This window comes from Excalfactoria chinensis, chromosome 11 (genome assembly GCF_039878825.1).
Source record: "Excalfactoria chinensis isolate bCotChi1 chromosome 11, bCotChi1.hap2, whole genome shotgun sequence".
Taxonomy (NCBI): Eukaryota; Metazoa; Chordata; class Aves; order Galliformes; family Phasianidae; genus Excalfactoria; species Excalfactoria chinensis.
The window spans coordinates 10,905,925-11,482,640 of NC_092835.1; the positions used below are offsets into that span (position 1 = coordinate 10,905,925).

The 576,716-nt window shown below is 40.7% G+C and overlaps 12 protein-coding genes and 2 long non-coding RNA genes across 24 annotated transcripts in view; 7 read left to right on the plus strand and 7 right to left on the minus strand.

Annotated features, from left to right (window-relative positions):
• Positions 1-10,390: 10,390 nt before the first annotated feature.
• Positions 10,391-23,057, minus strand: CCNE1 (cyclin E1). The gene is made up of 11 exons (XM_072346753.1): positions 22,742-23,057; positions 22,553-22,643; positions 22,266-22,334; positions 16,837-16,979; positions 16,618-16,753; positions 15,299-15,445; positions 13,594-13,689; positions 13,115-13,249; positions 12,915-13,026; positions 12,667-12,824; positions 10,391-11,864 (listed from the first exon to the last, which is right to left on the minus strand). Exons 1-11 carry the CDS (start codon positions 22,753-22,755, stop codon positions 11,742-11,744), a joined length of 1,224 nt encoding a protein of 407 aa, XP_072202854.1. The 5' UTR covers positions 22,756-23,057; the 3' UTR covers positions 10,391-11,741.
• LOC140257446 (uncharacterized protein F13E9.13, mitochondrial-like) lies at positions 22,568-46,781 on the plus strand. Of its 8 annotated transcripts, XM_072346755.1 has the most exons (8): positions 23,247-23,490; positions 24,050-24,132; positions 30,043-30,223; positions 35,594-35,744; positions 37,687-37,814; positions 43,600-43,695; positions 44,539-44,655; positions 45,111-46,781. In XM_072346755.1, exons 1-8 carry the CDS (start codon positions 23,418-23,420, stop codon positions 45,128-45,130), a joined length of 849 nt encoding a protein of 282 aa, XP_072202856.1. In that variant the 5' UTR covers positions 23,247-23,417; the 3' UTR covers positions 45,131-46,781. The 8 variants fall into 8 exon arrangements, with proteins under 8 accessions (XP_072202862.1, XP_072202856.1, XP_072202855.1 ...); XM_072346761.1 differs by lacking the exons at positions 23,247-23,490; positions 45,111-46,781 and adding an exon at positions 22,568-22,662 and having other exon boundaries at positions 44,539-44,781; XM_072346754.1 differs by lacking the exon at positions 45,111-46,781 and having other exon boundaries at positions 44,539-44,783.
• An 18,268-nt stretch (positions 46,782-65,049) lies between these two features.
• Positions 65,050-71,017, plus strand: C11H19orf12 (chromosome 11 C19orf12 homolog). 3 transcript variants are annotated; one of them, XM_072346655.1, is made up of 3 exons: positions 65,050-65,538; positions 68,280-68,456; positions 69,981-71,017. In XM_072346655.1, exons 2-3 carry the CDS (start codon positions 68,297-68,299, stop codon positions 70,244-70,246), a joined length of 426 nt encoding a protein of 141 aa, XP_072202756.1. In that variant the 5' UTR covers positions 65,050-65,538; positions 68,280-68,296; the 3' UTR covers positions 70,247-71,017. The 3 variants fall into 3 exon arrangements, with proteins under 3 accessions (XP_072202756.1, XP_072202758.1, XP_072202757.1); XM_072346657.1 differs by lacking the exon at positions 65,050-65,538 and adding an exon at positions 65,601-65,671; XM_072346656.1 differs by lacking the exon at positions 65,050-65,538 and adding an exon at positions 67,147-68,041.
• A 562-nt stretch (positions 71,018-71,579) lies between these two features.
• Positions 71,580-76,456, plus strand: LOC140257372 (protein C19orf12 homolog). 2 transcript variants are annotated; one of them, XM_072346658.1, is made up of 2 exons: positions 71,580-71,756; positions 73,601-76,456. In XM_072346658.1, exons 1-2 carry the CDS (start codon positions 71,597-71,599, stop codon positions 73,864-73,866), a joined length of 426 nt encoding a protein of 141 aa, XP_072202759.1. In that variant the 5' UTR covers positions 71,580-71,596; the 3' UTR covers positions 73,867-76,456. The 2 variants fall into 2 exon arrangements, with proteins under 2 accessions (XP_072202759.1, XP_072202760.1); XM_072346659.1 differs by lacking the exon at positions 71,580-71,756 and adding an exon at positions 71,825-72,058.
• Positions 76,457-76,601: 145 nt separating this feature from the next.
• Positions 76,602-79,526, plus strand: LOC140257370 (protein C19orf12 homolog). The gene is made up of 2 exons (XM_072346654.1): positions 76,602-77,061; positions 77,930-79,526. Exons 1-2 carry the CDS (start codon positions 76,899-76,901, stop codon positions 78,193-78,195), a joined length of 429 nt encoding a protein of 142 aa, XP_072202755.1. The 5' UTR covers positions 76,602-76,898; the 3' UTR covers positions 78,196-79,526.
• A 953-nt stretch (positions 79,527-80,479) lies between these two features.
• Positions 80,480-84,835, plus strand: LOC140257471 (uncharacterized). The gene is made up of 3 exons (XR_011905025.1): positions 80,480-80,929; positions 81,165-81,299; positions 84,334-84,835. It is a non-coding gene; the product is annotated as an uncharacterized lncRNA (long non-coding RNA).
• A 4,616-nt stretch (positions 84,836-89,451) lies between these two features.
• On the minus strand, positions 89,452-95,088 carry PLEKHF1 (pleckstrin homology and FYVE domain containing 1). The gene is made up of 2 exons (XM_072346468.1): positions 94,974-95,088; positions 89,452-91,745 (listed from the first exon to the last, which is right to left on the minus strand). Exon 2 carries the CDS (start codon positions 91,731-91,733, stop codon positions 90,912-90,914), a length of 822 nt encoding a protein of 273 aa, XP_072202569.1. The 5' UTR covers positions 91,734-91,745; positions 94,974-95,088; the 3' UTR covers positions 89,452-90,911.
• A 9,677-nt stretch (positions 95,089-104,765) lies between these two features.
• Positions 104,766-108,090, minus strand: POP4 (POP4 homolog, ribonuclease P/MRP subunit). The gene is made up of 8 exons (XM_072346588.1): positions 108,035-108,090; positions 107,309-107,473; positions 107,179-107,231; positions 106,827-107,050; positions 106,275-106,352; positions 106,019-106,080; positions 105,630-105,731; positions 104,766-105,157 (listed from the first exon to the last, which is right to left on the minus strand). Exons 1-8 carry the CDS (start codon positions 108,036-108,038, stop codon positions 105,021-105,023), a joined length of 825 nt encoding a protein of 274 aa, XP_072202689.1. The 5' UTR covers positions 108,039-108,090; the 3' UTR covers positions 104,766-105,020.
• A 14,000-nt stretch (positions 108,091-122,090) lies between these two features.
• VSTM2B (V-set and transmembrane domain containing 2B) lies at positions 122,091-136,836 on the minus strand. Its single transcript, XM_072346566.1, has 5 exons — positions 136,594-136,836; positions 136,210-136,394; positions 135,013-135,042; positions 134,353-134,755; positions 122,091-122,805 (listed from the first exon to the last, which is right to left on the minus strand). Exons 1-5 carry the CDS (start codon positions 136,664-136,666, stop codon positions 122,717-122,719), a joined length of 780 nt encoding a protein of 259 aa, XP_072202667.1. The 5' UTR covers positions 136,667-136,836; the 3' UTR covers positions 122,091-122,716.
• A 1,421-nt stretch (positions 136,837-138,257) lies between these two features.
• Positions 138,258-329,275, minus strand: LOC140257526 (uncharacterized). Its single transcript, XR_011905044.1, has 5 exons — positions 329,236-329,275; positions 285,911-285,971; positions 285,009-285,117; positions 214,947-215,208; positions 138,258-138,338 (listed from the first exon to the last, which is right to left on the minus strand). It is a non-coding gene; the product is annotated as an uncharacterized lncRNA (long non-coding RNA).
• Positions 329,276-331,950: 2,675 nt separating this feature from the next.
• On the plus strand, positions 331,951-335,713 carry UQCRFS1 (ubiquinol-cytochrome c reductase, Rieske iron-sulfur polypeptide 1). Its single transcript, XM_072346536.1, has 2 exons — positions 331,951-332,227; positions 334,923-335,713. Exons 1-2 carry the CDS (start codon positions 332,020-332,022, stop codon positions 335,531-335,533), a joined length of 819 nt encoding a protein of 272 aa, XP_072202637.1. The 5' UTR covers positions 331,951-332,019; the 3' UTR covers positions 335,534-335,713.
• Positions 335,714-540,412: 204,699 nt separating this feature from the next.
• SHCBP1 (SHC binding and spindle associated 1) lies at positions 540,413-555,595 on the minus strand. The gene is made up of 13 exons (XM_072346090.1): positions 555,104-555,595; positions 554,532-554,702; positions 553,992-554,107; positions 552,441-552,649; positions 551,684-551,776; positions 549,084-549,317; positions 548,827-548,995; positions 547,474-547,594; positions 544,798-544,929; positions 544,045-544,163; positions 543,265-543,351; positions 542,769-542,910; positions 540,413-542,017 (listed from the first exon to the last, which is right to left on the minus strand). The coding sequence occupies exons 1-13, from the start codon at positions 555,243-555,245 to the stop codon at positions 541,704-541,706; spliced, it is 2,049 nt and encodes a 682-aa protein (XP_072202191.1). The 5' UTR covers positions 555,246-555,595; the 3' UTR covers positions 540,413-541,703.
• Positions 555,596-562,624: 7,029 nt separating this feature from the next.
• Positions 562,625-568,485, plus strand: LOC140257091 (histamine H3 receptor-like). The gene is made up of 3 exons (XM_072346091.1): positions 562,625-563,710; positions 563,784-563,950; positions 566,016-568,485. Exons 1-3 carry the CDS (start codon positions 563,455-563,457, stop codon positions 566,892-566,894), a joined length of 1,302 nt encoding a protein of 433 aa, XP_072202192.1. The 5' UTR covers positions 562,625-563,454; the 3' UTR covers positions 566,895-568,485.
• A 136-nt stretch (positions 568,486-568,621) lies between these two features.
• The window catches only part of VPS35 (VPS35 retromer complex component), a 21,417-nt gene continuing 13,322 nt past the window's right edge, over positions 568,622-576,716 (minus strand). Inside the window, exons 9-17 of the mRNA XM_072346089.1 lie at positions 576,161-576,257; positions 575,928-576,076; positions 575,201-575,408; positions 574,532-574,687; positions 573,674-573,796; positions 572,915-573,094; positions 571,559-571,798; positions 570,732-570,875; positions 568,622-569,529 (exon numbers count right to left, since the gene is read on the minus strand). Coding sequence (XP_072202190.1) covers positions 569,350-569,529; positions 570,732-570,875; positions 571,559-571,798; positions 572,915-573,094; positions 573,674-573,796; positions 574,532-574,687; positions 575,201-575,408; positions 575,928-576,076; positions 576,161-576,257 — 1,477 coding nt within the window. The 3' untranslated portion in view covers positions 568,622-569,349. The remainder of the gene's footprint in view (positions 569,530-570,731; positions 570,876-571,558; positions 571,799-572,914; positions 573,095-573,673; positions 573,797-574,531; positions 574,688-575,200; positions 575,409-575,927; positions 576,077-576,160; positions 576,258-576,716) is intronic.

Here is a 576,716-nt window from a genome sequence, read left to right on the forward strand (position 1 = left end):
ACAAAATACAAAGACATGGTGAGAAGCATGTATAGAAGTGTTGAAAGGGAGAGTAGAGTAGAGCAAACCTGCATGGGATACGCAGCTCAGCAGGCAGACATGCAAGTTGCCCATATTAGCCTGATTGTCACATACTTTAAGGCAGCAAGTTTGAATGTGCCACCTAAAGCAAAACCTTCAGCCTCCAACTGTTTGGCCACCAGCAATGGCACGGCACTGCTCCTTCCATACCAGATCTCTATGTGCAGCGCAGCAGACACACATGTAATTCATGACACAGAGACACACAGCTCAGCCACTCCTACTTCCACCCCTTCATCCAGCCCTAGTGCCCCAAGTGAAGTCCAGCAATCTGTATGCTCTGCTTTTGCCAACTCATTTGCCTTCTGAGAGCCCATGTCAGGCAGAAGAGAAAATTCTTAAGGGAATACAAGAGGTTTGAGTCACACATCCTACATCTCAAATGTGCATCACCCAATTCAGCTGTGACAATTGTGTGAAGTCAGTGTAAGGCTCCTAGCTGTCCAGAATGCAGATCAAGCATGTGTGGGCTTCTGACAGATTAAGCAGAGCTTGTTATAGGGAGATGCTGATCATTCTTCTGATTCTGACTGCATCATTCAGTCGTTGTCTCATTTAGACCCTGTTTATGATACAACACGTTGGCCCTGCCACTCCCACAGCTGGCCCTGGCTGGACCATCCAGCAGCAGCAATCAGAGATTTCGTACTTCAAATTCAGTGCAGACAAAAGATCTCACAGCATTAAAACCACACAGCCCCACAAAAACAGCTTCCAGTCCGTGAACACGTCTTGTTCAAAGCAAAGAGGACACTCTCCAGCAGCAGTGCCAAACATGCAGATTAACAACAATGCCTTGCCTATGAAAATGGCCTTGCTGAGTCCAAAGGCATTCTCCTGAGATGCTAGATATTGTAAGTTAGCAAAAATGTTGAGCTGTCTGTTAGCTCTAAACAATTCTATCAGCTCTGCAAGTAAAATATGTTCCCTCGGCCGAGCTCCCCATGCTGATAGGCAGGGTGGCATTTGGCTGCCTGGGCCTAACACAGACACTGGGAACAGCTGCAGAACTTCCTTGGCACAGCAGGGTGCTCCCAGCCAGCAGAGGGACCTGGTGCTGATGGGCTGCTGCAGCAAGGAGCTGTGCTATAGGCAGCCAGCCTGGGTCAGATTTCCAGAGACCCAAACTTCCAGGAGCATGATCTCTTCCACTTTCACAAGGCTTTGACCAAAGGAGGGAGGTCCGTGCCTCCAGATCCACCTCTGGTCACAAACCTCTCCAATGCAGACCAAGTCTTAAACGACAAGCGAAGTCAGACCTATTTTGAAGAAGAAGACCTTTGAATAAAAGCCGCGCAATGCCACGCTTTTTATAAAACACATCCCCAAAATAGACAAGATGGAGGAGGCTTTAATGTCTCCTCCTGCAGAAACAGCGATTAAATGATTTATCTGAGGTCACGCTGGAAGTCCGTGGCAGCACTGGAAATTGCTGAGCATCCCCTGGGTGCCCGCCCAGTACATTAAGCACAAACTCAGCCCTTTTCTCCATAGCACGAAGCCAAAGGCCAGAGCACACAGCCTCGCAGCCGAGGCAGCCTGTCAGCACGGGCACTGAGCAGAGAAATGCTCGCTGCCGAAAGTGAGGGCAGAGCAGCAATATTTATATCAGAGCTAATGGAGGCAAACACCCACCGCTTCCTGGTGATTTACACCGATTTATGGCCCATCTCAGCTGGAGGAGCTGGTCTCTCTTCCCATGGGATGTAGAGGAAGTCACACCAGCACCCCCCCCATCCCAATGGCACTGGGCAGTGCCACTCTGCAAGGAGAATTTCCCATGTGAACAAGTGTGTGCTTGAATTTTTTCTGCAGCATAGCTCCAGGGCTTTTACTTAACACAAAACTATACCAGTCTCCCAGCTTGGAGGACACAGCAGAGAGCAGCTTGGACAAAGCACAGCTGGGTGGCTGCAGCCTGGAGTGAGCAACAGAAGACAAAACTAGTTGGCAAACTCGTGCCAGCTCTGGTGCATGCACATATCCCAAATATCTCCTTGTCCTTACCTGCACAGGCCATCGAGGCAGCCTTACGGTACATGAAAGATCAGGTTTGGGAGAGACGTTTGTGGGGGCTGTGCTGAAATGGATGATCATTGCACAAAAATCATTATTTAAAAGACTGCGAGGGGAAAATAAGAATTTCTCACTTTTGCTGCTGCTTTGGAGGCCAGTGGGATAGCAGATGTGGGAATCCCTCAGTCACACAGCAACTTGGGCACAGCAGCATTTCCCAATGGGAGCATTCAGAGCTGTCTGTCCTACAGCAGGAGCCCCAAGTCCCCTTTCAGCCACTATCCCCATAGAACTAATTCCTGGGATGCAGTGCATATAAAGCCAATGGCTATCTTGGCTGAAACGTAGAGAAATAAGAGCACAAGAACACACGGCTGTTACAGAGGGTTATTTCCCACACTGTGATCATGTGAAGAGGGACAATAGCTGTAACAAACACAAAAAGTGAAGCACTTTTGTCTGTGATGTTTCAGCCTCGGAGCTGTCAGCAGGTGAGAGGACAGCACAGCTTGCTCTCTCCAATATTCAGATACAGTTTAGCATCAGAAAAATCTTTCAGAACGGTCATAGTCCAGGAGAATACATCTAATTCCCTCTAAAATAATTTGGAGCTTCACTGGGTAGAAAATTGCTATTTCTGCTCCATTGCCAGAGAATTCCATTTTTAATTATAGAAATTTCTGTTATGAACAATTATAATACTCTTTTGCATTCTCTCTCGCTCTTAGTTCAAACATACTATTAGCTTTTTAAACTACTGCAATGCACTGAGCAGGCACAGGTCACTCCTGATGCACAGCAGCTCAGACATCCACGCCTCCCAAACCAGCTCATGCTGAGTAAGAAAACACAATGCTTTATCTTGGTGGGTTTTTTGGGCACATTCCAGGAGAAATTATCCTAAAACTCAGGACTTTTTTGGTGCAACCTTCATTCAGATGAAACAAGAACAGAAAAAATAACAAAGATCTTCTCCAGAGTGTGGGTACAGGACTGGTAATACCTTGTATGGACACAAGTGGGAAGAGCCACCTGAGAATGCCCAGAAGTCAGTGGAGAATGACAGACCTTTTGTACCACACGTGTCTGAGGGATCTGGAAAGAAAAGAATAAATTCTCAGTTCCCAAACCGATAAACACAAAATTATCTTTACACAATAATTAATCACCCTGCAGGATTAATCAGCTGAAAAAGGCATTCTCTGGTTTCTGATGAGAGAGATGCTCTGGGGCAGCGGTGTGGGATTCACAGCTCGCAGCTGTCCCAGCCAGAGGAAATGAACAACTGCAATGGCACAGGAGTTGGTCAAGACCTACATCCCGAGGATTAGTGTTTGTAGAGAGACAAAGATGATAAATCAGTTGCTTTAATCCACTGCAGCATTAAACAGATTGCCCCCGTAAGTTTAGTACTTGCTTTTTCTGTTCCGACTGGAATTTAGTACCTTTACTGATCTGAATCGATAACTTTAATTGGTAGTTTAGAGTTATGTGCAAGGCACACTGACACTAATGAAAATTAGTTGCTTAATTCCCCAGCTGTGCAGGGAGCACACCAGACAGGCCACAGGGAAGCTGGAGGAAGGTGCAGCTCCACACCTGCTCCTTGCAAGGATGGGGACGGGATGGGGGGCAGACATATCCCTCCTTGGCCAAGCCCTCCTGCCTTCCTACGCTCCAAAGGGTTCCTCACCAAGCTCTGCCATGCTTGCCTCTCCCTGAAGGGACACACAGCCGCCCTGCGCCTGCTGCCAAGATTCTTGCTCCGTCCCACCAAGGTCATCTCTGGCAACAGCCACGCTTGTGGAACTGGTATCTAAATGGGGGCTGTAAGAAAGAAGGAGGCAGAGTCATTAGCAGGGTCTGTTGTGATGGGACAAAAGGAAATGGCTTCAAACTTAAAGAGAGGAGATTTAGATTGGATGTAAGGAAGAAAGTTTTTCACAGTAAGGGTGGTGAGGCTCTGGAACAGGTTGCCCAGAGAGGAGATGGATGCCCCATCCTAGTACTGCTCAAGGTTCAGCTGCACCAGGCTCTGAGCACCTGATGGAGCCATAGGTGTCCCTGTTCACTGCAGGGGAGTTTTACCAGATGACCTTTGGGGGTCCCTTTCAACTCAAATGATTCCAAGATTCTATGAAAAAGACATAAACATCAAAAAAATAGACTGCACCTGCCAATTAAGCTCGTTTGGTATGGATCAAAATTAAAACACAGACATCATGTAGGCAAATTTGAATCCCTGCTAGCCAGCAACTAAAGGGTCCAGGCTGTCCCTGCTGCCTTTGAAGCATGCCTGCTGGCTGTAGGTTTCTATAGTGCTCACTTGCAATTACAGCTCTTTTCAACTTCTCTCTCTCTCTCCTTTTTTAATTTAAAGAGATTGAGAGGAATTAAAAAAAAGCAACCCCTCATCAATCAGATTTATCTAATAAAACTGTAGAGGTAGGGCCAGCTGTGGCTACACACATGTCAAAGTCAGTTGTAGATATGAAAAGGAAGGCTGTAATTCATCATTAGGGCACTGTGCTTGTTAAGGGTCTAACAGTAGCTCACTCATCTGCTCCCAGATGTAAGGACACAGGGTGGAGCTTGTGTCCCAGCTCCATGTCCCCAGCAGGATCATGGGGCTGTGCTGGACTCTTGCAAGGAACCTGTGGGCATTGCTATGGGCCCTGGACTGATGTTGGGCTTGGAAGCCATTGGGTGTCTCTCTTTGCCCTGGTCCATCATTTGTATGCCCCTTCTTGGCCACGTGGGCACGCTGCCAGCTCGTGTTCAGCTGAGCATCAACCAACACCCCCAGGTCCTTTTCCTCAGTACAGCCTTCCAGCCACTCTGCCCTAAGCCTGTAGCTTTGCATAGAGCTCTTGTGACCAAAGTGCAGGACCTGGCACTTGGTCTTGTTGAACTTCATCTCATTGGCCTCAGCTCAAAGATCAGCCCATCCAGATCCCCCCGTAGGGACTTCCTACCCCCAAGCAGATCGACACTTCCATCTCCCAACACAGTGTCATCTTCAACTCACCATGGGCGCACTCACTTCCTTCATCCAGATCCTCAGTAGAGATATTAAACAGGATAGGCTCCAATACTGACTCCTTGGGAACAGCACTTACAACCAGTTGCCAGCTGGATTTAACTCCATTGTTATTATCACACAGACCCAAGCGTGTTACAGATGTGGGGCATGAGCGAAGCCTGTGGTTGTCCTGCAGGTCCCATCTGCCGTGGCTTTGTACATACAGCTCCTGCAAGGCCAAAATGCATCTAGTTAGGAGACATACAGTTCATCTTTTGTTTCTCCCAGCAAATCTGTGCAATTTTGGAGATATTTTGTAAATTCAGATTTATGATGATTATTCTTCATACTGTGGCTACCACAGTGACCATAGAAAATTTATTGAGGTAATAATGCCTTTAAATAGCCAATCTTCAAAAACTACATATATAAAAAAATGGAACCATTGCACTGGATTAACATTCAAACCATTAATATTCAAACATATTAAGTCACTTAGAGGTTTTTCTGCGTGTGTGTCATTTTGGGGTATATTCTCCTCATTATACACAAACAGAAGATATGCTTTACTGTTGACATTTAGCACATTTTCTTTATTGCTTCTCATTTCATTATGAGTAAAAACGTTATTTGTCCATCCAGCCTTTTCTAGGACAAATGCCATCGTTTCTGTTTGCAGAGGCAACCAAAAAAAATTAAAGGAAATATTTCAGATGTCGACATTAAATGTCAAAAAATGATCTTAAGTAATTATTAATACCCCGGCATCGCCTGCATTCTATTCAGAGAATCCCTGTTAAAAATATTCATCTGGGGATATTCAAATTTATTATGTAGAACAACACCGCGTTAACGCGCTGGCTTCTATTTAACGCTTTGGTTCATAGCAACAAAGATACCAATGGGAAATCATTAGACAAATACATGATTTTTGCAGCATAATAGGTCTATGTTTGGTATCATTTGGAAAAAAAAAAACCTCACCGAGCTCACACTGACAGAAAAAATGCAACGATCACACAAAGTATGGCAACATTATACACGTTAACAGATTCCAGAAAGGGATTTTATGTTAATTCAAATGTTAATGTTGTCCGAGGCTGCTGACGGAAGGCAGGGCTGCAGCACCAGATGAGAGAGACGTGGCAGGCGGTAGGAAAGCACCGGCTTGTGGTGTGGGTGGGTGAGTTATATTAATTGTATTTCCTCTAGAGCCGTAACAACAACCTGTCAGTAATCTGCACATTTGGTACTTAATTGTTGTTAATGACTGTTCTGGCTCCCATCCTTAACCACCATCTCCTCATGCTGGCCCTGGCCTGGCGAGATGGGACAGCAAGAAGCCTGACCATCTTGTGCATCTCTTCTCTGCCCCAACTAAATCAGTGAGTGCAGTTCTGCTGAGCTGGTGCTGCTGTTTCAGAGCCAAGACCCACATGCACATCTCCCAGCCCACTTAAATCTCTCCAGCTGCTCGCAGCCCCCAGTGCTGCCCCTCACAAAGGGACCTGTCTCTTGCCCAGATCTTGAAGTATTCCAGTGTGGGAAGCCAAGAGAAAGGAAGGAAGAAAAAGAATCCCTGTGAGCCTAGTTTTGATAGGAAACCATGCTAAAAGTCAAACAAATAATCAGCACATACGCAGGCAACCAACCTCTACCAGAAGGCTTCAGGAGAAACCACCCATTGGAAGTCAAGGGATGCCCAGGCGTTTCTCCCAGCCCACACAGACATGGATGGAGCAGACCACAAAACATTCAGCAGAGAGTTCTGCTACCATTTCTGAGGGGAAAACATTTGCTTAAAAAAATACTCAAATGAGTTTGAAATGGTCTGTGGGGCACTTAGTTATGTTAATGACTGTTACCAACTCTCTCTTCCTTATATTGAAGTGCTCACTCATTGTCAGCCTGGCCAAGACAGCCTGCTTGTGCCTCGCAGACCTTCCACACTCACCCAAACTGATCACATGAACTCATATGTTAAACATGGCCATTACTAATCACCAGACTGAAGCCCAGAATACCAATAAAACCATGGAAAATGAGCTAACCTTTGGCACATTCTGCAAGATTTTGACCAAAATCAAAGCATTTTTCTTGCCAGCCCATTGCTGACAAATGGACTGCCCAAACCAAGGCTTAGACAGTTTATCTTGACTTCTGCTAAGATAACATCATCATCCTGGCTTGTATAAGAGGGAATACCTCCTGCAAGACCAGGGATACCAGCCTCAAATGTATCAGAAACCAACACCATGCAGAGCTGGCTGAGACAAGAGACCAATCTGTTCATCCTCAGACCAACCTTAAAATGAAGCATTAACAACCAAGCCTCACAGTGAGCTGCGTGGTCAGACATCACTCTGACAGCTGTAGGTACTTGGATAATGAATGCACAGGCATACAGAAAAATGGGGCTGAGGCCCCAAGCTGCAGAAGCTAGCATCCAGGTAGGTTACCCACTTGAAAAATGCAAAATGCCTTGCATGGAATTACAAAATGAAACACTGTACTGCACCTTTCTGTCTGGCCATGTTACTCTGGGATCCAATCCAGAAGCTGAAATCAATCTACCTCCTGTGGAGACGAAGATGACATCCCAAGTTGTGCTTTTGGCACTGCTATAGTCACGGCTGTGGTGGGTGCTTCAGCTACAGGGCTTCCCAGAAAATGACCAGCCCTGTTGTTTTCCTCCCTCTGGAAGATTGTGATTTTAATCACAAACTTAACAAGCAAAAAATAAACTGAAGGCCAACTGAAACACAGCAAGGCATTTAAGGCATTTAGATCTAAAGCGGTGGTTCCTCACCACATTTATGAACACTATCAGAAATGCACAAGCTCTTCCAATGCTCATGAAAATTTAAGAAATTAAGCCCTTGTTTCTCTACCAAAGAGAATTAAGAACTGAAACATCTGGGAAGAGGAGGCACAGGTCTATCTGGCACATGTCCCCAAATGGACACTGAGGGGAGCCCTGCTGAAACTTCAGAAAGCAGTCAGTAATTAAAGATACACTGGCCTTCTCACCATGCATGAAATAAGAGCATATCCTGCTCACTAAAGCAAAAACAGTTTCCACATTGACACCCACTTCTTATACCCAGTCTGCTCCTCTGAACTGCCAGCAGTTTTAGAACCACAGCTCTCTGAGATCAGGAAGGTCTTCCTTTCTTCCTTGATAGCCATTTGATCTCACGTGCCCTCAAACGTGCCGGTCTGCAGACTTGAAAACTCCAGCTTCATTCAGCCTACAAACAATACTTTATTGCTTTTTCCAATCTCAAACTCACCATAAACAGAAATGAAAAGCTTCCTATACAAAGTTATTCTTTTGTGCTTGGCTTGAACTGATTATTTCAAGGGACTGAAAGGAGGCAGATTACACGGTATTGCAATATTCTACAGTCTTAATTAAATGTTTGATTAAATATTAGTTGTGTCGGTAGAAGACAATTCTAAACTTGACACAGTTTTTGTGCTTTAACAGTAAGATCTAATTCAATTCTTTTTTTAAATTTTTTTATTTTTTTTAATGGGACAGGAGGGGGAGGGTCTGAGTAGCATTGGAGTCTATGAATTACTATTAGATAATTGCAGCATTTCCAACATCTTAGCAGCTGGCAAAACCACTGTGCTGAGCCATGCATTTTCAACCTTTCTGCTAACCCGTTCCTTAAGCCCAGCTCACAATTACAACCCCCACTCACTAATTTAGGGCTGCTTCCTTCAATACAATCACAGCCACAGCAAACATTCAAGGGCAGTTTTATAGCAGCAGCAATAGAGAATCAGCTCTGGAGTCCTTTCTCTCGCTCCAAGTTTCTCCCATGCCCCCAGCTTTCAGACCAAGGTGAGGCTTTGATGCATAGTTATGGCAAACCTCTCAGGAGGAAGGAGATAATCATATACCACTTGGGTTAGCACAGAATTCAATTTATTTTGCAGCATGCTTTATGCTGGCTTGTAGCTATTAAAGGGAGAGACAGTTTCAAGCTCAAGACTGCACAGCAACATGCAGCTGAATTGCTGTTTCCCATTCCAGGCCTTGCACTGCCTTCAGTGAGCAGCACCGCACGTTAGTGGGTCTCTCTCCCCAGCACCCAGGGGAACGGGTTTGAGACAGCTTGCAGAAACGTTATCTGATGTTATCTCACCTCTTGCCCAAACTTCAGCCTCTTTGTAAATGTGCTGAAATCTTTCTCTCATATCCCATTCAGCAGGTCTGCCTGCTACCTTCTTGCTAGTGCAGATCCATCTCCAGGTTGGTCCAGACAGAATCTATGAGAATAGGCAAAAATAGAGAGGGAAATCCCTCCTTCTGATCTTACTTTTGAAGCACCCTAAAAACACACACTCATAGACAGGTGCACACACCCAATTCTACTGCAATACAACCAGAAACAAGACATTCTTAAAGTGTAAGAAAGAGAAAACAGATCTACAGTCTATTTGGAAAGTACAGCATCTCCAGCACAGGACTGCATTGGTACCTGGGTGCTCCCAGAGCTGAGAGCTCCACTCTGAGCAGACCACTTAGAAATAACACTGACCTCTGAAGAGTGGAAACGTTTTCACATCAGCAGGATTACCATCAAAAGCAGAGAGGGGATTTAGAAAGAGGCCGGTTACTTGAACAACTTCACACAAGTAGACGTAAGATTATCTAACTATAGCAGATAGCTGTCCCACACAGCCCAGAGAACATGAGGGACACCTGCAATCACAGCTGAGTGATGTTAACCAGAAAGTCACCTTTAGCTTAAACTGAAAGTTAGCATTTACAGAATATTTTCTTAAAGTTAGAAGTAACAAAGTATAATCTGTCCACAGAGCCAGTCAGACTAAATATAACTGAAAAAACTTCAACTAAGCACTAAAGAGTACCAGGAACTCCCGTGCTGGTGCTTGGTGAGAGATTCAAAAAGCCCAGAGAGCACCTCTCAGAGGCGCTGCTCTTGGTTTTGTTTGTTTGTTCTCTTTCTTCCCTTTCCTCAGGTTTTGGGCTCTACGTTTAAGGACAAGTATTGAAATGTGTCTTGACAACTCCTCCACTGTTACAAATGCTTGTTAATGGGCAAATGAAGTTTGCTTGGCCGGGATACGCAGCACTCCAAGAAATGAAAGCCTCTCTGATCCGGCACCAGCACACTTGTTCAGCTTCTACCTAAAGCCTTTAAGCACAGAATTTACAACCATTCATTGCAAGAGGAGAAAAAAAAAATAAAAGCCAGCAGCACCAAATAATTTGCTTACCATTAGTTACAGCAGGCATGTTTATTATATCAGAGCTTTAACATTTATCAGAATATTGGGTCGGGGAGAAAGGGAGAATAACTTAAAAGCAGTGTTGGTGGAAACTTACATTTAGAAAAATTAACCATCAGCAGAGAAGCAGCTTCCAGAAATACAAATGTAGCGTCTAAGTGATCGACGGGACGTGGTGAATCCTGCAATAGCCACAAAAGCTCTCAGTGTTGTGGAACAGTCCTTCAAAGTGAGCGCCATGAAAAAAGTCAGTAACTGTTATTGCATCTATTTCCCTTTTCTTCAGAAATGGTCTTACTATGAACTCCCAGATGCTGCGAAGGACAAGGACTATTCTTCCTATAAAACAATGCATTTACAGGCACACGCCATCCCACAACTCAGTTTCTCACAGATTACTCGTCAACGTATATTCCAAAATCCCAAAGTTCAAACCATTACATTTAAAATAAAGGCAAGCTTCTTTCCCCATTGCTTCTTGCAATTAAATACAATGATCCAGACACTGACTCGAGAAGTTCCCAACACACTGATCGTTAGCACACCTGTTGTGCAAGGATTCCCCAAACACCTGTCACGTTTATTATCCCCTCTCTTGTCATGTGCAACTCAATAAGGAAAATCTAAATCAACATAAAAGTTCATCTCAGCATCCAAAAATGAATCTTGCATTGGTAAGCTAGTAGCGCTAAATAAATAAGATGATAGTTACTATATTTGTTGCACCCAATTCCCACACTACACTAGTGGTCACAGTCTGAAAAACCTTAGCTGACCATAATCAAAAGAAAAATAGGAATATACATAAAACCAGCTGTCTTAGACAGCATTTTTATTAAAAATGGATACACAGAGACATAGCAGCATTTACAATAAAGAGTTCTGTTTGTTTGTTTTTTAAAGGCATCAGGTTGTAAGCCAACCATTTGAAAAAGAGGCTTTGAAACATCGCCTTGCACAGCATTTTGCCCAGCTGTCGACAGGGGACAGTGTAATTGCTGGTTATTCTAAAGACAAACAGGCACGGGAAATAACCTAAACTTTAAGCCTTTTTTTCTGAACAGTTGGTCACATCAAGCATCACCCTCAATAGCAGCATTTGGAGCACTCTTCGGTGTTCTTTTAAGTGGCTGGCGTACTCGATCCATTTCTATAAAATACTTTCAATAAAAAGTTCAATAAAAATATTTCAAATAGAAAAAAAAAAAATCTTCTGTTGTGAGAAAGATAAGGTTTCCTTTTCAAATTCCATAAAAGCTTATGAATGTCACCGGCAGCATTTCCATAACGGAGCAGGAGTTGAAACCAGCAGAACAGGCACTTCAGCAAAATGGTCTGTAAACAGTTCATACAGTCATATCGGCTTCAGTCCAGCAGGCTGCTTCTTACTGCTTTGTGGTGGTGTAAGGACACCAGTGGGGAAAGGTGAAGTCCTATTTTGCTCAGCCAATATGGCTTGTTTTGCTTGAGCTTTGTCCTGGAGGCGGCACAGGAAAAGAGGGAAAAAGATAAAAATCTTCACTTGGGTGTATTCATGCAGCAGATCAATAACGTAACTCAGGGCTGTAGAACTTAATACTCATCTCCTGCTTGCTCATCTATCAGATGTATGCAGTACACAGTAGCCAGTGAATATAAACTCCAAGAAATTAACATTAACTTCTGGAATCTGACCGTCAGCATTACAGTATCTTCAAGATTGAAAATTAAGATGCTGCTGAATAGTAAGAGATTTAACTTCTACTGTAGCCAGATAACGTAAAAATTGATTACAATGAAAAAAACAATAGTTTAAGTTAAGTACAAAATGATGGACACGATTTTGGTCCTCTGCAAGTTTGTCAATCTAGAAACCACTGCTGCTCAACTTCTTGTCAACCACTGTCATACAACAGCCCCACAAGATCACTCTCAAGTGATTAGTTAATTTTCTCTTTCATCAGATGACGTTATGTTACCCACACTTCCTACAGATGAAGGCCTAGTATACAATACAGTAAGTATCTGAAGAGGCAGAAATATGCTTCCCATTTCTAAAGTAATTATTTCTCCTTTGACATAATGGGCTAAAATCACCTTTTTATACTTACTACTGTACAAGTCAGATCTTTTCCCTGGTAATTTTGCCACCACCATATAATCTTAGGCCTCTTACAGTCAGCATACACTCGGTGTCAATCTGATAACACTTCACTTGAACTCAATTTATGTTCTAACCAAAGACGAAACAATACTTAGAGATTTTAGGCAGTTTTTGCCTTCAGTATGCATATACATACCAGCAAATCCAAGCTGTTTATGTGCGTCTGTATATTGTGCAAGTCTTCAGGAGCTATACCTCTAAAGTGTTTGAGTTTGGAGCTTCCTACTTCCCTTATAGCCATAGCAAATGGAACCATCCATTTTACACATTCCTCTATCTCACACCATTCATAACCTAGAAGACAAGACATAAGGTTACCTGCCTGACTTAAGATTTCATGTTTGTAAGTACATTAGGCAATCTGTAAAAACTACTCTTACGTACCTGAAACTTTCTGCATCAGCTCAGATGAGGAGAAGTGGTACAAAGCAGAAGCTGCAAGTACACCATATGTATATTCCAAGCAGCCAATATCTAGCACACAGAGATCCAAGAGCTACAAGATGACAGATGTTTAATAAGTCTATTGCAAAACAATATTTTTTTCAGACAAAATAGTATTTGGAGGATGGAATCGGTCTTACCTCTGCTATTTGTACAAATATTTGTTGTGGATATTGTGGCAACAATACCTCGTAAAGCTCATTTAAATAGGCAACTTGCATGTAAATGTTTAGCCACGATACAACTGTCAGTGGATTTAAGTTCCAATTAAGAGCCTGAAAGAGTAGACATACACAGCACTTGAGTATTAATAAAGAGTTCCTAACTGAGACCACGCAGCTTTATTTACTCTAGACAGTAAGCTGGGCAAGGCATTTTTGGAACACGCAAATCAATTCTTTCCCATACCTCCCTCCTACTGATAGAAGGAAACAATTCATTTTGTTAAATACTTGTGTACTGATGGATGCTTTAAATCACCAGTTACCTAGAGGACACTGTTTTCTAATTAGAAATTGTCTCTTACCAGCACATAAGATTAACTGAGGCTCTTGCTTTTAGTTTGATTATACTATACCTTTAAGACAACAAAAGGACAAATTCCACTTTGAAATATTACCTTCATAATGATTAATTCCATACTGAGGATTTCATCTTCTGTACAAGCTCCATCTGTAACATAGGCAAACTGGTGCAACTTTGGTGGATAAATTTCCTGAGAGAGAAAAATCAAGTATTTAGTTTGACAAATAGGTCCTAACCAGTCCTCCCATGTATTGAGTAGAACAACGCAGTGCCACTCCAGCATTTCAAAATAGATAGCGGGGGGGAAAAAAAGGAAAATAACCTTCATTCCCATCCTAACTCATTGTGTTCTCCTCTGCCTTTAATATATATAGATTTCTTTTTCAGCCTTTCTGCTGATAGTTTTCACCTTTAACTTCTGATAGATCAGTACAACATGTATTGACTGACTACATCACTGAGGTGCATACAGTATACCGTAAATGGCATCAGGATTATTTCAATGCAGCCTATGGAAAACATCTTTTATCTCTTGTATTTAAATACAGCTCTACTGGTCACAGATGTTTGCACACCTACCAGGGTATACGGCCTTACAAAAGCTGTTAGAATAATGACCTCAGGTCTTGTAAGTAGCAAACAAATACTAATTAACCACAGATACTCCAGTGGATTGGAAACTGATCACAGAAAGCCCCTCAAACTCTACCATCAGAACTAAGCTGCTTTTCAACATGAGGACACAACCTGGCCTAACTGCTCAACAAGTGTAAGCTTCACCTTAAGCAGAGCTCTACAATGAAGCCTAATGATTAAGCAGCTGTCTTAGTTCCAGCTGGGATGGAATTGCTTTCTTCACAAAGTCATGTACGATGCTATGTTTCGGTTCCAGGAGAAAAACAATGTTGATAACACACCGATGTGTACATCTGCTGCTGAGCAGTGTTTTATGGAGCCAAGGCCATTCTCAGCAAAGGGCCCAAGGAGCTGGGAGGGAACAGAATTCTGACAGCTGACTTAAACCAGCCATAGGGATATTCTGCACTACATGATATCATGCAGGAGGCGTTCTGAGGGGGTGGAAATTCATCTCACTCTCTTCCACTGCTTGGGAGGCTAGCTGGGCATTGGCTGCAGGGCACTGAGCAATTGCTTGCCCATCTCTTGTTATGTATGTGTGTATATATACATATATATTATATATCTGTAACTATTAGCCTTTTTATTTTCTCTGTCTTAGTAGTGTTATCTCAACCCACAAGTTATACCTTTTTCCCCCCCAATTCTCTCCCCCAGTGAGCCCACTGTGAAGGGGGGAGTGAGCAAATGACTGTGGTGCTGAGCCACCTGCTGGGTTCAACTACAACAGCAGCAATATAATTTGTGCTTAGGAACAAATCAAACATCAATAAGCCTCTTAAAAGACAAAGAGTGAGAAGTTTAGAAGCCCTATTTTAATAGCTCAATTTGTGCCAGTAAATAAAAATGGCTTGGATTGTATTATCCAGTAGGTACTCCACCAACAGCAGAATTGCTACAAGTAGTCTCTGCATAGAGCAGCCAGCCAAAAACTCATTTAGCAACAACAATTAAAAACATTTTGAATGATTCTAACACTGAAGAGACTATTCTTCTAAAATAAAGATACTGGTATCTTAGCTAGGCCTAATTTTAGCCAAATCTAAAAATGTAGGAAGGATTTTGAAAATAAAAGCTAGCCAAAATGCATTTAGTGTACAGTAAGTATGCTGTTTGTCCAATCACATTTTTAAGTTTAGATAAAAAACAGAGATATTTACCTCAAGCTTTGCTGCTATGAATAAAGAAGAGATCCCAATAAGTTGCAATAGTGTTTTTACGACATTCTGTTGTGTTGCCATAAACCTATCAAAGAAATCTTGTGCTAAATAAAAAGTTTCTCTATGAAGCTTGTAGACTTCACAAACCTAGAGAGACAGAGATACAAAGATCAAGAACAGCGTTAGAGAGTCAACATCAGATGCTACAGATTTATTAAAAATGTATGTCTAGGTTTCACAATTTCATATTCGACTTCTGCTTCACTGATACTAAACCTGACATGTTAACTAAGAGCAGGAGCTAAGCTGTTTCCTTTGACTCACAGGATGACCACCACTACAGTAAATCCCCCCTCTCATGAAGGTAAACCCAAGAGAAAGCCCTTTTATGAAATGGGAGCGCACTCTACCAATACTGGAACATCAGCTCCTCATATTCACAAACATGCATCATTTCAACACCTCAGATGAGAAAATTCTCACAACTGCTTTAGAATCAAGAACAGAGATTATATCAAGTCATTCAAACACCAGAAGTACTCCCATAAAGACAGCAGAGTTGCTATATATTCTACAAGCCAATACCAGAGAAGAAAGTTCCAGGGGAACTTGTAGCAGCCTACAAGTACCTGGAGGGCCTACAAAAAAGATAGGGAGGGACTTTTTGTCAGGAAATATAGTGATAGAGCATGGGGTAACTAATGGCTTTAAACTAAAAGAGCATAAATTTAGATTAGATGTTAGGAAGAGGTTCTTTACGCAGAGCGTGGTGAGGCACTGAAAACAGGAAAGTAGTTGATGCCCCATCCTTGGGAGCACGCCAGTCCAAGTTGGATGAGGTCTTGGACAACCCAGTCTAGTGGAAGGTGCTCCTGCCTACAGCAAGGAGCTGAAACTACATGATCTTTATGGTTCCTTCCAGCCTGACCTATTCTGTCACTCTATGTTGTGAGATTCGTCTAGTCTCTAAGACACCACACATTCCTACTTAAAGTAACTTAAATAATCATGCAGATTTAATCTCTTGTGTGACATTAGAGCTACCTTGTGGAGCTTTAGGGACAAACTGACTATTATACACAATTCATTTAAATTAATATCTCAATATCCGGTCAGTTTACATACCATCAACTCAATCCACCGTGAGCATATTTGAATACATATATTTAATTTGGTACCATTCATTGACAAACGTAATAAGAAGACAAGTAGCTAATGCTAAATAAATTATGAAACATCATGATAAGCGCAGATGACAGTTATTAGCATGCTTTAACAAAAGCACACTTCAAGTAGTCACAGACCCAAAAAAAGCTTACCTCCATTAGCCAGTCTAGAAGGATTGTTCGCATTTTAGGTTGCAGGAGAGGGTGCCTTTGCATGTATAGTTTATCCCTCACATATGTCTCCTCTTTGTTTATCATGTTTTTCCATACATCATCTCTGTTTGCCCAGCTAAGACAGATGAACATGCTTAGTCTCAAACCATAAGATCAAAGGAAGGCAGAGAAACAGTAGCAAAGCAACAGCAAACTCACCCCAGAATTGGTAGTGGTGAAGATCTAGTTGAAGCAACGTTCAGATGTATGAAGTGAGCATAATCAACACCAACTGGATCATCATCTTTATCTGGAGTAGGAATCAGCATATGGGGATCTTTGTTAATGTTATTCCAGGACAGCTATAAAATGAAAGAGAAGATTTTACACTATGGCTGTAAAAGTAGAAATTTGAGAGTAAATAATAGCCCACTTGAAATAAACCATGACAAAGTGTGATTACCTCTTTAGACCATACAGAACCACAGAGGCTGAAAGTAACCTGCAGAAATCATCTGGCTCAATGCTTCTGCTGAAGCAGGGTCACTTACAGCAGGTTGCCCAGGACCACATCCAGAAGTTTTGAGCATCTCCAAGAAGATTCCTCATCCTCTAGTCACAGCCTGTTCTAGTGCTCCCATCACCCTTACAGTAAAAATTTCCTGATGTCCAGAAGGAACCTCCTGCATTTTATTTTGTGCCCGCTGCCTCCTGTCTTGCTAATGGGCACCTCTACAAAGTGCTCCATCTTCTTTCACCCTCTCTTCAGGTATTTATACATACTAATGAGATATCCCTGAGCCTGCTCTCCTCAGAGCCATCCTCACAGGAGAGCTGCCCCCTTCCCTTCACTGTCTCAGGGTCCTTCACTGGGCTCTCACCAGTAACTCTCAGTTTCCCAGGAAAATACTATTCATTTTCTTTCACTGTAGAATACAAAGTCAGCCCCACATTATCATACCTAAGCAAATTAAAATTCAGCATTTCTGTTTAAGAGCAAAGTCAGCCATCTTGCTGCAAATTGACCTGTTCCGCAGCACTGAAGGGACATAAATCCCTAACAAGAATCATAATATGTTCCAAGAAATAACAATTAAAAAACAAACCCAGATACAGAAGACTCATTAGGCATTAGCAAAATGCTCTATTTGCAAAATTTGCCCCTGGCAATTTTTCCTAGATGAAAAACAAGCCCCTTCCACACCTGATTTTTGCAATCACTGCTACAAGTGACATTGCTTTCCAGCAAAATGGCTACCCCTAGCTCCAGCTTCAGAAACAAAAACTACTGACTTCAAAAATGAAAGCCACAGCTCTCTTGCAGCTATGGCATTCTATTACCTTCAGACAGCGAGGCAGCTTCACCTCCCAGAGTTCTACACGGAAGTCTAGCATAGCTATTTATGCACCCATGCCATGATTTAATTCATATTGGAGTGGAGGGGAAAAAAGAATAGTATCCGTACTTTAAAATTGACAGATCTCCTATCAACTTGAAGTTTGATCATCACATTAGCATTGCTTTAAGTTAATTTTTGTCCTCCCTCAAGGCTAGTGTAGTCACACTTTGTCCTCCCAGCTGCATGGCAAGTCCAGCTGCCAACAGCATTAAGAGAAGCAGTGCCTTATCGGTTAATCAGCAAACCAACAGAAAAGCCATGCATTAGACCTAATTGAAGGTGCCTACTACACCAGCAGTAGCTAAAAGAAAGGTGATCTGTGCCACTATTCTCAGCCAAAGTAGATACCACACAGCCACTGATTTGAGAGAGATTTCATCACTTCCTATCTTCTATAAGGAAACAAATCAAGATTCAAGACCTCCTTAGATGTCTTAAAAGTGAAAAAAAACCTGCTAGATAACAGCTCACCAATACAACTGGGGTAGAACACAAGCAACGGTGAAGCACGTAGCTTAGCTAAAGATAAGAATGGAAGCAAATAAGCTGGGCCCTCAGAAGCAAGAATGGAGACAGACGTCTGAATTAGCTGAAGTGAAAGAACACCACAGGTTTTATATGTATTTTGGTCAAGTGGATGAGCTTATTAGATTCCTACTTCTTTAAAGCAGATTGAGCAAGATATTCAGCTGAAACCAAGCAGCAGTATCAAGAAATTGCAGAACACTGCACACTAACCATAAGGAAATAGAGGGACTGCTGAACTGCTACTGAAAGTGAAACAGTTTAAGGTGAGGAGGGCGGGAGGCAATCAGGAAGAGCTTTCTTTGGGCTGGCACAGTGCAAGCCCTAAAGCACATAACTGGTTACTAGATACAGGTAGGACATGAGAACGCTCATGGAAGGGCAGAACACAGCAGATTCCCATACCTCATTTTTCTGTAGCACATCATCAGTCACTAATGTACCAAACACTCACTGAAATGGAACTTCGCAACACCTTTTGGGCACATAGGCCAGCCACCTAATGGAGCAGGGAGTGGCCATTTGGATCACTGTGGCAGTCAGAGCCTTCAGGAAATCAGCCACACAAGGTTCTGAGACACCTGTGCCCCTCAGAGTCACCAGTAAAGTTTCTAGGGGCAAAATGTGCCAGCGGGAAGGTTGGAGATGACAGGAACCTAGAACTGCACTAAAAACAGCAGTGTCCCTGGATTTTCAACATGGAAACCCAAACAAGCAGGAGAGGGAAAAGTCAGGTTGCCTCACCTCAAAATGTAGCATTTCTAAGCAGACAGACTTCAAATATTAGATCTACAATTCAAGCCAGTTTTCACTCACAGGAAGCATTAGAGGTTGAAGTACAGGGCTTTTCCACGAGAAAGAGATTCCAGAATTATCAAATGAAGAGGAGAAAGAAGAGCAACAGTTCAGTCATTCCAGTTCATTTTGAACAGCATAGGAGCTTCTGGCACTTCTAATCTTCAAAAGAGTCTGAATATTGCCCTGCCAATATTAGGGCCAAGCCAGGCTCTCAACTTGGATATAGTTAATGTTGTTCACTTGTTTAAGTGCATGAGGTTTTTGTTGTAGTCACTGCTGCATTTTTTGTTTTGTTTCTTTAATTTTACCTCTCAGAAACAACCTGGGTTTGTTAAAGAATCACTTCAGAGGACATTTTAAGATGGTTAGATAGAACATTTTGACAAACAGTAAGACTAGAATCTGGAGCAGTGGCTAATGAGAAACTGATCAAAACTGATTACTGAAAGCTTGCTCTGTCTCCTTTCTATCCAAAAAGATTAGCTAGCCCCATCCCAAGATTTCTTACCACTTCTGGTTTCTGATCTCCACTCCAGATTCAGGAGAACATGCATTTTCTGTCATAATTGCATGGATTACTCTCATCAAGTTAAATGAACTCTGCTTTATGCAAAGCCTTGGAAGTGTATCCACCCATAGAAAGCAGCCAGAATTAATATGAGAATTGCTTGCAGAATTACAGCAGTGCCAGTTCTCCAAAATCAAACACAGAATTGATGCAATATTCTGCTGTCACAAACCTCATGATATAGCCACCCTTCCATCACATAAAGGGTAACAGCATTCTGATTAAGAACTCAGGCCTTATGTTCAACAGAAGCAAACTAATGAATTGACTATGAAGAAGCCATAAAGTGGGATGTGACTACGATATTTTGCCTCATGTATAACCTAGTGTCAGTAAACAGTTTATTTAATGTAGAAGTCACGTGGCATAGGCTGCAGCGGATTTATAGCTGCTTGCATTTTAGAATTGTGCCTCAACAGAATAACTATCTCACTGGCTATCATACAAGCCTGCGATACTGCTGCTGGAACCATAAACATATTCTCATTAGTGGCCCATGGCAATTTATATCAGAGAATAGCTTGTGTCAAGCCATAGACTGAAGAGCTGCTGCTGTGCAGCCAAATGTTAGCTTTTTTAAACAGATCTGTAACAATCTGGCTACTTTGTCATAACAAAAAAACCTTCTCTGTGTAGAGACTGATACACAGGTATCCATTTTTATCTACAGTTTACAGAATCAAAGGGCCAAAGTCCCACCAGTATCCTAAAGATAACGTGGAAAACTCCTAAATTAATACTTTGGATGCCTCCTGCCTGAGTTATCTGAATGTTGCTATACATATCGTTCCTGAAGTAGCATTTAATAGAAACACCATATAAAAAACAAGAAAAAAGAAAAAGCCCCAGTAAATTGGAAGCCTGTATCCCTGTATCTACTTCCAAAGTTGAAGATCAATGTGTGCAAAATATATTTCAAGACACTTTTCAAATTGCATCTGCAATAAGGGTTTTTTCAACGATAACTTATTATTATGGAATAAACATTTAGGAGAAGCCCTGGCCCAGCTCTTACAGAATGTTTTGCTAAAGGAGGGGTCTGCAGTGAAGGACAGGCAGCTCTTCCTTGTCAGTAGTGAGAAATTAGTTTAATATACTGCACAAAAGAAAGACAGAAGGGAAGGAGAGATCCCCTCATTAAATGCTCACCATTTGAGCCCTGCTTAATATGTTGACTGATAACTAGTGTACGCAGTTGCAACAAGCAGAGGCCATTCCAAACAATGATGCCCATCTGTTATGGTAGCACTTCAGTCTTAGAACTTCCAGCTGCCACTTCTAGTTAGATGTGCCACATTATGCATAGCCTCGCGTACCAAATGAGTACAGGCTGTACTCCCTGATCATGACTTTTGCAGCTTAAGTATCACCCTGCATGTGCATTAACTGGCTGAAGTCCTTGCAACAGAGTGAGCATGTGTGTGCATATGCACAGGAGAGAATCCTAAACAACAATAAACCTACTTCCGAGAGGCTAATTTTGCTTTTATTTAGGGCAAGCAACTCAACGCACAAAGGCATCTTGCTTTTGATAGCAGATACCAACAAAGCACCCAATATAAATACGACTAACATGTCAAGTTTGAAGAACTTAAGAACAACACTAAGAAGTTTAGGGAATGCTACTGGAGTTCAGTCTGACTTTGTAACTTGGATCATGCCAAGTGTCCTACTTGGAAACTGGCACTGGCCACCAACCCCAGCGAGCGGCCTCATTTGTTCTTTGGCCTACAGCATAAAAGGCTTCTAAAAAATCATCCCTTTCATCTGCAGAAGCCTGAAGCCTACTTCACCACCACAGTAGTGTTTAGTACTATAAACTCCTGATCTGGAACTTCAAGTACTCCCTCCACCTAATAAAAACACTGGCCAATGAGAATAGAGCTAACCAAAAGGAACAAGTGATCCTTCCTCTCTCCCAGGTTATATGTAAGCATAAGACAGGGCTACAAAGAGATCTACCTCAAAACTTGGTTCTGTTTGCATGCCAAAGGGCCGCATGCTTTGGCCTGCAGGAAGTGAACCACTAACTCCTACAAGGCTCCAGGTATGTCAGTGTGGAAAACTAAGTGTGTATGAAGGCTTTTGTAGGGCACAGCCTGGCAGTCCCAGGACATTTAGGTACACTGAAGCATTCACGTAATGGTTTAGACCAGCGTAGGCTTCGTCTCTTGCAAAGGCTCCAAAGCAGGCCGTGCCACTAAGGTGGTTTGTGGTCTTCAACAGCCTGGGCTGATGGTCCCCTCAACCACCGCCACGCAGCATGGGGTAATATCTGCAGCACTGTGTAATACCAACGTCCTGCACCAACAGGCTACTAAGATGAAAGGAAGGTGATCTAAGGCCACAGTGGTTACCTGGCTTTCGTATTGCTTTTTCCTACTCATTTCAATTTTGGCAACTTCTTCATCGGGATCCTGTAGGAACTACAAAAGGAAAAGCAGCGATTTAGGGGTGAGGGCTGCAATCCAGGCCACCGCTCACCACCACGCGTTGCCCGAGGCCTGCCGGCCCCCCGCGCCGTGACAGCCCCCCGCCCGCGCCGCACATGGCCACCCGCCCCCCAACAAAAGGCCGCGGGAGCAGCGCCAGGCCCGCACCGCCCGCCAGGCCGTGCCGTGCCGCCTGCCGGGCCTGCACTCACCGTGGCCACATCGGCTTTCCTCTTGCGGGCCCGCACGGCCCCCTCGGCGCCCCCTTCCCCCTTGGCGGGAGCCTTCTCCTCCGCGCAGTCGCTGCCAAGAAACGAGAAGCGTAAGAGCCGGACCGCGGGGAGCGTCCCCCGACCCCGCTAGCGGAGAGCCGGCCTACCCGCGCGGCCGGCCGGACTCACCTCTCCCGCCGCATGCTGCCCGCCGCCGGCCCGCGAGCGGAGCCGAGAGCCGCAGCGCCCACAAAGAGCCACGAGGCGCGGAAAGGCCCCGCCGCCCCCCGCCGCGCCCCGGGACCCGCTGGGACTCGCACCGCGGAGCTTCCCCGGCCACAGCGCGGGCGCGGCGCTCGGTGCCCGCCCGACGGCGGCGGGGCGCGGGGACAGGGCGGGGCGGGAGCGCGGCGCGGGCTGCGCGGGGCACCTCCTGCCTCACGGCGCGGCCGCTCCCGTCCCTGCGCACAGCGCGGCCCGGGCCGAGCGGGACATTTAAACGCGCGGCGCGGGGCCGCCTCCCGCCCGCCCGCCCGCCCGCACACGTGGCCCCGCGCCCAGAGCCGGCGCCCGGCGGGGCGGGGCCTGCGGGCGCGCTCCGGCCGCCGGCGGCCCCGGGGGAAGCGCGGGGTGCCGCGGGGATCCCACGGCGTGGGGCGGGGCGGGGCGGCGGCGGCGGGGCGGGGCCGGCGGCACCGGGCGGAAGCGGAGCCGAGGGAGGGGGGCGGGCGGCCCCGGGCGCGACCCCGCGGCGGAGGGGTGAAGCGAGGTGAGCGGCGCGCCGACGGCAGCGGGAAGGAGAGCGGGACGGCCCCGGCGCGGCCCCGCCAGAGGTCAGGGGGCGGGACCGCCGCCACGGTCTACCATGGCGAGCCCGCGGCTCTTCGGGCGGCTGCGGGCGGCGGTGCTCGGCGTGGTGCATGTGGGCGCGCTGCCAGGTGAGCGCGGGACGGGCCAGGGAAGACGCGGCGCCGCGGGACCTGTTCGCAAAGCGGGCAGCTCGGCTGCAGAGGCCGGAGGGAGTCCGGGCACCGTGAGGGCCCCCGCGCCTCTGGGGAAGCGCGTAGCGAGCCGAGGGCTGCCGAGATAGGCCGGGCCGGGCGGAGCTGCACGGGCCCCGAGACAGCGGGAGCTCGGACACGCGGCTCCCTGTGGCGCTGCGTCCGGCTGGCGCGCAGCTGAGCCGGGCCTGAGTTCTCCTCACGGCTGTGTGCCGGGCCGTAACCAGCTGAAAGCGGTCCCGGTACAACATCGCATAAACACCCCTCAGATCTGTGAATGACTTCAGGAGCGAGCAGTTACAGCTGACCCGTAAAGTGCGGCAAAGGGAAGAGGTGCTGCTGGAGCGCATCTCAAGGAGGTGCAGCAGCCTTTTAACTGTTTGTTTTGCCCCATTTCTCCCTATTTTATTATGCCAGTGCCTATAGCTGTCTTAGAAAAGCATTACCGGCTGTATGGTTTGCCTTCACATTGGGGTAAATGGCACTGTTGTTGCAGGGACACCGAGAAATTCTCTTCCATTGGCACAAATCATTGATCAAGCTTGTCAAGAAGCAGAAGCTTACAAGGACGCTGGAGTTGTAAGTCCTGGTTTCCTTTTTCCTGTGGCAGTATTTACACAAAGCTGCTTCTGCATACCCAGTCATTTGAATTGAGTGACCTAGAATTCATGGAAAGCACCTGAAACCACCAAGTTCAGGAAGACATTTAAACCTGCATCTGTTATTTCCACACAAGTAGGCCCTCCGAGTTTCAAAACCTGAACTACACATCACACGCACCCTGTGGAACTGGAAGAGCTTAGATTCAAACTGTGCAATTTGAGTCATTTAAATAGGATTGCTATCAATTCCCACGAATCAAGTCAATAAAAGAAAAAAAAAAAAACAACAAACAGATGGAAAACTGACAGCAGTATGAACTGTTGCTGGCATTCTAGGTATCTGGATGTAGGATGCTTCATCATTCAGTCTGACAAGCTGCTTTACTTAGCTCTGCTTGGCACACTGCTGTCATGAAATCATGGCACAGGCATACTCACTGAATGCCTTGCCTGCAGGCTGCAGGATTCCCCCACAGTTTGTGTTCTTACTACAGTAGCATTATTCTATAACCAAAAGATTCTCCTAGGTCCTTTTCTGCCCGCTCTAATCCTTGGATCCTAGTCCATGGGAGCAGCCATGCCTGCTTTGACCGTTCTAGGTGGAGGCAAGAGAAGGCTACTGCTGAACCACCATTGCAGCTCTGAGCTACTGTTTTCTGCTAAACTTAGAGTACGTTTCTATGGGGTTATACTTCAGCAGCAGAAAGTACGATGATACTTTACAGACAAAATGAAATGGAACTTAGCTTAGTCTAAATTATAGAAGACAGTTCAAAATGCAAGACAAGTCACATGATGTACGCTGTGGACAGAGCGATGGTTGTACTGCTGTATTGTAGTTACACTCAGCTCATATTTTTAAAGCCACCTCTCAGGTAAGCAGATGAGGTGAACACAATCATTTCTCTACTTATTTGAGCAAATTCAGGATATAACTGCATTCCTTGTCTAAACTGTAATGACATCATTACACAGGCCAAACCAGTCTTGATTCTAAAGGTCCATATGTGATAGTGTTACAGCAATATGAAAAACAAATCCTTTGTTAACACCATAAAGGTCAAAGATAAGCAGGAGAGCTTCCACAAATACCATTATGGTTGCCAAACACTTGCTGTAATTCACTTGTCTAGTTTTTCCCAGCACTTTTAAGAGAAGCGTGTATTTCCACAGTAGTTGCTGAAGGGCTTTGTGGTTTCTATGCAGAGATCACCTCTCTTCTAGACTAGCTCTCCTGATTCTGCAATGGGAGTGTCTCATTTCTCTCCTACTACTCAGGCTGAACTGTTAAACTGCCCATTTTCTCCCCACAGAACTAGAAATTTGTGTTGTTTTTTTTTCCAGTGGATGTTTCTACTGGCATTATTTCTAAGCACCTGCAGTAGCCACTGCAAGAGTCATAACTGTGTTGCTGCTGCTAGATGTTTGCATGTTGCCTCAAGTTGCTTGAGCTGGCATTAACATTTGGAAATATACTGTCTAGGCTTGCTCGCTCAGTATGCATTACACTTGGAAGTAAATCCTAGTTTGTTCAGGAAAAAGGTGACTTGGCTGGCATATTAGCAGCTGAACATAATAAACATGAAAGATTTGTGGTATTAGAGCGCAGTAATGAAAACAAGCGAGAGCTCAGCTAGGAAGCCATCTGTGCTAAAAACGTATATGCTTCGTACTCGTGTTGCTAAACAGTGACATTCCCTAGGCAAGATTTCTGTAAGCAGCAATCTATGAGCCATTGTGGCCCTCCCAATTTTTATCTGCTTTTTTGTTTCTAAGCAAAAAGCACTTGCTAAATACACAGTGAAGCTTTCACTTTTGCAGGTGAACCTATGTAAATCTTACTCTAGCTGGAAAACAGAGCACAAGTTCCTTCCAGTTTCACTGATGTAACTACATGAGTACATGACAGTGAAGAGATGTGTGTTTTTTTCGTGTAAGAAATACATTTATTTACATGATGTTGCACTGCATTTCAAGTATTACAGTGCTTTTTAGTAGGCAAACTCTCAGGCTTACTTCTTTTTCTCCAGTATCACTTCCTGGAGATGAACTTGCTCTGATCCTCCTGATTCTTTTGTCTATGTACCTGCAAAGGTGATGCTCAGTGTCTGCTCTGTAGTCAGCTTTTGAAAAAGTGAGCAGCTCCAAGCCAAACTACTACTGTCATTATAAGAGTAAGCAAGTTAAAGCTATTTGGTATTTAATAGCAGTTGAGATAAGCTATCATTTCTATTATAGAGACATGCTACCATTTGGATTACAGAGATGCAAATCTTAGCTCTATTACAGTAGAGTAAAATAGCAGGCAAGCCTCATGACAGACATCTCTTGTTATTTATAGCAAAGAAATGATGCCTACTTACCTAAGTTGAAGTAGAAGTCTCTTGTTCTAGGAGACAAAACTGTCTAGGTACAGCAAATAAACGCTTTAAAAAGCTGATGTTCTTCATATAGAGCCATGTGACTCTGGCAGTGAGAGGAACCGCAGTTCTCAGTGCACACCAAGTCTATCTAGCAATGAGCATGATGCAAAAAACCTCTCTTTCTGTAGGAAGGAGCAGTTGTTTTGCACTTACAAAAATGTTTGTAACACAGCAGCAGCTGTAGGTAAATCCTATTATGCAAAGCACCAGGGTTCAAGCTATCAGAGCAAGGAGTTATATCAGACAGGAGGTCGAAGTGTTCTAAGTGATCACTTCTGTAGATAGATTAAAGAAAATAGCTTCACTATTTTATGTGATATATTTTATTGTAACATCAGAGGAATCAACACGATAGGAAGATGCTACAAAAGAAAGAGTGCTCACCTGTCTCCTAGGATCTAGGGTCAGAGTAGGAACTACACACAGGAGGAATCTCCAACAAGAGGCCCTTCCCCAGTGGCAGTCAGTCCTTAAATGAGGTAAGGGAGGTGCAGCCAGGCTCCACCCCTTCCAGTTGCATTGCTGAATTGCCTTCACTTGTGCTCCCAGGGCTGATCAGGTCTTGTCTCCAGGTGCTCAATGAATGGTTCAGGCTGTGACCTAACAGTTTTCATATATGTAAACATAAATAGTTTTCCTATTTAAGTGACTTATTTTCCAGTAGCTGACAGTGTTAAAAGGAACACTTTACAGATACACAGAGCCTGTTACCTTTTCACTTCTGTAGTGTTTGAGGACTGTTAAAAGTAAGGCTGCTTTATATAAAAGTAGCACTTCAGTTGTCCTGGGAATAAATGGAAAAGAAACCCAGAAGGTTTTGCTGGTGCCTTATCTCACACTATCCAAAGAGATTCCACTTGGGAGCATGTAGTTCAGTTGCTGTTCTCCTAGGCTTAGACGCTATAAACTTAAGTGCCAAGATCTTGAATCCAGAACCACTGTTTTCTTTCCACCATTTTAATTAGCTGTCTGATAGTACTGAAGTCTGTTTTATATACATATAAATCCAGTAAACACTGAAATCTGTGGTGTTACATTTTTATACAAAAATATGAAAGAAAGCTTTGAGTTAATGCATCTGTAATTCAGCTCTCTGTGTTACAGAACATATGTTGTTCTTTTTCCTTTTTTTTTTAATTAAACAAAACATAATGTGCAAAGGAACAAGGTCTATTAGATGGTACTAAAGGAGTAACACATTATTAAAGTAATACCAAAAATAGTCACAGGAACTGTGGACCTTGAGGCTATGAAAAGAGAGCTACTGAAAAGTGAATAAATATAAGGTCGAAGAGTAATGTGCTGGAATCCTGCACGTTGAACAGGAATTCAATTGGATACTTGTCTTATGTACAGTAATATGGCAAGAGTCCCTAATTACTTTTTAAATAATTATATTTTTTAATACAATGGAATAATTTGTTTTATGCAAATACTGAGCTGTTGAATCAGCAACAATTCATGGGATTCTGCCACTGTGTTCCCTGCTTGGTCAGGAGCACCCCACAGCCTTTCCCAGGAGCTGTGTTCCTGCCAAGACTGGTTCTGCCCTGCCTGGAGGCCTGGGGCTCTCCTGGCTGCTCCTCTGTCTGATATCCTCTGCTCTGTTGAGGTTTTTTAGACTGAAATTCTATATTAAGATATGCTGATGATTGGCATGAAATAGTATGTTGCTGTCATGTTAGGTGCTCAAAATGCTAGATCATATTTCCAGTTAATAAATTGTGTCCATTTGTTTTTAAGATGGCGTGTATTTTGTGTATTTTAATGCCAATCTGTTGGTTATTTGGTGAAGGCAGTGGTTCCCAGTTACACCAGATGTGTGTTCCCTCACGTACCTGGATTGACCATACTCTTCTAACAGATTATCTACAGTCTGTTTCCTCTTCCCCATCTTCCATGTTAGGTGTTCATTTATGATGCCTGTGGCTTAGCATGTAATTCAGCCATTAAATGCTGAATGCTTTTTGTATACTTTCAAAGGGAAAGATGCCCAAAAGGGCATCTGTACTACAACAAAGATGAAAGAAGCATTATATCTATGTTTTTTTTAAAGAAAACTTTTTTTCTCCCCATCTTCCCAGTTCTCTGTTATTGATAACCCACTTGAAAAAAAAAATAAATTAATCTCCTTGTATTTAATTTCTTTTAATTTCTTTTAAACTGTTCCTTCTATTCTGAACGTTAGAATGTCTTTGAAATGCACAGCTTCATTTTGAGGGTTTTGATGTGTGGTTATGTATGGGAGATTGGTAATCATAGCCTGAATCTGATTAATCAGCTGAGGCAAGTGTGGGGTCAGCTGTGGGAGCACAGGTGAGAGTGATGTAGCTGTGCTCCCGGAAGGGGTGGAGCTTGACTCCACCTCCTCCAGACCTCATTTAAGGGCTGACTCTCACTGAGGCAGCATCTCTTGGAGATTGCTCTCCAGTGAGCACTGCCCCAGCTTCTTTGGTTAAGGCACAACCACTGGTGAGTTTGCCTTTGCTTATTACTTCTGTACACTTGTTACCATCTTTGTTACCATCTGTATATTAACAACCATCTGTATATTAACTACCAATACAGGTTAAAGTCCAGAGAGAATAGAATTTATTTTCTTTACATACAATTAATTTGTCTTAGAAACTTCTTGTATTTTTCAATTGAAGCAGGTGAGAAATGTCTGGAAAAGTTTTCACCGCAAATGCAAAATGTCAGACTTGAAATATGTTTCAGGGCTGTACTTCTACTTTTGTTCTTAGTCCTCAATACAATTATATGATTTGCAATTGTTGAAAAGTTCTAGTTTATACCGTATCACCATTGAAAATGTCCAAGGCTCCAGATGATGTACAAAGATTTCAATAAACTGCATCAGCTCTGTCAGTAGAGTATTTCATTGCCACTCCATTGTTTGCTAAATGTAAGTTCTTGTGGATGGAGAGGTACAGCTGATAATAAATAGTGGTAGCTTTCTTCAAAGCAGTCTGAATCTGGAATGGGGAGAAATATGTCACCCTGGGAACAGGCATGTTAATAGGCAAACAAACAAAACTCCTTTATTTTTCTAAAATAACACTTATTTTCTGACATTAATTCAAATTGAAAATTGCCTTGATTATCTCTAAATAGTCAGTTATCCAAACATACTCGGTATCCCATATTCCATTTGGGTAATTGAAGTTTGACTCTACAGTACTTTTAATGAGGTGTAAGATTTAACTCATTCGCCTATAGTTCACGTCCTAGGATGGATCAAAGGAAAACTAATTGATGAATGTGTAATTAAAATCACATTTATTTCTCTTCCTGATTTCTCTGCAAATGCCGTGCTGTTGATGAAAGCACTTTTATAAGTGGTTATATGCATCGGCACAATTTACTGGAGATAATCCGCCCTTTGAAGGAAAACCTTTAAACTTCTGTGTCTTTCAACACGAAACTTAGCACAATGGTAAACTTCCTTATTCTGATCTCTGCAGGATGGTTTGATAGTGGAGAACATGCACGACCGGCCCTACACGCTGAGCCCTGGGCCCGAGGTGACGGCTGCCATGACGGCGGTAGGCGCAGCGGTGCGGCGGCTCTGCCCACATCTTGCCTTGGGTGTCCAGGTGCTGTGTGCTGCCAACCAACAGGCCACGGCGGTGGCCCTTGCGGCAGGTAATAGAAATGACTCCTCCGTTATTACTGTTGTTTGCTATGGCATTTACTCTCTGCAAATTGGGCATTGTACTAACATAGATACCATGAAAAATGAGACATGAAAAGCTCACTGTACCCTGAAAAAGCAGAAATTAGATTTTGAGAAAGATGCCTGCTTGATTATAATAGATGATACTCGCACAGTGCTTCAGTAGGAGGCAGCTTAAAAATCCCAAGGCCACTGCTGCTGCTTTCTAGGTGAAACCTGTCTAACTGCAATGATTAGTTTAAACCTACTCATGTCTAAAAGCCACCTTTGGTGTAACTCTATTTACTTCAGTTAAATGATATTTGAAGATTAATTTAACCCGCTGTGGTTAAGCATCCTGTTTCAGTATCTAATTATATGTTGTTGCTACTACTGGTTTCTATTAAAACTAAGTTTTCATTGCCTTTTTTTTTTTTTAATGAATGAATGGAATGAAGCTTTCTGTTAATTTTTTTAAGTGTATAGCTACCCAAACTACTTAACATTAAATTGCATTCAGGGAAATTAAGTACAAATTAATTTATCTTTGCTGCAAGAATCCTAGCTTTGCGAACCCTTCAGTTCCTACACTTTGCTGGAGCAATATTAGTTTTTCATATATAACATTCCCTGATCAAAAGATGGAGACTGGTTTCATGCTCATACTTCCCACATCCTCCAGAAATTGGGAGTTAACGTTTATCCAGATTGCATCGTAAGGTTGCACACTTTGTAAATTTTACAGGCGTTCTACATAGGCAAAGTTCTGTAAGAATGAGAAATCAAGAGATGCTCGTGATCTATGAAACCAATTCAGTTAAAATAACATTGAGTAACATTCATTTTCTTGGGGGAATTTTTGTTTGTTGCTATGTTTTGCACACGGATTTGGTTTGAGTGCCTTAGAATCAGAAGCTGACACTTTCAAGGTGTACTTGAAGGCTACTTGACAAACTGACACAGCATGCTATTTCTGCTGTGGAGCCTATGTGAAAAACTAAGCCAAAAATATAACAGAACCCAGTTTTGCTTTAGATTTCAGGGATTGTATGCAGGTAAGATACTTGAGAGTCACTGTATTTACACATCTTACTTTTAAAAGTAATAGCTATGCTTCCTTTTAGGAGCGAAATTGATCACTGTATAGGGGATGTAATGCAACGAGTTTCTCTTAGTCCTCAGCAATTATTAATGAGGTAGAGAATTCCTGAAGGGCTTGGGTTTTGCTCAGCTCTACTACTGTTCTGCACTATTTGCTCTGTAACTGGAGGACAGCAGCTAGGAAGGGCCTGTGTTTAATGCATTTCATTGCGCTTCTCTAGAAATGATTCTTAGGCTCACTGAGCAGGAAAGCAAAAAAGAAAAGAAAATCACTTTAGGCAAAGCCATAGTGAAGGGGCTGTTGTACGTAGAAAATCTTTGAGTAGTTTTTCTGTAGCAACCTAGTAGTGACTTTTTAATATCAATATCATTTTAATAGACATAAGGGATAGCTATTAATTAAGGAATCCTCATGTGCTTCAACTACAAGCTATTTGCTGAATGTCTTATACTTAAAAAGCATATGCAGTATCTTCTGCTGCTACGCAGTCATTTCATTTTCCCTATGGAAACTCCTGTCTCTGGTAGAAATAACTTTGGAAGAGAACTGCACAGGGAAGCCGTGGTCTTCAAGTGTAGGTAATGATTTTATATTGTAAAGGGAGGGGTAAGAAGTCAGCAAGCTGATGGTGTGACTGGAAGGAACTCATTGGCAATGTGTGTTTGTGCTGATAAGTATGCTTTAGATAGCCAAATAGTGACAGATTAAATTACTAAATTTTCCTGATGTATTGATAAGTTACTGTTATCCAATAATAAAATCAGGAATGAACAATATGAGAAGGCTGAGGTTTTGTTCTTTTTTGTTTTTAGTCCTTATCTCAAATACATATTTTTGGGAAAGCATACCACCTTAGTAGCTGCTTCTAATGGCATCCTCCAAATTATCTTCTTTCTTTCCTGTTCCATGAAACCAAACTGCAAGGCAGAATTTGTGTGGTAGGGTTACTTCTCTCAATCAGTTCCTTATTTACAGGTGTACTGTGTGGTTTATAGAGGTGCATTCTTTCCTGTTTGTAGTTTCTTATTTAATTAAGTACATCTGCTTAAGGTCGAAGCAGAACAATGTAACCAGGCAGGTCCTGTGAGCACTTGTAGAAGAGATAAATATGCTCCCTTACTTGTTTTTGTTTAGCAAATACTACTGGTTATCATTGTTCAGTGTTCAGGAATGTTCACTAAGCCTGGGTCAGATCTGGACATCTTATTAGGTCTCCCTTACTTATTTATCAGTGTGTCTTGTTTTCTGAGGTAAACCTCTGTTTATGCTTGGACTGTCTACTGAATTTCATGTACTCATTCCCTGTTGTTGACCTACTTCCACATTACATGGCTTTTCTTTTATCGGAAGTTTGTTAATTATGAAGCAGTAGTCATCTTAGAGAGGACTGTTGTGTCTAAAGGAATCATTCAGAGTCCCTCAGCTGCTATCTGCCCTTTTCCTTGCATTAGTGAGACATTGTGCATGGCTCCAATCCATCAGTGTATGTCTTTGCAGAGGAGCTACAGAGCCTTTACAGTACTGGAGGTATACACCAATAGCAGCCTCTTTATTCTTCTGCAATTCTGTGTGCTTCCATTACAAACATGTAATAGTAATGATTGAAAGACAGAACTGGCCCATCGCTAAGCTAATGGAGACAGACATGGCCTGCAGGGCCTACTGTACAGTGCCCATGTACCTGCTTCAGCCCGTATTACACTTCATGAGTCAGAGCTCAGTTTCTAAAAGTCGATCTACCATCTCCAGCTGACTGTGAAAATGCCCTTTTTCTTTAAGGAACATATTACTGAAATCCCACGCGGTCACTGTTTCTTAATTAGTCTTCAGTAATAATAATGACTCAGTTGGTAGCTGATTAAATGAGGCTTCATGTCAGAAGATATCCCAGGTACCCAGATATCTCCAGGTCTTTTATAAATACAGCTTTGCTGTCTGACACTGCTCTTCTCCTGCAACCACCCACCAGCAGTGATGCTCCACAGGAAGGTGCAGCCAGTGATACTGTTTAAGATAGGATAGAATTGGCTGGAAAGGTATGCTGATTTTTAGTTTTATACATTTTTTTCAACTAATGCCATTCTAAAACAGCTAAACTGAAGTTCATCAGGTGGGTGCATATTTGGGGTACTGCAGGGCAAGGCAGCAAACACTGGAACTTTTGCAGAGATGAGAAATATGTGCTGCAAGCACTGCTGGAGACACTGCTTTTTCCAGGCCTGGAACTCTTGCTTGTGGAAGAAGCTGCTTCTCAATACAGTCTTGAATCTCTGTTTGGTAGATCCTGTTGGAAATTTGCTTTACTTGTTTTCCAGAGAGATTACAAGGCATTGTTTTTGTTCCCGTGTAAGACTGCCTTTTAACTATTTAGAAGATACAACTTTTTGACTTACTAAATGGGAAAATAAGAAATAGTTCACAGTTTTAGTGAATTCATTAGTGGAATTCAATTAGGTCTTCATAAAACAGGAGGGTAATGAGTTGATGTCTACTAGAATTGGTTAAAAATAGTGCCTTGTTATCCTCCAAAAACCCAAAGAGTGTGCAACTCCATTAAACTAAGGACAATCCTAATGTTTGCCAAGGAAGTCTTGAATTCATAAGGAAGCGCAAACCAAACACTGGTAAACATGCAAGTGGTCAAGTTCAGTAAGTGAGTAGCCCTTGTCCTCAGGCAACCATTATGATTGCTGTGAACACTTATTAGATTTCTAGGCTCATTGATAATCTTATGATTAGAGGAGAAATATTTTGTTCTTATTGAAGTCTGATTTATACTGCAGACTTAGGTGATTTAGATAAAGCCTATGGCTAATAATCGTAGATACGGAAGTCTCAGTCTTACCTACTAGCACCTTTAATTATACTTGTGACATATTTCCTTATTTGAATCCTGAGAATACTCCATGCTTTCTCACCTGCTAATCTCAAGACATAGGACAGCTTATATTTGAATTGGCACCATCTGTGGTGTTTCATGTTAACTGCAGTCTGTGTTGCTAAGCGATACAGGCTCTTTTCCATCAGGCATAAGCTTTGGTTTCTGCAACTTCAGGGCTTTTGGAATGAAGCTGAAATATAGCTTTTAAAATAAACAGGCACCTTGTCATTTGGTAAATACGTTTTTAAAGATCCTTTCTGCTTACATCTGAAATGTGTTAAGGTGAGGCCTTTGTTGCCTAAACAGTTCTCTGTTAGATGGAATTGCATCCCTGGAGGCTGCTCTCACATGCATTTAGTTCTTCGATGTGTCAGCTCTGCTTAAATGTGCAGCTTAGTCAAAGCTGGAGAAGCAGTAGAACTTCAGAGGGCCTGGAAGGGAGCTTTAAAGCAAACTGGAAGAACAGCAAAAGCTGCACAAGATGTTGGCAGAGCTTTTACACATCTAAAGGGCGTGTGAAATAAGCTTCAAAGCTGTGGAAGACTGAAGAGGAAAGGAATACAATAAAGGAGTCAGAATTGTCATCATCTGTGGATTCATTATGTTGTGGCAGAAGACATCAGTATGTCAACATAAAGATATTTCAAGGCTGTGTAGGGGTACCTTGTAGTAGATAAACAGTCTACCAAAATTGTTTCTGTTCACTGTCTTCTTCTGAAGTACCCATCATCTATGTGCTGCACACTGAGTTGCTAAGACAAGGTAGAGTTGATGCTCACCATAACTTTGGAGTGGAAACTTAATTTTTCTGTACCTTTGGCCCAGCTCCAGAAGTCAGTTGTTGATGTGGAACTGTGCAGAAAATGCAAGTTGCATTCAGGTGGAGAGTCAATGTATATAATGTGTTTCAGGCTGTGTTTTCCTGCCTAATTTCCTGAAGAAAGAAGGCATAAGCTATTCTCCTCTCTTTGTCCATGTCCTTGTTGCTTTTTGATCTGTTGTCCAATTTCAGTCATGTTTAACAAGGGAATAGATGTTGGGAAGGGGTATCTAGACAGAGGGGCAAGACCCAAGTTAATGCCCTTTTTGGAGAGAAGCGTAACATCGTTATGACATAGGAGCTATGTTTTGGCCTACCTATCCTTCATTCACACTTGCCTGCTGGCACATCATGGCAAGCAGCAGGGCAGGGTGTGCTGTTGCTGTGTCTGTGCCATGGGTACAGAAATGTAAAAATGTGGGAAATCAAGGTTGGTTAGTGTTAGAGTACATGGAATGCCTTGTGTGGAGGTCAAATGAGGGACAGATTTCTTAGTATTAGTTCATCTGTCTTCAGCTCTAGTTAAGAGAGTGCTAATTTTAATTTTCTTTTTTCAGGACTTGATTTTATCCGAGTTGAAGGTTTTGTGTTTTCTCATGTTGCTGATGAAGGGATTGTAAACGCCTGTGCAGGTGACCTGCTACGATACAGAAAACTAGTTGGAGCCGAGAATATTCAGATTTTTGCTGACATTAAAAAAAAGCACAGGTAAACACAAGCAATATTTATTTAAATATTAATCTAATAACAATCTTATGGCTTTTTTTCATTTTTGGATTATTTTATATCTGCTAGATACCAGCAAAGTTAATGGTAGGGGGAGAACTTTATTGTTTGAGCAAGGTCTTGCAGTGCTATTAGGGGATATGTTTAAAAATAAATTTGCACCTGTAAGCTGCAGGTTGCCACATCTGTGAAGTTTGTAGTTTAACCTTCAGGATTTATAAATGCAGACTGTAAATGTCTCGCATCTGGTGTCAGGTGAGATTTTACATCCTTATGCCTATTACGCTTAAGGAAATTATGTTTCGGGAGGCTAAGCATCCAAGGTTATTTTTAGTAATGCAGCAGATTCCACATACAAAGGATCCAGATCATAATATTCTGGCACTTTAGAAAGCTATTCTCTTTTTTCTCCTGGCTGCCAATAGTACTGGTTTCTTCTACTTAAATCAGTGCTGTCTATGTACAGATTATGTTCTATGATTATCAAACAGAGGGAACTTTTGACAGATGAACCCAGTTTCTTTTTTGCTGGTATCTTAACTGTCACACAGGACTTTTAGCTATTTATATGTCACTTTTTTTTCCTGAAGAACTGCTCAAGTGTTATGTATTATACATACTAAATAACCTAATTAAAATGTTTGTGTGTAGTATGTGGGTAATCATGAAAACAACCATGTTTGGAAGATCTTAAATATCTGTGTTTTTGTTGGTTTTTCTTTTTGAATATCTTTCAAGATAGGAAAGGAAACAATGCGTTATGATAACATTAAACTTTTAAGGTCCTTTCAGATTGGTTTCTTTCTAATGACTTAAGTTCTTTTATATATGTGTGTGTATATATAAAAGATGCTGCATTAGACTTCTTCATAAAAATTAATGATTGTATTGTGTGGTCTTTCCTTTGTCTTGTCAATGGATAGACTGATATTTCAATTATACTTTGTTGGTGAAAGGATTGGCTTTTTGAAGTGGAAGATTTTTGCTTCAGAGAGGCTCCAAAGCTGAGACAATGTTAAGAGCCCCATTTCCAATTCATTTTATGTATTAGGGACTTAGACCTGCCTTCTTCCAGCTACATAAAGGGAGTGCTTTCTCTTGCACCATCACCACTAGTGAGCAGCACTGCATTCAATGCATTCTGCCTCTTACTGAGAGGTAAAGCGGGGACCCAAGTCTGTTGTCCTTCCACACTGATCCAGGAAAGAGGCAGACTGTCACACCTCATCAGTGCAATGGGTTAACCATAGTTGCTATTGCTTCTGCATTTTCAGTTAAGGAAAAGTCAAGTCAGATGTTGACCAGTGAAGACTGGAAGTCTTTCGAAGTTTAGAAGTGTTTAAATTAAATTACTATGGCAATAGGTTTCAAAGTGTATCACCCATATATGAAAAGCTGAAGCTTAAAAGCTAGGCTGCAGGTAATTGATGTTTGTAATTGCTATGTAAGGTGATTCCTGTGATTATGTTATAGGTAATAACTATACTTTCTGTTAGTTGGACTTCATGAAATGAAGTGAAGGGTGTTAATTCAATTCTAGGTAACAGAATGTGATTTATGAATGACTGAGCCATCCACTGCTCCCACTTGAAGTCAGAGCTGTGTGTGTGATACAGGTGTGATTCAGACATGCAGACAGCTGTCTGAATTGATACTTTGTAGCTCATCCTTAGCAATCCCTCTTTAGAGAGAGAAAACCAGAGCAATGGAGTGATAGTCTATGGCTCTGTGATGGATAAGGTTGGGTCTCTTTCCCCTTGTTGGCACTGTGATGTTACTTCTCTACTCTCTCTCACAAATCCTGAGTTTCAGTGTTCTGACAGTGGGGAAGATGAAGAAACGCAGCCTAAATAAACATTGAGCAATATGGATAACTTATGTGTGTGCTGAAAGTAACCACGGGGTACATTCCTGCTGTTGACAGTGCCCATGCCCTGACGGCAGATATCAGCGTGGCTGAGACCGCCTCTGCTGCTGAGCTCTTCCTGGCTGATGGGGTGGTACTGACTGGTACAGCAACTGGGCTGCCTGCAGACCCTGGGGAGCTGAGAGGTGAGTGGACACACCAGGGGTATGCAGCAGGCCCTGAGTCAGCTTCTGGCTGTACAGCTCTGTGTCTGCTGTACCTTAAGGAGGAAAAAAAGGAAGAAAAATGTTCTTTCAGTTTGATTGGATAAAGCAAAACTGATGTGACTGAGGTTCTGTGTGGATTGTCTGTTGTATGTTTCTAACTAACAGTTTGATGGGACAAAATTATTTCAAGCCTTTATAATGCTGAATGATGCTTAGTATTACTTGAAAATAAAGCAGGTGTGTGTGAAGACTTTGTTTTAGAAATTGATACTTTTTAATATCTTAGTATAGGGAAAAGCAATTTCACAGGCCTAGTAAAAATAGCTAACTAGAAGTGCTCTACTCTAAAGTGGAAAGATTAATATTTTTTGGAAAGAAAATGGAAATCCTTCAAGAAAAAAGGTTATTAAGATACGGCACCATTCCCAACAGTAATACCAGAGAAAACATTGCTTAGGTTTTCAGAAAAAAAATTGTTAAGTTTGTTGGTACAAAGAAAGATATGACATCAAAGTCATCAAACTTGATTGTTCACATGCTATCATGAAAATTCAAATTTTCATCACTAAATTTCAATTCAGTTTCATGGCTTGAATGTCAGGGCCTGTCTACATAAAATAGAATGTGTAGCTTTTAGGCTTTACTTCTGCTGGCACAAAACAATCTAGCATGTTTTGAAGTGCCAGTGCGCTCAGCTCAGTCTATCAAGGTGAGCTCTAAGCTCAGTGAATGTGCATCAAAGTATGTCTATTTGTCTTACCCGGAATTCTTAAAACATGCTTGCTGAAATGAATCCAAAGGAAGTATCACTTCTTGTGTAGACAAATCACAAGCTCCGTTGGACTTCTATTGAACAACTTTTGTTTCAAGTTGCAATCATACTTGTAGGGATCAATATGCAGAAATAATTACTGCATGTGTGGTTGAAGTTAAATGATAGTATCTTTTGGCAAAATATTTTTTGAATGAAGAAAGATAGTAGCGTGATCTAGTTTTTAAAGTATGTTCTTGTCTAAAACCTTTGATTGCTATTCCTTCTTTAATTTACAAAAGAAGGAGGTGAATTACACACACTGCTTGGTATAGAGACCAGCACCCCAAACATCTTTTGGGATAACTTAAAACCGTTCCATGTTTTCAGGGCTTTATCCATATTGTACATGCTCATCAGCATTCAGAATGAACGTTGAACTTGTCAAAATGTTTTCCTTATTTCACATATGTTTAAAACACAACTGTTTTGCCAAAGAACAGATGATAGATGACTATACTTCAATCACCAACGTTAAAATAAAAGTGATGGTTTGTAGTGAATACTGAGCTCTTGAATTTGCGTGAGTGTTTGGTATGGTGAACTGGAAGTGATGCATAGAACAGAGCACCCTGGAAGCTAGGCTGAAAAAGAGACTGCAAAATATTGCTAATCTGAATATCCATCTCTGCCTGCAACGCATACCACTATATATCCCTATCTCTTAGTGCAGATTACATTAAAATCAGTAAATAAAACCTGACAAGTCTCAGGGCAGAATCATAGCTTAAGTTCTGCTTTCTAGCATGCATGTACAACCTCCTTTGATTTCCTACACTGCAGAGCACCAGGTGACCTGCAGGCCCACGGGCTGCTCTCAGGCAGGACTCCAAGCAGGCCTCACCACTGCTTTCCTTTCATGTGAACCAGCATGCCTGTCACAGACTTCTGAGTCCAAAGAACAAAATGAATCAGAGTTGTCAGTAGTAATGATGTGCACACATCAATTTTGTGTGTGTGTGTAGTGAAAGCAAGAACCTGGATCATGGGTTTGGTTTACTTAGGCCCCAGAATTCGGGCATTAGCAGCGCCACTCAGGAGAACAGTGGCTTAAAGCAGTTAAGAGTTTAAAAATCAGCACTCTGGAGTGTGAGGGAGTGACAAATTAAGCATATCTGTGTCAGTATTTTCTTGAAAGGAATCACTTGTACGTTATACAAAGTTGGTGTGATGTGAGTGAAATTCGGCATTTCGCAAATGTATGCAGCACTGGATGAGCCGTACTGCGATGATACAGTTGGGCACCTTTCATCATGCTGCAAAGCAACTCTTGAAAGATGAACCAAGAGACAGATGAGGTTTTGTCATGTGTTGTTGTTTTTTTTTTTTTTTCCTGGCTTTGTTGTGCAGTAATATAGAAGTGTTTTTGCCTTTGTGTCTGTGTGTTGAATTGACTGACTTGTGATGGGATGTAGGAAATGAGTGTTTCTCTGTCAAGCCAGAGAAATGTGTTCTGCAGGGTTTTGTTTGTAGTTCCTGTCACTCTCTTCCTGAAGGCACCTGTGGTGTTACCCCCAGCCATGGGCTGTCAGGTTTTCTCATTGGGATAAATGCTGAAGTACCTGGTTCAAATCCAGCTTGTCTTTTGAGTGACCACAGCCTTTGCGTAAGGACTGCTTAGGTATTTGTATGAAGAAAGTAAATGGCCTCAGCTGAGCAACTGGTGGAAAATATCACAAAGCCCAGCAGCTGGCTCTGTTACCTCATCTGTTAGTGTTCATAGACGGGGCGTCGAGACCGATTCGTCCTCCTATCCTTCTGCCTTTTAATGGGCTGTTTAGGTCAAAATAGAGGCTGCAGTACCCTCCTATAGATAATCAGGAGATGCAAGTCTCTGGTCTGTACTTTTCATAATCCCTAAATTTAATGACAAAGAAAAAGTCCTTTGAATTAAAAAAAAAAAACTAAAATGGGTTACAGTGGAACATTACCATAAACATAGCGTTGTGTACGGTACAGTGATTACTGCATATGAAAAAGCTGTTAAAGAAGAGTAGTGGAGCAAGTTATTAGCACAGTGGTACTTATTTTTACACTGCTCTTTGCCATTGTTTTCAAGCTAGGAGCATTTGGCCTTTATTTCATGTAACTTGTGCACACCATAGTTCAAATGCTTTCATTGTGCTCTGCAACCAAGCACTATTTCATTTGATTTTATTGAAGTCATGTCTGCAGACGTACTGTCAGAAGAAAGAGCACAGTGCCCTCTAGTTACAGTTTACTGAAATAGAAAAATATGTGAGTTCTGTGAACTTCAGGATCTTGTTACTTTAACATCAGAAAATTGTTTCCCTTCCTGTTTGCATCAAACAATGTGATCAGAAGAAGAAAGCCAAAGAAGCCTTTAAAGAAGGCTGTGTTTATAGACATCTTGACAGTGACTGAACGTCACCATGCGAAAGCGTATCTCACCACTGTTGCTTTATTTTCTTTTACAAGTTAGAATTTGTATTAACACAGCCAGTAGACAAGTCATGTTCTATTCATCAACTTTAGGCCTTGATATGCTTGGAAATGACTTAAAAGTAGTATCTGTAGCATGTTTAATTAGATAACCCAGTCTCATTGTGAAGTGGGCACTCCCATTACTGTTCTTCACGTTGACAGTCTGAATAAATCCTCAGCGCAAGAGTTGAGTGTGGGCTGCATAGAGCCATGCATGGATCACAGCAGGAGCTGCGTACCTTGCCACTTACAAAAGCTTCATTATTTAGTTATCTTCCTATACTTTCACATCAGTCTTAGGTTCTGCTGTTTAAGTCTTTGTCTGGTAGGGCAGAGCTACTGCCATCCCATGGGATCATACTCTTTAATTATTTGGCTCTTCATTTTTCCTGCTGATGTGAAGTAATTGTAGAGCAACTGCCTACTAATGTACCTTATGCATTTGTCTTAAAAACAAATATTGACTTGGAATGTTGTTCCTCTGGGATTGCAGGAATGCTGTTGTACAAAGCTGTGGTCAGTTGTAGCACCTTAATTATGTATTGGTACCTACATAAACCAGATAGGCTATTTCTGAGAGCACAGAGATACTATATACACAGAATTCTATTTTTTCTCTAGGATAGGATTTCATTAATAATGTTAAAAAAAAACAAAAAATGATTTTTTTTGTTGCTGTAAGGAGGATGAATTTAGGAATATAAAATACATGAAGAAATAGCCATCATTTTAATCACATAAGCACAATCTGGCTATGCTTAAATTTTTCAATAAGAATTGTGTGGAGTTTCTTCTTTTATGTTAAAAAAAATTGTTGTAAGAAGCAGTTACTGTTCCTGGGAGGGAAAATGGTAGAGTATGAGACCTAAAAAGAGATACAAGAGCATTTTAATTGATCCCCTTTCTTTGGTGAAGTAGGAAGGTGACACATAATTATTTTTCCCTGGAGCATTGTTAATAAGTTAGGCTTCTGATGAAACTTTATTTAAATAAACAGTGTTTTGAAGCGGACTTTTTTTGTTACATATATGCTGTCCTTAGTTCCCTCAAGCTTTAGCCATCTTACGTCAGCTTATTATCATCAATTAAAGCAGTTTATATCTTTTTAAAGATCGGAAATAATGCTTCACAGCATTCTTCTAGGCAAGGGAGGAAGCATCCAGTATTGAGTGACCCTTAGGATGGTCAGTTCAAAGTGAAAGGATGAACAGGTTGCCCAGTAATTCTAGCACTGGGGCTTTTGTTTTTATTTATTTATTTATTTCCAGATCTAGTCCTGGGTTGAGTTCTGCAGAGTTAACTTTTATGTGTCCATGGAGAACCTTTCTGTGGTCAAAACAGTAGCACATGCTGAATGCAGAAAAATATCTTTTTCATTTCATTGCTATTTATAGAAAGAAAAGTCATATCAGCGCCATCTTTTGTGCTCTGGTGAGCTAGCTGGAGCTATCAGTGCAGCCTATCACTGCTTGCTTTCCTACTTTCATGACCCTGAAACTTAGCAAGAAGCGGAGAGCACGTTCATTTTCCTTTCCCTGTGAATAAGGCCTTTTTTGTTTCTTCAGTGAAGAACTTCTGTTAGTTGTCAACATAGCATAAATTCAGCAGAAACCTGGCAGAAATATACACCAGTCTAACTACCATTATTGTGATTTAAACTGATGACTGAAGAACTGTAATGAGCACAGCTCTACTGAATAGTTCTGCCACTTTTAATGATCTCACCAGACTTGCAAAAGTCTGAGCTGATATAATAAATGGAAACAAGAATTTCATCCTATTCTTGTAGCTGTGTTCTGATTACTTCATGGAAAGATTGGGGGAAAATGGTATCTATCCTACGTGCTACTGCAGTGCAATATTAAATGATTGCTGTTTTCCATCTGTGTGTAGTGCCTCAAGTGCATTGAGCCTCCAAGCACAGTGGCAAACAGACATATAGATGGGTTAGGTCCTGCTTTGCAACAGCTTCCTGAATGCAACATCTCTTCTTACCAGGGAAATAAAAATGGATTTGATGGAATACAGTAAAATGCACTGCACTCACAGCCAACCAATTTTCCTTAATCTTATTTGAATCTTTTTTCTTGGTGTGGAGGGGGAGAAAGGAATGTACATGTTCGGTGTTGAGACACGGCCTTCATGTGTTCTGTAGGCTGAAACTCCTCTGATATGCTATCAGGAATATGATGTTGGACTTGCCAGTCCTTGTGGGTCCCTTCCAACTCAGGATATTCTATGAAAGTGGGATTTTCTCAACAGTTACTGAGAGCTAAAACTTTATATTTGTTTGTTTTTGTTTGTTTGTTTTGTGTTGTTTTTTTTCCTCTGGAGCACCTGTATCACTGTTGTAGAAGTAAGAGAGTCATACTTACAAATTTCTTAATGCTTACCTTCCTTTGCTGTTGAAACTTTGTCTAAGTCAGAGCATGTTGTTTTTACAGAACTTTAAAGATGGGTTTAAATCTCAGAGGATTTAATCCTAATTTTTTTTTCCCCCCACTTCAGAGGTTCAACATGCTGTGAAGATTCCCGTGTTGATTGGGTCTGGAGTCACTCTGGAGAATGTGAAGAATTACTTGGATGCGAATGCTCTAATAATTGGTTCGTATTTCAAGAGAGAAGGTTATTGGGCGAATGGTGTTGATCCTGACCGAGTGAAGAAATTTATGGAGCATATAAGTAAACTGAGAGAATGAGTTAGTCAGCAAGCACTGTTTTCCTTTTTGTGTACATAAATGCAGTGTGATATATCATACAGCATTAAAGCACAAATGTGCACTTGAACGGCTGATAACTTTAAATGAAAACGCACATCATCCCTGTAACGAGCTGTGGAACGTGGTGGCACTTCACAATGAACTGGTGCTGTGGTCTTTGTTTCTAGGCCGTATGTTTCCGTGGCACTCAAAGCCATCGCCAAGACAAAACCAGCCCTCCAGATGAGCGTGTAGCATATTCTCTCCTATAAGTAAAGTGCTTACGCACTTTAAGAATTAGTAGTAAATGCTCATTGCAGGATGAGCTGAGTTTTGTTTTGCATGTTAATACAATAGGACACCCTAAGTTTACAGCTACCAGTATTGTAAATTGGACAAGTTAATTAGCCTTTCAGTTTCCCCATCTGTAAAATGATGATAATAGTACCTACATCACAGGGGGGTTGTAAGACATAATGAATGGATGAAGGTACAGCACTTTCATCTCCTCAAATGAAGGGCTCTATTAAAGTTCAAGATCATTATTTTTTCATTAGAATTGTGCATTTATTACAAAAATGTAGTAATTGTATACCATACAAAAATTTAAGATAATTGGGAAATTGATTTACCTACAATACTTATTAGAGAATAAATGTAAATATTTAATTACATTTTAAGTAGTGTTGGAACTTAGTCAAAATGCTTTGCAAAAAACTGGAAATTTTAATAAAGTCTTATTTTTCAGCAAGCTCCAACAGCTTTGTACCTCTTCAGACTAGCATTAAAGACATTACAAACTGCCAGGTTCCTTCCAGCACACGAGGTGTAATGATGATGGAATCATTTCTACCAGAACTGACAGGTAAACACAGATTTTCGTCTTTGCTGTAAAACGCAGAGGGCAAATGTGACAGACTGTGTACTGTAAGGCTCCCCTTGAATTTGATCCTTTAGCTCTAAGGAAGTTTTTTAAAAACAACAACAGCAGAGGATACCTGCTGTGCCATGGCCATATAAACTGTGGACCTATGTTTTCATTCCTTGGGACTGTGAGCTATGTTTGCCCTCTGGGATCTCTTGTCTTTCCTTGATGTCTATGCATCAGGATTCTGCCAGTGCTTATGAAAGTTATATTGTACATATCAAAGCAAGCATACAAACGTATGTGTTTTTGCTGTCAGCTGACAGAGCGCCCATGCTTCTCTGAACAGAAGATACATCCTCCTTCACAAGGCAAAAGAGATTTTCAGGAATCTTAGCTTCATTAATGGAATAGTGAATCCAAAACATCACAGCATGAGATTATCTTCTCCTCAGGTTCCTTTTTTCTGGACTAGTCTGTTTCCCAAATGCCTCCCATCAAAAGCAGACAAATAACTGTGGTGGACTGACCTCTAGAGAAGCGATTGTTTAGCCCCTATGGCAGCCTTGGCATTCTTCTGCTTATCTCCATTTTCCTCGTAAGTACGCTGACAAAGTTTCAATGCATAGGAATTCTTCTAGGGGCGTCTTTATTGTGAGTGACACTGCTTCTTGAGTCCATTTAATCTGCTGAGTGTTCAGACTTCCATCAAAACTACTTGTTAAAAAAGGAGTATTCATGGACGAGCCACTTGCAAAAAGTAAAATTAAGGGAAAAAACTATGAAGGAAAAAATAGCTGAGGTCATCCTCAGTCACCTCCAGCTCTCACTCCTAGCTGCCAGCCCAGGCAGTGCACAGATACTTGAGGATCATGGAAATGCTTTCTAAATTTTTTTCTCCACACACTCATCCACTCTCAGCATATTCAGAGGTATTTATCAGGTCAGTCATTGATCTCATTCAATGTCTAAGTTGTTCAAGTTCCTTCCTATACCCTCTTTATTGTGGAGAAATATCACGCTAAATAAAATAACTTAGGTCTTAGTAATAGCAGTGCGCTTAGATTAGCACACTTTCACCTTTCTGTATTAAGGACTGTTGGAGTTTTCACAGTTGTTGCACTGAAGATTTAGTGATGTTTGGACCAAAAAATATTTGCTGTTGTTAACAACCTCAGAAGTTATTTTCAGTAAACCCATAAGCTAGGAAGGCTGATGTGAGCAGAGTAAACACTTGCACGTAATCAGTTGAAAACTACAAGCAATATTGCTGTTCAGTGATAATTACATGCGAGGAATGGAATGCAGTTGCCAAAAGTCACATTAATTACTGTATGAAAATATAACGTGCTACCAAGCATGTTTCTTGAGTTGGCTTGTACTCAGTCTTGTCCTACAGCTCAGAAGTGACTGTGACTTTGAGGGACTTTCATTCCTAAAAGGTGAGAGCTACTTCGTTTAGACCTTGCACGTAGCACAGAAGTATTGTTGTACGTGGTCTTTGTATGATGAAAGCCTTACTGTATTTGTGTCATATTCATAACATGTATTCATAACACTACAGGCAGTGCTTTCACTGTCAGTATTTCATTTCACACCACTGTGCAACACTTCAGGGATAGGCTGTGAGTTGGACCTGCATTACTACAGATGAACTGTAAGTGCAAAGTGTAGGGACTGGAAGCAAAGGAAAGCTGATTTTAAAGCCTGGAAATGTGATTGATTACCAGCTCTCTATCATTCTTTGTGCTGAAAGTATTTGTCTAGCAGCATTAAGCATCTGCTTGCTTGTTTCACACAGATGCTGTCAGTAGAATTTGACCTTTTGTTCGGAAGGTGTTTGAATGCTTAATGTAAAAAATATGAAGTTATCAGAAAGGCTGTCTCTTTTGGGAAGAGTGTTCAATTTTTATACAGCCCGAGTTCTTAAAGTACTTTGGAGCATGAATAACTTCAGAGCAGAACAAAGAAGGCAGCGCTAATGTGTAGAAACTCCAGAAGTAAATAACAGCTGTTCAAGAAGACTTCTATTAAATATGTATTAATTAATTTGAAGTGCATCACTTAAATATGTGAAGAGATTATCTTGTGTTAATTTACATTAAAACACACAGCACTTCTTAGCCTCATTACTGTATCCTAAGTGTATCCTAAGCTATCACCTCATTCCACGCTGAACATTTTGTTGGGTGTTGATTGCTTTCGATTTGCCCTTTTAAAATGTCAGATAGTGGCCTCTTTCTTGTTGGTTCTCTTCTTTCTCACGCATTTTGCTCTTGCATGGTTACAGTGCAAACTTGTGCCCGTTATGTGCTTAACAGAAAGATCATGAAAATGTAACAGTGGCCACCCACAGCTCAGTTCCCTGATGTGTCCACCTGGACTTTGTTTGTGGTTTTCACTGCTGACTTGTGAACCAGAAGGAAGAATGCAAATGCCCATTCATGTAATACCTTTAGTACTAGCTTTAGTGGAGGAAAGACACCTAGAAGAAATGGGATTTCTTTAGTGAAGTTACAGAGAAATAAACCTTGCTAATAATAATAGCAGATTTTGTGATCTAAGACAATCTATAAATCTCATTCCATTCATAAAACAAAAGTGTTTTACCCTAAAGGTAACCTGAGGAGGTGCTATCCCAGACAGTCACACTAGCTTAAAATACCTATTTCCCAGTTCTGGGTTTTAACTTGTGAGCTGTACCTTTGTCATCTTACTTCTAACTCCCATGAGAAAGTGCTAGTTAGCCCACAGCATGTTGTAGCAGTTCCTTTTCCTGCACCTATTTCAGCAGTCTCATCACTGAGTGAAAACTGAAGAAAATATAAAGGTTTTGCAGGCTGGTTCTGGCAGAGCAGGAAAGGGGAAGGAAACTAAAATATCTGGCTGTAGCAAAATCTTGAAGTCCGTGACAAATTACTACATAGCATGATTCTGTTGAGAGAAGTGAATGGGGATGTTTATCCCTCTTGACTGTAGTTTCAGGTTGTTTGCAGCCTCTTCAGTTAAGACTTCATGAGTTTGCACCTGGGTTACGTTTCCAAGATCATCTCTGTTTATATGTGTGCTCAGGGAGACATCTTTTGCTAAATGAAAGCTGAAGTTTAGCAAGATAATTATGGCAATAGGGATGATATCTGTAGCAAAATCCAGGCTTGGAATTCGCTGCTTTAGGAGCAGATTTAGAGACAGTGTATGTGTTCTCAAAAAAAAAAAAAAAACAAACAAAAAAGCAACAAAGATTTGCATTAGAGAAACTTCATTTTCTGCACCCTTGCCCTAACAAGCAGGCAGTGTATGAGGGGCTGAAGCCATTTCTGCTCTATAAACTAGGGAGAGAGAATTGTTTTTAGCTTGTGTGGTGTTATAAGCATGACATCCTGGAGCTGGCTTTGAATGCATAATAAAGACAAAGAACTGGTGCTTAGTTGTTGAGCTTGGAAACAGAACTGCCTGGTTTTGTTTTGTTTATGTTTGTTTATTTTGTTTTGTTCTTTTGCATTCACAATCTTTGAAGCCTAAATGATATAATGTTCAGAAAGGATGGGAAATTGGACTGAGATATTCTTTTTGTGGCCTAATGTGCCATGGTGCGTAGTAGAATTGAACTGCCTTGATCCACTCTATAGTCCCTGCTGCAGAAGTACTATGAGAACTTAAAATCCTTCCAATAAGTACTGAGCTGGATTTCCTCCATAGAGATATCAGGGAAAATTACCCAATTAATTCCTTGCTTTTATAAGAAGCACTGCTTTTACTGGAGCCTGCAAGAAATTCTGATATGGAAATTTTCTCCATTTTTTTTCTATTTATTGTTTGACTGTTATAGATAAGGGGTTTTTGATCCTTTGAATGCTTGTTTGCATTCAGAAAACCGTTGCTCCTTCCTGTCAGCCTATGTAGATGGCTGTGAAAAGACAACACAGAGGCAGCAGTGACATGCGAGTCAGGCCAGAAGGTTTGTAGTTAAATGCTGACGCTAATAAATGCTTTTTACCCCAAGTCTTCAATACACAGGTAATTTTAGAGGGGAAATTTCTGCAAATAGGAACACCCCTCACAAGAGGCAAAAGGGCTACAATTTTCAACCTGTTTTGTTTCTTTTCCTTATAGTTTGGAGCTTTAGAAGTAGTAGAGGTAAGGAAAGACTAGAAACAGACCAGGGTGGAAAAGAGTGTAATTTTCTCGATTAAAATTCTATTGATTTATTTAATAGGCAGCTTTCTTTCAAGATGTCAGCAAATGATTTTGCTGAATTGGGCTAAAACTACTGCTTCTTTCCTGCCACTGACAGGTTCTCATTGTTTCACAACGTAAATGCAGTGTTGGACAGCAAGCCTTATGCTTTGACTGCTTTTTCCAGAGGACATTACTCTCTCTGAAATTAATGGCAGAGAGATGGTGCTTGTTTAAGGGGAATGTTTGGTTCCTGTGTGTTCCTCTGCTAATGGACATATTCTGCTCTAGCTGTGTAGTACGTGTAGTACCAGGAGGAGCAGAAGCAGCCTCCACTTTGTCTGTTAATCAGAGCTCTTGAATCCTTCCCCATCTTTCATTTCCTCTTTGTATATTGAAATGCATACAAAGGTCCTGTTTTTGTCCTGTTACCAGTAAAGGGAATCTAATGTAGGTGGTAGGAGCTGATGAATCTGCTGGTATTTCAGACCTTCTTATTGTTTGAGAAAAACATTAGGTGTAAAAGTGTAAGTTTGTTGTAAAAGAAGCTTTAAATAGCTAATTTTCCAAATGGCAGTCCTAAATTCAGGTCTTAAACAATACTTCTTCCTTCCTGTGGCCCTCTTTCAGCTGTGGCTGTGCAGGGACCAAGCAAGAACTTGGACAGGGCTCTGAGCACCTGGTGGAGCTGTAGGTATCCATGTTCATTGCAAGGGAGTTGGACTAGATGGGCCTTAAGGGTCTCTTTCAATTGAAATGATTCTATGATTCTATAAAATTAAGTGTGCAAGATAGTAATTAAACTCAGAATCGATTGACTTAGTGCTGCAGCTACTCTATTAGCTATGCCATGTTTTACCACTATCCAAATGAGGTCACAAAACAGAGGAAACTGAAATCATGCTTCATATAAATATAGGAGGAATCCCAGATTCAACAGTAAACAAGGATGAAGAGGAAGGCAGTGCATTAGGGACAAGAAAAGCTGCTGAAGTTTCCTGCCCTTCCTGCCTTGTTGTTTATTGCAGCTTCCTGCTTTTTCATTCTGCTTTTCAAGCCTTTCTTTTGCATATACATAGATTATAGTATGCAGAAGACTAAGAATAAGCTGAAGGAAGAAACTGAATTAATGAAGACATTCTTGTAACAGAGAAAAGATTCTGTTGTCCACAGATGCGCAAAGAAAAATAGAAAAGCAGCTGCCCTTAGAAATGGAGTAAAGTAGAGATAAGTGCCACGTCATGATGCTTTAGTCAGAAACTGAACTGTTTAGTGCATTTGTATGAGAAGATTTGTACTTTAATACAGGCATGTAACCAAGAGGAGAAACAATAGTATCTCATGTCTCAGATACTGTCCTGAATAGTGCTGACATTTTGTTCAACTTACAGGTGGGGAGCAAGGATAAAAGTGATTAACTTTCAACTGTTCTGCTATGGATGACAATATTAATAATTGGTTTATTGCAAAAAACCTTTAGTTTCCGCAAGGTCGGACTATCAGATGTATAACTGTGCTCTGTTGTCTTCCAAAGAAAGATTCTGAAGGGCACAAAGCCCCTATCTCACCAGTTTCCTTCTCTCTTCTGCGGTATATTTGTGTTTTCTGAAAGCCTTTGGTCAGACTCACTGCAAAGGTGATGGAAGAAACTTATGCAGCAAGTTGGCTGTTAGGTTAGATGGAGCTGAGGTACAGCACTCAAGGGTAGGCTTCCTGGGTCAGCTGGCCTGCAGAATTAAGAAACTGAGGATATAGTTGTCTGGTAATGAGTTCTTACCTTAACATAGTACCTGTGCCATAACCAGGAGGTGGGGAGCACTGGAGTTGATGTGAGCTGCCTTACTTTACTCCTTGCAGTAGCTTCCCTGTGCAATTTTGCTCTTCTGTGTGAAATATCAACTGCAGCATTCATGACAGCAAATGCAGCTAGTGGCACTTGGGCTGTGAAAAGTTTATAACGCCTTATTAATAGTAATCTGAGATCTGAAATAATTATATGACTGATACTTCAGTTGGGCACTGAAAACAAAGTTTAAGGAAATAAGGTTGGTTGGTTGTTTTTTATTTGTTTTGTTGTTTTTTTTTTTAATACAGCCTTGGTCAAATAGCCACAAATATTATGGGACTCCTCTGGAGCTCCAGCCGCGGCTGCAGCAACAGACATGGTGAAATAGATCAGTGGTCCAATCTGTGCTGACAACTCCTATGTAACTAAAAATAGGAAAAATAGAAGAGAAAATTTGTAGGGCTGGTAGTGGCTTGTATTTTTCAATAATTTATCAAGATTCGAGAGCACAGATTTCCTTTGGGAAATATTAGTTCTTAGGTTTACAAAGTGCCTCAGTTGTAAATACCCATAAAAATGACAATTTGGTAGGTCGTATTTATTCGTAAGCGGGTCAAAGGACATTAGCGTATTCCTCCTGTATAAATCTGTCAAGTACTGAATTTCTTTATGCTCCCAAATCACAAAAGCGCCTCTTACAGTCAAGGAGAAAACGTCTCATTATTGCCAATGAAGGACAACAAGCAAGCGTATCGATCTCTACCCAATAACTTTTGCCCTGCTTGCTAAGTTTTTATCACTGTAACTGGACACATCAAGGGATTGGATTTAATATATACATATAGCGCTGATTTATTACAGGAGGAGAAATACAATCTGGCCTTACTCCTAGCTCAATATTTTAACACTTACTTTGTCCCTTGCATAGAAGTTTGCTGTAACTTTTCCTACCGACAAGGCACATAACTTTCAGATACCCCTGGATGTACACAAATCTGTAGGTCTTCCAACTGTTACCTGTGTTCATGCAACCTACATTTGATAGTCCTACAGCCATAAGTCTTGATTTTAAGGATTTCTATATGTGGAAGTCTATAGCAGAATCGCTGTTTGTTTTGGAGATGCATAAGTAAGGATGTTCTTGGAGAGAGGAGAGGTAAGACTGGAGACCATACAGGCATAGAGGTCTGAACGCTTGCGGAGCTTTGTTTCAAGCTGTGCTGGCTTTCATCTTGTATGTGGCAATGTATTTGTGAAGCTTTTATATAGAAGCGCTGTTTACTAGTCATAGATGCTGGCATGCAGCAGCATTTTTGTGCGCTCTCTCTGTTGTTAGTAAAACTTTGGGTTTTTTTGTTCATTTTTTGTTGATAACTGCAGGCTGCTGTAGAGAATTTGGCCCACTTGACCCACAAGGCATCTTTGCACTCATATCTAGGCAGAAGACATGAGTTTCAGTTGCTCTTTAGCATCTTAATAGGTGGGCAACCCTTCTGTGGAATAAATGGGTGCAGAAGTAGCTGGTAAATTTCAGCTCGTGCTCATGATGATGTGGACAGGAAGGAACTTGAGTTTCTCCGGACACATCCTTCCCCAGCCAGAAATTTTGCTGTGAGGTTATATTCAAAGATTAGCTATGCTTGTCGATATTTCCAGGTATTTAGTAGTCCCAGCCTTTCCTCAGCATGTGAGTAGATCCTTTCTGCAGGGTAAGCACCACAAACCTGACGCTAGAAATGCCCCTTGCACTGCAGGTGGTACACACGCTCACAGTAAAGGTGATGTGGTTGGGCTCTCGTGCATGTGCTCTCCTGCTGAGTTCCACAAGCACAACAAATTGGACGCATCCCAAATGTTTTGGAAATACGTTGCATGTTCAGACCATCTGTGCAGCACATGTACCACGGGTCTGATGATTCTTTAAGAGCTGGACACAGTGCATGAACTATACAGCTCCTGGTGGCATATTACAGCATAGGAGATTCTGAACAGGATAGTGGCACACAGAAATACTGCCTTTTACTGGGAGCCCCTAGGAAGAATTCTGCCATTGGAAGAATTTGGATTCTTGATTCTTCCATTTCCTGTCTTGTGGCAGAGAGCTATATTGTAGGACTTAGCCTGCTTTCCCTATGCTTTCCTACTGCAAAGACTTTGACAGGATCTGGGAGGGCGGTGGTTTTTGATTTGGGAGGGAGAGGGGTGCCTTGACTGGAACATATTTTCTTCACCCCTGTGAATTTAAGCCAGAAAAGGAGATAAAAGTAGAGAGAGAAAGTTGGGAATAAGGAGAGGAAAATATGCCCCAGGGTGCTCATTATTCAATCCAGCTTTGCCAGCCTTCTTCAAATCATCTAAGAGAACCAGGCCCAGAATGAGTGTTACAACTGCTTCCATGGAATTCTCCCCTTTCCAGGTGAGTACAGAAAGCTGTAGTTACTAGATCAGTGATGAATCATGATTTTGTTCATCCAAAGAGCCTTAGGCCTTTTTCCCCTTCCAAGCATGTAACTTACTTGCAGGGCTGACAGGAAAGCAGTCAATTTCATTTTTTCCTTTTTTTTTTTTTTTTCCCTCAAATATCCATTTGCCTTCCCATTTATCTGCTTTGATCTAAAATATAGAACCTGATGGATGCCCTAGGTAAATCAAACATTTTCTGTCTGCCAAAACGGTTTTGCAAATGCTTATTTCATGCCATTACCATTTTTCTGTTTCTTGCTGTAAATCAAAAAGTATCACCCATTCATCCACTTTAAAAGTAATGCCTTTCCTTTGCATAATTACACATACCCAGTGGAGATCTGTATGCACAGTAAATCTATTCCTTTAAAAGGTTTCGCCTTAAGTACCGCAGTGACATAAATTGGTGTAGAGCAAATTTATTTATTGAATGGGTTTATTCTTTTAAATGATCTGGTAACTGTTATACTTCCATTGTTTGATTTGGGTGGGGAGGGTTTTTATTAATGTATCAGATTTAATTCTGCAGCAGTTGCTTATGTGAAAAGGTCTCGCTCCTTACAGGACTTTGTAGCAATTTATACGTGTGTAATTTATTCTCATTACAGGCTTTTTCTTAACTGGTGCTCGGGGGGTCTTCACTGTATCTCCAGTAGATCCTTGAGAATTAAATAGTTTAACGAATTTAATGAGCAAACCTGGAAGAAGTACAAATAGAGTATTGTGTGTATTTGTGTATCGCCTCACCAAACGTGCAAATAACATAAATATGCTTTTACGAGTTTTAAAAGAATGCACAATTGCCAGAAACAAATACCTTCCAGCAATAACCGGCCCAGACAATACTTTGGCATAGCGAAGATTCAAAAAAAATGGATCTCCTCATCATTCTTATGTAAACTTGTTCATTTTTATCAGTCGTGCCTGTAGCTCTCAGGGGCGTCAAACCTAAAGCAGACAAGCCCAGCTGGTGGATGCCTGAGAGTGAAGTAATTTTTTAGCAGATCCGAGTTTATTTTTAGGCTTAATAGAATTACCTTTCATTTCCCTGTAAGGAAAATTGTAGGAAGGATATTTGATAATAATAATTAAGAAATTTTGCCAGAACAGCAAAAGTAGCACTGGAAGCTAAGCACAGCTGAGCACAAACAGATATGAGTGCGTTTGAAATTGCGGCCATGGTGTACTCTTGCAAATCTTTATGTGTGTGTTCGGTTTCATGCACACGGAAGCCTTGAGTCATGTGTTGAGTCTGAGAATATACATGTTTGTAGGCTAAGTTGTAGCGTGAGTGATGTCCTGGAGAGCTGAACATAACTGATAGTGTTGTTGTGTTTTCTGTGGAGGTATTTTGTGTGGCACTGGATGGGAAAGTAAAATCAAAGTATTTCTTTAGGCTGTTTAGAAAAAAACATGCAGAAACATTTTGGGGAGAGGATGATTCATAGGCAGGTTTCAGGTATTGAACCTCATTTGGTTAATGAAGGCAATTTCATGAATACAGTCAAAATATTCAACCCTATAATTTCACACTACTCATTTCAAAATGCTGTCTTTTTGTCTCCCTAGCTTTACAAAGCTGTCAGTGCTGTCTTACCTTCAGTTGGAAGGAAAATATTGCTTTATTATCTGAAGCACATGTGAGATAACGCCACAAGGATGAGAAGATACATATGATAATTACAGATTTAGCAAGGGCCGTTTTTGAAGGAGGAAAACTTTTATGTACAGTTCCACATTCCCTGCCCAGTGAGGTCACCCGTTTTGAGATTCCATTTAAACCTGATCTGGCTTTTTGGGGTCCTTTACTAATACCTAAAGTAGATCAGAGGTTACCAACTGCCCCATTACAATCAGAATTGAGTGAGGTTATTGCAACCATGAGGCTTCACAATAGTAGTGAGAAGAGTAACAAACTGGGCTGGGGGAGCTTTGGGAACGCTCCCCCCCCCCCCCGTAATTTATGTTACAATAAATCACAGCTTTTCTTTAGTATTTAGGTGTACACATAAGGATGCATACTGCCTAGTCTAACTCAGCTACCCCGAGTAACACATTTGCAGAGATATGTATGCCTTGAGCAGGAAGAAAAAGACTTCTAACTAGTTTGTAGTGACTCTTGATAATTATAAAAGCAGGAGTGTGTGATGTGGTTGCATGTGATGGCAAGTGACTGGATTAGTAAGCAATAAAGATGCCCCTTTAAATGCACTCATGGGAGCTGCTGTCTGGAAGCACTGGGGGTGCAGCCTTCTCTGCAGGAAACAGCCTCCCCTCTGTTTTGTAGTTGGGAACCAGAGGAGCCACCTTAAAGGGCAGGAGTACCTCATCTCCCAAACTGGCTCAATCTTTGTCTTCCCATGCTGTTTGCATCGATGCTAATCAATGTTAATTATGGTAGTGGGGCTTGTGATGTACTCATTATAAGAGCCATCCTATTTTTCTGTGCTTGTACAGTCTGTAACACAATAGAGCCCTGATTGGGGTTCCCTAGATGCTACAAATAGTAATACAAATTGTTGTTATAATGAATATGTGGTTCACGGTGCAAGACTACCCAACCCAGTTCATACAGCCTACTGAAGCATCACATGGTGACTGTTTGCTGTTACCACTCACTATGGCATACTGGATGTGTCTTGACAGCTGGGGCCTCTGCTCAGTAGCCCATTTAAGCTTTTGTTCATGTTTAAATAGGTGCTTGATTTTAACTTGCATTGATGTCTGTGGTTGGTGTAAATATATACTGGAAGTTAAGCATCTACTTTAAAATTCTCCTGATTCAGGTTCCTTTTTATGTAGCATTCCTTATCCCACTACCATTTGGACTACACCAAGAGCCACTGCAGGTTGACATATTAGGGTGTCTGTTTCTTTCCCAGGTCAGCAGTTAGAGGCAAGCACTGCGAGATGCTTCTTCCCAGAGCAGAGCAGCTGAGTGCAACTGTGGGTGGGCACCTACCTGCTGCTGAGCCCAAGGGAGCTGGCAAGCTGGTGGCTGCAGTCACCTTCCCTGCCACATACTCTATGCTGGCATCCCTGTACTAAGCTGCTATCTGACAGATACAGTCTCCTGTGTTGGATTGGGCTCAGTTGGGCTGTCAGCCTTGCTGGAAACTCCAGATCTATTGTTTATACACATTACTTAATTTAAATAATCACTATTCAGCCCTTGACTCTGCAGCCCCAGGCTCTAGTCTCTCAAATTCTAGTGAATTGGATGCATAATCAACAAAAATAGAGTGGTGTGGTTAGATCAGCATCCACAGGTTGTACAGCTAGAGAGATTATCAGGTTAGAAAAGGATAATAGGAAACAAATGGAAACACCTGCTTTCACCTGTGCTCCCAGGGCTGACTCAGTGCTCACCTCAGGTGATCTATCAGAGGTTCAGGCCGTGATTCAACAGTTTCCATACAATTGGAATAGCTTCATAAATCTTTATCAAAGGAACTGTTCCATGAAGACCCTCATTCTTGTTACTTGTTTTATTTTAAAGGTATGTTGGTTCTAGTCCCATTTTTTTCAGCTTGCATGGGACTGTGTGCCTGGATGTTAGTTACCTGTCTGCACATTGGCCTCTACTTGTCTGACTCCCTTCAGTTCTCTGTTGTGTACAGCAGTATGTTTACCAAGCTTGTGTGACAAAAATGTTTTAGATCGTTATTGTCTTTTGTTGCCTCTCTTGAGTGGAGGCTTTTAAAGAATTTTGAATTGCTTCTGTGTTTGGAATTAATTTAAAATAGTGAATATAGCAGCTAGATTTTTCCCTTTCAACTGTGCTTTACTGAAATTTCATGATCTACAGCACACCCTAGTGATGTCTGGGAATCATGAAGATAGGCTGAGTTAATTTTACTTGCTCTGTGTTAATAGAAAACTTAGAACTCCGCATAAGCCAAGACCATGAAAGTAAAAATGTCTTCACATCCAGGATGGGAAGAGGTTTAAATTCCTTGCTTTGTAAAACAAAAACAGCCCTATAAATTGAGACCATGGTATATTCTTCTGTGAAGAGGAAATTTATATAATAAGTTCCTTTGGATTTCAGTCTGAAGCGTAGCACGCAGTATTAAAACAGGCCATGTGGGTCAGCAGATCCAGTTGTATAAGAAGAGAGGAGAATACTTGTTGAGATTTTCTTTCAAGAGAAAGCATGGAGGGAGCAAACAGGTATAAATACAAACAGCATGAAGGAAACCTGCGGGCAGCCTGTATGGGTTGGGAGTCTGAATGACCTTTTAGTGTCATGTGATGAAAACATTAAAAATTATGCTAGATATTCAGTTGCTCCTTTTGCAGATGGTTAGGCCATGTGTGTTTTTGGATGATGGTATCTATATTTAGTTTTCAGTGGCTAACAGGTTCCATATGATCCTGCAGAGGAATGTACACCTACTTGACTTTTTAGGTGACCTTACACTTGCCTTCTTCTGATCTGTATTTCAATCATCTGATTCTTTTCTAGTTGTCTGAATGCACAGAATGGTAAGGGTTCTGAACTGGCTGCTTGTTGACTCTGACAGCATGTGAGGAGAAAGCAGGGTAGAAAAAAGCAGGACTCTGAGAAAGAAGTTGAGAAGTATTTCTCAGAAGTGAAATCAAGCTGGTTGTGTATGGATAACACCGAATGGAAGTGAAAACAATGTGAATATCACAGGAGAGTGTAGGCCTTTTAAGTTCTTGGCTATTGAAGTTAAACCTCATATGGATTGTCCAGGAGATACAGGATTCATCAGACACAAGGTAGCAGTGCCCTAACCTCCTTAAGTGTGAAAGCTGGGAGCACGCACTGCAGATGCTCCAAGCAGCTTGTGCAAGTCCTCTGTGCCTGTAGATTTGCTGTTAGCTGTGTGTCCTTAAGCTCCAAGCAACTAAGCTGTTCCAGGGAAAAGTAGGTTTGGCCAGCAAGCACTGGATGCCTATAGGCAGGCATTCAGTTCTTATTTTCTTGAAGGGTCACTGAAAACTTGACCACTTTCAAGTACCACATTCCAGTATCTTTGACCAGCCTGCAGCTCCAGCTTGGCTCCATGGGAATAGCTAATCCTCTATCTCTGTTACATCACCAGAGCATTAATTGCCTATGTAAGGCAAGGCTAAAGGTGGGGTCATTTCTGGCTCACACATGCATGAGAAATCTATAGTATTTTGGGGAGAAGAGACAAGTTTCATCTCAAAGGCCTCTGCATTTCACTCTTGTCAGGTAATCCAAACAATAATGGAAATGAGTATTTTGTTTTATGTAAATAAAAACAAAAAGTTTCCAATAATTTATGGTATTTATTTAAATGACATGCAAATTACTTTGTGAAACTTAGGGGGGAAAGCAGCACTACTGAAACAGCACAATTGTTTCCAAGAATGCCTCGCATTCATTTCAAATCCACATACAATATTTCATTCATGCTTAATTATTTCCCCAATGCTAGTCTAAGCATTACTAGTTCCCTTTGTCTTTTTGCTTTTGCATGCAGTGTGATTAGCAGAACTGCTTGTGCTCTACCAACTCTTGCACATATGGGGTTTAGCCTCATTGTTCGAGGGGTGGAGCAACAAGCAATACGAACACTCATGCTGCCAAATTTGGCACACGTGAGCCCTCCAAAGTATACAGATATCACCCGTTTCATTTAAATCCCTGTCCATATTTTGCATTGCCACCATAACGGCAACTCCATTGTCTGGGTGTATTATTCGAAGCAGCTTTTCTCCCATTGTTTGTGTACTGTAATCCTTGAGGTTTCTGTAGTCATCGTGAGCAGCTTACTTGAAAGAAATCACTTAGCTCTCACAGATCACTCTCTGAACCTGCTGGCAAAGGAACAGGCCATGACTAAAGCACGGGACCTGTGATCTTTCTGAAGAAAATCTCTTCAGTAGAGTTTATAATTTGTTGCTTTCATGGGGCTCTGTTCTCAGGGTTTGGACTCAGTGTTATCTTTCGTCCCCCGTGGATTTTTTCTACAAGGCATGATGGGAATGTAAGCTGAATTTAAAAAAAAAAAAAGGAATAATGCTAGCTGTGGATGTGCACCCTAACAACATTTTACACACGTTTCAACTACTGGCAAAGAGAGACATCTACTGTTTGACAGAAATTAAGGATAGCAGCTTATTGTAATTGCGGTGAAATCTTAGCCTTTTATTCCTCCATGGTATAGAGACTGGCACATCCTGCTGTGAGTCTTTTCAACAGACTCTGGAGAACTTAATGCTTGTCTGCTTAGGGCAGAATAAAAGATTCCCTGGAACTTATCACAGAACAGGGGCTGCTCAGTTCTCTCCCTTTCTAGTGTTCGCTCATCTGTGTGGTCAGTGTTCCCTACTCCAATGGCACTTGCATCTCATGGTTGTATATGTGCACACTGTTACAGGTAAAGCAGCCTGGCATAAGCCCTTTATAAATTACGCTCATTACAGGTTTTGAATGCATACAGTTTCCTCCTGAAATAGCTATCTGTTGGGTTTTTAAGACAGCGGCTCCTGAAATGAAGCCTGCAGAAAGCAAGCAAAGGCTTCTTTGGAGTTTGTAAAGAGTGGGCTTATTCCAGGTTTTTGGGGCTTTTTTCCCAAAGTCTACATCATGTCATAGAACAGCTGTAAATATGGTGTAAACACTGCTCTGCTTCATTTAGCTTAGTAGTAACTCTTTAGACAACTTTGTTGTAGTCACAGAGTCTTAATGGGATCCCAAAAGGCAACACTTCATGACTGCAAGTAAAGGAGAGAGGTAGCTCAGGTGATGGTATTGAAACATGGCATGCTCAATTGTGTAAGTCTGAAAATCCCATTATAACCTGATTGAGTACTTCCAGTGGCTTCTGGAAGCTTTGAATCTGGTCCATCATTGTACAGAGCGATACAAATTCAACTTTCCATCATGCTGCCTCCAGCAAGTAGCACTAGAAAACTCAGGCACAGTGCAGTCTGTGCCTGTTGGCCTCCTCCCTTCCCTCTGTACCACCTCAGTGAATCTGAGCATCCCTCTACCTGCAAATTGTCAGAATTCAAACTAGAAGGCTAAAGAGAATAGTTCTGTGTTCCCAGAAGAACAGAAAGCTATGTAAAAGTCAGACCATCACCAGTGATGGTATAAATTTGGTAGTGGGGTTGGCCACAGATCCTTGATTTTGGTGGGACTTATAACCAACCCAGTCTTTTTGTCCCCAAAGTGCTGTATATTTGTGGCCAGAATTTTACGTAGCTGAACATTTACTATTCTCAGGCTCCACGAGCACTGGGCTACAGTACGGATTGCTGAACCTCTGAATAGTACTGAGCGTGGAAATTACACTGAAGTCATTTCAGACATCTTTGAATATCATCCTTTCATCTTTGTTACCGGAGTATTTTGTTCCTTAACTGAATTTACTGCACACACTTTAGATCGGATTTTGAACTTTGTTTTTTGTGCTCTTTAATGAGAGATTTGGAGAAATGTTCTGTGAAAGGGTGATCTGTCAGAGGAGGGAGGTTGTGGTAGGGGGTTCTTTTTTTAGTTCTCTGTAAGCCTCACAAGATATTTTTATGTAGCTTTTTTTACTAGGACTTTCCTTCTACTTCAGTGCTGAGATGTGCTACAACATAAACATACAGACTAATTTCAGGATACAAAACTTGTACATTTAGATTTACTGTGATTTTTCTTCTGGAAAGGTCACAGAGTGGCTGTCCTGTGCCAGTAAGTACAATGATTGAGTTAAGGCTGCTGAGGAAACAAAACACAAAGCATGAATGGTTGTTATAGTGAGTCTAAAGGAGCAGAAGATATGTATGTTCTTTGCAGTTAAGGATATGCTTTAAGTATATTTAACAGCGTGCTTGGATAGTGCTAGCTATGAATATACACTATATTCCAAACGGCTAGTCTATATTTTTTAGATCATCCTTCAAGAATGAGATGATATGAGGTAACTAATAGTGTTTTGTGACCTTCTGCACCAGTAGTCCATCATTTTGGCATTAAAACTGATTATGGCCAACTTGTCAATTCATCACTTGGGAATGTGAGCAGAGAGACCAAAGAAGCACCTCTTAAAACAGCAGTATAAGAGTTTAGTTCACACACACTGTTCTTCAGATTCACCCCCTTTCCTACAAGCTGATGAGGCAAACCTCTCTTTGCTTAATGTCACACAAGGTACATTGAAAGGCTGCGAAGAGACAGATGTTATATAACTTCACTTCATATGCAAAAACCTGTTCTATCGTTTATTTGCATTCAATTAGAAGTCAGACCCTGATGAATATCTAATGTAGGAAATGGGGAAAAGATTTGCCATCAAGCATATGCTTTGTTTGTAGTGGATCTCTAGCCTGCTATTGTGCCTTCCCATAGTGAATTGGGTAAACACTGTCATTTTCACTATATTATTTACACCCATATTTCTGAGGTGAAGAGTACCTAATAAGATAAGGTAAGATAAGGTAAAAGTTGCTAGGTTATTGGTTTTAGGATTTCTTTTACTTATGTCATTACACAGAGTTCTGCAGAAAGCACGGTTCCTTTTAAACATCCATTCTGTAGTTGCAGATTTTCCCTTACTGGGAAAGTCTGGCTGTGTTCAAAGGCTTACAAGCTCTAGAATTACTTTTGTATTCATTTTCTTTTACAGTGTAGGTTGTGCCTTGCTATGTGAATTTCACAATTTGCTAGGTAATCCAGAAAACAATATGAGGAACTTGGACGTTTTAAATGTGTTGTTTTCAAGAAGGAAAACTTTGCATTATAACATGAAGCAGAAGTGGCAGACTCTTTCACAACAGACGCTTCTTCCCGTGACCCTTCAGAGCATGCATATGGTGGTTTTATAGCATTTAGGGAAAGATAGAGGTATAGAACCCAAGACATTAAACAGCTGAGCTGAGGAGAGCTGATATAAACCCTTACCCTCTTAAACCTGGCTCTGATTAGAAACCTGTTTTGTTACATCTTCTGTTCCCTTTCTTCTCTGTGACCGTTCCTATCACATATTCTGGGAAACATGTGATATTTCTTCCTTTTTCATTTTTCTACTTGCTTTGAATAATATTTTGAATGAAGCCATCCTCTCCAGTATCCAAGCTAACACACTGACACGGAAGGGAAATCTTAGCTGGTACTTTAAGTTGCTCTACAAACTTCCACAGGTGGATCTGTATGACTTACACATGCCACAAGGACTCTGTCCTGATACTGTAATAGCGATAAATTCAAAGATAGCAAAGGAAAAAAATAGAAAAGCCAAAGCTCAACTAGCTGAAAGTAAAAGTCCACCACATACAGCTGCCAAATGCTCGTGTTTTCCAAGGGAATCTCAGGCATAGAAGGAAATTTAGAGAAATGGCATCTTCAGCTTGTTTTTTCGGTCCAACAAGATTAAGTGCCTCATCTTAAATCTGACATGGCTTCCTGTGGGTGTAAGAGGGATTTCAGATAATTGCATCAGGTATTTGGGACTGTTCCTCCAGCACTGAGCTTGTTCCTGCTGGACACTTTGTTAGACCCTGTACAGAGCAGGCTGGAAGCCAGAATGAATCAGTCTGTTGGCAGCAACAGCCAACTTCCAGATGAAATCATTCCTGGCCCCCCTTGGCCTATCTCTCAGTATGTTAAAAGTAGTGAAAACACACAGTGAACCCAGCACTTTGAGGACATGCTGGACTTGTCTCTAGTTATTTTGGGTTCTGCCATATGCTTGGAAAGGACTAGGAAAGGGAATATTTTTATACAAAACATCCCCCTAAATGTAGTTAAATAATGGATGAATGCTGATGAAGAGACAAAGAGAATTGCTACATAGGAACAGCAATGCCATCACTACTTTCAAGAACCGAGCATAGTGTGGTGAATACAGGGACATCCACGGTGGGATCTGAGTTGCAGCAGGGCTACCTTGAACTGCTCTCACTTTACCAATTTCTAGAATTTAAAACACATGTGAATGTTTATCCCATATACTAATTATTTCTTAAGACTAGATGTTGCAATTGGCATAAATACATGCAAGAACTGGTGATTCCACAATCCACAGTCCTGTAAGAGGGAATTCAGCCAGTAAAGCTATCTGTTCTTTCACTCGAAATAACTTTTTCCCATCTGGCACGCTGTGATTGTGGGCCCATGGCTAAGTGGTCGGACAGCCACCAGATGGAGCCAGCTGGGCAGTAAATGTGGGCCGGAGAAACTACTGTGTCTGCCTGCTTTACTAAGACTGAAAATAGGACTTCTATAAAGATAGTTATTACACCAAAACTCACCGAATGTTTGGTGGACTGTGTGATGTGCTGATTCACATGTGGAGGCTGATGCCCAGTAGGGAAAACAGGTCCTGGCTAGTAACTACATGCAGGAAGAAATCTGGATCCACGTGATTACAGTGGCCAACTCCCATCAATTTCAGTGCAGTGTGTCTGAGAGCAGCACTTACAGCCTTAGAGGATACATTCACCACTGTGCTCTCACATTTTCAGTATAGTAACTTTTAGGGGAAAAAAGGTAGATCTAGTAAGTTAGATGATGTAGCCCTAATAAATTGTTAGTGTTTAACTGCAGCTCTGAGTTAATGACTCCGCTCAGGACAGACTGATAAAAATGCCCTTTTTGATGTTCCTCAAGCTTCATTGCGCTTCATTTTGCTCCTTGGAAAGCTGCTTACAGCTGGTATTTTGGGGTGTTACTTTTTAAAATGCATGTGGCATTTTGGTTCTTTTCATTTTAGGAATTACATTTGCTTTTTACATCCAAATCATAAAAATCAAAGAGTAGCGACAGACCTGTAACATTTTGAGTTGTTAAACAGAGAGTTGTTTTATGTGATCATATAAAGCACAGGGAGGTTAAAAAGTCCCCAGTGCAACAACAGGAAAGAGACAAAAATCGCAAGCTATGTTTTCTTTTCCTCATTCTGAGTTTTCATCTTCTCAACAAGGACCTTGTGGGGGGTGGTTTACTTTAAATCAGAGATGAAATCATAATAAAGTCTTAGTTGACAGGGAAACAAAAGCCTCTCAATAATCCATCTTTGGAAAACAACAGCTTTTTTAACATTAGGCAGCAACTTTTTAAAGACTGTGCTGGCGTTAAGAAACAGTGTGATATTTCTAGAGCCATATGTGACACAGCTGTTTAGCACTGCTTCAGCTCATCGCTTGTTTCATTACATATGGTGCTATATCAGACTAGCATGCTGCACTTTACTGAACCAATGTCTGAAATAAACACAGATTAAAGGGATGCGGAGTTGCTCTTAGATGCAGCTAAGTCCTAACAGGTGGACTGATGGATGGATTATGTGATGGATGAGGACCTGGCTGTGAGATCGTATCCAGAGAGTGGTGGCCAATGGTTCAATGCCCTGAGGCACATCAGTGACAGGTGGTGCCCCTCAGGGGTCAGAACTCACAGCCCAGACAGTTGTACCCTGGGCTGCATCCAAAGCAGCACGGCCAGCAGGGCAAGGGAAATCATCCTGCCCCTATGCCCTGTGCTGCTGACACTGCATCCAGATGTGGAGTCCTCAGTACAGATGTGGACCTGGTTGGAGAATGTCCAGAAGGCCACAAAAATGATCTGAGGGATGGAACACCTCTCTATGAGGACAGGCTGAGAGCTAGGGCTGTTCAGGCTGGAGAAGGCTCCTGGGAGACCTGAGTATGCCCTTCCAGTATGTAAAGGGGGGCTGTAAGGAAGAATAGGATGAACTCTTTAGCAGGGTTTGCTGTGACAGGACAAGGGGAAATGGTTTCAAACTGAAATAAGGGAGATTTAGATTGGCCACGAGGAAGAAGTTATTACAATAAGAGTGGTGAGGCACTGGCACAGGTTGCCCAGAGAGGAGGTGGATGACACAACCTTGGAGACACCCAAGGTCAGGCTGGACCAGGCTCTGAGTACCCGATGTAGCAATAGGTGTCCCTGTTCAGTGCAGGCAAATCGGACTCAGACGGACTTTCGTGGTCCCTTCCAACTGGAACAATCCCGTGGTTCTGTGATTTAATCGCATTCTGAGGCACAGCGCCTTCCTTCCTCTGTTTTCCAATAGTCCAGCTGGGTCTGGGAGCTCCGAACACGGCACGGAACGCTGCCGTTCTTAAAATATCCAGAGGCCCTTTGCTAAGCTCCTGCGCAGTTCACCCCGGCCGCCGGCTGGGTTCCTTATGGGGCGCAGCGGAGGAATGATCGCTATTGCCTAACGCTACCCTGGGCTAAGCATTTCGCCACCGGGAGAGCTGGGCCGAGCCCAGCCCCGGCTTGGAGGCGGGAGCCGGGCCGCCCCCCGAGGCCGCGCTGTGCCGGGCGTGCCGGGCCGCAGCTCCCTTCCTCCGCCTTCCGCGGCCGCGCTGCGCGGTGTCACCCCGAGGGCCGCGCTCCTCCCCCGGCGGCAGCCGCGCAGCAGCCGCTTCCTTTCGGGCCCGCGGCAGCGTGTCCCCGGGCTGCTGGACGGAGGCGGACGGCGAGCGCGCCGCGAGCTCAGGTAGCAGGCCGCCGGGAAGGATAAGCGGGGCCGAGGGAGGAGCCGCGGCCGGGAGGGGTGAAGGAGGGGAGGGAAGGGCCGCGCGGGGCCCGCGTCACTCAGCCGGGTGGTCCCGCGATCGGGAGGGGAGCCGGTAGGAACGTTCCAGAAGATGATGGGGGCGGCGGCCAGGGCTCCGGGCCCGGAGATCGGGCGCTGACAGCCCCGGGAGGGCTCGGCCGGGAGCCGCAGTGCGGCGGGTCGGAGCGCGGGGCGGGGGGGGGCGGGTCGGTGCGCCGGGTGCTGCCGGGCAGATGTGTGCTCCAAATTGCAGCGCCTTGCCAGGAATCAGAGAGTATCTAAGCAGTTTATACATTAAAAGAGACGTTGGGTGGACAGGACTTGTTTTTAAGAAATGAAGCGCTCGTGGCCAGGCTTTCACTTGAGCTTTTACTTCAGGTCCTTGGATGAAGGCTAGTAGTCATCCTCGGGAAGGCTCAAAGCTTACCTCACTGTGAACTTTTAACTTATATGGGGGTTGCATCATGCTGCAAGAGCAGCTCTGCCCTCCTTATCTTCACAAGACGTTCTGTAGATTTAGCTCAAAAAGAAGTAAACGTGTTTCAGTTCTCAAGCTGTTGGTTTAGCCTGAGATCCTGCTAAGGTGGTGCAGGGTACTCACACATTCATGTCCTTCTCATAGAGAGCAAGAACCGTGTTCTGCAGCAGTTGTCCTCTTGCTGCTCATGTCAGCGTCATTCAGAATGGAAAGCAACTTACCTGTTGTTAAGCAAACTAAAGACAAATGCTTATTCTTCTCTTTTTTCAACATCACCATTGCCAAGATCAGTAGGATGAATTGTACCAGTGGTACATCTTGGGCTTTGTTTTCTTAGCACTCAAGGAAGAACAGAGCAGCTGTTTTTTAGTGCTTTGAGGGTGTCACTAACCAGCACACACTGTTACTGCATGCACTGCTGTGTCCGAAGCCTGACAGCAACCCCAAGCAATTGCGGTAAATGAAGAACTGCAATGTTTGCTTTAGGCTGACACGAAGGTGAATGAAGCAGCGAGAGGAGGTGCTGTCTGAAGGATTTCCAAGTGTGTATCTCTGGAGCTGTGGAGCATTCTTGGTGCCTTTCCCAAAAAGCACAGTTTTGTTCAGAATGAACCATGACTGAGTACCACAGAGACAGAGATGGCTTGGAGTCGGCCATTTTATTTTCATTTCATTTTCACAGTAGATAATTTTGAATGTGAAATGCTTCACTTTCACTTTCCAGTGAGCTACTGGATAGTGTCAGAGTTAACAAGTACAACGATAACATGATAAGCTCTCCTAGATGGCAGGATATGGCTGTCTGGAGAAGCTGAAGTAGTAACCAAAAGGCGTGCTTTTTGTTCCTGGCTCAATAGCATGCAACTGTTGGGTGCAAAAATAGGGGTAGGATCTTTTACAGGGCAGCCTTCAATATTTTTTTTTGTTTTCTTGTGGGTTTTTTGATACTCAAAGCTATACTGCCATTTCCTGTAGCCTCTTGCCCTGCTCACAGCACTTGCTGTCACCAGATGTACAGAGACACGTACATTCTTTAATATTTAATATGCAGTAATTTCAGTTGGGAAAAGAAAATGCCCTGGAAAGTTGTCAGCTCGTGCCCAGCTGGCTGAGATGTTCCAAGGAAGCAATCCTCCTGTCCTGTATGATCTGTCCTATTGCTCCTTTTCCACCTCTACCTCCTTCTACAAAAGGGATTTGTGTTTCTTGTCTGCTTGAAATCCCATCCTGCCATTCACACCCTGTGTTTCCGATTCTGTATCTCTAGAGCCTCCCATAGATTCCCAACCTCAGCTGTCATCTCCAGCCCTTTTTGAAGTCTCTTTCCTGCTCACTGTGGACAACTTTTGGTTTAAGCACCCCAGTCTTCAGCCATCTGAAGCTGGCGTGGAAGTTCTTTAACACAGAAGAAAATGAGGAAAAGAAGTGAGATGTGACAAGAAGTAACTAATTCATGGCAGAAACTGGGACAAAGAGAAGATATGTAGCAGATATGCAAACTACAGTCTACCAGTTATGTTTGGATGAAGTTCTGCTGGATCTTTGTCCTGGAACCATACCCAATGCAGAATAAGGCCAGCAATTGCTTGAAGCAAAGGGAATATACCCCAGAACTGGATGGAAACTTTCTTACATTTTCTAGCAGTAATTTGCCCTTGCTCATTCTTCTGAGTTCATCCAAACTACAGAGTCCTCTGCTCTATTCTATGGTTTCGTTTAGGTTCATTGTGTATGGGAGATTGGTAATCACAGCCTGAACCTCTGATTAATCAGCTGAGGCAAGTGTGGGGTCAGCTGTGGGAGCACAGGTGAGAGTGATGTAGCTGTGCTCCCGGAAGGGGTGGAGCTCGACTCCACCTCCTCTGAGACCTCATTTAAGGGCTGACCCTCACTGAGGCAGCATCTCTTGGAGATTGCTCTCCAGTGAGGACTGTCCCAGCTTCTTTGGCTAAGGTACCACCACTGGTGAGTTTCCCTTTGCTTATTACTTCTGTACATTTGTTACCATCTTTGCTACCATCTGTATATTAACAATCAATACACATTGACTATAAGCTCTTTGGTTTCCCAGAGAAAAACTAGAAGTCATTTTTTGTTTTTCCATAGTGACTGTGCATGTGTCTTGTTTGTCTTACCAATTCCAGAGCTGTAAGCAGCAAGATTTAATCTCTGTTGCAGTAGTCAACTTAATAATCTTTTTCAGGTCCTTAGCCAGCCAAGATGCCCATCCGTGTGGATCAGATGATGCAACTGCTTTGTCATGTTTCTCAGGAGAAGGGAATGACAGCAGCAGTCAAGCACTCTGGACGAGGAGCGCTCCTGGCAGGTGCAACTGCATTTGTTGGGGGCTTGGTTGGAGGTCCGCCTGGCATCGCTGTAGGTAAGTGTGATTGCTGTAGGATAAGACGTGGTTAGCTCACTGAGTCAAGAAACCAGCATGTCTGCTTTGTGGGAGTGAGTGTATTGGCAAGATTTCATTCAGCTGAGCTTTAATAATCTGCCATTTTGCATTTCGTTCTTTCAGAAGAGTGTTTTTAACAAGTGTTGTGTAATAATGGTGCTTATGGCTGAGCTCAGAGGGTGGTAATTAGCAGTGTAGAGTCCAGTTTGTGACATGTGACTTATAGTGTTTCCCAGGGGTTGGTGCTGCATCTGGTCTTGTTCCATATCTTCGTTGACAACTTTGGTGAGGGAATAGTGTCCACCCTCAGCAAGTACTCTGATGATACAAAGCTGGGAGGAGTAACTGATATGCCAGAAGGCTGCTCTGCAGAGAAGGACATCGTGGTCCTGGTTGACAGTAGGTTGGCCATGAGCCAGCAGTGTGCCCTGGTGGCCAAGAAGGCCAGTGGTATCCTGGGGTGCATTAGAGGGAGCGTTGCCTTGGTGAGCCTTCACCTGGAGTACCATGCCCAGTTCTGGGCTCCCCAGTACAAAAAAGACAGATCTCTTGGAGGGAGTTCAGCAGAGGGCTGCAAAGATGGTGAAGGGCCTGGAGCATCTCCCCTATGAAGAAAGACTAAGTGAACAGAAACAGGACAAGGGGAATGCCCAGAAACTAGAGCATAGGAAGTTCTGTGCCAATATGTATAAGAACTTCTTCACAGTAACGGTGATGGAGCACTGGAACAGGCTGCACAGAGAAGCTGTGGAGTCTCCTTCTCTGGAGATATTCAAGACCTGCCTGGCTGCCTACCTGTGCAACCAGCTGTGGGGAGCCTGCTTTGGCAAGGGACTCAATGATCTCTAGAGGTCCCTTCCAGCCCCTACAGTTTTGTGATTCTGTGGTAATGATTGTGTTGGTGTTCCTTTTTAGGATGACGGTGACCTCAGTGAATTAAAACTCCTTTTTCTGAGAACAGGAAACCATACACAGGTTAGAGGCTTAGGCATAGACTCTTCAAAGCCATTTGAACTAGCTGCTATAAGCTGATGAACTTAGTCTCTGTGAACACCTGCTGAAGTTTGGTCTTCACAGGTGTAGTAAGCTGCAGCGTGCATCTCTACAGAAGCTGTATGCTTGGATCATACTGGGGATCTGTAGTAAGAGATTCTGTGATAATGGTCACTGGCAAGGCAGTTGTTAATGATGTGTTTTCCATAAGCTGGGTTCATATACCAACAGAGCTTGTTCTAAAGAGAACAGTACCGCGAGGAACGTTGTTTGATTTCTGATTTCAAGTTTGAAACTGTTAGCTTTTATTGTGTTGAATTCCTTTGTCAATGTAAAAAGCTGTAAAAACTCTTCTTGGTACTTGATTGTCACTCATCCAATTGAAAGAGGATAAGCCTTGTTCATTCAGCTGTGCACTGATTTCTAATGAGGAGGTAGACACTACTGATGAATGTCTCTCTAGAATTTCATTTCTAACAATAGGGAGTAATATCTCTCTTCATTTTCCAGGAGGAGCACTTGGTGGACTGCTTGGTGCCTGGATGACCAGTGGACAGTTCAAGCCAGTCCCTCAGATTTTAATGGAGTTGCCTCCTGCTGAGCAGCAGAAACTCTTTGATGAAGCCATTACAATAGTCAGGAACCTAGACTGGACTGATGTTGCTCAGCTGACTGCACTTGTCATGGGAAGTGGTCATCTCCAGCAGCAGTTGGCAGGAGTGGTGATAAATTACCTCACCAGAGAGCTAAGTGCAGAGATAAAGTACAGGGAGTGAATCTTCCTGGAGTGTCTTTTTAGATTGTAGTGCATTTTACTCTGACAGTTGTGATTCTTCAACGTATCAATTGTTAGTTACCATCACTAGTTATAAATGTAGGCAGTTACCTTGTTTTTCTTTTCTTTTTTTTTTTTTTTAAACAGAAGTTATTATAGGTTTATTGTATTATCCTGTCACCACCTTGCTTTGTTATTTGAAGTACTGTGGAGTGGGATTGAATTCAAGATCACTGAAAGGAATTCTGATTCTCTTGCCATAAAATGTAGCACTAGGTAAAGTTTTCAAAGTTGCTGTATTTTATTTGGGAGATGTAATCATGTTTGTTGAAGTGCTTTTAATTTCTTCTGTGTATGGCATGAATACTAAAGTAGCTACTAGGGCACTTTGAAGAACTTTACCTGGCATCTGAGTCTTACAAGGGAAAGTTGCAAGAAATTATTTCTACTGTGAACTCAAAAACCTCAAACCTTTTTTGATTCTTTGTCATGTTTTTATTGTAATTCTTGGGAATTCGTTTCTGTAAGAAGTGAAGCCAATACCTGTTTAGAGGAACTTAGAAAAACAGGTAAAATAAAGTCTACAGAATTAGTAGTTCCCGATATCCTAGAACTGGAATGTGTGGCAAGGAATCCGGTTAAAAAAGGGGAGTGAGGGAGAAGGACAAGTCTGACATTTTTATACGATTAGGATAATCATTTTAGCATTTGTTTCTCAATTGATTCTGAACATCTGGCCCTTTGTTTTCATTAAAATATTCCCAAGAAGCATCACAGTGGTCCGTGTTTGGCTTTAGAGTGCATGAACTGTTTTAAGCATGGAAGCTGGGGAAAAGAAGTGAGCTGTGAGAAGTACCTAATTTATGGCAAAAGGTAGGACATAAAGAAGATAATATAGCAGGTATGTAAACTACAATCTTCCAGGTATGAATGAAGGAAGTTCTGTGTGGTCTTTGTCCTGGAGCTGTACCTGAGGCTGAATAAGACCAGCAATTGCTTAAGGCAAAGGGAATATTCTGTGGAACAGAATGGAAACTTTCTTACATTTCTCCTTGCTGTAATTTGCCCTTGCACATTTTTCCTGAGTTCATCCAGAGTACAGAGTCCTCTGCGCTGTGCTGTGGCTTCACTTACAATTGCAATGAGCATCAGCTTTTGCCAGCAAAAAAATCTGGGAAACCGTTAGCTCACAATTTCCCAGAAATGAAAGAGAAAGTAATTCTGTGTTTGTGCACAGTGACCGTGGCAGCACATTGTTAGTCTCACTGACTCCAGAGCTCTGAGCAGCAGGCTTTTATCCCCGGTGTAGCAATCAGCTTAAACATCTTTTTCAGGACATAACCCACCCAAGATGCCCATCCGCATGGATCAAATGATGCAACTACTCTGCCATGTTTCTAGGCGGAAGAGAATGAAAGCTGCTGTGAAGCGCTCTTCTCGAGGAGGATTATTGATGATTACAACTGCATTACTTGGGGGCTTGGTAGGAGGTCCACCTGGTCTTGCTTTAGGTAAGTGCATTTGCTTTAGGAATAAGAAGTGTGGGTAACCCACTAACCGGAGGGAAGGGGAAAAAAAAAGGAGCTAAAGTCTATTTAGTTGGGATGATTTGAAGTCAAGGAGCACTTATTGGCAAGATTTCATTCAGCTGAGCTTTAACAAGATGCTGTTCTGCATTTCATTCTTTCAGAAGAGTTTTCAACAAGTGGTGCATCATACTGCCTGTGTCACTGTTCCCTTTTAGGATGGCAGCGACCTTGGTGATGCAAAACTCCTTTTTCTAAGAAGAAGCCACATGCAGATCATGGCTTAGGTACTGACTCCTTGGAGTGTTTCAATCCAGCTGTTAGGTGTTCATTTGGTTTAGGTGGGCAGTGCTGGTTGCTATCTGCTAAGGCATGCCAGCGACAGGTGTGTGGCACATAACTGAGCGCAGAGTCTCAGGCTGAGAGCTTTGCTTCATTGCTGGTAAGCAGTGGAGGTGGGAGGGCTTGAGGCAGTGGCAGGAGTATAAGATAGCATTGGTAGTTACTGGGTGTATAATCAACAAATATACAGAGAGCTGTAGTTAGGCTGCTATCTACAGACTTATAACTGAAAAGATGATCACAGTGGAAAGGGATAATTTAATATAAATGAAATGCTTACCTGTGTCCTAGGCTCACAGAAAAAGCTCCAAAGGCAGTGATCTCCAGAAAGAGATCCTTCCCCAGTGGCAGTCAGCCCTCATATGGGGTCTAAGAGAGGTGCAGCCAAGCTCCATCCCTTCCAGTCATGAAGCTGAATTGCCTTCACCTGTGCTCCCATGGCTGATCCAGTCCTTGCCTCAGGTGATCAATCAGAGGTTCAGGCCATGATTCAACAGTTCCTGTACACGGGATGAAGAAGAGCAACAAAATAATGTTTGTTGCTGTATCTTAAGGCTACTCTCTATCCATGTCTTGGTGAACTTAAATGTCTTTCCTCCCCACGCTGAATTATTTCTGGACATTAGAGAGGAGCTTGAGTCCCATAGCAAAGACTTGTATCCTCTCTATCTGTTGAACTAAGCAGTGTTGTACGTACAGTTTAAAAGGTGCCCTGTCACTGAAGTCACATGTGCATCAGTCCTTGAGTACACTTTACTCTTAGGAGCAGTTCTATAACTCCAAGGGGCTCACTGGTGCTGGAATAGATTGCAATCTCAGTGCAGCATTGCAAATCATTGGCAAGCACTGTTCTATATGGCTGGTTGCCATTAGATATTGCATATCAGTGTAGGGCCATGATGCTCATTTCTTGGCTAGAGCAGGTCCTACCCACATTATCTATATGTGACTCCTCTGCTCTGAAATTGATGGCCTGGTACCATACTGCCTGACAGAGAGATTCTCTCCAAGTCTGGTGGGATGTTGATTTGGTAGGAGAAAGGTTGAATGTGTCTGAATAATCCAACAATTCTGATAATCTTGGCCTCCATGAGCATCTTCTGAAGTGCGGAGGTCATGGGTGTAGGAAGGTGCATCCAGCTTTTTTGCTGAAGCAGGAAGCTTGGATCATACCAGGGGTCTATAGTGAAGGATTCTGTGCTAATGGTCACTGGTAAGGCAGTTGTTAACAATGTGTTTTTTATGGGGTGGAATTCATGTAATAACAGCTTGTCTCAAAGAGACCGGCACCATAAAGAATGTTGTTTGATTTGTGATTCTGAGTTTGAAACTTAGCTTTGGTTGTGTTGAGTTCCTTTGTTGATGTAAAAAAGCTGTAACAACCCTTCTTGATTCTTTGACCATCATTTGAGGCGCTGAACAGTGTTGAAGCATCTCTGGAATTTCAGGTCTTCCAATAGGGAGTAACATCTCTTTTCATTTTCTAGGAGGAGCGGTTGGTGGGCTGCTTGGTGCCTGGATGAACAGTGAAAAATTCAAGCCGGTCCCTCAGATTATAATGGAGTTGCCTCCTGCCAAGCAGCAGACACTCTACATTGAAGCTATTGCTGTACTCAAGAGCTTAGACTGGTCTGATTTTGCTCGACTAACCTCTGTTGTAATGAATAGTGATATTCTCCAGCTGCAGTTGGCTAAACTGCTGGAAAATTACTTTGCCAGAGAGCTAAGTGCAGTGATAAAGTATGGAGAATAAAGTTTTACAGAGCAGATCTATAGATTGCATTGGATTTTTCTCTGACCACTGTGATTCTTCAGTGTGTTAATTATCAGCATTAGGATTGTCATTGTAGCTTTTGTTTTTCAACTGATTCTGAATAACATCTGTCCTCATTAAAATATTCCTAAGAAGCATCACAATGCTCTGTTTTGCTCTAGAGTAAATGAACTGTTTTAAGAACTGGGCACTTAATTTTCCAACCAGTTGTTCAGCATTTGTTGCAAGGCATGCAGGAAACAAGGTTAAAAATAGAAGAATGAGTAGATGTGCTTTTTTTTGCTTTAATATTTAGGAACAAGTGAAACTGCTCTGATAATTTGTATCTTGTAATAAAGATTTCTCCATGTTTGCATGGTGACATTTCTCATAGCTGAGTTTTAAATGTGGAAGTTTTAACTCAAAATTTGCTGTTACTTAGATTTGATTAATGTAGTTCTTCAGGTATACTTTGTTGTTAGTAGTTTACTTTCCTTCCTGGAGCACAGGGCAATGACTGTTGTTTGAAAGCACTTTTTCAGTGAAATGAAAGCCAGAAGCAAATGGCAATGAGCACTTCTGACCTTGCTGTAGTTTCATAATACATACCTGAAATCAGTGTTTTTCCAGTCTGACAGATTACGCACGGTACAACTTGCTTTTGGGTCCGTACGTGCTGTATGTCTGTTCTAAAGTATTGTTTCTATGAACTCATACACTTCTATTTGCAATTTGGTGATTAGTTCACAAACCAAATTGACTCTTGTGGAAGATTATGCTGCTACTAGCAGCAGATATCTGAGTGAAACAGGAGGAGAGAGCCTGTCCCCCTTAGAGTCAGCTGTTCAAAGATGGACTTGAAGAAACTTGGCATGTGATTGTGAAGTAAGTCACAGGAAAGATGCTGGTTTCAGTTAATTTATAATAACAGTCATTATTCAAACTGATTGCTAGCAGATTTTAGGGTAGTTGCGGATATCAAGATTGTGACTCCCATGTTACATATCTGCAAATTGAGGCCCAAAGGTAGGTATTGAGTTAATTTGTAGTGCTCATGCCAGTGTCACAGCCATGAATTGAGCTTAAATTTCAAGGTCAGTCCTGTGCTGTTGTATGTTACTCTGTTTCTTATTCTTTCAAATACTTTTCATTATGTACTCGAAAATGAGAAACTGCTTTTAATGGCAACCTTTCAGCATTCGGTGTGGCATGTAGGAGTATGAGATGTGTGTACCAGGAGGAGAATGGTCAGAGTGGTTCAGAGGGCTGTGTGGGCCCATCTAGCTTATGTTAAACACTACTACCACTGAGCTCCTGGGGAGACTTATACTCTGTGCTGCACAGTAGCATGCTACTAGCCAATGTAATTTAATGTACCCATATTTTCAGATGGCTGATGTAGAACCAGAAAGAAATGAGTCGTTTGTATCACTGTTTGTAAAGTATGATGTTTGTGGAACTTCTCAAAAGGTAACAAGTACCTGTCTTCAGAGTGGTAGCAATAGGTTTGCAGCAAGGAGTGCAGTTTGGTCTAAAACACAATCTGTCGCTGCTGGTGATGGAAGAACAGAATCTGACTCATTTCAAGTGAGTTTGGGCGTACAAGAGGGAGGAAACCACCAGTTGATATTAAGGAGACTCTGGTAGCTGTCTCCTGTAGGGGAGTGAGCATGGGATGCCATGGTATTGGTTGTTTGTATGTTAGAGATTCATGGCAGCTCGTTCTGTTAAGCGCTGCAAAAAGAAATGCTCATTACCTTTTGGCTCTGACTACAGTGCTGTGCTATAGTGTCCAGGTGATCACAATTTTTGACACTTACTATTGATTTTCTTAGCGCTCAAGGGAGAACAGAGCGGCTGTTTTCTAGTGCTTTGAGCTTGAACTTTCTTCAATCAGACAATGGATGCAGAGGGTGTCACTGACCAGCACACACTGTGTGCACTGCTGTGTCTGAAGCCTGACAGCAACCCCAAGCAATTGCAGTAAATGAAGAACTGCAATGTTTGCTTTAGGCTGGCACGAAGATGAATGAAGCAGCAAGAGGAGGTGGCAGTCTGAAGGATTTCCAAGCGTGTATCTCTGGAGCTGTGGAGCATTCTTGGTGCCTTTCCCAAAATGGCTTGAAGTCAGCCATTTTAATGCAGAATTAACCTGTCATTTACACAACAGATAATTTTTAACTTGAAAGTTATTTGCTATTGCTTCACTTTCACTTTGCAGTGAGGAGATGTGTTGTAGGAAGGCTTGAAAGTAAGTTGGTTTGAGCTGCAAAGGTATGACATGTGCTATGATCAAAACTGTTTTTGAGACTGAAAAATCAGGCACTCAGCTACTGGATAGTGTCAGAGTTAACAAGTACAATGATAACTCTGCCTTCTGTGTATTTGTGATATATTCTGTGTGTATTTTTAGTCATGTTACATACTTTATTTTTTCCAGCAACACCTTCCCTCATTTGTCATGCAGAATGAAAGGCATTAAAGGTATTTGTGTAACAAGCAAGCGAGCTCTTGTTCTGTGCTGAGTCCTTTCACCTCTCACATTGAACATTTCATGAGCTCCGCTGTTTGGGCTGAAAGTCTGTTTCTGTTCATGGGTGTTTCTTTGATCTCAGTGCTCCAAATCAGTGTTTCGTTGGAACTGGGATTACTTGCACAATATGAGAGGAGGGTATTATTTTTAGTATCTCAATTTGTGTTCCTGCCATAAAGAACGGTTGGTAAAGAGGAAAGAATCCTTTGGCTGTAGTCTTAGCTACAGTGACCTCCTCTGTTCTGTGGCTTCATTTGCAGTTGGAACGAGCATTATCTTTGGCCAGCAAAAATAAATAAGTAATAAAAGCAAATCAATTGTGGAGGATGAGCTCCTGATATCCCAGAAACGAAAGTGAAAGTAATTTTTTCTTTTTCACCTGTGACTCTGGCAGTGTACTGTTAGTCTCTCTGGCTCTAGAGCTGTAAGCAGCAAGACTGTGTTCCTCCTGCAACCATCAAACTTACCTTAAACATCTTTTTCAGGAACTTAACCTGCCATGATGCCCGTCCGTGTGGATCAAGTGATGCAACTGCTTTGCCATGTTGCTCAGGAGAAGGGAATGACAGCAGCTGTCAAGCACTCTGGTCAAGGAGCACTCCTGGTTGGTCTAACCGCGTTTGCTGGGGGTTTGCTTGGAGGTCCACGTGGCATTGCTGTAGGTAAGTGCGTTTTCTTTAGGATAAGATGTGTGGTTAGATCTGAGTGGGAAAAACAGCAAGTCCTAGAAGAGGCTGGTGTATTGGCAAGATTTCATTCAGCTGAGCTTTAACAAGATGCTGTTCTGCATTTTGTTCTTTCAGAAGAGTGTTTTTAACAAGTGGTGCCTGTGTCACTGTTCCCTTTTAGGATGGCAGTGACCTTGGTGATGTAAAACTCCTTTTTCTAAGAAGATGCCACATGCAGATCAAGGCTTAGGTTCTGACTCCTTGGAGTGCTTCAGTCCAGGTGTTCAGTTAGGTGTTCATTTGGTTTAGGTGGGCAGAGTGCTGGTTGCCATCTGCTAAGGCATGCCAGCGACAGGTGTGTGGCACATAACTGAGCGCAGAGTCTCAGGCTGAGAGCTTGTTAGTGTGAGCTTTGCTCTGTCACTGTGGTAAGGAGTGGAAATGGGAGGGTTTGAGGCAGTGTCAGGAATGTGAGGTAGTGTTGGCTGATGCAGGGGATGAAGAAGAGCAGCAAAATAATGTTTGTTTCTGTATTTTAAGGCTGCTTGCTATCCATTTCTTGGTGAACTCTTTAAATGTTTTTGCTCCTCACACTGAATTCTTTCTGGACATTAGAGAGAAGCTAGAGTCCCATAGCAAAGACTTGTATCCTCTGTATCTATTGAACTAAGCAGTGTTGTATAAATAGTTTAAAAGGTGCCCTGTCTCTGAAGTCACATGTTACGTTACCCCACTGAAACGAGATATGCCTTGTTCATTCACCCTGCACTGATTTCTAATGAGGAGGTGAACCATACTGATGAGCTTCTCTCTAGAATTTCAGGTCCAACCATAGGGAGTAATATCTCTCTTCATTTTCTAGGAGGAGCACTTGGTGGACTGCTTGGTGCCTGGATGACCAGTGGACAGTTCAAGCCAGTCCCTCAGATTATAATGGAGTTGCCTCCTGCCAAACAGCAGAAACTCTACAATGAAGTCAGTGCAATAATCAGGAACCTAGACTGGATTGATATTTTTCAGCTGACTGCACTTGTCATAGGAAATAGTGATCTTAAGTTTCTGCTGGCAAGTGCAGTTGAAAGGTTCTTCATCAGAGAGCTAAGTGCACAGATAAAGTATGAAGAATAAACCTTTTTGGGCCTGGTTTTTAGATTTTGTTGAATTTTAGTTTGACAACTGCAATTCTCTGCTGTAGCAATTATTAGGATTAGGATTGTCATTGTAGCTTTCATTTCTCAGCTGATTCTGAATACTCTGTTTTCATTTAAAGAAATAAATCCTGAAAGCATCACAGAGGTCTCTGTTTTGCTTTAGAGGAAATGAACTGATTGGAGAACTGTGCATTTAGTATCTCAGCCAGTTGTTCACTCTTTTAGGCAATCAGGAAACTATCAGACTTGATGTATATGGAGCTTCTTGGGTGGAGGCACGTACCTATTTTCAGACTGGCAGCAACGTGTTTGTGACAAGGTTTGCACATAGTTTTGAAACAGTTGAGCGCAGCCCTGTTCTATTGTGTTAAGATCACCACAATATTTGCATTTTAGATGTATCAGAGGATTTGGGCATTAAATAACTGTTAAGCAGATTTGATCATCAAAGGATCTGCTCAAGAAAGTATTCATATCCCTCTGATACTCTTCTATGGTACTGATGTGCCTGTCCACCACTGTATCTCACATTACTAGAAACAGCTACAGGCAGGGGATAGCATCTAATGAAATCCATCCAGTTGCACAGTGTCCGGGTTAAGTACAAGATAGAGCCATCACCTAGGAAACAAGGTAAAGCGGTGCCAGCAGTTTTAGGAAGCAACTAGAATTGTCGCCATGGGGAGATGTACGAACTTAGATAAAGAATTCATCTGTGATGCTGGTTATTAATTTGGTTTTGTTGATAGACGTGACAGAATCAAGCTAGATTTTCACTGGCAGATAGTGTATTTTTAGAAAGTTTTTTTTCTAACTGTCTGGTTTAAAAATGGAAAGCAAGCATGATTATAAATAGTTACACTAGCAAAGAGACTATTTTTATTTACTTGATTTATTATTTAATAGTAATCCTGAATTCCAATATAGATCAGTAATTGAGATCTGCCATCTAGTGGCAAGTAGATTAATTAAATTCAGCCTATCAGGGCTGCCTCTGTGGGTAACATGGCTGTGCTTTTCTGCAAAAAGTCAGGGTAAATGAAATTGTATTGGATTACAAACAGCAACCCGGCTCTGACTGGAATTCATGCACATTCCCCTGCAAAGGCTTTTTAAAATGATCATTATCATAAGCGAGCTGTGACTGCAGAGGTTTTGCTGCAGCTGTGTGACAGTTTTCACTTTAGGAGAAAATACATAGTGAGCAAATGGAGGATGGTTTGTGGTTTTTGTTATGGCAGTGCTTCATAGGTTTGCATTGCTAGACAAGTATTTGCTATGAAGTCTAAACAAGTTACAAAGCAGTGTACAGATACCAAAGGCTGGGCAGACTCTGAGAACAGCCCAGTATTTCTATGCTGCTGCGTTGCCAGGTCAGTTGTCCAACTGGGATTGCTTGCATATAACATGAAGGATGAGTCAAGTCCTCACTTCATCTTCCGGATTCCTCTTAATTGCCCAAAGATGAATTCATTTTTTTATCTCCCTTAGGATATCTTTGATAGTAATTTGCTATTGTCCTTCTGTTAGCTTTTCTGTTGGCCTGTTAGCCTGAGGGGCTAACAGAAGAAGGAATGGCACGTGTGATATGCCATTACCTCTGCCGTTGTCCTTGTGTCAGAATGCAGTGTTTCCCATGAACAAGATGCCTGTGCCATGGTCTTATCAGAGTAGGGTCTTTTGTTGGGCTCAGTAGGAACAGCACGTTCCTCAACTTGCTGAAATGGGATCCCTCATTATCAATATAGGCTTCTTTTTTATTACTGTTCTGGTGCTTTCACCAATTTAAATAATTTAATTTAAAAAAAAAAAAAAGCCATTTCATGTGGAAATTCAGTTGCTTTGCTTTTTTTTTTTTTCTTTCCATTTTTGTATTGCAGCAGCTTCAGTTGCAATAACTAGTGAAATATGGGCAGATCTGTGGGGTTTGTGCTACACAGATGCAGTGGTGGGACTCACTAAGCACTGTCTACATTAGCAGGTCAGAAGCAGCAGCACAGCCAGATGGTGGCTGATGGTAATAAAAAAGCAATGCGTTTTTTTTTCCCCCAGAGTAAAAGATCTTATGAAGAAAGCAATAGCTTCTTAAGCTGTCATTGCTTGGCCAGCTGATGTATTACTCAAGACTAATTGAATAGCAGACCTTCATCAGAGTTGGAAAGCTTTAAAAAAAGAAAGTCTTTATATTACAGTGAACTAAAGCTATTAGCCCCTAATTAACACACGGGGCTTCATCTTTACCTTTCTAGAGATCACAGAAATCTATGTATTTTTCAGGCTGCAAGCCAGAAATCAAACATTCATTACATAATTGCAGTAAGTCTGAGCTAATACTTCTCATTAAGTATGATTTATGAATTCCAAAAGAGCCAAAGAGGTAAATACATAAAAATTATTCTGCGAAAATGAAAGCATTCATTCCTTTGGATGATTGTGCAGCAAGAATGATTTAGGCAAACACGAACAGCATTCGGTAAGGACGTGGACTTTCAACATCTGTACTTTTGTGATCCTCTCAAAGTGGTGTGATTTCATCTAATTTTGCTGCTGATCTTTCAGCAAAGATAATGATCCAGCCAGAGAATCAAACGCTGCAGGCAGAATCAGCCTTCCATGGATCAGCATTCCCTTGGAGCTGCAGGAGATGGGCATCTGCCATGATGCAGTATGCGAGCCAGTGGATAAAACCTATTTTGGTTTTAGAATTGCAGGTAAGCACATTCTTCTGACACTTGTGTGCATTTCCTGCTTAACCTGCTGTTCTCACTCAGCTAACTGTGCCTCTGTATATTAACACCCCGAGGGAAATATTTCTGCTGTCTCTGATACTGATGGAAGTTTTCTGTGTGAACACAGGCACCTTTGAGTTTAAACTTCTGTCTGCATTTACTCAGATCTTTAGGCCAGAATTAGAGGGGATCTAATTTTTCTTCCTTGACCTTCCAGGTTAATTTTAAGCCCAGCATTAACAGATTTTCCAAAGCTGTGAATTGAAGACTTACACCCTATATGCAGTGAAGAAGAGGAACAACAGCTGAATGTGGAGTTGGGCTTGGAACAGATGTCATGCAAATGCTCCAGGTTAGTTCAGCTGCAAAACTGCAGCTAATCCTCAAGGCAAAACTGTTTAGCAGATATTGAGTTAGAACTAAAGACTTACTGAAGTATCCATAGGAATGCCAGAGTAGAGCATACTTTTTACCAGACTGCAGTTTATTAATTGCTTGTGAAGGAGCAAAATCAGTAATAAAATACTGAAGAGGGTGATGGTAAAGCAAGGCCTTGAATCTGTTTTTGTTGGTTTCCATAAAAGGGGCTTGCTTGCTTTTTCCTGGCATTCTCTCCAGGAATTTATATAGAAAATATTTTTTCCATAACCGCAGAGAACAGCCTTCAATTTCCTGGCAGCTGTTTGCATACTTGAGGCTTCCTTCTGTCTCTGAGGTTTAACTCTGCAGGAGCTTGTGCTGCTGCTGCTGAGTTGGATCTTTCTTTTGGTCCTTTGTATCTCTGCCCAGGTTCTGTGGGACTTGGACTGCTGAAAGTGGCTGCAGCATGTCTCACTTGAGTAAAGGCCTCAGTATTGTAGTGGTAATGATAGGTAGCAATGAGGATAATGTGGAATACTCCTGTAGCTCTTTGCATCTTCTCAGTGCTCTACTGATACTAATTAATCTGCCAGAGTAGCCTTGTCACACAGCTATGTGTTTGTGCTATATGTGATGTAACTCTTCTGTATTGTTCTGCAATAAAACAAAACTGGATGCTGTCTTCAGATAAAAATCAGGAAATCAGTTAACCAACCTCAACAATTAAGGCCAACTTCAAAGCTGTCTCACTTCTTTTGGTTAGCTTTAGCACACCTCAAGTAGTCAAGCAAAGCAGCCAAGTGTTAACTGAGTGGCCCCAGTGTTATGCAACAATTTGCACTTATGTATAACAGTGTGTATGGCTCCTACCATTTCTTAACCCAGTGCAGAGGATGTGGTCCCAATGCCTCTGAAACCAAAGTTAAACCAGGGCACTGTGCTGGTCTTAATTGAAGAGCCCCAGTTTGTGTGCTGCTGGTGCCCTGCTGTACTTAATGTATTGTGTGTGTACTCTGCCAGAGTGGAAACAAAGACATGCTGTGTGTAGGTTCAGTGCTGACATGTCAAAGAGGAATGCATAAGTTCTGTTACAGCTGCAGGATTTCAGTGTTTTTTATGTGCAGTTAAGTCATCTGCTCCCAGTACTCCAGTGTCTGCCATCTTCTGTCTGCATCTACTGCTAGCTTGACCTTGAGCGAGTCATCAGTAGAAGGGCAGGTTTTGCTTAGTACTGATAAACACCCGTAGAAGAAAGATCACTCTGACTATAAAGTCCTAATGCTGAACTCTGAAAGACCTATTTCCTCCCAGGAAAGGGTTTGAGGTTACTGTGGACAGATGTCTGAAAATACAAGCTCAGTTCTCAGCAGCAGATCAGAAGACAAATAGGAGAGTTGGGATGGATAAGGAAGGAAACCAAGAAGAAAGCAGTTACCATGCTATGTCACTGGATGGATCCAGTTTACAACCATGTCTTGAGTCTGCTTGCCCCATTCTCATCAGTCCTTTTTGAGCACAAAAGAGCAATTGTAGAGCTAGAAAAGATTCAGAGGATAACAAGGTATGGAAGTGCATCTGTATAAAGAGAGATTGATTACTTGAAAATATTTCAGCCTGGAAAAGATACTGATGGAGGGAACTTTATTAAAGGCTATGAATGGCACACAAGAACAAGAACAATAACATTGCCTAAAAGTCAGGGTGTACCCATTGAAACAATTGAGGTAAGAGGAAGTGCTTTTTCACACAGTGTTAAAAGTGAATTGTGGAGCAAATTGGCACAGGATGTTCTGAATGTCAAAACAGAAATGTGTTCAAAAAGTGATTAGGCAGATTAATGGTAGAGAAGGCCAGCAGGACTATTAAACACACTACCCCCAGAATCAGACTCTGCTTTGCAAGAGACTAAAAGAGAGAACTGTCAGCCTATGAGTTCTTGTTACACTTTCCCTAACAATTTCCAGGTAGGTGAACTGTGGCTCTGGTTTATTAAGGCTACTCACATATGTTATGCCGAACATAGTCTAGCATACAATTCCTGTAGTGTTATGCCAGCATATGTGATACTGCATGTAAAATATTACATATGTGCTGCCAAAGCATGTCTAATCACATTCTGGAAACAGTGCAGCACTCTTCACACTGTATGAAATCTTTTTCCTGTAAGAGAGGAAGACCTTCCCATCTGCCTTTGTGCTTGTTAACCCTTCTCAGGAGTGGAACCTTCCTCCCTGAAAATTTCCAGCCTGTAAATAAGCACATAAGCAAACCAGCCAGAGGAAAACCTAACCTGTCTTGGTCGGTTGCAACTGGGTATTTCATGTTCTTAGAATTACAATATCAACTTAAGAATTAATCCAAATGTTTTTATTGTTTGCACCAATAAAAAATTGCATCCGTGGCACTAGAATCTAAAAGCAGATGATATTTATCAAGAAACAAAGCTCATTCATACTCAGGTTCAGTGGAAGTTACATTGAAATACTGTCATGGCATTGTTTTGTTCTGCAGAAGGGAAAGTGGTTTTACAGAGGTTACATGGGCAATACACTGATTGAACCGTCCTTCACTTCCTTTTGAATGTTTGACTTCGGTTTGTCGCAGAACTGAAGTTGATATAAGTGCTGTCTTGTTATTCTTCCCAAAGCTGCAGCAAACTCTCAGCTGGCAGATACAGTTGTGTCAGGTTTGTTCAGTTACAGCACTGTGCCAGATGCTAACTTCCTCGAGCACCGTGTATTCTCCACGTTCCAGCACACATTCCATGGATCATAGTTGAGCAGAGTTTGCCTCCAGGAAAGTTCAGCCTCCAAAACACAAGAGAGAAATTGTGCTGGGGGAGTGGGAGGGAGAAAGTTCAAGCGCTGGTGGGTGGGAGGCAGAGCTTTACTAAAGGTGGATCAGTCTGGACTGGTCAAAACAGCTGCTATGACCACATCTGGCTCTTGAACTGCCTGTGGTGTGTCTCGTGGGAGCTTCATGGCTCACACTCAGTTTAATGACTGGATTCTCTGCTTGCTTCCAAGACAGGTCTCCTCCCCATCTTGCACATGGAATAGGAGCTGCAGTCCTCATGGGCTCCCTGCATGGCTCATGAATTTCCCAGATGATTCTCCAGAGCGGTGAGGACGCTGAAACTGGGGAAGTTGTGTGGAGGATTAACACTGTTTTACTGGAATCTGTCTCTAAATTGTAATGTGTCAAATGACAAGCATGTATTTTAGAATTCCTGCTGTGAATACAGTCATGTGCTAGATTTTGGTTATTGCATGTCCCTGAGGAGGGAAAGAGAATGTCAGCTAAAATGTTGAATGCTTTATTAGTGATTGCCAGCATGCTTGAAAAGCTGAAGCTCATGGAAGGTGCGGGTTTTGAGCAGCAGGGCCATACTATGAGAGACTGCCCTTGCTCTGGTGGTTACACTAGCTGCGTTACAGACCCTGCTCATATGAGGGTAACATGCCTAGGGAATGTAAATAGAATAAATCTGCTGTGGTCACGTATAAGAAGCCTGTAACTCAGTGGCTCTGCCATACATGTGAGTTATGTAAGTGCCATTCTGGAAATCTTGGTCTCACTTCTGGCTGCTCCATGACAACAAACTCCATGGGTGTGTTGGAGTCCTGCAGGCCTCCTGCTCCTGTCTGGCTTCATGGACTGGGCTCTTACTATAAGATTTTGCATCCCTCTTTGTACCTCCTGCTTTGTCTTTCTTGCTAGGGAGCATGGCAGAAAAGAGCCTGTGTGGCTCTACAAATGAGGGCAAATAACAGATATAGAAGCTCTGTGATTTGGTGGGAGTATCTGTTACAAAGCTGGGGCTATGAAATGCATTTCTAGTGGCTGATTTGAACCAATTTTATTCTACTGTAGTGCAAAGAATTCATCTTTTCCTGTGGAAAAATATGGCAAATACTAGGAAAATCCATGCTGTACATTTACTGATAGCGTTATTCTGTCAAAGCTCTGACTGCTGTATTATAGGAACAGCGGTGATACTTTTGAAGTTTTGAGACAGCAAAGCATGACAGCCCCTATCTGTCACCTTCCACTGATCAACACTGTAGCTTTTTACCACCCAGGTTTTGGAGGAACCTCTTGTCATTAAGGCTCCATTAAGCCTGCTGGTCTGTGCGTCTTGCACTTATATGGAAGGTGGTTCAAAGAGAAAAAACAAATGTGGAGGCTGCCTGATACCCTGTAGGCCAAGCTGTTCCACGGCCACAGCACCAGCGCCACTGACACTGGCTCATCTCTGTCCGGGGTTGGGGATAAACAAACAAAGACCTGCAGGCTAAGAAAGCAACAGGTCCCTCTGTGGGCTTTAATGGGGGAACAGATCTGCTAAGAGGCCGTGGTGCCACTCTTACTTTCCCTCTGGTATCTCTAGATTTCATGTATGAAACCCCTAAGGCATCTGCTTTTACTTACATGTAGCATCTACGAAAAAGCTATGTGTGACCTTTTCTTCTTCTGTCAGAGGAAGGGGCCCATCTGGCCTTGAGTTAATGCTTTTCCTTTCTTGAATCCTGTTTTTTTTAAGCACTCACCAAAACACTCACATTGTTTTTAGGACAAATGTCTAGAGACCAGCTCTGCTCTGATGAAATAAAAACCAAAGCTCCTCTCTGCCCAGTGGCTGCACACAGCTGGCACCAGCAGCACTGTGCCCACTGCCCAGCCCAGCCCTGGGCTGCACAGAAGCACTGTGAGAGCTCTGGCTGACAGAACAATGACAGGGAGATTGCATAGCATGTGGTGAGAGTCTGAGAGGTTAACAAAAAGCCTGCTTATGGTTTATTGTCACTGCCGGGCCTTACTGGAAAGGAAGCCCAGCGCTGCCTTCAAAGGGAGCTGCTCAGTAGTGTTTGATACTGTTTCAAGAGCGCAGCACTGAGTGCTGTTCTGAGATTTTACGAGCAGGTGCAGAGGCAGGAAAGGCTGTTTCTCATACAGTGTGTTGCACCATCATTTCTGTGTGTGATGTACGGTGTAGAGCAGCCCTGGCTGTTGGCTGCACCCCTGGTGCACAGTGTTACTGGGAGAGCCCCTCCAGCACTCCCATCTGGGGTGGCTGGGCAAGAGTTTCTTGGAGTTATGTTGTGATACTGTGTCCACTGTGGAAGTAACAGTAAACATAGACTGACAACCTCTCTGCTAATGCCTGCCTTAAAAATCCAAGGCTTGCAGCAGAAAGAGCCAGAAGCAGGAGCCTGTTTTTAGTTTGAGACGTGTCTCTTTAAAGCTCTGCTGTGGTTGGGTCCATCTGTGCTTGTCATTCCTTTGTTAACCAAAAATCCCAAGCTGAGGAAAATGAAAAACTGCTTTGCAGCTGTAGTGAGATGGGAGCAGCCGTGGGCTGCGGCAGAGCCAGAACTTCTGCTTGGGATAGAAACTATTTGAGTAACTTGGAACTGCAAAGCCGACTCACTTCACTGTGCTGCCTTCAGATGGCTGGACGTTGTGCTGAGTCAGCAGTGTGCTCCACAGCTCACCGTGTTCCTTGGCTGTGCCTCGGGCAGGAGCACGCCTTTCCACTGAAGCCCTTCCATCCTTTCTGTTCAGTTTACTCACGGATCACGTTTCCCTGCTTACTTTCATTCTGCTTTTTAGACTGGCTGCTGTGGCACTGTATCTTCTTCCTTCCCATGGATTGTGGAGGGCTGATGTTGTGGATTTTATCATGGCAGTGTCTTTAATTCTGTTTGCCTGTCACTGATGGAGAATCCCCAGCAGCTTCTGGTAACATTCTGGTTTTGTTTCCCTTGTTCCGTGCACTCAGATTCTTCTTGCTCCTGACAGCTATGGGGACCGTCCTCTGACTTGTGTGCCCAGATGCAAAGCAGAGATTTTGCTAAGTGCCAAAAAGCTCTTGTGTTTCTCTTATACTGACTGGGTTCCAGGTTCTGCTTGAAGGAGCAGAAAGATCCAATTTCAGCCAGCTGGATTTCCTGAACCAGCCACCCCCACAGGGATGAGCACACAATGCTGCTGTGTTGGGGTCTCGACACCTTCAGGCAGAAACCTATGCAAGGAAACCTTTCTGGTACATATCATGTTTGGGAGTCCTTTAGGGAGAGGCTGCGACCCACAGAATCCCCTGCCTGCATGTGTTTCTTCCAAGCAAGCATTCAGACTGACGCTGTTTCTGCTGGTTTTTCAACCCTTAACAAACTTAGCTCATAAATAAATAAATAAAAGTCAGGAAATGCCCCATTAGTGCACTGGAGAGAGAATCAGGCTGGAAAACTCCAAGATGGACTGTAATAGCACTGACCATGATGTAAAACCTGTATGTTGAGCAGGCCAGATGCCAGGAGCCTCAGGCTCTAATCGCAGTGCTGAGCTTGGCTTTTATTAGCTAAAGAAGGGTGGAAAGAAAAAGGAAAAAAGAGGCCTTGTTTAAGTTTCCTGATGTTTCCCTAGGCATGCTCCTTATATCACATGCTCTAACGATGTAAGAATTGCTCTGTTTCTAAGGTCTTTCAGGAGAAACGTGTTCTCCAACCTGTGACAGCCCCAGCCTTTCTGGGTCGCCCTGCCTATCAGCACCAGCACAGCCAGTGTTTGCAGGAGCAGCTGCTGAGCGATGCCCTGAAGCTCTGTCTGCATGGCTGCATCACTGAGAGTAGCACAGACTGTCCTACAAGAATGGAAAACTGTGAGAAAGAACGTGAAGGTACAGAAAGTCAATAAATCCATCTGAATTTTATGGAAGTGCAGGTGTCAGTATGCACCTCAGGTCTAAAGCAACATTCAGACTGATACTTAAAGTAGTGGTGTATGTCTTGCTACTTGCCCTTACTCTCATGGGTGTGACAGCTTTTCTGTGCTTGACTCTTTTCCATACCCTTTTTCTGTATGGAATAGGAAGGTGAGAATTGCTTGAATGTTCATGCATTTCACGAAATGGCATGAATTACAGCATGCACATAAAAAAGGGGCTGGCTTCCTTTTCTTTGTTGCTGCTGTGATTGCAAAAAGGTCTTTTCCTACAACAAGGCATTTATTACAAGTCTTAGAGAAGCAGCTGAGGGAACTGGGTTTGTTTAGTCTGTAGAAGAGGAGGCTCTGGGGAGGCCTTATCGCTCTCAACTGCCTCAGTGGAGGTTGTGGTGAGGTGGGGGTTGGCCTCTCCTCCCAGTTAACTGCAACAGGATGAGAGGGAATGGCCTCAAGTTGTGCCAGGTTGGATATTAGGAAAAACACCTCAGAAGTGGTGAGGCACTGGAGCAGGCTGCCTGGGGAGGTGGGGGAGTCGCTGTTCATAGAGGTGTTTAAGGAAAGAGTAGAGGTGGTACTCAGGGACACAGCGGGCAATTCTGGTGGCAAGTGGACTGCTGAACCAGATGACCTTTGAATTCTCTTTCCACCTTAATGATTCTGTGATTATTAGAGGTGTGACTGTCCTCCATTAGTGAATAAAAGCAGTTCATAGATTTCTTGGGAACTGATAATACTAAGACCTTTGGATACAGAAGAAAAGCTGATCTCTAAGAGGACTGAGGAATAGATTCAAAACTGGGATATATTTCTGAAGCCAATTACTTGGAAGAGAACTGAGAGTTTTACCTATGGAGTACAGAATTGGAACTTAAGTTATGCACACTGATTCAACAACTGTGCTATTTTTGGCTTGTGAACTGTTCTAATGGCTGTTTATTTTTAAGGTCATTTTCTGTTTGCAGAGCATATACACCCTTCTGGTGGGTGGGAGGCATTATAAAAACAATCACTGCTGCTGAGAATTATGAACTAAACTCGAAGAGGGATAGAAAAAAACAGAACTCGGTGTACTTACTACTTTAAAAAACATCTGCTTAGGTCAGAAGGTTTGTTGAACCACTCCAAGCTGTGGCCCCACCGGAAAAATCCCATTCCAATTAATATAGACTACCACAGGGGATTGCAAAAGACTTGAGAAAACTCAGATGACAAAATGGTATAAACAGAAAGGAAGAATCAGGTTTGGCAATTTCTTCAGAAAGACTCACCTTCTGGTAGTAAATACAAGACCACAACATTCATCTCATGGCTGGAGAGTTGCTGGATTTCAGGCCTGTTGGCCATGCCTGAATCACAGCATCTGTCTCAGTTCTTTAAGGCTCATGTAAAATAACAACACGCTTCACTGACATATTTTTCTGGCTTCTTCCTGGTGGCCATATCTTTATTCCCACACAGTCAAGTAATACAGATTGATTGGTGGCAGTTTACAAAAGAAAGAAAAAATGATTATTCTGAGCTTAAATTTAAAAAAATCTAAATCTGGCCACATGGCATCCAATGCCATATTTAGACCAGAAACTGGTAAGGAAATGCTTTATAACATTGATGGTGTATTCTCAGCCACGTTCCTTTCCCAGGAAATAAAATACACCATAGAAAAATATACTAAAATTATTAACTGAGTTTGTGGAGATGCCTGCTGCAATATAATTGCTGTTGTCTAATTTTCAGCATATTTACTCTGGTGCTACTTGATGATAGAAATAAACTGTTTGTTTGAGTATTTGAACTTATTTTGAACTTTTAAGTTCATCTCCAATTAATTTTCTTGGGCTCCAATCCCGAAGATGCATTAAGGACCTTAACTTTGAACTTGTGCAACTGACAGAAGTGCACAGCGAGCACAGGAGTGTTCAATTCCTTCAGGTCTTTTTCAGGAAGGAAGCGAGAATCCAAATGCTGAACCTCTGATCTTAAAAATTCTAGAAAAATACCCCAAATTAAGACTTGCTAAATGTCTTCCCCGGGCAACTCTTTTACCTGATAGGCTTGAGGCCATCAGCTCTCTAGCAACCTGGTGAAACTGCCTGGTTTTGAGATCTGGGGCTCTGCGCTTCAGTTGAGTCAACTGCAGTGAACCTTTTCCTTCTTTATATAAATGTACCTGTCCCTCTTCCCATCCACCTCCCCTTCCTTGTTGATATCACAGATGTCTGATATGATGATTTCTTTCCATATGAGAGCCCCAGCCCTTTGATATGCATTCACAGTGCCATTTCCTTAGTGTTTCCAAAGTTCAGAATTCCTGGTGTAGAAGTCAAAGTCCATGCCTATCTCACCACCCACGGAGGAGAGGCAGGTTTGCACAGCTGCATCGACAATCTCTGAAGTAGATGTAGTACTTGTGAAAAGAGCCAGCCCTAGAAGTTCTCTGCAGAGAGGATGCCTCATGGGAAGCAAAAGCACCAGTTTTCCGCAGTGCCCCATCTGCAGGTCCCACCACCTCTGAAGGAGGAATTCAGCACAAGCAGACAAGCATATTTCAGCCAAGGATTGCTAGCTCCTTTTTCTCCCAGGTGTATTATTGCTCCTTTTTTGCAGGCAGGAAGACTAAGGCACAGAAAGGTGAACTCACTTAGATCAAGACTGATCTCTAGTCCGTGCTTTTCTCTAAGCTGTGACTCTCTGCTTGCATATAGGAGACATTCTCAGGATGACGGGAGTCCCTGACCTTTGCGTTCCTCGCAGACAGCACAAACAGGGGCCAATATCCACCTTCCCAGGCATGGCCTCCACAGGGCGCACTGAGAAGGACATGCATTGGAGGCCAGAAGTTGGCTACCCAATATTTAAGCAACACCAGTTCTCAAGGAGGTCAGCTATGGAAAGATGACCAAGATACTTCTGAATTATAAAACTCTGTGTCTGCTGGCCACTGGTCAACTTTGTAATCATCAGACTTGTCACTGTCATCACCACTGGAGGGTTCGTAGCCCGGGATGGTGGAACGGTACTGCTCCGGCTGCTGACAGTCAGCCTCCTCTTCCTTCTTCTGTTCCGCCAGCAGCTGCCTGTAGCACAGGTTGCAGACCCTCAGGGGCTTGGGGGACAGCCTGGGCATCAAAAACCTCTGCCTGGAACAGTCTCCGCACACCACAAAGCCACACTTGCGGCAGTGGTGCCTTCGAGTGAGCGTGGAGAACTTGGTCTGTGTGCAGCGCATGCAGATGTCTGTCGCCTTGTCGGGGATCCAGGGGGCCGCATGCTCTGTGGAGGGCTGCCTGCCCGTCTTTGTCAGCAGGTGCCTGATGCACTCCTCCAGATGGCTGATCCACTCCTTCCGCTCCGTCAGGGAGGCCGCAGAAACCACAAAGGATTTCTTCGAGGTTTTGATCATCCAGCGGTTCTTCATCTGCAAGGTGTCTGGCAGCGTCTCCAAAGTGACATCTTCAAGGGGAATGATGTGCTGGGAATTGTACTTCCTTTTGTTAATCACTATGCTCCCGTACACCAGGATGTCGTTGAACAGGAAGAATATGCGAGGCTTTGGTTTCTTGCGGCATTCTTTGGTTAAAATCCCTTCTCCCAGAAGGACTCTTCCTGGCACAGCTAAGGGTTGTCCAGAAGCCCCAAAGCAGTTTTCCACAGCAGCAATGCGCTGGCTGTTGATCTCAGTGTTTGCAAGGTGGTCCACCATCTCCAGCTCGCCCTGAAGAGAGGAAAATAAAGAAGTGGTGAAGCTGCACTTATAGCAGACTGCCAGGACGAGGCCCAGCAGCAAGCCTGCATGCAAGTCAGAAGCTTCTCATGTCAGAGGAGGTTAAAAATAATCTCTTTTACACTCTTCACATTAGTTTATGACCTTTTAGAATTGTTTTTCAAAGTTTCTAACCCCACTTTGCAACAACCTGGTCCATATTGGGGTGGTTCATCCACAGCAACGGAAGCTCTCTAATACAGAGCCCTCTTTTCCATCACAGCCGTGCTTTTTACCAGTATAACTGCATACCCATACTAAAGAAAGCAGACTGGCCTGAAATACTTGACACATGGGGAGTTCTTGCACGCTGACAGCTGGTGAGAACCAGGGCCAGGCCCTTCTGTCCCTGCCAGCAATGAGCACAGCTGCACAGGCACCGTACTAGCAATGTGAGCTGGCTGATGATGGGCTGGATGCAGGACATCCGTGGTCTCTAGAGCCATTCTCCCATTTCTGACTGCACGCTTGTTTTCTTGAGGATTGGCTGCAGATACAGACCGCCCAGAATGCTGTTTTGGGTCAGAGCTGAGGCAGACTTTTGGAACTAAACAGAGTGCTCTACTGTTTGTTCCCACTGATCCTCCCTGGATGGTGAGATGAAGAAAAAAGGAAGAAGAAAACGAAAAAAGCACAAACAGGCAGCAGATACATGAATAAAAAACCCACCCAGCCAGCTCCTTCCTCCATTGCCCCAGCTGTGCTTCAGCTGCCAGTGCTTCCAGTTAGAATACGCACCACTCTGAAAATAGCCCGATGTCTGCTGAAAGGGAAGCAGAGCACAGCATGCTCATCTTTCCCTGCACCCTTGTTCTCACACAGCCCAGGTGCTTGTGGTTTTATAAAACATGCACGAAGGCAGCTCTGCAGCAAAAGCTGATGCCGTGCTATTCGCAGTTTGCAGCGGGGAAAGTGCTTTATGTTGTACACTCAATTTTTCAGTGCACCTAATTCCTTCTGTGTTTAATGCTACACCAAGACTATTCGGGCCTAACAATCCACGAGAAAGTGAGTCATTTCCTCTTACAGCGAGGTAGTTCAGCAATCACGAGGTAGCCCACAGATCACAGGGATCTGTGCAGCCCTAGTTTCTATGAGCATTTCAGAGCATAACCCATATAGAACCTCCGTCCACATTTTTCTGATCTTATACAGAGTCCCTACAGCCAGAGTGTTGGAATGTGAGGGAAAGGGAAGGCAAGGAAAACAACATGCTGAGCTCTGAGTGTTTGAGATGATGATTTACATTCTTGTCTTGCCCTTCACTCCAGATACCCTACAGAATGCTGGAAGGGAAACCACAGAGTAGCTGTTTGAGGTCGCTGTGCACTGTTTACATCTTGCCTAAGCTATTTAACAGACTGCTCAATCCTCCCTTGTCCCCACATTTTTGTCTGTAGAGCAGGCCAGCAGTCCCTGTACAAAGTAATGGCACTGGTTCAGCCCCACCAGGGAACCCGAAGGAAATGACTCTGCATTAGCAGCTATTTGTAAGTAGTGCTGTGCGGCCAGTGCTCCTGAAAAGCTGCAGGTACTGGGATTTCTTGTTGATGCACAAAGGCAGCACCTTCTGCAGCACGGGATTTGTTTGCAGGACACCAGCATGGCTTCTGCCAGCCCTACTTGACACCTGACAACCCTCCCAAGATTGGCCTTGGATGTGCCCATGGCGAACCCAAGCTGACATCACTCAGAGAGGACAACCCTGGGTGAATCTTCTCCCTGAATTAAAGGCAGGACGCCAAGGCCTCCCAGTTCTTCCTGCAAGGATGTGACTCTTCAGGTCCTGAAGTCCAGATGTGGTAGAGATGGACGGTGTGAAACGTATCCACTCGTGTGTGCCCTCCAGCATGATGTGCAGTTCAAAGCTAACTGTAAGGTAAACAGCTACAGCACAAAGCACCAGAGAGATGGAAGCAGTATAAGAAAACACCTTCAGAGGAAGTCACAAAAGTGAGCAGCTACACAGTAGGAAAATGTGAAGGAAACAAAAAAGGGGCTCCCGTTAAGTGTCCTGCTCCCACCCAGAGGGCATCTTCTTCCCTCCGAGTTGTTACACACTTAAAAAGCCACGAGTTAACTGAAGAAAAGCGAACTCCTTCCTGGGAAGAGCTCCCTGCTACCACTATTAGTTGTCTGTTGCTCTAGGTCTGGGTATTTCCCTCAGGGGTTCTCACAGAGAAGCAAAACAAAAGCTTTTTTCTTCCATTTCTATCCACTCAGGCATAATAACATTCCAGTAAATAACTGGAAAAAACACCAAAGAAACAAAAAACAGGAGTGGGACTCACACTGCTTAACTTCAGGCTCGGACAATTGATTTGGTACCACTCCGCACTCCCCGTTCAGCTGCAGGGAGGCAGCCAGCTGTAAGGGGGGGCTCACCCGGCCCATCTTGGCCCACCTTCTTTTTTGTGTCACGATCTGTTGACTTTGCACGTGATCAAACATTATCCAGTTTATACAGCCGGTATTCAAAGGAAAAACACTTTTGTCTGCACCCACCTCCACATCTTTTAACAACGAGTGCTTATTAACTTGTGAATATAAATAGCCGTGCTGATGCTTGCCAGGCAGAGTGCTTTGACTTCAGCTCCCGGGTCACTGAGTCTGGGATGTCTTTGAGGCCGTATGCAGCTAAGATGTGGGCAGGGCAATGCCGAGAGCACTTCTACTGGATTCTTCAGCCCCTGCAGCCAAACCGAGCTGGCAGGTCTCGTTACCTGCAGTGCACACTAACGCTGGGCTGGCCCAGCTCTGCCGGCACCCCCAGCAGCCCAACGCTCAGCACCTCGCCTCTCTCCGGGCCGCTCCTTCCTCCTGGCTCCGGCAGCCCTCGGGACACAGGGCTGGCACAGGGCTGGCACAGGCTCCTCCTCGCCCAGCGCTGAGAGCCGAGGCGGGCACTCAGAGCAACTAACAGCGCTCCGTTCCTCTTTCTGCCCGGCTGCAGCCCACCCGTCCCTCCCGGCAGTGCCCCGCGGCCGCGTACCGGAGAGCCTCGGGCACCAGAGTGCGTTGCAGACCCAGCGGGCAGCGGGCCGGGCTGCACAAGCACTAAAGGCTGAGCAACAAGCTCCATCTCCGCGCCTTCAGTTACGTGCTCGTTCTCGGTAAGCGGAGCGCTTCCAACACCAGAGAGACCTCTGAACCCCCCCAGCCCCGCGCGTGGCTGCGCACCTGCCGCTCCGTCCGTCCGTCCGTCCGTCCGTCTGTCCGTCCGCCCGTCCGTCCGTCCTCCCGCTCCCCGCCGCTCCCGGCCGCCCTCGTGCCCAGCAGCTCCGCTCGGCGGCCGCCCCGCCCGTCCCGCATTCCCACCGCCCCGCCCCGCCCACCCAGAGCCCGCCAGCCAATGGGCGCCGCTCGGGCTCAGCGCGCCGCTGGGGGACACGCCCTCTCTCTGGGCGGTGGCCAATCGCAGCGCGGGCAAAGCGCGGCGCCGCTGGGGGGCGCTGTGTGGGGGAGGCGGCTTCGGTCTCGTGAGGCTCTGCTGGAGCGGCCGGCGCGTGGTGGGGGTGCTCGCTCGCCGTGGTAGCTCTTCTATTTGTAATGGGCCCTGATGGACCTGTCCGACTGTTAGAAATGTTTTCTTTACCGAAACCCATTTTCTCGGGCAGCTCGCGGCGCTCAGGGCTCGGGCAGTGACGCGTTGTGCACGGCCGCGCTCCTCGGGCTGATGCTGTGGCCTGGGGCTGCGGACGCTGAGGGGAGGCCGTGGGTCACACCGCCTGCGGGCCGAGGCAGAGCAGCTGCAGCCAGGTTAGCAGCTTCTGCTGCCCTTGCCTCGCGCCAGTATCTGATCGTCACCTCCGCCATTTGCTCGAAGCCACTTGTTCAGCAGAACCACCTTGCCCAAGTGGGGCGCGATAATCGCAGAGCAAGTAAAGGGAACCGCAGCTGCTGGGCCGAGGCTGCCAGAGGTGAGTTCTGCAGGGAAGAAAATGCCTCTTTGCAATCTTAGAGCAGCAGAGTTTCCTCTGTGCCATGCTGTGTGTGAGCTGTGCATGGAGGGATGGGTGTCGTGTGATCTGGCTGCAGGTGGGATCGGCCCAGCGGCCTGTGGTACACACCTGTGAATCTGTGCTGTGCATGAAGCACAAAAGCACTATTCCGTGCAGATTCTAAACTATCAAGTTTGCACCACTGTGCTGTGCCTTGTCCTTACCTGCTCACGTCTTCAGCTGTGTTTCTCTGGTCGTGTGCACGTGGTGCTGTACACAGCCTTTAGGAAGAGCTGGCGTGCTGAACCACCCAAACTGACCAAGGAGGTCAATGGGACAGACTGAATGTAAATACTGTGTATAAATACATCGTAATGAATTGCTCTTCAATAGGCTGTAGGAAAAAGAAAGGCATCCGTGGTTGTCAGTGTGATGAGAAGTGTTTCAAAGCCATGTTGTCTACACTGGTGTTTGTATTGAGCTCTGGCAATCATCTGCACATCTCAGTGCTGTGAAGGCATCAGGTATTTTCCTTACTCCTTATCACAGCGCGGATCAGCATCCCATTCCTGCCTGCCCCTTGTCACCTCTGGCTGCTCCCATGTGGGCTGTTGGGTTTACAGCAGTGAGAGCACTTCATAGCTGAGAAGTGAGTGTGACGAGCAAGGAGTTGTATTGTTTCAGTGGAGAAGTTTCTTTTATCTAGGCTACCCAAGCTCAGGTTTTTGTGGGGTTGCATCACTAACTGTGCTTTCTTTCACTCTTAACAGGGCGCGTGCTGGATCGGATGTTGTGAATCTTCAGGTTTCACAGAGGAGCTGCCCAGAAGGGAACTCACAGCAGAGATTGCTCTGTGCTGTGGAGCTGCAGGGGTGAGTACCAGCAATGAGCGAGCAGTAAGCTGGGTGTGCTGCCCTGTCACTGTTTGTGAGTGGTGTTCACCCAGTGATTGGAGCAGGTCCTGAGGAGGGTTAAAAAGAGGTGAGGCAAGAGTGTGAAATGCCAGAACCATGAAACAGTGGGTGTTTGGTGCAGAGAGAGGTGTGATGTTGGAGAAGAAACACATGAAATTAAGGAAGAAAAGGCAGATGTCTAAAGCAGCATTTTGCAGCACGCTCTGAGTGAGTACGGCATTTTTGGGTTTGTCCTTCCCAAGTAACAGAATTCTGTGCACGTTGTTCATCCAAACTCTTCTGCTGGTATTCGTGTTCTGTTTGAACAGTGATCTCATATTCACTGTGTGCTTTTATTGCACAAGATAAACCATGGTGAACAATTAGGTATTTCAAACACTTAACTTATGTAGATAAGGCATTTCAAATATTGAAACGGGGAAAAAGCAGAGGGAACAGGAGTGTGATAACCATCAGTTAATTTGAAAAGATGTAAATGTGTTCACCTACGATTGACTGATAAGTCAAAGACACACACAGTTTCATTCAGAAACCCCACTTTGTGAGTACATATAGCTTCTATTTACGTGATGAACATGCTTTGGTCTCTTTCCCTTGGAAAGTTCCTTTGGAACTGCTGCCCAGGCTGAGTGTGTGTGTTGCTCTGAAGGCAAAAATCATCTCTTTGTGAGGGATCCGTGCCCTGCCCCACATCAATGCTGTTTGTGCAGGAAAGGAGCTGTCGTGGCTGCCTGGGGCATCTGGGGAAGTTCTGTGCACTGCGTGCTTATTGCAAAGAGTTCTGTGAAAGGAGAAGGAAAAAGACATAAGGAAAAAGTAAGGAGATATAATTTCCTTTTGTGTTCTTCATATAAACGGGAAAGCCAGAAATGCAGTTTGTTTTTCAAGGTGTTCTGCTGATACTGTGGAAAGAGTGTGCTTCAGCTTGTCTGGGATCTCCGCCCATTGGCATGCTGATCTTTAAGTGGAAAGGTGCTGAGCTGAAGGAGGAGTTGCAAGGATTTCTAACGAGGTGGAAGGCTTAGCTGCTCTTAGGTAGTGTGCAGGTGTGAAATGTGACACTGTCCAGAATGCAGAGGATGAGTGAGAAGGATCTCACCATACGTGTGGAAGTTATTGCCCACTTGAGAAACTAGAGGGATTTTGTGTGATGGGGATGTGTGAGAGTTATCTGTATGCATGAGCTTCCATCCTGCCTTTTGGGAGCAGTGGGTACCTGCAAGAGTTAATGTTTCCTTCGGTGTCTCCAACCTCAGTCCTGAAGAGCAGTTGAGGGGAGGCAGGGCAGGCAGTGCAGCTCTGTACCATTTGGGCCGGCTGAATTCATTAGCTTCAGAGCTCCCCCCGGTGCTTCATCCTGCGTAGCTCCTCCTGCACCCAACCTGGGAAACTCTCTAACCACTACTGCATGCATTAGCCTTCATTAATACGATTAGCATAATATCAATTAGGATTCATTATTCCCTGCAAAAAGATAAAGCCAGTAATGCGTATCTCAGAATCACATTCCTTAGCGCCTTGCCTTGGGATTGCTTTATTTTGGAGTTGTTTGCCTCTTTATATCCTTCCATCTCCTAGAAAAAAAAAGAAAGTCACTTAATTGTAGAACTGTTTGGGTCAGAGGAATGCATGGAGATGATTCTTCACGCACACTAAAGAGGTGAATTATCTATGGGACCCACGCGGCTCAGACACCACTCAACAGTCGGAACTGCGAACTTCATCTTCTTCAAGCACAAAAGCTACTTAGTTTCCCCATGTTGAAGACTTTTTATAATAGCAATAAGACAACTCTAGGGAGAACCATCTAATATTAACTCCGGGGAGTAATCATCTAATCACAATCTGGGGGTGATTTGAAGCACTCATCTGGACCAAATGCCTCACAACACCCCGGGAGTGGTTTTATTGCATGATAGCAGTACCCCATTGAGCCTTATTGCTTAATTAAAAACAAATTCCCAAGTAATTTTTTTGCCTTTCCATAAAAACACAGTAGTACATAGCATGTATAAAACATCCATTAAATGATGGTAGATGCAAATTTACATTGTGAGATACAGTGCTTTACCACTTGGGGTTGAAGTTAAATGTAAAACCATTTCCTATAATCTACTCACTGCTGCGTTTAGAGCGGAATAAATATGGAAAGAGAGGTTCATTGTAGGATGCCTTGTTTTTATTAAGTGATATGTTTGGTCTCCTTACAAAGCAGTCTGGTTTCCCGTCCGTCTTGCAAACACAGCAGTCTACCAGCAGCATGGCCTTTGCTGCTTCCTCCTGCAGGCTGCCTCGGCTTGCTGTCCTCTTCTAGCATGCATCTTCAGTAAGAAACCCAGTTTCTCTTTGGGGTTTCTGTTCTGAGCAGAAGCAGGAGCAGTGCACATGACATTTGGAATGGATCCAGCACTCAGTACAGATGCTGCCCCGATGTCCATCGTGGGTTTTGTAGACTAACACCGGCTAAGCCTAGCAGACATGTGGTAGAGCCACTTGTGGTGGTTTTGCAGCACAGCTGAACTCTGCCTGCACCAGATGCAGAGCTGGTCGGGCTCCACCTCCCACAGTGTGACTGGACCTGCTGCTACAGCTGTGGCTGCTCTGCAGGAGGTCCAGGTGGACAGGTGGGAGGGCAGGCGAGTCCTTTTTGTACTGCTTTGGGATCTCGACCCACAGCTTTCTTTAAAAAATTTACAGAGTGCTTTCATTGCCCCAAAGCGATCTCCAGATGTCATGTTCCCTACGGATTTCAAGCGTTGTCCACGTATTACAGGCAGAAGCAGTAAATCCAAGGTTTTGCATGATGGTGTGAATGCCAGAGATGTGTCAGTATGACTTTTTCTTCATTAAAAAGCACCCAGTGCCTTTAATTGGTGATAATAAGATATGTCTGCAAGTACACTTGTTCTGAACAAAAGCTGAGTATTAGTGGTAGCTATTAGTCTAGTTGTCCTCGTGCCAAAAGCCTTTCTGTGGCACCACAAACTCTGGATGGAGGCTGACACTTAGGTCAGTCTCACCTGCTCTGGGCTCTGTGCAGTGCTGCGTGCTTCTTTCTACCTTTCCCCATCGGGGGTGGTTTCCTGAGCTGGTGGGAGCTGAAGCTGCGTGCAATGTGCAAGTCCTGCTGACTGCAGTTTGCAGCATTCAGGGCCTATGCTAAAGATTTGCTTTGTCCTGTATTTAGGCTTTGTAGAAAATAAGTACCTTTATCGGTTTGTGAATGCACAGAGATGTTAAGCGTTGTGGTGGAGGATTTGTTTAAAAGAGATTGTGGCATTGTAGTGGTGAAAAGAATGAAAGTAAAGCTTGTTGCTTCTGCTGCCTGAGGTTAGAGAGGACAGTGTGCAGTGTAACAAAGTCTGTGTCTTAATCTGGTCTGTAGCAACGTGTGACAGTGCTGGGTCAGGAAGGGACATGAAAGGGCCTGACAGTGTTCTTGAACAGCACCCATTTTCACCTGGGAGATCTGGGTTTACTAGGGATGCTGTTAGCTTGCTGTGATCTGACAGCAGACAGCTGGCTGCTCACACACAGATGACATGGAGCACATAGCCAACAACAGGAAGCCCTAGTATGTTTAATGCCTTCAGCAAAGAGTTTCTTGTCCCCTCAGCTGTACGTTGCTTATAAGTGCTCATTTCATCTTATCATACTGTGAAGGTGGCTCAGTACAGTGGGACAAAGGTGCAGTGCTGGCTGAGGGGCTTTGCCAGCTCCGTGCTGCCCTGCCAGCCAGCAACTGCCCGGTGAGGGTGTGAGGAGAGCTGCTCTTTTTGCAGGCAGGTTTGGAAGCAGAACAGCAGGGCTATTGGCCTTCATTATACTGACCAGAACCAGCCATGCCTGGCCTTGCTGGCTGGGTGTATCTCAGTGCATGGCACAGCAGCTGAAGGGCTTGCAGAGCACTCTCCTCACCTGTTCTCTCATCGGAGCATACAGTTTTAAACTTTAGGACACAATAAACTTTATATTGACATGGATTTGGCCTTTATCAAGAAGAAGAATTAAGAATTTTACATGGATGGTTCTGGTGTATGTATGATTTCTTCATAGAGTATATCTCTTTGTGAGGGAAATGAAAAGTATGGTATTTTAGCAGTTGGAAATGCCTGGCTTAGTTTGGTTCTGTTTCCTGTTGACATTTTGGCACCAAAAGCAATTTAGATAATGTGTCTGAGATAAGTAAAAAGCAGTTGTTGCAGAAACATCAGGGGTGGGCAGCTGACATAGAGTAAGGCATGCACCAGGTTAGCTGCATACATATGCACTGTAAAAAAAGCAAGTTCGTGTTAGGTAAAGGAGCAGTTTCTAAGCACTGTCTGCTTCGCAGGCAGTTTGTCAGAGCAGAGAGATAAATATCCCTTTAAAACTGTGAGCATCTGGCTCCATCTGCTGGTAACAGCAAAGTACGTCGTTCTGGGCCTAGAGAGGGGCGAGGTTTGTGTTTATAATAGCTGTAACAAAACCCAACAAGAACAGTCATATCGACACATTAAATGCCCGTGTCTCAGAACCATGCCTCCGTCCTGTACTTTTCTTCCAGCCTCATCCCATTTCATTTCATTGGTGGCTGCAAGCTGTGATGCCTGGTGGTTATTCTAAAGATACCGTCGGTGTGGTGCCTTTTGCTGAAACTAGCAGTGAGCAAATACTACAAACCTCTTTTACTAGGAAGTACAAAGCAACAAACTCTGCCCGGAGTATGTTTAATAAATCAGATCTTTTGTAGACATTTGGAGATTGTGTTTGCAAATCTCCAGCCAGCTCGTTTTGTAGTCATTGCTACCATCATTCAGGTTAATGCTGCCACTTTTTACTTGCTAAAACACGTGGTCCTTTATGGCTGAAGAGAGTGGAACAGAAGTTCTTTTAAAGCCCTTCCTGGAAGTTTGCTGTTTGGAGAAGCAAATGTTACTTGGGTACTAGGTTAAGAATTAGGCAGCAATAGAGACCTAAAATAGCAAGTGGAACAAGTACCCTTTTAGCTTTTCTTGCAAAGATTTGCCTAAAAAGTACTGAATTCCAAGCAAGAATACTCATGCCAAGTTTTAGAATCTCATTTGAATCTTTACAGCGGTTATAATTTCTGACATACAACTTGGAATGGGGTCTCGTAACAGGAATGCTGTATCCCTTGACACCAGCAGATGCTGTGGTAGGCTGCAATTCTGGATAAGCTTACCGGGCTGGCTTATGTCTGCAGAACATAGCTCACGTGGCACTGAGGTTTTCTTCCCATCTCTCCTCCCTGTTCTCTATTCATTTCCATATAGAAGAAATGGAAGTTGCCAAGAGCCCAGGCTGCAAAAAGATCCCACTTGCCAGTGCTTTTTTTCCTCTCATTATCATACACTTGCAATCAAACTCTAATTTCTGAAATAAAAAACCTGCAGGACTTTTTATTGGGACTATTAAACCTTCAATCTTCATTATTTAGGATGGCTACTTACCTTTTGCTCAATGAAGTCATAATGCAGCTGCTCCGATAAAAACTATTGGAATGGCTACTGTGGCAGCGAGTAGATTTTCCTTCGTGTAAAATAATGGGCTGTGAGTGAGACATAACTATCATTTACATTAATTAGGCAGCCATATAATGGGGTGTTCAATAGCTATTACATCGTTTAAATTCTTCGGTGAGCACCTCAGCCACCCAAGAAATATCCAGCTGAACATCTCCGAGCCCATAATACTGAAATAATCCTTTAGAGGAAACGCAGCATTGCGCTAAAATTCACAAAAAGAAAAAATAAAAATTCATGTTTATGAGATTATTTTAAGTTTTACAGAAAATGCACAATTTGTTTAATGTTTCCCTGCCCAAAAAACCCCACAGTGCTATTAGGTGGAATCAATTCCAGTGCTGCTGCTGTGGGTACGTTAGATGATGGTCAAAGAGCTGCAGTGGGTGCCTGATCCCATATTTTCACATTTGTTAGTTAATTTAATTAAAGCAGCACTCTGAGGGAGGTTTCTGTCTTACCAAAGCGATACATATTCATCAAATACTGGGAAATGTAGCTCAGAATAGAAATGACAGAATTAACAGAGGGGAAAGGTGGATCAGAACTCTAAAATTCCACGGAACTGCTCATTGTTGCCATGTAATCTGGAATTCTGTTTCTTGGCAAGGTAGATAAGGCCATGGTTTGGTCACTACTGAGGGATGAAACGATTTGTAAATCCAGTTTTTCTTTCTGTTTAAGAAAACATATGAAATTGAACATCTGTTATCTTAGGTCAGCTACTGCACTTTACTGACCTTCAGAGCCAAGAGGCAATCAGTACAGCTGGGTAATCAGTACAGCTGGGTAAGAGGGACACTCAGGTGTTTGCCACAGGAGAGAACTTGTTGCCTAGGAGAGCAATCCTTGAGTGCTGGCCTCAGCTGTGCTGCGCAGGAGGCTGGTTACATAGCGCTGGTGGGCACTGGGTGCCTCATTCTCGGCTGGGCTGTAGTCTAGAGAAGGTTGCAGGGATGATGGTGCTAAAAAGAAGAGCTGATGTGTTGCTGAAGCCCTGTACTCACATCCCGAGGTAAGATCGCTGCAGATTTGATGAGAAATTAAGGAAATCTTACTGAGTGGTGAGGGAGCATTACAAATAGCAGGAGCCAGGGATTAGCCCTCCTGCAGGGTGGGGTAAGAGGTGCTGCATTAGGAACAATAAGGTGACTGGAACATTTTATTAAAAAACCTACATTTGGATGTTTGGAACACCTCAATGAGGTAAAAACGCCTCTTCAGGTGATTTAGCAACAGCAGTAAAGGTATTTTGAATGCTTTGGCTGTTCAGATCTCTTGTTAGGCTTCATTTGTCATCTGTGCTGCTCGCATCTAAGTACCTCAGAGACCTCTGAACACCTCTCCAGCTCTCTGCACTGTAAATAATTATTTCCTTACTGTTATTTATTGAAAGGGGCTGCTAAGCAGCACATCTTCCTGCCACTGAAGTAAAACTTAGAAAAATGTAAATAGCAATAGCTATGGAAAAGGCTGTTGTGCTCATCTGCATGTCCGTATGGCAGAATATGGTGCATCCTCTGCAGCACAATGAAATGGGATTGTGCCTAATTCCAATTTGTGTGTCATTGCCATTAATGATGCCTAGTTAAGACATCTATTAAAGGCCTTTAATTAACAGGACTATGCCAATAAAGTTCCATTAGCTTCCCTCTATTAATTTAATATTATAGGCATTTAACAGATGTCTTAATTAGATGTTATACTGATAGCTATAAGCAAAATGAAAATGAAGCCTTTGTCCTGCAGGGAAAGTTTCTACTGTCACATAAGCTTACTGCCAATTTGTTGATATTTCCTTGTGGATTCTCAGAGAAAGCTAAGGGATTTCAAAGGGAGAAGGGAGATACCTTGGGTGTAACAACTTCAGTGCTCAACTAAGTGCCTGTTATCTTTAAAGTTCTCATGAACAGAATCCAAGTCCTTGTTTAGTGACTGCAAGTAACTACAAGCTCAGAAGGAATCATGATTTTCTGCCTGTGAGGCACTGTCCTGATTGAAGCACCTGTGGTTTAAGACATGTCTTGCTTGTTTAAATGCATGTGCTCAGCTAGAGTTTTCACCTCCATCTTGTGCGTTTGCATTTTAACCATTACCCCAAACAATGGATTTTTTCCATTTGGTAGGTAATTCTATGGAAAAAAAGCATAAACAGTTCCAGACTACGATAAGAAAGTTACTGACCTTGGTATTTATCAGTCCTTGAAAGTCAGATACTGAAACATTCCCTAGTGTTTAGTGGAAAACAATCCAGAAAGCATTCTTGATAGTCATAGAAGGAGTCCTCATTGACCTGCCAGGAGATGATACCTTTTTCAGCATAAATCACCTTTGTTGCTGACTCAGTACACATGCAAGACATTTTTGCCCAATGCTCTCATTATAAGGTTTTTCAGTCTTGCATGGAAGCAGCTGAACAGGCAGCAATGGTTGATCCAGGAGCAATCACAGAGAAGAAGTTCCCAGCTGCAGTCTCCTTACACAGTGACAGGTGTTACTGCTGCCTTCTGAACGAAGTGGGCTCTGTAAGCAAGTTATAAAATATTCACTGAGCAAATATACAGTCAAAACAGAAACAGGAACCAGGTAATCTGTACTCAGTACTAATCACAAGTTTAATGAAAGGCAGAACATTACACACAAGTAACGAAAAGACACAACTAAGACTTCAGCAGTTTGACAGACTGCTTTAAAGACGAGAGAAACCAGTCATTCTTCAGTATGAAGAAACACTAGAAATATCTCAGCTAGTTAACTCTGTTTTTCAGTCTGCCAGAAAACCTGTTTTGTAAACTGAAGGAAAACAGCAGACATCTTAAGTAAGTTTCCTTTTGATTGGCTATGAAATCATAGGTCAATAGTTCCTTTCAACTTGAACTTCTTTGCAGACCGCTCACTTGCTCGAAGCTGGAACTTGCTTCCATAGATGTAGGAAATGAATCCATCAGTCTCAACGCTGAATACGTTGTTAATTTTGGGAACAACTGAAAAAAATGGAGAAGAAATTAGCATTATGAATAGATACTGGAGTACCAGGGAATACTATTCACATGCAGGCTTCAGGTTCATAACATTTCAAGGTTTTATACTGCAGTGTGAGAAATACAACTCAATACAGCCTGTACATTTAAGGCCCAAACTGCTGGAATTCAGTCCTTGTTCACAAGTATGCAGTACGAGTTGCAGAGAACAATCTACAGTGAATCAGATGAATGAACCATGTGCAAAATCATGTCATAAATCACTGGAAATGTGTTTTTGAATTACTTCTAAGATACATTTTTGGTACATTATTGGGCTTTTACATGGCAGATAAAGACATGAACTTCTGCCACTAAGCAAAGAATTATAAGCAGTGGTAAAGAACAATGTATGTGCTCGTACATTTGCTCAGAACTATTTGATAGATTCTCAGTAACTCACATTATAACAAGCACTGAGAACCGTCTGGCATACCTTTTAGTTTGTTGTCTTTAGTAATAATTTTGAAGACGTGTTTGAATTCCTGCAGGATTATTCCCGTTATCCCAACATAAGACGGACACTTTGATTTTGTGACTGAAAGAACAAGAATAGGCACATATTAGAATAAACTCGGGTGCAGCTGGTTTGCTGTTCCATTGTTGCCTCATCATTTTACAAGTCTGAGGTCGTAGTCTGAAGTAATTACAGTGATAACTGGTAGAGCAGTTGAAAAATTAAGCAGCACTAGTAAATGGAGAAAGACTCCAACACAATCACAATGATGTGATTCTAGAGTTGATACTGAAAGGAATTCAGTGAGCACCTGACACTCAAGAAAGTACAGCAAACTTCAGATAACTGCAGAATAAAGCAAACAATACCTGTAACAACAGCTCCGTGGAGGTCAGCTTTCAGCAGTTTGCTCTGAACCATCTGTGGTTGCCTTGAAGAAAAGGGTAGGATCAGGGAGGGAAAAAAATACATGGAACAGCATGTTTATAAGGTGTGACTGCAACTATAAAGCTTACAGAAACAGTATATATCCTTATTTAATAACTGACATTTAAATTTAATTGAATTACTTCTTGAAATACCTTAAAATCGGCAGTGGTTAGATTAGTAGACAGCTAAACTTACGCATCTGGTTTAAGTCCATAGCACAGGTCTCTGATGTACTGCTTCCAGAGTTCATGTAGTGGTAGAAAGAGTTCATATCTGCAGTTAGAAGGCAAATATTACACAACTTATTACAACTTAATTTATTAAAAAAAACAAACAAACCAACATTGTAGGTTGTTTTAGTAAGCAGAGTTAAGACTAAGAATTACAAATGCTATCAGCTGCACAGATCACTTAGTAAACTACTCCAAGTAACAGGTCTAGTTTTTCTTAAAGGAAAGCTGAATATGCTCCTAACAAGCCCAAGGGGGGGATGTGTTTAAGAGCATTCTGTTCCTCTTCCTCCCCTTGCTTCATTTTAGGAGCAGCACTGCCCTTACTTAGCATGTACTGGGTCAAGGAACATAATGCAGAATGGAGATTCTCTGGTTGCAGCCAGTTTGGGGATTAGAACTGACGTCACAGGTGGCAGTACGTAGGAAAGAATTGGTCAGGGATGAGCTTATCCAACAGGCAGCCCAGGTAACAGCCGTGCTGTGGTTTGGTGCCACAAAGCACACAAGCTCGTACCTCTGCTGCTCAGGCTCGATTTCAAACAGGCCCAGCTCCCGCCTCTGCTTGGCTGTGAAGGTTTTTGTTTTCCTTCTCTTTGGCTTCTTCCTTCTCCTGCAGTGGTGCTCCAGAACCACGGCCTTCCGCGTCAGCACGTCCTGGATGGCTTCATCCTTCTTCTTGGGCATGCTGCGCTTCAGGAAGGCGCTCACAAACGCTCTGGCCTCCTCTGACCCTTGGGGCTAAAGGCGTTTAAAAAGAGACTTTAAAATAGCCGTTATAGTTATATCAGAGCCGGGCAGCCCGCCGAGCTGAGGGCACCATGGCAGCAGCGGTGAGCAGACACGGTCGGGGTAAACGGGAGCGGTACCTGCAGGCGCAGCTCCTTCGCCGCCTCGCGGGGCAGCCCGCTGTACAGCACACCTGCGGGCAGAGAGCGGTGTCAGCCGGCCCCTTCTCATCATCCTCCTCCTCCCGTCCCGGCCCTTCGCCGTGCTCACCTTCCATCGCGGTGCTCCGGCGCAGGCGTGACGTGTGCGCGACCGGGGCGGGCCGGAGCGCGGCGCGTCGAGCGTGGCTGCGTTCCCCCCATTCCCCGCCGGTCCGGCAGAGGGCGCTGCAGGCGAGGCGGCCTACAGTGGTGCGCTGCGTGCTGGGAGCTCGGCCTGTAGTGCAAGGATACACATCCACTGCACGCAGCATCCCCCGCTCTTCCAAGGGGTTTGCCTCTTCCGGCCCTGCTGCACTCCCACACCTCTTGGACGGAGCGCAGCTGACCCTCATGCGGCACAGAGGTGCTGTGGAAGCAGTGCCACCAGCTCCTCAGCACAGCCGAGCGAGTCCAAGCACACATTAAAATAGAGAAGGTGTTTGTATTCCTGTCACAGGACGGGTATCAGCCGCACGTGTAACTAAGTGCCACCTGGGGAAGGAGGCTTACAGAGCTGCTCAGACAGAACGCAGGAAATGTGACCATTTTGTTGAGTGCTGCTGTGGAGCACAGAGGTACTAAAGCAGTACATAACAAGGAACAAAACTGCAGATAAGTGTGTGCATTTGTAGAGAAGAAAAAGCTGGTCCCTTCAGATTAATAAGCACAAGCACTGGTTGGTTTGTGTCACATCCAGAAAGATCAATGCAATGGAAAGGTGATACAAGAGCTGTAATGATGAAGGTTTTAATGCAATAGAAAGGTGTTATAAAGGAAGGAAAAAAGGACTGCTCACCCATCTCTGAAGATCTAAGGTCACAGGAACAGGCTTCACCAAGGAGGAATCTCCAACCAGAGATCCTTCCCTGATGGCAGTCAGCCCTTAAATGAGGTGTAAGAGGTGCAGCCAGGCTCCACCCTCCCACTCACAAAGCTGAATTGCCTTCACCTGTGCTGACCAGGTCCTTTCCCCAGGTGCTCAGTGGTTTGGTCTGGGACCGAACAGTTCCCATACAGTGTGTATGAAAGGTCTCTCGGCAGTGCAGGATGTTGCCACAGCAAACAGGTCCCTTGTTTTTACATAGCAGGGGCTCCTTGAGTTGTCATTGTTATTTAAGAACAGATCAGTTTTCATGAATGGAGTACCAGGATGAACGCTATGGGTCTTCAGGGCCGTATGAGTGCTCCTTGGCTGGATTTATGCTGCAGTTCCTAAGGCACTTAAGGGATTAATAGTCAAATCAGTGTTGGCGATGCCAGTGTAGTAAATCCAATGATCCAGGCTAAACAGGTGCCTGGGGAAGCCAGTCTCTTCCAACAGCTCTACATCTTCATTTCCTGATCTATCTTCAGAGACAGTGTCTGAGGAGCCGGGTCAGCTCGTTAGCGTGTCCCAGGGAAAGGGCTCTGAGCCAGGAGTGGGACTCAGTCAAATAAACATGGAAAAGAGCAGGAGGAAAAAGTAGAATACGTGGAAACAGATTTTATGGATCAAAAAGGAAGAGAAGGCTCAGAGAAATGAGGGAAGAGGAGTAAAAAGGGAATACGGAATAAAATCAAAGCAGAAATATGTAAACAGAAGTGCAAATAATTATCATGCATGTTTCTGAATGTGCGTTGGTACCTGCTCCACCTCTCAGAAGTGTCTTAGTCTCAGGCCTTTGAAACTTTGTACTTTTTCAAGTAAATCAGCATGCAAGCACAGTACAAGTTAATGGTGATATAAACCCCTAATATATATTACTTATTCCCCTTTGCAGGTAACATTGGTGTTTCTTATCCCATTAAGTCTGTGTATGGCTTTATTTATTGCTTTTTTAGTCTATCTATCTGTGTGTTTGTGAACACTCAACAGTGAACCACCATACATGTGTACAGTAGGGGGCCATGTTGCTTCGGCTGTCGGTGTGTTGAGTTACAGTGGGTGATGGGAGAAACGCGTGCAGGCCAAGGCAGTAACAGCAATGTCCTGGGGGAATTTCAGAGATGGGGAGCACAGAAAGCTACAAGTGAGCTGCAGGGTATCCAGCTGCAGAAAATAGAGGTGTTTGTATGATGTAAGAATGGAAGATCGTGGTGTTGCTTTATTTGCTTGTTGTTCAAGGGTAATCGTGAACTGAAGCTGGAGATGAGCAGAAGTGAAGTGATGTGTGTAGGAGGTGACTGGGCTGTAATCACAGATTGCTTTTCCTGATTGCAGCTGATACAAGAAACAGATACTGTGATTCTCCAGAAAGAGCATCTCAGCAAGCACTGCAGTTCTTAAGATCAGTGCAGTTTGTTCCTCTTGGCCAAGTTGTACTAGCAGTCCCATTTGGTCCCTCCGTACAGGTATACTGGTGAAAATAACTGCCGCTTTAAACTCCCCGATCTGATTTCCCTTACCCGAATACCAAGTTGTTAATACATTTCCCAGCTCCTTCCCCGCTCCTCGCCAGGGGGCAGCGCAGCACCGGGAGCGTGCCGGCCTGCTGCAGGGCTGCCTGTTGAGAGCTCCAGGCCCGCTCCTACACGGGGCACAGCACAGCTCTTACAGGTATTATCAGTCAAAAATTGCTTTGTCTTTGGAGAAAATGTGGCTGTTTGCAGCTTCTTGCAGCATACGGGGCTCCAGTTCTCGCGTACACCAACCAGCCTGTTTTACATCGCAGTAAATTTATCTGTGGAAGAAGGCTTTGGGGGAATTCATTTTCACCATAAGCTAAGCAAGTTGTGTGGTTTTTTTTATTATACCCCATCATCTTTTCCTTATCAAAATAATAAGCCACACCCTTCTTAAATAATGGGAGCCTGGCATACCTGATGGTAACTCCTGCAGAAGTGTGAACACTCTGCCTTGCGGGATGCTGAAAAGCAACACTTGCTCCCCAGCCATAACAAGGAGTCAGAAGCGGAGCTGCTGGCAGCTGATGTTGGGCTCCCCTGCGTGCTGAGCTCACGGCTGGTGCAGGCATGGCAGTGTGACAGACACCACTGCTGCTCCCCAGCACCTTGTATTTCTCATTACTAGCAGCAATCTGCAGCCACGTGTTAATCTGGGGCAGTCTGTCTTGGGGTTGTTATTTTTGCTGTCTTTAGTTTTTGAGTCTCGTTTAAATCTTGCCCAATGTTTTATTTTTAAACGTGGTAAATATTGGCTTGTATTGTGGTAGGGGTGCATGGCGCAAAATGAGTATTAAGTAAAAATGGTAAGGTAATAACGGTCACTGGCGCTATAGCAGATTGAATTGCTTAATGGTGTATTTTATTTGGTTTTGGTCAAACTACGCTAAATTAACATAAGATTTGAAGCATAAAAATGGAAAGGCTTGAGGCTCAAAAATATCCATTACATTGGATTTTTCATCAGTGAGAAGTTCATACCTTTTTCCTAGAAGACGGTTGTCAAACTCTGCAGGTCTGTGTGATAAGGTGTGGTTGTGTTGTTCACTGTGCACTTTCCCAATGGTAAGTTTTGGCCGAAGATACGTTACATCATCCCATGCATCTCACTGTAGGGCACAGGAGCCTGCCGTGCTGCTGGTGGCACTGGGAGAGCGTTCCCAGGGTGAGGGCAGCCCCTGCCCCATCAGCCGGCTGCAGCGTGGGGAGCTGGGCTGAAATCCCAGCAAATGTGAAAAGATTCATTAGTTAGAGACAAATTTCTCATCTTTGCTCCGTAACGAGGCATCCATCTCCGAGGCATCGCTAGCTGGCAAGGCCCTGTTCCTGCCATTCTCTTTCAAAGTAACACAATTAGGCTGTCAGGACTGACATTATTTTTAATAAAATGAGTCAGCTTGCACTGTCCTTGCCGGAGAGATGCATTTCCATGTCCACACTAATAAAGGTGTCAAATGCCAAGGCAGCCAGTATCTTTGGGTCTCGCTGGTTTGACTGTGTCTGTCACAATTCCTTAGTGTGCGCCGAGTCCTGCCCGCCTTACGTGTGTGTCCCTGGGAACCGGGGCTGAACAAGGTTAGCAAAAAGGCACTGCCCCCACAAAGCAGCTTCTGAAGAGCCTTGCAGTGATGGTGCAGCTGGCTGACCTGTTGTGTCATGGCCGCCAGCACCAGAGCTGTGTGCTGAGCTGCTGGCGAAGGGGGGGTGGCAGCAAGCCTTGCTGTTGGGGGAGTGCTTACAGGGCACAGTATGGGGCACCTGGGATAGCTGTAACAGCAGCAGTGCCTGTACTGGGAACTCAGGTAGGCTGGGGTTATTTGGGTGTTGGTTGTAAATGTATTAGTTTTTTATGACCAATTATAACGGTGTTGGTGGCAGTGGAACAACTAGCCCAGAACATGGTGGAAGAATTCAGGCAGATCCCACTCAGCGGAGTGCAGCTGATGGCACCGATCTGTATGCTGGGGAGCCACGCTGTATTTCCATGTTTGTGTAGGAGGAATAAAGGAAAGGAGACACATCAAAGGAGCTGATGGGTTTGCCTTCTGCTGTGGGCATGCTCATTAGGAAGGGTGCTCAGGGCGGCTGCCAGGACCCAATGGAAGGCTTTCATCTCCCTGTGTGCAATCTGATTTCCTCTGAAGTTCAGGTGTGTGCCGGGCAGTGAGAGGGTTAATGCTGCTGTGCCGCTTTGATAACTGAACAGACCAAAAACGCCTGTTTGAGTTCAGTGCTTCAGTAAGAACCTTTACAAAAAGAGCAACACAAAACCCCGCAGCCTCGTACAACAGAAAATACTTTGTCCATCTCTTCGGGAGAAATCTGATAAACCAGGGTGAGAGGCAGGTGTCCAAGGAGATAAAAGTAATAACTGTGGCCATGGTTCTGGAGAGAGCTAGCCTGTCAGGCAGTTAATTAAATGAAGTTCCCGCTCAGGAAATGCTGGAAGCTAATAGATATACGGCAATTCATTCGCCTTAGCAATATATGTTAATTTTAGCACGAGATGAATTTATATATTTTGCAGTGGGGAAGAGCTGGGAGGCAGGCTTTCATCCTGACAGCTGTGGGCTTTTTCAGAAGGCAGAGACTGCTGAGCGCTTTGTACTCCCAAAAACAGAACAGGGGGTGAGAATGGGTGAGAGAACCGTTTCGATTTAGGCAGGGCCTCTAAACAGAAGTAACTAATTGCAGACCCGTAACTGAGTTGACCCATGTTTGCCATTGCCATGGGTCAGTGAGCACAGAGCTGTGGCTAACAAACACCTTGAGCCCGAGTCTCTTCTGCGTTAGCCTAGCTTAAAAGGATTTTCCTCTGTGTTACGTTAGTGTGAAATTAGGACTGCTGCAATGGCACACAGCACTTAAGGTCGAGGATGCTTTGGTGGAAGCACAGAGGAGATGCAGTGCAGGGGTAAGGATTCCATGATTCAGTGACTCTATTCTATGAGTGCCTTGTATGTAAAACCGCTCCTGCAGCCAGAATTTGGGGTGGGCTGTTGCTGGGGGTAACGATGAAGTCTCTGTCAGGGTTCCCAGCAGCTCTGGCATTGCAGCACTTGCTGCTGAGCTGCCTGACTCCCCCTGGTTTGTGGCAGTGTGTTGTGGAGCAGTTCTGTGGTGTGTGTAAGGCCTCAAGCAGCCAGTCCCCTCTTGGTGCTCCCAGGTGCAGCACCGAGGGCACCACTATAGTTGTTTCAACTTGGAAACACGCTGCAGCACAGCAGGCTGCTTTCTGAAAACAGAATCCTCTGATCTGTGAAATTATCAGCAGTGAGACTGCAGAGCAGAACACAGGTATTAGTTTATTTTCGTCTGGTTTTTTGTTTGTTGATTTGTTTGTTTTGTGGCAGAATACTCCCTTGCCCTTCAGCATGATTACAGCCCACTTAGCAACAGTTCTTTTACAGTTCTTTTTGAATCTCAGACCTATTTTGGAACAGTCATAAGCAAGATGCGTTTCTTTTCAGAGCCCGGTGCAGTCAGTCCAAGGGTAAACTTTATTTAACAAAAAGCATCGTTCCAGTTCAGTGCACACTGTGAAATTACAGACCCGTTTAAAGCAAAATACAAACAGTGCAGGGCAGGGTCAGGAAGGAGGATAATGACATCTGCTGCAAAGAGCGTTCGGCAACCACCTTCAAATTTTAAGTTTCTGTAAGACATTTTTCCTTTTCTGTATAGTTATGCAAAAGAATGGAACTAAAAGAAATGTACCGGATGCTGAAAGCAAGCTTGAGGCTTGTTCAGGCACACAAATTCCAGGTGGAGACGTTACAAATGATGTTTCAGATGGCAGCGGATTGCAGAGCTGTGTGCTCTTTCCTCATGTCATGGATGGGGCCGGGTTTGTGCCCCTGCCCAGGTGTAGCTGCAGGGCAGTGCCTACCCTGGGAGCCCTGTCTGTGCCAGTCTCGCATTGCAGCCACTGTTCTGATCCCACAAAATCCAGCTCCATCCTTTTGGCTCCAGACTGCAGCTGTCAAAATGCACTTTTTTTTTTTTTAATGGGAAAAAGGGTTGCTACCAGCTCCTTGTAATAATACTTGAAATATACTTTGCTCTTGCCACCCTTGCTAAAGCGACTGCTTTCTACTTTGTCTTCCAGGCACTGTGTTCTGCTCCTGCTCTGCGGGAACCCTGACAGCACAAGCAAAATGAAGGAAGGTGAGCTAGAAAAAAAGCCCTCTGTAGAGCCTGGGGAATTACCTGTGGCCCCTTGAGATTACTGAAGAGACCTAGAGAGGTTTTAAGATGCTTCAGGGCATTGCTTCAGCGTATCTCTGTCTCGACACTACTGAATCCTGCTGAGCCCTGAAAAACTATTTGAAGGAGGTGGTGCTTACGGTTGGCCTTTTCCTGTAAGTTAACAACAATAATGATGCAGTTGTTTCACCTATTGTCTTTCATGTAAAAATCCCAAGCTCCAGAGCTGGCCCCCTTTTTGCTGGTCACACGCTTAGGGTCGGTTCTGGGGGTAGAAAAGGGGAATGTTCAAGTTGCAAGTGAAGATACATTACCTGAAAATGATGGCTCAAATTGTGCTCCAGCTTGGTAGCACTCAGAAATTCTTGTACTCCAAACACAGGCAGCCAACAAACAAACCAGTCTGAGGCTTTTTTCTCCCCGAGCATTGGAGGAGGTGTTTCTGCTCACCTCAAGCACGCTTCAGACACAGCACAGCACTCACTGCAGCTCCACTTCAGGGTCGTGGGGCTGCCAAGGGCTGAGGGCTCCAACTGGCTGAGCCTCACACATGGCAATGTGATTTACTAAACCACTAAGATATTGGGTCAGCCTTGTAAATCATTTTAATTATTTCACTAAACAGGTTGTGGAGATAGATCAATAGAAAATATGGCGTTTAGGCTCACAATGCTGCACATTCATTATGGGAATGTAATTATATTAACTGATTTAGGATCTAATAATAACTGAAAATAACAATTTAATAGAAGCCTTCCAATCCTGAACTCTGAAAGGAGGATACAGCTGTACACAAGCTACACATTTTAATCTCAGTCAACTATACGTAGCAATTTTTTGACTCAGAGAAATGTCAGTCAAGTGCAAGTAACTTGCAGAACTGCAGCAAATATTGCATTGTAATAAGGTAGAACTTTTGAACAGCATTGTTACATACTGGCAGGGCCACATGAACCAGTCACATGAAAAATAAGAAAATGCGTTGCAGATCTTACACATTAGGAGCTGTTTTCCACTTGCAATTCCCATTGCCGTGAGACCAGTTTGTGCTGCTGGGCTAGAAGGCTGTGCACTTCTCTCAAGATGTTGGGTTTGGTCCAAAACAACTGAATAAAAATATACTGTGTATATATGTGAAATATTTATGGAAAGAACCTAATCTCTCCCGTGCAGTGATAGCCAGGTGCTACCATTCATTAGTCAGGGTCAGCATTTCTCTGTTACAGTTATTACTGTGGCTACACTGAATTTCGTTCCCTGTGTCCCGATTTTTGTTAATGTGTGCACAGGAGTCACCTGTGCTGTTTAAAGTATTTTCTTTGGAAATAAGCTGTACATTGTGGCTATTTAATGCCTTAACGGCCATTGACTGAGTATACTGAACCAAGCAGCCACAACTTGGGCAGAATTTAAGCTACATTCAGATAGTGCGCCTGTGTTACCTGCTCTTTTGAAAGCCTGCAGCCTGCAGATAGGCAGTAGTCACATCAGCTATCTGCACTCTGTTTTGCAGGGGGAGGTAAGCTTTTCTTTAAGCCCTCAGGCTAGATAGCATTTGAATTATGCACTTTATCACACCGCAGTTAGGTAGAGATGCATGGCAAAAATCATTATCGGTGAGTTTATTTGGGAAAACGCCTTATTTTGCTATTTGGTTCAGTATGTGAAGGAAAAAACCTGCAGTTTTTTCCTGACTTAGGGGAGCTTGTTTTAGAGCAGAGTGAAAGTTTGAGCCACGGGCAAATTGTGCTGCTCCTGCTTATTCAGCTGTCTCCTTGAGCTGAGCTCCATCCAGCTGCTTTGGGAACACGGGCTGCTCAAATAAAAGTAAATGGCTTTGGCATGACCGCAGAACCGGTGTCAGTGCATTCCCTGCACAGGCTGTCCGCTGCCTCCTACTTCAGTGATCCTGCAGCAGGTGAGGTTTAGTGTCTGCAGGTAAACGCTCTGTGCAGCCTCCTGCATCACCTCCTCCCTCACCATTTTGTAACTGCATTCCCAGCTGTAAACAACAGATCAGACGCAGGTTTTTCTCTAAATGTCAGCAGCAACAGAAGAGCTCTGGATAAAGGGAAACGTGCTGTGTGGAACACATGGTGTTTTCATGGCGCTGAACACTGAGCAGTGCTTTCTCTGGTGCTGCTCCAAGAAATGGCAGTGGTAAGGTCTGAATTACCCCTGGGTGATGTCTTAAACTTAGCTGACTTTTCTATGCACATTCATACGACCATGTTGACAAATGCTTTCTGAACCCAGCAAAGCTCCAGGTATTTGCTTTTGAGATGATTTCTTCTAGTGAAATACTTGAGTCTAGAGTAAGCAGGATAACACCTATCTAGTTTCAAAATAATTAACTCCTGGGTTAATGAAGGGATTTTATGTTCTTGAAATATATTGATTTTTTAACTTTAGACTTTGTACACTGTAGCAACTTGAATTCAATTTCAGTGCTTCAGTCTTGCTGTTAAATCATACTGCAGGTGTGCACCATGTGTTTCTGCGCTCCTCTTTGCTTTTGTTTGAGCTCCCACAGTTCTGGATGCAGAGGTGAGGCTTTATTCTTCATCTCTCTACATGATGAAGAAACTGCAAGGTGGCCAAACCAACAAACTCACAACTGGATCAGTGCACCAGTACATACTTAATATGGGTTTTTTTTCTGCCTTGTCAAACCCTGCTTACTTCCCTGGGGACTGAAATGCCAGTATTATTGATTATTAAAGGAGCCATACAAAAGAATTCACTAAGTAAGGAGTTCCACTGCTGACTGCAGTAGGAACTGAAGCTAGCTCGTCCACAAAGCTCAACCAGCAACTTAACCATAATGTGAGGTTTGTTTTGACTGGGGCTGCAATTAGCACCTTGCTGTGCATTTAACTTACAGCGGTTTCATACCGCTGTACTATAAAAGTTGACATCATATCTAAGCACTCCATAAATCGATTACGTTTTCATCATTATTTGCAGCAATAAATGACTGTGTTTTTACTGTCCTGCACTGCATTAGCAGAGATGAAAGAGAAATGTGACTGTGTTTGGTAAAGATCATGGATTAACTAGTGTTTCTTTAATCAGCTTGTACATTTTCATTGTTGCATTTGATAGTTTAGTCTTTAGCCTGTCTTGCAGTCTTTCTTGCAGCCTTTCTTGACTTTTCCTCAAGGCAGTGGGTATCCCTGACAGGCACAGTTCAGTCTAGACCTCCACTCAGCTACTATTCTTTGGCCTGAGATGTGAATGCATGCCCTGTGTCCTTGCCCAAAGAATTTTCAGCACTCCCAAGTAAGTGCAGCTCCCCAGCTGACACACTGCTCAGCCTAGCTGGGGCAAGGCACGCTGATTCGGCGCTTCCAGCTTTCCAGAGCTCAGAGCAATGTATGTTCATGTGCGATAAAATAAAAGCGTGGGTTGTTTCGACAACATCTCAGTTCCTCTTGGAAGTCACAGAACTGCTCAGCTTCAAGTACCGAAAGCAGGCTTTAAACTCCTCAGGCAGTTGAAGATCTAACACAGGTGGCTTTTCCTTGTGCTTCTGCTGCCTTTGCTGGCTCCAGGCTGGGGAGGAGCAGGTGGCTCTCCTTCCAGAACACTGTGAGAGGCTGAGAGGCTCCTGGGATGCACCAGCCACAGCTCTGGGAACCTGGCAGTTCAGCCCCTGCCACCATCCATTAGTACAGAGGGGATCTGGGTAAGCTGAGAAGAAAAACCGAGTCACTCATCACACTGGTAATGCTATAGAGACCCCAGAGGATTCAATCTCCAGGTATAACTCTTAGTGCCTTCTCCAGTTCCTCAGAGCGATGACTGCCAAAGGCTGCCTAGTGCCATGGGAGGCCACACACCCCAAGACATAACTGAGGTATTACACCCTTGTGTTCATTTCTAGGTGCCAATCCAACTCGCTGCTCTTCTAGGGGGGAGGGAATGAGACAGACCCCCCTTCTTACACACTCTGACAGCGCAGAAGCTCCCATGGGGCCAATGACACATTTTTTGATCTGCAAAGAGCAGCTGATTGATGACACCGTGACACAGTCGGTCACACGGATCACTTCTGACAACTCTGGAAGCACTGAAATGCAGCTGTCCAGGACAAGTAAATAAATTACAGCTTATGCTCTAAGAAGAGGCTGTGACATGGAAATTTAGAGCTAAATCTTATGTTTACGGTAGACTGAGCATCTTTGAGTTATTTAGTGAGACCCCATTCATTTAATTTTTATTAAAGATGATTTTACATATGAGATTTAAGAATCAATAACAGGAAGACAAATCTATAGCCAACAACTAGGACAATCCATCAACGGTCCTCTTTGATTCAGCTTTTAATATAACTGATTTGTTTAGTATGCTGATAATGGCTGTGATTATTATAAGGTTAGCAGGCAACAAAAGTAAAACAGAAAACTCCAGTTCATTGGTTAACACCAGCATAAGAAATGGCCATTTTTTCCAGTCATGTTTTGTATCGTCACTGATGCAGACCTCAACCAAATTACTTTTCCTGGCTGGTTCTATTTACAGTAAAATCCATCTTGTTCTTAAGAGACGTTGTTGGGTTTCAGAAACATCATCTAAAAAAGAATGCCACCCTTCCTTTCTGCCCTGCCAAGCCCAGGGCTGTGCAGCACAGGAGGGCACCACAAGCCCTTGTGCCTTGCTGGGTTTCTCATGGCCTTACTCCCACTCGCTTCACTTCAGGCTGTGATGTAACTGCAGCTCCTGTGTGGATTAAAGCCAAACACCTCCCCTGCATGCAGCCCCCAGCTCTGCCTTGGGGCATTTTGCTAGGGAACAAAAACACTGGAGAAGCCCAAAATTGTGAAAAGAAAATCCCACATCTTTTCCTTCTAGTCAGTGAGTATTTACCATCCAAGCTCTCTTTGTAAGCAATAATTTGTGTGTACTGGTATATTAGCTGCCACACAAGGCTTGGTTCCTCCCTTACCTGGTGGTGCAGATGCCCGGGGCTGCACCGGGCTGCAGGGCTGAGGGCTGGGAGAGCCCATCCGCTCTGGGGAAGGGCAGCCGTTGGAAGCAGGCAGCACATTCACTGCAATTTCATATTCCCACTACGCCCCTCCAATCAGTCTTTGCTAAAAGGCATTAATTAAGACTTTAGCATTTTTGATCCCATCAATTTTCTCTTCTTTATTAAATAGATGTACTGGGGGGAGCTTGACTAATAACCGCCCGAAGTTTAAGGGTAATGAATCAATGAACTTGGGCAGCCTCTGGCTAAGCATGAAATTTACCGTGTAGTAACAAATGCAGCAGAGGCAGCTCATACATTAACCAGCCCAGTTCTGACACGCAACTTTGGGAGCATGTTATTTATTTACTTAGTAGTGCCACATGAGATGAGGCTCCAAAATGTTTTACAGCAGAAATGAAACAAATGGCACAGTTAGTTTCCTGCACTCTGCTCCCCCATCCTTCCCCTCTGTGTGTTGCGTACCTGGCAGTCGGCAGTTCTGCTTTTTTCCTTGCAAGGTCTTGGCATCTTGAAGGTGATCCGTGTGGTGTAAAATCTGCTTTTGTTCCACGTCTTTTTACATGCGCATGGCTCTAACATTAGATCTATTACGCTGTTGTAAATCCATTCATTTTTGTTGAAATCCATTAACTTGCAGTGAATTTATAGCAGTATAACTGTGAGCAAACTATGGCTGATGGCACAGGCTGGAAATATTACAAGGAAAAGTGCAAAGTTCTATTGATTTTCTCTCAGGAAAAATGTGTGTTTCCTTATGATTATATTACAGATGACTCAGCTCTGGCCCCTAGCAGCCATCGCTCACACTTCCCAGCTCAGCCACCACTGGTGTTGCAGGCGTGCTGTCTCCTGCTGTAAGGAGCAGGGGCCAGGGGCTGCCTCCCCCCTGCTGCCTGGGGACGTGGCCAGGCTACTGCCAGCACTGGAGGAGCTCCTGCCTGGCTCCATGCTGCACTGCTCTGCCTCTCGATGGCTCTGCAGTCCGAGCACTTACTCCTAATCGATTCTGACAGCAGACACCAGTAGGAACGCCGAGATTTATGAAAGAGCAAGAACTGCCACTAGCCTCTGTCCATTAAGGGTACAGCAAAAACTGCCTTTGCCCTTTGTAAATATAATCAGCAGAAGTGAGGCAGCTGCCCTTTTCAGAAGGGCAAAGCACTCAGGACAGATGTTTTAGTAAAAGCCCTTCACGCACTCACAAGCAGTAAGGCTACCAGTTCTGTTCTTCTTTCCCAGCCAAATTTTTCTCATTCCATTGAGTGCTCCTGAAAGACCAAATTACATACCAAAGTTGCAGCCTGTCTTCTCAGCTTGTCGTTTCCCCACACGTGGACTGGGTATTGGCAAAACAAAGCTGAATGAAATGTAGAAACCGAGACCCTGAAACCTGAAGGATCCCTTCCTTGTGCTTCTGAAGGTCAAGGCAGGTTCTCTTGGCAGGGCGCTGTCTTGCTGAAGTTCTCTTGTTTGCTGGGAGTGAGTGATCTCTGCATGTGTGCTCTTCAGCGGAAGGAAAAGCAGCCTATTGGTTGTTAGATTTCTCATCAGAGCCTCAGGTTATTGTTTAGTCCTGAGGTTGTACTGCGAGTGAATGAGAATACAGCAATTGTTATTCCTGCAGCAGCATACAGTTCTGATCTCAGAGAAGAACAATGCTGCACTTAGTTGCAGGTTTAACACTTTTTCACCTTCAATATGATTAATCAAGATCAAAATGACCTTGTTAATTCTTCTCCTTTTGCTGCACACAGAACTTCCAGGTTCACTCACCTACACAGGTAACAGTACAGTATGGAGGGAATGACAAATGCAAGATAATGCATTTCCTCCCAGGTTTTCTGCAAAGCATGCAGTTTGCAATTCAAGAAACAACACAGCCTGTTAATGATGAAACAAAAGTATTGGGGCAAAGCAGCTGATCTCGTTACCAACAGACCAGGCTGAGGTACAGTCAAAATGAATAGAAGCATCACTGTTCACTCCTAGACAGGCTCTGCAACTTCAAGTTTCAGCTGTTTATTCAGATAAATTTAGAGAGATGCATTTCTTCCTCTTGTGGAACAATTTGTTAGGGTTCTTTCTCTTAGAAGGAAGACAGGTCACTGAGAAATGCTTACTGCCCTTGAGAAAAAGCAGCCGTGATGAGCTCACCAGGACGCAGTTCAAACCTGGGCAGGTTTCCCTTCCATCACCAGCCATTACTCAAAAGCTCAGTGCTCCCGTGACATTGCAGGCTCCACACAGAGCCCCACCTTCAGCAGTTGTCCTTGAACAAGTTTCCAGACAAGAATTAAATACCAGAGTTTCTTGTGGCAGAGCCCGGCACTCCAGTCTCTTTTTCTGTCTGTCTTTTCCTTTCATGCTGTAGAACGCTCACCCTGCCCTGCACACAAGGCAAGGATGGAGCTCAGCACCATCCCACACGGGCACCTCCTGGCTCGCAGCAGATGTCTCCCCCACATCCTTCTGTACAGCACCTCTGCTTTTGGTGAGTTGATGATGGATTATGCCCCAATCCAGGAGATACAACAGGAATTAAGAGGATTAAAATTCTTATCAAAAAACTTATCGCCTGCAGATCCCTATGCTTCTTATTATGGAAAGTATTATACAGGGACCACAGACGTGTTTTGGTCTCACGCTTGGTGAGATGCGGGCAGCACAAGTCCTGCTGGTGCTGTGGATGTCACTTTACCTTTTCCACAATTAAAGTCCTTTCTAGAATGCCACGTAAATGACAGGATAGGAATCACAGTCAGACACAGGAGATTTCAAAGTGCTTCAATAAATTCAGCTAAAGAAAGTTGTGATTCCTGGCCGGGTTACCCCAATGTACACAAAACAACAGGCATTTTGCATAAAAACAGTAATTAACCTCTGTATTGATTGTAGATAAGCATTTTGCTTCACTGGAAGAAACCCTCTTACTAAGAAAAGATATACAAGTGTGTAATCTTAACAAGTGAGTGTATTTTAGACCAGTACTGGAACAAAGGCTGGCTGTGATGCAGTCCCAAAAGAACTTGCTCACTTACCTTGGAAACATCAGGCTGGCACACGGAGCCCACACTGCGCTGTGCACACCAGGTCACCCACAGCAGGATGCGGCCGTACCGGGCAGCGGCTGCCAGCACACAGCAGCACGGGGCTGTGTGAGCGCAGCCGGTTCACCTGCTGTGAATGAGTTTGGGAATGGGGCACAGCACAGATCGTCCTGCAGAGCACTGGGAAAGTCACACACGGCTGCAGGAACTTTATTTCAAAATCTTTTTAATCAACTGTTATTCAGCAATATACAATACAGTTTATAAACAAACGTCTTACCTTGTTTCCAATCTTCATTTAAAAATAAATATTATCGACAGTGCCTATTCATTATGGTAAGGTGGACCTTTTCAATTAAAATGTCTCCGAAAGAAATAATTTAATTAAAAAAGAAAAAGAAAAAAAAAAGAAAAGAAAAAGGAAATTCAGAAAAACTAAACACAACCTACTCAAAATGTTTCCTTTCTTTGAAGGGTTCTGACCCAGCACCTTTACACGCTGCCAGAAAGGTAACCGCTCAACAGCGGGTGTAAAATGAAGAGTCTGAAGAGCCGGAGGAAAGGTTTAGAAAAGAAAAACATGACGTTAAAATAGAGAAAGCACAGGAGCCGTGCGCAGAGCAGGGCCGGATGCCACACAGTCTGGAAACTCAGATGCGTTATTTTTTGTGGTTTACCTTCCGTGATGTCCCCAAATCCCTCCTTCCCCTCACGTAGAATTTATCATGCTTCTTTCAGTCTCTTTCTGTCCGTCCTTCCAGCTGTGGGTAACGGTTTGTCAGGGGCTCGTCCTGTTCTTCAATAGGTTCCTTTTGTTTGGCCGAGGAGTGGTGGAGGAAGTAGTCCATCAGTGGTTTACTAATAAATGTACAAGCTTATGCAGTATTAACAGGAACATGTATAGGAGTGGGTCCGTAGCATAAATAGGTCCTGTGCCTAGAAAAACAGACAAGCGAAAGAAAGAGATTTTATTTTATCTTTTCCAATATAGAAGATTAAACGCAGAAGAGAAATAGAGGAAGATTTATTTTTATCACATCAGAGCCAGGGGTCAGAAGCTTAATTTTAATAGTAAAACAGCATCCTCGAGCTATCCAACTCTAATAGCTTTCTCTTCCCCCTCCCAAATCTAACTCCACTCAGGTCATTTCATTATGCATCACTAATGGTATGCCTAAACTTGGCTGCGGCCAACTTACCAGCAATTGAGATTTCTATAAATACACCTTAATCTGGTATATAGTTCCTTGGGAAATGACAGGTATCAACCACCCATTATTTTAAAGGGAAATGACAAATGCTGCAGCCGTACTCCTTGATTAACAGGACGCGAACCCATTTCATTTGGAATGGGAACAGTGAGACCTTGACATCTGCTTTACCTTGTATAGGAAAGAGCAGAATTTGAAATTAAAAATGTGCACAGGAGCTGCAGAAAAACAGAGGTCAGGTGTGAAACATCCGTTACAGTCACGGCGTCCTAAGGGCAGCATTGCTCCCTCTCCTATGAGGTAAGCTCACATGACACAGATGGGGAGCAGGGCGCTCTGGACGTGCTGGGCAGGCAGCAGTGGCACAGTGCAGGGGGATGGTGCAGGTAGGGCAGGCACTGGTGCCTTTGCTCACACCAAGGAATGCCATCAGTCGGTGCTGCAGCTGAACAGGCTGTGCCTGCCTCCTATCTGCTTACACTAAGTTATCTGATCCGGTTCTTTATTTTCTAGTTACCTGTACCAAAGAGAGAGAGGAATGTACTGCGTACCACTGTGGTCCGGCCTCTCTCTCCAGTCCCAGAGGCTGAGCCCTGGGGCCCAGCTGCACATCTCCGCTCTGTCAGCCATGGTGAGGCCCCAGCGCTGACACAGGTCATGCAGGACAAGCACAGAACTTCCATGCAGAAGCTGTGCTGTCCTGGCACGGCCTGCAGCAGTGCAGCAGGACAAGAGGTTGCTGCCATTCACTCCCCCAAGTCCAGGTGAACAGACAGATGAGCCTGGACCGGTCCACAGCCACAGGTGATTGGGTCCCCAAGTGCCAGTAAGTGACGCCTTTCACAACCTGCAACATGGAGTTGCATGCGTGGTTGTCACCAACACCGTAACATGACCGCAGACAGGGCTTCCACCAGGGTGAACACAGAAGCAGGAGCCCAGCCACAGCCTCACACCAGCCAGCATGAGAGCTGCATTGGGGCAGCCTGCAGACTGAGCACCAGAGTGCCCAGCACCCAAAGCACAGACAGGTACCCAGACAAGTGACCTCAGAACCACTTTTCAATGCACTGCAGTTATTTTTTAAGTGCTCAGTATCCTTGAAAAAAAGAATGAGGCCACTTCTGCTTAGGAAACTCACCTCGGGCACCCCAATGCAAATACCTCACATACCTCAGTCTTGGTCTCAAGGAGACTGATGTCTCTCAGCTGTGGCACGATCAAAGGAAATACCTCAAGAAGTTCCTGAGAACACCATCACTCAGGCTCACTCACTGCTCAGGCTGCCTCATATATATTCCTCACCAGCAAAGCAAGAGTATTATTATCCAATATAAAAACCAGCTCGTTGTAATGTGGTGTGCAACTGAGGAACTCAAGAACTGTCCCTGAAGTGTGCTATCTCATAGACACCTAGACTGCGTAGAGATTATTTAGTTATTAAGGTTTTAATTAAATCCTTGCATGCAGACAAATGTGGCAAAGGGCTGCCTACGTAGCAACAGCAGGTTATTAAGATGAATACAGGGTTTTTCTTTTTAAAGCTGAAAATCATTAACAAACGCAATCAACTCGGGTAGCTAAAGCACCTAGTAAATTCTTGTGAAAACAAGAGGAATGTGCAACTCCCTTTGCTTTATGTCAGCAGTGCAGAACACCAGACCCTACAAACTGCCCACCTACCAACATAACCCAGAGACAAAGCGATGTCCTGGTGACACCGGCTGCAGCCCGGTGTTTTGCAGGGCACATGGCTCTAGTGGTGTGCTCTCCAGGGAAGGATCCCAGCTCTCAGCTTGAGCAAAAACCTTGCAAGGCCAGTCAGCCTCCCACAGCCCATGTCTGCACAGATTGGATCTGCTCCTCTGGCACACGTGGACACAGCTGCAAACACTATGCATTTATTTCTATGTAGATGAATACTGTCTGGCCTTTTCCTTAGAAACATACAGTCAATTCACAATGTATTCCACAATTTTAGCAAGGATTAAACCTTAAAAACAAACCTACCTACACCACATGGAAAAAAACTGACTGAGGAAAGCTGAAGGTGAATGCCCATCTTCTGTTTGTGAGTCTGACACGCTATAGGATATCTGAAGGCAAAGTGCTTCATTGCAGATTGCACACGACAGACCCATAACTGCAGCCAACATACCCCCAGTTCCAAGCTCAGCTCTGGGCCATGGCACAGCTGTAAGAGCACAAGCCCAGGTTGGTCCCTGAGTGCTACCCGTGTGCCGAGGACAGTGCGGGCAGCGTGGCAGATGCCAGCATCCCCAGCACTTGTGCTCACAGGCGCTGAATTTCCACCAGCTCCGCAGCTGCCCACAACCGCAGTGAAGATCTGGCCATCAGTATTTGCTCAAACCTGAATGCCATAAGGACCCCTTTCTCCATGGCAAAGCTGAACTTGGGTTTTCCAGTGCAGAACTCCAGTCACACATAGTGCTGCCAGTTACTCAGGAAGCAAGATGCACTTCTGTAGGGGGGGAATTCCCCTGGAAACAATAAGGAGCAGAACTTGGCATAATGGGCTCTCACAGCTCAAGTGCTCTAACGACCATCATAAAGCTGAAGGGCTGCAAAGGACACCAGGTGAGGGCTGTTTGTATTGGAATGGAAAGCAGCGATACTCACAGCACACCGAGCAGCAGCACTGTGGTGCCCACCACCCCAAGTCATGTCGGCTGTAGCTTCATGTACCAGCTTAGTTTAAACCTCAGTGCAGGACTAAGAATTAATGCAAACATTATTTTTTTCTTCCTCTTTTGCAGAAATTGCTGTTACTTTTAAGCCATGTTTTCCATCTTCTTAATGTGGCTGCAGAACTGGAGTCCAAAGACTGTTAACAGAATCTCAGTGGTTAAATAAAAGTGAAACATATTTTCATTTGATAACAATGATTCTTACTGAACACCAATGACAAGTTCTGTTTTTTCCATACCAGTTCAGCGTTGTTGTGCTGTAACACACTGGGCAGCAAAAGCAGACACACGGGACTGTAGAATTCTGCCCTGAACACAAGGAGAATTGTCATTAATTTCTCCTCTCTCTGCGCAGTTACCCTGAACCACGTTCATTGTAGCTTGTGCTGCTTATAAACAAGCTGGACGTCGTGTCTTCAGTTCTGCTTTTAGTGCCTCGATGAAAGTTCTGACTTCATTGCTGCATTTGCAGATGTAAACAAACAGAAGGTGGTCTCGATCCCCAGGATCTGGACGTGAGATCTGACCCAGATTTGAGAACAGAGCGCCATTCTTCAGGGGCTTTACACCAGGAATGCCGTTATGTACAAAGCACGAGCACTTAGAAAATATTTAGTTGACGTTTTGAATATCGATGTGAAAGTGGGGTTCTGTTCCTTCTGTAGGCTTATTTATTGCTATACAGATTTACCATTTTGCTTTTAAATTATTTAGATACAAATGGCTTAAAGGGAGAGTCGAACACTAAGGAGAACAATAACAAATTGTTCTGTTCGTGGATGGCGAATTGCTCCTTGGCACCGCTCATCCTTCTTGTGGATTTACAACATAATAACATTTTACTGTAGTTTTCTATTTAATAATTTGTTTTGTGTGAACATTCATCAAAGTCTGACTTGAAGCAGTTCATCCAATTGAAAACAACCATTAATTAACCAACTGCCTCGTGACACACGTTACAAATGGGACGGTTCTTCTACTAGCTATATTTAACCAACGGCCAAAACATTTTCCAGCTGTTCCCTATTTTCCTTCCCAGAATCTGAGCAGACCCTTGGCATTTCTTTCTGAGATGGGGGCAAGATGCGAGGGTAAATTTAATACACAGCTGAAAGGTCTATTTTCCTTTTCCCTCAACTATGATGTAATGCCTAGAACTTGACTGCCCACAGAGGATGGAACTGGGGCCCTGGTTGGTAGCATCACCAGGCATTTCTTTGTACTGGCTTCCATGTAGGAACAGCCCCTTTCAGTACAACGGCGTTCAATTAAATCTCTCAAACCTGACATTTCATTGAGAGGTCAGGGACCAAACTGACCATCAAGACTGATTAATTCTCTCAGTCTGGAATCTTCAAACTTGTGCTTGACAGAAATTCTTTGAGAAGCTGCCCCTACTGTCATGCATCTGTGGAAGAAACAGGGATTTTCTATGGGCTGTCAGTCAAGGATCATTACGGGCAGTAGTGGTACAGCACATTCTCTCACCAACATAGATTTGGAGCACTTCCACCGAATTGAACTGACCAAACTTCAGATCTAGGAGCTGCTTAGAAGTTTTTAATTAAGGAGACACCATTATTAAAGTCACTGCACACTTTCTGAAGAGACAATAAGCTGCACTGCATTCAAACTACAGCGCTGTTTGAGACTTGATCTCATCAGGTGCCCCATACCGCACCCCTGTGGCATGACACGTGTGTTCCTAACCACGTCATCATTTCACATCTTCTCTATTACACCAGCTTTACCATCTGCCTGCCTTCTCTCTTCTGACACCCGCTGCTGTACGCAGACCTCTACGTAGAAACAAACTGCCAACATATCCTGTAACAAAAGTAAGTGACAGCTACTCCTGATTTTGCAAAGTCAGCAGGTTTAGGTATTTCAAGGGAGATCTGTCTTTCCGTTTGGAATGGACAGCCCTCATGAAATGAACGTGATTTGACACTTACCTGTACCCGTATCCGTGTGCCTGCTGATTGAACTAACAGCAGTGATGGAGGAGGGAATGCAGCACAGGCTCAGTAATTCTAAAGGGACTGCAGCACAAGGCCCGTTTCCAGCACTGGTGGAAACATGAAGGATATTTCTGTAGCAATTCTTTGTAGCAGCCTGGTTCTTAAATTTCTTTCTTCTTGTTACATCTGAGAAAAGCCCATCTAGGACAGCAGTTCAGTGTTGTTGTGGTAATCCACTGTACAGCTGGCAGGGATGGCATGAGAACTGCAGGCTTGACAGCACTGTTATGGAGCGCGGGGGAATCAGCATTTCCCAGCAACCTGGGAGCTCCTGCTGACATGCTTAAGCCCTCTCGAAGACCCTGAAGCCCCTGCTTTACCAGCTGTATGTAAAGTAGGTCACGTACATCATACAGTTACAGACAAGAAAGAAAACAAGAATCAGACTGCGAGGAGAAGAGTGTGGAAATGCAGGGGAACGATGCTGAAAGTTCAGTTCAGTTCTCATAGGAAATTCAAGAAAACCATTTCTTCTGCACTACTGATTTTCTGCAGTCCTGCAGGGCTTTGTTGGAAGCCGGCCTGCAAGTGCTTGTGGGACAGGAGCTGGGTCCACACTGCTTATGGCACTGCAATTATTGAAGTGGGTCTTGGATCACGTTAGAGCTCATTTCAACAGAATCACATTAAGGCTGCTAACAAGCAGGAGGAGCACTGGGGCTCCAGTAGTGGACGTAATGAACGTGTGGAAATGCAGACCAAGTACTGAGCAAGAAATACTTCTACTTCTTAGACGGTCAGAAAAACATGACGTGTTTGTCAGTAGGTACAAACTCATCTTCCACTGAAATCACAAGCAGGGACACAGACTGCGGGGAAGAGCTGGCACACTTTGCCTCAGCATTCACACTTGCTCTCAGTGGTAGCCAAAGCCCCACTGGGCACCAAGTTTTACTGGTGCTTTTTGAAGCCCCTGTGCCATTACCAAGGAGCAGAAGTGGCACATTGAATGCTGATGGAGCAGCAGCCAGGCTGGGTCACGTGGCACCACATCCCCAACTGCACACAGCCAAACAAGCAGCCCCAGCATCCCCAGGACCCTCAGAGAAATCAAGGAAAAGCTTCACAAAAACACCTGCACTGATTTATAACGAGCTGCAAAAGCTGCTGTGGGCTGTGCCAGGGTAAAAAAGGAAGGTGTCCTGAATACTGAGAAAGAGTCATTCATTCTATATAGATTATACAGCCTAAATCCTTTATATTGGCCTGAATGTAAATAAGCCAGCAGTTTTCCTCCCAAGACACGCAGCTGGTCTCTTCTTTGTAGCACATTCCTATACAGAGATTTCTGCCTTGGTATCTGTGATCTCTGCTCGGTAGGAAATACAGACACCAAATATCTGACTAATGAGACCCGAAATGTGCAACTGTGAATTTGTTTTACCCCAGGATTTCCTGCACCTCCAGGATCTCAACCCAACTTAACAAAACTGAACACCGTTAATTTACTGCTTGGCACTTGAATGATGTGATACAAAACCCTGTGTGATGTGATGAGGTGAGAAATGAAATTTGAGCTAAAACATGCAGAAAAATAACTAACTACATTAGTGGTAGTTGAGCAGTAAATCAGCATCCAGCCCTGCACATCCTTCTTCAGCACTACTATGGGAGCAGTTCCAGCGCAGACAGCAAACAGCAACACCACAACCCAGATCACCCAAATCACGAGGCTGATCAGAAGTGCTGGGGTGGAGCTTCCAGCTGTTGAGCTTTCAGCCTGGGCCATATTCTCGAGTTTTTCACTGTAAGTGAGGGAACCAAAAAGTCACACTGCATAAAGTATGCAAGCTAAATAATAACGCAGCCACAGAAGTCTGAAAGTCAACGCTTTAAGACTTGGAACAGAGATCACATTTGATGGACACCATGTATTTCATGTTCTGTGGATGTGACACGGGCTGTAAATAACTCCAACCCCAAAGTAAAGAATGAGATGGACTGGTTCTCACTTTGCAGTTCTCAGAGTACTTTTGAGTTGAGCAGGATTAGCAGCAAGCTGCCAATATAGCTGCAATGATCATTCCAATCAGAATTACTAAAGCTAAACAGATCATTCAAGGAACTCTATTTGTTTATTTTACAACCAACCAACCTATCCAGTCCATACTTAAAGAACAAAGCTAAGCCTATTAGCAGAGAACATGGTAACGCAAGGGAAAATGCTGTGCTGAGAGCACAGAAAAAAGCAGAGCCCTTCACCTGTACTGAGGGATGGCCTTTCTGCTGGATGCCAGCAGGGGTGCTGTGGGTGCCCTCACAGCTGCACAGCCCCTGCCAACCGTGCACACTGCTGGTGAGCAGCGCAGTGAAGGTACCGCCATGCCCTGGGCCTCAGGGAGGTACAACTTCACAGTCTAAGCTGGCAGGGGAACGGCTGTGGATAGGGGATATTCTTCTGGGCCTTCATGTGTGTGAGCTCTCAAGCTCCTGGGCCTGAAAGGGATTCAGGTTATAAATGCGATTTTGAAATGTATTTAGTAGTACGAATAGTAGGGGAACCTTAGGCGTGATCAACAGGCAGTGAAACAGCCGACAGAAGATGGTGTGTGTGAGGGGTGTCCCGCACTGCTCAGCTCCAGGCTGCAGCCAGCAGCGTGGTGCCATCACACACATCCCAGCACAGCGACCCACGCTCAGCACTCACGCTGGCTTCTCCGTGGTGCACAGCTGCTGCCCTGCCAAACTGCTGCCTTCCAGCTAATAAAATTGCCTCCCAGCTGATAACAGCCTGGCAATATAAAATGCTCGGTTGTTAACCGCTGTTGTGACAAATAATACCATTCCACTGACAACTCTGTTTTTTCCAATACAAACCCACTTGAACTATTTATTATTGACAAAGGGCGCTGCTCTGCCATTATCTAATTTTACAAAACACAAAATAAACACCAGTAGCAAACCTACCAGCGCTCTCTTTGCTTTAGCAAGCTAAATCAAACCCCTCTTGCTGTCCCATCAGATCCAGGTTATCTACAAAACCCAGCGGTACACGGATATTCCCATCCAAAATGCTGCTTGTTCATGCAAAAAGACACACAGGTGAGCTCAGCTTTCTTCAGTCCAACCTCAGCTCTTCACTCTCAAATGAATCACCTTGTAGCAACTTCTCAAGGAGCTTTAGGCAGAGCAGCCACGTTCCTCAGAACACCTTGCAATGCCCCTTTCATTACATTCAGTCATTTCATCTTTAAGTATTTTCTCATGTGTAACTTGAACACATTAGAGAAGTTCAAACAATACTCAGATCTCTGCAAGGACACCGTGCAGGCTGTCCCAGAACAGGTCAGTGCAGCCTGTCCCATCTGGGGAACAAGTGCCAACTACACAAAGGAGCTGACTCAGACAGACTGCACTGCCACCCCTCAGAACCAGCCCGGCCCAGCTCGGTTCTGCCCCACGTACTGAGCTGCTGTGGTTTGTGCTTTTGTCCACTTCGAGAATTACTCCATTCTGCACACACACAAAAGAAGATATTTGACCTCACTTGTCCCCAGAGGAGTCTAATTTGCCCAGATATTGAAGTGCTAGTGATGTGTATTTAATGAGAATCCTTTCTGCGTGTTTATTATCCAGTGACATTTAGGAGGTCAGCCTGATAACTCAGTTATGGTGCTCCGTTCTGCTCCTTTATTTAATGCAAAGGAAAATGCGAGCGAACGGGGTTGCATTTACCTATAAACAGCAGCGGTGTGTGAGCTGCTCGCAGATGGTCTCACAAAAAGCACAGGGGGAGTGACAGAGCCAGCAGTGCAGGTCTCCAGCCTCAGCTGGGTGTTTCAAGCACCACCAGGAGCTGCTCTCACACAGGGGTTTGCAGAGCAGGGCTGGGTGTGCTGTTATTTCCACACCAGGTCCAGGAGCTGCTCTCCTCTGCTGCAGACATGAAAGGCTTTGGAGGGGGCAGGGGAGAGGCATGAAGCAAAGACTTATTTTCTTCCTTGCTGTGAACGTTTCATCTTTGCATAACACATGAGTTTCTCCGTGTCCTTCCCAGAGCACTCTAAGCATAATGAAGCACAGTTTCTTGTTTCACACTCCCATCTTTGTTTGTTTTATCTAAAGCTTTCACTTCAGAGCTTTATGGCTGGAGATCAAACAAATAAAAGGGAATTTGGAAGCTGCGCCGACTGATCTGCATTCTGCTCAGAAGTTAAACTAAAAATTGCCCCCAGCCAACACACTGCACTCATTTTGGAGACCCTCTGGCAGCATATATACGACAAGCACTGCTCCCAAAGGAACGCCTCCTGTTTTATTACACTGGCCCACCACAGCAGGGGCGGGTGGTGGTGGCGTGGCAGTAAAGGCCAAACCTTCCCACCAGCAATCCTTAACATGCTGCTGCTGTGTGACAGATGGCAGCAGAGGGGCAGTCTGACAGAATGGTGTCTGAGATGGGAGCATGGATGAAGCAAAGGAGCGTCGCTGCGAACGTGCTCTATCAAATGGTGTCATGGTGCTTTTTCTACCTGCTGTAGCTTCCATGGAAATAAACAGGAGGCATTACTTTCAGAGCAACCCAATGCTGCCAGTTTGCCTCCCGGAAAGGCAGCATAAAGTACTTACTTGTTCTTTCACTATCTGATAACAAAGACTGACTCCTGAATTCAGAGCCTTGCTCGTATTTATGACACTTGGAATCACTGTTTCCTATTTAATCTCACCCCCAGCACACACACATGAACACACTCCTCCTCCCGGGATGCTCAGCTCAGCGATGCCCTTATACTGGCACGCACTAAGAACACTTCACACGGTGCAGACACCATCTGCAGCCCTTCCCTTGCTCACCGGACTTTTTCCCTACAGCAGAAGATGAAATCTGCATACAAGTAATTAAAGTTACGCTTTCCCTTTCATTTAGAAGCACTCGTTCTGTTATGGCACAAAACGCAACAAGTTTACCAGCAGATTCTGCCTCCCTGCGGGAAGTGCTGGGTTTCCACACCAGCCTGCCTTGCTGGCAGAGGGGCACTGATCTATTCCAGTCTCATGTGATCACAGCACTGAGGTTTTACACTGCAGCCTGCACAGGGAGCACTATTTGAGTAGGCCGTACTCCTGGCACAGCGGGCAGTCTGTCACCTCAGACCTGTTTCCTTGCACACTACAACATCACTGATCACTATTATCACTATTCTTTCTTTAACCAAACGCAGTATCTGAGCACCTGTCCCACACCATGGGTTTTCCATGTATGGCCTGGCCCATCAGGTGGGACTCTGCTCTTTAAGGACACCTTGTTGACAGACACATTTATTCTGATCATTTCAGTCCAACAAGACGATGCAAAGAATCACCTTCCCCCACACAGCACACATGCTGGGGCTGCTGCTGAAGCCAACCAGAGCACACCTGAAAGCAGCATTTCGTCTATGATCATGTTGGAATACAGCACAGAGAAACCCTACTTTGCTGCACCAAACACATCGCGAAGGGCTCTGCTACAACAGAACTAGGATTAGACCCCAATCAATCAAGGCCATGGCAGCCAGTGCCACGCCATGAGCTTCAGCAGTGCGTTCTTCATCACCAGCAGCACACCCAGCACTTGAGCCCGCTTCTGCTTTTGTGCAGAGGAAACATCCCCGCATACAGCAAAAGGTGCTGCAGGCTGCAGGCTTCTGAGTAACTGTCAGATGATTCAGTTAGTACACACAGCTGTGCAGCGCTGATCTGTCACTGAGCTCAGGCACACCGTGGTGCTGCACACACATGCCGGGCACAGCCAGAACAGCAGTGGGCCCTGCAGCCCCACCTGAGTCAACACCTGGTTTCACCCCACGGTCCTCTCCATGGGAAACACACCACAGAAAGATGCTGCTTCCACAGAGCAGCAAAAACACCAAACACTGCACTGCCTCAGCGCAGAGGAACAGCAGGTGCTGCTCTACGCCTCACTTTGCTGCCCCGACTGAGAGCCTCGTGCTCTGCTTTCCCACAGCAGCAGCAGTGCCGGCAGCACCACACAGCAGGCGGCTCCAGCTTTGCCACTGTGCAGCCCGCAGCATCCCCCTCATCTGGGCATCCCCACAAAGTGCTCTCCTACATTCTGCTACCTCGTTCACTGCTCCTTACCCCTCTGTTACCTCCACTGCCAACCACAATGCTTGCATCTTATTTTCAGCATTCAATGCAGCCCAGAAACGGTGCCCTGGCCCCAACACATGACCGGCAGCGGCAGCCTCACCACCCGGCGTGCAGGAGCCGCCATCCGGGGCTGTGGATCCCCAAGACAACTACTCGCTTTGCCTTGCACGAGTCACCGCAACACACAACTCCCGCGTTCGAAAGAGACCGAGTTCTTCGGGCACAGATGCCGTCCCTGCTGCCATCAGCGCGAAGGACGGTACGGCGGCCCCCTACAGCCGCACCGCAGCACCGGCCCGCCGGGCCCGCTCCACGCACCGCCACCGCCCCGCTCTCGCTCCGCTGCCTCCGGCGCTCACCCCGCAGCGCATCCCGGACGGCTGAGGTCGCGGCCATCCCCCGCCCCGCTCCCACCCGGCCTTCCGCCCCTCCGCGCAGCCCCGCGCCTACCTGAACCGTGCTGCTGCTGCTGCAGGATGGCGGCCCGTCCCCGGCCCTGCCCCTGCCCGGGGGGCGGCGAGGCCGAGGCGGCGGTGGCGGAGGGTCCCCGCTCTCCGGGGGGCGGCGGCGGCGGGCGCTTGCCGGGCTCGGGGCCGGGCGGCGGCGTGGCTCTGCCGGCGGGGCCGTGGCGGCGGGGGGCCGCCCCGCTCTGGATGTGGGACACCGCCTCGGCCGCCTGCACGTCGGGCGGAGCGAAGCGGGACAGGACGCGAAGCAGCGCCTGGGCCTTGTGCTCCTGCGTCTCGTCGTCGCTGTAGTCCGCCACGCGGCACTCGTAGACGCCCTCGTCCTGCCGCCGCACGCCCGACAGCCGCAGCCGGTGCGAGATGTCGTTGCCCTGCACGCGGACCGTCTGCAAGAGAGAGCAGCCTCAGCTGCGCCGCCGGCCCCGCCCCGCGTCCCCCCATCCCACCCCACCCCCTCGGCCGCGTGCTGCGCCGTCCGGCCCCGCGCTGGGGCGGCAGTCGCAGCCGTCGCAGCCGCCGGCCCCCTTCTCGCCTTCACCCCATCCGCTTCATCCCACCCCCCGCCCGCAGGGAGCGGACGGCACGCCGGGTGGTACCGGCCATGGGGTCGGGGCGGGGTGCGCGGCGCGCCCGCTGCACTTACACTGATCTTCGTCGCGTCCTTGTTCGCCACCTGAGGAGCACGAAGAGCAGAGGTCACAGCCCGGCCCGGCGGCACGCGGAGCGGCGCTCCCTCCCATCCCATCCCATCCCATCCCATCCCATCCCATCCCATCCCATCCCATCCCATCCCATCCCATCCCATCCCATCCCATCCCGCTACTCGGACGGGTGGATCCCACGTTCCCCGCCCGTATCTCGGGGGGATGCTGAGCCCAGCCTGCGCCTCGGTACGCACCGACACGCCGCTCCCAGCGCGGCACCGCCCAGCGCCCGCGAGCAGCTCCCGGCACCGCTACGAAACGCTCCGCCCGCGTGAGCGCCGCTCCGCCACTCGCAGCCAGACGCCGCTGCCCGGCGCTTCACCCTCCGCCGCTGGGCTGTCCCCGCTCAGTGCCCACAACTCGAGCGGTGCCGCAGCTCCCGCCGACGCACCATCAGCCCCGCGCGCCCCGCCATCATTCTTTTCTTTGGTGAAAGCGATTCGTGTTATTATTATTTTTTTTTTTTTACGAGGTTAAACCCGAGCGATTCACCTCCTGTCTGACACCTGAGTTACTCTTTCCCCATCCAGGCGGCACCGCAGCAGCTCAGCGCCCATAGCTGCGCATTTTGATCGCAGCGCCGCAGGAAAACGAGCGGAACCCGAACCGGGAGCGGAGCGGCCCCCGTCCGCACCCCGCCGGCACCGCCCGGGGCATCGTAGTGGGGCGGGGGCTGCGGGGCGATCCAGCCGTGCCGGGGAAACGCGGCGGAGCGTTCAGAACGGCTCCCGCCCCCGAGCCGGGATGCTCGCTAGTGGGAGGGGACGGCCGAGATTGAACGCTACTTCATGCATTTTAATTTCTACGCCCGACTGCGTGCAAACGGCCGGCCGAGCTCCGCACGCAGGTGTACGCGCAGCCCGCGACACGCGCATCGGCACGGCGCTGCTCCGCGCCGCTCCCGCAGCTGCCGGCGGAGCTCTCAGCTGGCGGGGATGCCCCGCTCGGCGCCTCCAAGCCCAGCTATCTCCGGCCTCTTCGCTCGAGCCCTCGCTCCAGGTTTCACCGCCGGACTTGGAGCGTTTTCTAGTTACAGCCCTTAAGACGCCATCCTTACATTGCTACGGTTAATTCCCCACTTCCCCGGAGGCCGCCTCCGTACCCACCGGCTCTCCCGGCCACGTCCCGCCCGTTACCTTGCTCCTGCCGCCAGGGATGCTGACGGCCAGTTCGTGTGCGAGTTCTCGGGCCGGTTCCTTGAGGTACCACCACTGGATTTCCAAGGAATAAGAGGTGGATCCGCTGGCTCGGAAAGCGCAAGGCATCTCGATATCGTCTCCCTCCCTAACAGTCACATCTTTGGGAACTTCGGTGAAGGTGGCTGGGAGGGGAACACAGAGTTACGAGGCCGGTTAGCGGGGAGCGGGGCTCCGAGCGCCGCGGGCAGCGCGCTGCAGCCTGGCCGCTCGGCGGGGGCGGCCCGGAGCTCCATCCCGCAGCCGCCCGACCCCGGGGCTCCGCGCCGCGGCCGCCCCGCTGCGCCCCGGCAGAGCCCCCGGGAGGGCCGAGCCCCCACTCACCGGTGACGCCGAGCAGCAGAGGCGCGTGCAGCACCAGGGAGCAAAGCGTGCAGAGCAGCCCCCGATTTTCCATCGCATCGATGGGGCCGCGGCGGGCGCGCCTCAATCCATCGCACGCCGCGGGGCCCGGCGCCTCCCCGATAGCCAAAAGCCGCCCCGCGTCCGCGGGAAGCTACTGTAACATCCGCGGGAGGAAGCGGCGTTCCCGGGAATTAAAAGAATCCCGTCCCGGCGATCCGCTCGGCGGCGAGCGGGTTCAGCTGCCCTGCGCCGAAGAGGGGCTCCCCCCGTCCAGAAGCGCGCAGGCGACGCCGGGCTCCCCTCCGAGCCCCATCCCAGTGACGCTGCGCGGCGGCACAGCCGGGCACAGCCGAGCCCCGCTCCGCACCCGCACGGCCCCGCGGCGCCGAGCTCTGCCCCCGCGCGGCCGCTCCGCGTCCGGCCCGCGCCTCCCGCCCCGCCCCGCGTGTCCCCGCCCCGCACGGCCCCTCCCGGCCCCGCCGTCCCCGGGTTCCCTGGGAAGGACCGCCCGGAGGAGCGCGGAGCTCCATGCCGGCACCTCGGCACGCTGCGTGCCCGGGGCTGATGGCTCCGTGCCTGACAGGCTTCCTAAATCCCTGTGCTTATTCCTTGTTAAAATGCATTAAGGGACAAAACAAAACAAAACATAAACAGCCGACCCCCCTCCCGCACAAAAAATGATATAACCAACCAACTCATTCGATTTCAAATAGCGTCATAAAAAGAAAATGCTTCTGCGGATCAGCTGCTTCTCAGGCAAACGTCCCAATTAAGAAGCAGAAATATTCACAAGTCATGGCAGCAAAGTCATTGCAGTGAGCTGCTGCCCCAGCACAGACTGATTGCTGCACTAAGTAATGAGGGAAGCTGTATTTTAATAAATCCGAGGCGCCTCGCTACCATCTTTGACTTCATTTCTGAAGTTCCATTTGAAGGCACCATCTTGTTCAGCCACAGCTTAATTCCATCACTGCATTGGCACACAGAGTGGATTTAATGACCCGCAGAACATTTTTCTTTCTACTTTTAGAGGTTTCACTCTGTACCAGAACGCCAAGCTGGACAATGTGTGATGAGTTCTATGGACCTGATTATTGAGACACATCTGTTTGGGAGTCACTGTGCGGTGATTACTGGGTGCTGGCAGCACCCAACCTCCCAGCAGCACCCGCCAGCAGTGGGTGGGATCCTGGGGCTGCATCAATCCATATTCCTAATGGAATTCTTTTCTTCCTTCAGAGTCTTTCCAGTCATTTCCACTGACTATATTGGGATTTAAACCCCGTGGTGTTCCCCTGCTGGCTCTGTGGCACTGTGCAGCTCCACGTCCCTCTCCAGACTGCCCCTGGAGTCTGACGCTGTGCCCAGCCTGACCCCTGCCAGCAGCAGAGCCCAGCACCCAGGCAGCACGCTCAGTCCCAGCCAACCACAAGGGCTTTTACTGCAATAATTATTAAACACCACCAAATAACCCAACAATCACTTCTGCTGTGCTTTGCACCCAAACGCTCAGCACGCTCCATACAGTACACGAGAACCATCCTTTCTTTCCGCACAGAGCCTTAAGCCACGTAGCACAGCAGGCAGCTCCATGACCCCTGAGCAGCTCATCACCTACCGGCTGTGCAGCGGCATCCCCAGGGAGCGAAGCCAGGCAGTGGTTTGCAGGAGTGCTGTGCAGTGCAGGCAGGGCAGCGGGTGCTCCTCAGAAGGCTCAGGGACACCTGGGGACAGACAGACGGCACCGTCAGCACACACAGACCTGCACACACAGCCAGACGTGGCAGCTCTGGAAGCACGGCGGCCTTGAGAAGGAAGAGTTCTTTCTCTGGCCTTCCTGCTACCCAGAACGCATGCGATCTCCACTTCTCTCTAACCATCAGATCATCACAGCGGGTAGACATGAAGTTACCACAAAACGTATCTGAAAACCTTTTACTTAAGATTTTATTTAAACTGATGTCTAAAAATTCCTTCTGGAATTGCAGCATTGAGAATCTTTATGTGGGCTCAGATGGTAGAAATACCCGGCTGATGTTAAGAGGCTTTTGTTTCTTGGATATAAAAAATAAGCAATAAAAATGAAAAGGAAAGGCAAATGCATTTAAGTCAGTTCTATTTTCATAAATCTCGGGTTGTTACGGTGGTAATAGTGCTGCTGAAGTGAAGGCAGTTTCATCTCAAATGTGCCCCTTGGTTTATCCCATTAAACCTTCAGTCTCATGGTATTTACTGGCCGCCAAATTTGATTTTCCATGTAGGAGCTGAACACTCGAGCACTGATATCTTTGTATTCAATTAAAGTAAGGAATTAGGAACATGAGTGTGTTTTCCACTGTCTTAACTTAGAGCAATAACAAGGCTCTTTTATGTTCTCATCTTCTACTGAAATTATAATGGGGGACTACGGTGCTCCAAGCTGAATAGCAAGTGTTACTGCACAAATCATGTTGCTCTCAGGATTGTAACGACGTTTGAAGCTATTTATTGATTCAATCCTGCCAGCAAAAAGGGACTTCTGCAGTGCGTAAGCTGTCACCTGCCCACGCTCGTGCCCTGAACGGTTGATGAGAGCAGAACACCCCAGTGAGAAGCTCCCTTTGCTGGTCCTGCAGCATCGCCCACACCGGCAGCTCTCAGGGAAATGGAGGAAGGGTTCAGGTGCTGACACGAAGGCCGTGTTTTGTTGCTGACTGTGGTTCTGCCGTAACCGTCACTCAGACACAGTGCTACGCTGTGCGACAGACAGATAACATTATTTTACAGCCAAGCAAACCGAAATTGCTTGCTTTTATGGAAAAGTCCTGCAGCTTTTTCATAGCTTTCCACTTCCAAATCAGATTTCAGCAGAGAAGACTCTGCTGTAAGACAAGCCAAGACATGGAGCGTTTGCTTCTGGCCTCGTGATCCACATGGCTCCAACCCTAAGCCTGACAGAGGGGCTGGAGAAGCCCTGGCGTCCCCTCCTGACACATGAGGACCCTTCTGGGAAGCCAGGCAGCCCAAAGGGCCGCTGGATGGAGCCAGCTGGTTCCTCCCAAAGAGACAGCCATCTTTGCCTTCTTCCTGCTCTCACACCACTGACTGCAGGTGATGGCAACCAACCACAGAGCACCACCCCGAGCCTTTGTCAGGCACAGTGACTCAGGGGCTGGTAATGGAGGTTGCTCCAGCTGCTGCTGGGCTGTGTTTTATGGTGACTTGTGGGAAGTCCCCCAAGCGATTGCAGCACTGTGTAGCTGCTGACATTTAGGAACAATTCTCCCTATAACTTTTGAAAATGATGTACAGCCCCATTATTTGAATAACCAAAAGACTTGCTAATGGCTGCTGAGGAGCCTTTATTCACACCCTGCTGTTTGGAGTTATCCTGTTTAAAAACTAAAACAGTGTAGGTCACATTTCCGAAGGAGAAAGCTGCAACGATCATCTGATTTTACACCCACAAAGCAGGTGTGATGAGACCTTTACTTTGGGCTGGTGCAAAAGCACTCAAGGACACTCAGTATTCCTACCACATTTAAGCAACATCCATCTCTGCCCTAAATCCTCCAGCAGAATTAAGTCCTGTTCAGTGCTCTGTAGATTTTTGTTAGCTTTTTCCTCACTCCACGGGTGTATTTTCACAGTTATGGGGCCCAGCTCTGCTGCTGCTGGCAGAAAGTAAATGCTTTTGCAGATGGCTCTGGGGGGCTCGGGGCAGCATCTCCCCAGGGGCTGCATTGTGCTCAAAGAGCAGGTGAGGGGCAGAAGTGAGGGATGGACATAAACAAACAAAGAAAGCAAAAGAGAGAGATGCTAAAATGTTCCCACTCTGCTTCCAGCACAGTGACCTTCACTGTGGTGCTTCTGCCTCAGAGTAGCTCATAACAATGGACTGGCAGCTGCCAGCCCGGTTGCCTTTAAAATGTCACTGCTTTAACATCAAATCAAGAGGTATAATTGCATTTTTCCTTCCTCCCTTCTCCCTTCCCTCCCTCCCCCATGTTCCAGCTCTGATCAGGCCCAAGCCAAGCTGACAGTGTATCTGCGTTCCCACAACAAGTTTGGAAAAGGCTGCAAGAGCTGTAGGTTCAAAGGGCTGCGCTGTGCTCCATGCACACGATGGCTTTCTTCTTTGCCATCTGCAGCTGTGGGCTGTGCAGGATTATGGGACAAGCAGAAGCTCAGCTCAGGATCTGAGAAAGAACCGACTGTCCTACATTAAGAAACTCAGGGTTAAAACCATCAGCCCATGCAATTTGTTTTGCTAGGTTTTATGCATTCCTGTACTCCAGACAAGTGACATCTCCCCCAAAAAGCTTCATTCTGCTGTCCATAAATCTGATTAAGGTAGAAAGCATGTCTCTGCATTTCAGCTAGGCACAGTTCTTGCTTTTTTGCAGCAAATGCATTTTTAATTGCCTTTAGTTTCTACTTTATCTAATCCTCTGATATTCTGTGTTGAAAGATCTGACAGCATGGGACACTTGTGCAAGAGCAAACAGAAGAAGGCAGCCTGTATGCACAGCGTTGCAGCCCCAAAAGCAGTCCAAGTTAGTCTTGGGCAGGAGTTGAACTCAGGGATCCCTGGGAGTCCCTCCCAGCTCGGGATATTCCATGATCCCATCGCCCTAAAAATTCCACGTTTACATTAGGCTGTAATTTTAGCAAGTGTTTACCAGCATCCTGCTACATCATATTCTCACAGCGGCAGTAAAAGGGAACTGGAGCCAAAGTATTATGAATACACACTAGTTATCCTGCTGGAAAAGAAAGTTAAGCTGCAAGAGAGAGCAGCGCTGATTGAGGAAATGGCTTTCCCACTCAGCTCAGAGGAACCAGCAATCTCTTCCACACAGAAAACAGACGAGTGTTTGACCTCAAGGAGCTCCCAGAACCTCCCTCATATGGAGAAAATCCATGCAAGAAACCAACAGATCAGACAAGATATGCAGCCATCTCTTAAAGGCCGAGGCCTCAGTTCTGCAAACATTTTGGTGGCACAACACAAACTTGTCAGCAATCTGTCAGCTCCTAACGAGCTGAGGAGCTGAACTACTGTACAAGATGTTAAAGAACACATGCTTTCCACGTGTGAAATTGAAGACTTTGCTTCATTTTTTACAAGCATATGAGTTTGCTTTTCCTTTCCTTTTTATCACTTGCAGTGCCGGGATCACACTGTGCTACGCTCCCTAAAAGTACAAAGCAAAGAAAAAAGAACCACCTGAAAGAATTACAAATTCAATTCACAACTATCCAGTTTTTCAAGAGATACTCAATGGACGACTGAAGAATTAGTATAATTACTGCAACATCACAGATACTAAGCAAATAAAGCCTGATTAACTGGTGCTAGGGAAATGAGTTTTATTTGCTTGGAGTGCATTGATTTTCTTCTTGCCTTTTTTAAAAAGCAATAAATGCACGATAAATCACCGGAAGAAAAATATGCTGCTGTTAAAAAATCAGCTCTTGCCTGCCTGCAGTCCAGGGCTGAAGCTCAAGCTGCTACGAGAACCTTTTGGATGAAGCAGTGTAGCACAAGGCTTCCTGATGTGGCTGCTGGGCAGCTCGCACCGAGCAGCAGCTCCATCAGTGAGGACGCTGCTCTCCTCACTGCTCTCCAGGAGTGGGGAACAGAGCTGCTGTGTGCAGAGCCAGCAGGACACGCAGTGTTCTCTGCACCTTACCACACTGCTGATCCAGGTGTGTGTGGGGAGCCCACCAGGACCCAGTTGTGCTCCTTTTGCCCGGTCCCATCGTTTTAACAACACTTTAAGATACATTCTATTTTATCCAAAGTTACATTTCTCTCTCTGTATATAGTACATACAACATTCAGCATTTAGAGCTAAAACTGAACCGGCTGTTGTACTTTCAATGATTTGCAAGGATTTCTACATTAAATATGTATGCAAATGTGGGGGAATACCCCAGATAGATGCAAGTTACTGTATCAGGGACCTGAGGGCATCATGCCTGTATTCTATGTCTTTAAAGCACAGGTGAGAAAAGGTGCTGCTGGTGTGATCCTGATTAGTCCATTCAGCTAACGTGAAGACCTTTGTCAAACCAAGGCAAGTGGGACACATACAGAAATCCTGCCAACTGGCAACACAGAGGAGAGGATGTGGGAAGATAAATCCAAGCAGCACAAGAATTTCATGTTTACACACAACACAGAAAATGAGACTGGGCACAAACACCTCGTGCTAAACACACTGTGTCTGGGCTGAGCACAGAAGGGCTTCTGAGCACTCAATTCATTTTCCTTTGAAGCTTAAGACTACTTTTATTGTTTAAGGAACTCTGTGCCTAAGCCACAAGAACCCATCTGCTTATAAAAGAATGCATCACCACTCATTGGAGCCAACAGTTTCAAAAGGCATCCATTAATTTTGGATGCTTCTGGTTTTAGATATCTCCCTTAATGAGCCTAAATGCAAACATGCTCTTAATAATTCTGCCAAAACTAGGCTAATAAGTTGACATCTTCATTTATCAGCTGAAACACCTGAGCTTGTACCATACAGATGAATTAGATCTCTGACTTAATCATTTGTAAGACTTCTGTTTGTGAAACAACACCTTTGGGCCAGACTTCCCATCCCAGCCCCATTGATGCCACCTCCGCAGGAACCCGTAGGTGCCAGCTGGCTCAGGGATGCATTATTGCATCCTGTGGTTGCCTTCCTGATGGCCACATCCTCACACCACAGCACAGTGCCCGGAACAGGGCTGGGCACGTGGAAGGATGTGCACATTTTTGTTAGCAGACAATGCTGTCAGCATATGCCCTCGGTCAGCACAGGAGTCAGCCCACTACTACCCACTGCTTCAGAAAGACCGTTAGAGACTGCGGATCCTAAATTAGAGCTGAAATGGCTGTTTTGTTTGAGCAGGATCAATTACTTGCTGGTATTTCCTCAATGCTCCCTGCAGTCACAAAGTGGCAATGCTGACACAGGCAGAGGGATAAGCAGAGCTCTGAGATGTGGCACTGGGCAAGTCTGGCTGGGGCTATTGCTGTGGAATGATCAGCTGACTCCCACTCCCAAGGAGGTTCTGCCTTGAGCAAAGGGCAGAAAGGTGAGAGCTGAAAGGCAGACGATTCTCCATTCTACACCTTTCACTTGTGGACTCAGCCCAGAACTCAGATCAGGGCTGACTGGACATACAGAAAGATGGATTCAGTGGAGCACTCAGGAGAGCTGGACTCACACAAACACTTAGATACGGTTTCGCCAGTTTCAAATACAGATGACTACCACTATAGAAACAAAAATCCAGCAGTTTAATCTGCAAAAGTATCCTGGAAAAAAACAGGACAAAAGATCTTTGAGAAATGAGTGTTCTGAGGTGAGCAAAAAGTTCTAACAAAGCATTTAATTGACAAATAGCTGCATACGCAGGGCTTTAGGAAACAAAAAATGTGAACACCTTGTTCACAGTCCTGCTAGGGATAAACGTGTGTCTGCCTTCAGACTCTGCCCTCTGAAAGCAGGACGCTAATTCAGGTGACTGCATAGATAACAAGCCTGGATATACAAACATGTTCCTCCCTTCTCTTACATAGATAAGAGTCCTGAGCCCCAGGAGTGACTTTGCTCTGATTTAAGCCTTTGTCAGGGACAAATGTTTTGAGCAGAATGACCGTTTCTCGAGCTGTAATTCATTCATGCCTAGTCCACTGCAGGCAGCCATTCAAACACAAGGGCTGGTATCCAGGTGGACTGGAAAGGACGGGCTTCAGAGCATGCCAGGAACCAATTTGTGCTCCTGCAGATCAGGCAGCACGGATGTCATTTGTGAAGTGTTTCAGCCTGCAGGCAGCAGGCAGGGGGCTGTGGGACTGCAGCTCTTACTGCGTTGTGCCCAGGATGCTCCTGGCCCAGCCCTGGGGGCTGCAGACCTGCACCCAGTGAAAGCACAGCACAGCCTGCAGGAGGAAACTAACCCATTTATTTCATTGCCCATGGAAAAAATGGTATTGTTAGCAGAAAGATATGTGAAATAAACAGTAACAACTGTACCAAAATGTTAGAATTCAAATATTTACAGCTACTTTAACTATTAGGGCTTTTATTTCACTAATCTGAAATTAATCCACCATGTAAACACAGATATTTGTTTAACTAAATTGACTACACTGCTAGTTAGAGATAGAGATTGCCATTGTTGAGAAGGTCTCAGTTTTATTTTGATCTTTTTTAGGAGATAAGCCTCATAATCCTTTTAAAGTTGACTACAACGCGTGCTCTCCCTTCGAGCTCCTTACACACAGCAGCAACCCCACTACTCACACTGCTTTCTGCCGCCAGGGAGCTCAGGTTTCGGCTGGAAGGCAGAAAGCAGCTATGAAGATGTTAACTGCAGTGATAACCAGAATTAATTCAACCACAGTGCTGTTAGCAGATGGAAGGAAAGCACTGATTAGGGTTTTCTATCCCAGCAAAATTGGTGCTTCTCTTACAGCTGTTGGTGCTCATGGACTGCTCCAGAGCTTCCAAGCTAAGCTGCACTTTGGAGAAGTCCACTCTGTTTCCCCAGCATTATTATTCTGCGTACGCGAGCTCTACACATGATGTTTTCTGCTTATCTATTTTTATTGCATCTTAGTAATAAAGCCTCTCCGAGCTGTGCTTTGTACCTCAAAACAAGCCTGCTGGCCAGATGGCTGCTCTCACAAACGGGGAGAAATGTCAGAAGCACTTTGCCGTACCTGGGCAGTGAGGCGCACGGCTCCAGCTCCTCGCTGCCAGCACTGGCCATGGTGTGCCAGGGCTGAGCGGGCTGTGCTCTCCTGGCACTGGCACAGGGATCAGCCCTCTGGGGATGGTTGCTGTGCTGGGGATGGGCTGCCCATGGTACCTCAGAAACCTGCTCCCGGCAGCCAAAGCTCTCCCAAATGTTTTCTGTTTCCTTCCTGGATGGCACACGTGGCTCTTGCTATCCACACCAAACCAAAGAGTTCAAAGCCAGCTTTGTACAGTATTTATCCAAACCTCTGCCCCTCGCTGGCTTCCAAATCCTAACCTTGCCATGCTTCATCTCGTACTGCCTGCCAGCACTATATTACCTGCCTGACAGGGTTTCTTATCATATGGGTGATGATTCCTCACTGCCGCTTATGATTTTGTATAAAATCCTTCCTGCTGTCAGGAACAAAGCTTTTTAAAGTCCCACTTCACGGCCCGGTTGCATGCATGAGAAATGCCAAGTCAATTAGGCAGGCTTGGTTGGCTAATGAGGCTCTGGTGGAGTACATCACAGTGAGTCACAGATTACCTAGTAGTTACTGAAAATCCTAATAACAAGCAGCATTTGTTGCATTTAAAAGGCTCTTCTGTTGTCTGTATTTCTCTATCAATGAGACACCACAAAGACAAAAGCTCATCTCTGGGAACCAGCGGCCTGAACTTGGTGTTGGTGGTTACAGCTAAAATGAACCATATCTGTTTGTTTGGAATTAATTCCCAGGACATAGTTTGGCCCTCAAGAAAGGGGAAAGGTGCTGTGGGAAAGAAGAGGGATCTGCTGGAATAACCCATGCCTTTCTGTGTGTGTGCAGTTACCACAAACCAGAGGAGGGAAGGGCAAGAAGACATGTTTGGAAAGCCCAAAATGATGTGCTGTTCCCCAAGGGGCTCACATGGGGAGAAGGAAGCTCTGGAGAGTGGAAGCCCAGAGCTGCTTGCTCTCTGGGTCATCTCCACTGTGCCACCAAGCACAGAGGCTGCTGCAGCGTCAATGGCCAGAACATGGGGACACGGCCCAAGGGCCTCCTTGCATACTGCCATGGGGCTTCCAGAAGGCTGCACGTATCTAGGGCTACCGTCAGATGATCAGAAAAGCAAAAGCAACTCGGTTTCTCCCTCCAGTGCAACCTCTGCAATAGTTTACACTTTTCGGATACCATCCCCTTTATCTAGTTTTTCTTGCAAGATAGTTTTGTTTTGACTTTGGATTAACCCCTACATCCAGAAACAGAGAATTCAGTCTCTCTGGCAGTTATTTCTGACCTTTTCCTGAGCAATAGCTGATAGCTTTGCAGACCCTTTGTCTAATGGTAGAGGTTAAGCTAAGACCAAAATGTTCACCTGATTGCACTTGAACTTGTGGCTCAGCCAGGTAGAAAAGAAGCTGCACTTTTGACACAGAACTGCTTCCAAAAACACTGAACAAGTGTTTGGGTTATAATTTCATATGCTATTAAGTTATACTGCACAGATATATTTTTTTCTACTCTATTCCACACAGACTGAAAACTGCCTTTGGAGTTTATGAAATGTTAACAGCATTGTACAAATTCATATAGGTGCATGATTAGAAACGATAGCTTGGAGAAAGAAACCTTATTTATAAAACTTAACTTGTTAAATAAAAATGCAGCTAATGACTCACTTTTTCCCCTTCAAACCTATTAGAAGTCAACGTTTTTATGAATTCTGGAAGTAATTGATAGGTTTTAGTACAACCCTGCTAATACACAAAGGCACATTACACAAGCAAATGTTTTGGATGTGGTGAATCCACTGTTAATTATAGAAAGGCCTTCTTACAAATCTAGGATACCATCTGTCCTAAAACTCTCCTTTAGCTCGCACTCTGCCTTCAGCCTGTGCAGCTGTACTTTGCTGTTGCACTCGGAATAAATAGGAGGATGCTACAGTACAAGTTAATGAATAAATGACGAGCTCCTGAAACAGTCCGACCAGATTACTCAGGCTCTTCATCACGAGCCAGAAATTCTACTTCTGTTTCTTCATCACTTACATTTACATGTGTACGCTCCCGCAGAGCGTGCCTTTTGATGTCATTGTTATTGCACGTTTTAATGGTTGGTTACATTTGTCAGTGTTGCAGATTCAGAGAAACGCCAGGCAGGGGAAACACGTGAAACGCAACAACAGAATTAGCATCATCTCCACATTAGAGTTGTGGTGGTGCAAGAGAGGGCAGGCAGGTGGTGTTCCTGAAGCTGCTGCTACTGCACTACATGCCAACTGATCTTTTTCTCTTGGATTCAGCAGTGGTTTTGGTTTTGTCCTTGCCTTTGCCCAGGAGATAAGATACAGGCTCTGCACAGAAGAATGTTAAACCAAAGATGCATGAAACCTCCAGCTCAAAACATCACAAGTTTTCACGTAAATAGGAATAGTGGGGATCCATTCCTTGGGCAGGACATTAGGAACAACCATGTTGGGGTGGCAGGGAGCCTGTTTCCTCACCCAGCTGTGCACTGTCATGATTCACCACTGATGACCTGATCTTGTCTGGCAAGAGCTTGGGCACCACGGCATTCATGTTTGAGAACAGTGCCCTGGGTCGTGCCCATACACAAATCTTATGGAGCAAGTCCCAGTTCCAGCCCCTCCCATCTTACACTCCTTTCCATCTAACAACATCTGACCACACAATCTGAATGAATCCCAAGCCCCAGGCCTCCATTTCCTCTGTTCCCGGACCTGCAGATGGGACCCACTGCCATCTCACCTTCACTGGGGCCAGGCACACCGCCATGAGCCACAGCAAACCCATGTGCTGCCTTCCTTCCTCATGGGCATCAGCCCAGTCCATTTCTATACCCTATTGAAACGTGCACAAAAACCCACACTGTCCGATTTGACAAAAGTTCTAAGTAATTATAAAGTACTTTTTGCAATTTCCTATGTAATATCCTTTCAAACTCGTCCTGTTTTCTTTCTCTTTGAATGCATATTCAGAGCAGGCAGATTCGTGGGCAAACAATGAGAAGCTGATTTTGAAAAGAGGTAAATAAATTGCACTGGCTGGAAAAGGGCTTCTTGCTGCCCTTCTATTACGATGCACACACAACTTGCTACAAATCCTTTACTTTGCATTTCTATCACAAAGATAAATGAAATTGTCAATCCTGTTCACATTTCCTTTTGACAGCTATATAAAAGTAATAGCCAGGATGACAAGAAAAGCTTTCATTAATTCTTCTATTTATTAAGGTGAAAGGAGGACTATTTTGCAAACAAGTGGGATAAACAGACTGCCAGCAAAATGTTTGCTTTTTCCAGAGAATATACCATCTGTGCAATCCCCAACCTCAGGAGAACCCTGAGCAGCTCTTAAAATAGATAAAAATACCTTCTAGTTTCCTATTTCTGTGACTTTTTCCTCAGTATCACACCACTCCAACACCGAACAGGATAAAAGAAATGCTGTGCTGTAATGCTGAGACTTAATCCAGCCATGAGCTGCCTCCAGCTCCAGGGAACTGGAGCAGGCAAAGATGCTCAGCTCTGCTGCTGCTGCCAGGGGTGAAACTCCCTGCTGGCTGGGGAATGGCAAGCAAGAGCTGGAGAAAAGGAAGGAGGAAAGCTCTCCGGGATGGCAATGGAAAGGAGAAAGCTTGGGGTCAGGAAGGAGAAGCAAGTAGGCCAGAACAGAGCAGCCAGCTACTGCACTGCCCTGCAGTGGACAAATGACTCCAAGTCCACCGGCACTGCAGGCAGCTCTAGGCTGGGAAGTGCTCAAAGAGCTTGTAAATGTTTATATGAGAAAGAAACCCCTGGGACAGGGAAACAGCAGCGTTTCCCTGACCCCTATGAGACAGGATTGAGTCTGAATTACCTCGTTGAGGTTGCCTTGTTTGTCCTCCATACAAGACTCAAAAAGTCTCAGGACAATGAGCTCCCTCTCTTCATAGTTTCAGGGTGGATCTTACCCTTCTGTCTCTCTCTCTCCCACAGCAGCAAAATGGGAGAAGGGGCAAAAATAATGCAGTGTTTCCCAAAGCAATTAATTTTACAGTAGTGCTGGTATTAACTTGCCTGGATGTGAGCAAAACCAGGAAGAAATATTAAAGCTTAGATATACAAAGCCATGAAAAACAGCAGTAAACCACTTGCATAAACAGCATTTCCTTATCACCAGAAAGCAAAGGATTTGGCCACTGGGAGATGTTTAAAACCTGTTTTGTTGTGTGGTTTTGTTTTGTTTTTAAATCTATGTACACACTATTACTGGTTCCTCGTGAAATTCAGATCCAATTCCAGACAAAGGCTTCAGGAAAACTTGAGACCGTGTTTGAAAACATGAGCTATCTGAAAGCGCAGCCTTCCCCAGTGAATGCACAATTTAAATATCAAGTTTTACACAGCACAGAAAGATGAAAAAAAGATGAAAACTCAAAACCAATCCTCATCGTGTACCAAAGGCGGCCGTTTAAAAGAGCAGCCCTTGTTATTATTGTGTATTTTGACAAATCAGGTGCCAGAGGTGGCCGTGTTGCCCTGCCACAGTTACTGCTACTGGTGCCTCAGGGCAAGGAGTGCAGTCCCAGGCTGCCCTTATATTTTGAATATAATCACACTTAAAAATGGTATGAACATTATGGGCTACATTCTTTTTTCCCCCAAACTTTCACTAGCGGGCTCGCGAGCTACTTGGCTGAGCACTCATTGCCATGCAAAGCTATGCAATATTTTCAGAAGTGCCTATTAATGTCAGCTTTCAGAGTATGATAAGGTATCTTCACAGTTTCATATTGCATCAAGTGGAAATCCAGCATACCAATTACTAGCTCAGGAATACTTTACACAAAATTACTGAAATTTTTAAGCTGTTTCTGTTGTTTCACGGGAAATGGAAGAGATTCTGTGGTATTTAAGTATTTTTTAGGGAAGTTTTTACTTTTTAAAAGGTCTCTTAAAGAATTTTATATTTATGACATATTCAACATCTGTCCTCTGGTAACAATTCCCACATCACCTACGAGAAGAAAAGCGATGTCAGAACAGACAGCACAACCCAGGTGTGCTCAATGCTAGAGCCACATTCGGGCCATGCTACCACCACCATCTTGCAAGACTATCACCCTCTTATCTGCGGAACGGCTCTGTAGCTGATGCTCAACCATTATGTTCATTAGTGGGGAAAAATCCTTCAGGAGGATTATTCTTCACACACAAAAAAAAAGTAAATGCAATTGTGTGACTAAAAAGCAGAACTACCTTTAATTATACTAACCCCGCTTGCAAATTAAAGGCCACTTGCATCTCTGTAAATCAGGTGCTTGAATTCTGTATTCATTTGTGCACACCTAAGTAAAAAACAGAAGAGTAAAATACACATAAAACGGCAATGCTTAGTGTTTCTGATAGACTGGAATGATATTAAAGAGTGTCATACTGGTAAAATAGGGATACCATATAGAAAGAAAACCATGAGAGATGCCAGATGACGGCATGAAAGCAGGGAAATTTGCCTCTACTTTTTTCTCCACAAAAGCAATGTGAATATTGTCATTCATCCTTCACTTTAATAAATCTGCAGGATGAGGCTATGAATACCTCAGAAGTAACTGGAGTTCAAAATGTGGCATCCTTTCCTGGATGTCAGAATGTCTCAGAGAAGCTTCTAAAAGGGAATCAGCATGATGGCTACACTTTCTCCTTCACACTGGCTTCAGATTCTGGTAGGAAGATACACTTAATGAATTTACATCCAACATTTAATTCCAGACAAAACCAGTTTAAATATCTGTAAGAAATGTCTGGAAGTTCTTGACCCAGAGAGTGGTGAGGCCCTGGCACAGGCTGCCCATGGAAGCTGTGGTTGCCCCATCCCTGGAGGAGCCTGAGTCCAGTCCTGGGCAGCCTCAGCTGGTGAGAGGTATCTCTGCCAATAGCAGGATGCTGGAACTGAGTGGTCTTTAAGGTCCACTTCAGCCTAAGCCATTCTATGACTCTGTGATGTCCTTTCTTAGACACTGAAAAAACAAAGTGTTCAGGACTGGGTTCTTTCTTCATGTCATTGGTTAAAATATACAACTGCAACAGTGGCAAACAAATACTTGGAAGAGCTACAAGGAATTACAAAAGACTCCTACTCTCTTTACATCAACTGCATGATGCTTCATGCTACTGACTCTCGCTGAAGCTGCTGCCAGATGTAAACAAGCAAACAAGCAAATCCTAGAGCTGTGCAGACAACGTTGGAGACATCATTAGCTGTGGCTGGGGAATAAATCAAGACATCTCAACACGGAAAAGCAACACATACTTTGAGTCTCTGTTCCAATCTGTTCACTTCAGTCATTTTGCAAGGCAAGGGGCAAGGAATGTAGAAGCAAAATGAACTGATCTCAGGACACTTTTCAGGATTGTCATGAAATTGCTGCTGTGATTAGTAACGGTGCAGTAAAATCCTTGAAGCTTAGCAGTGCAGAACAAGAGAGTTTATAGGAGAAAATAAAGTTTTCAGTTCAAAATACAGTCTACAACAGTTGGGTCAATTCCTGCTATCCTGATTTATGCAGACACTCAGAGCCTCAGCCAATCTGCAGTGGCCCTTTCTATAGCCTGGATAACCGCTCTGGTCCCATTCATGGGACCCCCACTCCTGTGCTGGTGTTTTGCAGTCCCAATGCAGAAAATGCCAAGCACAGGGAGCAGAGGGGAAATTAAAGCTTTGGCCCCACGTGTCTTAGCAAGAGGTAACCTTGCCACGTTAGTTCAGTTTGTATTTTGTAATGGGTGTACGTCTGACATTGAAGCACATTTGGTTAATGGACCTGTGTGAAAGAACATGAGAATATAAGTAATTCTTACAAGGAAAGCTACTCAGCACAGCACTACTTCTACCAGACGCAAAGGGACATTACTGATTAAGGGTCATTGCTTCCATTCCCACAGGGACTATTTCTGTGCTCTCCCTGGAGAAGACAGGTTGGCCTGATGACAGAAATGAAGGGAGCACGTTCAGTACTGAGAGGAAGCCTGGAGGAGCTGATTTCTGATCTCTGGAGTTCTTATGCCCTAAGAACAAGGAGATTTTGTTCTCCCTATATCTCTTTTTATCTTTTTCTAATATCTGCCTGAAACAAAATCTAGTTTTATCTGGTATTAGGCCAATTAATACCAGTGACTGTGGAAGCTATTAGCAGCTTCAGCAGCAGCAGATATGGTCAGAAAATAAAGCAGGTCATTTCTGTACTCTTGTCTTAATTGCAGTTTTAAATCTAACACTGTTTTGCTCATTAAAATAATGCTGGAGAGAAAAGCTGTGGGTTTGGGGGGGGTTAAAAAATCTTTTATTTCCTATGTTCTTTTTGAAAAGCTACAGTAATTATTTTTATAGTGACAAGAGGATTATTTGACTTAATTTAATGTAGAAGATTAAGTTCTCAGGAGAAAAAAAAACAAACCCAAACCACTGTAACATGCAAATGGAAAAAACACATCAACTTTCCCTATATCATCACCAGAACTGCCCCATCCTTCTGTGAGACAATCCTGCTTCGAGGTGTGCAGGGAGGTGCAACCTGGTGCTAAGCACTACCAGCTCCTACAAGCACATGTGTTTGAGGAGCACCTGAAGAACAGCTCTGTTGGAGAACTTAGTGGGCCACTTCATTAAGAGATCATTTTTCCCCACACACACTTTGTAGCAAAGTCATGACGGGAGGAAAAGTAAAGAGGGAAGAAGTGAACAATTCAGTAAATTCAAGAAGGAAAATGGTGCACCACATTACTGCTCTCCTTCTCCACACCAGTTACAGAGCATCAGCAGAACCCATTTAACCACCTGAGAAATCCCTTTACTTCTCGCAATAGTTCTAGACTGGAAACTCTCCAGGTTTTCCCCTTTCTAATCCAATTTTTAAAATTTCTTATAAATCAAGTTTAGCTGTGAAGTAATGGAAATAAATTAACTATGAAGTATATCATGGTGGTCCTGGTCTCGCAGTCTGTGGTGAGCTGATAAATGATCAGCATCATAAAATCGCTGTTAATAGATTTTAAAGCCAGAGGGGAAAATAATGATCATCTAATTCTGACCTACAGCTCAGTGCTGGTGACTGGACCCCCCCAGCTCCTGCTGCAGGATCAGGGCTGCTGGTGGAGCAAAGCACCTTCCAGCCACATAAGCCCACCTTACCCACTACAAGCAGTGAGGCAGATCCTCAGATGGTGAAAATCAGCACAGCCACACTCAGCCTAGAGATGCGCCTCTGCTGGTCTCTCTGTTCTAGCTGCTTCCTGCTGGGTGTCAATATGCCAATTGCCTGCACCACGAGAGCAGACACGGATCCGCAGCTGCACAAGCGGGTGAGCAGCACCCACATGGGAACGTGTCACCACCTATAAACAAACCATGAGCAGAGGGAAGGGCTGAAGGACTTCACCAATCCTCTATCACTTACTTTGCTATGCCTGCTTTTAGTGCTGTGAGCCCTGTAGCTCTCACTTGTCATAAGGTTTATGCTCTACTCCATTTCTTCACAGCATGAAACAAATCAACAAAAAATGGCTCAGGCAGGTCACTGTATTTTCCTGCCCATACCTCACATTTAGGAGAACCTCCACAGAGCACAGCTGGCGGCTGGCAGTGCAGCTCGTTAACGTTGCTACACTGTTCGCTTCCTACTTAAAAAGTTATAATGCCCTAAAGGGTTTTGAAGTTAATTTTATTACTAGAAAGAGGTCCAAATGGAGTCTGAGGCCAGAGCATTCACTTCCTCAGTGCCTTTCTTTAACTTTACGTGCATTCAGGCACGCTTCACCCCAATAGGTCAGTGTTTGTCAGCCCATGCTATTTACCACTCCTGACAAGTAAACATACAGATAAGCAGGGCAGTACAGTCCTTTGCACAGACAGACAAGTATCTGGTCATGCTCTGACCCAGCCACCATTCACAACCTGTCAGCCAGGGGCAGACAGAGGGAGCTGCTCCAAGGGCAGAACTCAACCCTGCAGAGCCACGGGACTGCTGAAGGAGATGAAATAGCTCAAGGCCCTTGGAAATACTTGCAGTATTTTCTTAGTGGCATGGGATTCCTGTGCATGGGCCAGCAAACTCTAGTGCACAAAGCAAAGGTACTTGACACTTATTCTAATCAAGAAACGGAGTGACCTGAATTGATTCTCAAGCACGGCTTTCCTGGTTAGCGGCGTACAATGCCCATTACAGCACTGTCAGGCCTTGATGTGATGAGGGCATAGAGCACATTTCGATCCTGAAGTCCAAAATAAATTACTTGGCTTGGGCAGCTGGAAAAGGACACTTCTTTCACTGCTATCTAGCAGAGCAGAGTTCAGTCTAGTGGGATCAAAACCAGCCCAGTAATACTTACGGTGTGCTGCGGTACAGATGGCTTGCATCACTAAGCCATTTACTGTTCTAAGCTGAAAATGGCAGTGCTGGAATTTTAGGTGAGCATTTCACTGCAGATGATCACCGTACTGAGCAGCATTAACTCCTGCTCTCACCTTAAAACTGTACTCTCGGTGTTCCACTCCTCACTCTCCTGCCTCTTCTCCCCCCAGAAGACAAGGCAAGGTTTCAGCATCCAGTTCAAGACCACTAACTCAAGGACCTTCTTTCTAAGTATCACATTCTCTCTGCCTGCAGAAGCAAATGCTGATTATCGCTTTCACAGCTACTTACTGCTTCCTAATTCTTGGAAAGAATATATTATGAAATTCTCCATATACCCAAGCACAGCTTGACTTATCAGGTGAAAGACAATTTTTGGATTCATGCTGCTGGAAGAATACTTACTGTACTGAATTCAGACCTCATCTAAAATTGCTTTTACAGACAATAAATTCAAATGTTTCTTTGATAATTATTCTGTACTAAAATTAATGTCAAATAACATGCAAGCAAGCAGGCAGGCCTTTATGGGTATGATTACAGCACTTACTCCTCTTTGGGAACTGCTGGAACTGTCTAGATAAATAATACCATGCCATTATCCTTAAAGCAGCACATTTGTTTTACACTGAACCCATGAAGGGAGAATTTTCACATCTACACTATTGCAGCTTCCTGTATAACTTATTCATTTATCATATCCACAAGAAAACATCTCCTAGAACTCTTCCCACCTGCCTCACTACTGCTTTCCATAGAACCTTACTGGATTTGAAGCATATAGTACATACTCTCGTGGGCCTAAGAGATGATTTCTCTTTGTTCATTCTACTCGGTAGCCTCTGCAGACTCACTACACTTTGTCTGAAATTCATGTAACTGATCTCAGAAGTTTCAGCATGTTTCTCCCAGCCCAACTCAGGGTTCTGAATGCCTGAGAGCTCTGCGTGCTGCAGCCCCTTCTCTGCCTGCCACCTCCTTGCTGGGGCACTGCCCATCCTGTGTGTGGTTCCTGAGCTTTGCACAATCAGACAGCAGAAAGAAAAACAGCGCCTGGTGAAGCCATTTGACAAAAGGTAACCTTCTCCTTATCTGTTCTTATCAATGAATTCTAAGTCAACAGCTACGTTTTCAGCTAGTCACAGCCAGTGAGCATCAGGAATTGTGAGATAATCACAAGCAGGAGGAGCTGACCCAGCCCCAAATCCAAAAGCATGGAAGTCCTGAGCTGCTTCTCACAGAAGTTGGCACTGGTAAGCCAGAAATACACAGATGAGGAAAACAGGTAGTTTTACTGGAGACTGCCACTAAATAGCAATTACATTCTCATCAAAGACATTGAAAGGAAAAGAAGGAGTAATTCAGTTCAGCGGCCTTTTGCTGTCAATTACATCAGACCTTTTCTTATTCACTTGGTTGAGTGCTGCTGGCTGCTCACTGATGGAGAGAAGTCACGAGAACCACATACCATCAGGGTATCTTACAATCCCAAATGGGATCTGATAAATGGATCTGATAAATCACTAAACCAGGATTCCACGATTCAGACTGCATTATCAGGAGATTTATATCCCTGGGCCCTTCCTTCCCCACACAGACAAGCTGAAACGTGAAGGTTGCATTACTTACCTTGAGCTCCCAGCAGGTGACGTGTCACTGATACATTTCTGTGCACAGCTCTCTGAAGTGCTGAGCCCATCTCTACTTTGTAATGGAAAAAAGTTTCCAAACCTAGGAAAGCTCATCATGCCTAACAGCTTTGCAGCCATGCCCTGATCTGCATGGTGCTGGACCACTCAGTAACCCCACTGCTCCAGGGCACCATACCACTGCTAATGCAGGGCAGCTGCAAGAAGCCTCTTTTCCCTTGCAGGCTTAACCCCTGAGACAACAAAGCAGCACTAGGGCAGGAGCTCAGTACAGCTTTTTGCTTCACTAATTTTATTTTATAAGAACACTGCTCCTCTTTCCTTGTATTTCCTCCCCAGCATACATTCAAGTTTCCAGATTTGTGAACTCGTGTGAATAGGAACCTTCATTTTTCTTACATGGTAGTGAAGTAAGAGGACGAGTTGCAAAGGCTGGTAAAAAAGGTGACCTTTTTGTGGAAGTAGGAATATGGGTTCACTAAATACTTTTTCTTTTCCAATAGAACGTTAGCCTGTAACAGAGGCAGGGGTTGCAACAACACATGCTCCCAAGATATAACAAAGCATCTTTCAGTTGAGTATTTAGGGTTAGATGTTTCCTGGCCCCTTACACTGGGAGTTATTAGGTAGACATCTCCATTTCCAATAAATGAATTAGTCAGGGGCTCTAGACAGCCCGGTGATACCAGTACCAACTGGAGTCTATACACATCTTGTGGGCAACCATGTTACACTTAAATGGTCATCATTCACCCCAACAGGCCTGCCCACCTACCTCAGCCACATGAGCACTGCCTGAGAGATACAGCAAGGCGCAAGGCAGCAGCAGCATCTCCCTGGTGCTCCCCCGTGTTGCAGCAGGCGCTGCTGGACCATGGCACTGAAGAGTCCCTGTCCTCTCCACTACCCTGTGTTTAGCCAGGTGCTGCTGGCATGTCGGGGGAACCCAACCCAACCTTGCTTTCAGGGGGGTGCAGAGTGGGAGACCAGTTTGGTGCTGTCAGGGATGGCAGGTGCTCCCTTTTGCACTACTGCTGTGCCGTCAGCATGCCAAATACCTCAGGGCAGAATAAGGCATTGCCACAGCAGTATAACAGAGCTCCAGTAGGGCTGTTTGTGGCTCTTACACAGAGGGCAACAAACCAAGGGACCATCCTGTCTCAGAATGAGAAATACAGACCCTGCCGCAGGTTGGAAAAAGCAAACAAACTGCCAGGATGAGAAGCCTGAAGGAAATGGGCTCAAACCAATTAGGAAAAAAGATTTAACTCAGTCTCCACACATTTTGGCCTTTGAGAGCCAGTCAAATATAGAGACAGAAAAGACAAAGGGCTGCTTTAGGAACAAGCACTTCCAGCAGAAGGCATCTAAAGAAACAATACAGGAAAATCTGTGCAGAGGTAGTAATATTTCTCCTCCAAGTTTACTTACCTTCAAGTATTTGCCATCTTTTTTCAATTAGTTTTCTCAGCTGAAAGAACTCTGAAAATGTGATGCCCTACAAAGACACATGATTGAATTGACTTGGACAGGTGAGATTCAGAGCTCGCTGAAAGGTCATACAATTCGAACTGGCAGGTATCACAGAAGACAACCTGACTAGTCCAATATATTTTCCCTGCTAGAAAAGCCATGGACGTGCAGGCAACACATTGTCACGGATGCTGCTACCAAAAGTTATTCAACTGAGAGAGTAAGTAGAAGGTCTAGCACAAAGCTGGCAGCTGAGCCTGCCACTGCCTACAGAACGGGACATCACCATATATTTCCTGCCCTGTTCTGAAGCCCCTTACTGACTAATGCCAGCAATACCATCCATCAGACACACCAATTTTGGTGCAGTGCAGCTACCTCGGGTGGTATGGTAGATCCATTAGTCATAAAATACGGTGCTTAATAAGGACACGGGAACCAGAGCCATTCAAGGCTTCTTAGAAGAGCCCTAAATCCATGACATACCATGCTTTGTAAAAGATGGAGAGACCTTTGTTTTTTCTCAGTACACGGACAGCTGTAACCCCAGCAAAAGGACCAAGCAGAAAGATCAGCAACTCCTGACATCCCCAACCAGGAGAGCATCAGCACCCCCCTGAGATGCATGCAGAGGCGTGACAGTGAGAGGGCAGTGCCGTCAGAGCAGCACGGCACCCTCAGCGTGCCTGGAGCAGCAGCAGTGTGAGCTGGAGAGGAGAGCTGGGTAACAGAGCTGCTTCCCTGCTCCCCAGGGTTTGTACTGCACGGACCAAATCGTCACGTGGAACAAACACGCCTGCTTTCCCTGACTGGAATGTAATTTTCATTAGGTGTTTTTATTTATAGACAAATAATACACTTAGTTGCTCAGGACTCTGAGTGGCAGACAAAATGTTCCTCCGGAGATGAGTCAGAGCGCAGCCCTTGTAGCGCTAAATTACAGAGGGATTTTCACTCCACACTGACTGCAGCGATATGAAAGGTCAGCGTACACGTATCTTCAGGTGTGAATGTGAGATGAGGAAATGCTTAAGCTTTTATCTTGTTTCAGAGTGTTTCAGGGTTAAGCCTTACAGCTTTCCTGAAAGCTTTAGTGGCTTACATCTGCCGGATGATTGTGTTAAATCATGACTGCATGTCTGTCCTGCACAGCTCTGCTCCCAGCCGGCTCACCCCCGCTGCCCACTTTTTATAAGGAGAGCACAAAGAGGTAATGGGATTGCAAGGAGCGTCCCTGCCACCTCCACGCGGTGAGATGGGAGCAGCCGTCTGTGCTGGCTGAGTGCTGCTAAGGTTCTGGGGAGCGGCAGGGCAGGCTGCACCAGCAGCCCTTGGGACATGAGGGGACAGAGGGAAAACAGCTTAAAAAAGGCATAAAGCGCTACCAGAGAGACCAACATGGACACGAGTCCAGCAACAGCAAGAAGATGGAAGGGTTCACACAAGCCACTGGAAACTGAAATGAATGTGATGAGAGGACTTCATCCCAGCAGGGAGGGTGTGAAGGAGCAAGAGACGTGTGTCTCACAGGGGAGCTTTCCTGCATTTGGGTCAGCCTGCTGCTGAGCTGCAGGGTGTTTTGGGCCGGTACAGGTGCTCACTGTTAGGTTGCCTGTGGTGAGAGGCCATACTTCTCTATGGAGGAGGCAGCAGTGCCCTACACTGGGTGAACTCACACAGGCTGTGCCAGTCGGAAGGAGCAGACTTCCCAGCCACACCTTCACACAGTAAAGCCCCAAATGCTCACCCTGTCCCTCAACATTCAGCTCTGCTGTTCATGGTTTGCTTCTGCCCTGCTGTCAGGTTTGGCCACTGCCAGATTTTGTCAAGCACGAGTTTAAAAGAAGGAAAAGCTTTCCTAAACTTCTTGAAAGAAGCGAAGCAGCAGCAGCAGCTTTCCCTTCCCATCACTGCAGTGCTGGCATTCCCCACTGCCACACTTGTGCTCAGAGGACTTGTTTTTCTATTATTAGCTGCACGGACTCTGTCACTGCGTCTTTCCATTGCAGCTCTGGGCGATACCGGTGGGACTGCTCACATTTCTGCCTCTTTTCCATTCCTGAAATAAACCTTAAATAACGTATGGGAACAAAATCCCCAAACACTCTTTACATGCAGAAAACTGATTCACCAGCAAATAACAATTTTGCCACGAAAGCTGATATTTTGCTCTGTCACTGCCTCCGTGCCAGTGGACAACACTGTTATTTTGGTGCAGTTATTTTTCATTAATGCCATTATCTGACACAGCTTTCAGCAGCTCACTAAAAAAGTACCAGAACCTCGCTGATATTCATCTTACAGAAATGATCATACGAGTCATCGCACTTTCTAAACTCACATGACAAGTCCTGAGAAATCCGGTGTGTCTGAACTGAGTTTTAGCTCCGTTTTAGCTTTACTCCCACCACCCATATCGTAACAAAAAGCGATGCAGATGACTTTCAAACATCAAACTACACTCTGAACTTTCCAGAAACCAACTGGAAATTATGGCCATGAAATACATCTCTGTTATGCAAAAATCTAAACATTCTACTGGTCTCAGTTTTCAGAGCAGTGTATCCTCGGGCGTCAGTAGCTTTTAACAAAAGGAAGAAATGCACAGGTTCTCACTCAGCAGATTCTACAGACCGACAGACAGTTCTGTTCTGACCTGTCAGTGTCAGCGCAGCTCCCTTGACTTGTGCTGAAGTGCTCTTACTTCTGCTGACTCGAAAGGAAGAAGCCCGCCTTTCAGTCAGATACATGATGGATGATGGTTTGCTCTCTGCTGCTTTGAGGGCAGTTTCCTTGCCAAAAATGGGGAGCACCAAGAAGCTCCTGCTAATGCTGTGCCCGCATAGGCCTCACCCAGCACAAAGAAAGATGGATCCTTCCCATGCTGGGCTTAGCCTTTGCTGTTTGGCTGCAATTGGACAAAGAAAATACAAGGCTTGAGGACAAAGTGAGATCCAGTTCCTCCCTGCATGGAGCCCATGAGCCAGGGTTTAATCTCTACATACATTCCCAGGGCTGAATTATGCTGTCACCTCTGAGGTGAGAAAGTACCATGCGCTAACAGGATTATTAATCTATTGGAAAAATAAGACAGTGAAGGGAACCAATATCCAGGAGCTGGAGCCAGACAAAGTCAAATCAAAAGCCAGACGTGTCCTTGTAAACACTGAGGGAGATGAAATGAATGAGCACACTCTCAAGGGATGGAAGAGCACCGTGTTCCTATTTCTTATAAATCAACATGGTACCACTGCTTTGCAATCTTTTTTCAGGAGCAGGTCTGTTTCTGGAAAACACACATTGCAGGAGACCACTGCTCTTGCAGAGGAGAGAAAAGCAGAGACAGCAAGCTTGCTCCATGCTGGAGGACAAACCTGCTCTCTTGCTGCCTGCTACAACTGTTCTCCCCTACCCAACAAATCCTGCTCACCAGAATATCATTCAAAACCCAGCACCATCCGAGTTTCCCAGTCACTGGGGACAGGATCTGTGCTTGTGGCCAGAGCCCTGGGCAATGGGAGCACCAGCAGCCCCCAGCACAGCCGCAGGGCATTTAACACAGCTCCCTCCCTCTCTTTCTGCAGAAGGAGCAATGAAATCTGTAGTGTAATGTAGTCAGCAAAGTCTGAGTGATGAATGGTGATAGCGCTTCCACCTGTTGCTAGTATTAAGAAGCCAGGGAAGACTCCGTCTCCTGAGGTGAACCGGTGCAAATTAGAAATATTTTAAATCAAAAGAGACTTGGGGCCAACTTACAGTGAACTCTAAATTGCATGGAATTGACCATGCAGGATTTACAGATCCCGCTCAGCCCGGCACCGTCTGCATGCTGAGGTGGGAGATTTAATGCACACCATGGGTTGCTCACAGCCGATTTCCTTTCTGGCAGGACCTCACAACCTTTGCATTTTCATGTTTGGTGCATAGAGATGTTGCAGGCCTTAAGCAGAAGAGAGCTCACAGCTGTCCTTGTAGAAACAGCATCTTTATAACACTGAGAAAATTACAAATTCAAAGTCAGTCTTTTTTTAAATGATCAGAGTCAACATCCCTCTTCATATGGATGCGAGTATGTGGATGTACTGGAATTGAATATACTTTACTAAGCACAACTTCTCACGCTGCACAGAGGGACAACATGCTGCAAGTGCAGAACAGAATGGAGGACAGCTTGAAAAAAAAACAAACAGTTTTAAACTTTCCCACTTAGTTGCTAGTAAATATCAACAGCCTTTCCTCTCGAGGATGCACTGGGAGCTTTTGAAGGCTTTTCCCAGGTAATTAGAAGTAGGAGATGAACATCCGCATCAACCCCAGACATGCTGGTTAAAACCCATACACAGGGGAAATGCCTCAACACAACACTGATAGATGCACAACATGCACGGAGCTGGCTGCAGTGATTAACAGAAGAGCACAGTGTCCTTCACTGGAGCATTTCTGGAGAAGGCATGAAACTTGGCTGGGACAGGCTGTCTGGAGCCCACTTTGGGGTGCAGGCATACTTCCCTCCAGACACAACCAGGGCTGCTCTCAGGGCAGTGGTAAACAAATGCCACCAAAGCATCTCTAAAAGTCATCACACTTCTGAACAAACTGCTCAAATTATCACAATACAGTATTGAAAACATACCCAAAGCCTTTACCATGATTTGCTACAGTCTGCTTTGGATAACCCATCAGCAAATATTCACCATAAAAACTTCAGAACCAGTCACTCACTATAACATGGAAAGAAAAAGCCTGCAAAAATGCCACAGCTTGGATCAGTTCCCTAAGACTGACTCTTTTGGGCGCTAGGAGAGGAGGCGGCAGAAGCTCTAGAAGCAAATAACTCCTTACAAGGTCCCATCCCTTTGAACAGCCAACCCTCCATCCCCCTATGCCCAGGGAAGCAGACCCAGCAGCCCAGCTCTCTCCAGACACCAGGCTGAATTTAAAATGTACTCCGATGGCCCGGTCAAACTGTTTTGTCTGAAGAAATACCATTTCCTCTGAGTTCAGCCATTAATCCAGTTAAGTGTAATTAATGCATTTGCACAAGTCTGAACTAATTTCTCTGTTTACAGAACAGATTGGATAAATATCCCTGTGAGAGGCAGAAAATTCATTACAGCAACAGCTTAGGTCCCTGTATTTCTAAGCTGTCTTGATATGAGGAAATTACTTCAGTACCCTAACATAAATCTATCCTTTCAGTAAGCTCTTAATGTAAAAGCACTGTGAAAGTAATGTCAACAACCTCGTGATGACTAATAAATAGACTAATGTACATCCAGCTGCATGTAATAAACCTTTAGAGAGCCTAATGCCATCATAAGCCATAAGAACAGGTATCACGAGATCACAACTGAAGTCCTGCACACAGACCCAACACTCTGTTCAGATTAATGCTTGTTTTATTTCTCCTCCCCATGCCCGGCTGGCTGCCCAGCTGGCTCCCTCTGAGCCAGTGCCTTGCCATTCTGCTGGGCTCTCACTGCCTCTTAGCACTGACCTTTCCCAGCAGCAAATCCTGTAGCTGCCACCTTGCTGGATGCTTAATGTTTGCGTGTTAAACAGAATATCAACATTCTTGGTCTTTTGTGAGAAGCCAGGGGCCATAGTAGCTAAAACTTGCATCCAGGAGGGGCAGAGAGGAGGTGACCATGCTCCAAGCAGTCCTTGCTCAGGGACCAGGAGCCTGGGCCATCCCAGGAGAATAACGGAGCTGAAAGCCATCTTGTGTGATTTTATGCAGCTAAACTGGGTCAGATTCAGTTGGGAGCACAGTGACTTTAGGCTGCCTCTGTAAGCAAGGGAAGAAGGTGGAGAGCCCCAGGAGGTGCTGCAGGAATGGCCAGCATCTTCCTGAGGCTGTGAGGCTGAGCATGACAGGCTGTGGCTGGCCAGGATATGCTGAGTTCTTGTCATCTCTTCATCTCTGCACCTCAGGTCCTACCCACCAGAGTAATAGTGTGTCACTCTTTACAGTGGGCAACGAGGGAAACTACACTAATCATTATGGGGGGCTCAGCCACCCCCATCAGGAATGGCAAAATCACTCAGGATTGGTGACAGAGAAACATCCCAGACTGCATAGCTTCACCAAAGGCTCAGGCACGATGCAGGGGTTGGTCACCATGTGCCAACTCTGCCAGCTGCCCTGCTGGTGTTTGCTCACTGGGAGCAGAGGTACCACTCGAAGCAGTGCATTCACCACCAGAACAGGATTGAAGCTTCAGTTCCGCCTCCTGGTTCAAGAAGATTGTTTCAGATCATCTCTGTACTAATTACACACAAGACAAAGACACTAGTTAAAAAACTCAGCTGTGCAATCTTCATTCTCATACAGGAAAAATAGACTCTCAGTGTTCTGCCCCCTGACTGAACTTACAGCTCAGCTGAGGGGGTCAGCATGATTACAGAACTACTGAACTGATCCGCACTGCAGAACTGTGTAATGTGAGCTGTAAGCAGATACAACCATGTGGCACAACTGTAAGGCCAGGAGGTACTAAAAGTGGAAGAACATCTCTCAGTACCAATCTCCTGAGCATCCAAAAGCACACGTTTGAATTCAGCACAGCTGCAGATTAGGGAATTAGAAAGGATACTGGCTGTCAGTTTACATTTTTTAAATGACTGATATTTTTTCCCCACAAACATCTGCTTGTAAATGGGTTTCATTATGGCACAGACTTTTGGAAGGGAGAATGTTCTCAAATTCTATTTCCTTTCCAAGTTTCCGTAGAGTATTAACAAATCCACACGCGTTCCAACCTCAGAGGCAAAATACATTTGAGTAACAATTTCTCTTGTCCTTGCATTAAAAAAACCTTGAATAAATACAGCTATACCATTGCTGAACAGAAACAAATGCTTCTTTATTTGTTTTCTTCAGCTTTAGTCCCCTGGGTGCTGCAGGATGGTAAAGCAGAACAGCTCTAGCTCCTAATGCTATCTCATGCTCTTCTCTCATACCTCCTACAGCTCCAGGCTGTGCTCTGGCTTCTGCTGAGCCCTCCACACGGAAGGCTACAGTATGGGATCCTGTATCCCAGTGCAGATGGCCATTACATCACACTCCCCACTCCTCAAAACTTTCCTGTTCTTCCTGATGTGGGAAGTTGTATGGTAAAAGCCTGGAGAGCAACTGCCGGTATTTGCAGGTTTGCATTTTCTGCCACACTGTTTCTTGCCTAGTTGTGCTACTTGAGATGTGAGCCTGCAGATAAGCACAGAGGATCCCTTGTTAGGAGATGCTGTCTTGGAGAAGAATGATTTCGTAGTCTCTCTGCAACTACATTACATTGCTGCTCAAGCACCCTTGCAATTCTAAAATTACTTTCCCTTCAGTTTGCATACCATAAACACATTGATGGAACACACCACAGGCAGAGACAGCCAGCTCTGGGAGGAGTGTGGAAGTCCTTGAAGAAGCAACTGTGCAACCTCTTTATTTATCCACTTAGGTGCATATCTCAGTTCACCACAGGAATCCTGGAGAATTTTAAGCAACTTTTGCTAATACATGGGAAAAGACAGGCTGATTACTTTGTACTCATTAGAAGTGTATGAGGCTACCAGAGATAATTGATAAAATATTTGCTTTTCTCAGGTTGCAAATATTGCAGTTGCTCATCAGTTTACCCTATTGCCCACTGCCTTGCCAACCAAGGGTTTGCAGCCTGTAAGGACAGGGGATGAATTCCTATACAGCAGGGCAAGGTGCTGCTTATTACTTTGGGAGTTCCCACACAATATTCCATATAAGGGAAATTTTCTAGTACTTTTTTGTCTGTGCAAAAGACAAAGCACTCAAAGTAAGGAACCTGCCACGTCAACAGCATAAAGATATTAAAAAGGACTTAGCAGAACTTAAGGGAAAAAGCAGCCATTAAAATGGCTCTATTTCATTATTTATGTTTTTCATCATTTCAGGCATAAGTGCACTGACATGAACTGAGCGTGAAAGCTTTGAATCAAGGTTTATCCAGGAACTGCACCAGCACATTCACAAAGGAGAGCTCAGTGCAACTGCATCGTTGTGAAACCACAGCACACTGTCCTGAGCACCGCTGCCAGGAGTGCAGTCACAGCACAAACTGCTCCATGTGATGATACCACTGCAACACTTCTTGGGAAGAACAGGGCAGCCAGTTGGGCACCAGACAGCCAGGAATATCCCATCTCACTAATACTTCCAAAAGCATCACGAACACAAAGGCAGCTTCTTGCCACAGAGCTGTGGCACAGGGCTCACTGAAGAGCAAACCATTCCACCAGCACACCTACAGCCCACTGCCTCCTGCTGAGCAATGCACCACGCACACCAAAGTACCAAAGCAGTTTCCAGAAAAGCAGACTTCCTCTACAGATTCTCAGCAGACATGCTCCAGCTTACGCCATCTCACCCCAAGTACTGGCAGAGTTAAGCAGCTGTGTCTGATGGCACTGACACTGCCTTGCTCTGAATTGCTGCAGATATCTGAACATAAACCCCGACGTTGATTAGTGCCAAAATTTTGATGGGGGAAGCAGCAGGACGGGGCTCTCAGTTGAACTGGAAGTCTTCCTAATTGACCCATGGAAACTGCTTTACTAGAGCAAATCTTAAAAACAACCCTTCAGAAATGCCAGTACCACTTTGAAAAACCCTGTAGTTTCATGGCACAATTTAGTTCTAAATGATTATATAATTACATTTGTGAATGTAATCCTGTGGGGTATTATTCTAATTATAGACCTCAATCCTTCTTAGCAGCTTTCAGAGAAATAATTTGCGTAATGAAATGAAGGTTTCCAGCTGCAGGAAACAAACCAATCTCAAACCTTTTTTTGTAAATGACAGGATATCCTTAATGGCGTGATCAAACTTGGATCAATCCGCTGACAGAATGCTGTATTTGGCTGGATTTGGGGGATTTCTTGTTCCAGAGTAGAAAAATGGTTGAGGACAGCAGTGTTACCTACTGAACCTCCAAATGTTGCCTGATGCTGATGATAAATTAGGAAAAATACAGCCAAGGCCAAAGCCATTCCATCCAAGTGTGACAGCACCAGCAGCCCAAGTGCTGAACATGGAGGCTGAAGAAGAGGGGCTCCTGGCAGCGCGCACATGTTAATTCCAATGAGCCAAAAGGAAATTTTGCTGAAAGAAGCTTTTGTCCATTAATACTGAGCTGCATCACAGAACATCAAATACAGCTGCAGAGTAAGCCAACCCACAGTAACTCCAAATAGGTGCAGCAGCCATCGCCTGGCTAAACTGTGCTCTCTGCAGATGCTGAATGTCTGCGTAGACACTCCAGTGCCACTCAGCAGCACTCCACAATGTTGGTGTGTTCTCTCTGCTGTGGGCTAAAATCTCTTCATTTTTCTAAAGTCATTATCAGTGACTTGTTGACACAAACCGCGCCCTTCAGCAGCGCTTTTCTACTCCAAGCTGTCCTTTAAGGTTATCTACATGCCCCATATCGTATCAACCCTCTTGTTTGTCAGTTGGTAGTTTCCTGAGATTTTTTCCAGCTTTCCTTCCATTGCTCTTTATGGAACACCCTTAAGGCACCAGCAGAGCCAACACCTCCCACCCAGGACAGCATGACAGATGATGGCAGTGCAGAAGCACTGGAGCATCCTATGAAGAGGATTACAGCAGCTAGAAATGTGAAGGAACCACCAAGCCAGTAAATCTGCCTTCCTGCAGGAGTGGGATGTAGCTCTTTGATCAAGAGTGCGCTGGCATATAAGGTAACAGCTTACAGAAAAAAATACTAAAGTAGTAATTAAAAATGTCTACCTTGTTTTCCTGGTTGCAGAGTAATACCCTGATTTTGAACTGGGTCAGCTTCCGGGAAGGGACAACTTAACCTAGACAACATGCACTGAAATCACAGAACCACAGAATGGCCTGGGTTGAAAAGGACCATTATGATCATCTGGTTAGCCCCCACTACATGCAGAGAAATAGACAGGCCAGAGCCCAAAGTGTCTACACTGAAGGCAGGAATTCTTTCCAAGACTGTCAGTATTTTAGATCATTACCTTCTGAGCTGGATTTGCTTAAACATGAAATTTCTCTGAATGTGCAAATACATGAACATGAGCTTGCTCATTTCCACAGCAAAGAGCAAGAGTCCCCTTTACTGCCCCAAACTGGAGTTTGATGTAATTCTTGTAATGCAAATCAATCACCCTTAATTTTACTGTCAGAAATAATTTTGGAAATGACACCATATTTGCAACCACATTACTCAGAAGCCTGCAGTGCTGATAGGACAGAACCAGCCCATGTGCCAAAAACATTTCTACTGCCTCATTTCCAGAGCACTCCCTGGGGGAGCGACATCCCCAGCTCTCATCACACACTCAAACAAGAGAAGGCCCAACCTGAGGTTGCAGGAAGGTTCTGCCTGATGCCTGCCTGTCCTCAGGTGCATAACAAACATCTCCACACTACCTAGAACTGGGCACACAGTTCTGTCCTTTACGTTTCCTTTGGAGGTGCATTTTCTGCACTGACTGGTGGCAAAAGCAACTCCAGATAAAAGCACACACAATTCAAGCTGGGCTTCAAAGTGGGCTGTGAGAGACAGGATAGCTGTCAGACTGTGCTTTCAGAGCGAGCAGCTGTGGAGCTGCCTGCCTTCAGGAGAGCAGCCTGAAAAGCACTGCTTTCAGGACAGGCAACCAGAGCTCTGAAAACTTTAACATACAATTTCACTCCCTCTTTTTGAAACAGACCACTACTTCAAATCCAGCTTCAGAACTGAAGTTTGCATTCCCCAGGTCTCAGACTTCAGTAACACACGAAGCAAAGCACTGGTTTCAAGGGAGACTTGCTGAATTTTATAGACCAACCTTGTCTACTGTATTATCTGACAGCATTTGGAAACAGTTGGCTGCCACATGGAAACAGCAAACTGCAAGTGGGGATTGCTGCAAGTGAGCACAATCCCAGATGGTCAGACACAAAGGCAGCCTGCTGGCTGCTCTCCAGCACACCTTACACAGACACTCTATGTGCACCCATCCTAGCACTTCCCAACTTGCTGCCCACAGACAGAGCCCTGCTGTCACCTCCCAGTGTGACAACAGCTCGTTGTGACTGCAGAACAGTGCAACCTAGTGACATAATTACATGGTACATTGGGCTGACAGATATGCGTGTCCCATGTCCTACCGTATGCAGCCTTTGTGGGAACAAAGGAAGGTGACAACCCTCATCTGTTGCAGCTGGTCCTTTTTTGAAGACCTTTATTCTTATCTTTGGTTCTTAGACATTTCTCTCACTCCTTTCACAGAGATCATCCAAGGCAGACAAGATAGGAAACATTTCTCATCACATATACACCTCAGGGAAGTTTGGAACTTGAGAACGTGCTCTTTATTTGCACATAAGGAAACAGGAGACGGAGAAATACAAGAAATACCATTCTACATTGGAGAAATACCATCCTATTTATTATTATGGTTTTGGATACACGAGGTTCGATCAGACAATACATGAAATGTCACGTTAGTTTTAGTAATCCTAGCCCTGGCTGACAGGTTTTAGGGGAGCTCTCAGTCTGGATTCTGTGCTCCCTAAACCTATGCCTTCCAATAACCCTACAGAGAAATGTTGCAGCTGGGAAGATAACACACATCCCTACAGCACACTACATTGAGAAAAGATGAGCAGGGAATCTCAGAGAAACGCAGGCTGAATGTGCTCAGTGTGACCAATATGTTTCAGGCTGAAACTTAAACATTAATGTGCTGGGAGACCATTACAGACAAGGCAGCTTGCATAATATTAATACTGCCCTTGTAATACTCCTTGGCTCTTCCTTTGACTTGGTTATTCTTACTTCCCCGAGCAAAGAATTGCAACTTATTCATCATTTTATTTTGGCTCAACACTATTACAGATGTTGATTGCTGGTGTTATTACTATTAATGACTGCATGTGCTCTGACCAGCTGTAAAGTAGGAATGGTCTGCCACATTAGAACCAACACGAGGTACAGGTGTAACTTCCAAGATGAAGGTACGTGACACAAGAACAACCCAGAGTGACTGCTGCCTGTTGTAGTTTTAGCCAAGCATGATTACCAGGCCAGGGGAAGAAAACAGATATGTCTATTTTATGTTGCTTTTCTTTTACAATAATAGTGTTTGTAAAATCTGCAGTCAGTTTGAATTGTGTTTCATACATTGCATTATATATGTAAATTAATTCCTATTAATCTTTATAATGTTAAGCTACTGCTAAAAATGTTCATTTAAGAACTGCCTTTGTTCTTCTGTCTCCCTAATTTCAATTCCCTTCAGTCTCTTCTCCCTGTATATTAAAGTACTTTATTAATTTTGTCACATTAATCTGATCAGCACTAAACACACCACCATTTCTAAAAACCTCCAACATGAAGCTAAGCTACAGTGACACGCAAACAAAAAAGCCTAGCGTGCAACAGGCAAAGCAGCTCTTGTTGGCCTGGCCCAGGAGAAGGTGACGATCTGTGCCCTACTTCTGGCCAAAGCCACGAGGAGCTGTGCCCTGAACAGAAGGGGCACAGGACACAAGGCATGGCACACAATTAAAACCTCATTAAAATAACAGGAGAGTTAACTATGTCATCAGAAGAGAAGGGGAAAAAAAGCCACCGATGGCAAAACCACCAAGCTCACTGTGCCAGTCCGTATAGTTTTGAACGGAAGGCCTGAAGCAAAGAGGATTATCTTTGAACGTTGATTAACCTGACACCGCTTGTCAGAACATAGAACCTAGGTCTATGGGAACCGGGATTAATTCTGGAATAGATAGAATTAAAACAGAGAAATAACTATGAAATGTAATTGTCTTTCCCTTTGCAGGATGGACAGATTAATAAACTGAGGTTCCATTCTGAGGTCCACACCGCCAAAAAACTGAGCTGCAAAAAAAGCAGGATCAGAATCCATGACAGAGCATGTACTTAAGCTAGGATTTTGTTCCTCTAAGATTCATTTCCATTCCCCAGAAATCAATACAAAAAAAACAACTGTTGCCTATTTAAACATATAAATACCTAACTAGAAATTTCTTTTCTCCTCTCATTTCTTTGCCAAATTCCTGCTGGATTTCAGTGAGCAATGTGGCTAACTTCTGATAGAAACTGAGAGAATTCACTGTTTGGGAGATACCGAAATGGTGACATGCTATAAAACTTGCCTGAAGCTCCAGACAGAAGCAACAGAAGGCACAAGCAGATTTCTCTGACCAAGCGTGGTTTTCCTCATTGTGTAACTGTTGATTAAGTTATGCCTAACAGGTAGAACGTGATTGATGTCAATGACTAATCCAAAAAAGAAATAACTATTTTTCCACGGACAAACGTGCAAAGCCTGGAAATGCATTTCAAAACCTGCTGCTTCACAAACAATGCAGGGCTTGCCAGCTTTTGGCTTGTAGCATGCACTGAGTATGTCTGAAAGGAGAATAAATAGAAGAGAGAATTGCAGAGTTGGTTCACAACTATGTCATTAATCCCAAAGAGATGAAAACTTCTAAAAATGATCAATATTCTCTACAAATTCACCATTCTATGACAAACTTATTTTCTACTCGGTCTCACAACCGAATTCTTATCTTGAATACTTTCAGTCTATTAAATTTCATTAACATTAATTGGGAGCTGTATGATATCAAGAGGCAAGATTTGCCTTGTAATAAGCACAGATACTCTTCGTTTTTCTTTTCTTTTCAAGGAATGAAGGAAGGAAAGGAGGCAGAAAGTGATGTTGCTCAATGACTACGATGTACAGCAAAAATAAACAGGACATGAAAAACTAAAAGATAAAGTGCAACAGCCCAGCACGCATACTCAACATTAACGAACACAAAGACACTCAGAATAAATTCACAATTCAAGATCTAGGGATAGCCAACGAATTAAAGACAATCCTACAGCAACCGTTCCTCTGAAAGCAAGCTATGTTAAACACATCTGTGTAGCCTATGGTATAGTTTTGACACACTATCCTACGTACTTGCATTAAATACAAAGAGGAAAAAAAAAGCAGAATGTGGTAAAGAATTAATTTTCTTGTATGTGGATCTAAATCACAGTAATTAAAATATTTTCAACTCAAACCAGAACAGTTCACATTTCTTCCACAGTGTTACACTGACAGAAAATGACTATATCACTCATCAAACTTTCTTCAAGAGTTTTGTTAAACTCATTTAGAGAGGGGGTATTTCATAAACTGATATTTTTTTCTTGCTTTTGAACCATTGAAGACTTGAGAAAGAGAAGAAATTGGTTTGGATTAGTGATTAAAGGCTATGGTGGCAGTCCCACATGCTGTGGACTCCCTCACAGTGTGGATCTGGCTGGCTGAGAGGCCCAGATCATTAATTATTCCTGTCTATCCTCAGGGTATAACCAGGCAGAATTGTTCAGTGACACTGATTGCTTCACGTAGGGCTTGACAGAAGTTTAATTCTATGGTCTAGGAAAAGTTTCTGATGCATGTGATGAGCACAGGGGTCACTAATCACTATTAAGCCTGGATCCAGGGCTGACGCAAGCACAGCACACTCAGGGATTGGCACTTTCCCCTTCAGCTTGGTCAGGACACGAGAAAACACAGTGGAACATTTTTTGACACACCACTGAACAAACTTCTGCTTTTTGCTTGCAGTTGGAAAGATATATGAGGTGCACTACTGTAAAGGAAACAAAACACTCAGATTTTGGCAAAGCACAAAACAGGAGACGAACACCTAGGCTGACTTTACAGAGGGAGATTTTTAATGGATTTGGAACCCAGCACTCGCATGCTGCACCAGAGGCTGCAGCCTCCATGCCAAAGGAATAGTGCAGCTGCAGGGGAAGGCAACGTGCTGCCAGCCTCCCCTCAAAGCAGGTATCTCACTTGGGAACACAGAGATGACACCATGTGCTAGTCTAACTAGACAATGTGAGAGCACGTGCTGTCAGCAAACCCATGTCTCTGTCTTGTTCCTGAGCAACAATACTTCAGTTGGAAGCATTTTAAGTACAACTTCTAGCAGCGTAGGTGGGCTATCTGTTGGTGGGCCTAGAACTTATCTCCAGTTAAAGAGGAAGCCCTACCCTATTGCTCTGGATTGCATAAGGCTATATACACTGCAGACATTGAATCCACTCTTCTGTTTTTAATTTTTTCCTTGACCAACGTAAAAATCCTGTGTTTTCAATAGCTGTTGGTCAAAACCAGTGGTTATGGATCTTCCTTCCGTAAAGAGGATACCCAAGTCATCCATTTTAAACCCAAACTTGCTTTTCCTCTGTTGCTGGAACCATGGGAGTCAGTTAAAACCATGCTATGGTATTGAAGATGTTTCATCAAAGTGAATATCATCCTATCTACAAACACTCCATAGCCAAACAAGTGTGCACTATTTATTCCATCACAATGCCCTATTAATGTGAAACTCTGTTAAGATAAATACAGGACAGAGCATCCAGCTTCCAACACTCGGAATAAGGCTCATCACATGCATCCTGGTACTCCCATAACCCGGAAGATGCATATAAACTTAACCTGAACAATGAAAGTCTGCCAGAGAAGCAATAAAAAGTGGGGCAGCACCAGCTTAAGCATTATTACATCTCCTTCAAAGATGCACAGAGGGCTTCTGAACCCTCAATTTCTGTGGAAACTAAGCTAGAGATTTCTTGCCTTCTGCATCCTAATAGAGGCAATTTAATTGCAGCTTTACCTATTCAGTGAAAACTAATACATTTCACAGTTTTGGAAAGTCAAGGTTTGAAAACTTTAGAACAAGTATCTTCATCTCTTGCAGACCCATATAAAGCGCAGATACTACCTCCATAGCAGTTACGGCTATGATGCTAATGATGATGATTCAAATTACCTTCAGTCTTCTAGCAAGAAGGTCACCAAGGCGCACTGGCCTTAAAGGCTAAGCAAGTCTTGACAGAAGTATGGAGTATTTACAGTCAGGGCCAATAACCTCAGAGCTGCGGATGAGCCAGAAGAAAGCCACACCTGCCTTCTGCAGCACAAGTGATTGAGATTCTGTCCCGCTCCTCACATATTTGATTGTTTGATTTATTTCCTGGGAGCCCCTTCATTTCAGATGGTATTCTACTTCTTTATCTTTTTTGTGCACATTTTAACTTGTTTACTGATTTACCAAGCAACTTTATATTAGCTCCCACCCAAAGGACTGCTGAAACTGCTCTAAGTATTTACTTTCAATCAGACAGCTTTTCTCTTCCATTTGTTTTCTTGACATTATCAGTACATTCATATGTAAGAAGACGCTTCAGCACCGCACCTCTATCACAATGGCTACGTGTTTTAATCAGAAGGAAACAAAAGTGAAAAAAAATAATACAAATAGGATACTTGGCTTTTATAACATGACCCTCTCAGAGCTTTATGACAAAAAAAAACTCTAACTACTGAAACGGGAAAAATTCCTTTCAATGAGCACTTGGAGAACACTTGTCTGATTTTTTTAAATCAATTGACAGAATGCAGCCATCACCACTCAGCTCAGAGTCCCAGGTAACACAATCCAGCTTCTGCTTCTGATAGGATCCGCTGCACCACTTCTGCACTGGGGGTTCTCTGACCCCCTCGGCCCATTTAAAAGGTCAGCATGGAGAACATGGCTTTCAGTAAAAATAAAATTACCCCCACGTTACATATTAATATTAAATCTGATAACACAAAAATGTTTGGTGATTGACATCTAGCCTTTGCTGGTTTCTCCCCCACCCAAAATCTTCCCTTGCAGTACATCTAATTTTTTCCCTCTGTAAGTAGCTTTTCTGCAATCTTTTCCAGCAATCTTTTATGGATTTCACTGTTCCTTTATCCAATTCAGTAAAGCACCAGACTAAAATACAGCCAAATACTAACAAATAAGGAATGGCTATTATACATTAGAGCTAACTCACGTAACACAGTTAGATGAAAGAAGCCTGCATTTAACAGATTCATATCAAGGAATGCTACAGCGTACCAGGTGAAATTTCTTTTCATAACCCTGAAAAACATGCTGTAACAAATTATATTCTGGCTTACATAGAGTTCAAAGAAATAAGGGAATTATGTATTTACTGACTCCATAGGGTAGTTATAATATCTGAGCTAAAATCACTGACAGCAGTTTATGAATATATCTTCCATCTATCATCAAATCCTTTGATTTCACGAGTGAATTCCCAAGCTCTTTTCTGGTGAAATCACACAAGGCAAAGACAAACACTAAATGTCAAGTACCAAAGAACAGCATCAACTTCAAAGCAGGTATCCATCACCTTCAGATGCTGTTGGGAATGCAATGAGCTCAACACGTTGGGTGGCACTCAGATAACTGAACGGTCACAGTAGTTCTGCTGAAGTTCAACTTCCTTCGATTCCAGCAGAGCCAGAACAGTACTTCTGCTGCACAGCTCCAGGGGGGGCTTGGCTGGTGCTGCTGCAGCCACCTCGAGCTAGAAGGACGCTGACACACACCTCTGAAACAGTAAACCCCTGGTTCCACTCCCTCTAAAAAGCAATAATAAAAATAAAGCAGAAAAACCCCTACAAACCTAAGTAGTTCCCATGTTCCCCAATTTCTGTAGCTGATTTGTTGGTGACATTTTTCATCCTGACAGCACTTTCAGGAAACGTGACAAATTTAGGCAACCGTCTCGCGCTGAAAAATGTTCCTGCAAACTTTTCCCAGTTAGGCTGCAATGAATTTGCTTAGCAAAAAAACAAAAGTTGTTGGTTTTTTTTTTCCTCAGCTTAGCTTCCAGTTACTTTGATACACGATGCTTCAAGTCGCTTTAAAAAATGGACAGGGCATGTGTTTTGTATTTGTTTTTACAGCTCAGATCATCTTTCAAGATACTGTGCCATTTCTCACAGCTAGACCTGAAAGAGGAGTGTGAGCTTTTGCAGTCCTGAGGCACCACCGGTACCCACTGCTCACAGCCTAATTTTCCAAAGCATCCTTTCAATGTGTGGCAGCAACTCAGCCTGTGACGTCAGCTGGCTCTGCAAACAGCAGAACTGCCGCATAACGCCATTTTGTAGTAGTCAGATGATAGAGCCCTGGCTAAGCAAACCGGGACCTACACATTCCTTTTCATCCCGTTTGGAGATGTGTCAGTCAGGCCTGGGGAATTCTTGCATCTGAAATGGAGCCATAAAGTTCGGTCAGGAAACAGAAATACAAGCTTTGGCAAGCAGTGAGCAGTTGGAGTGACTGATACCCTGTGAGCGTCACCAGGAGCTGGCTGCAGTGGAGCAGCTGGGTGGGAGACCTGCAGCACTTAGTGCACTGTTGCTCTAACAGACAACAGAGGTGCTGGAAGCAGAGAGTGGGGAGGAAGCATGTGCTGCAGTGGGTGTTTGGGTGACTCGAAGCCAACTGTGCTCAGTATCAGCAGCCTGGAGCCTTTAAGCCTCTCCTGCTTGCAGAACCTACAGAAATTAAGGCCACCCTTTGGTGAAAGCTTAGCTTCACACCTACACATTCTAGATAGCTCTCCCTTGTTCATAGGGCTTCAATGAGTCCTGCAGCGTAAATATTCCTGCTGAGACACCTTCTCACCCTGGTGCATGACCTGTTACCACGAGTGTACAGCAAACAGTTTCTTTGTATTCACTCTGAGATCCACAGTAAAACTACAACTCCAGAATCTTTTCAAACCATATCCTAAACCCCCCTGCATATTCCCAACGGCTATAAACTGCCCTTATGTGTCACATACAAAAGCCTCACTGTAAATCTCAAGAGTCTTTGGGGCCACATCAGCAGCGCTGAATTGAAATGAAGGATGGTTTTAGCTAGAAAAGAAGTACACAAAACCAGCTTTTTCCTTCAGGTTGCACTTGTTCTCACAACAAAAAAACAGCAAGGAAGAAATTAAAAATCAACTCCCATACAAAAATGGCTTTGCATGCTATGTGCAACAGGGAGAAATGGAAACCAAACTGCTCTAGGATCACATACTCATTTTGTTATCTGCCATCAGATGATCTGAGTCCACCGCAAACCTGTCATGGGCAGTCCTATAGGAGACTATCATTACACAAACACCTAACTTCATCCTTGAAAAAAGTGCTTATTGAAATGAGATCTTAACACGTGTAATGCTAAAACAGTCTGTGGATTCTAAGGAACATCATACTGCAGTACCTGCTCTGTTGATCACACCTTTGAAACCTCCCTTTGTGTCAGGCAGGGTTAGGTTAGCAACAGATCTATTCATTCCATCACTGCTTATGAAACAACTGGTATGTGAGATGTAAGTACGGTGTCTGGGGAAACAGATGGTTTGCTCCTGTCTGTTTAATGTCTTTATTGATGACTTAGATGAGGGGATTGAGCATAGCCTCAGTAAGCTTGCAGATGACACCAAGCTGGGAGGTGGTGTCGGTCTGCCTGAGGGTAGGGATGTGGCAGAGTCGCCATCCCTGGCAGTGTTCAAGTGACATCTGGATGAGGAGCTACAAGATATGGTTTAGTGGCTTGTGGTAGCAGCAGTAATGGGAAGATGGTTGAAGTCTTCCTAATTTGCATCCACAACTGCTATATCTTTGAGCACATGCTGCAAAATGCAAATTGGCTATGAAACATTCATCTGTGATCAGCACCTAATGATTTGAGTGACCTGAATTTGGAGAATACTTATGGAAGCATAATAATTAGATATGGAAAAGACCAGAGGCTGTCTCCCCATTACCTACTTAGTACAGCACTGAGCCTAGACCAATTGCTCTTCACCAATCTCCTCTTGCAAAGAAGTGTGTGAAGAATCCTCCACTCTCTTCTCAAGAGCCTTTCCCTATAAATCAGATCTTTTAAAAAACATTGAACCTGATAACTTGTATCTGCACTTTCAATCTAACTTATTCCTTTCAATACTAGGCACATATTGTCGTACAGAACAGTATACCTATACTCAGCTTCATCAACAACTTATGGACGATCTTGAGATTTTGACATACTGCTCTCCATGCATTCCTTCTTTCAGAGCTTTAGAACCACAAGGGCTTTCCTCCAGCATTTCCTGCAAAAATTCAGTCCTCCAGAAAATGTTTAAGAAATGATACATTTTAATAGAAATAGCCTATGAAATTCCCACTAGACTGCACAGATGGTCAGAAATCATGATTGGGATAATTCATATGTATTTCAGAGTGATGTATGGGAGAAAGATGTATGGCAAGATGAAGAATAACAGCAAAGAAAACTCAAGATAACACTTTGGCTGAAACCAGGTTGGTGTTTCCCCTAAATATTCATCATGCAATCTGATTGGAAACAGTGCCCAAACTAAACAGATGCAACAGAAGCACAGCTAAGCACATACATACATTTCTTAAGAATTCAGATTGCTACAAGCTTGATTATCTTACAATTAGTCCAGACTGTAGAGTTGGACCTCTATATTCATGCAACACAGTAATGAACATTGTAAAGAATAAAGATGAAGATGCTTGCTGCCCCTCACCTAACGCATTGGTTTTGTTTTAATGGATGCATCTGGCTAATGCTAACACATTATCAACTAAAAGAAGTGTAGTAGTATCACAGTCTTTGAAAATAGGATAAAAAAGCCAAACAAAATATATAGAGAATTAGGAAGATATCTAAATATAGCTATTCCATCATAAAGATTTTACTAGTGTCAGTTAAGACTGATTTGCTCACTTGTATCTCTAGCACATTTGTGCCAATTTTGCAATTTCTGAGCTTTTAAATCCCACCTCCTGCAGCTCCCGCCAAGCACATCAGACATTCCCCTCTCTTTGGAGTGCACCCAAGGAAAATGTATTCCAGTCACAGGATTGGATGAGGCATGGCTGGAAGCCAGAGCTTTTGCACTGCATTCTCTGTTTTTCCAAATCTCTCTGCATATGCCCTGCCAAGCATTGTCTCCAGAAGTAAAAAAAGAGCTAATAAAGCTGTGTTGGTACAATTAATGTGCTTCAGCACTCTCTGCTGATCCTCCTGTTTCACTAGCCTGAAATCTGAGGCATATTCTAGTGCTTAATCATGCTGAGACATTAAGTTTTGGGGTAATGCTACTGGAGAAGTTCATCCTATAAAGATTACAGAACAGTTAATGTGTAATCTGAATACAGTATCGGCAGCTCACTGTGAGAACAGCATTTGCAGCATCAGGGCCTTAGTTAATACTCTGAAGTAACAATCTGGAATATTTCAGTGTCAGTTAAACTGGTTGGACTCCATGGGGACCGGTCTTGATAAATCGGTGGCAGAGAAAGGGGAAAATGGCCTTTGAACGTGCAGGTGACATTGCCCATGGCTTCTTTAGCTGCCAGAACTTCTGATAATACTGCTGTGCAGAGAATAGTCTCTGCTAGGTTGAAAATAACCTATTTTATTAAAAACATTTAGCTCTGATGTTTAGCAAAAGCCAAGAGGCCTCCTTTATCTTCAGAGAAGCAGCCTCCTAGGTATCCAGGGCTATCTTTTCTAATAGCTCTCCATACTCCTCAGCCCTGGGTACATTCCCTGTGTTAGGATTCTCAGAGCCACTCCCTGATCTGCAGTATGCTCCACATCTTACACTGTAGTGCACTCACTGAGCCATTTTTAAACTCAGTCTCATGCTGAGAGCTAAATGCACTGTTTGTATTCTAATCTTTGTACCTACTGCAGCTAAAGCGTAGCAGTTCCACAGCTAGAAGGCAATAGCTAAAGCAGGGGAAATATAATTAAGAAAAAAAAAAGTGATTGATAGAAAATACAGCACATTGCTCTAGACATATTAATTTATCGCTTTCTGAGTGACTCGAACAACTAATTTATTAAAATTACCTGGAAGCACCTTATGATTGCCCCAACATAAGCACTTTTTAATTTTCCTCTGCTTCCATTCTTGGTAAGACAGTTCACACTCTGCATGTTCAATATACAAGATGCACAAAGTAATTAATGCTGTTGACCTGTGCAAATAGGATACCACCGGCAGACTTGATCACCATCAGACAAGTGCAGATAACTGGTAAATAAAGGACTTGGTTCTCATTTGTGAAGCCAGTCAGAGCAGACTGAACTCTGCTTGGCTTCCAAGGGAGACCAGAACAATCAGTGTCCTGTGCCAAAGTGAGATGCTACAATCTATCAAAGCTTGGACACTTCAGAAGTTAAACCCCATAAGCAGCTTTCCATGGTGGTTTCACAATGTCTATCTTACCACCCCGCTCCCACGCACACAGACATGGCAGCAGGATGAAACCCATGTAGTCTGAATGGGTTCATCCAGAAAAACAGGTAGGAGATTCTATAAAGGCAAAATGGTGAAGTCAAATTGTTGAACAAAGACATTAGACACAAGCCTGAACTCTCTGGAAAGGGGCAGAGGAGGGTTTGCTTTGGTGGAATGCTGAAGAACACTAAGATTGCTGTAGGGCAGTGAAAGCTGCAGCTTGTTTGTATAGGCACTACAGCACTGCCATAAAGCCCAGCGTTATTATCTCCATCTGATTTTTCCTGGAGTTCATTTTCTAAATGAATACTCAGCACACGATTCTCTCAACCCTGTGTCTGTTCTGACGATTAGTCTGCTGCCATTTCAGACTGCATGGTCCTTCTCTCAGTTCATAATGATAAAGTCATTAATTAAGTTCAGGGAAAACTGAGTTTCATGACTCCCAGAGGAGCGTGCTACAGTCCCCATGAAACAACTACTTTTCACCCTTTCACGTTAAGTGCAGCAGTGTCTGCATAAATGGTGCAAGACATCTTTATGAGTTACATCAGGAGTAGAAAAGAACAGCAATCATATCTAACTGACTGGGTGTATTAACCTTGTTTCTGAAGAGTTAGAATATTTTTTTATTTATTTATGTCCAAGGAAGAGCCTATCACTTTTTCTCCCTCCTCTTTTGCCTTTATTTTCTTCTGGCAGTGGTAATAATCCTGCCTACTTGAAACTCAAAAAGGGTTCCAGACACCAAATAACATTTGCAAGTGCTAAAGCTATGCACTACATTCTTAGCCTGGTACATTTTAAACAAATAGAGAGAAAACTGAACTCAGTATACACTGAACGCACTTCAAACTGATTTCATGAGGCAACCTGTGTTGGAGCATGAATCTTCGTTCCAACAGGTAATTATTTCTCATTGCTCTTATCATGACAACATCCTTCAGAACAATGAGCTCAATATGAATCTCCACTTCTGCAAGAGTTGGGGGCTTAAAAAAACTAAAATAATAATAATAAAATCAAATTTCACATATTGTGGTAGCAATGTAAAACACAAACAGCATAACATCCATGAAAATGCTGGATTCCAGCTTTAGTAACATCTTATTCTTGATTAAACACTGCACAGTTGAAAGTAGTGGGTGATTTCACATCAGCATAATTAATCTGTAGTAATACCTGCACTGGTTATCAAATCATGCTCAAATTGAAATACTACTCTCTTTCTGTCCATTTGTTCATATGTTCCATTTTGGACTTCTCTGCTTTCTACACAAATGCTTCCCATCTCAAGATGACAGAGACAGTCTGGCAATAAAAACACCCAAGCATCAATATAGACAGCTGGCAATTTATTGCATCAGGATTTGTTTTTAAAATAAACATTTCTCCTGATAAACTAATACCGTCATCTGTTCTGGTGGCAGAGAGTTCTGCAAACAGCAATTTCCCCCTGGAGAAAAGATGTCGGTTTGTGATTTACGAAGAGGGAGCCGCTAAAGAGTATGATTTCACCCTAAATTAGTCATTTATCAAGTAAAGAACCACAAATAAATAGCTAAACAAAGAGTCTTAAAGAATCAAAAGGCTTTGCACTAATTTTGCTTCAAGCACAAATAACCAAAGAGACTCCTCCAAGGGAAAACTGCTCTAGTGTATGCCCGAGCAAACAAAAACATTTAAGTCTACTGTGAGTAAAGCACTCCCAATGTGAATTTGAGTGCCTGCACAGAGTTCAGCAGGGCTCCACATCTGGAGACTGCACAAAGCTGAACTCAGCATCTCCATCAAAACGTGGAAGTATAGATCAAGAGGAAGTAGTGTAGAGAAGGAGGAGTAAAAGGGAACACAGCCATCTGAAAAGGTGAATGTTCATTTTCAACCTTCAGTAACTGTCTGAAGTGAAGCAGTTGATTTCCATGTGAGGCATGCTGTAAATTATTGTAAATCACTATGACACAAGCGGACAGAAGAGCTGCTCTGTAAAACTCTCTTACAGGCCAGGGAGTCTTCAGACACTACCCATCCAGAAGGGGTCTGCCTCTATCTCTGCACAACTTTAGTATCAAACAGGCTACCAGTTCCCAAAGCCACTGCTGAGGATGCTAAACAAGTCAGCAAGCTCAAGCTGTTAGTATCTGTTTACTTAATTGTTTTCCTTCAGGCCTCCCCAACCTTCATTCCCAAGAACTTCAGTGGTTTCTATCTTTGCTGATACAGCAACTGCACAGCACTCAAATTCACACTGCATTAATGTTACAGAACAAAGTCTAAGTCCTTTTCCCAAATACACACTGCACATGTAAATGACTGGATTTGGGCCACAATTTCCACAAAATTAGGCAATTAAAATTTTACCTGAGGCAGTTTAAGTGCACACGTAAAACTGTTACTAGTAGAGTCAATAGAACAACTTATGATTGTGTGCTGCTAGATGCGGACCGCTGAAATATTTCATGGGGCAACAATCCTTGACTGCCATGAAAAATGGCTGCTTCTCTTACTGATTAGATGTCAGCAATCTGTTCCTTTATACGGCACAGCTGGATTTAATACTGATCAAAGGACCTCCATTTTTAACTACTGAAAAAAAAAAATCCTCTCTATTCAAGAATTGATTCCAATCTCTTGACAATTGATTCAGTTCTGCAGTCTCTTGTATATTCGTACAGCTCTGCATCTCTTCTTGCTTAAAAGCAGCACTCAAGCCAATAACCAGACCAAACAAGTAAGAGTTTGGAGCATCTTCTCATTTTCACTGCACAGCAGAAGAGAAATGGATAAACTAACATCCTGATACAACTGTTTTCACAGTCTTTGTAATGATGCTAAAACTCAGTCGGGTAACAGCATGGCCTCTGCTCATTCCAACTACAGAAATGAATGTAGGGGTAACCAGGTGTGTGGAGAAGCGATGAGCAAGACAGAAGAAGAGAACTGGTAAATCATAGGAAGTTTTGTGAGAAACACTGCAAATCAACCACTGAGATCAATGTGAATAATAAATGCTCAATTCTAATATTGCAAAGCACTGGTAAGGAAGCCTCACCTCCATGCTAGCTTGATTGAATACTCGCATCAACTACAGATTTTGTATTCTGACCTTGTGAGAAATGAACTAGTGGGCTTATCCAATAATAGCTAGTTCAGAGGTTAAGTACTCTTAAGAGATTTGGCTTTGATGATCATAAGTATGTTTTGAAAATAAAAAAAGAAACAACAATCACTCGATGAGTTATTTATTTTGAGAGCTTAGGTATGTAGGTTGCTCTGAAAGTAATGCCTCCTGGTTATTTCCATGGAAACTACAAGAGATACAAAGAGCACAACAACACTATTTGATAGACCAAATTCTCAGCTACATAACACCATTTTTCAACATAGTAAACCACCATTTGGTGTGCATTTTTGCCAGCAATGAATGAAAGCCTGCACGCTGTGCTTGTAAAAATCTGCACTGTTGCTACTGCTGAAACACACCACCAAAAGCATTAGCCAGTCTGCAGGAGGAGGGCTCCCATATGCCAGTGGTTTCCTTTTCTCTGCTTAAACTCTTGCAGAAGACTTCAAGTCTAAGGCAACCTAAATCTACATTCAGAGGAAATGAGTTTGGACAATCAATATTAGCAGGAGAAGCCAAAATTCAGCTCTAAACAAATAATCTTATTACAAATAGAGCCTGAACAGGACTGTTGACAAAAGCCTGCTGGCATTCTGGCATCATGAGCTGCCTGAAACAACTGCACTTGTGCAGCAATAGAGCTGCTGTGATTCATTAAATGCAAACCCAGCAAAGCCAGCGATCACTGTCCATGCAAAGAAAGCAAAAAGCAATACAAAGTTATTCCATTTTTGAAGAGGAAGCAACATAGTCTGCATGCATGCAAGGGCTAGAGTCTTCTAAACAGCCGAAGGATCTGCAGCAGCAAGGAGGGATGTGGCCAACAGTCTGTTCCCCTTGGGCAATTTGAAAAGGCAGAAGGGTCAGTGCTGAGGCCAAAAGCCTGATTTATGCAAGACGTCTCCCTCAACCACAAACTTCATCAGTTCACAACTCAGAGCTGACAAATTTCAATCAAAGCATGTCTAAAGCTAAACTTAATAACTTTCCAGCCTATCAAGTGGTAGACGCTAAACAATCTCAAATCATCTCAAGAATTTTAAAATGGCAATGACTTACTGTGGGACCACAGAGAGCGACCTGTCTGTCAGCTGCAGTTGCATCTGTGGTTGACACAGATGTCAAGACTCCTGCTCCAATCCATAAACACACTTGTGATGCTGTGAATCAGAGAAGGCCATCTGGGATCACTGCCCTACACAATCCTTTCTGCATTTTCCAGCACTTCCATTTCATCAGTTTTGAATGAAATAAGTTCTTTCACAGTGAAATGGCATCTTCTTCTGTCAGCCAGAGGTCAGACAGTCTGCTTAAGGGTCAACTAAAACAAAAATGCACCCTTCTGTTTATTTTCTCTTTTTTTCTTTTCGTAATCAAACAGAACAAACCTTACCATTATTTAATTGGACAATCTAAATTCATTTTCTTGCCCACGAAGTTTGTTGTAGTCCGAACCCTATACTAAATTCCCTCCGAAAGCACTTTCATCAATGAAATAATTTCTGATAATCCCTTGTTTATTAACTAGTTCACACCATGCTGCTCTGTACCACCACACTTGGTTCCAGCACACAGTGTGCAGCCTCAGAGGGAATTAAAACCCAGGTTCCTTCCCAAAGAATGGTGCAGAGCACACACACACCCCTTGGACTCACCTAAGTCAAACCATTTCACAAGGACTGAAGCCACCAAGAGAAAAGGAAGCTAAACAAACACTACTTGCACACTTAAAACTGCTCCCATCTGACAAGAGCCATAGGGATTGATTTACCATGTCAAAAAAACCCAAAAAACCAACCAAAAAAATCAACTCCTATATCTCTACCCCTAATTAATAACCTTGGAGAGAGCTGGTGGGCACTGGGAGCTGGCAAAGTGGCAGAGGCCATGTCTGCATGCTGGAAGCATCATTTTACAGCAGCTTCCACACACGCTCTCTTTTCCCCAGACATTGGATCATCATAAAAGCACTTCTAAAAAGCTTTAGTGAGGACTTCTTTAAGATAGATTCAAATATGAGGAAGAGTTTACACTGAGTATCAAAAGGGTGATCTCAGCTTCTGAAGCACACAAGTCAAGGTTTATCTTACAGTCTCCTGTAAGATTAACATGAGCTGGCTCCTGTCACAGCTGCTCTGCTTGTAGTTTTTACATAGTCACAAAAGGAAACAGAATGTGGGCATTTGTTGGTAAACAACAAAGCTAACACAGGCAGGGCTCCTCAGATACAAAATGCATGTTCTACTCTAGAATACTCTAGAATAGTCTGAGCTGAAGGAAAAGAGGAAAGCTGGGGTACAGGAGGAGAAAAATTGACTTCCAATAGAAAGCAAGCTGAGATAATGTTTCTGATATCAAGAACTTATAAAATATATAAAATACAAGTTAAAAAAAATACCAAATATATTTTTAAAAGCCATAAGAAAATCCCAACAAACATCTTCACCCAAACAGTGGCCTACAGATTGAAGTGGAATGGAAACCTGCATTTAGCAGCTCATTGCCCATGTCTTGCCCCTTACTTGCTCCAGGCCACAATTTTTCATAATAACTTCAACAATAATTTTGTAAGTTAATAAAAATCTATAAATAAAATATGTACGTATGTAGAGATAGTCATCTTTGTCTCCCTCAGTTATAAAGGGCTCCAAGTTAGAATAAAGGCTTGAAAAAATATATATGGTTCAGTTTCATTTCCTTCAGAAAATGAATTTTTGAATACTCTGACCTTCCGAGTTGTGAAATCACATACTTTTAACCCAGCAAAGGGCAAATGTTTTGATTCAGAAAAGGAATTACTGAGGCCCGTGGTTTCTTGCAGTTATAAGTACATACAGAAAGCACAACAAAATGAGCAGCATCTCCCAACCCTGAAACCAAGAAGGACAAAAATGGCAGCTGCCTGAATTGCTTTCAGCAAATCCTGTCGTGTTCAGGCAGTGGAAAGCACAAGTCCTGAAGGTAAATGGTGAGCAGGAAGCTACAGTCCCAGTTCAGACCCATCTCCAGAACAGTGGTGCTCCCCTAGAGCTTATTACTAGGAAAGCCTCAGCAGGACTTCTGTAGTTAGCTGCAGCACAGAGAAAGATGCAGCTTCCCAAATGCTAGCACAAATGCCCATGTTATGGAATGGGGCACGAATACGGGACCAGCCACATCACAGCTGATTTAGCTGTTATGTTAACCACATGCCCTTCCTAGACCAAGTTAGGCACATTTAAGGTGCTTCCAAATAAATAGGTACAAAGCTATAAGTAATCAGGAAAATGTCAGTAAGTGAATGAATGTGATGTTTCACCCACTTTTTCATGTGGGGCTCACAAACAAATGATGTTTCAGCAATGCTCCCCTGGTTAGAGGAGTGGATGGCTACATATCAGCTTCCCTCATGCCGCAGGTACAAAACAAGAGGATATTAAGTTTCTTTCACTCTGTAACAGTCTTCTGATCTAAAGGGGTATTTTATTCTTTACAACTAAAAGCTGTGTGAAGCAAAATGAGTGTAATTAGAATAAATCAACTCCACTTCAGTATGTAAATATCCCTACAAGTAGAGAACTCTGACACTGTACCATGAATACAAATATAAGTCATCTGCTACCAAGAAGATACGCTTTATCAATCTAGGCAATAGGAACGAGTCCACACACTGGGTGAACAGAGATGCTCAAAACACAAGGTAGTGAAAATGCACTTTGGACTGATCTTTGTTCTTAACGGAGAACCCTGTTTGCAATTTTTATGGAAATCTCCCAGCAGAATCCCTCCAAAGGAGCTCTGTACAAGGAGAACTTCATGCACCTTCAAGATGCAGTGAGCTTTTCAGATAAGTATTTTTATTGCCTTTAAGTTACAGAAAATGTTCTCTCCAGAGGCAGGAAAAAAAAAAAAAGTTTACATTATTCAGATAAAAAAATACCATCCTGTCCAATATAAAAGCTTTAAATATACCTGCCTTGCCAGCATAGCCCAGCTCAGAGAACAGATTGCATTTCTATCATCAATAATTTCGCAGGGGTGATGAATTATTTCCTCCCACAACTTTTTACCCACAGAACAACAATCAGGGAGAAGGTATGAAAATAGCAGAAACTGAAGTGCTGAGAGCCATGGCTAATTATCCCCCCCCCCCTAGTTTTCACAGTGGAGGGTGCTTAAGTGGAACAATTCCTCATGCCAGCTCTTAGCAGGGTAGGCTGACCCAGACATCCTCTTCTCTCCTATTCTGCACTACCTACTGCACCTTCACATACCATCCAGAAACTCACTAAGAAGCGTCAGATATGCTTATGGCAATGCTCTGTTCCCAAGCCCAGCTGAAACCTGTATTCTGTGGTTTGAGAGCTTCAGAAACTTGTGGTAATCAGACACTGGCAGAGGAAGAATGTTGCACTGTCCTCAAATGCTGTGCTACTCTTTAGTAACACCAGTTCACATTGCAGAGCGATTGTGAGGATTTCACTTGCAATGCATACCTCTGCTATAAATAAGGTTGCCTACTTCACTGACAGTTTTCCAAGGCAGTATTTTCTGTTAAAATAGTTTGTTAAAGTTGTGTTTAATCATCCTTCCATCAAGAATTGTGGCATTTGTTTTCTTTCCAAGTATGACTAACAAGCTGAAATGTCACAATTTACAGCCAAATGAGATATCAGAAATATCCTCTTTCAGGAGGATCAAACTGCTTTGTTTCCAGAAAGATTTCTCAGTCTTCATTACAGAACAGTAAAACCAAAATGCTACATTCTAGTTTTGACACAAAAGGCTCCAGCTATTTCTCACAGCATTCTGACAAAACTTGATGCACTTCTGTGAAATGCCCTCAATTTTTTCCCAAATCAGTATTATCAGGCAGGAAAAAAAAGCATCAACCAGCATCACTCAATCATCTCCAGACTTGATTTCATTTCTTCCATTTCCACACATGCCTCCCCCCTCACCCCACCCCGTTTATGGACTGAACTTTGTTCATAGGATTTCAGGAGTGTTTACCCAATAGCGTCTTTACAAAATACAAGAAAAAAGGTTCTCGGCTGGTAAAAGCTGGCACAGCTCCAGTGATGTCAATAGGCCTCAGCTGAGGCACTGGCCCTTTGTGAGTGCTCACAGAGGCTTTTTATGTACTGCAGAGATGCTGGATTATGCAGAGAAGTCAGGAAACCACACTGCGTCTCCAGTTTGCAAAGATTAGAGATATTTTAGCAGTCATTTAAAGCTAACGGCTGCACAGTGACAGATTTGGATAAGGACTATGTAGGCTTCAGGTAACAGTATTTACTTTGCTTGACCATACATTTTCTTTACTGCATTTTCAGTCCACAGCACTCCATCAGTTTTAGGAGAGTCAGAGGGAGAACACTCTCTCAGGTAGGTAAATGTCAGGGAACTACTAGAAGCACCGCCTGCTGCATTCTGCATTCATTTTTTACTCTGTTTCTTAGCAGTATGAAGAAAGAAATATGTACCACAAAGCCAAACAAAAAGCAGTCAGCGACAACCCTTGCAGAAGAGAACAGCCTACCTGTAAGGACTTCTGCTGAGAGAGGCCTTCAAGCCAAGTCATTAGGTCACCCCTGCCCAGGGGCTGGCAATGTTTGATGAGCAAAGGAGAGATCCTGAACATAACGATGGAGGGATCTGACAACTCTCCATCTTACCAAGTCATCACAGAAGAACAGAAACGTCTACATGCTGGATCTTCCAGTACATAGAGCAAAGGCTTGAACTGATGGCATTTCTGCATCTACTGGCATTGCTTTCAGTAGCCATCTTTGTGGCTCTTTACCAAACAATTATTCTTTGTCTACATAGAGTTTACCACAGATGGTCAGCTCACAGACAAAAGCTTCTTTGCTCTCCACAGTACCCCAGATTCATTCTGTGGGCTACAGTGAAATCAGAAGTCCCCAGAAAACCTCTGTCACTCCTTCACCTTTCTATCCTCTCAGCTAAAAAAACATTCCAGAAAGTAGCAACTCAGCAACTAGAGTACAGACAAGGAGAAAGAAAACAAAGCAAGAAAAATGACTTTATAGAAAGAAACAGGGGCATCTCATGATATAGCTGGTTGTGATGCTTGCAAACAAATAACTGAAACGGTTGTTCACCTTCCTATGGTGTGACGTTGAGAAAGACAGATGGCAGAAAATAGCAGGAATGCCAGGCGAGATGAGAATGAACAATAACAAGCCGATTCTCATAAGGTGTACAAACTGCACTGTGATCCTGGCTGGCACGCTGTGAACGGGCTGCACAGCAAAGACAGAATAACACAACAAACTCAAAAGAGGAATTGGCCTTCTCTGAAGTACGTTTCTTGCTTTCATCTCAATCACAAAATTATCCCCTTTTTCCTTTTCTTTTTTATTTTTACTCCCTCATGCTACTTAACAACCCAACATCAAGTTCAAACGACAGCGTGCTATTCACCACTCACCCTGCTATTTCAGTGCCCTCTCTGGAAAAACTTCACAGCATCTGTGAAAGGCTGCATGGTTTATTACAAGCTATGATCCAGAACAATTCAGTAACAAAACTTTTGGAAACTTTTAAACTGAAGCAGAACAAGTGCATTTTTGAACTGCTGCTTTCTTTCAAAGTAACTTGCCACGTGTACCTTTCTTCTAAGTCCTGTCCAATCCTCTGCTCTCAATAACTGAACAGTCTTGCTAGGAAAAAAAAACAAAACCCAACAAAATAATAAAGAAAGAAAAAGAGGATTCATCTTAAAAATATTCTTCATCTTCATCTGAGACATCAGCTCCCCTGGGACGCCCCTCACTTGTAGGAGAGTGGCTTCAACTTAGGACTTTCCTAATAAGGACACCACAATTCTGCAGCTTCACATGTGTTAGATCCAGCTTAGCTAAATGAAAAGTAATCAATTCAAAGAGATTTCAGGACATGTTGTTGTGTTTTAAAAGATCAGAGCTAACTAACATCCACCAGACAGTAGCATTCACATCATGTTAATGTGTAACCTACCTCATAATTTCATTTCACTGAAATTCATAGAGAAGCTTGTGAAGTGCTGCACGGTGAGGGAAAGAAACAAAAAAATGTGGAACAGCACAAGAAACAGGGACTCAGAAGAGCAGAGGAGATCATGTAAGTTAAAAGTCGCACTCCCAAATAATATAAGCATAGTAAGGTGGTCACCGGGACAAAGCAAATTCCAAGTACACAAAGATTTGATAAGCAGTCCCTTGAAATCAGTGGAAAAAGCCCTATGACCCGCAGCAGCATTCTGACCGAACATCACTCACACAGGGCAGTCAGTGCTGGAGGCTGCCCTCTATTCAGTTCTGTGTAGGGGAAGAGTGTACAACAGGACTCTGCAATCAGCTATTTAAGGAAAAGATTTACAAAAACGCTGTTCTGCAGCACTGTAAACACAGACAATTCACCAGAAAGCTTTGTAAACAGCTGTTCTGCCCATGGATGACAAACGCTGCCTTCTCCACTGGGAGTCAGAGACAGGCAAATCAAGAGTGTCAGCTGTTTTTACTGTGTAATGTTGCCTTTAATCCTTGCAAAAATATCAGTTATTAACAGAAACACAGGGACAGAATGTGAGCAGGCACGTTCAGAAATGGAATTACCCAGAGAAAATGTCAAAGTTGTTTCAAAACACCCTGCGAGGTACACCACTCTTGCATCATGGAAAGCAAGAAATTAAAGCTCATGAAGAGTTGCTCTGTACTCCTCCAGCACTGTCAAATAAAACACAGCAGATAGGAAGGCCAATGGCTGAGGAGTGACACCTCCTATTCAGGTGCTTTAAAACCAACACAACATACAATAGATGCATTTGTAAACGTAAGAAAATGCACTAAAAACCCAAAAAACAACACTCACAAGCATTTTCAGACACAGTGCAGGAGCTTGCAGGATGTCTTCTTTTCCTCTACAACAAAGGGGCCCTGTACTTTCCAAATGGCAACATTTTGTCACCACTTATTCAGAAGCACCACTAGGACAAGGTGAAGGCAGGTCTTTGTCTTCCATTCTCAGGAATGAGGGAGCCGTCGGGTTCTGTTTGTTTTTTATTTGAAAATGCAGAAGTTGGAACTAGCAGACTGAACTGATAATAAACAAAAACCTGCAAGTATAATTGTACATTTGCAATTAAAATGCCTGTAAGAGTGAGTGCTGGCATAGGGCTAAGATCTCCAACACTGCTTACAGTTACTGTCAGTCTTCCTGCCCTGAAGCTAAGCTGCACACCCAGTGCCTCAGCAGGTAACCTTTTGGTGCCCACACAGTCAGTGTCTGTTGGATAAAGAAAATTTAGAGCATTGAATCTTTACAAATGAGCCATTTCCAAAAGAAGCAGGTAAAGTTCCCAGCATAGAGAAGATGTCAGCTGTACTCTGACAGATGAACAACCAAGAAATTCCAGCTTCTACTGGAAAGAGTCACAAGCCTTGCTCATGTTTGACAGACCTGCCTAATGCATTCTGCAGGAAGCAGCCTCAGATCCTTCAGATCATTCTGTGCTTCATGATGCAAGTTCTCTTTGCTGTACAGAAGAAGCATCTGAAATGATGCAGAACAATTCCTTTCTCACTGGAATGCAGCCTTCTCTACTCACTGTCCCTATTCAGCATGCAGCAACTTCTTGCAGTTTGCCATATGCTATTTCTTCTCACAACAAAGCAATGTTTTTTTAAAGTGATTTTACCAGAAGAAAAAGTCTTTGTCACATGCTTTGAAAACAAGAATTTCCATACAGCCTGAAATACTGCTTGCCTCTTATGAGGTTGTTGGTGAATCCTGAACTCAAGGTCCCTGAAATTATCCATTATCTTTATTTGGGGTTTTAAATCTCAGCTGGAACTCAGTCATGGAAGTAACAGATAATAAAAAGAGAAATCCTGAGATTTTTTTAAAACACCTGAAATTATGGGGAAAATGGCAAAACCTAAATGTGGCACCCATGCTTGGGGTGCACGTGGCCAAGAGAAACATACTTCAAAATGAACAAATCTTTAACCACATCTTTTGACTCCATAGAAGTCAGCTTTACTATTTGATGTGCTTTAGACAACCAAACTTCTATTTTAATGCAAACACTGAATCAGACCTGCTTCTACATGAAACACCACCAGCTCCAGAGAGGCTGTTCTTCCACACTGAGAGGTAACGCAGAAGTTAATGTGAGAAACACCTACCAGCCACATCACGCACATCTCACCCTCTGCTCTGCATATTCACTTCCATGAGTCTTCCAGACAGTCTGAGCCAAGAGTGGCTCTGGGCTAAAGGAAGAGGCCAGGCAGAAAGCTGCTGGGAAGACCAGAAGCTGTTCTTCTTCACAGGTGTCAATACAAGCAATTGGAGAATAACTAGTAGCAAGCCACTTGCTTCACTGGTGAGAAGCCTGGGACTGGACAGCAGTGGTGGGTTCCCCACCTCCTTGGCTACAACACAAACCTCAGACCTGTTTAATAACATGAAACAATCACAGCGTTTGACTAAAAATACTGTTGGCTGAACTTCTATACACAAGCAGCTGCCTTTTTTGCTTAGAATACTGTATATATTAACAAGCCAATCATTTAAATTAACAGAATACTTAATTTTCTGTTGCTGCTTATTTTACCACCTCTAAACACAAACATGGCACTTCAAGGATCAGCACCTTATTGTAAGCTAATACCTTTCCCAGTAACTGAGGCTTTCTCATTATTCCCAACCTGGTTCACACGCAGCCTGAAAGGCTGAGTTAATTTCTCAGTGGAACAGCAGCAGAAGACAGGGATAGGAGAGAGGGGAAAAAAAGAAAATCCAAGATAAGACTGAGTAAAACCCAATTTTCTTCTGATTCGGTAAACCCAGACTGATCGAGATGGTATGAATCTTAACCAGATCTTGGTAAAGAACAGACCGCTGATAATGAAAATTATTTTACCAAGCAATGAAGAAAAGAAAATGTCTATTTCCAAAGTCATTTCCATGCAATAAAGCTGGCAATTTGCTGCTCTGTGCCGGGGGATATTTCTGTGGGTTTGTTTTTTTTTTTCCCCCCACTCAATCTCTGAGTGAGATTATGGGAAATCTCCCACTCCTCCCCACAGCTCCAAGAGGAGAGCAGGCTCAGCTCTGCAGCAGCCACACGCAGCCTCCCAGCTCCAGCTCCCTGCTGTCCTAACTCCCAGCGGCTCCATTCCGGGCAATTAAAGTTAATGGGACTTTTGCCCTCAACTTAATAGGGCCAAACTTAAGCACTTACTAAAGGCAGACTTTCTCACAGTATTATCTAGAAGGTTCTCCTTCAGAAATGACCTGGAAAAAATTAGTGACCTCCTTACAGCTTCTGGTGACATAATGAAAGGCTTTCAAAGAACTTCACTCATGTAGCAGGGTATGAGCAGCCAAATTAACAGTGCTTGATTGCCTTGATGAACTGGGGCCCACAATAGGAGAACGCTAGGATTTTTGAGTTCCTCTGTTAACTCTCAACCATTCCTTAAAAGATAATCTTCCAGAGACTTACAATTTCAACAGCTACCAGCTTGGTTTCTTGATGTTCTTGAGAAGTTTCTGGATTTCTAAACCAATATATACCCACTGGTACTTTAGAACCAACACAGAAGAGACATGGAGTAATAACTATATATATATATATATACATAATATATATATATATAAAATGTAATAATATAATTATATATATATATAAAATGTTTTTTTCAACCCACCCTTTGTAACTCTTTACTGAAATATAAGGGCAAAATACCACGACCAAATAAAATTCACTACCATCCGTTTTTAAAATACAGCTGAAATAGACTAGCAGCAGTGCAATAAATGCTATACCATAACAAATAGAGTATAACATAAATCAGTGACTGTGCACAAAGCACTTCTGCAAAACACTCCCATTTTTTCCTCTTTAGCCTAATTCCCTTGAGGTTATCTTTATGTACACTATTATAAGTTACTTCCCTACTTTAGATTTTTTAGCTTCCTTTGGATAAAAACAAAATCTTACTTTAGATATAAAATATAGCCCTTACATATATTGCTAGCTAAATGGGAACAGTCAGGACATTATTGAAATATTATGCTATCAGCTCAATTTTCTGCAGTTTAAGCTATAAACACTTACATCTGCAAACTCTTATCTGAACCACTGCAGAACTGGCCTGTGAGCACAGTAATGTGCGGCACTGCAGAGCAAGGTTTCAGCTGTTGGGCTGCTGTGCAGAACCTGCAGCTCCTGTGCAGCACACTGGTGAGCAGCAGGTAGAGCATGCTTCAGAAAATAAAAATTTCTTTTCACTGACACTGAGTAGACTCAAGGCAGCTCTAAGTTATGCTCCAGTATAGCTTGAGGGAACTTGTCTACCCCTTGCTCTCTCAAAAGGGAAAGCAAATGAGCTGTGCTATCCCTGCAGAGCAGCAGCAATAGGGCTGTTCGTGTGCAAAGCATGGCTGGTAAACCACCGCCAGCACCAGCTCAGTCCTTGCCTGCAACTTCCCTCTGCCAATGACAGGACACATATCCTGTCCAGCACAGCTGATTACATTTGGCTGTTTGAATATCTAGTAGTTCATTTGAGCATTGCAGAACATTTCTGTTACAATGCATGATAGTTTCCTATCATCATCCCTTTGTATCCTCCTCTTATGTTCTTGTCCTCTTATGTGTATCAGCATGTAAGTGTAATTAATGCACAAACCACTCTGCTGCAACAACCCTACCAACAGGCTGGAAGCAGAACATACAAGTTAAACACACTGATAGCTCAACTATTGTGATTTCAGAAGACTTTTTGCTGCAATAACAACTTCAATCAGCAATCAAGGTTTCCTTCTCATTTTTTTTCTTGCTTGCATTATGTAGCAGTTTAATTCACTGTACACTAATTCCAGTTGTGCATTAATTGTACGTTTCTGCACAGTAATTAACTAATCACTCTGTCACTCCCTCCATATTATGAATAACCTCATTAATTCAAGACTGGAAGCCTGGTGCCTGCTGCCATTATATCAGTTTTTTGGTTGTTCCTGCTTCTTCTTGACTTACAATCAAATAAGAAACTCATGTATTTTTAAATACTTTCTCTCCTGTTTTTCCCCCACTGAAAAATTCATTGTGCTATCAAGTCTTTTAAAATAATGTTTATTTATTACGCATCTCTTTGCCAGGCAATCAAAAGCTGTTACAATGAAGTGTGTGACTTGCTCTCTTTGTGGCAGTGCTTCTGCTGTGTCAACGTCCCCGTTTTAATCCCAAGTTTACTAAAAATTAGAATTTAGATGTGAAATGCAGCTTCAAGGTTAAAGTCGCCATCAGACATCTTTGCACAAGGGCAAATTTCTTTATTGTTATTATTAAGTGATCAGACATTTTTAGGTTATACCTGTGGGTAAAAACTTGTGGCCACATTCAGCAATGTCAGTGGAGCTGTGCATGCATGTCTCAGAAGGCAGAGCTTGCCAATGGAAGCATGTGCAGGAAGATGCCCCCAGCAGAGAGGCACGAGCCTTCTTAGCAGGACACGTGAGATGTTAAGGCCTCGGTTGTGCACAACTCTGAAGCAAGAGCATTGCTGCTGCCTCCTGGTGACTCCTAATTTCAGAGCTAAGCACTGCTTCAGCAGTTGCTAAATCAAGGTCTTGCAAAATGTTCTTTAAAGCAACTCCTATTTCACACAGACAGTTCCAAGAGCACCTTTTGATTTTTAAGCCTAAAAGAATGGGGTTTTGACTATCACTCCCCTCCCCCCAAATAACAGCAATGAATTAAGATTCTAAAATGTGGGAGTGGACTGGAAATTTAACAGTTGTTAATCTGCAGGGTTATTGCTTTTTTTAAAAGACAGAAAATGGCATTGCACTTCAATGCAGGACGTGAAAGCTACCTTTGAGTTTAGGAAATACACAGAATGTATTCATCCTTTCAGACAGATAGATTTGGTGACTTCCAAGAACTTCCCCTTATAAAAAAGCAAAGCAAAAAACACCCCAACAGACTGAACTAAACCTAAAACCAATGACTACAAAACTAGAAGAGCATTTGGAATTTCTGGAGTGGTTTGGTTTGATCACCGCCTCTTATCAATAGGAACCAATGTCAGCCCTGCAGAAAGGGCTGCTGCTAACCAACAGCACAGCCGCAGGGCTGCTGAGCACGCAGCAACTCCTGCCTCACCGTGCCTCTGAGCATCAACATTTACCCAAATACATATTTGTACGATAGACCATAATGGCCTGTTTGCTCTGTAAGAGTCTATTTGGCTGCCCCTAAATGAGTGGTTTGGGTGCACACTGAAAGGAGATATTACTGCTATTGCTATTTGGGCATCTGTTCCTCTCGTATCTGCTACCGCTCCTCTCACTTCTGCTTCAGACACTGCTGCCCCTTTTATTATAGCCATTGAGCTCCTCTGCATTCAAATCTGCTTTTCTGTGAGTATCCAATCTTATCTGCTAATTTTTTTGTATGTTTCCATTTTGTTCTCATTACATCACTGTTTTTGCAATTTATTTGAACTCATGTATCTCCATTTTCCTTCTACTCAGCCTAGCTCAAAGCCTTTACCCCTCAATCCCTCTCAAAGGCTGCACTATTTGTATTAAAAACAGGTATAATTTATCCCAATGAATTAAGAACCTGCCAACAAAATCACTTTGTAGAGTTCAACTAAACCTGCACTGGCAGTTCATGAAGGCAATTTTTTCTTAAAAGCGTGGTTTCTCATTGCGCAACTAAATACTGCAGCAAGCAGAGAATGGAAAAATGCAGATACCTGCATGGCTATGGATAGGTACAGAGAAAAGGATATTAGCAGTGCCCTGCTACCCAAAAAGAAGCTTTGCACACAAGTTGCAGAATATTCCCTGAGTCCACGCAGGCCCCTCATTAACCTCCTGCAGTCGGCACACTCTCTGGGCTCGTGCTGGAGGCAGCAGCAGCCTCTTCCTGACAGCATGAGGAGAGGTAGTGGAGTAAACTATATATATCTGTCATCCTCTCCCTCCCTTTTTCATAGGGTGAATTAAATTGTTAACGAGGGTGACAGGTAACTGATTGCACCAGACAGCTGATTAAAACTGTGCCAGGATAAATAAGGCTGTTTTCAGCCCTCCAAACTATCATAGCGGATCCCCTTTGGGTTTAGTTGACATCTCTGCACAACTTATAACTAGCTCATTTGGGAGAGGTGGGGCAAAGAGGAGGTCTTTAACCATGACTACGGACACTACATGAAGGAGTATGGAGAGGAGAAAAGATGGCATGTCATCAATTCCATGTGTAGCTCCCATCACCCTGAGCTCCTCACACAGGAAAGCCTTTATATTCCCATTTTAAAAAGGAAACAGACATTGTGTATTAAAAAATCACTTTGAGACAGTGCATGTTTTCTTCATTATTATATCCCAGTTTGTCCTACAGACAAAAGAATCTGACCTGCCAAAGAGTTTATAAGAAAGCAGACTTAAAGCATTTCAAGGTTAATTCCCAGTTTCCTGGATTTCAACGTAGCCAAGGGTGAGCTTACAAAATCATCAGTCCCTATGTATCCAGTCTGCCCCAAACAGTCTGTATCAAGTAGTGAAGCACCTAATTGCCAGGAACTGCAGTGGTACAGTCCAGGTAAAGCACTTAATGCCAGCTCCAACTTCCAGATGTGGGTAAGTAAGGCACTCTGCTCTCCTTGAGCTTTCATGTTAAGGGCAAAACTGGACAGAATATGAGTTTGGTGATAGAAAAAAACAAACAAACAAACAAAAAACAAGGTCTGAATTTAGTTTGGGACAAAAAGTAAATCATAACTATCTTTCGACCCTGGTACTATTTCATTATAACAGCAGATTTTAAATAAACAGCTTTGAACTTTTTTTTCTACAATTCAAATCTTTTTTGGAAATCTATGTGGGTCCCAGGTGCACTGTAGAAACCTCATCATTTTAGATTGGATCCTTATCTAACCAAAGTAAACTAGCACTTATATCAGTCTTAGCAAACTGCTTGCCTGTTTGCCTGCAAGTCATTTTTCAAATTAAATTAGAACAAAGTAATTGTTTCTATTGACACTGAACATCTTTGCACTGAGCAGGGGAATAGACATTATTCATTGAAAAAACAGGGGTGGCATTTTTCTCAAAACAGCATCATGTTTAATTTTATATATTTCAAATTTAATTTGAAATGTTAAACTCATCTTTTCTTCTCCAAATGTTTTCTGAAGCCAGCCTTGACTGAGCAAGACACAGCAAAAAACAGGCAGGTAACACCAGCAGCCTGGAACCACGCTTCTGGTGAGTCTTCACTTAATGTCTCACCATATGAGGTGAGCTCAACAGGGAAGAGCAGGCAGTACTGGAGAGACAAATAAGTGGAGTTCACTTTCATTCCTGTACATAGCCATAGGCAGCGCTGATGAGGAGGGGCCAACAGGCAGCTGACAACATTTAGTACCAAGATGCAGCTGGTGAAACACAGCTGTGCCATAACAAGCCTGCAAGCCACGCTGCTGGCTACATTATTTCCCCTTCTCTATCCTTTCTGCTTTCATTGGGATTGATTTTGTTTGCATAGATGTCCTCTCAGCAAACTTTGGCTGTCAACCAAGCATTGTTTCTGCAAAAGGAATGCTACTTTTTTTGCAGTCTGGCCATGGCAGGCTAGAAACAGCCTTAAAGTGGGACACAGACAACTGGATGTGAATCCCTCAGCATGCAAACTTCTCAAAATTACCGCAAGCTGCTAACCAACAAACTTACCTTTGGACAGCCTTGTGATCTCTGCACTGCTATACATCTGCTGCTTGGATATGAATGCAAGCCTTTCCTTTACTTGAATGAAACAGCATGTTTTCCCTGCTTTTCATTTAGACGATCCAACATAACCAAGTCCACAGCATACATGTAATCCCCTCCTCCACCAGTTTTCTACTCAATCTATGCGAAGTATAACAGAGAATCACAGATATTTAATCAAAAGTAGTGGAAGGTTCCTTCCAGTGAATAGCGTGAAGCGGAACAATTTAGCACAATACCACACAGCTTCAATTTAGCATAAATAAATACTTGCTAAGAAATCACAATGAAAGAAACATGGATTTGAATGCCAGGAATGTATTCTGGGGTGGACATTCAGACACAAATAATGGAAAGCTCATTCTTCTGCAACTACTATGAATCTAAGGTTACCTCTTGCAGTGAACCTGCTGCTACTGCTGAATATCCTGCGTGTTATGGTGGCATTTCCCACCTTACAAACATATCAGCTTATTTTTTCCCCAAAGATGTATTCCTTCAGTATCTTCAAAAACATCAACACGCTCTTTATTTATTGAAGCACAGTACTATAAACCTTAGAAACCCCACAAATCATCCAGTCCATCTACTAACCTGAAACATCACACACACACACAAAAAAAAACAGCCCACAAAAGGAAGAGGAAAACAGTAGATATAGGTACCGTTGATAGAAGTGAAACATCATCAGTTAAGCCAAAAGATAGAGGGACTGCATCTCCCCAAATGGAGCAGGAATGACAAAAGCCTTAAAGAATGAAAGCAGTGAAAGTATCAGAGAAATAAATCATTGTGTTTCATGCTCCTCTTTTGTTCAGGGCACAAGATGGCATTTGTTGCACACCTGTTGTACACACTACAGAAAAGACATCCATTCTTTGGCAGCTGGTATAATAACTAGCAGAGACAGTTTAGACAAAGAACAGTCAGGCACGCTGGATAAAGACACTGGACATTTCACTGACCTGCAGCCCTCAGACAACAAACAAGCACACTGACAGAGCCCTGCACCATCTGCTGAATTGAAATGAAAACTTTCTCCTCTTGGTGTGCCCACAATCTTTTTTCTCTTCCCCATTGTTCTACATGCCACGAGAAGGATCAGAATTGCTTCCTGCAGGTTCTTGGTGGTTCCCCTAAAGTATTCACAGGCAGGCCAATAGTTATACATGGAAAAAAAAGAGTCAAACTCACCCAAACGGTGAAGGGGTTCTGTGGCTGTGCAGCACTCCTCCATAGGAAACAGCCTAGGTCCAGGAGATGCTTTCTCTTCAGTGGCTGGCCTTTATATGAGCCCAGGGCTGCTGCACCCCTTCTGATCACTGGGAGCACAGGTGCAAACAATTGGCCTGCACTGCCTGGGCCAGTCACACCCCTCCCCCAGGTGCTCAATCAACAGCTCCCCTGCACTCATCCAGCATTAAAGATACATCTTTCTATTTTGCTAAAAGCTACAGCTGTTAGTTCTGATCACCACCTCTACTGAGGGACTTCTCAAGATGATTCAAATTTGGAAGGAACTTTGTAAAAGTATAGAAAAATGCATTGAACCGGGGACGAGAGTTGTGTATAATTAATGTTTGGACAGCAGATTATCATTCAAAACAAGAATTTTGAGTTAGAAAGAATCAAGAGGCAATGGATTCAACTTACAAGGACCGAGATAAACCAGCAAGGCTCTCCTGAAGCTCAGATGCCTGAATTGCCCATCCCAGAATAACCACTGAGCACTGCTATTTGCAGGGCAGAACTACTGTCCTGAGGGGTGATGAACTGCATAAACTCAGCTGCAGCCTGGAGTTTCATCACATCACCTGCACCAGCAATAGGCACAGACTAATTAACTTGCTACTGCTCATCATGTGGCCACCTTATTGTGAATTCTAGACGTATTTCTTCCCCAGCCTGGATCATTTCACAGCCTTGTTTTTGAAAGCACTTAAAACATTTAAACCTGCAAAAAATCTAGGGCAGGATTTTGCTAGTGGATGGGAATATGATAGACACAAATGGTGTTTTTCTCAGGGGAAACAACCTTTGGATTTTCCCCATTGATAAATTCTGATGCTAAACCAATACAGAATCATTAGAAAGCATTATAAACCTGAAACACGATTTCAAAGAATACAGTAACTTCACAATATTATCAGGCACTAATATTTGAAGTTAAAAAAAGAATCTCTATTTTCATGTCAGCCTTTGGAGCTTTAAGGCCACATAGAAAGAACAGATTTTTCTTATCATCCAAATCACACACACCATTTGTGCATGCTCTGATAAAGTGGCTGGAATACCTGCACTGCAGCTTAGCAGTGTTACTCAGAATACAAAGTGACTTTCACCTTTCTCACAAAGGTCAATTTTGTAAAAACTGTCATCTTGATTGATATTAAAATGTCCATTTTTTATAAATGGCTTTGTTGATAAATGCAGCCATTTGCAGTTGGGGTGGATGCTTTTCTTCAGATTATTGAGAAAACTGAATGCTGTAACAAGTGCTGGAGGGCGGTGCTCCTGCAAACAGGTAAAGATCATCTGGTTTCAAATGCTTGCAATGATCAGGGACAGCCCTCACCAGGACAGGTTGCCCAGAGCTCCATGCAGCCTGGCCTTGAACACTTCCAGGGATGGGGCAGCCACAGCCTCTGCAGGCAACCTGTTCCAGCATCTGGCCATGGACACCTTCGAGTAAAAACTTTGTTCTTACTATCTAATTTAGATCTACCCTCTTCCAGTTTATAACCTTATAAAAACGTTACTCCTTGCTCTATCACTGCATGCCCTTATTTAAAAAAAAAAAAAAAAAAAAAAAAAAAAAGTCTCAATCTTTCATATAAGCCCCTTTTAAGTATTGAAAGGCTGCAATAAGGCCTTCCTGGGGAGGATTGAAGTCTTTTCATGTCTTGGATGAAAGTTTTGGTCAGAATGAGATCTCAGAATAGGCACGAGTTCCCTGTGCTAACTAAGATGAGAGATACCTGAGATCAACACTCCTTTTTTTGTGTTTTTCAGTGTGGACACTTGAGCCTGCCTAATCCTGGGCTTAGTAGCTCCCAGAGCAAAGACAAACGAGTACTGGAAAAGAGAAAAAGTCTTCCTTTCATTTTGATGTGAAATCAGATTCTTTTTTGAGCCTTAACAAAGACACGCATTGCTAAACGCCAAACAATGTTAATAAAAGTACTACTCATTCAAAAAGCACCATTTCAATAGGCTGAGAAGGTCAGAAGGACAATGTTTATTACAGCAATAACTCAATCTGAAATTCTAAGAAGACACCAAGATTTACTGAGGAAAGAGTCATTTACAACCTGGGCAGAAAATGCAGACACCAGTTTTAATATTTTTTATGTATATTTAAGTACATAAAACCCTTGTAGGATTTGAAGAAGGCATTGTCAGGTGTCTCAAATAAGTCTCCTCATCCTGGAGAAGAAGTGGCCAGATAATATCTTAATGAATATGGACATGGCTAGGGCTTCACATGTTGCCTATGTTTAAGAAAGACCTTCATAGCCTATTTCTTCCTGCTTTCATTTCTAGCTTCTGTTTTCTAGGCCTGTATATGGAAATGTGCTAGGAAAAGATTAAAAAAAATCAAATCACACTCAACTTGAAAAACAAATGTCAAAAAGACAGAGGTAAAAATCAATAAGCTACACATTCTTTTAATGTGAGTAATTCAAAAATTGGCTGCTATTCAACTGAAAAGTGAAGTCTGGAATAATTCCTTATATTCCTTGTCTCACTAATCCTAGCAAGGTTTGTTCTGTTAATACATGATCTCCTTCTGAACACTGCTTCTGTGCAAAACTTCACTCCTGTTCTAAGTGCCCTCCTGGAGTTCTTTGCATCACTTTATTTCCTGTGGAAAACTGGACAAACAGCTCTGAAACAGCCAACAAGTCATCCTGCACATATTTGTCATTCCTTGCTGTTTTACCTTCTCACTGCATATATTCCCTAGTATTTCCCAAACAAAATATCACATGAAGCTTAATTTAATCCACAACGATTTATCAGCTATTTTCTTATGCAATTCAGATAGACTTACTATATATTTTTGAGAGCAACAGTTTCATTTGGAAGAAGTCCTCTAGGTTTGCTGCAATTCATCCCTTCCCCTCCCTACCCTGAAGAATCAATGTTGGATTTATTCTCAGAACATACATAAATTCCTCTGGTCATTTTGAATGAAACACAGGTCAGCTGCTTTCAGCAAGGAAGATGGTACAAAATACTGCAGCTTAAGTTTCCTTGCTCTGTATAACAATTTATAAGTCCATAAGCATCATGGAATGACAGCTTCTCCAACTCGCCAGAGATCTACCAGTTTCTGTGATGGGAGCTCAAATACTCTGCTGTAGACCTGTCTTTTGTTCATTTTGATGTGATGGAACTTTGATTTCTATTAACGCACCATGCATTTTTTTACCCTCCTTACATGCAGGAGCTCTACTGGCTGTATGTTTTCTTCCCCTCATCTCTTAGGTTCTTTCATAAAAAACAATTACCAGGATCCACTCAGAGTCACTTACAGCTTAGCATATACAATTATCTGCTGTTTCCTTTTCCTTTATTTGCAAAATTCAGGGTGCTGACAACAAGCTAGACCACATCCCCTCAAGCCCCGCGCTGTTTCATGATCCTATTGCACACAAAACGTTTAGTTTTTGTTTAAATGTATCATTGATTACTGCTCTCATTGCAAACTACAGACCATGGGTAGCAACCGCAATCAGAAGAAGAGTGCTACAGAAAGAATATCTGTATTAACCACACATAGTAATAATTACATGCATTTTATCACTGTTTACTTCAATATAGCTAATTCTCATTAAGATGCAAATTTACTGAGTCGCAGCTATGTGAAGGAAGAAAGTTTGCAACTGAAGAGCACGAACTGATTAGGTGGTGTTTGCTCCAACGTTCATTTGGGATTGAACCAAGGCCGTTTGCCTCAGTGCCATTACAGCATTAAGAGGTGTAAATCTGCACTGTCATTGGATTGTCTTGCTTCCATTATGAAACGTCCCCACCACAACAAAATTACGTGGAATTTTTCTCTTGGCTTATGCACCACAGAATACTTCCTGATGTATTTCTATACTAATCACAGATAACTACAGTTTAAAGAGAACTATGATTATTACTCATGGGAACAGCACAGTATTACAGAACCCTGATAGCACTGCGACTAGCAAACAGCACCTGCCTCACAAGAGCACTTTGTTAGCCCCACACCCCACTTGGAGGAATAACCACTGCTTCACAAAATCACAGCTGACGTGCCAGTCTAAGCATACCGTCTAGATGATCTATATTTAAGCTGGAAAATGATTATCTATTGTTATTATTAAATTGTACCCTTTCTGGAGCCAATAATTTGTCATTTGCAAGGAGAAAAGCAGAAAAATATATAATCAAGGAAAGAAGCTGAAGAGGTGGATGCTTAACTGTGTTACGGACTTTCTTTAATTAAAGCCTCTCTTAACCTGCTCTTAATCAAAGCAAGTGGCAAGCTCAGCAGATGGGTACAGCTGTACATAACAACCATGCAGGTGTTTAATTTTTATATTTAGCAAGTATGCTAAGCAGCATTCAAACATTTGGGGTGACGGGGTTGGTTAGTGAGGGAGGGATTCAAAAACACATGCCACCAAAAAAGGGAGATTATTCCATACTGTTAAGTTAATCAACTTCCCTACTTCTGTGTTAAATCCCAGCTCGAATTACAGGGGCAGATGTATAATCTGGAAGGCTTTCCAAAGCAATCTCTCTCTCTTCTCCTCGTTTCCCTCACTTCTTTTTTTCCTTTTCCTATTAAGGCTAACTGTACTGAACTGCAGGTGTCTGCCTTCTCACAAACTAAAAGCAGTTTGTATTCTTTGTCTCATACTCACAATATAAAAGACACTGGATGAGGCAGAGGAAACAAACACATGCGTCCTAGGTAGAAATTGATCACTGTCAGAGCTAGGAGCTTGGAAACACAAAGGCAGCAGTGAGGCAGGCTGCAGAGAAAAGGAACTCTAACCCAGAACTCTAAATCAGGACACTGTGCAAATCCAGAAAACTAATTACTGAGATCATAAAAATATAAGATAACATTAGTTTTGGCTAGAAATCCGCCTAATACAACTAAAATGGAAAACAGTAATTCAAGACAAAGTCAGGGAATGTACAGAAGGCTAAAGTTCGCTTTTTGTGAACAGAAGTCATCCCCCACATTTCTAGTAATCTGCAGCATCATTTACGTGCAACAAGATAAAATAAGGCCAGACAAACCAAACACAGGAAAAATAAGTATTTGGCATCCTCTATGTAACACATAGAAGAATAGGGAGAAATTTTCACAAAGCAAAGGATCAGCAGTAAAACAGAGCTTGAAAAGAAATATTAGTGAAAGGTAAAAGTGGCAGCACCATCACCTGCATCAATAGGTGTATCCAGGCATCCATTGCAGCTACAGATAAGGGAAGAGGCAGAACGTGGATAAGGAGAGCAATTTCAAATCATGCAAGTCAGTGTTGATAATGAAGTGATTCAGAGAATGCAGATACTACCTTTCCACTCATTTTCATGTACTACACTACGTTAAAGGTTAGATAAAAATAGATTACACGCTTTCATAATATTGCTTTCCCACATATTCCCCTGGTATTCTATGCTCTTTTAAATTAGAATAGAAATATCCACCAGATTCGCTCTGTGCTTTTCCTTGCACAGAAAAGAAGTTCAAATACCCTTGTTTAGCAATTTGAATATAAAGAGGAACAGAGCTGCTTAAGAATTCCTTGCATCAGTATTTCTCAGACTTGGTGAAAATACAAGCCCCTTTCAGCTCATCTGTTTCTATCTGCTTGCAAAGTCTGAGATAGTTGGTAGAATATTTCAAACGCTTCTACTACATTGCAGTTCCTTTGACATTCTTTCGTAGTCCGCAGCAAGTGGAGTGGCACCCCACAGCAGGTGGAAAGCTGACTTGGCTGACTGTCCTAATCAAAGCACATATTGGTTTAACACAGGCATCATTAAAAAAGGGCCTTTATACCAAGCTGAAGATTTACAAACATTTAGACCTCCCCCTTATGCAATAAAAGGAATGTTTGTTTAGCTTCCAGTCAGACTGTTGATGCAGCCAACTCTGGGAGCACTTCAGGTGCTCTTGGGGTAACTGAGATTCATATGGTCCCAAGTGAAACATCTCCCAGAGTCCCCTAATAAATCCCATGCCATGGAACTGATCTGCAGGTGAACTGAGGAAAGGCCAAGGTCTGAGAGCACTGCCAGGAACAGTTCCCCTTTTCTGTCCTTAGTTTTTACAGTCTGGAGAGAGAAACTTAAGCTACTGCTCAGAGATACATTTGCAGTTTTAACCTATGTAGTCCTCAATGTGAGAATTTGGGAGACTAAAATCAACTTTATCAACCCCATAGAACTCAATATTTTCCATTTAGACTTAGTATGAGTATCACTAAATATTTACTATGAAGAAGCTTTATAGGAATAACGCAGCAGTTCCTAATTGAACTCATTTTCACCTTACATACCCAAAGTACACACCTGCCCTTTTTATCGTGACAGGATTAAAATACATTTGAGCAGCTTTCTGGTTATCTCCAGTCACCAGAATTCAAAGAAAGATCAGTGAGCAATCTTTTCCACAAGAGATAACATTATTATTTTGTCCTCTCTCCCAAAGTAGCTGATTATGAAGTGACTTCTGTACATACAGGCTGTATCACAAATGAAGTACAAAGGATTATTTCAGTCACAGCATACACATGTGAGCCACAGAGCACGGCTGATAGATGCTTTTATTCATCACGCTTTACTTAAAAACACAAATTCTATCTTTTTAGCATTTTGATTTCCAATTTTTCCCCCGCTCTATTTCTGCAATCATACTGTCTATTTGTACAGCAGATGAGACACTAGTTATACCTTGGAGAATTAGAAACATAAACAGAATAAGCATTTAGGTCAAAATGAAAATTAAGAGTCTAAAACTGTTTGTAGGAACTAGCACAGTTTGTATTTACAAATTCACGTAGACTTAATTTTGAAGTGGTATAAGCAGCGTATTCAAAGCTAACTTTGATGACAACCTATACTTCCATAAATATTAATTATCAATATCTAACCAGATAAACCATTCTAACCATATTTGCATTTCAGAGTGATTATTTTTGTAGCTAGCACATTAATTTCCTTGAAATGAATAATTTATTATAGTTATTTTCAATTCTCCCCTGTGTATATTTCCAAGAAAATGGTGTCCTAAGGCCCGAATAATTACCAGCCAAATACTAGATAGTTCCCTTGATCTTTGCTTAAGATACTTACGTATGTGTGCTCCCACCCATAAGTGCCTACCATCTTTTCCAGCAGACAATACTAGAGAAGACTGGAAAACACAGCTTCCAGGATATACAGAGTCTTTGAATCAAGATGACTGGAAGTTCTGTTCCAACACTACAGTTATGTAGGGGCACCCCTTCTGGTCTCTGCGGATTATGGAGGACTATTACTATGACTCATGTTCTGTAACTTGGTCGCAGACAAAAGTAAAGTGAGGTGCTGTGGGGTCCCTGTTGAATGAGACAGGATTGCAGCCATGGGAAGCAAGTTTAAGTTGAAAAAAAGACAATGTGACAACTCCAGCACAAATACTGCTATTTTTGAGGGGTACAACAGATCTAAGACCAGATCTGTCCCTCAGCCACTCCTGTTCCCTGGCTGCATCCACACGGAGCTCACAGCCCTCACCCTGCATGGCTCGCCAGGTCAGGGAGCAGCAGCACAGCAGCAGACACTCACCCTGCTTCATTCTTAGCCTCAGAAGCCTTTGAAAGATCTGAAATAAACTGCTTCCAGCTCAGCTTCAGGTAAACTGCTGACTGTCAAAATCTTTGGAAAATGTCGGAATGTGGGTAGTCATTACAGTTTGCACAGACACTGTGCTCATGTGCACTGTTTGCTGTCTCCCAGCTTCAGCCGATAACATGCTGCTGTACAACAGTCGGCTCTTCCAGACTAAGGGAAAATGCATCACCCTTGCTGTAAATTACTCACAAACAGAAAATGGCATTTACACAGGCAGCAAAAGGATTTCTGTTCCCCTTTAAACACACCAAACACTGGCACAGTGACCAGTGCAGAAGGGTACAAACTGTATACTCACAACTTTCTTACACAAACTTCCTAAGTATGAATATTAAACAGACACTTGCACCAACTCTCAGGCCCACCAGCCTTCCTTACAATCACCTTAAATGTTTTAAGAAAAGTATAAGTTTTTCACACGAAGGACTAAAGCATGAGCGGTTACAGCAAAAGCTGGAGATGGAATTTACTGCTGTAATTCTCCATCGAATATTCGCACAAGAATAATCAATTAAGACATTCCCAGATGGCTTTCATGTCTAACAGATCTATAGCATGACAGTAAGAGTCACAGAAGAGTGGCACCACTAAGACGAATTATATGAATAAGTGGCATTAGAATGCACTGCCAATACACCCAAAAAGTTATTTTTAAGGACTGTGACAAGAAATATTCCAATTAAGCCGAGTAAATTACCAGAATGTAACCATCATTACTGAAAAGAGAATTTCGCTTGTTACCATAAAAAGAATTCATTGTACAGACCGGATAAATATATATTCTTTGGACTTATTATTAAAATAAATGTAATGAGTTACAATTAAATGGGTCTTTAATAGCAATAATTACCTAGAAACACTGAACAGATGAGCACAGGTGAACGGTGCACGTATCAAAGCGCACAGCAAAGGAAATGCAAATAAATGCTTCATCTTCAAGCAAGCAACCTGATGTCAGCTCAGTCAACCAACATCGCTGACGTAATTACACAACAATACAGGCTTTATTATGTAACCATATGGAAATCTTTAGGCAGGGCTGAACAGTGCTAAAAGGAGATTTAATTAAGTTTGCAGAAGGTCTCATTATGCAGTACTGGAACCAAAGTGTATGAACTGGATCTGCTCAGCTCTGACACTTCTTTCCAGCTTTTTATTCCAGAATTTCAAAGATTGCTTAAAAAATGATAAAGGAGGAAAAGGAGCAGCTCATCTGAAACATGATGATTTTTTCATATCAAAAATCACCACAAAATGAAAAAGGTACTGTGCAACAGAATAAATGGCAGCTGCGCCAGAGATGAGCTTTTATAGCCAACCTCTCAACAAACTGAATATTCACTGCTTTTGATGAAAAGAAAATGCAAAAACTAAGCAAATCTCAGAGTTAAATACTTTCTAATGTATTTTAAGTTGACAAACACATCCCTAACATCACTGGCATTAGCCTAGTTCTGCTGGCAGCTCACTGCAGCCCTCCTGCAAGGAGCCAGTTCCTCTGCCTCTTTCCCTGATCTACTGGCAGCAACCAAGAGGATTATCCTCCTGTTCCCTGCCAGGAGGCAGGTGCTCTGGCCTCCTCCCTACACACCTCTCCCTTTGCCTCCCAGGGACACAGTGCCTTCCTTCCAACTACCCATGCAGCCAGAAGCAGAAGCACACTGCAGCAGGTTTGCCCATGGGCCACCTCTTTGGTCTGCTTCCTACCCACCTGCAGGACTCCCCTGAGCCTTGCAATAGGTCAGCTCCAGAAAGCTGAAGGTGCTCTGCTTGGACTCAAATCATCAGCTCACAAGGCTGCTTCTTGGGACATCTCCTCTTCCAACAGCAGAAGTTAGCAATCGAATTACAGTGGTGGTTTTTTCCCTCAGAAACATTCACTGCACTCCAAGCTGTGTACACATGAAGCATCGCCACTCTAGTTAAACAATGAAATCACAGGGGAAAAATAACAGAGAAATGGAAATGGCAGCTTGACTGAGGACAGAACAGAAAAAAAGACGGACTCATTTCTGCAACCCTGCAGAGCACACAGCAGCACTGAGGCACAGTGATGTGCTGCGGAGGACACAAGTGCTGCTGCCCGGCTACCACGGCCTCTCTCACACCAACTGCTGGAATGCCTCAGCTGTAGCTTTGTTGGCTGTGATTTAAAGGTACGGAGCTAGATGCATTTAGTAAATACACAAGTGACACAAAGGCAGTCAGTGAAATCAGCCAATGCTAAGGTACGTTCTTCATTATCAGCTTTTGTCCAGAAAACATAAGAGAGTTTCTCCCTACTTTTCTCCAGTTACTGCTTGCCAGTTGCCTCTGTGCTTCATCAGTGACTTCTCTACTCTCTCGGCTGTTGTCTATCCAATGACATGCTTAGACACATCTGAGAAATTCAGGTGTCTTGCTGTCCTCACTCACGTCTATCCCAATTCAGTTCTCCTTCAGTTCTCTTTTCCTCTCAGACAATTCCTTGTTAGCATAAATCACCTGTCACTTAGCTTGATAGATTTAGTTGGATCCAAACTGAGAAAGCTGAGATAATTCTCAGCTCTCACAGCGTTCTTTATTTTACCATCTTGAGGTTTCACATGGCACTGCCAATTTAAGTGGTTTCCAAACTTCATTTCAATATCATACATTGTACAATTACAGTTTTGCTAAGAAGAGCAGTCTAAGGGAGACTTATGGGTGTGTGTGACAGGTATGTTGAGGAACTCTTTTTAGCTGCGCTTTTCACTGCCTGCCAAAGAAATGTTTGAGGTACCACCTGCGCAGGAAGAAAATACTCATGCTGAAAAATCGTGTAAGCATGGAAGGTCATACCATTGCTCACCTTCACTGATTAAATAAAAAGCATTTATTTACACTGAGAAATGGGTAAGGAATGTTTCCTACTTCAAAGTACACCAACAAAAAACTACTAACAGTCTCACTTATAAGCAGAGCATTTCCAAGGCAGGGCTGAAGGTAGACAGCATGGATCTGCTGCATAGTAGGGCCAAGGCAAACTCCTTGCCTATTCCGGTTAGTTTTGGACACCGTATGCTACTTCCCTCTTTCTGTTCCTTCCTCCTGATAGAGGGCTGGCTTTAGCCCACACTAGATACAGTGTAAAGGAGCCAGTGCCCACAAAAGCCAGTGGGAACTGGTGATTTTTAAACCGCTGTTGATTGGTACAGAAGTATCTTTGTCCAGAAAGCAGACTAAAAAAAGTCAGAAGCAACATACAGAGATTTAATATTCATAATATAAATAGCTCTCTACTATCAGAAAATCAGCACTACTAAATAAAAGAGTGAAACAGAAGATAACTGAGAGAAGGACAGTAACCATTCCAAGTGGTGGTACATTAAAAATAAATTCTAGATACTGGTGCAAAGAGCTGAAGTCCAAACAGGCTTCCCTTTCCAAAATAAATAAATAAATAAAAATAAGGAAAAAGAAAAAGCGTAATAAATACATTAGGGATCATTACAACATGATCTGTGTAGACATGAATTCAGTAGGCCTTCAGGGATCTGGGGAGAATCCTTTCAGATGAATGTAATCAGAACTTTGGTTATCACACATTCCTAAAATCACGCCATGGTTGTTGGTTCAATTATATTCTTAAAAATACTCTTCAAATATAAAATGATAAAAGCTTCTTAAGCAATCTCTTTACCATTATGGTAATGTGTTATGAATTTAATCCCAGTGCATTCACACTGAAGGTATCTATTTTCACCCTCATTTCATACAATACCCCTGGGAAAATTCATTTTGAGCAAGAGAATACATGCTTAGATAACGGCTTCAAAAACTATGGCACACGGCAAGCAATACTGTTAAATCTGAAAAGGTCCATTATTTAGGAAACAGGGACTTAATTATGTTTGCAATTCCTAGCATTCATTGGCTACAACTCTGTTAAAAATCTCCAGAACACCAAGGAACAGCAATGCCCTTCTTGTAGGCCTGGCAGCACCTCCACCATATGGAGATTATCTTCAGTGCAGTAACCTGATGAACTCAAAGCCCATTAAAATGCAGCTGAAAGAAGACAGGAAATCCTGAGCTTAAGAAAAGTGAGTACAAGAAGGGTGTCATTTAATTTTATTGACATCTTAAAGACAATTACTGTCCTCCCAAATATCATGCCATCATTTTTTTCTTTTAAATTAAGATATGACATGCATTTAGCCATGCAGAATGGGAAAAATAGTGGGGGAAAGAACAAGAAGCCTATGTTTTTAAGTGTAGTAGATAAGCATAAATTCACTGCAAAACAGTGTGTGCTGACAGAGTAATTAGACCTAAATGAACTAAGATTAAATTTGCATGTCTACGGCACCTGCCACGCACCAGATACTGACACAGTGAGTACAGGACTCCATTTCACTGAGCTGGTTTTGAAGCTGACTTTCTGGACTAAGTGAGAAGTAAGGCCATGCTGCTTTGTGGAAGCAATCAGAAAAACACACTGACTGCAGTCAGGCCTGCAAGGCACGGACAAGCATCAGTGAAGTACATTATGAAAAATCTTAAGTTATTCACAATGAACACGCAGTGACTTTTTACATCTTAGGTACCACATCCTTCAAGCGTATTTAGCTGCTAATTATCAGTAGACATATGAACAACAACAACAACAAAAATTAAAAAATAGCAAAGCAAATGAAAGGAATACCTCTTCTTGAATGGAAGTAACATGGCAAACCAGAACTCACTGCGTACTGTAGGTGTAGAGATAGCAAGACTAGGAGAAGGCAAGAGTCACTGTTTTTATGACCTCTTTATACAGAATTCCTCTAAATAAGATTGAATAGGATCATATCAATTCACTTGGTAAAAACTGGATGAAATTATTTGAATATGATCTGAGATTAACACTGGGGGGAAAAATCATCTCAGTGTGTTTTTAATTGGCAAGACAAAGACTGTTAGCTGTAACACACTCACTGACAGGCAAAGAAATTTGATAGATGAGCCAAGTGATTTCACACCAAGAAAGAAGATACCAACATAAAGCAATCATTTAAGTCAAGGAATGTGCCAATCTCTAAATTAAGAAAAAGGGTTAGAAAAAAAAAAAAAAAAAAAAAAAGCTGGTAGGACTATGACATTCCAATAAAGATGGATGTGACAGCATTATTTTAAATTTGCAAAATGAAATTTATATATAATTGCCTTAGTGTCAAGCCTGTAATTCACAAGGGGCTTTGAAAGTTGCCCAAGGCAATAGTGAGGTCCATTCTGATAATTAGAAGACCACAAAAGAGAAATTAAACAGAAATACATAGACATTGTTGAGGAAAAAAGGGAACAGTTCATTGCACAATTAGAGAAAAATTCTTAATAGAAACACATTCAGGAATGACCTCCATATCAAAGAAGGAACTATAAGGCTTATTAAGATGGTTAGAGGACTGATCCTTAGAAAAAAGATTTACACAAATACTGAAGAACTATTGGAGGGGTAATTCATACCATCTATTTTTAGATAAAGGCTTTTTGCACCTAAGTTAGGATCTTGCAGATGCAGCACAGAAATGGACTCATAGAAGACAACTTAGCATCTCTTACATGCGCTCCCTCCTTCTGTTACTGAGGATAGAGTAGATAATGCCAGCTAGGCAGAGAAGCATTCACCTTTCTCTCCTCAAATGTGTTAAGTACACCTACTAAGTCAAACAAGACGTTTTGCAAGCTCTGAAAGACTACAAATGGTTGGCGATGTAGCTGATGGTTTGCAAAGTTTGTTTTCACTCTCCTTGATTAAAAAAAAATAAAAATAATAAAAAGAACATCGATACTTAAAGCAATTACGCTCATGTCCAATGTAGTCTCTGTTTTAAATGCCAATAAGAATCTTTCAAAAGAATTGCAAAGTAAAATACATCCCACAGATTAGCAAAATTGCACTTTTGGCTGTGCTTGTTTTTGCATGGTAGCCATTACATAAACTGCAAATGCACTTCTACCAGTTATTCTATTGAAGTGACTATACATGGAATTCTTGCATTTTATCATGGCATTTTATTGCCAGGAGATTGAGAAAATGGGACACGCCTATTAAAAACTCACTGATAACTTCAGTAAATCACAGACACGTCACGATCAGTGTGCGACAAAAACAGCCATTCTGAACAGTCTGTAGTAACTGAAGAGCATCACAGAATAAATATTCTAATAATGCGTGGGGATTTTTTTGTTAAGTCTGTCAGGGTTACACTCTTACTGGCATAAACATTACCTGAATTTACAAGTTAGTTCTGCTGTGGCTGAAATTTGAACGATGCAGAGCATTTTGGCCCTGATTCCAGGAAATAACAGAAACATTTTAGATGAAGACCACAAGGTTCTCTGCAAATTTATTTTCATATTTCATATCAGGAAGATGGACCTAACTGATTTGCTAGATTATACTACTATAGAACTTCAGGCGCTGTCACTCTTCCTTTTGGTCTGCTGTTTACAACAGTAATTCTGTTCTCTGCATTCACGTCATGCAACTTGTGGTCATACTCTTGACCCTAGCTTCCTAATCACATAATTCCTCTTTGCTATAAAAGCCTTATAAAAACCTACCTGCCCACATCCAGACACTTCGTATCGACTCTACTAACAACTTGGTTGTATCAGCTATCTGCTTTCACCTCCTTCCCTGTGCCATTTTATCAGTTATTTAAAGCTCCAAACAGTCAATCCCATTCCACTGTTAAAGGACATCTTCTAGACAAAGTTTCCCAACAATGTATTTAAATTTGACAGAACCAAATATTTAAAAGATTACAAAGTATTTCACCACAGCAGAAGAATATTAATCTGAGATTATCTGATGATCTGTGAAGCTCCTTCCAACATAACATATGCTCCTTCTCTGCATAAGAACATTATTTTTTCATACGCTGTGCAGAAACATTTCTGTTGCTGGGTAATACACAGCTTACATGAAGCTGCACATCCTATGAAATACCACACCAGCTGAAAATAAGTAACGAATTGCTTTGCCACAAGCTTCTGATCTATGCAAAACCAGCTGCTGTGCAGAATTAGCTCTTTGGATGGGACTGCGTTTGACCCACAGAAATATGGATGTTTTCATGTAAGTTTCTTACCTTCTCTTGAACATCTGGCTTCTAGTTAGCTTGCAGCAGGGAAAACAGAGAGGAAACAAAAAACTGGCAGCAGCTCTTCCTTAAGACAATGCCATATCCGGGCAGATCCCACAGACACAGCTGAATGGCCTTGTTAGCCAGCTGAAGGAGGACAAGCTCAAATCATTCCATCGTCTGCAGACTGCACAGGCTATGCCAGGAGCCACAAGAACCCTCTGCAGCACTATGGGATACAGACCTCAGAACTCCATGCACAGGCCACCTGAAACAGATAAGAGGTAGGTCCAGAGTCATTCTCAGATTTTTACAGTTCTGTGAAGACAACAGCCAACTCCAAATGGCCTGAAAGCCTCTTTAACTTTCTGGAAGCTTGGGGAAATCCTGTGGTACATGCTGAGAAATTCTGCTGGAGAGAACAGCAATGTCTCAAAGAGTCAGCAAAGAGATCACAACTATTACTCCCTCAGGGTACAACGGATTAGTAGGAGCTCATTTGAAAACAGATAAAACTGTGGGGGTGAATGAATCTGAGCCTCTCCTATGGGCTCAGAACCTGCAAGAGACGTGGCTGGTCCTTTAAGCAATATCTGCAGTACAGTTTTATAGTGTACACTCAGTCTGTCTGTAAAAAGAGACATTGCAGATGAAGTAAAAAAAAAAAAAAAAAAAAAAAAAAAAAAAAAAAAAAAAAAAAAAAAAAAAAGATTTGCTCAAAATAATATTGATCAAATTGCCAGATCAGTGAACAGTGAAACAGGTATGTCTTCCTGTAGGTCTTTGTTACTGATTGACTGTAGAACCATTAGTGTGAATGTGCTTTCCTAATGGGTTAGCAGAATTGACTTCTGAATGACAGTGTTTCTCCTCCAGGCTTATACAGCCCCAAAAGTGCAATGAATGAAGAAATTTTGCTGAATCTTAAAGGACAAAGGTCAAACAGAGGCAGAGATGAACTCTGACTGCCCCACAGTGAGTTCAACTTCTTTTTGCAAAGAAAATCTATTTTAAAACAATATTTTAATTGTGACAGTTAATTAAAAAGAAATCATGAGCCTCTGACAAAAAGCACACCAATCTATTCCCAAATGGGCTTCCGTATTTAGTTTCTGTTTTCTGGTGTACCAGCTATGTGCACACCTTGCTTTGTATTTCACCAACAATAGCTTAATAGCACTCTGGCAAGCTGGCAGGCAGGGCAGTGCTAAAAGAGGCTTAGTGAAGGACCTTTAAATGCAGGGAAGCAGATTAAAAGTTCAGTAAACAATGTGAGGAATGGTGGTGATGAGGACTCAGAATGCCTCAGCAAAATGGGAATAACGTGTACATGGCTTAATAGCATCCTTTTTCTAATGAGATTCTCAGCACAAAACGCTCTCAGTTTCCTCCCAGGCTGCAAAATCTTCCCATTCTGCTTCCACACACTCACTCACCATAAGGGAACAAAAGCAAGGTGGAACTACATGCAAGACATGAGGAACGTGAATGTGTGTCACAGTGTGAGTGACTTCGGTCTGGCTGCAGGCTCCACAGAACTCATGGGGTTCTTTGTGCCTGAGGATGCTTCCACACATGCATTGGACCATGTGTGTCAGCAGCCAGTGAATGTTAGCTCACCTACTTGGCAACCATACAGAATTATGTTCATAATAGAGGGAAAAAAAAAAGACAATTTGGCTTAACAGCCAGCTGGCACTGCTGGAAGGTTCCACAGGATGCTGAATTACTTGGTTTTACAGAGCACCATAGGAAGAAGGCCTGATGTCTGCCAAGGTTTGAAGCCAGTATTTCACCATTAGAGACACAAAACCACTCTGGTTACTGGTGCTGATTGACTTCATGCCCAAGTTAACAACCATACCCAGCACGTCAGCTGTCTCTTCTGATATGCCTGCCTTTTAGAACGGATACTGCAAATCTTTGTGCAGTTACACAGCAATAAATGTATCAGAAATCCTTACAGGTACTCAGATAATCTAAAAAGCAGCAAGTGCTTAGTCACTGCTGGGAGGCAGCAAATCTAACTCCTGGAGGGGAGGAGCGCCGTCCAAAGAGCTCCTCCTCACCTGGGGCAGCTGCTGGCATTTTGTACATTAGTCTTTAAAACTTCATCTAGTAAATGCAGTTCGGTTTAATAAACCAATAAATATTCCTGAATGAACATAACCAATGATTTTAATGTCTGGCACTAAAACTTAGGAGTAGATAAGTGCAAAGATAATAACAGATGAAATTTTCCCTTACCAGTACAAGGGGAGGAAAAATCCTCCTGGCTTTTATCAGAATTTCCACATGCAGCCTCAGCCATTGAAACACGCATAAGTTAAAATAAATATTTCAACACTAATAGTGACCAAAGGGACACAGCACTAATAGAAAACATTTGAACATAGACTGCAAATCAACAGGTACTTTAATTAAAGATTTTAGAGACAAGTGAATATTTTGTTCATCATTTCATGGTGAGAAAGGACACGAAGAACACACACAGACATCTCTGCTTCTTTGCCAGAGGGCTGCTTAAGCCAGCCTGAATAGCAAAACCAAACCACTACTATCTCTAACTATGAATAAGTGGAAAAAAGCCTGTTACACAGGATGCTGGGGTAATAGCTTCCTCCCATGAAAATTGGAGAAGGACCATTAGCAAAATATAACATCAAGAACTACTCTTCCAAGAAGTCATATACTTAGAAAATTATTTCGGGACCCAGAAGTCCAGAATTCTGCTAAAAGATGAGCTTGTACAGAAGCAGATTTGTTCCTGTAACCTCTTAGTGTTGACACATGGCACACCAAGCAGCCTACGACACTGTGTCCTGTACACCAGAGCAGCCACAGCCCAAAGTTCTGGACCAGAGGCCTTCTGGCCATTTCTTAAGTACAAAATAAACTTCCCTACTCATGCATTTTCCTAACAACCCTCCTTGACCTCTTACACTCCTTTATCACAACACACTCTTCTGCTTAAGGGAAAAAACAAATAAATAAAAAATCAGAACAAGTGAGTTAAGCTTGTTCTTACTGGCAGATGTTTGTCCTTTCTTGGAAGACTTAGTTCTCATTCTGCTATAAAGAGGTGTTTTTTACTTCAATCTTAAATCAAGGAGTCTTTCCTCTCCTTTTCACTCCCCTTTCACCTACCTGTCCAGACCACTATTCCCTCTCTGAGTTAAAAAGATTAAATATTTTAGACTTATTACAATACTTTTCCTCTTTCAGAAGAGTTCCCAACAGGTTTTCCTAACTTGACTTCAAGGTTCTGAGCAGTTCCAAATGCAACTAAAATTAATGAGAAATGAGCGTGCAGTAACTCGAGTTATTATGTCCATTTAGCATCAGTCAGGTAACACCAAATCACCGCTCTCAGTACAGAAATGAAACCATTTTCAGGACAAAAATCAGAAATGCAACATCCTTTTCCTTTCTAATTCTTCAAGTGCAGCAGCAAATCCTAGGTGGGAGGGGAGGGAACCTTTGCCAGCTTTGAACATCTCTGAAATAATTTCTAGTTTCTAAAACCTACCCAACGTGATGGTAAGGGATAAAAAGAAAAAGCAACAAAACAAAAAAAAAACCACCTGCTCTGCAGTTTGAAATTGCAGATACTGCATCTACAGAGCTGTCTCTGCAACAGGACAATGCTTCACTCTACCAAAAATAAAGCACAGTCCTAGAGCTACAAGAATAGATAACAAACATACCTCAAAATAAGAAAATAAATAACAGCAACAACTCCCAAAGTAGACTCGACTTGTTCTTTTGATTGTTATTTCTGAAAGCACAATACGAAAATCAGATGAAATACACTATGAAATAGATATTCTAATAATGTAAGAGGAAATTAAAAGCCGATATTAGAGGGCTGCATGGTTCAGAAAATCAGGAGACTGCTACTGATAATTGCTATTTATAAGTACTCCCAGTGCTTTATCTTACGTGAGTTATAGATCAGACTCAAACTCTAGACCTTACTGCATGTTTTCCTTATATGTAACAGTGGTGCATTTGTACCATTGTACAAAAGGTTGTCAGCACTTCCACTATAAACCTTTTACTAGGATTTTAAATTTTGTCATAAAACAGCGTGTCAGGATGAAAACTGGTATGGGCAGTCTACTAACAGCACAAGATAAGACTGCAAATACAGTCACAGAAATACTATAGAGCTGGAAGGGCCTCTGAAGATCACCAAGTCTAACCCACTTGCTCAGCAGGGTCAGCTAAGCAGGCTGCTGAACTTGAATATCTCCAAGCATGGAGACTCCAAAACCTATCCAGGCAATTAGTTCCAGCATTTGATTACCTTTGCAGTAAAGAACTTTCATGCATATATGCATATATTTATTAACTACTATATATTGTGTATCATATGAAAAAATAAGTTTTAAACTAGTAAGAATGAATACCATTGTTAGCTTGCCATGATCCAACCATACTAAAAGAATGCAAGCTTGAATTCATTCCTGTAGTATCTTTGTGGTTTATACATACTTAAAAGACAGCCAACTAACCAACCATAGAGTAGTAATGCTCCCATGTATTTGAATTAACATGCTAACTCAGGGCCCATTTGAAAAGGTGACCCTCCTTAGTTCAGTAATTACTGTTATATTTCTTGGAGGCCACAAAGACAATACAAAAGCAAAGGTGCCACGTGTCCAATCATACTGATACCTTGGGCTGATATAACCTCAGTAATCCATACTCTCAACAAGTACCTTGGAAAAAACAGATGCCAGCTTTATTGATTTCATACAGGCTTAAGACGCTGTCAAAGAATCAGCTATGAAACTGTTCTTTGCTCTTCAGTCAATTCTCTCATCAGCAAAAGAGACAGAGCCTCCTTTCCAAACACAAAAGGTGACAAGTTTGCATTCTGCCTGCAAATCCAAAGAACACTTAATACAGGTTTTCCTGGTTGCTTTGTTAAAAGACTGATTCTGCTCACATACACACAGGAAGAAAGAAAATCCATATTGAGAAGGCTCTAATTAACAGATCTTTCTTCAGCACAGACAAGTACCCAGAGATGAAAAAACTCAGATTACTTGCTTCATGCTGATAAAGAGCAGAAGTGGAACCATGATCAGCTATGGAAAGGCATTCCATTGTATTCAGGTAACCACTAACTAACGCACTTTTCATAACTGTTATCAAAATATGAAATATGGCCTATGGTCTTGGTGCTTTGATCAAAAACCTCACAGGCCTTCACAGGATCAATATTCTCTCTCTCTCTCTTTTCTTTAATAGCCAGGCTAAGGACGATGTTTGCTCTTTAGCATCCTTAGTATTTAGTATCGCATTAAAATCAATATCTTTTGCATCCTCCCCCCACAAAGCCAGAGCTGAAAGCATCAGGACATTTGTTACTCTGCTTCCCATTACCTGAAATTAAACACCAATATCCACAAAAAGATAATGGGTTTTGTTTCTGAGTCAGAAACAAGCATTCTTCACACGCTGAACTCAACCAGATCCAATTCCCAAATCTCAGTCTCCTCAGCCAAACATACGTACAATGATCCAGGGAAGAAACACCAGAGAACACTGAAAATTCAGGAGTTTGATCTGTAAGTCTCCCTCTCTTTTAAGCACACCTGCTCCAGTAGAAGAGTACGGCATATTGCTAAGTCTTACATGCCAGGAAACTCGACTACTGGAGCATTTCACTTGGTCACACGTGTTTATTTTAAACAATATGCACAAATTCTTTAAAGTTACTCAAAATACCTTTTCCTAAGCGAGAATGGATTGAGAATTACTTTGGCTGATCGCAGTGCAACTGTCTGATTTCCATGGTCCTGACAGAGCTCTAAGTAAGGTATGGTTCCTACAACAACCTTCCTTCCCTGTGTTCCTTCCTTAGTCTGGATAAAGAAAACATGCCTGCAATGTTGACTATGCTGATAAAAGCTTTAGTGAAGTTGTGAAGCAGCTGCTCTGACAACACAGAGTTTTCACTGCAAGACAATTCTGGGTGATTCATTTGAGACTAGACTAGTTTTTGTTTCAGATGTTCAATGTGCAGACCCTTGCAGGCTGGGTCAGAAGAGAGACGCATATAAATTCTCAGAGCTTGGAAACACAAACTCAGACTCCCTCTGTGCTATATCTGCTCTCTAGCACAGATCCTAATAAAGTTTAATGTAATAGTAGTACTTTTTCCCAATTATTTATTGTCAAATCAGCACGCCTTCATTAGAAAGTCTCCAATTCCATTTAAATTACTGCTTATTTCAAATTCTCCTTTATCCATTTCTAGGCCTACCTGTCCTTCGGCACTTTTGAAGTAAACCTCCCAGTGAATCCCCATCTGTAATCCTTTGCATTGTGGTGCAGCCTTGGAGAGCACAAAACAGATTCCTTTTGGATGAAACACAACTGGAAGACTGCCACTAATGTACTTCAACTGCTAATCAATGCGTCATCTGTAGAACCAGAGCTTTTCTGAACTGCACATAATGCAGGCACTGGGATCACTTAACTGCTCTGCTTTACAGCCCTGCTCTCACCACACTACCCCAGGTGAGGGCACAGTCTCACACAGCCCCCTCAGTGCTCTTCTGGCTCAGCCTTACCTTTCCCATGGCCCTAAACAATGCTTTATGACTACAAGTAGGGCTGGCCATGGGCCACGCTGCTATTTATTTCAAGTTCATTTAAGATAAAATACAGTATTTTTACTTTAATTACACTTCAGTATTTCATTTTAACACTGTTTCAGAAGAGAGAATTTATTTCCCTGATGACGTTCAAATAAAATCTTAACATTAGGGCATTAAAATTTGTCTGGAGCCCTTTATTAAGAAATTCAACAAGGAGTTGTGGGTTGGGTTCACAGAACTGTTCACAGAAGATGCAAAATTTATTTTCAAGTCTCTTACAAGTCTGCTAAGGTCTTCTTGCTGGCCCACTCACCTGGTCAATCTACTGATCCTAAGTGAGAACTCTCAGTTGAACTCATTTGGTGCAAGTTTTCAAAGCATCTGTTGTTGTTTTCCACCAGGCCTGAATGCCAGTTATTTATAAGTGCAGCTCACCACCAGCCGTGTACTCTCCTGTTCACAGTCTCTCAGACATGTGGGACTGTGAGCAATGCTCTGCAAACTGTGGCAACAGATCCCTAATACACAGAGGTGAGCTATGGAAAGAATCTCAAGAGACAGAGATCTTGGAAAATCTCTCTATAGGTCTCTCCTTCTCCAGAATCCACGTCTTCAGCAGCCCACTATGCTTCTGTTTTCTGCTTCAGCACTTAGGGCTTCTGTTTCTGCCTGCACCTGTACACTGCCTGCTTCCTTCCAATGGACCCAGCAAACCGCTTCCAAAGCAGAAGCATAGAGACAGCAAACCTGACACAGAACAGCCCCACAGCTGATACGGTCTTTTCAGCCTGGTTTGTAACAGAAACATTAAATCATAACAGTTAATAGCTCAATGACGGCAACTAAAAGAAGGGCAAGTTCACCCTTTTCAGACCACACTCAACTGCACTCTCAACTGTACGACAACTGCTAACACCGAACAGATGTCTTCCAAACACCATGGAAAGAGTATAGCATCATTGATATGCTGTTCTGATGGATTTCTAGAATGAAAGTCACTGTATAGCTGCACTCTGAAGACATGTTTTATGCATCATTAATGCAATACATAAGCTGTACAATTATACATCCATATGTCATTGCCCAATTTATCTAATAATATGTAAAAGTGTGTTAGGATGGTTTCATTTGATTGCCCTGCAAATGGTCTTTTGAGAGTGCATTTCACTCAAGCTTTTGTGTAGCACTAACAGGCAAAGCAGAAGAAAAAACACTGGGCCCTTTGTCTAAATACTGCACCTCCAAAATGCCCCAAAGTAAAAATGGCAGCATTAACCAACCTTTGAATTTGTACACTTTTCTGATAAAGAAACCTTTCCAAAGCGTGTGCTGCAGCCCAATCTCCCCTTCCCGCACCAAGAGGAACTATTTTAGAACCATTTCCACTGGATTAGGTTATCTTGTGCCATGACATCTCAATCTGACCCACTTCTTCAGCTTTGATGGGGTTTGTTTACACGGGAAGAAATCTGATTGAAAGCAGTGGGAGATTACAGCACTGCCCAACCAGAATATCCTTTCAACTTACGATGAATAATGAACACACACTGTTGGACACTGCTGCTCTGTGGACTGAGCAGAGAACCAATCAATCTGGGTTCTGCCCTTTAAGGCAGAAAAGGCAAAGGAAACAAACAAATAAACACTGAATGTTTCTTGAGAGGCCCAAGACACTGGTGGGCTCCATCCTCCCACAGTGCTTAACAGCAGCCAGGTAGCAGAGGATGCTGTGGTCTCACAGCCCTAAGCTCCATGCCAGCTGCTGTCTGGACAAACCCAGGTACAGCCCTTTATCTTCACCAGACAGAGCCATACGTTTCAGAAAAGCAAAGGTGACTTCACCTTTTTCTCCAGGAAGGCTATTTTGGGAGTTGCCTATCCAAGACAATTCCTTCCAGTAGGTGACTGCAGAATATCTCTGCAATTTCCTCCCTTGTTTTAAAAGATTTTTATTTTTTTTTGCATACAGTTCATTCTTATGGCAAGAATGAATGGAAAGCATGTAAGGCTGTTATTGAATACCACTGTTTATGTGTGATATATGATATATAGGAGAAAAGCTGCTTGAAAAGGCAAAAGACATCTGGCTTAGCACACAGCAGTAAGTATGATAGTTTAATTATGACACTATGCTAAAGCCTACTCAAAACTTACTGTTTAATTACCTCTGGGCTACACAAGTTGTTAGGCTGTCAGCAGCATATGTAGAAAGTGCATCGGTGGACATCTGCAGACTAAGAATGCCATGCATTAGTGGAGCCGTTTGCCACAAGTGTGCAAAGAAATCCAGGTGCTAGATTATTATCTTCCACATAAAACAGAGAAAGAGAGATGCATAGCTTGGAGCACACTATTGCTGGGAGGGTTCAGGAGGACAAACCACACTTCCTGGGGACTCACTGGCGGTGCTGCTGGAGAACAGTAAATCCTGGGGTAAGGGAAGAGCACTGAACTGTCTGCCCTGAGCCACACAGAAATCCAGCTGAGACTAAGCACAAAAAACACTGTAGTAAAAAAAATCATTTAAACTTGACTTGGCTTTGCAATCTCATTCTGCTCCTTTGAAGATATGCATTATGTGTGACACTTTTAGCTATATGAATATTTTCTTTTTATTCAATCTAGGAACATCACCTCCTGGGCAACACTCACAGGCAGCACTCTTAAGTATTCCTCCTCTAGCCCTAAATACTCCTCCCTCTGTCTGCTGCTGCTTCCTTAAGAACTAAGTGCCCATGCTAATCATTGAGGAACATGCTTGCTTGTCTACAGCCTTCCTCCAGCAATTGCACATCATTTCTTACTTGATTACTCCACATTTTGATGCAGACAGCACACAATCTGGAGCTCCAGCCCCTGCTGCACTTAGTCTTTGGAGCCTACCTGCACCCAAGCAGAAGCCCTAAAGGAGGGCCAGTTCCCTTGCTCACTCTAGGTCTAGTACACTGTTGCTACATGACAGCTGCATGTTTGCACACATTCTTGAGCTAAGGCAGGTCCAGGAAAAGTGACATCTTCTCACTTAGAAGTTCATAAGAACAAAAAGACTAAAACTCCAGCAAGAATGTTCCTCTAAAACAAATTGTCTGATCTGAAATATGTAAGTGTGAGAGTTTTTCAACCAACAATTAAGAATCTAGTCTCCTTCCAAGAAAAACCCGTTATTTCTGCTGACAGAGTCTCAAATTCATCCCATAGCAGCAGCCAAGCATACTTCAGCTTGACACAATTCAGCAGAAACAAATCTTACCAAATGGACATACAAGGTAACATTAACTATAGGAAGCACAGCTAGTTCAAAGTCAAAATACAAGTCATTTTCACAAGCACTAATGAAAAAATCATCTACTTTCCTATTTTCTAGAACAATATTTACCATCTCTGACAACCTTGTTGCTGCATACATCAGTATTATCTTTTAACAACATGACAGATCCACCTATATTCCTGTGATTATTTTATCCCAAGCTGAAGCGTAATAGCTCCTTTCTGAGTCGCAGGATTTGTAGATTTGTATTGCAGCACAGTGTCCCGGGATTTATTGTTAATATTTTAACGATGGTTTACAGAGCATATTTGGGTTTCCAATGGTATTGTTTTGTTTGGTCTGACAGCTGGAAGCCTCGGGAACCTGGGGACAATATACATCATCAGTAGAAGTAAGTAAGGCAACCATCTGAAAGACCTGGACCAAAGACCCAGGAGCCGCTGACTGCTACAACAGCAAAGTATTGCTGTAAAAATGTTTTCTTAGAAGAATAAGAAATCTCGGACAAGTCAATTCCAGATATTCACTAAACAACAGCAGTTCTTGCTGTCGCTCATGTTAGTCTCTTACCTTCATAATGAACACATGGAATGGATCACCATGTGCCTGCTCTCTTGCAGGCAGCTGCAACCAATGCTGACTGCAGAGTGGTGCAGGACTGCAGGCAGCAGTGTCAGCCTTCAGGCATGAGCACCAAGAGCATGGCAGGAACTGCATGAGGTTGGGGCACCCAGCCTCCAATTTTTGGACAAGAGGAACAGTTTAGAAGAACTCCGAATGCTCGTGTGCCCATCCCATGTGCACATTTACCTTCGCTCCAGCCCCACAGCTGCACCATGAAAAACTGTTTTAAATCCATAAAGTCAGAATATAGCCCCAGAGTTACAACCAGGTATCAGACTGAAAAGTTTCTTGTTGAAATTCTCATGGGGACGATAGCAAGGAAACATTTTGTGATTTGATGGCAAAATGACATAATTCACATTTATAGAAAAAACACCACAACAACAAACTACGAAAATCAGCCATCTTCACAGTGCTTTCCCACAAGGGATTACTGTATTATTCTCCCATTCTGTACTGTAGCACAGAAGATGACATGCACCCACGTAAGCACCTATATGCACATGAACGCTTCCTGCCAGTTTTACCAAAGTAATGACTACATGAACAGCGCAGGTATTACCCAGCAGTGGCCTCTTGGAGATGCTTGCTGTGGGCTGGGAAGTCACAGAACTGAAATCCTTGCATCTTAAAAAGCAACAGGCATTAAGTACAAAATTGCATGTAGGAGACCTTCAAAAGACAAGATTCATTTAGATTACCACTAACCAAGATATTTATTACCTAGCAAATATTAATTGGCTTAGAATTTTGACATATACTCTACAACTGAATAAGGACATAAGAATTTCATTACAAATAATGCAATACTCTTGTCAGATTCAGTACTAAATAGCTCAAGCAACAGGCTCTGAAAACCAGAAGAAAAAGATGAATGATGCAAAAGGATTTTTGATCAGTAAGGTCAAAAGTATAAGAAATCTGGTAAATAGAGAATAGGAAACCCTAATAAACATTATTAGTAATAAACAGTTTTCAAATGAAAATTGGGCAGTACAGAATCAAGCTTATGATGATTCAAAAAGACAACAGTTAGGAGAGGAAAATACTTTTGAATTGCCAGAGGTGAATTTTACTGAGAAGATTATATATACCTATTGTGAAATGTCCTGATATGGGCTCTACAGTTTGTTAAATAACAGCATATTAACAATAACATCAGAAACGAACGACAAGCACTTGTAAAAGCAGATGGGTTTGAACTGGGCACAGGCACTGTGGTAAGATTATGAATTCTCTTAACGAAAGGATAAGACTATATTATCAGCAACGGGCTGATAATAAAATGAAAAAGAGAGAAAAAAGAACTGCAGATAGGAGAGACGAATATGAAGGCATACTCTTTCCACATAGATCAGTACTTTCCTATATGTGGAAAAGGACTGGGGAAACCAATGACAAGAAATCTCCCCCCAGTCACAGCCCATCAATGTTCAGGGCTGAGAGATGAGCACGAGGTAGTGCTCGGCATGGGGCTCACTGGAAGCAGCACAATCACAGCTGTAGTGCTGCTCCTCTGCACAGCCTGGCTGTGAACTGCCTGGTTGAGGTTCTACACTTCAAGCTCCTGATGAGTTCAGGAAGAGTTAAGCTAATAACTTGTTGCCTCAGACAGCTTCATATCAGCATAACGACAGCAAGTGGCAGGATACTAACTTTGGGGATATCAATTCAAATTATCTGCTCCACAACAGGATTGTTAGGTAACCGCAGGCAAGTCATTTCAGTTCAGGCTTTACAGCTTTGCTAACCTGAAAGAGGAGCATGGATCAGGTAACTCTTCATGCAGACAGCCCCATAGCAAAGCCCTACACATACTGTTTTGTCTTCCTGGTATTTCAGTGAACAGAGTGATTGGATTTGCCACAGATGCAATTGGACAAATGCAAAAGCAGAGCCTTTATTTGATTGCAATAGTACTTGTCTTGCCTTGGGCTGAAATTATGGAAAATGTCTGCGAGAGATTTTAGCACACTTCTCTTCCTCACCTCTAGGTATAATCCTAATCAGAGAGAGAGTCTAAATTCAAAGCTATGAACATATTGTCCTAGAAGATACTTGGATTTAATAGAAGTGCTTTCAAAGTTTTCTAATAAGTTTATCTGCACGGATTGAGAGGTGAGAGGTTAAGACACACTAACTAAAATAATATCCTAAAGGAAAAAAAATAAAGAAAAACATACCATTAAGTGACAATACACATCTTCTGCTCTCTGTCTCAGTCTCCACTGACATAATTGAATGTTGCCTTATACACAGAGGAGACTGAAAAATGATCCAGAATGACTGCAGTTATGAACTGCTACATAAGCATAACAAATAGCTATGTATATCCACCCAAGTATCATCATACACTTTTAGCTCAATTAGTGCCAACTACAGCCTTTGGAAAAATCACATATACTTTGGTAGTTCTGTCAAAGGAATAGTCAAAGAGGAAAAGATTCATTCTTCATGAAAAACAAGGGAACCTTCAAATGTTGGTTTGGTTGAAATTATGCCTTGTTGATCAAGCCAAATGTTTGTATTTCCACATCAATTAAAAAAACCCTATATTATAGATAGTACAGATGGTTATGCAGTTGTGGCTCTGCATAAATCTTGTTCAGAGGTCCAAGTATTTGCAGTGTATCCTCAACCTTCTAAATAAAAGAAGCAGCTCTGTTTGAGAGTAGCTTGATATATACGGAACAGTATTCCATAGGTAACTATAGTTCATAATTGAAAAGTTGTGCTTTCCTGGAATGGTAGCTGTCATCAGCTGACAGATTAGAAAAGCATTTCCCAATTTTTTCTAAAACATCTTCAGGAGCACAGAGAGATGATATTGGTTCTGAAATGCACATCTCAGTGCTTCTGCCATTCTTCTACCCATCCTATACGTACCTGTGCCACCTGTGCTCTGGCTACTGTTTACTCTTTTTTATTTGCTGGGAGGTTTCCCTGGAGGACACTATCTTTGCAGTTAATGCACAAGTCAAGGTTTCAATCTCAGTAACACATCCTGCTATAATTATGTTTAGCCTAGTGCTTTAAAAATAATTCATTTCATTGACTCTGGACTCGGAGCCCCAAGCAGGAAACTGAACATTTTACTGTACACTGAATGCCACAGAGAACAAATTAGAAAGCCTCAACCTATTTCTTCAAATAACAACAAAAAAATACTTCGCCTCCAAAAGATGCCTTTTCCAAACATTGTGTAACAGTGCCAAAGTGAAGGATGCAATTCATTGTTAAGGACCCCTCATTACATGTAAATGTGGTAAACCTTTGAGCATTCTGTCCATCATATCCACAGGACTCAGAGAGTAAAAACATTTATTAACTTCATAACACGAAGTTAATAAATCTTTCGAGCAAGAAAGATCTGATGCTTCACGAAAGATGTCCTTTTTACTCTTGATGAGATCCATTTATCTAAATAGACAACATAATTTAGAGGGCACAGAAAGAAAAGTTCTCACATAGAAGTTACTAAGGAGAATTTAAATGAGAGCTTTGATTATAAGGCCAATCCACTGCAGAAAGTGCAGTCTTCAGAGCTACTAAAATTATACAAGAAGCATCATTCAGGCAAATCATTCCTACTGCTGAAAGATTCCTAAGAAAGAACCTTCTCCATTTAATCCAAGTTCATTTATGGATTGTTTTGTATCATGAATCATCTAAAATACATTCATAATTCGTGGGACTTCAGCAAGATGAAAACACAACAAAACCAACAATTACACGTGCTCTGAAGTCTCAAAGTTTAGTCTTAATCAGAACAGTTTCATTAAAAGCAATGACTTCATATTGCATCCCTTGCACCAAGAAAGGGCTCAGGGTTTTTTTTGCATGAATTACTCTTAATCTAGAAAGTTTCTCACTGACTGAGGCAGTGTGTGTTCCAAGCCAGTCCTCCTGCAAGAATTGGTAAATGGGCTGTCAAAACATTGCTGTCTTTTCCCTGCTGCTGCAGCAGCAAAGCTCCATCCATCATTGCACAGGTAATTCCAGTACTTCTGAACTTGTAAAAACAAGTCTCAAAACCTTAACCTTGATATAGCTTCTGTGCATTACGTGCTAGGCTAAAAGAAATGGAAGGGAAAAAAAACACACTGTTCCTTCAGCTCTTTCCAAAATTCCATAATTCAGACTTCCATTAACATATCCTTCAAAGCTCAATAAAGCTCAGTAAGCAGATACACAGCACAGAATTCTGTAAAGTAAGCCAAGGGACTTCAATGTAGAAAATACCTGTAAACATCCTGGAAACACATTAACACTAACAGCAGAGAAATCTGCAATGCAGTATTTGTGGTATTGTCCCATTTCTGATGAGGACTATCTGCAGCCTATCCTACCAAAGGCTTTCCAGCATTGTCTCTCCCTCAGATCCACACTCAGCTACAAGTGTTTGTCAGCCTTCTCCAGAGCCTCACTGACTCCCTGTTCCCATCAGTGCCCACACTGCTCCGGTTCTGCTCTTTTTCCCACCAAGATGCCACCTGGAAGCTGTCCAGGCATCTCCAGCCTCATCAGATCACTTTGTTCTATCGCTTCTTTTGTCCTCTTGCTTGACTCCTTTTTCCCTTCTTTTTGCTTAGCCTTCTTTCAGTAAGGACATCACTGTTTTCACTTGTAGGTCCAGTCTAATTCAAACCCTGAGCCCCAAGGAAAATGTACTGGGTGAGCTCCACTCAGCCCCTGCAAGCCCTAGCCTTGGGTTTGATAGACAGGTGCAGAAGCCTCAAAAAATTTAACAGTCAATTCGATTAACTCATATGTATCAGGTAGATATGCCAAAGCTGGGAAAACTTTCACACCAATAGCAGAAAGAGCATTTCCTGCCCTCCCATCCAGCTTTCATCTTTTTTTCTAAGAGGACACTACAGTTTATTAATGAAACATCTGCAATGAATCTTAACCAGAACAGAAATGAGTGCTTTTCATTCTCTGGAACAGCTGAATCTCTTTCATCCAAAATGTAAAATAAATTTTTTTGGGTTGCCAAATACTTGGGAAAGAAACACAGTTGGAGTGACGTTAATTCTTTCAAGTGCTCAATTAATTTTTATTATATAAAGTTTGCAAGAAGTATTCTCCAAGATCTGCAGGTGCTCCAGTATTCTGTATTTAACAGCTCAGATACCATTTCTCCCAGAAGCATCCAAAAACACAAAAATAGGATTTTTTTTTTTACTTACAGAATAAAAAGATACATTCTACGTGACATTAGAACTATGTACTCGCACTCATCTTTACTGCTACAGTAATGAGTAAAGAAAATGATATATATTTAATTCTGCTATCATTAAAGATTTAAGACTATTGCAATAATTTTCTGCTTCTCCTTCACTTTATTGAGCTTAGTCAGACTGATATATTGCTGTGTACTTCATTCATTCCTGTTGATGGATGACATGAAGTATGCAGACAATGCCAGTGTCCAACTAAAAAGAGGAATTACAGAAAAGAGAAGATAAGCAGTTGTAGATGAAGTGCTGATTAATAGATTACCCCCCTCCCCATCAAGTCTGAGCCCATATTTTAAACTGCCAACAGCATTGCAACTGAATCACAGAATGAATGAGTATTTCTGGAATCCAGAAAATACTGAGGAGCCGACATTTTTCTAAATTAATCCTTAGCAGCTTCTCTCAAGATTTATTTCTTTCCCTGAGCTTCAGACGAAATTGGTAATGGTGTGACCTGAGTTTCACAACTCCTAGTTGTGAGAGTATGAGGTACTTCCTAGATAAGAAATACTTTCTTGCCTTAGTTATCACTGGAATACTTCAGAGAGCATTGTTGACTTTCATTCAGAAACATTCATTCAGAAAGAAGCTAAGATAGCAGGCCTGTTCTAATTTGGCTGTATTGAATACAGCTCTTTTAGACAATTGGAAAATAATCTATTTCAGGTAGCTAGAAGGGAGATAGAGATGTAAAAGACAGTCTTGTAATTATGAACTTTTATGCAAATGGTTTACCTTACAGAAACTAAACCTTAGGAGGCAAGTAATCAATGGTGAAAGATATGGGTAATCTAAAAGCAAACTAGCCTGAAGACTGACCACAGAAGAGAAGAAAATACACATTTCTAGAGAGTCTCTCAAAGAGCTGAAGTTCAACTGTAAATATACTGCATGAGGCTCAAATAGTTACATCATCCAAACCGTATCAAATCTTACATGTTGACAAACAACTCCCAATGAATACAAAATGGCAGAGTGAAGCAATTCAAAATGGAAGAACAATTTAACCAAAGAACTCCAAGATCAAGACTAATACTAAAAAATAATATTGCTTTGGGTGCAACAGTGAAGTAACTTGATAGGAGAGTTGTCTATTTTCAACTACTGCAACTACTGTAAATATTATTTTCTTATCTCCAGTTCTTCAAGCAAGTGAATTTATGCTAATTCAGACACTATCTGTGACAAACTCCATTCCAACTTTCCACACACATCTTTAAAACATAACACTTCTTACAGAAAATAATGTTTTATCATCAGTTTACCGAGTGCTGGTTCTTCTTTTGTTCTACTATACAGAAAAAAATCAACCCCGGAGGAATGTTTTTCAGATGGATGTGAATTCTACCGGTTACTATTGAATTTTCTTCTTTAAATAAATTGCCCCTCCTTTAGACCATACATTTGCTTTCTAGTATGATAGATGATGATGCCGTATAAATGAAAACTCATTTCATTTACATTTTAATTATTGCAGAATCATAACAACTTGCCATGCTAGTGTGCAGCATATCATACAGCACAGTATCTATGCATCATGGCAAATAACAGTCCCTCAATGCCAATGTGAAATCATGTACTATGTCTTATATGCTTTATTCCAGGCAAATTATATCCTAAAGAATAGTAGAGGCGGGTTAACGGGATCACTGACCTCTTGGTGACTGACAGGCTCAGAGCCCACATGTACATGAGGGAAAGAGGTGGTGTTGGCTGGCAGCTATGCACTGGGTGGAGTAAGGGACATGTCTCAAAGGGTGGAAAGGGTTTTTTCAGTTCAGCAGACTCTTGGTGATTTCTGTATGTTTTCAAATGTCAGTTACACTGAGCTGGATCACTGATCTCCAACCACCTGTCCTTCAGTTACAGTCCGAAAAGCAATAGAGGGTAGGGAAGGCAGCAGGCATACCATAAAGATACAGAAAGTGAAAAAAGAACCCACTTCAACATGGACATTTAGAAAGCCCTTCTATGAGAGTGAGTCTAGTACAGCTTATTTCTGTTATTTAGCTGCTGTGAGCTGGCGCTGGCCTTTATCTCTCCTGGTATTACTAAGACAGCAAAACTTCCAAGTGCTTCCCTGCCACCCCAAGGTACAGATTACATAGGTCTCTGCTGCCCAGATCAAAGCCAGCACCAACTGAGCTTCCCTGACATATACATCCAGGGAATCCATCTGAAAATGAATGTTCCAAGGAGGGGATCCAGAGAAGCACCTGCACTGATTTCAAATATCCACATGGGGGTCAGCTGGGTATACTCTCACTAATAATTACTACCAGGTCAAGCAGGACTGGCATTTTAATCACTAACGAGCTTAAACAACCACATGTGCTAAACACCTGAGAATAAAAAGCCCGTGAGTCTGAGTGAGGATAAATTAACATGTGTCATTTGCTAGCACTTCTCCATTTTCAAGTGAAAACCAATTTTCCACCACAGTCAGTACACCACAAATATATTTACTCCTCTAACAAAATCAAGTTTCCATGTCACCTTAAATTACTATCATTCACAGAAAAACTGGCACAAAACCAATCTGTTTTGAATCAATACATTAGAAATTATTAATCTTAAGAGCTTAACAACTTTCACAAATCCCCACAGTAAAATCTTACCCAGGGCCAACAGGTCTTATTTCAGAGCAAGGTGCCATATGCTCCTCAGTGCTGGAAATTCCCCCATCATAAAGCAAGATATAACAGACCAATTGCCTTCTCTCCATTGCCTTTAAAAATTTCTAGCATAAGAAATACAGGTCAACACAGAACAAGTCTGCTGCAAAATAAACAATTCTATGCTTGCAAATTCTCCAAATCCCTACAGTCAGTCAGCCTCTGCAAACTTCTGTTGGTAATATTTTAAACTATTGCTTATCAAAAATTAAATCAAGAAAAATAGATGCATGACTAGTTGAAGAAGATATGTATTTACAATAGAAAAACATTTTTTGTTTAATCTTTAAAACTTAAACTCTTTGAAGAGTTGCTAAGTTGCTTCTTGAGCATGCTAGGGGAGTAAGAATAAGAGACAGCATGCTAATTCTCACCAAGGGACTAACCTTCCTGCCTTCTGAAGTCTACAGAGATGTGTGGAAATTGGCAGGCAGGGATGAACCCAGCAGGAACTGGTGTCCTTCATCACTTCAGTTGTTATCAAATCATGTTTTTTTTTTCCAGTTAAAAGGTGGAGTTACATGATAAAAGAGGAGATAAACACACAGTCTAATATATTCTTCATTCACAGGAACAAGACTGATAATTCGTAAGGCTAAGATCAATTTCAATGTCAGTCCAGTAACTCTTGAAGCCCCTTATTACAGGCTTAATCATTATGATGATATTGAAAATAGTTTACTGAGAATTTTGAGATAAAATGAGAGTGATTAAGCAGATGTCCCTGAAATTAAAACTGACTTTTCCTGTACAAAGAAATGCTCAGATCAAACACTGGATTTACTTCCACAATTTCAGTGAGAGCTCTTCAATATCTATTAGCTAGTCATAGGCACTTCCCCTTCTATCTCTGACTGCAGTGAATCTTAGACAAGGAAGGGAAATACGCATCAGCTTTTTCTGATGTAGCACAGCAGGCATCACCGAGATGCTTTGCAGATACCTTTCCAGCACTGAGTTTTAACAAGGGACGAATCACAGAATCACAGAATCACAGAATTATAGGGGTTGGAAGGGACCTCTAGAGATCATCGAGTCCAACCCCCCTGCCAAAGCAGGCTCCCTACACCACGTCGCACAGGTAGGCGTCCAGGCGGGTCTTGAATATCTCCAGAGAAGGAGACTCCACCACCTCCCTGGGCAGCCTGTTCCAGTGCTCCGTCACCCTCACCGTAAAGAAGTTCTTGCGCACATTCGTGCGGAACTTCCTATGCTGGAGTTTCTGCCCATTGCCCCTAGTCCTGTCCCCACGCACTACTGAAAAGAGACCAGCCTCGCCACTATAGCTCCCACACCTCAGGTATTTATAAACCTGGATCAAGTCCCCTCTCAGCCTTCTTTTCTCAAGGCTAAACAGACCCAGTTCCCTAAGTCTCTCCTCATAGGGGAGATGGTCCAGGCCCTTCACCATCTTTGTGGCCCTCCGCTGGACTCTTTCCAAGAGATCCCTGTCTTTTTTGTACTGGGGAGCCCAGAACTGGACACAGTATTCCAGATGAGGCCTCACCAGGGCAGAGTAGAGGGGGAGGATCACCTCCCTCGACCTGCTGGCTACGATCTTTTTAATGCACCCCAGAATGCCATTGGCCTTTTTGGCTACAAGGGCACACTGCTGGCTCATGGCCAACCTGTCGTCCACCAGGACGCCCAGGTCCCTCTCAGCAGAGCTCCTCTCCAGCAGGTCTTCCCCCAACCTGTACTGGTGTATGCAATTATTTCTACCTAGATGCAAGACTCTACACTTGCTTATGTTAAACCTCATCCGGTTTCTTACTGCCCAGCTCTCCAGCCTGTCCAGGTCTCTCTGAATGGCCGCACAGCCTTCAGGCGTGTCAGCCAATCCTCCCAGCTTCGTGTCATCAGCAAACTTGCTGAGGGTGGCCACTATCCCCTCATCAAGGTCGTTGATGAAGATGTTGAACAAGACTGGACCCAGCACAGACCCCTGGGGGACACCACTAGTCACAGGCCTCCAGCCAGACACCGCACCGCCAACGACAACCCTCTGCACTCTGCCAGTCAGCCAATTCTCGATCCACTTCACCGTCCACTCATCTATCCCATACTTCCTCAGCTTTGTTATAAGGATGTCATGGGGGACCGTATCAAAAGCCTTACTGAAATCAAGGTAGATTACATCTACCGCTCTCCCCCCGTCCACCCAGCTAGTGACATCTTCATAAAAGGCCACCAGGTTGGTCGAGCACGACCTCCCCTTGGTGAACCCATGCTGAGTACTCCTGATAACCTCCTTTTCTCCCAGTTGTCTGGAGATGGCATCCAGCACAAGCTGTTCCATCACCTTCCCTGGGACAGAGGTGAGGCTGACTGGCCTATAATTACCCGGGTCATCCTTCTTGCCCTTTTTGAAGACTGGGGTGACATTGGCCATCCTCCAGTCTTCAGGCACCTCCCCAGTTCTCCAAGACCTTTGAAAAATTACAGAGAGCGGCTTAGCAATAACCCATGAGTGCCCATGGCAGTTCCTATGCTTTGCAAACTAAATCTCAAAAGAGCAGGATTGGAGTTTCCTTCTCTGCCCAAGCACCGAGCATAGGTGGAAGACAAGCTTTATCCTGGCATCTGATTGCTTCCTGTGTCACTCTCCAGAAGACAGGCACAAAAAGGGTCCAGAAACCTGTAGAAAACGTTACTAGTCCTCATTAAGCTATTTTGCAGGCCACAGCTTCCAGGCTTCTTTGAAAATCTGCTGCCTGAATTTTCTGAATTGTTTCTTTACACACTGATTTCTCACAATAAATCTTTCAGCAGTGAAAGCAAAATAAATGGTGTTTGTAACAGCAAACATTCACAAAGGTCCCAATGTCATTTAAAATGTAAAGAACGAGTGAAAGTCTTCAGTCTGACATTAATTACCACTTTATGTCAATGAATGTTCTCACAGAGCATACCCAAATCAAAATGTCAAGCACTGAAAAGTGCCACAGTTCCACCAAGCACATCACCCCACTGGCTCTCCCATCAGAGGATGGGACAGAGCAGATTGCTGGGAAGAGCCAGCTTGTTTCCTGCTGCCCTTTTGCTTTGATGGAGGCACGCACTGCTCTGTGCTGGCACAAGACTGAATACTGACTGTGATTTGAAAACACATCTTGTTGAAGAGTCTGTTATAGGTGTACTCAGTGGTCATCTCTGCTTTGCTATCACGTTAAGCAGATTTTACACTGGTGGGTACCCTCATCTAGGCATATAGCAATCCCACAGGTAAACAGAGAAGGGAGGCTCATTTTTAAGGCAGGTTACCTAGTTTTGCCTATTTTACACAGAAAATGGTCTGGACTGAATCTTACATTATGCAGTCATCAAATGGTATATTAGGTAACTTTCAGGTAACTTTGATATTTCAACCACAGCCAAAAGCTCTTCTGAATATAAAAGTAAACACTTCATACAAGGATCACATTTTAAATGAAGGGTATAAAAGATTCCATAAAAATAACCTGCAGCAACTCTCGCTGCGTGATTCATGTTTTTTTGCTATCACAGACTTTATTATCAATATGTAGATAAAAATAATTAGAATTGTTTAATGCCCAGAAACAAAAACTGAAGGCAGAAAATACACGTTGGGAAACAGCTTAACAACAAGACAGAAAAACAGGCAAAAAAAGATGCCCCTTTTCATGTTCAAAAGGAAAAAAACTTTTTTTTTTTCTTCTTTTTTTATGCATCAGAACCTCCAGCACACACCAAGTTATCAAACATGGCCCAGAAAGGGAAAATGATTAAGTATAAACTTAAAGAGCTGAACAAATCCCCGTCCAAATTCAGTGAAATGCAGAAATGCAGGCAGACCTGGATGAATTTAATTGGCATTAGACTGGCTCTCCACTCACTGATGTATCTTTACAAAGCTCTCAGGCAATGTCATCGCTGCCTGGCTTTCTCTGTACCAAGAGAGGCAACGACAACCTAGACAAACGAGAACAAGTTTATCATTAGAACCTTAGCAATTGCATGTGCCAGTTAAACTCATGGGTCTGGTCACTTGAAGACCAGCATCATGTTTTTAAACACTCAGTGTTTAATGAAAATTTTATTTCACATTTCCACATTCAGTATATTACCCTGGAATTTTCATGGCACTTTCTAACCTTGCTGATAAATAGCACTGTCCTTATTCTTTAGGCACTTTGGCAAACATTCCTTAAGTTCTTGGTACACTGGCTAAATGCAGTCCTGTGAGCAACTGTGCTTTGCATTTTCATAAAGGAATCTGAGAATAGGCTTCAAGAATGAAAAACAACAACAACAAACACCAAAACAACAACAAAAACATCATTTTTTGTTTTTATTTACAACCCTATTTTCAGCACATTGCCTGGAAATTTCCAATGGAATGTGCTGAGTTGCAATTAGAAACATCTCTTTACCATATTTTTATAAAACCTCAGTTACGAGAGAAATACCCCTCATTTCACAGTCACACCTGATTTGTGTCATCACCTTTTAGCAGTACATACGTTTCTCAACAACTGCTCTGAAGGATGAAGCACAGGAAGAGTAAAATGTCATTACACCGACACCATGATGCATGTAAACCCACCATAAGGTCTCTCCTATTTGCTTCCTCTCATGCACTCCTACACAAGATTCCCCAGTGGGGACTTCCATTACTCCCCACCAGAGACAGTTCCTCCTCTTGTAGCCACCCTTTTAATTTTTGGCTGTTTTTGTCTGTCACTGCTTTCCTCTAGACAAATATTCTACAACACTGTATGCTGTCAGGGCAAGGATTGCACCTTCTGCATTTGCCTTGCACCAGACTCCATGAGAAGACACCACACCAAGCAGAAATATGAGCAGCGCCATAAGAAAAACCCACGGGAGGTTGCTCTGTGAAAGTAACTGGCAAAGCAAGCACTTGCATCCATCCAGCAATTTGAGATCAAGCATGCAGAAAGAACAAGGAAATCAGCAATTCATGCTAAAAGCAGTTGAAGAGAGTCAAGTGACCCTGTGATTTGTGCAGCCCGCAGGCCTGTGGACTTGTAATGCTGTGGTTGAAGTTGAGAAGAACAAAGCCTCCAGATGAGAAAAATGAAGTTTGTCAGGAAGAGCTGGATGTTCAGCAAAGAAAAACATTATCTCCTGTTCACAGCAGGAGATAATGCAGAGGAAACATAGCTCCCCATTTCTTACATCTTTGCTATGTACTTATTCAACATTAGCTTAGCATGTAGAGAGCATAATTTGAAACAAAACTGAAAGGCCACACTACAAAAAAAGTTGGTTTGGGCCTTTTTGGTGGAAAATAAATACTTAAAAATACTATTTCAACAAATTCCAATTTCCGTGGACAAAATGTACTTGCAATAAAAACAGGTCTGTGGTTTTGGTCTACGGAAACTAACAGCAGGAGGGATGAAATGTGCAGAAAACTTTTTGATGCAAAAGTAATTCACCTTCGATTTGTCTGGTACAAGCAAGAAAAAAGACTCCCTAATTTACATCAAAATCACCAAGTCTATAAAACAAGGAGAATTTGTCCAGGATGCTGCTTTCAGCCTTTTAAGAGCATTAGCAGGCAGAATGAGCTCAGAGGAGGCCTCACAGCCCCTCTGGGCAGCGCAGTGCAGGCACCTGGGAGCACAGGGGGAGCCGTGCAAGAGGCAAAGCAACCTGTGCCCTGCCCCTAAGCATAACGCGACCTTGCTGGGTAGTCCTAGTTTGGACAGGTGTATTAACCAAAAATGCATTGTACAACAAGAAATCTGGCCACACGTCCACACATCTTATTTCCAATTAACAAACTAACAAAGAATTCTCCCTTAAGGTTTACTGTTCCTCCACATTTTAAGATAGAAAGCCATTCCGATTGAAAAAGGTTCAACCACAACTCTTCACAAGTACAACAGAGAAGTAGTTGCTGTTACCAAAATAAGACAGAAGTTTCAGAAGAAATGTATGCACACACAGTAAAAATATACATAAACAAACTGGAGAATTTACTGCTGTAATAAATAGGATTGCTAAGTATTTTTATCCTTATCTTTTTATGTTGTTTTGTTTTTAATTGTAAACAATGAAGAAAGTTCTGCAAAATAAGTACAGCCGGCCTTCCAAAGCAATTTATAGGAACACAACAGTTTTATGGCATTACAATAGTGCAACCAATGAAAAAATACCAATTTTATTCATTTCCCAGTAACCATCCACTGCTGAAACCTGGAAGTGTTCTGAAGAATCAAACCAAGTAGGTTTCAGCAACTTATTTCATTCAGAGTACCCTGCTAAATATACTCAGAAAATGTGCTGGGTGAAAACTGACTGCTATTTGAACTTTTCACTTTAGTAAATGAGCATTTTTTTTTAAATAAATGTTTGATCAAAGCCTGATAGCAGCTTTAGCAAAAAGCCAGAAGCAGTGGCTAACCGTCTGGGGAGAATACTAAAACCAGGCTGCTCATCTCCATTAGGAACTGCACATTGGTCCCATCTAAACAGAAATCGGTGTCCCGAAAATATGATCTTGCGCTGGAAATAAGCAGTAATAATCCAGTAGTGACGCCTTTGTTAAAGAATCTCAATAACCAGGAAAAAAAAAAAAAAAAAAAACACAATAAAAAAAAAAAACACCCTCTTTGAAATGATCAATTCCATTAAAAGCTTTAATGAGATTACCAAATTTAATTACTTTTCTGTGCTGCATTAATTTATAAAGGGCGGGTCCTCAATCTGAACATTCAGTGGTTTCTAGAAATAGCAAAGTAAAGGAAGCAGAATGGTCTTTTTTCCCCTTTTTTCTTTTTCTTAATTGAAATAATCTAGCACCACTATGAGCTCTTTGGCAGGATGTCTAGGAGCACTTCTGTGCCCCAAAGGGCTGACAGTTTCCTAGGTGTCTACTGTAATTGCCATATGCTCAAAGACCTTCAGAACGTTCCCTTCTGCGTGTTAACCACACAAAATGAATGAACAAGGGTATGTTTATGCTGTTTCAGTTTTATAAATGTGATTTTACAAATTACACCACTAGAAAGAGATAAGTAGATGCCATTTTTAATGCATAGCAAGATGCCCTCCTAACTAGATTAAGCAGCTGTTAACATTATTTTTCTGCACAGAAAGAACAAACGTCTAACTAACCAGACCTTAAAAGAAGAAGCATTCCCATTTGGTGCATACTGTATATATTTGATTTTATTCCACAACAGCATCAGGAAGAAATAAAAAGAAGAACTAGATAAGGGAATTAACTTGCAGCATTACTCCAGACATGGAACAGTCACAGCTGCGTAAGAATTTTAAGGACATAAGAAAGTCTTTAAGAAGAACAAAAATACAACTGATTCAACTGTTGTGCCAGCTTTTTCCAATCTAAGAGTGGCAACTAGGTATAAAGAAACAAAACAACAAAAAAACCCAACAAACACCTCCACCAGCAAAAAACACATACGGTGAGAGTTGAAAAGTCTCTTACTAAAACAGAAAACTTTATTTCTTGAGGGTTTGGTTTGTTTTTTTTCATACCCCCTGTCTTAATTTTCCAGCAAGACATCATGTTGCTGAAATGCAGAGCTGAATCAAACCACAGCTGTTCCAGGAAATCCAATGACAGTAGCAACAATGGAACAATACACAAAGTGAGACTGACACACAGCACCAAAAGCTGGGAGTGAAACTTAGAGGAGGCTGCTAAAAGAGCAGCTACGCCCTGTAGGGCTCAGTTCTTACTTAGACAATTCTGCCAAGCTAAAAGTAATAAAACAACCATAATAAAATTTCAAGCAACAGGATTCTACAGTAATGAAATATGTTATATTAACCAACACAAGAAATACCCGAAGGATTTTGTGAATGAGCCCGTTTCTACAGCTTTTCAGAGCACTGGCTTTCTGTAACATTAACAGAGTTACGATTCTCTGTGGTGGTTAAAATAATTGATAGCCAGGAATTCATTTCTTATTAAATGATGCAAGACAATCCCCTTCATGTCATGCTGAGAGCATGCCTGCTTAGAAGGGAGCACTGAGGCCCCAAAGTGTCTGATCCCCACTCCTCATGTGGCCACACTGAGTGCTGCCCTGATGGGGCACACAGCATTCAGGACAGCATCCCTCTATTCTAGTAACTCAGGTAACCACACAAGGCCCTGTAAAACACTTATCACCTAGCTAACAGATGGCTTTCTTCATAAAACCGTGTGGGGGAATCACAGATCGGAGTTCTCACCTTGCCCAAATGATCTTTCTCTGCAAGGTGTACCGGAAAGTTACTTCCATAGCAGTAATTTCAGAAACCCATAACTATAACTATAAACAACTATTAAGACCTGCAAATGAAATGGCCAATCAACAGTGATCCTGAAGTTATGCTCCTGCATAATAGGATTGAGTCTGTTTTGGATCACTGCAGGAAATTTGTTATTTCAGTAATGCAGTATAGGCTAGTTGGAGCATAATAGCTAATTAGACTGCTGAACTTAATTAAATAACTTTGTTTCTAGTACAAAGATCCCTGCATGTGTATACATCCAAGCTCTCCCACAAGCTCCATTCCTTTCACCTCTATCCCAGGATGGGTGGCTGTTGCCACGTTCCAACCAAGAACACAGTAATCCAGAATCAGTGTTATAAAACAGCAAATCCTGCTACAAGACATTAAGGTACATCTGTCCAGTTGAAATCCTCTTACAGCACGACATTCATTACTGCGAGAAGAGGGTGCTTAGCAGAAAGTGGATCAGGGCCTTACACAAAGATCCATAGATGAAACTTGGGCTAAGAAGGTAAAGTACTGAATATTTTCTGATTTACAACTTTAAAAATGGTTGCTATCTAGTAGCTATACAGAATTATTCTTCTAGAACTCCCCAAACCAGAAAACCATTAGAAATCCCTACAATAAATTCCTGAACTGTGATTGATTAGGTTAAATCCCTACGACAAAGAAAAATAGTACGTTTTCTGCACGCAAGCATTGTCTATAATTTTAGTTTCAAATCAATTTCTTGGCAACCCAGAGACGATTTGTTACAGGCACTCACGTGCAGTTTGCTGCCATCCACACAGCACAGCCTGCACAGGGCACGAAGCAGCTCCCCTCCTCCCTGCTCTCAGGGCAGCACTAGCAGCCAACACGCTCTGGTCTCGTTATTTCAAAATCTTCATTACTTTTAAAGCTGTGGCACCAAATCCAGGTTCCAAAACATTATGAAACATAAATAATCAAAGTTAAATGTCAGCTGTCAACATAAAAAACCCGGCACAGGGCTCGTTTACTGGAGAAAGGAACTGAAAAGCTGATTCATGAGCTACCTTTGTTTACCACAGCCCCACACCAGCACAGCGCGCACCAGCACCGTGCAGAGCCCAGACATGAGATGGGGAGAGAGAACCGAGGCAGCAGCATGCTGCTTGCACCTCTCCCACATCCTCTTCCCAGCAGTGCTACTGGGACCGCAGCCAGGCAGCAGTGGTCGACAGCAGCTTTCCTCAACTATTCCCCATTCCTGTGCTCAGAGCAGGGCTCCCAGCTGCTGGTGTGAACCAGCAGCTCTGTGCGCCACTCTGGTTTGGCACAAAATGAAAGCTGAAGTTTAAAAGCAGCTTTGTAGTCTTTTTCTCAAGCTAAGATGAAAACAATCATGACAAAGTAAACAGAAAAACACAGAAAACACAGAAAACAATGATGAGACCCACGCTCCTTCCACTGTCCCTGTACTGTGCTCCCACCAGCTATCAGAAGCTGTTTCCTTCACTCACAGAACGTTTGTAGATTCACTACACAGCCCTCTCTCCATCTGGCAGCAGTGTGGTCAGTACCCCTTGGAAGGGCACCAGCAGCCCCACTGCAAATGGAGCGGGTGCCATGGGGAGTTCCAGCCACAGGTGGGTGCCACGTGCCGCCCAGCAGCCAGGTGAGATGAGTGCCTTCCCTTCCCTTGGCATGGGATTAGAGAAACAGCTTTTACGCAGCAGTGCATTCTACTCGGCACCTCAGAATTTCCTTATAGGCATTCAATTCCTGATCAACACCTTGGATATTTCTGAGCACAGGATTGTTACTATAGATGCCTGAAAAGTGTATTAAGCTTTAAGTATCATCTATAAAATAAGCAATGGTCAAACACACTTGAGAATAAAACCTCTCATGGATATTTCTGTGACAGGAGTGCTGCTCCTGCATTCTGCATGAGCAGGGCTGGCTGGCAGCACTGGGACTGTCCTGTGCAGTGGTGCACGTGCCACAGAAACACTGCAGCAGCTGAAGGACCAAACATGAATGCTGTTTGAGAGAAGATGGTGCTGGTTTCTGCATAACGGCTATTCATAACCCATGTGCCTCACTAATCCATTTTCCAAGGCCTTTTAACAGCACACAGTAAGTTATGGGGTGAAATCATATGCACATTTGTTTAGTCTGAGTGTTTTAGTCCTATTTCATTGCTACTTATTTCCTACAACTTCAACGGAGCATATCTGAGCTCGCTCCTCTGAGGAATTTCTGTTCCTTTGTTTCACCATCACTAAAATTTTTTATTGCTGCTGTTATTAAAGAAACAGAAGTGAGCCACAGACACTCCTACGGGGTATTCTGTGTCACAGGAAGATGCATAACACAGAGAAAGCCCTCCAACTTAGGAAAGCAGACTATAAATTCAGACTTCCACTCTCCCCGCCATCAGATACAGAACATCACCAAGTGGCCAGGCCCCACAGAGATGGGGGCAGACACACATATTACATTAATTTATTTCCTAGAGAATTAAGTGAAACCTTTGTGTAACTTCCACTTCCAGCATAATAACTCATCCATCATTTTTTATCCTAGGAAAAAGAACATTGAAAAATTCTTCCAAGGCTGCATAATAATAATAAGAATACTTATTTCTATAAACTCCACTGCAGTGTTTCTGTATAGCTCTGTTCTAGTTATACTGCAGTATCTGTACCTGCACTATTTGTCATTTCTTCACCTTCAGATACTGTCTTATCTGCCTGAAAAGAAAACAAACCAACTTTTAACTTCATTTCATCAGCACCTATTCCATTGCATATGAATTAAACGATTTCTATAAAGAATACAGTTCAGCTTCTGAAAATAAACACTATCTTGTAGAATTTACATTTCAATCACTTCTTTGCTATTCCCTTCAGCTGATCACAGACAAACCTATTACAGTGCTGCTAAAAGAGACTGCTGATGCCACCAAAAACAGTAATGGGGAGATACTAAAGTGAGGAGAACTGCACCTCAAAAATGAAACTGCAAACTTATGGCAAATAAACTTAGCAGTTTTGATGTTTGATGTCGATAAATGTATACTTACATTCACTACAATTAACTTTAAAGCATTCTTAGTCACATCCAGCTTTGGGCTAACAAAACAAGAGAGGAAAAGTTACACCTCAGGGGAACATAGGAAGAAAAGAACTTCAGATTTACTTTATCAGCATGATTTGGACCTTTTCAGAATTGTTGCACTGATCATTTGCATCTTGTTTTTTCTGTCTTGCTCAACTCCAAAGGCAGAAGTGAAACACATCCTATCTTGCTTTACAGATGGTCACTAAAGCACCAAACCAAGAGTTCACTAAATGTTATGTTTTCTGCTTTCAACTTCTGCAATTTCTTTTACAACTCCCAATAGAAGCTACACTCTATTAACGTGTAATATTGGGTAATATACCTTGGAAACCACATACATTGAAAACAAGTTGGGAAAAAAGGTTACAGAAGGAAAAAAAAATACTGGGGGTGGGAGGGGGGGGGGGGGTGTGAAAGAGAGAAAATGTCTCTTCAACACCTTTTATCCATCTCTACATCATCTAAAGTTCCAAAGATAGGAATTGAAGATCTAGAATGCTTAAAAGTATGTCATTTCTGAGACTGCTGTAGAGCCAACTCCACAGGAACAGAGGATTTTACATCTGCAGAGACGGAGGCACTGGTACATATTGAAAAGAAGTTCCTAAAAAGTGCAGAGGTCTCAAAACTTCACATTATTTATGTTTTACAGGGGGCAAAGTGTGAGGTGGAATTGGATCCTACTGTAATCTCCCACTCTTAGGTGCCTGTGGCTTTAATAAAAATATCTCTCTCTCCTCCTGTTTCCCCAGAAGGTAAAGAGAGACAGTCATATATTGAGAAATTAACTTCCTACTGAATGGTCGATCTCATCCACAGTGTTGATTTCAAGGACTGCTGGCAAACATTTATAGGTATTCTTGGCTTGTTATTAGGCATCCTTTCCTTTAGATGTGTTGGAAATACACCTGCACTGTTCTCTGTGCCTGGAGCACAAATAATTGATCCTGATTTACTACTGTCATTGGTGTGGGGTTTTATTTTTATGAAATGCTTATGCACTACATGTAAGCTCTCTTTCTCACTTCAAACCTGATTCTGCTTCTCCCACCCAGGTAGGAGTTCCTAACTATTCTGAGGAAGCCAGGCTGCCAAATCCTGTTTTCCTATTCAGTGGATTAATCATGGTTCAACCCTGGGTACATCCAATGCAAATTTCCATTTGTGAACTGAATCATTTTCCAGGGTTATATACAAAGCATTCAATATTTATTAACAAGGACATGACAGTTATTACATTGGTGGACTTTGGCCCTGGAAAATCTCAACCACAATAGCCAACCTAATTGATTTGCAGGCACGGGGCTCTATATTCTGTCTGTGTTTAAAAAATGGATAGCATGTTCTGTGTGCCACTGTCATTTATATTGGCAAGACCATTATCCCTCAATAAAAGAGTTTGACACCACTGTGGATGAACACCTGTATTCTATTTAGAGCAGTCTACTTCATTTTCACAAAGCATTAGTGGAGTCATGCATCTCTGAGCACTCATTTGGAGGTCCTTATTAATGCAGATTTGTTTATTAAAAGAAAGAAGCTGGAATTGTGGAAACTGTGTCCCACAGGTAACTCCCAGACAGAATCCTGAGGCTTCTGGTAAAGCTCAGTTCCAATATTTGCAGGGAAATCTTCCTAAAGGAGCCTCTTCAGATTGAACACACACACACAGAAAAAAAAGTATTTTCTCCATGTATTTTTCCTACCACATCTCCTACATCATTATACTCCCATAATTCCATTAGTAAAACATAATTAGGAGGGCTCTGTACACCAGAAGAAACATTTAAGAGCTAATACTCAGCTGGGAGAGATAGCCATGAAAGTAGCCTGTCAATCCACCGCATCACAATTAAAATAGAAAAAATAACATATAAAATGCAAAAAAAGTGGCACCAGATTCACACCTGTCAAAATGCTGTCAGCGTTCTAACGCAGAAAACCAGAACATTCACCAGTTTTAAAGATTACAGCCTGTGAAAATACAACTTAAAAAAAGGCAAAAACAACAGAAGGATCAAGCTTTGAGCAGATTGAACAAGTTTGATATTCTATCTATAGGAAGCCAGGCATGCAGGCCATTATTGTATGTTTATTTGCTCTAGAATACTCCAAAGAAGTTACCCAACATGGGTACCTAATAGACCTTGCATACACACTCCCACCCAAATACAATTCTACTAAGATACAGTATTGCACATTTCTCCTTAAATCTACCAGGCTTTTGAATTGTCAATTGCTCTTTCTCTTCCTCCTCAGACTCCAAACAGAACACACCAGTGACACAGCACTGCATGTACCACAGCACAGTGTGTAACACCATTTGGTGCAAGCCCAAATGTAGCCAGGCTGCAGGAAAGATGAGCTCAGAGCAAGCAATGGGGTACTCACAGAAGCATCCTTGTAAATAATTCTATAAATGACAGACCACTTTGGTTTCAGAAACAGAACATGGTGTGTATATATATATATATATATATATATATTTACACTCTATTATGTGCTGAATAATTCTATCAGTATGAACAATAGACTAAGAAAGCTTTTCTAACATGTATCATAAATAATAATTGTCATATACAGATAGAACAGAGATAGGTTTAATAACGTCATTAACGTAACTCAGACTGCCCTCTCTTTGATGGAGAGAAACAAATTAAATGCAAAGGTTACCACTAGGTTCAGCATGTAAGCTGGCAAAATGTAAAGCTGAACAGCACCAGCAGGGCAACTTACAATATCTGTTGGTGTTCCTTAGTTCTCCTATGGCAAAAGTTCAAAAAGATGTATGATGAGTTTAGTTTACTATTGGTTGTGGTTTGCATATACATGAATATTAAACTAATCTTAAGAATCATTCAGACCATTTCAGGGGACAGATAGACTTCTTTCTGAGAGGGAAACAAGCTGAAAGTCAGACACCTTTTTCCAGTGGTTTGTTGGAATTCCCAAAGGGTACTACTGGGATTTTGGGACCTGAATATATACTTAAAACATGGATCAATTAGTCAGCATACCGAAGACATGCTTTTCTCATGTACATAAAGCAAAGTTTAAATAAAACCACCTTTGTAAAGATAACTTCTCCTACGCAATGAAGAAGGTAATAATAGTTCATCAAAAAAGCACCTTGCTCTATTTGTGCTTCTTACTGTGTTTAGGAGCACAAAAGTCAGGTACATGGCTTAAGCAAGAACAAATAAGCAAGAACTTCTTTAAAAGGCACCAGTACGATCACAAAGCCTGATTCATTTCTTGTTTTTTTTAACGACTTTCATGTGAATCAGTATGCACATAGGTGTATTAGAGGTGGAGAGGAAAGCAATACTGCACTTGCATACAAAATATTTTTCCCCAGACGCATTACTCTGGACTGCATCAACAGTGACTAATCATGTCCCTAATAAAATAAAGCAAAAAGAGAACAGCATTAACGAATTTCCCCAAGTAAGACACAGGGAAAACAAAACAACAACAAAAAAGGAGAAAAAACTATGCACAAAACATTAATACTGGCCAATATTGTTTCTATTAAAGATGTTTTGCAAGTCCTGCTGCTTAAAATGCAAAAAAGTAAGGTCATTAGGGAATATTTACTGCTTTCTATGATGTGATTTTTGTAATACATCATTCTTGCCTGGAACAATCACTTCTAGCTGAGGCTGTTCCTTATGTGGCCAAGCAATTTGTTATATGCTGCTAAAACGCTACAGCACCTCCACGGAGAAAGTTTGTGGCAGTTTCCCAGCATCTGATACACAGAGGTTGCCCCTGATATTGCACAAAAGTTATAACAGTATGCTAACTGACAAGAGAGGTGGTCATGAGGTCCAGCTTCTGGGTTTTGTCTTTCTACAAGGTATTCAAGATTAAGAACTTCACGCATTCTCACCCAGCATTAGGAGTTTCCAAAGTATCAATCTAACCCATAGGAAAAATGAAAGTAAGTAGAAGGCATCCATATTTGCGTGAGCAGATCAGATAAACTGAAGATTTTAACGTGTAATTACCCTTCCTGAAGAACAGCTGCATGTAGATAATGTCTAATTGGGGCCTACTGCATTCTTAAAAGTATGAAGGAGATAAAACAGCAGTGCAAAATTTGGCTTCTCATTAAAATTTAATTATTAATTTTTACACTAAACAGCGACACCTTGCAATAAGGACAGGGAGGGGGTGGTGGTGGGAAAAAATAATTTTTAAATCTTTAGAAGGCTCTTAATCGATCTTAAAATGACACAGAAAGAGCAGCAAAGCACATAATGTGAGGCCAAGGAGAAACAATCAATTGAGAGCTGGGGACAAGTATGGCAAATGTGAGAACTCTGGAGTTATGAGAAAGTGAAGTGCTGCTTGGCAGACCGCTGCAGAAGCCATAGTTAATAACCAAATTGAACATCCCAACTAAGCACCTAATCAAAACAGATGTTATGGTTTTAAGGGTCTTTTTTTCCAGTTGCTGCTACCTGCTGTCATTTGAGCCCTTAAAAGCATCAGTTCTATAGACCCGCAATTTTGTCTCAGCTCTGCAAGGCTGGATGTGCACTCCCAGAGATGTTTAGAGAAAAGACCGAGCTGCTGCTCATCTCACAACTAAATAAACTTACATTTATAAAAGCAAAACAGAATTAATCTAGCATGTCTGAAAGGAATTGGCTGTTGTTCCAGTCCTCTTTTAGCTTTGCAAGAGATCTCTGAAATAGTGGATTTCTGGCACTTTACTTTTTTTCTTTAACAAAAAATCTTAATGTTTTCTCCTCTCAGCTATCAAAACCCTCTCCCATGTGTCAGAACACAGCTGAAAAGGCTGTCTTTAAATATGTCTTTATGTAGGACACTTAGATCTCAGTATTTCTTTTTATTTTCGAGTAAGCAGCTGTAACCTTCACCCAACAGTCACCGAATATTACAAGTTTAGATGGATTGTTGAATCTTAGAATTTTTATTTCCTTATAAAGCACATTTGTTTTTTGATATCAGTCTGATCAAGAGCAGCTACTGGCTCGCACATTCTGAGCCCATCAGGCTTTACTAAAAGTTGCCCCATTTTGCTGTTCAGGGTAAAATGTTGAGAACTTTCAGAATGTCCTTTAAACGAATCAGCTTTTCTCTTACAAGAAAGAAGCCTCTTCCACTTTTTGGAAAAAGTGCCATTAAAATAATGAATGGAACTGCATTGCTTGACTGATAAGTAGAACTCTACGCTATTATTTGCAAATTATCATGCAAGAGACAGACTGCTGAACTGAACAAGGTGGTGGTTATACAAAAATTAATGAATACCAGGACAACAGTAACTTAATCCAATTTATGGTATTATTGCTCAACCTCCTCTGATGCAAGGCAGTACATATATGTAATAGTGTTTTTAATTTCAGAAGGTAGATCTATGAAGAAAGCTCTGGGATGGAAGGCATGACAGTTGCACTCTGTTGGCATGCTAAATGCTATTCCCTTTCCTATCTGCAAAAGAAAAGAAGAAAATCTGATTCAAGCAAGTAGGAAGGAAACTGATACCTGGGTCTCCGCATTTACTGACAATGTAGGTTGCTCACAGCTCGAAGGACAAAAGAAATCCCAGTGGAATTGCTTCCATTTCAAGAAAATGGGGGCAAAAAACCCACCATCAACAAAAACTTGAAGCTCTCCTCCTCTTTCCTTTCTTCAATACAAACATTAATATTAAAGAAAAAAAAAAAAAAGAGGATCATTTCGAGGTGCTTTTGGAGTTCAAGTAAGAATGTTACACAATGCACTAATTTCTACACCAACCACCTGAAGTTACAAATACTGTATATTTATATATTATGCCAAGAATTAAATGAAATATAAAGAAATGCAAAATCTGGTCTTTTTTTCCCCCTTTCTGGTACTAATCTGATATATCCAAGTAAGAATAAGGACAATTAACTTAAGCTATAACAGCAGCAATTAAACCTGAATACTTCATTTATGACTTCATGCTGAACTGATCTTAAATTTTCCTAAATGCTTTTGCTTTAGGAAGCTCTGACTTGCCTGAACATACAACTCCATCAATAGTCTAAATCTAGGATAAAAGTTTAGGATCCCACATCTTTCAGAATACCGTTGACCTCTCGAGTCCTTCACAATGTCTTGCCATGACAAAGGAGTCTATGTTGTGGGTTACACACTCAAGGACAATGTTGACAAGCTGGGGAAATGAACAACGTAAGTGATACACACACAGACAAAATTAGTGTCCTCCTTTAGAGGAAAAAAAGAAAAAGCAAGCAGAAAAGATGGAGAAATTCCACACTGGGAAATCTGTGTGATAATTAGTCAGGTGCTGTGATCCTGCCTAGGAGCTACCAACTAAAAATGTGCCACTTCCTTATATTTTAACACCAGGCAGCAGCAGCTTGGATCTTAAGACCCAGAGTTTTTTGTAATCTTCTCCAGCTGCTGACAGCTCACCAATGAAATTGGATTGATTCTGGACCTGCCACAGTGCACAACAGGGCACAGCGCCTGCTGCCTGCAAAAAGCTCCATACCTGGAGCATTTACTTTGGTTCCCTAAAGTAGCAAGTACACATGGGATCTTTGGACAAATGACCATTCTCAGATATTACAAATGGCAGATAATAGTATACTGTATGTTTGCAGTGGTTTAGTGGCTCGTTTGATAAGTTTCTTGCTTCCTGTGCTTTAAGATATTCTTCTAGAATAAAATAGTTTGGAACCTCACATTCAAGGCATTTCATCATAAACCAAATTCACTAAAACTACAAAGTAAATAAATAGAAGATAGTGTTAGGCTGGAGGATACTCAAAATGGAGACTGGTATAGTTACCAATTAACATTTAGATTGTCTGTACAAAGCGATGCCATAAATTCCCACACCCCATCTCTGTATTGCTGCCAGAATGCAGTCTATCTGCTAAGTACCATTTCAAGGAACACTTGTGCATTTCTTGGTTTCCAGAAAGTCCTGGAATGACATCAGCCAACACGTCGCTCTTGGTACCCCAACTGACCTGCAGATCCTTTCTTCTCAGAACCTCTCCAGAGGTGGCAACTACAGTTCTTCTGAGCATTATTCAAAAGGAAGGCACCAATTTAGCAGCACAGCATGAACATATTACTGTTAACAGAAAAAGGCTATATCTTACTTTTCTACTAAGATCAGCTTAATACGCCCATAAATTTCAGTTGCAGCCCATGCTGAAAACAAAGCATGGCTCTGCCCTCGCACTGGGTACTGAGTTTATTAGACCTAAAAGTGAATATCTGAAAATCGTTCTGCTTCATCACTTCATTAGGTTTTTGTTGCTGTAACAAAGCTGCTATTCTGAGTATTTAAAGAACAGCTTCAAATAATTGGATTTTCCTCGCCATGGAGCTTCTTGGTCAAGGATCAGTCTTTGGAAAATCAGGACTACGTTCTCTTTTCCTCTTAAGTTGACAAACTAGTATGTGAAAACATGTGGCAAGAGTCAATTCTCGTGCTTCCAAGCTGGTTTTCCACTTCAGGAGGGAATGAAGCTAGGAGCTGAGGATGAAAACTCATTCAGAAAAGAAATTCTTAAGCAATGAAAGCACAGAATTTGAAAGAGAAATCATGAATACATTAAGAGAAGGTCTGAAAGAACAAAGGAATCCCAAATTAAGATTACAACCTGTCCTTATTTTCTCTGCTCTTACCTGAGTGAGGAAGAATCTGAAGTAATAACTAAAAGTTTTATTTATTAATACTAATAGACTACAATGGCACAGGGCAGAAATGTAGAAAGCATGTCTTACTTCACTAGTTCCTACACTAAGTCCACAATGAGATTACAGAAACCTTTGTTACTATAGCAAAGTAAAACTAAAAATAAAAAAGCCCTGCCAACACCACTAAGCAGCAGCTCCAGCCTGCTATCCAAAGCCCAACCTGCACAAACCACCGCTGTCTGGGCACCACCAGAAAGGGCTACACGCTCCATGCCTTACATTGCTGTCACTGGTGCTCCTAACACCAGCACAAGAATGGCTGCTCAGAAAAGGATGTGACATCCAGGTGCCAAGGCTGATTAAAAGCAATACCACTGACGCTAGTGCAACTATCACTCAGGTAAGGGACAGTGTTCTGACAATGTGTTGTTAGGAAGCTAGAAGCTAAGATGAGAATGGAGAGATCTCTCTTTGCCTAAAGAAAATGCAATAGCCAGACAGACTCCTGCTTTCACATAGTTCCTTTCACAAGAAAACTAAGCAAGAAACAATGTAGAAGAACATGGAAATGGACAACTCAAAGAAGGAAAAACAAATTTATAAACAGGATCTGTTTTTCATGTATGCAGATATGATGCAGAAGTACATTCCTTGTTCTCAACATTTATTCCATAATGCCCAGCTAAAAATCAAGATTTAAACAAAAACCAAGCAAACAAAACAAAAGGTCATCAGCTGCATCAGTGTGACTAATTCCTAACTTTAGTCAGCCTCAGATTAACTTCCTCAGCTTTGCTGGAGCTACTGCTACTGATGGAAGGAAGATATGCCCAAATATGACAAAAAAAGTACATTAGCCTTTTTTCAACTCAGAACTTCAATTTCCATTTTTGATAGTAATTACAGCAGGTTTAATAGCAGACAGTTACTGTAACTAATCTATACTTACATGAATAATTATGAACAAAAAGAACACATCCTTATGGTATTTCCTCACATCTGGAGAAGACCAGAAGCACAGCAGCATCTGTCTGGATGCTGTCATGAGTTTGTTGTTATTTATTCACTGAACACTTATTCTTTTCTCTCCTGATGATAAATGTTCCAGTAGAACTTCATACATTTCCCATCAGCTTGCGTCACTGGTTTAGTGAATTATTGAACAGGCAAATCGCATTCACTTTGAGAGAGATAGCAAACAAAGTAACTACTCAATACATATTAATGTCTTCATATTAATCAATACACAGAAGCTGCCTATTACAGAAAGCTTTTTTTTTTTTTTCCTTGCCCGTACCTGTAAGTTCACATGCAATCAATTGCTGCTTTCCACCAGTCCAAAACAACTATGGGACAGAACAATTATTCCATGTGCTTCCCTACAATCCTCCTCATCCAGCTGCAGCACGTCCATTCCCCATTTTCTGTCCCCTAAAAGGTTGGGACAAAACAATTGCCCTGTTGCATCCAATGACATTTGATAATCTCCATTTAAAGAACTGTTACAACAAGAAGTTGCAAAAAATAAACTTTTCCTTTTTCCTGGCATTTTCCAGTTTTCTTTCTAGTTTTTACTATTTAATTTTTAGGCAAATGCTGCCTCAAATCCTCAGTCTATACCATGCGTATTTAAAATCTAGTATGGAAAGTACTTTTATCACACATAACTCCACTTCAGAAAGAAGAGATTAACACTGGATTTGTTTCCATGTTTAAAGGTAATCAACAAACATTTAAAAAAAATAAATAAAATAATCACCTTTGGGGCTTTTGCCCAAGCAAAGGAACATCACAACTCTGAACACCACAAGCTTGAAACAGTTAAGTTGTATGAACGTTACTTTTCTAAGGCAGTTCAGAAAAATGACTGTGAGCCGCACTCTTGGAGGCTGCAATTCAAGCACTACAATCCCAACCACACTGCTCAGGTCAAAAAGTAACAAATCAAGCTGACGGAAAGCAAGTTGATGAAGTCTTCCATGATTTTACAACATAGACACAAATGGACAAGCTCAGAGACTAGCATGCAATAAAATACATCAGCACTACTGTTGCTGATGTAAATATCAGCTTTTATTGCTGTCACCATCTTTCACAGCTAAGCTATTTTCATACTTTAATTAATTAGTCTGTCTAGCCTGCAATCTCTTACCTGCATTTCAGGGTATGAGAGGCTGTCATAAAGAAAAAACAGAACAAAACACAGCACAGGACTATACACTTGCAAAGAGAACTGCAGTGTGCAATGTCAGAAAGAGTAAGCTCAGGCTTTGAGAGCTGACTCTAGCTAAAGACTGGCCAGCTTTCACATTTTTCTATTAGAAACACAGCAATGTTTTTTTTTCAGTTTGGGAGTTCTCCCTTTCACAGTACTTAAGAGAAGCAAGGTTACTCAAACATACTAAAGAGTGCATTAAAACTTGAGAAATTCCTCTCTGTATTTATAGTACTGCTACAGAAGAACCTAAAGAGTAAGGTCAAGCAGTGACTTTCAATTGAAACATTCAATGCTATACCAATCTTGAAATCTTCCCACAGCCCCCCAGGCCCCCAGCCATCCTGACAAGCACTTGGTCAGGTTCTTCCCACAGAACATGCAGGCAGGATGCAGATCTTGGGCAATACAGAGCCCTCTCACTGCAGCACCCAGTCCCCCACTGCTGGGGGCTTATTCTCTGGTTTCCACCCATATGCTATTGCCCTTTGCTTTGAATGTTGGTGTCCAGAAAACAGCAGTGCGGGGGCAACAGGTCTCCCCCTAACAGCCTTAAGAACGGGCAAAGGCACTCCTCTCCATACCAGGGAATCCCTTCTAAGCACTCCTGGTAAGCAAACGTTACTTCCTGCATTTAAAGAAGGTAGACAGAAATTCAACCCTGCACGATCGCTTTTGCATATTTATAGAACTTCATGGAAACAGAAGAAGAGCAAAGTGAGGGAGAAGAACTGCAGCTCAGAATGCTTGTCAATTATTTTTTCAGACTTCTGGTAACTTCTGTCACTCTAACCCGGATTCTATCTATTTGGACTATAAATTTATTGTGGTGTAGCACCATGCTTGCTCTGAGTCTCTAAACAGCACACTTCGTATCATCACATTTCACTCAGTTGTTTTTTTTTATTTTAGCACTTCAATTCTTCTCATGCAAATGAGTTCAAATTTCTCCAGACACAAACTGGACAAATACAGATTTACTGCTGTGAAAAATGGGTGTGTGGCAGACATCTTATCTTTCCCATCAGGAGAGAAACCAAACAGAATTCCCAGCATAAAGCACAGCACCATGCAGAAAACAGAAGGACCATAAGTGAAGCGCACAGGGTTATACCTGAACTACAACACAGAATTTTCTTAACTTCAGCTCATAGAAAGTAGCAGTTGGTCCCAGAGATGCTACACATCCTCAGTGCATATTAATCAAGTCAACAAAATTAGAGCCTTGTAAAACAAGCAAGAGCAGACACTTAGCCTTATAATTTCCTCTACAGCCAAGTATTTACAAGAAATTGTTTCACTCCAACTTGGTATTAAGGTCTAAAATTTATACACTTCAATTGAAAAGGTTTTCACATTTCTTTTTAAAATTGCTGCCCAATGTGCCAGGGAGGCTGCTGTAAAACTGTTACTCTGGATGGTCTTAGGCTAATAGTATGGTATTGTTCTCTTCTGTGCTCATTGCAGCATGAGAAAGGAACACGTACTTATTAGTTAAAAGCAGCTTCAACCCGTATCATCTTGTCTGCATGGAAGAATCCCTTAGAGGTGTATCAGTACATGCAGATACCATGATGGCTTTGAATCCACTTTCCCTTCTCTGCATTAAAAGCACTATGCATATTTCAGTCTACCTGTGCTTCATGAGCATGTCACAGTCATTTCAGAAGCAAAATTCCTGTCACAGTGTGCAAGGGCAGAAGAATCTATATAAGGATATTTTGAGCTGCAATAAACAAAAGCACTGAAGCAAACTGAATGCTCAGGACCAAGCAGCCATTGGTGCTGCTATTGCCATGTGCTGAGAAAGCCACTACACAGAGCAGCATCTTCCACCTGAGCAGGATCCAGCTGCACACAGCTGATCAGTCATCGCCTTTAGTCTCACTGCAGCATGAGTAACAGCCCCATGGTTTTCTATTCCCTGAAACAAGCTTTCTTGTACTTCTGTGGCTTAGGTAACCACAAGACTAATATTAAATGGCATTATTTGTCTCCTCTGTAAGTGCCTTTACACACAAACTTAGTGATGACGGTTCCAAGGAAAGATGATTAATCTGTCAGGAAGTTATTTGTGCATGCTTCTAGCACTCACTAAACCTTAAGCTACTCAGTATTTGATTGCATTTCAATAAAGAATAGGTAAAACAAAAAAAAATACTTTGTTCTTAAACCTCCATTTGAAAAGGAGGCAAGTGCAGCATCCAAGTTGAGGCTTGTGGTGCAAGACTGTTATTACAGTTAATGCATAGAGCATGCATGTTGGCCAGTACAAATGAAGGGTTCCAGTACATTATTTTGGGGGAACAAAAGGCTCGGGACAGTACAGCAGTTTGACAGGTGCACATTAAAGGGACTCAAATGTTAGCGTTCTAAATCATTAGAGCTATTTTAAAATCATTGTTGTAAGCACTGAATAAACTTGATCTGACCATGATAACACCATTTATTTCCTTAGAACTGTTTTGGATTTAATTCTTTTCAATAAAATATTTCTCCAGAGCTCTGTGTTATCTCTCTGCAAAGATCTCAGTGGTGAATTAACCCCTCACCTTTTCTCACACACAATCCATTCGTCTTTAAGAAGGAAAAAGGCACAGGAATGAAAGAATCAGATCCCAGCTGGAACTGCTGCTGGCAGGGGCAGCTCAGAGCCTCAGTGTGCAACAAGTGTGCCAGCACCAGTTACTGCTAGCATTCTCAGGTGCTCATTTGATAGTTTGACATGGTTTCAGAAGCCCTATCATACAATGAAAAACACATCTACAGTATAAAGAAACTAAACCTCCAGGCAGAAGCCAGGAGTGTTCAGATACTTTATTTTTTATCCCAAAAACCCCAGTGGAATATTGCCAGTACTTTTAGGAGGAGATGCAGCTACAAGAGCTGGCAGCAATGTGCAGACAGCTGCCCTGCTCCTCTCCCCTTCCTGGGCTAAGTTACCAAAAATAAAAAAAACAAACCCCAAAACAAAAAAACCACCCAAAAAACAGCTCCAGGAAACAATAGAGGCTTTGGAAATACACATCTAGGAAGGCTTCCCCAAGAGCCCTCTGCAAACAACCTCCTCACTGGATTACTCAGACCGCGTAATTTATGGTAGTAGCCCTTGTTACATAAGGAGTCTCATATCATAAGCAAAATATATCTAGCTATCCTGGCCCCAGGCACCTGCATAAAAAGGAAGACCTCTTCCTAACCTTATCCACCATTTCCCCAGACACAGCTTCATTAAACGTTCAGTTATGACAGTCACAGCCCATATTCTGTGCCCACAGGTGCCTGCCTATCACCTCCTGCTGCCCTGAGAACTCCTACACCTGCTTGTATGCCCAGGACCTAAATGTTTTACTTCCAACTGCATTTCCTACATGCACAGATTTTCATTTGTTAGCATATAAAAACAAAAAACACTCTGAAGGTACATTTTATGGCACTGATTAGGGCTTTTCATTGGAGATGAACAAGAAGTATTTTAACTGAACTTAGTAGAAACTGATATCAAAGTTACTTGCAGCATAAACAACTAGGCTGCCTAAATAGCATAAAAACAACATAAAAACAATCTCTCTGCTGGGAAAAAGCAGTTTCTTGGAATATATATTATAAGCAAATGTATTCCTCATGGTTTTTTTTCCCTTGGTGTACACACACAAAACAATTGCACCAGAATTTAGAGATTTAGAGACTATACTATAAATGAACAGCAGCCTAAAGGAGCACTGTTGTGAAGCAAAAATAACATCTTTAGCCACAAATTCTCGAGAAATTTTTATTACGTTATCCAAACCCACTAAAGATGAGACTTGAAACCTGAATCCAAGTTGCCATATTTAATTACTAAATAAATCTTGGACTAAATCCTCTGAGCTGTTTTTAATAATTGAAGAATTTCCTCCTACAAATCCTTCCAAAGGTAAAAACTCCTATCATTTGATGTAACTATGGCTTTCTGACCTCTGTAACATGGAAGAACAAATTATAACCGTAAAACATTATTGTAACTTATAAACATCTTATGTGCATTTATTATTCATATTTCATTTATATCCCGTTGTTGCCTGACTTATTGCACAGTTGTCCTGATGCAGTCACATGGTTCTGGAGAGCCTTGGCAGCTCTGAAAAACATTTTGTTTGCACCAAACCTCCAGATCTTACTACTCCCAGAGTCTGACCTTCGTTACAAAGTTAAGACTGGAGTTAAACTTCATTTAACACAGCAACTGAGACTTTAAAGAAGCTGACATTCTAAACAAGGGAATGATTTCTGTAGGTAAAGAGCAAAAAAAGACTTTCAAAAAACAACATCAACAACCCAACTGACTTTGCACCAAAAAGGCCAAAATCTTGCTGCCAGACATGTTTCATCTTTTAAGCAAGCCCAAACTTTGGGTTTGATTCAATTCAAGGTATGTAAGCAGAAAAGATACGAAGGTATTCTAAAAGGCAAACTATGCTAAGCTAAGACATTCACTTCCATTTCAGGGAGCTTAAATGCAGGCAGTCTGCTGTTATCGTAAACTATTGATGCTTTCAATGCTTTTTAGATAACATTATATCCTGGTTTACTTCAAATCTGTGAAGTCAGTGAATGGCAGTTAATTGCTCAGTCATGTAGTGTGTGCAGCTGGAGAGCCAATATTTTCTGTTCCAGTTTCGCAAAAGCTTGTTTTAAGTACGTTCTCATGGGTCCCTCTGAAATTCCCTCTGCTCCATCCCCTCACCAAACATACACCTCTTGGTCTCCTGAACCAATTTGTTCTGGTTTTGTTAGCACTGCAGATTTAAGGTAATGGTGAGATTTTTGGTTTTGGTCTCCAGGTAGCTGAAAATCTGGGTCTGGACTCTTTCCTGATTCAGGTGTGCAAATACACTTGCCTGCATTACGCCCCACTAATGGGGTTCTAATCCTAGTTTCTGAACATACGTACTGAATTGCAAAAATCGGGAACCATGTTATCAGCATGCAAGTATTTCAGATATTTAAGATGCACAAATGTCCCTTTCAACATCCAGCTAGCATATAAGAGCTTCTTATTTTAATAAAAACACTCCCGTATATATACTTGGATTGCTTCTAGATTACTGGGTGTAGCATATTTAATTCATTCATATCACATGAATATTTTCACATTAGAAGATCATCAATAAAAGCACAGACGTGCGAGGAATTTAATGCAGATGCATACACGATATTTTTAGTGTCCTTCAGATGGCATGTTCAAGGAACCTAAAAGTCTAATATTCTACAATGGTTCTTTATGTTGCTTTGTTTTGTCTTGTTTTTGTTTTTTAGTCTCACAGCTCACAAATACTTATCATGTAGATATTCCTGTTAGGAATACATCTTCAGAATTCACGTCTCAGTCTGATAACATTTCCCTTAAAAATAATAATAATAAAAATCACACAAAACACGAAGAGAAAAAAAGTCAAGTTTTTTTCTTTTCCAGAGTGTAAAGCAAAGTTCTAGGCAGGACATCAGCGCTTATGGCTGAAAATTCATTTGTAAGTCGTATGTTTCCCTTACAAAAGCTGAAATGAGCAGATTTTTACTACAGCCAGATGTTTGCAGTGTGATACAATGCATGTTAATCACGAGACGTTTTATTTGTATTTTGTAATTCTTGTCTAGATTAACTTACTGAATAAAAGATCAGCTGGAAGATCTATTAATGTTTTGGTTCAAAAGAAGAGAGGAGACCACTTGATTTGAGACATTGTTATTATGCTCCAGCAGTACCACACGTTAGCTAAGAGATGGGCAAATTAATGTTTCAAAATAAATCAGTTGTCAGCAAATCCTTCTCCCCTGAGGTCTTGCACAGCAGCACTAAGGAAAAAGAAGAGAAGGCTATCTGCAGCACTGACAGGGCTGGTAACAACTTCACATGCTCCAAATGGATTATCTGTGTATATGATCTATCCTCGTAATAGAGCAGAGGTGAGTAGTTTGCCTCTTCTGTCTTCACTAAAGATCTTAAAAACAACTTCAGCAGGAAGGGACCTCTAGGGGTCACCTGAAGCAGGGCTAGCTTCAAGTCATCGCACCAGAATCTCGTCCCTAAATGCACAGGAAGCTGCGCACCTCCCAAGCCCCTGATGTCAAAATTCCTAAAGAGAAAATGCCCTTGTTGCAGCTTGTATCATTTGTCTCTTGTCCTTCCATTGCACATCCCTGAGGAGTCTCATCCCACCCTTCTCTCCAGACACTCATTCCCCTTTCTGTGAAAGGCAGAATTGCTTACAGTAAGATGATGCTTTCATAATTAAGACGTTATTTTCCTTTTATAGTCAATACATTAAAAACCTATTTTAAGAAAATCTTTGTCAGAATACAGAAGTTACTTGGGGCAATGGTACCAACACTAAACACCTACCTTGTTTCTTAAAAGGGCTTAGGACATGGCTGCTCTAATGCGCAATGACAAATGTACAAAACCGACAAAGGCCAGAGGGCTACAGGTAAAGTGTACCATTTGTTATTTAATACATTAAGCAATCTACTGAACTGTTACATCATTAAGCGAGAAAACTGCAGCAGAGCAAAGCACTTAATTACTGAGATATGATCTCTTACAAAGGATAGTCTTGCAATCGATAATACGGTATTCTCTGAAAAAACATCAGCATTCCAGAAATACTCAGACAGCTCAAATACACTTCAGCAGAGCTTCACTGCTACTGAAGGTGCTACAAAGCAACGTCTACAAATAGTGCAAGTATCCAAAAAACAAAAACAAAGTTTAAAAGTGCAGAATTTCTTCATGATCATTTTCCATAGCTTTAATTTTCCCTTAATATAAATTACATAAAGGAAAATCAGCCTCCCCTTTTCAACAGGAGATTCGTCAGGCAGCAGACTGAAAGCTAAAGACTTCTATTCCAGAGAGGCCAAAAGACTAGATTATTTGCAGTTAGCTCACTGAATGCCAAAGGAACTGTGTTTGTGTAGCATTTTCTATCAGCTTATGCAAGCACAAGCCAACTGAGAACAAACATAGCATGGACTGCAGATGATTCCAAATTTCTAATTATCCATACAAACTACAACAGGCAGCATCACTGCATTAAACAAGTTAACATGCAAATTATTCTTCTATCAAGTCAGTACTACAGAGACAACAGAATTTGGAAGCGAAGCAAAAGAATCAAGACTGTTGCTTTTGTTATTAGACAAATAAAGGAGCAAGTGGCGAAGATTTTGTCCTAATGACAAACTAACCGTCTATTCCTGTAACCTTTCGTTTAACTCAGTCCCAGATGCAGATATATTCAGACCTCAGGTCTACTTTGCAAGCAAATTCCTTTCCATGCTCACATAACACCAGCCTCTTAAATGAATTCAAAAAATATTTTTCAAGTTTTTTTTTTTTTTTCGGTCATACAAGGTCACACTGTGCGGTTCGATAGAAATTACTTCAACAGCTACGAACAGCAGTTCTACTTGAAGCAATGGAACAATTAGGAATCATTTCATATTTCTATTAAGTGCAGAAATTTAGAAGAGTGTGTAAAAAAATAAATAAATCACATCCTCCTAAATCAAACCTGTACACACTGCTCTGCATCCAGAAAAACAAAATTCTGTAGCATACATTGAATATGCATCCAAAAACACACTCTCTCTACTACCTCAAAGACAGGGCTGCAGGCTATATCAGGCTCAACAGGAAAAACTGAGTGTGATTTAATTATTCCCTTTGCTTGGATGACAAGAACAGCTGCAGGGGACAAGGACAGGGTAGCAGGCAGCAGGGCTAAGTAATCACTAGCTCTTCTGCATCACGCAGCAGTATGCAGACCTTATAACCTTCAGCTTGAGCCATTCCCTCATGCTCAGATCAACAGCAAAAACTAATTCAGCACCATGAAGTAACTGGTGATGCTGCAGGATATTCATCAAGTGTTAAAAAAATAAATTAAAAAAAGGCCTTCACGAGAAGATTTATACAAGGCTTTGCAATACAAGTGCTCACAACAGGGAGGGAGCAGCAAAGATCTGACGCCCTGTACATCAGTACAGAGCAGAAGCAAAAGGGAAACAGAAATTGTTCTAAACTTCTTTAGCACTTGGTTTTTAATTTCTTTGACAGGAAAAGATGACTATAAAAAGAGATGTGCAACTGCTCTACAATATTAAAAACTCTGCTGGTAAAGTTGGAACTCCAGACTGCAGTTAGGACCTTAACACTGTTAAATTAAGGAACCCAAAAACTTATGCTCATCATCAATGAAACCCAATTGCAACCCAAGACATGGAGTCCTGCTGTAAAAACAAACCGGTAGTATATGTGCAGTAAACATCCCAGGTGCTGTCAGCCTAAACCTCCACCTAAATCCTGAAGCTTAGAGCTGTTTTTGGTTGCAAGGTGTGCTTCCACTTCCTGTCTGAACATGCTTGCTTCTGTTCATCCTTACCTTCTGAACTGCAGAGACTTCCCAAGGTGGCACAAGTGCTGAATGCTCACAGCTGAATACTAAGGACCCACAAACCCAGTTCCACTAAACTGATGAAGGACGACAAGAGGTTTGTGCTGCTGGCAGTTGAGCCTTTTACAAGCTCCCTAGCAGTGAGAAGCAGCCCAACACGGGGATTATTTAGATAGCCAGGTGGAAATTATGAGATCCTATGAGAATATCACCGGAGTTTGTGACAGACACATGATCTTTCTGCACTACTGACTATAAAATGGTGTGAAATTCTGCAGTGGATCACTTACATCAAGCCTTTAGAGGGTTACAAAACCAAAAAATATATAATTACAACAGGAAAAGCAACAAGAAAAATCTGTCACTCTTTACCATAATCTGCTTTCAGTAATTTTGGAGCAATAGTGTTATTCTTTCCACTTGAAGAACACACTTTATAAAAGCTATTAACTACCTACAATCCAAAGATGTAGGTGGGCAGATAACCTAACCAATAAAAGTGTCCTTGTACAAGTTGGATAATGCAGACCACTCTTACTACGGGGAGCTTGGCTCCAGGTGGAGAAATAACTGGAATCTGGGGAACTGAGTTTGAGCCCAACATTACCCCCTAAAAAACCTAATACTTTAAGAGGATGCAGTGGGTGCCTGACAAAAGCCTGGGAAGGCAACTGATTACTTCCAACAGCTTGCAGTAACTCAAGACACCATGACCTGTACTTTATGAGTTACTGCTGAACAGCTCCCAGATGAGCCACATTAATAAAGCTATTGCCTAATTAAACCACATCCTTTGCATCTTGTCCTCCTATGTCTCTGGGAAGATCAATGCAAACCAAGGCAATCCAAGTGGGATTCATTAAATGCATCTGTGAGCCATGCCAGTTCAACAAACAATTAGACACACAGTGTGACAATCAGTAAAACAAACCAATCTTATGGTTATGATCCTATTGGCGTGGCTTTCCTCAAGTGTATTTCCAATTAATTATAAAACATTTCTACACAAATAGTGGCATCTCTAACTATCTACTTTAAACACTGCTAACAGTGTCAATAGACTCATTTCTTTAAGCAAACAACGTTGCCTTACTCTTGCCAGGAAAGTCTTATTCCGCTGAAACTTTCTTCCCTGTCACTCAGCAGTATATAATTATATTGATAGAGTTGTCACCCCTGAAGGAAGTCAGTGGGATACATGGGTAAACTTATTAACCAAGATAAGGCTCCCCAAGAAGCACTGATTAGCATGTTTCAATGAATATTAAAAATATCAACAAACAGCATTGATTGGTGATTTAAAGAAATCTGTTCAATTACTATTTTTAGGTTTAAAAGCAAAATGAGAAATACACGTGCTACAGCTTTACACTCCTGAATCTCAAAACTGTTTGCAAAGATCAGTGTTGCCATTTTCTATGCTAACCCATTGCACATCTGAGCGTGAAGTTTGCACGGCGCTGCATTTGCTGGGCTGGAAGCAAGCCCAAGCAGATAATAGGAGCAGAGCAGGGGACTCCACAAGCTGCCTCCCTGTATACCTGCCACAGCTTGTGGACACATCTGTGGATGTACTAACACTGCCACTGTATTCTGAGCTGGAGGACAGCTGTATGGCAAGCCTTGTAACATTCTCTAGTTGGTTCACATAAGAGAATAGTTTTAGACTGTGTGAGTGGGTTTGCTTTTAGAAAAGCAAAACAAACTGAAATGATCTAGGAGCACAACTGATGCTCTTCAACAACCAAAAGGCATCCTGCTTTGTGATACACCAGGAACAGATCTAATACTCTCTAACATAGGCAGAACTAGTAGAGCTCAGAAATGAGCATATATTTTCACATTGACAGGAGACACTAGAAGCTAACTATTAAACTCACTTTAAATCAGAACTGCCCTCCACATTTTAAGTGCATTTATCAGATATGAAAAATATTTCCCATAAAATTCACATCTAATAAATGGCAACAAAGAGCTTTTAGAAGTTAGAAAAGCATCACTAAGAATAGAAATTAAGTCTGTATCTTAGATGAGGCCTAAATACTCAAAAGAATGCAAAAGGACCTGTAAAGGGGAGCTTATTCACACCACCATACCATGCTCCTTATGGATTAAGCAGCTGATAGCCAGAGAACCAGAGTTTTGCCCCATGCTCTGCTAGTCATATAACATTTAGACTCAACGCTTGTGATACAGTTTCTGGTGAAAAAAAAAAATCCAGAAGATGCATTTGTTCCATTTTGTGAAAGCACTGACATTCAGAACAAAAGAAAAACAAGAAAAAAACTGCTCCAACCTAACTAGATAGCCCAAAACGTGGTTTCTTAGTTTACAACAGCAAAGGCAAGACACTTATTTTTACTGGCATACACTCCATTTCATTTTTTGTTTTACACACTTCCTTAAAGTATCGCACTTTTTGGCACAGATTTACCAAAATGTATTTGAAGACTAGAAAAGTAAGGGTAAATCCTGCTTCAAATCCAGTTTCAGTGGGCATTTCATGATAACAATAAATCAGTCACATACATTACCACCATCAACAAAAACATTCAAATCAACTTATAGGACTTCAAATCATATGCAAATTCAGCAGGTCTCAACTTCCAAATTCAAATGCAATCTAATCAGAAAAGAAGTCGATTTAGACCGATACTCAAGCAATAAATGCTAGGATGATCTAACATCAATATTCTAGTATCAAATAGCTACTTAAATCAATACTGTTTGCTAATAATAACAGGAATATTAACCTGAAGTCAATGTTTTATGTAAAAGAAGCTACCAAAGATATGTTACATTACAACAGCAAGCATAGGAAGAACGCCTTGTAGTATGGCTGCACAAATGCATTTTTTAAGTTATATTTTGTTATTATCATAATACAGTGGATACTAAACATAAACTTAAGTGACTGCTTCCTTGCTTCATATTTCCTACCTTATGTTTCTTTTCTGACCAAAAATCCAAAGATACCAGTCTAAACAAGGTGAGTTTTATTAAAGAGTTAGAACAGAAACAGAAGGTATATAACTAGCACCTTATACAGAGAGGCACAAGGAAGTGTCAGCTCCTACACCACTGCTCAAATCAATTAAAAAAAAAAAAGGTACAGAGAATCCAAGACCTAAACATGTTTTTTGTTGTAAAAGCTGTATTTCAGTATGTGTGTGCTGAAGGAGGAGAAATAGCAGTTTGGAAATGCAGACTGCCTGGAATTAATGGAAAATTTCCTCAGGCCTGATATGTCAGGAAAATTGTTCAGGAATGCTTCACACATATGGAAAGCCTCACATTTTCTCCAGCAGGATTTGGGCAGAACTGTTAAGGAAAGGCAGCCTCCAGAGCTTCCTGTACTCACGTATACCCACAGATACACTTCTAAACTTGCTGTTTCAGGTGAAAGGAGTCCACTTTTTATTTCCCCACTCCATCCTGGCAGATGAGGAACTTATTCACTACTTCTAGGTGGTAAGGACACATAGTGTGCAAAGGACATTTTAATTAGGCCAACACTGTTTTATGCTTTATATTGACTTCGCTTTTTTTTTTTGGTGTTAATTGATTTATTTGTTCCAGTTGAGGATATGAACTTATCATTGATTTCTATTAAGCCAAACAGTTGAAGGATGAAACATCTATCACCAGTTGCTGTTTTTTCCAGAAAAAGCCAATAGAGAAGAAAGCTTCCATTTTATGTAAGTCTCCCATGTGAACAACCTCAATTCAGCTAGAAACTTCAGCATCAAACCAGTCCCAGTGAGCAGTGAGATTTACTGGCAGCCAAGGAAAGCGCAGACTTTTATTCCAAATCATTAAACATAAAATAGGTTAAAAAAAAAAAAAGATATTTCAAATCAGATTCTCATCTTTAGCATTTCATAGTCTCAACAGCGATACCAGACATCCTTCCTGTTAACCTCTCTGGAATAGAGCATTGTGATCAGGAGAGAGTCCTACAGCAGAGGTACAGGCTGTTCTCGAGGATTCCCTGCCCATCAAGACAATATTGTGTAAGGAGTTTCATACTGTGACTGAAACTTTCCACTAACGTACACTAAGAGCCAGTGGTAGTGGCTGTTCGTCATCGTATTTCCCCATACCCTACCTCTTTGGGAAAAGGGAGAGCAGGAGGAGAAAAGGAGGAGGGAGCACAAATATGCTATGAAGAATAATATGTCCAAGTCTTAAAACTACTCAAAAGTCACATACTGAATGCTTGCTGGTTTATTTATAAAATTCCCTAGACTCATCAGGTTTGTCTATCCGTCCTCCCCCCAGACTTGTTTCCAGCTCCCAAGGGAGATGTCAGCAGTAACAGAGATTTCAAACAAATTCCAAGGCAGTTGTCAGTTCTAGAAAGAAAGAAAGAGAGTCCAAAGAACTGTGGACATTTAACTGTGGACATCTGCTCTTATAACAGGCAGCAGTTGAACTTTCTGAATGCCAGAGACTCAGAGACAAAGCTGACATCACATACTTTCACCTATTAACAGCTCCCCTATTGGATTCTTTCTTTTGGTAGCATCATGTTCCAGTTCCTATGTATTAACTCCAGTCCCATCACATAACAATCATTCTGTAACCACGAACCTGACTTCTGACCCATGGCAGCCTTGAGAAAGCACATTAAAGGCACTGCTAAGACAGTTTCCTCTTATTTTGTGACTTAATATGAAAAGCCATTTTGAAGCTCCAACTTGTATCAGTCATAAAATTGTTTCTATCCATTGATTCAGGTAAAAAGGTCAATCAGATGAACAGAAAGATCCTCAGCAAAGCTATGCAACAGAGTTGAGTTGCCTTATGTTGAATAACTATGCTCATTATAAGATCATATTTTGAACAGTTACATAAAAGCTTCCAAAGTACTACATATGATTTTCCCAGACATGCTGAGTACAGGAGTTAGGTGAGTAAACAAAAGAGTAATCAGATTTGAAGCATTCCTTTAGTGTCTGCCACCTCAGACATTTAAAATAGAGCATAGAAAGGAGCGGTCCTTCATAGTTGCTGTTTTATAAGCACCATACTTGTTCAGACACTAATTTCAGTTATTAACATTCCTGACTGAAGAGTCTGCTTACAAGTTACAAAGTCTCAGCTGACAGAAACTGAAAGAAGCTGTATAGAGTAAACACCTTTAAACAACATCACAAGGCCAACACAGTGTCAAGGAAAAGTTAAGTGCAAGCATTGATTTCTAAGTCCGCCTCCCTGACTGGTGGAAGGAAGAAATGCAAATGCCCAGGAGATGTTATACGTACTGCAATTGGGTTAGCTTGGGGGGTTACTTATTATTTAAGTACTACTTGTTCATTATACATTACTTTGGGGGAAAGATCAGATCCTGAAAAGAGTACTTACAATACGCATTATTAATTTCAATGTCACTTAAACATTACCAAAGACAGCAATATCTAAGAAGAAACTCAAAGAAGAAAGGAAGCCATCTGACCTCCTTCTATACTGTCAGTCAGCTTCTATCAGCAAGCCTTTCTTTTACAACCTTTTTTGCAGCTTGATTGAAAAGGGAATTGAGCATAAATCTTCAAAAAATAATAAAAAAAAATCTATGGAAATGAAGGCAATATCAGTATGAGTCAATAAATACTGAATTAATACAGAATTTCTGTGGGTGAAATCCATAAAACTGCATCAGATCAAAGGTCAAGAATCACTATCATTACACTAGAAACATAGAGACCTGAGTTTAGAAAGAAATAAAATAGAAATTCCATTGGCAACCACAGGAAAAGGAGAGAGAATCAAGCTATGAGCATCTCAAATTCTGTATCTTAATGACTTTGAGACAAAGTTTAAATCTGAATGTTCAGCAAATAAATAAGATACAAATTAGTGCTTTAAACAACAATATTAATGTCACCCGCTCATTAAAATATTACTAGTTCCAAAGTTTTGCTACATTGCTTTTAAATGGTAAGCAGTGAAAATCAAGCAAGAGCTCCGGAACCCATAAAAACAGAGAATTAACTGCAGGATGATAGCCACAGCGTTATACACAGCATACTGACGGACAAGAGCAGCTTCAGTTATAAACTGCAACTAAAATCCTGTTAGATAAATTCCTTTACAAGTTCGGGAGCTCGGAGGCATTGTGCAAACACCAAATTCAGAGTTCTGGTAAACTGACACAGAAAAGTTAAGACTAGTTTCTGATGTATCAAGACACATATGACAGCTTTAAAACACACCACAGATTAATTTTTCTCCCATAGTTTCAATTCCATTCCACCATGAGACACCATTGGTTTCAGCTCAGTTTCTTTACTTGACCACATGCACAAAAACCCACCCAGAACACTTTCTTCAGTCTGGGCCCAAAGGATGCACGTTAAGACTCTGGATTTGGAGACATGCCCTTAGGGCACTGCTCTACTGGCCTGTGAAACATCCTGTCACAATTCTGAGAAGTGCCACTTCCCTCCCTTCAAATTTTGCAAGAGTTACTTAAAGTCAAAAGTGTGCAAAGGGAAGGGAAAACAGGGTGAAAATTCCTGAAAATAGATGAGTCATTGCTTGCTTAAGGGAGGAAGCATTTATCTATGTTAATACTGTGGGACCTTACAAAACAAGGAAGATTCTACTTACAGAAGAATTTCTGACTGGTTTTTCTGTTGCTTCTCGTAACCTTAAGATTTCTTCTTGAAGTGTCTATTTCAAAAAACACCTGTTTCATAAAAGCATGTCAAGATGTTCAAACTCTTAACCTGAAAGCACGTAAGCATAGCAAACCAGCCCAGTTCAAACAGGAAAGGAGCCCATCTACAGCAGAAGGATGTAGTCCTGTAGCTATCGAGTACTCCATGTCTTTTGTTACTCCAGTTAAAACGAACAGAAAGTGGACAGACCACCCATCACTCCTCAGCACAACTGACTGAACTCAGCACTTCACAGACAAGCAAGAGATCTTTATGTCCTGAAGTTTTAGATGCTCTGATGAATAGTTCAGTTTAAAATGGGGCATTTGTTAAGAACAACAGCTAGAACTGGTTGGAAGGGTAGAAATGAAACAAATGCTGAGACATTACCCCAAACATTACGTACATATGTAAATATTGTGGACAAAAATAGAGCTTACCTTCAGTTAAAAAGGGAAAAATACCTTCTCTAATGCAATGACAGACCTGCCTGCATTAGTGTGTACATTTCCACCACCATGACATAGAATCGTTAAAAAAACTTCTATATGCACAAGATAAGAGAAGTGCCCATGGAGAGTAAGATGTAAAGCAAAATGAATCCTTTTAACCGCTCACGAGGACCCCAAAATACAAAGTACAAACATTTGAGCTCTGCCACAAAGATTTCATAGATCCCTACAGTCTGCACTTCCCAATCCCACAGAGACAAACTGTACATGCCAGCCCCACTTTTCAGTGGTTAGTTTTCTTTGTCCCGCCCTGACTGTAGGAGCCCTTTTATAGCCCTGCACTTACTAAGACAGCCCTTGAGGCTGGCTTTCTCATAATGGAACTGAATAGTGCTGCTACTAGCAATAAATGGCTTTATGAACACGGAAGAGCCAAGCCAGAGCATGAACATCTGAAACACAAGGTCTTAAATAAACCCCAGTTCTAACAGAAATGCCCAATCCCACAACCAAAGGATTAATTGTCTCAGTTTATAGTAAACTGTTTAATTAGAACACCGTCTGTCTGAAGTTTTCCTGATGACTAAGAGAGCCTAGAAACAGATTAAAACATATGCTTCCATAACAGTGATAGAATAATAAAGCAGACAGACTTTCACAGAAATCTATGACAGAATTTACATCAACTTTTCCTATTAGGAGTCACAGCATTTGAAGAGTGATTCCCTTTAGGAAATCCACAGAGCTTCTGTTCCTGTATTAGAAGAGTAGCATCAAGACTCTAACCTGGCAGCTGAGTGTACTGAGGGATTACTCAGGAGGATGTCTGTAAAGAGCTGCCTGGAAGCTAACATTCAGTTGTAATATCCCTCTTTACACAAGGAAAAAAAATAAAGAAAAAGATGTTTGTTTTTTTTTTCCTTTTTCTTCTTTTTTTTTTTTAAAAAAAAACAACAACACATTTTACTCCAGATGTCAGAGCATTTGTATGCCGTGCAAATCTTCAGTCCACAGCAATTCAGAAAACAAAACTTAAATATCAGGCTCATTTAACAGACTGAACATCAATCCATGAATGTCCTCAGATGGGGAGTACTATGACAGAATACACTAATGATAGAATCAACTAATTAAAGATGGAACATGTAGCATAAAGAGAATGTAGTACCTTCCCTTGAGTACATCTCCTATTAGTTTTTCCCTATGGTGTAATTGTACCTTGTTAACATTTATGCTACTCCTATTATGTACACACAATGAATGAAAAGAAGGATTATTCATCATCATAAGTGTTTTTCAGACCTGCAAAAGGGAATTTATGAGGGTGAAGGAAAGTGTAGCTTGTAAATATTTTGACTTCGTCATATTGCACAATTTTAATATGATATGAGCTCCTGTTTGTAAAGTATTAACATGCACCTGTGTTATTTAAATTGATATATGCAGCTAATGCTGTGGCAATTATTTAATTACAGAATATTTCTATATTCCAAGAATTGCTGTGAAATGTTCTACATAGAAGAATAACATGTACAATTCTACTCTGAAAATGAATGATTTGTCACGCAGAAATGTCCATTAGAATTAACCATTACTAAAAAACAGGGTAATAAATCATCATTTTCCATCAAATGAAGAAGCAGCACCTCTCTTAGTTTGGTTGTTCAGTCATAATCATGATAAATGGACATACTAGGACAGGCAAATTTTAACAGGCATCCAATACACTTAGATTAATTACATTTTGTTTTCTAGAGATGTTCTCTTACTCCATGAATGAGAGAAACAAGTTTAAAGTAATACTAAACACACAAGTATTCATTGTTGCATTAGGAAGCTGTAAATTCTAATGAGACATCCTACTGAAGTTGATGAAACTTTACAGAAGTGCTGATAGGTGAACACGATCAAGCAGTTTAGAACAGCTACTACAGTTTCCTCTGTGTTTGTACCTGCTGCCCATGAAATCCCACACAGGAAAACATGGGCATACAAAGCACGTAGACAAAAAAAAGCATCTAACATGTCTGAGCAGTTTAGTTTGTACATGAGGATTAGCCCATAGCCTGGGACTTCCACAGTTCCTTTAGTCCTGACCTTTCCAATTCTCCACATAAAAAAGAGGACATGGCAAAGATAAACCTGAATTTCAGCTAGTCCAGCTTATCTGCAGCATCCATCTCCATCTCTTCTGTGAAATGAAACATGAGCAAACTACAAAAGATCCCCCAGAATCTCATCAGCAGCACAGTACAACTGCAATTGTTGAGAAAGTGCAAGGAGCTTCCAAACGCAATTTGCCTATCTTCCTTTACACTTAGCTTGCAATCTGGTTAGACTGGGGGGTAGTTTTCAGTTAAACATAGGTGTCCAATACAACCAATACTTTATTACCAAAGTCAAGCATCTGCTTCAAAGTATTCAAAGTATGTATGTAGTAGAGGTTTTCAAAAATAGAAATAATTCCCATTCATTGTAGGAAAAAAAACGGCATATTCCTGTTTCCTGAAAACCATTATGGCATCTATTCTGCATCTTCCCAGAACAAGCAAAGAATTCTCCAGGAGCACACACATGGATGTTTTCACTTTGAAAACAAAAATCTAGTTGGTTTCTAAACAACTAAAACCAAAAATGTCTCATTTTGGTCCCAGTTGGCAATGTTCCATGACTAGAATCCCCGATAGCCACAGCAAGTACTAAGTAACAATAGGGAGCATCAATTGACTTCACCCACCAGTGAAGTTGGTGAGCTTGATGATTCTGCAGCTCTTTGTACTTCAGCACACTGGTGAAATAAGGGAAGAATCTTGGGCTCTCCAACATACCACTTTGAAAACAAGCTTAGGCAGTGTTTGAGTCTGAATGAATCCTATTAAAGGCAAATATTTTATTACGAGGTCTGAGTGTTTGAAGCTTGTTGGAAGCAAGCACTGGGAGAAACAGTTAAAAGGAAATTAGAATTAATTGAAAGAATTTGAATGATTAGGCATATCCATGTGAGCTGAAAAAAAAAAACACGGTAACAAAATAAGCTTAATGTCCTTGTTCTGAGTGATGTTGCAGGTAAGAGACTTGTAAAGACAGTCCTCCATTTGTTTCTCTTGGATGCTGCAAGGAGGCTTGAATGCAGCAAAGGTGGATTTTAGTAGCAGTACAGATCACACACGGTGCAAGGCTTATATCTTAGATATGTGTCTAAATCCTCTGTGACACGTAAAAGCTTTAGGTAATTGAATTTCATTTAATATCTCTTTCAACATCTCTTGAAGCTTAGAGACTTCACCCCTTTGCACTACGGATTATTCCGACAAGTTGGACAGCAGTTTTCTACTAAATGCTTTAACTTATAATTGTGGTTGCTAAGTACCATACACAGAAGAGCCTGATGCTCATAATTTCCATTATGAGCTCTATTTATGAAATCAATAGTTTACTGATTTTACCATTCACACACTGAAACATCACACCCAAGTCCTGCTCTGAGCTGTGAGATTATTTCCCTTTTTTCTATTCCCCTACAAGGTTAGAATTCCTTGCATTTCTGAAAGCTACTTGAATTCTGGCTGCACTGCAATCAGTGAAATACTTCATACAGATCACACGGAATTTTTTTCTAATGGGTTACATAGTTGGTATTTCTAGATCTCATTCATTTTGGGGGGAGAGGGGAGAAGCAGTATAAAAACTGCCAAGCTTGCCAAAGAGTACTGCAGTCTGGAAATTAAAGCAACTCACCACTCAATCCTTTTTATCTAAATGGGTATTCTGATTTGAATGGAATATTAAAAAAAAAATAAAAAAAATACTATTTTATAACCACAGCTTCAATACTTAATGCTTGCGTATATGTAAGTATTGTATTAATATATCTTTATAATTCTTTTGTTGGGCTCAGTGTTGAAGTGTCATTCTTAAGAATAAACAGCTCATAGTTATAGAAAACTAATTCCACCTTTTTGAAGGAGAAAAAATAAAAAGAGAAAACCCCATGGAAACAACAGTCTTGGGTGATGGGTAAAGTAAGGGAAACCAATGATTCAACAGGAAGATAATCATCAGAGAACATGCAAGATGCTTCAGACTCCTGCACAGGAATACTGAATAGAGCACTGGAGTAGTAAGCAGAAGAGATCAGAAACTGGAAAATAAATAAATAAATAAATAAAAATCACACATTGCAAAGCATAGTAACGTCCAGATTGGAAAGCAGCACATTTAGTTTATCTTTGTACAGAGATGCAAAAACATTTTAAAAGTACTAGGGCTGAAGAGATCCCTCAACAAACCTTAACACACAAAGATAACACTACACCCATGGCTCTACACAGATGCTGCCCCCACATCCTGCTTCCATTCTCTATATTCCCCTGGCTTCCACCTTGCCATTTGCAATATATTCTCACTGGAAGGAGCTTCATTCAAGGCGGTCAAAGCTTCAGTTTGCACTGAGATGACTGGTATAATCTACCAGAACTACAGGTACTCACCCACAAACTGACTAATGGGCATTGCAGATGTGGTGGATTGTGGTAGCCCTATGAAGCCATTCATTACAATAAGAAAGAAAGTTATACAGCTGCTGATTCTTCTAACCAGCTGTCTCAGCACACTCCTTGAGACCTCTAAAACTTGCTTTCCGGTGTTGGTTTTAATCAACTTCCCTGGGATTTTCCCATTCCACATCTAGAACTGTCGCATCCTGAACATACCTACAAAATTTTGGAACTGATAAGTATGTCATCATTCAAAAACCAGCTCCATACTTTAAAATGTGCTAAGTAGCCATTATCATCTCTGAAATGAGATAGCCAAGGGGACTTTAGGAAGTTAAAGAAGAAAAAAAGCAAAACCAAACCTCAAATGAGTAAAAGCATCACTGAGATATTTTTAGAAAGTTGATAAGGATATCTTTAGCTGCCCAACCTGGATAAAATGTGGAAGGGGCCCAACACCGATATGGGGATTGAAGGATTTGTTTTGTTCAGAGAAGAAAATGGAATTTAACACTCCTATCTACCAGACGATCTGTCACTACAAGAGGAACAGTCAAAGTACTGGCTTTGCTGACAAAATGGCCTGTGTATTAGTAGTGAGGAAGTAAAAACTAATATCATGCCAGCAAATGTTCTGACTTGAAATCACCAGTCTCAGAAAAGACCGGAATACTAATTATCCAAAAGAAGAACAGAGATTGTCCTATTAAACACAGAGCCATATACTGAACAAATGTGAACGGAGCTAATTTAGGATTATGCCAAAGGAGACGAGCAAAATCCCTCAGGCACTACTGAAGATTAACGTGGTCAGCAGAGTCAGAAAACGTCCTGAGCTGAAATGAAATGGAAGAGAAGGAGAAATAGATAAGTTATTAAAGAACACTGATGAGGAACTCGTTGTGCTGGGCCATAAGGAAAAACCCTGTTAATCTTCACTTGTAATGAGAATGTGTTTAATCACTTATACAGATACATAATCACCACCTATTCCAGAACACTGGCTATGAAAAACACGCTGGAAGAAGGCCAGGTGCTAAAGTTCCTGGAAAGCACTAAATAGCTTTTATTGCACACACAGTAGAAATATTACAGGACGAAGACAGTAAGTCAGATACCACTTACAAAACTTCCTTTTGAAATTAATTACATACATTAATTGCAAGGGTTTTATAAAAAATGCTCTAATTTCAGGAAGTGTTCAAAAATCATTAATACATACAGAGATTGACGTAGCAACCTCACCTTACAAAGCTAGGTCTGCGGCATTCCACCATCTATATCACACTGTTGCCTACTTTGGCTTACTTTCAGCATCCAGGTAACATATGATTGATGATTTTTTTGTTGTTGTTGATGTTTTTGTTTTGGTTTTTGAATCTTTGAAATACCAAAACTATCTCAATAAAGCGATACTTCCGCTCGTTCAAGTAACATCCAAGACTTCAAAGTAAACACATTCAACATTGTTCAGAAAACAAAAAATCCATGGCTACGACATTCCTGATGCTAATATTAAACCAGCACAGCACTGTAAATTGACAAAGCCAATTGAGAAGCAAAGCAGCCCTTTCCAAGGCAGCTAGAGGAAAGGCAGAAAGCCCTTGCAGTTGACTCTCACAAGGTTACAGCACCAGTGTCTTAAAACAGACAAATCTCTCTGAACAGTTTCACAGTTGAGTTGTGTGCACAAAAATAATGAATATGAGAATGATTCCCTCCTTTATTTAACATCACAGTGACTTTATCCATACAGAAGATACCTTTTCTCTCCTTTAGCTAGCATGCACACACATACATATGAGCAATGATAAGCAGTTATGTACACTTTATAGTGAAGACTATAGTGAAAGCTATTATTAAATGAGAACTGTGGTCTCAGTTCAGCAAAATAATATTGCTTTGCTAATTAACAGTACAAAAGGATTAGTGATTTCTCCTGAAAAGAATGATGAGAAATTAAGAACAAGCTGTTGTCATCCTCATATTTAACACTTCATTGCTCTTCACCAAAGATATTTATTTTATCTATATTAATTATTACAAAGCTTAAAAATTGACCTGAGGTTCCATTGCCAAGGTAGCCTCTAATATAAGCGAAACATTTACGTAAGCCTAAATATTTTAAAGCACGTTTCTAACCTCAATTATAAAACTTAATGATAGAGGGCACTTGTCTGTCATTTAACTAGAAGAAATTCTAAGAAATTTCAGGAATGGCTGCATCAGGAAAAGTGCAACCAGCAAGTTCAAGGATGTGATGCTGACCCTCTACTCTATTCTCATGATACCCCACCTGGAGTACCAAGTCCAGTTCTGGAGTCCCCAAAACAAAGAGGACATGGAGCAGTTGGAGCAGGTCCAGAGGAAAGTCATGAATATGAGGATAGATTTACACCAGGTACCTGGAAAAAATTCTATACTGTGAGGGTGGTGAGACACTGGAACGGGTTGCCCAGTGAGTTTGTGGATGCCCCCTCCATGGAAGCATTCAAGGCCAGGCTAGACAGGAATTTAAGCATTGTGCTCTTTGCATCTGTTGCAGTTTCTATGGAAATAAATAGGAGGCATTACTTTAGGAGCTTCCCAAAAAGCCTGTGAAAGAACTAATGCAAGTTATTTTTCTTTTATGAAGATGAGCTCCAAAATACAGCAAGCTATTACATGCTGTGCATAATCAGAAGATTCCATTTCCACTGAATAGATAAGTATATTTTACCCTATCACTTGCTCCTAAAATCAAGGCACTCCTCCACTCCAAACAGCAGCATCCTCTTAACATTTTTCCTTTGTATTTTTTATCTGCATGGACTTAAAAAAAACACAAATAAACAACACATGAAAGACACAAATCTATGGCTTCTGACCTCTCAAAACAAAATAAGCCTTTGAGATAATGTATCAGTATATGGGCTAATAAAAGGCAGCAATAGAATGTAAACAATCTCTTAAACTGCCTGCTAATACAGCATTAAAGTTGCACATTTACAGGAACTAAGGCTATTTGCTATTACCCATAAGGCAAGCATGAACCTGACAGAGGAAACATTTATGATTTTCATCAACACAAGAACTATTGATTAGTGACAAAGCAATTTATTAATGGGATGCTCAGACGTTCCCAAATATCAGTTCACAGAAGCATGTGTGTTCAAGAGGCTTCCATCAGTGAAGTCTTTCTGTACTTCATATGAATCAAAAGCCCCTCCTCAAAACCTTTTCTGAGTAAATGCTCTTTCCTTCCACCAAAAGTCATCACAGATGGAAAAAGTCTCACAAAGAACCCAATTTTCCAGAGCCCAGGTTCATAAATAAAAAATAAATCAATCTTACTGGACTACTCTTCTATTTCCAGTGCAGCTTCTTTTGTATCTGTGGATTGTGAGCATCTATAAACTAGATAATCCAAGGAAAAAAAAAAAAAAAAAAAAAAAAAAAAAAAAAAAAAAACACCCACAAACAAAAGACAAAAAAACAACACCCACAAACAAAAAACAACAGAACAAATCCCCAGATCAGCCCACTACCAACAATCCCTATGTGTTCCTTTTGAAGATCTATATAACATGTCTTGTTTCATGCCACGATTAGAGCTGGCAGCATCAATGCTACGTTACACACTCATTTGCTTTGGCATCCTATCTCCCCAGCTCCCCACTCCCCACCCAGGAGCAGTCAGCTCACTTTGGCAATTCAGCAATACATGGATAAGGTTTCTGTAACCCTGAGCCTGCCAACTACAGAACTAGAAAAAAATTGATTACTTTGATCGCAATAGGTACATTTGCATGAATGAATTTTTGATTGTAGCAACAACTGTTAGGTCAGGATCCTCGAAGCAGAGCAAAGTAATGGATTAGTCACCACAGCTTCAATTAATGGTTTTGGTTCCCAGTGGCAAATCGATGTCCATCAACTCTGACTTCCTTGTCAAAAGCAGGCAGGCAACAACTCCATCTATAGCACTTAATTTACAGACCTTGTAAAATCTTGGAAGCAAGAATTGACAGAAACATCTGAATTTACCTCAGGAAAACATATAAATTATACTCTACTCCTCAGCTCCATCTTGAAAACCTTTGGCTAGAAAAATAGAATAATTCAGTAGTGCTGAGTGTAGAAATAAGCTGTAGACAATTGCCATCTTAAATCATGTTTATGAACGCTAAAATAAATAAATCACCTTCTTACTTGATTTGGACGAATGTTTTGTGAGCAATTACAGCCCAGTAAAATTAGGATAAACACATCCTAAAAAAGTTCAAATTAAAGAAGTTAGGGGCTGGGGCAAGCTCTGCATATGGAATATGCAGTGATTGTCAGCTGTTTTAAAGAGCTTCTAACTAAAAATCAGCAGAGAGCAATCAACAAAGCACAAACCCACACATCACATTCAATTTTCACACTAAGAACAGAAATACCACAGAGACTGGAGCAAACTTTAGAGAAAAAAATATTAAACCCTAGATATCGTGTCATATAAAGTAAATGAACAACTTGTTCAATGGTAGAAGTACCTGGAGTGAGTCATTCTCCCACCATTGTCACCTTCTTTTTAAACTAAGAGATGTAAAACTCACTACAGGATGAATAAACAAAATAAATATTCTTTATCTAATCATATCATCATTTATCTGTCATAACTGCAGATTACACTACCCAGAACTCCTGAGCTAAATCTGAGAATGAGTCCCCTCTGGTCTGACAGTAAGACTTGTCATGAAAAGGACTGCCTCAAAGCCACAAACTTCAGTTTTAAGGAATCAAAACAATCTATAGCACCGAGAAGATCCTGAAACGAGTGAGCATAGTGATAAACTTGGAGCATCAGTTCTGCAACAATGAAAACTGAAATGCAAGGACCACAAAGGAGGGTACGTTATTTGTTTTTGTTTTGTTGAGTTTTCTTAAGCTCTGCTAGAAACCTTCCAGCCCTAGTCATTTATATCCTATTTTCATAAGTGTAATGTCAGCAGAGTCGCTCTGATAGAAAATATGCCATTTTCGCCATACTATTTGTGTGAAGTCCCTACTGAACTTGATGGAGCAGCTGCCTAACAAAGACACATGGGGGGGGGGGGGGGGGGGGGGGGAAAACAACAAAAATAAAATAAATAATAAAATAAATAATTTAAAAAAAAAAAAAAAAAAAAATCTTCTCAGAGAATCCCTGTGGTCAAAACCGCCCTTTTAGGATTTATTATCTTTGTTTCTTTCCATACACCTCTGGTTAGCAGCAACAATGTATCAACATTGTTATTCCATCTTCTCTGCTTCAACCTTAAAACCCCCCTGGATCCTTCCCACAAACAGCCTTTCTTCCTTTTCCCAGAACACCAGTAGAAAGCCATGCCTTAGGCAGTTGTCACTTCCAGGTTGAAAGTTAAATGGTAGAGAAATAGAAGTGCTGAAGCTGGCAACAGTGAGTATTATCTACCATTTTATACATACACACACACGCTCACAAACATGCATTTCTGCAGCTTTTTGCAAAGGAGAAAATGCAACCCTGAGATCACAGTGAATCCTGCTCAGCTGGTCCTTAGTTCAGGAGCAAGCCTTGGAGATGTATACAACCAACACAGACAGCAGACACCTGTATCAGGATGCAACTCCACCAAAATAAAGCACACAGTGTATTTGTAGTGTGCGCTCATTCCAGAGTGATTATTATTTTTTTTTTTTTTTCTTAAATATATATTTCCAAAGGTTCCTATAAGGTAAGATATACTGGCTGACCCAATGCAACAATGGGGATTATCAAAGATCTTTCATTGCTTAGTCCTTCCTTTAGATACATAAACAGCATGATTAAATTGCACAGTACAAAAAAGAAGAAACCCTGTTCTGCTTTGGCCTTTGTCTTGCTTAAGCTACACAACACCACCCCACCTTGCTCTAATGACCAAGGAGGCCATCTGATCACCTGCTCTATGCAGCAACAGATAAGGAGACAGCCCAGCGAATACAGCCCTGTATGATGATGTTTGCAGGTCTCTTTAAAATCCATACTATATTTCTTGACTAATCACAGATGTCAAGCATGACGAACAGCAGCGATGCAAGTGCCTAGCTGGTGTCTTACCACAACTTTCCTTCCTGCTATTTACACCTGTTTCCTTTCTCCTGTTTTAAGCCCATTAGTGTGGACACAATAAACACCGTGCATTGCAAATAATCTCATTTTACCAGTTCCTCCTAGACATGCCCTGGGCTATTGTCACACTGTGCACTCACTTTTCTTCTGAGCTGTACTAATTCTCTCCTCTTGATAATACAGTGTGACCCATAATTCATTGCCTAGGCGGATTTCATTATTCTGTACCTTTTCAATCAAACTCTGCTCTAACAGAAGCTCATTTCAAGCCTCTTTAACAGCTCTCTACTCCAAGCATTCCAGTGTTAACTATGAAGGCATAATACATCAACTGAAAAAAAACCCCTTACCTGTGCTAGAAAAGCTCACGCAGTACAGACAGGATTCCTGCAGCTCATGGTTGGTTTTATTTTGTTTCTCTGTTACAAGCAATCACTTTCAGCTAGTGAAAACAATCAGCTTCTCAACAGTTGAGAAAGAATGCTAACAAGAAACTAATGTGCTACAAAACAGTATCATGACTTTGTGCCCAAACCCACAAACTCCACATGACTGTTATAAAGTCAGACTTTGGGCTGCAAGCTGTTACAAGTACTTTGGGAGCAAACAGGAAAACAGGTAGGAACTGCCAGGGCAAATCTCATTTGTTGAATGAATATATAAAATAAAAACAACACTCCAAAAAACAAAAACCACAGTAGAACCACACTGACAGATTCACACACCTGTGTTAGATGGCACATGAAGTTGTACTAGCTCTTGAACACGACTGCATCCCTTTACCATAATGAGAAAGCATTTTATCACCAGCACTGATGTTATTAATAAAGCAAATCAAGGTCAGACCAGATTATCTACATTTTCTCTTCTTATGTTAAAGGCAAAGAATTTTTCTATTTAAAGTCAAGTCCATTTTTCATACTTATTTGAGGATTGGTGTTTTTGTTTGTTTTTTAATTGTTCTGTCTGTCCTACAGTAGGAGGGAGGAAGCTGAAAGGGCAACATCAATATGCCCAGCTTTGTCAGGAGAGAGATATCAGCAGAATTTCCTGAAATACCCACCATGCTTTTCACTGTGTGATCTTACCACAGCCCTTGGAAGAATTCTGTTGAAATACTTCAATTTTGTATCATAATAATCACAATACAGTAAAAATGAGAGGCAACAGTCCACAGGAAGAAACACAGAAATAGTCTGAGGAAGGTCTTAATAAATCATCTGCTCCATTCCTTGTGCTATGACAAAAAGTCAAGAACATCCACAGGAACCCTTGCCAAAGGTTTCCCTAATGCCCTTTTAAGAAAATCTCCAAGGACAGGCACATGGCTACATATGTGCCGCTTCTACTGCTCCAATACTTTTACAGCAGGAAAAGGTTTTTTAATACCTGCACTGTATCTTCTTTCCTACAATTAAAGCTGATGACTTCTTGTTCTACCCATACAGAATACAGGAAAATAATAATAATAATAATAATAATAATAATAATAATATCCTTTCTTGATTAAATAGTGGAACACATACAGCTGGTGCGAGTTAGAGAAAGTCTCCTTACTGTAATGGATGCCACCTGAAAGTCAGCACAGTTCCTGCTTGCCATAACAGCTGTTTGTCTACCCTTCCCACCCAAAATATAAGAAAATTATATTTAATATCAGAAAAGATCTCTTCATTCTATGGAACTCAGTATTCTGGTGGTGCTTTTTACTCTAGGTTTGTAGTCACACAGAAGAACTGCTGCTACAACAACAAAGCAACCTCTACTTAAACATACTGACTTCAACAGGAGCGACACACACAAGGTCTGTTTAACATCTGATTCTGGTTTACCCTAGAATTACAGCTGCCTTCCATGTAATGAAGGATACCACTCTTCGAAATTCTAAAGCATCTTAAAGGCTAATTTAAGGCACTAAAAGCACGGGACTGACAGCCTTGGAGGCTGGGCTCTGTTTATCAGGTGGAAGAAGGCACTGAAAGCAAGATATCTCATTAGCTTTCCATCAGAGTTTACTCTTGTTTCCAATTTTTCTAGCAGATTCCTGTTCATTCATGTGGCTTTGTGTGAAGGCACCCCAAATGCTTTCTGCTTTCAGACAGCCCAACTAAAACGTTACCCTTTTACTTTACGTTACCCCTTACTTTACATATGTTAGGGAAGTGACTTTTCCTGCTAACTAAGAGCAAACCTATACCAACCTGTGGGAAGAGCTGCATGCCCACTGTCTGTTTCCCAGCCACGCACTCCTTCTCACAAAGTAGTTAAACAGTTCCTTTGCATTAAAAAAGCTCTCTGTACAGTAGGGAACACTCAAAGAAAGCCACATGTGTACAGATATCTTGTTAATATTAATTAGTTTCACTCTGAATGTTATAATGTGCATTCACTGCTGATTGGCTAAAGACAGCACTTCAGAAACCAGTACATTTCTTTCCATTCTGTAACTCACAGATGGTGTTGGAGATGACCAGCACCATCATCCCTTCTTCCTTCCTAACTGGACTAATAGACAAAACTGCTCACAGCTGTCAGTGTGGGACTGCTGATTGCATTAGTTGCAAACATAATTAAGGCACTGTTTACAGAAGCACTGAACTACAGAAGTAATGTTACCTGCACAAGAGCTACAAATGTGTCCATTTTAAAAGGAACATATTTACTGTACTTCATCTGTTACTCTGATTACCAGCCATATGGCTAAAGTTGGAACACACTCAGTTAATGACAAAACTGTAAAGAGATACATTTCTTATTCAGGACTCTGGATGTATAGCTCATTCTTAAGGATAAAGCCAAGTGTTGCTTCCACATCCAGGCATAATGTCTTTGAAATACCTCTTCAATGGTGATTGCAAACTTTTAGTTATTATCCAGCCCTGGGAATTATACACAAAATGCACGTGGTAATCCATGCTACCACACTTTACACAAAATGGGATATCCAAGTAAGAGTACGCACCTGTGCTATACTCATTAAGCAGTTTCACTGCATAAGAAAAACTGAGGTCAGCTCCTCAGGTAGGAGATACATTATTGACAGAGTCATCAAAACCAGCCTTCAGATACTAGAAGAGAGACTGAGTGCACAGCCTGAATTTATTCCTTTATCAAAACAGAAAGAACTTCAGAGATTTTCCATTATACACAACATGGAAAATAGTACTGGCATCAGTAATCGTTAGAAGAGGAGCAAGCTGCATCTTAAATATTATCTATTCTTTATGCTGGTTGTATATGACAATAAATGACATTTCACTGAATGACTTTTGTTTCTTTTCACTTAAATTTGGACTACTTTAATGCACTATTTTCTTACATAATTAAATGCACTTTAAAAAGCCTCCTAACATTCTAAATGCTTAAAGTTACTGACAAGTCAAAAAATAACAATTTTAATACATATGTGCCTAAAAAGTCATTTGCATTGTTGACTTCACCAGATTTCAATCTATCCCATTGTTCTGGTGATCTCTTTCTTTCACCTCTTATTCAACAATATAACATCCAGCTTTTCTTGCATATAATAATGAAACATTAAGAGGTTGAGATCTGATGTACATCTACTGCCAAGTGCACTATATCAAGAAACAGCTTCTAGTATGTGTTTGATTATTGTAGAAAGCGCACCAGTTCACTTATGAATATTTATGTATTATTGAATAGCTGGACCAGGATAGAACAAGATTTTCATTACAATTTTTCCTGCTGCTTTGATACTGCAGTAAAGGACAAGAGGGATGAGCACTATTCCTACCAGCTGTACAAAACTGGATACTGTACAAAAACAGCAACACAAAAGATGTTTTTTTAACAATCTTGATACCAACCAACATAAGAAAATCCCACAAGAAGGCTGATGACCAAAAGACAAAACCTATTTGTTCAAAATTACTGCAGTAGTATAAACAATATTACAGGTGGCAGAAGACTATTTGTTACCTTCTCCAAACAAAAGCTAAGAAAGGCAGAGACAACAGCACTTGAAAGTACTTAAGAACAAACAGATGGCCAATGAAACTGGAACACAAACAAGAGGAAAACACAAAAAGGAAGTTGCATCAACAGATCTTCAGTCAGAATACTGGGTAAGATGCATTAGATGCATAAAGCAAGCTTCTATTTGGCATAGGATAAAAGCAGAACAAGCAGAAAAACTCAGGGAATCTCCCAGTTTGAGGAGAAGGCCATATTTATAGAGTCTAACTACAGGAGCAGGGCAATGCTCTGACAAGGAAAATGACAAAACTGAATAGAATAAAGTTCTCCTTACCTCAGGATGTGAAAGAGGTCTTCGTAGTGTGCAGAACTTGGTTGTTAGGTACATAGATACATTGAAGTTGAAGGAGCAGTAGGAAAAACAGCCCACTAATCAATTATGCCTGTGCAAAGGATACAGGTGTTAGCAGTTACTCAGTGATGAAGAAGTTCAGCACAGGTGTAAGCAGCTACCCCACACACAGATGATGACCAGTCAAACAAGCAGCAGTTCTAAGGCCAGTCTATTTCCATTTGCTTTTCATTTTACAAGCATGCTTACAGTTAGATCAATGTAAAACAAAGCTGTAAAAAGGTACATATACTTAGGTAAAGAATGAATGAAAAATGAAAAAAAAATAGTGTAGGAGTCTTATTATCTGAGAACACTTTCAAGGCTGTCAAAACACATGCTTTTGACCTATAATGTTTGCTGAGAAACACTTCACAGAACAGTACTGGCTCTCAGTAAACAGGCTTTTTATTGCAGCTATACTGTAGGACAACTAGGGAAGAGAATATGGAAACAACTGGGGGCTCTTAAGGGCACTGCAACTGTTATGTAAAAGGAAAACTGTAAATGGATTTCCTCGCTGCAGTACACTTTTAGTAGCAGAGATGTGTACTAAGGCGGAAAACTATTTGTCTCTGACTGCAAGAGATCTGTATTATTTTTCTCCTCTGTGCCAGGGTGGTGACCTTTTGGATACAGCCTTAAAGAAAGCACTTTCTAGAAATAGACTGCATCAGTCTACAAAAGTCCCAGACTGTGTTACATATACTACTGATCTCATAAAGTAAAGGAGATGTTGATAACTGTCTAGAAATACCTTAAAATTAATTCACCAGAGGTTTATGCGTACAAATGTAAATGCATCTCAACATACCCAGTATGTATACATCTTGAATAAATCTTACCATTTCCACATTTCAGCTTTATTTCTCCACACCTTTGATGTGTTTGATCTTGTGACCACACCTACAAAAAAAGAAAAAAAAAAGTTTTTTTGCACAAGAATTTACACAAGGTGCCAAGCAAAAAAAACACCGTCCAAATCTTCACCATCACTTTGACTGACATGCCTAGAATTTGCTTCCTTTTGCAGTACTGATTTATTCTGCTAATAATCGTTATAATAGAAGTCCTTGTTAGGTCTTGGCAATGCACATGGTCTATCTTTAGCTCAAGCTATTAAGCCAGCTCTTGGTAGAAAAGGCTCTAAAAACTGGGCCTGTTACTGTAAATGCACTTCAGTGCACAAATAAAATAGAAACTCATATCTGTATAACCACTGTCTTGAGGTTCCTTATGAGCTTCTAAACATCATTGATTAAAACACAAATCTAATACGGTGCAAAAAATAAATATCATCTTAAGTTACAGCCAGTTTACCCGGCGTGCTGCCATCCTGTTAGATATGGCAGGTCAGCAGGATGTGGTGAAGTCATTCTTTTACGGAAGACCTCTAAAACTCTGCTTGCACTGGGAACACAGTAAAATTAAGACTTACAGAAATCTGAAATATTACTATTCTGTCAGGTCACAGATTTGGAAGCGGAGTGGAAAAAACAGACGTATTTTAGCAGTGTATCACAGACAAAGTAAACTTCCTGAAGATTAAACAGCACAACAGCAACTGAACCTGCATAATCTACATGTCTCTGTACGCAAGCAAAGGACATGGAAAGTTTCTTTTGCTCACGGCTCAAGAGTCAACTATCACCTTAAGAAGTAAATTTGCTGCTTAAGAAGTAAATTTGATGCCGTATAATTCAGTTGTAGCAAAAGAAATTCATCTGGGCACCCCCTGCTGACTATTACATACCGTCTGCCCATCAAAGAGCAAGTCTCTGCCAAACAGGGACAAAAACAAACCTCTCACCTTACAGAGACAGAGCAAATCACCAAAGCAGGTCAATCAAGGTATAATTAGCTCTAATCAGTGCTCCATTATCCTGCTAAATGCTTCACCTCCTTCCAAATCAACCTCAAAGTAGATGTGCCTTATTTTTTTTCCAGGTGGGGTGTAAAAAAAAAAAACCAACACACAACAGAAAAAATATCTTTTATTCTGGTGGCTACAATAGCAAAAAAAGGCCCAACAACTCTCATACTGTAAGGTTTGAGCCAACTGATCACGTGCACGTGACTTTAACTGCATTACTTATGGAAGTGGGCAACAGAAATGCCCACTGAAGGATTTCAGCATTCTCAAAGCAAAGAGAAATGCAACTCGCTTTATTTTCTCTTTCCTGCTTTCTTTCCTTCACTGCCTGTCACCTTGCTATGCGATCACTTATGATACCAAAAAGCAGAGAAAGAACTAAATTCTCAAAGCCAACTGCTAAATTTAGTTACTTCTGCTAACATGGCACAGTCATTCAGAGAGAACAAAGTTTATAGAGGTGACAGGTAGAAAGAACCACAGCAAAGAGTAGATAAACTAAGCAGCATAGTTCTCCCTCTTGACCTCCCCTCCACAATCAGCTGCATCTACATGGAGGAACTGCCAAACCACCACCATATGAAAAGCTTTCATCTGCTCTGCAGCGCAGGCAGACTTGAGCTCTCTCCTGCCAACGAGGGAACAAGAGAAATAGCATTGCTGCACATGCACAGCAACAGCATCTGTCCAAAGCCACTGCAAAAGGGAGAGCAGAGACCTCGGCCAGTTCCCTGCAGGAACTGCTGTTGCTCAAGTAAAATAAGCTTACCCAGACCAACACTGGCTTTAGGATTGTAACTGCATCTGCAGTCAAAGGAAAGACATCCCGAGGACCCCAGGCAGCCGCTCCTCCCCTCTGGCAGTCTGCCCAGCATGATACCTGCAGCAGCATGGCTGACTGCCTCTGTGGTACGGGTGCTGCTGCAGCAAAGTCCCTCCTCACATCGGTCTCCTTCAGCTCTCTGTTCCAGAGCATTTCCCAGGATGGAAAACCACCTTACAATCCCAGAGAGCCATCAATGTACCCTGGGGACAAGTTATTTTGCAGTCTTGCACTTACTGCTTTATTCGGCTTTGTTACCTCCAACTTTTCAGCTTCCAGATTTTAAAAATACCCCTATAAAAACCTTAAAGCAAAGCACTGCTCCTCAGCATGTTCCCAGGTACAAAAGTGCTTGCTTTTTACATGTTGGGTGTCCCCATGCAGGCGCCAGCAGCGAGGCCTGCAGGCACCACCTCTGTGAGGAGAGTCCAGAGCGCGCTGTGCCCCACTGCTGGTTCCGGATGGTTCTGGAAGGTTCCACAGGGCTCTGCAAAAGCTGTGGTGCCTCTGTGGAAATGTCTGAGAAAGAGCAAACACTGGGAAGGAAATGGTGTGCAAAACAGATAGAAAGGGGCTCCAGGTACCAGAGAGTGTCCCCTGCAGGCTGCGGAGAGCCCATGGAGGAGCAGATGTCCCCATTGCAGCCCATGCAGGGCCCGGAGCTGGAACAGGAAGTGTGAGGGGAGGGAGCAATGCGGAGGAACCGCTGCGGGCTGACTGCAGCCCCCCATGCTGCTGTGCTGCTCAGGGATGGATTTGGGAGTGAAGGTGAGATTCTAAGCCTGGGGGGGAAAGGAGGATGGGAAAATAGTGGTGGTCTGCTCTATTTTCTTTTAACCACTGTCTGAATCTCTTTTAGGCTAATAAATTAATTTCACCCAAGCCGAGCTGTTTTGTCTGTGCCAGCACCTGGCAAAGTGATGTCCCTGCCTTTACCTCAGCCCACAGAGCTTTTTGTCAGTGAGAAAGAGGGTGGGAGCTGGCAGTTGGCAAACATCAGCCCATCAGACAGAACTGGGCTAAAAAAGTATCATTACAGGAGTGCAGGGCCGTCTCGTCCAACATGACACAAAGCCTTCTTGGGCTATTTCCAGTTCACTTAAGACTCACAGAAGAAAACTGTGCACAGGAAACCCTTCAAGAAATGAAGCAATAGCGTTTGGTATCTAACTGCTGGGATGCTGCTGGCGTTGGGAATGACCATTATGGCTGAATTTTTTTGGATGCAAGTAAAGAACTTAAAGTCTTCAGTTGTAAAAAAACTTTGTGGCCAAAAAAAGGGAACTGCAAGATAGCATTGGCACATCCTGGTTTCTGGGATTCACTACTGATGTGGTAAGGAGGCATGAAAGCACCAGTGTTATGAAAACTTACTAATGGTTAAAAAAAATCACCTGGAAATTATGCAGAAGAAATGATTAAAAGTAAGTAATTTCATCACATTGCTTAACTTCTTAGCTTAACTTTGGATGTGGAAGAAATACAAAGGAGAATCATTAGACTGTATGCTCATTTGGTATGTTCTCTACTTTCCCGTCCAAGGCTAATGCTGCATGATAGAACACAGGAGTTAATTTTCAATCTTGACAGCTTCTAAGATAAATATTTTGAAAATAAGTGATGTTGGTCCTAACTGAAGTATTGTTTTCATATATGAGATATGTGAATTATCCTATTCATCTCAATAGGGAGGTAACAACAGGGACTAATGATGCCTTGCTAAGAGTCAGACTCCAAATGCTTTTAGCACATGTGAGCACATTCCACTTTCCCACAAAAAAATGACTGCAACTGCATGGACAGATTATCTTACTAATTATAAGAACTGGCATGTGAGCAAAGCATATGAAAGTAGCGTATCACTGCAGTACTCTCTCTGCAGTATCTCTTTCCTTTTGAAAGGCTGAGCACCTGTGATACAGCTCAGGGGGATACCAAGCTCCAAGGGGTCCAGTTCAACCCTGTGATGATGGCATGCACTGTGGGGTTTTTTCCCTTCACAAATCTAGGTGACATTTAGGAGGATGGAATGACAGTTTGAGCCAGCTTCTGCCTCTGCCTACTGATGTGCATTGTCCCCAGGGTCCTAGTTTAACAGGTAGCTCTAACAGAGCTCTCTGTCTTGCCTGACAGTGTTAGAGGCGGGAACCATTCTGTTCCAAACACTGAGGTATCTTTGCAGGGCCAAACTAGACTCCAACCTTTGTTATCAGCAGGAATGCATGTGGACTATATTTGCAGTCTTGCCTGCAGGTCCTAACTAAAAGTGTCATTTTGTCTTCTCACAGAAAATAAGTCTGACACACCAACAAGAGCCAGATGCATACAGATCAGCACAAGAAAATACTCCTGCTGTAGATGAACTCCAAGAATGGGTATGTGCAAAAGAAAAAGCAATGACAGGTATCTGATAAAGAGAAGAAGGAAACAAACATCTGTCAGTTTTCTAATTAGCAGCTAGATGTTACTGTTGTTACAGAGATCTATGGTTGAAATGCCCTTTTATTGGTGTAAGAAATGTATGTGTTTACATTAGAGAAAGCAGTTACATCATGAAAGACTTTGGAAAAATGGGCACTTTTCTCCTGAAAACATCTGCACTGTAAGTAAAAGTATCATATATTTGTTTAACTATCTGGCGAAGACTGTAATATATAACATCCCTGAGATCATCATTAGAAAACTCAGCTTTTCCTGAGACAGCAGTTAGAGCCTAAATGACAGAGACAGACACCTCTTCCCCAGGCAGCATGCAAGCAGGAGGAGACAGCCCTGCAGGGATTAGACGAGTCCAGATATTAACACCTCCTGTTCTCAAAACTCTACAGAGTTCACATTGGTCAACACCATTCAGTAAAACCAGCCACCATGACTGGGGGACCAGGGCTGAATGCAGTACGATACAAGGGGCAGCTGGACAGGACTGAGTGGTGAATAATTTCTGCTCCTGCAGAAAAGTAAAAATTGCTGCTATTACTGTCAGGGAATATTTTAAGGGTGTTGTGAAAGATAAAGCCTTTACATTGGGTGTTGAAGGCTCACAAACACGGTGGAGTGTTGGAGGCTTCTGGAAGCAGATTGAAGTCTATTATTAAAGACTGGGGAAAGCATTTGACCATACATACCACCACCCCAACTCTTAAGTTCCAAGTGTGCACCTCATCTGCAAAAGTATCATCCAGTCTGATCCATCACCGAACCCAAAAGCATCACTGAAAGTAACCCCCATATGCAACAGTTTAGCATTGAAAACTTTGTAGCTGGCTGTACCTACAAGTTTCCTATTGTCTTATAAAATCAGCAGATATTGACATATTGCAGTATATGATGCAAATATATCAGACAGAAAGTTTTTGCATTCACCATAGCTTTCAATAAAAAAAATGCAACAGGAAGGTAAAAGCCAAGTTGGCAGAATGGGAGTCACAGAATCACAGAATATCCTGAGTTGGAAGGACCCATGAGAATCATCATGTCCAACTCCTGGCAGCACAAAGGACCATACAAAAATCAAACCATATGTCTAAGAGCATTGTCCAAATTCTTCCTGAACTCAGGCTGGCTTGGTGCCATGACTGTTTACCTGGCCTATTAGCTTTAATTTGTTAAACAAATTGAAAAGCCTTAGGGAAGTAAAGACATCTTTGATGTTCCACCCAAGGCTCTTCACCTTCACCATTATTTTACAGAACTTACCACATCAGTCTATTAAAGAAACTTCAAAAATGATTTAAAAAATCCATAAGAAAACCCCCAAACCAAAAAAAAAGCTTTTCGGTCACTTACTTCCCAAACACATTGGTCAATTGCCTAAGACAAAAAAACAAAAAAATGCTCACAATTATATCCAAAAGCTAAAAAGATCTAATCTAAATGCTTCCAGGACTTGGTTGCCCCAGCAGGATAAAAAGTACACAAGGAGTCTTTACAAGAGAATATCCGGCCGTCTGTTCTCTCCAACAGAACTACTAATGGGGGGGTTGGACTCGATGATCTCTAGAGGTCCCTTCCAACCCCTATAATTCTGTGATTCTGTGATTCTGTGTAATGTAAGCCAAAATTACAACCTGATCAATCATAATGGATCCACAGTTGTATAGAGCATAGTAGTTATATTTAAAATTATCAGAACTATAATCCATTGGCATTTTAAAATAAATAAACAAAAATAAAATGCAAACTCTTTCTGATGTGCCGGAAAAGTAATGGGAGGCAATAAACATCTGAATCACAAAGATTATGTTAAGCAGATCCAGGCAAGACATGCTGTCTAATAAGAAGGTTAGCATGGTTATCTCAGCTGGGTTCTCCCAGTGGCTTTCAGCTGTGGGCTCTTTTCATACTGGGCACTACTCTAACCTCTTGGCCTGGAACACTGTGGCAACTGTTGTATCTGCAACACAAAGCTCTTACAAAAGTGGAAGAAAAAGTGCACATGCTGCCATGAGCACTGAAGAAGACCCCCTCAGTACTGCACAAGATACCTGCATGCTGTACCTCCCTGATACGTGCTCCATTCAGGAGATCCCAATCCCTTACTGCCTTCTAGCTTAAATGCTACTCACACCCAGTCAGCTGCCTTAGTCAGTCAGCCTTCATCCAAGAAGAAATCTTCTTCAGATGGTATTTAAATCCAGATTACCATCAAAAGCAGTTGATAAGTAACTGCTCAGAGCTTCAGTTTAATCTGTTTACTTGGGCTGCTGCAAAATATGAGGATGTATAAAATTTGAAATGCATTACATACTTATCACAGAATCACAGAGATCACATAAGGGACCCTTGGAAGTCACCTAGTCCAACTCCCTGCTAAAGCAAGTTCCCTACCATAGGTTACACAGGAAAGCATCCAGTCAGGTTTTTAATATTTCCAAAGAGGGAGACTCCACAGTCTCTCCAGGAAGCCTGTTCCAGTGCTCTCTCTCCTTCAGAAGCTTTTTCTCTTGTTCATATGGAAATTACTACATTCCAGTTTGAACCCATTACCCCTTGTTCCATTGCTGGGCACTACTGAAGAGAGTCTGGTCCTATTCACTTGACTTCAGCCCATCAGATATTAATAAGCATTGATAAGATCCCCTCTCAGTCTTATCTTCCCCAGGTTGAACAGTCCCAGTTCCCTCAGCATTTCCTTGTAAGGGACTCCAAGCTCACAAATAATCTTTGTGGTCTTCTGGACTCTCTAATAAGTTCCCTGTCTTCCCTGAACTGGACAAAGTACTCCTCCAGGTGTGGCCTCACCACAGCAGAGTAGAGATGGAGGAGAACTTCCCTTGATCTGTTGGTCACGCTCTTTTTAATGTGCCCCAGGATACCACTGTGCTTCCTGGCCACAAGGGCACACTGCTGTTAACTGCTCAGCCACTTAAAATCTTTGTACGTGCAACATGGTTTACAACTATTTATATAAGGTTAATACAGAGCTATACATAGTGTACACTAAATTATTTTCGTTAATATTTTCTTCAGATATTAAGTGTAATCAAGAGAATACTTTCAAGATAAATCGACATTTGACATGGGAAAAAACTGCTCTTGAATCATTAATAAAAAGGACAGGATATTATTAAGAGAGAATTGCTTTCAACCCTTCTAATTATGATCAAGCAAATACTTCATAAGCCTGAAATACTTTGGATCTGTAGCAAGCCATGAGAATGATAATTCTGCCAAGATAGTTATCTGCTGAAATCTGAGACATAATTATGGCCAGTGAAACTCCTAATCTTGAAAGACCTTCGATTTAATTCTTTATGCTATCAATCTCTCTCTCTCTCTGGATTTCCTCCACATTACATTTGGCATGATTAACTGTAAGTGGGGAATAGGTCCACAGAATTACATGCCATCTGAACTGGGACAAGGAAGGATTATTCAGCACATCATGTAAGAGAGACAACTTCAACATTAACCTCTTCTGTGCTGGGATATGAGTCAATGACAGGGAGGAAGAACTACCATGCCCACAGGTTACCACCTGTAAATAATAAACACTGGAAGCTGACATAACAAATTAGATCACTGAATCCAGTGATTAGAAACTAGGAGATTAGAAACTATAATCTTTGATTATGGGATGCCTAGAATGCAGGTTGATTTGTGTTCTGTATTCCTGGTTAATCCATGAGGTTCAGGCCCTAAATCACTCAGTGTGTGACATGCAGACCTTTCTTGTAACAATTACCTCTTCTCTCAGATTTCAGACTATAATGGAAAAAAATAATCCTATTGTGATGTATCTCATCTGGCAAAACATACCAGCTCTCTTTGGCCGACATGATAAAGAGTTTTAGCAGGCCTACAGTCCTCCCTAATTAGAGACTGAATCAGACTCTGGTTTGATCATCTAATGGCCCTTGGGACCACCGGTGATTTTTGTATCATTTCTGAAGAGGCCTTTATGTTGTTTTCACAGAACCATCCAGCACATATTGCATAAACAGCTAAGATGACAGGGTGTTCTCGTGGCAGAGAATTTAAGATGACAGAATGTCTTGGAGCACAAAAGTGTATTCCAAACTATTGCCATATGGTTGTATTCTAACAGCGAGGAAAAAAAAAAAAAAAGCAAGGTTTCTTTTATAAGAAAGATCCATCTGTAAGTGGGCTCTAGGCCTAGCCAAGCAAATCTGTAAACCTGCCTTAAAACATAAACTAAATCTCAAGTGAAAGCAACTGGCTTGTCTCCATCTAGCTGTAGAGTTTATTTAATATAACTACAGCTAGAAAGACAAGTCCGTAGGGCAACTCAAGTCTCTGGCAGATGCTCATCATCAGAGCAGCAAAGGAGGGGAATTTAGGGATACTCTTTCAGATTTTCTACACCACAAATTATTACATATACTAACTGTAAAATCACTTTTTAAAGGTTCTCACGTGCTCAGCATCCCAGCTGTAAATACTGGTGGTGAAGCACTGCTGAGACTCAAAAATCTCCTGGTCTTTTCTTATTTGTTGACTCGCAGAGTGTCATCGGTCCGTGATGAACTGATTTGATATTGACAAATGCTGAATTATGAAACCCCGTGGGTAAAAAGAGCTTCAATATCATTGTAATTTATTAGCTGCTGCAATTTTGTGCCAGTATGAAAATACTCATTTTGGCAATCATGCAGTAAAATAATCAATATTTAATATTATTACTAAAAATATTGGCAAGTTAGATCTTTCAGCCATTTGAAACATTCAGATAATCCCCTATTTACTTCTGACATGAAAAATTTTATAAATAAATCTATTTCCTCTCAATTACCGATCTGAAGAAAATTAATTTGCTAAGCAAAATATTGTAGGAGTTCTGAAATACTCTCAAAACAGAAATTGAGATCTCCATAGTACAGGGTTAATTACTTTGGATCTGATTTAAAAATAGCTCTACTTGTAGTAGGAAGGTTGTGGTCATTTATCTGCATAAATGTATAGAAAGCTGTATTGTCTATGCCTGCACTGCACTTGCAAGAAGGAAAGAACAAAAAAACAACTTCATACTGCAGTGTAACAGGTCATTAATTTTTGAGAGCAGCTATCTCCCTCTGTTAAACTCCAATCTATTTCCTCTTTTCCCCTTCCCCTTCAATTTGCCTAACATACAACATTCTTCATGTAAATCTTAATGAATTTATCGACAAAAACGTTTTGGACTATTGGTGAACTCTGTAATTTGCTGTTGGAGACTATTCATTCCTTGCAGGTGCTTCTGGGGGAACTCCGCTATTTGGTGTGTAAGCAGAGCAAATGGAAAGTACAGTGCTCATTAAACTGGATCATGCAGACAAGAATCAACTTCTACCTCATTCAGATAGATACCAAATTTCTCCATCTCTATTTTTCCAACAAGGAAGTCTGCCAGCAGCTGCACCTGTGATACTCAGATTCCTACCAGAGCTGAAACGTCTGAGAAATTCAGTGGTTTTTTGCTCTCAAGAGACAAGGCTAAAACTCATCTCTAAAAGCTTATGTTCACAAACAATTAATCTCTATCTCAAATTAGCTGGATTTCTTTTCATAATAAATTTAAATCATATTTAATAAGAGATTTCTTCTTATTAAATTTATTGAGAAATTTCTTATTATATTTCATTTATTTTCCATACTTAAATGCAAAACAAACAAACAAACAAAAAACAACACCCAAACAAACCCAACCAACCAACAAGCAAACAGAAAACTTACAACAACAAAACACAGCTATTGATTCTTATTCAGATTTGTTTCAAAGCAGTAAAGCTTTTTTTCCCTTGGTTTTAATAAACAATTCCAAGCAGGGAGTTTTGATGACTTTTAATGAATTCACTACCATATTATTAGTAGGTGATAATTTCAGCTCTTGCCTGCAGAAATATTAAGAGATGTCAGATCCTAATTCTGAAAATAATCCCCAATATTTCCAAAGTACTTCAGATCAGACTGAAGCTTAATGCTGTGGTTAAATCATCAAATCAGCCAACTGAAAGAGTAACATCCCTGACAAAGCAAAAGCAATGGATGGACACAACTTTCAAGCTCAAACATAAAGGAAAAACACAGTGGAAATGAAAGCTGGGATTTTCCACTGAAGCGAGGCAAGATACTATGGGAAGACAGATAAAAACAGGTGGTGACAGATCACAGGTCTGCAACCCCAGACTGCGCATCGCACATCTCAGGTTTGGGTTAAGACAGCCAGCACCTCCACACAGGGGTCTTGCAGTGCACAAAGTCAGGGCTGATGCCTCTGAAACCATCCATCCGCTCACAGAAGCAAAAGCAGTGCAGCACAGAGGCATCATCATCATTTAGGAACAAACAGGTTTAGATTCACCATCAGTCTAGTCAGTTGTCGCTGCAGCTCGTTACCAGTCGATTTTCCCTTCTGAAAGCTTTACCAGCAGAATTCTCAAGGAATTCAGTGGCAGCCCAAGGACCCAGCAGGTGAGGAATCCTTGAAGTGCAATGATGCAACTCCTGTGAGCAAAAGGAGCCTAAACTCTGTAAAGAGGGACAAACATCAACAGGATGTGGATTCCCAAATTGCCTGGTAGGACGACTTGCTTAAAAGTAATGCATGCTCAAAGGAAAACTAGGCACTCAAAGGTCACCGGGTAACTGATAAATGGGCTTTCAACTGTAGAGACACTTGAACCCTACTCCAGGGTGAAAAGATGACATAGCACTCAAAAGTCATAGGAAGGAATGCCAGAAAATAAACAATAAAGTGGCTACAATTTTCTAACAAGGCTAAAAGTCATCTAAAGAAATTTAAGTCCTGAACCTGTGAACTGTGCATCCAACAGCTGGTGAATGACAAGGTGATTGGCACCCGCATTGCACCTGGCAGCAGAAAACAAGCACTGGAAGTATTCCTTCCCCAAGAGAGGATTGCATCTTGCTCCTGAGAAGGACTTTGCTGAGCTAACTACACCATCCCACCCGGCACAGCTCAAGAGAAGGAGGTCACAGCCCTAGCCATATTTTTTTATCATATTTCTCTGTGGAGTTATCAAGCCCCACCTTTTAAATCATGGCACTGAGACCATAAGGGCTGATCTTATTCATATTAATAGCATACTAAGTGCTGCCTCCAGCTCTTCCATACTGAACAGGTGCCTCTAAATTCACAGGGCTTTTTGCCATTTATCTCTTAGTCTCTCAATAAAGAGCAAATTAAAAATTGCACCACTGAGTACCAAGATATCAGAAACTTCCCTCTAGGCACACAGTCAACAGAAGTGCCGAAAACGTGCAACAAACAGACAAGAGCTGGTGTGTTACACAACCAGGTCAGAATGAAGGGACCACAGGAACAGTCAGTACTCAAAAGAATGATTCCTCAGCCCTGAGCTAATATCCCTGCTACCTTGGCAAAGTTCTCTTTGGCAAAGCAGAAAAACTGGCTGCTAAGCAGCTCCCTGAGGGAAAAGTTGCATTACCAGATCTAACATCTGACTGCAGACAGAAGTTATCTTCCACGCACCCCAGGAAATTCCTAGAATGTTTCCTCTCTGCTGTACTGTATTTTTAGCAAATGTTAGGTAAGTTGAGGTCTCCCATGAGAACAAGGGCAAGCAATCACATGATTTCTGACAGATGCTTACAGAATGTTTCATCCGTCTTTTCATCCTGGTTGGGAAGCCTACAGCAGACTCTCACCAGGATGTCACACTCAGTGGCCTTCCCCCCATCCTGCCCCATAAAGGGATCATTCCCAGTACTGAGCTCTACAACATCAAAACACTTCTTAACAGCCACCTCACCATCCCTCCTTCCTTTCCTGTCCCTCCTAAACACAGTTGTGGTGCACTTGCTGAAAAGGTGGTTGATTTTCCTCACCTAACTTCATGTAAATGTGTTAGGGAAGAGGTGCAAAGAGGGAATGGACACCCAGGCTGATACAAGCCAGCATAAATGCTCAGCATTTATTCTGCTTCCTCATTTGCACTTGATCTCGTTATTCCATTTTCATCACTTTTATTATCTATGCTAGCTAGCTGCTATCAATACACTCATGTTTTCAATTTACTGTCAAAAAAAGCCTCCAAAGAAACAAATGTCTGGGTGAGATAATACTACTAGGTGCAGCGTATGGGAAAGAAGATGAATTACTGGGTTTAAAAATAGATTAAGAATTAGAAAAAAAACCTACCAAACAACAGAATATCGGAATAAGCTTTCAATGGTATGTTGAAAAAACACTGTCACAGAAACTGTTTATTCCATAATCATCAGTTATCTAGGAAGTGGAACAAACATTCGAGTGTTAAATGAAGGTGCCAATGGCTGATAAACACGAACCTAAGTCTTCTTAAACCACAACACAGCGCACGAATCCTCAAGAGAATCATAGGAAAGCAATAAAGGCAGTCACTTGGTGAAAGATCGCGGTGACAAAGTTGTACAATGCACAAACAAGAAGACTCAATTCAGAACGTTTAAAGCTTTCTCAGAATCTGCAATCATTCTGAAACATTCTGATACAGATCAATGTGCAATACCAATTAAAAAAAAAAAAAAAAGCAAAATAAGACTAACAATCACTTGCAACTGGAGAAAGCAGTATTTCTTAAGGCTTACATGGAAGATTTTGTGTCAACCCAAACATACCCTGTATATTCTTATCAAGGTGTACCCTTGAGGGCTTCAAGATCTGAAGTGGCTGCATGTGTCCCCTGGCATCAGGACGAGACTAACACAGCCTGGCACTGGGTTTTTCTGGAAGTACAGCTACACATTTTCAGGCAGACACGACCCAGGAGGGAACAGAGCAGACCAACATACACCGACCACAAGAGATTCTGGCAATGAAATTCCCAAAGAAGAAGGAAATGGAGGAATCCTAGAACTATTTGAAACTGTCCTGCCAGAAAAAGTACAGTCCACCTCCAAGTGGAATTAACAGAAATAAAGACGTCCTGAAAGAAAAAGGTGTTGCAAGATTATGAAGGTTTTTAAGCATTTTTAAATACTTGTGAATGTGTTAATAAGTGAGATACTGAATGGAACAGCACTGATTTTATTTCCATGAAAAAGAGCATTATAGCAAAGGGTGATAGTCACAAAAGATAACTGTCTTTATGTGTGTGTAAGGCCTACTGCATAATTTATACAGCACGGACATCTTTTAGCTTAATGCTTAGTTTATGTACCGTCACAATGTCTTTATACATAAAAGTTATATACAGCCATCTTTGCAGCTTATGTCACAATGTTATAAACAAGGCATTTATGGCAGAGCCAGCAAACCTTTTTGGAAATATTATTCTACTTCCATGTAATAAATATAATGAAAAGGGTACTTAGTCCCACGCCCTTACAAACACAGTTTCTTTGGCCGAGGAGTACAAAAAGCAACATATTGTGAAGCAAATAATTATTTTTAAAGGTCAAATACTGGGTATGTTAAAAATGTATCCCATTTTTCAAGAGGAAGGAAAGTTCTAGCCAGGTGCCTTGTCCGTCAGCAGCACAGAAGGTAACGAGTTAACGGTGTAGCAAGAAGCAATAGTAAAAACCTCTCTTCATGTGATCCTCTATTGATGTATGTTTTAATTTCCCATTTATATCTTCCTCTAGAAGATATTACCAGCTTGAACGACATTATTAAAAAGCTTCTGTGCAGAAACAGATTCTACACCTAGTATCTAAGAAGCCACAGAACTGTCCACTTCTTTTCTGTTGCAGCTGTCTACTCCTAACTGAGGATGCAAAGAGTCGCATGAACGCAAGTCCTTCTCATCCACTGCAAGCTGAAGGTCTGCCCAGGATCCCTCTGGCTGTACTCAGAACATCCAATCACTCCTCAGCTCAGCACTCAATGACTATTATCTCACAGAAGGTATATACAAAGACTGTTACACTTCTGTCTCACATGTGACAGAAGTATATGCTTTGTAGAACAGCAGACCTCGTGCATGCAAGAAAATAGCTATTACAGCAATAGTAAAGAATTCCTGTATATAATTATCTGTTTCCTACTTTACCTAGTTTGTATCAGGTCCTCAGGTCCAGCCAAAGACTGCACTGATATCTTATGTTGAACAAGCTATTCACTCAAAGCAAATACTAATCTCAAAAGCTGGACGTACAGCGGCAGATTACAATGCGTATCACTACCAAGTACAACAAACTGTTAGCCAACCTACTTTCAAAGCCTCCAAATATGCAGCTCCTGTTCTAGGTCAGAAACGGTACTGCATTCTCAGGTCTAGAGTCATAATCCAGTGCTGGCCTCAATTATACCAGCACAACAATGGCAAAATGCATGAGCGTAAGGAAGACTTCGGTATGAGCTGACAAATCCCAATGGAAAAAAAAATATCTATCTAATGAAAATACACTCCAATCAAATGACAGAGTGCTTGCATATTCATCCAAAAGCTCATGTATTTGGATAAGACATTGTATTTGGAATTAGATGATATATAAGGTCCCTTCCAACTCAAACCACTGTAAGATTCTATGATTTGACTAAGATCTCAAATTAAGCCCTGAGATATCATCCTATGTTCAAGTCGCTGCCACGTAAGACTTAGTAGCATTTGCATTGTCTCACATCAGGAAAAACCTTCTGCTTTATAGCCGAACAGACAAGCAAAACAATTGCACCAGACAAAATACCATTATCACTCCTAATGAGTTGGTGTACTCTTATCAAGCAGTTTGAACAACCAACAGCAATAAATGAGAACTAACATCTCTGTTAGTTTACTGACATCTGTGACAATGTGCTGTTTGTCATTAATTGAAGAGTTAAAACATACCTGACATCTTAAGTGTCATTCATGTTTTCATCTAAATGCTTAAAAGAAAAGCTGTCTACACAACTCCTTGATAGCATTCTCTGAAGATGCTGGAAATTCACTGTAACCAGACACAGCTCCAAAGAACCTTCTGTAATAAATCTGGACATAGCACAAAAAGGTTAACTTTGCTGATTTTCAGATCTTGTCTGAGTTTTCCTTTTTACTGAACTCACTGTTAGGACAAGCCTGGTTTACAGCGCTACTGGGAAAAATACCAACATCACAGCAGAGGCAACTACAATAAGGGAAACACAAGAAAGAAGGTCAATACTGGGCAGAAAAACTAAGTTATGTTCTTACAGAAATGTGTTGGTTTCATCCTCTATTATGATTCAAAGCTCATAACATCTCAGTTCTTTTTTCCATCCTTCTCTTGTACACTTTCTTTGTCTCAAGGCCATCCTACTCCCCACCACCTCCCCACACAGAAGTGCTGCAAGTCCCAGAATGGTTTAGCCTCTGAAATCTGAGTTCATAGGAGAGCAGTTCTATCACTGTAAACTTTTCTAGGCTGCTTCCAGGGCATCCCACACTACCCAGAGCAATTTCTGAATTAAACGCTACTTGTGTTGCATACAGCCCTTTCCGTTCTATCTGTCTGCTGACACTTACTGCACAGTGCATTAACACTGTTCCACAGTCACATATGCCACTAAGTAATTATCAAAAGTAGCAGACAGTTTTAGGTCCCTGCTACTGAAGAATAATGCATGATAAAATCTATGCTGAAAGAATTTCAAGTGAGATCAAATTTAGCAGAGTTTCCCACCCCCTCTTAGTTGCATGGAAAAAAACCCCCAAACCTTTTTACCTGCAGTTACAGAGACAAAAACCATCAGTTAAACCAAATTAGATTTGGGGACATAAGTTAATCTTTAATAATCTTGCTAAAGGATTAAATTGTTTCAAAATTATCAAGATCAGACATGTTTATTTTGTTCAATGAGGTTTCTCTTATTTCCCAATTACGTTTTCAAAACCATCATTCAAGAAAAAAAAACCAAGCAGACCAGCATTTGAAGGAGATTGCAAAGCATTTCACAGCTGCCTCTCTTAGATGCTGTTCTCAGACTAACTGAGCATCTTCTTTAGTGTCATTAATGTAACTGAATCTCAGTGAACATTTCAGTGATTTCTAAGATAACATCTCAGGACTCTACATCATAGTTGGAGTCATCTGCATGACATCTTTTGCTATCCTTTTACCAGTGCCAACAGAACATAAAGTATATTTTGTGTGACAAGAAGGGAATGACTTTGCCTTTGCATAATTCTTTTGCTGTCCAGAAAGTACAATAGATCAAAGGGGTCTTAGATGGCTTGTCTATTCAAACAGAAGCATTAAATAGATGCATTACTAATCTGTCATTCCTTGTTCATGCTTCATGAGTTATTAGAATGTCTTTTTTCTCACTGTACCTGTACACTGTACTTTTTTTTTCCTCCTGAAGACAAGCTTGATACTGCTTACTCTGTGCCATCCTATGCTTGGCATTCCTATTTGTCCACCTGTCATAGCCACAGTAACTGAAAATTTCCAAGGATCCCAATTTTAGTGCTTGAGTCACCAAACATGTGCACAAGTAAGTGAATTATGGAAATAAAAACCTCATGTCACAGATGCTGGCACCCTTCTTCATGTAAGTGTTCTAAAGTAAGACATAAAACTTCCTCGTTCTTATAGCAAATTGTATCTGAAACATGACTGGAAATAAGCTATAGTAGATTTGGGTTTAAAAAGATACAATTTACACTTTGGGAGAAAATTGTTAAGCTGTAATAATACCTACAGAGATACTGCAGTACACCTGAGTCCAGATGAACACAATTTGATCAATAATAGTAATCCCATTTTTTTTTTCTTCCTTGATAATTCTTACTGTATCTGTATTCGAATGTCTGGTATCTATAAAAGACACTTAGTACTGCAGAACTTTGAAGTGAAAATGGAGCTTAAAAGATTCAAAATATTGGTTTTATTTTCTGTAATTTCCTAAGCTGCATTACAAAAAAAAAATAATAAAATTGAGCTTATAAAACTTTTGCCCTGCCAATCTAAGAAACTTTTTCTCTTGGTCTGACTCCAAACGCTGTTAAAGTTGTGCATCACTGAGATTAATAGTGATGTAAAGGGAGCTGTGAATTTTATTACAGGAATGTACTGATGTATTGTCTAGGGGCAGCAATTAAGCACTGGCAAGTATTTCTATGTCCTAATTCCTGGTAACAAAAATTCAGAGCATTTGATACTAGTACTTGCGTGGAATATAAAGTCTGACCTGGAAATCAAGCGCTTCGCACACAACCCCACGTCCTTATACACACAATTGGTCTCCCCACTCATCGTATGCAGAAGTTATTTCTGCACTCCAGTTCTACCTAGGAGAGGATCCTGCTGACGTTAAAGTTTCTCTGCACAATTTGACATACTGCTTTAATTTTGAAAACTCATTTTGCTGTCATTTTATCTATTACTCCAAAACTTCTTTGAGACTTAAAATCCCTTGCAAAAGTCAACCAGCTGGAAAAAGGATTTCATATCTTAAGAGCCGCAGCCACACACAGGCCTGCCATGCCAGATGGCTTATGTAGGACATATATATTCCTCACCCTTCTACAATAACATTTCTCCTTTCTGACATCCATCTCCTCCTTCACTAATATTACAGTAGCACTAGTCAGGCACCCAGGGAGGAAAAATACAAACTATCGTCCACTTTAAATTCATTATTTACCTCTTGCATGTCACTCAGTAAATCACACAAGAATTCCTGAGGTCTCCCCATGCTTTTCTGCAGGCATCGGTGCAATGTGTACAAACCTGGCTGGTAATACAAAAAGGTGAGGTGAGAGTCTGGGACATCACGGGGATGTTGCACAGCGCAGAGAGGTGCAGAGCTACTAGCAGCTGCAAGGCGGGAGCATGGACAGCTTCTATGGGGCAGCACACAATAACCAGTATTTATTTTGTTTGTTTTGGATCATTAGCAGAGAAGTCAACATCTCCCTTGCACACCAGCTGTCAGTTGCTATCTAGAGAATGCTTCACTGGGCACAGAACTATAGAACTGAGAAATAAAAATAAGCCAGTTCAGGTCTTCTCAGGGCAAAACTGTTTCTTACACAGCTCCTGCACACAGCTTCTTCAACCTGGCTTTAAAAGCCTGATAATAACAAGGTACCAGATATTCGGCTTAACTTTCCCTTTGTTTTAAATCCATCTTGATTCTCTTAATTACGTTACCATGTACCACATTAATTGGTGTTCACACATGGCCAGTTCAGCTACTGCTGGTCAAATTTATTGTCACACCTCGCACACAACTTGGGATTTCTTAAAATGCCACTTGTGCTAGTCATGCAATCCCTAGCACAGTGAAAACACGGAAAATACAACCACTGTTTTCCACAGTTCCTTTTTCCAATGGCCTGCGCTAAAGGAAAGGCTGGAACTCAATTTGCATTCACCTAATCCCCCCATCTCTCCTCTTGAGTCAAGTAGCTCAGACTACCACAGATGTATTTAGGCTCCATCGTAACAGAAAAACATGATAAGTAGAGAGAAGCCTTTTGCTTACATCCCAAACACCAGCCAGCCACCACCCTACCTCAGGAAAGGAAAGTTGCTACCAGCAGCGTTGTCTGTGCTGCTCTTATCAGATAATGATACTGTATTCCTCCAAAAAGAGAACAGTCTGCAAATAAAAAAGCACACAGATATATGGCAATGGATTCTAAAATGAGCTATAACAATTCGGTGGTACTAACAGCTCCCTCACTATGAATATAATTGTTTCACAGATTAAAGGTACGACGGTGAGCTTACATGATAAATCTGCAATGCAGGCAATTGCTAGAATCCATTGTACAGAACACGAAGCCAAGGGATGTTCCCACTGTTGTGTGGGCAATTTGTATTAAAGCACAAATCATATCTCACGCTAACACCAGGCCACAGAAAACTCTTCCCTCTGAAATTTAAGTTCTGGAGTTCTTGTAAATGCTACAAAGTAAGTGGCAGGGCTAACTTGCCTCTATGCTACCCCACCAGCACCTTGCTCCCTTTGATTAGCAAGAACACAACAGTCTCCATTTTAGGATGTCAAAAGAACACAGTGCATCTCAGAGAGATGCGGATTGAGATAAGGTCTATTTCTCATACATCAGAGGACAGGGAGTAAATAATGTAGGTTAACAGAGCAATCTTTGAAATAAAGCACACTCTAAGCACACTGACAAGAAAATGACTTTTGCCTGAGACAATCATGTGGCTTATGGGATCTTCCTGTTACTTCTGCACCTGTCCATATTTACCTGCGGATAGCATCTCCTTCATCAGAACAGCCGTATGTAACAGGACATCACTTTAGACATTCAAGCGACATCACACCATTGCAGAAAGGCAATGCTGATTTGGGGAGTACTGTATACATTTTAGCACCACACAGATTTACAGAGTAGGGTCCTGATGGAACCTAGGCTTACACAGGCACAAAGTCAGGCAGAGGAAGAAGGCAGAAATCCTGCTGGCAGAAAGGTGCAGCATGAAGCAGCACAACTGGCAGGTAGGAGGTACCAAAGGGCAGATTTTCACCCCTGCAAATGTGGTGAAATTTATTTTTGTGTATCAAACCGGGTTTCCATGGAACCAATTATCAATGAAAAAGCCATTAATGATGTAGCAGGGTGGCGTGGTTTCAGCACAAGCAAACTAACTTTGCAGAAAAAGTAGCTCTGACATCAGACAGGCTCACCGAGCTCCTCTCCTTGCCTGGCTTTCAAGGTTCTGCCCCTTCATCTCATAAAATTCTTTCCTTTAGCTGCCCACATCATTTTTTTTTCCACAGTTTTTCCCCTCCTCTGCATGCAAAATAAACTGGAAAAGCATGAATGGAGGCACAACTGTTTTAAATACATTTTAAAAATACTTAAATGTCCACTATGTATCTTTTCCAGTCTGCTTTCATAAGGAAACACCTGGAGACAGGAATTGTAAATCCACTCAGAGGGAGCCACATGGATCTCATTGCTCACCAGACACAGAGCCGTGGTGCTGGTGCATCTTTTCTGTGCAGGCAATGGGAAGGTCATGCAGCGTGCAGTAAAGGCAGACAACACGGCAGCCTTGTGGTGGCTGCTTCCCTCCCCACCACGCACACCAGCTCAGTTAGGAGAGGCCCAGAAGACCAGCTCCAACTCCTGCCTGCCTCACTGAAACAGCCGTTTAGCACTTCAAAGGCATGCCACAAGAATGCAGTGCTCTGGCATATGCCAGCAGCAACCCCAAAGATTTACAGGGCAAATCTAGAGTGCAAGTACTGAAGTGCAGCGCTGCTAATTGAGTAAGTAATAGGGAATGCATGGGGGAATAGAGAAGGCCTCCAAGCAAACCCCAGCAGTCTCACACATGCAGAGTACTGTACTGCACCACAGATCACATCCCAGCACTAAGAAAACATGGCAAAACCCAGATTCAAAGGACTCCAGTGCCTGTGACTACTGCTAAATAAATAATTCAGCTGATCAAACACCCTCAGCACACTCACTCACCGATAACTATTTGCACAGCTCTGAACTGCTCGGGTGCTACTCAAGTGTATTTAAGCACAGAAATCAATCCGTTACTTTCATTTCCTCAAAATGGTTTAAGAGATCATTTTATGTAGGATTTAATAAACTGCACCTAAGGCTCAGTAAAACGCCATTCATATTTTTACACTGTATGGCACCATTTTTATTGTGCGTGCAATATTTTTTAATTTATTTCTCCATTTAAGGTAGCAATGGCTATTACCCATTATTACAACAGACCAAATAGTCACCGTTTTCCCTTCATGCAAATGAAGTATAACATTTCTTTACAAATTTCTGATTACTAGTAGTATTCATTGCCAGTGGAGTGGATGGAGAACAAAAAGGGAATTCATCTTATGTAATGCATCTATAAATCTACTTTATTAAAATTAAACTCTAGCCATAAAACACAAATATATTTCACTCCAAGAGGGGAAAAAAAAACTACAATCAAAAACCAGCAATGAGGAGGTAGAGAAGCACAATGAAATTTTTAAAAATCAAGTAAGAAAAGAGCAATAATTAAATGAATAATGCATAGCACTAATAAGTATACTGGCCTACACTCATCAAGATTGTGAATAAGTTTAGTCAGCACAGAGCTGCAGATAAAGCTCATGACAAGGTCCCCATCTATACAGACTGTCTTGGGGCAATAGGGATCCAGAGGAGAGCAGGATCCTTATTTGGAAGGCTTAAAAAGAAACCGAGTGGTTAAATAGCACAATGAACACACAAAAATAGGTAGAATGGGGAGTTCCAATACTGATGCTGTAGCATGATCCCAAGACATAAATGAGGAAAGCTGTGCAAAGCAGAAAGGCATCTTGAACTGCTCTAAGCTCACTGAATCCCCAAAGAGACAGACAGCAGGAAAACCTCCAGATGTGTGCATGTCATGCAGTTAAGTATTGCTACTCTTGATGTGGCAAAAATGCCTTGAACTACCAATTCTTATTAATACAGTCACTGCCAAACACACTGGGCTTTGATTTGTCAGAGATGATCTCACAGCTTTGCTGGGGTGGATTCTTGTACTGTGTGTGTTATAGTTGGCACAGTGAGAGCGTATTTGCATTCAAATCATCTGCATTTAAAGTAGGTCTTTCTCGCTCACTTCCTTGGGATGTGGGACACAAGAGCAGTTCCAAGTGCAAAGCTTGCTCTGGGAAACTCTGGAACTCCCTGAAATAATCAAACTTGTCAACACATGGTGGTAAAATGTTACATGGGATTCAAACCCACATTCTCGTAAAGGTCTGCTGACCTTTGTGCCAGTCCATTCTCATTTCAAGGCCCAGCCCACTCACTCGTGTTTGACCCACAGTTCAGACACTGAAGCTGACAGGCTACAAACTCCAGTTTATAACACAGCACTGCATTTTTTATTTTTATTTTTTTTAGGAAAGGCGATTTTAATTTTGAAATGCAATCTATCATTTCTGGAGATCTGGCAACAGCGTGAATGTAAAGCTAAAAGAAAATGATCGGACCACATAAAGTTAATAATGTGATGCTAGCAAGAACATTTAATTGATTTACAGCGCAGCTCAATACATGAGCACTGTGCTAAGAGCAAAGCTATCAGATAGCCCATCATTTCTTAGTGGGCCTCCTCAAGAGCTTCATTCACAAGCCTATTAATTAGCTTGGGTCCTTCAGTGTCCACCATTCAGATTTAAATCACTTGTTTCCCATTATGCTGTGTACTATACACTGCAGACCCATAAATTTAGGCATTAATTCTTCTATCCGTGGGGCTCCTGAAAGTCGGCTTTAATTATCAGAGGTGAAATTCTCATAATCCTTACAAACAAAAATGACTCAACTACAAAGAAGTAGTAACTCAGGGACAGCGTTAAACACTGGGATACGTTATGGTCAAATTCCATGAAGTTTATTCCTCCCAGTAGGAAATAGCATTTAAGATCAATGTACTTTAAAAAACTCCACAAAACATGGCACCATTTTTTAGTAAATCTAGATACCACACCGATAAATTTAAGAGCCTTTCAAGTTGTTTAAATACTGCATTTTTCATCGTATACCTTCTAGACTTCAGTGATTCAGTTCACATAAAAAATGAACCAGACAGCATATACGGCTAAAACCGACAGAAATATCTGTGTCACGTGTACCAAATAATTACATCAAATTGTGTTTAATTATTCCTAACATTTAGCTATTCATTCAAATGGAATACTTTCATATAAAATGAATTATTGCATCACTTAATGTCAGGTTCCTCACTTACGTTTGAAAGTAGCTTTAATTTACACTGCAAGATAATATCCACAGATTGTCAAACTAAGCTTCAACAAACAAAATAAAGCAAACAGAATAGGATTAAATAGTAATAAACAATCGCAAATCAAATACTCTCTACATTCCCGTTGAATGCAAACAGCTGTTTCCTGTTTTTTGGGGTATTTTTTTGTGTAATTTTGTTTTTTTAAAGAATATGCTATAATTCAAATAAACTCAAAGGGAAGATAAAGGTCCGTGAAATGCAGAAAAAGAGCCTGTCCACTTGGGAATAGCATAGGAATGTTGTCAAGGCCTCCAGGGATGCAAAGCCAGATGAATCCTGGGCAGGATTAGAAAGAGCGTGGCCAGCAGGGAAAGGGAGGTGATGCTCCCCCACTGCTCTGCCCTGGTGAGGCCATATCTGGAGTACTGTGTACAGCTCTGGGCTTCCCCGGCCAAAAAACACATGGATCTACTGGAAAGAATCCAGCAGAAGACCAAAAAGGCAACCACTGCTTATAAATATCTAAAGAATGGGAGTAGAGTTAATGGAACTAGGCACTTTCCAACAGTAGAACAAGGACCAACAGGCAGAAACTGGAACAAAGGATGTTCCACACTAACACAAGGAAGAACTTCACTGTCAGAATGACAGAGCACTGGCACAGGCTGCCCAGGTAGGTCATGGAGTCTCCCCGCTCTGTGGAGAAATTCAAAGCCCTCCTGGATGCTTCCCTGTGTGACCTCCCATAAGGAACTTGCTTTAGGAGGGGGTTGGACACAATGATCTCCTGAGGTCCCTTTCAAACCTTCCATTTCTGTGATTCTGTGATATCTCCGTAACAATTTGACTAAATAATTTTATAACGATTTAAAATAATGTCTGCAAATGTATCTGACAAGCAAGGAAGAAAAAATGTTCTTGTTCCATTTCAAGTCATACTTGCTTTGCCATACAAACAACTAAATCAGTTTTAAAACAAAAAGAAATCATCGTCTGCAGATTGTGATACCTACAGGAATAGTAACAGCACTAACTTAGGCTCACATCCAGCTCTAAGGTTCACACGTATTTCACTTACATTCTCTTGTCCATCATTTAACTCTATTTTTTTTATTTTATTTTTTTTAAGTAAGAGCACCCCACAACAGCAAAATGCCACTTTTTACCAACCTTGCTAATAAAAAAAAAAAAATACTAAAAATCAACAGCACGGAATCCTACAGCTCCCATACACAGACACAGCCTGGTTAGGTGATTTCATCCTCACAAATTATCTGTCAGATAAAGACTTAGAAAAATAGATTAAGAAGTGACGCTGGTAGAAAGAACTTCCTTATTACATTATTATAAGATAGAAAAACATAGATCCTCAGTGGCTTACACTGCAGTATAAAGCCTTCAACAGGCAGTTTTAGAATTAAAAACAAAGCATACTTACTGAAGCATTGTACGCAACGGAGAGAAATGAAATAATTTAATTTCATCACTTAAATGAACACAGGATTTTTATCACCTAAATGAAAACTGGATTTCAAACGCAATGAAATCCACAATTCATTGGGTCAGCACTGTGCTGAAGACAACTAAATCTTGCAGATGAGAAGGAGCAAAGTGCTCATTGCATTATCTCTGAATTATAGAGGAAGCATTGCATCAACTCATTGCTGGGTAGTGCTTAGGAACTCCTAAGAAGAGACAAATTGAAAAAGATAAAAAGCTACATCCTGCTATGAAGCTTAATGCAAAATTCCCACGGATGCCAATAGATAACTCTCTATCACAGTGTGGCAGGTTTGGGGCCAAAGGCAGAACTGCTAATGATACCTGGAAGATCCTGTCAGCTTTTGAGATTCCAAAATTAAAACACTTCATAATTATGACTACTGTGAGAGAACCATGAGAAGTTTGGTTATATTTCCAAACTGCGTGTAATGAGGCTTTGTATGTTAGTGTACATTTCACACATCCAACCCAGGCAGAAGAACCCTGAGGTGGTTCGTATATGATTTCACATACTTTCCCTGTCATCTGCCACCTTCAGCAAAATCATTTATTGCCACTCAACTCTACCAGTTTATTAATTTGATCAAGGGCAAAGGATATGTAGCACATTTCACCCGTTAATAAAGTTTATAAAGCACTTGGGGATCTACTTGGATGAGAATCATCACAAAAATGCAAGACTTAATCAGACCAAAACCAGCCGCTAATGCCAGAGAGATGTAAAACTCATTTAGAAATTAGAAGGGGTGGCTGAGCAAGCAGACAAACTTGAAAAGCTGTGTTAGGAGACACAGTTCAAAGACTTCTAGCCTATGTTAAGGTCAGGCTTCTAAGGTTTAAAAAAACATACTGCAAAATGCATCTGAGTTGAGTAGCTGAATGGACACTCAGAAGCCATGGACGTGCTCTGCTGATGGGTAAGAATTTACAAGTGAGGGAATGAGAGGTTCCACTGTAGAATATCTGAAACCAAGAAAAACATTCAAACACTTGAGTTCTATCAAAATTATAAGCAAGGGATTAAAATAGAAGTGACTAAATTAGCAAACTTTAAAAGGGTGTTGTATAATGCAATGACCACTGAAATGCGAGCTAGTCAGAGCAGACACACTAGAGGTAAGGGTGTTTATTCAGAACTCTTCTGAACTACTAGACACATGCAAAAAGCAACTTAACAAAAACATATTATCCATAAGTAACAGCATTTTCTTAATGCCAGTAAAGCATTAATATTCAAGAAGAGCATGCAGATGAAGACATTAGTTTTACTGCATGTCATATGTCCACTAATTTAGGTGGGTTTTTTTTTTTGGTAAGGAAAAAAAAAAAAAGGTGATGTAACCAGTGTAATTACAGCGCCATCTAGTGAAGATGAGGATTCTGAATGGAGATGGCTGATGGGAGAAATCCATGCAGACCACACCACCACCACCACCTGCCCCCAGAAGAGGAAAGACATGCCAATGGGGCCCTGGTAGCTAAGGAGGCCATCCAGCTCCTTGCTGCTCAGTTAGGGGATTTGGTTCAGAGAATGATTAGAAAAACATTTCCATTCTTGTCTTTGGGTGAATTGTTGCTCTGAATATCAGCAGCATTCATTTAGCACTTTCTAGTATCTACCCATGATTTCCATTCTGGATCCCAGTACTCTGAACAAGCACACGCAATCCAGTTTAACCAAGAGTGCAGTGGAAACACATCCTCCTTGCAGGCCCATGCGGGCCTCACTCTTGCTTGATTTACCCATCACAGCTCACTCTTTGATGCTAGAGCCCTGCAACCTGAGAGATACAAGCAATGAATCAGACTTGCTTTGCACAAAATGAGAAAATTCCTCTTGAAACCACAAATCAGGAATGGTACATTTTATCCCTCCTGCCTACACACCAGCACACACCCCCACACTTCTATTTTATTTTATCAGAGAAGTAATTGATACAATTGCTACCTGCCTAACAACCACAATGACAGCAGAAACCTTTCCTATATCAGTTTACTTCCTTAAGGTTTTTAAATGGAATGATAGCCACATAATAATTACTTCTAGGATCAACATGGCTTTGCCAGACACTCCCAATGTCCAAAAGCTAAAATAATGAAAGAAGGTCTGTTGGATCTGTCCATCCTGAGCTGGCCAGAGACTTATTTTAGGCTCTGCTCAAACTGTATGAATGGATTTTGCTCATGGAGATGCTGTGCTGGCTGCCAGTGAGCACTGTGATCTGCCCTGCTTCATACATGACCAGTCATGGCATATTCTGTGGAGAGCTGCAGGGAGGTGGCACAGGAATAGTTCCAGTAGCACCCTTTTAGCAGCTGGGAATGCCCAGCATAGCTGGTCTTGGCTCCAGTGTGCCTGAGCGAGCAACACAGAGAGACAAGAACTAGCTTTAGGGCTGTGCTGCTCTTGACTTGGGCCACATCTTTGCCCCAGCTGCTTCCTGAGCACACACTTGTCAGATACACACAGATATATGAGTTTTCAACTCTTGAATGTATGTAAATTGGATTTGGACACTTGAAACTGCCTTGTCTGGATCAAGAGAAAAAAAAAAATGCAGCTTTCCTTTCTTTCCCAGCTCCTTCTACTTAGACATCAGTATACAGAGATCCCAACATAAATCCTAAACCCTTTGTTTCGCCATTTATGGTTCCCTGGAGTCATATTACAATAGCTTTGATTAAAATACAAACCAAGTGAGTAATTGCAGGCTTTTTCATTTTACAGTGTCAGTTTGTCATTGTAATGGATATGCTGGAACATGAATGTCTCTTAATGAATTAAAGGAAATGCATATTTAGAAGGACTTAAAACTGCCCATGACCAGCAACCTCATACACTCACACAAAAATGAGAGAGGGAGAACAACTTCTCTTGTCAGTGATGCAAACTCCCAGTAAACATGATGGATGGTTTGTCTCATTGACTGCAGCTCTCAAAGTGCCCGGTGGCTTCTATGAACATCACTAAGCAGAAGCTTTATGTACTTATTTTGAACAGGCCCTTCCATCCAAACATCATGCTGAATAAAGTTGGGGGGTTCTGATGGGTTTGTATGTGGGTGGGTTTTTTCTTTTCCTTTTTACTACAGTTGAACAGAAAATAGAAAGGAAAATCCACTGTTAGTATTGTTTGCCCCCTTCAATCTATAATAGGAAACAGAAAAACCACAATGTCACCATTATAGTCATACCACAGAGTATTTACGCATCCTTGTCAATACTGTTAGCTATTATTCATCAAATAATACATACTGGATTAAATTGAATTTGAAGTAGAACACCACTTTTCCCTTCCACTTTATACAGGAAAATTACATGCATATTTGTGTACAAAGAGTGATAAAAGCAGAAATGAATGCAAATTTCATCCCTTTTAGGGAAGTCATTTCCAGGCATATGAAAAGAAACAGAGAATAAAAAGGAACGACTAGAAACATTATTTTCTACAAAGCAGGAGCACTTTTCTCTGTGGCCCCATTGTCTCTTGGTACAAACAGGATTCCTAAAGGCTGCTGGTTTTGGTGGGCTCCACTTTGCCATGGCAAAGCACACTCTCCAGCTGAGAAAAGCAGACATAACAACACACTGAGCTGTTTTATGCAGCTGTAATTCTTGCTCAGACTTCCTTGGCAATTTGCCATGCTACACTGGCAGAACGACTCCAATCTTTCTCCTGATTTTAACTTAAATCCTCAGTTGTGACAAGCACCTGCAATTCATCATGATTAGGAAGCGGAAAATATTCGGTATCTCTCCTATTCCAGCCCTGAGATTGTAAGCTCACTCCACGCTCTACAGACCTCAATAGTTTTCCTCAGCATTCATACGCTAGCTTTTTAGGAAAGCACATTCTCCATTTCTGAGAGACCCAGCTCTGGCTGGACACAGGCAAACAGCACAACAAGAAATGGCTGGGGAAATGGGAAATACGCATTTATGCTCTGCATCTTTGGTCTGTAGAGCTCCACTTGCACAGCCTAAGCATACTCCATGACAGTGTCCTTCCACTACTTTCTTCCACTCTCAAAACCCTTCTTTTTGGATTTGCAGCTCTTTAATGGTGTCAACATCTCTCCACTGTAGCCCCAAATTTTATTTAAATTGCTATTTACTCACACTGATGACTAAGTTAAATAAGACTCCAATTCAGCAAGCACTTATGCACCCACTTGATTTGAAGTATGCACGTGGCCCACTTAACCTCAGTGAAGAAAAGCAGCGTGTGGATAAGTGCAGGGTAAGGACTAAGGCTGAACACAAAGTGCTATTACTGGATACTGCCATACAATCACATGTAGTATTGCTTTACTCTTGGTGACGAAACTTAATTTGTTGTTTCTCCACAGGAACATCCAAGCGCACACCTCTTACCCTTTTACTCCCGGCAAAACCTCAATACAGTCTCTGTTCAAACAATCCCTTCACAACCAATAATTTTATAACTCTTGCAAAAATATCCCAGTCCTGCAATCATTTTTATTTGGCAAACCATTTATAAGATATGCAGGAAATAAATGTACTTTAAAGATTTACCTCCCTTCACTTGCATTTGATTTTCTGCTAAAATCAGTGATTATTATTTTTTTTTTGCAGAAGCAGTATATTCGATAAGTATAAATGCACCCGGCTTCCATTTTTTTTAGCAGAAGAATGTATGTTAAGAAATAAAAAAGCAAGCAATTGTTCCTCCTGCTTGCTATTCATTGCTTGAATACTGAAAGCCTCTTTATGAATAACACGAATTGATGTTCTTGTCAGAAGCAACAATATTTACAGAATGTATGTTACATTAAAGAGGAAATTGAAAGTAAAGATGCGATTCCACCAAAAGAGACATTGAAACATGCAGACAATCTCACCCTTGCAGAGTCTGTTCACCTTCTGTCAAGATTTGTTTTGCTTAGTATTCATAAACCTTTTGTGTTTGACATTCACTATTTAAATCAGTTATTATCTGTCAAAGTGGGTCTTCGCAAACGTGTAATATCAGAAAGAAATAAACAGAAAATTACTATAAAGCACAACAAAAACCTGGGATTTTTCACAAGCTATAGAAAGCCTCCACTAGTCAACTGAGGATTTTTTTCATGGTAAACAGAGAAAATGTTCTGAAACTGAAATACAGAACTAAAACATCTAATCAGATTCACTAAAGTCTTTCAGCGTAGCTCAGGAACTACAGAAGGCTCCACCAATGCAGCAGCTCAGTGTCAAACATCATCATGAAAAGAGGCACAGAGTTGATCATAGTGCAGATTACAAAGGTCGCATCAGTATCAGCGAGCACAAGAGGAAGCATCGTCTGACTAAATGCAGCTCCGTGACTTCAAGCTACTGCAACGATGGGGTTTTATCCATTCCAATATTCTGTTTTGGAAAATAAAAGTTCATTTTTCTTCAAGTAGTTCCTGAACTCGTGAAAGAAGAAAGATGCACCTCAGCACACAGATCTTAGGGAGACAAAAACATACGCTCTAGGACAAGTGTGTTACCTCCCTACAACCACTAATAACAACATCAAAACTTGTGATAAAATCCAAATTATGTCTTCTTCCTTCCCTATGTGGAAACACCAAATCCAGACCACCTTTCTGAGAAGCCCTTACCAATTGGGCCACAGACAGACTACACAGAAAGAAAAAAAAAGAAGTGTAAAATAGAGACTTCTAAATGAGGATTCTGAAATGAATTGACTGACTTGCTGATACAGACCACTTCACAGAATGCACACGGTACACGTTAACAGGACACACTCCTGTGTAACCAACTCCTTTCACTCCCCAACATACCTGAGCCACATAATAGAGCGCAGTGAGTAAAATAAATGAATGAGCAAAACCAAAAAGACAACAAATCATCAAACAAGCAAACCAAACCAAACCAACCAACCCACAACACCAGAGAACGAGGGAGGGTGTGTTTACTTTTCTTTTTGCTCACCATACTATTTCACCAAAAAAGCTATCTGATCAAATGTCACAGCTTTTTACAACATTCTGACTGCGGAATGTAGGCAGAAGAGCCACGCATGAATGGAGAGATGATGCCTTTAACAGGCTTTTCTCTTACGGTTACATTCAGAGCAGACAATTATGCAAATAAAAAGAAGGAAAATTCCATAGAGGAAAATAATTCTCTCTCACAGGAATGAAAACTGCACTAATCACACGGCTCCGGGGAATTTGGCATGGAGCACTACTAGTGACAAAAGGTATAGAACAATTCAAAAGCATTTCAACTGCCATATACATCCATTAATGTTCTTTTCTCCTAAACGTTACATTTCTCATTTCTTTCATCAGTGGTAGAGAAAAATGGCTTATTGGGAAGGAAGGAAGGCAAAGAAAGCCAATTAAATGCAATTCTGACAGGTAGGCAAAAAGCAAGGCATGTTTCAAGCCAGGACGGCTTCAGGGATTTGAATGGATTTATATTATCTAATAACGGAAGTACTGTGCCATGATTTTGGATAGATTCACTGAAAAGGATATTCCCAAAGCTGAAAGAAAATGCACAGCTACCCAGGAAACAAGGATACTGTAATAGATGGTTCTAATTTGTTCTTACGCTGCAGGTGCAAAATGCTCTATTTAACAGTAAAAACAAGACTCGCGAGGGGTTCTTTTTGCGTGGGTTGGTTTATTTTATTTTATTTTGAGCTTTTGTTTTGCTTTGTTTTGTTGCTTGGTTTTGTTTGTTTTTTTTTAAAAGAATGCCTCAAAACTTCATGCTCTCCAGCAACATTTTCCAGAGCTGGCACTGGCTTACACCTCCCTTGGCGAGAGCTGGCAAACTGAACTGATGCCTATGACTCTCTCCCTTCTGGCTGCATAAGCCTAATGGTAGCACGTAAGATATTAAAAAGTGCCACTTTTTGTAGTAAGTCTGAACTGCAGAGTCAAATGGCCCTTGACTAGAAAGATAACTAAAATACCATCAGGAGGTGAAGGTTGAAATTCACTATTGTATGGAACTGCTGACACTAATAACTCCATTTAAAAAACCACTCTGTTCTACCAGCACTTCTGACACTACTGTTATGGAATTCTGCTTTCCTCATCTTTGGTTTCTCAAGCAACATGCCCTGCTTCAGAGTAGAGATAGATTCTCCATATAATCTCTCATCCTCAGCCCTGCCAATACACCCAGACCTCTGCATCAGAAGAATTCATTCTGCACATCAAACCTGGTCCTTTTTTTTTACATCTGGCCTTCTTGATGTCATGTTCTCATCACTCTGACAGCTCATCCCTATCACTGCATCCACATCGATACTTGCGACCAAACATGTAACCTCCTTCCTAAAAGAGCTCTTCACGTTATGCTGTACAACAGGACAGTGTTTCTTCTGATTATATAGCCATCTCCCGTTCATTTGCAGCTTCCTTGCCCCTATATCTAACAGAACTACTTAACCAACAGAAGTGTCAGAACAGCCCTTCTCAAAAACTACCCAAAGCCCCCAGTGACCAGTATTCCACACAGTGACAATGGAAACACTGCTTGCAAGACTTTCCACACAGCCTGGCTGTCCAAGACAAGTTCTCAAGCAGAGAAACAGAACCTCTAATTTAGGAATGTGCTTCTGTCTTATCAGAGCCAATATCTGCTTTATAAAAATATGATTCTCCCCTACCAAGCAGCTGACCGGTATATTCTGTTTCTTTCCACTGGAACCTCGTACCACGCTGTGTTTTCACGTTGAGATGAAAATTGGAAAATAGGTATACAAGCTGATTCTGTCATCTCGACAATCTGTTATTTTCCTGTAATATTTTAATCAACTTCCCATACTTTCAACATTAACAACTTCTGACAAACATTTCTTCTCCCATGAAGATAACATCCTCAGCAATGACCTTACACTGTGTCAGAGGCTCGGAACATGAATTTATTTCCTTTTATCACTTTATACTAAAAAGGAAGAAAATGAGCCATTATTAAGAAGGGCTTTCCTTCCCTCCTTCTTAATTCTCCTCAGGAATAACAGTTTCTTTTTCTTTTATCTCCTCACTCTGAACTACAGGTGCAGTCTTATTATATTGCTTGCTGATGCCTTTGAGAATAATATTTTAGCTCAAACACATTCTTCAGACCAATGAAAATGAATGAAATTAGTACCTGCTGGCACAAGGAATTAAATAAAATATACAATGAGACAATTCTCACACGTTTTTCTCTGTACAAAAACGTCCCTATTCTGTGTCTGACATTCAAATAACCAACTTTATCCCTCTAAAATAAAAATCAGTATTTGCATTTTTTTTCCACTAAAGTTTTTCTCGACTGACAATATTCAAGAAAAAAAAAAAAAACAAAACACAAAACAACATAATTCTCTGTTTTCCCATAGAAAAGGAGAACAGAGGATTCTCATTTACAGTTTAAAGAACTTCACTGTGTTAAAAATATTGTTTGTTAGCACTGAAAACTGAGTTTCTTACCCATAGACAAAACAAAGTCAACTGTGAAAAAGCAATTCGCAGTGCTGCACAGATATGTTTCTGCCTTGGCTGTGATATTTCTAGGAGTAGAAGTTTGCACACATTCTGACTAAAACACAAACAAGGATCTGAATTTTCCATAAACTGAGTAATCCCCAAGAATCAAAGCTGAGCACACGCCGGCATTTAAAATGAGACACTGAGTATTCAATAACATTGCCATTTGCTTTTATTCTCAATGAAATTGGGCTTCTTGCCAGTTCTTATTGTTAAGTGTTCAGCATCGCCTCCAGCATCCTTGCTTATAGATTCTGAACTGTGTGTTATGAGGCTTTCCCAATTGACCCACAATAAATAAAAAGCAAGTTGACTCAGAATAAAGGTCAAACTGCATTAAAAACTCCTCAGTCAGATAAATAAACCGCAAAAACGAGCTTTTTGACAACTGCTATTTCTATAGTACCAACAACCCAATCTGTGTGATAACCATAAAGCCAAGAGAAATTAGGTTTTTCAGGAAGCAGTAAGTTGCACTAGTGCCATGAAAGGTAGCACACACCAGGCCTAGGTCAGGCAGTAGTCCCAAGGCATTCTCCACTGTTGCCTCTCTCTTCTGTCAAGCCATCAGAAGGGAAGGGGGGCTGTGTATCTCTCAAGAACTCAGCTGTCACTTGGGAGAAAAAAATAGATTAAAAAAAAAGATGGGGATTAAAGACCAAAAGATGCGCAAAACTTTCAGACTTGCTTTCCTTTGCTCCTCGCTGCCTAAAGTTTACATAGTTATCTGATTCTATCCCAGCCTCTTCATGTATGAACAAGGCATATTCCAGATGATGCACCAAAAGACAAAGGAACTAACCTGCCTGGAAGCCCATAGGTTTCTCAAACCTCAGCCCAGTACTATAAATAACAGACCATCCCCTGGCTTTCCAAGAGCTATCCAGAGCATTTTTCAAAGGTTCATTTTAAATTTGCTTTTTAGCACAGTTAGATCCAACTACAAGAGAACACATCGTGTGTTTGTGTGTTGGTACTTTCTGCTGAGCAGACTCAGCTGATGAAATCTCTCCTGATATTTAGCCTGCAGAGAACTGGGGGCTCAGTGCTGGGCACTGGTGCATGGTGTTCATCACATGCTGCCAAACAGGCAGCAAAAACAAACCAGAAAATGTATCCCAGCAACAACAAAATCAATGGCAAATTGTAGGTCCCCAATTCAAACTCAGACCTGAAAGTCCTCCTTTCCGATGGGAAAAAGTAGTGTTAGTGGTAGGATTTTTCTTTAATTTCTAATGGCAACCGTCGTCACAAAGACCTGTAAGAAGCATCTACTGTTTAAGTCGATGTTAAATACAAAACATGAGTGAGCCCACGTTTTTCTCCTAGGATTTAAAACAGATTTAAAAGAAGCTTTGCCCTATTTTTTTAATTAGAATCGTCCACTCCCCAGCAGGTAGAAGGACGCTGCCTGCAGGAGCCTTTTTGTTGGCTAAAAAACTAGTTTTGTGTAATCAGTTTTATAATTAGTGAGCTGTTTGCTATTTAAAGGAACTCATTATTGCTATATTTTGCTGATTGATTCATGATCATGAAGCAATTTAAAATTTTTAAATGTGTTCTGTGAACAACACCGAATAAAATCTTCGATACGAATACAGAGAAAACATAACTAACAGTTGTCTTTAAACTCCAGTCTGCAATTCTCTAGCAGTTTATGCAGATCTACATGGAACTGTAAAATGAAAACATCAAGTCATGCATAGTACTCTACTGCTTGCCAGATTTCCTCTGCTATCACAATGGAACGGCTGAGTTAGATCTAGTAAGTACCCATCTCACACTGTGATGCTTTCATGAGGTCTTGCAGTCAGACAAACAAATTCTACAAAAGTTCTGGAGGAAGAATAAGAATAAAGACGAGATTCCTCTGGATGACTTTATTACATGCAGCGACAATGCTCTTTTCCCTGAGGTTTCCCACATTGTCATGTCCACGAAGTCCCATTAGTCATACAGAAAGATACTCTTCTGATACGCAGTTGGAAAATCATCCTTACTCAACATTAATGATGAGCACAGATTTGGAACTATTACAGAACAAGTTACTACTAACTTTGTACTCTCTGCCAAGTCTTCTTATGCCTCGAACAGAACTGATAAATTATCCAACAGTTTCTAATAATGAAATGTGAGGAGGAGGGAGAAGAATGAGGGAGAGATGACAAGAGGGTGGACACATGTCAACTGTTCAAAAGAGTTTCCCTTATTCAGATATATCTCAAGTGAAATTCTGCCTTCACTGAGGTCAGCATACAACTCAATGAGCTCAATAGTGTCAGTATTTCAGCCTTGGCCTCCATCCTCCCATGCATCTAATAAGCAGACTGTCCCCACTCTTCGACGTGTTGGAAAAAAAATTGACTCTTGCACTGCCACAGCAATCCAATCTGGTATTTATAGGCTCTAGTACAGCACCAGACCATTTTACAAACTGAAATGACATCACTGGTAACTGAAACTGATACTTTTTTTTTTAACAGAAATCATAAGTAACTATGGCTGGTCCCATTCACTCGGCATTCAAGTAAAAAGACTTCAGTGAGAGCTGGGTCAGGCCCTAAAATCATGCAGGACAGTTACACAACACTTCCAGGAGGAAAGGAATATGTATTTCAGCTCAGACATTCATAAGAATAAAGGCAGGCCACCAGACCAGATGGCATGAGGACAACTACATCACTGCTCATATGTTTCTGTGTAACTTTGATGGGAACTTGATGTGGACAAGTGATCTCTACCATTTATTCAGAGGATATTCATTCTATGCTCCCACAGTCTCCTATCAGCACCAGCACAATGAATGTGTTCTTTCAGAGCAATTCCTTCAAGATAATGAATTACAATATTTAAAGGTCTGTTTCCCTACTCTGCTCTTTCCTATTTCCATTTTTTGAAGAGGAAAGGATTTTGCTATTTCAGCGCTTGAACTTGTTTCTTCAGTGCATTAAGTATTTTAAGGCTCTTCTTTCCGCCTTCCACACAAATGAGAACTTATTTTGCTTTAAGACATTTATTCTGTCTCAAGCCATGGAAACAACTCCTTTTGAGAATTATTTTTACCCTTCTTGACCCTGGTGATTTATTTTCTAATTGCTTCCTTAGGTCAGGATGCTGCCACCTGTGTGCCCCCGTTTACCATGTGCATTACTTTACTCTTTTTAAAGGAGTTATATGGAAAATCACTTTCTTTTCAGCTGGAAGGGGAAATCAAGATAAATAGATCAATTATTTATCAGTATTAACCAGAACCAAGCCAGCAAGAAGCATCTTAGAGACTTGAGTGTTCTCAAGTGAATTAATTCATACCAGCTAATAACCTTCCAACAGACTCTCTCCCAGATAAATATAACCACATGGAGATGGACTCCTAAGTCCTCAGAGCTGCTGAGGTCCCTTATCTTCAAGGCAAAAAAGCCACACCTAGAGTTTTCAGAAAAAGGATTAAAAAAAATCTCCAATGTGACACAGGAAGAGCTACATGGAAACAAAGGTCATAGCAAGGTCTGCCAAATGTTAAACTCCAGTTAATCCCAACCTATTGGTCCACTCCTTCAAATTTCATGAACTATTTACAAAAGAGGGCACCCTAAACACAGTACAATAAACTGCACCATCTGCAGATTTCAGCAGGTGCAGATCAACGCACACTTCAGTATTTCCTGCATTTTTATTAATAAATTTGAAGAACACACATGCAAAAAGCCCAGGGAAAAAGAAATAAACAAAAACAACCCACAAGCTCTCAATCCTACACATTTATTACATGGATAATAGCAGCGAACTCATAATCATCCATAAACTGACTTATAGCATCTGCTAAGAAGCAACACACTGAGAAAAAGCCAGCTCAGAACTGCTTTGTAAATGTGACCCACTGATCTTACACTCACTGTGTTTTACATCCACAAAAAGGAACTGACCAAAACAACCAGTGAAAACATCTCCTAAGTACCCCACGATAACTTTGTGCCAGAGGTCTCTATAAAAACTATCATTATTTTAATAACTAGTTCACTCATTACTGCTGAGTAATATGACTTTTCTATTTTCCACCAACTCTGCACTGTCAGTTGAACTTATTTCCTCTTTCATTCAAGTGCTTTATCTCATGGGCTTGACCTTGCAGAAAGAAGTCAATCTTTACCACCATGCTGAGCATCAGAGCTGATTCCACTGTGGCTGACAAAGCACTAACGCAGCCACTAGGAGCTGTAGCTTATGTTGGAGAGGTATTCCATTATGACAGCATAGTCAATTTTGCTGCAAAGGCAAACGCTGGAAAAACATGTCAATGAGGCTTATGTTGCTCTTAAAGTGGCTTATGTTGCTCTTATAAAAGCTTCTCTGCTCACAGTGCCCCCAGAGTGAAATTCTGAAAATATAAAGCAGCATTTTACCATCACCAGTTTTTCCTGTATCCTTGCATGCACTTCCCGTGTCTGGCATAACACTGGCTGAAATTGACCTAACACAGAATACAAGGTAATTTTCATTCCTTTCTGGAAACAAACAAGGCTGCTGTTATGTTTTTGAAATGTTAGAGGTAAGACTTGAAGGCCCCCCTCAGAACCTGATGGTGGCAAAGGGACGTGTCAATTTGAGATCAATGGAACTGATGGTTTTAACCCTACAGTCCTTTCATTCTGGACTGTAAAATGTCTTGCCAGCATTCTGCCTGCTCCTATGGCACCTCTTCAGTTTTCAGAAGAGGTACTATTATAACCATTTGAAAACACACCGCAACTTGTTCTATCTGCTTTTTGAGAAGACTTTTACTCCACTTACAACTCAAGAGGGAAAAAAAAGGCTCAGCATCATTTAATAACATTTCCCTTAGACCATGTTATCCATTTTACAAGGCAAGGCAACTTCAGAGTGCATGGGCTTTATAAGAAAACCAGAAACTTTTTGCAGGTTAAGACCACGATATACCATGGGAATCAATAGACTATCAGTACAGAGTCACAGAATCAGTGAAGTTAGATGGGACCTCTGGCCATCATCTAATTCAACTCCCTGCTAAAACAGTTCCTGTAGATTAGGCTGCACAGGAAGGCACGAACAACCAACCTGCTCCAACATGATCACTTGGTAGCTTGGTTACATCTCAGTCCTTCATAAAGAAAGCAAACAAGGCTCCATCACTAAATTCATCAGTAGAACAGGTAGGAACAGGAGAGTATTTCAAGTTGAAGTATCAGTTATCCACACCAGACATACTGTGGTTAGTGTACTCCAAGAGGCTACTTATCAGGTAGCAAAAGGAACCGGACACTGTGGCTACCAAGTTTTGTAGGTATAAGTGAATAGCTGGAGGAATAAGCAATAGAAGGCAACAGTCCTTCAAAATTCTCAACAAGGGCACATGCCAATAAACCCACAATTATTATCCAAAAAGTTAGTGGGCACTTCTCCCACAGTAAGTTGTTACTACAATTAAAATTCTGACAAACAGACGTAGCTTTGGGAAAGGGCCAACAGACAAAGTCAGCTAAGAGTAACAAGACACTGAAATTAATTACAGGAAATATCTGCAGCTGTTGTGGGAAGTAAAATGAAGACAAGTAATATAATGGCTGTCCAGGAGAGACATTGTTAAGTCTAAAGACATCAAGGATCTCACAACTCAGATGTTCAAAGCAAGAAAATTAACGGGGGAAAACCTTGTCATTTTTAGGAAACTCTTAAAGAAGTGCTGGGTGTAAGATGCTGTTTCTTGAAGAACTGAAGACCAGATTAATTTGGGAAGAAACAAAGTGTTTATAGCAAGGGACAGGATAAAAAGTCCAATGCTCATCATTTATTAAATACAGGAAACTGTCCCACAGAAATATGCATTTAATTAAGTAAATGAAAAGCAGAAAAACATTGCACATAGTTTCCAGCTGTGATACAGCAGCTCCTGAGAGATGCAGTAAATGCAGATCTCTCCTCACCTTCACAACACTGCCATGACAGAGCGTGTCCTAAAGGGACTCATGAAAGAGACCCACTGTAACACTGACCCTCGAGGTCTCAAGGTGAAAAGTGAGTGGATACGCACAGATACCTCCACTGAATCTGCAAATATTTTTCTCACTTTGCCTAACTCAATTTTCCAAACAATTCAGTGTTGTGACTCCTTTTTACCTCTAAAACCACATTAATTTCTAGCCAAAACACATTTAATTGCACTTTTGATGCATGTGGTATTACCATCTTCTGTTCATACAGCTTTTCCTCCTCTCTACAAGTCCGCACTTAATGGACCACATTTACCAGAAGCAATCCTATTAGTTCCTGTGTTTTGTTTATCTAGGCAAAACGAGCATCTTATAGAGCATGTCCATGCAGCATGTTCATACAGGGCACTGAGCAGAGATCCCAGAACAAGTACCAAAATAGCTTGCTTCAAAACTAGGTGATGTGCAACCACCCAGAAGCAGCAAAAGGCCTGGCCCACAGCAGGAAAGCAGCTCAGCATTTGGGGAGCAAGCTGTGCTGGCACTGCCCAGCCTGTTAATGCAGCTTGCTGCTCTCCAAAGCTGTGCTGCAGTGCACTCCTCACCCAGGTCCCAGTAGCTCTCCTCATCGTTTGTTAACATTTATCTTAACCCTTCTCAAATGTATTTAATCATCAGTATAAAGCGCAATGCACTACGACACACAGTGACACTGTACAATAAAATTAATATTACATGCATCTACAGAAAAACTTCATGTACCCCCACATTCCACTGATCTGCTTAATAGACACACAGCACAGTGATAATCTTATCAACCACCACATATGTGGATCTTCTTCCCTCTCCGATTACTTCCTATGAGAAATCTAAAATCCATGGTAAAAACATTTGGTACGAATCTCTAAATGACCCTGTGCTTCACTGTACTAAATCTCACACTCACTACTGCACTTTTCTAATTCTTTCCCTATTACATTCTCATTTTTCCCTTAGTAGACAATGCCTAAGTTTGTCCCAGCAGTTTTCATCTGTACGTGTCTACTTATTGCACTACAAGTCACTAAACTTGAAAATATACAATATGACCAATAGGCAAACACAGAGGAATTCCATTGGGAACCATTAGGAGCAGCCACAGCAACGCAATTATTCTCCTAACTATGCATAAAAGGACAGGAAAGGCCTCTTATTTATCATTTTCACAATGAAGGACAGAGAAAAAAAGGCATCACATTTAGAAAACAATGCATAGTCAATAAAAATCTTCTGCATAATAGGAAATTTCCATGAGGTACTACCGAAGCAATGGTTAGTAACAGTTAGAATAACATTTACATAATTATGACTACAGTATGCATTTAGCTCAATTTGAGTACACATTATACATGTATTGTTCCCTATTCCCTGAGGCACGTGCAGATCAATACTACAGTTTAAGACCAAGGCCAGCTTTTATTTATTCTCGGTGTGGTATCTTTAATCAGGATGCTCCACACAGTAACACAGATCTGAAACAACCCAGCAGAAAGCAAGAGAGAAGCACACGCTACAAACCAGCCATCATTTACCTCAGAATCAAGTCCTACGATTCAAATTAAACACTCAAGACAAGTAAAGGCTACAGATGAGGTCTTTGTATGCCCACTGTAAGGAAACAGAAAGAGGGGGGGGGGGGGTGTGGGGGGAAACTCTTTGTCCCTTTCTGCCTCTTGCTGATTATAACCTGGTGAGAAGCCAACATCTAGCAACGCTGCATTAGAGAGAAGCTTCCAAGAGCATCTGATCTTAGTCAAGAGCTGTGAATACACCGTGAAACTGAGAAAGCATTCCTTTGTCATCTTTTTAATTTCGTTCTTCTTGTTCTGCTCCTTCACCCAATGCAAGTTTCATAATGGCTTAGATATACACACAGTGGCAGGTGAGATTTTTCAGCCCTGCATCGAACAGCACGCTCAGCTCTGCTGCTATTTCCTTTCTTTACCGTTTAGAACTACAGGGATCTCTACTCTGATTAATCAACAATTTCAGGCTCTCTGACATGCTATAAATGCTCTATTTTTGTAAAATTGATGCTTAATTGTCCAACATGAGAAATGTACTGGTAATGACAGAACAGTGATCTGTTCCAGCACCTACAGCCAAAGTCTACACCATTTTTTGCTTATTTGTTTGGCCAATAAAACTGCGGCAGTGCCACATTGTGAAGAGCAACGAATATTCAGTGGTGGAGCCAGCTGTGAGTCAAATCCATGTCCTTTAAGAGGTCAAAGTGCAAAGGATTTTTCATGAAATGTGGAGAGAAAGCAAAATAAAGGAAGATATTCGTCTTCAGACCAAGTGCCCTTCAATACGCTCCCAGCAATATCCACAGCCTTCCTCAGCATTTGGCTACTGCCCTGCTGAGCAGCATTTGATGCTGCCCCAGGCAATTATTGCCATTGGCTTCTGCTTGGTTGGACACCTTTTGTTGCCATTTCTGATTTGTGCCATCAGATTTTATCAATTTCATATACGTATGACTGTTTTTCTCCATCTGGACAATTACGTAAAGCTCTGACATAAGCCTAGGCTTGGTCTTTTTGCTTTTATTTTATTCAGTTTAATGGTCTTATTTTCTTTCCTCTCTAAAATGGTCTCTGAAAATCCCATTCTTCTTGCCCAGCAGAATATCTCATCTGCTTTGATTTTTTTCTATTTATTTATTTATTTTTGCAGAGAGTGGAGGGAAGATGGAAAGTATGCTTTCTTCCTTTTTATCTCATTTTACACTAAAAAAGTTAAAAGCTTCTCTGCCAGAGCAGGATATTCCACGCCCTTCTGCTCAAGGCAATGTAACTCAGCATTATCAAACACAGATGTAAGAGATTTAGAGCAAGATGGGTGCTGAAGCTGCAAACTCCTGCCTATTACTTCTGTATTAAGAGAAAGTACTAAGAAGCCTGCTGCCAGATATCTTCTTTGCTCGTAATACTTGAAATTATTTCTTCCTTGACTGGAAAAAAATGAATTCAGATTTAGACAGCGGCAGTGAGGTGCCACCATTTCAACTAATGGGGACAACGGGAGAAGGATGCTGGACAACTGATCAAAAGATCTTCATAACTTTACTTTTTGAACAGAGCTGTACACAAATACCTTGATTTAACAGCTCCCTTGGGATCACAGCACAAGACATCACCATGAGGAACATTCTGCACAGGAACTAACTGCAGACACCAGCAGTGTGCATGAATTAGGAGGCTCCAGCTAATGCTGATGGGCTGCAGACCCCGGCACACACTGAAGACACAGCCCTTGTTTTGGAAAGTTTCCACAAGACAATCATAACACAGCTGTACAAAGAAATAGTATTTCAAAATATATAATAATAAAGAACATAGTATTATTGCAAGAAATTGCCTCTAAAGGAGCCTATCTAGTGCAAAGAATGCATCACAACTTCCTAAAACTATTCTTGCCCAGTGTGCCCCCAGACTGCCCATACATGCACAGCAGTGGTGCCATGAAGACATCAGAACAGGGCTTGTCATCAGCCCCACTCTGCAGGTCAGGGCAGCAATGTCTGCACTAGATCTCACAAGAACTCCAAAAAGCTTCAGAGTAATTAGAACTGTTTAGTAAACAGCTAGCATAAAAGTCTGAATCTTAGTGTCACAGAGTCTTTTCTGTTGGAAGGGACTTTTTGAGATCAACTCCAACCAGCAGGATCAGTGAGAGAAGGCTGTCCTGCACCGCGTCCAGGTGGGTTCTGCGTATCTCTGCAGATGGAGATTTCACAGCCCCTCTGAGCAGCCTGCTGTTGGCTGCAGCTGGACTACACTACATCATCTGCACTGTCCATCGTACAGGTGTGAGATGATGCAACGTGGCTAGGGAAGGAAAAGTAAACTGCCTAGTCCATAAGGCACTTGTTCGCAGTCATCCTCTGCAGCACAGCATGAAAAACCTCATCTTTCAGTGTGATGAAGCAGGGCGTACCTTCTGCTTTGCTAGCAATGCACAACAAGAGGGTTTTTTTAATCTTTTCTTTCTGAATAATCTTATTTAGGAAAAAAGAAATGATCATCAACGCAAAACCAAAAAGCAAATGCAAATCCTGTACTCCACACTTCAGTAGCATTGACTTTTCAGAGCATAAAAATAACGCAATATAGGAAAAAACTCACAAAACCCATAACCTTCTGGTAAGATCACATTGCCCAAGGTGACCGATCCTTTAGCATATAGCCAACAAAGTTCTGCATTTAGCATCTGAATAACACATAAATCTAAGAATAAAGCAGTACGTAAAGAAAGGTACTGAAAAACAACTGCACATCCCCAAAATCATTCTGGTAATTTGCTGCAGCTATTTCATATTATTGCAGCTTTGATATATCACAGCATTTGTATTTATGCAAAAGAGTTTTTAACTTACTGTAGGATGACAGAAGCATTAAGCAGAACACATTTTCATAAGCCCAACACACTCGTGAATGCACAAATGCAATCACAGAGGTCTGTTTAGAGGGTTTACACAAAACCACGGTGACATTTAACTTTCAGATTTGCTGGCAAACACTCACTTGGTATTACTGCTTGGGAACATAATCCTAACAGCACTACTCAAAGAAACACCTACACACTGGAGTATGCTTAGTCACTTGAAAGTTTAAATTAACTCTTCCTGGATGCAGATAAGAGAAGAGGTTGTCTTCATACCGAAAAACATTCATGTTTTAATCACCTTCTGATCAAGCTATATCTTAAAATCAGTCTTAAATCTTTAAAACACTCACATTTTTCAAATACACCGCAGCTCCCTCATTTAGTCCAAAGCCTCCAGAAGCAGCAAGTCCATTCTGCCAGAAGGCTCTCAGGGTAACCCAAACAAAAAACCAAGCTGTTAAGCCCCCTCTGACACACCCCAAACAGCTGAGCTGGATTAGCAATTCCAAACTTCCACCTGTGTCAAAACTCAGAATGCTTTGAAAACGAAGACACAGAAAACCCACACAGCTGGTAACAAACCTTTCTACAAGTGCTAGGTCAGATCCCCAGTCTCACGGTGAAACACCAAGTATGTAGAGAGCACATTAAAATCTGATGGCCTTAGAAGAACTTCGTTTTGGCCTATTATTACTAGAGTGGTTCTGATCGAGTATTTCTTATGATTACAAGAACTCTGTAATCTGATAGAGAACAGGAAATAAGATCATGTTTCTGTAGGTCTTCTCCTATGAAACGGTGTTTCTAAAACTCATCCTGTTAACAAAGAAGACACGAGTCCTTTCTAATTTTCTCTTTCCTGTTTGAAAATCGTTTGTTTCCACTTGTACATTGATCCACAGCCCCAGTGGTTCCTACATATTATCTTTCCTCCAGAATAATACTACATTGTTCTATAATTACTATTTCACAACTGCAGCTAACAACAGTACGGTGCACTTAGTTGGGTAAATCACTATATACCCAGGCTTCGATGTGAAAAACTTGCTGGGAAAGAAATAAATTATAGATCAATACTACTGGAGCAGGAATGATCCATCCCACTTAATTAGAACAACCATATTTCAGTACATTTCAGACACCAGATAAAAAGACTCAGTGAATTACTTATATGAAAAAGTCACACCCTTACATAAATCTCTGCAGAGCCAGTCCCTAAACTACCGATCCACCCAGACAGCTTTTAAAATGCACAATCATAGAGTCATTAGCTGTAGCATCGTTAGCAACCGCAGAATTTCTGAACAGAATCTCCTGATAAAGCCAGTATGAAACACAAAAGCTTCACAGCCTTGGATGAATATTTCATGTTGGATGTTAGGAAAATTTTTGTTCCAGCCCTGGAACAAACTGCCCAACAAGGCGGTGGAGTCACTGTCCCTGGAGACTTTCAAGAAAGGGGAGATGTGGCACTAAGGGACATGGTTTAGTGGTATGGTGGGGATGGGTTGCTGGTTGGACTACATGATCTTAGTGGTCTTTTCCAACCTTAACGACCCTGAGATGCTATGAATGGATTCTGTGGGCTGGTGAGAAACTGCAGTTAGAGTTCTAGAACGGGTTAGCTCAAGTTTCTTCCTAACTTACCTCTGTATTGTGTTTATTTTGAATTGTGGGAACATTTCACAAGCTTGAACTAGAGAAGAGATTTAGCTGGAGCAGGGGGGCACCTACCAGCACACTCACACAGAATTTGAGCTGAATCTTGTGATTGGAAGCTGTGACACCTCATGTTCAAGGCTGGCACTATGAAGTGTTTTGTTTTGTTTTGTTTTAAAGATATTTAATTATTTACTCCAGTTGGTAATGAAGGAACTGATCTCTCTATTAGTCCAGAATTATCTGTGATATATTTTCTTCTTATCCTTGCAATTAACCCAAACAAGTTTTGGGTGAGAATACACCCCAAACGAGTAAGCAGTGCTGCAGTACAACCCAGCTCAGCCCTGTGACTGCAGGCAGCCAACAGCTTCTCCGGAGGTCACAAGAGGGGACTATCAGAGCACTGTGAAAGCGCTGCCCTCCCACAGCCTGCAGCCGCCAAGACTCATTTTAAGAATGCCCACCTCCAGAACAGCCTCTGCGGTGGGTTTGCTTTGAACTCATGCAGAGGACGCCCATGTACCTGGGAAAGCATCTGGCAGCAGCACTGCTGTTTGTTTCAGATCACTTTCTAGTGCAGTCTCTAAAGCTAAGTGCACAGGCCAGCGGGTGCTGCAGTGCAGCAGCATCCCCTGCTACTGTATGGCTGAACGAAACCAGTCTGAGCAAAGGTGAAAACAGGATTGCAGTGCTTGTATCCCAGCCCATGTTACAAGGGCAGCTTGGGATCTGAGGAGATAAATGTATTTCCAGCAATAATTTCAGATTCATTCTCGCAATTCCTGACATAGGGACACGCAATAATCACCCTAACGTGCCCCACCGCCTCCAGGCCGCACCGGAGCCACCCAGCCCGGTACCAGACCCCGCGGCTCCGACAGAAGCAACACCACGATCCCCAACAGACCCCACACCGCCGTCCCGGAGCGCACACCGCGCCGGGACCCACACGCGCCCCGGGCACGCCCCCCCACCCCTTCAGGGCCATGACGTCATTTTGCCGCGACCCCGCGGCGCTGCGGTGGCGTCATCGCGCCCGTCCGCCCGCTGGTGACGTCATCACGCAGCCGCCGGGAAGGTCGCGGCGGTGACCGGCGCCGCAGCTCCCGCCATGTTGTCCGTGGCCGCCCGCTCCGGGCCCTTCGCTCCCTACCTGTCGGCCGCCACGCACGCCGTGCCCGGCTCGCTCAAGGCGCTGGCACCGGCGGCGTCGCGGGCCGAGAAGGTGGTGCTGGACCTGAAGCGACCGCTGCTGTGCCGGGAGTCGATGAGCGGCCGCTCGGCGCGGCGGGATCTCGTCGCCAGCGCCAGCCTCAACGGTGCGGGCCGGGCCCGAGCGCCCTGCGGGTGCCATCGGGGCGGGGAGGGCGCGGCGGGCGGGAGCCGGGCCCGGGGCTGGGCGGGGGGCGGCAGCCGGCGGGGTCACCTCGCCCGTTTTCCGTCCCCGCGGGCGCCGCTCGGGCCGGGCCGTAAGGTCTGTTCCGTCCGGCAGTGCTGGGCTCCCGGCTGCCGGGGTGATGCACGTTTAGGACCGTGGAGCTTAAGAGCTTTGAGGGCTTGCTCCGTTCTGACGGCTTTAAACGAGAATTTGTTCTGCGTTGGGGAGATTCAGGAAAACCCGGTATCATTCGGTACGGCTTTTAACTGACCTAAACCAGAGATCTGAGAACAGATGCACTTCTCAGCTGCGTGAGAAGAGTCCCAAGAAAGAGCTGTTGGAATAAGTCACTATTTTCTCCCCCGAGTCATGCGCTGTTCTGAAAGTGTAAACCAGATAAAGGCACACAGCAGTTCTTGCAGTCTGCCTTGGGCCAAAAAAGGACAGTGGCTGTCAGCAAGGCAGGCGTTGCCAAGCCCCTTATTCCTACAGCTCCACGTCTGTGTCTCTTCATCAGTTGGGCACCGCATCTTTCCACATGCTCAGTGCAATGGAAGTGGTTTGCTGTCAAGGTTACAGGTATCTACCAACAAATGGGACATTCAGGTCCTGGTCTCAAGGTGTTCCTGACAGCAGCCAGTTAGGCAAAGCTTCAAGACTGCCTAATGCTACATAGTTTATACATAAAGGGATGTTATGTTGCCCACAAAACAAAAGCAGCGGCCTTTTGCAATGCAGACTGCCATGTTTACAGCAGGACATCTAGTCTGAAGTACGTGTCCTGACTGCAGTGAGCTGTGTTAGGCCTAAACAGGCACATCAGGGAACGAAGGGCTTAGTATGAAATAGTAGAAGCATTTCTGAAATGATACTTTAGTCCCAAAATGAAGAATCTTTTGTACCCGCTGTATGTGCAGCTTTAAATGGTACTTTCTGCTCCATAAATACAGAAAATGGATAGAAGCAGAGATCATTCCTAACTCTTTGATATTCTACATCAGCAGCCCTGCGTTATTCCTAAAATGTAAACAGCTGCTGAACAGGGATATTTTAAGCCATGTTTTTCTGTTAAGTGTCTTCCTTTCTTTTCTTTCATTTTTTTTTTTCAGGAGCACAGGAAATGTCAATAACTTTGATGCTGCAGTGCTACAGCCGGGTGCCTTTTTGAGGCACACATGAAAATCTGTAACGCAGATTTAGGGCCCTATTTCAGTACTAAAAAAGAGCATATTCTAACACCAAATTTAGGTTTTTTTTATATTAGCACATTTCACATTAAGTATGTGCTGGAGTGCAAAGAAGCTCCCTTATCTTCTGATAAGAGATCTTACTGCTGAACGGGATACTTGAGTAAGTCTTGGAGACTGCTGTGCCTTAGGAAAGATGCTCCGTAGTGGTTAGAACTGCACCTGACCATCAACTGTAAAGGACACATCCAGATGTAAATTCTACACATCTATAATTAATGTAGCTGACATGTAGTCTTATTTATAGCTTCAATTAATATTATTCAATGACAAGTGTGACAGAGAATTTTCAAAGTAGGTTAATTATAATGCCTGCTAGCTTGCTGCTAAATGAGAAATGTCTTCACCACTGAAATAAGCGGGTAGTTCGCTCTCACAGAATTTTCAGTTTAAGATCAAACGCTTTCAATTTCCTGAGTATTTGTAAATAAATGCAGGTATTTCCCCATTAGATGCTTATAGACCTCTTAAGAGTTATTTTGAGTATTTTAAGAGAATCCTTTCTACTAACCAATGGACTTCGTGCCAACTGCTAGAAAAAATTAAGACCAAACAGTTTTTGCCAACTAACAGTTTGCATTTTGGCAAGTCCTGTGTCCTTAGCATGCTCTTGTTCTTTGCTTACATTGTGTTGAGGGAGGCAGCTGGAGAAACTAATGGACGGCCCCTTGTTTAGCAGCCACATCCTGTCAGGTTAGCACATTGGCTTCAACTGGGAACCTCACAAAGTTCAGGAACTGGATATTTACTAAATTTATTCCTAAATCTTTTTATGAGACGTCGGCAAATAGGAGACCGGAGTTTGAAAGGTTTAAAAATCCTTTCCTGGGGCAGTTTGCTTTGATGTTACTTTTAAGTTCTATAAAGGAGGGTGTCTGATCTTGCATTTTTAATCTTTAAAATGCTCAACCAGACACTTAAGATTGTTAAAGGCACAGAGGTTACTTAAGCCAAAGGAAATCAAATTTGTTCAAACTATTTTTTTTCAGCATAACATCAGCACAGAAAGCACTGCCCATCTCCTGTCAGCTGGATGTTGTATCCTGCAGCATTTCTCCCTTGAAATTTGGAGAACAAAAAATCCTCCCAAGCCAACGGATCACTTTAAACCCAGAACTTTTTGCAGGTCTTTCTATACCCTTATCAGGCTCCATTCAGTTTTCACACAAAGTGGAACAATTCACAAACCACTCGTTCATCTACTAAAAATACCTTCTAACAAGTATTATCCTCCAAGGTAAAACTGAAATGCATTATTAGAGGAATGCTACCAAGACTCCGGAATAACATGCCCATCGTTCATAAAACTTGATTTGAAAAAGCCTAACATAAAATACATCATGATATATTTCGAGTGAGAGTTGCCATTTCATATTATTTTTCTTGCAGCACCTGCCAGTGTGCGTTTTGTCCACAATGATGTCACGGTCCCTGACTTCTCTGCTTATCGTCGTGAAGATGTGATGGATGCCACAGCGTCTTCTCAGAGAAGCAGTGAAGATAGAAAAGGGTTTTCCTACTTGGTGACTGCAACAACATGCGTAGCTACTGCATATGCTGCTAAGAATGTTGTCACCCAGTTTATTTCCAGCCTCAGTGCTTCTGCTGACGTGCTAGCATTGTCAAAGATTGAGATCAAGCTATCTGACATTCCAGAAGGGAAAAACATGGCTTTCAAGTGGAGAGGGAAACCCCTCTTTGTGCGTCACAGAACCCAAGCAGAGATTAATCAGGAAGCTGAAGTTGATGTGTCTCAGCTGAGAGATCCACAGCACGATTTAGACAGAGTAAAGAAACCAGAATGGGTCATATTAGTAGGAGTCTGCACTCATCTTGGTTGTGTACCAATTGCTAACTCTGGAGATTTTGGTGGTTATTACTGCCCCTGCCATGGGTCCCATTATGATGCCTCTGGCAGAATCAGGAAAGGTCCTGCCCCCTATAACCTGGAGGTTCCAACCTACCAGTTTGTTGGTGATGATTTAGTTGTTGTTGGCTGAATAACAAAGTGCTTGCTCACTTTCATGTTCTGGTGAATGTATACTTGAAAGGATTAACTGATATTCTGAAATACTGTCAAACCAGATGATCTTAAAAATACATTAGCTTTGTTCTCTACCAGAAGTATGTTTGAATACTTCCCTGTGTTCAATTTTAATAAAAACCTGAAGTGAGCACTATTCCTGACTGAAGATAACTTGTATTTGTTTGTATTCTGAGTCAAGGGGACTCTACAGCAGACACAAAATACATTTCTGCAGCCCTGCTGAAAGGAGGCATTCTCAACATAGACATCGAACCACACAACCACAGCTTCCTCTGTACCACATTTTCATTATTAGCATTTAGTTTTCACAACACAAGGGGAAGAAACACCTTCAAATAACTCGCAGCTGACTTAAAACAGTGTGTGGAGTCACCTTCAGTGCAGAATTGTACCAAATGCAATCCCTCCAAACCAACAAGTCTTTTAACCAGCACTGGTCTTGCCTATTGGTCTGGCAGCGTCTGTGTTCACAAGTGAACACAATGAAATCTTGGAAGAGTTCTGTCACAGCGGTCTTAAATGCTCATACATAAAATTACTTGTACAGGAAATTTGCTACTTATATCAAACTAACTCAGTGACAACTACACCAACCTACCACCCCTATAGCACCACTACACGGCACACATGAGGATAAAACAGCTTTTACTATAACCAGGAGATGCTAGCAGTACCTTTTTTCCACCGTTCAGTGTTGCTTCCTGGGCCATGCAGATGTGATAGCTGCCATCCTCTCCTTGATGAAAGGTTTTGTTCTCTTCACAGTTGCGAAAAGGTCACTCAGGATGAGACAAGCAAGCGCTGGAAAAGAATGGGGTCTTATGAGAATCTGAGAAATAAGAGTTTCTAAAAAAGTTCCAGAATCTCACATACAGGTGCCACAATTACAGGTACAAAATAAAAACACCACAGATTTTCATTTGAATACACTATAACACTTCATAGAGGGTGTGGAGTATCTGTGGAGATGCTCAAATCAAACTGGTCAGAATCCCAGGCTGCCATGCTTTGAGCAAGAGAGTTGGACTAGAACTTCTCAACCTTTGCTTTCCAACCTCAGCAACTATTTGCACGGGGTCATGTGCAGTTACTGTAGTTGCTTGTCAGAAGGTCCAAACTCCTGAGTGGAGAAATGCTGCTCCAACAGTGAGAAACCTCCCCGTAGTGATGTGCTCATGGCCACTAGTTCCCAACTGCCTTCAGGGCTGAGATGAAGTCTGTGGAAGGAGCTCTCACTACTGCCACTACTTAGTCTCATTACCACCCTACACAATGGGTAACTGCCCTTCTCATGGCTACTGTACCCCAATGTAGCTGGAAAAACGAGTGTCCCAGTACACAGAAAAAATACCGATATAGTTTATGAATTTCTGGAGAAATATTCCTTGTATTTACTAGAAGCAGTGTTTCGCTAGCTTTACTGTTTCTACGTATTTCCACTTTGACTCCCTCCATTTCACTAATGACCTTACTGGGGCAATCTGTTCCTGACATTACACATCCAGTGTGTAAGCACCTTGGGATACTGCAGCATGACACAGGAATCACAGCACAAGCATGGATAACACACACATATCACCCGGCCTTGCTTTCCCCTGTAAGAGGGGAATTCAACCCAGCACCAAACAAGGGGGAAACAGCTTCCAAGAACCGTTTTTGGATGAAACAGCCAGTTTGCTGCACATCAGCAATGATTTATTATTATTTTGACATTTCAATAACTACTGTATAATTATCAATTAGCCTCTATCCTTGAAGAAAATATTTAAAGTGTTTTTGTTTTTAAGAAAAATACAAGAGCTTTCATGCGCTAAATAAAGCAGAGGGAAAATGCTTCTGTGTAATTGAAATGCTTTATCATAACACGATGTCACATGAAGCCCACAAGAAAATATCAGCATTTAAAAACGTTTAGGTCTGTGATTTCAAAGCACTGATGCTCTCTTTAACTGATACTATTGAACTGCATTTCTAAAGGAAACGAATACACCTGTATTCTGCTTGCAGGGTTGTATCCTTGCCCAAGATAAAATGACTCCCTTTCTGCATTGCCACACTCCTGGGAATCAAAGGGGCAGAGCACACCACCACAGAGAGCTCTTTGCATGCCCCCTGAGCATACAGCTGGACCAGATGGGCTCACCTGTACAGCCTGCTAGGTTTGCTTTGCACTCCAACACACTAAACCACATTGAACAAAGTCCCATCCTGTCTGGACTTGAATCATGATACGATGCCCTGTTCTAGCAACACATATACAAAATGTAATGTATTATATTATTTATTACAGGTGCAAAGACTTTTTTCAGCATTATAAAGATAATTCTGGATTTAAACCATAGTAAAGATGTATACTGTGTGGTTTTCACTAGTTTAAATAGCAGTTAGAAGCACAAGGCACAGCAGAGACTGGCTCTTCTGCCCATAAACAATAGCATAATCAATAGTGGAAGGTAACTTCCATGTTCAATATCACTTATCACTGATGGCTGATGTCCTTGGTCAGCCAGCTACAGAACTGGTAACTGTACCACGACTTCATCCTCCCACAAGACAAAGAGAAGTTACACCCAGAGGCAGGAGGCAGACAGCACAAACTGAGGTTGGTCTTGTTCCAGCACTTCTTGCAAGCCCATATTTGAGTTATCTATCATGAAAAATTCTATAGCAAAGTCACTATTATGCAGATGTTCAGTGTATAATTTCCTACAAGCAATCTAATAGCAGTGTCAGGCAGAACTGGTTTACTCCCACCATGTCATACAGTAACAGAACTACACATTTTCCTCTGTGAGCAGTCACGTAATTTGGAAATAATTACAATACACGTCAGCCTCCAATTCCTATCACAAATAAGAAGTGCCAGCTTCCTGCAGAGATCTATTGCTCTGCGCAGCTGTAGGACAATCACAGAGCTATTGAGAACTGCATCATTACCAAGCAGGTCCAGGGAATTTTATGTTTAAGGGTACTTAACAGTTAAAAAAGGTACTAAAAAAATGTGATGTAAAATTATTTAATAAATGCCCATTTATACAAGTGGAAAGGCTTTGTGAATACCAAAATTCCCCTTTTTTTAAATACTTTAACAGGTTAAAGGAATAACAAGAAGCAGAAAAATAAGGTCAGATTTATCTCTTGGGTTAGAGGCATTGGGCTATTTGTTAGTCTGGTGTTGGGGCAGGAGGAGGCAGTTTATTGCACAACCATTTTGTACATTACAACCATTCTGTAACTATTTTGCATAATTCATGTACAGTGGCCACTGATGACAGCACGTTTAGCTAACATTATTTGAAAGAAAATAGAACTCTCCTTTTGAATTGCAAAAAGTGTGATAGAGCATTTCAGATGTCAGTCTGAAATGTCACCTGTAGAACACGTCAGCCCTGCGCACAAAAAAGCCTCCCAGTTGTGACAGGCTACTGCTGTGTGTTCCTTCTCTCTTCTGTTCCAACTGAACATTGATTTTGAATTAAGTACCCAAATACCTGGAATTTCAGTAGTTACGGTTTGTGTTTGTTTGTTTGCTTTTAGCAGTTTCCTTTGAATTATACGTACCCCAACGTTTTGAAGTACACTGGGGTCTTGTACAAGTGAGAACCAAATACCTGCAACAAGATTTGGCTCATGGATTTCTCCCGAGGTACCTACAGCGGCACGGCAAATTTTGACCTGGCAATTATTCTTCCACCATAACAACACCAATTTAGACTGCCTGATCAAAAAACCTGAATAGTTAGGGCAATATTATTTTCTTCATACAGTTTGTAAGATGCTTTGCTTTAAATGTTCTTACTGTTCTTATGTTTTCATGGCAAAAGACACTATTTTTAGCTCTCCAATTCTTTAATACCTCTGCAGCACAAAATACAGATCTCTCTCTCCTAGCTGCTGTACTTGACACTGGTTTGCAAGATGAATAACTGCTTCAAAACATTTGTGTTGCTTCTAACTAAATAAAACATTGCACTCGACATATCTATATTGTATTTCCTGTAGATAAACTCTTGTATTGTAGTAGTGAAAAAAGACACCTACAAACATACGTATGGACTTGCAAGCAAGTATGTGTCAGACTCTTAAAATGGAACCAGTTTATCTTTACTGGGGCATAATCTATACCAGCTTTTGGAAGGCTGGACATTAATCCAATAATTTTAGGCCATAGTTATAGTGTCTCTCAGCCTGCCCTGCTCCCGTCTCTTAACCTACTGGAAGAGTTGTTCTTGATCATTTCATTTAATTGAATGTGACAAAGATCTTCTCACCTCGTGCCAATCATTTTTCAGAAATATTTGTTTTCGAAGACAGTTTCCTAATTTGACAGATAATCTGTCCTTACTTATAATTCATACCCACAGATAGGGGCCATTCTGACGTAAAGTCTATAAATCATCAACCTTTTTCCTCCTGAATTTTTTGTCATCTCTGAGCTGCTCCACTGAGGTCACTAAAGGTTGCTATTACCAGAGCTATTTATCTTCCCAATTTTTCTCCTTTCTGAATTTTCGGTTGATATCAGTTCCCAGACAAACATACGTCCTCTCGTGCCAGCAGGTCACCTACCCTGCAGTCAACGACACATCCATCAGCTTCTCTCATAGGCCCCAGGAACGCTGCACCATAAGCACACTCAGAAACTCTGGGCCCTTCAGCTATCTTGCACCCATAACCCTCATGAAAAACATCAAGTCCGATCAACAGGGTACATTAAAAGAAGTCTGGAAAATTATTGATAACATCCTGGAGTCAAACTATTGATTGGAGGAAGCAAAAAAAAAAGATGGACTTTGTTTTAGTAAGGATTTTGTTGCTGTGATCTTCTCAGCAGCAAATCAAGAAAAAAAAAGTCCAAGTGAAAACATGGGAACTGACTGAAAAATTGTCCTCAAGGAGTAGTTAGTGATCACTGCCAGACACATTGCTTTCACTGGATGGAACAGGCAAGTAGGAGTTACAGGTTTGGGTCCTAACAATACTCAGCACTTTCAGTAGCGAACTGGGTGGTACACAAGCACGATTGTTAGACTTGAAGAGGAAATCAAAGCAGCAAAGAACACCAATATCTTAAAATACACGACTCAGATGCAAAACATATTCAATTACACGTGCCTACAAGCTGAGAATGCGTAATATAACCATATAGCTGTGGGGGAAAAAAAAAAAGCCAAACGTCTGTCTGGGATGAAAACATAGGAGCTCCACGTTCTGTATTAGTTAGCATTCATGAAAATCCAAATGGAACCTGACAATTCAAGGAGACTATGATACTGGAGGGAGTCCAGAGGAAGATGATGAGAATAAGGGTTTAGAAAATGTGAGCAATAGAGAGGGACTGAAGGAAATCAGACTGTACAACCTGGTAAGCACTGAGAAGATATGATAACAGGCTCAGCTGGTACAAGTGAAAACAATCAAGTATTCTTCACATTTATCGTGGATAGGTAAAACAAAGGCTGCAAGTCATAACAAAGGCAATAGAATTAGAATGCAAGAAATAAATGCAATAACAGTAACCCCATGAAGAGTCAGAAGTGTGGGGTACTTAAAACATAAGAAATTCTTTCAACCATATTTTAGCTGTTTGCACAGAAACAGAATGAGTTCAGCCAAAGACACTATGTTTCCTGCTCAAAGACCCTGTTTCCTGTGTGTTCTCTTCTGTATCTAACAGCATTTTAAATATTATACAAGTTGCAGCAGGCTTCACACCCAAAGCCTATTAGTCTATAAATAAACATTGCTTTAATGAGTCTGGTGGGTTTTTGTTGTTTGTTTGTTTGTTTGTTTTTTTTACAAGGAAAGTGCAAATATTTCAAAGACATTAAGTCAGCACAGAACAGATTGTTGCAATCCAAGCACATAGGTACACAGGTACAGTGGTGGCCTAAATCCATCTCATTTTATGTGCTAAACTGTACAGTGCTGTGGGGCTTCAACCTTAAGTGGCAAAATAAATGTGCCACGAAACGGTAATGAACAATTTCCTGAACGCCAAAGTCCCACTGCATTCAACATAGCCACAATCACAGCCTCTGCTCCTTTGATGGACTTAGCAACATGCAAGGAAAAAATTCTCTTGTACCTTCTCATCACGTTCACAATATTTAAGTCATTATCCCTTCCATTCACCTTCCAAAAGGCTCAGAGGCAGCAGAAAATGCTCCATACGGTGGCTTTCAGCTGTGTTTCATTTATCAGTCGTCTATCATCAGTATGTTTCTCCCAGGTGAGATACAATCTATTAACATTTTTGTCAGCTCCTTGTAAGCTGCATTTTTGCTGTCTTTACCTCGGTGAGCTTTGAAAGGATGTTTTCCTACCTGTTTTGTGACTGCCCGGACAACACAAAACTGTTTTGTCTATTTCTTTCTGTAGTAAGTTTTATTAGCATCAATTTGATTGTGAGAGAAAGAAGATCCATACACACTGCACGTTTGCCTCTATGTTAGCGTCGTTAGATTTCTTTGCAAATCCTCCTTTTGGAAACATCTACATTTATCTCTTAATATTTCTATTTTGAAATAAATTGCAGCAATTAAATAATACTAAAGTCCTTGACTAGAATTATCTTCAGCAGTTCAATTAACTCATGTTTATAAAAATACTTTCATCTAAGAATCTTAAAGACTGACATTACATTATCTTCTAAGCTGCATCCCAGTTGCACTGTAGCATGTATTCCTGACTGACGCGATGCTTTGAAGTCTTTAAACTAAACAAGAAAGTCATGGCTTAGGGATGTTTTCAACAACTAATTGTAGTTTTTTGATAAAGCTCTTCCAGCTCACTCTTCGAGAACATTAGTCTTAGTGCTTTCATTATTCTTGGTTCATACTTCATTTAGGCCAAAATTAGCCTGTCACTCACATACCTCCAGTCTCTGGCTCCCCAGTAATGTCCTTCAGACTGACCACAGAAGCCTTGTTCTATACGCAACATTACTTATTTCTGGTCCACTTATGTACTCATCTTTGATGTAAGCTATATAAGCTATAGACAGGGTGAGTCTGTTGTGATAATGAACACTTGTATTCATGCCCAATGGAAAACTTATTCTGCCAGGGGTCTCGGTGGCACTGGTAACTACCTTTCTCAGTTGCAGTAATCTGCCCTTCATTTCCTAGTATCTGTGATGAAGCAACAGACTTCTATGACTTATTTAGGGCTCTTTCAATAGAGTAGCCTATATATACTGGCTGACAGTTAACTGTAATATTATCATTATTATTATTGCTGTAGAAAAGATTTCAGTATAAAAATATTTATAGAGCCAACATTTATACAGACTGATTTCATATTAGATCACCTACACCAGAATACTCCACTGAAGAGAACACAATAATTCTTATATACACTGAATCCAGGTTTATATAGCAACCCAAATGGCTCCCTCAGAGCCAAGCCAATTCCAGAACAAATATATATATAGCTCACATTTCATCTCCCAAATGAGACAGGCAAGGGCCACAGAAAACATTCCTCATAAGCAAAAAGGTTTAAAACTTGAACATATACTTTTAAAACTTGCATATATTTTAGATTATTGGTACTTGGATGCTCTGTAATGAAAACTATGGTCAATAAATATCTCTGGGCAAGATAATGATGATCTTTGACTTACCCAACAAATAGGAAGAATATCTCAGCATAGGATACTATTTGGGATAGCATCATTTCTTCATTTTTACTCTTCACCTCCTCTCTTTGGATAGTGTTCTGACTCCTGCTGCCCCACGTACCACTGGTAATAGTTTGCTAAATATTACAAATTTTCTTTCAAAACTTCAGCTGCAGTAATGAGATTGACTTGTAGCCATCACGATTTAACTTAATGTCTTCAAAGTATTCCATTTTAAACAGAGGCTGCCACAACTATAGCCAACATTGCAGCCCTTAATCAAAGTAGCTAGAAAATAATGCGTTCATTTGCTTAATAACATCTGTTGTAAGCTTCACCTCCTGTTGCACCACTTCATTTCAGAATTAGCTGAGTTAGGTCCATATATTACGCAATTTTCTTATGAAAATGATTAAATAAACTTTGCACCAATCATACAAGACAGCTCCGGCCTCCAGATTAAGTCAGAACTCCATCTGGTCATGCCAGATTGCAAGGCCCAGTCCAGTGTTTTAAAAATATTTTTTACACTGTTCATTATTTAACCAAGTCTATTTACCTTACAGTAATTATCTCCTTTAAATCTTGTAAATACAGCCATTATTCTTCAAGTAAATACAAAACAACAACAAAACAACAGGTAAACTATCTGGTTGCTGTAAGTAACGTATTAATTAAATTTTCTTCACATAAAATACTTAATCCTGAGCAGCAACACTGCATTATAAAACAATTCCTACTAAAACGTGCTCTAATTAGAATTCCAAAGCTCATATTATTTTTGGAATTTGTGTTGGCTTTTAGATAGATTATAACAAAAGCAAATTTCTGTATGTTTTAATAACTTAGTAGTCAAATAAAGCCATAATGCTCAAATGATGACTAACCACAGTGTATAATTCCCCATAAAAGCTAATTGACAATTGATTTTCTTGAATACTGAAAGAATTCATCATGATTAACACCATTACAATGAAATACAAAGGAATTAGAAAAGATTTATCTCTAATTGAGTATTTCTGCAAATATTAGAACTACTGAAGAGAATAACAAAGTAGGTTAGCATCTTAGTTTCAGCTGGGATGGAATTGCTTTCTTCACAGTGTCTGGTACAGCGCTATGCTTTGGTTCTGAGAGGAAAACAATGCTGATAACACATCGATGTGTACATCTGCTGCTGAGCAGTGTTTTACGGAGCCAAGGAGCTGAAAGGGAACAGAATTCTGACAGCCAAAGTGGGTTAAACCACAACAGGTAGAAACACAGCATCCACTTCCCTACTTTATACACAGAATATGAATTACACAGACATAACAGGAGGGCTGCTGCTTTTCTGTAGGCACAGCATGCTTTGTATGCACCATAACAGTACAGCACTTTGCTCTCCTAGTCCTTAGGCTGAGATCTGGGGTCATCTTCTTGCTGTTTGCACATCCTCAACTGGATTTGACCTCATAAAGAACATTTTTCAAAAGGAAGAAAACAGTAAAATTATAGAAGACAAGAAGATGAAAACAAAAGTAGTTACGAAGACAATCTTTCAAGGCAGTGCAAGGCCACAGATACCTCATGGCCTCAGAGGCTAAGAGAGATGCAATGGGACTGTACTGGAAGAAAGTGTGCCAGGACACAGAATGCTGCAAAGCAGCAATGCAATGGAAGCTAATGAGGGAGACAGGCAAAGAACCCTGCTGCCCTGAAAAGTGGATAATTGGTGCGATAAATTTTTCCATGCCATATTAAATACAAAACAGTAAAGTGAGTGAACATAATTACTAAGTATCAGCTTGTGCAAGGAACTTTAAATAGCAATTAAAATAAAAAGACACTTCCCTGTCCTGGAGAGTTTTCAGTGTGCAGCTCCCCACCAGCAGAGCGATGGGTGATTCACAGCCTTCACTGAACCTCCACAGGGCTCTCAAGGGAAACTTCAAGAAGTCAGTACCCTGAGACATGTTAGAAGGGACCAGTGACTCTGGGGAGTGAGGATACCAGGCTGCCTTCTGTGGTTCTCCAGCTTCTTGCTAATGCCTCAATACCAGAAAAGCTGCTGATGTGGTTTGGATAGCCGCTCACCTATCCAAACACTCAGATCTTCCCTGCTATTCAAGTACCAATCTTTTGCTTTGTGCCTTTTTACAGTGAGCATTTCATTCCCAGTTGTTGTAATATCAACTTCTACGGTACCAGATCTTTTCTAATTAAAACAAAAAATAAATTAGGACGGATGTTGCTTGTATTACTAAAATAAATAAATAAATAAATAAATAAATAAATAAAAGGCAAATGAGAACATGGAGAAGGCAAGCTGAGTCTGATAAACTAACACAGTTTTGATTTGATAGAGATCTCTCAGCTTAGTGCAGCCATACAAAATTAAAGAGGAATGTACAACCACGTAACAGCCTCTACCAAATTAATTCAATCACAGTTAACTGTACTGTGTAGAGAATAACTGTACTGTGTAGAGAATAACTGTACTGTGTAGAGAATAACTGTACTGTGTAGAGAATAAATAAACTGCTGTTAAAACAACATTTCAGATACAACAATACCAGCTCAACAGAATAGAAAAACAATAGGATTCTCTTCAGCACTTTTCTTAACACCTAGTGAAGCATCTCAGTCCTGCACAGAAGGTCTAGGAAATCCTGTTATTTATCTGTACCCAGTAACATCTCCCCTGGACTGAATAACAGAAATAGCTTTATTAGATAAACACTGCTCCAAGCCTTCAGGTTGGCTTTTTGTTTTTTCTCTCTTCATTGCAAAAACTGCTGTGGAATTACTGATTTCCTCAACAATTAATGGGACTGACCAAAGATTTGGATTTAATGCTCCAGCTTCCAGATGGCAACTCAGTAATTTAGCACCCCATTTTTCATCTTCCCCTGTGTAACTAAGCGGACTCTGGCAATGAGTCTAATTTGGTCCCTGGGTACTTTATCCTTCCCCTCATTCAGTCTAATTGCACACCCCTGTAACAGCCCTCTTCCTGTGCCTGTGGCATCATCCTTTTTATTTATTCCTTTGCAGATATTAAGGCATCCATCGTCACAAAGCTGGGAGCCTTGAATGCAAACTTGAAGGTAGAGTTGTGATCCCAGCACAATGGCTCAGGCTTCCTGGCCCCAGCAGTCTGCACTGGAGCACAGAAATAAAACACCTCTGGTCAGGGAAGTTAAAGCTGTGTTCTATGTTAGTATGTGCACACATCAGTCAACAAACACTGTGTGTAAATTAATCGTTTTTTTTAAAATAAAGAGTGCAGTTATTCAAGAAAACCATCCTCAGCATGCAGTTCTGAGATAATGGGCTAAAACATAATAGAAAGCAAACCAGCGCCTGTTCAAAAGCCACAAAAGATTAATAATCCATTTACTGCCCAGCACCCATGAGGAACAGTTAGAATCACCAGATCCTTTGGGAAAAAGGTATAGAACTTTGCACAACATATGTTACTATAAAACCATAATCCCATTTGCCACGTTCCACAATCAAGTTGGAAATGCCACATGCATGTAAGCTATGCACAAGTGGGTAATGACAGCCAGATTTCTAGAGCTCCCTTCCCTGAACAGTTCCCGAACTGCCTTTGGCACACGATGTACCAAATAATCCTCCCTGTTTTCTCTTCTTTGAGTGCATCTATCTATCACTGGATCACAGGAGAACAATCCCTGATTTAAACCTATGATTTATGACATATGCTGGGAAATGCTTAACAAATACAGCAATACTAAACCCAATACAGAAACCGCACGTGGTTATCACTGTCAGAAAACTGTAGTGAAAGTAACAGTTTATTAAATTTAGGTAAAAGGAAGCCAAACACTGACTAAGACTCCCATTCATTTAGAATAATGATAGCTATCTATCATCCATCATATTTCAAACATATTATCAAATGAAATTAGAAGTGGTGGTTTTTTTTTGGTTGTTTTTTTTTTTTTTAACTTGGTAAAAGAAAAATGGTCCTTCTAGCAACAATATTTCCTCTTGCAGGACCCAGGAGTTGGGGTCACCTCTCCACATATCTCCTATACCAGAACCAACACATTGACCTTGCTAGAAGGACAGTGTGGTTTTCCACAGTCACACCAGGAATATCCTAGATTTACATTAAGCAGGGTGCCAGTTAAAATTTGTGTGTATTTGCATGTGTCTGTTCATGCACATGCATACACACATTAGAAAAATGAGTCATTTACCCCAAGCAATGCTCATCTGGCTCTAACACTGAGAGATATATATGGGTACGAACAGAAAATTCTAGTTTGTGGACGTGATTGCTTATATGTTGTACAAGAGGAGAAAACCAGACCCGCTGCGTCACGTGAATCGCGCACTTGACAGTCCACACTAACGCTTCCACATTTGGATTTTGTTTTCATTGTTCCCCGTAGGTTTTTTTCTGGCTATAATTAGAGTTAATCACATTTCAAAGTACCAAGATAATTATCTCCATGTCAAATTAGCTATTTTCAAATGAAAGACTATTTCTGCTTAATTTTTCCCATCTTGAAAGCAAAGCAGAGATCCCCAGATCTTTTATGCCATTTTTTTTTTTATGAACACTGGGTTATGATAAGCTACTTTCTGAACCACTGCTTGAATGCAATTTATTTTACATAGCTTTGCATAATAAAATGGCATTTTAGATAACTTATTCAAAGGGCAGAATAATTCTCTGTAGATTTCATTAAATCACTCTTTTCATGTTAAATTAATGTGCCAAGTTAATTTTGGAATAAACAAACCAAGATATTTAACTGCTTTTTGATAAATACGCACTACTTAGTTATAATTTTCTCACGTAGCTTCATGTTTTAGAAGTTCGTATATTTCTGTACATCTTTAGAGAGACTGAAGTTTATATAGATTTTTTTGACACACACAATTAGATGTATTTAATGAACCCATATCTCCATGTGCAAATCAGACACCACTTCCTCTTTGATAATCTTTTTCTATCCTGTTTTTTCCTAAAAATAGAAATAAATTATGGAACTTTTCATGGGAAAAGTCAGTTCTGAATATATTAATGGGAAAACCTGAATGATAACAATCAACTTTTGTATCTGTAATTTTTGTTCCCATTTGTAAAACGCGTGAGACCAAGACAGATGGACCTCAGAACTGAACACTGCTTTACTCTACTTCAGATTTCACAAGAGCACTCCTCCTTTTCCCCACTAACCAAATGTAAAGATATGCTCCCAGTGAGCATCATACAAAACACAACTGGCTGGAAATTCATTCAATTGCTTTTTGAGTTTCTTTTTCAGACGATGATCACCTTTACATGCACAAAGTCAAATCAAAACACAACAGAACCCACGTTCCCAGTTCTCATGAATTTTAAGACACTCTGTGTCTGTTTCATGACTGACTATGCAAGTGCTCCTTTCAACATTTATCACTGGGTGAAAAAAACAACCCACACCAACGCTGTGCTTAAAAAGCTAAGTATGCACTGCTGAACAGAAACCAGTGCAGCATCTTTGTCAAGAGGGAGATTTCAGCAAGCATTACTAGTTCAAAATAATCTGGCAGACCAGCAACAGTCATTTATGAACAAGGAAAAGTAAGATTTGACTTGAGATTTGAGAGTTGTAAGGTACTTGACAGCCATCACAAATTACTGTTATTGCTGTAACAAGATGATTGGATGCATATTTTACTTGATTTCTTGGTAATATTTCACGTTGATTCTAAAGGATACAAAAACACAGTGAAAGACTAATATTTCATACTGATTTAAGCAAGCATAATGTTGGAACCAGGGCTTTTTGATGTTTTTTTCTGATAGGGTTGTAAAATATTCTTGGGACTTATTTCAATCCTCTTTCTGTCTTTTAAAGAAAATTAGACTCATACTCTTCTAGAATAAATTATTTTGTTTTTTCAGTTACCAGTGAATAACAGCTCTTCTCATTTAGGCTTGTTTTTCAGCTTGTACTACAAGCTGGAGAAGAAATATCCGAGTTGAACTGACTTACAGATACTGATAGCATGCCTTTAATTAGAAAAATGAATTATTTCATAGTTTTGGAGCTGAAATGGCTCTAGTGAAGCCTCCCTAAGAAACAAGAGTGATACTCTCTTATATTTATAGAACGATTTTTCAAGCTTTGTGAAGAAACTAATGTTGATCAATTGTTGGATTGATTCTTAGTAGTTATAAGGTCAAGGAAAGCTCCCCTTCCCTATACTTATCTACACCTTCCCAGCTGGTATTGCCACAGGTAATCTCCAGGTATGGATATGTACAAGGCACAAGCAGGAGGGAAACCAGACTCTCATTGTCCTCCTGAGATGCATGATGTCTTTATTCTGTCATAGTCTGCCATCCTCCTTGTAGCTGATATATTCAAACTACCCATTTTTTCTGCTTTTTTTATGAGACATTCACTATGCCTTAAGAATGCTTACTGCACTAAAATGTGCAGAGAACATCTAACTTGATAAATCACAAACTCACTGAAGCATGATCTTTGTGCTCTGCTTTGGGCATTTTAAGGTATATTAGAAAGAGCAGTGAGTTTCATGACTAATTGTCTTGCATTAATAAAAGAAAGCACTCTAAGGATTTGTGAAAGGTCAGTGAACTTTGTTAAAAGGACAGAAGAAGAGTGGAGCAAAGACATTTTATACTTCTTAATGGGATATACAAAAAAAAAAGTTCAGTTTTAAAGCTCTTTGAGGAACAAATATAATCAGCATTATCATGCATAGTAATCCTCTATGATAAAGAATCAAAACATGCTTAATATTAAGCATAGACTTAAGCCTCTTGAAATCCAGGAATACTAGAGCTCACCAAATGCAGACAATTGGTAACAACAGAGTATAATCTAAACACTGCTGACAGTGAAGTACCTGCCTGAGTGCTTCATTGACACAGGCTGAAATAACCTGTGTGGGGAGCTCCCAGCTGATAGCAGCATGACTTATTACATAAATATTTGTACTTGCACACATAGAAACAAGTATTTGTCAAAATATTTCTCTTTCCAGTGGTACAAATGCATGCACACATGGTCATAACTTATGGAGTTTGTGAAAAAGCAAAACCAGTTCACTCTCCATCCTCCACACATTAAAGCAAGCAGTGTGGAGTGCAGGTGGAGTACACCTGTGGGAGTGCAGCTTGCTCAGATGAGTCCTTAGAGTTAGGCCCCAATCCATTTTCTTTTCTGTTGACAATAATAAGTTGTTGTTTATCTGAATGAAGAGGAAGATGGGAGAATAGGTGGTCAAAACAAGAGCAGGAAAGCATACATGCTAATATGTGAACAGGTCCTGATCAGCATCCAGTTTGGGGCACCAGCCTTTCTGAATGGGATGAAAATTTGATGATAGGTTGCATGTGCAATTGAGCAACACAAATACCTTATTCTCAGCTGCACTAAGGGCCAAGCTGCACTTCTGAAAATAATTATTTTTTCTGAATACACAATTTTGAGGGTCATTGCCCATAAATTGCTGAAAATGCTCTCTCTGGGAATCTAGATTTATTTGTTTGGCCATGAGTTTCTATTTCATAGTGCAAGATAAGGCCTATTTACTGCTATTGCCCATCACAATGTAATCAGCTTCTGTTATTATTGTCAGTTTATTCATTCTTCTGTAGCATACTGTGCTGTGCTCGAGTTCAATCAGGAGAGATTTATTGTAGGAATGACTTGCTTGTTGATGTGCTTGCCTCCCCCTCCTCTGGACAAGGCATGTATAGAGGCATGGAGGTGCACTGCAACATCTTGATGGTTTCCTAACACTAAACAGATTTCACATCTGGAAAAGTCTTAAAAATGATGACCAACTATACTGCCTGATCCTCCTTTTGTAGTGTAGGATCTGCCTCTTCACATGAACAGAACCAGGACAGAGCTGAAGAGAAACAAAGTTTTCCTGCAAGCAGTTGCCCCAGCAGCTAGCTGTTACACGGCCTGGCTGAGAGGGATGTAATTTTAGCTAAGTGGCACTTTCTGCTGTATCTGAGTTTTACAAAATACTGTTGCCTATATTTACAGCTATCCAGTCACTTTCTGCTATTTCCAGAAGCACCTTTCTAATAAGCCAATGTAAATAGGTACAGCAGTAAATCAATGGGTGTTATGCTGCTCTATGATGTGAAAGGAGATCATTTCATTATGCTTATAAATAATTAAAAAATAAAAATCAATGCACATTATAATACAATATGAAGGTGCATTTCTACACACAGAGAATCCGAGGTATATTGTACCACAATAGGAAAGGGAAATAATTACGGTATGTGCTGCTCACAATAGGCTTGTTAGCATAAGTTGCATTAGAAGACAATATGCTTTATGAGGAAGATGGAAGCACTATTAAAATATAATGCACAAGCAGAGCGATCACACATTACACAGTGACAAGCTAATGCTTCCCAGGTGGATATACAGTTTATTTAGTTTCCTTGTTCAAAAAGCTCTAAGCAAGCAAGCATCTCCTTCTGAATCAGCTTAAACAGACCCTTCTTATACCTACACTGTTTGGTAGCCCCTATCTAGTACCTCCTGCCTCCACAGAAATAAAAATTAACAGCATTCATCAAAAATTAACTGCATCAATTAACAGATGGCTTGTTTTTTAATTTCTCCAATAAAACTGAAATTGTACTTGAAAATTTGGAACAACATTTTAATAGTCCTGTATTTCTTTACTTACTTGGTGTACTGTTTGATAAAATCAGTCTCTCCCTTTAATTAAACTCATTTTATACTTTAATAGTCATTGCATGAAGTCCAAAAGACTCACCAGGGAATACGTTATTGAGCCACTGCACTCTTTCTAAATGACTGAAAGCCCTTAGTTTCACCTCAGACATCACAGTGCTCATGAGGAGACGAATACGATGATAATTATTAACAATCACTTGGTGTTGTGCTTTCACACTGACAGCCTCCCAGTGGATCCAACCAGCTCCAGCCCCACTGACAGCACGTGTCCCTGCAGAGCAGTGTTGGTGTCCAACTATCCAGAGGAGCTTCCCTCCAACAGTAAGAGCAGAACATGGGTTTTAGCAAGACCCAGCACCAGAGCCAGGCTTTGGCTCCAGAGATTCTTCAATCTCAAGTAAATGAAGTACTAAGGGAAAATGTATCTTCCTTTTACTTGCACACAAATACTGGAGATGTTTGGATAAGTGAAAGAAAATAGCATTTTCCCAGTCACGTCCTTAGTTTATGGGCTGACCAGGAAACACAACAGAAGGAAAAGGAAGGGAAATAATTTCATTCAAATCGTTAGGAGTTGGTTTTGGTTAAAGAGAGAATCTCTGAAAAATTCCACATCAATTATAATTTAATCTGCTTAGCAGTCATTTAAAATTCCATCCAATTAAGTCAGTTTTTGCAATATGTCTCAAAAACTTCCTCTGTGCAAAATTTCCCTCTGTTTACGTTCCCTGGTTCTAAAAGCTGCTGCTGTATTGATTACTATAATTCAGCCCTAATTGCACTTTTACAAAGCAGAATGAATAGATTACAGTTGAGCTAGGAGGAAGCCAAACATCAATTATTAATACAGCAGATCTGGCCTTTACCATGTCTGTATTATTTACTTCAGGGACTTCAGGAACCTGATGAATAATATTTATTCTTGTAAATTAACCACTTCAAAATATTTGTTTCCATTAAGAAAACCAACCAGACTAATAAAATACAGTTCCAGCAAATGCAAACAAGCTCTCAGTGTCTGTAATGATATATGGAAAGCCGAGAAACTTTCTCAGAAGGAGGTAAACTCAGTATTTCAGAAAGCAGCCTATATATCCTTCACCAAGAATAAACACAGCAGGTTGATCTCCAGATTAGCAGCACAGGTTCTCTGAATTCTATTTCAGTCATTGCTATTGTTGGTAGGATCTTTTTTGCCCCAACATGGATCCAAAAAGTGAGATCTCATGGACTGTTATCAATAAGGAGGGAAAAAAATGGTGGTAAAGCTGCTGTTTCCTCCATGCAGTTTTCCTTATTTACAAGGCAATTACACCACATTCTGCTTTCCTGACCTGATTTGGGCAGCACAGTGCCCATAAACCCCTTTATGTTTGCTGGCTCTCTCCTTCATCCCCACTACCTGCCTGCACACCTTCTGCTTCTTTGCCCCAGCAACCCACATTTCCATTAAGAGTAGTTAATACTGACACAATTTATATTCTAACCTTATGGCCTCTGGCTCTGGACAATGATTTAGCTGTATCGACTTTTATTTTCCTCACACATATATTGCTATGCAAGTAAGAATTAGAATTACCCCTCTGACCTTTGTCTCTGGATACTTCCCCTGCCCAAAGTACAGTCATCCTATCTTTACTACACATTTGGTCACCTGCAGAAATTCCTGGCTTGCAGCAGAACCAAAGCACCAAGGCTGGTGGCTTTGCAAGTGCATGGACAGGCCCAGCAAGAACTTCACCTTAGGAGGGAATTTCAGAGCCTTCTATGGGCAGATGGTATCACCCATGATTTGTGTCTAGTATTTAACCACTGCTCTGAAGGCAGCTTTCAGAATGCGCCGTGCTTGTTCTGTAGCTAAATTTCAGTGAATAAATAGCTTAAAAGCTATGGTGAATGTTTTTATTCCAGAAACAAAAGCTAATTCTGTGAACTTCCACTGCCTCATAATCAAGCACTCGCTGTGCAATAATTAATTAGTTAGCCGTTTGCAGCTAGGGATGGAGGCATTCATCATCTTTCCAAAAGTTTGCTTATCACCATCTGTAACATCCACTTTGTACTTTGGCTCTGAACATAAGATAATACATTTAATACACTGGTTGATAAAAATTTGTGATCTGTTACAGAACCATAAAATGTGAACTTTGTGGCACTTTCTTGAGCACACAATCCTAGCAGTAGCCATTATGGTGTTGTCTCCCACTGAAAAGCCTGGAGGGACCCCAGTGAAATCTATGCACAGTATTCAACTACTGTTCAACTGCAAGAGTATTAATCCAACCCTTTCTCCATCTAATTACTCCCCATTCTATCCATTAGGCACCTTTTATCTGCTCCTGTAACATACATGTTTCTATTTCTTTCAGTTCCTTGGAAATCGTACTGCTGCAGAAGTAATACAGTAACTGTTTAACTGATATAACAACTCAGGATTGGATCCTACCTGAGAAAGAAGACCACAGAGTACTCCTCCTCTGATTTACCCAGAGCTCTGTAGAAATCTGAGCAACACAATCCTTGCATCTGAGAAATCTCACTGAGAAGCACAGAAGACAGATGGCTCTGGCTCGATGCGGTCTCTCATGGCGTTGTCCCACACAGGGCTCCTGGCACCTCGCAGCCTTCAGCTCTCTGCCCTCAGGTAGCAAAGCCAGGAAAGAAAGCAGTGATTGCCAGTCATCAGCCATCTGCACAGTCCTAGACGTGTTACAGACAGCTTCCTGGAGCTGAAGAGACCCTTATCTCATGACAGAGGTAGTCTGGAGTCACCACTGTGCAGACAAAACTGCGCAGCTCGCTCCAAGGTGTGTGACTGAATTGAGCTGTGCTGAAGATCCAGCGACCTGGCCTAGACAGCAGGCAGCATCAGTGAATGCTGTATCCTCACCCTCATCCACATTGATCCTGGGTCAGCTGCAGATTTCATCACTGACCACTTTATATCTACTTCAAGATAATCTGTAAAAATGCTGAACAGCATTACCTTTGATACTAATGCTCTTAAACACCCATTGATTCCTCATTAGCAAATATTTGTCATGATCTAAGGATTTGGCAGTTCTTAAAGCACCGACACCTGTTGCAACAAGGTTCCACAGTGCTAAATTTTCCCTAGAAATCAAAGCTTAAGCTATCAACTCCATGTATCATCCCGCTACTTCAACTATTTTTCAAATCATTGATGAACTTCACAGATATCTTACAGTGCCAGAGATCTGAAAAATACAATCCTAAATTAGCAGTAAACAATCCTAAAACTAACTATAAAGAGTTTTAGAATGCCTCTCAATGAAGAACATGGCTCGGGAATGAAATGAAACAAGGGATCAAACTTAAGGTAAATTCATAAGGCAGTCTGAGCTGGCTGGACTATAAAGTCACCTGTTGAAATCCAGTACCACGCACTGCTGAGTCAGCGGCCACCGATGGGACATTTAACTGTACAGCTGTTTTGTCAACCAAATAAAGAATGAAACCAGATCTATTTGAGAAGATCTATTGAAAAAGCAATGGAAAAATCACCTGTGATCAGTGTAATGAAACATCTAAAGTTAAGATGAGTAAGCTGGAACTTTCTCTGCCAGATCTGTGTGTTTGCGTTCTTATTTTCTTGCTTCTTTGCTTTAAGGAGGCATCGTTCATTGACTCAATCTGGATGCAGCCTTTCAATGTAATTTTCCTACTTGTTCTGACTTCTCCCCATAAGCCTGTATTCATTTAGTGAAAAGCTTCCTTTCCTTTCAAGAAATGGAAACGAAATCCATTCAGAAGAAGAAAACCTTCAATCTAGATATATGTCTTTGTTTAGGTGTAGAGGGAAATATAACATAGGGTCTTTAAAGACACTTATGAGAATATTTCCTCACATAGGGGAAAGCACGAGTTTTGCAAAATACCAGGACCAGCCTGTTATATCTTGAGCAGACATAATGATATTGATGGCAAATTTCTCCTCCCAAATGAAGTCCTCACATGAATATTTATCTGCATTCAAACAGGAACATCTCTCATCTTTGAGAAAAAATCATGAACTTTAATAGCAACTTCAGACAATTTGATAGGTTTATATTTCCTCAAGTAAACAGCTTCACATTAGCATATGAATGTCACCATCTATCCTTTAACTTTGCCAGACATTTACTGACCACTTTGTTGCATTTTTAATAGCTTAGCCGTGAGTTTTTTTCATTAAACATTTTTGATCTCATGGTATCTTTGATGTCAGCTTGAGAAAGAGTTTTACCTTTTTGCATATCACTGAGCTGAAAGTTATCAAGAAACCCTTTATTCCACTCTGAATTGCTGAAGTCTTTACACAGCTAGCCTCACTCATTTGTTACAACAGAAGTACCTGAGGGAAACACATTGCGTACCATGAGAGTATGAAGACATCAGAAGCTGTGCTGCATTTGGCATCATCTTCATTCTTACTGCAGTAGAGTTGTTTAAAAATTGGAATGTCCAATTTGCAGAAAACGTTGGTACTTCAATGTGCTTTTTTTCCCCAACCTCGGGGCAACTTAAATTACGTATATATTGTGAACTGAGTTGTAGGGAAGAGAGAGAGGGAGAGATCTCATTGATATCTACGGAATGAAATATTTTTCTACATCATTCTGTTATCTTTGCTATTATTAACAAACAATGCATGCCTGTCACCAGGGGAATGGACAACATTTTTCCTGAGTGACTTGAGGAGGAGATCTTCACGATGATTGCCAAGGTCACAAATGCATTTCTTCTACCAGAACAGTTTTGGCTCTTCTTTATTTCTGTTTAATGTTTATATCGAGTTTAACTAATTTTGACCTTGGATGACTCATACAGAAAGCAGCAAAAATGCAGCTTTGATATGGGAATATCTGTCTCACTAACTGAAGGCACAGCCATACAGGACATCTACCTTTAATCTAAGTTAATGATCGCTCTCAGATTATAACAAAGTACATATTTTCACATGCTTAAGAAAACACCTCTTTTATTCAGTATATCAGTTTCAGAAGGGATTTCTATTTTTTAGGGTGCATGTTCTTACATAAGATGCTCTTCCTGTTCTACACTGCTTTAAGTTTCAAACTAAGAACTGAATGGAAGTGATTCTTCCTCCCAAGAAAACTTAACTTGCAAGTCTAAGTGAATGCCTCAGAAGGCTAACAGCATATAGATGATCTACCTTGATATAGGAAGGAATTTGCTTGGATTTGTTTTTATACCTACTGTGATAGCTGCAGCCCCAAAGCTTCCTTGGATTAACTCAATTATTCATCATCTGTTTATCATCTACAGGTGGCTGAAATGATTTTCAGGGTAAATAATAATGCAACAAAGAATTTGAAGCAGTTGCAAAAAAGAACAGTCCAATGATGTAGCAATTCCTAATTTACACAAGTCAAACAGGAATTGTCAATGTGGGTCGAGCTAATGGTCCATTTCATCCTTACTCCTACAGTGCCCTGGGAGGGAAAAAAATATTATACAGCTGGAAGTGATAGATAATTAAGAGAGGTGAGTTTCTTTCCCATCCTTCCTATCCTGTTCTTCGATTGAGAGGTTGCTTCCAACTAAGTGTGAGTTTACACCCCTTCTGGAAGAAAGGCAAGAGTTGAATTGTATTGGTAACTGTTGTGACTTAGGCTATGAACAAACTGCTGAAAACTTTCACTCTTGACAGCTTCTCCTGTAGCACATTATTTCTTCGTTGTTATTTTCACTGCGCACCTGGAAGTTAACCTTGCAGGATGTAGATCAAGCTGAATTTTTGGTGGTTTTTTAGGTGTTCTGATACTATCCTTAAAGTCAGTAAAAGTCAAAGTAAAAATCTGACAGAAATTCTTGCTGTTTTCCTCATTAGCCACATGCACATATTCTGCCCCTTGAGAGGTGCAAAGCGCGTTCAGCTCTCATAGCTGTCATCAGGCTGCTTTAGCTTTCTCTTAGCAAAATGTTGCCCTCCAATACACATTGATAGTACAAAAAATGATGCAGCTAAAAGCTGAAGTCTTCTATAGCGATTTTAATTAAGAGTCTGTCATCATCTGAATTATTATTACTGTTACTTTAGGAATTAAATTTCAGCATAAATTATTAATAAAGAAGTCTGGCAATCACGATCTTAGCCAAAGTGCCTGAAACAGGTTTAGCTTGCGTTATGCCTTCTGGGCCACTGGGGACAAAGAAATACAGAGATTGCTTCCATTTGGAAGAAAAATTGTGCCGATGCCAAATACTTCCATAATTAACTGCTATTAGGTTACGGAGGTGATCGATGCCCTGTCTCTGCCTCTCAAGCATACAGCCTCCCCCATCCCGCTCCCACAGCTCCTTTTCTGGGGTCCACGCTTGCTCCATCACTGTGCCTCCAGCTCATCCAGCTGCCCTCTGTGCTCTTACATACGTATCTCAACAGAACGAAATCCAGAGAAAGCTCCACACTTTCTTTGTATGCCACAAATACACTTGCTTGAAAAATGAGAGGATCCTGTTTTGGGGCTGAAAGTAGCAGATATATAGCTAGTTCACATAATAAAACAGCACAAATATCAACTGTTTGAAAGGGGAGAAAAAGCATGTATTCTCCATCCATCACTGCGTTCCATGAGACCATAAGATAATCATACAAAAGTCAAAACAGGAGCCTCCAACACCCACTCTCCCTGCAGCGATGCAGAACAGGGTTCCTTCTGCTTTATCTAATGCCTGTGGATGGTATACGGCTGCTTTGCCAGCTAGGGAGGGGGAGCCTGGCAGGCAGCTCACAGCACTGCTCTCAGCCTGGTTGGAGGGAAGAGCAAAAGGAAGGTGCCACCTCTGGCAAGCACCAGGGGTACAGCAGAAATGCCCATGCAATGCTGTGACTTCAGTGGGCATCCTGGATGCACACTGCGTGAGGAGCTAAAACACTGCCTGCAGTATACCAGAACAGCTACATCTCCATGTCAGCATCCCTGCTCACCTACAATATGCTGGAAGGATTGGGTTCTCTTCTAGAGAATTTAGGGAATTATAAGCAACAGAACTAGAAAGAACTGGGTTACAGGTTGCACCTAACTACTTGCATGGCTTGCTGATAGCAGCAGCAGCCTCAGACTCCATATATAGAAAGACTCTGGAGAAGTGAAGCAGTACAACGAGCAAAACTGGACTGTGATCCTTAAGCTCCCCCTGCCTGCATCTGTAAGTGTGCAGCACTGCTTGTTTAGTTAGATGAAACCAGAAAATTGCTTTGTGTACAAACCAAACTAAAAAAGAGAATTGTTTCCTACTTGATTCAGATTTTCCTTGTATGTCTGAATTGAGATTATTTTCCCTCTGCACCAGCAAACTATTATTCAATTAGAGAAGGCATAGGTCTTGCCAGATGAAATGCAGATGCAGCTATCTTTTCAGCAGATGCATGCAGTGTTTTTACTGTACCCCTAAGGCCAACCAAATCTACAACACAGAACAACTGACTACAACATAAAATTCAAACACTAAACAGGAGAGAAATAATCCTAGCAGCAACCTATGTGGAGTTGAGTGACTAACAAAAATGTGGAAGCGTACATAACTTTTAAAGGTAACTGAAGGTTTGTTATAGTTTATAATCTGATTACCTGTTTTGTTAAGCAGAATCACAGAATCACCAAGACTGGAAAAGACCTAAAAGATCATCCAGCCCAGCCATTCACCTATTTCCAATGGCTCCCAGCAGTATGTATTTATACAACCTTTCAAATTCTGAATTTCAAAGTCCACGTAAGATAAGTTCTCAAAAACAGCAGTTCAAGTTACAGCATTTAATTCTAAGTTGTCAGCAATGCAGCCTTTAGGAAATGTAGAGCTCTCCTGGGAAGAAGCTATCACAGCCTTAGGATAGGGTCAGAGCTCATTTTTGCATACAAAAATCAAATAATTTATAGCTCTTGTTTCATGTTACTATAACTTATCAGAAAGTGAAGAGCACTGAAGCAGACTGATTTTTCCATAAATACAAGTATATAAAAAAGTTGAATCTCATTGCATTTTTCAACAAGAAAAAAACTTCATCCTGTTTTAAACAACTCAGTATTATTATTATACCCTTACTACAGCTTCCCCTTGGGTCACTTATTGTCCAAAAAACCAATCCATTAACATTTCAGACACCTGGGACCTGGCTTGCATTACTTGTGCTATATCCCACAACTGCCAGCACTACAAGCTGCTTGGAAAGCAGACAGGATGGCTTTTATACAGGTGATGTCATTTTTCTCCAGAATGGGTCTGCACAGTTCACACTCACCATCACCATCATCATCAATTCACAGCTCCCTCTCTCAAAAACATGTCTGGCAAGGAAAGCTTGAAGCATGTTAGAAAAAAATAGAGCAGATCTTTCACAGTTGGGTCTTGTCCGCTAGATCTGATTAATTGGTTTGGGAGCCACTCCACCAGAAAGCAACATGCACAGCATAATGCAGTGCTACTCCACGATTTTATCTTAACATAAATCGTGAGATTGTTTGCAGATACTCAGAAAATGGGACATGCTCTTAGTCTTCAGTTCAGCTTCTTTCAAATGAGCATTAAAATAATGGCAGTTCTCTTTTCTGCAAACAGACCCCGCTGTTGTTAAGCCTCAGCCATAAGAGTGAAATCCAACCCGATATCAAGGACCTTTAGAGACTCACATAGAGAATGTGGCCAAACCCCTCTACTTACATTAACTGTGTTTTCCAAGGTAGCACCTCAGTGTGCAATTCTACCACTACTTACTGGTATACTTTCAAAACCCACCTCAAACCATATTATATGCATGGGTCAATTTTCCCTGGATGGAAAGTCCATCCACTGGAAGGATGCTATAGCTTTTCCAGAGCTCAGCATAGCCATCTAGCCTCAGCACTTCTGCATCCCTTTGGAGCAATGCTAGCACAGTAGCATTTTTTCCAGAGACTTTCACTTTCTACTCAGGGGTCCACCTGACAGGCAGAGGAATCAGAAGAGACTTTGTCATCCATGCTTAACTCTTGTTCATTACTTGGCTTCATCAAACCCTTTGGAAGGTAGGAGCTTTCTGAGTCACTCGTTTCAGAACCATTCTGGAAAACAGACAAGATCTGATGGGATGTATATATATATATATATATATATATATATATATATAACTGTGGGACTGCTTATATGTTTCATAAAAATATCCATTGACTACTTCCCTTTGGAAGCTTTTCTTCCTCTGCCATGTCTGCTCTCTGCTCCCTTTAAGGCACTCTCCTGTAAGCTGGCAGTTCTTTCAGTGGGAAAGAGCTGTAGCAATCATGTGTCTCTAACAACACTTAACAACACTGCATAAATACTTGGAAAAATATGGAAGAAGTGTTTACAGTAGCTGCATATCATAAGAGAGATTTATAGGCCTATTAAAAAATTATTAGGCTTTACTTCTTCAGTGACAAAGCTGCTTTCATAAACTGCTCTCAACAACTTCATATCCAGAGTCTGTAGGATGCTTACTTCCACATTTTCAAAATGCCATATTTCTTTTACCACTAAACTTTTTAATTCCGCTGTTTAAAGCTGCAATTTCCTAACTCTCCTGATCTTGTACTTCAGTTTAAAAATATGTATGTTACCCTGGAAACACTTTCAAATGGACAGCACGACTGCAGGGACTGTTGTAAGTAACGTGGTAAAATGTTAAGTGTCTGAATAACAAAAAATGTACATGTCACAGACCGAGGCATGAAAGTTAGACAATGATTACATTTTCTAACTCTGATACACATCAGGGACCTCAGACATGATGGAGAAATCCTTGCCTCTCAACCTGGCAAATAGAGAGGCAAAACAAAAAAACATCAGACATTTTCACACTGCCTTTAATGCCACCTCACTCTCACTAAGAAACAGCAGGGTTACATTTTGTCTTTCATACTCCTGATGACAGCCAGGGTGTTTGACAAGTTCACGTTGAAATCTTTTTCCTTCTGTTAGCATTCACATACCGATTCCCAATCGCTATAAGGACACGCCTGTAGGTCCCTCCGCTTACCTTACCATTTTGCTAAACTGATACTGAAATCAATTACAAATATTCTTTGTATTAGAAATCATAAAATCTGAATCACGTCTGCTCTATAACACAATGATAGATGATATGACTGGACAAAGATAGTTACATTCAGAAGCAGATTTCATAATTTCATTTTAGTTTGCTCTAAATTGATAAGAGAAAGAAAAAGATCAAAATTTGCAGATTTTTTAGCTGAAGTGATAGACTTGAATCTGCCTACTCCCCAGGTTTCACCTGGGTTTGCCTGGGAATAAATCACATCAAAACAGGCACAGCACAGAAAGATCTTTGAAACGGGCCGTCTTCTACTGACAAAGGCAGTCCTTTGTGTGAAGCAGACTTTTCAATGTCATTTTGTTTGCTGTTCAAAATGAGCTATGTCTTTCTGGAACCCACCGCTTGCTTCCATAAATGATAACGAATCACAATACAGTTGCCAAAAGAAAGATCATTTCTATTTCTAAGGAGGATAGTGAAGCTCTGTATTTTCTGTCAAGGCACTTGCCAAGACTTCTGACTATCACATCCATCAAGTCTTCAGTGCTGGATAGGTACTCTAGGTAATAGACAGCAGTTACAGTCAAACCATGTTAATGAATTAAACACAAGGCTGTACAGGAACATCCATCATATTTTACATGATAAAACAGTCAGGCAAAATCTCAGTGGTAAATCAAGATGAGAAAAAATGGTTTATTCAGGTTAATCCTAGTTAAACCGTATAAATTTTTCAACATATCCCAGTGGCCTTTTTTTATTTTTTTTAAATAGAAAAGATGAATGTGACCTGAATAGAAGACTGATTTCAAACTTAGCCGAACACATTCATAAGGAGAGGCAGCAACGTTCCAAGCCAGAATACAAGAGACCGAATGATCTGAAGAGATCCTTCAGATTTTCATCAGTGATATACAGCCCCACTGTACAATACAATCCACCGCGGCTATTTGGCAATGCCAGCAAATCATTACTGACCAAGTAATTAAAATTCAGCCCTACCACTGGCATTATCTGCTGTTTGCAATTAGCTAAAACAGAAAAGATGCTGCAAAAATAAATAAATAAATGAATAATGCTGCAATGCTTCAAATCACTGGAAGTAGAATGGAAATGATTTTCAAGACACTAATCTGTTAAACAACAGGGTGTGAACAATTCCTTCATTTTTATGGAGCTAAATACCACCTAAAACTGAATGAAGCAGAGCATCAGTCCTTAATGCAGCCTATATTCTTTCAAACTCTAATCCCCCGGGAGAAAACTATCAGGTTGAGATTGGATAATGTGCATCCAGCTTCAGGAGACAAGTTCTGCATCTCCTCTAACAGCTCTAGAAACCATTTCTTCTGTGCCAAGAATACAAAAGCAAACATTTTTTTTTCCTAATAACTACCTTGGAATGGTTTAGCATCAATGAAGAAACTGAAATGACTTGCAGGAATAATACCGTCAATGGGCATAAACACCCTCAGGGTGTGTGTAATTAATCCCAGTTAGCACATCGAGGAAACATGGAATTTCTCACACGCATGCTAACAACATTTAAACCTACACTTGTTTTACTCTTATTATAAACACTATAAACATAAAAGAATGAAAACAATTGTGTGCTGTGTCCTAGGGGGTACTCCACATACAAGGAGACCACAGAGAAAACAAAGCAGTATTTTCAGAAGCATGGGTGGTATCCTCACAGTGTTAGATATTGACAATGGATAGCAAATGATCCTAAGTGTTAATTATGCGTGATCAAACATGAAGCAGATGTATTAAACACTGAAGTATTAAACACTGCATTACTGAGATGAAGGAAGGTCTCCCTGTGAGTCTTCAGGAAAAGCAGAATAAGACAAAGACCAATCAAAACAGGTACAGAAGCTGTAACATGAAATGCAGATAAAGGCTGCAGAACAGAAGACCAGAATGCACTTACTATTTTTTTTCCATGTCACAGTCAGCATGTTGCATACTAGATGAGATGCACTTCAGACAGGTCAACAAAAAAGCTTAAATGCCTTCATGATGGTATATAAAGAAGTAAAGCACTGGGAGTTAAGTTTTAAAAAGACAAAAATCTAAATCAAGGCCAAATGCAATGAGACCTTGCAGATAGCACACAACTTTTCAGCACCTGAATAACGTCACTACAGAGGTACAAGTGTTAAGAAGAATCCGAGCAACTTTGTGTGAAAAGAACAAGAGTGCAACAAGACAACACAGCCTTTTGTTTAAGGACTGCTTCTTTTGCATCTCCTTTTTATTCTAAATGACTAAAAAAACACAACACCAATTTTCAAGAAGAAGCAAGTTTTCATCACCTAATAGGGCTGTGTAGGTAGCTTTCCTCCCCCCCTCTATTTGCCATGATTTCATGCACTTTAATTACAACAGAAATTATAGACATTAAGGATAAATGTGCCAGATATCTTACAGATCTTTCTTCTTCTTTTTGAAAAAGTATTCTTCGCAAAATACAGAATCAGGTTAATATAGATACAGCATCCCTAATAAATTACAACAGGCAACTATGTCATGGACACCTTCAAGAGCATTGCAATTATTTTTACTTTGTCTGAAGCCAGTAGTTAAGAACAGCAGATAAGCTACTCCTAGACAAGTCTAATAAGATTTGAGCTTTATCTGAGCCCGGAGATATCCCCATTCCCTTTAAGTTGTGTACATTTCAAAACTGGACAGATAGGGATGTTAGAACATTTTTCTAATTCCAGTAATAAAAAGTAAAGGCATTATAAAGGCAGCCAAGTGAGATCAGCACTGTCAGCATTTTAAAGTAAATTCTGCACACGCTAAAAGATTTGTCATTTACACCCTAGGACTCTGATGAACTAGCAAATATAATAACTTTCCTAATTATTCCATCTTCCGGCCAAATATCACTACTAACACTCCATAGGATGTTTACTGGATCCAGTTCCAGCTATCAAACCAAGTTCCTTGCAATCTAAGATGATTTCTTAATTCCACAGTCTGGACAGTGCTAACCCATAAAGGTTGTTTACGGTTATGTCAGCGTCTCATCTCAAACACCGCATCAGTCCAGTGCAGAAGCAGCAAAGGCAGGAGGTTAACATGGTTTGCCTAACCCCACATCCATACATGCTAAGCTCTGTCTCTGTATTCCTCCCAGATCACCTGATTCCACGTCAATGTCTTGCAGGATGTGTTTTTGTTTTCTTGTTCTGTTCCTTCTGGACTCGGGGCTGAACCTACTCATGGTTGTTACAGCCAAGTCTAACACCAACCAGTTTAACTTACAGCCCAAGCACAATGTCCCCTTTCATTGGGTCCTCACCACTTGGGTTATTGCCAATGCACTCCAAAAACTTCCTGGCTTGCTGGTGCCCTTCTTTGCGGCATTCCAGAAGGCACTGAGGTGGTAAAAGTGCACCATGAGCACCAGAGCCTGCAAACAGGACATTTCTGGCAGTTCACTGAAGAAACTTTCTTCCTAATAAGTGGTGCATAGCAGACACTGACCACAATGTTACCCATGTTGGTATGCCTTCTAGCCTTGACCCAAAAGCTGCAGGATGGCTCCCCAGGCAGAACACTGTGCACTCCACCTGGCCTCTCACATCCAGACAACTCCCTTACTTGCCTTCCTGCCCTAAAATTTGTACCCATCCCTCACAATGTAAATTACAAACATGAGCAATTTTGCTAATAATAAAGATCATCATAATGACTGTCTAGACTGAAATGGGTATCTTAAACCATGGAATCTTGCACATTATAATCCAGGGAAACTCTCTGAAGCATTAAAAAAATCCAAATCATCAGCTAATGACTGATAAAGACCCACACTAACCTTGAAAGGTGGTCATGGGAGCACAATGGAAATTACAGCAGCTGAACCAGTCACTGGGGCATTATGTAAATAGTTAGCTGAGTAGCATGTGAAAGAAAAAGTAAACGCACTCTTTGAATATATTTGAGTAAGGACTTTTAGTATCAATAGGACCATAAAAGCAAACAAGTGTTAAGCATGGCAGTGCACAGCAGGAATGCTGAACGTGTAGTTCATACAGACTTGTGAATATTCATGATTTGCAAGGGGAAAGAAAGAGAAAATAGGGAATCAAGAAAAAGGACTTCCATTATTGCTTACCAGTCACTCATTCCACTTTTACTCTGCAGTACAGTCATGCCTTCCTGAACTCTTGGGTACTCAGCATTACATGAGCAGTGCACTAGACTCAGAGCTTATTTTGCTTTTAAAGAAAACTTCCCCTTTCCACAGGTATTCAAGTGACTCCCGTCACTTGCTCTCCCCTAATGAGCTGCGTAGAAATATATACATCTATCCTAATTTAAGAACTAGGAAAAGAACATAAGCATTTACAATGCATTTATCATAGATACTCCTTTTTGAGCATATTACCTGATTTCTAATTGTGTAAATACTCATACAGAAAATATACAAGTTCCACAAATGTCCACCAATGAAAGTGTCTTGTAGCTATGAAAATGTATCAAAAAGAAATACCTCTCAGAACAGCTTCTGCCAGTTTATGTTCCGCTGAGAAAGGTACAAACTCTGTCAAACAACCAGCTGCACAGCCTTTGGAAAAGATGATTATTCTTGTCCTAACTAGAGAAAGAAGCACCCCCCTCTGAAATGAGAAATTATTTTTCTGTAAGTTTTATTTCATGTACTAGAATGAGCACAGCAGTAAATATCTCACACACAGAGATGGAATAAGGAATAGCAGTGCTGCATGTCATTTACCTGGAGCTCATCTGCTATACCTTGCTGAGTAGCAGCTTTAAACAAGAATTTCAAAATTGAATTTGAAATTATCGAGTTACCATCAAAGTCAGTTTTCATGTGTATTCAGGAATCCTGGACACACCAGGAATGCATCCATCAGTGAGGATTCAGATCACACACCACTGATTTATTTTCATGCCAACTTACTGCAAACATGACTCAGCCCAGCAGCCCAGGTCTCCACATTCAGAGACAGTGGCCCCATCTGCCTCTTTGGACAGTGATGGCAACTTAAAGCCTTCATCAAACTCTGGCCTTAAATTGTAATGACAGAGAGATCAAAGATGAGGCAAGAGAATAAGAGGCACACCATGGGCCAGGGCTCAGCAGCAGCTCCACAACAGGGGCAGAACAGAGCTGCTGAAGCATCAGCAGTGCCCATCATGCCGCACACCCAAAAAATGTTCCCCATGGTCTTGTGCTGGCATCGCTCGCTCACAGTTGCTTGTGGCCAAAAGAAAACCCCACTTCTGCTGAACAGGAGCCTTTCTAGAACACCGTAACATCACTCTTATTGATTTATCTATTTAAAGTAATGTCAGGAGTTTGTCATTAATATTTGATTGGTATTTTTAAACCCTTACAAGAAGTGCACAGACCATAAAAATGTGTTACAGTAAAGCACCATCGGCAGAACAGCATTAACCCAAACCACAGGGGATGTTGGTTGGCATTATCTTCCACATCCTAAAACTCTCACAAGGTGTCACGCCATTATGTCTCTGCTAGAATTTGACATCTGAGTACATGTGGACTTAAAAATGAGACTATGCAAAAAGACCAGGGGCAGGACAAAGCAAGAATTAAAACAAATCAAAAGAAAATGATTTATCAAAATAAATTCAAAGCATGCACTGAGGATTTACACACTTTAGCTAGCTGGTAAACCTACAGAGGAGAAAGGAATTCCTTAACTAACAGTTAGCTAACATTTACTAACAATCAATTATTTGAGGGACTTAAAAATCCTTAGAAGTCTCAGATATCATTTATATTTATTCTATCACAGCAACAGAGCAAATTAAAAGTTGTCTTTGAGTTATTTTTAAAACTGCCACTGTCTTGCCAAAAAAGAAATAGAGAACAGGATTGGGAGTGTTTCATTGCTCTCTTGTGAGAGCTTCATTTCTCTCCATACAGAATTGCCTAGATTCTTCTGTAATCATTCAAAGTATGTGATAAATAAGTTTTAACAAAGACATAAGTACAATGCAATTCAAAGCAGCTTCTGGCTTCTGCAGAACAACACACCAGGTTGCTGTCTATAGTTTTGAGTGGATATATTCAACATCCAAGATGTGTGATTTTTTTTCCCCATCGACTAATTCCCTGCTATAGGTCCCAAATGGTCATCCAGAAAACAATTATTTAAGGTCACAGCTATCACACCAGTTGAAGTTTTTACTTCTACTCCTTCCTTTTACTCAGCAATCAATGCTCTCACAGTTACCAAACACACACGTGCAGGAGACCTTTGTTCTCAGGTCAAGTCTTGCCTCTGTGACATGGGGAGAAAATAGCTTAGAGCAATTTGGAGGCAGCTGATCAGTGCTTTGTAGTGAAGGCAATGTCCTGTGCAGTGCTGGCAAAGAAATCAGCATTTACCCCTTTCAATAAATTATAAAGGTAGCCACTATGCAAGTATAGGAAACAGTAAATACGCATGGAAGTGAGAAAGGTCTTAGGCTTTAACTTCCTCTGCACTGCTACAATGTCCCTTCTAAACACTTTCTGAGTAACACGGAGCAGTTTCAATGTAGACCGTTTAAAACCAAACTTTGAAAATTGTCAAACTAGAGGATGGAGTTGTCAACAAGCTCCAAACGGAAAGTGAGACAAAGCATAAGGGAAAGAAAAGAAAAAGGAAGAAAGAGGCTAAATATACTTTTGTATACAGCCCTTAAATTTTAGTACTTGCTACAGTGAGAGACTTGCACATAAAAATGTACTGTTATAAATGAAGATCTCTATTCCCTCAAACTCCAAAGAAGAACACAATAGATCTTGGGATACTTTAAAGGGTGTACATTATGCCAAACATATTCAATACTGTGAATATATAACTCAAAACAAGAGCAACTGTGCTTTTAAAATCAAGAACTATGAAGAAGTCTCACCAATTAATTTATGCAAGATCTTACACATGGAATTAAAAAGCATTGGTTCTCCAGAGTGCAAAATAAGTTAAAAACAGCGTCAGGTGTATAATGCAGGCCCAGAAAGCTGATTAGCAACCTACCCACACTAATGACCTGGAGGCAAATGCAAGCTGTCAGCATTAACTGCAGGAGGAGATGGCAAATGAGCCCACATGCCTTTGATGGGAAAGAGTCTCCCTTAGTTTGACATCTGATGCCTGAGTGTCAGCACAGAACAAAAAGTTTGATAGAGAAAAAGGTGTTCAAAATTTATCTATGTTATTACACGCATATTTGTAGATACTTTAAATACACCAGTTCTTACTTTCAAGACAAGAACAGGTTTTATATTAACCTCAGACAGAAGTGGCAATGCAAAAAACAAAACAAAACAAACAAACAAACAAACAAACAAAGCAAAAAACAAACAACAGGGAATGTTTTGATCACACTGTGCTGCCAGAATTGGCAAACAAGCAATTTCTCATCTGTGGGAGCCAGAAGACAACCTGACATCACCAACAGTTCAGCATGACATGCAGTACCCCCCAGTCTGCCAAACCACCATCATGGTGCTAACACAGTGTTACAGGCAGCAAGCCCAACTAAAGGAACTACAATAAGGCATCCCTCAGCATCTATGAAGAATCATTTTTTTTTTCTTTTTTTAAAAAAAAGCATAATTCATGTTAAGAGTTTGTAGGAAGCAATAGCAGAATTTATGGATATTCAGTTATTATCGAATGCTTATTATTATCGAATGCTGTATGGACTAAGATATGCTGTATGGGCTAAGTTCAGGTTCCACTAATGCTGGATATTCTATTAACATGTAATTAAGATCTTACTCTTAATTTAAGTCTATACTTTCACACAGTTACTGTGCACGATGCAAATGTAAACAAGGATTCTGTATAGACATCCTATCACCTGAGTGCAGAGCAGGAGTCCAGCCTGCCCGTTTGGTTTTTGCTTAGGCAACCAGTTTCTAGTTTCTGTTCTTCACCACAATAATTCACAGATCAACTCCCTTTAATAATTCATACTTGGCTTATTTTTATTTTTTTTAATGCAGCATATTTTTATCCATTGTGGAGCAAATGGACAGTCCCATGAGCAACAGAAATCCCACGAGCACAGCAAAGCTGCTTTGGTTGATAGACTCAGATCTCCAGGGGTGGCTGCATTAAGAGCAAGTACTTGGCATAACCCAACGCTTGCGAGGTAGGAAAATCCTGTGTTTCACTGTGTATCAACTTCACCAATATAAAACATTTATACACCTGTTTCTTCCTCTGAGGGTTGGACAAAATACAGCCCTATACTTCCTGCAAGGCACTGGGATTCCACTACTCCATACAGCAGTGTACCAATAAATGTATATGATTGAAAAGCCATAAATTACCCACTGAAATTTACCCCGAATATGTTTATTCAGAATACAAGAGAATCAGGAAGATTCACTTTTTCTGCATTTTCTAAATCAGTACTTCAACATGAACACTAATTTATGAAAATCTAATATAGAAACAAAACACTATATTAAGAAATGAATTATAACCAAGGACTAGAGTAGGCCTACAGGAATTTAAGACCAACTAATTGAGCCCCAAGTAGATCACTCTGCAAGTACTCCTGAAATATGCAATAGCTCCTGCCCCCTGAGTAACAAACGAGAGTTGGCAGATGTACTGGAAGCTCTTGCCAAGTTTATAAATTCTTGTCTCTCACTGAGGTTACAAAGCACACAGCTCCCAGATGACAAGCTGCATACCCTTGGGTGCAATAAAATTTCCCATAAAAAAGAAAAGTAGCTGTGGTGGCTTGAATCATTTCTCCAGTTCAGGGTCAAACCCTTTCTTCCCCCACATAACCATGGCATGTGCAATGTCAATGGGAACTTATACGTTGATCCTGGAGTGGAACTTAGTTTTAACCTACATAAAAAACACCACATTATTGTCTATTATCATAAAGCCTGAGTCTGCTAATATATCCACAGCGTAAATCAGAATAAACTTCTTTCAAGTGAAGCCAAAACTCTAAATGCTGAGAACAAAATTAGGGGGTTCAATCTATGCTCTCCACTACACTGGTAGAAGTAAAGGAATAACAGAATTGTATGTATTTGTAGAAAAAGAAGACTTAAGAATTATTTTGCCAAGAATATGATGTTAACAAAGTTATGAAAGACTTTTGTAATAGAAATCTATACAGGAGTGAAAGGGAGGAAGAAAGGACAGAGACATTTACAGTGCTATGCTTCTTCATGACCAGAAAAATGCAAAATGAAGCAGGAGAGATTCTTTGTAGTTAATATGAAAGGCAGCATCTGCCAGAGATGTTCCCTGGGAGAAGAGCGGTGGAAGTGCCTTTTGACAATTCTGATCAAGAAGTGCTCTAGTTAGTATTCACAATGGCCGTGATGATAACTTATATGAATAATTTGGTTCTTTGTCAGGAGTTAGATGATATCTGCCCATAACACATCTGTATCGGTGCACTCTTAATTACCAAGAAAAGGATGGATAGAACAACACAAAACATTTCCACATATCCTTTGTGCATAGAAAATGACAAGTTCATGTAAATCAACTTCTGCTTTACAGAAGCAAACACTACGCTTCTATTCATTATCACTCACTATACACATGTAGCATTCTGAAGAGCTATGAGAAGAGAGTTGTTAAACAAGATTCATCAAGATAAAAAAGAAGCTACAGGATCTGAGATGATAAAGGTCTCAGGGCCAAACTTCTAATTGTGCAGTCAGCTTATCCTGCAGTAGATATCCAGAACAAGCAGCAACATTTAGATTCAGTCTACTTGCAGATAGTGGACGTAGAAAAAGCTGAAGGAGAATTAAGATGACACGGAGACATCAGATTGCTCTGCAAGTTGTTTCCCTGCTTTTCTCAAGATTAAGGCTCCTGTCCATTTAGGCTGAGGAACAGCTGAATGCAGAAAGTCCTGTGTAAAGAGGGAGCAGAATTATCTTCCCATTATCTCATATCTGTTTTTACATATCTATTAAGTTACTCCATTGTCCTCCTTCCTGTCTAGGACTAGATCATATGACATAAATCCTATATGCTCTTATGCTCTGGATTTATCAATCTCACCATTATCAATCTCAGCATCTTGTCTAGTTTCATTCCTTACAGCCTTACAAGTTTGCCTCAGAAAAAGACAACATTCAAGGAATTCTAGCTGATGTTCTCTGTTCTAAATCATTTATCAGACTTCCTCTGAAAATCATTTCACTTTAACGTATGCTCCAGCTAAATTGCATTTCACTTCAGCATATGTTTCTCAAGTACATGTATGCTCTTTGCTTAACTCTCTATGTAAGGAAGCCCAAATTAATGACCAATATGTCAAATGCAACAGCACAGATGCTTGGTACTGAAGTTTGAAAAATAAAGATGAAGCAAGGAAAAAAACAAGATACTTCTGAAATTTATATTATGATACTATATCTGCTGTGTATTTCTGCAGTAGGAACACTTGCACAGTAATTGATGCAGTAAACCATCAGGCTGGAAAATTGCCATTGAAAACATATAATCAACCTTTTGAACTCTATAAACCCAAAGAAATGTGACATGCAATTCTGCTTCCTCGGATCAGTTTAGGCATCAACCTCAGAAAATGGAGGTGAACAAATTGTAGACAACCGCTCTTAGAGGAAAGTTTGGTTTGCATTTCATCATCTGATACACGCAGAATAAACTCTGGGCTCCAATTCTTTTGAAAATACACAGATCATACAATGTTAGGGGAAGTGCAGATACAGGTAATTCTCAGATCACTTCAGAAGTGTAAATATTAAATGAATATAGAGAGATTCAACACACTCATACATTTAAAAAAAGATACAATTCTGGCTTTTCATTCATTTGATTTGATGTGACTCGATTCCTATTGCTTCTGTGTTTCACACAGTAACTATTAAAATAAACACCTAGTCCTCAGCAGAGGTTCAGGTGCTGCATTGTTTTCTCCTATGTGCACTCTGCCAAGGAATGCTTTTGCACCCTAGGTTAAATCATAAAAGGAAATTCATTATTTGGCAAAGATAGGGAAGAGAACTAATAACACACAATTTACTCATCTTTAAGATATTGTCCCGAAGAAATGGACCTAAATCCTTGCCACTAAAAGCATTCATCTTCAATATTCTTGCATTGGTAAAATCAATGAACTTACTATTGATTATAATTTGAAGTATGAACACACGTATGTGAAGATTAAATCTGCCTTTATCATTTTAGAAGATCATCAGTTTAAAATTTCTCTTTTCATGGCAAAGAACTAGAATTGACTTGAGATATAATTCCCAGTTGTGTTTCTGTATCATCATCTTCAGCAATTAAAATTGATTGAAAACAGTGGTTTGGGTTTATTTTTATGGGAGTTTCCCAGTGTCGCTAGTAGATACTGAACCCAGTTGTTGCAGGGAGTTGGCTTACCAAGGTGAGCTCACGTCCCTGTTGTAACACCTTTGCCCTTTTTAAGCACTAATTGCTTCAGAAGGTAATGACTGTGGCAGCATTTTCTAAGTATTTTGTTAGCCTCTTGAGATGCCTTAAAGTTTTTGAAGAAATGTTATTCACCCACAGTCAGACAAAGGAAAAAGAAGAATGAGACTATATCACAGGAATTTCATCTGACCCTTTAATCTGTAACAAACTATATTAAGCATTTATGTTCCAGAACCTTATAGCTCTTGCTATTAATTTAGGAATACTCAGATCACCAAATCAATAGCTCTGACTAGCATTTTATTATCACCTTAAAGAAGATGGCTGTTTATAGAGTATGGATTTCTAGTTCTAATCTTTATCTTTAGGCAGTCCCACACTGAGAAGAGACACCATTCCGTTTTAACCTACATCCAACTTCTCTTAATCCTAACCTGGGCCTCTTTAAAGCTTTACACCTGGTAGCAAATCTGGAAACTAACTTTTGATGAAGATTCTTGGCAAAAAACCCCTTTCATTTCTGCCATGGCTATTTTACTGCTATCAAAACCCTGCATTATCTCAACCAACCAGATCTTGCTGAGATGAAAAAGCCTTTTTATCTAAAGATAGAGGTGTACTCTGTGTGACAGGCTTTTGGAACCCTAGAGTCAGAATGAAAAGATCCTATAACGATAAGTATTTTAAGATAGTGAGGTTGCTCATTCAGTAACTCAACATTAAAGGGTGTTCCCACCATAGCGCACGGGTTAAAAAGACCTGTTCACTGCCTTCTGATCCAAACTCCCCACTAAGTATTCAGCTTCCTGATTTTTTATAGCATAACTTTCTGGCCAGATGTCTGCTGCTTGTTAAACTCATCAACATCTCTGCTAAGCAATTAGGACGTTATTGCCTCAACACAGTGCTAGACAACAGTAACTGTGAGGCTCATGTACACATCAGCAGATTTTACCCTCCCTTTCATACATCTATGTTAGCATAAACTATGTGGAAATGGCTCTTCAGATCACAACCCACACTGTCATGACTGGACCAGAGAGGACTTCTTTCAGATTCTACTCAGGTTTTCTCCCTAACTTTACTGATCATAACTTCAAAATGCATCATGCAGAAGAAACGCATATAAAAGATTTATGCCAACACATGAAATTATCAGAACTTATTTCTGAATAGTTGCATAATAAAATAAAATGTTCTGGACTTTTCTAATTTATTTAAGGAAAAACTGAATTAAAACCATGAATTTTAATTGCTTTCTGGAAAGTGAGATGCATGTAAAATTAAGATGAAAAGAATCTTACCAACCCTAATACATTTTGGATGAGGACATCAGAACTAGGAGATGTGTTACTTTTTGGAAGGGTCTTTTTACTCCTCTAATGGAATACCTACAACTTCATACTTAAATTAATATTACCTGCTAATGAGTGAATACAGGAGTCGGTAGAACAAAACTTGTTCCTTTTGTGCTGCCAGGATGATTAGAGGCCAAAATACCACCCATTTCTCAGATAATTCACGAGTGAAGGGGAATTGGAAACATTACTGTTCTTTTGTCCCAAGGCTTTCAGAGGAGCACCCAAAAATAGGGTCCATGAGTCCTCATGTTAGAGTTACAAACCTGACAGACACAGCCCACGCCTGGGTCCATAAAGGGATCTCTGTGCTTTTAGTGCTCCCCTGACATGAGTCCCAGCACAGGCCTGGCAGAGGACAACATGCTCCCATACTTCAAGGAAACAGCAGTGAAGCAGTATATACAGTAGAGCTTCACAGTAAATTACATCACATTATGTGTTAAAAATCTCTGTTTATTATTATGCCTGAGCAACATAGTAAGACCAGGAAAGCTCTCTCCATTGAATTAAACTGAAATAGAGGTGAATGGAAAAATTATACTAAGTAATAAAATGTATCATCCTCTCAGTTTAACAGCTGTGCTTCACACTATTTCATCATGGGTCTTAATTTTTCTAATTATTATTTATTTATCATTATTCAGAGTATGTAACTAGTCCCTTACAGCAGTAAATTAGCTTGAAAGTTTGGCCACAAAGCTAGGCTTTAATATACCTTTTATAAATGAATGGTTACATGAATTCATTTACCTTAAAGCAGGCAGCAGTAATTCATATTCTATCTCCTCTGCCATGGATCACGTTAGTGGCTACACAAGCAAGCTAGGACTCTAGAAGGTGCATATTTAGCTTATAATGACTGCAAATCACTGTCAGTGATTTGTAGGATGGTATGTGAACAAAGTACACTGTGTTTCACTAGCAATCAGCACTAATACACAAATGTACACAATTTCATCTCAAAATGGTTAGAGAGTATCACCAGGAATTAAAAAAACAGCACACATAAGATCAGTTCTATCATCCTAAATTAACTGTTCTATTAAGTGCATATAAAGAAAAAAATCAATTTTTAGGCAGTCATTAAAAAAATAATTTTTAAAACTTCTAGTCCAGCTCTTAATTAAAGCAATGTTCCAAATGGTCTCCAAAGCTGCTTGATTTGAACTGTGTATGTTTTCAAACAAAACCCAGACCATAATATCACAAGTCAGAGAAGTCTACTTTTTTTTTTTGAGAACTCTGTGGGATACATTAACTCTGGTTGTTGTGCAGGTGAGTAAAGTGACTTCTGGAATATCTGAAGTAATGCAGAATAACAGATATTAAAGTATCAAGAAAAAGAAAGGAAGAAGGCAAGAGGATGTTAAACCAAAATCCACTGCACATAGGTAAATGTGCTACATGTTGATAAGCAAGGCTAATATTTGAAGCTGGCTTCTCCATAGATGAGCTTATAAAGTATAGCTGAGAAAGAACTGCTTTGTTTCTAGAAGACAAACCTAGTTTTTGCTTGAAAGACTTCTTCCCTATCTTGAGCTTTAGTTATATTCCTTCTTGTCAATAGTAAGAATTAATTAGTATGAAATAGCAATTTCAAGCTGGCATAGCAGGAGCATCCTTTTCTGTGGATGCTACAGTTTGGCTGATCCACTGGACACAAAGGCCATGGACACAAGAGCGGTGACCCAACATGCCATAACTCACATAGGAGTGCTGTGGGGATGCCAGCCCCAGGCCCAGGGCTTCCCAGAGCCTCTCCCCACCCCCCCCCCCAGAAGTCCACTATAGTAGAAAAACTATTTTTTATTTTCAATATAATCTTTTCTACAGCATGGCTTGTGCCAGGAGCTCTGAGTATATGCCACTTGCTGTGGATCTGCACTGCTAAAAGTCATTTCATTATTGTAAGGGTTGTTTTAATATATGATTGCATAGATGTGATGTATGGTTTATTTTAAATTGAAGCCAACTGAAGTTGTGGTGTCACCATTGACACGTAGTTATGCTTAATGTGCACACTGTAGACTGTGAACATTTTTGTCCTCATAAACATGAAGCAATTGAGTTTAAGAGAAACTTTTCAGGTAGAGTGATCGTAATCATGTTTTCCTGCAGTATAAAGATTAGGGTTTTTTTTGTAGTCTCTCAGAAGCAGTATGTAAGAACAACCCAGTGAGGATTTAAATTAACTGAAGCTGAATACTATTGATGATAATCTGTGTTTTTTAATTATTCTTGTCTCCTCTCAAATGAACTCCGTAGGTTTTGCACCCCATTGTAATAATTTTCTGAGAATTATATTTTAATAAGTCTAGTGGCATAGCAGCAGTGCATAAAGCTGCTGTGTAAAATGCTCTGGTTCCAAATACACCCTTGGGTTTTCCTTTGTGGCACTTACAACTTGAAATTTTACCTTTTAGTGGAGAGTAAAAAAAAAATCATCATTCTCTTCACCTTCTTTCCCCTCCATAATCTGAAGCAGAAACCCTCCAGAACTCTGATGCTTCCATGTATGTAGGAGACAACTGCCCCTTTAGCATCCTGACGACTCAACACTCTGCTGTCCAGAAAAGAAATCCAGCCACTTCTCAAGAGTAAAACCAACAGGCACCCTTGCAAGACGCTGCAAGAAAATGTCATTTAAATTAATGCATCTCAGTAGGGCATGCATGCACCAAACCTGCAACCACACTTAAGGACTATGTAGGCACATCTCACTTAAATTTTAGCAACCTATGACTCCTACCAGCAATAGAAATAGTGAGGCAGGTCCCTTGGTTTCCCTTGTGGATTGAGCAGTCCCCAAAGTGCTTCCTGCCAGCTGCCTTTCCTGGCCTATTCCAAGCAGGTGCACAGAGCTGAGGACACAAGGCTGTGCTGCACCATGCTGCAACCCCATCTCTGCATGATGCTGGAACTATATACCTGTTCAAGAAAAACAGTTATATAAAGAGACTTTGAAAATACCAGACATCTAAAGATACGTGAAATTGAAGGAGATCTTGGGCAATTTGGTCATTCCTGGCTGTGCCCAGCATCGGCTCCGTGTGCCACCAACTTCAGCATGGATCTAATTTGCACCAAAACACAGCTGTAGAATGTTGGGCTTGGCATTACACTGAATGCTGTGAGCATAAACAGGGGATGATCACATTTTAATTCTGCCTGATAATTCCTGTCCCTGGAGAAGCAGCTATGGCCATGTGTTACAGCAACAACTGCATATTAGTTACTTAGAAAATAATTCCAGAATTATTTGTAATAAAAGTCTCTCCTAAACCTCATCTTGAGCTCATTCCAGGAAGCAAATAAGCTCTCAAAATCCATAACCAACTGGTCTTCATCCTCTTCCTTCCATCCCCCTTCTTCCCTCCCCAGTATAAGCAGATTTGATCTCATCTACTACTGATTCAGACCCAGTGCAGCTTCACCGTGACGATTCAAAAGGAACTAAATGTGTCTGCATTTTTACTTTCAGTTTATGGAGAAAAAATGAATGCAACTTTGGTATCTGCAAGCTTTCTTAGGTGATACAAATGGTACAGTCAGCTGCCTATTTTACAGGCAAAGCTAAGCACTAATTACAAAAATGTCACTATCTATAGAACGTGTGGTTTTTTTATGAATTATGATTTTTGTATATATTCCACATTTATATATATGCATATTATCTTCAAATTTAAAGTCTAATTTGCATTTCAGAATATGACACTGTAATTTGATTTTCCCAGATATATCACTTTTAATTAATCCTAACAGTTACCCAGCTTTTTTACGTTTCAATTATCACTATTTAAAGTTGAGAAGAGACTTCTAATTGATCTAAATTACATATTCAAATTAGCCTTTTATGAGCTCAAATTAACATACCATACACTCATTTTATTTAATTGGGTCCCCAAAACATCACCAAAGTTAATTTTTAATATATTAATTAGTATGAATTCACAAATAATGAAACTATACTAAATTCCTCTAACTGAAATCTCCCCTTCAAGTAGAACCTTTAGCAGCTTTCAAGGTTTAATAAGGCACAAAATACTCCTCCCCCACAGCTCCTCCAAATAACATACAGCCCAGCATAGAGCTCTGCAGTCACAAATCTTGATTCCTCAGGTTCTTTAAAATCTACTGAAGGAGCACTCAGGTGGCTCTGCCTGATCCCAAATGCTACCCACATATGTTAGAAGTATGAAAAGTAAAAATAAAGCTGTTTGCAAGGCTAAGAATCTATACCTGCTTCCTTTTAAAACCCCATTTTTCATTCTTTACTGATGAAAATTTCCAATCTTTCAGAACCAGTCCAAGTGATCAGGTGCTGGCCTTACTCTAACACACCTGTGCACTCTCCCAAGTCGATAGACACAGTTTCATCCATTCCCTAACAGACTGGAAACTGAGCTTTGGACAGCTGTTACCTGTGTATACTGACTGTGATATCCAGCCACTTACACCACAGCAGTGTAAGCAGTAAAGCAAAAATCTGAAGTACTATACATATATCCACACACATATACATCAGCTGCAGCCTGATTCTGTTGAAATGCCACAAGTGACTGCTTTCCTAAGGAATGTTTTGGTTACTGAAGCATACAGCTGTGAAACTGTCATCATTCTACTTTTATCTGTTTCCACTTACAATCTGAACACCTTAAAAAAAAAAAAAAAAAAAATGGAGTTTTCATGTTAACTCAAGTCCATTACCCTGAAAACATTGCTTTTCTGAATATTTCAATGATATCTTTTGGCTTAGCTGAGTGACAGATTCATCTGCAGGAGTTCTCTGCTTCCAGAGGTGAACCATCAGTGTTTTCCTCAGTAAGTCATTCATTTGCCCAACTTCAATAAACTCCTGACTGAAAGTTCATCTGTCTGTAACATAAAACCTATAAATTTCTACATTGCTTACTAGCACTTACAGAGCACACAAAACCAATGACTTCTTTTCTAACTGATTGTAATCCCGTTCTTCAAAAATTAAAAGGCTTAGGCTTTTCATTCTTTAGCTGAAGCACCTCTTCATGTTAATCACTGCAGGTGGTAATGGAAACATGGTAGAGAGGTGCAATCTCAGCTGTGAATGAGCTTGCCTAAGAAAGAACTGTCCAGAATTCTTGGATCTTAAGAAAACTCAACACTTCAATATTTGCTCTCAGTCCAATTTAGAATTCAATCTGTTTTGCTTATTTTAAGCTTATTTTAAGCAGAAAATTCTGTAGGATTCTTGCTTCTGAGAAGCCAAAAGCTGAAGTTTTCGAAGCATAATGTTTCTTATATTCATCAGCTGCTGAAAATGTTGATACAATTCACATCACTAATCCTTAACCAAGGAAGGTGTTCAATTCCCATGTGCTCAGTAGCAAATCTTACGACCCCAGTTTATCTGTTTCTTATTAGATATATTTCTGTTCACAATATGAAATTATGTCCAGCAGATACACATATAAATAGTATGTTGACTCCTCCTAAGCTCCCAATTAAAGTATCAAAGATAGTACGCACAACTTTTGCTATCTTGCATACCTTTAAAATATCTTTTAGTTCATAGTCCTCATTGAATATTTTGAGTTTTACAGCAGAATAAGGAACACAAGCAAACCAGAACAAATCTCCCCATTTCTGCTACTACTGGATTATAACAAACAAAATAACAGTTCTGCCAAAGCAAAGAATATATGCTCTGCAACTAAGGTGAGGTAGAGTGTGGAATATAAAGCCTACAGTGCTGCAAGTCCGGAAAAAAAATCAATAAAGTAACTGCAACACAGAATGATACATATGTCAGCTGATGTTTCTGAAGTATAAAGGGAGAAAGTTATTGTTAATGGAAACAGCTCAAGTGGAAAAATATAGTTCTCTGCCCACTTCAGGATTATATTCAAGCTTTCTTGAGTCAGTGCCTCTTTTTTGGGGAGTTGCTTTCTGAAGAATCTTACTCTTGGGACCAACTCTCTGTCCCAAGCCACCTTGAGTTCACCAAAATTCCTTTGAAGACAGCACTGAGCTAATTTCTACCACACAAAGAACTCCAAAAGTTTTGGAAAGAAAAAATTACTCACTGACATGCAGACACTACCACAGGGGAAGCTGACCGGTGCTAGATTTTACCTTGTTCACAGTTTAAAAGCTTGAATTTGTGTCTTTAATTATCCATACGGTATGTGTTATAAAGTAGACAAAACAACAGGTTAAAAATTAATCCATTAGAAAAGTGTTCCTAAGAAACAGCATTAGGGGTAAAGTTAGCAAATTCTAATCCATCCATCCTTAGTGAGCACTTGGTCATGGGTGCTTGATAGTTTCATGCTGGAATGATTTAAACTGGCACTCTGATCAATAATGAGGGCTACCATCAAAGTAGTCCAGAAAAAGTGCTTGACGTTAATGAATAAACCATTTTCTCACCATATAAAAATAATTGTTTTTTCAAAACAATAACTGAGCATACTACGACAACCTGAGTGGCATTAAAACATACACTGTATCATTTTCACTATGAATACAGACCTTCATTCACCCCTGTTCCCTAAAATTAAGTGACTTAGAAAAGAAAACCTGGCTTAAAACAAATCTACACAGAAAACCCTATGTTGAAATTTCATTATCAAGTTCACATGAAGTCATTCATTAACTAAACGTTCCCAAATTAACAAGTAATTAAGAGATTACACTACATTGCCTTATGACAACCATCAGGCACTCTGTACTTACAGATACCCAGCAGCAGTGCAAATACCCTGTATATTCTAACTAGAACAACACTTTCTGGAAGTCAGCTGGGCAACAAAGACCTCTGCCTAACTTGAATCTCAGCAGCGTGGTAATAGCACTTAATCTGCAGTAGCAAAGCTGACACTGATTATAAAACGATACCTATCTGATGGTCATTTTCTTTCTTATTACAGTCCCTGTTTAAAATTAAATTTCACCTAGAAGCTAAATTACTTTAAGACCTTAATCTATTGACTACAGTTGGATCTGCTATGGCTACATATCACCATGCAATTTACTTTTCACTACATATTTCAGAAGCCACACCTGCCTGCACATTAAGGCCAGGAGACAGTGTGGCAGAGCCCATTTGCTCTCTGGTCCTGAGCCTACACTCTGCACTGTGTTTCCTGACAATCTTTGCTTTACTCAACAAGAACTCCACAGACTCACGAGTAAAAGGCTGGTTTTGAATCTGGATAAGCAAAACCACTGAGATGCCTTCACAGTTGTGTAGAGGGGATCTGTGAAGACAAAGTATAGCCCTGGTACTACAGAATAACAAAGGATGACGCTCCCTCTAGCTGCATGATGGCTGCACCTGGAATCAAAGTACTTGCCAGGTACCATATGGCCAATCTGACTTTCTTTAAGGGAAAATTTACCTTCAGTCAGACTCATAAGCAAAGTAGTACTTTCACAGCACCAAATGTTACTAGAAGGTGTATTTTGTTTTCCTGTTTTCACGAGGCAGTTCAGCATTTGCTGTTTATCAATCCAATTATGCCAAAATCAGCCTATGGTTAATCTGTAAAACAAGCTCTGAATAGTGAATAAGCTAAAAATCAGCAGATCTGAACACTTATTTCTTTTAAAGCAAAAACGTCAACAACTGAAATTAAATCAACTTCAACCTCCAGGTCTAAATCTTCTTCTATTCTAAAGGGTATAGACAAGAATCTAGGTCATTTAATTTGCTATTTTGACTAAATGAGGGTGGATTTTTTAAATATATGTCTACAAAAAAATTCTAAAACCTCCCATCTCATTTTATTAGTTTGTTGTTTCAATACTTAAATGTGTATTAGCCACACTTTGCTTGTTATTTACTGCCGCAACATATAGCTAAATTGATTTACAATAAACTACTTCCTTAACTAATCTCCAAAACCTGGCAGAAATCCAGAACTAAATCCAACTCTCCTCTTTCATGGACTGGTTTCAAGCTTGAGAGTAATGAAGTCATGCCTGATTTATAGAGACAGACAGCTCTGAGCATGGAGAAAAGTTGCATCAGTTTATCTGAAGACACTTTAGACAATTTAGAAAAGCAGCTTCTGCAAACTCTCATGTGCCTACTTATTCCAGCCCAGGTTCACACGAGACTAATTCATGGGAATGAGGAATTTATGTGTGATTTCTCCTATAAAAAAAAAAATGTGGTGCCACATATCAAATCCATAGCTGCTGCCATAAATAAACATAACGTCGTCAATTAGATACTGCACTTGAGCTAATTGAGAGAGCTTTATTTAATTGGGTGAAGTGCTGCAAGGCTTGAGCTAGCATCTCAGCACTACGCTGGTTCTGCACAGTTGCCGTGCAGAAAAGGTGACGGCAAGGCTGATTTGGGTGCATTTGTGCTTCCCCCAACCTCTATACCTACTGTGTTGCCTCTTCACTTGCTCTAACAGTCACTTGGAGGTTGTGAGTTGGTTCCAGGTTTTGATTATGGCTAAAAATAACCTTCATATAAAAAGGAGCTCACTGTAGCAGGCAATGCTGAGGGAGGCAGTGCTTTAGCTGGGATGGACGGGAAGAAAAATGACACTAAGCTTTTTGGAAGCACAGTGCTTGTCTCACAAACCAGATGCAGGGCAGCGCTCGCTGCACAAGAGCCCTCTGTACGATCTGCAGAATCCAGCTCTCTGTTTGCCTCAGGAACTGAACGGCGATTCTGTCTTTTGGATATGTGAAACAAAAAAAAAGGGGGAAGGGGGGGAGGAAAAAAGAAAAAGACCTTAATGGTTTATATACAAAACACACTTTTATCCTGATCGGTTTGATTTCATATCACTGCTTTTGATTTATACAAGGTGATTTTTTCCATTCTCATCATGTGTCCTCTTCAGTCACAGATTTAATTAAGATTAGGAAAATGAAAAGGTACTGAAAATTAGTCCAATTTTTGAGACAACATCTGTAACAATTACTCATTCAGGACAAGCCAGAAAAGATTATGCATGTAATACATTTTGAGGAGACTGAATATATACCCTACAGTAATTTCTAATTTATGGAATACAAAGTAATTTTATGCTAGACAAGCGTCCACTGCGATTAATAATTCATTTCTGTGGAATCTCACAGCTCCCTTTTCTAGGCTCAGTTTGTGGAAGATGCAAGTCTGCAGAAGTCCTTGGGCCAGCTGGCTGAGACGCCTTCATATACAGAATACCTTTCACCTTCCTTCCTAATAGAAACTCTTAACCACAGTTTGAAGATCACCATTTACTTCAACATCATCTATAGTTTTCTCTACCAGATATAAGCATCACAGTGAGAAGGGAGCAACAGGACAAAGTAGATCATTTTCTTCCAAGCAACACTGCACCTCGCACACTGCAGATGTAGCTGGCAGCAGGCTTTGTTGGGGAAGCAAGATTGGCCAAAGCAAGTGCCTCATAATTTAGGAATCCCTGTCACACGTTCCATGTAACCAGCCTCAGGAACTAAGCATTATCCTTTGATAGTGGGTAGTAAGACAAGGCAGCAGTGCTCTCACTTGAAGTACTGCTCTAATCAGTAAGGCTTCGTGCAGTCATACTTCTGCTCAGAAGGGCTACTTCCCCTCCTCTCCCTCCCCAGTCATGAAACCATTACATCCACTGATTCAATTTAGATTAGAAATAATAAAAGATGGCAAATGTTTGCATCAGTGCCCAATTAGGGATGCAATAATTCCACATTGTAATTTATTTTTATGTGGATTTCAGTGAAGGGGGGAGGACAGTGATCCAATAACATTTCAGTAAAACCGTACTTTTCAAATCTTTCTTTCAGACACCCAGTTTGTGGCACAGCCTCTCCCTCCCTGGCAGGGATTCATGGTGTTGGTGTTGCCAGAGCTGGTGCCAAGTTTGGGGAGGGCTCTGAGTGGGAGAGGAAGGTGCTGAGGCGCATCCTACAGCATCACCAGGTGGCAGTGGAACAGGGGAGGATGCTTTGTCCCTAACACTTGGAATTCAAAGCTACTTAACACCAAATAAAGCAAAGCCATGAAGAAGAACAGAAAAGCCAAAAGAAATTCATACTGAAAGTAGAAGCTGAAGAAAAATGCTCAGAAAACAAACTGGAGCAGTGAATAAACCATAAGGTACTGTGTTCTTGTGCCAGCACACCCCTTCTGCCACTGCCGTAGGCCTTCCCTCTGCTTTCAGTAACACATCCAAGGCTCCTACCAAATTTTGTACATGGATGCACGTGTGTTTGCGTGCACAAGTGCTGGCAACAGAGATTTTTAGTCATTATCTGTCCTCATTTGTATTGGAGCAACATCCCCTGCAGTATCTGTTCACACAAAAACTTCCATCTCTGTCCTCATGGAACTGCTACTCCAAAGCAGCCGTCCTTTACTGCTTGGGTGAATGTGTCTACAAACAGACCAGCTGAAAAGGTCACATAACATGTGAAAAGCCAAGAAGGAAGACTTTGGGTGTAAACTACTTGAAAAACTGAAGATCAAAAGTTAAATTTCAGTGGCCTATGGAGTTTAACAAGAATATGACAATTAACTGTACTGATCATTCTGTTGAAGGCCTAGGATAATAACTGTTGTATATGCTCAAGTGAATATACAGATACATACAAAGAAGTGAAATACAAAGGTGAGAAGAAAAATATAAATGTATACAGCTTTTAAAAACATTTTTGCAAAATTTTACCTTGAAAAATGAGCATCTATTACATATCCAAATTAGTCAGAAGCACACTGCAGTAATTCTTTGCTCTGGTCCTCCTTCCACATCCATAACAGAACATAAAATTGAATTAAAATCTACATCACGCATTTGAGATACTGGATAATCTAGTTGCAAACCCACAAGTGAGTCATGAAGCACATCCCAAGCCACTTGACAGCTGACTAAAAAAACCCTAACCTCCAGCCAACCCAGATTTGTTAACACGGATTTTTAAGCACGATGATACCACATGTGCATTACTAGCAGGTCAGACACATTTAAATCCTTTTTAAAGTACCAAGCTGAAATATCCCCAGGAAAAATTACTATTTAATCAGAGCATGCTGCATTTACATGTACATTTAAATCTGAAAAATCAAGGTCTTGTGGTATAATTTCATAAACTGCACTCTGCAAACTGCAGTGCAGGGAGATGCTCATGCTCACCAGGGGCCAAACAGAACACGCCTCTGTTCTGGGCAGCACTGCTGTGTCCTTCTAGGAAGGGGTTGCTCTCAGAAGTAGTTTAAGTATTCATATTTTTTTCTTCATCTAGAATGCTCTATAACTTCCAAAACTTGAGCTACAAAGTCTTGCAATCTACATAGAATTGCTCAGTTGGACAGGCCCTTCAATGATTGAGTCCACCTACCTGATCTCTTCAGGGCTAAGCAAAAGTTAAAGCTTAGCATTGAAGGCATTGTCCAAAGGTCTCCTGAATGCTGACAGGCACGGGCCATCTACCACATGGATTATCTTATTTAAGAGCTGCCCCCAAAGAAATACTATAAACAAGTAACAGTTTTTAACTTAATGTAATACCTAAACAGTCTGAAGGCATACATTAATGGATGACAGCTGCTTATTCTGGAGTCCACTAGTAGCAGCTTCATATGAAAGATGGCGACCTACGTCTTCACATACGCCATTTTGTTAGGATAACAAGGGTTCTGTACTCTCAAGAGAAAGACAAGTAAACCTCTGAAAAGGTCTGGATGAAGAAAAGCAATTTTTATGAGCAGTGGATGAACAAAAGAAAAGGTACAAGCAGAACCTGTAGGCTAAGGCTATCTTCTGAGTAACCTTAGGAGCCTTTTATATTTCTGCTGGAGGTGGAAATATAATTACAAAAAGCAGTTCACGAGTATTTACAAGAGTGGGGAGTCAAGACTGATGTTCGCAGACTTTTGTATTTGCTTCTCATGCACATTTGCCTGACAATTTGTTTGCAGTGAACAGATCGATCTGTTGTAGTATTTTGTACACAGAAGGAGACAGATTACGAGAGCAAGTGACAGGGCAGCTCAATAAAGACACTAATCAAGAGAAGACAATCTCATCAGTGGGCAGATTTATTTTTTAACGCTTTTGAGAGATGTAGTTCATACCTACTCTTGAAGGGACAGATCCTGAGCTTGCTGAAAGCTCCAACTATGTAAGCAGAGAGATCTGTCTCTTGTTCAGCATTTTGACCTGCAATTTCTCCTGGCTCCCACGTTGCTCAGTAATCCCTAAGAGCCAAAACCTGACAGATTCCAGTTCTACACCTGACACCAACTTATCAGCACTGAACAAAAGAAGCCAGTATACAACTCAAGTGTTGTCTTAGTCCAGACATCCCCAAACGTTTAATTTCCTACATCTACCCTGAACAATATTGCCTTATAACCAGCCAGGCTTCTGGATAGGAAATTTACTGGAAATGTAATTTTTTAATGACAGAGCCAAGGATTGCAGATATATTAAATTCCACTGTATCTTCCCCTAAAAGGACTCTTCAGTTGTTGGAAAATTAACATTGTGCTTAGTGTCAAAGATTCATCAAGAACGTCACACAACAGAAAATTCCCCAAGAAGACTATCATTCTGTTTCAGTTCTTAATCTCTTAAGAATCTACTCTTTATTTCTCCTGGACAAGTTAAATCCACTTTTGTTTCCAGACAAAACTGCTGTTATTACTGGGAAGCACACAATTCCAGGGTCCCGTTCTTCACGGTGTTTTCCCTTGATGCAGCCACATTTCCCACTGGCTACAAGCAGTGCACTAAAGCCTTTCCTGTCTAGGACAAGCACACTGCGTCCTGCCAGCTCCAAACACCACCCAGGCTCAACTGCAGAGCACAAGCAACTGAAGCACCACGTGAACTTCAACAACCTGACAGATCATTTCCCCCCCATTTCATTTTCCCTTAAACTGCTGTCACACAGCTCCATTGGGACTTGCTCAGTGCTCTGAGTTCAAATTGGTTCTTGGTCACGTTCTATGAAATCATCTCACTTGCACTTCTCACACTTCACTGTCACTGCCATGTTTTTGGATTAGTCACGACATAAATGCCATTTCCTTTTGCAATGATCATTTTTCTGTTCATCGAATTTCATGGCTGAAGGTTTTTTTTTTTTGCAGCATCCTGCCCCAAGATGCCCTGCTTTGTTTGTTCTTTTTGTTTTTTTCTTTTTTAAGCTTTGTGACCGTATGTGTATGCACAATACGAACAACTTCCCTCAGGTTTTTCAAACCTCTCCTCCTGTACATAACACTTTCCATACGTAGTTTAGGGTCTCAAATGAAATATCTCTCAGCATTCTAGTTAAAGGTAATATTTAGTCATCCTCTGAACAACTCCTTTGATGTGTCTCTGGCTTTTATTTTGGCTTACAGTCCAGATTTGGAGCAGAGCCTCACACGCAATCTACCATAGCAAAAGCAACAGGAAAAAAAGGAAAAGTATTTAGTGGAAGTGACAGCCCAAGCATCTGTACCCGTGGTCTATTTAGTACGTCCATGGAAGCCTCAGATGCAGCTCTCCTGGGGCAGATCAGAATCAGGAGGCTGTCAGCACACCTCCCAGAAAAAAAGCAGCCAAGACTATGGACAAAGTATGGGAACATTTTTTGCAAGACTCTATTAACATGCTGCATTCTATGACAATGATTAATGGTAGTTTTTGATTTATTACATTAAAAAAAAAAATCTTTATAGCATGTTTGTATTATACTTTATAAGCCTATAAAGAAGAGAGCAATACAACATTAACAGGAAAAAAAGTATACTACAAACAGATACAGGACATAGGACAGATGGCATGTAAAACAAAGAAGCACATCACCCAAAGGATGAAAGCATAAAGGAATGAAGGCTCCAGCCCCTGGCAAGATTTATAACATAACCTTGCACATGATTTCATGTATAAAGCACAACTCTCTTAATTGTGAATGACACACCTAACTTTAAAAAAAAAGTGCCAGTTTCTACAGTACCGTACATACTAGATAGCAGAGGAAAAACGTGGAGCAGAGCTATTAAAAGCTTCCTTGGAACCACTGTAAATAACCATTTCCACTTTGGGCTTAAAATTTCTCTAGCTCTTCTATCAAAAAGTGATTTATTTTCTTTCATTTTTCATATTATCTGAAAATAGGTTATTCCCACTAGCACTGCTCTAAGAAACATTTGTCACAGCTGTGAGAGGACATAGCCTGGCTAATTTCTGGTTTCAGAAACCAAGACAAATCGCCTTTCTCACCCAGCAAGAATCCCTTGACATCAGTCAAGCCCCTTCTTCTGAATTAAAACAGCATTTCAAAATACGACAGATATCTTCACCCTGCTTTTCTATTCATATGCTGATGTTTATAACATCAGAATGCGTTTATGATAATATCTACCACTGTGTTTATTAATATCAATGATGTAAAGATGTAGACAGGTAACTAAAGTAACCAGTATTGTCAAGTACTGGAGTGGGAGGAACACAGCAGTACGTAGTCAACTTGTAAATATATCCAAATAATTAACATTTAGAAACATAAGATACAAATATTAAATTAAGGCAAGAAGGATAGAGACCTGATCATTGATAAGAAATCTGATAAGTGTTTTCAAAAGCTGGAAAATGGTAATTCAAGTGCCAAACCAGCACTGAAAAACAGAAATCTTGGTAGTAAGAAGTTGTTAAAATGAGCCTAAAGCTCAACATAGTACTAATTGCTCACAACCATCCAGCAGAACTTCATCTGTGACACCAGTAGAACAAAAATTATAATGCTAGTTTAATAACCTGAAAGAACTTTGCTACTAAAAGTCTGAATCATTTCTTTAATATTAAACAGTACATTTACTCTGTAAATGATGAACCAGTATTTCAGCGGAATGCACAGTGTTAGCCAGCCAAGACTCTTCCTTATTAAAAAAGAACAGAAATCACCGTGAACTGAATTCCACTGTCCTTTCTCCTACAAAGATCTCTTTGAGGTCAATGGAGAATTTGGCTATTAAAGGATGCTGAACTCTGACCTCTAGAATCAGACAGCACAAATCATATTTAGTTTTGGAAATAACCTTCCCTCCTGGGTCTGGAAAGACTTCAAAATAGAACAACCTTTTTCTATTATCCTTCCCTGAAGTTCGCAGTACCTGAAAGGTTACAACTTAGAACAGTTTGGCAAGTCATCACAGCTCCCTCATTCACTTGCCTTTATTGTTTATCACCTACTCATTTCATCTGTTAGTATGTATGAGGAGAAACAAAGACCATGAATCTATTTAATCGAGAGAAAGTGAAGAAACATTTATCATTAAGCACATCAAGCACAGTAAAAAGGAATATGTCAATATGTTTAATGTGCTTTTCCAAACTAGAGAGGCTGATGGTGATGAAGAACAAGGAGGGAATGCAAACCAAATATCTTGCTTTTATCATTCAAGTGATGTCTAAAACTAAAATGAGAAAAACTCAATAGAAAGAAGCAAACAGAAGCCAGAAACAACACACAACTGGTACGGTGGTGGTATTCTGACAGAGGTCAGAATAATTTTTCTGCTACATTTCAATGGAAGTTAAACAGAAAACCACAGAGATTGTTACAGGTATGATGGGAGACAAAGTGGCTTACTTAAACTTCCAAAAATTCCAGACAACTGTATCTCACTATATTTGTAGTATTCAGATCAATACAGAATAGGAATGATGCAATTGATACAGACTTTCTGCAACTCCTGTAGCTGACAAAACCAGTTCACTTTCAAGGCAACCTCAGCCACATCTTCCAGTCACTACTTCCATGTATTTTCACTGTCAGCACCCCCTTGGATAGCTTCAGGGACACAATTACATGCTGCTCAATACACCAAACCCAAGAGTAAACAGACATGATTCTGAGAGCATTTTAGAAGATAAAGATCTCATACATTGAGTAAATCCCACTAGTCTCAATAAAACCTAGGAGACATAGGAGCAGGTTCTTTTTAAACAGAAAGAAACAGCAGCCTAAACCAACTAGCTGTGTTAGGATGTTTTGAGAAGGAGGCTGAATAACACTGTCTGAGAAGGAAGGCAGTATCAACAGGCTTGAGGATGGTACATCACTCAGCACATGATTCTGCCATGCCATTGAACATACAGTGAACATGATGAGCATGTCTACTGGGCTTTCATAGGACTCTAAATTCACGTTTCATTCTGACAAACAGCACATTCAAAAACACTCTGCTGAAAGTCTGCTTGTTCCAACCTCCTTTGCCTACGGAATTTCAAAGTCTCTTAAAACAGACTCAATAACATTTTTGCATAGTTATCAATCTTCACTGATTGACCACAACAATATTCAGACAACTGTAAATTCATTGTTCAAAAACATTAAATTTACCTCGGATCATCAAACAGCTATTCTATTTTCATATTCAACTTGTGCTTTATTTCTGCCCATATATTTTAGTTTTAAGTTAGTCTCTCACTTCACATTTTTTAATTTTACAGCCTTGGAAAAGTTTTGTGTTCTCAAACTGCTTCCATTCCGCTCAAAATAATATATTTTACTTAGTATGACATGATAGAGCAATTTAACAACTCATTCTCTTCAAACAGTTAGTTATAGGTGATTAATCTTAGTCCTATTAGATCTGAAGTGTCCCTGAGCTCACCAGTCAGTCCTTTCTAGACACCTAAACTAGGGTTGGGAATACATGAAATAAATGCCTGAAATGAGATAAAGACTGGCTACAACACATTACACTTTAATCAAATCTGAGTAGTTCGCTTTGGGGTTAGAGAAGGATTAAGTACAAAGTCACAGTGGTCTGATGTCTTGCCTGGAGATCCCTTCTGAACCATCAGATCAGGACTGGCAGAGTTGCAGTGAAAAGTCAGTCACGTTACAGCAAAAAAATGGACACAGTTTGTGCCCATGTGCTATTTCCACTCATGGAGCTGCAATTTCCCTGAGGCTCCCATTGCCCTCCCAGTCTGCTCTGGTACATACATCGTAGTGAGTCTCCAACTTGCTTTGTTCAGCTTCCTTCAGTGATTTTCTGCCAAGTTATTACCATCTCTCACATCTCAACACAAATGCGCGATTTTCAGGGATGTAAAAGCCTTCCATGTTCTTTTAAATAGGATGGTCCACCAAAGGTGACCATCTTTGCCCCTCACTTCTTTCCTCAGTGTCATTCTGCCTATAACTAGCCCATTGCTTTCACATTAGGAAATTCCTTTAGAAAATATGATAGACTCAGCCTTGGTGTCATTCCCATAGCAAACATATTACACCCTGATTATCTTCCTTCAGATCACTTCACTTGATCTTGACATATTCGGACAGGCACGCACGGCATCAATCCAGTCCCATTAGGGCGCTACACTGCACATGCAGCCCCAGTGTGAGCACAGCAGTCAGCCAGGCTGCAGAACATGGCTCCTCCAACAGAGCCACAGGCAGAACTTTGCAAGAAGAGGAAAGACTTCACCTCAAGCGCTGACAGAGTCAAAAGCAAATTAGTATATATTTTCTTTTTTAAAGATGCATTGATGACCTTTGCTTCCTGTGACCATTTGAGTCCTTGAGCAAAAATACCTTGGAAAGAAAACTTTAAAGTATTCCCTAAATGGAGACTTCTAAGAATAGTATTGTGTAGCACTTACTAATACTGCATGGGTAATACAGGAAAAAATAAATCATCATATGATTTACACTTACTATGCGATGAGTTACAATGCTTTGGAATGACAATGAAATGAACAGCTACGATATATATATTATATATATATATTTATTATTATTATTATACTATATATTTGTTTTTTTCTCCAAGTAAAGTATAAACTCTGTTTTGTCCTGACAGCACCTTCCAGATGCTGTAGATTAAAATTTGGGTCATTTGTGCCCATCAGAGGAAGTAGACTGGTCTTTTAAATTCATATGATCTGTAATAAGAGGAGTATATATATGAAATAAGGTTAACTCAAGAACCTAGTTCCTTCTCAAGAGAGCAGGAAAACACATGCATCAAATGCAGTATGCACACATTCTAAACAGATGTTACCCAAAACAGAATCTATTGTAATGTCCATTCTATTTCCTTAAGTAAGGCCATCTTTAGGACCCTCTTCGTGTATTTTAATATGATCATGATTCTCTTAAATATAGAACTGAGTTCCTAACTATTAAAGTTTACATTTCTTTCAGTAATTTGCAGGCTCCTGCTTTCATCCTCAGTGGGAAAAAAATATTATAATTTTTTTCCTCTTCTAACACTTGTGTAACATATATTCTTTTTAAACTGTACTGAATCATCCCAAAGTTTGACATCAGCTGAAAGGTTTAGAGGTGAGATTGAGGTTTAACAGCAGGTGTGCAGCCCAGTTTTATCTTTTCAGCCATAAAATGTTAAGTACCGTGCTATACAATCACTACACTGCTTTTTTCCTTATTGCCACCCAGTAGGGACATATTAATGGCAGCAAAGAGAGGTGAATGCTACAGCAACAAGCCAAGAGAAGGTGTCACTTGTGGTTGCCCTACCAGGATCTTTTCAAGACCCAAAGGTGGGCACCAAGCTCACTCTCACTCATTTGCATGACTGTCTTCCATCATTTCTGAATATTTAACATAGGCAAAACATATCTCAAATATATAGATATTATCTATTTATTACTGCACTACCTGAGTTTTTGGAAAAGATGACAGAAACTAAAAAACAAACACAAACAACAAAAAAAAACCTGCAAAATTCCTCACAATGTTTTCTTCCTCAATGTCTCCAATTGCAATTTTTCAACATCAATAAACCAATACATTGCATTTGTAGCCTCCAAGTCATCTGAGAGATCCACAGATCTGTCCAACTGGATTTTATCAGAATCACCTACATGAACATAAGAGAATTGGATTGTTTTACTGTGAGCGTTTCACAAGAGATATTATGGCATGCTCTGCTTGCTGTCAGGGAAAGTTTCATCTGCTGCAAACTCTCATAGCCGTTAGTGACGTTCTGCCTCATTTAGGTCACTTCTGAACACAGGAAAGAATTGGATTTGTTACTTAGCTTCATGTTTTCCTTGCCAACACAGTGTATGACATAGCTGCTGGGGAAAAGGTATTTTTGAGGTACCACGTAGATCCCAGAGGAAGATTATTTGGGACAGCTCTTCAGCCTCGTGCCTCAATAAGGGGATAAGAGGGATGGCAAAAACTGTTCCTGCTTTCTGAAGTCATAGAGACAGCAGAGCTCATCAAGATTTTACTTCAAACCTCTTCCCTAAGACTCCCACTTAGTGACAACTGAAACTAAGGAAAGGAACTTGAAAAAGAAACTTGATGATCACAAGCAATCAGACATCTCAAGGAAGATGCTCAGTGTGAGATATATGCCTACTGAAATAAGCAGACAGGCTCTTCTTTCCCTCCCTTCCTCTACCAGTGCACACTCCAAGCTTTACTTTTCCATTAGGATGTTTACCAAACACAACCTGGGAGATGCCAATGTCAAACACTCTGTCACAGCAGGGCAGAGAACAGCCAGTGTGTCTGTCAGAGCATCCTCTGCTGGTGTGGTGCTGAGCCGTGCAGCCCTGCCTGGCAGCCCCCATGCCTTCATCCCAGAATTCTGTAAAATGTATAGGGCTCCCAGAACTAAGCACTGGAAAGCAGCAAGTACCAACGATTGGATGCCCAGCTGCACTGCCTGACAAACTCATACACTTCTTCATGTTATACAGGATATATGCAATTTAAAGCCTATTTGTTGAATTTAAAATGATACTAGTGATGTATCATGTAAATATATTGTCAGTCAACTCGACATAAACTTTTGAAAAAGCACTTCCTGGGTGAGGTCATTTATGCATTTGTTGACAGTTATTTGGAGCACCAAGCCATAACACCACTGCTTTGGGCTTGCCATTATCTGCTGCTCCTTCTCCAGACACTTCTGTAATGATTACTTTATTGACCGTATGGGCAACTAGTAACCTTCACTTTAATAACTATCGACTAATACAAAGAACATGCATCATATGTTTCAGCTACCAGTAACTCTGTTCGGTATGCTCATATAGAACACCTTTCTGTACAGGTTAGGAAAAGCAAAGGAGCCACCCATGCAGCTCTGAACTAAACTGCTGTAGTACCAACAGGATGAGGCTGCCTGCTAAGCAAAACAAATTGAAGCATGAAGACTGTTCACATGTCTAATTACAACTGAAAGTAAATTCCATCGGAATCAATGACACTTTAAGCAGCTCAGTTGCTCAAAGAGTCAGGCCTAGTGTGAAAGAAGGAAGGGGACTAAAATGGGTGCATTCAAGATTCAGAAGTATTAATCTGTGGCAAGAATGATGTGTTTGGGAATCTGATTTTGGAAAGTTATTTGTCTCCTGGTACCTATCATGCTAAGCTGTTTTTTAAAGTAGAAACGTGTCAGCTTGACATTTTTGACTACACTACTCTCAGACTCCCTTCAGTGCCTCATCCCTCTTTGCCCTTTCAGAAACTTAACAGGACTATAATCCAAGGAGAGAACAGAGACTCTGGCAACTGATAAAGTATTCACAAAGTATTACAACAACAATGTACATAACCAGCTAACTACCCTAGGACTGTCAGGCAAGGAGCCCATAAATCATGCAGGCATCTTGCTGCATCTGTTAACAGATGTGAAAAGTAATACATTCCACACAAAAAAATAGCAGATTCCTACAGGACTGTAAAAGAAAAGGTATTATTTTCACTGCCAAATTCTCTCAGTTTTATGATTTTCAGACAAGTATTTTAGACTGAAAATCAATTAATCTCCAGTCTTGCAAAAAAAGAAAAAAAAAAAGTTTATCAGCAGGATCATAAAGGTGCGTCCTCTTGGTTGAACAACTAAACACCCTCAGACTGTGCAGCTCCACAGGTCAGTTCCTCAATGTTCTGTCTGCTGATTATCACCGATAAGTCATTCCTGAATAACCAAAATGTCTCAGCCTACATCTTGCAGCAAGACTCCTGTACCCAAAATGCTCTTTGCTTCCTAACAACAACAGGACAGACTTCAAAACCCACCTTTTCCCAGGGTCCACTGATGCCAGCCTTGGGATCCCAGCAGTTCCCAAAAAGCCTGGCTCCCAGGAGCATCCCAGCCTGGTGCAGGAGAGCACTGCAGCCCCAGCCACCTCCTGCGGTGCTTCCAGGTGGCAGTTGATAGCAATAACACCACCCTGAGTCTGCACAGGCAAAGGAGCAGTCTTCTGCTGACAGCTCTGTAAACAGGCTTTCCTTTCTCCCATTTCATAGACATATCAGGATCCCAGAAATAATACTTGCAAACACTGATGAAATAACTAACCGTTACTCTTATGAGCTGAAAACTAGAAAACAGTAAAACAGCTTTTTCTCAAAGAGTTCCTACAATATAATCCGCCATAAAAAGCCACCCAGTGAGCAATGGAAAAAAAATTGTAACCACACTCCTTTCGGAACTCAGTTTTAGTGCAGAGAACAAGGCACAATACGTATATGTTAAAGAGTCAACACATTACAGCTGAGTGGACTACACATTTGGTGACCTCTAGCTTTTATGTTATTTATAACAAAACCCAATAACATACTGCATGATTAATTAAAAACACATTATCCACAATGAACAAAAACCAACAACACTCTACAGTCTATTAAACAAAATGATGATTCTGAATTGTAATTGCTTTATAGACCACTGAATCAGAAAGCAGAGTAAAAAGATTTATCACTGATGATATTTGAGACCATTAGTGAGACTCACTAATTAAGGAGTTTTATCTCTGGAGGCTGAGGCTATTTCTGTATTTACATACACTTCTATTTTCTCCTAAATTATTAAGGTCACCAACACCAACCCCACACTCACATAAACCTCCCTGAAATATTTTATGTGCTCCTGAGTGACTTCATGAGATGAACGAATCCTCTGTGGTCTCAATTTGGGAAAGCATATGGCTGTGTCTTAACTCCAGATGGGGCAAATCCTCAGCTGAAACATATCACATTGATGGAGCTCCAGCGCTCACATCAGTAGGACTTAAATACCTGCTCAGTAGATTGCTGAATGAGTTTATTGAAATAATTAATTTTAAAAAAAATCCTGAAGCTGTCAAGCAGCATTAATGACACAGAAAGTAATATTTCTAAGTGGAATTTCATTATGATTTTTATGTAACATGAGCATTCAACATTATATGTAAATGTTACTATATTGAAGCAACATTTTTCAGCCTAAGGTAAAACAGCACTGCCTAAAAGATCATTAATAGTCCTTGTGGTTGTGCAGTCATTCAGTTGGTGATCTCATTTTGTAGCCAAAACCTTTTAGGACAACATAAAACTGGTGTCAGGGAAGCACATTACTTAATTAAAGAGTAATCTAAATCAAACCAGCAGTAGTATATTTGATTCATTCTAATTGTTTATGACACTCTTTATACCTCGCCCGGGGGAACGGTGGGATTTTACAGGAGTAGCAACAATAGGACTTTCAGGCTTCTTACTTTCCCTTAAAGTAATTTTCCAATAATTTACCATTTACTTCCAGTTTCTACTGACAAGAACTGAGACAAGTTTTATGTCTACTTCTGCCCATGCTGACATCAGTCACCCTCATTAGGTGCCACAGAAGGGTCCCCACCATTTGTGAACAACAGGATGCAACAGTTTCACCCCAGTTTTCACCAGCTGGTCTGTACAAAGTGCTCACATGAATCAAGAGCGTCCTTTCTTAATGACACACTGACCTGGCATCCTTCTCATCTACTTACACCAATCCCTTCTGCAATGGCTATTTGCCCAGCCTTTTAGACCATACATTCCTTATTACCAAATTTCCACTTATTTGTTCTTTTTAAAATGGGGCTCAACCTGTTTGTGATCACAGCATAGAACTTAAATAAACCACAACAGCAGCCAAAGTGCATTATAAACTGGAGCTGTCTTCTATGTGTTTCATATTGTGAAATACAAAAATATGTTAGAATATGTTTAGGAAATATAAATAATACGATCATGAAATACAGACAGCTCATCTACTTTGCCAGAAACTGCCTTTAGGTTTTGTATTTATAGAGAACCTATCGCTGTGGGGTCCCAGAATATAACTGAGGTTTTCATTCTTAGACCTGAAACATGTAATGATTTCCACTGACTTCTGCCACTGTCTCAGATTGCTTCTAGGATCCGGCTTCTGAACATTAATGTGTACAGTTATCAGTTCAAATGACATAAGATTGTAAATCGCTTTTTAAGCTTTAGATCTCACCAGGAAGAATTCAATATCTCTCTTGCAGCTGTATTTCCTAAGCAATATGAAACCTCTCCTTATTCACAGCTTCTCACTACAGTTACCAAAAAGTTTATTCTTATTATAGACAAGAACAAGTGTATCTAAAAAGACACTGCAGGCACTGCATTATATACAGTACCAATCACGTTTGACATACTTATTTCTAGTTCATCACACATTACTAGTGGAAGCTTATAGTTTCTTCTTCCTCTAATGTTCAGTTTCTGCAGGTAAACAAATTCCTGCCTTAGGCACTTGCTGAACTAATTAGCAGCAGATCCAGCATGTCCCAGTCTGCAACTAAATATTCCAGATCCAGCACATGTGATGCAGATTCTGTCAAAACCTTCCAAGGTCACGATTCTTTAAGATTCTTCTGTATTTTTTACTGTGGTTTGTTTGGTGTTGTTTTGTTATTTACACTGTTTTACAGGGAAGGTGGGCTACTGCAACCAATCCCTTGCCAGCTGCGGGCCGTTAAGTGTGCATTAGGGCTGCAGAGGGAATTTATGGACAGAGCTTTCTCATCCATTATCTGTTCATAGTGCATGTCTGAACAGTATATATGTTCATGCAAACTACTGGAAAATACATTCCAGTTCAATACGAGCCAGTATTTCCCCATTTAGGCTGTTTGTTGTTTGCCATGTTTGAGCACATGTATTTAATACAACTGCATACATCTTAACACACGGAATCCATTACTTTCATGTCCCTTTCCTCCAGGAGATAATCTATGACACATCAGCAGAGAAGATGCAGGGTGTGAAACCTGCACAGTCCTAGAACAGCTTAAACACTGAGCATTGCCTTTCTAAACCATCAATTTGTGGTACTTGCTGATGCTCTATACACAGGCATTTGTACAATCACATGACAAAGATTTGGGGTTCTTCCAGAACTCATTTTACCTTAATTTCAATCTTTACTTTCTAACCAAACTTTAGAAACTAGCACCAATGGAGCCTGTTTCCACATACTCCTCATCCCTCCTTAGCTTAAGGTCTCCTGAAGGCATGATATAGCAGTTTGGGATCAAAAATTATCTTCATTGGCCACTTGTACATTTGCACAAACAACACATACTGACATTTTCCTGATTTTACTTTCAATCAGTTTCCACCTTTCCTGTAGCAGATAATGTTCTTTTCCCCTCAGATCCTCACAACACGTTTTAACTGGTTTCACTTCCTCCAGGGTTTTTAAGAAGTGCAAACTGCAAATACATTATTATGTCTGGCCATTGCCAGTCATCGATCAGCACTGATTTAGCAAGTATGAAGCAAACTTGGCACAACTTAGCATCTCTGCAAGAGGCAAAGGTCATAATTTCAATTATAATCCTCATTATTTACTACAATTAAATGAATTTATTAATAATGCCAAAGCTCGAGTTGTGTTTAACATAACTAATTAAGCAAGTAACAGACTGTTCTATCCATTGGCAAAACACTGCTTGTCAGGCTTCTGGTGTTTTACATTTTAGTTCACTGTTTCTACAGCAGACTTCTAGGAAGTGCAAGAAAAGTGGGGCAATTGCAGAGCCCAGCAGCCTATGAAACATCTTTCAGTGGAAGCAGAAACACAGTACGGGATGTGGGCATGTACCCCAAGCTGAGATAGCATTTTTCTTTTCCACAAATGAAAAAAGAAAACACAGTTGTCTCTCTGCATAATGACAAACCACAGATTTTGAGATGCTCATCATCTGATCGGAGACAGCAAAGAAAACAAAAAGTCTGGCACAGAAGAGGTAAAAATGCAATCTCTGCTACCTTCTCCTATTATTTCTGGCACACAGCTGTTTCAGTTCATAGTCCCCAAAGGCATCTAATTCCCTATGATTTTAAATAGACCTGTAATATTTATAACACAAGATACAAGACAAATCACATTGTTGGTTTGCTATTATTGACCATTTAGAATAGATAGAAAACCTATCTACCCTTGATGCTGAATTACTTCCCAAAGCCCCAAAACTGAGCTGAAACCAAGCAGAGAGGCCAGACCCTTCCCTCCTCCCCACTCTGCTGTAGGGGACACAAGGCAGACAAGACATCCCTGAGTGCCCGTTGCATCGCAGTGTGGGGAAAGCACAGCTGAGAGCACAGGGAAGAGCTGGGGGCAGCTGCTCCTTGTGGCACAGCTCCAGCCAGCCTGGCACATTTGGGCAAGCTGAGCAAGCCCACCGCAGCTGCCTGCCCCCTGGACAGGGGGAACTGGCAGAGCTGCTGGCAGGAGACACTGCTTGCTGAATAGTGCAACAAAGTACTCCATGTAAGGCTTTTAGAAATGCTAGCCCAGGTTTACAAAACAGACTGCAAGGTCTTCAGGCCAGGGACCATCTGTCTGTTCTGTATTTAGCAGGGGGTAGTGGGAGTCTTACTTTTTCACTGAGTTATTGGGCACTGCTGCAATAAAGTGGGGTAAGCCAACAGAAGGATGCTACTTTCAGTAATTGAAACAGGCAGAACAAAATAGATGACAACTGCATAGGGAGGGGCACAGCAAAGGCCAGACCCCAGCATTGCTGGGCATTGCTTTATGAAGCTCATTGTAAGTTCTCCCCCAAAACTACTTTTGCTACTGCACTGTTGTTTTGACACCCTACCCGCAGATAAGCATCCATGCATCCTACAGGATTGCCATACTCTTCATTATATTTCCTTCCTTAATGCATGAAAAGGGGAGGAAAAATAGCAGTAACACTTTCCCACCCTTATAAACAGGCATTTAAATAAAAACATCAACTGTCAAACAAAAAGTGTGGCTTCTGTTAGGAATATTTTCTTGCAGCTGCTTGTTTCCCAGGCAACTTAGTTCACTTCATACAGTTGGAGAGCTGTGCTAGGAGCTCAGACTCCACAAGGATTATCACAGTCTATTAGGCCAGCACGCTGGAAAAAAAAACTAGACTTAGAAGCCACTAAACCAAATTACAATGACAAAGTTCATAGAATCATTTCAGTTGGAAGGGACCCTTTAAAGACCATCTCCCTTGCAATGAACAGGGACACCCACAGCTCGGGCTGGTGCTCAGAGTCCCTTTTAAGCCTGACCTTTGGTATCTCCAAGAACACGGCACCCACAGGCTTTCTGGGCAGCCTGTTCCCATGCCACACCGCTCTTAATGTAAATATATATATTCTTAAATGCAAACTAAATTAACCCTCTTTTAGTTTGAAATTTGGGAATACTTAAATCAAAACCTGACATTTCTTGATACAAGCACCTTTACTATCCCTTCCTACTTTTTTCTTTTCTTTTTTTCCTCAATTTCATCTGAATTTCTACAGGCTTCAGTTTGTCAGAGGATTGTAAAGCTTCTGCTGGCACAGAAAGCAATCACATTCACAACATATCCATCCTCCTGGAGGTAGGAAGATGCAAATTTATGCATCAAACCCATCAACTCAAGTCCTGCTTTATACCTTCCCAATAATAAACAGTTGGATTAATTGGGAAATCGAGAAACTCAGAAATTAATAACTCAAATGAGAAAAATCATTAAGTTACAATTATAACAGAGTTTTGCAGAGTCTGCATTGGAAATGGTACTTCTTCATTGATATGGCTCTGAATGTTCTGTATATCATAGCTATGCCTTTCCCACTAATTAAGTATAATTCTAGGAACTGTCTACAAAATATGTTTCCCCAAAGCACCCTTTGGATTTCTGAATAGAGTCGTTGTTCTGTTTTACTGAACCTGGGAATCTTATATGGTCCTAAACACTCAAAACACCTGAGAGATAAGCATCCAGTGCATTACACTTCTGAAGGTTTGTGCTGATGGTTCTTATTCCTACCTACCCTCAAGCTCTTACAAACAAATATTCCATACCATCCTCTCACCTTTCTGAGATTTGTTAGAGGTCCCTCCTTCTTTAGAAGGTTACTGACTTTCTCTCCCTCCCAGGAACATTTTCTACCAGCTTATGGCTGAAAGTCTCAGATAGACAATTTTAACCCCCATTCACCTTCTCCTGCAGAGAAGAGCAGAGGACCAAAAATAGCTGGAAGGGTACGAAAGTAAAACTGATTGTATGATCCATTTTATCCTTTCTGAACATCACAATTGGCTCCCTGGACAGAGAGCAGGAACAAAGGGCAGCAGTAGATGGCATCTTGTCCTCCAGCTTTCACCCATACCCAGAAAACTGTGACAAAATACCAGCAATAAATAAGGTGTAAAATGAATTGCATCTCCAGTGCATTGCTTGAGCAATGTACACGGACTCTATGCAATGCAGGAGGGAACTGGATGCTACAGAATAGCCTCAAAAACTATCCAAGATCAATTAGAAAACACACAAACAAACAAAAAGATCCTACCACGTCCTAAGTCATACCTCACTGTATACTAGCTATTTCCATTAGTGATTCACAGTTTTATAGCCTCCATTTACTCAGGCACCTCTAGTACAGCTGTATGGAATCCTTCAGCCATTAATTCAATAAACTTCTAATGTTTACTGCAAGACTAAGGTGTTCCCCTATTCACACTGTAAACCATAGCAATGCCCTTTTACCTGCTCACTCTCCTTGATCCAGAAGGAATGTGAAGCCACTAGGCAGCCTGGCAATCTCTTTGCAGTGAAGGAATAGATAGTAATATTCCAGGAGTGCATTTTCAAGCAGTTGAGAGGCTCCTCAGTGGTCATTTGCCTTAGGTTAAGAAATGGATACGGATTGAGGCTACAGCTGTATATATCTCAAAGATCTCAGTGACAATACAGGTACAGAAAGGCTTAGGGAAAGATTTTGGTAAAGCTCCAGCATTAAATGGAAGGTTACTAACACCTGGCTTTTAGTACCTGTTAATGTTTAAATTTAATTGTAACCATACTGAAAACTACAGGTTCCTACCTAGTGCTTCTTCTCAAAAGAGCAAAATAATCACAAATAAATAAATATCAAGAGAAAGGGAACTAGAGAAACCTACAAAGTACTACATTGCTCTAATGTATGTAATAATTATATAAGATTACGTCATTAGGTTATATTATATGTCTGTAATAAACATGGAGCAGTGATTTTATTCAGAAAGTTGGCATTTTCACTGTTCATTAAAAAAAAAAAAAGATGGCTCAAGTTACACAGCTGCTTAGATCTCCCTGCTCCAACACTGATCGGTATATTTGCATTTGTACAAACATTATGAGGTTCTTCTGCTCCGAAGCACTTGAGACAGGAAGGCATTTCTTGTCCTTCCCTAAAAATAAAAAAAAATACCAATTCTAAACCAGACTCTCCAGTTTCCATTTTGGTTTCTGTTCTAAGGGTAGGGTGTGAGACTGCAAAGTGTTGGAAAGCACTGAGATTTAATTTAAGCAGGATCCTCTCACTTAATGAACTTTGAAGCTTTATTTATCAGAGATCTGCACTTTATCAAACATGAGTGAACATGGCAGCTGCAATGTAGCCCGTCACTTAGAAAAGTGGCCTGACACTGGGGGGGAAAAAAAAAAAAAAAGAAGTTCAAAGAACACAGCAACTCGATTGCCTATAAAGCTATACATAGCAATAGATGCAGTAAAAGTTCAAAGTCCTACCCTTGGTGCTGAGCTGCAGGAATTAGAGCTGTCAGACCCTGAGTGCCTTAAGCAGCAGCTCTGACGTGCAGCCTTGAATCAGGATGCTGGGAAAACTGCTGCAAAGAAGCAGCTGTGAGAAGCTTTCCTTGGACCTCCCCACCTTTGTGCAGGAGCTGCTGTTGAAGCTCAGAAACTGAGCTTTAAAGTATATTATGTCTTAGGTCATTTTGTAATCAGCCAAACAAATGTGCTTTTACCATGATGCTCCTGGGCAGAAACTCACAAATGGATCCATTATCTTCATGCAGGTATGATGGTACATGGGTTATTATTCTCACCTATTCCTGTTTTAGAACATACACTTACGACTCTTCAAGACTAGTAAGAAACTAGTGACAAATGTTAATTAATATTTGTAAGAAAAGATGTACTCAGCTCCCCATACTAAACAGAAATATATGGAGGATATTTGAAACACTAATCTACAAAGCCTAAGGCATTTGTTTTGGCATTTGCTACAGTAAGGTCAGCCCCAGAATTCTGCAATAATGCTGGAATTTCAAACATTCCTGAAGTATTCTCTCAAGTATTCTGTACCCTTCGAGTCCTTCTATTGCAATTGTTGTACACTACTATAATTCATATCTGTTCTACTTTGATCATTCATTTTGGGTTAAAGATCGACAGATTTAAATTATTATTATTTTCTATCTTTACTGACACCGCTACTTCACCACTTGTGCAAGTACCAAGGTAAAACAAAACTCTCCTCCATGCAATTTATAACAAAATTACAGACATACTCCAGTTATTTGTCTCCCTCAATATTTGAAATGGATCTGTTACGATGTTGGCTTCCAGGTGTAAGGGGAAATAAACAAAACAAAATAGATGGAAGAACATCCCATTGACTTAGGCTGTGTAGAGCAGACTCCTGCCTGGCTGAAGGCACATCTCTCCTGCTTGCCACCCTGCATGCAGTGGTCTGGAAATTGGTTCAAGGGACATTCTAAAAAAAGGAGCAGACATTAAATGTCAGTTAACTGACAGCTAGCAAATGGCCCAGATCTTCCTTCAGTTAATATGAAAACTGTCAAAGTAGACAAGGGGAAAGATCAGCTTCTATTTATTGATGGCAAGAAACTGGAGGAGGTAGAAAATGAAGGAATTAATTGATTACTATCTGATGTGCAAGGTGGTTTCTTCAATTTGTTCTTAGTTATCAGTGTAAGACAGGTAAACTCACTGCATGTTGCTCACAGAAACTATGGGATTAATAAATATCTTTCATGCATGTTATTTCATGCATCACCAGGAGTGGTACTGGAAGAAATAAAGCCAAGATACTAACTATTCAGCAGATTTCCTAGTTGTTGGGTTTTTGGTGCTTGATCTTTTGTTTGTTTTAAAACTAATCTATTTTATCTATGTAATCCATTTTAAAAGCAGATTCTAGAGACTACATGACAGACAAATGAGCAGTTTCCTCTCCCCGGATGTGGCTGGTCAAGAGTAATGGCGCTACAACAAGGTGGAAATCAGCCAGCTTCTCTGCTTCAAACGCATCAAAAATATTTGAGGCCATTTTAATCTTGTCTAAACAATCAAGCAGCTAATTCAATTTGAGCAAGGCTTCTGATACATGACAGATAATATTCTCAGCTAGCATGGATTTATATAGTTTCAGTGCAGTGGTTTTGCTGCAGCTGAAGTCTAAATTCAGCATGTTTAATAGCAGAAGAGAAAATTCAAATGCTGTTTCCAGCTAGCTGTCTTGGAGGACCTGAAATGATAGAAAATCAATTCATCCCTGGGCAAAACCTGCTCTTGTAAGATGCCATCCTGTTTTGTTTCAAGTGAAAATAATATTGATGTTGATAACACCCAGTAGGTTGACATAATCTAATAGTCAGTTTGTTGCTAGTCAGAAATGTCACCTTAGCAAATAAAATGCCTTAAACCACCAACTGGCAAAACCATAACAAACTGCTGGAGACCATTAATTCAAATTTAAGGCCTAGCCATTACAGTTTGACAAGTCCAGCATGCTGAGGAAAAGCACTACAAATACGATACCTTCATTCCAATATTTCTTCTTGTCTAATTCTATGTGTGTGCGTGTGTGTGTGTATATATATATATATCTACATACACACATAAAGTTATTTACTCTTCTGTGAATAAACACAGTCTAAGCCTTAGCACACCTCCTATTTGGTGGGTTTCACTGGGAGGCTTTTTTCTTACAAATATATGGGCTTATATACACACAGTAATTATATAAATGCATTATATAAATGATATAAATACATATTTTCCTAGATACAATTTTCTAAATCATTCCTGCATGAAAAGAATGAGTCACAAGAGAGTGCAATTATGAAGCAGAAGGCAGGTGCTACCCAGGATGTGCAGACAGGCAGGAGGAAGCTGAGGACATACAGTGAAGCCACTCCTGCCCCAGGCAGCTAAGCAGAGCCAGGAGAAGCCACTATCCTTGTAGGCTTCCCCAGAGCAACTCTAGCACCCCAACAACTTCCTGCCCTGTGAAGATAAACTGAGGCTGGAGAGGCAGCTTACCCTAATGCTCTGGACAAGTCAGGATGTAATGCATGCTCAGGCATACCTGAGCTGAGTGACACCTTTAGTCAATGACAACCATCTCAGTCCAGTTTTAAACCATAACTACATCTCTGTTCAACCCCTAGGATATCACCTACAGTCTGCTCAGCTTCATTGCTACTGCATGTATGCACCGGGCTGTGCGCACTGGGACTCCCACAACAAATGCTGATTTTCCTATCCTTGTTTACTATATCTAGCCAACTCTAATTAATATACTTTTATCTGGCTATCATTGAAGCTGATGGTGGCCAAACAGGTTAGTATGAGCACAGTAGAGAGCAGAACTACAATGAAGCATTGAGGAACAACAGTCCTTCACAAGCAGCCAGGAGCTACCTTAACATGCCAGAACATCAGATGCACAGGAGGCGTTCATGTAACAGGGCACGGGAGGCTGCTGGGTGTGTATCAGCTTCTGTCATATACAGATGCCTACACAGATATAAATAAATACATACACCAAAAAACACATGTCAAAACTGGATTTTCTATTGGTTCATTATCACCACACGTACCCTTTATGAAACTATTCCAGTTGAGATATGGCAAAAGGGAATTAAAGCTAAACTGATGCTAAAAAGGACACAGTGAAGTTTAGTCTATTACGAAACCACACACACGAGAAAAATTAACTTGGTATTTAGTCAGGATAACTCTGTGGCATCCCACCTACTTCCTGCAAGATACAAGTGCTTCACCAGCAAGTGTTACAGTCTAATAAACATCAGAGCCTGAGTTTATGCAATTTAGGGGGAAAAACTGACTGATAATATGAATTGAATACATTACTAGTAGAACAACAGAATGAAATAAAGACTCCCTAAAAGAAAAAGGAAATAATCAGAAACAGTCAGTGATCACACTGACAATCCTGAGAAGCCAATATTTTTCTCTTTTACCTTACTTCAGGATAAGTCTAGAAGTAACAACCTGCTTTCTTCAGGAGAAGAACCATAACTTCCCAACTAAGCACCAGGTTCACTAGTTACTTTGTTGAGGCACTGCTCCAGGCATCATCAGCACACTGATCATTCTCATGATTGCTGTGAATGTCAAAAATTATTTGAGAAACAGACACTCCTGAAGCACTGTTGCATTTAGTTAGCAATTGAAATTACATTCAGCAAAGTATTTATACCCTTAGCTGTGTCCTTAAGTCAGCAGTTTGCCAGGTTAGAGGCATGTTTCAAATAAATCCTTTTAATCCAGCAGTTTGCACAGAGTAAACTGATCACACACTGCATTTTCTTCAAACACAATGATAGAGTGTAATAGCAAAGCTAATCTGTGCAAGAATCTCCAGCAGGTGCAGAGGGAAGAAACTTCAAAGGACTGACGGGGTTACTTGCACAACAAAGTGACATATATTAATTATTTTTATATGGAAAAATAAAGTTTTGCAATGGATAAAGCATTTTAATAATGCAACACTGAAAAGCACCACACAGCTGCTGTATGGCAGCCACTCTACCATATAAAGTGCAAGTTAGTTCTTCCTACAGGCCTGAAGCTTTAAGGAAAGGGTAACACTGGAGATTTAGTTTCCTTTATCCACAATAACCAAGTCAATTGATTAACTTCATCTAGCTACCTGCATTGCATTCCAATAGCTCTGCACAATAGGCTGAAGCAGTCATTAGACACATTAGTAGATCCCAACTGCTGCACTCACATCACCTTTCCTGTTCCTCCGTTCATCTGAGTGAGCCTCTGAACAGATCACAGCTGCATGGTCCGCAAGCTGTAAGTTACAAGCAATTGTACTGAAGTCTTACAAGTTATACAGCTAGAAAATCCTGGTTTAAAAGAGCAACACAAGAGCTGCTTAAAAACTCGTTGCTGTTGTGTTCTTTGTAAGCATTTCTTTCAGGATGCCCAACCTCCCAGCCAAAAAAATGAAGCCACTGAAGGTATTTTTTACAGAGGTTGATCCAGGAGCATATAGGAAAAAGTTCCAGAATTAACACAGAGTTTAGAAAGAGGCAGCTACACACTTGCCCTGGTAAATCTTGGAAACACTAAGTTGTCAACTCCACCATAACAGATACCAGCACTTACAAGCATAACAAAACAAAACACCGTAAACCACTGCTTTTCTTCTAATCACTTCTCAATATATTACTTTTCTTCATGAAAAATTAGCCACAATACACAAATGCAGTCAAGCTCTTAGCATATATTCAGTTGCTCCAAATCCAGCATTTGAAGTCTCCCTCCAATTACCTACTCATTAAAGGATAGCAGTTTCATAACAAAAATCAGTTTACACCCTTTAGGCTTCACATGCATCAGTTCAGAAAACTTCTTTAACATTTCCCAATTCATTTTCATATTCTGCTTTTTACTTTCCAGAAAATCAATATATTTCAGGCTACCACTTGCATTCTGTTCTTTCCAGTAATTGAGGAAAAGTGGTGAACACTGATCAGAATGAATTGCTGTATTCGAGGATTTTTGCAACGATCGACTAAGTTGATGACCCCTCTTACCATGGTGATCCAGCAGTTTAGTAGGTTGTTTGGAAGCAGTTACGTAGGCTCTCCTGAGCGAAACCTGTATTTCTTTTTAAAATAAATACAGCTGTAGCTGCATGATGCCCCCCAGCCTCAGTCCTGGCCAACTGCTGCTGCCATTCTAGGAGTCAAAGAGGCTGCCCTTCGCTCTGTCAAACTCCAAGCGTTGGAGTGCGATGGTATGCAGAGTTCTGCCAGCACCTGCAGCCATCCACACCATACTTCTTTGAACAAAAGATCCTCTGAATGAATCCCAGAGGGCTAAAATACTTAGATGGACAGAGGTCTTCATTTTCACAAGCATAACAATGTCTATATAACTAAAAACAAGATGACTTATAAAAGAGTACCTACAGCAAGAGCTTTCAACATTGGACTTCATCCTTAATTTCAGTAGCTGCTGGCTTAAGAGACCAAATGGATCATCATGAAATCTGAAAGGTTCACAGATGCCCTTCTAATAATGCAGGATATTGATACTACTCCCTACTTATTTTTCTGTACCTTCCTCAAATTTTGCTTTGAAGAAACAATTTCCTCACATTGCTTCAGCATCTGCAAAACTGTATAATGAAGTTCTGTGTTTGGCAAAACATTTCCATTTTAAGTTTAAAAGAAGTTCTGAAAGAGATACAGATGCTAAGATAATTCATACTGAAAATGAAAAGGCTACAGAAATCCAGCATGTGCTCAAGAGGGTGAGGTAACAAAACATAAACCTTAAAAAGAAACTCAGTTCAAGGATTCATCCTTCTGCTCCTCAATACTTTGTAGAATAGATGTAGGATCATAATTATACTAAAGATACACCAAATAACACCAACCACTGATATAATTTCAAATCTTATTAACTTTGCCATAAGTGCTTGAGGAAGAAATTCCCACGTTTTAAGAAAATACAGCAGAGAAATAAGTCATCTGTGCCAATGTTCTTCACTGTAAAGCACAATTACATAAAAATCCCACAATCTGATACAAATTCAAAACATTTGGATTTTATTCAATAGAGAACAACTGTGGAAGCAATGAAGATGCTTCTGGCACACTTTAAAGCCTGATCAATCTGCTGCTTCAAGTAGAATCTGTAACATCAGCATTAATAGACTGTAGGATAGACAATCATTTTCCCAGTCTCAGCAGCCACAAAACCTGCCTGCAGTTCTAGTGAACAGTCATTGCACGCCTCATCATACAGGCTGTGTGGGAGACCCTTGTCAAGAATACAGACTGTCTTATTTCTTTAAGCCTAAGAAGAGAGTAAAATATTTTCCAGCACACTATAGCAGTTGTGCAGCATTTTGAGATCGTGCCCTGAGTATATTTCCTCCTATCCAATGGTCACATTAAGCTTTCAAATTAAAGACAGCAAGTTTGTATTTATTTTTAAAAGAGGAACGGAAAAACAGAGTGGAACCACAGAAGAGCTCCTCCGGGCAGTTGTTTGTATACATAGATGCATTTAGGAGTATCTTGGGATAAGTCAGATAAGCTAATCTTTGCCCTAGGAAGGCTGAGTCATGGTCCTCAGTGGGAGGGAAAGCTGCATGGTCCAGAAGTGAGGGAACTGATAGAAGCATCAGAAGAAGGTGGAAACACATTCTACATGCAAACTTTGTAAATATATTTTTCTCCTTGCCAAACATACAAGCTATTTTCATATTTCTGCCATTATATACAGGTTTACATATATTTTCTATGTCAACCTAAGACTAGAACATAAATTCACATAGCATGGGATACTATAAAGACTAAGGAGAAAATGAAATCATTCTGATGACAATTTGTTTTGTAATTAAGGATTACAGCACTGTCTGAAAGATGACTTCAGTCCACCTGACAAACATTCACTTTTAACAGAAAACAAATCTTAAAGGACAACTCTTCAGATTGACTTCAACACCACCTTTCAAGCTTCAGTTAGAAGCAGAGCTGCCAATACTTGCGTTAATTCTCTGCACCAGGAACAGTCATTGCAGTAAAAACAAAAAGGATGAACGTGGCTTCACCCCAGAAGCCAGTGGGAATTTTGTCAGTAACTTCACTGAAACTAATGGGAAGGGGAATCAAAACTATAGCAGTTCTTATAACCTATATTTCCTGAAACTCATTTCTAGTAAGACATCGGAACCTAGTTGTTCATAGCACTGCCACTGTTGGTTATCTTGGTATCATGGCTATCCAAAACTTGAAGCTCTCTCATTCCTCCTAGCACCAAAATCCATGCCAGCAAAACACAATGATTTTCCATTCAATATGAGAATTTCTACTTTTGATTCTTAATCTGAATGGCTCGAGTAGTTCCCAGTCTATTAGTACCAAATTGTTCTTTTACAGCACAGATGCATCATTAAGATGCTTTTCCTCAAGTCTGTACACAAACCAGAACTTAAGAAGTTTCATACATCTCCCAGGGAAAGAACAATGGGCATCACTGAAAAAAGTCTGGCCCCATCCACTTGACTCCTGAGATTAACTCTATCTCACTTCTCTAGGCTGAAGAGTCCCTGGTCTCTCAGCCTTTTCTCATGTGGGAGATGCTCCAGGCTCCTAACCATCTCCGTTGGTCTCCCACTAGAAGTTCCCTGTCTTTCATGGACCGGGGAGCACACAACTGGGTACAATACACCAGATGTGCCCTCACCAGGGTAGAGGGGAAAGATCACCACCTTTGGCTCATGGTCACCCTATTGACAACCACGACACCTAGGTCCTTCTCCACAGAGCTCCTTTCCAACATTTCAGGCCCTGACACATGCGGTGTTGGACTCTGAACATGGGCTTGTGGAATCTCTTGATTTGTCTCTTGAAACTTCCTGACAGTGCTGATGATACTAAGGTGGGAGGAGTGTCTTACATGTCAGAAGACTGAATTGTTTGTAGGCAGACTCCATTGGGCAAGATAGGCAGAAAAATCATAAAGAAAAAGATGTCCAGTTTTTAAGCAGAACCAACAGATAAAATGAACATGGTTGAAAGTTTTTTAATGGGTTTAACTTTAAAGTTCGCTAATAATATTTCAATACAAAATAATTTAGATAAATTCAAATACAGAGGGTCCTCATCTACTTCTTGAACACAGAAAATTTGATTAAGCACCTTTTTCTTGTTATTCCTCCTACAGTGATCTGAAGCTTTCAGTTTTCCCTGAGCTGTTCATTAGAGATTGTTTACTGACACACAAGGGCTCACTTCCAACACAGAAAGCAAATCTATCCAAATTAATTCTTGGTCCTTTTGCAATGTTATCTCCAGCATCTGCATATCTGGCACACAGTATTAGAATAGAAACAATCTGAAGGGACTGAAGAGCAAAGCCCCAGCTAAGACACATGAACATGAAATATAATTTATGAAAAGGAGAGCAAAGATATTAGAGCATAAAAAAAGAAGAAGAAATGGAATCATTTTCCTCCAGTTCAGTCCTCTTTACAAACCCTGATCTGAATGATTCAGCCATGTATCTCTCCACCTAGACTTACTTTAAACAAAAAGAACGTTTTCCTCTCCTATTTTAACTAGAACCCATAATATTACCTTCAGCAATAGTGCCAGCAGAATTGCACTGTCTTCTCTACAAACAAGTTTCTAGAATTCTGTGTGTCCTTTCATTTTAGTTTATGATTTATTACTGTTATTTTTAGCATTTTATTTTCTCCAAGGAAAATATTTTCTACTCTCTTCTTCAAACTTTTTATTATGAGAAAAACTACTGTTTCTGCAGCCTCATTCCTAAACAAAATCATCTCAAGTCAAAAGAGCAAATGAAGGAACGCAGCGTGACTTCCTTATACCACCAGAATATAAACCTGCATCTTCATGTGTGTTTTAATAAATGTTTTCATTTACCAAAAAAAATATACAATTAAGTTTAAGAACAGATCTTACTATTAATACCAAGACAACTTCATGAAAATGAGGAGTAAAGAAAAGCTTTTTTGCTGACCTGAATGAACAGTTTTCTGCCTTCCTTCTGTTTATTTTTTTTAACATTACTTTGCTACAGAAATCAAGAAAACAATAGGGAAAATCAAGCAAGTTTTCAGATAAAAATTTCCATTAAGAAGCAGCAAAGTTCAAAATTAAATCTTAATTCAATTTTAGGTTATTTTGAGTGAGGTCATGCATACCATTACCATTATGAACATCAGGTTTTTTGTTCAGCTAGAAAGCTACACATTTTTGAGCCATCTTTCATTTTACAAGCTATTAATAAATCATTTTGTCATCTGTAGAATATTATCCATCTGAGGACCATCATGTCATAAAAATACATTAAAATGTGCTCTCATTACAGACATGGTGATTATTATAAATCCTTATTTTCAGGTTTTAGGATAGAAATTCACTTCAGCAGATGCACTTAATTAAAACATGCAGCAGCCAAAGGTCTCCCTAGAACAAAATATAATGACAGTACTGGAGTACAAGCAAAACAAAGCCCATTTTCAGACCTTTTCATAATTTTGCATCCCATGAGGATAAGTGTTGTCACACATTAAAATCCCTCCAATATTAGATAGTTTGTTAAAGAATCATCATCTTTCATTATGGGTATTGAATACTTTTTCCATGAGCTGGTGAAAGAAGTCTTTTGTCTTTCTTTGGATCCATCAGTTAGCATTTGAAGAGACTGATTTCAGCAATATGTGTAATAGGAGGCTGCAAGTAATGCTTTTTCCCTTGTTTGCAATCTCAGACACACTTGAAAAGCTCACAGTACCTATCTCAATCTGATGCCACGCCTCCAGAGATGAAGAGAATATGGCCCTATTGATGGGACAGTGCATCACAGACCTCTTGCACCTCTGAGGTACCTTATTCATTCAGATGTCAGATCCAATGATTTAAACACCTTTCAAAACATGCACCTAAGCAGCCCATGGTGATAAGAACTCTACCAGGAAGCAGCAAGTTGAACCCAGGGTCCAGCAGCAGTAAAGCATTAAATTCCATCCACTCACTCAAAAAACACACACGGGACCTGCATCACTGGCAGGCAATGCTACTCATACTCAGCTGCAGGTCACTTCTAAAAGCCTGCAAATATTTACTGAAATTGCAAGTATTAAAACTTCCAAATGGTATTTAAAGTTCCTATGTGTGCATATTAGGACAGCGACCATCAGATCCCATAGGGCATTTTCCTTAATTATATAGGAAAAAATGTACTTTCATTAGGCATAAATATGGCTTTAGAACATGCATGACTTCAACTGAAATCACTGCAAACAGCATAACTACATTACTGATACTAGTAGTTCTATCAGTTTTTACTGGATGGATAAATTGAGCCTTAACATTGGGTAATGTACAGAGAAACTTTCAGCTGAAAGGTGCTACAGAAATACCTTCTTATTAGTAAAATGGAAAAGTCCATCAAAATACCAAAGAGACAGAACAAAAAAGAGATGCTTTAGTTTATAGCTCTCATATCCACAATAATATAATTTGAATGCTTCTGTGTCTTTCCTGATTAATTCATCACCTTAAAACTTATTCTCATACCAGGCATGATGCTTTGCACCTACTTATTTCTTGCAGTGTAATGAGAAAATCTTTGACTAAGGCTGACCTGGTTCTTCTTTTGACAATCATTAGGGTAAATCCCATCCTATAAATCATTCTCCAGTGTGATCCAATGCAATATCCTATAAAGCATTCAGTGTTTGCCTGTATTTGTAAGAAAAGATATGTTTAACCCACTTCCATCATCTTTTGAAGTGATGCACAATCCTAGGCCAAAATATCTGGCATTTTCTCCTTAAATGTTATGCCAGGATTACAGTATCTTGATTCAATGTTTGTGATTATAGCACCTCAAATGATTACATTTATGCATAGTTTTTTCCTAGTGGGCAGAATGAAGCTTATATAGGATATAGTTTGTTTTTTTCATTTCCTCTGAGGCTTCAGAATACAGTATTTGCCAAGGTATTCAAAACCTAATCAGCAATGACAGATTAGAAGTGCTATTTTCCCAGTGTAAGAAGCGAGAAACTCTACAGTAAAATTCTGCCTTACATTTTCCTCAAAACATTCACAGCAGAATAATTACTCAGTTTATAGCGTGATCATTATATTCATTAATTTGTTAATATGCGAAGGAATTTACACTTGTATTACTATTGCAGAAATCACAAGGAATTGGATGTATTGCATGAAACGTGAACTAGAATGTTTTAAAACACACCAGATATTTTTATCCAGCTAAGAGATGTAGAAGCCTATGGCCAAAAACAATGGGCGTTTAAGAAAGCAAAATGCTGAACAGATCACATGGCAGAAAAGTAAGCACCCAAGAACTGGGTATGCAGAAAGCTAAGAGATGTACAAAGAGCACTTAAATAATGAAGGTACCTAATTACTTTTAATGCCCTTGGAAAAGGGATCTCTCCTTAACTCTCAAGGAAACAAGAAGATAAAATTCCCTCCATTAACTGACATTCTTGTGTTCAGCCCTGCCTGATGAAATTGCTGATAAGACTTCACTCCAAACATACTGATGGACTGTAAGTGTCCTGCTTCACACTATCAGTACTGACACATCTAATCTGAAGCTAACTGTATGCCAGTCAGGGCAACCGCAATGGCTGCTCTGGTCTGCACCAAAAAGCAACGAAAACAGACTTTGAATGAAGAGATACAAAAATCAAACCAATTAGCAGTATTAGTTTAGGACCACTGGGGTATCAAGACTGGAGGCACCACACAAGCTCAACGAAAAAGAAAGACAGAAGAATGATGCGAAATGAGATTTAGCAAAGAGTACAAGCAGGAACCAGACTGAGGAAAGTTTCGTGACCTGTAGACAGCTATTTTTAACCAACCTTGTTATTTTCCCTAAGCAAAAACTGCAAAAAACATACAAGTCTGACAGTATCTCAGATCAGGATGCTTGCAGCAAGGCCAGTCATTTTGAGCAAACTCTGAGTTGACGCCTTTTAGTACGGTTCAACAGCATACACTTCAAGGACAACAGCCAGTTGAATCCCATCTTATTTTCAGATCACTAAGAAGGTACATAAGTATAAAAGGTTCCCATGTAAATTTATTTTGATGCATGGATAAAAGTGGCAAATAACATGTGGTTATGCTTTCATATAAACTGCACAACATATATGACTAACTGCTTGCCATCAATATTTCCTTTTTTTTTAGATATAGAAATACCACATTTGCATAGAAAAGTATGTTCAAGTCTGTGAAATGGAACATTTTTAAAGGTTTCATCTGCTTTAAAATAAAAAATAAAAAATTGGGCACTGAGTTTAACTGTTCCCATGCCTCTCCCCATCTGAGTTTTTGCTCTTCAGATGGAAGAAAGACATCACAGAGAATCAAAACATTTCAACTGAAGCAGACCTTTGTAGTATCAGTCACAAATAATGAAGCAAAGCAGAAGAGATGGATAATCCCTGATCAATTTTTACCTAATGGTGCAAAACCACACACATTCAACACTGACTGCTCAGTTTCCTGTTCCTGTGTTTGGTTTCTGTGAGGAGCAGCAGCCACCAGAGCACAGAACCGCCCATCTTGAATCCTACATACCCTTCCACACCATACAATAATAATAATATAGTAAAGAATAAAGCAGTTGCAGTTCTCTTTTGGGTCAATTCAGCTGTTTCTTCCCCCAGAAAAATTCTTTAGTTGTTTAAGGATCAACAGCAACTTTCATCTGTAATCCATCCATTCATTCATCTTCAACTATTGGATAAATTGAAGCAACTGAAACTTAATTTATATAACAACTAAAATCTTGTCTGTGAGGAAAAGGCAAACAAGAAAACCACACCCTTCCAGCTGTAAGTCTGAAAATCTTTTTCAAAATATGCTTTTGTCTGTTTCACTTTGTTGTTTTTTGGGTTTGGGGTTTTTTTTGTAAGTTGCCATCACATATAAACTGATAAAATTGAATTCAATGCTACTGATAACAAACATTAGGACATAATATTAACTGCTGGAGATTAGTTGTTAGATATCCACATAAACACACCCTTAGGGAAAGGATCTTTTTCTGTCCTTGACAGAGTTAATACATACACCATCTCAAAGTGTTAGGAATGTCCAATCAAATACAATGTAGACTTGACCCATCCTACTTGAAGGAAAAAGATCCATCATTAAATATATAAACTTTTCAGACAAATTATCAAACAATATATCTCATCACATTTAAAAGGAAACAGAAGGAGATGAACACGACACTCATCGACCTTGAACATACCGAGAACTGTTGGCATTTTTTGTGCCAAGAATATTCAACACAAGTTCACTGAAATCTTGCTATTGATTCTAGAAGCCATTGGATCAAATCTATTGGTAGGAGAACAAGGCTTTTTAGTTTTAAGATTTATTGCAATTATTGCATTGAGATTTCACTTCCACAGAAACAGACATCAATTCCTTCATCTTTTCAGAGACTGTGATCAGTCACAGGTGGACACACAGCATTACCATCCTGATAGGAACGGTACAATTAAAACCTTTCCTCTCTGCAGTCTCTACCTCACACACACAGACAGAAAACAAACAAACAAAAAAATTAGTTACAGAAAAATTCAACCAAGTGTAATGAATTCCATCACATAGCAGCTGTTCAAATAAACCAAAGCAAGTTTGTCTTAATAGCTATTTGATGAGCATAAACTGGCCTAACAGACTAAAGCAAAAACACCAGTGTTGTCTATTCTGTCATATGGGAAAGGTTTGAATACAGTAAAGAATTCAGGAAAAAAAAAAAAAAAAAAACAAAACCCACAAACATTTCAGTTTCAATTCTGCTAAATGATGCTGGACATTCAGATCATTAATATCAAGAGTGTACACAGATTTGTCATCTTAAAGAATTGAGCTGATGGCATATTGACATTTTTGGTTCTGCCCATGATTAGAATACTATTGCTCCAGCCAGGGAAACTGAATTTCTAAGAGTAAAAGTGAAAGATACGGTGCTACATACTATTTTACCATATGGGCATTGATCTAAAATTAAAATAACTGATGTGCTTTTCTGGGTTGAGTTATGCAATTCTTTTGTATATAATACAAAGCTGTACACATAGAAACAGAAAATGAAATTTATGAAGTAATTTCCCAACAAGTGATCACTGACAGACAATATTGCCATGTTCTCTGAACTGCAAAGACAAAGAACACGTAACTTCTGTTAGCAGAAGTGAAAACTGGACTGAATATATTTTCGGACTGTTTATATGGCTTTAAATATAGCTGTACCTTCACTGTAGTTTTCTCCACTTCAGCAGGCCAAAACCATAAGAACAAGACTTCAGCATAACGAAGAAAAAACAGGGATGTGATACACACTCTGAAATCATCCCAGCCTCATCTACTACTAGCCACAGGTGAACTTCTAACTCCAGTTGAGGCATAAGGAACGCACCTGGCTTTGATTTCTTCATTTCCACACCATAATGGCTGACCTGCAGCAGGTGGAAATAGCAGACCCAGCTAGCAGGAGAGATTCTAGGCCAGACATGCCTCAGCTTACCTTTCAGATCCAAGACCCACCCATTTTGTCCTAGTCAAAGGAACTGTTTGCCCATTTATGAGATGAATCACACTTTAGCTAAGGTGGATTTGCTATCACATCCCATAGCTCCCCCCATAACAGACCCTTTCACTCTGCAATACTTAAAAGAAACACATGAAGATGAAAATGAGTCCTCGGTCAATGCAGGCTATATTACAACATCTCCAGTCCTGAAAGGGGTACTTCTCCTGCTGCTCTTCTCACTTCTTCTGAGTGCACTGCACAGCCCCATTGCCTGACTGGAGTTTCCTCACCTCCTTGATTTCATCGTTCTCCCTTCTGCTTTATTTCTAAACATGGAACCCTACTTCTTTCTCCCAGGGCTGATCAAACCTGATTTTGTCTCTACTGTGTTTTATAAGAGACTCAGAAAACATAAGGACATGGCAATTTGTGCTATAAATGTGGAAAAAAACAGTGGAACACCCTCTTCCTTTGAGAAACAAATTGAGAGTTTTCAGCTGGAAGCTCTTATAATTTCAGTACATTCCTTATCTGCCTTTGTCCACAATTGCTGACAACAGCTCAACTCTCACATCCATCCCAGCAAATTACATGACTTTAATCAAGTGGCTGTGTGATATGTTTGGTGACAGCAGATTTAGTTACCCTGCTGTGATAAAGAGTTGATCAATGTACTATTATTCTTCCCTTTATTGGCTTTTCTTCCTTCCCAGCAAGTCTACGACTACAGTATCATAGACAACATTTTCTACACTTCAGTGTAGAAAACTAAAGGCATTATTTCCTGCATGAAAGACAATATTAAAATTCATTTCAGAGAAGATGAAGAATTTGATTTCAAGATGCTTCACCCAGTGACAGTGATGCCACTAGCAAGTTACATAGCTCTGCACCTCACTTAGAAAATACCCTCCTTAGCGGTAAAATGCCATCAGAAAAGCAATAGGAAAAGAGAGGACAGCATTTCCTGAGTAGCTAGCTGGCTTGGCAGATGCATTTGAAAGTCTCCTATCTCAGTCCAGGTGGGGTTACTACAAGAGTAAAAACTTTGAAGTAAAGGGCAGATTTCAAATTAAAGATGAGTCTGTTCCATCTGTAGAGCTTGCCCTGCTATTCAGTGTGCTATTACACACCAAAAAAAAAAAACATGTATTAAATATAACTTTACATTGAAAAAGTAATTGAAGGATCAGAAAAGCAAAACTCCCCTTCAAGCTTTTTGCTTTTACTGCCATTATCTGTCTTACTAAGCAATGTCTTTATCATGATGTCATTTCTTGTAAGGTAGTAATTGCAAAGAATGCAGGAATCATTCATCTACAGCAGAAGTTTGAAATGGGCACTTAACACTGGAACCTACCTTTACATCTTGATTATAAAAGAAAATGGCCCGTATGGTATAAATTTCGTCAAGTGAAATGGGAGTTCATGAATTTATAGCAAATGTGATAAGGGTAAAAAGATCTCAAGAGGAAATGCTGTGATAATGGTCGTATAATAGACCTGAAAGAAGAAATGGATAACTCTTAGCACAGCTGAGCAAATAAAGACACAAATCAATGAGAGAAAACTTGCCAGTTGAACAGAAAGGATCCAGAACAAAGCTTGTATAATACAATGATCTGCCTTCCAGCGTAAGCTAAAAAGCAACCTTCTCTTAGTGAGACAAACCTAAAAGCATTAAAGGAAAATAAGAATGAAGATATCTACATTACTGGATATTAAGAGCTTTTAATTTGCTTAATGACTGAAAGTGCACAATACAGTTCACAAAAGCCGCCTGGATGAAATATATATATAATACATGCTTTAAATCAATGCAATGTTCTTTACCTCCTATGAAATAATTTCAGAGTATGTAAAATGCAAATCTGTGTTCATCGGGGTATTAAAATATCCACTTCTTAAGGAGATAACCTGTGGTTTCAATTACTAAGTGGTAAAAGTACTTCTGAACTCATGGTCTGTGTTATTGGTTCTGGAGTCACACATTGAATTTCCTCATGCAGGCCTACACTAGGGAAAGAAATGAATTTCTGAATGAATACTACTGAAAGGAATAAAGCTTCATTTTTAATTAGCTTGAAAACCCACAAACTGTTATTCAAACTTCTCAGTTCTTTTCTCCAATTGTTTTAATGCAGACCACTTGTTTCGATATTATTGGCAATTATGAATCCCTCCTATCTTTCTTCTGTTTGTCACCTTTAGCCCTCAGCAGTTTAAGTCAAAGTGCTCCAGTGACAGACACACAAGATGTTTATAAGATGTTTGTGGCTCCTATAGCCAAGCATTCTTTTAAAACACAATCTAGTGTTGAGATACTACTTGCTGGAACTGCTATGTAAGAAATGGAGCTAACGCCACCTTTGCTTTGTCAGAGATTACTTTGATTTCATAACTATGCTACCTGTAAGAGCCACGTAAAGGAACAGAGTGAAAACTAATATAGGTCACTCCAAAAGTAATGCCTCCTATTTATTTCCATGCAAACTACAAAAAAGACCGATATAGAACAGTTTGATAAGGAAAATTCTCAGCTATAAAACAATATTTTTCAACATAGTCACCACCAACAGCCATGCATTTTCACCAGCCATGAACAAGAGCCTGCATACTGTGCTTATAAAAATCTGCCATATATCTAGAACTAGACAGAGATCTCAGAGAAAGGAAAGAACATAAACCTTTCTTTGATCATATTCTGTGTTTGTTGCTGTTACATTCAACATGTCACATCACAAGACCTATCCACATTTTAAATCAATATTGCCATAGTCAGCTTTATCATGCAGCATACCACCAATGCACTAACGTAAGATGCTATTGAGTACATCATGATGTAAATTAAACTAATGCTGCTCCCTCACCTCTACAAGCAAACAAAAAGTAGCCAATTTTGTTGAGCAAATTATTGGTTTTAAATTATTACCCTGCTGTTCTTACAGTTGTTGAGACTTATGTTAGGAAGTTCTTGTTTTGCTTCCCACTTCTCGACCTTTATCTCCTCTATTTTTCTTAACAGTTCCACTATAAAACTCCAAAGCAGATTTGTGTATTTTTTGACAGAGTGGTGAAAAAGGAAGTGAAGCTTTTACTTACACAATCAGTGCAGACTACAGGTCCTGAAATGATAAAGCCCATTGAGACAACCCCTGTGAAATGAAATGCAGCTGCAATATAATGACCAGGAAAAGGATTTAAGAGTTACTGCAGAAAAATCCCTAAAAGCCCTCACCAGAATGAGACACAGAAAGTAACTAAAGCATTTGGATTATACTAGCAGTTGCAAATGAAGCAGATGGAAGCAAAAATTCTACTAATTTCTAGGCTTTCATCAGAATACTGCACTGTTGATAATTAGATTATATTATTTTCTCAGTTATCTATGAAATAAAAACATATGGCCCTCCATCGGTGTGCATTGGGCTTCCTTGTGCAGTGAGGTGCTTCCAGCAGCAGGGCACCCCAGCAACCACAGCCACCTCCAGCTGGAGCTGTACAGTGGCCAGCAGAGCCACTCCACTGGGCAGCAAAACCTACTGGAAAAGTTATAGCATTCTTGGAATGATTCTGAAACAGCCTTTCCCAGAGAAAAACTCACCAACCATGTCATCTTCAAGATGTATCTTTATACCAGAGACTCCAGCTAATGAAATCTGTTTCTGCTCTTTTTCTTCCCAATGAAAGATAAATACTCATGCTACAACACCACACCAGAACCAAGCCTAATGCCAACAAACACCTGTAAGCTGGCTGTTGTAGGCCCCAGAAGACCGTAATTTTAGGGTACATAGTGGGAAACAGCAGATCAATCAAAAGAAGAAAAAAAAAAAAAAAGGCTTTTATCTGTTCTGCCAAAATAAGATAACATGTTAACAAGTTGCAGATCTAATGATACTGGTAACATTTTGGGGGCAACATTTTCTGCATCAGCTAAAACAGAAGATTCTTCTGAACTTCCAGCTAACGTTTCTTTTGCTCAAAGAAGAATACTTAGAGTTTGCTAAAGCTCTCTCTACATCTTGTACTTGGACAAAATTTACACTTTGGGCATTTTCCTATTCTGCAGTACCATCTAGTGACATTGCAATGAATGGGAATTGAGCTTCGCTGAAATGCTGCTTTTTGAAAGCACAATTACTGAAGCAAATCTTGAAACTCCCACTTTCAACCATTTCTTGCTTGGCTTGTTATGAACCTTAGGATGCCCCTAAAAGAACATGTATGATTAGAAGATACAGACTGCAGGAAATAAATATATTCCCGAGCCAGACACAAGGCACACTGTCTACTTCCTCCCTGAATGGAGATTTCAATTAGCCTATAGGTATTAAATATCTCACTGTGAAACCAGCTTTAAAATCAAACACACTGATTAACATAGGGATTTTACTAATCTGCCGCCCTACATATCAGGTACCTCCATAACAGTATCTTAACAGAAGAGGGAGTAATAATAAAAAATGAAATAAAAGCTAATAAGCTGTGTCATTGACAAGGGTAGCTGCTTCCGTGGTTCCCAGGTCTCAGCTAAATGTGCCCTCAGAGAAACTCTGGAGAAATCCAGATAGGGGAAAAAAGAATACTTCCAAGCACATCCCAATACTCTCTTGTGTAATTAACATGAAAATTCTTAACAAAGTGTTACAGTATTACATTAAATTGTTAAAAGACTATCTGTTATAAGTATTTTAGATATTGTACCTACTGAGCAAAAGACCTGCTTCATTTGTGTACACTGCCTTATCTCAGCTTTACTGGGAGATTGTGACAGACAAAGATAATAAGATTTTGCAATGTCACAAAAGGTAAATAAAACCTTAAAATAACAAAGTCTTTTCATACAAAAACTTTTAGTATCATTTTACACAAAGGAAACCCATCAATCTGGGTTTTATAAAAGTGTTTGTTCCCCCCCTCCCCCCCCCCCCCCCCCCCCAAGGTCTATAATACATCTCACAACCATGACCAGAATTCTCAATGCCTGTTAGTAATTATTAGTAATCATGAATCTGAATACTAGAACTACAGGAAAAAAAAAGAAAAAAAAAAAAAAAACCCAAATGCACATACACAAAAAAAAAAACAAAAAAAAACAACCCTTTGAACCTGCAATATTTGATAAGGATACAAACTATGCAGCTTCAATGCTTATTTTTATGCTGTAATTGTTCACGTGTTACAAACTGTAATAATTTTTGTCTAGATAACACAAAGAGAATTTCAGTGCAATATGTGACTCAGTTACACATAAAATGTTGCATAAAGAGTATTCCAAACATGAACAACAAACCAGAATCTCCAATTTAAAAACAGACGTTATTTAATAAATACTAAGATAATCTGTGGTCTGGGCAGAAACTGAAGTGTTTGTGATCAGTGCCAGTGTAGGGCAATCATCCATCTACCTGGATTTTCATCAGAAGAGAACAGCAGAACCATTATCGGTGCCATTACAAGGCAACAATAAAAGACTTATCACCCAACAGTGAATTCATCCAAGTGTTTCATGAATAACACGGAATCTAGCATGAGTTGCTGTGAGCAGATGACATCGAAACATTCAGGCCTGGATATGACTTGATGTTGTACGTCTTACCATAAAGCAACAGTACATCAGTATTCTAGCCTTTCATCTCTGTTTCTTTTGAAAATGCACCACCTTTTTGTAAGAATATGGCATAAAACTTGCAGCAGATTCATCTCACAAAGGGTCAGGTCCTGAATAAGAAGTTTCAGTAAATGCATGTCTATGGGATTATTAGAATTTCTTGGTAGTGCTCAATTTTGCTGTCTTAGCTTTCAGTAGAAAGTCTGCCATTGACTTCTTCAGGGCTAACATTTCCACCCATAGGCATAGTGGTCTGGACTCCACGAATTTGAATAATTTCAATAACCCAAAACAAACCTACTCTGCAGCACCATCTAGTGATGCTACATCGGTTTCACAGTGAATCAGTACTGCAAAGCAAATTTTTACATTAGTACTGCAACCTATGCACATAAATACATTGTATTCAGCTCACACCCATCACCTGAGAGTCAATTCAGCCAACAGGTTTAGCTGTGTGTGAAACAAGTACCTCCAGAACAAGGAAAAAGAAGGTTGGCTGAATAACTTTCTTCTAGGGTTTGCCAAAGATAGCATCAACAGTGTGAGCTGAAAGCAGGAACCTGGAATTCATGGATATAAATGTGGAATGGCCAAGCCAAGACTAAACTGTTTTGTCACGTTTACTCATATTTAGGACATGAATTTGAGAAGAGTTGTCATATAAAGAAGTTTAACATTCTAGGTAACTTGCACTGTATCAGCAACTCTGAGAACACAGATCTCACTCTTGAGATCTTCATAATTTTCTCCTGCATGGAGGGCTCAGAAACTGATTTTAATTTGAGTACTACAAGAGAAAAGTGACAGACATAACAGAATTTGCCTCATTTTCATCATTAACTGCTGCTGTTCCAGGAGCCATGTCGAGAAATCACAGAATAGACTGAACTTCCTCCAAGATGAGCAAGAGAGGATATCAACGCCTATAGGCTGACTAACTGAGACATATGGTACAGACCTCAAAAACAGGCACCTTGAGTTCTGGCAGCACAGAACTATTCTTTGTAAGCTGTGATTCGTGATCTGAAGAATTAAATTCCCTTCTGTTTTCATTAGCTGCCTGCTTGATGTTTTTAATCAAATACCTCTGTTTAACTTCTGACAGACACTAAGCTGATTCTACTTATTGAGACATCAAAAAAAGATTATGAAGATGTGGAAAGTCTCCAATTACACAGTTCAGATGTTGTCTTGACCTTCCACAGTAAAATCTGCAGATTCAAAAGCAGCTATCACACCACCCAGAAAAATCTTTGATTGGACCAAGTTCTGACAGCACCAATGTCTCACCTTACTTGAAACAATGAATTTTACTCAGCAGTAGACAGAGCTTACAGCTGCATCAAATATTCTCTATCGTTAACTTAGTGGGGACAGTGTTTCTACAAATAAACCTTACTTTTGCACTTAAGTAAGACTCCAGTAAAAAGAAACACTAAAATTTGTTGTCATTTCTCTACTTGAAAGCAAAGGGAAAATTCAAATATTTTTTCCTCTTTCATCACCTGAGTTAATACAGATAGAAACAAGTATTAAGAGTCACAGTCACACAACATCCCACGTTGGAAGGGACCCACAAGGTCCGTCAAGTCAAACCCCTGGCTCCGTGTAGGACAAGCCAAACTCATCTAGAGACAGTGCTTTCTTAATGCTGCTTACTCTTCCTATGAAATTAAGAAATGCAAAAACTACTCAAATTCCCCACCACCTCCCTCATGGATTCTTATGAAGCCTTCAGGAGGCCACACACTGAAGGACTTTCAGATTTACAAAGTTAACAGTGACTTAGACGGCACAAACTGGTGCCAGCCCGCTATCTACACCTGCACTTCTGTCTGCCTTCCCCTGAGCAGCGCAGATCCCAACCTCTATCCTGTATACAGCTGCTACAAGTTGAAAATATTCTACTCCAGGAACAAACTCCTCCTCTTCCTCCCTCCTCACAATCATTTAAAACTGTGTTTAGAATATGCTGGAAAAAAATAATAATATCCCTATTAAAATAAAACTTTCAAGAGCTGTGCTAAAGAAGAGTGACTGGTGAGACAGCAACGGAGTCCAGAAAGCCAGGCTTTGTGCATCAATATAACTGGAATCAAAGTAGAACTCAGTATGTAATTCTAACTCACTCATAAGACTCACTGCACAAGTCAAGCATAACGAAGATAAATATACTCACCAGAAAAAGCCATATTACACTCTTGTTCTTTCCACTTTTATCCTTCATGTATGTCCTAGTGCATTTTACAAACTCTGGAAAGAACGAACTGATCTCAAGCTTAAAACATTCTGCAGGCAGAATGAGATAAACTTAATTACATTTAAATTCCTTATATAAGAGCTAGACTAAAAATGCTGACCACACACTAATGCAGCCACACTAATAGGCTCTGTTAATTTTCATCCCAAGTGAAAAATAACAAACATGGAATGATGTCTAGTCAAAGTACCTTTTAATTATGTACTGCCATATTGTATCCTACTATAGATTAGAGAAGCAACAGCCAATTCCACTAAATCAGATGTTTTAGTGTAAGCACAGAACAGCAGCAAAATAATCACTAATTAAACCTCAGGAACAATTAAAAAATAAAGAAATAAGAGCAAATTAGTTAGAGAGAAAAGGCTATCCTCTCCCCCCCCCCCTTACAGAAGCTCTGTCCTTCTGCACAAGAGCAGCAAAACCAGCAATAGTGGACTAAAACAGATACATCTGCTTCATGCCACTGAAATTAGAACTACCTCTTTGCCTTACAGGCAGCTCAGAGAACTGAACAGGCAGGAGAGGCAAAGGAAACATCTGATCAATGTTGGTTGATAATGATTGAATAATATTGGCAATCATGGAATCTATACCAGTGTTTCACCTACTGAATCAAATCTTAAAAGACAACCACACAAAAAAGAAGTCATCCTGAAAACCATGTGTGTTTTAAATTATTTCATAGTGCAACTCATCTTATGCAGCTTGTATCAGTGCTAAAACATGACCATGCAGACACGCATATCTGTATTTACTCAACAAATGCAAACGCTACAAACGATTCCATATTATAAGCCCTTTCTTAGTTCCACAAATCACCTCCCACCTCCCTCTCCTTCATCTCAATCAGGGATGAAAGGTCAACACTAAATAGGAGAAATATATTAATATTTACACAAAATAAATGCTCATAGAAGACGGGAAAGAACAAGGCTATCATGAAGATCAAGTAAGAAGATTCTTCAAAAGCTATTGTTTCTCCCTTCTCAGCATTCAGATTGGTGCAGAAAGCCCCTACCACTGCAAGACAAGATATTCCACTTTGTGCTTTGTAGCTGTATGCAATTTCCGCTGCCTTCAGCTAGTGGAAGCTGGAAGGGGCTGTACGCACTCAGCTTATGTTTCCCTGGAGTCTGAGCTCACCTGTCCAGCTGCAGAACTAGATGCTGTGCCTACCCAGAACCCTCAGGACAGTTCCCCCATCATCCATCAGCAGGATCAGCGATGATGGCCATCACGAGCATCACATCAGGTCTTGCAGCCCTTGCAGTCACTTTGCACCCCAACTGACACCATGAAAAATGCACCACTGTAAAATGCACTCTGTCAAGGTGCAGTTCAAGAACTGTTGGCAGAGAAGCTCCAGCATCAAATTAAAGCTATATACTAATGAATCTAAATTTCTGGACAACTTGGAAAAAAGATGAAAGGACAAAATGATTCTCAGGAGCAGAGAGCACAGGAAATGGAAAGCCTTTTCTGACTCCAGCTTTCAGAAGCTGCTGGTTCTACCCCCTGCAGAGCTCCATGCGAGGTACACGTCCTAAGGAAAAAGAAAACTATGCCCTCAGTACTTGTCCTGCAAGTAGGTTTCATAGCTAGAACTAGTTCAACAACACTGAATCTCTTTCCCACCTAACTGCAAATAGCCCACATGTAACTGCCCTTGGTGACAAGCTTGAGCTTTGCTCACTCTGTGAGTTTTTCTGGCATTCCCACAAGGCAGCTGCCCCAGCAGCTACCCCCAAGGTTTGGGGATGGTAGCAGTCTCCCCACACACTGAGCACACCATGCCTGACTCCTTGTTCCACAGACATATGCAGTCACCAGCTGCCAGCAGCTCAACATGAGCTAATACAAGGGCTAAGGAGCTTAAACCCACTCCAGTGCTTGTTCTCTCACCCTGCTGCCAGTAAAAACGATAATAATTCTATCAAGTTCAGCCATGGGAAGAAAGTGATTCAAAAAGAGGATACAACAGCTTATTTAAGCAAAGGCACTTTTCCATTCCATTAGGTTTCCCAGAGTGTACAAATGGAGGAGAGGAAAGGATGGGAGAGGAGTGGAAAAAAAAAACAAAAAAAAAAACACAAGACTGAAGAACAGCCACAAATGTTGCTTTTCTCCAGAGAAAAAACTGCTGAATAATGAGTTTAGCAGGGAGTTGAGACCACCTAAAAGTTCGATTGAGATCTGAACGTCATCTATAATGAAAAAAAAAAAACAATTAGAAAGTACTTTTACATTCTCCTACAAGAGAGCTTCAAAGCAACACATAAACAAACTATAGCAACAAAAAGGCAAGGTATTTGTAAATATTCATAACATTTTCCATTCCACTTCATTTTCATCCTAGAATTGCTCAAGGCTCAATTCATTTTTAGAAGACAGTTACATTAAAATGAAAAGAAGTAAGGGTACAAAGGTCAATCTCACCATGCAAAATCCTTCTTAATTATGAATTTCCGATATGATAATTCTCTTTATGAAGAAGGCAATGCCAAAATTAATTAGAATCCATACACTTTAATCCATGACAAGAAATTAATTCATTGTACAGGTGCCTTTGGGACTGCCACTATCTCTAGAATTATTTATTTATTTAAAAAGAGGCAGATATTTCCATATCATTTTATCTGTAAATGATGGCAGAAAATGCAGCCCATCATAATGAATTAGCATTTCAGGAAGAAGTGGGTAGCCTGTGGATCACTGTAGGTATAAGCTTGCAGTATAACTATGTACAAAAACCTGTTCAAATTCCTGTTTCAGAACTAGTACTCAAAACCAGCATATTGCTATGGCTGTATCAACTGCACTACATATGATGTACTCCCTAGATGTTATTATAATCTCAGTAATTTTAACACAGATTTATTTGAATCACTTCTTTATCTTTCATAATTTGCATACCAAGTATTTTCTCTTGATAGCACTATTCTGTTGAACATAATCACTATGTTGAATACAATGGGATTGTAATCCATGTTATAAATGAGAAATATTTATCTTCTTCTCTTGCCTTCAGGAAAGATGAATGTTAGCAGTATTCAGTAATTCCATTTCATATTTAGGGTTTTATTTCACACTGAGAAATGCGATATTGTACTACATCAAGCAGCCACCTGGGGGAAAGAGGGGAATTTAGGGAAAATTAACATTTCACAAGTTTGAACTACTTCTGCTTTAGAAATGATTCTGGAAAGTTTGGTTTGCAAGGCAGAAACAGAAATGACAACAGGTAAACAGCTCCCCTCCACATGACCAGACAGGATTTTTGAATGGAAGAATCATGGCTTTCTCCAGAGGTTTTTATGTGAAATCTTCTATCCACTCTGGTCTGAGGATGCTGAACTAAGCCAAGGGACCCAGACACGAGCTGCCAACTTGGCTGCACCAGTGTCAGTACAGACTGGCTACGTACAAGTGGAGCTCTTCAAGTGCTCCTACTCAGTACAGTCTACACATTGGTTGTTTTGTGAGCAGCTTCTCTGGACTTATATTATGAAAATGAGATGTTAGAACGTTAATGCCTCATGCATCCGCTGAAAGTGAGCAACTTTGACATTTCCAGTGTTCTACAATTTGATGCGCTGTTTAACTCTGTTCATTGCCATAACACACAGAACACACCTGCAGTGTGAACAATGCACACACACAAAATCACCTCGAGTGGACAGCTGATGGAAGGACTCAGTAGGAATTTCCTGGCAGTTACAACCTTGCTCTTGGAAGAACAGATGAACAGCTCCAAACACATAATAAAAATAAATAACCCATACATAGGTACCAGAAGTAATTTTATATACCAGATGCCATTTTGGAGGTCTTGGTTGTATCTGAAGCAGTAATGCTTTATCAGCTACATTTATGAAGCAGTCATATTCTCTAAGGTAGTTCAGCTGATTTGACAGCAGAGCCTGAAGTTCTGATATTAGATGCTGCAGTTTAAAGACCTTTGTCTTAATAGCCCAACAGGCATTATAACAAAGTCATTTTCCACTCTTCAGACAACAAACACATGGTACTTTAGCTCAGCTGTATACATACTGCAGTGAACTTGATTTACCAATGCTCGTTAATAAACAGGAAAATGAACCCGACCTATTGGTTTGAGCATTCCACAGTTCTCTCACCTTTTCCTTTTCAGTAATGGAAAGTGGAAAAAGTAGTGGGGAAAAACAAGAAAGGTGTAACCAAAATACTTGCTGAAGGGGGGAAAAAAAAATGGAAGAAGAAAAAAGCATTTTTGTCAAACATTTCATTTGTGCGCTCTGAGGCTTGAAGAAGAGAAAGTTAATCCTAAGATAGGTTGAAAGATCACATGCTTGCTGTAAATACACAAGCCCATACAATGTTTTCAATTTCAGTACAGTTAAGCACTGTGAGAAAACTGTTTAACAGGCAGCTCAGCTATTCACCTCAGCAATGACAATCCCAATGGCCATTAAAGGCAGGAGAATATCTGATACTGTCATCCTATCTAAACAATGCAGCTTGAAAGAATTAAATTGCTCGGTGCATTTCGAGCCTACAGTAATGAAAACAGGAGCACACCAAGGAACATCAGGGACATTGTTTACACTGCTTTGTAGGCATTAAGACACTTTTTGATATGCATGTTTCTGAATTATTTCATTAGAAACACACAAAGATGGAAAGTGCTGACAATCTCCAAGACATTACAAAGCCATTTTGTTTTTCCTCCTCTCGTTCTAAAAAAATAACCCCAAAGCACTGAAGATTTATAGCAAAGAATGCCAAATATGTGATAGATGTATCAATAATATCATAGTAACACGTTTCTAATAGAATTTGAATATCTTGTAAAGATCTGGGGGGGACACAACAGGGGTCAATGTTGTTAGTTGAGTGGTGGGGTTTTTCGGATTTTTTGTATCTTGGTGTTTTTCAAGTGTTTGTCTCTTTACACTCCCTCACCTGTACATGGATGAATCACTTCAGATCAAATGACACCAGTGCTAACTTCACCAGTTCCTAAATAAGTCCATGTTCAAAACAATTATGGGTTGGTGATGACCATCTCTCTCAAACATAAAAGGCCTTTACACAGAAATCTAAGGTTTCAAGCCTTTCATACTCCCCTTAACCAGATTTAATCAGTTATCTAAGGAAGTCATTTAGCCCACAATATTGAAACCCCCATGAATATGTGAATATGATTTCACACAGTCCCCCACAGGATCATGCTCTTTGGAGAAAGGCATGATTCAGGACTTCACCTACACATGGGAGTTTGAGATGTGAAATTCAAAATTCCTTTTTTTTTTTTCCTTTCAGAGGGGGAAGAAAAGTGAGGCAGGATTGTGAATCTGCAAGTGAACTCTATATGACTCTTGTCTTTTTAAAGAGGGATTTTTATTTTGATGTATTGCATACTTTTTCAGTTTGTCTTCTGTTGATATTTAATCTCTGTATCTTATTAGAAAATAAGAACTCATTTAGAGAATGCTACAAAACATTGAAAAAAAATTCTAGATCCTAATTGAGTTTAGTACAAAATGCAGAAGTTATAATACATTTGTTTTCAATTCAATGTTCTTTTGATTTCTTCAAAATTTACTACAACTGACAAGTTCAACAATTATTCCCTTTTGTGCTAACACAAAAAAGCACCCAGCTTTTTTTTCCCCCCACTAAGATGAGGACACAGTAAGAATCCTTCCAATGAGAAACAAGTACAAACATCCTCAGCAGAAACTTATCACCATTACAGCATGTGGTTGGACTGGATGATCTTTTAGGTCTTTTCCAACCTTGGTGATTCTATGATCCCATGCAGTTTCTTAGGACAACAATTCTACAGAAACAACAGAAAGCAAAGAAAGTGCTTTCGAAGTGTGGCTCATATCTGCTACCCAGGAATTCATTTTCTGCCTAACCACAGGAGAGGATGAGCACATTCAAAGGATGAGAGTGAAATCTGCATGCAGCTACTGCAGTGACATGGCATAAATGCCATTCCAGGAGCTATTCTGCTAAAAGAAGTGAAAGAATCTGAACCCACACTTTGTTAATACATATATTTCACCACCAGCTGGTGTCACCATCTACCTTAAATTTATACCGGTTTATTTCACGTTTATCTTGATATTCAGAAAGACATAGGAGAAAAAATTGTGATGCTTAGAAATAAGCAGCACTGACATTACATTGCCTCTACTGGTCTTGTTTTCATTCTAAAGAGATCATTACATACAAAATGCCCTGAAAAGGATTCACACACACCCCCAATAAATAAATAAATAAATAAATAAACAAATAAAGGATTTATTGTTAGGCAGGAAAAAAAATTACAAAATTATCTTAGGACATAGAAGTATCTATTGCTTACACTTAGAGACAACACTTACTTTCAGGACAGGTTCACTATGTCTTCTGAGTACTGCCAGCTTATTTTTGTGCAAGAGTTGTATGAAATAACCATTACTTAAGAAGAAAGGTATATTGCGAGTGTGTTTCTCCCCCACTTCCCCAAAACACTCAAGTGAACATGACAAGGTTAATGTCCTCCTAGAAGAAACAACTGAGCCACTTTTTGAGCCGTTTTTGAGATCTCAGGAGAAATGTCTAAAGGTTACACCTAAAGAATGGCATGCACAGTGTGTCAATGGAAGAGGAATAACTGAATACTTACAGAGCAAAACTAGAACAAATAATCACACGATGAGCTTCACGTCACAGAAGACAGTAACAAAGCCAAAGAAGAGCAAGCAAGATTTATCACAAAGACATATCAAGTTAATCTAATCTCCTTCTGTAGACAAGTAACAGGCTTTAAAGAAAATGGCAATAAGGTTTTATCTACATCCTGACAAAAGAAGCATTAAGCCATATTGTAATTACGGCATCAGAAAGCCTTCAAAAGAAATACAACATAAAAGTCTATGTACATGACCAGAGTTTTAGTGAAGACACCAGCAATTTCCTGCTGAAGAGAAAGTTTGTACTGAGGGGGATTCTCCAGCAGTGAAGCCTTTGAGTCAGTCCTATTAAAAACCTTAATGATATTTTGATTATTAAAATTGCAAACATGACAAAATTGAGCAAAGAAATACAATGTGAGCATGATCAGAATTCAGTGGTCTTAAATGGGGGACGTTCTCTGGCAAAAGACAGCCAATCTAAATAACCACATTTGAGGCAGCAAGAAGCACTTCCTGTCCTGAGGTGGCTGAAACTCTTTTTAGACTATTCAAATTTCCAGCCTGCACAAGGGTATAAAATTCAACAAAGCTCTCCCTTCAACAAAGCAATCTGGAATTCCTTTTCATTACAATTAAGTTTCACTTAATTGCCGGTGTGGGGTTGTCTCCACTCCACTGCCCCCTCTTGCCCCCTTCCTGAAGGGCATTCCTTCCTGGAGTTACTTCACCACTCTGAAGAACCAGGCAATCTAATCAAGAAATTTATCTCATCACCCACACAAAAATACATACATTCATAAATGAAGAACGTTATCCTTGGTCACCACTTACCAGGAATTTCCAGAGTTTTCCTATTGGCCACACCTTTAAACGGCCACTGTGAAAATTAAAGTAATCTCAGTGACCTCTCTTATATCCTCAAAAGGAGATAAAAAAAGAAAAAAAATCCCATCAGAGTTTAAGAGTTGTACAGTTAGAATTGTCTGCTTTAGAATTCAGGTTCATATAAGCCTGTCTTGTCTTTGAAGAATGCCATCCTTTAATTAAAAATAAAACAATAATTTAATCTCACAATGGAGAGAAAATGTCTTCAATGTTACATGCCAGCACAAGCTGTCAAACAGATATCAATAACAGATCTGTCCCAATAGACAAATCTGCACACTTCCTTAGAAAAAAGGAAGATTTAATGCACGTGGAGATTATAGCAAAAAATAATACGCTGTAATTCAAACTAAAGAATTTGAAATAAAGAAATGGTTAATAAAGAAATAAAGAAAAGGTTATGCTTGCTAATCAAGAAAAACAGTCACAACACATTGTGGGAAAAGTATCTGCTTTTATACATGAGGTCAATCTGCAAAATTTTGCAGTTTTTTTCTTTTATCCAGAAACCAAACATTTGCAGCTAGCTCAAAGCTCTGAGCTGAGAAGAGCTCTGTATTTAATCCTAGATGCTCCGATATTGACATAATCTCTCACTGCAGTGTGATCCTAAGAGTCCACCTTCACTACAAAAACGAGCAAGTATGTCAAACTGAGGCAATTTTCCTCTAAGAATCAAATTTAAACCTTTTACAATGGAAGGAAAATGTCTATTCTCGATTATGAACTGGCAACAACCTTGACAGAGCCAACAGAAGACATTATGAGCCCCAGGTAAAAGAAATATTTAACCTCAGTTGCAACTTAAGGTAGTCAGTAATGCTATTTTTCTGCCCAATTATCATCTCCCTGCTATCTCCTGCTGTTAAGGCTGAGAAGTAGCAGGAGTAACAGCAACTGCACTGGGTAAGAGGTAGCTCAGCACTGCTGAATATAACAACCAAATTTACTGTAGCACTAATTCTAATAGGCAAAGTAATGGTAGAAGAAAAGAGATGTCCCTATCTGAAAATAAAAATAAAATGCCACGTGGAAAGGCAAAGGGGAAACAGAAGAGAGGGGAGGTCAGCAGTTAAGTGATACTTCAGTCTTACATATAAAGCCTTCTAAAGGTTGTTTTAATTCTTTTCCCTTTTAAATAGCTTAGTGCTTGCCTTTCCTCAATCATGCGTGTGGCTTTGCAGCTGTTTACAGACTATTATTGTTATTGGAATGCAAGAGTGTTTAGATAGGTATCAAGAGAAAGCAATCTGAACTTTGCTTCACCATGTCTATTATGTTAGAAATTGACTTCATTTCCACCTCCTTATAACTGCATTAGCTGCAATGCTATAGTCCTTCCAGAGATCTCCTCATATCTTTGTACACCAATTCAACTTCTTTGAAGTTCCTAAGACCACTCATGAGTTGATGAGATAAGTGTATGCAGCAAAGACTGTGGGCAGATGGACTGTTATATTATCACTTACATACTTTGAATGCACCAAACTCTCATTTGGCAGCTATCAATGGAAAAATGCCTTGAAATAGAGGTGACTGGGCAATTCACTGGCTAATTCCTCAAGCTGAAATTCTTTAGAGTGTAACAAACATAAGCAATTTGAAATGACCTTTGCAAAATCAACTAAAAATTCAGGAATGACACTGTACCATCACTGTAAGTTTGGGCAACATAAAGTCTGGATAACAAGTCTGAGTATTCCCAGAAATAAAACAGTTTTGGTTACTGCCTGACAAATACCTAAACAAGAACCAGCTAAGCATCGTGCATTTACATTGGAAATCAAATGACATTGGAAGGTCATTTTCCTCTGAAAGACTCACTGTGCCAGGTAGTATGAAAATGATACTGTAGAAAAGAGTTACTGGATGCATTTTATTAAAACTATCTGTATGTATACAAAAAGAAGTTTCCATGTCATAAATAACTGACAGCAAACTGGTAGGTGTCTTTTTAGCTAACAACTAGCAACAATTTGACAAAGGCTTTTTGTTGTTGTCCTTTTTTTCCATATTGCTGTAATTGCATTTTAAAAGGCAATTTTGTCATTTCAGTGGCAAACAGGACATGTTTCAGAGGGAGTTTTAAACAAAATGTTTGTTCTTAAATCTATTGTAAATAAGAAACAGACTGATGGGCTCTTGCACATTAAAAATTTAGAAGATCAGCTACCAACTCCCACTTCAAAATCTTATGCAGTAAAGCTGCATAGTTTTCAAATCTGAAGTAGAACTGGCATACTTAGATATCTCTTATTTTTCTCCCTTTGTGGTTGTCATAAGCAGAACTCAGCATCTGAGGAATTGGGAATCAAGTGCAAGTTATGGGCATGAAAGTGCCATGTGCTACTTCCATAATCCAGAAGACTTAACTCAGTTAGGAGATATCTTTCCTGGCACTCCTCAACATAGTCCAGATCTTCCCAGTGCTCTTTAAATACTGTGCACTGTGTGGAGCATGTTGGGCTGTTTCTTTATTCCTTTCTACTTAACATTCTCTCTTTAACTAATGTTTGTACCACAAAATGTCTGAGGAGTGGGGAAAAACTGATTATATCTTTAGTCTAACCAAATACTGTATCTAAATAATTTACCATCTTAACTTCCTATACTGCTGGCAGTTAACAATACCAAGTCACGCTGTCTAATATCTGAGCTACTATGACTTTGCTGCGCTTAGCAACTTCAAGTATATAGAGGATCTCTTCCTTTTTTAGCTCACATTGCACACTGATTTAAGATGCATTGATTTAACTGAATGTTCTTGGAGGCAGCTTAATTGTATCAAGATGTCAGAAACATCACAGAGGAGAGACCACACTGAAGGACAGCAACTTGGTCCCTGAGAGATTAAAGTTCTTGACGCTTCAATTTGGACAATAACAGGATAAAATGGGAAACCAAGTAAATGTCACTTTCAGTTTGATTACATTTTTGTGTAAGATAAGATCTAAAAAGATTCACATCAGACCTTTTCCTGAAAGCATATTCTGTTAATAATTCTAATTACAAAAAATAACATAAAATCTAATCATAGACAATTCACAGCATAACACACATTCTGGAAAACGTCAAATCTATGCAGAAGGAAAGAACAAAACTAGATTTTAAGGCTTAAGTTTAAATCAAAATTCCTCAGATACGTGATAGTTTATCTTGTCTACTTCAGTGGAAGAGAGCTTCTCTGGAAACTTTTAGAAGAAACATAATAAAACTGTTCTCTGCATTTAAAAGAAAAACAAAAAATAACAGTGTCTGTATTTTTAACTTCTTGCATTTTCATGCAAAAGTATTTCACCCCTTTGAGATCCACGAAGCAGAGCCACAGCAGCACAAATGAGACTTGGAAGCTTTTGCCTCAATGGAATTTTGTGTGGTTTCAAACATACAGTCAGTAGAGATTATAAGAAACGCACAGCCCTGCACTGACTCTAAAGGTTCAAAACGTGCACACAACAACGAGCTCGTTCCTAACACTGATTGACTGACAGTAAGAGACAATACTGCACCAGTATTCAGGAGACCTGAACTCTATTTCCAACTCTGTCTCTACTCTGCCAAGAAACAGGAACGTGGAGAAAATGCACATAAAGAAGTGGCATGGGCCCTAACTTACCATGCAACCTTTAACTCTTCATCATGCTTTTCTCAATCTTCAAACCTCTCCCAGGCAATACATTCAAAGGCTGTATTTGCTTGAGATAAATTCAAGTAAGTCTGGATGTGACCAAGCAGCAACCTGAATTAGAACAGCAGTGCTTCTTTTCGCAGTGTCAATGTTCTCCTCAGTACATGCTACTGATTTTTCCTCTCAGCAGTCTACATTTACTTTCTAACCTCACAGATTTACAGTAGATACTAATAGGAAAATGATCGTCTTACACTGAAAAGAATTGGCTAGATACTTCATAGTTTTAAGTCAGCAGCATTGTCTTTTTAAGATACTGATAAATTTAATCACTATCAATATAAGTGTCATGATAAAGTCACAGTCTAGTGCATTAGAGAGCACTTCCTAGCCTACTAGGGACAAAAACGATTAAAATCAAGTTAGCAAGATGAATAATGACAGTGTCATTTTAGCTAATGCACTAGATACAACCTTCCTGTCTGTCTATAAAGACTTAAAGAACCCTCATCAGCACCAGTGTGATTCACTTTATAGCCACTGATGACTAACGGGAACTCCAACATTGGATTTGCGATTTTATCTTTGGCAAAATAAAATGGTGTCAGTTATCTGAAGTATACATCAGGAATGTTAGATCTCTATAGCAACAATATGTGGATTTGCAGTGCTTAATGAAAATGCTATAACTGCACACTCAAAACAAATAAACTTTGCTTCTGATTTTTGAGACATTTTTTTGCATTCATTCTAGTATATCTCAGTCCTTGGCACAGACAAATTGGTCAGAACTCATGCAGATAACCTGTAGGCAAAGGAGCAGCAAGACAATTGTTGCCATTCATATTTGCTCACAACTCTACTACATCTACTGTTTATATCTCCAGCCTACCAATGGGAAAAGCACCTCAGCCTCCTTTTCCACTTCCCCACTCATCCTGGGAAGCTGTGGTACCTGCTGCCTGCACAGGTCAGGCTGCTCATCACACACCTACCAGGTACCACCATGTCTTCTATGCTCTTAGTCACCAAAGAAGCAAAACGAACCCCAATTTATCATGCTACCTTTTCTCTTCACAGTTGGTTTTCTGGTGAGCCTCAATCCATTACCATTGTCTTTACTGCACTATTTATCCATATTTTCAAAAAGCACTCAAGCTATTTACTATGCAGCCCACATAAACAGAAATCTATGAGGGCTGCTCCAACAGTAATTCCTCCTTTTGTATTATGTTGGCCCACAATATCAGAGGTGGATGTTGGTGGTCTGGCAGGAGAGGCTGAACCTTCCTACCAATATTCCATCACATTTTCTTGCTGTGAGACAGATGGCAGCAGAGGGGCAGACTGATAAAACAGTGAGTGCAGATGAAGCAAAGGTGTGTCACTGAGTTTCTCCATGTGGAAAAAACTGCACCCACTGACACTCATCAACGTTTGTTGAATGTTAATGGAGAGAAAATAGTGGACATGAACATGGTGAGACTGTGGGTGGTGTGTTTCAGCAGTGATGACAATGAGAGTGGTCACCTCCATTGGTGCAGATTTTTGGTGCATTGCAGGTGAAAATGCATAGCTAATGGTGGTGACTATGTTGAAAAATACTATTTTGTAGCCAAGAATTTGCTCTGTCAAGTACTATTATTGTGTTCTTTGTATTTGTTGTCATTTCCATGGAAATAAATAGGAGGCACTACTTTCAGAGCAACCTTCATACTAGCCACCTGCCTTACTCCCTGGTGCTTTCCCAAATTGGCTTTCCCAAATTGTAGATGACCCTACAACAAGACCATACACAGTTGTGTTTTGGAACATTAAGTGGATTTAAGCTGTTTTATGCAACCCCAGTTCCAAGTTTTCATGCAAAAATAAAATTTTAGCACCAAAGTTCCAAGTTTTCATGGAAAAAAAAAATTAGCACCAATTAGAGGGATATAAATTGACATCATCTGCTAATTAAATCTTTGTAGACCCTTGCACAATTTAAACCAAATTTTACTGGTCCAGGTTTTAACACCACAAATCATAAGATGCTGCTTATAACACAAAGAACTTTGTCCCCATGCTTGCCAGAGTGTTAACTGCTAAATCACATCTAGACCATCCAGAAAGGCTAAAATAGCATCAATAACATTTAGCAATTGATTTGCATAGGTTAATGCCGCACTAACTTATGTTCAAAGCTAAGAGCAAGGTAGGGAGGACCCCATATTGATGTAAAGTACAACTTCAAAACTGGAATTGTGGCAATGGCAACAGAGGCACACAACCACTAAGTGCTGGATGTTACCCTGTAATCTTGTGAGAATCAAAAAAGCTAGATAGATTCTCCATTGCTTTGTGCTTAGTCTACTTAACTAGTACTGATAAAACACTACCAATCTAAGCTTAGTATAATACCATATTCTATTTCCTCTGGTTTAAACATCTGTGCCAAGACTGCAATAATGCAGGCCGCAACAAACATTTTAGAAATTCCTGTTACTGCACCACCACCAATAATCAACTGTTAAGATCAAATGTATTCAGTGCTTTCTGACGCTGAGACTTGTGAAGTATTGATCACCTCCACTGCCTACTGTACATTTAAATAAAGTATCCTATACTCAGGCCTCAGAGTAGAGGGCAGATCGCCTTGCTACTTCATCATCTCTACAGCTATAGATTTTGCCATTATTGTATTTTGCTATGTGCTACGCTGGACTAAGATCGTATTTTTGATTTATAGCAGCAGACAAGCAATTTATTCTGCTGTTTACTTTTTATAGTTGTTTAGGTGGGAGTAATATATAGAAGAAGATACTTTCCTAAGTCACTAATATCTTCTAGTAGGTGGTATGTATTCTTCTTTAAGGAACAAAGATATTTGACAGTTTGAACAAATGCAATCAGTGAAAACTGCAGAAAATGGCAGCATCCTGCCACCATCTCCGAAAGGTGCCTTATATACCCACAAGAATCTCACGCATGGGGTTTCTTCAGGCAACCATTCTTCCTCTCAGAAATGAATTAGTTCTGTTAAGGCAATGACTGAATAGTTACCCAAGCACACAAGGTTGGACTAAAGTCATTCTGGAAATAAGTTTAAAACCAGGGCTGGTGTCATCATGTGTCAGGTTTCCCTGCTTTCCATCACGTGGAAAAAAGGTTGATTGATCATCTTTGTTTCTACTTCTGCATTTACAGAATTGGAATCCATTGTGATCAGCTGCAATACCAGATCTCCTGGCAAATGGAAATACTCGATTGGAAGCCCCCTGCATGTAATGATAACATATAGTTCACATTTTAGAGCAGTTTTTCAGAAGACGCTTTTTCCTTGCTATAACTCTACACATAGAATTCTTGCATTTATTATCTATGAATAAGATGCTTTCACTAAGATCAAATCCCTAACTCAGCTTTTACTGAGAAAATGCATCTCTCAGCACCTCATGCACATTTTGCCCCACTGCCTCCATTTCCAAGGCTCATCTCTCAGAATCTAATCTGCAAAGATTGACAAATGGAAAACAAACCAAACTCAGGACTGAGCAGAACTGAAGCCCAGAAGCACGCATACCTCATCCACTGCTTCAAGAACCCACTGAGAAATTTATCCAGGATTTGGTGACAAAACTTGCCTAATTTTCTTTGAGAACACCCATTAAGAGCATTCTAGCTCCCACAATTCACTATGTTCTTTTCGGTTTTTTTTGGTTGTTGTTTTTTTTCTATCAGTAAACATAATGTTTTTTACTTACTGTGGGAAGGCATATGGAGGATTGTCATAGCTTTTTTTTTTTTTTAACTCCAACTGTATGTATGTACACGTATGTATGTAGGACAATTCAGTGCCTATATTGACACCAGCATTAATTCTTACTATATGAAGAACATGGCCTTGACATAATGCTGCTGAAGTAATTAATTTATCTCTCACAATAATATTTAAAGATCAGATAGGTAATGTAAAATCCTACTCTGCAGCAAACAGTACTGGAAAACAAGAGTGGAGCCCACAGAACTACATCTCATAAAAACAAGTGCAGTTATTTTCAACTGTGTTGACATAATTTCTAGTTCACCTGATATGGAAATCCAGCTTCTGCAGAATGACTCACAGTGCAGCCCTGGCTTACAGTGTCTTTTTGTTTGCATTTACTTTCAAGAGTCACTCAGCTATGCCGTGCTAGATGTCAGAAATAAGGTTTTTTTTACAGAAGTCATGAAAAACCTTTGCTGGAAATCCCATGATCTGATTACACTTATTATCTAAAAGAATCCCAGCCAAACATTCATACCTAAAAATTAAATAGTGCAAGAGTTTATCAGCATCAAGAGTGGAGGCTCCAAATGTCTGACTGATTTCAGTAATCAGTTACTGAAAATATCAAATATTCTTCCTCTGGGAATCAAGGCCTTTTGCTCACATTGGCAAATCCACAAAACAGATTTATTTTTTCCATTTGCATCCATTGCCTGTAACTGCCCAAACAGTTCTTCAAGGTTCATGCGTGGCTTATACACGTAATGAAGAAATGTGATATCTTTTTAAAGAAAAGTTCTTATTTGGCTCTCCCAACTTTGAAAGAAAAAGAAATTAATACAGTTGTTGGATTAAGAATCAAACTATTTTTCTTTCAAGATGTGTTAGTTCTGACATTAAGAAATCACAATTATAAAATTTCTATTTATGTGCAACCAGAACGAATTGTTTTAGAACTTCCTTGTCTCCAAGACAACTTAATTTATATTTTAATTTGCTCAAGGTAATTGATTATCATGGAGCAAATGCACTGTACTGAAAACTCTATTAAATCACTGACTTAATGGGAGCAGAATGATTTTTTTTTTCTTTTTCTTTTTTTGGATAAAGTTTTACCTTCCTAAGCATTTTAAACCTAATGTAACAGTCTCTAAATATTTAATGGTCTATCTTAAACACTGCTTGGGATTCATGCTCCTTTAGACTCTAGCACAGTACTTTATGCCATACAAAGCAATTTACCCAAAGTAATAAGTTCTGTAGTAGCTGCATGAAGGCGCTATCGAATTGCTGCTGCTGCAGGCAAGCATTTGATTCAATAAAAAGTATAGTGGGGAAGGGGCTGGCATATTGTCATTCATCTTATTTATCTTGTAACTAGGAAAGACATGAATATTCTTTAACTAATGAGTGATTGTAGATACACAGAACCCAATCCAAATTTACAGATCAGAGTAGATAAACGCATCTTATTAAATACTCAGTATCAGTGTGGCTATAAAGTGTAATCTAGTATATAATTAGACCCCCCCCAAAAAAAAAATCAAGGAAAATTGATGCAGCAGAACATAAGTAGAAAAATCTATGCATTTCAAACAACCAATCCTCTCAAACTGATGACCAGAACTAACTAAATAAAAGATGGGAAATGAATTCAGATAATATCCATGTTTTATTAACCTCATGTCTCTGTGTTCCTTTACTATTTATTTGTATCAATCCCATTTACCAGGGTAATATTTATTGTTTGACAATTACAATTTTTTTTCTTGTGTTCAGCAGTCTACCATTTTTAGATGCTGGGATTTAGAGAGCCATAAGGTATAACCAGTTGAAAAAGTTCCAAATTTACTGAGCACAGAGATACTTTTAGAACCTAAGAATATAATGTTGAGAGTAAATGGGCCCATATTCTCTTGTGAAAAAATACACATGCAGGAGAAAGAATTATTCTCCAATGATTTAGATTCACATCTCAGGTACATTCTATACAAATATTTTGGGTGTGTCCCTGTATACAGATTAATTAAAACCAACTATGTATAACACCGACAGTGAGGTGAACTGACAACTCATGCTGTTAAGGAGAAAACACACAAGATCACATCAAACTCCTTACAGGTGAGACTTAAACTCTAAAAACCATCACTTGAAACAAGCTTTCCTCATATTAACACTGAGAGAAGACCAAGAAAAATTCATTCCACAGACAACAGACAAGAGGAAAATAGTTACTGCTGGTATTTTAATTTCCTATGTACTTCTAGAAAGACTTCCAGATTTTTAACTTTTCCCAAGACAGCAATATACTGGATGCATGTTTAGGAAGAGCTGTTAATTCTACCCTGTAAGCATAGTGCAGAAAATCGTTTTGATAAAAAAAAAGAACAAGGAAGAAGAAAAAGATTATTGATGATAAGCTTTCCCTGCACATTCCCTTTCCCTTTTTTTTCCCCTTGCCTTTTAGGATTTCAGCAAAAGCAATTGTGTTGCTATTAGAGAATATATTCACTTACGAAGCAGTTTTTGTATCAGTTTTGCACTCTGTGCTCCCCTTCCTTCCCTGACCAACCACCCATTTCTAAGCGTGCTCAGGAGCCCTTTAATCCTGCTTGCCATGCCAAACAGACATGTGTCCTAACTGAACCTTTCATGGGAGAAGAAATGGCAGTAATATAAAAGTTTCCAGTTAACGTTACTGAAAACAATTTTATAATTTTACAGCCCTGCCCTAGAGCCAGCTATAGCATGAACAAGATAAAAACTGAACACTGCCCTTGATATAACTGTGTAGCTACGCTGGCGATGTTCTTTCTCATCCTGCCTCTGACTGAAAACGCTTCAAAGCACAATTGTTGGATACATGCCTTCCTATGTCTTCTGCTGAGTACTTTATTCTGAACTACCGTAGTCCAAGGTTTACTGACTCTAAAGTACTTCTGGAACAACCTGTTACTATTTGAAGCAAGTAACAACAAGGCAAACAAGAAAAATTTCTGGGCAGCTCCGTACATAACGTGCCTCTTTTATTCTCTCTTCCCCACATCTGCTGAAAAACTCCAAATTACTCTCAGTTTCAAAAACAACTATTTTTAAAGCAGATGGTAAGCTTTCACTGATGCGCCTATCATGGTGATGGAGTAAAATCCAGCTGGAGACCAGTCACAAGTGGCGTTCCACGGTGTTAAGAACTGGGGCCTATCCTGTTCAATATCTTTATTGATGGCCTAGACAAGGGGATTGAGTACACCCTCAGTGAGTCTGCAGATGACACCGAGTTGGCAGGAAGTATTGATCTGCCTGGGAGCAGGAAGGCCCTACAGAGGGATCCAGACAGGCTGATCAATGGGCTGAGGCTAATGGGATGAAGTTCAACAAGACCAAGTGCTAGGTTCCTACGTCAGCAACAACAACCCCAGGCAATGCTACAGGCATGGGGCTGAGTGGCTAGAAGAAACAGAATCAGGGGTATTGGTCAAAGCTCGGATGAACATGAGCCAGCAGTGTGCCCAGCTGGCAGAGAAAGCCAATGGCAACCTGGCTTGCTTCAGGAACAGAGTTGCCAGCATGATCAACGAAGTGATCATCCCTCTGTACTCAGTACTGGTGAGATTGCATCTTGAGCACTGTGTTCAGTTTTGGGTTCCTCTCTACAAGAAAGATATTGAGACCCTGAATCATATTCAGAGGAAGGCAGTGAAGCTGGTGAGGAATCCAGAGCACAAGTCTTACACAGGGAACACCTGAGGGAACTGGGATCGTATCTGAAAGAGTTGTGGTGAGGTGGGGATTGGCCTCTTCTCCCACATAACCAGAAACAGGACTAGAGAGAGTAGCCTCAAGTTGCACAGGGGAAAATTCAGGTTGAACATTAGGAAAAAACAGAAAGACTATGAAGCACTTACAATGAAGAAATAGTCACAGGTAGACCCAGCAAAGAATCACAGAATCTGGATTCTTACATCAAAGATATACAGCCATAATCTTGAAAAGTGCTAAACTTGCTGACAGCAAAACAAAGTGCCCTGGGCACTTTCACCTACCAGGTCTGTCGTCTTACAAATGCATTAAGGAAAAACTGACAAGAGATGTAAATTACTGAAATTGAGAAGACAAACACTAACACAGCAGACAGGAGTATGTTAACTAAACTATAAATACATGCTAGGACAGGCTGAATCCCTTGTGCAGCACAATAACTTGTTCCCCCTACACTGTCCCAGGTATCTCTGCAGGGCAGTGTGATATAACCTCTTTTATCAGACCTCTCCAAAACACTTCATCACAACATGAGTGCCCTGCATGCCAGCAGTGACAATACATATTAAATTAATAAACAACCTTTTTTGATTCACCTTAACCTAGACCATAAACAAATGCACACAGGTGCCAGGCAGTGCTGAAAGGCCCTTCTGCAAGGGTATGCTGACTTGCTCTGGAAAAAGAGAGATTCACTTTTTTTTTTTTTAGAGGAGAGAAGGAATGGTTCATACCAAGATGTCATAAACATTTTATGGAAGAGAAAAAACTGAATTGACTGAACACAGCAAACAACAAAATAAATAAGAATTAAAAAAGTACAGAAACAAAAAGGCATCATACATTCTAAACATTAATTTTTTTCATGCAACCTTGTTTTAAGGTCCAACTGTGTTTGCCAAGTATAGCCAACAGTAGCAATTAAATAGGAACAAAAACAAGGCACAGTTCAGTTAACCCTGATAAGCACAGAACATTGAGTCTTTCTGGGGCTCAGTTGTCATTAAACCTAAAAATACACTTGCACACACCAAACAATCTAGTCTACAGATAGTTTGCTAAAATTCAGTGGTATAGTTTATAAGTTGAAAGGCATTTTCATTGAAAGTAAAAAACCAAACAAACTAAATCTCAGGCACAACACCAGATTTCTGCTCTTCAGTTATCAGTGCTTGTTCTGTCTTAATGTATCTCAATGGCAGCATTCCTTAATCCATCTAGACCTCAGACAGCATTCTGTACGCTGATACGAGTGCCCTACTGCTGCTGAATTTTTGTAGGGCAATTACCGTTCATGAATCTTGCTTGACTGTCACATATTTCAGGCCTGCTAAAGTGCTGCAAAGCCACTACCAAGCACTACATTAAAAAGTGGCCAAGATGTGATCATCCAAAATTACTATTTGCTATGACTGAGATATTCACTACTTGTTTATCTGTTTAACATACTCACTTCTATCCTGACTAGTTGTTTATTTGCATAGTCTCCCCATGTGAGGCACTCAATTGAGCAGATCACAGATCCTAATTAATAAGAAGAGAATATACATCAGTGAAACATCTATGGAAGGACAGTGGGAAAAACTCTTTGTGAATATTAAATTTCAATGAACAGATTATAAAGATGATAGTTTTTATTTACTTGCTAGATGTCATTGCTGGTCACACAGCTTATGTAATCATTCTTTATGTCTCTACAGAGTGCTGTGATCCTTGCTCTGGGTAGCCGTATTGTGCAGGCATACTGTCAGATAAAGAAACTCAGGAAGTAGTTGTGTTTGGGTTTTGTTTTGTTTTGTTTTTTTTCCATTTTTTAAGGGAGGAGGAGGAGGGAGGAAAAATAAATGTATAATTTTAATACAGGAATTCTTTTCTGGAGACATAACATAGTACTTAAAATAATGAGAATCATTGCCTAAAGGTATCTTACCAAAAAGGAGCTATAGTTTAAAATTGCAATGCTAAGGAACACTGCCCTGAAGAAAGTTACAACACAATGATGAAAGACCTAAATTCATTTCTGCAACATAAGAAAAATTCTACCATGCATCTGAACAGATGCCATTATTAATCTAGGAATGTTTGTGCCCTAAAGACAGACCCTAATGCAGCACTGCATACTAGTAATGCAGTGGTGAAAACCTGGACATGACAGTAGAAATACAGTAGCAAGGGTTCCTTCCACTGATGGCTAATGAAGATTCGTACCACTTAACAACGTACCACTATAACTCAATTTATCACTGTTTTGAAAACTGTTCTCTCTTACAGCCTGCTCAGTAACTGGGGCATTTCAACACAGCACTTCATTTTGCAGAACAGGGCGGACAGCTCAGTAAGATGTGCCATCCTTTCTCTGCAGCAGCTCCAGAAGACCATTCATCCTGAAGGACATCACAAAAAGCTAACTTGCTAGTAGTCACAGTTAAGACTCCTCCACTAGGAGAAGGTTCTCCACTAGAAATGATGAATGTACAGGTCACAATGATTTACAGCAGAAGTCAGCTAAGGAAGCTACCTTGATATCAGATCTAATGGCACCATTCTTTTTCTAAATTGAGATACTATCAGCAGAAAGATTTGACCATAAGCGAAACTTCATTATCTTAGCACATCACATCAAGAAGTCACACAGCTTTATCAACCATCAATGGGCCCACAATATCAAAGAGATTATTGCATGATTAACTTTTGGCTTTCTAGAGATTCAAATTAAGTGATTCCCTATTAGAAATATCTAATAGAAAAATGAAGTAATAAAGTAATACGGGTACAATTGATTGCATACTTTTGTATCTTGATGGTAGATGTGAAAACTTGTCTGTTCTACCAGTATCAGCTGATCAAGAAAAATCAAATATTATCTCTTTTTGGAATTTTGGAATAGATTGAGGGAACTATTTTTTTTATTAGGCACGGGGGAATATCAGTGCCTATGAAACATGAACACAACCTAATTCGACACAGTCTTGATAAGACTTGTTTAACGTGAATGTTAATTAAACAAAAACATGAAGGGTTACTGCTTGAAGTATTTGAAGCAAAGCTAGAAAAACCTGGCTTTGTTTAAACAACCTAAATGGAAACTCAGAGATGGCCATCATTACACGGATGATCTGCTACCTAAGCACTGAGCTACAAATGACAGTGGTAGAGACAAAAAGACTAAGAGGCACAAGTTACAATACAGAGACCTCAGTAGTATGCCCACTAGAAAGTGGAAGGCCTGTGTTAGAGCTAATTAACATTCTTGCTTCTTTTTTTTTTCCAGTTTGCTTCTCTGTCCAAGTCTAAGCAGATATCCACATTGTTTCACCTAAAAAAATACCACCATTTGATAAGGTTGGTTTTCTTTAAGCCTATATGTATTAATGCATTGTTCCATCTCAGCTATGTATTTTCCAGTTTTACTTTCAAAGACAATAGTGAAGTTACCAAAACTGCATTCACATGATCATACGCAAATTAAAATGTCTGTGTGTATGTCTATATATACACACACACTCATATATATACACATACACATTCAGAGAGAGAGACAGAGAGAGAAATGAAACATGTAACTACGCTACTAATTACTACTTTGATTGCTTCTCCAGTTCATTGCTAAATATCCATGATTAATCTATACAGCATAGACATATATCCAAGTTGCTTACTGTCTGAGAAGGGAGACCTTTCAACATACAATTAGGTTGGTCCATCTGGATGTGGCAAATCTATCCTGGCTAGTACAGAGTGACACTTCTGTTCTGACCTTAATAAACACTTGACAACAGAAACTCCTTAGCATACATTTTACCTACATATTTATAGATTCTTTATTTTTTAGTTCATTCAAATAACTCCAATAAGAAAACACTTAAGATACTGAGGATTAGTGGGAATGTAATTAATAAGAAACTATCAAATAGATATGATAATCATGATAATTATAATGCTCCCCGAGACAAGGTGTTTAATGGGAAAAATCGAAGTACAGCCAAGCTATTTAATCCCTTAGAACACACTTTACATCTGCTTTATTACAAATGAAATGTGAATACTTAAGCATTGGTCTTGCTTTCATTGTTCAGGAAATTGATCTTATAATTATTCCCATAAAGCAGTATTTAAATACTTTACCTTTTACATATAGCAACAGTGTACAATTCATAATGTAAATCCTGGAGAAGTCTAAGACAGAGAAAGGTCAAAAAGAAAACTGCAAATTGATACAACTGTCAAGTACTGAAATCTCATATGTATAAAAACTCAAAAATAAGTATATTTCTGTATAAAGGAAAACAAGCAATGATGAACAAACTAACTCTTCAGTTTCAGGGAAACCAGCAGTCCTTGCCAGAAGAATAAGTCAAACAGTAGGAGACAAAAACTGTTACAGATTCACTGTATGAAAAAGTGACCTCACTGAAATTGGCCTGAGCATTGTGGATTAATGCCCAATGGCTTGAAACAGATCTAGTCTAGTCAACCTTATCTCTTCAACAGGAGATATTACAAAACTTATTAGCTGTAAGGTCAGCACTGCAAGGTTAAAAGCACGTGTTGTCATGTCCTATGTGCTGTATTTTTAAATGCAAACAAAATGCGAGAGATGTAAGGTAGCATGGGACCGGTTGAACAGCTACAGACAGTTACACAAAAGCTAAAAAAAAAATAAAAATTGAGCTAATAGCTGAAATCCAGCAAGCACAAATTCACACCTCAAATGTTTCACACTGCATATTAGATTTGTGTTTTGGCCTGGTCTGCCTCTTTGTCTTTCAAAGAGCAGAAGCCACCACAGATGGCTGTGCTCAATATTGTAAAATTATCCCTTTATAAAGAGTCAGCAATCTCCATGTCCAGTGCCTGCTGAGCCACAGCCCAGTTCACCATTGAGAGTACTACCAATTGTCTTAAGAAAAAACAGAATAGATAAAGTGAAAGAAAAGTCATAAATGGTGTCCCTACTGCTGTAAGAAAGAGCTAGAAGAAAAACAATTATGCCATCCTGCTGAGGAAAGAAAAGGAGAGATCCACATAATGCAAAGTTTAATGATGAGGACAAAACGTAATATAAAAATAAATGTTGTTTAACATAAAACTTTGCTGTGCCCTATCAAAAATCTGCACATTTTGGCATAATGAAACTCTTTCTGACAGTTACAAAGTCCTCACACTAAAATCTCCCATCATTTGGAGTATCTACCATGTCTCCCTGTTAGAACACATTAGAGTAATTTCACCTGGCAAAAAATGGCTTTGGCAATACTATATAAAGCACGGCTGGAGCAGTGGTTTCCTTTTATCAGTTTTCTTCTAACTTTGGCAGGTACATACAGAAGACTGCAGGGAAGTGCCAGCTGAAGATTCAGGTGCAGAGCTTGGACACAGAACACGATTTGTGAAGGATGCAAAGAATCGCTGCCCAGTACCAGGTTTCAGAGATATTGCACAAAAACACAGCTCCATGCATTAAGGGACATGTATATTAACACTGCTTTTCCCAAACTCTTGCTTCCTTCCCAGGTGCTGGCTGAGGAGACTTTAGCCTGGTTAAACAAAAAATTTGCTTTACAAGTATAGTTAAATCATGCATCCTCTTGATGTGTAACACCCACTTCTGAACTTCACCTGCACTTAATTTATTTGCAAAGAGGTAGGAAGTTGCCTTTGTTATTAATCGTCAAAATCCTAAGGCATTCCCTACTTCAAACAATGTTCATGATCTCAGACTTCCCAAGTATGAATCTTGTTCACTGAATTTACTAGGAGTAGGTTACACCACTTTCCTTAGTCTTTCTTTAAGACCTACTTGGAGAATTTGAAATCTAAGGACAGCATATGCAAAAACATGAGCAGTAGGAAAAAAAAAGCAGAACATAATTTCAGTGAATTTTTATGTGCCACTGTTAGCTACACGACTTTCCTGGAATTCTAAGCAAAGGCCATCCCAAGGACTTGCCACTCCTCATTATAAAGAAAAAGACAATATGAGTCACAACAGAGGAGAACAGAAAAACTCCAAAAAGAAACCAATTTAGCAGAAATTCAGTCAGTCATCTCCTAAAATTTACCACTGTTGAATTCAGTGAGGCCAAACATGCACACTAGCCTCAGGCATGACAATCTGTCAGAAAACAATGCTAGTCTCCAATGCTATTTTACATTTGTATTTGAAATAAATCATGCAACGGTTTTTCGGGACTGAAAAACCTGTTCATGCTCTAAAGCTTCTAAAAGGACAGATAAAGTCCATTAATGACAACCTTTCCCTGGGAAAAAAATAAAAATAAAAAAAAATAAAAAAAATCAGATGGATATGTACTAATGGAATTTCAGGGGAAAACTGTACTCCAGATTACATTGGAAATCCTACTGCACTGAATAGTAAAATCAAAAGCCTAACTTCTCAGCTCTGGGGATAGCTTTCAATTTCCAAACAGGTTATCGGAACAATTATCTAGTCTTCATAGCACTGCTGTGAGGTTCACGCCCGTTATTTCCATGTCTCAATGGAGTTGAGTAGCCTCGCTCAGAGATCTGATTCACTTTTCAGTTATGAGACTGTAAGCCCTGGCTCTCAGTGCTTCCTTCCCACTGGCAACAATATGCCTCTCTCCTAGTTGAAACTTGGCTGCTTAAAATGAATTAGGTCTTTGGAAAATACTACTTAGTAAGAGCATAAATAGGATACTTGGAAAAATTAGCAAGGAGATCCAAAGAACAAGGAGCCATTTTTCACAGTGAAACACTTAAGAACTGGATTCAAACCGACTGCCTCGTGGCATTCATAGCAGTTCTTTATGTTGCCACATAAATCAAAGGTGTGTATTTTGACCCTCCTACATATAACGTAGCCAAATAAGAAATGACAAAAAGAGCATCACTGATTCAATTTAGAGCAGCTTTTCAGAAACAAAAAGCAACAGTCCACGCACATACAAAAATTGAAATTAGGTTGTTTACACCGTAACTACCTCCCATATTTAATACTACATATGAAAAGGTGTTAGGCAAAAACAACCACAGACCTCAGAAAATAAAGTTGTCTTAAGAAATTGCTCAGATAACTAATTAGATGTCCTATGTTCTTATATTCCATAAAAGAACAGTAAAGAATACTACAACTGTGCTCCCCAGTCAGCAGATACATGAAATTTTCTGAGATAGTTTTTTAAGCATCCAGCAAGTTTACGTTGATAAAGAACTGAAGCCAGAGCAAATTTCAGAGACAGAGGCTTGGAGAGAATGATGGTCCATAGGGACTGTTATTACCCAAGACTCTTAAATCTGATTGTTCAAACTCATTATGTTATGCAGTTAATGCGTTATCTCAGTATCACATTATTGATTCTGTGCTCCAAGCTATCTAACTGCAATTCAAAGAGCTGCACACAGACGAGAGTAAAGACACACTAGTGACATCTGCAGAACACAGCTCAGATGCCCAGCAGAACACACCTGATGTACGTATACTTACGGTTTAGTGGCTTGTGGTATCAATAGTAATGGGAGCACAGTTGGACTAGATGATCTTGCAGGTTCTTTCCAACCTTGTGATTCTATGATACATATGGTATGCATTATGCTAGGGCTCTAAACACCAGTCTGTACTACGATCTGCACTAAAATTATGAAATTAGTGTATGGAGGCACAAAAATAAGGAACTTTGAACACAAAGCATCTAAGCATTTTAAGTTCATATATACTGCTAATAATTGCAACTTCTCCTTCTGCCTTCAGCAGCAACCGCTCAAATGACACCTACAACCAAAGTCATTGCTTATTCACATTTGGTGGGAATCACTTCCACGTGGTATCCCAGTCCTGCATTATGAACCATCCTTGGAAAATTCACTTTCATAATCCCTCCCCTCTTCTGAAGTGATGAAAGTGTTTTTTTGTTGTTTTTTTTTTCCTAATTAAAATTACTATGTGTTCAGGACATACAACTGCCACAACTGCATCCAATTATTCACACTGCAAACATTTTCCAATGAAAAACAGAGTTCCTGCATTTAACCACGTGTTCTATTTCATGTTTTTTGTTTAAATTTAGACACAAGTGGATGACAGCAAGGAGTATTTTACACAGCTTGATAAACTGTATGTCCATTTGCAGAATTTGGACTGCAAAACACAAAAATCAGATGCAACAAAGCAAATTATGAAAACTGTAATCAAAGATCACAAAAAGATACCTTTTATCCACTCATAAGAATTTCAGAGGGCACAGGATCAGTGCAATTATCTGCCTGCTGCTAAGTTAAGTAGACCAAGACATTCAGTATGCTAGTGACAAAAACTCATGGGAAGCATCTGTATGTGTGTCATACTTCAGTCTGTAATACAACAGTTCTCAAGGTCAGCATATTTTGAGCTGTTCATAAATAGTAAGGAATAGGATCATCATGTCCCATTGCAGCCCAGCATGTTCCTTTCTCTTAGCACAGCTGCAGAGCCACTGCTTTTATTTGAGAAACTGTAGCAGGCTCAGAGCAAAAACGAAGACTTCAAACTCAACCTTGATGCCAACAGATTCTGTTCAGAAGCATCTCCTATGGGGTGTACTGTTTTCTGCATCTGAACCCAAGCAGTTTGAAGACACAATTCAATTTTTCCTTACTTTCAAGAGAATCCCCATGCAGTGGAAGAACAGAACTGCTACAATGCTAAATCACTGAATCAATGTCAAGGTCAAGTGTTTATTTGATAATCTCTGATAGGCTGTTAAAAAATAAAAAAATAAAAAAATGAGATAAATGTATCAGCATGACTAGGGTTCCACACCTTTTTATCACAGGTGATAGTTACCCATTCTTCTGAAAGTATCTAAGTCATGCCCACCTTCCTACAAATTTTGTTGCAGTGATCTCTTTTTCCCTTTGAAGCCTCCTCCTGCTAAATTATTGAACAGTAGGATCACAACCCTCATGTCTGCAATATGCTGAACAAAGTTTCTTCTAGAACGTGTTGGTTCAGCCCCTGGCATTTGTTGGCAGCTTTCTTTCCCAAAGTGACACAAAATCACCTTTGCTGTAAGACTTCATTCCTACAGCAGTTATAAGAGCTGGGTAGGGGGGTTCTCAAGGGCTGGTTGTCCTAAATGTTACCATAAGATAAGGACAGGCTATAATTGCAAAATAAAGCAACTGACTGTGAAAGATCATTGCCAGCCAAACAGGCTTTTTTCTTTTTTCTCTTCTCTCATAAATATGTAGGAGCTGTTTCCATTTACTGTTTCAGCTAATGGCCATAGGAATTTTGCCAATTTGCTGTGTCAGGCATGTCAGCGTTCATTTGACTTCTCTAACCATGTTTTCCTAGTGATATTCCCCAGAAGTATACTAAAAAACAAACCTCACTCTAGAACCTTTATCATCTGCTGCCGTTTAAAAGTTTCCTGAGAAACTCTCACCACAAAATATTTATAAACATACAGGCTGTTACAGCAAAAGGATCAATAATGGAGCATACACAGACCACTATGAAAACTTGCCCAGAGTTTGCACCAGCCTGCAGCTCTAACATTCACTGCTGTCTTTTCTAATACTTTCTGCAGTCAACTGCAGGCAACACGTCTACCTCTTCTTTCTGAGAAGAGCTTGAGAACCAAAAGGTCATTGTCAACTTATTTGCACGTCAATAAAAAACAAAACCTGGTTTAATGGAAAAATACAATAGTGAGAAATACCATCTTAATGCACTCCTGCTCTGAGAAGTCCTGGAAAGTGGCTTTAAGAATGACACCTCAGGGAATCCATGCCTCCAATCTCATGGAATTTGTTAGCAGCATCCTTTCTAGTGAAGAGCTATTTATGCTGCAGCAGCAAGAGGAAAATTCTCTAACATTCAGAAAAGTCAGTCATGTATGGTACTACTGAGTTCCGGAATCTTATGCCAGAACATCCCCCAATTATCCGCATAGGGCCAGCCCTGTAAGTCCTATTCTCTGGAACTCTGCAGTACAGATAAACGTGACTGCAATTTGACTTCCCACACAGCTTTTCTTTTTTTTTTTTTTTCCCCTCTTCCACTCAAGAGAATGGCAAACAAGTCCTAAACTACTAACAGGAATCTGTGAGAGAAAACAAACCACAAAGCAATTTATAGCATTGATCACTTGGCTGAATGTCCTGGAAGTCAATCTGCACTCAGCCTTCCCTGATGTATACTTAAATACCACACGATAACAGGCAGCAGAGTTCTGATGTTCTGAATTCTCCACATACCTGAGCAATCTCTTGATGAGTTGCAAACACTGAGCCCTTCGCAGCAAACAGCTACTTGAACCTTTGCTTCTTGATTATCGAATCCATCCATAGCTCTGTGTTGCTTTCTCATAGTAAGTCTGTGTGAAGTATACCTACAGACAGGCCAACACATACTGCATGTGCCTATGCATGAGCAACTGCCGGGTGCCAGCTGTGTGAATTGCATGAGGAGAGGCCCAGCAGGGTCTGACCATTTCCGGAAGGTTCCACACTGCAAAGCCAATCAATAGCACTGTGGGCACCCCTATGTAAAAAGCATTTGAGTGAGGGCCCCACTGCCAGCTCACTGTGAGATGCAGAAATCCATACAAAACATTGCAGTAAGGGAAAGTATGAAGAAATAACTGTTCTCTGTGGTTTATTTAGAGAAATAACTTTGCTTTGGCATGGATCAGTTACTCTCAATTCTGTACCTCCCTGTGCTGGCTTAGATTTCAATTTCTGTGAGCTGCAGACTGGCAGCAGAGCACCTCTGGAAGGCTGGCATTGCTAAAGAGCTGACACAAGAAGTGCCAGCCAACATACCCAAGAGACAGAAGAGGAATGGAAGTGTTATTGGGAGTGGCCAGAAGAGGTTACACCAAATAACACAAATGAGGGAATATGCCTGCAAATGTGCGTGAGGGTGCCATGGTCTCACTGCTTCCTGACAAAGCAGTGCTCTTATGCACACTGCAAAGAGACACTTTACTCAGGTGCATCCTCCACATCAACTTAAACACTTCTCTGGAGCTGTCCCCTCTCTTTGGAGGTGAAAGAAACTGGAGAAAAACTACATACATACGCTGATCTGCAATGGTAACCTTCATGACAGCCTCTTCACTTGCTGCCTTTCTAAAAATCTGGTTATACTGCTGTCTTTCCTATGACTTTATGGCAAGCTGTTATAGATTTGCTAGGAAATCTGGAAAATTAAATTAAACAGCTTTGTGTGCCCAATTAGTTTCTTAAGACCTGCAGTTTTCCTGCTAGACAAGTCAATTTAGGAAGAGTTGTCGTATTTACTCATAAAGCCTGGAAATTTGTCTTCCATTCTGTTTTCCCAAGAGGGAAAAAAGGCTTCTAGCAGTTCACATACAGAACTTTTAAAAACCTATTTTCCATACAAATAACAACCATAGTTTGAGTTCATTCTGCTCTCCAGAGGTTGTCAAAGTACGGCAGGTGTCCTTAGAATTCCTGTGAATAACAGCGTTCTCAAAAATTGAAGATATTCCTATTCCTTCTTTCACATTCCATAAGATTCAAAACAACACTGTATTAAAAATGGGGGTGGAAAAGTTGAATCCTTAAAAGAGAATGGTTTTGTCAGACATTATAAAAGCAATGAAATAAACTCTCAGACTGGCCAGATATTTGCTTTTCTATTTCAAAAACCCAGAGAAGAGCTTACTGTTTCAGTGGAGACTGCGTAATAAATGTCTAAACAGTGCACGTGAGATTCTATTTAAAGAAAAAACGTGCATGGTATGCTGTTCACTTATAAGAAACAATGGAATTTAATTAGAACATTAACATTCTAGTTCAAGGTAAAATGTTAAGAATTTTTCTAGAAATTGAACAGAAATGAAACAATAGCAGCATACCTTCCTGGTATACAGATTAACTTCATTGATTATAGTGCAGAGCCGGTTAAATAGAAAGAGAAATAGATGAAAGAGTTTCTTAATTGCACACAGCTGCTTCAGTATTTTCTCAATTAACTTACCATCTCTGTTTGTATGTATGTTAATCTATACGCAAGAAAAAATGCCAACATTCATAACAAAAATCATTTAGCAAAATTTGCCAAAAGTAACAGATTTGTGATTAAAAAGAAAACGTATGAGTTCGAATGAAAGGCAACCTTCACGTTCAACAATCAGGACAAGTGATATTCTAGACCATATAGTGCTCTACTGAAGACAGGCTACCTGTTTTTCAGAAAGCACATGAACGATGTGTTCATGGTACTAAATGCATCCATTGAAGATATCAATAAGACCACAATGAAAATGGAACTGAAACCAGAATCCCATTATATTAGTATGAATAAAACAAGGAAGCATTTTACTTCAGGATGAACATAAAAGGTGGCATTCAAAAAGAACAGTAGAGTAAAGCTGTGATAGTAAATAGTAACGAAGCACTGAAAATTAGCAGGCTTAAAGTCCAAAATGAACCAGATATTAATAGCACAGAAAGAGGCTATCAAAAATATTCCTGTAAATTGTGCTGCCATGAACTGAATGGAAAATTCCTTACCTAGGTAAGACACTTCCTTCACTTGCAAACACCCAATTCAAAATGACTCTGTAGGTTCCATGTAACGTAAGTAATTCTAGTGGACTTACAGAATTTTCTTGGAGAGCAAGAAACAAAAATCCTCGGGAAGCAACTGAAAGGTGAGAAAAATCCAGCTACGTGCTATTTACTTACATTGCTTTATAAAATGACAGAAACTACAACTGAAATATCTTGGCAAAAAAATCAAACAGGATTTTTATTCGAAAGATCTGTGCTGTTTCTCAGCCGGCCAGCATGGCCAAATCTTCTACTGTATCTTAATTTTAATTTACACGTCATTTATATTTCACACAACTTCTCCAGCCTCTCTGTATACTGAATATATACAATTCCACATTTTTTCCTCCAGTTTCTACATTCATCAAACCAACATGACAGTAATAAACTCAGGATGGCATTCATATGTGACATAGTTTCTATGTGAATGTTGGTGGCAAATATCACTCAGAAAACTTACAGAAAAAACTAAAGCCACACACCCAACATGATAATAGTTTTAGAAATTCCCTCTTTTTAGACGTTGTCTGGAACACTGCTTGTTACACCAAGTCAGAAATCAAACAAACAAAACTTAAGTGACCGCCCTTGCAGCACCAGCCAAAGAATATGGTCATGCTGAAATCTTTCACTCACAGCACAGCTACACAGGTCATGATAGTTCAGGAATCTGTTTTGGCTATTCTGGATCAGGGCTGGCAGCCTTTCATTGAAAACTTGCCACTTTCCATCAAGGGCCAAAGATTTATTCTTTTGGACTACATTCCAGTTCGTGATGGTTTGCCTGGGTAACAGAAAGCAACAGCAGCTTTTTTGTTGTTGTTTCCACAGTACTGAAACTGCACATTGTCAAAACCACACATTTCCTATGAATCAAAAGATGCTGCAGAAAATTGAGCCGAGTGTCCAAAAAGCTTCTTAATGCACCCTAGAAATGATGAAGTTATATGCATGCTAACCATTCCTGGCATAGAAACATAACTTTAATTTAAATTAAAACACAACAAGGAAGGAAAGGTGATAAATTGAGAACATCCGTTTAAATAACTTTTGGACCCGATAGATAGAAAAGACAAAAAGAAAAATCCTTTCTCCATAAATCAAAGTACTTAAAAATATAATACATATATATATGTATGTATGTATATATGTATATATATATATATATATATACACACACACACACATATATATATATACACTAGATAAAAAGCAGAGGAGTGAGAGAGGGTAATGTATGAGAGTGCTCGCTGCAGAGCACTCTGCCTTCAGACCTCCTCTGGTACTCATATAGAGCCAGTGGCACCACTACAGCGGACAAGATGTCAACATCAGGTCATAAAGCCCAGCATATAAAGGTCATATATTCTACAGGCATGGCTAACCATACTTGTTGGGGTAATGACAGGCTGTCCACTGAAAATACCTGCCAGTAGTTTAAACTGGAGATTATATATCCTTGTTCTACCCCACCACTGTGTAAAGATAATTTGCCTGAATATCAGATCTTTTATTCTGCCAGAGGTAATTTGTTTCTGTTACACAATTACTTGTTAATGCATAAAAGCAAATTCATATTTTAATTCATGTTTATATTTCTACCTTGAAACAATTAACTTCAAGAGGTAAGGAGGCTGGGATCATGAATTATTTTACATCCATCAAAACCACATATCTACATACGGTATTTGTGATATGCAAAATATGGAAGCTTATTATAAACATAAAATACCACTATTATTAAGTACTAGAACTAGGCTGTTTCAGCTGCAGGTGTCAAGGATAACAGTTAATTTGTACAAAGTAGATAAATGAGGTGAAAACTAATCAGAATAGAGTTTGTCTGTTCTTTGATGATATATTACACTGCAACAGTCAGACAGTAACTGTGTGATTTAACTGGCTGAGAATAACTTTCAGCATCATTTCTCATTTTTACATATCAGATCTGAAAGCACCTCCCACTCTGAAGTTCAGCACAATGCAAAACCACTAATGAAGTCCAGTCAGCTGGTAATGGGGAATTTTAACCAGGGAAGTAACAATATGGAATTCTATTATGTCTTTAATAGATAACTTCTCTCAAGTTAACTGTGCACGTGTCATCTCCTATATGTCCTGGACCTAATGATCACAGTGGATTGCATTAAAATGGTATGTATTTATAAGTTCATACTGAACAAATCCAAAAGTGTATGGTGGTTTAATTGCATTTTAGTTTAAGAAAGTGAAAATAGTAATTATCTTTTGTAAGTTGTGCTACAGTATATGAAAACAGTTATGTCAACAGACAAAATATCATACTTTGACTTCAAGTCTGTGTGGTTAAATATGCCTTTAACAATCTATGAGAGCTGCTCAAAATGTGACACCTTCTATTTTATGATGTTGGCCTACAATGTCATAGGCAGCCATTCATAGTCTGGCAGTAGAGGCTGAACCTTCCTACCGATATTCCATGACACATGGTTGCTGTGCAACAGATGGCAGCATTGGGGCAGGCTGACAAAATAGCATCTGACATGGAAATGCAGATGAAGCAAAAAGTGACATTCATCAGCACTTGCTGAACATGCATAGAGACAAAAAATCATGGACACCACTGTTTGATCTTTTGCTGAAAACTCAGAGATCTACCAAGGAGCAGATCTGCTTTTGCAAAAGAGCAGCTTCTAGATCAAACAACTAAGTTACACAATTCAGAGCTTTGGTTTACACATCTGAAGGCAAAGGCCTCTCCTCTTCTCCCTTCTGACATGAAAGTGTGTTATGCTTGCTTACTATAGAATTCACGACAACAGATCTTTCTTTGTCCTCCTGAGGCCAAGACCTCCAGAACTGGATCAACATGACTGAAAGTGACAACACTTTTTTTTTCCTCCTGAATTATGAAACACTGCTGTTTGGTTTCCCTTAGAGACATCAATTACAAGCGGCTTATTTACTGAAAACTGGACAAGAAGGCAGAAGCTTATGTGGAGCTGCAATTTATGATAACAGATTTACCAACAGGAAACACGTTAAAACAAATGAAGGGAGGGAAGAAGCCTATTTAAGCATGTTAAAGAGACTAACTAGCAAAATGTAAGAATTACATTAGAATGAATGTTAGGAATTGAATTTAACAGAATGTAAACCATACATACAGTCTTTCACAATTGCAGAGATCCAATACAACCCCATTTCTTTCCCTGCCAACTCTCCTTCACAAATCTTAAAAGCAACAATAGCCACATAAAAATAAAACTTTACTTCAAGTGTCTTAAGAACAGAAGCTGAACTATTTTTATGTGGTAATATTCAGATCATTTCTCAGCATGCTATATCGACTTCTATAAAACATATGTAAGTTTTGAAGGCAGCATATTAGAACCAGCTCCTCAACAGTGAGCAGATGTTTCTGGAGTAGTTACATGAGCAGCCATAAGCATCCACAGAATCATCCTGGGTTTTAGAAAGACACAAAATAATCAACAAGGTGTCTCACCACAGGAAAATGGTTCTATTCTAATAGACCATTTTTTTTTTTCCTGCTGTGGAGCTCTAATCATTTACCTGCAGCACAGATCAGCTTCCTCAGAAAATTAAAAACAAAACAAAACCATCTGAGGACTCTGCTCCTCATTTTTCCATTCCTTCCATTCTCCTCAAAGAACAGCAGGCCATGCACACCAGCACATGGCTGAGGTGGTTAATAGCAGCGCTGTTTCCAGTCAATTTTAGCTTAAGTGGCAAATTCTGTCCAAGTCATTCACAAATAATCCAAAGTGTCAGATGGGGAGGGATTCTCTCCTGCAGGACTAGAGCTATATAATGAAAATGCAGACAGACTTCTAATTATCAGTGGCACAAGTGGGTGCTACTATAATAAATCTCTTTCTTAAACACAGATGAATCAAAAAACTAATTAGGATCTTCATCAAAGCTCTCTAGGATTAAAGCTGGTCAAAAAGATTACACTGGACATTCTCCAATGGAGTTTATAATGAGGACAGTCATTTGGTTACAGTGTAACACCCCAAACTGGTAACCAAAAGGAAATGCACCACACTCTGCTGACACAGAAAGATTCTAAGTAAAACTGCATCATAGGAAATGCATATACACAATGTAGTTCTATTTTTTTCCAGTTCCTTGTTTTGTTGTTGTTTTTGTTTGTTTTTAATGTGAATTGTGCTGAAATAGGGTAAACAGAAGGCAGGAAACCCTGCAACAACTCTACCAGTATTATACACAAACTTTGAAAGATCTTTTCAGTCTGCATTTTATAGTTCATCAAGCAAATGGACACTGAACATTAATGATCTGGCAAAACCAATGCTCTGGATTCCAATCCCACTCGCTGCCCTAGCAGCAAGATACTCAACAGTTTCCTATAAGATGACTCTCAATTCAGACAGCAATTGCAAACTCACAAGAAACAACAAATCAGTTGTTCAGCCAAAGCCTAAACATATCAATTTAAAATAAAATAAAATAAAAAAAAAAGCTGAACAATTCTGAATATATGAACTATAAAATATTCTGACATTTGAGAGCACACCAGAATCATGGGGGGGGGGGGGGGGGGGAACAATCTTATAAATTCATCTTTAGAACAGCCAATAAGGATGTGTTTTTTCCTGACAGAAATGTAGTATTATCAGAAGAATTCTGCATATAGAAGAGTACAGAAGAGTTCCAGAGTCTTGCCTTTCAAAGCATTTCTAGAGTTGAGTAAACCAATCTAAAATACTGTTGAAACCACATTACTTCAAGTTTTTTGTTTTCTTTTTTAAAGGTTTCAATTCATTTGATGTGAAACAACTGCAAGCATCATCCGGTCCTCCATTTAATATCACAAACACAAACCAAACGCACGCTACTTGCACATTTAAAACAGTAGAAATCACATTTTTAAAAGAATAATAAAGAGTCATAAACACCAACTAGTTATACATTTAAAATATTATAATGCAGTTTCTGTGATGTGGAGATAGAAGATACTAAGTTGCCAATGGGAGCTGAGAGTTAGCTGGTCCTTCCTAACTTCAAAAGCCTTGCCATAAAGCACTAAATAGCACAGCAGTAAGAAAACCCCGGGCGTTATTTAAATAGCAGTAGGAAAGTACACAGGAAAATAACTTGAGAAAACCATGCTAATGGTAACCACTACATACATGGATCTAAACAGGCAGTTACTGAAGGTATTAGAGTATGAAATCATAGAGACTGATGCCTGCTCCAGCCATGACATTATCCAAAAATACACGTACAGCAAAACCCAGGAAAAGCAATAACATATTGTGTGGATCTGACAAACTCAGTGAAATGCCTGTAGCTTAAAATTCAGTCTGTACTTCTTAACTTTGTTACCTGAATTATGTTTCTAAATGCACCTATTCCAAAAAGTTGCTTTTCATTTTTGAAGCAAGACTGAATTCAGGCCCACTGCACAGCATTCGAGCAAAACTAAAGCTTGGGTGCCCAGTGATTTTTGTCAAGGGAATGGTTGTTTTTTTCAGAGGCTGGAAAGATGCAGCCTCATCTGATACCAGAACAAGATAAGGCTGGTAAAGCAGTGTGCAGAATTCACAGAAAAGTTACTTTCAGTTTTGGTGCAATGCTTTACACCATAGCAGAATATTACCAGACATGAGTTAGGTTTTGTGAAATGAAGCCACAAGGCAATACACGTGAAATCCACATTATAAGCTCAGATAACTACATCTGGGCACTGGTCAGGTAAACCAAACTCACTTTTGATATAGGGTTCCTTTTCTGTCTTTTTTTTCCCCAACCATAGTTTTCATGGGAGTAGAATCTAAGAACAGCAAACATCATTGAGGTCCTAAAAGATACTGTAAGGATGCTGCTAAGAGATAGAAAATTTGTTGTATCATAAGGAAAATGGATTCTCTGAGATCTTTTCTGGAATGATACACAGAGAAAGGAAGATATTAATACCTTTTAGCAATAAATGAAAACTTACTGTAAATTTTGGGTACTTTAGGAGCCATTAGTGTCAGTACACACATGTCCAAAAAAAAGGCTAGTAAAACAATATTTTAAGTAAAAAAATCTACTATAAAATTGTCATTTTCCAGAGCAGATGTTCTGGGGTATTTTTTTTTTTTTTTCCTTTCTTTTTTGTTCTCACACACACACACACACAGTATTCTGTGCTAAACGTCTCAATCTGTAGAATACAACTGTGTTTTCAAACAACTGGAACACCTAATCAGAGCTCATACAAGAATTTGAGTAATGATGCATTACAAGATTCCAGCTGGATGGACAGACCGTATGGTATCTGTGCGTTGCCAACAGTGGAGTTTTAAATACTGTTTTTCATAAACTTGCAAGGTAGAGAAATTTAAAATGATTAAAGGGGAAGAGCATAAGCATGTCTTAAGGAAAGTTATTAACAGTATAAAATGTTTGGCATAATAGCTTGATAAATGAGCTTTCATGCATCCTACTCAGGATTCACTCTATTTCAATATGCCTTTTTAATTACTGAATGTAAATGAATTGACCTTGAGCATGACTTGAACGCTGGCTCATGATTCTTTACAATACTTAGTTCACTCAACAATGCCAGCAGAGGAAATTTACAGTCATTTTGCTTCCATAGTCCATATCAGCAGAGTAAGTTAAAGCATTTTTGCATAGCATTGTTCTTGCCTGAAAGCTGAGGTTATCTTTATTGTAGCGTGTGCATGACTACACAAGATAAATATAGTCATCAGGTATGCTAATTTTATAGTAAATATAAAGAGAATAAATCTATAAAGAATCTGCAAAAACTGTTGCACTTCACTTTCTTGAGGCACACATTCCTTTTTTGCCACAGTAAGTATTAATTAGGTGGAATCCACTATTGTCTGCTTGGAACATTGTGAAAGATCAACATGCTGTTTTAAACCAATGACAACCACTTCAAATACACTAACATAACAATCAGCTTCAATGGGATACATCTCAGAATTTTTTTTCAGGGCTTAATTTGGTTCAGATTATTTCTGTGGCCGTATTCAAAAACAGACAGGATAAATACCTGAACATCAGCAACCCTTTAAAACAGACAGATACTGTCTTGCAGTGTTCTTCTGAAACCGACATAGCCTACAGGCAGGAACTGGTTTGATACCTTTGAGGCTAAACCATCAGAATGTTTCGTTACATTTACATCCGTACTTCAGAATCCCATTTTCAGTGAACTTGAAAGAGAAACTTTTGTCTTCATTGTCCTTTTAATATTTTCATTTAGGATATATTCTAGTCATTTCAACACCGAGGCATGAACTTGTGTTTATTGCAACATATCCTTTGCTCTTCAGACTAATTCTATTAACTAAGCTCATTGTGCTTGGTAAATTAATTTCATCGGTGAAAGCAGGGTTTGTCTTAAAACCATCTGCTTCAGGCTCAGAAAAACAAGCCTCATCTTAAAAAAAGGCTTCACTATGTCAGAAATTGCTTGGCTTTGACTGTATGGCTCACTGTATTCTGTTTCCACAAACAACAACTCACTGTGTAAGTAACAAAAATTCTCTATGAGAAGCAAAAGCTGCAAAGGTTTAGGAAAAAGAAAAACAAACAAGGACTAGAGGAATTATTTAAAATTATAGGCCTTCACAGACAAGCGTGCATAATATCAAATTAAAATAAGCAAAAAAGTAATGAGATCACCTGAGACATCACTTCATCTTCTGTAAGTGTGGTCTACTGCAAATGTTCTTGAAATACCCTCTTCTAATTTGTTGTAGTGATATGAATTTAGTTTTGGAACCAGGCCATATCTTTTCTTTATGAAGCAATTTTCTGATCCTCTGCATTTATTACAGCCATAGTCCTGACAGGTTATGCCTGACCTTGATTATCATTTGATATTTATACAATAATAAATGGAATATTCTATATGAAGCTGCCACAACAATCATGGTTAACGTTGCTTAATTCTGCAGTAGGATTCTAACTTAATGTTTGTACCCACCTAGATTTGAAACTTGCTAGAAAAGATAGGATAAAATAGAGGAGAACCACATGGGGAATAAAAGAGAAAAAGGACTTGTCACTTGTAATTACTGGATAAATGAAATATAAAGTCTGTCAAGGCAATTCAAACCTCCTCCTCTCCCCCCCCTTTTTTTTTTCTTTCCTTTCTTAACAGAACTAGAGGCATATATTTGCATATCTGGTAGCAAATGCCATTTATCCAGTCTCCTTTTTCAATTAATGAACAGGAAGAAAACTGAGTTGCCTTATAGATAAAATTTGCATGTTTAGAACTCAAAATCATAGTTCCTAATGAAAGCTGTAAATAGATTTTCTCAGTTTTTTCTGCAAATATTTATGGCACATATGATATTTGAGCATCTGTGTATTATCTTTCAAGACTTAACGCCTGCTGAAATTTATTATATAGTCTGTCATAGCCCCCAGTTATCATTTATCTTGTAGTTTCAAGATCTTGTGCAAAACTATTTCTCTTCTTAAGTCCATCCACATGTTCATAGTTACTCTGAATTTACCAAGACTGGGACACACAGTCCCTGTGTACTATCAGAAACAGAAAATTTGACCTTGGAAAAATCACATGAAGAAGTAGGAGAAAACAGAACTGCTTGTTACTCATTCCGTATCCCTCAGATTATTACAAGTGTTAAATAACTGAATGGTTCAGTAGCATATCATGCCAGAACCATATATTTGTAACTTTTACATTTAGACTTTTAAGAAACTTTCTTCTCTGTATAGTTTATTTAACCATATCACAAAAACACAAAACTGTAGGGGCTGGAAGGGACCTCTAGAGATCATCGAGTCTAAACCCCTGCCAAAGCAGGCTCCTCACAGCTGGTTGCACAGGTAGGCATCCAGGCAGGTCTCAAATATCTCCAGAGAAGGAGACTCCACAGTCTCTCTGTGCAGCCTGTTCCAGTGCTCCATCACCATTACTGTGAATAAGTTCTTTTGCGTATTGGCACAGAACTTTCTATGCTCCAGTTTATGGCCATTTTCCCTTGTCCTGTCCCCACAGACTGCTGAAAAGTGGTTGGCCATGTCCCTTTGACTTACTCCTACACTTAAGATACTTATAAACATTAATCACACGCCCTCTGAGTTGTCTCCTTTCAAGGCTGAACAGACCCAGGTCACCCAGACTTTCCTCATAGGGGAAAATTATTCAACACATCTCACTATGGGCTCAGTTATGGGCTTTATAAATACAGCATTTGGCCTACTTCCCCAGTCCAAACTGGCATATTTAAGATCACGTTTTCTTTGTATATAGACATTCACTCATCTTCAGATCATAAACTTTAACTGAATGATATTAAGATGCATAAAGTGGTTAAGATAAAAATGGCTGAAACATAAGCACTGCCCATAACAAATGAATTATTTTTAAGGCTGTAGTATATTGTCAAGATCATTAAAACCATAGTCAGAAAGCACTACTGCCTTGCTATGCAAGAGCTGAAGTCAAAAGTAGGATAAACTTGCACAAAGCTGAAATAACTTAATGTCTAGTTACAGCTTTTTTAGGTTGAAGATAATCAGTAAGCTGTCTAAAAATACTTTTACACCACCTAAATATATTTTTATGCCATAAACTCAAAATTAAGATATTACAAAAGGAGATGATAGAACATCAAGAACTTTCATAAAGTATTAAAATCATGTAAGATAATCCCCACAAACCCCGAGTCAGACTGTGAGCCTGGCTGCTGGCTCTATTCTATGCTGCATATTCTAAGGACACGGTGAATGGATTAAAGTAAGCTTTCCTAAGTGCTCAGAGGCTTCATTGCTGAGCCTCAGGGGATCAATTTTTCTAATATGAAAACACAATTCAGATTCTGCCTCTCAAGAATACCACACTTTTCTGTCAAATTAAAACTCATGTTTAATTGAAAATTATGACATTTTCTTCTTTGCCTGCAGTCCTCTAAAAAGGAAGATGCATATAAGGGTACGTACTTCAGACTTCGAGCAATCTGAGTATGGTCTGGTTGTGCGGGGATTCAGAAAGTATAAAATCATAAAATCGTGACATATCTGAAGCACAAACTGTGGGTTTGTTACAAAGATTGAAAAAATTGAATGCTGATGGATTTGTTTGCACGTGGTTTAAATTTACTGAAATCTGAATGCTTCATATTCAAAAAAAGATACTTTGCCACATCTTTGAAGCCAAAACTTGTGAAGAAAATAATTCTGGAGTGAAATAAACTTCATACAAAGCACCCGGGCAACTTACAAATCCAAAGCAAGAATTTAAACTCCCAAACTGCAAGTCAAACCTGAGTCTGAAAAGAAAATCATACTAAGCTTACTTACTGAACACTCAAATTTCCCTTCTTACAGGCTAAATTAAGACATACATTAGAAATGTAAATCAATTTTATCATATCTTACCTACTACACTAATAAAGCCTGTCCAAAACCAGAATGCAGTTCCTAAGACACTCCTGAAGAATTTTTATTCCAAAATACAAAGTAAAACAAAACACAACGGTTTTAAGACACACTGAAAATCTTTAGAGGGGAGGGTGAATGGCAGCATCAAGATTCTGAAAATAAAAAACCTTCAGCACCCCTCACCACATCATAGCCAGAGTGATGGAACCCAAGCAGTTACTGAGCCCTATTCATGAAGCTGCTAAAGCGAATACAGATTTTTATCAATTACCACGTTCACCACACCAAGCATTTCCATTCCAAGTTATTTGCGCATTTTCAGTAGAAAATAATTTATTCCAAAATTTTCTGTTCCCAATATTGGTTTTCCAGTCATCTCAAAACAGCCCTCTTTCAAAGCTGTCATCACTCCAAAACATGTAGCAAGTCTGACATTTGATATGATGGGAAAATACAGAAGTTGCTTCAGCTGCAGTATGAGTCAAAATGAAATGAAGCCTCCTCCACAGGGAACTAGTCAAAGTGCTTCATTTAATTCCTTATTTTTTTCTTTTAACATATAAGGAGGTTTATCATGACCCTGTATGACACGGATCTCACCTATATTTTAAAGTTGTTCACACCCGGAATATCAGAACAGTTCCACCACATTTGTTTTACTGTCTTTAGCATCAGATGAACGTAACAGTTAACAGACATAACTGCAAATAGAGAATGGGCAAGAGAATTCCCACATTATTTTCACCTGCTGTAAGTATGCAACAATGAGAAATAAAAGACATTTGAAAAGAAATAATTTGAATGTGAAAAACACCACAATGTGTACGTATTTATACACATTTTAACATCAGGATGCTGCCTTGAGCTAATTTTATGCTTTATCATAACTGGACTACGGTTACAAGTCTTGGGATATTTGTGAGAGTAGAACATCTTCCACTGTGATGCAGCCAAGAATACTGCACAAGAATTCTACATGTGAAAGACACTTATTAAAGAAAATGGATAATAGAGAGTCCTGTTAAGACTCAAAAAACCTATAAGGGAAAGAGAATGTGTATATATATGTTTATTTATTTAAGAAACATGTGAAGTCAACACATAGGAAAAGAACTACATTAAAGAGAAATTCCCAGCCAGCAGCTCTCGTTTTGGAGATACTAGGTGGTTCCTTACTAATGCAGCTGCTCCTCTGACTAACACACATTTATTTGCATACTCAAAGCTTTACAAATACCAAAATAAAACCAGCAAGTGTAGTTGTTTACTTGAGATCTAGCTATTACAATATTTTAACTCTATCAAAGTGGAGAATTCAGCTACTTATTTATATTCTGCTCACTTGATTCATGGCTACATCTTGAAAGCAGCTACCTCACTTTTCATTCTACACACGCGTACTTCACTGAATCCAAGAATTTCCCCAGCTATCACATAAGAGACACAGAATGCTTTAGACGACTATTAATTGGTGATAGCTACACATTAGCTTTTCCAAATTAAAAGCAAGTAAATCAGAGAATATCTGGACAAATGGAAGCTTCCTCCAAATTGAATTTGACCCACAAGTTGCTCTTAAGGTAGTCATAATACACTAATATATAATATGCAAATAAAACTCTTCACTACACCTCTTCAATTTTTACTGCAATTCTCCCCAAACACCTGTCAAATACATACATATTCTGAAAGTATTTACGTACATGACCTGTATATTCCTTAACTGCCTTGGTAAAGAAACAGTTAAATGGATACAACACCAACTTCAGGTAAAGACCTCTAGAAACCTCACTCAGCAGTTTACTCTGTGATTTAAGATACATGGGATGCATACAGAGGACTGAAGTTTTTGCTCTTAATTGACAGAGCTGATAGAAAGCAGATGACGCGAATTCTGCAGTACTCAATTACAACTGACCAGTTAACTTGACACTAGAAATCCAGTTACTAACATTACTACATTCCTATTCTTGTGGATGTATGTAACTTGAAATTGAGAAGAGCCACAGTGATCATGTTGTCACTGTTGTTCCATTTTCATACAGTTTTTATTCTTGCCTGCTACAAAACAGCTGGATACAAACCCCTGATTTCTTTTACAAGCTCTCATGAATGCAGTACTGGCTGAAATGCTATAGCAACTTTATGACAGAGGTAATCCTTTCTAAGATTTACACTCAACTGCTGTAGGCATATTTGATAGGGTTAGCAATCACAGACCGTCACTCAGCAAAGCAGCACGATTCAGATAGAAACTATTTTAAGCACATCAGCATTGGCAATTTTCTATTTAGCTGCTACATTTTCCAGCTCAGTGAACAGAGACAACATGCCTTCTGCTCAGAGACTCACCTTAACACAGAAGGTGGATGCCTCTGTAGCTGTAAATTCAATTACTATTCTTCCTGTTTCTCAATTAGCAGAAAATGGACGATGTCTCTTTTGAACTTCCATGTTGGCTGAACTGTCCAGAAATACCAGAACATCATTTGGGAGCTTTGTTTAATTGAAGTGAAAAAAGATAATATCAGCATTGTCTGGATGAGTAGGCAGGTAGGTGAGGGAATACACATCCACATGCCTTCGCAATCATCTCAGCATGATTAAACTGGAATTATAGTTTCATAGCTGTTTTAGACCAGCTGCTCAGTATTATCCTTACAGTTCTGTTCAGACACCAAGATATAAATTATTCACTGTCATTTGAGCCTCTGTTATATTTGTAAAAACTAATAATTATTCAGAATGGCTAATACCAGATATCCAATTCAGGTATAGTTTAATTGTCTCTTCGACTACTAACATTGCTGCTGTTGGTTTTGTTTTTTTGTGGAGGAAAGATACGTAATCTGGCTTATCAAATATTCCACAGCACTCAAGAAATCTGTCCACAAATTCAGTGTGTTCAGATTCTCATGAATGAGTTCCCAACTACCTATCATTCCCTGACACCCTGTAGTATGAGTTTCAGGAGCTGGGCTGCTAGGCTTGCCCAGTCTTAATTCCAGTCAGACTGTACAGTGAGCGCACAAAAGCAGCTATCCTACATAAAGTCTTTTTGAGAAGATTTTAAAGCCAAGGTGCTGAAAACTTGGAGCTGTACTTTTCTAGATGACCTATAAACATGAACCAAAATCCAAGGAAAACTATCTCACTCTCATAAAAAGGAACTGGCATCACCTCAGAAGACTGAAAGCAAGGCAAACAGGATTACAGTGTGCAGAATAGTAAAGGAATTAAACCTTGAAAGCTACTGCCACTAAATTACTAAACTTTGCCACAACTACAGTAACTGAAGTCATGAATGTGACACTCCAATAGTGACTAAAATTCTACAGTAGCAGTGAATTAGCTAATAAAACTCCACTATAGCAAAGCTCCAACAAAATCATTTGCAGACCTTGCCCACCGTCTAAACAAAAAGCAGACGTCATACAGGACTACTGGACTGCAATTAATATGGTCTATTTGGCTTCATTTATCTTCACCTTTAATGCAGTGCATGTTTCTGTCACTCAGTTTTAAAGTAGCAGCAAGGTCTGACAGCAATTTGCCAACAAGGCTTTTATTTCTAAAATATGTGATGTAGATAAGAAACAGTTGAAAGCTTAATGACTTGTTACAAGGCCAATGATTATATATTAAGGTGTTCATCCCTTTAAGGAGAAAACAAAAGTTTTCAGCCTTCCTTTGAGCATTCCTTAAAAATTTCATAAAAACTTCAAGGTATTAATTTAGTTTTAACAAGGTCAATGGACTGAAGCAAAACAAATTGAAAAGAACAGCTGGTACTCAAATGTAGGAGGAAAGAAGCCAAAAAGCAATACACACTTGAGAATCGTAGGGTTTTGCAACTTGAAACCCCAAAATTATCAAACACTTTCCCTAAACATCACAATCCTTTTGAAGTTCCAACCTTCCTTTTCCTCAGTTGATTCTGAATTCAGCCTGCCCAGAGCTCTTGGACTAAACTTGGCCACTTTGTTGACCACCCCAACAACCCTGAGAAATACCGGTTTCCTGCTAGGAGATACGATCGAAGCCTAACCAAGAAGAACTCTTGGGTTTCCAATTTGATCACAGCTTCAGCACATGAAGGATAGAACCATGCACTTCTTAAACAAATGACAAATTCTGAGAGAAAAAGGTCAGAAGATCTGAAAGCTACATAGATATCAAAATTGGAAAGAAAAAAAAAAATAAAACCACCACTTCCGCGCAGATTTTGATGGTAGCTGCCTTTATTTCTTAGGGGAATTGTCCTAGCTTGACTGAAACGACACTCTGAGACAAGGCAAAAAGTGAATGTGACCAGCTCTTGTACTCACGGGTCACCTCTGTCAGACTGTGGTGATAAATAGAAAAGTCTGGCAGTAGAGATTGGATAAGCATACTCCAGGGAATAGCTGCTGTCTGGAAGATGCTGAAGTAGAAGATATCTTCTTGATTAACAATACTGAAAGCTATGCTGGACATTTCAGGCAAACAAAATATTAATAGCATCACATTTTATGCAATTATATAGTCTGGTACATTCCTCAAAATTGTACCAAAGTATCAAATAAATATGTTCCTTCATTTGCAGCTACTATTTCAGCTCCTTAGTGAACAAACGGAAACATTTCCTAGATGGTATTTTCAGCACTAGTTTGTATCTTACTGGAAAGGGTCGAGATTCCAGTAATTGCAGATAATTTCTTTTTTTTAAAGGACTGAAATTAAGAGTTTACTGAAACTTAGCTATCAGTCTATACATTTTTTCCAGTAGACTGCATTATTGAAAATGAGATTTATAAGAAATCCTACTTGCACAAATTGGAATTTTATAAATCTCAACCCAAAATTAGCATACATTCCACTTTTAAAGGCTTACACATACAGTTTTGTTCAAAAAGGAAAAGATGCAAGAATACACTTTAATCACTGATCCAATTTAATGAGATAAAATTCTACTGCAAATTCTACAAAAAAGAAATTTGTTGTATTAATAAAGTCCAATTCAAAAACTGGATTATAAAAACACCTCTTGAAGCCACTTGTAAGATCATTCCTAATTACATCTTTTGAAAAAGCCCTAAGTAACAAGTCTTGCACCGAGGGCAGGGACTTGGCTTTCCATGCTTTTCCTCGTACTCTTACAGTCTTAGACAAGATAACGGATTTATAAGTTTATAGATTAGGCCACATTAATGACTCCAGCTGTTAGGATTTACCACGGAAAGTGTAATAAAACACATTCAAAGCCATACAAAATGGGGTAGAATGCCTGAAAGGAGATACATCACTGTAGTGAATGCTTTCTTCAAGCCACTGGCATTATTATCCATTTCATAAGGCTGGATTTTAACAAATGGAAAATGTTCTGCATTACTATTGTTCTTATACTCAAAAATCTGAAATCTAGAAAATTCTTATAGGTTTAAAATATATTTATTAACAATTTTCTAGCACAGTTGTAGTTTTCTCTCAGTACACCAGCTCTAAAATCATAAGCCTGAGTGTTTTATTCACAAAACCTACATAAAAACAAGATTACAAACATCAAGATAATTAGTACAGAAGCAGTCACATATTAATAAATCATTTCTGATTTGCCTCGTCATGCAGAGAACAGAAGAAGAGCATTCATGAAATGTACAACAGCATTTACCAAAGTGGAACAACAGCTTAAAATCCTGGTTTTTTTTTTGTTTTTGAAAACACTAGTAATTCACTTCTTCATTCAAATAAGCAGGAAAGCTGTGTATAAGTTGCACTGTACAGAAAGCCACATTTTATAGCCCTACTTCGTATAAATCCATTTCAGTCAAAGATAAGGTGTTCTGAGAATCTAATGACTTGATCTAAGAGCAAACCTGCTGAATCAGTGGCATTTGTTCTCAGGATTATCTCTGAATTCTATGGATCCAGCAAGGTGCACGAGGACCAGAACTCAGTGGAAGAAATTAATCTGAGTGAAACTGAAGTAGCAGTTACAGGATGAAATTCTGGCACAGTAGCCTCAAAGAGAATGACTTTATAAAGTATTAATGGAGTGTAACCACTGTGGCAATACAATAAGAATTTATCCCAGGGGAACACAAAAAGCAGCGTCTTCCCATAATAGGGCAGAGACAGCCTTTTCCTGTCTTTTTAGCTATAATGAAATTGCATGCAGTGGTTTGATGCAAGTCATCAAGTTGTTGCTGCGTGAATATTGGTGGAAGCCACTGTTGCAAGAAGTCTTTAAATATAATGAAGTAATAATATCAAAAAGAGTGGGGATAAAAAGTTTCAGAGAGGCTTTGTGTATGTACTTGTTATTCTTACCACTTGCTGTGAATATCACTGGGAAAGGTCACTTAAATCCAGCAGTTCACAGCATCATGAACTGCTGGCTCAGATAAAGGCATTAGACTGTGGAAGATAATATGTTCTTCCTTCTGTAGGATATTAATCTAAGCTATAGCTCTTGATCCCTACACAGGAATTCTAATTCGCACTGTAAGAAAAGCACTGAACACTATTAAAATGTTTTCTTTCGATAATGGTGCAAAACCACAGATTTCCTTTCAACAAACCATTTAAATCCTATTGTTTACAAAAGATTAGCGTTCCTGAGCAGGGTAGCCAGGGTGTGAGGTATGAAGATAATCACTAAGCCACAGAGTGCTATAAAAGTGGGTGCTACCAAAGAACCTCTCTGCTTCAATTACGATCACTGAAAGCAACGCTTGTGTTGCTGGGCTTTTCATGACTCACACCATTTAGCCAACTGATGTGGCGCTGGGGTCTAGTTTGTTTTTCTGTATTGTTGTAACTCACATTAGCACCCTCTGCAAGGAAATGATGATGAACACCCCCCAATGCAGTGGGGAAGAAAAAAAAAATCCAGCATTTTGTTTTTCATAAGTGGCACATCTGCTTCTTTCTGGTACTATTCAAGCCTACAGCAGTATGCCACAAGAATTCGCCATTTCCAGACTTTAGGATTTGTATATTGTGTTTGGTGTTGTTTTGGTTTTTGGTTTTTTTTTTTGGTGATCAGTTTTTTATTTTTATGCTAGAAGATCCTTGTGAGGTCCTATGGGTAGAGGTCAAATCAATTCTGTACTCCCATTACTACTGAAAGGAAACTGGAAACCGCTGCTGGATGGGGAAAGCAAGTAATACTACTTTGAATTCTGACCAGTGACCTCTTACGTGAGCCACTGCCTGAACATCACTCAGGTGTCCGCAGCAGAAACAGCTTTCTAGAATATTAGTGCAGTTCCCTTGACTCAGAAGAAGACAGCATGAGATTTCTGGTTACATCAATACAAAATCTTATTCCCTCTTCTAAAATATGCCTGAACAGGTTTTATATAATGTTATCAGATCACTGAGTTTGACATTTACCGCATGTTCACAAACAGCTTCCTTCACTGTACGAATTGTATAAAACTCCCAATAAACCTCCATTAATTAAAACAAAATACAAAATGATAAACAGGCTCAAGATCTGTTAGTTCTCATAAGCACAAACCAGACTGTTTTCATCTTAAATCCTAATAGCACCATCTGATGGAAAATCATCACAGTGCCTCAGAAAAGACTCAAAGTGCACAAGATATCCATTAATCTGAAAATGTTTAAACACAGTTCCTTAACTTGCATTAAGTTTAAATATGAAATAAGCAACAAACACTCCATAATAACCTTAAGGTAGATTCCTGAATTTTAATAATAATTTAAGTTGACAAGAACCAATTATGCTCCTTTTTAAGTCAATACATTTTGATTTAGTAGGGAGCAAGCCTTGTCCTAAGTAAAAATGAAGAATTTCTTGTCTCTACTCTTTCCAGACGCTGCTTTGGATAACTCTGGATATAAATTCAGAAACATAAGGAATAAGTTCAGTGTTATTGCTCATAGGCACTTGGTTTTCCAATGCAGACTATACGATAAATGATAAGTAGAATGTTTACTCCCCCTTAAATAATTCTGAGTAGAGTACCAGCAGAATTATTTTTTAAACACAGATCAAAGAACATTAAAATGGTGTGAGACAATCACAGTTTTAATTAGTGTTAGAGCTAGTATGCATGGAGTAGGCAAAAATTCCTTCCTGTAGTAACTCAAGATTTCAGACCATGTCAAAACTACTTTCACAGATTCATGCTCATAGGAATCGTCAGAACAGATGACAGAAATGAGAAAGTAATGACAACAAAGGCACAGCCACAAAATGTCTTTGCTTCAACCCTCTCCTCATGATTCATGAACTGGACTCACTATACTTCGCTGCATCAGGTGGCCCTTAAATTCAAAGGCCTCCCAGCTGAGCTCATCCAGAAAAAATAATTTCACAGAGAATCTGCCTTCCCTTTTGGCAACCTCAAACGGATGCACTTTGCACTGAAGTAATTACCTTATCTGTAGACTTCTTCAAACATGCTGAGAAGTTAACCCAACCCCTACACATTATGTTATTTTATGCCATGCAGAAAGAGCAGTTTCCTTCACCAGAAGTCATTCTATCTACCAGATTTGAATACATTCCTGATATGGCTTGTTTACTTTTGGTTTTAGCTCTACAGCTTTTTTCCCTGTAGGCAAAGGTGAATAATCTAAAACGCAACTAACTTTGAAGATGCATAACTTCAATGTAATTTTCCCCTTTACTGTTTTGTAGGCTCAAGAGTAATTGTTAGTCCAAACCATCTGCTCCGCTATTAAAAAAGAAAACAAATGTTCTAGTGCAGGACTTCCCAACTGTGCATGTTGTTATTCACCACATACATATTAAATAACAGCAAAAGGGGGGAAAAAAATAAAATCCATGACAGGTGCTTTGAACAAAAGCACACAGTGAGGAATGCACTGAAATCTGGGCAAGAATCACAGAATCACCAAGGCTGAAAAAGACCTACAGGATCATCCAGTCCAACCATCCACCCACCAGCAATAGCTCTCACTAAACCACGTCCCTCAGCACAACATCCAAACATTCCTTAAAGAAACAAAAACCAAAATAGTTCATTACATCATCCTACAAAGAGAAATACCTACTTGAATTCCCTTGGAAGCGTTCCATAACATTCAGTTACGTTCAAGATGCTGCCCTCAGTGAGTAAAGTGACATACACTGCTTTTTGGGATAGGAAGGAACTGATCCTTCTAGATTTCCTAGAATCCAGACAAACCACCAACTACATCAGCTATATGTCAGCTGATTAGGGAAACAATGTACACAAAGCTTTCCACAGACAACTGGAAGAAGCCTCATGTTTGCAGATCCTGGTTCTCACAGTGTGTGCTCACCACCTCAGTATCTGCCAGAAGCACACCAGCAAGCCAGGAGGCTTTTGGAGCACATCAGTGACAGCTTCCTAACATTAGGTGAGTGAGAAGCCAGGGAGTGCAGGCACTATGCTGGATTTGTTATTTACAATGTAAGATGATCTAATCAGAGATTTAGTTGAGCACTGAAACAATGACCCAGAGATGCTTTAGAATACCTGATCTCAGAAATAAAATGAATTGATTGGATGTGGCCCTGAGCTACCTGACCTAGTTAATAAATCTTTGAAAAGGGTTCTGGATTAGAACATCTCCAGAGGTCCATTTCAAACTGGATTATTTCTAAGGCTCCAAGATAAAAAAACAAGAAGATTTACCTGTAAGCTAAGTGGTTTCCCAAACCATTCCAAATTCAAATTAAATGTAAATCTCATCAGATAATGCTAAAGGAAAAAATTACCAGCAGTTTTTTGCTAGAATGTTTTCTTGTCTGAATCTCCAACACACAATAAAGCAAATTTGTTTTCTTATGGTTGTGCCGTTCTGAAAGCAACAAAACAAAATAGTAAGAATCTGAATAGGTTACACTGGTGACTTTCAAGTATTTTGTACAACATTCCAGCAGCAGGAAACAAATAACAGCAATTTTGGAACACAAAAGGCAATCTTAAGAAGAAACACTGGAGAAAAAAAAAAAGGCAACAAAGTGATTGTACTGACATCATTAAAGTTATGGCTCTTCTGAGAAGTAGAATCCTAAACAGAATATCAAGAGTGAGCGTGAATAGACCTGCTCTAAACAGAAGATGTTTGAGCAAAGGCAAGTTGCTGGAGCTAAATGCACCTGCTCTTCGAATCATAGGATCATGGACACCTCCAGGGATGGGGTATCAACAGCCTCCTCAATCATCCCTTGCAGGTGTGCTTACACAATGTGATTTAAATAAATGCCTACTACTTTGCATTCACAGGACAATGTGAAGTGAAATGTTTTTGCAATAAAATTTTAAAAGGCTTGTTACAGCTTTTTTTACTGCCTTTTATAGGCATTGATGTTTATGCTTCATTACTTTAAATTCTGCTTTTTACTACAAATATCACCCTAATGTTAAGTTGGTAAATTCTGAGCTTTTAGAACAAGCAGACATTTACATGTTGTGGAAAAAGACTGTAGCTGTCTCTTATGCCAATAATAAAACTTAACATTTAATACTTTCCCAAAAGTCCATGTTTTTATTAATTTCTTAAGTCTGGAAGCAAGTAGAAAAGACATGATTTAATACCTGCAACTCATTTAGAAGAATGGAGTTCCTTTTCAAAGTTGGTATCAGCATCATATCTGCTGCATCAACAAGAGCACAAACCAGCCTGAGTCCTGCTTGTCATAAGATCATTCACTATACTTGCCATCTCTAAGGGAGTACAACCTATCTAAACAGCACTCAGAACTTCACCTTTTCTGATTTCTAGCTGCACACAAAATAACCTGCAGACAACATGATTCTCACCTGTCAATTTCATTTTCTTCAGTATTTCTTCCAAGTTTTTAAGTTTTAAAGCAAAGTTATCTCAGAACCTGATGCCAAACATTACCCAAAATACACACACAAAACAAGTAGAAACCAATTTTCTTCATCTTCATTGGAAGAAATTAGGAAACAAATAGGGAAAAATGGCATGAAAAAAAAGTAATGAAAAAATAAATTAAAAACTTATTGAAGACACCAAAAGATTTTTAAATTCAAAGAATAAGTAATGAACCTGAGTTTTCCCATTAGAACTTTATTCAAGGTATTTAATTGAACACAAGGGAACATCTGAAAGGACTGCTTCTATTCTGCTACATTGCAAGTATGCTCTGAGAATATTAATAGGCTTGGAGAGAAACCTAGATTGGATCAACACTGTTGAACACCTGACAAGTCCCACCTTCAATCCTATCAGACTAAGTTGCCACAGAAAACAGAAATACCATCGGCATTCCCTAGAATGCCAAATAAATTATAAAGTGGTGATTGTGCTTTACAGAGAAGGTGTATCTGACAAACGAACTCAGTACACGTACTACTAATCCTTACTTAAATATGCCTTTTATACCACCTGGCAATCTGACCACTAACAGAATACCTAAATTCATCTCTTCACAGGAATTCTGTTTACCAAAGAAATAACTGTAACCATTGTTGAGACTTCCAAAAGTCTACAAGGCACCTCAGGAAAAAAGTGTTGTGTTAGAGACTATCAAAAAGGCCTCAGGAATGATTGGTATGGAAGGCAAGTAACTCAGTGAAAGCAGTGTCTCAGTAAATCAATTTTCTTATTTCACACTGACCCTAAAATAACTTCTAAGCCACTGAACCCTGTGCCAAGCAAGCGCCACAAAGGATGTCAGGTACCCAGGGGCTTCCATTTTGATCTACTACAACATATATCACTGAAGTCAGAAAAAGAACATCAGAAAAAGTAGTATGAGAATCAGAGCGTGCAAGAGAGAGGAGAACAAATAGCGTAAGGAATATTTTAAGATTCTCTGAAGCAGTATATGGGGTAGGCAATTTTGAATAAAAGCAAGATTCTAGATGCTGTGGGAAAATTATAACTTGAATAATTGGGGGGGGGGGAGGGGGAAATCAATAACTTTACTTAGAAATCTATGCAATGCCATTAATTGCAGCTGTTTGCAATTATTTGCTTCAAAGATACAAACACTAGTGTAGCCATCGGCAGGCAACCACGCAATATTAATGCCCTCTCCTCACTGCCCTACTGACAGTCATCAGGAGAGTCCAAAAAACAAAGTTTGTATTGCAGCTCTACAAAACAATGAAGTAATGCAAATTATCAAAAATCAGAATTGTAACCCTTTTAGCCAACTGTTAGTACACACAACCGCCTTCAAAACGGGGGGCTGCACAGTTAGCTAAGAGGTAGCTGACTGCACCTAAATCTGAAGGAACAACGGGAGGATACTGACTGTAGAAAGCAAGTATTTTGAAAGTTCTAAAACTCATCATAACTTTTAAATTTATCCATCTACAGCTAAAATACCATTTGCCAGTGGAAGCAAAATAGATTTATTGAAAAATGTATGTAAAAATACAAAAGAGGTCTAGTTTGAACAAATGTGTAGCGTGTTCACTTTCCAGTTTGTATTATGCATAAGATAAAGTCCTGAATAACTTTAATTGGCTCTTCCCCCCCCCCCGGAAATTAAGGTAAATTAAATGAAAGACTTTTAAGCATATTAACTCTCCACTTAAATAACACAAATAATATTAAAATTAAGCAAAAACTGTAAGATCAGCACGCAATCACATTAGCAATCCAGAGGTTAATTGGTTAATTTTCCCCAGAATTAAAAGTTCTGCAACTCAGGGCACAAAAATTACCTTGACTACTTTTCCAAGGAAACACTTCACTGATTTCTTTTTTCCCATTGTAGCATTCAACTGACTTGGAGTCCACAGTTTTTCTCTTCATACAGCCCAGAAAGAGTTCAGAGAAGATTTACAATTATGAAGACATATATCCCTCACAACAAAAGGAAAGCTGAAGTAATCCAAATGATATATAAAAGTGAGCATCCATCAGCCAGGCCACAAAGCAACACGGACATCCAGCAAAACACATAGGATTGCAGTAACAGAACCTTACATTAGCCATCTGAGACATGAATCACTCAAGCCTCAGTGCTCACTTATAAGCCAGCATGAAGAAAAATATCTTATCCTTTTTTCCCCGTGCAGTGATTGGCACTGTTTTACTCAAGCAAGTTCCTAGAGAGCACTTACATAATACGCATACTTTATTTTTCCCCAAGATTTTCTGTCTGTTAAGGACAGGTGAATACAGTGGAATAAGATTTGCATTTATAATTTAAAAGTATTAATCACTAATAGAAATAATATATCTACTCTACATTATAATTAAGCAATCAATTTCCTTTTTCTTTTTTTTTTTTTTGTATTTATATGTTCCATACCTGCCTGTGAGATTCATACTTCAATGTTTAAAACATATATTCACACAATGCGTACTCTGAAAGTTTTCCAGAACATTATTTGGGCACGAAGGAATTTCTATTAGCAAAGACTAATGGCTTTTGAGAACAGCTCATATCTTTTTAAGATTATCCACATGTTTCTTAACTTTCCATTTGTTTTATAAATTACCCATTTTAAAAATAAAAAAAATGCCATCTCAAACTGTATTTATTCAGCTAAATTTTCAGCTAAATTCCATAAATTTCTCCTTCCTGATGCTCCCCTGGCACCCTCCTCAAAAAATAGGGCTTTAATTAATTATAAAACATCTGATCTTTGATATCTGCTTATCCATACTGCCAAGATAGAGGATAGCTCATCCCTTAGCAGGTATATCACACATTTTTACTCATACAGTGAGTACGCTGAATTCCCAACGCATTTTAAAAAAAACGAAGATCTTAGTTGCACAGAATCATAGGGGTTGGAAGGATCTCTGGAAATCATCAAGTCCAATCCTCTCACTGGGTGCATTTCATAGTACAGAGTCAAGCAGTAAAAGCAGTACCTTCCAAACAAGATTATTTTTAATCACTTCCATGTTGTAAATTTCATTTAATATGTTTTTAACAGATCCATTTATGATTTGCAGCTCAGAGGAACATGAGCAAAACCTTGGCAACACACAAAATGCTCTTGCAGAAAAGCAGTTACTCTTTATTCCTCAAAACCCTTCTGCATGTTGATAAGGCCTAGATGTTTTTAAGAGATTCTCTAAAATTCCCCTTGCGTTTGTCAGTAAATGCTATTAATTGCTGCTGCCTTGAAGCAGGATCTCTATTTGATCCATATAATTATTAAAAATATCAAAGACAAGACTAAATAAACAAAACACTGGAAATGGATGTCAGGCTCTCAAGAAAAAAGGACACTGCAAGTGTGCTGAATTTTGCAGTCTGTGGTCCTAGATATAAACTCATAAAGGAGTATTTCAAAGATAAAAACTGAAAGTAGGAAAAGAAGAAAGGCAGAAAGGAAAAGATCATAATTCAAAGTTTACTATTCATGTGTTCAGCATTTCACATGGAAAAAAAAATAAATCTGAATAGTTTGGTGACATTACTCTGTTCTAGTGGTAAAAATGCTGTTGAATCGACTACAATTAACTCACATAGCAGACTACAGAAACACAGAAATGAGCTTTTAAGAAAAGTAGTACGAGATTAAGCATTCACAGATTATACATTTATTAAATTCAGAATCCAGCCGGTAACTTTATTTTGACTAATTAGTGCTGACAGCAGTATTGGTTAATTCATTTGACCCAAAAGTATTTTAGGGAGACAAGGTTTGGAATTTTCATCTTACTCATCTTACTTTAAACTGAACTAAGCATCATCTTTTAAAGAATTAGATGTTCTTTCCCTTCAGTTCCTTAGGACTACCTCTGAGTGTCTTCCTTTCCAGTCCAGCATGTCTTTAGTTCAACACTTTTTGAAACAAATGTATTTATTACCTTTTGCTTTATTTCACACATACTTTTGACCACCAGAATTTTGTGTCCTTTTTAGCTAAATAGCTACAGCTATTTCACTCAATGCTCTCCCTGGCTTCCAACTCATCGTGCATCTCCAAGCTGTGTTACTCCAACCAGCAGATGTTCCAACACTTGTGTTTGGAGTCTGTTCCCGGAGAAGTATCTCAATCCACCTACCTGCCTTGCTTTCTGCTGATTTTTTTGCTTCCTGTTGGTGATTCGCCCTGCTCTTCTTATTCCAATAGAAATTACATTAATTTAAGCTGTAATGCTTAAGCTAGAAGCTTATGTTAAATAAAGGTGAAGTAGAAGATATAGCTGAGAACACCTACTCACATCTTATTGTTTCATAATCTCCTGGTTGAGAAGAAGGAATAATTACAGACTGAATACTCTACAGTATAAACTTCATACACCATGATACGGAAACACACAGAGAAATCTTACTTTATTTGTCACCCAAAGTTAGTATTCAGCAATGAAATGGTCTGTCTGGATAGATAACTATCAGAAAATGGCTGCAGGAGAACCTCAGCAAAATCCTGTACGTGTAATACCTGTGGATTTACTACTTGAGAATCTTTTGATCTGAAAAACATTCCACCACACTGGACTGATTTCTACAACACAGCGATAATAATTTTTCTATTTTGCTAGCATGCTTTGATGACCTATTGATTTGCTTAAGTGGATTCCTGAAACATCTGGGGCACACAGATATGGCACTGAACTATCTCCGGCAGACAGGATTAAAGCTGAAAGTTCAGAATTGATGTTTCATTCAATAAGATCTGAAATAAAGCGTGTATTCCCTTTCACAAATGTATCAGTTCAGTAGAGAGGACTCAGAAGTCCTCTAAATGATTTTACAAGTTACTGTGCTCCGCTAAGGAGCTTGTTATAAAGGTGCAGTCTGTGTGTCATCTTGAACAACTGGTTACATCACAGAAGGAAATAAAATCACCAGCAAAGAGTTTGATATCTCTGTGCTCACAAAATGCTTAACAAAATAAATATCTTGACTCACCAAGTAGGACAATGGAGACTGTCAGCATCCTTTCAATTGGAATGTTCTTCAGAAAGGAACAGCTGCCACGTGCACACACTCATAGTCACCATACCTTAAATAGTAAGTAGGTAAAACCACATTAGAAAATGTTTCATAGGCAATTGGGACTTGCCACAGCAATACAACAGTCTGCATTCTAACACAATATACATACAGCCTTTATTTTTGATGACTCCAGCTTTCCAACAATAAGACCCCTCCAAAACAACAGTTTTGACAGAAAAAAGGCAGCCACCATATCCATGTAAAAGATTTCTTCTTCATCCTGATATAAATTTACAACTATTAAAATTAATGAATATGAACAAAACTCGGAATTTTAAAAGACTTAATTCTCCAAAAAGGTCAAACTCGAAAAATCAAGAGAAATTGGTATGTGTATCACTATTCTGGATATGTGAGTCACACTGAAGATATTCATCATTTTAAGGAATTTTTAAAATATATGTACACATTTTATCTTAAAGATGCAATTTTGTTCATTTCTTCCAATACTTAATGTTGAGAGGAAAAAGACTTAAAGGATGCATTTGTTACCCAAGCACAACAATACAACAACAATACAATACCCAACAGTTGTAGGGTACTACAGTAATTAAGGACCATGACAAGCTATTAACTGAAGCACTGAAGAAGAAGAAGGAAAAAAAAAAAAAAAAAAAAAAAGGAAAAAAAAAAAAGCATAGTATTCTAAAAACACTGAAAATGAAAAACAATTACCAGGTGAGATGGAGGAAGAAGCAAAACAGTCCTCTATCACTTCCAATAAAATGAGAAAACAAATAATCACGACGTATATGCACACAACTTTCTATTTCCCAACATAAAAATCAGTGAGAAAACTCTCTCATTTACAACTTGTCAGAAGGAAACTGTGAGAAGTGGATGTGATGTCAGATCCACACATAAGATAACCTTCTCTGTCACTCAAAGAATGCTGTTTGCTATTAGATCTGATGCCATTTCCAAAAATATAACTGGTATGACTGATAGCTCCAGCTATGAAATACGAACAGAAACATTTCAAAGAGAATTAATAGTCCAGCATTGTAATTCTTGTCTACTGATATAAAGGGGAAAAAAAATCCCAATAATTCCATGACAATACACAACTAGAATATAATATCCTGGTGAAAAACAATACTAGATTTGCTGTCACAGTTTATAAGCCCACAAGAACTATCAAGACAATGCTTCTAGCATCTTTTGTGGTAAAGAATATCCATATTAATAATGCTTGTTTCTTTTATTTTTTTAAATGCACGTACCATTATTGATGCAAAAACACACTGGCTCTTATTACTAAATACCACTCCATTACTAATATGCACAACTATAACTAAACTACTAATTAAAGGATAACATAACTTCAAAAAGATTGAAAAGATATTCAGCTCTTCACTAACAAAATAAGGCAATGGGAGTCTGGCCTCAGATTTTTCTAGGCAGCATTTTGATATTACGTTTGATGCCTCCAAATTTTGTAGTATTAGAGAGAGTGCTGGGAGTCATCATGAGGCTAACACACCAGAACTTAAAGTCTGCATACTTTATTTGTCAGTTTGTTAAGTGCTTTGATTTATCTGTAACACAGTAACTAAAACAACAATTATTTGAGCTCTAACAATCACAAGAATTACCAGAGAGAAATGAAGTATGCAAGATGTGAGTCAAAGGTCTCTGATATCTGCTTGTGTTAATAACATTGAAATAGTCAGTTTTAAAAGTTTACCCCACCCCACTCTTTTCTGCTGTTTGATTTCCACCAGCACAACTTGTACATTTCTCTTTATTTACTCTTACTCATGCATCAGTTACTATATCAACTATACCAACCTACTATACAGTACTATATCAACCTAAAGAAGAGATCAAAACACTCAGGTTGTGAGACTTTGATGTACTGTCTAATAATAATTCTGAACATGAACACAATCTTGCTTTCATTTATAAAATATAAATATATATTTAAAATATAAATATATATGAAATATATAGATTAACCACACACTTTTGGCCTAGATCGTTGTTTTCTGAAGTGATTTGCATATGAAGCAGCAAATAGTGCACACAGCTCCCCAGAAGCAGTACAAGGAAGGAAACACACAGAAAACAACTTCATCTTCTCTTACTGCTTTGCATGCCTGTACATCAATTCAGATAGAACCAGTTGTGCTGACACTGAAGGATGTCAAGTAAGGCAAGGTTCTCCTGATCCCCTCTGCTGAGTCTCAGATTGAGTGTATATATATATGAATATATCATTGTATAATTAATGAGCCCACAGCACTAGTTTGACTCTCCCACTTGCAAACCAATGACAGCCCCTAAAAGACCACCTTATAATTTCTTACAACATGGTATAGATGCTTACAAGAATGGCATTGGTTTTAAGGTTATTAATCACTTCAAATGTTCTCCATCTCAGAATGTTTCCAGTTTATTTTCTATAATATTTTTTATTAAAAATCCTCAATCACTAAACTAAAAAGTGCATCAACACTTTACTCAGGAAAAAAGGAAAAAGGTGCTTAAAAATGGACAAAGTTCTTTCAAAATTGTAATTCATAAATAAACCCCTCCTCTAAAAGCTGTTAGCTTACCACTACAATAAATGTCCTCAAGAATCTGGATTGGACTGACAGTGACTACCACTCATCTTCACTATTACTTTCAACATCAGTGGAAACATATCAAGCTCCCTGGTGTAAACAGATGCTGACACACCTTAATCTTACATTCTGTAAACTTCCCACAATATTCGGATGAAACCTCAGTGTTTCCACTAATTCTTCCTTAGTAGGCTTGAAATACTTGAAAACACAGTGTACAAAAAGTTCACTAAATTGACTAATAATCATTAGTTCGAGTTAAACTTTAACAAGACATCTACAATCACCACTCTTTAGCAAAACCATTTTGAGTAAAGAGACAAACAATATTCTAATTTGCTTATATGCATTAGGGTTTGATGTATGAGGAAAACCACACTATTTCTAATTTTATTGCATCACTTCTCTTAGTAATAAGATACAGAAGTATTCAAGGAGAGGATCTCACCTGCCAGGAAAAGGCTTTACAACACAACTGAATGTAACCACAACACAACTGAATGTAACATCAGCAAATCTCCCCATACAAAATGTTTACAGATGACCTACAGTGACACTGAGTTCTTAAAAATGTTTTCATGTATACTGTTGCCAGCTCACAAAATAACTTCTCTATTTTTCACTGCAATACAAGGAAATATATAGAATCTTTTACTGCAAGTAAATGTTAAAAGAACTGCCACCACGTATGTACAAAGCCATGATTTATTCTGATTATTGTACAGGTGTTACAGAGATTAGTTCCATTTTACTTTCCCACTTATCTGTACTGAAGACTAAGGCATATATGATTCAGTAGAAACAGCCTAAGAGAAATGCTTACAAGAGCAAAATGTGTCAAAAAAGTGAAATTACCCTTCCATCATGATGTCAAAGAAAGCTGTTGATGCTTATTATCTGCCTATCCTCCCAAATCCCAATACAAATGTATGTGAATTTATTGCTTTATAAGAAAATTCAATTTATAAAAGATTGCAAGCCTTTTTCATTCTCATTTTAAATTTTAAGAATGGCTTAAGAAGGCTACAGAGCCTAACCTTAATGTTACTGTGAACATTTAAACAGTTACTGGTAGGACTTGGAGTTACCAAAGGCCCTGAAACGTTACCCAAGGAGGCCTTGTCCATTTGGATCAAATAGCATTAGCACCAACAAGAGGACTGATGGCACTTTGCAAATTCTCAATGCATGAAGCACCTCCCATTGCAGATGGTTTCCCCATTAAGAATGGATAGCTACAAGAACTTGCTTACTAATAAAATCAACTTCCCACTGGATTAGTCCTGTGCCTGACCACTATGAAACAACAACTGAAGCTCGCAGAACTGTATTAGTTTTAATAGGTTCTAATTAAACCATGAAGGTTATACACATACTCCTATTATTCTATAGTCATATTACTTTTCTGTCTGAATTCCCATCTCAGAGACCCTCATTTGTAATTTGTTCTTAAAAAAAAAAAAAAAAAAAAAAAAGCTACTGTTTACACTTTTAATGATTGACAAAGTATATTAAAACACCAGCATTATTTTATCTGTATTCCTTGCTTCAGGGCTTAGATAAAAGAATTTCTATATTTGAGAGTCCTGGAGGTAAAACATGAAGTATAGTTTCTGGGATATAAAGGTCCTCACCTAACACCCACAGAAGAAACTAACAGAAACCAACACACCGGATATTCAGAGCTGATACACCTAAAAACTAACAGAACACAATAAAACCATTAGCTTGCAAAATCCTTACAGAGTTACAGTCAATGTGATCAGGTACAAATAGCTTGTACTGTTGGCTTGTCAATATCAATTTAGATCACCCCCTGGTTCTTATTCTTTTTTTTTTTTTTTTTTTTTTTTTTTTTTTTTTTTAAATCATTGATTTTGCATCTTTCCTGCCCATGTCATACAGCTAAATTCCTCCTAATATGACAAGACCTTAAGGATTTATAGACATTGCTGTAACTGCAACAAATTGCTATTCTTGTTAGGGTTCCAGCTACAATCCCCATTGGAAAAATGTTATGAGAAAGATACTATCAAAGTGATCCCTGGCTGCTGATGCAGAAATGAACAGAAGTCATTTTTAGTTAAAGTCAAAAGGTGCACAAATAGAAGCAGAGTGAGGGGGGTTATTAAGTTAGAGCCATATCTCAGAAAAAGAAAAATGAACTTTAAAAGAAGTAACACACTTCAAAAGTTTTGAAAGTCTAAATCCTTAGTTAAATAGAACAGCTAAGAATCCTTATTCATTAAAAATTTACATCTGGATCATGCAGAAAACAATACTCAGCTATTTTTACCTTCAGAGATAGAGTCACGTGGAATTAAAAGATGATCTTCATAGGCTACAATGATTATCCTCCTAACTTTTCTGGACACTGCACACTTTTTACATTTTTCTTTAATAAACTGCACGTTGTCAAATGAGCATTGATGGTGCTGCACACGAGGAAGAGGCATGATCAACTCACACCCTCAGACAACGTTTAAACATTCTAAACAAAGGGTGACAGAAATTACTGCCAGTTAGACAATTAACTATTTGCCTGTCAACGAAACATTTACAAAGACAGTTGTTAGGAAGAAGGTTTGAGGTTTTTTAATTTGATAAACACACCAAAATTCTGTTGGGTGAGATTAAATCAAGTTAATTGAGACCCATTAGCCATGGCCAGAACTTTGGTAAATGAAATCCAAACAGAAGAGAAACAGTGAGGACATCTCCAAAGGGATACACCTGGAACAATTACTACAAGAGTCTTCATCAAAAAGCCAGAACTAGAGAATTAGGTAATCTATCATAATACCTGTAAAATGAAAATGGAAGACAGAATCTAATATTACAGATCAGATTAGAAAAGGAGCAGCAGATGTGAAGATGTGAACACCAAGGCCAAAACCTTTACTTTTTAATAAAGGACTTAAATGAAGATATGATGGAGCAGCTAGTCAGGAAGATGCTGCTAACAGCAGCATCTTGCAATCAACTGAAGACAGCAAACGGACAGGGAAAAATGATGTGAGAAGAGAGCACTCCTGTTAAGGGTGGAAATGCTCAGATAACAGATGAGAGTTGGGACAAGGAAGAAGGGACTGAATTCTGAGAGAGGATTAGGAAGGCTTAAACTGTACACGTGGAGGTTTAAACAAGACTGCATAAAAGCTGAGGCAGTCTGAATAACGTGAAGGCAAACAAGGTGCTTATAGCTACTGCAGAAACCATGCAGAGAAGGGGACTGATGAAAGAAAAACCTGTAAGAACAACATATAAGTAGAAATTAACAAAGAGATTGGTAAACTTCAAACAGATTTTGCTGAGAAGGTCTGATCCATTACACATCCAGATGGCCTCACCCTCTCCCTTGTTCTCTATCTCCTTTACTATACCTTTCAGAATTTAAAACCTCAGAAATCCAGTTTAAATTTTCCAAACACCATTCAAAATTTCAGCCAACTTTTTTGACACTGGACAATATGAAACAGAAACTTTGCCATTTAACAGAAATTAATGTGATAGGGACATCAAAAACCTGACTGATGAGGTTTAAGACTGTATAAAAGCTATATAAAATTGGGATGAAAGGCAAATATGATCCATTAAATAATGAAATTTTAAGATGATAATGCCCTTGGCTACATGAAAGTTGAAAGAAAAAAAAAAAAAAAAAAATCAATCGCTGGACAATAAATAGATTTACTTAAATAAGATATTATGTAGAGCATACAGAACAGCTCAATAATGTTTTAATGATTTTCCATTTAATAGCTCTTCTAACGAGTTACCACACATGTATTTCCTATAACAAAGAGTACCCTCCTGTGTTGAAAAAGAGTTACTCTCGTTAGGCTGAGCAATGCAATTTCTTTCCTTATCACAATTTTAAAATTAAAGATTACTTTATTGCAGTGATTTATTCTGGTCATCAGGCATTATAATTACTGTAATAAAGATAACAGGATATAGTTAGATTAAATTAATTACTAAAACATATCTTGTATTAATAGATTAAAAGTATTTTAAAGGGGAAATGTCGGTTGCTACCATTTAACAGCAAATTCTTAATCTGGTTATTGTATCAACAGGACCACATAAAAGTGCTTTGTATGTGTACCGTAAGTAAATTACAAATTTCACTGAAATAAATCACATATATAACATAGGAGTTCTTTCTGAGGCTGTAAAGAAGTTGATACATTTGACAGCCCTGTATGCCTCCACCTTGGTCTACAGATACTGCAAACAGTTTGGAACATTCACATTCTATCCGTGAAAAGACATTTTAATTGAAAAATCATTTGCCCATAAAATTATCATCATCAACTTACATTCCAAAAAAGGGACTGCAATTATGGCCATAAAACAATTTGTAAGTAGATTCATTTTACTACTAAATCACTTTACATTATGCTGTGAATAGAATGATTAAAACAGGTTAGCATTTTCTTGGCAAAATAATTACGTTGTTATGCATTTCAGCCATGCCAGTGTTTATACTAGTTAGTCCATTTATCTTGCTGACAACTTACATACTGACTGGACAGAACGTATTTTATTTACCTGATGTAATTCATTATATGCACAAAATACTTTCAGATTTAGCTTTTTTTTTTTTTTTAATCAGGATAGCTTTACCTATATATTTAGTTGGCTCTCTTGTAAACAAATACAATTCTGTGCATAAGTAGCAGTCAAAACTCTCTAAGAGTTTAAGATATAAAGATGTATCTAGTAGAAGGAGGTCACCTACACAGAACTTAGATGGTTAAATCAGGGGATGCTGACACAGTACGAGTGGACGCACTGGTCTTGAAGACTAAATTACTCATAATGAGTTAGAAAAAGAAAACAGCAATTCAAAACAGAGCATTAATGGCTGGTATTTCAAAGCTTTAAAAAACTGTCTCAAAGAGAACTTGATATTTGGCTTGCTCACCACAGTGAGCTATGCTGACCATACAAATTGCTCCCTAACAAGGGGTGGAAAAAAAAGAAATATGTATAGAAGAATCACAACCCACAGAAATTAGGCTCAAGAGCTATTTTTTCTCAGTGCAGAGAATGCAAAACCAACCAATGGGCGGTGCCGCACACGACATCCCATGGAAGTTTCACCTATGACTTGGAAGAGCTCATTCTCACATTCTGAATTGGGCTCAGCATCCATCTCTTCACAATTGGTCATCCACATATATGTGCCTACTTGAAAATATATGGCCAAATTAGCCTATTTTTATTTGATGTCCAATCATTTTTTATATGAAGAAATTGTGTTCCATTCCTGCTCAACGTAAAAATTTCTTCAACTGCTTTAATTCCACAACTGTACAGCCTTCAGAAACAGGCATCACAGCTCTCCAAACACACTCCATTCTCATTAAATGACTAATCTAAAACCAGCCAACCAAAACACATAGAATAACTGCATAGAATACAAATGTTTCACTCCTAATAATAGAACTCAAATTAAAACAAATCACAATTGTATCTCAGGTTTGAATGCCTCTCAGGACCAGGTTCTCTGATGGGCTTCACAGTGATGATACAGCCTTTTTTTTTGTTCTTTTTTATTTATCTATTTTTCAATCTAATGACCAATATTCAGTTCATGAAAAACAAACAGCTGTGAACTGTATAATTTCTGAAAATTAATGTAGTCCTTCAAACTGGAAACAAAAGTCTGGCAGTAGCAGAGCATGACAGCTCAACCACATTTTAATGTCATATTACTAGAGCACGTTTGTGCATCCACTCTTCAAAAATAATTATAACAACAAGAAACACCTAAAAACTAGAAAAATCAAGTAATTCCCTTAGTAGCACCAGACTGCTACTACTGCTATCAATAATCCATGTAAACGACAATATACTTACAAATTCCTACAATATTATAATAGTAGCAACCTATAGGAAGTGAAATTTCTAGCAATAGTGGAATGAATCTATTTGCTTAAAAAATGTCAGAGTAATTTGAAGTATTTCTACTTAGAGGATATTGCCTGAAGCCAATTAGCATGCAAATAGCGTAGTGATCTTTGTAAAGAGGTTGAAGATAAAATACTTACATTATCTTGCATATCATAAGTTTGACCAGATAATTTGGTAATATATTTAGATATTCTATTCTTTGGTACTAGTTGAACTACTCTTTCCCTAGATCCAACAAAATACACCTAACTTAGGACATGCAATAAATTATACACAGAGAATACCCAGTCAATAAGATCAATCAAATCTCCAGCTTAAAGCAAGTTGGTTATACACAGGAATCCCCTTTGCTTAGTTGGTATTTGCAGTCTACATGTCAAATTTAGATTCAGCAGAAGCAGTGAGAGCAGTGATGCTGTGTAGCTTCGACACAAAAACTGTTCGTCTTCAATGGACACAAATCCATCCTTCCTTAATTTCTCAACAACACACAAAAATCAAAGGCATAAATTAGAGCAGTCTTAACATCTACCAACTGAAAGCAGCAAGCCAGCTTAAAAGCAGCACAGTTTTGCGTTCCTTTATACACACATACAGAGCCATAAGGATGCTCATCTTGTAGGCTATCAGGACTCAAACACGAACCGCAACTTGGAACAGGGGAATTTGTTGTTGTTGCTTTGCTTTCAAATACACCAACCCTCCAAAAAACAAGGTGGAAAACACTGGGCTTATCGTTTGTAGCATATACAAAGATTCCTCCAGTTTCACTATTCTTAGTTCCAAGGCTGAACCCCAGAGGTGTGCTATTTATCCAATCCTCTAGTTGATCAAGGAGACTAAGAGTAAAGACAACAATCATAAATGGGAAAAATATAGAGAGAATCTGAGAACTAATAATATGCTTTATCCTAGTCCCTAAAAAGAAACTAGCACTGGTCACGAGCATCACAAAAGTACCTCACACATATGACCATTTAAAGCCACTGGCTGGACTTGATGATCTTCAAGGTCTCTTCCAACCTGGGTGATTCTATGATTCTATTTCATTCCAGCTAAATAAACAAAGAAAATTGAAGTGTCTCGATAGTACTGTAAAAATGGTCAGTAGTATCTTCAGTCATCTTAAATACCTTCTAAAAATTCTCTATTTCAGTGACTGTCAAAAGGGTGCCTACTTATGGGATGCCATTTGAATAGTTACAGACATTGTGCTCCATGAAAGGTTTCCATCCATATTTTCCAATGGCCTATATGAGAACTCCCTCAAAACCTAACAAGGCATCCATACCTAGGAAGAACAAATAGAAACATCCTGTAATATTTCTTTAAAGCACTCTAGGCTATTTTATGGTCTCAGCCCACCTCCACAAAACCCAGTACGTTTCTTCTAAAAAGCTTCAGTGCAGCTCAGTGCATTCATCATTATCTTTCAATGATTTTGCCTAACAGCTATTAGTGAAAAATTTGAAGCCTCTGTAGCATATCCTGCACAAAAATGTCATTCACTGAGTTATTTAAGCTATGGAAGAAGACACTGCTCAATTAAGTGCTTCATAGCACAGAGGTATTCTACTAATAATAATGTTGAAAGACTGCTTTCCTCATGCAATTTAGTGGTCAAGCTTCCAGATGAGAAAGACAGCCAAGCATACTGCTTTAAGACAGCTTAACATACAATAAATTGTGGCACCTCCATAGTTAACTTCTACGAGCTCAACCTCCCCCATATTTTGTCACACACATTATGTTAATATTCTCATTTCTAAGTTCTGTAATTATCTGATATCTTTAAAATATCACTTAAATAGGGCTTTAAATCTACCATTTATCTTGGTAGTGGATCAGGAGTAGAACCACAATGGGGATGCCTTGAGCTTATTTAATGAAATCCATGTGATGTTAATGAAGGAAATAAAAGTCCCACATTTCCATAGCAGAAGCTGTCATTTGAAAACCATAAATATACCTGTAGGATCATAGTGGTAATGAAAAAATACAATAGATAAGTGGTTTGACTGCTGTTATCACATATTCCCTTAGCAGCCCTGCTATGCAAAACTATGACAGAAACATGGAAGATAACTGATGCCATGCAAAACAAATAGCATAAGCCAAATGCTATCTGGAAAAGGACAGGCAACACAATTTAGAGGAGGATGGGACAGAGGGGAGAAGAAGGTGCAGTGAATGCAAACTGGAACATAAAAAACAAGAGGAAAATCTTTTCTTAGTGACAGAGCACTTGAACAGGCTGCCCAGAGACATGGGAGCGTGTCCTCTGGAGAGGAGCTCACCCAGTCAGTTTTCTTGTAACCCACTGTAGGGAACTTGCTTTGGCAGAGGGTTGGACTAGATGATCACCAAAAGTCCCTTCCCACCCTTACAACTCTGTGATTCTGTGACATTAGCAATTCCAGTAAATAATGGAATTCCTCGTATGTTCTTAAAATTATCCTTTCCAGCACTGCATTTATAAGAACTTTAACTTAATACATAGACATTTGCAGATAAAATATTTATAACTCTAATTATAAATTTATATGTTGTATAATCACAGGTACAATGCATGCTCTGCAAGAAATTTGTTTTATTTAAATAATAGGTGGAGTGGGGAATCATGCCATGCCCTTGAACAACAAGGAAAAAAATGAAAAGAGCATGGATTACCTTCAGATAGGTGCTCAAAAGCTAAGCTGAAACAACTCTCTACAAAAATGATTTGGAGCTTATTCATTCAATCAGTTATTTAATTATGAATAATACAAACAGCGTTCGAGCACAAGAGAAAAACACAAAATGCACTTGGAGGCCTTAAAGGGTAAATACAATTATACGCTATAATAAAAGCTAACATCTTTTCAGCCAGTGGTTCAGAGCACTCAGATACGCTTTTGGAGAAGCATAAACAATGCAAAAAACCTATAATTGCAATGTCAGTCATGGTGTCCATACAGAATACCAAGTACAAAATCATATCGTACTTCATTTGTATCTGTGGCTCCTTGGCAAAATGAAAAATACAAAGCTAATCGCAGAAGCACAGTGTCCTCTGCTGGGGAAAATTACTCCAGTGTCTTACCTGAACATAAGAAAAAGTAACCTGTTACTCTCATAGCCAAAACTGAGGTAGACCAATCCATCATTGTTAGAGAAGTCCCATTTTTCACAACCTACGTAAAAATAGTAGGAAACAGAAGACCAACCCGGAGATACTGCTTTAGTGACTTCTAACAATTCAGACTTGATGAATAGCTCCATAGCCGCTACTTACATAATTCACCAGAAGTGATCTTCAAATTCTTTACTTTTTCATGAACACTGTCATTACTGAAAATGACTGACAATCATTTGTCACAGCTAACTAAAAGGGCTCTGAGCAACAAGTACTTGCTATCTTATTCGCTTTTTTCCTAATATCAGAACTTAGCTGTAACACTTGCCATGTATAAATTCAAAATGCAACAAAAAGTGCAGCATAAGTCAGTTGGTGGCTTTGATTACTGGATGTGAACAATTGATCTACAATTGAGGTACAAGAAATTGCTGCTTAATCTTCTAAGGCAGCCTCCACGTGCAAAATATCACATCAACAGTCAACAGTGCCAGGGAGTAAACTTAAAAACTGGACAGAGCCAGCAATTAAAGGATAAATCCCAATTTAAACAGCAAATACAGCATTTGAAGGGGAAAAAAAAAGGAACAAATGAAGAGAAAAATAATTAACAGAAATATCTACATCTGTTCCCAGATCACAAGCAACAACATTCCTATATAAATGAATACAAAGGTCACATTCTGTACACATTGTTTCTTATTCATCTTGTCTTAAATTATAGGAATCTTTTTAGACAAGTGCTTTTTTTTTTTTTTCTTTTTCCCTCTCACAAAAATATTCCTTTATACTTAAGTCAACTGAAGGAGTTACGTTTTGCTTATTTAACCAGCATATCACAGGAGAAACCTCACAGCAGTGGCATAACAAAGTTAAATTAGTTTTCTTTCACAGACAAAATATATCCCTGTGTACCAAACATTCACAATCACTGTCAGTTACCTTAGCTTTACTTTGCACTACTCGAAGTCACTACATACACTAGTCAGAAATCATAAACACGTGCTCAGAGACTTAGAGAACAGAACATAACTTGTACTGATCTGACACCCTACAAAGGGGATCATGGCTATATACACAATAAAACCAGGCTAAACAAAAAATGGCAAGAGCAACCTCCCTTCAAAACCCATTAACAGTGCTTAACATGTTCAACAACAGTGAAGAGTTTTTAAATCTTCACTCCAGCACTGGACACCCAGTGAGTTTATTTGATAAACATCCCAGGCCAATTGCATACTATTCCATCTCTCTCATTGCGTTAGGATGTGGAAACTAAAGCACAGGTGGTTGCTGATAAACCAGTACATCAGAATTTCAGCTCTTTTAAACCAGTCTAGTTGATATATTGGTATATAAACAACAACTGAGAAGCTAAAAACCTTCAGTAGTAGCATGATTTGCAATTGCTGATGACTCAACCAGAGTGACGGCAATCTTTTCCATTTCTTTAATTCACGTGGATATTGTCCATAGTACCACTCAAAAAATATTCTTGGTTTCAGCTTTGTGCCATAGTAATAGCTTACTATCTTCATCTTTTCACTTGAGAAATGATTAATTTCCGAATCTGTTCTTATAACGCATACAAGATTTTCATGAACAGGTTCTTTTCATGCATCATTTCAAATTAATTCTGCTGTGCATTATGCATAGTTCAGTACCAAACGAAGGGAAGGCTCTGTTCTCATAATCAGGAGAAAATTCAAAGGCAGATACAGCTACCTGTTAGAAGTGCAGGATGCTCTTAATGAATCAAAATTTTTAATAACACCACCAGAAAGAGAAATGGACCCATCTCACCTTTACCTCTCCAATAGTATGGAGATGTAAATGTTTAAAACGCTCAGCAGATCTTCAGAATGCTTAGCTTGTATCTTACAGATAAAGATAGTTAAAGTACATCTCCTTTATTCCATGACTTCTCTAATGCTCAAAACACATCCCATGTCTGCTTTCAATCATGCATAATAAAAACTTACACAAAAACAAAGCACTTCCGTAGGTACTTGATGCCCAGAAAAGAAAGTACGCTAGTACACACAGCAAAGCACAAGCTAACTTGCAATAACAGTTGGTTCCTGCATTTCACTTATATCCTGATTAGTTTTAAAAGTCAATGGTCTTTCCAATTTTTCTCTTCTCACACAGAACCTTTACACCCATCTCTCTGCTATTAACTGATCAGAGACTCACAAGGAGGTCCAGCAGCAGAATAACGCCTTTGTTCTATATGATGTTCCTGTAGCAATGTTCCACTCACTAAAAAAACTCACAAAAATATCTCACTGCATCTCTTTTGTTGCATTATCATAAGCCATCAAAGTCTAGAACTACAGTTATTCACTTAGTTCATCAATACATTCATTTTCTGGAAAGAGGAGTGGAGAGAACCACGCTGGGCTGCTCAGATTATAAACTCAGCTGCTGTTTCAGCCAGAACAGACTCCACAGATGTTTTGATTCCCAGTCTACTGACAGAGTAAGGGTGCCATCATTTCTGTCTGCTAGTAAAGCTTTGGAAAAGCTACAACAATCACCTAGTTCAAGTCAAAGCGCTGTCAGAATAATCCCCTAGTACTGCTTTCTGAAACTAAATATTTTCCATCTTTGTTTGCTGTGTCACAAAAGATAACGGAACACATTCATTTAACATTTGTCACTGCAGCACATTATCCCTCCAGGAGTAATATGTGAGAGTAACACAGACATAGTGTTTCCAATTAACCAGGAATAGGATTAATCATGCAAGAAATTGAAGTAAAAAGTAATCTTTAATGTTAAGGTTAGAGCAATAGAAAATACAATAAGTGTATTTCCTAGCTACCATTTCTGTTGCCGACTGAAGCTTGATTTCTAATTTCTAAGCTATAATGCGTTACAGGACAAACTTTACTGCTGATCTGAATGACTTCAGAGAAGAACATGGGGAGAGTGGACCGCAGAGTGCCAGCAAGCACAGAGCAGCAGGTCATAATTGTATTCCCACCTTTAGAAGGAGCTTCAGTTTAAAACAAACAAAAAACAAACAAACAAAAAAGCAACAAAAAAAGCATATTGAACAAGATCCAAACTTATATTTGTAAGCTATTAAAAGAGTAATGAGTGTAAACCTTCCTAAAACGAAAAAGAGATGTGAATCTAAATTAATTAGCTGCTCATTGAAGCCAGCGGAAATTGCTTTTCCTTACGTTCAATACGTTTGTAAGATTCAAAAGAAAACAACTGAAAGACCCAATGTCTTCCTCACGTCTTCTCTGTGAAATTCCCACTGCGTTCAATCAAAATACTTTGATGCTGGAGTTAATACTAATATAGTCAGTACTATTTTCAGTTCCCTCTTTCTCGCAAACCAAAAATAGTATTAGGTGCAGACAAAAGATAAAAAGATAACAATGAACAGGGTGGTACTAAGTGCCTTTACTTATACAATTCCACTTTTTTTCCTAATTAAACCAGCAAACTTTCCTTGCAGAAAGCACACACTGCTCAGTTTTAAAACTATGTGACTGTAGTATTATTAGTCAACTCAGTTACCTTGCAACACCCCTGCAGCATGTTTTATACTGTAAAACGTTCACTTTTTCTAATATCCAGGTTTCAAGCATTCATTATTGCTCATAGACACGCAGTAATTTTAATTTATTAATGATGTCATTAACATGCTTAATAGGCCATCTCAGGTAGAATTCCAAGTATACACACAGAAAATTATGTTTAATTTGTGAAGAGGAAAATCTTAATGGAGAGATGAAAACAAAACATGCATCTAAAGTGAAGACTGAAGACAGGAGATTCAGAAAGATAAGGAGAGAACAGATATTACTGACTCCTCACTCAAAGAGCAAAGGCACTCTTCCTTTAGTAATTAGAACAGTTTCCTTTGCCATATGCTCAGTCATATGATGAAATCGATCCGTCCTTCCTGTATCTTTAAAATAACTTTGTCATTGTTAAGATGGTCAAGAGTGACTGGCTAACCCAAATAGATTCATTTGGATTCAGATTCAATTTCTAAGATTATGGAGAAGTTTGGTTTTGATCAATCACAAAACCAAAGTTAGGAACTGATGCTTTGCTGTAGTTTTGCACATTGTTTCTCACATTAGTAGACATGCACACCAGCCCCATAATAGCTTTTTTTTTTTCTTCGGGGGTGGGGGGGGGCAGAGACTTAGAAGCAAAGCCTAATTCATAACTTGCATGTTGCATCCTTTAAGACGTGAACTTCAGCATTTTATATAGTAAAAATCTGCTTAGTGATGTTACTGCTAATCATTCTGCATCTCTCACTTTGTCTTTAACCCAAGGTCAAGTAAATCAGCATTTCTGAGAGCATGTGCCTTTCTGTACATATTCACATCTGTCCAGTCATGCCCCAGAAATCTCCATACTTATCTGCCAAGTTCAATCACTAACAGCTGGCTGGCATCTCAAAGTTAATTACATTCTTAGTTTTATTAAAGTCTGCATTATAAAGACAACTCATGGCATATAGCAGAAAATGGATTATAAACATCCCAATCATAGGAAAAAACTGTTGATTTGCCTTTATAGATACGAGAACCCAACCACTGATGGGAAACCAAGGCTTATTACTTACATCACTTCCAAAATTAATTTATTGTGGAAAAGTTTGTACTATTTTTTCTTTTATTTAAAAAAAAAAAAAAGATGCAAGTCAAAAGCTATTCTTACTATTAACCAAAATCAACACAGTTTAAAACACATCAACAAAAAAGCAACTAAATCTGCAGATAAGCAAGGGAAATAGAAAATGGCTCAAAGAAGCCCAGAGCTTTACTAAGAAAAGAGCATCATAGAAAAATAAACAGAACAGAGAAGAAAAAGAGTGTTCAACTTGCCAATTGCAAAATTAGAAGAAGATTAAAAGGAAACACCCTTTCAATACTGAATATTTTGTATTCAAACATAAATTTCAAAAACACATAGAATGACATTGAGGAAAGATATAGCTCAATAGAAAACAAGATTTCTAAAGGATAGAATGACTTTGTGAATGCAACAAATATTGATGAAACAAAGTTCTGGCCAAGTCTCAGCCTTCCCCCATGCAGCCGAAACAGGAATAGCCATTAGTCTGCACATCAATACAGCCATCATTTCTCAACAGTTAACTCCCTTTTTTAGTAATAATGAATCGATGTAATCTGATCAGGAGAACCTTTTTACACACTTAGAGTGGTAAGACTTGCTCAGAAGGGCTGTCCAATGATATTGCACTCAGAAATTCAAAAAAAAATTCTTGCATGACACCTCTCAAACTACTCAAATTACATGTTCCCAGTGAACCATTTACACTACCTGTACTTTTAGAGCTTGACATCTGATGACAAAGGGGCTTTTAAAGTTACCTCTTTCTGAAATACCATCATGTTTTCTGAGATCTCCCATATCATCCCAGAGTTTGATCAGCTTCTTACTAATTTCAGACAGAAGTGAAAGTTTGCATCTGTTTGTGAAAACAGTCTCTGAGTAGGTGATAAAATTTTATCTTAAGTTTTAGAAAGCTTTAGACAGAAAAAAAAAATTATTTGATAGCTTCAGCCTGCAGGCTTAGTGAAATCACTCTTGAATGAAAATAAGACACTCCAAGGTGTGAATAATACTGGAACTAGCTCTTTCATCTGAAAAAACTAAGGGAATGCTGCTGTTCAGATACAATTCCAGTTTATAAGTAGGCTTGGCAGCTCCTAGCAGAGGTGACATTGCCAGAAGAACTGTGTCATGCTCTTCAAATTGTACCTGCACGATCTTGTCAGCGTGTGATTGCTTCACAGCAACAGGAAGAGAGATCAGAGAGCACTTCTGTTTAGATCTGCCATTTCTGCCTTTGGCTTCTCTATCAGAATGATTCATTTCCTAAATAGTAACTCTGGTTCCCTCAGAGATCCTGATAAAAACTAACCTTCAGCTTTCAAATTCTTTACAGAGCACTCTTGGCTTTCCAAGCCTCAGAAACACAAGAAGAATTCATATTCTTCAGAAGACAGTTCTCAGAACTGACACACTCAACCCCATCCATAAGATGATCAGAATGATTTCCTGAGTCTCCTTAAAAATGAAAAAGAGATGCAGTACATCACTATTCAGTTAGCTGAAAACAGTTAAACTAATACTTTGATAGTGATATTGAAGGGTCAGCGTCTATAGGAACAGCTAGGCCATAAGTTAGGCTCTGTGAATAGGTACACTGTCCTTTCAGAAGACTTTATAAAGTAAGTATCTCTTGACATTTCCATTGTTTGAATAAATTACTACAAGGCAAGGGCTTTTGAGAAGTTGCTGATTAAAGCGCCCTTTAATGTTAAAAGTGTAATTAAGTAATACTTGAATTTATAATTCTCTTCAGGGAGTCCCCACTCCTAAAGAAATTAGAAAATGGTTCAGCCTCAAAGTCATCTAGCTAATAATACATTTCAATTATCACAGTTAGCCTGTGTAGCATTCACATTTGCAAGGTTTCATTTTAAGAAATTCAAGCGCAAATCAAATCACCAACCTCTCCTGTTACACACTGTCCAAAGTCTGTTAAGCAAAAGAATATTCTAAAGCAGCACAGATTTATTAACAGCCTGATGTTTGGGACAGCCTGTCAGTCTGTTCCCAATTACATATAGTTAACTAACAGCTCACTAATTAGCACTCACTGCTGGTTCTGCAGCTCCAATAAAGTTTACATTTGAAGTCACAAATTACTGTCTAACTACATTGACTACATTATTTTATATAAAATATAAATATCCATCCATGCTATTAAAAAAAAAAATCCCTGTCATCGCTAGAGTGACTAGATTATATTCCATCAATATTTCAAGTCTTAGAAAAACCTGCAAGAAAGGATGAAGGATGGGCAAAGAAAACGCATTACAAGCCCCATTCCCTTTTCCCCTGCACTACTCAAGAGAAGGAGGTATGAGAGGGTGGATGGGGTAGGGAAGGTGTTTTTAGTTTGCTACTATTTCTCACCCAGGCTCATCACACAATTTCTCTACATAGTAATTGAGTTCTGCTTGTGAATTATTCTCTCTCTTCCAAAACACAAAAAACTGAAACAGCAGTTTCAGTTTCCTCCAGGCCTTCTTAATTATTAATTTTGCTCCCTCATTTGACCTGTTTGGTGAGCTCTCCTCACCACTACAAGCATATCTGCCAGGCTGCAATTCCCAACATACAGATGATTCTTCACTGCACTAGGAAACTCCCTAAACACTGTCCCATCACTAAGGAAATTAACTGCCACATATAATTAGTTTAATTTAGTTTAATGTTCAGATGAAATGTGCACATTATTAACGAAAGCAAACACATGGAGCAGTTGACCTTGCTTCTACCAAAGAATGTACTTCGCAGTAGTACATACCATTAGATGGCCAGCTCAACTACAGTGAAAGATGGATCACTTTTGTTAATGCTCAAATTATTATAACCAAAAAAATCTCCTCCATTTTTTAGTTTCTTCCAAAGGAGAGAGTTTAAAGCAGGAAATAATGTTGTTACAAATCTTTAGCACAAACAGCCACTACATTTTGAGCTGGAGATGCCCATATGCATGTTACTCTTGGTGCTCAACACCTAAAATAATCTGACAAACTTGACAGACCAAGGCTTCCTGATTACAAGGTGTTAACCATTCTTTAGAGTTGAACTAGCACGAATTTCTGTGACCAATTCCACTCAATCATTTTATTCCCAAATCATTCTTTTGCTTTATTGATCGCTTTATCTGATTCTTTTCTTACTTCTTGAGTAGTATAATGCTGGTCTTCACTCACAAATCACATCAGCTTTGAGATATTTGAGATATTTCCTGACAGAAAAAAAAACCTATTAATTCAACTTCATTATTAAGACAAAAACTTTGAAGAGTAAGAAGTCCTATGGAGATTATTTTCCACTGCTTTCCCTTTACCTCTCACTAGTCTATACTGGGGGAAGAGAACGAGGAGAAGCTTCCAAGGCCACAAAACCTATAATCTTTCTATTTAAAAATATAATTAACACAGTAATAAATGTAAAGTGCATTGATTCTTTAAAAAAATATGTCTGTAACTCTTCTCCAGAACCTGAAATTCCTTGAGAAACTCAGAATACAAATAGAGAAGACTCACATTTCAGACTAGGATTCATCAGTTCATGGCATCAATCAAAACAAACCAAACACTTCTGGTTCATCTGTCTCTATTATCACAAAAGTCCCACCAGTTTTTAATCACACTTTGTTCTAAACTCAAAATGCCCGATTTCTCAACTCAATGGCTGCTGAACATGCTCTGTGAATTTAGTAGCAAAAGATATCAGAGGAACTTAAAATAAAAAGAACCTCTGCTATATGTTAATTCATTCTAAAGAAACTCATTTCTATACATTCATTAGTATCTATTCAACAAATTAAATATAACTGGTACTTCTCAGAAGTGCAGACTTTTAGTTTGTTTCTGCCAAGACAAGCACGCTTTTTCATAATGTTATTAGCATTGGCCTTCCTAAACTTGTATGGAAGCTGTCTGACACCATTATGGAAGTTTAAACTCATAAACTCATTCATTGGGTGGTTTTTTCCTTCTTGCTTCGTCAGTTCTCTTTGTTCCTATGATAGATCTCAGTGAAATACACACATCACTTCAAGGAAGCAGATGTAGAACAGCAAAGTCATATAAGAACTGTATACATGTAGTTTCCCTGATGCTCCCTTTTAGAGAGGTGATGCCTACGTGCAAGGAATAAGATGTGTTCACAGGCTTTCTAAAAACCCTCCAGAATCAGCCAAAAGCTTCAGCCGTCCTTCCACAGAAATACTGCCATTAATCCCAGACAGACACCATGGTTAGCACTGCCACTGTCAAAAGCCTTTTTCACCACCATTATTGTTTCTGTGACGAAGTTTTGTTCAAGTAACTGTTTCCCACACTCAACAGGTGCAAGTTAAATTTGCAGGCTCACTTGTATTTTCATCTAACGAAGAGTCACTTAATTTGCATTCAAATTGGTGCTTTTTTTTTATGGTAAATATTTTAGATTAACTAAGAATCATTTTTCATCTAATTGCTATCAATAGAATCCAGTACTCAAAGGAGGAAAATTATGCACTTCATCTGGCTAGAAAGAAAACATCTTTTGGTGTACAGTTTATTAAATTTTATTTGAAATCAGAGTAATCACAACTGAGTTCAGTGAACTGTTAATTCCCATTGTTAGAAGCCTCCAAGTTAATGGAATAAGAAATACATTAATATTCTGGAGAACTTTAAGGTTATTTGCCATCTAAGGAACCCTTTAACAATGCCTGAGCACCTTTCATCTTCTAGATGAAATGTGTTCATTGGGGTGAGGTAACACTTCACTGTTTTAACTAACACATGTAAAGCAAGGCCAACCAGGGAGAGCAGCCAGCTTCACACTGCACAGGTCTCTGGGCTTACAAGGGCTGACTTGCAGAAGTTAAACATTGGGTTTCTCCCTAACTTTATAGTGGAAATCCAATTCACACTGGCTTCTTTCACCACCAAAACGTAATTTGTCAAAAACCTATAGGCCTCATGCATTCTCAACACATTTCCATTAACGTTATCAGCACAGAAAGAAAAATGATATAGTGTTACCTTGAAAGGGTTTGATTTGAAGGTCAGGCTTGGCCGACTCCTTGTAACTAGTATGTTTGGGGTTTTATTTTATTTTTTGCAATATCTGCATAATAATTGCTTGTATACTTAATTTTGACAATTTTTTCCCCATCAGTTTATCCATCCACTTTCTGAAGTCACAGCTTCACATAGATTAGGAAATCACTGAATCTGTCAAAACATGAACATAAGACTTTGATATGTTCCAGTCAACATAACCTGAAATCAAGTATTTTCTAGGATATTTCCAGTATCAGGATAGTATAACTGAAGTTTTTTCCCATTTTTTCCACAGAAAAGAGTTCTTTTCCTTCTCAAAAGAGTTTGCTTCTTCAGAGTTTCAGAAATCAGCTACATTAACATGCTTTGTCATGTTACAGTTTGCAGATCCCCTTAAATCCTTTCATGGAAGTATTTCATTTCACTGCTGTCATGTGTTCCTAATAGCCCATCAGCTTCACTAAGTGTCATAGCTTTAATCTTTATGACTTATATTAAATGACTCTTTTTAAGGTAGCTCTGATTTCTATGAGCTACACTGGCTAATTATAGATTAAGGTAGTTAATATATCATTTTCCTGATTCTCATCAAATTTAGTTCACGGAAGGAACAGCAACAAAAAGTCACTTTCATTCTTTTGTGGACCTTTCAATGAAAAAAGCTGTTAATTGATACGTAGTAGAGATTTGGCAATCTTAACAGACAATTCGGGGGCTGTTGGGGTTTTTTTGTGTATGTGTTTTTGTTGCTTTGGGATTTGTTTAGATGGTTGAGTTTGGGATCTTTCTAAACAAAGTATTTAACCAATAAACAATCAAACAGAACTGATCTGTTCCACCCTTTGCTCCATAACCATCACTATTCCTTTCCACTTCAGTTTTAAACTGAGAGAAACAATACCAGTATTTAACTTGTAAAAAGCAAGTAGCCCCATCCCTCCAAAAATAGCCCTGTCAGCATTTCAGAAAGCTATTTCCCAATCTGGTGATATCAAATATAAAACCATTAGTGACATTCAGTGTGTTCATCACTAACCTAAACAAACTTCCAAGAAGAATAGAATGGACTGTCTGCCATGCTTGTTTGAGATTACGGTAGGAAAAAGTATGTACTCCTCAACTTCCTTTGCTTCAAATCTATAATCCAGGAGTGAAACAATGCAATATTCGTTACACGTTATTCAATAATAATTAAATGTACGTTGCTGTGAGTATAATTGGACCATTAGTCTGTAGGTTTTGCTACTACAGTTATTCAACTTCAGCTTTAGTGGAAGTCTCCAAACAATTTCCTATTACCTTATAATGACTTTCAGTAAATGCTTATCTGTATCCAACAGATTGCTTTGCTTCAATATAGCCTACTGCAAGAGAAGGAACTCACTGAAGAACGGTCACCATGAGCTAATTATTTATGGCTGAAAATATCAAAGACTCTCATAACTTGCTGAAGCATAAAATTTGCCCTACCTTTACACTGTTATAGTCTAATGAGATTTCAGGTTATAACAGAACATCCCAATGGTTTCTCTGATACTGTTAGTCAGATTTTTTTATTTCATAAGATTCAGAGAAAATATTGTTTGTTGCAAACATTACAGTAAAAATAATATTTAGCTGCTAATGACCCACAAAAATGGCTTGTTATTATTGGGTAGCTTCCACCTGCTGAAACTGTACAATGGGCACCATTTGCTAAGCTCTGCTATGCACTCAACAGACCTACACGAGTCCTTTTCCAGCAAGTCCAAGGCTTTCTTTTTTGGTGTTTTGCTTGCGTCTTACAAGGCAATAATAAAAGCTACTTTTAATAGGTTTAAACCCACCCATAAGTCCACCAGCTAATACATACCACAAGATAGTGCTATTTAAATACATAATGAAATATGTAGTATGTTAAAAATATGTTTATGCATACATATGCAACATAAAATTACTGTTGTGCATAAAATCTTGCCATTTTTGACCCATTAACTTGTAAAAAAAACTTCAGGGTCACTATCAGCTCCCTGCTGAGCAATACAGAACCAGACGTTCTACTGCCTAGACTTCAGGAATTCACACAAAATAGATTTCTGCTTCTATTGCTCTTACAATAACAACAAAAGATTAACATGTTCCGATGAGCATTCAGAAATACAGGGCATTACCAGCCTGTTTCAGGGTCCACCTCTACTATCAATATGTGACACGTTAGCAAGTCTTAATTATAAAAGCAATACAAAAGCAATTAAGCAAACTGAGGGATTACTAAAAGACCCAGATGTAGCAGCCTGTTTCTTGTTCTAATATATCTATTTTCTACTGAAACTGAGATTAATTTTTCTAAGCATATAAGAAAAAAAATCTTACTCTAGCAAATTTCTTCCTTATTAAAATCAACTCTTGTTTTGGCAGGAGTTGCAGAAACAACGTGCCACTTCAGGCTCAACATCTGGTACTTACATACTGTCACCTGAAGCATTACCCCATGAGATCCAGTAACAGTAAGAATGGGAGCTACAGGACTAAAATGATCTTTGGCCTACTGCACTGTACCAGGTATTGCAAACACTAGAAGACACAGCCTGGAAAAAGGTATAACCCTGTGCCATCAGAAGAGGCAAGTCACAAACGCAAACCTGAGTGTCCATATGCTTTGCTTTCTTCCAGGTATATCAGTAGCATCCAAGGCTATCCAAACCACAATTTACTTTCAGCTCCTATGTTTCCCCTACCACTGAGACCCCAAAACACTGATACTTATCAGCAAAGAGCTCTGTACCAAATAGCTGGTAGATCAGCATTCTAAATGTATTACTTCTGAAAGTTCAAGCTTGCAAACAAGCTTGATATATTGAAGTAGAACTGATTTACCGTATCTTATATATAACATTCTAAAAAGCTCTTCTGTGCTAATTACATACTCAGTTGATCCTTAAGTGATTAATAAGTTCCTGACTAATTTTCTTTCTCTTCTGAGATGCCAGATAGAGCAAAGAAGACTCATCTGTACTCCAAAACGCAGGTTCTTTACAATTTTGGATAAAGCTTATATCTAGAATGAAGCAGGGAAGAATCCTCTGCTTTACTTTTACACTCCTTCAAAGAATAAAATAAAAATAAAAATAGGCTTTTCCTCTAGGTCTCAGATTAGGTCAGAAATCTCTTTGTATTGGCCTTAATTTACACAACAGTACTATTACCTCAATCCTTTATAACAAAAACCATCTTTCATCACACAGCTCAGAAGCTATTGCCTTTACTTATACATCTGGCCTCCTGATATAACACCAGTGTTTGTAGTCAACGTGCTTTCCTAAGAACTAGTTAAGCAAAGTCAGTGCCACTCTGCCTCTCTCACAAACAGTAAAGGTGACTGTGTTGGTTTTTATTTGTTTTATTTTGCAATGAATGCAAAAAGCAATCAGACAAAGCTGTCCAGTGTTGCAGATCTTTCAAGATGATTCAAATGCATTTGTCCCTTATAAGAATCGAAGACAAAAATTTTAAAGTACTGTTTTTAATTTAAGCAATTAAGAGTACTTTGAAAGCAATAACCAGTATGCTAAACAACCTGTCCCTGGAGCTTTGCCTACAGACCATGAGAAGGTAATTTTTAAGAGTAATTCAAACTAAGAAAGGTCATTTCCTAGATGTGCTCTGTAGACTATAATTTCTAATTGGTAATTTTAATGAGAAGTTATTTTTGTAAATAAGGAGTGAATCGTTATGTGAATTAGAAATGAATACACGCATTACTTTTGCCATACTGCTTTAAATGAAATACACCAACTTTTATCACCTTTGTTTTGAATACCAAATGGAAATACATTGTTTTCTTAACACTGCAGTCCAAAAAATTCTACACAAGACAAACCAGTTAATATTAGATCTAGATATTAAATCCAGGATTAACTGGTGTGAAGAAAACTTAATAAAGCCTATATAGGTTATAACTACAGCTCTTCAAGAGAAGAGAGTATGACTTACAGTACAACATGAATTCTGCCCTACAACCCTGCCACCTGACATTCACCAGCAGAAGGCAGACCCACACTATATAATAATCAGATCCTCTTGGCTTATCTACAAGACACTTGATTCACTTCTGAGAACTGAAAGAGCAGAAAACTAAGTGAAAACTTGGTACTGAATGATGGCATTGATTCTGTTATTGTATATATTGCCTAACTGCAAATGGAAATGCATTGAATAATGGATAACTCCAAAAATTGTATCAAGAAGTAATGAGCCCAACACAGACAGAAAAAAAGGAATCACAGTCTGTCATACAGGAAGAAGGGCAGTGAGAAACTTCAGTTAGTCAAAATAAAATACTGAAGTTCATACAACTGCTGTTAAGAGTCCCATTCTGCAGTCTTTCTAGGTGAGTTAAGATGCTGTGACACAATCATAAGCACCAAAGACAATGGTAAGCCCAGCATAAACCTATTGTGAAAAAGACTGGTGGGTTTTTTTCCTTTTTCTCTGGGGTTAGCATTTACCAGGTGTGATTAGAATTATTCTTAATCACAAGCAACAAAAGTTGAGTTGAATAATTCTTTCGTTTCATTTGGGCATTGCTGGCTGCTTTCATTGTTACAATTCTGACAACAAAGCACGTCATGTTTGTGTGTCTTTATCACTGTGATAAGTCACTCCATAGACTGTGCATCACTTAAAACTAAATAAACACCTGCTGTCATTATCCTGGCTCTACTTCAACTTGTTAAGTACTACAGCCTGTCATCTGTTTCCCTGAACAACCTACATGAGCATAGCACTGCAGGATTATTAGTTAAGAAAGTGAAGAACAAGCAGCAACCAGCACACATGTAGTCACAGTTGATTTGATTTAAGTAGACATCTGCATACAACCTCTTTCCCCCAATAAACACATCTATAAGCAACATTAAAAAAAAAATAACCTTTTTCCTGTGGGCATCATCTTCTTAAATAATGCAGTACACAATGCATTAGAAGAAACAAACGAACAAAATCCTCCAAGTCATCCTACTGGTAAAAGAAAGCTTCTCTTTAGAGCATCTGCAAGAATTTTTCTTTAATACAGCTAAATCCATTTTGGGAGAGTGTTTTCCAGACACAAAAATGAGTTTGTTAACCTAAAGGAAAGGCGAGCATTCCCAGCATTGTTTTAACCTTCCCTCCTTAGCCTGTGTATGAAGCACACAGTCAACAGCGTTACCACCAGATAACTGCTTGCAAAAAAACGTTTATATAATAAGATATTTTCACAACATATTCTTGACTCCTCCTGCACTGGCAGAAAAACATCGCAAAGTCAAGAAGACAACCTAATGAATGCAGGAACAAAAATGTATCCATTTTCTCAATGATGCAAACTAACAGCAAACATGGGGGCTTAAACTTTCATTGCATATGCCTGCATATATAGTTTCAGATGAGTTTTACATATATATTCCATTATATATTTCAGACAGTTTAATTTCACTGAAGTCAGCAGCCTAACCTCCAAGTCACACTGAACTACAGCTGGAACTGCATTTAAACTGGACTTCACTGCTTGTTTATTTTCCTAGTAAAACACATTCAAGCACATCCTCTGTATCACAGGAATTGTTGTGTAACACCAAGTACTTTTGATTCAGACAAAAATGAAGTACGCCCAGAAGTTTGGTACAGATTCCGTCTTCTCTACAGCTCAATTTGATACACAGCAATATCAGTGAAAGTGCTCTTTAAGATTCGCATCAGCTGCTCAACCACACGGGAGGGTCCTCTCTGACCACATGAAGCTGTGCTCACCACTATTTGTGGGGCTTTGGTGTGGTCTGGATTAGAGAATGAACCCAGCTTACATAAAAAATTGACTGTAGCATGTTGCTTACAGCATTCACTGTGGATGATGCCAGGGGAAAAAAAGAGTTCTAGTCTCCGCACCAATTAAAATGAAATATGCTAACACGTGAACTACTTTCAATCCAACAAAAACTTGATATCCTTCAGTATTTAACCTTTTCTTAATTCAACTTGCTGAAGTAGCAGGACAAAATCACCAAGACACATAAAGCTGTAAGGACAAATAGCAAAACCTGGAAGTCCTCCCTATTTGCTTACAATACTAAAAATACACATTAAGATGTATTTTATTACCACAAAAGAAACAAGGTATCTTTTATTTATTACCATTATGTGATTGTATAGCATAACATAATGAAAAGCTCAGTAACGACAGCAGAGCAGCAGGGTGCATGCAGCAAATGAAGATTCATTCAAACACAACATCCATGAGTACAGAAACAAAGGAAAGAAACTGCTTACCTTCAAAAGGCACTAGATACACAGGGATGCCCAGCAAGACACCCTCACCTCCACTGCCGACCCTTAAATGAGGTCTGGGAAGGGGTGCATCATGGCTCCACCCCTTCCAGTCACTCAGGTACATTGCATGCACCTGAGCTCCCCTGGGTGGGCTCTGCCTTCCCACCAGGTGCTCCATCACAGCTTCAGGCCATGACTTAGCATTTCTACTACATGTAGAGATTAAGTAATAATTCTTTTCCTTTTGCCCATTTTGTGAATAACCATGCACACTTTACAGATACTGTAGAATTACATGTTACAAAGATAAAAATGACTGAAGAGGTGTCTCATGATCAAGTTGTGATGGTCTCCTTCACAATAGTAATTATAATCTACTATAAATGGATCGATGTGCTTATCAGTATGATAGCTAAACTGATTAATTAATAGGGGAAAAGAAAAACAGTTAGAAAACTGAGAAAGGACTAGATAGAATTAATTCTAACTCATACAATCAAATAGAGAACTCGAAGAGCAGGTGTGCTTCTCCACACCTAAATGGTACTTATCTACTTTGTATTAATTAACATTGTTGTTCTCTAATCAGTTGTCACAGTTTGCCACAATTCAGACAACAAGCATCTGCTGCTGCAGACTGGAAAACCAAGGACAGTGTTGCAGGACATACAAATGCAAAAGGCTGAAGATAAGAAGGGCTGGCTGAAATAAGGGTTCTTGGAGATGCTGGTTATGTTATATGATGCAATCTTTACTATTTTGCTCCCTTCAAAATATTCCAAGCACTTTGACTTTTTAGATGTATCTAAATAACTCACAGGCTTTTGGTAACAGCGTTTCTAAATACTCTACTATGGGACTCCAGACAAGCCCAAGTCCAATAGTTTCTTCAAACATTGGGTTGATTGCAAGAAAGAAGAAACTTTAATATAGAAGACTGAAGGCTTCCTCGTAAGCTGTTACAGTTTCTGAAGTGAAAAGTACACGCTTGAAAGCAAAACCACCGATTACAAAAGAACACGATGATACCTAATTACCCACCTGCATTCTGTGATACGCTGCCCCAAACCTTGCTTGGATTTAACAATATATTAACACCAAGTTGGTCTCCTGACTTTCAGTGTAAGCTTGTTTAAAACAAAACAAAAAAATGAATAGAGTACACTTCCCTGAAGGAAGGAACTTGTAATCTTCGTTAACCCTATTATGTGCAATATCATTTCATCACCCTAACACTCCCTGCAGCTGCAGCAGTCTGGCAAGCACAAGTCACAAGAAAAACTCATTTGCATAGGGCTTCTGGCCTTGTTCACTACAAAAATTTGCCAAGACAAATTACGGTGTCAAAAGAAAGCTCATTAAATTTTTATATCAGATTGCTATGCTACCCTTAGCTCTCAGGGTATTCATCCCTCTTTCTGTCATTACTTTTCAGGCCTTAAGGCTCAAATATTTTCAAGGGCAGAAGAGGCCCAATTATTTTAAAAAAAAAAAAATAAATTATTTGCTTACTGGTATAAATTGAAGCACACAACCATCACTAATTCACATTTACCAAAAATATAGCTCAATTACCATGTCACACTAGACTGCTGAATAGCAAGATATTCCTGCATGCTTTTAATCTAGCACTGGTAGTTGTACTGAAGCTACAGCAGCGATTCAACATACCAAGATGGGGATTAAGCACTTTTACCACCATTTGTCTGTTATAGCAATGTACTGCTCAACAAAGGAAACCCTGCCTGTTTATTCCATGATTGATTCAAATGATTTCAAAATCCTTTGACAACTGGAGAGGTTAAATCAATTATAATCTTCACCTTGACCAAAACTTATTTTCAAGGAACAGCCCTTTAAAGAATTCAGGGACCTAAAATGTACATTCCCATAGACCCATAATCTAAGTAAACAATTCAGAAAGGTTTATTTTGTTTAAAAATGATAAATCAAAAAGCGTTTATTTCCCAGCAAAAACTCTGCTTAAGAATTTATTCTCTTCAATATTACCTTAAAAAAGGGAAAAAAAAAAAAAAAAAAAAAAAAAAAAAAAAGTTCAAAATATAGACATTAAAAAAAAAAACAAACTCAGAAATTGCCTACATGGCTAATACAGCATTATGCATTTCAAACAGTACTTCAGTCTCTGGACAGAAAGGGAATACGAATGTGAATACATTGCAATTGTGATTTTATTTGCCACCACCTTTAGGCTTAGCACATCTAAGCATCATTTGATGGAATGCAGCCACTCCCACCCAGCTCAAGCCAGCACAGCAATTGTCAGTTAGGATCCAAATCAAAGCAATTGCTTCTGAAACTTCATAGCAGGTAAAACTTCTCTTTTACAGTTGTCACAGGCGGCATATATTAAATCTTCAAGTGCCTCTCCTCCTCCCCTTTTTAAGCTTCCTGGGCTCTCAGCGTTTTGCTCATTTAGGATTATACTTCAAATCCAACGTCAGCTGCTGATCCGCACTTCATCAACTACCAATAGTTTAGCTGGGTAATATTCCATATCACATGAGCCCTCTGTTTTTCAGCTCACACTGAAGCTCACCATCACCTCCACTCAAGTGGAGTCAGTTTAGAGAGCCCTGGAACAAAAACATTCACTTAAAAAATAAAAATAATAATAATAATTAAAAAAATAAAAGAGGTGGTGGAGCAAAGCCCTGAGAAGAAACTACCTCGCATAGGAAGGAAGTATCGGGTACTCACTAAGAAGTGCTGCTCCAATAGAGGGACAGGCAATTTGAGGTACACATGCACATTCATCCTGACAAGCAGTTATGTGTTACAAATTCCACCACAATAGGTTACTACCTCTCACTTTGCCAACTTTCATGATGCATCACAGCACTACAGCCCCTCTCATTGCACTCTCACCCAGATTCACTGATTAGACAGGCCTGCAGTGTGGGGGTTCCACAGAGGTACGCCACTGCTGAAGTGCCCCAGTCAAGTAATCACAGCTTCTCCCCAAATATCAGAGCTTTCATGCTGACAAGAATCCAGCTACAAATCAGAGCTACTGATTCTGAAGCTTTCCATATCCAGTAGTAATGAATGAAAGCTTCACACATAACAAGACAAAGACAAGAGCTCAGACAAGAGCAGCAGAGGCACAGAGTTAACCCAGTGTGAGCAGTAACCAATTCTTCCATCCAAGCAGAGCACATTTATTCTTCTAGTGAGAGGAACGCACACCTCACACTTAAATAATTTTTTCTATTTAGTTGTATAAAGGTAAACCTTGAAGTAACCTGTTAGTATTAAGACAAGGTTATCCAGCTTGCATTCCTCACTGCTAAAATATCCACATACAGGTGGGAAGATGCTACTGATGCCAGAGAAAAATTGCAGCTTCAGAAAGCCAGCAGCAGAACCAAGCCCACTAGGTCTCACTAAGCTCAGTTTTATTTCTTCTACTCCGTACTTGCCTATGTACATAAGAGGTATATTTTTCAGGAAGCTGCACAACTTTCCAGGCTTCCCAGTGAGCCTGGAGGCATTATTTTCCCAGTTCAGTTAGTACAGATCACCTAAGGAATCAAGAATTGCTTAAATACAAGAGGAATTTGTCCATTTTACTTCCGTTTTCCAGGTTTCACTATAAGTTGCTCTTCAAATCATTCCTGGGGTTTCTGAGCACAAACCAACTCCATTTGTAACAAATTACTTGCGCTCAACCTCTAATATTACCTAATAACGTATAACAGCGCCTAAGAAAGCCATCTTCCTTGCAGTCCTTTTCACCAGACCTTCCAACTTCGGTGTAGAAAGTTTCCTTCATGAATTTTTTGTCCTCACAGATATTTCCCCTGAAGATTCCATTTTTCATTACACTAACCGACTCATTTGTTATCCCATGAACACAACCACGTCCACCTTTGGACAACCCCAAGGAACTGTCACCATTTCTTTAACACTGGAAGTGCATCATTTTTGTTTTGTAAAATACCATCCTGGGACTCACCATAATTTAGAGGATTTGTGGTAGGAGATGAGGAGTATGGATGGAACCCACTGGAAAAAAATGCTGCTTCTCCTACAGGTGAAGGTAGAAACAGAAGGTAGCGATGTTATTCATTTTTCACCCTGGTGCAGAAAGCAAACTCCTGCAACAGCAGACCAACTGGCTACCTAAGAAAAGCAAATGCCTAAAGGAAACTATCATTCCTAACTCCTCAAATGCTTCAAAGTGGGAGCAGATGCTGCATATAATAAGCATTAGACTTCTAATCACAAGTTTGCCATTTCTTTTGTATAAACAAGACAGAGTTACTGATGTTTTTCTAAATCTCTTGGCTCAAATGTAACAGCTTACAGTACCTCCCAAAGAAGCTTCCAGTCTCCTGCTGTTAATAAATGAATACTACCCATGCACATTTCCAAGAATACCCAACAGGTCCCCAGTGCCCTCCTGGGAAGCCACCCTCGCTCCCACAGAAAGCCCCACTGCACACTCCTCCTTCTTGCCTATGCACTGATTTATAAACAGCACATTGTATTTGGACTATTCTGTTGATTTACACTGAATTATTTAATGTGTATAGGCCTTACTAGCCAGAACTAAGGGCAGAGCAAGCAGAGCAACTCATTTGACATCCTCGCAGCTATAGCTGCACAGCACCAGCCTTTAATGCTGTAAATGGCCTGAAATTGCTAACAATTTGAAATTTGTATAGACCAATGACAATATCGATGAACAAAAATAACAGGTATTGCTTAAATACCTAATGCTGTCTTCTCAATTTTCAAACATCAGCTAAAGAACTGCATTTTACTTCTCACTGCTAGCTGAGCAAGGCAGCCCTTCTATCCAGAGCCTGTCAGTCTCCTAAATTAATTAGAGCCAGTTCACTGATCCATAACCAGGGTACTTTCTACAATCATTGACAATTGATTTCCATCTAATTCACAACGGGACGAGCTCTGGTCTCAAGTACGACCCAATATTCTTTCTTCACCCATGTGTTACATGAGGGCTGAATTCACGTAAGGATTTCTAATAAGAAATCTGTGCCGTTGATGTCTCAGCTTTCAGCAAAGTAATTATGGTATCTGTGAACAAGTAACACTCAGAGGGGATTTTCAGGCGTGTTTTTTGAGGGAAGGTTATTTTGTTTCTTTGTGAAGGCTCCTTTCCAAAGGTATAGCACTAATGAGGCACAATTAACTGACAGGTTATGGCACTCAAAGAATATTTACTCTGTGTGCATAAATCCCCTCAGTGTTAGTAAAAAGTTCAACATACTGGATATGCCACAGAAAAATACAGCAGATCACAACAAATAAAAGTTGAGTAGGACGATGATGACAACTGTTGCTCAAATCTGACATAAGCACATAATTCTTCATTAACGTCCCACCTGAGAGTTGGGGATTACTTTGGTCTGACGAGCTACTGACTGAATCAAACTTCTGGCTATTGGGAAATCCAAGAAGGCCTGGTAGGGCCTTTTTGAGACATTCTCTTTTCTAGCAACCATGTGGATTCAGTGAATTGTGAGTTCTGTCATTCTGAGATGAACCGAGGGAGGAAGGGAGGGGAAAAAAAAAGAAAAAACCTAAAAAATGACAGTAGCTATTCACAGCATTTGTCTCAATGCTGACAAAAACAACGTGTTCTGGGAATCAGAATGTGGAGGTCAGACACTAGTTAGATGAACACAGGACAGAACATGGTTCAGTTAAATAATAGGGTGCTTTCCACTTGGCACAGCTCCTGGAGACTGCTGGCCCTGCCTCGGGAGCTAATTAATAGAGTCAGGCTGGACTTCACTCTCCTACAAAGGGCAGTAAATAATTAACTACTCCCTTCAAGAAAGAACGTAGGTATTTATGTATGGCTTAAGGCGAGATATTTGTAACTAGCACCTCCTTCACTATACTCTAAACCTCTGCCTTTCGTAACAATTCACACCTGTTTTTCAGAAGTGAGAAGCGTTGAAGAAACAGGAGTTAACTTTTTGTATGTTTGTCCCCAGAAATCACTCCTGAAAGTAGAAAATTCTGCAATATGCTACTGCTGTGTTATGGCCGAGATGTTCGGAAACGTCTGTCAGAATCCATTTAGCTTAATAGTTTAATCCACGTTCCACATTAAAACTTGCACATTTTTAAACTAATGCTATGCTATGACTAGCAAGACATTTCTTATGGTGACTCAGAGGATATGTTCTTGAGCTCCTTTAACAACGCTTTAAAATCTCAACACCATGCTGAAAACAGCTCAAAGATACAAAATACTGATCAACTAGGTCTAGATCTTGTATTCTCCATATCCCTTTTTTGGTCGTTTTTCAATTGCCGCAGCACTCAAATCTCACCCACAATCAAAAGCACTAAGATGAAATCTCCAGCAGTGAGCTAATGCCCTGGTTTTGTGTCCCAATGAAGTTAAATATTTAGCAGCACTAAAACCTCAAACCTCAGGCTATTTCAACCACTTCTAGACATAACTTTGGAAAACCAGTCCAGAGCAGTGGAAGCAAACGTTTCTTAAGGAGCTTGTCTGCAGCAAACTTGAGTCCATTCAAATGATGCCAGACCGTTTTTTCTATGCCACTGACACATTTTTTTCTTCCTACCAAGCATTAACGAAGGACAGCAGTGTTACTGCAGAGGAGAACGAGTTACATTCGTTCTTGCCCTTGTTCTGACAAAAAGACTTGTACTGAGAACAGTTATAAAAGCCATCTTCATCAGTAATGAGTTTAATTCATGTGAGCAATGTGCACGGAATAAGGTTTAAAGGGGTAACATTTTGATTTGTTTAAAATACTAAACTTACTCTAATCCCCTACAAATACATTTTAAATTCTGAGGTACAACATTGGAATAAGACACACCTGAAGGAAATGGCCGTCTTATGTGTTTGTGCCCCAGTCACAACCTGCCATCATTCTTCCCAACAACCCATTTATCACATTTGTGTCAAACTTCTAACTGACAGGTTCAAAAACCTGTGGGCCCATGCTGGTGATACAACCATTAATTCTCAGAATGTTTAACCTGATACAGTCAGATTCTCTCCAAGATAAGAGGCATCCCTGTCACATTTCCCTCGTAGCTTCAAAAATTTGAGCTTTACAGGTATAAATTTAAATAAACAAAAAAAAGAATATTCATTGGAATTTTAATATATCTGTGTACTGTCCAAACAGGAGCTATTCCCAGTATATTATCAAGCACGTTTTAAGAACACTTTAATACTGTATCATTATAAAGGCTGGAAGTCCTATGATTAAGATTAAAATGAGCTACGCGCTGCAACTGAAATCCGTACTGCCTGTAATACAGCAAACCTTCCAGGCAGAAACACATTCCCTCTGACATGGATTGGATGCTGTAAGCCCATGCCTGGGGGGGGGGGAGCCCACTTCAGGAGAATTTTAACTACGTCTGCCTGAGATGCACGTTAGGATTCACATCACATCTGCAGTTTGTCATAGGCACTACCCTTGATACCATTTGATTTCAAAGCTGCTTGCTACAAATCCTCTACAATCAGGTTGTGCTTGTTATTAATACCTTTAATCTGACCTCAGACAGGAAATCTAGCGCAGTGTGATTTGGCCAAACAGACTGAACAGCAATCAGCATTCATATCTGATGGATTATGTTCTTTGTACAATATTTATGGTGAGCAACGAACACAAAAAGGCAGGTATGCTCATACCTACATGTTACTGAGCGCGCTGCTCAGGAGTTCAGCCCATCTGTACTCTCACCATTATTTTATCTGCATCAAGTTCAGTTGAAAATATTTTGAGGCAAAGGGACAAACTTGCCCTCTAACAAAATGAAACATTTACAGCTTTTATCAGTTAAAAATAAGTATTATAATTTGCATATACTGTGAGGTAAGGAATAACTCCAAGCACTGTAACATACGTATGATTTTCTTATGCATATTTAGCTGTAAGTCTGGGAGCTGCTTGGATCCTGGGAAAAATAAAGAACACCATTTCTATTCTCCTTCAGGAAAATGTCACTCACCACTTCACTATTACTCATCCCTTCAATTTAAGATTAATTTTAACTGCCATTACAGCTATAATTCTGAGAGCAGTGACATTACAAGCCAGGCGCTGTACTAAAGTGGATTTTCCTTCCAAGGAATTCATTCTGACAACTGTTCATCCCTGTTTTTATTATTACTTTCTAACTTCAACGATTATTATTTTTAATACAAACGTTTATTTTCCCTAGATTTAAGTCAGCTTTCTTATCCACACCAGCAACCAGTTACAGACAGCAACAACCCATCTCATTAATGCGTTCAGATACAAGTAGTTCCACTTACTTCAGATATGTTCTCAAGACCCAGGACCTACCGAATCAGTACCTGAAGGAGGAAGTTAGGGAAATCCTAAAATGCTACATCCATTTGCCAAGATTATCCTATCATATCTGGATATACTCCTAATACACACTCAGAAATCTAAGTGCTGCTTGTAACTTTTAATCTAAACTGAACAACCAAAAGGCAAATCTGCAACAAGGATATTTTCAGTTTAGTAACTAAGGTCAGAATAAATGCTGAGGAATTCTGCTGCATAGATCTGCTGGTATTGTGTATGAATAAATAACTGGATTCCATCATTTGCAGGCTGGAATGGGTCGATCACACTGATAGTCTGCAGGGAAATAGTATCGATAAACAATATCTCATCGTTCGAGGTTAATGCAAGTAAACACGTCTGACAAAAGAGTGCTTGAAATTCCCCTTACTGAAAAAAAGTACCTGCCAAATAATAACTGTCACCACCAACACTCTGAAACTTGTAACAGTTTGGTTATTAGTTTTGGACTTCTCAAGGGGCTGTTCTGGTTTGATTTTAGGGTGTGAGCAGGTGGATTCTGGATTTATTTTTATTTTTTTGGGGGGGATGAATACAAACAGTGTAACTCCCATCTGCTCACTATTGATTTTTTTTCTACCACATAAGCATGGATCTGTGTGCTCAGTTGCATCTAAAATGTTCACTTATTCAGATCTCTGGGACCCACCAAGACTGGATAAGAAACAACAGACTATCTGGAGAGGAAGGAAGAAAACAAATAGTCTAATACTTGTGAAAAGAAACAGCAGGCAACGTGGATATTCTAAAATAAACCAAGTCTAACTAACTCTATTTCCTTGTATCACAAGGCATAAGAGTTTATAGATATAGAGTAATTGACAAGATTCTTGTAACTGATCTGTTGGAGGGTCTTTGTCACCATTTCATGCAACTGTCCTAAGGAACATGGGAAAACAGAAAGATATAACTATTGCATGGTAAGAGAGAAAATGGTTGAACAAGCCCATTCAAATGCCAGTTAGTGATGATCGCCTGTCAAGAAGTCATCAAGAAAGTTCCTCAAGAAACATTCAGCAGTTTTGCTCATCACCTGGATGATTGAGTAAAGACTACCCCTAACCAAAACCATAACTGATACAAAGCGAGGGACTGCAGCCACACTGAGAAACAAGCTTAGGATTCAACACGAGAGTGTAGAATTTTAAAAGCGGTATCTGTAGCATATGGATATTGATAAGCTCAAGGAATGACATTACGACAGAAATAACAGCCACAAGTACATGAGGAGGAGGAGAAGGTGGTTAAATAGCAAGTCTACACTGGAGCTATAGGCTACTACATGCTGAACATAGCTTAATTGTAACGCTGTTGCTTAAAAATCAAGCACCATACTGCAATGCACAGCGAGGATTCAGTAGAACCTTTCTGTTCCACACAGACTGTTGAAGTCTCACCCAAAGATCTCCAGCACAACGCTTAGGGACCACACAGAGGAACACACAGAGCGACCAAAAAGATTCCAGAAGATGATCTCTGTTCAGTGGAACATTCCTTAACAGTCAACAGTGTTTAATGGAACACCGAGATTAAGGAACTGCCACCGCTTAATCTGCAGAAGAGCACAGTAAGAAGTATTAAAATACTGAACATACCACCAGAAATAAAAAGCAGTAATTCAGAGGAGAATTAACATGCTTCAATAGCAAGCAAATAAAAAACAAAACAAAAAAAATCAGAAGAGGAGATGCAGAAGAAGCAGAAAAAATGACAGAGAGCCTGTGGGTGAAAGAACAAGTTATAAGGGTGAGACAGAACACCACATATCTCAGCTGCTACTTATTCCAACTATATAAACCCAAACCAACATGTAAAATGAACTTTCAAATGTAGAGCTTTAGTCCAAGGAAATATTACATGCACTCTCACACCACAAATATTCTTCACTCTCCTATTTAGCAAACATATACAGTCTAGGTCTCAGCCAAGAGAGATTCTACATCTATTTCAATTCCTAACTCCTCATAATTAGAGTCACATTTAATACACAAATCAGCACAAGCAAAATCCTGAAACTCAGAGGCAACCCATTAAGGGAATATGAATCTCAGAAACCAGGAAATAACATTGAAAAAGTCCCTCTGGATCACTGATAGCTCACTGTTAGCAGGACCAAAAGCATAGAGACTAAGTGCAAAGATTCATCATTCACATGCAATTTATCCTCTTTATGGTGATAGGTCATTGATGTTTAAAATGCACTATTATCGAGTTGCCTATTCTATTCAATCACCTCTTTTCAACACAAGCTCTACTAGACATTATTTTTCAGTTACAGCTACAGGAAACTGAACACTGGCCTTCAGAGCACTCTGACTCTTAACACAAGAGAACTAATTAGGTGTCTAAGGTATTTATATGATGCCCATTTATTCTAGTACCTCTGCAGACCACAGTCATTAAATATAATTATTCTCCCAACATCACTATGAAGTTCTGTTTTAACTGAAATTTATTTACTCTTCACATGCTCTCAAAAAGGCAACTGTAAAATGTTTTATTAGTATTAAGCATTATCCTGATGTCTGAAATGCCAAGGATTTAAGCAGAAAAACAATAACTGAGCTTTTCTGATCTGATTTTTGCCAAGGTAACACATACATAATCTCTTACACCTTATCTCTTGCTGCAAAGGACCAGCACTGTTCCCTAAGGATGCCATACTTGGGCAGATAGCTTCCTCTACAGATAAGCACGTTGGTAACTAATTCATTCCAAGTCTCCCTCCTTTAGGTTGTAACCAAGTTGGCCCAAGTACGGCCCTGCCGTAAGGAATGTGCTCTGGCAGGGTGGTTGGACTCAATCTCATGAGGTTCCTTCCAAACTTTGCAATTCTGTGATCATCACGACAAGAAAACTATCCATTATCATCTAATAATCCTGCTCACAAATCACAAGGATTGGTTTATAGATGAGTAATCACTTAAAGACATCAGCTCTCCAAAACTCAGTTCCTCCACATACATCCTTCCAAATCAGAAGGGGCAGGGAGAAGCTAGCCCCTTGCTAGCACCAAGAGGAAACAGCTCTTGAAAGACTACACTGACAGAAGAAAAGAGAAGATACAGCTGCTGGAAATGCTTCATTCCTAATCCATGTGCATGCATTCAATGGTTAAGGTCCTAGAAGGCAACACAGCACAGACACATCCTTGCTTTCTAGGAGTTCACACAATTCAATTGCTGTTGCTTCCCAAATTCCTTGATAAGCTCCTTTTTAAATTCCACAAGAAAAACAAACAAACTATTCCGTTTGTCAATAGCCTCAAAGCAATTTGCCTGTTCTCCTTCATCGGTTTATGCCACACTGCAACATTTAATAAGCAAAAGCAGTACTCCAGAAAAGGTCTCTGGGCTTTTAGCAGACATCAGTTGAAAACTATTTTTAAAATGAAGACATGAATTATGTGCTTCCGTGAAAAGAAAAAATGTATCAAAACATTCATCTTAGTGAAGAATTTCTCCCCGTCCTACCTTCCTGACATTGTCCATTGCCATCATGTGTACTATCTAAAATGTATATCTCTTGAAGTACAGAAGTCAGGTCATAAAACTTCACTGTTCTTGCACTGAGTCACCAGCTCAGCCTGGTGCTCGCCAGTTAGCCAGATCAACTACATCCTTCAGCCTATCTCTGCGGCCACTGCTGACAGATTTCTCAGATCAGGACAAAATTCCCTCACTGTGAAAGACAGCGAGGCTGACTTTATCAGCTTACATGGTTTTTAAACCTGAAAAAAATAATGAACTCTTATTCTGAACAAATGCCACAGCAGTGAAAAAGCACTGCAGTAAGCACTTCACTGCTTGCCAGCCCTAATGGCACCTCCATTAACACAGCAATCAATGGTATGGAAGCTAAGCAGCCTCGATGGGCCATACAGAGCAATAGAGCCTTACGGCTTTGTATTTTCACAATGGCCTCTCCAGCACCACCTGATAAATCAACACATAAGCTATTAAATGGTTCATTATCCCAGTAATATGATTCACTCTCTCTGCCAGGAAACACAAGAGATGATGGGCACCATCTACTTGCAACCACGACTGTCCATCAATATAACAGATGAACTGGATGAGGGAGTTTGGTTTTGTGCAGAGGTCAATGGGAAGCTTCACATGGTAATTTTTCTTCTGCAAGTCTTGACCCCTTAACAGGGAAAAAAATGATGTGGACAAAGAGAAGATAACGTGGTTATCCTGCTGCAGAGACAACTTCCTAAAATAAAACAAGATGGTTTTTGTTTTCATTTTGGTTTTTTGGCTTTTGTTGTTGCTCTCCTTATCTACCTGCTGAATTCTCATAAGGTTCACCCAGACCCACTTGCTAAAGCCTGTTTTATAGTTGGAATAAGTGTACAGTTGTAACTACAGAGCAAACAGCCAGGGGGTATCTAAGAAAAGACTCAGCAGTGCTGAGGCTTTCAGTCGAGATGGACGCTCACCAACGTTGAAGCTCACCACAAAAACTCCACAAAGGAGCAATCCCCAGAAAGAGATTCTACCTTAGCGGTGATTAGCCCTTAAGTGGGATCTAGGAGAGGTGGAGTCAAGCTCCACCACTCCCGCAGCTGACTCGTTGCTTGCCTCAGATGGTTAATCAGAGGTTCGGGCTGTGATTAAGTTTCCCTTGCACCCGTGTATGTCCCTGTCCCTCTGAATGGCATCCCATCCCTCTGGTGTACCTACTGCACTCCAGTTTGGTGTCATCAGCAAACCTGCCGAGGGTGCACTTGACCCCACTGTCAGTGTCATTAATGAAGATATTAAAGACTAATGGCCACAACATCTACTCCTATAAGGAAGAGCAGTATGGGATTGTGGTCTGTTATTCATACCAGGCTAGGCAGTTTCCCAGTGATGTCCCTTACCTGCATGCCAGGAAGACAAAACTTCTGAGGGTCTGCTCAGCACACTGGGCACTCAGTTCCCTGTAGGGAGGAATCACCTACAACCAACAACCATCTCTTCTTCAGTGAAGCAGCCGCAGTGTTGGAGGAAGGCTTTTCCTGGCTTGTTTCTGTTAGCACGCGAAGACTGAGCATGCAGTCACCGCTCTCAGACCAGCCTTCCACATCCAGGGCCTCACAGCTATAGAGAAGAGGCACCAGGTGGGCGGAGCAGGCAAGGAGGGCTTTTGTTTGCAGCTCGAGCACAGAATTGTCTCCGTCCACTCTTTTCCTTCGCATTCTTGCCTCCAGCCTTGCACTTTTTTTTCCTCAACCCGATGCGATACAGGCTGCCTTAGGTTTGTATCTTTCGTTCTTTGAAATAACCTGTCTGTGCATGGATGAACTGCAGTTTCCCCGCTCCTTTTTGTCCCCCGTGACACTTTTTAATCCGCGTATTTCATCCTGCAGCCTGGCCACACGGCAGAGCAGATCGCTCACGACTGCCGCCTCACGAAGGCAGGGGAGGCTCGTGCACTCTGCACAGCAGCCGCTCTGAACTGCTACGTGATCAGCCCCGAATCCAGTCAGGGTTGCAGCGCCCTAACAAACAGAAGCAGACAGCCCAGCTCTCCTTCAGGTGAATACCTCGATGAAGTCTGTGTCCTCACAGGGTGATAATCCCGCACTTGGCATCGTCAAGGCCCCGATCTCGTCGGGCGATGAGCTCCTGAGGAACGCAGCTCCGCAGCCGTCGGAGCGCTCCCCGTTCCCTCACGAGCTGCCCGCGTGCAGCCGCCCCTTGGCGCGCACTGCCGGCCCGCGCTGCTCCGCCGCGGCTCTTGCACACGAAGCCTTTGCAAACGGCCGGAGCGGCGCTGCTGGCGGGATGTCCGGGGAGCAACCGAACGGCCCGGTGCTAAACCAGCAGCGCGTGCACGTCGATGAAAGCCTGCCAGGAGCCTTCCAAGCTCTCCAGCGCTTTGATTCTTCAGGGTTGCACAAAAGAGTTGACTGGGTTTATGGCCGGATGCTCTATGCTATTCTGTTCCCTGCGTTTTATGCCAGCTACACTTGGCATGTACTTATGTGTTTTGGAAACGGCATTTCCTGGGATGTCTTAACTTTACACACCAGTGCATTCTGCACAGCCCTGCACTCCCACAACACCACTGCTTGCAGCTTTGTCCCACCTCAGTAAGCACCTCTAGGAATTAAATGGAAGCAATAGCACCAGAATTGCTTGCAAATATCCTAATTGGAACCAGACTACAAAAACTGTTATCACATATAACTAGCAGGTGTCCAAACAGAGCAATCTGCCATACGAACTTCAGTTACAGGAGTTTTACAGTACGGCTTTGATAACAGTATCAGAGCAGAGATTCTTTGAAACTGGAGGGTATGCAGGGAAAGGGATATTTTGAAGGACTTCTAAGAAGAAAAACAAATCTACTGAAGTTGAGAGCAGTTGGGTGCATCTCCATGGATGCAGAACAGCAGAAGGACTGAGGCTCCAACCCAAACACACAAGGGCCCAGCTGCTACCGGAGCTCTGAGGGTCCACTCCTGCTGTGGAGAAACATGTCCAGAAAGTGCTTGAGTGGGGCTTATTGATAAGAAACTTGGTAAACAAGAAACATAAATACCAAGGGAAAGAAAAACCTGACACTTCTGAAGTTTCAGACATTGACAGTCAACATTTAGCTGTGCTGATTATCAGGTGTAATGCTGCCATACCTGAATTTCATTAGTCAGATGATTTCTCCTACTGCTATTGCTTTCTTTGATCACCTGCATATCATTAAACATTGGCAAGTACCAAATGCAATGTAAAACCTCTCATAGAAAACCTTTCCAAACTGTTGGGACTCTACAAGGTCCGATGTCAAATTCCAGAGGTCTGGGTTTGATTTTATTTATTTTTAAACAGAATCCATAATAATGTACTATATGGAAACAAATTTAGTCAAATATACATGAAAAGAAAAAAAGAGCATGTTGTATATAATACAATACATGTATATCAGTTGTTTTTAATGGTGTTTTGACTTGAAAGCTACTGTTCTGTGAAGTACTCACTAAGCTGGAAATATCCCCCCAGCATCACAAAACAGAAACAATGTCTGAGTACAAGTGCATGAAATACAAAACAATTCAGTGTTACTATGGCAATGCTTCCACATTTCTAGACTTGTATGTTAATTTTAACTGTGAACCTTAAAACTACATGAACGTACTTCCACACAAACAGCGGTGGATTAACATCACCCCACAGAAGCCAACGGAGCGATTTGGTACCGAAAGCAGAGATTGATGTGTGCAAAATCCTGCATGGCAGTTGTACACATCAGTGTACAGTGTACATCAGCACATGCGTACAGGACAACACACAACACAAACTCTTCTTGGTTTCTAAGTGCTACTCAGTGAAACAGCAGTAATAACCAGCACACTGATTTTCAGAGGGAACGGCCTCAAGTTGCACCAGGAGAGGTTCAGGTTGGATGTTAGGAGCAACTTCATCTCTGAGAGTGGTCAGGTGCTGTAATGGGCTGCCCAGGGGGTGTTTGAATCACTGTCCCTGTAAGCATTCAAAAACCAATTAGATGCCATAATGAGCAACATGGTTTAGTGAGGAAATATTGGTGGCAGGTGAGGGGTTGAACTGGATGATCCTGGAGGTTTTTTCCAACCTCGGTGATTCTATGGTTCTATTACTCACAGATATGCATGTGGCATGTGTGCATTTCAGTGTAAGCTCTGGTGTAGCTGGACAAACAACAACTTGAAGGTTATCATCTCTCATAAAAGCGGACAGAGCTATCTTTAGAAGGAAATTGCTTAAAGCCAGTCATGTTTGTTTATGTTTTGCCCTTACTTAGATGCAGGTTCTGTAAGCTTTTAGAAAGGAAGCTTTATACCAGAGCGCCTTCTAGTGGCTACAGAGCTACAAATCTCAGCCAGATATAGAAACCATAGCATTTAACCAGATAATTATTCAGTAAGCGAATCCACACAAAAATATATATTTATAGATATGTTAGGAATATTTGCTGCAAGTCAGTGAGTCAGTTTTCTATGGTAATGCTGTTTTATAAATAGAAGCATAATTTAGGGATTACAAGAGGTTACTTACCACATGAATAAATAAGAAAGCAATAGATAAATACACAGTTCAGCTTTGGGAACATACTGTGTCTGGATTTCAAGTTTATGTCAGGTGTGAAGAATTAGTTAATTTCATTGAACAGTTCTTCTAGTTGTACTTATCAGAATGAGTTTTAACTACAATGGCTACTTATCAAAAGTTTATGCAATGTTGAACCATGAAAAAAAAACAAACCATAAGTCTATACTGGTTCACCTTAACAGCTTTCAGGCACCTACAGATCACTGTCTGCTCGGAAGAGACTGCAGAACCTGGAATCAGACCAGCACTGAAACAAGGCACAGCATGTACTTTCAAGCAGCTTCCTCAGGTGTGGCAAGCTCTACCAACACAATAATCAGCCTTGAGTCTATAGAAGTATTACAAACAGACCTTCTGTCTTACTAAGATACAGGAAGGAATGGAAGCTACAAGTGAGGGCAGGGATGGAGGAACAGACACACGTATCTTGCTCTACCCACCAGCTTAGAACTGCATTGACTGAAGTCACTTCATCAAACGGCCCTTTTTTCCTCTGAAAGCTTAACAGTCCAGGGTACAGGAGGTACTGGGAAACTGTGCCCTACTCAAGGAAAAGTGAAAGAGGTGACACACTGAAAGGTGGCTAAACTCAAAGGTTTTGTACACACTTATGAAGAGACACAAGATGGTTACGGAGCACCTTAGTCAGGAGAGATTCAAAGCCAATGGAAATTTAACAGAAATTACAGATGATTAACAAACCATGCCTTCCAAAACCACTTCTGTGACCGGCACCCAATAATCACACACATCACTGCTAATTACCTACAACCAAAAGTAAACACTGCTGGTAACAGAACTCCCAGTGGAGACTTCTCAGAACAGCTTTATACCACAAAATCTGTCTCTTTCACATAAGCCTCTGATTAACTTATTTACATTTGCCAAAAAACATGATGAAAAGCTCTAGTAATTCATGGAATTACACACATACAGGTAAAACACAAGAATTACAAGCACCAGCCAAAGCATTAACTGTTAGAGGGCCCTCAGGCAACCTCCAAGCAAACCACCATCAAATACATGAGGCCATCACCTCATCCGTAAGACTATCATACAGTGTGCCATGTTGAATATGTACACAAAGTCCTGAGAAATACCAAATACGTAGCCACACCTGCAATTCATTCCTCAATATTCCAAGCTGCTCAACAAGAGAATAACCATTAACTCCCCCATATTAAAATACATAACGGTGTTTCCAGAGCCCTTCTAGATAGCAGAATGATACCAAAATGAGTTTTCATAATGTAGGTGAGTAATTAGTCCTCTTTCAGTTTCTCCTTTCTATTTCTTTGTAAACTCTCCCCTTTCCTATCCCCCCAAAATAATATTGAATCCGATCTCAAACACTGTACACTGAAGAAAAAGCCTTCAAGGTTCTTCTTAGGAAGATTCAAACTGAATTCACGTTTAGTTCAGCTATTGAATAGGAAAAAGAAGGGTTGATATTCTTCACATTTTTGCAAACTATAGAACAGTAGAGTAGGAGTAATTTTCTTACAGATGCCTTATGCCATCTTGGTGATACCTCAAAGTGTGAGTTCTGCGCCCCCTGGCACTGTCTGGGAATTTAAATACATCTGGCAACAAATCACACAAACCCACATCAATTCTAACAGCTTATGTTCATTGTGATCCTTGTAGTTTCCACCTGAAAGACTCTTGCATCCATCATTGTTTTGCCTTTTGTCAAGGTGAGATTTGGTGAAATAATATTTCCACACTGAATTTTGCAAGAAGGCGGCAACTCCAGTTCCTTCTGGGTTTTAAAAGCAGAAGATGGGCATAATAAACAGCAAGAGAAGTTTCATCATTACTCATTACTATGCCACAAAAACAATACCCTTTTTTTTCTTCCTCACTTTTCTTCTTTGGCCACAAAGCCATTCCTGCATTTGGACTTCTGCACAGTAAAGCCTCTCCAGAATGAAGAGCACTCTAACAATATAACTCCACGGTACTGCTACACTTCAAATATTAATTAGAAACATGCACCTGTTTGACATACATTCATTCTAGAGCAACATCAAAGCAATTAAAGATTTCACTGAAAACAGAACCATTTTGATAACATGAAGATTAGCTAAAATACTTAATTACATTTCAGGCCATGAATGTTTTCTAATTCAATCACCTTAAAAGGTGTCAAAGGCTAATGTTACTTCCGTACTATTAAAAATGAGATCAGGTTGTTAAGGGGGAAAAAAAAGTAGTAGGAACCATCTCCATTTAAAATTATCTTTGGTTTTCTCTCTTGGGTACAAGACAAATGTTTTTGCAAATGGATCACTGCCTGATTTGTGGCTTCTTCTGAGTGTTATCTCATGGAACACATACACACGTACACAGAAGGCTAAAACACTTCTGCTAAATCCAAACACTTCCAGTGCTTGCCTGATAATAAAAAAAAATATTATGCTATGACTGCCTAGCTTCTTCTTTTTTACTGTTTGTTACACCTGGAATAGTAGCCTTACCTGCAGTGCTCCAAACATACCGAAGCCACATGTTCTTAAGTGCTCAGAAGCAAAATGTCACACTTGTAACACAGGGCTACTGTAATGTGATGGAAAGCGCAGCAATGACAGAGGAGCAGCAAGACCCCAGGCTGCAGCGAGTGAGTTTGCACAAATGCAACAGTCATGGTCACAGAAATGAAAGAAAGAAGCTGCTTACCTTCAGAAGGCCACAGGTACACAGAGATCTCCAGCAAGACAACCTCCACTGCACTGCCAACCCTTAAATGAAATCTGAAAAGTGGCGCATCATGGCTACACCCCTTCCAATCACAGAGGTGCACTGCATGCCCCTGAGATTCCTCACATTGGCCCTGCCTTCCCACCAGGCGTTCCATCACTGCTTCAAGTGATTTCCACTACAGGCTACTAAGAAAATAATCTTTTGTAGTGGTGTCTTCTCAGTGCTTTAGCCTGAGCCTTCTGCTGCTTCTTAAGTCTCAAAAGTCCCAATACCAACCTGGCTGGCAGTTCCTTGGGGGTTTAATATATGCTGTTACAACTCCCATCAAGACATAGAAATCATAGAAAAAGAAAAAAACAAAAACCCTCTTCTAAATTATCTGTGCCCACCAAGTACATCTGACACAAAGCTCACAGGTTAATGCTACCTGGTATAATTCAGAACTTGAGCAGTTTTACTCCTGAAGTCTCCCAAACTGAGGTTTCTGGCACCTCTCTGACTGCCTCTCATCTCCTTTCTGTAAGAAAGCCTTCACTTGTCAGGTTCTTAAGGTCGTGAAAGAAAGCTGTACCTTCAGACCCAGTTATACTGCTGCAGCTGCTGGAGAGAAGCAGATAAAGCACCACCATTCAGCAGAGGTACCTCAGAACCAGGTTAAGAACTTCCTTTGGGTTTGTGATCTGCTTGGGGCAGAAACGTTTGCTAGGAAATGCTAGACAAAATGAAACAAAAGAGGTGCAGAACATTGGAATGACTACTGAGACATGACAAACTCTCAAGGTAGAACACAACGTTTTTCATAATAACATTCCAATACGTTTAAAAAGGACCACGTAATGGTTTAATTATTAAACCACGAGACTTCTAAAAATAGATTTGTTTTGTTTTGAACATGGGCTTCTTTCCACTACCCAGGAAAATTCACGGTCAGAGATATCATTTTCAGCATAAGTGAGCAAATGAATAGAAACTGCACAGCTTACTGTAATAAAAACACCAAGGTTTTGTGTTACATTACAGTTTACTTAAGCGGGTGATGCTAAGGACTAATTAACAGGATGTTTTAAAAATAAACAGTAGCTTTGTTATGCTGATTCGTTCTTGCTAAATGGATTGTTAAGTATTGATGAGCATCTCACTGGCTGTTGAAGGCACAACAATAAACACCTGTGAAATTCCTTCCACACATCTACAAGTCTACAAGCTTATTAAAGATTCATTTGCTTGCCTTCTTTCTCCTCCAGTGGCTCGCAGACTTCAGACTGCATCTAATTAAACCCTCCAAAGATATTCCTGGGTACAGGCATGAAAGGCATGAATTGAAACCAGCACTGGGGGGGGAAAGGAGTACGTTTTGATTCCTAATGTTCCCACAAATGAATACTCCATAATTACCAAATCTCATAGAAGGATTATTCAAACAACATTAATCAGTACATTTGTCAGTGCCTCCAGAATAAACGCCCTTGTTTAGCTATAATACAATTCCTATATGAAGATTTTAGTCCAGTTTTGGAAAAGATTCTCACTTCCAACTCATTCTTCAGGTATTAACGTACTTCAGATCAACAAGAAATTTATTAGCTTTTAAGATGTCTTAAATAAATGTTTAGCAGCTGTTTTTTCAGAAAGCTTTCAATTCACTACAAATTCTAAGTCAGCAGATAAATAGGCATTTAATTTGACCTAGCCGCCCAAAAATAACTACTGCATGTGACCATCAGCTATTACTCATATAACCCCATGCCCTCAGGTTAAGTAATGGCCATTGTTCCTCCATTTATTGGAAGAAAATTCTGAGTTTCTCCCAGATGGATTTCCTGAGAGGAACGTACCAACTCTTTTGCCTGCAATGTCCTACAGATTTTCTGATGGTGTGTATTGTCTATAATACAGTTTTAAGAAACTACTTTTCAAGGACACGAGTCTCTGGAGATGCAGATCACACACGTGAGAATTACAGACATAATATTGCAATTAACTGAAAAAGAGAAAATAACAAATACGAGGTCTACAATCAAAGAAAAATATTTTCCTATTTGCAACAGAATAGTCGATAGCTTGATTCCAGAAACCTGATTATTAAAGAAAGATTTAAAATACGGGGAAGATAAGAATATTCATCAGAATGCAAATACAAAGGGTATTTTTCAACATGAATAATGGTAAACAGGATAAAGAAGCAAGCAGCCAGAAGAAAAAAAAGTCAAGAGGGTCATTAAGGAACAGGATTGCACTAATAGTGACAGATGAGGCTGGTATTGCTGAAGGCCTGAATAAGTTATTTGCCTTAACATTCATGAAGGAATTTGGAGCACATCCTTGAGACTAAGATACATTTTCACTGGGGAAAGCGACGTGGTGAATGAAATACGAGGCAGATGCTGATTATTCCAAATCCCAAAGAACAGTTCTGAAATTAAAGCAACTGAAAACTGACATAGCATCAGAATGCAAGAAGAAATAACAGAACTTGAACAGTAAAAGATTTTCACTTGGATTTCTAAGAGCTCATTGATAACAGGAGCAGGAAAGAGAGAAATTTCCAGTGTCTATTTCTCAGTTTCTGTGAAGACCTCTCCATGTGAGACAAGCTTAAGTTACAAAGAAAGATTTAGCCTATTTTTTTATTAAAATGCCTCCAAATGGTAGTGGAAAAACCCTCCGTCTCCTGATTAGCAAAAGGTGATAGTATATTCTCTTCAGTCTTCTATGAAGACATTATATCCAGCAACATAGCAATGACAGACAATAAGCCCATTAATCAGGTAGCATATATTAAAATGTCTTGCATGTTAATTCTCTAATATACAATTTAGAGAGCATAATATTAATGGACGTCAGTAAAATAAGCCAATTTTCTCATAGATTAAGATACCTAAAAACTAGAATGTATAAGTTTAAGAAAGATGTATAAGATCCTACAGTTTATTCTAAGGTCCAGAAGGAAAGGCTGTTCTTTACTAGCTCTAAACAATACACAAGAGTATTCATGAAATAGGTTATGTTTTGGCCATTACTGACAGCAAATCCTATAGTAACTATAATAAAGTTCCTTAAGGAAAGAATTGCAACAACAACTAGCACAGCAATAACAAATTCATTAAGAAGAATTTAAACTTCCATGTAATTAATTAAAAGATCCTAAAGTCAAAAATAAGGATATTTATTGTCATGTAGCAATTAAGCTAGGATTTGAATTGGCACCAGATCCCTCTGTGGGCACTATTACAAACACAAGATAGATTTCTTAACTTCAGAAGAGCATTATGAGACCTTGAACAAAGGTATTCTTAGTGTACGAGTAGATAGAGTAAATAGCACAAAACATTGCAACAGAGAATGTGACATAATTTAAGTACGTCAGATAGAGGAAAAAAACTGAAAGTGGCTAATGTGCTTGTTGGAACAACAACATGGATATCCAAAAAGAATAATAACAAATAAATCAACTGGTCCATGGAACTCACACCTTTCCAACAGGAAATGTGCTACAACAGCAGAAAAAGAAAAAACAACAAACCAGTAGGAGAGGACTGGAAGAAGCCCAGAGTCAAAATGGCTGAGATGCTGGCTAGGAGTTTCTCACCTGGTAGCATGGAGTAAAAGACAACAGCTTTCACTATTTGTATTCTATTGAGAAATGTTATAGACCTCACTAATCTAACTCTAGTGAATTGGCTTCAGATACACTGTCATAATCACAAGATGAATTTTAGGCAAACACTACATTTTCTGCTGAAGAAAATTACTTCTTTCTGTGAATGAGCAAGGTCATTCAGGAGGCATCACTCACCTGCCAGTCTTTTGAATCTCAGTGTTGAGTTGGATTTAAATCTCACAGGTTGTTTAAATAAAATTTAAAGACCTCCAAGCACATTTCAGCAGGAAAGCCATATACTTCCTTATTATTTGTACAGATTGCAGCAGAGAAATATCTGCTTGAGCATAAACTCTGCAGAATTATCTTCTGGTTAACATTCTGTATTGCTATTACTATGAAATGTCTTTTTCTTTCTAACCAGGTAGCTATAAGAAAAATTTTAAATCAATCTAACATGGTACAAATTAAATGTTATCACAATAAACGAGAAAATTAAGCCAAGACCATACGGACATCAAGGCTTCTGCAGCACCTTTTCCCAGGGAAAGAAGGAAATTGTCATGGATAGAAAGAAACTAACTTTCCAGGCTCTTGGAATCCCAGAAAGTTCAGATACGACTGACTTTATGTGCAGAAAATGTATCTTTTCATTACATAGCAGTAAGCTGCTTTTCATTGCATCGTATGCAGATGAGACATCCTAAACAAACTACCATCTCAGGGAGCATCTGTAGGGATTTTCTACAGTGCTCATATATAGTGGGCAAACAGCATAACTGTATAGAACAGAGCAGGTGCAGCTGCTCCAGTCCCAGTGTTGTTATTAAATCCTTTCCCAGATAAAGACTAGGTCAGTTGTACATGGATATGTGGCCCATTTCAACTGGGTACTTATTTAAATCTAACCTGCAGAAAAGAAAGCAAGCATCTGTATTCATCGTGCTCCTCTCTTAATTTGTAGGTGGTTTTCAAGCCACAAAGCTTGTCCTAATTACGTGTCCATAATTACCAGTGTAATGGGATCACCAGTGGATGTTCCCCAGCAACTCTGCAAAGATCTTTCTCGTGCTGAAAAATAGTCGTTGTCAGAAACTGTTTTCCAAGAATAAGGTTCAGTGCAAATCTGCAAGGGATGCAGTCATCACTCACTCATTTTAAGCCCTTTCTTCCATTAGAACTTGCCCTGTGCTCATATTCTTTTCAGTAGAAGTACTATTTCAGTTAGAGACGCTTACTCTGTGCACTATGTTGGAATGGCTGTCACTTCTGCGCAGTAACTTCAAAGATCCAATTGTATTTTCATATATGAAATTGTCTAGCTTGACAGGACACTGCACTTTTTATGTCCACCCAACATTTCCTGATGTTTTCATCTGGATTTAGAGCACACTTCTAAAAATAATTTTAAGTTCTGTGTTGCAAGAGGGAAGGAGGACAAAAAATATTCGTGCTTATGACATAATCTTACAGCCTTGCACACAAAAATGACTGATAACTTAGAGGAATGGGGAAGCAGCATAGCAGAGCACTCGGGTAAATGCTTTGCACAAGTGGAACATGCTGCATCTCCCAGAAGACTGATCTATGTGAGAGTTAAATTGTTTGCATGGAGATGTTACATCAGCATGATTCTTCTCTGAAACAAAACACAATGAAATATAAAGCCTCTCCCATTGTGAGCTAACAAATTTAAATCAGCCTCCTTTGCCTGCTGCTATGGTAACCAGCTGCAGGAAGGGCTTTGCAGAAATTTCAGGCAAAAACTGTATGGGTTGTTTATGTAATCACAGATCTCCATATGAATAAAAATAACTCACTGTATCACAGGAGAGATGTGCTTTAGTGGCTGCATTAACAGAACAGATGTAATACATGACTGATATTAATAAGGTAAGAGACTGAATGTTCACTATGAATTTTTAAGTTACGACACCTCATTACTCACTGTTCAGAAACAGTGTTCTACCTACAGGACCATCACCAAAGCACATCAATCAGCATTAAATTCATTCTGGATTCTGTTTATTCTAGTGACACATCTTCCAGGTAAGCATCTCACTGAATGTTGTGTCATTTCATTACTTGTGTTTCTTTTAAAGCAGTCAGACTGGTGCACAGCCCACAAGTTTGTCTCTCTGCTTTGTTTAGCAAGAACACGAAGTCTTCACAAAGCCCTACCTGAAACTGCAGTTGTTCACTTCATTGACCCAACAGAGAAACAAAAGAGCATACATCATTTATGCCTATACTCAAAGACACAAAGCAGCCCGTACTCCACTGACTGTATATTTTCTTATTTGTATGTTATTTTGACCTGAATTGCCTATCCTGTACTGAGGTGCTAAACAAACTGTGCTAAAACCTATTTTTCCCTGTTCCATTTGAAAAAAGAAATTTATTCTACATGTTTCCAATGGATTTTTACCTACTAGAACTGGAGACCAAAAATCATAAACTTTTTCATGAAACCTTTTCATTTCCTAAAAAGAAACTAACAAAAATAGTTGACAAAACCATTATGGTAAATATTCTAAAACTGGTGTTTTGTGACAAGTTTGTTGCTCTAAGATGGAAAATACTTTGTACCTGGCAAGGTGTTTACAATAGAGCTGTGGTGGGTCCTGATGGGCTGACAGCAGAGGATTCCTGGGCTGCTGTTCCAAGGCAGTTTCTCTGCAAGTGCTGCTGGTGCTCTCTACATTGCAGTTTTCTGCTGCGGGGAACTCATCTCCAACAGTGTACAGCTGAGACAAGACTTCACTGCATGCTCTTGATCATGATAAATTAAAGCAATGCTAAGTAGTGCAGGGTCATTTCAACAAGCCACCCTACCTTACAAAGTGCAGCAGGTGACAGTGCCTGCCTCTTGGTTAAAACAGCCCCGTCACTCACTAACAAAACAAAGGATACTGCATTACATATTCTTCTGCCAGTTCCCTACCCCTCTTCTTCCTCCTTACTTTGTATGGGAATGTTTCCAGTGCCCTGCTTTATGTGCTTTGAAATGATGTTCTGGAAACGGATCTGACCTGCTCTGGAAAAAGAAATTTAAGCTAAGACATGTTTTGTTGTTTTTTTTTTTTTAAGTGCTTATAAAATGCATAATAGGTGGGAAAGAAATAGTATTGATAAAGACTAACAGCAGATACATACAGAATAGTAGAATCAGCAACACTATACAAAGTTCTGTCATAACAGCATTGTTACAATTGAAAAACTAAGAGAGTATGTTTCCTTACTATAACACACAGCCTAATTTAAGCTGGCTGTCCAACCTGTAACCTATAATATTCTAAGAATCCAAACATTCCATGAGACATAATGTAAAGCACGTTCCAATAACGGTTCCTCCATTACCTATTCTTGATGTTAGGCTGGGAACAGAAATGGTGTACTACATTGTAATAAAGAGCCCTTATACAGATTATTGGTCTCAGTGAGATTCCTATCACAACGTTTTATGTACTATAGCATACATTTATCAGAGTGAAAGATAACTTCCTCCACACCTTCCCTATAATTACCCCATAATATTAAAGTCGTTTAAGACAAGATTTCCCACTATAATAGCAATACAGGAAAACTGTGTAGCACTAACAAAATAATTATTGGTTTGTTCAAATTACACTTAGCAAAGGAAGGGAAATGCATAGGATGCTCGAACTTGAAAACAGGAAAGTAACACTCTCAAACAGTAGCATTTACCATGCATTAAAATACTGAAATTTGTTTGCCATTAGGAGTAGAAGTACTTCATATACCTAATGGTAAAAACAAAAATTCATGTTCATGTGCACATTTTTTAGCAACTTCTTTATTGACTGTGAAGAAACTGCAATTTAAACAGTGGAAAAGTCATTTATCTGAATGTGCTTTATCACTTCACTATTCAGCAAACAGCAAAAGTAAGCCAGGTGTACGTGGTTGAAAAGCCAATATAAGAATTATAATGGAATGCCTGCCTATAAACAGATACCCAGATACAACAATCTAAGTCTGGTTATTTCAGCTGCTCTCCCTGGATTTCATTACTTCAATTAAAATGATCAAGAACCAACCACCCACCACAAGCCAGTTACAGGCTTGTTTCAGAGCAAGACAATGCAGAGCTGCACAACTGAGAAGCAGCGTGGTGCTACAGGATACAGCACCACAAAGATAAACATGGTAGTCCACAAAATCACCCTAAGAACAGAAACGAAGCCTAAGATGTATTGGAACGTTATGTACTTGATGCAGTCGTGTTGTGCAGCAAGTTTCTCCTTGATCACGTAGCACAAAGTACTTTAAAGATCAAAAGAAAAGCAGCAAGAAGTGAAAAACAAAAAAACCAATAACTCCTACCATTCCATTTTAAGGCCAAAAGTGTCCTGTGTTTCATCCCTAAAAGGAATGCACTTCAATAAACAAAACGCTTATCAGTTCTGTCCATCCCCAGAGTCAAATATCAACACCAAGAGCCAAGGAAAGGATTGCACGCTCTCCTAGGCTGCTTTTCCTCTTTTTCTGCATTTCTGCTTTGTTTTTGGTGCCTGTTATCAATGTACTCGGATATGTTATCAACACAACACAATGCCTGCCTTGTAGAACCGACTATCTCTAGATCCAATGGATTCTGGATACATTTTATTGCACCTTTCTTTACAGTTGCTTTTAGAAAAGGAGTTGATGATTATCAGACCTTACTGTAACAGAAAACACAGAAATAAAATGCTTTTTTAAGACATGGCATGAAGTGTTGCGAGTGAACATATAATCAAAATGAAGAATGAAGGATTTAGTCTGCCAGCTGAAGTATACCAAAAAGTAACAAAAACAAACAGAAAACCCCAAAATAACAGCTTACTCTTAACATAACCTGCTGTGTTCAGTTAGTTCACATAGTTAGTTACTCAGCAGAGCAGCAATCACCTTTGGATGCATTCCCACAGCTCCCTGCCTGTAGGAAAATAGGAGATGTATCACAAACTCTTTTTCAGTACTTACTGGTTATTCCCTCACACGCACACACACACTTCTGTTCCTGGTGGTGAATGTCAGCTTAGATCCTTGCCCTGTCTTTTATGCTATATGCAATTAATATACAACTCTACCTTGACGTATTTATATTGCTCTTAGAAAACTAAAAACCTGATGGAGGAAAAAGAAGCCAAGAGTCACAAGTAACTTAGGGATTAAATTTCCCTCAACATTTTCACATGGGTACACTTGAAAACTATTCAGCTTATTACAAGCATATACAGTAAATTCAGTTTTGTTTTCTGACCCTCATGGCCTGAGCTGTAGTTTTACTCATGAGTGCTCTGAGGGCTGCAGATATCCTCCGGTTCTGAGAGAGCAAAACAGTTCAAGTTGATTTCAGCTCACAAAAGAATAATAAAATTCTTTTAGCCATTTGTGCTGTATTATAATGCCTTGGAGAAGAACAGAATTGTGCTTCAGAGGGGAACTTAAGAGAGACAGCATCATCAATTCCAGCCTGCTGGAGCTGTATATGGAAGAGGGGAGAGCAGAGCACAGAACTGGCCATTGCCCAAGGACCCTGAGGAGCAGGAAGACACAACAGTGTTAAACAGGGTCATAGGAAAACCAGACAGGAAATATCACAGGACATGCTGAACTGATTTTATTTTCTTATTGCAAAACATGAGAAATACCGTCTGTGGCAGTCAGGCAGTTCAGAGGACAGGTAGAGCAAAAGTGTTGTGAAATACAAGAATCAGCATCACCCTCCAAAAGAGGTTTTGGTGCTTTCTTTTCCTTCCTGGGAGAAACAAAAAACAAACAAAACAAAACAAACAAAACAAAACAAGAAACTCGAAAAGAAGCAAGTATCTGTGAAAGCATCTTCTCTGTTCCACAACACCAACTGAACATGTGGCAGCCTATGGCCATTCCACTTAGTGCATCCATTTCTCTGCAATAACTGCTTCTGTGATGTATTCAATTCACTATTTCATCTACTCCTGAAAGCTGGCAAGAAAGTGGCAGTACAGTCTTGAAAGAAGCACAAAAGAAGTGAATGAAGGAAGGACATATTTGAGAAGGTAAACATGCAATGAGCCACAGACAGATGAAACTACTGGTTAGGATTACAGCTTGTGGAGTATTTCTGAAACAACACCCTGGACTGAAGATGAGTGTGATGAAGTAAACAACAGAGTTATACTAAACTCCACAAAAAGAGGATGGCTCAATTGGAAGTTTGGTCATTCAAAGCATTAATGCCATCAAGAATTAAAAAACAATTTTATAACACAACCCCTGTATAAAGTCACATTTTTCACATGTTGCTTCCTCACCTGCCAACAGCCCATACAGCAGCATCACCACTGGCACGTTGCACAGGAATAGACCAACCCAAAAATTGGTGATATTGAAAGAAGAACACTTTAATTTCTGCATTCATAAACTTAAAGCTGAACATAAAAAGGGAACTCAAAAGCTGTCAACAGAAGCCAGCTTTAAAACTAATTGCAAGAGAAAGAAATGCTGCCTAAATATCACAAAGGCAGCTCACTACAAAACCACAGAATCAGTTTTTAGTTCTCGATCTTTAATTAGAATTACATTCAGGAATTGAAAGTATAACATCAAAACTTCAAACATGGCACACAACATGATAAAACCCGTAAGACCACTACTGGCAATCCAAGTAGTGGGTTTTCACTTGGGTCAAGTATTCTGTTATAGCCACTAACACGCAAATATTTATTGTCTTGTGCACAGTAAGATGTTATAATGGCATTTGGGCTCAATAAAACTCAAAGCATAGTCCTGAAGTCAAGAGCACTGAGCAGAACAAAACCAGCAGGAGGGTTGGAAAGCTGCAACTAATGCTGTGGTTCATGGTTTTTTTGGTTTTTTTTGTTTTTTTTGTTTTTTTTTAAAAAAAAGAAACAGGAAAAAAATGCTTTTAAGTTACACTTTTTCTTTCTATCAGTTGCTCACAGTAAAACAAGTAGACTCAAGAGAATGTTGTTTCCTACTGCAATTTCAGAAGTGCAAAGTTCTTGTTTTATTCCTTCTTAGTTTTCCTTTTATTTCCAAGAGATCTGCTGCTACACGTGGCATTGGAGTTTTAAGAATTTTAGAATAATGTGCTGAAAGGTATAGTAGAATAACACTAATACATACAAACATCTGTTTTGATTTCACCTTATTCAGAGTTCTAGTGAGCCACCATTCTCCTTATGTCAAAAGTGCACCGGCTGTGCTAACTGCTGTGGTGTGCCAGTTTGTTATTTCAAAAGAAGACTGAACAATGCTAACCTTCCAGATGCTAATTTCTCTCAAAAATCCTTCAAGAAAAAAGCATGGCAACCAACCTACTGTTTCATTCAACTGAGCAGTTCACCAGCTTCTGTTTGACACACAAAACTAAGTGTATCACTCTCTTATAGGAGGGATGTAGAGGCTAACAGCACTTTAAAAAAAGCTATGGAGGAAGGTGTACCACTAATTGCTGAGCAGCTGCTGTCCGTTCTTCCGTGGTAAACCTTTTCTTTGTAGAAAGACTTTTTTGTATGTTAAAAAAGAACTAAAGGAGTTAAATAAATATACCAGAAAGAAAAAAAAAAAAGAAAACAACAGCTAGCAAAGAGCAAGTCCATAGAGCAGCAGAGTTCTGTTTTCTACCAGGGTTGCCCATGCTTGTACAAACCAAGTAAAGTTTTCACATGCTGTATGTGTATGTATATATATATAAAATTAATAAATATTTTAGTAACATAAGGGAAAGCTGATCGAAGTTACCCCCTCAGAAAGGAGCACTGAGAAGAACACTTGTGCAAATCTTATTACAGTGCCACTAGGAATCAGGACGGTCAGAAGAGAAAAGTACCAAAACTTCCTTTGCCATTCCATTTGAACTGATTGCCCACAATAGAGACAAACATCTCCTGTGACATTAAGTTGTCATCAGCTTCTGTGATTCCCAGTTCACTCAGCCTTTTCCTGTGCATCTGACTCTTCTTTGCGGAAACAGCACCAAGTTCACTTACAATTTCATGATTGCCTTCAGAAACCTCAGCATGCTTATAAAGCTCCAATTCAACAGCTACACACTCGGGTAGTTCTTCTCGTCTGAAGCCCTCTGTATGTGCTCTCTCATCACTTGACTGGGTAGGCTGTGCATTCCCTAGATCAGGGAACAATGAGAACATCACCACCAATCACGCAAAACAACCAAATCAGTTACGACTTCTGGAATGAAGTGTTCTTCAATCTTAACATTTGCATACCCCACACATTTGGGTAGCTTTTTAATGACAACCATACATTTCAAATACAGCATGTGATAATTAAAGGTTTCTTCTCAAGAGGACTTCAAGCTACCAAGTAACAGTGATATTAGACTGTGTTTACATACCATACTTGAGACTGTGGCAGGTCTCACGACATATAAAGAGAAATACAGTTGTCATGTTTTATTTACTGCAGAAAACAATTTCTGTGCTGGGAGACTGAGCTAACCAGCACGTCTCAGCTCTAGCGCTGAAAGGAAAAACAGAGCAGAGAAATACGAACCACAAGAGCTATGCGAGAAGTCACATCTGCTTTCCTGCTGCTCAACACTCTCGTTTCTGTACAACCAAGGTAGTTATACAGGCTCTGCTTAGTAGGAAGCATAGATTAGATGCTTAAGGACTTAAAAAAAAATAAAAATCGAAGCGTACACTCAGCATGGAGCACAGATATTCACAGCATTCATCTGCAGTAAGTCTAGTTTAGGAAATTCCATTGTTCTGGTAGTTACGGACATCTACTAAGGCTAAATCAAAACAGACACTTCCTCATTATGGAATTCAAAACAACTTGTATATACACTAGATTTAAGGGGGTTTTTTGTTGTTTTTTTAATTTATTTCTATGAAGTCAGAGGAAAATACCTGTTGTTCGTTCTGCTGAAGCATCCTTTACATCAGAAGCAACAGTTGGTTTTACCAGGACCACACCATACCCTTCATTATTATGGATCATATTATTGGCCATGCTTATTTTGGGGATGTCATAATGTTCATCTAAGAAGTTCTATAGGAAGGAAAAAGAAATCCAGCTTGTTATATCCCTAATGGGATGCAAATCATTTCACTTTTAGACAGAATTAGCTCTCTGCATTTGCTAGAATGTGTTGAGTGTATGAAAAGTAACATTGCAAAAGAACTTCTCTTTTCTGGCAGATAAGAAAAAAAAAAAAACAACATTCCTTCAGTGTGCCAACTCAAGGTATACAAGAAGTGCCACAATCATTAATACACAGGAGTTCCACTATAAGGAAGAAGGTTACAAGCCAAACTAAACACAAGTTATTTGCACCAATTCTGACAGCTATAAGTTTTTTTGTTATTAAGTTAAAGAAAAAAGTACATTCTGCCTTGAACTGACCTTTATAAGTATTCCCTCCTTGCAGTGGTGTATGCCGTTGTTCAACAAGGTGCACATACTACCTGGATATATTTCCACACCAGCACCCTACAAGAGAAAACTCACTTTGGTTCACAAATAGTTCAGTTTACAATTCGGTTTGACAACTCCATAGTTGATCTTGGTGCTCATTCACTTATCTGCACTACTCCAGCCTCACAGCTCTGTTAACTTGAACAGCAATAACAAACATGGAGGCCCCACAAGTAATGCTACTGCTGCTAGTTTATAAAATTACTAGCAAAGAATAACTACACATCCTTTCATTGCTTTCTTGCTCTTAAGCAATCCTTAGTCATCCACCTCAACACTCAATGCCCTATCATCCTCTCAAAGTGTGCTAATTGGAGTTCAATTCTGTATTTATCTGTAAGAAGAAAAGCATAGGGCATCTAAAAAGGGCACCTGATTTGCCAAACAAGGATTAATGGGAAAGTTATTTATAGGCAGAAGAAAAAAAAAAACACAGAAAATATCTTTTAAAGGTACAGCAGGACATGAATCAGTTCAACAATGTAATAATCACTGCTTCATAGATAACCTGTGCAGGAGATGCTTCACTGGATACTACTGAAGACCATAAGATCCCTGGGAACAATCTCTTATTGTAACACACCGCTGTTCAAGATAACCTGGTAAGGTTCTCACAAGAGGGAAAGAAACCACCCCTTCACTGAATTATTTCCTAGTACAACTCTTTATTTAAATTAAGGAAATTGCCAGTTAAAAATTTGTTCCTACCTTGGCACCATACAGATCTGAGTTCTTCATTAATAGTTCAGCTGAAGTTCGTACAGTTATGCCTGTAGTTTCACACTGTAACACACAATTCTCTAAAGTTGTTTTTCCTTGATGAACATCTACATACACACACACACACAACAAACACTGTTAAATGAATCATACATGCAAAAGCAAACCAACAGGTAGATAGATTCAGAACATTTCTCACAGAATGTTAAAATGACCGTTTTTGTAGAAGTTACCAGATACACGTATACAGGTATTAACAAAACATTAACATGTTCTACAACAAATGCCTGCCAAGGCTAAGTATTATTTAGCACCATCTGCAAAGAGAGAAGGCCAGAGCCAAACTCATCAGATACAACTTGGGATTATCTGAGCCTCAGTTTGAGTGTGCTGTCAGAAAACAAAGATCTGTGTTATTTCTGAAGTCCACATCAACCCTCAGCAAAGAGCTGCTCAGTGTTGGGAGTTCTTTGTAGCATGAGAAAATATTTCCTTCTCCAAGCAGCCTGACACAGTGAAACCTGACCTACTGCTGCAAAACCCAGCAGCAGAGAGCTCAAGTTATCTCATCCAAAATTATCTTACCCAAAAATAAAGCCTGAGTGCTACAACTTCAAAGTTAAAAACAATAAACTCTGTGTAATGAATTTTTTTAATTTATCTATTTTTTTTTAAATCACAGAAATTTTAAAAGAAAGTCACAGAAGATTCATAAGAACGTTAAAGTGCTTTTATACTTACTTAAAATCCCCTCCACAGCATCATGTTGCACCAACTTCAAATTGGAGATTTTTATATTGGCTCCTGTACAGTCAACAAAGTTGTCTCCTTTTCCTTGCTTTTCTATCACGATGTCATCTGGCAGGCCATAGCCTCAAAGCAGGTGAAAGTTTGATGAGTAACTGGTAACAATCATGTACACCAGCAGATATTCACATTAAATAAGAAGGATTTAGAACTTGAGGTTCAATATCTTGAATAGTTTTCTATCCAACAGCCAGGCCACAACTTATATCCCATAAGCACTACAGTCCGATGACTTAAATAACCCAAAATACCAAGTTACTCTTCTTAAATGACAATAAATGCCAAATTATTTTTGCCAGTTGAACAGACATGTAACAGAGATCACATTTGCTGAGATTGAAGTTCTCACTCCCCAAAGCTGCAACACAATGGAAGGAGGTACAGTAACAAAGGCCACATGAGAACCTGCAGTTAGCTTTCAAAATAGATGAGCGCAGCAGAGCAAGCAGGGGTTCTGAGGAAGCAGTCACTACCACAGTAAAAGGAAGCAAAAGGAATTCATGCTAAGCCCAAAGTTTCTCTCAGCTATCCTGTTTAAACGAAACCTGGGTCAAAACTACATGTTCCTGTGTTATATGGACTTCCAGATTAAAAAGGAACTTTCAAAAGCATACGCCACCACTGATTTACTAAAGCCATCCATGCTTGTCAGTTTTCAAACACTTACAGGGAAATTTATGAGCATGTAAAGCCTTTATTGCTTGTCACTGGCAAGAATCATGATAAGGAAAGCAATAATGCAACATCTATTAAAGCAGCATGAGTCCTAACATTTTCTGAAGGCACACACAAGCTTAGATAAGAAGTGCTCATACAGGATGCTAGCTTTTAACCAAGTACATAAATAAATACTCTAATGTGCAAGTAGAAAGGTTGAAAAAAAGCCTTTGAACAAAAGCTGAGAGAAAGTCATACAGACAGCAATTGAAGGCACTTCAGCGAGTGATACTTCAGCACACTACAGGATCTAGTAATCTTTTTCTAGGGCTCCTAGAAAGGAGGTAGCAAGGGGCAGTTTACTTCAGTACTTTAAAAAAGTGCACCCTGGGACTCTACGTGGCACATCCTGATCAGCTGTACACCCCAAAAGTATGAGGCTGTTTATTATCCAAGGCGGGAGTTTTAGAAAAAATTGTCCAGACAACCCACAGAGCTCCTAACCAAGCTTTTAGCCTGCCTCACCTATGAAACAGCAGCTCTAGCAGTAAGGAAGCTGTTGAAAGGACAAGGAATAGAGAGGGAACGATTCACCTGCCTACAAGCACTGTTCAGTACGCAGCCAGCGCAAGGTTGTACACCCTGCCTGAAAGTTAAGCAACTCCACGGGAGCCAACAGCAACTGTTATCCCACAACTCTGACCACAGGTACTAAGATTGATGTACAGCTTCTCTTCCAGCTTGAACTATTGTACAAGCCACAGTTATTTGGTACCTTTGCTCCATACCTTTACCAAGTGCTTAAGTTATCCTTACTATAATTTCCTGTGTTACATCTTTGAACTTCCCCAGTTCTCTGAAGTATTTCTTTCTCCTCATACTTTCAACTGGTTTGCACATGCACAGAAAAAAAAATAAAACCACTACTAAGCAAAGCAGTACCGTGTATTTGATGAGTCCCAACTTCACTACAGCTCCACCCGGCTACTCAAATTAGTGCCAGCAATTGTTTTCTTGATGTTCTTACTTCAAAGTAAGAATAACTTACTAACATACTCATTATTCAGAGTGTGGTTTGTACTACACACACATTTACATGCCTTGCTTCTTAAAATAGCACAGCTCATTCTTTAATGGCAGTGCTATTTCACCATTTGCATTCCTGTTTCCTCAAAACCATGAAAGAAGTTGTCACAAATAGCAGCCCACACAGTTTTAGAACAAATCCATTTTTGCAAGCAAATCAAGCAGTTTGAAGTCCCCTAACCAGCACTGTCCATCAGCACACAACTCTATACAATCAAACACACAAGGAAAGGTCAAAGGACAAAGTGATACTCATAAGAGAAGGGCAAGGAAAATATAATCCCAAGCAGCAGGAAATTAAACTACCAGCCTTTCCCATAATGAAGTTTTGACAAGATAAAATTAGAGCTGAAGAACAACCTGAACAGCTGAATGAACCCCAGTGATATGCAGACTATTATGTTACAACAGCATGCAAGCCTAAAGCAGAGAAATTACACTGAGAAACTAAGAATTATGAGGAAAAGACATCTGCATAACCTAGACAACACAACAAGAACCTCCACCAAGTACTCGAAGCCTCAGAATGATTTGTGCTTGTTAGATGTAAAAATACACAATTGTGTATCTGTTGGATGTAGATATAAATACAATATCGAGTTCTATGGGTAACAGTACCAGATATAGCACCTATGTAATTCAGATGAATAGAAGAAAATAGCAAATGCACTATTCATCAGCAAAGCTTTAAGCTTATTTGCAGAAATAACTGTTGTTACTTAAACAATGCAGTCCATCCTGAAACAGACAGCTCTACAAACAGAAATAGGAACACTCCAAAGTAAAAAAAATACCCAAGTCAAGCTCCACAGAATAAAAACAAGTCTTCAGGCATAGCTAGCTTAAGACCCTGAGCAAGCTTCCTACCTTCCAATTCAATAGAATCAGCAATGCAGAACACGCCGTCTACAACATAATGACCAGGACAGATGATGACTGTGTCTCCTTCATAACAAGCATTCACAGCTGCCAGCGGATCACTGTGGAACTGTAAGAAAAACAACATAATCAGCTCCTGGAAAAAATGCTACAAAATAGACAAATGTATGTCCTTAAACTTGCTCTTTAATTAAATGTTGCTGCCTTTGCCTAAATGAAATCCTTTATAATGGAACCAATAACAGGCCACTTGAATTCCAGAATCATAGCACTCTAGACAAAAACAGCCATAAAGCATTCCTTTGTGTTACGCCCATTCCATGAGGAATCTGGGGCAGAGTGGCAGATTGAAGAGCACGTGCACCAGCAAGCAGAATTCAGTATAGCCTGGGTTCCAGGCCAACATGTGAATTTTGCTTCAAGTGACTTGCTGTGAATTACATGAAGAAACACATGACAGAAGGGAAAGAGAAGTCAAAAAAAGAAAATAATTCAGCCATTATATTTGAGTTGGTCCAAACACTGATAGAACCCTATTTCTGTAGCAAGTCACTCCAGAAAAGAGTTGACATCACAGGGGCAAATACTGGGTCCACATGGTTCTTTTCCATTAAAGAAAAAGACCTCAGTACCTGAAGAGTGCAGGCTGATATCCTTCACAAATATTACTGAGCTGTCCTGCATGGAAGGATAACAAATAGTACAGAAAAACTATGAATTTATTGCTTCCTAGCAAATTCTACAGCAAGCACGTTAAGAGAATTCTTCAATTGCCAAGTGAGAAAACCTGATTTATAGCCCCAGGAGTTGATAGGGAATGCTCTGTTTGGGTCTGCTTTGCCCACCTGCAATTCATGAACTCGATCAGAATACAGCAAGCAATTTGATTTGGGCCCAAGGACTACAGACTATTCTAAATGCTGAAGTGCTAAGTCTTAGCTGAAGTCACTACAACTAATTGCTCTAAATAACTAAGTTTCCTACACAGAACCACAGCAACAAAATGACATTTCCTTCCTGAAACCTTAGATCACTACCAGCAACTCAAAAGACACAGGTATCTAAAGACTAAAGTATTACTCCTTTGCACATTTTGTTATAGAGTTATTACAGGTTTATTTCCCACACACTGGAAGGAAACTTCGCACATAGAGTACTCAGCAAACAAATTAAGAGAAATTACTTGCAACTTTCAGACTTATTCATTTAATTACAGTGCTGTTTTAGGACCCAAAAAATAGCACTGTGCAAGTGTATCATCTTTCACGCACATGATTCTTTCACATTGTTTCTCAAGTAAGAAAAAAATCACGGATAAACAGACAATTGCTATTACTTTACCTGTATTTCTAGTTCTTCACCACAAGATTCAGGGCAAAGTTTGTCCCTTACCAAAGACTGCAAGAGACTTGCCATCACAGTTGAGGACACAACATGAGTGATCTTGATTCCTGTTAGTCTCTGCCCTTTAGCTTGGAGACCACTGTACTTTTGGTAACCAAACACATACCTAGAACAAGGAATAAAGCCTTCAGTTAAGAACACTCTTCATGTGGTTTCCCCATTGGGCCCCTCCTTCCATTAAACCCACTAAGTACCTCAGCAGAGGATTCTCAATTAGTTTTAGTTTTTGTTTCAAGTGTTCTATTTTCTCATACAACTTTAGTCCCTCCACCATGGAGACATTTTCCATTTCGGAGTCTGAATCACTGCTTGATATGTTATTCCTCACATTTAAAAACTTCCTGTAGAGCTCTTCACATTCAGACAAGTAGTTGTGGTAATCAGCAACAAGACCAGAAGGCACGCGGTGCTCGAGGATGTCATAATGCCTGCAATTCAGAGCAAGAGAGCAGCGCACTTGCCATTTCCAATTTTGAAAGATCAGATACAAACCCACAGAGAATCTGGGACATTCTGTATCAGTACCAAAGTTACAATTCTTTGCAGTCTATGATTCTGTGAAACCAAAACCCTCATACACATACAAATATTTTACTTCCTTCTCTAAATAATCTCTCATGATGGATAGGTAACAATTATAAGAAACATATTCTAAAACAGAAAGTACAGTTACAAGGAAAAAAAACAAAAAAACAACTTCTAAGTCAATTAGAAATCAAAGTTAGCCTGCTTTTCAAGCATTTATTGGAAAGCCTGAATTACATCTAAACTAAAAATATAACCCTATAATGTGAAGTCTCTATCAGCAGCAATATAAACAACCTGGACAGAATCCCAGAATGAATAAGCCAGTATCTGCATGAGATGTGAAAGCACTGCATAGGAAATTTTGTGCCATTACAGAAGTATCTTCTACAAATAAAATTACAGGGCAGAAAATGCCAGCCTCAAGTTGCATTAAGATTAATAAATCTGCCAGCTACAAAGTGCCAGGCAACTGCACTTAAAACTTACCATCGTCACTAAAAAAAGAAAAAAAGAAATGCTGGACAACAATTAATAACATAAAATAAGATTTAATACTCTCATTTTTGTAGAGAACCAACTTAACACAGCATAAATAACTGTCAAAGGGGCTGAAAGAAATAAGGGCAAATCTTCAAGGTTCAAAAGATTTTAATATTTTCAAGTGGTGCATTTAATGTAGAAAAGAGCGAGAAAAAAAACCTATAATCAGAGCAGTAAATAAGTATGCAGTTACAATAAAAAGGATATAAAGAAAAAGCCTCACAAGATTTTGGCAATGCAGTCAGAAGCAGTAGAACGTCAATGCAGTATGATTAAATGAAAAAAGGATTTATAGCAACGTAGAAATAAAATATTTGATGAAAACTAAAAGTTAAACACAGCTTGGCCCTGAAATGCACACTTTGTTTTAGAGCTGCATAAAACTCAATCTTCATTTTTATTTTTTTCCCCAAGCTTTAGTTAAACAGTTCATATTTTTTGCCCCAGAAAAACCAGTACAATATCCTACCACCACACATGAACTTCTCTGTTCTGATCGAAAGAGTGCACACCAACGATCCATAAAGTTTAAAGCATCACATGTTTCCATGCAGTTTCTGAGTCAACACACGAGCACCTAAATCACAACACAGGATGGCACTCACATCAACATAGCTTGGAGGAGATGCTTTGTGTTAAGTGCGGTGTGGGGAAAAAAGATAACATTTACTTCTCTACTTGAAGATGTTGTTTACCCATTTTGGATCCTAAATAAACCAACACTAAGGCCATTCACAGATGAAAACATTCTCTCTTGGCATACCACTGCATTGTGGTTAATTCCATGCAAAGGCTTCATAAAGACCCAAAACCTCAACAACAGAATAGTCACGTGTTGTAAGCACACAAGTACAAACACTTCACAAACATTTACAAATTCTAATTTCCACATAGAACCCTTCCCTCTAATTTGTATGATCTCTGATGTGCTAGGATTTCTCAGAGTCCTCAAAGCTCACTGTGTCAAAGCTCACTGTTAGAAACAGAGACCCACAGCCACCTTTACAGTATAGGTAGTGATACTAATTTCCTTTATAAAGCTCATGCTATACACTGTATTCTAGCACACAGTGTTGTATCCTGAAGAGCACATCAGGGTTAGCTGAAAATATTTGCTGGTATAGTTTTAAAGCATCATAGCAGACCTGCATCTGAATGACATACACATGCTTAGTTATGCCATAAAAGTCCACTTGGGTTATTTAACCCCCCCAAGCATGTAACCAGACTGTATCCTCGTGCACTGCTCAATTTCCCTATAGACAAAAATCAAATCTACCTTCAGGAAACCTAATGCCAACTAATCCTACAGAGAACAGAAATGCACGTAACCCTCCTTCAGGATGAATGATTTACAAGTTTTTGTTTACATTCTGTTCCATTCTGGTTCTTATTCTGTGCCCAAAGATATGGGAGCATTCCATGCCAGCTTTAGATACCGTTACATTAGTTACTCCTGCAAGTCTAAGGAAGCAAAAGCTGGATTTGGAGCGCCATCTGATGGGAGGTTAGGGATTACAGGAAAAAGCAAGGGTTCGGAAATCAATGGGCAACTTCAGCTGTACCATCTTCTATAAGAAAATAGAACATCAGAGAGCAGCTGCTACTAGAACAGGCTTGTTTTAATTCACTAGTGAAAACATCCCTTTGAGATCTATGCACGCCACTATTCCCACATCACCCTTTCCTGTGGTTCTGGCCAATAACACAACAAGTGTGCACTTACAGTCTCAGTCGAGGCTCAACACATCGCACAAAGTAATCAAAATCATCCTCCTCCTCCTCATCCCAGGTCCTCCAGATGCACTCGTAGAAGAACCTTTTGAAGCAAAGTAAGTTTTTAAACACAAAGGACACCACATTTAACCAAGCACGGACAATGGCACTAGAAATACAAATGCAATCAATTTCAGAATGCAAATGAAAACATTCTCTCCAATTCCACGTCACTCTCCTGTAAGACATTTAGTAGACACAACAGTTGTCTTCTTGTATGAAGTGTTTTAATTTGTATTTCTTGGTTCAAAATCCATAACAGCCTGAGTTCCTCTGACTTACATCAAGAGACTGAGTGAGTATGAGCTGAATTTAAAAGAAGACTTGCACAAGATTCTGAGGCTCTTTGATTATTTGTTTTTTGCCAAACATCCTTCCACTAAGCTCTTCTCTCCACAAGAACTTTGCCACCTTTATGATACATACATAGGTCTCTGCTACTGAGCAATGGTCAGCAGAATGAGTTGCTTCTCAGATAGATAAATAAACCTCATTTCCATGCAACTGCCTTCAGCTACCAAAGACAAACACATTTTCTCTGTGATCAGACTCCCCACAGCCCTTGTGGTACCAGTCATGATACTGACTGTGGGAAGCTAGGCACACGGGGCCGCCAGCATAGCCACAAGAATTCGGGACAGCACGCATTAGATACAACCAGAATGCAATTGCTCAAGACAAGAATTAGCCCCAAAGCATTTTCCTACCTGACATGCTCCACAGCTAGCGCCGTCTGATCAAACTCCCCTGACTCATCATACACAACCCACAGCTCCTGCAGTGGTATCCGATGCTCCTTCAGCTCCAAGAGTTCCCGCATGCATTCCAGCGTAAAGGTGCTAACCTGTGACTCGCATAGGAAAGGCTCACAGAGCTGCACAACTGCCTTCAGAGCTGAGAACTCCACATCAACAACCTGTTGGAATGAACAGCCCTTAGAATTTCTCTATGCAGAATCATAGATACAGCTGAGGAAAGTGAGCATGATGTGCACAACCCAGCAGACCTCGCTAAGTGCCAGCTGACACACAGTACATATTACAACAAGGGCAATCCGGTCAGCCAAAATGATTATCCTAGAAATGAACTCCTAAAAAACAAAAGATTTGGAGTCATCTCTTTGACATTCAAAACTATGAATGTCTCAAATCCTCCAACAGGTCTACAACAAAAGCTATTGTTACTATCAAAGTCAATTAGACAGAAGAATGTTAATGATAAGAAGAACTTAGAAGTGACCACAGCCTGGTATTCGCAAAGACTATACCTCAGTAGTCAGCTCTGGACAATGCACTTATTCCTTCTACGCCCACCAGGTTTAACCTCACAGCACACCCATGCTGACTTGGACTCCTCCTCCTCGTTTCAAGGATCCCTTTGAGAATGTTGCTTCCTTTCAAGCACAGTCCTCCCAGGAAACACTCAGACACTGGAGATTATCTCTGAAACTTGGGTGTGTTTTTGCTACAGTCTTCCCTCAGGGACGTTACGCAGGCTCTATATTGCCACTCTGGGGTTTAATATCATTTACCCAGCTCTTGAGAAGCTCAAGAAAAGGTAAGTGATTATGCAGTGCTTTAGCACACAGAAAGCATAAATTCTGTATAAACATTTTGGTTTAGCACCAATAAACTTATCCCACAAATAGCAATCATGCTCTATATGCACTGATAAGAATTCAAAGTCCAGAAAACCACAGATGACATGCTGACCACACCAACTTCATGGAACTAGATGCAGCTTATTCTCAAGATACCAACACCAGTTTATTCACAATTGTGTCTCAAAGAAAACGAAATTCAACTGTTCCACTGAAAATGCTGTAGTTTAAAAGCAGAAGTAAACTTTAGGTAGTAGACAGCTAAATTCCAGGGTTAAATTATATGATAAAGCAAAAAAATAGAAAGCCTACCTAGTGCTTAATTTATTGGAGCTGTGATGTGCTGTAGCCCTGAAGAGCTCACTCTGAGCAGCAGTGCCTCACTGCCATAACAGTCCCTCATGCAAGTATCAGACCACAGGTTCCAACCTCATGCTTTTAGGTAAAGAAAGCACAACCAGTGTACAAAAATAATGTTAAGAATAAGTATTCTTTTGAAATAAATTCCTATTGCTTTACTCCTCAATGGAAATTACATAGAAAAAACATACTAATTTCTAGCAGTTCATAAACCTCATAGATAAGTGATCTGCCTGTTAGAGAGGTAAACAATGTTGATGGGAGACAAATTGAGCCTGAACAATCACATCCCATTTACCTCAACGAGGACCTCAAACACATCAGTGCGCCAAACAGCCTGCCATCCCGACGGCTCAAGGACCTTCTCCAGGTACTCAGCTGTGAATTCTTTCACCTCAGAAGCTTTGCAGTCAGCTAAAATAAAATGGAAGGCACTACATTTATGCAAGAAAAGAACAAGAAGTCATCAGTGGAAAATGAAAAGTACCAAAGGTTTCAGTAGCAGTGCTGCTGAGTCTGTGCCATATCTCAAGGAGTCTCACAACACACAGGAAGGTTCTAATAACACCAGGTAAAACCAAGCACAGAGCCCAGCATTAGCACCTCTTCCATTCAGACATTCACATTTTATTTACCCATGTTAAAGCCGTTACCTCCTGGGCCCATCAGCCAGAGCAGCTGAGGTGACAGCGCGACAGCCCAGCAGTGATGACTTACATACACCATGTATGTTCCAGTCCTTGCTATTAAGAGTGTGTTTCAGATGGAACTGACTCCAGTTAAGGCAAAAGCCTTAAGAAACACAGCCACGTATTCTTTCCTTGCTAAAATCACTTACCCAAAATGTAATCCTGGTAAGCTTTAAATCGCTCATAAAACAAAAGATGATCGGTACGAAAAATATCAGGGAAAAGCACATTCCCATCTGGTACAGCCCTCCCCAGGGCACTGCCCGGCTTGTCACGGCTTCCATAATCGCTGCAGGTGTCCTCGTCCTCCTGGGTGGGAGCTGTGGGAGGAGTGGGAACAAAGCAAAGCCCGCAGGTCGTCACACCCATGCAATCATTGCTCTTCTATTCCCAAACAACTCCTGTCCGGCCCGAAACCCGTCACACGCCTGCTTTCCATAACACATCCCACAGCGTGCCACAAAAACGCTGGAATTCATACGCTGTAAATTACGAAGCGACTTTAACCATCGAGTGTTACTCGAGAAGCACTACAAGAGATGCCCGGAAGGCCGTGACTGTGCCGCAAATACGAATTTCTTCCCGCAGAGCCCAAATTCTGTAGCTGCGGTAGCAACGCCTCGCGCAAACGGAAACGCGACCGCACGCGTCGCAGCAGCAGCCGCAGCCCCCGGAGCGCCCTGCCCGCAGCTCCCCGCTTCCCAGTGGGTGCGGGCCCTACCTGGCTTCGCCTCCTCGGCGCACTCCCGCAGCCCAGCGGCGCTCCCGACCGGCAGCCCAAGCCCGGTCACACCGGCCATGCCGCCCATATCGGCCATGCCACCCATATCGCCCATATCGGCCATACTGCCCATATCGGCCATACCGCCCGCTCGGCTCCGCGCTGCCGCCCGCACAAATTCAAACTCGCCGCGCTGCCGTCACGGGCAGCGGCCGCCCCCATTGGCTGCCGGGCGGCGGGCGGCGGCCGGGCCGTTGCGCTGCGGGGCGGGCCCGGGGTGCGGGAGCATCGGGAGGTACCGGGCTGAGGAACCGGGCGCTCAGACGGCGGCCTTAGTGAGCAGAACAGCACGCAGCGGGATCTTAAAGTGAGAAGCATTCGTTTTTCCTCCAAACAACGGATAATTAAAGTGCTTTCTCTTTTTAGCCACAATTGCTTTAAAACAGAAACAACCACAAGAGGGCTGCCTTAGACCTCAACATCATTAACCTGCTCAGCTTCCAAATGTCAGCCTTCAAACGGATTCATCTGTTTTCTTTCGCTATTTCACTAGTGTTTAACGGAAGGAACACCGCGGTGAAACATCCCACATGCGCAGTATGGGCAGGCTGAGGGCGCAGGCAGCACACCCCTCACAAGCAGTCACAGCACAGCAGCTCCTATGCAGGTGTCCTAAACAACAACCAAACACTTTTCTCAAGGGCTGCTGTAACACACAGCCCTGGCTCTGGGAAACTGAGGGCCACTGAACATAAGCAAGCCAGCCTGTGAGCCCTGCAGAGCAGGGCTGCCCTGCAAGCGTGTAAAATTCTGCCTGATGGCTGCCAGTTATTAAAGATTAGAGCAGGTAGTTCACTGGGTCAGGGCAGCCCTTAATTTTATCTGTGGGGTTATGAAGAAAAAGCATCTGTCCACAGAAGTTGATGTAGGATACAAATTCACCTGGGTAATTTGGACCAGAACTTCATTATGTGCCACTGATTTCACTGTTCAGCATCGTCTGTTCATGCCGCCTGGAAATTCAATTCTAAAGTTGAAAACCTGAAGAAAAATAGCAGAGTGTTTTACCCACTGCTCCTATCCGAAGAAACAGCATCTTTATTTTAACTCACTGCTGGATGACAAACCCCTCAATAACATATATGGATCTCACTTGAGAGCAAAGAGCGTTTATGCTTTAAGGCGACTTAAAGTAACATTTTCCTTACCTCTCATTGCCAGGCAACCTTAAAATACAAGAAGCACTGAAAGATCAAATTATATTATTACATGAAATGGAAAACAAAAAGTAAGTTGCTATAAGGCTTGTCAATCTGAAAATGTCTATCAGGTATGTGTGGAGTAAGTGGTTGAGATGGGCCAGCACAGATTCACACTGATGGGAAAGAAACAATAAAAAGGCACAAAAGAGAAAAATACCAGAAAAGAATGGTATGTGAGGCAGTGAAAAGCCTGCATACATTTCTGTTCTTGACACAAATTCCTTTGGTTACCATGGCAATAATTTAATCTCCTTAGGCTTCAATTTGCCCATCATAAAATTTAGACAGTATTTTTTTACTGCATGTGCATGATTGACCCATTTGTAAACCACTCTGATATTGTGCCATGTAACTGTAGACTGCTGTTAATTATTCGGGTATTAGCTATAAAGTATGTTCTTTGATAGGTATTTCATCATTGTAAGCCTAAAGAAATCAAATCTAACCAGAAAAGCGATTGAACTCATGCAAACCTCTACAGCTTCATTGTTTCATCCCCTCAGAAAGTCAAATCCAATTGATGTTTTTTTTTAAAGAACTACTTTGGAGCTTCACATATGAGCTCTCTCGTCATCCAAACATCTACATCTATCAAAGGAGCCATATCACTGTAACCAATATACCTTTGAAAGTCAGAAAAAATCAGAGCTTGAAATTAATTGCTTCCATTACTGCTTGATTCCATTAGCAGAGGATGCTTTCTGAAGCGCTTTTTCTACTATAATTTAAGCAGCTTTCAGAATATCCTCAACACTGGCTTCTTCAGAAATGTGCCTCTTGGACCTGAAATTGGTCCAACAAACACTTTATTTCTTAAAACTACAGTAACAGCACTACAGATACGGATATTGTGTTTATAGGCACCTCTTTTCTCACAATTCACCTGAGTTTCAAGATTTATGCTACTTTGTCTGCTGCGTATTGACTTTCCCTTAACCACAAACATTCCTGATATTGCCAATTGCCTCACTTTCAGAAAGGGGGACATTCAATCTAGATAATGACTTTCAGAAGGAAGCTACATAATCACAGAAAATTCAAGCCCACGTAGATTATTTAAGACTCATCCACAATGAAAGTGCTGTCAGCCATGCACCCTTAGCACTGGACAGGCCAGCTCTCCAGACAGACACATTGCTCTCTGAAGGCCAGAAAAGAGCTAAGTCCCTTTTGCAGATGTTGCAGTGTTGTCCCCAAGAACTTGTTAGACTGAACGCTGCAAGGTGCGCTTCAACTGACTGCAAAGATGCAACAGCAACAAAACCCATAATAAAATGTTGTGTTTTCCAGACATGGACAACAGGCAGACAGATCTTCCAACAGACATTCAAACCAAAGTGAATGCTGATGGGAATAAATAACAAATTTGGACAAAGATGAAAACTGCCAAGAGGATTCAGCCCTCTGACTAATACCGCAAGGATTATTTATCAGGCATTTCACACCACACAACATGATGAATGCTGTATTTTGCTGTATTACCATCAACACTTTCCATCAGCATTAATAACAGGCATCACTGCTGACAATGACCCCTTAACTTTCTGTCCCTGGAGAGCTGCTGACCACACCTAAGGTGTGGTAAAGGAAAGAATAGCAAAGATGCAGTGATTAAAGGTAAGGATGAGATCACAATTACTGCAGATGCAGAACACAACAAATCATTGGGCGCAATCACAGCAGGAAGAGGGCATGCTTGAAAAGAATGAAAATTGCTTGCAGTGTTGATTTGTATGATCATTGCACCTCCTCACTCACCATAGACAAAGCAAAACAAAATGCAAAAAGCAGATGCAAAAGAATGCAGCTGTTGGTGATGGAGTATTATGTTGTTGTGATCAACGCTTCATTTCAGTTCATATTTTGAACATGGCCGTTTAGAAATTATCCTCCCGTGATTTTGTTGTATTTCAAGAGCTTTAAGTTCTTTTCCGCCTGTAGTACAGCTGTGTCACTATTTTGACAATCAAAGTATAGTAATGATGGCTGGGGTCTTAAAAATTAGCTACTGAAGCGTGTTGGAAAAGAGATTAATTAGCATGAAGTGATTTCTGACAAACATTTGTCAGTGGGTTTAAGATTGTGTCTCAGCAGATGGTAGCTTGAAAGGCTGGAGCTATCTGAAGCACACTGCTTCAGCTGACAGCCAGAACAGTAGCAGGCAGCCACTTTGCTTTGGACATGGTAAAGCAGAATTAAGTATGCACAGTAACACCGTATTTTTCTAGATGCCTTTCTGCAGTCAACTTCATTTTCTCTGCTCTCAAACTCCTTAGCAATTTGTGTGCAATTACAACAACCTCACTAAGTACAACGTGTAATTACAATGCAACGTATAACTGCATGCAGGCTCAAATGATAAAGTCAACTCTTCCTGTAATGGAGCTCTCCAAACATTCTGCAGTTTTAAAGGTGTGTTTAAGCCCTGTCAGGAAAAGCATTTCCTATGGAATACAAGTTTTCTGCTCAGTGCAGCAGATACTGGAGTATCTTCTGTGGTAGCTTTCCAAAACAGCAGAATACATGGCACAGCCATTCCCAATGACTGCAATCTACTCATCCAGATAACACTGGCAAGAATGCTATTTTTTTGTGACATTGTTTGTATGCTCTTTTATAGATAGGCCTTTTTAAGATACACCACTTTTGTAGCAAAGCAGCGCACTGGGTGCTGATGAGAATCTGTCCCTATGTTAGTACAGCTGGGCATTTGCACACAAGAACAAAAGATTGTCTTCAAAATAAGACAGCTGGGAAGGATGGTGTCCCCAGCAAGCTTTCCTGCTAGCCGTCCAACACAGGACAAACACGCAGAAGAAGTCCATCACTGCAAGCCAATCTATAAGGGTAAAAATTCCTAACTTGAAAAATAGTCTGAACTATTTCAAATGCCTTCAAATCCATTTCAGTAGTCTTGACTATTTGGAAGCCAGCAATTTTGCAAGTTCCCCCCAAATGCCACATGATGCAAATAACGCAGTACTCGCTAACAGCACTTCCCCAGGCTCAGTCCCATCCACAGCTCCCCCCACCACATACAGCCACCAACACCACATCAGTACTTACACAAAATGCACGAGTCTCTTTATCCATCCTTATCACCTGGAGCCCACAAGTTCTTCTCTCAAAGCTGGAGAATCCAAGCACACAGGAGCCAATTTCCCAGCCCCGAGGTCTCAGCTAGGAAGGGTTACATCCATATAACCCCTGAGCAGCACCACAAGAAACCAAGTATTTTTTCTCAAAACAGCATTAACTTCATTAACAGCAGAAAACTTCTTGTCTCACATTTTCTTAGTTCCCTGCTTGAGGGACGATTCATGATTTTATTCAACTTTTTCTTCTATTTTCCTCTGCAATATTTATAGCAGTTTTGAAATGAAAACTTCCTTTACTCAAAAAGCCAAACTATTTCTCTTGAAACACAACATTCCAACACAGAAAATAATTCCCTACTTTTATTCAGCCAAAACTTTATGTCCAGTAGAGACATGTAGCTCTCCTGAAGAAATAAATTCAGCGTTCAACAGAACATTTAATGACATTCACGTTTCACAAAACATTTTCAAGCAGCTGTGCCCAACACAGAGACGTTATGGTTTGGAGAGCTGCTCAAAAGGCACGCTTGGATTTGGTCAACTTTTTAACTGGAACACACAGAAGCAATGGCTTTAATACTACTGAGCTCTAGACAGGACAGGGATGTTTGCTAGCACAGAATCAAGAATGAACTTCAAGCATGTGAGGAGCGTCAATTACTTCTTTAAAAAGAAATAGGAGTTTGTTCAGTCTAAGGTTGCACTTTTTAAAATAAGGGATGATTAAAGGCTATCATTTCCTCTTAATGTTCTGTAATTGCTTATTTCACTCCCACTGACACTAATGGGAACAGCGTGCTTAACCACCCTGTGCAATGATGAATGTATCTGAATACACAGCGGGTGGGAGCTGCCTTGCCTATGGAGTTTAACTCCATATGAACATTAGAAGGATGGGAGAGCTATTGCTCTGCTGGTGTTGTTTTACAGTCTGCCTGGCTGTGAATGTTTAACACTGTAACTTCTGGAATATCCTAGAATATTTCTGAAGGACTTTTAAGCACCCCATCCCATGCAAAAATTGAGCACCTTTCTACAAACCTCAATGTACAAGTTTGTGACAGAGCCAAGAACAGAACTTGGGCTTCCACTTCCTACTCAAGTGTTGCAGTTTTCCCCTTTGCACACAGCTAAAAACAGCCCTTTTGTGCTGCCCAGAGAAATGTACAGTGAGGGTCTGGCCCAAGCATGCTGAAGTCAGTGAAGGAACTCGGTGGCTGTGGGAATCACCTCCTATCCATTCTAAGTGATACACCTCTTTCACAAATGGCTGATACATGGCAATGAAGACTGCTTACATCAGGAGCACTGGGGGGCCAAAGAGGGGAACATACCTGTAAGTACCACTGAGCATTTGTCTCTCTGACCTAACATGAACATTTCTTCTATCAGTTTTCTCTAGATTTGTTATAGTTACTGTTTTCTTTTTTTAATTCTATTTGTCAATTATCGCGCAATGAATCATGGTAATGAATTAGTTTTGTTAAGTGTGTTGTTTTTTTTCTTTTTATGTGAATGTACTCCTAATTTCAACTCTAGTAATACAGTGCACAAGCAAGAGCACAAGAAACTCTTGAATGCGTCCAGGAGGAGCAAAATGAAATAAAACTATAACAGAAGAAAACACATAACCAGTGGATGGTAACACTGAGTACTCTGAACTAGATGTCTTCACACTGGCACAGATCAAATAGGTGAGTTTTCTCTGCATGCGCAGGAACAAAAGGAATTATTTCATAAGTATTGCATCTCATGCATGGAGATAACAAGAGAAGATTAAAAGAACAAAGCGAACCACTATGCAGGCAAAACCCTGACTGGCAGAGTGTATAAACTCAACAGGAAGTGATTATTGTAGATTTTTGTTTCTCCGTTCACTTATCTGCGCTCAGTTCCATTTGACAGCAGGTTCTATCATTTGATAGAGCAATCTGTATCATCTCTCACTGCTCCTGGCCAAGGAAACTTCTTTTTATTTTTTTTAAACTGAAATACCAACAAGTAGCCAGAGAACAGATAAGAAAAGCTTAAATGAGGCAATTAGAAATTATATATCTTTTCAGAAACATGCAAATTAGTTAACGCCTTCCTTTACGTAAGTGAAGGCTCCAGCTACAGTGTGCTTTCACCTGTTTCAATGAGAAGTGCAACAACTGCTCTTCAGTCCACTGGGAAGCAAAGCCTAAAGCTTTAGTACCAGTCAGCTTGGGTACCCATCCGGAAAGGATTATTCTGTATGCAGACTAGAACTAAGTACCTTTAAAAGGAACAAGCAAAGGAAGAACTATTACATACAACATGCTGTTTGGTAAAAGACACAACAAAGTAATTCCAAATAGAGATTCTGGCAAATAAGCAGTTCAAGTATGCTTACTACCCCCAGTTGTACTTCAAACGAGGGATTAACTAAGGAGATAGTCATTGAACCAAGGGGATACGCAGCCAGCTGGAGCCCACCCCCTCACAACGTGGCTTCCCCAAGTCAATTTGGACGATGAATTTGGCCTGTTCTAAAGAGTCATCTGCCTGTGGTGAGGGAAAAACATTCTGTTTTTCTGTCATTTCTGTAGCTACGCTCACCCACATACGCTAGTCATGGGAAACTGCATGAATCAGGCAGCTCCCTTACTCGAAAAGGGCTGAGAGAAATCTTCTGGAAATTAAAACTATCATCACTAAAGGAATCATGGCTCAAACCTTTTACATTTCAGAACACGTCAGTATTGATATACCTCAGGAAACATTGCATTTTTCATTATCATCTTGTGCTACCCTCATTCCTCTTTAACAATTCTGATTATTCGATTCTCAGCAAGAGACTATTTATGATCAGGAACAAAATTTGTTTCCAGAAGTCTACAACTCAGCCTTACATAAAAATATTTTATACAGAGCTCTTCATGCTCTTGTACTTCATCCTGCCAGGCCTCGTTATCACAGCACTCTCCATCCAGCACAGCCTGCTCTGACAATGGGAACAACGAGCCTCAGCTCTCCTCTCACCTGTGTGTGCTTTGAGCTTTTTGCCCACACTATGCCTAAACCTACCCACACCACTACAACACGCACCTTGAAGGGAAGCTCTTCTCCCAGGAACTGGTGTTCTTAAAGGAAATCCAATGTAATTCAGCAGAAAACACCTAAAAATGTCCATTTAAGAGTGATTATTAAAGAAGAAATTGTCTGTCCCACGCTTTCCTGGTGATGGAAATACTTCTCTTTGTTGTGTCTCTTAGCTGCCTCTTTATCTTTTTCACACCACCACACAAGCAGACAGCAGTAGTTACCTACAAGCTTGCTGCTGCCCTGACTCAAGTTAATGGGATACTGAAAACTCGACTCAAAACAAAGTGAAAAATAGTCCTCAGATAAGGGAATAATCGCTGAGGTAACAAGCTAAAAGTTCCTGTTGCTTCACTGTGGTAGCTTCACTGTTTTGCTTTAGGGAGATGCTAGAGACAAGTGAGAAGAACGTTTTGCTGCCAGGCATCACACAGCCTCTTGTGGGGCCCTGCAGCTGCACCTCCAACGCTCGAAGGCCCGAGGCAGCCCCAGGCAGCAGGCCGGGCCGCTCGGGAGGCGGCACCTCAGGCACAGCGGGACCAGCCGGTACAGAGCTGCGCTCTCGCCTTACCTGACGTCGCACCCACCGTCCTCTCTTCACAAAGCTGCTGTGATTGCTCCTGAAACTTATTTCAAGCGGCAGATTTATACAAATACTTTGCCGCTCATACGACAGAGCTCACCAGCGGCTGATTTCAGCGAAGGTTACGGCGGGGACCCTGGGATCCGTAGGTGCGGGGCAGGGCGCGAGCCACCGAACAAAAGGCACAGCCGGCACCGCGCAGCCACGGCCGCCCGTCGGTGATCCGCTTTCGCTCCCCTGCCGCCGTCCCTTCGGGGCGAACCCCCGCCCGGCCCCTCCCTCCGCCCGCCGGGGCGGCGCCAGGAGCAGCGCGGGGCGCGCGGCAGAGGCAGCGCGGCGCGAGCCATGGGGCAGGGCTCGCCGTGGCTCATCCCGCCCGGCACCCCGCGGGCAGCGGGCGGTGTCTGCGCGGCGGACGGGCAGCGCGCGGGGCCCTTCTCCGGCACGGCCGCGGCGCTGCTGGCGGCGCTCATGGGGCTGCTGGTGCTGGCCACCGTGCTGGGCAACGCGCTGGTCATCCTCGCCTTCGTGGTGGACCGGCGGCTCCGCACCCAGGGAGACTTCTTCTTCCTCAACTTGGCCGTCGCCGACCTCCTGGTGGGTGAGTGTCGGGGCCGGCGGAGGGACGGGGTAGCGCGGGGTACCGCGCGTGTCACCACCGGCTGTATCCGCAGGCGGCTTCTGCATCCCGCTCTACATCCCCTACGTGCTGACGGGAGAGTGGAGGCTCGGCCGGGGCTTGTGCAAGCTGTGGCTGGTGGTGGACTACCTGGTGTGCACCGCCTCCGTCTTCAACATCGTCCTTATCAGCTTCGACAGGTTCATCTCCGTCACCAAGGCGGTAAGGGCTGCGCTCCGGGACACAAACAGCGAACGCCCCGCGGGTTAGCACAGAGATGCCCACGCAGGAAGGGCTTGCCTGGGTGACCCTCGTGTTCCTCAGACACCACAGGAGATGGGAGCAATCTAATACACCCACTCTGCTCTGGAAGCAGGTGTAGGAACAATTGGCTTTGGCAGAAAGGACAGCTGCTTCTCGCTTTTATGCTGCTTTAGAAACTGGCACAGGCTGTACATGCTGCTGTTGAAACTAGAAGAGCAGAGTTGTCTTATTTCTGCAGTCACACCTTAGAAGAGCTTAAAAAGAAAAAAATCACTACCTGGCTGCAACAGAGCATTCCTTCAGAACACAGCAACGCACCTACTGACAGCCTACAGTAAAGGCAGGGCTCTGCAACAGGTACTAAAGCCCTTCCACAGCGCTCAAACAACACGTTATCTCTGCCACTAGGTCTCATTCTTCTACAAGCAGTTTGTGGCTGTTCAGCACTGTTTCACCTGTATTTTGTTAAAACAAATTTAGCTTCATTCATAGAATCATAGAATTACCTAGGTTGGAAAACACCTTCATTGTAAATCACACTGAGGCAACAATAACTTCTCAGTAAATAGTTAAAAGAAACAACAACACTTAAACTGTTTATATGTAACACTTAAACTGTTTATATGTAGCTTAGCATTTCACCACCTATTTTTTCAACAGGGAGAAATGAAAAGATTAATTCTCAAATAGTCAACACAACGCTCCTTTATTTTCTAAGTTCTGATTAGCCATGAATTTTACTTTTGTAAGCCACACTCATGACTATGCACACAGTATAAATATAGAGACTGGATGGTTTTAGAAACAAACTGTTTATAATAAATGATAGAGTTCAGCCTCTTTGAAACGTTTCAAATAAATCTTCCATATAAAAATCCCTTCCAAAGCAAAGAGTACAGCATCTGTCCGTTGTGGTAGAGCAATATGAGAACACGTGAATGAGTTCTAAGTTATTCTCTCAGTGAAAGTTTCAGACTTCCTACAGAAGTTGTTACTGATCTCAGGAGCAGTCTTGAAAAGGACTGCAAAAATCAGACCCAATTCAGACAAACTGAGAATTCCTCAGCTGTATTGCTATTCCTAACCAAAACAGCATAAGCCCTGGAGACCAAATTCCATAGACTGGGGCAATGGACATGAATTCAAGATTACAAGCCTAAAGACTTACTGTGTCAAAAGATCCTGGGATTAGTCACTGTAGAGATAGGAAGATGGAATTCCAATTCATTATACGAACATTGTGTGGTACACCAGGAAATTAGAGTATGAAAACTTAGATGATCTTGAGATTCTACTCTATACTACTGCTGCTGTGGTTTGCTGACTTAGTGTTACTGACACAAAACCCTTGTGGCACCTTAGATTCCCTGCTTTCTGAAAAAGGAAAATGACTCATCCTGCAAAGCATCTTGCAGACCACAAAACACTCCTATACATCTCACCTGCAGGTAACAGTTCTGTAAATAATTAGTGACAGAATGAAAATAAGGGTAGCAAACAAAAGCTCTTCACCATTTCTTTTTGTGGGCAACTTTTGCATTAAGAAAAGCTATCTATACAAAGCAGCGAGGATCTGCATTCACAGAATACCAATGCAAACTCTATTCATTTATTACAATTTTTAGATCCTTTAATATAAAACACATTAATGATTTTTGAAGAGCTGTCTTTTGATATGCTGTAAACTTGTGCCATAGCTTTTGTAACAGAAAACATAGGCAACTAGTAGTAGCTAATGCTAGAAACTGCAATGAGTATTTGCTTAAAAAAAAAACAAAACAAACCTATTTTCTAGTCTGCAAGATCTGATGCACGTTGTCAGAACACATCCATCACCGTGACAGTATCTCTGAAACGCCACAGAAAAGATGTTTGTTAGAATGGGTTTCAGTGAGCCTGTAGCCCATACCCCCAAACTAATCTATATTATCATCAACCTTCAAAAACTAAGAGGTCCATATTCCAAGGTACCCATGGAACCACTTGAGATGCCACTAATATACATGACTTCTCTCTTCCTCAGATGAGTTACAGAGCACAGAAAGGGAAGACCAGAAATGCAATACTGAAGATGATCGCTGTATGGATTGCTGCTTTTCTTCTCTATGGTCCAGCCATTCTCAGCTGGGAGCATATTGCCCAGAAAAGCATCCTTCCAGAAGGAGAATGTCATGCAGAGTTCTTCTACAACTGGTATTTCCTAATGATTGCTTCTGCCATTGAATTCTTTACACCTTTCATCACTGTTACATACTTCAACTTAAGCATCTATCTCAATATTAGGAAACGCATATCCCTTAGAAATGAAAACTCATCTCCTGGCCAAGAGGACTGTGAAATGAGTTTCCGAGGGAAAAAAAGGGAACACACCATATTTTTTGTAAAACCTGCTAACAGACAAAAGCACAAGAAGAAAGCAAGCAGCCTTTCTCCCCTGCAGAAGGCTTCAAGGCTCAGCCTATGTAAATCTGACAATCAGTCATTAAATTTGAATGTCAATCAAGACCTTACACCACTTGAGGAGGATGTAGAGACCAAGCCTCACAGGAACAGTTTCTATAAAATGACAAAAAATACAGGCAACAGCACAGTGAGAGCAGACACTGCCATGACAAACAGATTTAGACTTTCTCGAGATAAAAGAGTAGCAAAGTCTTTAGCAATCATTGTCAGTGTGTTTGGTTTGTGCTGGGCACCGTATACGCTTTTAATGATCATCAGAGCAGCTTGCCATGGGCACTGTGTGTTACATTCACTTTATGAGACTTCGTTTTGGCTTCTGTGGGTGAATTCAGCCATTAATCCTATTCTATACCCACTATGCCACATGAGCTTCAGGAAAGCCTTTACCAAACTCCTGTGCCCAGGAAAAGTTAAAATTCATCCTCACATTCTTATGTAAAATAAACCCGTGACACCTGTCAGTAAGTACATCTTGCTTTCAGTGGGAACAAAAACTGGCCAATACTCATCTGTAAATATTAAATGCACCGTGCACTGAGCATTTATGGGAACACCAATGAGTAAATATCCAGGAATGTATAGGATACAATCTGCATAGCTGCAGAAACATCCATCAGTGAAAATAAAGGTTATTTCTCAAAGCTCGTAGGGGCTTTGCCTACAGTATAATTTGTGGTGAGGATGCACTAGCACTGAAGAGACAAAAAGGGAACGCAAAGCTCATACCCAACAACTGGGAAGTGTCTCACTATTAATATTTCTAAGTTAATACCGGTAAGAAATTTAATTGTTAGTTTGGATTTGTTATATTTTACCCCCAGCCACTTGGTGAGGTCTTCAAGGTCTTAGCCGCTAAGTGTATGTATTTTGGGGAGGAGATCCCCAATCCCTAACTAAATTATGGTACCCAGGAAAAGCTCAGAACAAGAGGTACCAGAACAGTCAGGTTACCAGAAAAGCTGAACAACTATACCAATAAAGGAGCACTGACTTGGGTAGAAAAGGTAATTTGTTTCCACCTTCAGTAGCATATTCTACAGTTTTACAGATAATTCTGAGGACAATTCACAGCTATTGAACAGCCACAGTCACCCACACTGCTGCTGCCAAAAAGCATGTTTGCACAGCTGACCTTAAAGCTCACAAATGATGAAGTTCATTTTGTAAAATTTCAATAAAGATAATTACAAACCGTGAAAGAGTTACGACTGTCATCTTAACCAAAAGCATATGGAAATAAGCACTGGTTTATAACATTAGCAGAACTACAGCCGAAACCACAAAACTATTATTAAAAAGTAATTCCTGAGTTATAAGTTACCTTAAGAATTAAACTTAGTTTCACAAGTATTCTAGGATAAGAGGGCATATTCCAATCATATGGATGCATCTACATGAACATGATAATCACATTTTACTATGGATAATTTGTAACAAAGAATCTGCTTTAACTTTTTTCTTAAACAAGGGACAGCGTCAACAGATACAAGTAATGGTATTCAGAAGTTTAAGTCACACCACAAATCAAATGAGGCCATTAGATTCCTTCCATTCCTCCTCCACCTCCAAACCAGCAGAGCAACCACCTAATTCTAATCTTCTCTATAATCTTAGGTTCCCTAGGATAATATTTATCATTTTCAAAAAAACGCAGTGACACTAAATTATTAGACAATTCATCCAATGAAGCCTATGCCATTTTAATAACAGTGACCAACTCAAGAAGTGAGGAAGCTCAGTCAGGTAGCTTTAGAACACTGCCATCAGTTAAGGTAAAGAAGCAACACTTCAACAAAGTTTTCAGCAAATGGCATTAACCTACAACTAGATCAGTCTTCACATACCATTGGAAATTGTTCTACCACTCACATTTCTACAGCTTCATCATTTCATTGCCACACATCTGGTTAGCACAGACCTAGAATCTAGTAGGATTTTCTACCACTCTCAAGTCAGAAAAGCACTCTGAGGTGTGAACAGGCACCCTCCAGCAGAAATTGGTTTTGGATGACAGTTGTCTACATCAGGACAGCTAGCACCCCCTCCTTAGTTCGTGTAGGTTAACCACGCCTTTGTTTTTTTGTCCCTTCAAAGCAGATGTCCCTTTGCTTTTATCAGAAGGTAGCACTAGGTTTAAAGCGGGCTCTGAACAGACAAAACAACAGGTGTTAATAGCAATTTTATTGTTTTCACTGGTGCAAAAATCATGATACTGAATTTGTGTAATGCATTTTCCCCTAAATTTACAGTAACGAAGGTTATACATATCTATATAGATTGCAATTTCTCTATTTTTATACTATTTGGAACAAAATTATCTTGATAAATACGCCCTGTGCACAGAACTGGCTCTCACTGAATGTCACAGAGCCTTAATATGCAAAATATAACTTCTGTTTTTGAACATGGTATTTTAAAACTCTCCAAACATGCATTAATATATTCTAGTTTTTAGGGAAAAACATTACACTTAGTCTTCACTTGCATTAAAAGAAAAGCACAAGCAGAACCTGACATACAATAATCCCAGAAGTCTGATGCTCTGTAAGGATCACAGTTTCAGATGACAGTCACTGCCAGTTTAGAACTCTAGCGCCACAGAAGCAACAGCAAACAGACAAGAGAAGTCAAAAACAGAAAAGCCCTACCATGTCACATAGATTCCAAAGAAAGATTCATTCATGCTAACTGATGAAACCTGTAGTTGCTGGTCCAACCTCTCAAATTCGTTAGAGTACTAAACACAAGCATTTGAAGTGCCAGACTGAGCACATGAATGTTAACTTGACATTTCCGAAAGGCACAATCTATGAATCTATCTTAAAAAAACAAAAACAAAAACAAAAACCATACGGTATGTAAATGAAAAGAAATAAGTACAGTGCGTATCTTCTTTAAAGAACAAGACCTTCATAAATTGGCCCCTCAGATTCTGGTGATTCCCTCCTCAGACGCAAGTGCTCCAGTGTGTTGTGAAAGTGTTTGTTAATTTGTTCTGTTTCTTCAGTAGATTCGAGGTTTGGAAGATCTTCTCTTATCTTTTGTATCAGTTGATTCAAAACTTGAATGGTAACCTGTAGGAGAAGATATGAACACCAAAGTAATTGGCAGGACCTCTGTATAACACATAAACATTAGTTTTAACTGACTTCTCTAAAGACAGACTTGTCTTGGTATTTGGACATTTCTATTATTGATAACATATGCAGAGAAACTGCTGGACTCTGCACCTTCTCTCACTCCTCCTAGAAGGCACAATACTTCAGGTTCCAGAATTTTGTGAAAGCTTCCACCAACTCCAGCAAATGCAAACAGCCCCTCAAGTGAAGAAACCTATAGATTTGTAACTTAACTGTATTTCTCTCCACTTTATTCATTACAAATGTTAATAACTTTAAACAAATGAAGCACACAATCAGACTGTCTAGACAACCTGCCTCTTGTAGAAGTCAGGATGATCAGATCAAGTTATTCTTAGCAACCAAGTCACAGCTTAGGAAAGTACAGCTGCCTCTGGCACCAAGTCCAGCATTACACAGAACACCACAGCACAAAACATGCTGCAGACTGCCACTATTCAGGGACTTTTCTTACACGTGAGCTCAGGTGCTTTGGAATAGTGTTTTGCCTCAATCTACAGATCCAACATCTCCAACACTACAGCAGTAGCTGGAGATTAGTTCAGCTGCTGGAAGTTAGCAAATCCTAAAATCTCTTCATACTTTCTCTTAGAATTACATGATATTTATTAACATCTGCTCTCTACTAAATGGTAGCATAGGAACTCCAGAAGTTTACAAGCTACATGATGACTAAAATCTGAGTATGCTGCAACTGCTATCTCAGATGCAAAGTGCAAAACTTAGGCTGGCATGCAAGACATCACACCAGTTTTGAGATTCAAGGCTACACCCATCTTTTGTGGCTCTCTCAGCACTGACTTTGAATAGATCTAATAATTTCATTTTGTCTAATGCATATTAATTTAAATACCTCTGAAGTTAGATGAGAATACAGTAAGGTTTTAAGTTGTAGTCAGTTTTGACCTAATAGATGTAGATGTATACATGTCCTGCAATTTAAACTCAGGACTAGATTACAACTGTTTTTCTTTCCCGTGTAAAAAAAGAAGTTCTCTCTACAGTGTGGAGAGCACTGTATTTTACTAGCATACCAAAAATTGACCACGCGGTATTACTGTTTAGCACATTGAGCAGACATAGGGGTATACATGAATACAGATGTTAGGAAATAGATTTAATGAGTTTTTACTCACTGCCTCATTTTCCTTTTCGTAAAAATAGATGTATCTATTTAGAATTTCTATGAAAAGTTGGACTTGCAGAGAAGGGTCCATGCACTGATTTGCTATTTTTAAAGCCTTCTTCAGACACTCCATCACTCTCTTTCCTCCATGAAGCTACAAGGAAAAATAAAGTTACAAGAAATACAAGAATAAAATGATATAATAAAAGAAATAGAACAAGGAGAACCAATATCTCTTCCCTTGACACACAAAAAGCATTTCACAGTGGTGCACTACAAAAACCATTGTAGAGAACTACACAAACTGAAGAACAACCTACCATAAAACTGTACCTTTCTCAATTGTAACAGTTTGGGTAAGCTACCTGCTAAGTTGTTGAAAGCCTTCAAGTATCAAACTGAATTCAATTTTGTAATACGTATGCTAACACATACCTTGGGAAGCAAACTTCAAACAGATGTTTATAAGTACAACAGCACATTTGGGAAGAGCACCCCTTTTTTACTTTTGAATTCAACAATTTGTACCTTGGAATGAATGAGGTTCATGTGCTAACAACCATATAGACGTGTAAAATGCAGGAGATTGCTCTGAGCCAGCCTTAAACTACCTGACAATCACAAAATCTTGCATGGTACTTCCACCTGTAAGTTTGAGGGTTTTTTAATTCTGTATCTATGCACACTGTAAGATTGAGAGTCTTCATATATTGGGACACATTCCAGCCAAGCCTGCATCACAACACTGCGTTCACTTTAGAAGTGAGTGCATTCTGAACGAAAGCACAGCTACATTACTGAAGTAGGATGTGCATCGCTGTGCCCCTTTATTCTTACCTCCTCTCCATTCTTGTCAGTGTTTCGACCAGACCAGAACAGATGGGCACAAGTACTCACAGCCCGGCATTGGTCTGGTTTCTTAAGGAGCTTAGAGGCTGCCAATGCACACTGAGTCCTCAGAGGCTCATGGTTTTCCTCACTGAAGCACTTCATCCTCTCAAACGTCCCAATTATCAACGTGATTGCAGCCAGCTGTGCCTTTGAATCACTAATTTCATCTTCATACAGAGAGAAAGCCTAGTCAGAGGAGAAGGAAAACCTTAATTATTGCTTCAGAACAATATAAAAAAATTACACTTGCTAATGACACAAGAAAGTGTCCAATTGCATTTTGGCTATGTTTGTATATTTCATAGAGACTGTCACCATCAAGTCAAAATTACAGACTAGAAACGTGTCCCGCAAGAAACAGTTATTTAAACAGTCATAGAAAACATGTATGGTTCTCTTATAACCAAAGATTCAAGTTTCTCCTTATTTCAAACATCTGTTCAAATAAGGAACTTCAATGACAAATATTTATTAACAAGGTTCTTCAAAATGCAAAACAGCACAGCAGTGGTAGGTTACTGACTACATGGTAGGTAAGGAAAACGTTTGCCCTGCTGCCATGTGGATAAAGAGCTTTCAGAGAAGAACATACCACTAAAAAAAATTTCAAACCATTATTTCTAATAGAAGCACACAATTGGCACACTGGTCCATCACAATCATGCTGTGTCAGAATAGCCACTGATCCACAGTGAGTAAATACAAGGGACTATCAGTGACTCAGTTTAAAAACATGCATTAGTGGCAGTATTAGAGGAAAGATTAGGACAAAGCCTGTAATCCGGATAGCATTAATAAGTCAGTTCTTCATCAAATGTGGGCAGGGGGGAAAAAGGCTTAAGTTACAGGTAAAGCAGACTTCAAAATTATTTTATGATTTTCAACAAAAAGATGGTTATCTGTAAAGACCAGCATGACAGCTGTGAACACCACAAATTTTACAGACCTTTCAAGAGCACCTATGATCAGTACAATACTAACAACAGGAGCTGGGAATGGTCCTAAAAGCAACGAAGAAGCATTTCACATTGAGAAAGCCACGCTCCTGCAAGCCAATTGCATGAGGATATGGTTGCGTTGCAACATAACGCACACTGTCAGACTGAGTACTCAAAATAGTATCAACAGAGCTCAATTTCACAGGACCCTGGGAAGCAAGAATGAAGTTTAGGAGTTTCTACCTAATAGTATTAGCTGCAATATTTGACGTTTTAATCACACTGGATTTTCAATGTTCAGAAAACTGATCCAAATCAAATTTAAGGTGTCACTGTCCTGTGCTTATAGCAGCTGGACACTTACCTGGGACATGAATTCATAGGCCACAGTTTCATGATTCTCAAAGCCAATCTCTCCTGCAGCCAGCGCTCCTTGTAGGAAGAGACGAAGAGGCAGCTCTGCCAACTCTGCTTTAATCAAAGCACTGATGGTCTGATGAGCAAATGAGAAGATTTTCTGGCACTTCTTCTCCCATTTGTCATCCTAGACAAGTAAATCAAGTTAAAGTCTGAACAGGGCCATAGCTATAAGAGAAAAGAATCTGAATTGTAGCAAAATCTGTTAAGTGCTCCAGTCTGGTCCCTTCTGGATGCCAGTCAATTACTGAAATTAACGTGGGCTAGTATACATGGCCCTCGCAGCACTGCATGGAGCTCAGCAGGTCTTAACAAAGCAATTACAAGAGAGTTTCAAGACATTCAATCTCAAGAGTGCTTTTAACAAACAGCATTTTATTTCTCAACACTATAACCCCACAATAAGGTGAAATGCATGTTTAAGCTACTACTTTCAATTAGAAAGCATTAAAGAGATTTTAAAAAAAAAGCCAAAACAAAATGAAGCATAGTTGCTTTAGTGTAACTTGAACAGTAGTTAGAAGAGTGCAGTCAGCAGAGGACTGGGCAGTCTGCCTCAAGGGGGAAAAAAAAGCACTAACATTCCACATCAAGCTTTTACACACTATTAACTGCAGCCAGACAAAATGCACCCCACTCCTCTTAAAGAAGCAGGCAAAAAGAAACAAGTGTGAAGTGTGCTAAAGACATCCAGGGGCCAACTCACCACTTTGGAGTTCTCCTTGTAGCGAAAAGCAAGCTGGTATGCTGCAAAAACCAAAGGCGGCAGCGTAAAACGAATACGTTGGTTCCCACCTGCACCAAAGTGCTTTCGAGCAGTGTTTAAGATCTAAAAACAGAAGCAGTGGAAGCTTAGAGAATTCTTTAAAAATTCACATTATTTGCATCTATGATAATCTGCACTGCGTGGTGCAGGAAGACACAGAGTCAGTACCAGGTAAGTTAACAGCATTTTATGGGCAGTGGGGAAGACATACAAGCTGTTTAACATGAATTACATTTGTGCAGTATCTTTATTTTGTGCACTGAGCAACAAAACATATTCCTGTAACTGCTTAATGAGCTGCAGGCAATGCTCAATACCATATTAACTACAGATACATCCTAGATTGGGTGGTGAGACAGAAGTTGCCTGGGCTCTTTAAAAACTGCATCAGTATATCACAAACTGCAAATAAAGGACCATCCTTTCCTACAGAAAGGCCTGTAGAAAACTCTAAAGCAGTTAAGTTTAACAAAACAAGTGATCCAAATTTCTCTTGATGCTTTTGAGATAGATGGTTATATGAAGCAGTTAGAAGGTTAACTGAATTACACCAGATTAACAGATCCACATCCAAATTACTATCTCTCAGAGTCAGAAGCTTAAATTCACAAGTGCTTTTTGAATCCTCAACACACTACTTCTAAATAAGCAGCTTTTTACACTTCTGCATGATGTTGTGTATTGAGTTGGTACTGCCAGAGCAGTGATACTCAAGCTTCCAGCTCCAATAAATCTTTTATAATAATACCAAAGCTGACACTTCACAGAACAAACACTCAGAAGCACTAAATGCCATACCTTATACTGTTGGTCAGGGTCATCTGAACGCAAAAGATGAATAAATCTTCCCACAAGACTCTGCTCATCAGCAAAGTCCTCAGGGTCAGGGTCTTCAGCAGGTTGATCTGGCTGATCCTGGATCAGTGTGGATACCAAATTCATGATAGCATCAACCTGTTAAAGGCAACATAAGCTGTTTAAAGTCAAGTAGTCTATGAATATAAGTTGTAAGCAACTGGAAGTGTCTTTACAGCCATTCATAGCACTGGCAAAGTACTAAAAACCATGTTAATTGTTGATGCTTTAGGACTTACTTGCCTTACAAGCTGAAGAGTCCCTCTCTGCATAGAGGGACAGAATATAACTGTACTGAGAAAATTCAGATTTATTAGTACCATTTAAGCCTTCTTCAGGTAAAAGGCCAAACTTCAAGGGGGAAATCAGGGTCTTTGTTCAACCTTAAGAAGTAGTTTCTAGGATGAGATAGACAAGATACGTAAAGATGCGATATTTGAGAACTCAGGCAGAAAAGTTACCAAGCCAGATAAAACCTGGGCTAATAAAATAGGGAAGAGAGAGGAACAGAATCTAAGCACACCCTGCATGAGATCCCTTAGAATGTTTTCAAGTCTTCAAACAGTAGCTTAGATACCCAGAATTTTTCATGTAAGCAAGCTTTTATCATACCTGTTCTTGGGACACAATTTCTGTGTTATAATCCAACACATTGCTAAGCACGTAACAACTCATGCTCTTCCTGGACTCGTAATCGAAGTACTCAAACAGGGGGTGGAAATGTTTTAGTCTCAAAACTGTCAGGATATTGTTGTAAGTGTCAACAGGGATTTTCAGAAGTCTGGTCAGCTCCTTTGAAACAGCACTGCTTGTTGCAATACTAAAAGAAAATACATGTGAGACCACAATTAATTACTAGTTCACATACATAGGCAGACTTAAGTCTGCCGTAATACCAACTCTGATATAGACCATAACACCGAAGCAACCCACTGCAAAGATCAGAAAAATAAAGGATCAAAAATAGTATCTTGCTCTTTGGGATATACAGTGGGAATTACAAATTGTAAAACCAGTGACAGCAGGAACAGACTGTGGCTGCAAATTCGGCAAAACGAAAACTCTGAAGGGCTGTAAGGGAAAGAATAGGTAGTGACTACAGAAAGCTTGGCATAAACACTGCGCATCTGCACAGCTACATGGGAAGATTTATGCAAAGACGAGTAAATCCCAGTGAGTCAGACTTTCCCCCACTGTAGCTTATCATGAACTTCCACAGCTTGGCTACTGCACCAAGATGTGGAATCTAAACCATTCCTCTTCATCTTACAAAAATATGATGTAGAAGTCAAGATTTGAGGGCAACTACTACTCCAGAAAGAACATAATATTTACTTACTGTTCCAGATTAAGTTTATTGAATATTTCTACAGTTGTCTCCAACACCTTATCAACATAGTCAACACGGTCTGGGTAGCACTTCATAGCTAAGTTAATGAGAGAAACTTGCAAGGACACCACATCCTCTGAGGGCATGTCCTGACGAGACTGAAATTTAAGACAGCACCGAGTTGATCAAAAGCACATAACTTGGCAGGAAGAACAGACTGCATGCAAGAATTCCCAGCATACCTGTATAACAGTAGCAACCTGCTGTGAAAAGATGTCAAACAGTTTGATATCTGCTGGGATACCAGGTCCATCTTCACGATGCGCAAATAAAGCTAACCTGATAACAACAATGAAAAAAAACCCAGACAAGTCAGACAAGCAGAAAAAAAAAAAGTTTGGGTTTGTTTTTCTTTGTATGCATGCAAGCTTTATTAGAAACAAAACAGAAATTCATCTGAGTCAGAGGCCACTATCAACCACTGAGGCTAGGAAGTATCTGTCCTAGAAAAGAATGCTGATAGACAGCAAGATGAAGAAAGAACAAGGTCAGTTCATAGTCTGTACTCTTCACCTAGCAGTTGATTGTCTGTTCCTTCCAGCACAGAAAAAATTACAGAGCAGCCTGATGGAACAGCAGATGTTCTGCAGTGGTGTTAAACATCCAATAGCATTTTCAGTTAAAAGTCTCCAGAGGAAGGAGGGAGAGGAACTGAACTATGACTCAACTACTCCTTGCTTCCAAAAGAAATGCAGATGAACGTGTCTGGGATGTCTACCGTCTGTGAAGAGCAAAGTT

What these genes read in the sequence shown, in the direction of transcription:
- SHCBP1 (XM_072346090.1), bottom strand. Translation starts at nt 555,245, where the DNA reads ATGGCCGATATGGGCAGTATGGCCGATATGGGCGATATGGGTGGCATG. An exon ending in CGCCGAGGAGGCGAAGCCAG is followed by an intron (nt 554,703 to 555,103) that starts GTAGGGCCCGCA and finishes CTCCTCCCACAG; the next exon opens with CTCCCACCCAGGAGGACGAG. An exon ending in GTTGAGCCTCGACTGAGACT is followed by an intron (nt 549,318 to 551,683) that starts GTAAGTGCACAC and finishes TCTGAATTGCAG; the next exon opens with GCATTATGACATCCTCGAGC.
- CCNE1 (XM_072346753.1), bottom strand. An exon ending in AAAAGCAATACGAAAGCCAG is followed by an intron (nt 16,980 to 22,265) that starts GTAACCACTGTG and finishes TTCATTTTATAG; the next exon opens with CTGTCCTGGAATAACATTAA. An exon ending in TGGAATTAATCATTATGAAG is followed by an intron (nt 13,250 to 13,593) that starts GTAATATTTCAA and finishes CTACTCTTTCAG; the next exon opens with GCTCTTAATTGGAACTTAAA.
- C11H19orf12 (XM_072346655.1), top strand. Translation starts at nt 68,297, where the DNA reads ATGCCCATCCGTGTGGATCAGATGATGCAACTGCTTTGTCATGTTTCT. An exon ending in TCCGCCTGGCATCGCTGTAG is followed by an intron (nt 68,457 to 69,980) that starts GTAAGTGTGATT and finishes TTCATTTTCCAG; the next exon opens with GAGGAGCACTTGGTGGACTG.
- LOC140257446 (XM_072346754.1), top strand. Translation starts at nt 23,418, where the DNA reads ATGGCGAGCCCGCGGCTCTTCGGGCGGCTGCGGGCGGCGGTGCTCGGC. An exon ending in GACATTAAAAAAAAGCACAG is followed by an intron (nt 35,745 to 37,686) that starts GTAAACACAAGC and finishes TGCTGTTGACAG; the next exon opens with TGCCCATGCCCTGACGGCAG. An exon ending in AGACCCTGGGGAGCTGAGAG is followed by an intron (nt 37,815 to 43,599) that starts GTGAGTGGACAC and finishes CCCCCACTTCAG; the next exon opens with AGGTTCAACATGCTGTGAAG.
- POP4 (XM_072346588.1), bottom strand. An exon ending in CCGGAGCACCGCGATGGAAG is followed by an intron (nt 107,232 to 107,308) that starts GTGAGCACGGCG and finishes CTCTGCCCGCAG; the next exon opens with GTGTGCTGTACAGCGGGCTG. An exon ending in TAAAGACAACAAACTAAAAG is followed by an intron (nt 105,158 to 105,629) that starts GTATGCCAGACG and finishes CATTTTTTTCAG; the next exon opens with TTGTTCCCAAAATTAACAAC.
- PLEKHF1 (XM_072346468.1), bottom strand. Translation starts at nt 91,733, where the DNA reads ATGGTGGACCACCTTGCAAACACTGAGATCAACAGCCAGCGCATTGCT.
- LOC140257370 (XM_072346654.1), top strand. Translation starts at nt 76,899, where the DNA reads ATGATGCCCGTCCGTGTGGATCAAGTGATGCAACTGCTTTGCCATGTT. An exon ending in TCCACGTGGCATTGCTGTAG is followed by an intron (nt 77,062 to 77,929) that starts GTAAGTGCGTTT and finishes TTCATTTTCTAG; the next exon opens with GAGGAGCACTTGGTGGACTG.
- VSTM2B (XM_072346566.1), bottom strand. Translation starts at nt 136,666, where the DNA reads ATGGAAAATCGGGGGCTGCTCTGCACGCTTTGCTCCCTGGTGCTGCAC. An exon ending in AGGACGCGACGAAGATCAGT is followed by an intron (nt 134,756 to 135,012) that starts GTAAGTGCAGCG and finishes TCTCTCTTGCAG; the next exon opens with ACGGTCCGCGTGCAGGGCAA. An exon ending in GCAGCAGCAGCACGGTTCAG is followed by an intron (nt 122,806 to 134,352) that starts GTAGGCGCGGGG and finishes CTGTTTTTCTAG; the next exon opens with GCACAGGACCTATTTATGCT.
- LOC140257372 (XM_072346658.1), top strand. Translation starts at nt 71,597, where the DNA reads ATGCCCATCCGCATGGATCAAATGATGCAACTACTCTGCCATGTTTCT. An exon ending in TCCACCTGGTCTTGCTTTAG is followed by an intron (nt 71,757 to 73,600) that starts GTAAGTGCATTT and finishes TTCATTTTCTAG; the next exon opens with GAGGAGCGGTTGGTGGGCTG.
- UQCRFS1 (XM_072346536.1), top strand. Translation starts at nt 332,020, where the DNA reads ATGTTGTCCGTGGCCGCCCGCTCCGGGCCCTTCGCTCCCTACCTGTCG. An exon ending in CGCCAGCGCCAGCCTCAACG is followed by an intron (nt 332,228 to 334,922) that starts GTGCGGGCCGGG and finishes TTTTTCTTGCAG; the next exon opens with CACCTGCCAGTGTGCGTTTT.
- LOC140257091 (XM_072346091.1), top strand. Translation starts at nt 563,455, where the DNA reads ATGGGGCAGGGCTCGCCGTGGCTCATCCCGCCCGGCACCCCGCGGGCA. An exon ending in CGTCGCCGACCTCCTGGTGG is followed by an intron (nt 563,711 to 563,783) that starts GTGAGTGTCGGG and finishes CTGTATCCGCAG; the next exon opens with GCGGCTTCTGCATCCCGCTC. An exon ending in TCATCTCCGTCACCAAGGCG is followed by an intron (nt 563,951 to 566,015) that starts GTAAGGGCTGCG and finishes TCTCTTCCTCAG; the next exon opens with ATGAGTTACAGAGCACAGAA.